Source organism: Budorcas taxicolor, chromosome 5 (genome assembly GCF_023091745.1).
Source record: "Budorcas taxicolor isolate Tak-1 chromosome 5, Takin1.1, whole genome shotgun sequence".
Taxonomy (NCBI): Eukaryota; Metazoa; Chordata; class Mammalia; order Artiodactyla; family Bovidae; genus Budorcas; species Budorcas taxicolor.
In genome coordinates this window covers 114291748-114822075 of record NC_068914.1, presented here as the reverse complement: position 1 = coordinate 114822075, position 530328 = coordinate 114291748, and the positions used below count along the sequence as shown (strand labels likewise).

Below are 530328 nucleotides of genomic sequence, written 5' to 3'. Positions count from 1 at the left end.
ACTCATAATAGTTTGCATTTCATAGCATTGTTTGATGTTAATTCATGCAAAGGGCTGGCACAGTGTTTACCATAAAACACTGGCTGGTATCCCTTAGTTTTAGATTTACCAGCATAGATCTCTGTCCTTAAAATATGGCTGTTTATAACCCAAGAAGTGCTGGATTTTAGTAAGACAAGTAAAACTGGCATGAATTGAGTTTTCAAGACCAAAGTCTAGAAATTACTGACCTATATACACACTTCCCAGGAAGCACCCTTTTAACTGTGCCTTGAGGAACATAAATGTCGCTAGAGCTATCATCCTCTTATCAAGTATGTAAATGTATATTACCTGATCACCAAGCTGCGTCGTAAGTCCAACACTCGGAAACATATCTTCAGGAACATAAATGATTTCTGTTGTGGGCAGAATTGTGTTCCTTCAAAGTTTGTGTTTGTTCTAACCCCAGGACCTCAGAATGTGAGTATATTTGGAGATGAGGTCTTCAAAAGAGTGATTAAATTAAAATGAGGTCCTCAGGGCACACCTTTATCCAGTGTGACTTGGTCTCCTTATAGAAGAGGAAATTTACACAGACAGGCGTGGAGGGAAGACTCAGGGAGAAGATCTGTGTCTGCAAGCCGAGGAGAAATGTCTCGGAAGAAATAGCTCTGCTGGCATCTGGACCTCCGACTTCTGGCCTCCACAACTGTGAGAAGAATTTCGCTCGTTTGGGCCCCCCAGTCTTAGTACTTTGTTGTGGCAGCCCTGGCAAAGGAAATACTGTCCAACTGAACACGTCATCGTTAGGAAGATTGCTTATGGAGGAGCAGCTGCCTGGGGAGTAATTGCAGTTTCACCACAGTTTGACAAGTCATGAGCTACATCGTGGCAGTGGCAGTCTGCAATGGTGTGTTCCTGAAGCGATAGAATTGTTCCTTTGTTATTCCTTGTTTCTCTTGCATATACACACTTGACAGTCTTGCAGCCCCCAGGCCTATGTAGTCCTCTAACAAGGACAACTTTCTTTTCAAAACCATCTATTGGCAAACAAAACCAAAATATTAAGTTCTGGCCCAGATTAAAGACATTGGAGAACAGGAAAATGACCAGAACTTAGGCCTTTGTCCGGAAACTCAAAAGATTTGCAGAGATGTGGATGCTTCACTAGATCACCTGAGGAAATGAGAACAGTCAGGCGTCAGGGTAGCCCCAGGCTACTAATGAGCCTCTTGGGCTCGGCAGGTGATCCTGAAGCTGTCCAAGGGAGTCCTGTTGGAGACCATGCAAGAGACTGGTGCAGACACCTGCACCTAAGGTGAGCCAGGGGTGGCAAATGTTCCAGGTACGAGAGGTCATAAGATCTAGGGGCAGGAGTGAACAGTGTCATACTAAGAAAAGAACAGTAAGGAAAAGTGGGTGACAGCCTGGATCTGTGGTGTAGTAAAAATAAGACTGAAGCAATACGTTTGAGATAACAAGGCTAAACGTTTTAGAATGAGTAGTTTACCAGATCAGTAGCTGGTGTGTGTGTGGTTTTTTCCCCACTGTTTTTAATTACAATGATAGTGTTCACTTGTGGCAGTTCACATTATCCTAAATGTGTTCTTAAATAACACCTTTAATCGGCACAGTAGGCTTGTGAGGATCCCTAGTATAAAGGAGGCATAGATGGGGAATTCCCAGGTGATCCGGAGGTCAGCTAGCACTTGTGGCTTCCACTGCTGTTCAGTCCCCGGTGAAGGAACTGAGATCCCACAAGCCAAAGAGCAGCCAAAGTTACATGGCTGGTGAGTGGGGTCTGTGCCTAGCCCACCAACCTTTATTGATTCTTTGGTAGTGGCCTGCCTAAAATTGGGATCTCACCATGGCCTGCATGCAGGCTACACATCTTTAAAGGCAGTCACACGAACATCTGCGTTATTCCATTTAGACAGAGCATATTTATATACCAGAATTAGGGAGCTTGTGGAAAGCATGCTTTGGTCTTTGCATTCTCCTCTGCTGTAGAACCCCCCTCTTCCTGCCCCCCTCTCTGTGTTGTCCTGAGCCATAGACTGGAGTTGGGCTTAGGGTGGGACAAACGTCCATATCTGTTGATGGCCAGAATGAGGAGAGAAGATCGCTATGGGATAAAGTACTAACTTTGGGAAAGTCTGCTTCTTGACTGAGCTATCACTGGTCAGTAGACAGCTTCCAGCCCTTCTTGGCTAACATGTTACAGGACATTTGTGACGCATTTATTTGTGGATATCCTCTGTAACAGCAGGAGTATATTTTAGTTTTGCATTTGTTTAGTCCTCATCAGTTCAGTTGCTCGGTCGTGTTTGACTCTTTGCAACCCTGTATTATACAAGTAGATTTACCCTCATTTTATGGTTATTGAAAATGAAATTCAGAGAAAATTAAGATTTTCCACATTTCATATTCATTGCTTTGCTGCCTGGGAGCACTTTTAAAAAGCACATTTTAAAATGTATGTATTTCTCCTGCAGGGATCTCTTCCATGGGAATCCACATGTTGCCATTCTGACAGCTCATTTCAGGGTGCACCACACTGCTACCTGTGCTAGTTGTGTATTTGTGCTGGGGTTGTGAAATGCACTTTTATAAGCAGAGGATGCCATTATGGACCATTGCATTTAATTGGTTAGAGACATTAGGCACTCAGCTATGAAAAGTGAATTAGTCTAGAGCATGCGTGATAACATAATATTCTGTCAGGGACTTTTTCAAGATGCCTGACCCAGACAGGCTGTAGCAAAAAAAGCGAGTAAGGCTATTTTGCATCTGAAATTCACAAATGCAAATAATACTTTGAGGCAAAAGAATAACAGGATGATCCATTCATTCAGTATATATTTGTTTTCTTTGGGAAAGGAACATTTTAGACTTTAAGGGGGTAGGGGAGGGAGATAAAAACAATGGCTTGTGACCAGGAAATCCAGGCTCCAGTATTTTGTACACATGTGAAAAAATATATTCAGGATCCTAGTCCTTTCTTAGGTGTGTGGTTAGGATGAAGGGATGCATCAGTGTTTTTAACAGCAAAGACAAGAAACCTAAGTGTCCTCCAGAAAGAAAATGTTTAAATGATGGTGCATTCATATTGAGCAATACAGTGCTGCTGTGAAAAACAATGACTGCTTCCCAGACTCGTTTAGAGCTAAGATTCCAAACAAAACCTAAGTTCCTCTGATCAGATGCCCTTGTATGAGACTTCTGTTTCAGAACTGAGTTACGGGGGAGCAGAAGCAGGGAGGGCCTGAGGCATCTATTTATTATGTAGGCTTGGATCTTAACAAGAGTGACCTGGTTTTGGCGCTGGTGGCTCTGTGGATGGAGGCTTTCTGGTGTGACAGGTAGCTTCTTGATTGTAGAAGCAGCTCCATACCTTGCAAACTCACTTCTATGGTAAGGGATTATGAGTCAGATTTCAGCTTATACTCCATTTCAGACCTTTGCAGTGATTCTAAGAGCTATCTGTACTGCTTCCCTGGTGGCTCAGATGGTGAAGAATCCACCTGCAATGCGGGAGACCTGGGTTCAATTCCTGGGCTGGGAAGATCCCCTGGAGGAGGGCATGGCAACCCACTCTGGTACTCTTGCCTGGAGAATCCCCACCGACAGAGGAGCCTGGCGGGCTGCAGTCCATAGGGTCGCAAAGAGTTGGACACGACTGAGCGACTAAGCACAGCACATACTGCTTAGTGAATTCCTTTTGCTTAGCTCGAGAGGATTCTATTTTCTGAAAATAAGAAAGCTGATCACATAATTGGTATTCAGAAATAGTACAGAAAGTAGATCCTCAAGGAAATAACGTCTTGCATTAGTTGTCTGACCTGGCTGGGTTTCAAGGCATTGAGGATCCAGCTACTGTTAGACTATGGGGTACAAAACTGTACCTCGTACCCTGGCTGAAACATGAGTTAGATCATCACCAGTGACCACTTACATTGAAATGTGCCCCAAAAAACATATTCAGCTTCATCAAAACTGTTTCTTCCCAGTTTAGCGTCCTTTGGACACATTCCTCAATCATTAGGAAAACCTTGTAATTCTGTTACTACGTAATCTTTCTTTTCCAAATTTTGAAATTATAGAGAATTTGAGGGTTTGGTTTAGTCATAGGTTAGAGGCAGTAGGAGGCCCTAGGAGTGGTAAAGGAAAGGAATTGGAATTTTATTTTGGTGTGGTCACTAAGGATATTCAAGAGAGTCAAAACCATTCTCATTAGGGGAGAAGCTGCTTCTGTTGACAAGGGGAAATCTTTGGGCATTAGGAGTGACTGGAGTTACTACAATTCTCTTAAATCTCACTGTTCCATTTTTCAGGGTTTACTCCATCCCCACCAGTATTATGGTTTTCACTCAAGAAATCTGCTGAAGCTCTGAATTCAACCTGTGTTGTAGACAGTAATCTACAGGATCAAACTCTGCTTCTGGTTTATCATGTGTCAGCCTTATAGCTACAAGAAGGAAGAAATTCTTTCAGGGCAGTCAGGGACAACTCCGTGGTTCCCTCACTTAGCTTATGTGTCAGTCAGTTAGATACGAATGTTAAGTGCTTCAGTATTCTGATTTTTTATTTTTATCACTTCTCATTAGTTATGTATTTCTAGGAACTTTTACATCTTATTATACATGTTTAAATGTCATCATATAAAGTTCCCATCTTATTAATGTCTCTAGGATCTGTAACAATTTCCCCTTTTTTGTTCCTGGTGTTGATAACTTGTGTGTGTGTATTTTATGATCAGTATTACTCGTGGCTTTATCAACTTCCAGCCTTTTATGTTATTGTCAGGCATTTTAATTTTACAGACATCTTAAGTCCTACATAAATTTTTTGTTGTTGTTTTATAAAGTAATACTTCCTGAAATTTACCTGTATTGATCATCATTCTTTCTTGCATTTCCATGTTCTGAGGTCATTTTTCACTCAAGTTTAATGTAGGTCTAAAGATAATGTATTTTCTCAGTTTCAAGATACTTTGTCTTAAAATGTCTTTATTTCATCTTTAAAAATGGCTTTAGGGATTCTCTGGTGGTTCAGTGGTTAGGATTTGGTGCTTTCACTGCTAAGACCTGACTTCAATTCCTGGTTGGAGAACTGAGATCTTGCAAGGTGCATGGTGCAGCAAAAAAAAAAAGAAAAAAAAAACTTTTGCTGAGGGTAATTTACTTACCATAAAATTCATTCATTTAAAATGGCTCAGTAGGCAAAGAATCCACCTGCAGTGCAGGAGATTGGGTTCGATCCCCTAGGTTGGGAAGATCCCCTGGAGGAGGAAATGGCAATCCACTCCAGTATTCTTGCCTGGAGAATACCTCAAGGACAGAAGAGCCTGGAAGATTATAGTCCAAAGAGTTGCAAAGAGTCAGACGTGACTTCACATACAGGCACAGCACAGTGTTCAGAGATGGGCAACCATTGTCACAATCTTATTTTAAAATGTGTTCATCACTCCAGAAAGCCATTGTGCCCATTGCAGTCACTCCCATTCTCACCCCTCATCCCAGGAAATCATTAATCTACTGTCTATACAGATTTCCTTTTTCTGATAAATAATATAAATGGAATCATACAGTCTGTGAGCTCTTGTGTCTGTCTTATTTCATTTAGTGTGTTTTAAAGGCTCATGTATGTTTCAGTATGTGTCAGGAGTTCATTCTTGCTTATCACAGAATAGAATTCCATTGTATGGATATAGCACATCTTGTCTATTCACCAGTTCATAGATATTTGGCTTATTTCCACTTTATGGCTATTATGCATAATGCTGCTGAACGTTTGTATACAAGTCTTTGTGTGGACATGTTTATGTTTCTCTTGTGTATATAGAGTGGATTTACATTTTTGCATGGTAGATGTATGTGTTACTGTTTTCTAAAGTGGCTGCCTTTTCATACTGTTTTCCTGTGGTCATGTATGGATGTGAGAGTTGGACTGTGAAGAAGGCTGAGCACCGAAGAATTGATGCTTTTGAACTGTGGTGTTGGAGAAGACTCTTGAGAGTCCCTTGGACTGCAAGGAGATCCAACCAGTCCATTCTAAAGGAGATCAGCCCTGGGATTTCCTTGGAAGGAATGATGCTAAAGCTGAAACTCCAGTACTTTGGCCACATCATGCGAAGAGTTGAGTCATTGGAAAAGACTCTGATGCTGGGAGGGATTGGGGGCAGGAGTAGAAGGGGACGCCAGAGGATGAGATGGCTGGATGGCATGACTGACTCGATGGAAGTGAGTCTGAGTGAAGTCCGGGGGTTGGTGATGGACAGGGAGGCCTGGCGTGCTGCAATTCATGGGGTCGCAAAGAGTCGGACACGACTGAGCTACTGAACTGAAAGTGGCTGCATCTCTTTACATTCCTGACTTGTATCTGAATCCCCATGTTCCACAATCCCTTGGGTTTGACCACCTCTGTTGCCTGTCTAATCTCTTGAATGTTACTTCTACTGTAAAATCATAAGGGATTTGATTTAGGTCATACCTGAATGGCCTAGGTAAAATGGCTTTCTTCAATTTAAGTCTGAATTTGGCAATAAGGAGTTCATGATCTGAGTTATAGTCAGCTCCTGGTCTTGTTTTTGCTGACTGTATAGAGCTTTTCCATCTTTGGCTGCAAAGAATATAATCAATCTGATTTAGGTATTGACCATCTGGTGATGTCCATGTGTAAAGTCTTCTCTTGTGTTGTTGGAAGAGAGGGTGTTTGCTATGACCAGTGCTTTCTCTTGGCAAAACTCTATTAGCCTTTCCCCTACTTCATTCTGTACTCCAAGACCAAATTTGCCTGTTACTGTAGGTATTTGTTGACTTCTATGTTTGCATTCCAGTCCCCTATAATGAAAAGGACATCTTGTTTGGGTGTTAGTTCTAGAAGATCTTGTAGGTCTTCATAGAACCATACAACTTCAGCTTCAGCATTACTGGTTGGGGCATGGACTTGAATTACTGTGATATTGAATGGTTTTCCTTAGAAACAAACAGATCTTTTCTGTCGTTTTTGAGATTGCATCCAAGTACTGCATTTTGGACTCGTGTTGACTGTGATGGCTACTCCATTTCTTCTAAGGGATTCTTGCCCACAGTAGTAGATATAATGGTCATCTGATTTAAATTCACCCATTCCAGTCCACTTTAGTTTGCTGATTCCTAAAATGTCAGTGTTCACTCTTGCCATCTGTTTGACCACTTCCAGTGTGCCTTGATTCAAGGACCTAACATTCCAGGTTCCTATGCAATATTGCTCTTTCTATCACCTGTCTCAAGAGTCTCTTGGACTGCAAGGAGATCCAACCAGTCCGTCCTAAAGGAAATCAGTCCTGAATATTCATTGGAAGGACTGATGCTGAAGCTGAAACTCCCAATACTTGGCCACCTGATGTGAAGAGCTGACTCATTTGAAAAGATGCTGGGAAAGATGGAAGGCGGGAGGAGAAGTGGACGATGGAGGATGAGATGGTTGGATGGCATCACTGACTCAATGGACATGAGTTTGAGTAAACTCCGGGAGTTGGTGACGGACAGGGAGGCCATGGTGTTGCAGTCCATGTTGTTGTGAAGAGTTGGACCTGACTGACCGACTGAACTGCTGCCTGTCTGCTCAGTCACCGTGGCCTGTGCTGGCTTTTGGCGGCAGCTGCAAGCCTAGACCTGTTCTTTTTTTGCCACTTTTATTTTTTTTAACTGAAGGATAATTGCTTTACAGAATTTTGTGGTTTTCTGTCATACATAAATAAGAATCAACCATAGGTACACCCATGTCCCCTAGACCCATTCTTTGATCCCTGGTATCCAGATCTACTCTAAGGAATAGCTTCAGATGCCCATTATATTGACTTTGAATGTACCTCCCTGCTTAGCATTCATCACACCTAGTACTTTCAAGCTGGAAATAGGAATGTCAGTCCTATTTTACCATTTAAAGTGTTTATTATATGTGTTAGGAATCCTTATGCATATTATTATACACGTGTTTAGGCAGAGCCATATGTCTATATAAAATAGTGAAATGTCTTTACTTTTTATACCCAACTTTTCCTGAGATATCCAGGAAAGATGCATTTTGGGGGTAGCTATTCTTTAGGAGAATAAAACATTTGAGAGAATTAACTATTGAGTTTAAATGCCAAGTCAGCCTCCAGCTGTCCCTAGTCTGGGGATGGTCATAAAGCCAAGTCAAAACTAAAATAGTTACTCCATCCTTCAGTCTGCAGTCCTTTCTAGAGAGATTTCGGTAAACTCAAATTGCTGTACCTTAACACCAGTATCTAATTTGGAATGACATTCTGCAGGTGTTGTTCAGTTGCTCAGTCGTGTCTGACTCTTTGTAACCCCATGGAGTGTGACACGTTTCGCTCCATTGTCCTTCACTATCTCCTGGAGTTTGCTCAAACTCATGTCCATTGAGTGGGTGATGCCATCCAACCATCTCATCCTCTGCTGCCCCTTCTCCTCCTGCCCTCAATCTTTCCCAGCATCAGGGTCTTTTCCGATCAGTCGGCTCTGTGTATCAGGTGGCCAAAGTGTTGAAGCTGCAGCATAAGTCCTTATGAAGACTGAGGGTTGATTTCCTTTGGGATTGACTGGTTTGATCTCTTTGTTGTCCAAGGGACTCTGAAGAGTCCAGCACTCAAAAGTATCAGTTCTTCAGTGCTCAACCTTCTTTATGATCCAACTCTCACATGACTAGTGGAAAGACCATAGCTTTGACTATACGGACCTTTGTCAACAAAGTGATGTCTCTGTTTTTTAATATGCTGTGTAGGTTTGTCATAGTTTTCCTTCCAAGGAGCAAGTGTCTTTTAGCAGGATTCACACTGAAGTGACCAGTCATGTTCATGAATTACACAAGAAATATTAATGGTTCATGAACTGATAGCTTTTATTTTATCAGGTTAAGTTTGGGTCTCATAAGCTAATTTTTACTGCTTGCTAAAATTCACTTTTAATAGGAGGACTTAATCAGTAATTATAATTATTCCATTAAGACAGTTTTCTTATTCACATTGAATTTCCACGTTTGTATGGTACTAGGTACAGAATAGGCATTCAGTATTTGAAAATGATTGAACAGTCTGCCTTTTCTCTACTTTTTAATGTCAATTTATGTGTTCTCTGTCGCTACTTTTGTGCGACAACTGTTAAGTGTTGTGGCAGATGCAACTAGCTAGAATGTTTACTATCTGGCTATTTTTTAAAACACTTGTCAACCCCCATTTTAGCTTTTAGTGATCAGAAAACTCCGTGGTTCCTGAAGGATATTTTTTTGCTTCAAGAAATAGAATACAATTCAAGCTTGGCTACTGACTTCTTTTCAGCATTTTCTAGTGTCTGTTTTTTTCAGTTTTCAGTTATGTTTTATTGTTTCTTTACTTGATTATTTTTATGCCTTGATTATTCCATATCAAAAATTTTAATAAAACTGCTGACCAGTACTTTCTTGGCACTTTGATTCTTTAGATTTCTCTTTGTCATAGAATTATCTTTTGTCTATTTTAATATTTGCCTCTTCCATTTATTCTAGTTTATTGTGATTCACACAGTCAAAGGCTTTGGCATAGTCAATAAAGCAGAAATAGATGTTTTTCTGGAAATCTCTTGCTTTTTCCATGATCCAGTGGATGTTGGCAATTTGATCTCTGGTTCCTCTGCCTTTTCTAAAAACAGCTTGAACATCTGGAAGTTCACAGTTCACGTATTGCTGAAGCTTGGCTTGGAGAATTTTAAACATTACTAGTGTGTGAGATGAGTGCGATTGTGCAGTAGTTTGAGCATTCTTTGGCATTGCCTTTCTTTGGGATTGGAATGAAAACTGTCCTTTTCCAGTCCTGTGGCCACTGCTGAGTTTTCCAAATTTGCTGGCATATTGAGTGCAACACTTTCACAGCATCATCTTTCAGGATTTGAAATAGCTCAACTGGAATGCCATCACCTCCACTAGCTTTGTTTGTAGTGTTGCTTCCTAAGGCCCACGTGACTTCACATTCCAGGATGTCTGGCTTTAGGTGAGTGATCACACCATCGTGATTATCTTAGTTGTGAAAGATCTTTTTTGTACAGTTCTTCTGTGTATTCCTGCCACCTCTTCTTAATATCTTCCTTTTCTGTTAGGTGCATACCATTTTTGTCCTTTATTGAGCCCATCTTTGCGTGAAATGTTTGCTGGTATCTCTAATTTTCTTGAAGAGATCTCTAGTCTTTCCCATTCTGTTGCTTTCCTCTATTTCTTTGCATTGATCACTGAGGAAGGCTTTCTTATCTCTGCTTGGTATTCTTTGGAACTCTGCATTCAGAAAATTCTGAAAGAGATGGGAATACCAGACCACCTGACCTGCCTCTTGAGAAATCTGTACGCAGGTCAAGAAGCAACAGTTAGAACTGGACGTGGAACAACAGACTGGTTCCAGATAGGAAAAGGAGTCTGTCAAGGCTGTATATTGTTACACTGCCTATTTAACTTATATGCAGGGTACATCATGAGAAACGCTGGGCTGGAAGAAGCACAAGCTGGAATCAAGATTGCTGGGAAAAATATCAGTAACCTCAGATATGCAGATGACCCCACCCTTATGAAGAGGAAGTAAAGAGCCTCTTGATGAAAGTGAAAGAGGAGAGTGGAAAAGTTGGCTTAAAGCTCAACATTCAGAAAATGAAGATCATGGCATCTGGTCCCATCACTTCATGGGAAATAGATGGAGAAACAGTGGAAACAGTGTCAGACTTTATTTTTTGGGGACTCCAAAATCACTGCAGATGGTGACTGCAGCCATGAAATTGAAAGACGATTACTCTTGGAAGGAAGGTTATGACCGACCTAGATAGCATATTCAAAAGCAGAGACATTACTTTGCCAACAAAAGTCCATCTAGTCAAGGCTATGATTTTTCCAGTAGTCATGTATGGATGTGAGAGTTGGACTGTGAAGAAAGCTGAGTGCCGAAGAATTGATGCTTTTGAACTGTGGTGGTGGTGAAGACTCTTGAGAGTCCCTTGGACTGCAAGGAGATCAGCCCTGGGATTTCTTTGGAAGGAGTGATGCTAAAGCTGAAACTCCAATACTTTGGCCACCTCATGCAAAGAGTTGACTCATTGGAAAAGAGTCTGATGCTGGGAGGGATTGTGGGCAGGAGGAGAAGGGGACACCAGAGGATGAGATGGCTGGATGGCATCACTGACTCGATGGACGTGAGTCTGAGTGAAGTTCGGGGGTTGGTGATGGACAGGGAGGCCTGGCGTGCTGCGATTCACGGGGTCGCAGAGTTGGACACAACTGAGCGACTGAAACTGAACTGATTTATTTTAGTATAGGTCTCCTGACAGGAAGTTCTGTTTTTCATCTGAATGTAACTTTCACTTTTGTTCTTGAAGAATAATTTTGCTAGATATAGAACTGAAATTTGGCTGTTGTTTTCTTTCAGTACCTTAAATATATACTTCTATGATCTTCCAGCTTCCGTTATTTTGTTAAGAATTCATTGTGTGTTGAATTGTTGCTCCTTTAAATTCTCCAAAAAAAAAAAAAGATAAATTCTCTCTGCCTCTCTGTGGTTGTGTCTTAGCCTTTGCTACAGTTTTCAGCAGTTTACCATCATGTACTTAAATAGGGTTTTCTTTGGTATATTCTGTAGTGGGGCTACTGGTGCCTTCAGATCTGCCATTTGTTTAGTCATTTGATGGCTAAGTAGTCATGGAAACTTACTAGCCAGTAATACTGCATGCATTGCTTCTGTCCTATTCACTCTTTCTCTTCCAGAGAAACTGTTTTGAGTTATATCTAATCTTGTTAAGGCCATTTATGGAGTTTGTCATGTCTATTATTAAGTCTTTCAGTTATAAACTTTACATCTTTAATAGAATTACTAGTTCTTGCCCCAAATTGTCCATTTTTACGTTTCTTTGACCATGTTAAAGATAGTTATTGCAAAATCTGCTTCCTTTTTTTTTTTTAATATGTGTCATTTTATTTATTTGTTTCTGGCAGTGCTGGGCTTTCCTCTGGTTGCAGAGAGCCTTGGGCTACTCTTCATTTCAGTGTGTGGGTGTCTCATTGTGATGGCCTTTCTTGTTGAGGACCAGGGGCTCTAGGGGACAGGGCTGCAGTCGTTGTGGCACGTGGGCTCAACAGTTGTGGCTCCTGGGTGCACAGGCCTAACTGCTCTCCGGCATGTGGGATCCTCCCAGACCAGGGATTGGACCTGTGTCTCCTGCATTGGCAGGCAGATTCTTCACCAGGGATGCCCCAAGATCTGTTTCTGATAATCCCTTTGTTTGGAACTCTTGTGTGTCTATTATCTTTCTTTTTGTTTTCTGTTTTCAATTATGTTTTGTTTCTTAATATACCTGGTTATTTTTATGCCCTGATTTCATGACATATCATATAATAATAAAAATGTATGGCCCAATATGATGCTATCGTCCCCCAGAGAGGACTTGTGGTTTTGGTAGGCAGGTAAGGGTATTAGCAATCCTGGATTACATTAACTCAGATGGTTCAAAACTTGCCTTCAGTCTGTCGGTGAGAGGTGCAGTTTCTGGCTAGTCATTACTGCTAGGCCAACCCAAAGCCTGGGAGGTTATTCAAGTAGGACCTACTTGACGCCTCTCAATACCGATTGTTTCCTACTAGCACTTCAGTGTAAAAAAAAAAAATGCTCAGCTTCTCAGGCCCTTTGCTACATTTCTATAATCCACATGTTCCTAAGGAGCAAAAAATAGTCCCCAAATTCTGGTACAATTTTCTCAGTTTGTTTTCTCCTGGCTGTTTGTGCTATAGTTCCTTGGGATGTTCCTTGGAATTTCCTATGATCTGTATTTCTTAGTCCAGCATTTGTGCAAATAGATGTTGGACTGTGTAGTGGATGTTGGGCTGGACCCCCTAGAATCCTTTTCATGAACCTCTTTCCAGAGGTGCTGGCCTGTGACTGCTCACAACTGAACCTTTCTCTGGAGATGGCTGTCAGCCTATGGCAGCTGCCTTGCTCAGGGAGACCGCTCATTCCTCTGGCCACCTAAACCAAATGACTGGCTGGTATACAGGTAAAGGCTCAGTGACAGTTTAGGACTTCCATGGAGGGTCATTTCAGCATTACAGAGATTTGGATGGGACATCTGTGGAAAGTTCCTATCAGGTTCACTTTACCACCACATAATTCTGTTCCCTGTTTATTACAGATTTTGCTTCAGAGAGTACTCCCAGTTAACCTGCCACAGAGTTCTAGGGCACTCTGAGTATTCACTTTTAATATAGTTGTATCATTGTTTTTTTGTTATATTTAACTCATACTGGAGGAGAGGAAATTCTTTTAGGAGAAATAGAAAGTTTGGGTGAAGTAATACACTTTGTCTACTTACTGACAGAGGCAGTTAAGATACATTTTGTCTTTTGCTTCAGTTCAGTCGCTCAGTTGTGTCTGACTCTTTGCGACCCCATGAATTGCAGCATGCCAGGCCTCCCTGTCCATCACCAACTCCCAGACTTCACTCAAACTCACTTCCATCGAGTCAGTGATGCCATCCAGCCATCTCATCCTCTGGCGTCCCCTTCTCCTCCTGCCCACAATCCCTCCCAGCATCAGAGTCTTTTCCAATGAGTCAACTCTTCGCATGATGTGGCCAAAGTACTGGAGTTTCAGCTTTAGCATCATTCCTTCCAAAGAAATCCCAGGGCTGATCTCCTTCAGAACGGACTGGTTGGATCTCCTTGCAGTCCAAGGGACTCTCAAGAGTCTTCTCCAACACCACAGTTCAAAAGCATCAATTCTTCGGCGCTCAGCCTTCTTCACAGTCCAACTCTCACATCCATACATGACCACTGGAAAAACCATAGCCTTAACTAGACGGACCTTTGTTGGCAAAGTAATGTCTCTGCTTTTGAATATGCTATCTAGGTTGGTCATAACTTTTCTTCCAAGGAGTAAGCGTCTTTCAATTTCATGGCTGCAGTCACCATCTGCAGTGATTTTGGAGCCCCCCAAAATAAAGTCTGACACTGTTTCCACTGTTTCCCCATCTATTTCCCATGAAGTGATAGGACCAGATGCCATGATCTTCATTTTCTGAATGTTGAGCTTTAAGCCAACTTTTTCACTCTCCTCTTTCACTTTCATCAAGAGGCTTTTTAGTTCCTCTTCACTTTCTGCCATAAGGGTGGTGTCATCTGCATATCTGAGGTTATTGGTATTTCTCCTGGCAATCTTGATTCCAGCTTGTGCTTCTTCCAGCCCAGCGTTTCTCATGATGTACTCTGCATAGAAGTTAAATAAGCAGGGTGACAATATACAGCCTTGACGTACTCCTTTTCCTATTTGGAACCAGTCTGTTGTTCCATGTCCAGTTCTAAGTGTTGCTTCTTGACCTGTATACAGATTTCTCAAGAGGCAGGTCAGGTGGTCTGGTATTCCCATATCTCTCAGAATTTTCCACAGTTTATTGTGATCCACACAGTCAAAGGCTTTGGCATAGTCAATAAAGCAGAAATACATGTTTTTCTGGAACTCTTGCTTTTTCCATGGTCCAGTGGATGTTGGCAATTTGATCTCTGGTTCCTCTGCCTTTTCTAAAACCAGCTTGAACATCTGGAAGTTCACGGTTCACGTATTGTTGAAACCTGGCTTGGAGAATTTCGAGCATTACTTTACTAGCGTGTGAGATGAGTGCAATTGTGCCGTAGTTTGAGCATTCTTTGGCATTGCCTTGAGGGTGCACATCCTTACTGGTTTACATTCTTTCCCTTTTTTTTATTGACATAACATTAGTTTCAGATGTACAACATGATTAATTTTGCATATATTGTGAAATTATCACCACAGTAAGTCCTAGTTAACATTATTCAATACAATTTTTATGATGAGAACTTTAAAAATTTACTCTTGCAACTGTCAAATATGTAACAGTGTTATTAACTTGTCACCAAGCTGTCTATTACATCCCCAGAACTTAATTTTATAACTGGAAATTTATACCTTTTGATCCACTTTACCCATTTCACCCACTCCCCCCATCTCTGGCAACAACCAGTTTCTAATCTGTAGCGATGAGCTTGAGTGGTAGTGTTTTGATTTTTTTTTAGATTCCACATAGAAGTGAAATCATACGGTTCAATATTTGTCTTTCTCTGACTTACTTCACTTAACATAATGCCCTCAAGGTACATTGATGTCACGAATGGCAGGATTTCCTTCTTTTTTTATGACTATTTTTGTGTGTGTGTGTTTGTGTTATACATTTTACTGATTCTTTCATCCATAACTTGTTTCTGTGTCTTGGCTATTGTAAGCATCACTGCAGTGAACATCAGTGTTACATGTATCTGTTCGAGTTAAGTGTTTTCATCTTCTTCAATTGAATACATAGATGTAGAATTCCTGGATCATACATTAGCGCCATTTTTAATTTTCTGAGTAGCTGCACCTCCATCCATTTTCTGTAGTAGTTGTGTCCATTTACACTCCTTTTCCCCCAGATTCTTTGCCAAAACTAATTATTTGTTTTGATTAATAGTCATTCCAACAGGTCTGAGGTGGTATACGATTGTAGCTTTGATTTGCACTTACTGGATGATTAGTAATGTTGAGTTTCTTTTCATGTACCTGTGGCTTCTGTATGTCTTTGGAAAACTATCTATTCAGATCCTCTGTCCATTTTTAAACTGGATTGTTTTTGCTCGAGTTGTATACAAGTTTTTGATATATTCTGGATCTTAACTCCTTATCAAATACATAATTGCAAATATTTTCTCCCATTCTGTAGAGTGCCTTTTCATTGTTTGGTTTCATTTGCTGCATAGGTGCTTTTTAGTTTGATGTAGTTCAACATATTTATTTTACTTTTGTTCCTCTTGCTTTTTTAACCAATGTCAAGCAAATTAGTGCATATGTTTCCAGTAGTCATGTATGGATATGAGAGTTGTATTATAAACACTTACTTCAGCGCCGAAGAATGGATGCTTTGAACTGTGGTGCTGGAGAAGACTCTTGAGAGTCCCTTAGACTGCAGGGAGATCCAACCAGTCCATCCTAAAGGAAATCAGTCCTGAATATTCATTGGAAGGACTGAAGCTGAAGCTCCAATTGGCCACCTGATGGGAAGAACTGAATCATTTGAAAAGACCCAGATGCTGGGAAAAGTTGAAGGTGGGAGGAGAAGGGGATAACAGAGGATGAGTTGGTTTGGTGGCATCACCAACTCGATGGACAGGAGTTTGAGCAAGCTCCAGTAGCTGGTGACGGACAGGGAAGCCTGGTGTGCTGCAGTCCATGGGGTCACAAAGAGTCGGACATGACTGAGTGACTGAACTGAGTTTTATGGTCTCAGGTCTGCTGGTCAGGTCTTTGAGTTAATTTTAATTTTTGTGTATAGTCCAGTAGTCCAGTAAGACAGTGGTCCAGTTTCCCAACAACTTTTATTGAAGAGATTGCCCTTTCCCACTGTATGTTCTTGCTTTTTGTAAATTAACCACATGTGGGTTTATTTCTGGGCTGTCTATTCTATTCCATTGGGCTATGTATATTTTTATGCCAGTATTTTGATTACTATAGCTTTGTAATATAGTTTGAAATCAAGAAGCATGTGCCTTTAGCTTTTTTCTTTCTCAAGATTTGACTGTTTAGGATCTTTTCTGGTTCCCCACAAATTTTAGGATTATTTATTCAATTTTCATGAAAAATGCCATTTGAATTTTAATAAGGGTTGCACTGAAGATGTGGACTGCTCTGGTTAGTTTATGCATTTCAGTAGTATTCATCTAACCCATGAGCACTGAATATCTTTCCACTTATTTGTGTCTTTGGTTTCTTTCCTCAGTGTCTTAGTTTTAAATGTATAGATTTTTTTACCTCCTTGGTTGAATTTATTCTTAGGTAGTTTATTTTTTTAATGCAATTGTGAATGGGATTGCCTTAATTTCTTTTTCTGATAGTTTGTTACTGGTGTATAGAACTGCAACAGACTTCTGTGTATTGATTTTGTATCCTGCAACTTTTCTGAATGTATTAGTTATAAGTTTTTTTTAGTGTCTTTAGGGTTTTCTATACATGTCATCTGTAAACAGTGATAATTTTACCACTTTCTGATTTGGATGCTTTTTATTTTTCCTGCTCTGGCTAAGGGTTCCCATACTGCAGTGAATAAAAGTGGTAAGTTGAGGGCATCCTTGTCTTCTTCCGGATCGTCAAGGAAAAGCTTTCAACTTTCCACCATTGAATGTTAGCTGTGGGCTTGTCACATATGGCCTTTATGTTGAGGTACATTCCCTTTGTACCCACTTTGTTTTTATCATAAATAGATGTTGAATTGTCAGGTATGTGTTTGTTTGTTTGTTTTTGTACATCTATTGCAATGATCCTATGACTTTGTTAATGTGGTCTCGTATTAATTGATGGGGTGTCATTGGTTGGTTTGCGGATGTTGAACCACTCCTGCATCCCTGAAATAAATCTTAACCACGGAGTATGATCCTTTTAATGTGTTGTTGGATTCAGTTTGCTAATACTTTGTAGATTTTTTGTGTCTGTATTCATAAGGGATATTAATATTAGCCTTAATTTTCTTGTGGCATCCTTACCTGGTTTTGGTATCAGGGTAATGCTGGCCTTCTAAAATGAGTTTGGAAGTATTCCTGTCTCTTGTATTTTATGGAAGTTTGAGGATTGGTTTAAAATTTAACTTGTTTAGTATACATAATTCACCAGTGAAGCCACTTGGTCCTGGACTTCGGTGGGAGGTTTTTGATTAGTGATTCAGCATTCTTCCTAGTAATTGGTATGTTCAGATTTTCTGTTTCTTCATGATTCAGTCTTGGTATTTGTTGGTATACAGTTGCTCACAAGAGTCTCTTATTATCCTGTGTATTTCTGGGGTATCAAGGTATGTAACATTTTCCCTTTCAGTTCTAAGTCCTTATCTCTTTTCTCCTTACTGATTCAAGCTAAGGGTTGGTCAGTTTTACCTTTCCAAGAAAACAGCTCTTGGTTTCATTCTTTTCTATTTTTCCTATTGTCTTTTTGGTCTCTATTCCGTTTCCCATGCTGACCTTTTCCCTTCCTTTTACTAAGTTTGGACTTTTTATTTCTAGTTCCTTGAGATGTAAAGTGAGGTTGTTTGAAATCTTTTTTCTTGATTGTAGCCACTTATTGCTAGGAACTTTCCTTAACTACTCTTGCTGTAGCCCATAAATTATGTTGTATTTTCATTTTCATTGCTCGATTTCTGACACATTGGTTGTTTAATCTCCACATTTGTAAAATTTTCCAATTTTTTTCTTGTAACTGATTTAAATGTTTTACAAGATTTTAAATTTATTGAAACTTGTTTGTGTGGTGTAACGTCGTATGATCTGTGTGCTCTGTTGCTTCTGGGTGGATTATTCTGGGTGGAATAATCCTATGTATTATCTGAGTCCATTTGGTCCAGTGAGTCTCTTACCACTTGCTTTATTCACAAATGTTATATCCACTTGTGGACTGAACCCTTTCTCTCTTTTGTTTGGTAACCCTGAATACCATGCTGTGGACAGAAAAGCCATGCCACTTATGGATGAGCAGCACTAAGACTTCTAAATCCTGAGCATTGACCGGAGAGCAGTTGGTCAGGAAAAGTGTAGTCCCCCATGGACCTCCCTCTGTTCATGGTCTAACTCTGGATTCTTGGCCTAATCACCACCTTCCCAAGGACAGGATTTTCTCCTTTTAAAATTCCATGAAGTACTACTTATTTTACAGCCTAGACTACCTGTGACAGATGGCACATTTAAGGAATGAATTTCTAAAAACCTTTTTATTATTCCTTTCAAGAATGCAAGTGGAGCCCTGTATACCACACACTTGAAAGCTAAGCACAAAGACCAGCCCTGTTTGTGCTGCCACCGTAGCTGCAAGGAGGAATGTCAGGCAGTTTTGGTTCAGTCATTTTGATGGCTGCAGCTACACAGGGAGTATCTTTAGGCCAGCTTTTGAAAACGGGGGCTAAATAAAACAGGAAACCGTACGATCTTCATTAAGACTCCATTGGTGTTTCTGAGCTTCTGTTCCCAAAGGGGCCACTAATAGACGAAGTTCTTGCATTGCCGAGAACAAGCCTCTCTCGTCTTCCAAATGCTTCATTTACTAAAACATAAAATAAATGGTTAAGCAACTACCAGATCAGAAAATTGAGAACCTAAAACATAAAAAAAAAGAGACTAAAATGCAGAAATGAACAATGAGGTTCTCTACCCTGTGGTGGGAGACTTCGTTTTGAAAAACATGTTTAGCACTTTATAAATTGGAAAGTAACCAACTCAAAGTCTAAAATAATGTTCTGAATGAGGTTAACTGTTTTATACTGGTCTACTTTTTTTTGTACTTTACTTTCTTTGCCTTGTCCCAGATTTACTGAATCCACCTTGATAACAAACGTCCAATCCCTCATGACAGTGACTCTGTCCTTGCCTTATTATACTTACTTCTGATGATTTCTTGCCTTCATCTTTCTCTGAATCATGGCCACAATAGAACTGTTTTGGATTTAGCACTTGTTTTCTTCAGGGAATTGAAGATTCAGGAATCAGAGTGGGGCTACAGCATTCCAAATTACATCAAAGTAATAGAAGGGAACCTGGCCCCTTCAGGAAAGCTGGATTTTGGGAATGTGGGAGGGGAGATCATGCTATATACCCTTCCAGCTTTCCCATAAAATCTTTCACTTTTAAAATTCAAATTTTGTCATAGATATTTTAAAATTAAAGTATGAAGACAAACTTATTGTGAATATGAACATTTCCAAATTACAATTTGATCTTGTCTGTTTCCTAAGCTAACTGTACTGGAGGATGAACACTGGATCTACCTTTGCTATCTTCCTTGATGTATTCAAGCCACACATTCTGTGTTAGCTCTTACAGAACTTATCCAGAAAAAGCAGGAAATTAAGATTCTTACCTGAAGAGACTGTGCTTATATCCCAGACCCGAAGCCCTTCCTTCTGACCTCCAAAAGCATAAATAAATGGCAAATCAGGGCAACAGGAAGAACAGAAGAGAACTCCCTGAGAAGAGAATACAAAGTCAGTGGTTTCAATCTTCCCAGAAAGCGCTAATCCCGATTCCCTACTCCTGTCCATTCCCTACTGCTGTCTACAAGACCCTACGATTGAATGTCACTGAAAACCAACCCACCAGAATCTCCTTCCGGGCTCCTGTAAGGTACTTCACAGTCAAGTTGGCGGGATTATCTCTGTGAGAATGGGTGCAGTTTTGACCACTCAGGCTCACATCGCTATTATCATCTAATAGGGATTTCCTAGTATATCTAATCTGCTTAATACTCCCAGAAACTAATTCTCCTTTTTAAGTTATAATGCTATAGTACAATCATTTAAAAGTTTATGTTTTTTAACTGTATTACTAGATAACACATGCATCATAGCCTTTCCCTTCTCCAGGGATCTTCCCAACTCAGGGATTGAACCCAGGTCTCCTGCCTTGCAGGCAGATTTTTTTACCAGCTGAGCCACAAGGGAAGCCCAAGAATACTGGAGTGGCTAGCCTATCTCTTCTCCAGGGGATCTTCCTGACCCAGGAATTGAACTGGGGTCTCCTGCATTGCAAGCAGATTCTTTCCCAACTGAGCTATGAGGGAAGCCTACATGCATCATAGAAAATATAAACAAGAAGTATAAAAATAACTCTGAAATAATCAGCTGTTCATGTTCTGGGATAGGGTCTTCTAGATTTACATATGTGCATTCAACACTTAAGTATTTATGCATCGGATAATACTATAAAAACTGCTCTGTAGGGTGGGGAGGGAAGTTCAGGATGGGGGGGCATGTATACCTATGGCCAATTCATATTGATATATGGCAAAAACCATCACGATATTGTAAAGTAATTATCCTCCAATTAAGATAAATACTTGGAAAAAATGCTCTACACAACTGCCTACCCACATTTTAAAGTACAAATATTCATGTATACAGTTTTAAACAGCTGTATAGTGTTCTATGTCTACAGTTGAATTTTTATAATGCCTGGTATACACTATATGCTCAATAAATATTCGATGAATTATTGAATTCTAATCATTTCTAAAACTTTTGCTACTATGTAGTAATTTCAGTATAGTAAGAACGACTAAATAGTTATACAAAGATGTAGGTGATAAACTGACCTCAACAGCTGTGGTACACAAAAGGTTCATGATTTTCAGAGATGGGCTTGATTTTAAGGTTAAAAAACTGGAGCATACAGTTACCAGCAGGGAATGGGGGTGGGGGTGGGAGTTAGGAAGTGACGAGCACACTGCTGCATTTAAAATGGATAACCAACAAGGACCTACTGTAATGCACAGGGAAGTCAGCTTAATATTATGTAACAATCTTAATGGGAAAATAACTTGAAAAAGAATCGATACATGTGTAAGTATAACTGAATCACTTTGCTGACACCTGAAACAATATTGTTCATCAACCATACTCCAATGTAAAATTGTAAAAAAAAAACTGTAGCCATTCCACTTCTGTCCTAGAAGACCACCTCCTCTTCTTGGTTTTCCACAAGCAATTGTTAATCATGAAAGTTGGAAAAGGAATCAGACAGTCATTGATGTCTCCCCAAACTGCCCTAAATTAGAAAACCCAGAATTTGACTAAGCCCCAAATTAACTTCCCAGCAAATCCGTATTCTTTTGTGCAGGGGTTCCTGGAGAAAAACAATAGATCAGAAACAGAAAGAACCAAGATGCCCACGAGTATTCTTACCATTTTCATATCCCGAGAGTGAACCAGACTTGGCCTGTCTCCTAAAATGTCCCAGATCTTCACGTACTTGTCTGCTGATGCAGTCACAAGACAGCCCTTGATTTGACTGCTTAGATCAAGACCTAAAGAAAGATAAGACTTGTTCAGGGACTTTCACTTTGAAATAAATTTACTTCATCATAGGTTAATAGAAATGAAAGAAACCATATTCTTGCTCACCAGAAATTTCATCATTGTGTGCGTTAAGTGTAAAAATTGGCTTATCTGAACGTGCATCCAAATTATATACAAAGCCGTCATCTGTACTGGCCTGGAAAGAGTAAGAGAGCACAGCAATGTTACGTGAAAATAAAATTTAGCAATGGGTAAATAGTATAAATCCTTGTGAAAATCATCTATGGATCTTACATACCTGAGACACTTATTAAAAATTAACATGGACATAAAGAATTCACTTGTGGTAAGCTGAGTTGGCTCTTACAAGGACTAGTTTAGCTGACATGTCTATTAGGCAGTTGGATATGAGTATGAAGCAATGGTAGCTGATACAGACTGGGGTCAGAAATATGGTGGCACAGAGGTAGAAGTTACATCCATGAGAAGAGAAGGGATTTGCTCTGTGAGTGCAGAATTTAGAGCACCGTGTAAGGACAGAGACCTGGAGAGCACATCACTTAAGGTAAAGGCTGAAGAGCTCACAGAAGCCAGAATCAAAGGGGGAGGAGAAAATAACAACCCCAGGAAGCAGGGCTTCTAAATAAAGTAACAACGCTGTCAGTATTTTGGCAAAGAGATTTAATCAGAAAAGGACTGAAAGGCAGATTACAGTTCCACTTTCAAGAAAGGAAGAGAGAACTTCGAAGGGATTAAGAGGCAGACCTGGTCACTGATGGGAGACAGAGACTTGAGCCTGTATACAGGCCAAGGGCAAGAGTCAGGAAAGAGTGGCAAAAAAAGAGACAGCTGATGCAGTTTTATAGGTGGGGCTATGATGGGCATGAAAAAGGAAAGGGAGGGGCATTTCATCTTTTGAGACTTGACGGAAGGAGGTACACCATTTTATCTTGATTACTTTCCATTTCCTTAAATATTTGTAATTTTAGGACTGATAACCATGTGGCAGCACATTGCCTAGGAAATGTGTGCGCTTGCCTGCTGAGAGCCAGCTTTCAGATATAACTGGGACTTCACTTGAGAGAAGTGCAAAGTGGAATCTGGCTTGAGGTGGCTCAGGCTGGGAACTGCATGCGCCTCTGCATAGGGTTGAGATGATATGCCCCCAGAATCACAACTGCAGGAACCTTGATGAAACTTCACATATTCAAACAAAGCTTTTTTTTTTTCAAAGAATTCTGTCCCTCATTTACAAAGCACTAGATATTTGCTTTAGGAAAATTAGGAAATACATGATACCTTCTCTTCTGGATAAAAGCTAGGATTTTCTTTTTCCATGAACTGAAATATCAGTGGTATCTTTGAATGCAACATGGAAAACTGTTCTCCTGCAAATATTATGGGTATTCATAAAATGATCATAAACTTTCTTCCCATCTGGGAAATAGTGGTACATTAGTAAGTAAGTGTTAAGTCACTCAGTCGTTTCTGACTCTTTGTGACCCTATGGACTACAGCCCACCAGGCTTCTCTGTCCATGGAATTCTCCAGGCAAGAATGCTGGAGTGGGTTGCCATTTCCTTCTCCATGGGATCTTCCCAACTCAGGGATCGAACCTGGGTTTCCTACACTGCAGGCAAATTCTTTACTGTCTGGACCACCAGAGAAGGTATATTAAGTGCTATATTAATTAAACATGCTAGCATTAGCATCACTGGAGCTCCATTTAAGTAGTAATATTTAAATAAAGGGAAATTTTCTTGAACTGATTTAATCATTGGAAACAAAATGAATTTCTGTGATTTTAGTACTGATAACCATGTTAGCAAATAACCTAGAAAATATGTGTGCCTGCTCAGTATTTGTCATGCTCAGTGTTACAAATAATTTTACAATGATCAACTAATTATTACAACTAAAAAATGTGGCATGCTTTGGAACAGTTGGAAAGTAGCAAAATTATTTACATGTTTACCATTTTTTTTGTGTGGTGAATTCACTGTTCTCTTGTTAAAGAGATCTTTTTTAAAAAAAAATAAACCCCAAATGCAAATACTTCACACTGTTGATATAGAAAAAGCTTTTCTACAATGGAAGTAGAGAAAATAAGTGATTAATAATCTATTAACAGTAATATGCATATTCTTACCAAAAAATGACAAGGTGAAAAGTGATTCCAAGTCACTCTCTCGATCTGCCCACTGAAACGCCACATTCGGTGGCTCTCCTCCGGACTCCGGCAGTCATACAGAGCCACGGACCTGGGCGTGTTCAGGCAAAGTTAGGAGTTCAGTAACCACCACCATGAAATCAAGATCCAGTTATTTACAGCCTATTTTAAGGTTCTAAAAGAACAGATGAATCAATTTTTACTAATTGGTGAACTCTGGTCCTTCACTTGAAGACACTGGTGGCTCCAGATGTCACAGTGGCCTTGATCTCCCCCAGATTGAATCCTCTACTTCCAAGATGAATCATCCCTATTTCCCAAAGAACAGGACAATTTCTAATTTGTCATTCTCCAATACTGCTCAGAGCCAGTCTTAGCCACATTTACTTTTTACAAGCAGGTTACTGTGTTGGGGGAACAGATGAATGAAGTGAAGTGAAAGTTCCTCAGTCGTGTCCAACTCTTCGCGACCCCATAGCCTATACTGTCCATGGAATTCTCTAGGCCAGAATACTGAACTAGGTAGCCTTTCCCTTCTCCATGGGATCTTCCCAACTCAGGGGTCGAACCCCAGGCTCTCGCATTGTAGGCAGATTCTTTACCAGCTGAGCCACAAAGGAAGCCCAAGAATACTGGAGTGGGTAGCTTATCCCTTTTCCAGTGGATCTTCCCGACCTAGGAATCAAACCGGGGTCTCCTGCATTGCGGGCGGATTCTTTACCAACTGAGCTATCAGGGAAGCCAGGTAACACGTCTCAGCCACATTTACTCTCTACAAGCAGGTTACTGTGTTGGGGGAACAGATGAATAGTATTGTGTAGTTTTGCATGAATCCCAACTACGAAAGGATACGGATATAAAATAAAAGACTGCAACTTAGTTTCTGGTTTTACTAGCTACCTCTCCCATCTCCAATCTCTAAAGAGCACACACATGATTTGGAAACCCCCTGTGATGGACTGCAGCGGTCCCAGTTCTTCATCTCTCCCCACATCCATGCCCTCTCTCAGTAATCTAGGAGTTCCTCCCCTAAAGGCAGAGTTCGTTTTCTACTCCATGTGATGTCTGTTTCGGCTTACAGGAAGCCAGATATGTAGTAGGTTGGAGCCCATGTCTAAGAGGCCTTGGCGTCCCTGCTTGTACTCCTGACCGTGCTGTGGCAACATCTGTGGACTAGCCTGCTAGTTTTAAAAGGCTGTAAAACAGGAGAGTCTCTGGCCTAAACAAGTCGAGATTAGTAGGGCTATCAGTTGAATCTACCCTCGATTAGCTCAACCTTGCAGAGGTCAAGAAGCAAATATTCATCGCTTAAGACACTGAATTTTGGGATGGCTTGCTTCAGAGCAATGTTCAACTCACACACCCTCTAAAAATTGAAGGAGTAGTTGGGAATTACAACAGAACCATATTCCCTTGCAGACTGAGAGGATCAAGCTGAAAGGACAAATGAGTACTACTTAAGATTTAAACACATAAAAGCCACAGTAATAAATTCTATCTGAACACTCAGTGATACTTCCTGAATTAGTTCAAGAGGGGGGGGAAAAAAAAAAAAAAGACAACAATTAATTCCTAAAATGCTTTCTTACTTATCATATGACCCAGAAATCAGAGTCTGTGCTTCAAATGGATGAAACTGGAGAGTCTGGACCTAAGAGGAAGAAACATAAATTAATAGATAAATGTTTGTTTGGTTTTGGTAAAACTGCCTAATACGTGATGGGAATCAACTTAGCAGTGTTCCTACAAATTCTTTCCTTTGAAATGTATTATATGAAGAAGCATAAATGTATTACATAATTAAAAGGACAAAACATACTTCTAAATAAAGGCTGATACTTAAAAGACCCAATGCAGCATTCCCCACATTGCGCTAGGCAGAATACATATGTCCCTCAGATGGTAAAGTATAGTCAGAAGAAATAGGGGAGTGGTCACACGTTCTGAAAGTTTCACAACATGCATTAGCACATTAGATTCCTGGGTTCTGCAGTATCATCTGTTACAATTCTTTAACCCCATTACATGACTGAAACCCTTCACCCTTTCTAGGAGCCTCTGTAAAAATGTTGCAAAGCACTAATGTTCCTAGTCACTTTACCTTTCTGCACCTATTTTTGCAAAGCTCAAGAGGATAATAGTTATAACTATTGCAAAAGGCTCTCTGAAGATCCAGTGGGCTAGCATGTCAAAGCACTTTGTAATTCACAAAAAGTCATATATAAATGTTTGGGATTATTTGTGGTACTTAATACATGTCCCAGCTTTTTTAGAATCGCCTTTATCCACAAAATCACCATACCTTGTCTGTGTGTACGGCAAGGCTAGCTGCTGGCTTCCCCAAGGACATATCCCACAGAATAACAGTGTTATCAGCTGATGCACTGGCCAGCACATTTCTGAGAAAGGGAGGAAACAAATCGGGTGATCTTTTAAATATCAAGACCATTACATGGAAGAATTCCGCTTATAACCCTACCAAAAAATAAAACACATAGGAGTAAATTTAACAAAAGAAACCAAGATTTTCAATATACTGACAGGTTACCCAGAGGTTCTGATTTGCAGCTAAGTTTGGGAAATACTAACCTAAACAACATTCTCAAGTCCATTTCCCCAAACAATTGTAACTCTGTAGAGGTCCGAATACAAATGAGAAGACAGGATATCCTTCAGTAAGCTAGCACTCTGGGATCTTCCTTAGAATGCTCAAATTATGAAGTGTCCAGTGTAACAGAAATGCTTTTAAAAAGCTGTCTTGGGTATTCAAGTTTGTTCTTCCCTCTAAGTAATTTGTATTTACCTTCCTTGCCTCAGTAGCCCCTCAAACCAACTGTACTATTAGGAAAATGGCCCTTTTGAGGTAATAAGTATAAAAAAATACATGGATGACATCCAAAAGAATTAAGTTGAACTCTTACAGAGTATACAAAAATTAACTCAAAATATGTCAAAGACTTAAACCTGAGAGCTGAAACTAAGACTTTAAGGGGAAAATCTTCGTGACAGTGGACTTGCCAACGGTTTCTTTGCAGTTACACTAATAGCACAGGCAGCAAAAGTGAGAATGAGCTGCACGGCGTCAAAATGGAACCTCTGCGCTTTGAAGGGCTCTTCAGCAGAGTTAAAGTCAATCCACTGAATGGGCGAAAATATTGGCGAGTCACAAATGTCATAAGAGATTAATTTTCAGAATATATAAAGAACTCCTACAACTTAACAGCAAAGGGGATCCTCCCAACTTAGTGTTCAAACCTGGGTCTCCTGCATTGCAGGCAGATTCCTTACTGTCTGAGCCACCAAGGAAACCATATTTCATTCATTTATAACAGCAAAACCAAACAACTAAAAAATGGACAGAAGGATTTGGACATTTCCCCAAAGAAGGTATACAAATGGCCAACAAGTACTTGAAAAGATGATTGACATCACTAGTCATTAGGGAAATGCAACTCAAAGCTACAATGAGATACCACTTCACACCAGTCAGGATGGCTACTACAAAGACAACAATAATGAAAACAGCAAGTATCAAGTGTTCAAAAGGATGTGGAGAAACTGGAACGCTCGTGTACTGCTGGTTGGAAGGTAAACGGTGCAACTGCTGTAGAAATCAGTATGGTGGCTTTTCAAGAAGTTAAACATAGACATACCATTAGCTCCAGCGATTTTAATTTTAGCTGTATATTCAAAAGAACTCAAAGGAGGGACTTCAACAGATATATGTAAACTTATGTTATTATATGCATGTGAATAACACCAGCATTATTCACAAGAGCCCAAGAAGTGGAAACAGCCCATAACAGATGGATAAACAAAATATGGCATATATGTACAATGGAGTACCGTTTGGTCTTAAAAAGGAAGGAGATCCTGCTATATGCTGCAACATGGATGACCCTTTTCTAAGTGAAATAAGCCAGTCACAAGAAGACAAATACTATATGATTTCACTTATAAGAGGTGCCCGGAGGAGTCGACTCAGAGAGATAGAAAGTAGAATGGTGGTTACTAAGGCATGGGTGGGCAGGAAATGCGGAGTTCCTGTTTATTGAGCATATAGTTTCAGTTTTGGAAGCAAAAAAACTTCTGGAGTTGAATAGTGGTAACGGTTGCACAACAATGTGTGAGATGTACAGAAAAACTGTACACTAAAGTGAAAAGTGAAAGTGAAGTCACTCAGTCGTGTCCGACTCCTAGTGACCTCATGGACTGCAGCCTACCAGGCTCCTCCATCCATGGGGTTCTCCAGGCAAGAGTACTGGAGCGGGGTGCCACTGCCTTCTCCAAAACATGGTTAAAATGATATTTTACAAAAAAATAACATGTGGACAAGATGTTGTCAAAACTAAATGAAGTGAGAAAAATGTCTTCCATGCAGTAACAATTCTACACCACTGGCACTGCAACCGCAGTACATGCTGTTTTTCCCAGCGGTGCTGGAAGAAGGGCACTTGGTCCCCAGCCATGTAATGAGCATCTGCTGAGTGAAGAGACAGCAGGTGAGGTGGGGGTTGCAAGGACACAGACAGCAGCATTCCTGCCTTCCAGCAATGTATACTGCAGGGAAAGAAAAGAAAACAAGGACACAGAGATGTGAAACCCAATGTAGAGAGACTAAATGAAGACGTGAGGCAAAACCACAGTGGTTACAGTCTTTAGCAAGCCTTCAAATAGTATTTCTTCTTACCTGACCAGCTTATTCCAAGAAAGGTCAAGGACAGCATCTGTATGCCCATCTGCTGAGGAATTCTGTAATAATTGTTTAATTACTTTTGGTATTAAAGCATACCCCCAATAAAATTGGTTTCTTAATTTGAAAGATTCTTTAAAACCTTAAGATTATTCTGATCTTAGGTAAACTTGCTCCAAAATCTAGGGAAAGAAACACCTTGTCTCCCTCTTACTTCAGAGATATGATAAATGTTCTTTACAGGGAAGAAACTATAGTAGTTCTTAATCTGTTATAATTCTATAAATCAACCCCCAACCCATCTCTCTCGCTCACCAAAATGTAACAATTTTAGAAGCTATGGGAATACAAAGATATTTAGAATTCAACATACTCAAGGATAAAGAGAAACATTTTAAAAGTTAAAAAATAGCATATTAGTGTGAATAGCTACTATACATAAAGAAGGATCAAAGGCTGCAATCCAAAAGTCTGCAAGCAATAAATGCTGGAGAGGGTGTGGAGAAAAGGGAACCCTCTTACACTGTTGGTGGGAATGCAAACTAGTACAGCCACTATGGAGAACAGTGTGGAGATTCCTTGAAAAATTGCAAATAGAACTGCCTTATGACCCAGCAATCCCACTGCTGGGCATACACACCGACGAAACCAGAATTGAGAGACACATGTACCCCAATGTTCATTGCAGCACTGTTTATAATAGCCAGGACATGGAAACAACCTAGATGTCCATCAGCAGATGAATGGATAAGAAAGCTGTGGTACATATACACAATGGAGTATTACTCAGCTATTAAAAAGAATTCATTTGAATCAGTTCTAATGAGATGGATGAAACTGGAGCCGATTATACAGAGTGAAGTAAGCCAGAAAGAAAAACACCAATACAGTATACTAACACATATATATGGAATTTAGAAGGATGACCCTGTATGCAAGACAGCAAAAGAGACACAGATGTGTAGAGCGGACTTTTGGACTCTGAGGGAGAGGGAGAGGGTGGGATGATTTGGGAGAATGGCATTGAAACATGTATACTATCATGTAAGAAACGAATCGCCAGTCTATGTTCTATGCAGGATGCTTGGGGTTGGTGCATGGGGATGATCTGGAGGGATGATGTGGGGTGGGAGGTGGGAGGGGGGTTCCTGTTTGGGAGCTCATGTACACCTGTGGCAGATTCATGCCAATGTATGCCAAAACCAATGCAGTATTGTAAAGTAAAATAAAGTTAAAAAAAAAAAAAAAAAGTAACGTCTTGTGTAAGGATGAATAATGTGCCAGTGTGCTGCTGCTGCTGCTAAGAAGCTTCGGTCGTGTCCAACTCTGTGCGACCCCATAGTCGGCAGCCTACCAGGCTCCCCCGTCCCTGGGATTCTCCAGGCAAGAACACTGGAGTGAGTTGCCATTTCCTTCTCTAATGCATGCCAGTGTAGGTTTTATATAATCAGAAATCAATTTTCCCTTGGATAGGCTTTTTGAAACTAGAAACTACAGTAGCTTTGTAACTACCTTATCTTATTCCACCAAAACCATCTAACTGAAACAGTGTTCGTTCTCAGCTCCAGTTCCCACCACCCCCAAAGCTATTGCTATTTATCATTAGAGTTTAAATATCTATTAGCTTGTTTACCTTCTTCCCTTTCTTTTTCTTCTTTTTTGACAGCTTACTTCCAAGTGTGAAGACTGGCTCTAGAGAGTCCACTATATCCAGGTCCCACACCTCAATAACAGGGGTCATGTTTCCCACAGCAATGTAATTTCCTACAGGAGGAAATGATACACTTGTGATTTAAAAAATAACTTATAATGGAATACATTACACTGCAGACTGACTGAGTCATGGCTTAGAGCAAGTTCTCTCAAACTCTCATGTGCCTGTACATCACCTGGATGTTGTTAAAATGCAGATTGTTTCAAGAAGTCCTGGGTGGGGCCTTAAAACTGCATTTGTAACCGGCTCCCAGGTGGCGGCAATGCTGTGCTGCTGGTCCTCAGATCACAGTGTGAGTAACAAGGGCTCCTCCTGGTCCCAGGGTCTTCACTGATATAATGACAGACCCTTCTTACCTTCATGGCTGTGGTGAGGATGAGGATTTGACTAGACCATAATGTGAACAAGCTTTGCAAACAAGACGTGAGGTGTATTAACAGTTTATACCGTAAGTGTGATGGGGCAATGAACAGTGTGCAGCTATGGCCAAAGCGACTAAGCTTAGAGCCCAATTCTCTCTTCATTCTGGTTCTACTTGATGTTTTCTGAACAGGGCCGTGCACTAAACTCTACCTGATGACACTGGACACAGCATGCCAATTTATACTGGGTTTTCAGGAGACCTCCTCACAGTTCTGAGCCCTCATCAGGCCCTGTCCTTCTGCCTAGTGAGCCCATTGAAAGTCCCCCAAACAATTAAATGGCTGTGGTCTGAAAACTAACTTCATAAAACATCAACCACAAAATAGATGACGTGTGTAGCTGGGAAAAACACAGGAGTAGAACCACTGAGCAATCTTTTAAGTTTTCTAATTACCAGTTGAGTCATCTGGGCTAGGATCAAAATTTAGCCATTCCACACTCAAAGGGTATGCAGACAACAGGATATCATGGTGGACATAAAAAGAATCTTCTTCTTGATTATAAACTGAAAAGATTGGGAAAAGAGATTTTATTATATCAAAATAAGAAATCATATCCCACTCAAAAGAAGAGAGACTCCCTTTTAAACCTATGGCAGTCACTTGCTTAAAGTCATAAATTTAAATACACTTAAAGTGATGACATTAAAGAAATTCCAAAGTATGTACTGCCAGGCAAAAGGTTTTCATGTCTAATATATTCCTAGTACCTGGGGAGCCCCAAAGGGGAACAGAAACACTGACAGAGAATTTTCATCAGGCTGAATGCTCCATCTGCATGTTCCCTGGCTAAAACGTCCGATCTTCTGGACCACCAACCACAGAAAAAGCTCACAAGGCCTCCATTAGAAGTGCTTCATCCTATTTTATCTTTTAAATCTCTAGTTGGTCATAAGTCAGAACAAATCAGTACTGGAGAGAAATAACTCTTAGTTTCAGAAATTTAAATGCTTATCAAAAATTGCTTCTTTAATATTTATTATTAAAATCATAATTTATTATTAAATTATTAATATTTATTATTAAAAGAAATCTTAAAATTATATAATGAAACACTGATAAACATAGAGCCTACATAACCAGAAATTCTCCCCTAATATGCTTTTTACTAGAAAGAAGCAATTTAAGATGAGCTAAGGATTAAAAAAAAAAAATTCTTCAGACCATGGTATTTGGGGTAGATCTTGGCACTAGCAGATTCCATGTAATGTTCTATCACATCACTTTATGATGAGAATGTGTGTTCAAAATTAACAGCTTGTGGTCCTGTAAGAATCTCAACCATGGTCAATGTACTCAGCTTACATTTTAAAGAAAGATGATGATGAAGCCTTAAAACAATCTTTTGACCATGTCTTTTTATTATCCAGATTTAGAGAGAAATTTTCAAATTATTCCTGACCAGAGAGACATCACATAACTTGGAGATTCACACCAAATCCAAATAAAACATATCATTAATGACTTAACTTAGAATGAAACAGGAATACAATTACTTTACTTCAACTTCTCAGCTCCTGTGTGATAACACACAAGATTAAAAGGAATGACTAGAGTAAACTTTCAAATGAGAATGTATAAAAATCAGTGATGACTAACTGTAATAGTTCTAATTTTTTGAAAATGGAATTGGTCTTTAAAAAATTCCACCAACGTGGTTTACGTTTAAAATATGTAAAAAGTTCAAAGATAATTAAAAGAATAACTTCACATTGAAATAATTGATATTTAAAGCCTTTTTGATTGTATAAATAGATCACAATGGGCCATGGGATAAAAATGGCCTAAATGATAGGCTTCCTACAGGGAAACTTAAAGGCTGTAAAGAAATCCAAGTTAATAAATAGAGTATGAGTAATCTAGAAGGTGCCAATAAACATTAAGCCCAAGGGATTTAATTTTCATACTATGTAACTGTGTTTCCTATAAAAAAAGGTATTAACCTAATAATCTCTTTAAGCTTCAAAATTTTAAGACAGATGAATAGAATCAACTAAAATGAGATACAACCGGACTTGGTGCCTAGAAATCCACAGTAATTACTACAATGTTTATTTTAATATCACTTAAATACAGAACCTTTTTAGTAAGAGATGTATTCCACTTACCATGCACCTCTAAATTGCATTGGTCCTGTTCAGCTCTACCACAAACTATGAGATTGTCACTGGGCTTAATCAAGAAATCTTCACGTTCATATTGCTCCTAAGTGGAGACAGAAAGTCATTGATTAGAATCAGCTATTTGGGAAGGTTTTTCAAACACTTAAGGAGGCTAATTAGAAAAACCACATAGGTATTTACCGTATCTTTCAGAGTGACGTAAGGATCTTGATCATTACTCCCATAGACTGTAAGACCCAAGAGAGATTCACCAAGAGTTTCAGCATCTATAAGAATTCATACAATGAAATGAATAAGCCAGTCCTTTCGACTAAAGCATTCTTCCTAAGACATGGGCTTCTCTGGTGGCTCAGACAGTAAAGAATCTGCCTGCAATGCAGGAGACCTGGGTTTGATCCCTGGGTCAGGAAGATCCCCTGGAGACAGAAATGGCTACCCACTCCAGTATTCTTCCCTGAAGAATTCCATGCACAGAGGAGTCAAGCAGGCTACAGTCCATGGGGTTGCAAAGAGCTGGACACAACTGAACGAGTAAAATACACACACATCCCATCTTTAAACTTAGATACTACTGTCTATTTCATAACTAACTCTGAATCATTTATAATTGGGAAAGGAAATAGTAAATAATAATAAATAGGACTTTAAAAGCCATTTACTTTTGGCCCTGGAATGCACATCTAATAGTCTTGAAATATATACTCTTCCAATACAAGAATCAACTCAAACCAAGAAACTCCCTTTTAGAAAATATCAGAACTCAACTCAGATCCTCTAGCTTGCAGCTTGTAATCATTATTCAAAAGTGCTACAGAGAAGTGGCCTCATAGACCTAGAAATAAACAGGTCCCTAAAACACTGGTATCAACACATTAAGTGTTGCCTGGTCAAAGAAAATTGTAAACTGATGAGCCTCATAAAGTTAAGTGGGTTTCTTTATTGCAAGATATCTCGTAATTGCTGACAGGCCAACTTGCCCAGTGAATCTGAAAGAGGAGATACTACCCTTTACACCAAATTTACCTCAAAGTGACATTCTTTCATGGCATGTCTACAAAGGTGACAGAGTAGTCCCCGAGTAACATAAAACTCAGGAGAAGGAAGATACGCTAATTTCCGGGAAAAGCTACTTTAAGGGGGCAGGGCTCTTAGGTCCTGAACATCTGACAGGTAACAGACGGGAATGTCTATGGGACAAAGGCCGACAGAGCCCATACTCGGCAGGGGATGGAGCATACTAGGAAGCAGTGTCTGCATGGCTTTTCTCTGGGCCGATTCGCTCTTCCTTCTCTGTACTTCAGTGGTGCTCTGTCCTATCAGGAGGGAAGCAACCCAGAGTCCAGTGGGAAAAAAGTATCCAGCTCCATTATTCACCAGCTGTGTGACACTGGTAGTTATTTCATCTCTGTAAGCCTGTATTTTTTCCTGTAAAATGGAGGTAATAATTTCTCTCTCATTATTGCAGATAAAGAAAAACGAATTACAGATTAACCACTACTTGCACTAAAATATACAATACTAATTTTTTTTGTTTTGTATTTTAGGTTTTAGATAAGCAGGTTGAACTGATTTTTTTAAACCAGTTTAGGAAACATGCTGTCTGCCTTGAGCCTTGACCCAGATTATCTGACTGATATAACGACAACGGGATTTCAGGGTAAAGCTTTGGAACCCTGTAACAAGTAACATGATCTAATGCACTGAGTTTGGACTAAAAACTAGTATAAGTGACTAAATTCTAACCTGGGTCGCCTTCCTCGTCATATTTATCTAAGTTGTACTCGGCCAGTTCATCATCATCCAGCGTCCTGTCATCTTCTGGGTCGCCATCCTCCAGGGGCTCCCGTGGTCGGGCCTGGGTACGGGCACTCTGCATGCCATCCTCTGAAGGATCGCCCGTTCCCTCTTCATCACTGCCACCTTCTTCTCTACGCCAGAGAAAAAAGAAAAAGATCAGCCAAAAGACACCGTTCAATAATAAGAACACCCTGTTATCATCATTTAGGATTTACAGCTCATCTAGACTTGACTACAGGAATCAACATCCCCATACTTACTGTAATTTTTCCTTTGCTTCAGCAATGAGACGTTTCACTTCTTCTTTACTAAGTTCTACCTATAAGAGAGCAAACATTTCATTATGATATATTTAAGGAAGCCATTTTAAAGTCTCTGAATTAAAAAGACTGCAAACTAATCTAAAACATGGTTTTAAGTTCGATGCAGGATACAGGATGCTTGGGGCTGATGCACTGGGATGACCCAGAGAGATGATATGGGGAGGGAGTTGGGAGGGGGGTACAGGATTGGGAACATGTGTACATCCGTGGTGGATTCATGTTAATGTATGGCAAAACCAATACAATATTTTCAAGTAAAAAAAAAAATAATAATAAAAGATATTAGGCAAGAGACATCCAAAGTCAAATATCAATCCAAAGTCTCTAAATTTAACGTAAATGGACTTCTGACATGTCCTTATAAATTAAGATCCCTTCTCACCCTGGTAAAAAACATCATGTTCTCTCCAGACTTTTTTTAAAAAAAGATGGACTTGTATAAACTGCCTTCTATGACAGCTCATCTCATTTTCTCCTGATTACCTCTGCTCGTTGGCCATTTCTCCCCAGTGCCCCATGGATATTCCTGAACAAACCACTCTTGCCTTCGTGCCCTGCTCTGTCCCCTGGTGTCACTGCCAAGTACTCACTCCCTGGGCTGTCACCACCTTGCAAAGCTCGTTCTCTCTGAATGGACTGCTCCAAACTCTTCCTTTCTCTGTCCCCGTACATTGCAGCTCCATTTTTCTCACTGTCTGTAAGACTCTCCACTTGGACATCCTGCTCAAAACTGGTCATCCTCTTTAGTGCCAAACTGTAAGCTCCTGATTACTGTGTGCCATCCATTCTTGATAGATGATGAACCAATCAATCACCCAGTCTGTACCAAAATGCCTTTAATAATATAGAAATTCTATTGGATAACTCCAGAAACTAAAGATTCTTAAAATTTTAATTAGGAGATACTTATTTTTCTAATTTCTCTTACTGGTTTGAATTTTTCTCTCTGGGACTTTGCAGAATAAATCCAATTTCTTCTTCCTACAAACTCTTAAGCAACAGTTCCCAAATCTGTCTCACATTAGAATCACCTGAAGGACTCTTAAATCTCAGACTATACGCCAAACTAAATAAATCACAATACTTGGAAGCTGGTAGTTTTTGAAGCTCCCCAGGTGGTTTCAATGTGTGGACATGTTTGGAAATCAGTGTCCTCAAGTATTTGCAAGTCTCTGGTGCCCTTTTAACAACTCTTGCTTTCTTCAATAATTTTTAATATATTATTTCCTGTCCCTATTCTATATGCATGTTCAGTCATGTCCAACTCTGCAATCGGATGGACTGTCCTCTGCCAGGCTCCTCTGTCCATGGGATTCTCTAGGCAAGAATACTGGAGTGGGTTGCCATGCCCTCCAGGGGGATCTTCCCCATCCAGGGATAGAACCCGCCTCTCTTATGTCTCCTGCAATGGCAGGTGGGTTTTTACCATTAGCGCCGCAATGAATGCCTACCATGTGCCAAATGCTGGCGAAACTGGAGAATTAAACAGTCTATGTCCTGGTGGAACTGGCTCAATAACCTGAAACAAACACTACCCCGCCCGTTTTTTTCATTAACATTTATCACTGACAAAGTATTATATATGCACATGTCAACTCCATAAAGGCAGGGATTTTCCTGTTTTGTTCATGCCTATCCCAGGACCCTGAACAATGCTGGGAACAGAGAAAGCACTTCGTTAAATATCTGTTGAATAACGTAGGTAATCTCGGCTACAGACTCAGTCTCTCCGGTAGGCTTTTCCCCTTCATAACCTGTCACCGTTTACCTCTACCCGCCGCCCCCCATGGCCTCATCAACATTTCATTTGCACTACTGCGAGAATTCCTAATTCAATTCTCGAGCTCACGAAACCGTAGTCTCCACACCAGTTTTTCTACACCACGGTTTTCATCCAGTTTATTCCTCTAAACGCCGAGCGGAGGAGGGGAAAGTGGAGTTTCACATACGTGCCCTCTTTTCCCGATTTGCCTGAAAACGCACTAGGGTGACGGCAAACTATGTGGCGTCGTCAAGAGGTCTCGCTGGACGTTGTCAGCAAGCACCATCCCGCCTCCTTCCAGCCCACGAGGTCCACATGCGTGCGAATCGCCGAGGGTGGGGTGGGTCGGGCTCGGGGGGAAGGGACGGCGAGGAGGCGCTTGGGCCAGGAGTCCCAGACCCTCGGAACCACGGCCCTACCACGACAAACAGGCCACAGCCGGCCCCACCCCCCGTCAGTCCCGCCAGCGGCGCCGGGGCCGCGCGTTCCCGGTCCAGGTTCCCAGGCGACGCTGACCCAGGATGCTGCAGAGAGGCCGCTCCCCCTATACCTAGGAGCGACCGGGCCTCACCTTGTCTGGCGTCTCTTTGGCCACGCCGCAGCGGACCCAGGCCACGCAGGTCACCTGGCGGCTGCGGTTCATGGTCTCAGCTCGAGGCCTCACGCTACAGACTTGGCCTCGGTGGGTCTGGAAACCCCCACCGCCCTTCGGCCAGCACGCTCGGTGAAGGGCTCCCAGCCGCAGCTTGGGGCAGAGCGCAGGCGCCGGCGGCCACCTGTTCCTTAGGGGTCGGCGCCCGCTTCTGACGTCATTCGAAAGCGGCGAACGGGAAAGGGGTGGGGAAAGATTTGCTATCCGAGGCAGCGGGGTTAGGAGGGTTAGGAGTCCACCAGGGCTAGACTGCTGTGTACGGTCGTGTGGATGGGTTTTACAAGACATCCGTGACGATGTCTGCGGGCTTCGTGGGAGTAATGAATAAATAAATGAAATTGGAACGGTAAAGGTCAGAGCCGAATTTACACCAACCTTTATTTTGCCTCCATATTCTTAGAGCTGACAATGGTAAGAGTTTTGGTAAAGCTTTCTCCAAAATGAACTTTTTTTTCCTTCTCTGGCTGGGCGGTAGGGCTTGTGGGATCTTGGTTCCCCAAGCTCGGCAGAGCAGTGAAAGCCCCAGCCTTACACTGGATGACCAGGGAATTCTCCTAAATGAATTATCATTTCAAGGAGATAGTTCAGCCATTACATTTCATTACATTCTTGCATGTTACTTATATACTAAGTACAAGGTAGTGGTTGTAGCAGCAGCAAACACAAAGTGCTTGATATATACAGGAGGCACCATTTTAAGTGCCTTATGTAAACTTGGTAACTTCTTAACACTTTGTGGGAGATCTTAGGGGGAATATTATCTTTCCCAAGGCCACACAGGTAGCAAGTAGCTAGGATACTGTCAACTACAAATTGGCACTTATCATGGGCACTTGCTTCCCTGGTGGCTCAGATAGTAAAGAATCTGCCTGCAAGGCGAGAGACCTGGGTCTGATCCCTGGGTTGGAAAGATCCCCTGGAGGAGGAAATGGCAATCCACTCCAGTATTCTTGCCTGGAGAATCCCATGGACAGAGGAGCCTGGTGGGCTACAGTCCATGCGGTTGCAGAGAGTCGGATATGACTGACCAACTAACACTTTCACACACTATGGACACTTGCCGTCTACCTCTACAAGAATTAAATCATGATGGGCTTCTGTAGCTGCTGACCTTCAATACACTGTGAAACTAGTTCAGGGTGGGGAGCAGAAACAAGGCTCTTTGTGCTGGGAAAAACTGGCAGGGCAGGTCACCAGGTAGTTAGATATTTTCAAGAGCTGAATTTCTTGGCTGTGTGACCCTGTCTTGTCACTTGCCGTCTCTGAGTTTTCATCTCTCTTCCTTACATCTGAGACTGGCAAGCAAAACAGGAGGGTGGTTGCTATGGAGAGAGTGGTGGCAAAGAAAACTGGCAGCATATGCTCTGCCCCAGTTTTATTGTCAAAATGGGCTGTCCACATATGGGGTCAATTTGTGGGCAGTTTGCAACACATTTTCCTCACATACAATAGTTTGGTTGGTTTTGCAACAATAATGATGAAATATGATGAAAAATTACCTCCATTTAATTTTTTCCAATATTTTGGCTGCACCATGTGCCTTGCAGCATCTCAGTTCCCTGACCAGGGATTGAACCCTGGCTGCAGGAGTGAAAGCCCAGAATCCTAACCCCTAGGCCAACAGGGAACTCCCCCTCTATTTTAAAGGTGAGGAAATTCAGCAATGAAAAGCCTTACTACCATGAGATCACACTCAGGGACTGGCAGAACTACAACTAGACACCAGCAACTCCGTACACTCAGCTGGACCCCCTTGGAACTCGCCCAGCCCGGGGAGGGACCCTCTCAGGTGTGAAATGAGAATCCCTAGGGTAGGCTGAGTATGTGTTCATCTCTTCCAGGACTGTTTCTCTAAACCGATTCCTCTGTAGCTTCTTTGCTTTTGGTCCATTTTATTAAAAAAAAACACCTGTTATTTATATTTATTTACTTATTTGGCTGTGCCTGCTCCTAGTTGTGACATGTGGGATCTTTAGTTGTATTCGAACACTTAGTTGCAGAATGTGGGATCAAGTTCCCTGACCAGGGATTGAACCCAGGCTTCCTGCATTGGGAGCACAGAGTCCTAGCTGCTGGATCACCCGGGAAGTGCCCTGCTTTTGGCCCATTTTTAAAGGTGGTATGACAGGCTGTATTTTTTCAGAAATGACTGCAACAATATCTTCCTTCAGATGTGTTTTTCCACTCTGTGTTCTTGATGCTCCCCCAACAAAACCTGGGCTCTAACTCTATCCACCCCACCCTTGAGTTTGGATAGGCTTATGACTGCTTGGACCAATATACAGCATGACGGAAGTTCCAAAGTTAGGTCATAAATAGGATGCAAGTTCTGCCTTTTCTCCCCCCATGAGACACTTACGTTTGGAGTTCTGAGCTGCCATATAAAAAGTCTGAGTACCCTGAGGCCACTATGTTGTGAGGAAGCCAAACCACACAGAGAGGCCACATGTGGGTGCCCCAGTAGACAGTCCTAGATTTTGAGTCAAGCCAGACATATAAATGAAAGAGCCTTCAGATGGTTCCAGCACACAGACACTAACCCCTCCTCTCAGCCTTTGAGTTTTTCCACCTGAGATCCAGACCCTGTGGCGTAGAGATGAGCCCTCCCCACTGTGCCTTGCCCCCAATTCTGACCCCTCTCTCCTGAATCTGTGAGCATAGTTAAATGGTTGTTTCAAACCCTTAAGTTTTTTTTAATCCTTCCATAATTCTTTATTGTGGTTAAATATACTATAAAATTTATCATTTTAACCATTTTAAAGTGTACAGTTCAGTGGCATTCAGTACCCAACCACTAAGCTTTGAGGTCATTTGAAAATAATTATGGGAACAGGCAAGAACCTGGGCTATATTTAGACCAGAGCACATGAGCTGATTTATTAGTAAAGACTGACTTATTAACATCTGGCTGGGCTTAGGTGTACACACCTGGTATGCAGGAGTGGGCTCGTATTTGAGTAGTTGCCTCTGGATTCATTCACTCTGGCGCTGCCCTATCATGAGACAGCTGCTGCTCCATGATGGTGCTGGTTCAGAGTGGGTATTTTATAAGTATTTGTTAAATGAGGAAATAAGAATAGAAGGTAGAGTATGGCTCTAGCTACCTTGGGTCTGCTGAACTTACACTCTTTTACTGGGTTTAGATCTGACATTCTGCCACTTCAACCCAAGCTGTGAATTCCCTTTAGGATTGAAAATCCAACTGCAGTTGGCATTATTAGTTCCTTATAACAAGAACTGAAAGAGATCATGCTTAAGTAGTTCTATTTCTAAGCTTGATTCTTGGGAACACTGATGAGCATATTTAACTCAGAAAAGCCTCTTTGCCAGAGGCCAGAAAAAAATGTACTTGGTAGCATGTTGGCTATTCTTAGAGCTAAAGGTCCCAGAAGATTGGACCCAAGCCCATGCAAGGCTGTCATTACACCTTTTAGCTCAGTGCTGGGTATAATCAGGCTCATAAACATGATTTCTGATTGGTCCCAAGCCAGAGAAGGAAGTGAAGTGCGTGGTACCCCCACATCCGTTACACTAGGCCCTATTTCTTGTCCCTGCTATAGCTAACCCGACAATATTAGTTAGCTGACAAGGAGTGGAAGGATAATAATAGCTACCAGTTACTAAGTGCTAGAGACTTCTACTGAAAACTTGATTTTGCCATGATGCAATCAATTTTATTTTTCCCAGAACTGAACTTTTCATTTTCATGAAAATAAGAACCATCAGGGCTTTGTTACTACAGTAGAGCCAGTCAATACCTAGCTTGGTGTCTGGCATAATAAATGCTGTTAATATTTGTTGAATCAGTGAATGATTTGCTGGCTTGCTCAGTTGCGTCAGTCATGTCCGACTCTTTGGACCCCGTGGACTAAAGCCTGCCAGGCTCCTCTGTCCATGGGGATTCTCCAGGCAAGAATACTGGAGTGGGTTGCCATTTCCTCCTTCAGGGGATCTTCCCAACCCAGGGGTTGAACCCGGGTATCCTGCACTGCAGGCAGATTCTTTACCATTGAGCCACCGGTGAAGTCCCAAGTGAATGATTATCAGAGTTCTAAAGTCCACAGACATCAGGCAACTTGCCTTGAGTTACATAGTTAGTAAACAGCAACATACCATCCTGACTTTTAGCACAGAATCCTTTCCTCTATGCCTCAAGTTTTCTGGTAGACTTTTTCATTCATTCATTCATCTGTCAGAACTCTTCCAGATGCAGGTGACAGATAACCAAACTCTAATTGACTTGGGCAAGAAATGGAATTAACATGCCCTGACGACTCAAAGAAGCAATGGCTTCAGACTCAAGCTGGATCCAGGGGCTTAACCCATGACCTCTCTCCTATTTTCTGTCTCTATTTTCCAATGCATTTAGCTAATTCCAGGCCTTCAGCAGTTTCCAGCTTGTACTACTTGCTGTCCTAACAGAAAAGCCCTTGCCTTTATAAACTCTGCTTCTCTGTCTCATTTGTCTCCTTGGTTCTGAAATGGTCACTTGCCTACTCCTAAACCAGTCACTGTAGTCAGGAGAAGGTGATGTTTTGTTTGGTTGGAGCTGAGTATGTGTCCAGCTCTGGAGCCAGGGAGGGAGTCAGCTCTTACATGGAGCATGTGGGTGAGAGTGGGGAAAAGGAGAGTTCTTTAGAAGAGAAACTGAGACACTGCTTCTAGCAGTGGGCTGGCAGGAAGAACTGATGCTCAGGACATTTATAAAATGTTTTCTCTGAGATTTCCATGGTGGTCCCGTGGCTAAGACTCTATTCTCCCAAAACAGGGGGCCCCATTTTGATCCCTGGTGAAGGAACTAGATCCCACAGGCTGTAACCAAGAGTCCACATGTTGCAACTAAAGATCCCACATGCTGCAACAAAGAATGAAGATCCCATGTGTGGCAACTAACACCTGATGCAGCTGGATAAATAAACAAATAGCTTAGAATTATTATTTTTTAAAACCCATTTTCTCTGACGTCTTTGTGCAGAGCTCTGTCTGAGAGACAGGGAGCTACAAAGATGAATATACCATAGTCCTCCCCCCAAGAGGAGCTGACACCTTAACGGAGGACCAGAGGTGCAAGGTCAAGGGGAAACTGAGAAGTGCCAGTGAATGTGGTTGTGGCGGCCTGATGCTGACTCACTCACCTGGTTCCCCGTCCAGATGCTGAGGGACAGCTGAGGTTTCTGACCACTTAGCCTGTACCAAAACTGCATTTTCCCAAACCCTCCGTTCTGGATGCCACCACCATCTTTACCTCTTAGGAAAGAAAACCCTTTCCCCAGGTCCAAGAAGGTCCTGGGTAAGACCTCACTGTCTTAAGTTGAAACTTCAATCCCATAAGCTTGCTAACTCCAGTTCTACCTTGGATTTCTGCTCAAATTTCTCTCCAGGTGACCAGCTGTGCGGTCCTGAGGTTCCAATCCCAGACGTGAGGCTGGAGCAGAGTGCACGGGAGGAGACAGGTGGAGAGGTGGGGGCAGCTAGATGGTGACCGTCTTGGCAGCTGGTGGTAAGGGAGGCTGGGGGCCGTCATGGGGCATGCGACAGACAAAGGGCACATGTAACTTAATGTTTTCATGTCATCTGGTCTCTGATGTGTAGAACGTGTGCTGGGGGCCAAGTGAATGTGGGGAAACCATCAGGAGGCTACCGTATGGCTAACCTAGGGGGAGCTGATGCCATTTGGATTAGAGCACGGCTGAGGAGGGATGGGCGAAGCAGGAAAAGCCACCATCTCCTGATGGGAGGGTCTGTGAAGAATTGGTGGCTGTGTTTAATTTACCACAGACGAGAAGACTGAGACTGATTTAAGATATGGGGTCAGGGCCTGAGTCTTCCAACTTCACTCTTACGTGGCTCCCTTCACACCCGCACAGCCCCTTCTGGAAGGGAAGGCAGGAACGTACGCCTTGGGAAGACGGAAGCGCCACCAAAACCTCAGGTGAAAGAATCAGTCACATCCCCCCCCTCCCATCTGAAGTCCCACCTGGTGGCATTACGAGAGGTTTCTGCGGAGACAGGACCCTATTTCCATTGTCACGGGAACAAGGATTGGGAAACGGATCCAGTTGCTCACAAGAAGCAGAGAGAGGGTGGGTGGGGCAGAGGTTTTGATCTTCCGCTTCAGGATGCCAACAGAGAAAGGACTCAACTCTAAAGGGTCCTGGAGACATTTAAAGGCAAGTTCTGGGCTCCTCTGGCCAGCCTCTGGCAAACATCAGTCATCACACACGTCAAGTTGAACGCCTGTGTTTGACTTGTTCACCAGAGGGTGACCCATCTTAGGACTCCCAGAGCTTGGAGGAGAAGACAAGTCCAGTGAAAATCTGAATAAGAAGTGGAAGCATGCCATCTCTGGAGCCCTCTTAAGGATGGAGTGAGTAGAACGATGTAGTTGTTGCCTGGTTACGAGACATTCAAACAGAGTTATCGGATTCTAATTACAGGGTTTGTCAGTGCAGTGTTCACTGCTGTATCACCCTCCCTAGCACAGAGTAGGTACTGAGTCAATATTTACTGAGTGAGTGAACGCGTGAGACTCCTCAATCACTTCTCTGGAGAGTTTGAGAGCCCCCTGAATGTGGAAGTGTAGCTCCACCTAGTGGCCACCCTAGGATCGTGCCTGGAGCTTGAGCATTCTTTGCCTGGACTTGTTCTTGAACTGAATCATCTCTAATTGCGATCTCTAATTTCCCACTGGAAAAGACCCTGATGCTGGGAAAGATTGAGGGCAAGAGGAGAAGGGGGTGATAGAGGGTGAGATGGTTAGATAACATCACTGACTCAATGGACATGAATTTGAGCAAACTCTGGGAGATAGTGATGGAGTTGGACACAACTTAGCAACTGAACAACAACTTCACCCAGTTTGGCATGAACCACCATGTATGACAGCCCAGACTTGCAGGTAAGCAGAGCCTTTCTGCAGCCCTGAAATGGGAATCTTCAGAACAACACTATTTGGGGATGGAGAAGACCGGCTATGTGAAATAACTGAGAATTGCTAATGTGTCAAGAATGCTGGACCAGGTGTCCAGAGGTCTGTCACTAGTCTGCTGTGTGACCTTGGGCAACCAACTTGCTGTCTCTGAGCTTCAGTTTTACCATCACACAGCTGTGTACCCTGTTATACCCCTGTGCTAATTCTCAGATCCCAACACAGGTTCGCTGGACACATGGGGACCACCTTGCCCATGTTCCAGCAGAGGAAACCAGCTTTAAATGAAGTACGAAGCCCATGGCCACATGGCTAACAAGGATCAGAATCAGGATTTGAATTCAGATCTGTCTGACTCCAGCACCTGTACTGCTAGCATCAATCACACTGATGCTTTCTAAAGCCATTCAATGGTTCTGCACGTCTTCTTGCGCCCGTGTCTTTCCTTTGGAGAGGCTGTGTATCACAAGACTTAAGGGTGTGGCCTCCAGAGTCCACCTCCCTCAGCCTGAATCCTGAGTTTAGTTACATACCTGATTCTACGAACATACCTAAAGTTCGTAAAGTATGTGACCTTTGGCAAATCACTTGATTTCACTCCATTTCAGTTTTCCCATCTGTAAAATGGAATTGAAAACAACATAGGATATTCATTTATTATTGACTTAACTCAGAATACTACCTAGGCCATCCAGTATTTATATGCATTGACCATAAATATATAGTTACACAGATACATACATACATAGGTAAGCTTCTATATGTTTTAACTATTATTTTCTGTCTTTGAACTTTTGCTGCTAATGACATAGCCTCAAAGAGCTGTACATTTAGATCTTTAATATTTTTCCAAGTCAAGTATATTTAGAGCTACAGACCGACAAGACTGAAGAAAAGACTTTCACTGTGCACCTATAAGGTTGTGTCCTATTACAGGACAATCTTGTTTGCAGGGCACTCTGAAATAACATATGAATTTTATAAATATTGTAGTTATATTGTGAAGAGCACAGTATATTACATTCTATTATTCAGGGGTAGAAATATTAATTCCTTATATGCAAGTATTTAAAATTAATTGGTATTTTTGTAATCTCATTTCTGCCTTTCTTTACTTTCATACTTGGAGCTTCCAAAATGGATATGACCTGGATTTCTCTTGACCTCCCAGAGGCCTCCATCTATGCCAAGATACCAGGATTGGAAAAAGCTAAACCTCAGAAATCCCCTTGGAGACTAACATGTAAATGAGGGGGCTCTGCCCTCCCACGAGGCCCTGTGGTGACATAGCTGAGGTGGCTGACCTGGTGGTAGAGTCTGGAGCTATCTTGGCTCAGCGCTAGAGTCTGTTCATGCAGACTTGCCTGTGACCCAGGAAACTATGGGAGGAAGTTCTGACCCAGATTCCTTCAACACTGCCGTGCTGAGCAGCGAATGGGAATGCAAACCCATCTTCCCAGAACAGAGCTTCTCAACCTCAACACTGATGACATTTAGGGTTAGATAATTCTGCCGTGGAGCCTGTCCTGTGCCTCGTAGGATGTTTAGCAGCATGCCAGCTCTGCCACTAGATGCCAGCTGCACCCCTTCCCTCGGCTGTGACACCAAAAATATCTCCAGACCTTGCCAAATCCCCGGGGGGAAGCTCACAGCCCCCTCCCCTTGCTGAGAACCGCCATCATAGAGTAAGTGGAGGGTGTCACAGGCAGGCGGTTTGCTAAACCAAGTCCCAGTCACATGCGTGGCTGGTGCCTGGGTCAGATAGTTTTGGAGAAGCCTGTGATGACGGTTTGTGTACAGAGGCAGTTGAGGTGGGAGGTTGGCCTTGGCTTATCTGGATCATTGACCAAAACTCCTTCTTCACGCTGCCGTTTAGGCAGGGCCTTGATCTCCTTTGGATGAAAAGACTTGCTTTTTGCAAAAAAGCAATTTTGCAAAAAGCAAAAAGATCATGTTTCATTAATAGGTATATAGAGACATAATCTAAAGGCTGAAATCCTAGGAGTTTGAGTCAGTCTGTAAACACCAGTTTCCTGCTCTAATTTTTATGCTCTCAAAGGACACTTTTAAGGAAGATGTTTCAGACAGTCAGCCCTACTCCCTCTGCCCATGTACCCTTGAAACATCCTCTTTCAAGCCATTCACACTTCTTTCCCTTAATCCCTTTCTCTGCTCCTGCCCATTGAGTGGCCTCTCTGTCCCACTTGGAAAACAAGCTGCTTTTGGCCAATCTGATGCATGCGTATGTGGTTTTAAGAAAAGCCCTTAGCTTTCTGTGTCATTTCTCCCCAGAATGGAGTGACTTATATCTAATGCTTGCTAAAGAAACTAATTCCTAAGTTGTCATCAGAAACAGGTGACTGGGAAGGGTGACTGCTTATATTTAAGAATATATGTGCTGTTTCAAAGCTTTCTTCACAGTGTCCCCTGGTGAGACACAGCAGGGAAAAAAAGCCATTTACCAGACATTCGCAGCGGGCTTGAAAAACATCTCACACCTCTGCTCAGGGTGAAGTGACTGGCAGCAAAGGATTCACAAATTACTCTGAGAAAATGTCTCTGAGAACACGGAGGTCTTAGAACGACTTATAACAGCTGAACAAAGAAAACATGAAAGGTCTTCTCCCACGTCCTGCCCTGGTCTGCCCCCCAAGTCTTGATATCTATAGATGGTCCTTTCAGGCATGTTTTGGGGTGTCTTTTGCGAGATGCCTGATGCGGTCACAACGGCTTGGGAGGACAGAGCAGCACCTCAGACCCCAGCATACTCAGCAGTCGCCTGGGCCTCCAGTTAAAATGCAGAGTCCCGGGCTGTAGGCCTGGGGTGGTGGTGAGATTCTGCATTTCCTGCAGACTCCCAGTGAGGCTGATGCTACTGTCTGAGAAGCCCACTCAGAGAAGCAAGGGAGTCAAGTCGAGCACGTCTTCTAGAGAAAGCTACCCACCCTTGCACAGACAGAGAAGCAGGGGTCAAGCAGAGAGCCCTCTGACTTGCCCACAGTTGCCAGAGTGAGTGGAGTGTGGGGCTGGGTGGAGAGAGTGGTGTCCACTTCTCTCCTGTGCTCTTTTCCTCATTCCAAGCAGAAGCAGCAGTCGAAGGAGAAGGAGCAAGACTGTACCTCCCTCACTGGACAATTAAAGGATTTTACCCAACCATGGGCTTCCCAGGTGGTGCTAATGGTAAAGAACTTGCTTGCCAATGCAGGAGACAGAAGGGATACAAGGTCAGTCCCTGGGTGGGGAAGATCCCCTGGAGGAGGGAATGGCTACCCAACTGTAGTATTCTTGCCTGGAGAATCCCATAGACAGAGGAGCCCCAAGGGCTGCAGTCCATGGGGTTACAAAGAGTCAGACAAGACTGAAGTGACTGAGTTCCCACCCAATGGTACACAACCTCAGCTCATGCCACATCCTGCCTGCATCCAGGACCCTCCATCAACACAATTGATCAAGTAGTGAAGTGACCCCCATACACTAAGTCACAAAGGCCAGTCTGTCTAACCCCAGGTTGCCACTGAGGACCCTTCCCTGCAGTTCAACCCTGAACCACTGATTTGATGGTTTCCAATATCCTGACTTTCTGCTGCCTGGACATCACAGTTATTTACTTATTTCCCTATTTCACTTAAAAAAAAGCACATGCTGGGCTTTCTCAGTCTGCTCCTGTTCCCCCAAACACAGATGTTTTGAAGATGAAGATACTGTGTGTACAGTAGGAAATGGGACAAACAGAATGATGTTTCAGTTCCAGCTGCTGCTGCTGCTGCTAAGTCGCTTCAGTCGTGTCCAACTCTGTGCGACCCCATAGATGGCAGCCCATCAGGCTCCTCTGTCCCTGGGATTCTCCAGGCAAGAACACTGGAGTGGGTTGCCATTTCCTTCTCCAATGCATGCATGCGTGCAAAGTCGCTTCAGTTGTGTCTGACTCTGTGTGACCCAATGGACAGCAGCCCACCAGGCTCCTCTGTCCACAGGACTCTCTAGGCAAGAATACTGGAGTGGGTCACCATTTCCTTCTCCTTGGTTCCAGCTGGCCTATTACAAAAACAAAACAAAGAACAGCCATGAAAAACCTCGGGTGCCTGTGGAAGTGTGAGGAGCTTCTGGTTGTTTATTCTTGAGGTGCTTCTGAAAGGTTGCAGCTAAAAGCAAAATTCATGGTCAAGGCGGTCTTAGCAATTGGAAGTAAACAAGTCTCTTGTCCTCCAGGTGGAAGTCAGATAAGGAGTCTGGTTGCTGTGCAGCACTGGGCCGTGGAGGGAATAAAGGAGGCCTTCAGCCTCAGGCTCTGTGAGCCTTTCCTTGTTTAGAAAGCTCTAGGGACTTCCCTGGTGGTCGAGTGGCTAAAACTCCAAGCTCCCAGTTCAGGAGGCCTGGGTTCAATCCCTGGTCTGGGAACTAGATCCATACACTACAATGAGGGTTGAAGATCTCAAGTGCTGCAACTAAGACCCACCCAGCACAGCTAAATAAATATTAAAAAAAAAAATCCGAAACAACCGAAAAACCATTAAGAAGCAGTTGAGTCTTTGAAGCCTTTCTCAGCTTTAACAAGAGACTCAAACCCCAAACTCCCAAATTTAGATTGTTCCCTGTGCAGGGAAAGAGGAATAAATCCAATTCTGTGTTAACACAACCACATTCTGCTCCCCACGTCCTGTGGTAACAGAGTCTTGGAAGCCAGGAGATGCTTCGTAGCTGTGTCCCAGGGAAGTGATGTCCATCACTGAGTAACTCTTTGGGGGTGAAGTCAGCCTTCAGGAAACTTTCCCTCTGATGCTTTTTCTATTTATCCACAAGGCTGGAGAGTTAGGTCATTGGGACCCAAGTCCTGTTTCTAAATTGGGAAAGGGGCGGGCTCAGAGGCATAAATGGGCCAATCACGTCTCCTGTTTGACCCACTGCCCAGCAAAGCATGATCACAGCTGGTGACCCATCTGCCAAAGAGGCATGGGGTTGATCCTGGGGTAGTGGGTCCCTGGAGGCTGTCTGCCCACCTCTCACCACCTCACTTTGCATGGAATCAGCCAGGCAGTAACCTGGTGCCCAGGCTGTACCTGTGTGTCAGGGAGCACCTTGAGGGACCCATCATACTCCTCTCCATCCCCAGTGAAATCAATACCCATGAAATATTGGCTGATCTGACCAAAACCCTGACAGCACTCAACACTCCTTTCTCCACCAAACAAAACTCACAACAAAACTACATCCCGAAGCAGCTGACCTTGGACTAATAGCTCATTATAGATATACATGATTAACCTCTGTCTTAGCCCATAAGGCCTTTGCTTCCTCTTCTGAATAGTTATCTAAATGGTCATTTTTAGAGCACTGGGGAGGAGAGAAGCATCATGTTTTCCCCACCTCTGTTTACAGGAGGCAATAAATGAAGAGGTGTGGGCTCACTTAGAAGTCAGATCAGCCCTGGTCCACAGCCCAGCTCTGCACTTACCTTTTATTTATGCATTTTTAGAATGTTTGTTTATTTATTTGGCTGCACTGGGTTTTAGCTGTGGCATATAGGATCTAGTTCCCTAATCAGGGATCAAACCTAAGCCCCTGCATTGGGAGTGCGACACCCCAGACACTGGACCACCAAGGAGTTCCCTGCACTTGCCTTTCAGCTTTGCTCTCTGCGCCTCAGTTTTCCCATGTGTAAGATGGAAACCCAGATCCTTATCAGGTAGGGTTCATGGTGAGGACTGATGCCGGGGGCCAGCGTGAGGAACTCCGCCCATGGCAAAGGTCATGAGGAAGGAGGCTTGGCATACACAAAGGTGTGATCAAGCCTCAGGAAAACCCCTGTTCCCGAACATCTACCCCCCAGACCAGAGTCTATCTACTTTACTGTTTCATGCTCTCGCCTACACCTCTGACTTTATGGGGGGCTGTCCCCACCGGTTCTCTCGGAGAAGGAGTAAACGTGCAGCTCCAAGTCAATAAAAATTCCTGGGCATGACAAGAGTGTTTCAACTTACTAACTCCTCTGAAGGTTATCTAGCCCCCCTGTACAGGTTCTTCCGGAAGTTAGAAATTATTAGTATAGTGGGTTGGTTAGGAATTATATTGGTGAATGGTTTTTCATTTGTTGTGCCAATAATTGCTGCTAATTCCCTGCCCTGGGTGTGACAAGGGTGTCTCAGGTCAAACCTCTCTGCTGGCAAACTAGCTTGTGTGACAGTATTATCCATACTCCTGCCACTAGGAACATGATTGTTTACTACCTCTCAACCATAAACAGCACAGAGTTTTGGAGTATTTTGAGAGTCTTAATTAGCATAGGGCTTTTCTCATTGTTGAGTCAATGATTGCTGCCAGGCCTCCATATCCTTAGGTACCTTAGGGAATATATTAATCAATGTATTTGGAATATAGAAAAGGAAATACAGTAGTTTTTGATGTTAGCAATACTAGACTTTTTGAGTTAATGAATTTTCTCTTTTATAATAGATCACTGTAATTTGTTATAAATCACTGTGTCTTTGCTATGTAAAAATGTAACTTTATCACTATCTTAAGACTAAATAGATCTTAAGGGGAACATTGGTGAAAGGATTTTCATTTGTTGGGCTGATGTTTGCTGCTAAATCTCCATATTCCCTGCCCTTATAATGAATATAACTAACATATAGGAGAAATAAGTATTAACCTTTAAGATTAATCATGTTAACCTTGGGTTAAATAAATTCCTTTCTTGATCGTAACTCACTACACCCTCACCCTATAGGAATGCAACTTTATTTGGAGGGTGGTGCCTGGTTTAAGAAAATACACCCTTGGAAAAAGTAAGTTTGTTGGTTATCAGAAAGAAAGGGTCATAAAATGTCAGCAGGCCTCATGGCCAGAAGATGATGTAAAACCCCTAAGATCTTTTTTTAAAGCACCTGATTTTGATAAAGGTCAGGACTGCTGACCCCTGCGTGACTCTGTATTCATCCCTATGTGTAACAAAAGGTATATAAGCAAACCCAAAAATAAAGAAATGGGATCAGTTTCCAGAAAGACTGATTCCCCCATGTCGTTCTTTCTTGCTCCCCGTTTTTCTGGCTGAATTCCCATCTGGAGCGTGGGTGCTCGCCATGTCTACTTACTTGTCCTGGCTTTCAAGCCCATGTGAGAAGGAGCCAAGGAGGGGCACCTTCTGATATTCAAGTGGCGCTGGTGGCCCAATGTAGATGGTGCAAATTCCTTGTCTTAGAATTTTATTGATATCCCATGTAAACCAAGTTACTCAGCCTCTTTTTCTCTGCTAATTTTCTAATCCCTCTCTATCTGTAATTAAATAAGTTATTTCCAAGGACACCGATTCCATCCCCACCTTCGAATCACCCTGGATCCACCAGGGCTGGACCCCGGCAGACTGAGATAGTGCGTATAAAGTGCTTGGTATAGTATCTGCCACATGATGAAAGCTGAATAAGGGTTTGATCTTACTATAATGTCCAAGTCAGAGCAATGCTGGATTTTACCTGTTTTCATGTTTATATACATGCAGAACGTCTTTCCATGGTAGGAATGTAAATGATTTGCTGTGGTGGTGGTTTACCTGTCAAGAAACTATTCTCTAAAACCAACACCATCCTGTCATGCCAATTTCAGCAAAGATATAAGAGAAGAACATGAAATATAAAGGAATGGGAAAAGGCCACTCTCCCATGCACTGAAAATGATATTTCGGTCACATAGAAGCGTCTCTGATGCAGTAAGCAGAGGTGCCAAACTTGGGTACCACTTCCACCTCCACTGGGATGAACTGTGACAGCGACTGACACTCACAGAGTAAGGTTCCTTACCTGAGAGCTCAGAGCAGGAGTCTCCGGGGGCTCCGGGGAGTGAGGCTGTCAAGAGGGTGTCCAACTGGAATCTGGTGGGTGACTCCTCAAACTCAACAGTGTAGTAAGGGGGGAGCTGTCAGGCTGCCCAGGGATGGATGACGGACAGAGCCACTGCTGGCCTGTGGGGACCCGAGCCTGCACGGGAGCTGGATTGAACTGATCAGAGGGTGATGAGACCGGAGGCAGCCAGCGCCAGGGTAGACAAACCCCAGTTTACCTCCTGTTCTCCCTGCTTGCCCAGCCCTTGGTGAACACTGCATTCTGCATTTTGACAGAAGCTTCTTCCCCACTCCCCACCCTGCTGCAAAAGTGCCTCTCCACCTCTGGCTTCATCAATGCAGTGACAGTCCCATTCTTCCTTTTCTTAATTTTAATTTTTTTTGGCCATGCCATGCAGCTTGCAGGATCTTAGCTCCCCAACCAGAGACTGAACCTAGGCGCACAGCAGTGAAAGCATTGAGTCCTAACCACCAGACTACCAGGGAATTCCCCTGATGTTCCCACTCTGTAGGTGAGAAGACTGAGGCTGGCAGGGGAACTCACTCACCAAGACTCATGGCCGAACTAATGCACCACTCATGGTTTTTCTCTGAGTCTGCCTTTAAAAATGCATAAGAGTTGTGGCGTTAACGCACATGATTTCACACACCTGGATATCTTTCTACTTTAAAAAATGGCCCTCCCTAACTTGATTGCTTTATTGAAATCTATTCTTTTCCCTTTATAAAAAGAAGTCCCATTTTTCAGCGACTGAACTGCTTCTAGCGCCTTTCTCTCTTTCCAGCGGGTGAGGTTTGGTAGAACATTTCTCTTCCTTCTGTGTTCGATAAGTAAGACTAATGAATAGATCTGCCAGTTCACCAACTGTATGAGGATAAATAAGGTGGCAGATTTTAATAAAACGAAGCCCTGGCAAAAAGCAAAGGCCGGGAGATCAAATTCTATGTAAGATCTATGAACATTGATTTCTTTTCTAAGGCCAAATTGATGATTATTATCAGAAGGAAAGAACTAATTAGGACAAAACCCCTGACTTGTAAGAAACCTTTAAATTCTACCCCACTCCTGTTTACTGCTTGAATCTCTAGCAAGTGGTGGACCAGGATTTTCTTGAATGCTTCTGGTGATGGGGAATTCACTGCCTCATGAGAGAAGTCATTTCTCTTGAGAAGGCTTTGTTCTGACTTTTAAAATTTCTTTTTTGTGCTTAGGTGAAATGCTTGAAGAGTCTGTCACTGGAACAACTCTAATCCCTGTGGCCGTACTGAATGGGGCTAATTCCTCTCATGTATGAAATCTCTCCCTCGGAAGATAACCATGATGGTCACCCAAGTCTTCTCGTCTGTGGAGAGAAGCAGCCCCATTTCTTTGGCTGCTCTGACGCTGTCTGATCATTTCCTTCTGATGAGGCTGCAGTTTCTCTGAGGCTTTCATTAAGTGCAGGGGACATGTGCCATTTCATGGCTGCCCAGCATCTCTCTCTATTTGTAGAGATGCACGGTGCAGGTCCTGTCTCCCTAAAGCAGCAGTAAGAACTGAGATTCCCAGCCCCCCCTGGACCGAGGACACAGTCCCATGTCTCAGGTTCCGGCAGTGGGCTTCACTGAGGCGAGACACTGTTCGTGCGGATGGAGGCAGAAGCACTGAGCATCCCAGGGAGGCTGAGTTCCTGGTGCAGGGATGGTACAGGTGCTTGTGGGTGTAAGAGTTACGGAAATCAAGGCCCTGGTGACCGCAGACCTGCCATTGGTAACTCCTGCCTTCGCAGCACCTGCTGGCAGCCCTGACAGCAGCGGCCGTCAGGACCTTCCTGTGTCACGGTTTGTGAGTTATTCCTAAAAGCCTCGTCTTTGACATGGTTTCTCTAACCCTCTCAACAATTGCATGAACCATCTATGGGAACATATTCACTACCATGTGTAAAGTAGATAACCAATGGGAATTTGCTGCATGACTCAAGGAACTCAAAGCTGGGCTCTGTAACAACCTAGAGGAGTGAGAGGGGGTGGAAGGCGGGAGGGAGGTTGAGGAGAGAGAGGTCACATGTGCACCTGTGGCTAATTCATGCCGAGGCCAATACAGTATTGTGAAGCAATTTTCCTTCAATTAAAAATAAATAAGTTTGGGAAAAAATAATATCTTTGAATAAATTCCTTTTTTGTCTTAAATTAGCTGGAGTCGCTTGCTGCTGGGAACCCTGATTCATCCATCCCTCACTGGAAGCACAGCTCCAGCGGGGATCCCTCCAGAGCACAGAGAACCATCACGGCCGCATCCCAGCCGTCCTGCTTCTACTGACGAAGCCTGGACCCAGATTAACTCTCCTAAATGACCATGCCACACACCTGGCTCACATTAAATTTAACGGTCAACTGAAACCCTCACACTTCTGGGGCAGGGACTCATTCCTTGATCCAGGGAATTTCTAGGAAAACAGACTTCATGCAGTTCCTTATTACTTGTTCAACGGAAAATGGTGTCTGAGCTTTCCCCCCACCCCCAGCCACGATATTTAATGTATGAGAGTGATGCCTTTGAAGTGCTGAAAAAGTGCAGTCATTCCCTTGACAAGGAAAGAGGAGGAATTATGGATGAAATCCTGCCCCCTCCCTCCCCTGCAGCACATGCTGTGGAGTCTCAAGGTCACCCGGCAGCCGTCTCTGCCAGATGCTTCCCTCTTCCCTCTTCACTATCAAAGTGTTTTCAAGTGAACCATAGAAGGGACAGCTGCCTTTGATTGTTCCCTTCTTGATCCTCCTGGGTCCCTAACCACTCCCAGGGGGTCTCCGTGAGTGCAGAAAGAGGCCTCATAAAACAACCTTAAAATAAACAAGAATTTTCTCCTTTTCTACTGCCTGCCCTGAAGGAAAAAGGGAAAAGAAAAGCAGGGGAGAGGGTGGGTGTTTGATGGCAGCGAGGAGAGTCCCTTATGCATCTTACAACATCAGTAAACACCTGTGAGACAAATACATTTGATTTGGACCCAACGCAGATCAGGAAAAAGAGAGGGTAGTATGGAGTTCTGTGCAAATAATTCCTTAGGGATAATTCTGAAACCACCTAGAAAAATAGAATTCGAAATGATTTCCCCAGATGTAGTAAATGTCTTCATGGTCTGGGTCAGAAAGACAGGCTCATAATAATCTGCAAGGTTGAAATTCCAGAAAGGCCAGGTGATAGAACAAACGCCCCAGGTTGGTCTGGCAGCAGGAAATGTTGGAGATGAATCTCCATACTCTACACCTTTGCTACTCAAAGTGTGGTCCCTGGGCCAGCAGCATCGGCATCACCTGGATGCTTGTTCAAGATGCTGAATCTCAAGCTCAACCTAGCCCCACTAAATCAGAACCTGCGTTTCAGCGAGATCCCTCGTGATGTATATACAAAGTGAATGTGAGAAACCTTTTCCAATACCGTCAGTGAGATGTTTGGGAAAAGTCAGTCAATCTTAGAAGGACCTTCCTGCAGAGCTGAAAGACCCAAGTGAGCCTAGGTGAGAGCAGTGGCTCTCAGTGATTCCACACTGAACTGTAGGACTAACACCATGGGACAGTCTCCCCTCAGTGCTGCGGGGTGGGGCAGTCGTGTCCAGCTCTCAGGAGACACCATTGTCTGGGAGCTCTGACCAGAGAGGCAGCTGCCAGAGCCAAGCTGTCTCCCTGCCGTACTTCCTGACATGCTTGTGCTTTTGGTAAAAAGGAGATGGGACACTGGGGAATCCTACTGAGTAACACAAAAGGAACAAACCCCTGACACACGCAAGATTCATTCTTGGATGGATCTCGAGGGCATTGTGCTGAGTGAAGAAAGCCACTTACTGTATGGTTCCACTTATATAACATTCTCAAGATGACAACACCACCGAGGAAAACAGATCAGTGGTTGCCAGGGGTCAGGGATGTTGTGTGTGGAGGAAGGGGGTAGGAGTGATAGTAAAGGGGCGGCACGAGGAGGAATCTCTGTGCGGATGGAGTAATGATTGTGGTGGTGGTTAAACACATGTGACCCATCATAACATGGCTTAGGGCCATCAACATTGTGCCCATGGCCGTTTCCAGGTCTGATACTATACTGGAGGTCCTGGAGATGTTCCCGTTGGGAGAAACTGGGCAAAGAGCCCACAGAACCTCTCTGGACTATCCTTGCAGCTTCCTGTGAATCTATATTGAAAAACAAAAAGGAAAGAAAGCAAAAGGAGATGGCAGTCATGAGACCATGGTCTGTGAGGCGCGTCCTTATAGTAACGTATGCTGGGGGCCTTGTTTGTGCTTGTGTTCAGTTGCTAAGTTGTGTCTGACTCTTTGAGACCTCGTGGACTGTAGTCCGCCAGGCTCCCTGTCCATGGGATTCTCCAGGCAACCATACTGGAGTGGGTTGCCATTTCCTTCTCCAGGGGGTCTTGCCAACCCACCGATCGAACTTGGGTCTCCTGCTTGGCAGGTGGATTCTTTACCACTGAGTCACCTGAGAATCCTGGGAGCCTTGTTGCAAGGCCCTTCTTTACTTTCCTGCCTGTTTTAATTGAAGACATCATCATCATACTCTGAGGTCCCTTTTCCTAAGTCCTCCTGCATGCAGTCCAGAATGTTCTATCACACTTAAACAGCATCACCACCATTCTCAGATATCTATCTATATAATATGTAAATGTAGTAAGAGGAGTGTGTGTAACATGTCCCAGCAGAACATCAGCTCAGAAAGACTCTCATTTTGAGTTGAGGAAACAGGTCCAGAATGGAGAAGAGGCCCTGCCAAGCTCACCCAAGCAGCTGACGGCAGCAATGGGCCCAGAGGTGAGATCTGGTGGCCAGCCTGGAGCCCCTGTGTCATACCACCTGCCTCCTGTCTTTGCAGCTGAGTACCAGAGATTTGCAATGGCATTAAAATTCAGAATTCATCCAAAGGTTAACTCCGAAAAGCAACATCCAAAGAACGTATCAGCGACATCAGGGCCTCTCTTTTAATTGCCTATTCACGCAGGCAGATAGTCTTTTCATATTCAGAGCTAAACTTAGAGACGTGTCCTTTTGCAGGGCTCTGTTATCTGACTGCCTCATCAGGAATGGGAACTAATGTGCAATGTGATTGCTGAGTTTGAGTTCTATTTTTTTTTTTTTTCCTATGAAGCAGGAAGTTTAAAATGTGCTGGGTTATTTTTAAAGAGGTTGAAAAAATAGGCATCCTACCAGCTTCTGTAACAGCCCTGTCGAAAGGCACGTGCTGCTTTATTCAAGGCACTGGCCAGCTGGGAGGAACAGGAGTGGCCTGAAGTCTCACTGGGGAGGTTTCCTGGTGGACGGATTGGGGATGAGTGTCCCTACACTCAAGTGGCAGCAAAGGACATGGGCTTAGTTGCTGACTTGATGTGGACAGAGATCTTGGGGGTTTTTTTGGGGTGGGGTGGGGCAGGCAGTGATATCTAGCAGTTTGTTTCCTTTAGGAATTTCATGCTCGTGATCAGTCATGTCAGATACTTTGGGACAGCATGGACTGTAGCCCGCCAGGCTCCTCTGTCCTTGGGATTTCCTAGGCAAGAATACTGGAGCGGGTTGCCATTTCCTGCTCCAGAGGATCTTCCCGACACAGGGACCGAACCCACGTGCCCTGTGACTCCTGCACTGTCAGGTGGACTCTTTACCACTGTGCTGCCTGGGAATGGCAACCCACTGCAGTATTCTTGCCTGGAGAATCTCATGGACAGAGGAGCTTGGTGGGCTACAGTCCACGGGGTCGCAACTGAGCACGAGCATGAAATTCCTAAAGGAAACAAACTGCTAGATATCACCACCAAAAAAAAGAAAAACAAAACCCAGGTCCATAGGGTCGCAAAGACTTGGACACGACCGAGGCAACCTAGTGTGCAGGCATGAAAGAAAATCTAGCTGAACCTGGTTTCATTAAGGTAAACATTTCTTGCTCCCCGACACTGCATAGCGTACTGTCCTAGGAACAAGACTTGCAACACGATTGTTTTGGTGCAGTTTCCTCACACCCCCTGGAAAAGCAGCAAAACCCTAGAGAATCATAAACCACCATGGGGGAACCCTGCAGCAGAAAGTTCCAGGAAATAAATGGCAAACAGGTCAATCTTCCTTGAGTGAGTTATCAGTTTCCTCTTCTCTCTGCTCAGTCTCAGAAGTTCAGAACACTTTTTCTCTGCTACCGCAAGTGGAGGCCCTGTCAAAACACCTTCTCTAATATCCTCCCAACAACCCTGTTAACTAGCTATTTTTTTTAAAGGCAGTTTAAAAAAGAGGAAAATGAGAACTGGTGCAGTAACTTGTCCACCAGTTCAAAGTGAATCAGGGGCTGAATCAGCTGAGACAGTGAAGGTTTCAGACCTGCATTGGAGCCTGGCGCTGTGGAGAAGATGGGAAATTCCTCCCTGACTTGAGCCCTGAGGCCAACAAGCCCAGGAAACGCTCCCCCTGTTGGGGAGGGTGTCCACCTGGGGCTGGTGGGAAAAGCAGTCAGGAGTGGGAGGATGTGAATACATCTCTGACCACTCAGCTCGGACTGAGGCTGGTGTATGTAAGGCGAGGGGCGGGGGGAGGTGAGTTGGGACCCCAGGATGATTGAAACAGATTTTTTTTTCTCAAAGACTTACCTAGGATCCTTACCCTATATCCATGCCCAGAGCACACAGCCTGAGGTTAGTAAGCGCTGTGTGTTAACAGCCTACATGAGACAACCCTGAGTGAAGCATCACCCAGCTGGAGTTAAATACTTTTTGCCTGAGGCTTCCCAGGAAATCTCAGGGGTGGAGAGGCTCACAGATCTCCTCCAATCCTTACCTGTGGCCTGACCACACTTTCTTCCAGCTTCTACCTTCTTGTGTTGGGAGCTCACACCTTCATCTTGGTGCGATTTGGGTGAAGAATCCTTCAGGGAGAATGGGTGGCACTCAAACCTGGTGTATATAAGAACCATTGCAAGCTGAGAGGGAGTGGTCAGCAGAAGCCAAGTAGAGCTGTTTGTATTGATACTCATGGCTGCAGGCACAGGAGTCATCTGATTTCTCACTGCAAACAGAAGGGGTGCACAGAGCTGTGTGGCCGGTGGGGAGGCTCCCCCGCCCCCCGACCCCCACCCCCAGATACTAAGGGGCCCCTGTACAGTGGCCAAGAACTGAGTGGCAAAGCCCCCTGTCGGACAAGTGGAAGGAAAATGCTGTGGACACTTTAGCTTCGAAAAGGAACACATTAAATGCCTTCTTCACGCTGATGCTACACAGAGGGTGATGCACAGTTAAAAATAAACTGACTTTCTGTTCTCCTGGCCTGACTCAGAGTTCTGGTCCCTGGCACTCAGTTACTTGGGTTGCTTCCTAAAGAAGAAATCGACTTTGAGTGCTAAGCAGGGGTGACCAGCCCTTGCCAGAGGGCTTGTGACGTCTGCTGTGTACTGGGTCTCAATGTCCCAGGGCTCCAGGGGACTGCCTGGGCCTCTCCCTGGCTCCCCAGAGGTCTCAGTGGGTACAGCAGGGGTCCTCATCTCCATCAGACCTGGGCTGGGTCAGGAGCCAGAAGGGATCAGCTGGAGACTTGGTTTGACCTCGCAAGGGTGAACTTTGACCCTCACCCCAATCCCAGAATGCTACCTCCATCCACAAACATCATTTCATGCTGGCCCTTGGGGGTGGGGCATGCCAAGATGAGATAACCTGTTTTTCTCCACTTCCCATTCCTCCCCTCCCAAATCTTCATCAAGGCACACAAGTGACACTCAGAACTCCACTCTCTGTGGACATGTTCACTGCAGGAGGCAAAAGTACTTCCAAGTGGCACCTATATTCCTCTGCCTAATGGGAAGGAAGGGTAGCACCCAGAGGTGTCTGCAGTCCCAGGGGACTAGAGCTTGGTTAGCTAAGTTCTAGTTGGCAGAGTGGAAGGTGTTCAGCGACACGAGCACCTATCTTGTATCTAGCATCTTCATTTCCCTTGATTTTTTTTCTACGGGGTCATCTTTTCCGATTTCTTAACTGAGTGGCTTTCTCAGGCTACAGCTGGGTACGAGTTCACAGGTACCATAAACACAATGCGTGGCTTGGGAAAATCATTTCTTTTAATGACAGAGAAAGCACACCAAACTATAACAGAAGCCCATCAGGAGTTGCCGCTATACATAATCAATGCCCAAAGGCCCTGAGCTAGCATCAGACATTCACAGGGAAGTCAGTCGCGGCTAAGGAAACATCCACGCAGCATCTCTGAGGACAGGAGGAGGTGAGAGACAGCGAAGACTCGGGACATGCTGTGTATCTGTAACTTGGATTCCTCTGTAGACAGTTTGTTTTTTCCCCCTTCCTCATTGGATGGTAGGACCTGGGGAGGTTTGCAAATGACCAAGTGGAAGAGAAGCCTTGTATCAGCATCAGAGAAGAGCCAACACTGTAGACGGACGTGGCCTGCATACGCCATGGGTGATACCCAAGAAACAGGACTTGACCTTGGTCCTCTGAACAACGGCTCAGGGGGCTAGTACAACATTTGAACAGCAGCTCCTTTAGACTCTGGGGTCTGTGCACAAGTTCCCAAAGGCATGCTAGGAAATATGTTTATCAACAAAACTTTGCCATCTCAAAGGGTAAGAGTCATTCTCCTAGTTTTTAACCGCATGTTATCTAGGTTTCAAATGAAAGGACAAGAAAGAAAAGGAAGCAACTCAGAGATTGTTTGCAATATTGTGGCACTTCACTAATCTCTTCTGCTTATAATATATGGCAGAGCAAACGGAACCCTGTTGATATAAACTTTCATTATAGATAACCCTATACTGTACACTCTCGGAATACAGAGAGAATCCATCCTATCATACATATTTCATCTTTAAAAATAATCTAACATAGTCATATTCTCTGGCTAGTAACAAACTATTAACATCTTCTGAGAATACAGAGAGAACTCTGGGATTAATAGTAAATTCTCCAACGTGCCCCGCCCCCCCATCCCATATGCAGCGTCATCTATGAACACATTTCTGCAACAGCATCTCAGGGACATTCATAACTATGGAAGGAAATGGATATGTTAGTTTCACCAAATGGATTTTTAGCAAGGAGTGATGGGACATTTTTACTTGGCAAAAATGAAGCACAAACATAACAGTTTACAGGTTCGGGCCATGCAAATGCATGTGTGATTTTTTTAATGTGGGGGGATTTTATTCTCACCCCGAAACCACAATCAGCATGCAGGATTTTTTTTTTCAACTATTGAGTTAGAGATAATTACTGGCAGTGCACCTCTTTTGTGTAACCATGATCACTAAGGCAAGGTTATTATTTCACCTTGTGTAGAATATCAGTAATACCTTGTCAGATGCGTGTTTATACAGTACAGACCTGCTATTTACTGTTTTTTTCCTTCAAAAAAAGAAAAGAAATCTCAAAACACAGATCCCTAAACACAATTCAGTTGAAAATGAACTGTTAAGCTTTTAGAAATATATTTTAAACTACAAGGCTGCCCTGTTTTGGGGTTTTTTTATATGAACATTTTAAAAAGTTCCCACCCCTAAAAATTTGTCTTCATTATTGGTACCAGTCTCACCAGTTTGCTATCATGTTGACTCTTATGGAACTGCAGCTACTAAGGTCCTTAATGTGTAATAAATATAATGCTATTCAGGGTCAGTACGGTGAAGTTCTCCAACTGTCAGCCTGGAACCTGAATGACCTTTAGTCCTCAGTCCACCCACTGGACAGAGGCCCTTGGCAAGGGATGTTCAACTGCCGCAGGGGGCTTTCAGATGAGGCCAGCGTGGCTGCCCCCTGGCCTTCTACCATTGGATGCAGGTGCACTCTCATCTGTAGACCAGTGACATGTCCTTTGTTTCTCAACAGGAGCTCGTGGGAGCTGCATTTGCTTTGTCAAGAGCAGCTGAGGCAGTAGAGGCAGCTCCTTGGCTCAGCCGAAAACAGACGCCAGGTGAGATCTGTGGGTTCGTGGGAAGCCAACGCAGCAGCAGAACTGGCTAGTCCCCGGGGAACGCTCCCTGGACCGGACGTCTCATACAACAGAGCCTTTGGAAGACGACAAGTGGATTGACTGAATCCTGATGGCCAACGTCCTCTGTAAGTCCTGCAGCACATCCTGGCCCGTGCCCTCGCCGTTTTTGTCATACAGGAGCTGCTTGAAGGCTTCATTTTCGATAAGGACCATCATGTTTTTGAGAAAGTAGCCTTCGCAATATGCTGAGAGCTCTGTGACTCCAAGAAACTGTGCAGAGTGGAGAGGAAGCACGAGATGGTTATGTTTCTGAAAGCACCTGTTTTCATCTATATTCTGGTGAATGCCTATTAAGGTAGCTTGACTGCGACAGTGGTCCTGATTCTGCGTCCTTTGCTGTATTCACCCCCAGCAGACGTGACCTTGTAACTCCCTCCCATCGGAGGGCTGAGTTCATTTCTCCACGCCTTGGCCTTATGCCTTGCTCTGGCTAAGAGGATGTAGCTGTGTGAGAGGTGCCAGTTTGGAGCTGGCTTGAAGTGGCTGTGTGTGCTTCTGCAAGCCCTCTTCCTGCCTGCAGACACAGTTCTAATCTCTTTACCTGATGCATGCATGCTAAGTTGCTTCAGTTGTGTCTGATTCTTTGTGACCCTATGGGCCGTAGCCCTCCAGGCTCCCTGTCCATGGGATTCTCCAGGCAAGAATACTGGAGTGGGTTGCCATGCCCTCCTCCAGGGGATCTTTCTGACCCAGGGATCGAACTCGCATCTCCTATATCTCCTGTATTGGCAGGCAGGTTCTTTACCACTAGCGCCACCTGGGAAGCCCCCATAGAAGCTGCTAAATATCTCACCATGCAGAGGACAGACCCCTCGGCAGACAATTATGTAGCTCACGTTATCAACAGTGCTAATGCTGAGAAACTGATGGAGAGACATAGTTCCTGACCGACTAAACCAATACAGCAGGGCTGATATCAACCTGCCTCACGTTACAGCCCCAAGCAGAAGACGTAGCAGACAGTAGACACTGAATGGATTTGCTGAACGTGTGAATGAGCAGTTCACTCTCAGAGTTACAATCCCAGCAGCAAACATGTATTGACAGCATCATGCTAGACACTTTATGTGCATCATCTCATTTAATCCTCAAATTTCCTCGAGGCAGGTCCTATTACCACCTCTGATTTATAGGTGAGGAAACTGAGACAAGAGAGTAGCTGACAAAAATTCACACAACATGTCAAAGGCAGAACCAGGAGGTGAACCCTGTAACTCAAATCCTGAAGGCTGTGTGTTTAACCATTAGGATGCACTGCCTCTAGCCTGATACAATTACATCTCGGAAACATGCTTGCTGGAGGAATTCATGTTTGAGATGAAGAAACAAATGTGGGTATGAGGGCTGGCTGTCTGTCTTCAGGCCTTTTCTTTGGTTTTCAAAGCTTGCAAGTCTCTCTCTTGCAATGCGCTGCATGCTCAGAAGTTAGTTAAGTGCTCCCTGAGATGACACCCTGGTGCTTTATTTAGATGCGGAATTATCTAAATTATCTGAATGTGGAATTCATTGTTCTGAACTCCCTAACATTCTGTCCATTAAGCCACAGATGCATTTCCAGCTGCTCGCTGTGGATGGTGGAATGATAATGAGGCAGTGCCCACAGGGCAATGGAGGAAAGAGTGGGAGACTTGGATTCAAATCAGGGCTCCCCCATTCTTCTGAATTTGTGACCAAGGCTGCTTTATTTGGCCTTTGGCTTTAGGTTCCTCGTTTTCAAACTGGAAATTATGTCCTCGCATCATGGACCTGTTGGGGGTACTGAGTGGAACATAACTGATGGTGGGACTCTCTCATTTGTGGCACTTAGGGAAGGCAGGATAGGAAGGGAGCTGAGGGAGGGGGCTCTGGAATTTATTCCAGACTGTGCCATTCCAGCCATCTGCTGCTGGGCGAGTTATTGAACCTCTGTGTCTCAGTATTCCTATCTCTAAAATGGGGGCAAATAATAATACCCACCTAATAAGCTGTTGCTGGCCTTAGGTGAGGTAATACATGGCACATTCGGAACAGTGGCTGTTTGGAGTCAGCATCAGCACTTGCTCAATATTAGCTGTCATGCTAAATGTACACTATTTGTAATTATTACTCTCATCTCACTCATTTATATCCAGGGACCCACATGGACAAAGTAGGTGGCTAGGTTAGGATAAGGGGAATTGGCTGTATCTATGGAACCTAGTTCAGCTAACTGGCCCATAGTAGGACCAAGCCTGTAACCTTGAACTCACTGACCCCATGCGATAATTCAGTGAGCCAATGACCTGTCTTCATAAAAATCATATGCAAATTTGGGCAGGTCAAATAACTACTCTGGGCCTCAGCTTCCCAAGCCACAAAATGAGGGGGCTTGGACTAGTGAGTACCATGCTCTGAGTATTTAGGACGTGGACATACCAGCTTATTCTAAAAGGCTTAGGGAACTTATTGAGGTTTATCAAGTGAGTAGGTTTGTTATTACCCAAATGTTACACAGATGCATAGTATCCTGGAGCTGGAAGAGTCCTTAGGAATGTTTTAATTCTTTCAAGATGAATCCAGTTTTTTGAATTACAGAGAAAAGGCCTTATTGTACATGTGGGGAAACTGAGGCTCAGAGTTGCCTATCTCTGATTCTGGGGACACAGAGAACCCCCTTCTCTTACTACTCCTAGCCACTTGCTTTGTATAGGAGCATTTCTTATTGTAAGCTAATGTAATTAGAGAATGATAAGTACTTAAATTTATACATGGTGATATTTACTGAATGATGACTATACATCATATGCTTGCCTACTTTTACATATCTAATTACAGACAGAACTGGGACTGGAACGCTCACCATCTAGACCAACAGTTGACAAACTACAGGCCTGGGTGTCAAATGTGGCCCACTACCTGGTTTTATAAATAAAGTTTTATTAGGACACAGCCACACACATTCATTTGTATATTGTCTCTGGCTGCCTTTGCACCTTAAATGCAGAGCTGAGGAGGATCAAAGTGACCACATGGCCTCTGTGAATATATTTACCTGGATTGTCACAGAAGAATTTTGCTGACTCCTGTCCTAGACAAAAATTTTTTCAAGTGCAGAGACCATGTCTTACCAGATATGTATTACCCATCTGAATACACACATTCAAATATGTATACAATTTCTGGTAAATAGCGGGCACACAATAAATACTAGGGAACGAATCCCATGTTCTTCTCATCACAGTGCCCCATTGAGTTTACTGCCTTAGCTTAGATTCAATTGGATGAACAGGATTGTTCTTTTTCTCAAGCTGAAAGACACGCTGAAAGAGCCATCAGAGGCTCCAGAGCCTCTTCTTCATGACTGAACAGTTTGGGACAGCTTTGCTAGGAAAACAAAGATGATGGAGCCATGCATTTATGGGCTGGACTTCTCTTCTGGATAAAACTCCACAGATGTTGCCAATGGTTACGTGCAGAATAGAAGTAATGCTGCCAAGAACTTGCTGATATTTGAAACATGATTGTTAGTACCTAAATGCCTGCATTTCTGAGGGTCCCAAACCACATGTTCGTTTCTTTCTTTTCTGGCTCTTTTACTAAACCAGCCTCAGTCTGCAGCACAACCTGCCAGTAACAGAATCCACATAGCAGGTGATTGTTAATGCTGCAGGGTCCACAGCACAGGGGAAGCAGCACATAGAAGGGACAGAGGGTGGGGGCTGGCACTGCCCTGGCCTCCATGAAAGTATCATGAAGGGCAGGTGTTGACCTTGGAAATGTCCCAGGATGAGGCTGAGAGGGCCAAGCTCTGGCTGCAGAGGTACGTACACGAAAGAGGCAGTTCTTTGCCACAGGTGCTGTAAGCCTGTAGCACAAACACATTCCCAGTCCAGGCTCACATTGTGTTTGCTGCGTTATTAAATAGCAAGGGAGCTATAGAAGCTGCCTGCCAAGGAGGCTGAAGTGATTAAAATGGGGCTGTGGCGTGCAAGCCTTGCTGCATTCCCAAGGAGACAGGCCACGGCAAAGCCACTGTGGATGAGGGGTTCACAGGACAATTTGGGCGTCCATGGCCAGGGGACGGGGCAGAGGAAGGTGAAACTAATCAGGCCCTCTTCCTGGGTAGAGAGTTTTCTCTGGACGCTTTTTCTGCAAAGTAACCAGTTTAAGATAAAAAATAAATTTTGTTGTGTCCCAAGAAACCAGGTTTTGTTAAAAGCCTCATTTAACCAAAACACCCACTGTGAGTGGGGAGCAAGTAGCCTCCCTGTATCTTTTGATTTACTAATGACCAATCAGAAAATCTTCTGAGTATCAAGAATTATCACAAATATTTCAAACATGTATTAGGCCAGATTGTAAACACAAGGAAGAACCCGTGCTCTGAAGTGAGGTTTACCCTTCTAGGCATATACACCCAAAGAACTGAAAGCAGAGACTGTAATGGATATTTGCACACCCCTGTTCACAGCAGCATAATTCACAGTAGCCAAGAGGTGGAAGCAACCCAAGTGTACACGGATGAATGGAGGATATATGGTACATACATACAAAGGAATATATTCAGCCTGAACCTTAAAGACATTGTGCTAAATGAAAGAAGCCAGCCACAAAAATAAGCCAAACAAATACTGTATGATTCCACTTATATGAGGTACCTAGAGCAGTAGAATTCATAGAGACAGAGGGTGGGATGATGGTTGCCAGGGGCCATGGAGGAGCGGGGAATGGGGAGCTTGCATTTAATGGGTATAGAGTTTCAGTTTAGGGAGATGAAAAGTCCTGGAGATGGATAGTGATGATGGTTGTACAACAATGTGAATGTACTTAAGGCCACTGAGGTAGACACTTAGAAATGGTAAGTTTCATGGTAAACGGTAACTTTCACATTGTATATATTTTACCACAGTGGAAAAAAAATCTCAGGCCCAGTCGTGTGACCTTAAGCAAGTTACTTCACCTCTCTGAGCCTCTGCTTCCTTATTATAACATGGACTAATGAAAGGATAGTGGTGAGGATTAAAAACAGTAATGCAACAAGGCTTTAAGCACAGGGGCCTGCACATGAAAAGGGCTTAGAGAATGCTGTCTTAAGACAGAAAATAATATCTCAGCCACGACTTCTTTTTTTTTTTAAACAAGCAGAATAATTGTTATTCACATCAGTGGTTCCTCTACAGACTGTGGATGTGGGAGGCATATGTGCTGAGCTCCAGTTCTATCAAAGAGGAATGCTTTGTTTTAAATGAACTCCTAATCTTAATTCATCTCACTGTTTCTTTCTAGAAGATGCTAATCCCCCTGTCCTGAGCACATGAACCAAAATGAAGTGGTACCTGGCCACATGGTTTTAACCTCCACTTGTGAAATGAATTGGATGAAACTGATGGTTCACTGATTTTACTCCAAAAACTGGCATGAGGACTGGTCTTAGGGCTGAAATCTCAACTGTTGCCTTAGGAGCCTGTTAAAAATATAGATTCCTGGACTCCCCAGCAGAGATCTGGGGTGAAAGTCCAAACAGAGATTCTAAATGTCTCCCTAGGTGTTGGGTCCACCTGACTAGGAGGACTCTTTGGACTTCTTTAGCACTCACAACCTGTTCTCAACCTTGGCACATCTGAGAGTCACCCAGGAAGTTATGAAAAAAGTGTCTTTTCCCCAGGTTCCACCCCCAGAGACTGATGAATTGGTCAGTGAGAGGTCCCAGGCATGGGGATTTTAAGTGAGTGCCCAGGTGATTCTTCCATGCAGCCAGTGTTGGGAACCTCAGTTCCAGAATAATGCTTCTCCTCCATGAACAACCCCAGAATCACCTGGAGGGCTTGCGAAGCTGCACACGACCAGGCCTCACCCCCCTGGTCTGACTCAGTGGGTCTGAGTGGGGCCTCTAATGTGCATTTCTGACAAGCTCCCGGACAACGCTGGTGCTGCCGGATTGGAGACCACTTGGAGAAGCACTGTTCCAGAATCTTGCTGCTTAAGTGTGTGGCCTGTGGCCTAGACCAGGTGCAGAGGCTTCACCTGAGAGCTTGTTAGAAATGCAAAACCAGGGCCCAGCCTGGGCCTGCTGAAGCAGAGCCTGCAATGTGATTCATGTACGTGTTGGAGTTTGAGGATGACTATGCTTTTAAAACTTCTGGCTTTCTGCTTCCATTGTATTCTGGAGGGTCAGAAGAAGGGAAAGACATCTCTCCTAGAGCAGAAAGAAGACCTGAGGAAGAACAAGCTCAGCTCGGCCTGAATGCACAGACCCAGCATCCACCCTCTGCCCAGACTCAGAGCATCTGCAGAGAAAGCCTCTCCCACAAAAGTTCATGGGGCATGCTTGGACAGCGAGAATGGGATTGATTACCTTGGCATGGTTGTAAATATCCACACAGTTGTCGGTATTGATGCTTTTTGCACAGATAATCTCACAGTGTCGCTGCAAAGCCTCCAGCTGGAAAAATTTTGCAGCAGACAGGAGCTAAAAAGCATAAAAAGAGCCTGTTAGAGGTTAGGAGATGGAAGGAAAGCAAAGACCGTGGTGAGAAAACCCTTCATCTCCTACAGTGGAACCCAAGGTGCAGGCACTGAGAATAAAGCGTCGCTGCGTCCCTTTAAGGCACAAAGGTTACACAGCTGGCCTAGGACCCGGCGACAGAACTCTACCGTGGGGGCAGATGGCAGAGGGGAGGCGTGGGGTCGAAGTGAATCAGATTTGCATCGACTGCAGCAGGAAGTCAATCAAAGATGCTTAAAATTGTTACGTCCAGAAATAAGGGTCAATGTTTTTATTTGTGTGTTTTGTGACCCCATGGACTGTAGCCCACCAGGCTCCTCTGTCCATGAAATTTTCTAGGCAAGAATCCTGGAGCCAGTTCCCATTTCCTCTTCTAGAGGATCCTCCTGACCCAGGGATTCAATCTGTGTTTCTTGTACCTCCTGCATCGGCAGGCAGATTCTGCACCCCTGAGCCACCTGGGAAGCCTGAATGCTCTTAGTTAGCAGGATGGATATCGAGGTGACTCACTTCCTCCGTTCATTCAGGTCTCAACACAGATATCACCTCAGGTCTCCTCGCTCCATCACTGTCTGTCTCCCTTAACCTGTCTTAGTCTTCTTCACAGCCCTTCTCAGACCAGACATGATGTCATGCCCATCACCTTCCCCACAGACCTGGAGGGCAGGGATCTCTGCCCCTCTGCATCACAGTTGTATCCCAGCCCTGAGCATGGTGCCTGGCCTTGGAAGATGCTAAACAGAAGAAGGGGAAGAAAAGGACTGAAGCAAGAGTTCAAAGGGATGGCCTTTGGGGAAAAGGCTGAGGGATGGAAGGTAGATGGCTGGATGACGGGCTTTTTAAGTATTATAAAGCTCGTATTATTTACACGAGTGAAATGTATGTTCATTATTTTAACTTGAAAATAGCTTTTTAAAAGGTTTATAAAAGAGTCTGAGTCCTCAGAGTGCAGTCTAAGTTCTGAGGCTGTGATTTGTCAGAGTGGTCCAGAGAGACAGAGAGGAACTTCAGGGGGCGGGGGAGTGACCACGGAAGGCTTCTCAGAATAAGGACAAAGGGATAAAGGGCTCCACAGTGAACACACAGCCCCTGTGACACGCGCCAGGCACTGCGGTAAGCATCTTACAAACAGAAACTCTTAAGATCTTCAAAACCCAGTGGGGTAGATATTGTCATCCCCGTTCTGTAAGTATGAAAGCTGAGGATGACAGAGCTTAAATTACTCATCCAAGATCACAGAAGGGGCAGAGCCTGGATTTGAAGCCAGTCTGGCCCAGAGTCCATGTGTGAACCACCATGAGGGGTCACTTCTTGAACTACTCCTCATGTTTTAACATCTCTCATCAGGCCCCCCAGACTTCCGGTACCTGAATGGGGTTCCGGATCTTTCTCTCAGGGCTAGCAGAGTGATTTTTGCTTCCAGTTTAAAGCTACCCTGGTGGCTCAGCTGGTAAAGAATCCGCCTGCAATGCAGGAGACCTGGGTTCAATCCCTGGGTTGGGAAGATCCCTTGGAGAAAGGAATGGCTACCCACTCCAGTATTCTGGCCTGGACAATTCCATGGACTGTATAGTTCATGGGGTCGCAAAGAGTTGGACATGACTGAGCGACTTTCACTCACTTAAAGCTACCACCTTTGACACAAGAGTCCCACTCCTAGGAAGGAGCAGGGGAAATCTTGGCTTTGGACAGATGGGAGCAGAAACAGGGCCCGATGGGCAAGGAGGAGGAGAACACAGAGTTATGAGAGGTGGACAGGAGATGGGGAGAGCCAGGGAGCTGCTGGGTGAAGCTGGGAGAGCTTGTAATTGCCTCTTAGCTTCTGCCTCAATGGACACGCTGAGATTTGAGGAAAGCTTTCAGATGAAATGCTTTTCCTACAAATGACAAGGGAGAAATCGTCAAGGATAGTTTCTGATGATGCTATTTGAGCCCCAGCTGTGCCTGGAACTAGAGGTAGCCTCAGACTCTTCGGTAAATTTCCTGTCCTCCACCCCCAGGGCCAGATAAAATTAGGCTTCACTCAGCTGCTATTGAAAGAGATCGGACTAGCGCACCCAGCACCCCAGCCTTCAGGGAGGGGCTCTAGGGAGAAGTCCTTGAGAGATCTAAGGGAGGCAGGCAGGACCTCCAAGCCTGCATGCAAGTGAAAACCAGACACAGGCTGCCCCTAGACACCACCCATGTAAGCCACCCACTCAGGACCATGGCAGGCTCCTCACCTCCATTATCTCGTTGTTTTTAATGAGAAGTGACTCTGGGCCACCGTAGTAGAGATACTGCATAACCAGCTGGAAGACAGAACACAGTGAGCAAAGAGCCCCTGGCACACAGACACGGTCATCTTACAGCCACCCAGTCGAAGCCTCAGAGTGGCTCGGAGTCCCTGCGTGACATCCCTTCACAGGGGTGGCCATTCCCCCTGGATTGCTGCCTTTCAGGAAGAAGTTCCATTCACAGGTTTTATAGGCTGGATATGTTTTTACACCATGCTGTAATCTGTTGCCCTGTGGTTCACCCCCAGGGCCAAATTAAACAATTCTAAGCTCTGCTCCCCAGGAGGGTTTTCCCCCACCTATGGGTGACAATCATGGGTTGTCTTTTCACCTCCAGCCCCATTGAGCTGCCCAGAACTGCAGCACACGTGGCATGACTTAAAGACCCTGAATCAGCCGCAGTTCTCCTGGGAACATGACCCAGTTTGACCGGAAACCTCTGGTTTCAGCTTCAGAGGGTGACTCTGGGCTACCACAAGACCACCTTCTCTTTATTATAGCTTGACAAGAGCCAAGATGAAGTCATTAAGGGTCCAGGGTCTCAGTGTTTTATTGATGGTGCGAACTGTCCAAGCCAGGCTTCATACACATGACTGGATGGTGTGTAAAGTCCCAGAGCTTTGGAAGATGGTGTCTCTTAGGTAGAACGAAGCCCAAGGCTGGGATGGTATTGGCTGTCACCACCTCCCGTGAAGCTGAGTGTTAAAGCTTTAGGTGGGATGTATCCTCCCCAGTTGGCCATAGTCTCTACCATTCTCTAATGTTTTCTGCCTGCCTAGGTGACACATTGACTTTAGCTGCCTGACCCTAAGCAGCTGTGTTGGGAAACCCTGTAGACTGTTTACATCCCTCCTCTGGACGTCTGTACAGTGAGGTGACTGGACTGGGTTGCCCTCTGTGGTCCCTTCCGGCTCTGACGGTCAGTGACCAATTCAGGACAGTGGTTAAGAGCAAGGTCCTGGAGTTGAACTGCTTCAGTTTCTGACTTGGCTCTGCCACTTAAAAGCTATGAGACTGGAATTAAGTTAGGCTCTCTATGCCTCAGTTTCATCATCTGTAAAGTGGGGATAATGTTACCCACCTCATGGGGTTGTGATGAAAATTAAATGAGTTAATACATGTAACAGGCCCAACAGGGACCTGGCAGATGCGTGGCAAGAACTCAGTAAGTGCTGGCTTTCTAATTTTCTCTGAGGGTGAAAAATCTTTTTCTAGTATGAATGACCTTCCATTTTCTTTCTCAGGTCATTCAACATCATTTGTGACTGATCTCAATCTACTTTTTGCAAGTGGGTTTAAAGTAATCACTTTTAATGTAACTCAACGACAAGAAACAAACAACCCAACCAAAAACCGGGCAGACGACCTAAATAAACAATTCTTCAAAGAAAACATACACGTGGTCAATAGGCATATGAAAAGATGCTCAGCATGGCCAATTATTAGATAAATGCAAATCAAAGCTTTAACAAAGTTGTACCTCACACAGGCCACAATGGCCATTATTAAAAAATCTACAAATAATAAATGCTGGAAAGGGTGTGGAGAAAAGGGAATGCTACCACTGTGATGGTAGAAATGTAAATGGGTGCAGTCGCTGAGGAAAAGAGTATGGAGGCTCCTTAAAAAAAATCTAAAAATAGTCTTGTTATGTGATCCAGCAATGCCAAATCCTGGGCATGTATCCAGACGAAACTATAATTTGAAATGATACACGTACCCCAGTGCTCACAGCAGCAATATTTACAATGGCTAAGACATGAAAACAACCTAAATGTCCACTGACAGATGAATGGATAAAGAAGATGTGTGTGTATCTATATCTATCTATGAATACATATATATATATATACACACACAATGGAATATTAGTCATAAAAAAAGACCGAAATGAAGCCATTTCAGCAACAGGGATGGACCTAGAGATCATCATTCTAAGTGAAGTAAATCAGAAAGAAAAAGACTATATCATACCCCCGATATGTGGAATCTAAAAATGCTTTGATTTGAAGTACAGAGTTCGGACTTTTCTGGTGGTACAGTGGTTAAAAACCCGCCTGCCAATGCAGGGGACATGGGTTTGATCCCTGGTCCAGGAAGATTCCACATGTCCTGGAGCAACTGAGCCTGTGAGCCACAACTGTGAGCCCACGGGATGCAACTCCTGAAGTCCATATGCCTGGAGCCTGCGCCCTGCAGCGAGAGGAGCCAGCATGACGAGGAGCCGGCGGACCGCAACTGGACAGCAGCCCCTGCTCGCCTAACCAGGCAGAGCCTGTGCACACCAGTGAAGACCCAGTACAACAAAAACCAAAGCTCCCAGGTCAGTGGCTTTTAGTGTGTTCATAATGTACCGCCATCACCACAATCTAATTTTATTTTGCTTTATTTTGGCCGCATCACTTGGCATGCAGAATCTTAGTTCCCATACCAGGGATCCAATCTGTGCCCCCTGCAGTGGTGGTGTGGTCTTAACCACTGGACTGCCAGGGAAGTGCCACCACAATCTAATTTTAGAACATTTTCACCCCCTCCCCCAGAGAAACCTCGCGCCTGTTAGCAGTCTCTCCCATTTCCTCCTTGGGTCAGTCATGACATCTACTATGATTTGCCTGTTCTGGACATTTCATATACATGAAATTGTACAACATGTGCTCTTTTGCATCTGGTTTTGTTCACTTGGTGTGGTATTTTCAAGGTCCCACGTATCACACTCCTTCACTTCTTTTTTACTGCTCAACAACATCCCTTTGTATGGATGCACTACAGTTTGTGTATCCATCCATCAGTTGATGGACATGTGGGTTGTTTCCATTTTTCACTGTTGCTGAAATGAATGCTGTTGCTTTGGATCGATTCACTTTTTCAGATCTCACCTGCCACTCCCCCCTCCTCTTCTTCTAATCTCAACTGTTGTTGTTCAGTCACTGATTTGTGTCCGACTCTTTGCAAGCCCATGGACTGAAGCACACCAGCCTTCCCTGACCTTCACTATCTTCTGCAGTTTGCTCAAACTCATGTCCACTGATGCCATCCTACCGTCTCACCCTCTGTTGTCTGCTTCTCCTCCTGCTCTCTATCTTTCCTAGCATCAGGGTCTTTTCCAATGAGTCGGCTCTTTGCATCAGGTGGCCAAAGTATTGGAGCTCCAGCTTGAGTAGCAGTCCTTCCAGTGAGTATTCAGGGTTGATTTCCTTTAGGATTGACTGGTTTGGTCTCCTGCTCCCAACCACTTGCCTTTATCAGAACCTACTACCGTCTCTTTCACTCTGCTTTTGCCCACGCTGTTCCCTCTGCTTGGATGCCCTTCCCTTTTCTCCACCTGTTGATCTCTGGCCCCTCTTTCAGGATCCAGCTCAGTAGTCACCTCTGCAAAGCTTCCACAGATCTGCTCAGATCTCTTAGTTGCCTCCCACCCTGTGCTGGGCGGCACACCGCCCGTGACTGCAGTGTTATTTCCTGCTGGGGTCTGAGGGCACAGAGTGGGTCTCACCCACCTCTGCATCCCCAGTGCCTGCCAGCGGCAAGGACACTTTAACCAGAAACACAGTTCCTCCCCTTCCTCTTTTGTGTCTGAGTCTCTCACTGGCCAACTGCCTGTGGCAGAGTGGGGCTTTAGTGCTGATGATTGAGGCTTTGTGAAATGATAACGTAACACTGTTTACTCTTCCCCGGGACCCAGACAGGTCATAAGCATCTAATCTTTGGCAAATGTTGAGACACTGGCTTTATTAAAATCCATTTATTCCCCAAGGACCTCTCTTTTATAAAGGCCAAATCAATAATAGTGATGGTAAAAGCCATAATAATAACTGTCCTGAAAACAGGGTCTCTCCAGTTACAAAGCACTTCTCCAGCATGCTATCTCATTTCCTCAAGGTTGTGTTGTTGACTGGAAATATTGCTTTCAGGAGCAGGCATGGAGCCCCATTAACCACGGGGCTAATGGAATTAAATTGGGCTGTGCTGAGCCACCTTCAGACTCAGCCAGCACGAGCCTTTTCTGCAAGGGAGTGAAACGGACCTTGATTAGGCCAAAGGGTCTGTTTATGGGGTTGTTTTTCTTGGCAGCTGTCAACCTGCATGAAGCAGGATGTAAATGGCGTCCACAGCCTGGTGGAGGCCCTGCTCCCAGGTGCAGCCTCAGTTGCAAGGGGCTCTTGCCCGCATGTGATATTAAACAGTCTTGCAGGGAGGAAACTCAAAGCCATCTCATTTACTAAAATTCTTCTGTTCAGCATGGAAGGGAAGTGAGCTGGCCCCTGGGAGTCTCCTTCTGGGTCAGATTCAGCCTGACTTGGCCTATTTTGAGCCACAAATGAGGCTTTTCTTCTTTTATGGGGAAGGGGCAGGAACGTGGAGAATTCCCCAGGGTCTGCTCAATCTTCTCTGCCCATTACAGTAACTCAAGGCTAACGTGGTTGGGAAGCTTTCCCTAGCCAAAAGTAAATACAGGCGTTTGATTCCTCTGGGGCCATGCCTTCCTGTGTAGGTCTCTCATTCAACTAACCCCCACAGCAAACATTTATTGAGTGCCTACCACAAGTCAGGTTCTGATGACAAGAACCCCTCCAATTAGCCCTAGGCTTGATGGCATAAGTGCCCCTCCACGAGCGCTTGGAGAGCTGGGGAGGGGGGGTGCACGGTTTCCAGCACTGGGCTCAAGCTCCAAACACTAATGGGCCTTTCCTTGGGGCTGGGTGATTTTTAGGGAGGACCCAAGGCCCCATAGCAGGGAGACAGTTAAGAGATCAGGTCTGGAAGTCAGCCAGGTCTGAAGCTCAGCTTGGCCACTTCCTCTACCTGTCTGTCCATGGGGAGAAGAGCCACCTGGAAAGGGAGCTGGGAGGCCTGAACTGAATTAGATTACATGGGTCATGGTTCTCAGAGTGGGTCCCTGGACCAGCAGCATCAGCATCACCTATGTTCTCATAAGAAACATGAATTCTTGGGCCCCATCCCAGGCCTATAGAATCAGGAACTCTGGTGGTGGGGCTCAGGAATATGCATTTTAGCAAGTTTTGTGGCTTAACAGCAACTCTCTCCACCCCCACTGCTTCCCCTGGAGATTCTGATGCTTCCTAAAATTTGAGAAACACTGTAACTTAGAGCACTGGTTCTCCACCTTGGCTACACATGACTCTGGATGATGGCAGAAGGTGGAGACTTAAAAATGCTGATGCCGGAGCTGCAGCCAGATCCTAAATGACAGCCTGGACCTTGGGAATCGTCAAAGCTCCTCAAATGATTCCACTGCACAGCTGAGCCTGAGCACTGCTGGTTTTGAGCCCTGCACATAGCTGCTGCACAAGAAACAGCTTCTATTATTATTGTTTCTCTTTGCTTTCAAACTGTGGTACTGGAGAAGGAGAGTCCCTTGGACTGCAAGGAAATCAAACCAGTCAATCCTAAAGGAAATCAATCCTTAATCTTTATCAGAAGGATTGATTCTGAAGCTGAAGCTCCAATACTTTGGCCACTTGATGCAAAGAGCCAAATCATTGGAAAAGACCCTGATGCTGGGAAAGATTGAGGGCAGGAGGCAAAGGAGGCAATAGAGAATGAGATGGTTGGATGGCATCACCGACTCAACGGACATGAGCTTGAGCAAACTCCGGGAGATAGCGAAGGACAGGGAAGCCTGGTGTGCTGCCGTCCATGGGGGCACAGAGTGGGACACGACTTAGTGACTGAACAACAACAACAAAGACCAGACTGGGTTCAAATAATGGCTCTGTCATTGACTAGCACCAAGTTCTCTGGACCTCAGTTTCCCTACCTCTAAAAGTGGCGAGATTTATCCAGATAACTACATGCAAGCAAAGGCCAGTGCCTCATTCATAGTTGGAGTTCAAAATGGGGAAAATGAGGTTCAGAGAAGAGAATGTCTTAACCCATGCTTATTCTATAAGGATTCTTTATTTTGAAGTTTCAACATAACCAAAGGAATGCATCTCTAATGGTGGAAATATAGGCACCTGAACGGGCTTTAGGGCTTACTGTGAGGGCATGGTGGCTTCCTGGTAGCACTCTGAATCACACAATCTGGGGGGCCAAGGTTAGTAAATGGAGGGAAGAACCATCATCTGGCCACTGGCACTTGGCTTCTACTACGTGGTTCCAATGTATCTTTTCAGTGTCCAGTCTACCTTAAGACACAGCCGAAGGGACTATAATCACCTTCCCTCTAACACACACCAGGACTTCCCACTTTTGTGCCTTTGTGCTCTTTCTCCCTCTGGGATACCCTTTCCCTCCTATTCACTAGATAAGGAAACTGAGGCTCAGAAAGGCTGGATAGTTTTTTCAAGGTCACATGAAGGATAATGATTTTAAACAGGGGGATGCTGCTGTTTAAACCTTGTGGTGTAGCATTTAGATCCTGAAATGCAGCTCTGTCCTTCACAGACCAGACCAGGACCTCTGCCCCGAGACCCTGGCCTGCCCTGACACCTGCTTATCTCTGCGTGGTCTCCTCAGCCCTCCTGGAATGTGAGTCTCCTGAGGGTCAGGCTGTGTCTTCCCCACTTCTTCCCAGGGCTTTCCTTCCGGAACTGAACTGGAGGAATCAGGTCCTGTTCAGAATTCTATAAACTCCATCCCCAGGTCACCCACATTGGCCGACTAGCCCTGGCCATAGGAGGACAACAGGGAAGGGCCACAGTCTCCCCTGCAGATTCCTCGATGATGTAAGCAGCCACCAGCATTCACACCCCTGATGAGATGCAGAACCCCAGAAATAGGGCTGTGAGGCTAGCGAGGGGTGTGAATTTCTATTAGCTGTGAGATGTCACTGAGGGGCTGGATTTATGAATCAGGCACGAAATCCAGGAGCATATGGCTTCACAGGTGTATTCTACAGAACACACAGAGAAGAATGTACACTGGTCCTTCTCAAACTCTTCCAAAAGACTGAGGAGGAAGGACCACTCCAAAAGATCTTCTATGAAGCCAGCATCACCCTGATACCAAAACCAGACAAAGACTCCACCATACACACAAAACAACCCCCAGTGAATCAGGCATGAAGGATGGGGGAAAAGGAAGAATGTTGCTGTGCTCCCCTCAAAGGTGCCTGATAAACCAAACAGTATCGCCATCAATCGAACAGAGATATGGCCCTGTCATCTGGCCTTGACAAGCCTTCCTTCCTATTTACATTAGGTTCAGGCCTATTAACCTGAACCCATTAATATTAACCATTAACCTATTAATATTAACTATTAATTAGCCTATTAATATTAACATGACACTGGATTCCCTAAAGTCCACTGGTTCCTGATCACACTGGGCTCAATCATCTTTGGGGACTTCATACCTCCTGTTCCCTGCTTGCAGTGTTCCAACTGGCCCTATCCCCCTTTTAAATTTATGTATTTGGCTGTGCTGGGTCTTAGCTGCAGCATGTGGGATCTTCAATCTTCATTTCAGCACATGGGATCTTTAGTTGTGGCATGTGAGATTTTTTTAGTCATGGCATGTAAACCCTTAGTTGCATTATGTGGGATCTAGTTCCCTAACCAGGGACTGAACCCAGGCCCTCTGCATTGGAAACTCAGAGTCTTAGCCACTAGACCACCAATGAAGTCCCTCTAACTCCCTTTCTTAAGCCCCAAGCCTCCCCACAGTTCACCAGGTTCTCTTCAGCCTGCAGTATTCCAGCTGGCACCCCATCAAGGGGCCTTCCCCAGTCTCCCTGGTCTGAGTTGTCACAGCACATTGGTTCTCTCACGCTCACTCCAACTTTATATTGTAATTGACTAATTACTCAGAGTTATCCATTCTGGATTGTGAGGCCCCAGAGGAGAGTGTCCTCTATCCTTGTGTCTCCAGCACAGTGCTGGGCACAAAGCATGTGCTCAGTTAACGCTGTGGGCTTGCATGGATGGTAAGGGGGAGGGGCAGTGTGAAGACAAGGGCCAGAAGTGCAGGAGCTGATGACAGGGCAGCGGCTGATCCACAGGCGGAGGCTCGGAGGGACCCACTGGTGCCCCGCCCCCACAGGCAGACTTGCAGGTCACAGCAGGGGCTCACCTGGAAGATGGGGTACTTCACGTATCCGATCTCTATGCAGGTGCTGTCGTTGGTTGGTTTGCTGGAGAGGAGAGCTTTGAACCTGAGCAAGAACATAAAAAGGGAGATAAGAAGACTCACAAAGACATCCACAGCTTGCAAGGCTCAGCTCTCTGATGATAGAAACATGTAATATATCCCCACAACTCGGAAATATGATGACATATCTATAGATTGTCTAATAAAATGTCCCCTGATACGATACCATGATCCAATTTGAAGTTAAAATGCTAAAGTTAAAAACAGTGTCTAGACTGTTAAATTACTTCTCAAGCAGGTGATTTAAAAAGAACAAAAGCCTTTTAAAATGCTGTCCAGGGAATTCCAGCTGGTGGTCCAGTGCTTAGGACTCAGAGCTTCCACTGCAGGGCCCTAGGTTTGATCCCCAGTTGGGTAACCAGGATCCCTTAAGCTGCGCCATGAGGCCAGAAGAATAAATAAAGTAAGAAACAAAAAACTCTTCCACCTTGCAGGCCCATCACAAAGGCTGCCTCCTTCCTGGAGTCCTTCCTGACTCAAATTTCAAGCTCCTCAGGTGCCCAACTCACTCCTTCCTCCTCCCACACAACCTTTGTTCTAAGAGGGGAAGGACTGCTGCCGACTCTCGCCTCGGCTGCATCCTCAGAGCCTGAGCCAGGCTGGCCCTGATGCATGGTAGGTATTTAATGTCATAGGCATCAACACCTGTTGATTACCTATCTCCCTAAATGAATTACCTTCTGTTGAGAGTTTTAGATGCATTTTCCTGCCACTGGCTAAACTAGGTTCCTCGTGGGTAGAGACCCAGTCAGTGGAACACAGTGATACTCTATTTACTTATTTGGCTGCATCGGGTCTTAGTTGCAGCATGTGGGATTTTCACTGCATCATGCGGGATCTTTCAATATGGCACATAAACTCTCTCGTAGTGGCGCTCACGCTCAGTGGTTGCAGTGTGGGCTCGTTGCCCCATAGCATGTGGGATCTTAGTGCCCCAACTAGGGACTGAACCCTCGTCCCCTGCAGCGCAGGGGATTCTAGCAACTGAACCACCAGGCAAGTCTCCCATACTCAATACATTTAGAAATAAGCTAAGACATGTCTATTTTTATAAATTAAACTTTAAATCTGAAATAATTTCAGATTTATAGAAGAGTTGCAAACATAGTACAGAAAGTTCCAGTATGCCCTTCACCCAGTTTGCCCCGATGTTATCATCCAACATAGTCATGGTACCTTGTGAAAACTAAGAAGTTATCATTGGTACAAGCCATAGTTCATGGGGTCGCAAAGAGTCGGACACAACTGAGGGACTGAACATACACACACACACACACACACACACACACACACACACACACACAGAGTATTGATACAGCTCTTCCATGATGTCACAACAGAACCATGCAAAGGATAGTGTATTTTTCTTCCCTGTCCTTCACTATCTTCTGGAGTTTGCAGGGATGATGTTTCACTGTTGTCAACTCCAGGGTTCAGGAAAAGTAAGATTCAGGACCTGTGTACTTTGAGCGCCTTATGCCAAAGTTCCCTGATATTTGGAGAGCAGGCATTGCAAGGCTGCAGTGTGAGTTTTCAGGTTGCGTGAGGACACCTGGCTGAGGAAGTTACAATCCAATCCATTCTCCACTCATGAAGCTCTGTGCTCAATATGTGCTCCATCTGCCCAGAGGAACAGTATCTTGTCTAAGCCACACAAAGACTGCTGATTATGATAGAGACTGCCCTGTATTCTTCTTCCAAATTGTGGTTAAAAAACATGTAACATAAAATTTAGTGTCTTAACCAGTTTTGAGTGTTTACTAATATTACATGGAGTATATTCACATCATTGTGCAATCAATCTCCAAGACTTACCCTGTCCTCAAAAAACAACTCCTACTCCCCCTCCCCTAGCCCCAGTTCCCAGCCTACTATTTACTGTCTCTATGAACTTGACCTTCCCTGGTAGCTCAGCTGGTAAAGAATCCGCCTGCAATGCGGAAGACCTATGTTCAATCCCTGGATTGGGAAGATTCCTTGGAGAAGGGAATGGCTACCCACTCCAGTATTCTGGCTTGGAGAAAAGAGTCGGACATAACTAAGCTGCTTTCACTTTCATGAACTTGATTATGGATGGTTCCTATAAAAGGAATCGTATGGTATAATATTTGTCTTTTTATGACAGGCATATTTCACTTCATATAATGTCCCCATTCATACTGTAGCATGTGTCAGAACTGGCTTCCTTTTTAAGGCAGAATAATGTCTGTATACGTGTGTGCATGTGTGTGCTGTTGCTTCAGTTGTGTCTGACTCTTTGTGACCCCATGGACTGTAGCCTGCCAGGCTCCTCTGCCCATGGGATTCTCCAGGCAAGGATACTGGAGTTGGTTGCTATGCCCTCCTCCAGGGGATCTTCCCGACCCAGGGACTGAACCTGCATCTCTTATGTCTCCTGCATTGGCAGGCACTTTCTTTACCACTAGCACTACCTGGGAAGCCCTAGGTATGTATACACTACATTTTAAAATCCAGTCCTCCACAGATGGACTCCTGGGTGGCTTCTTCCTTTTGTCGTTGTGGATCATGCTGCCTGAACAAGCTATACAAATGCCTTATGGTCTTGGAACCTTGATTTTGAGAAGAAAATCTGCCCGTTCAGTGATGATAACCACCCAAACTGAATTTTAGAGAATAGTAATAGCCACCCTTATAATTCAGTGCTTTCAAAACTGATGATACATACCTTGGAGACGCTGTAAATAACAGCACTTTGTGAGCATAAAATGGTCTTCCTTCTACCAGAAAGGTGACATCTGACATTTCTTTATTGTTAAGGAAATGAGGATCTGGAACAGGAAAGGGAGAGAGGGTAGCTTTAGAGGAGAGAAGGACGAGGTTTGGATTCCTCTTTTGGAAAAGCGCCCATAAGAGCTGACAGGGAGGCCCCGGTGATAAAATACTTGCTGGAGAGACCGTGACCGAACAGGAAACAGGATCAGTTACAGGAACGTGCAATTAACTGGAATGCAGTATTTCACAGGGAATCTTCATAGCTTATTTGTGATTAAAAGTAGCACTTCCCCTTAGAAGATTCACCCCCGGCCACAGTTCACATGACTGTCAGGTGTGGAGGGCGACCATCTACCCACTCGGCCTCTAAGGAGGTCACCCGCCCCACCTCACTCCTCCTCCTCCAGCTCAGCACCCTCCTTTCCTGATGGAAGTGATTCTTGCCTGCTTGCTGCTGTGTTTCAGGTGAGGATCAGAGGCAAATGAGCCAGGCTCCTGCCCTCATCTCCATGAAAAAAGAAGCTGTGTAACTAGTACAGAGAGTACTCTAGTACTTACTGAGCATTCACGATGTGCCAGGCACCATGCAAGCTGGCACCCGCAGGTGTAACTCACTCAGCCCTGGGAGAGAGGGACCACTGTCAGGCGTATGACAGGGACATGACGCCAGGAGTCACAGTGACCTAGTCAAGCGAGTGGCTGGTGGAGAAGCCAGGATGTGAACGTGGACATTCGGACTCCAGGGCCTGCATTGCTAAGCACCGGAATCCTCCGATTTGCCTGGCATCTTAGCCATTTCTCCTGGGGCTACAAAGGTGCCAGTCCATCCTTAGCGCAGCACTTTGGTCTCTCTGGGAAAACCCACCAACTGGCCCATGCACCTGTACCCCTACCCGACTCCACCATGCTCAGTTTCTAAGTCAGACCCCTGGCCTGGCCCCTTTCACAGACCCTGCTGTAACTTAGAACCAGAATTTGCCTTTTTGGCCGATTCTCCTCCTGGTTGATTCACCCTAGGTGGTGGCCCTGGGTATCCTCCACTTATATTTCTCTGTCAGTACCTATAGTCTCTTGACCTCTTCCCAATAAAAAAGCTTTAATCTAAAACATATAAAAAAGGCATAAAAATGTCAAATCATCTGTAATTATACTCTTAATTTTTTTTTATTAAAAAATGCAACAAAAACCAAAGAGACTGGAGGAGGAAATGGCAACCCACTCCAGGATACTTGCCCAGGAAACCCCATGAACAGAGGAGCCTGACGGAGGGTCCATGGGGTCAGAAAAGAGTTGGACACGACTTAGCGACTAAACAACAACAACAAAGAGAAGAAAGGCCACAGAGGAAGGCCAGAGAGTTGGCTAACACTCGCTTCTCCACTTGCTTTAAAGACTGTCAACAGGTTGGAGCGACATTCTCCCTCTTCTCAACAACCCATCTCCCTCTGCTCAGACTCTCACTCCCACTATCCACCTTCAACTAGCTCCCACTTCCGCTTCCCAAATTGCTAACATCTCCCACCTTTAGCTCTTTTTACCATTCTCCCCCAGAACGCACTGGGAGGGCAGAGGACAAGGTACTATAAAACAATCAGGCACGTGCGCTCCAGTTTGCCCCAGTCCCCACCATTCCCTATTGTATTACACCACACCCATTTCCCTCATTTACGTGGCCTTCCTGGCCTTATGGAGATGCCACTTTGGGGCTTTTGTCACTACTCACCCTTCTCTTTCCTTATAAACAGATCCCCAAGGAACAACTATTTGACCACCTTTAGTTATCTGAGCTTGGAATGTTGTACTGAAGATGCAAAACACTATATGCTTTATATTCCACTTATTAATCATTATATTATGTCCTTTTTCTTTCATCTGTGAGCTTTGAACTCCTCAGGCCTGCCTTCTTTCTCTTGGTGCTAATAACCTTTGAATTCCAATGCTTGGCCTGAAAACCAGGCCCTTTTAATTGCTGGTGAAAAAAAATCTCAGCAAATTCAGGAGGAAAAAAAATTTTCTCTCCTCTCCTATAGCTACAGGAGAGCAGATTTTATGCTGTGTCACTGAAACAGCCCTTGCAAATGTTTGCTCTAACAGGGGTGTCTTGTAAAGCACCAGATGTCAGAAATTATTGCTATGCCCTAGCAGTGTAACCTTCACTCTCTAAAGTCTGTAAATTTGATGGATCTTTATGATTTGTTGCCCTGGTAATATTTTAATTAACACCTGCTTTCTACAAGGTAGAACTACTTGCAGTTTGAGTACATTTTGGATTGCCTACATGCTTAAAACATTCAGAAAATTATGATCATGGCATCCGGTCCCATCACTTCACGGCAAATAGATGGGGAAACAATGGAAACAGTGCCAGATTTTATTTTTTTGGGCTCCAAAATCATTGCAGATGGTGACTGACTGCAGCCATGAAATTAAAAGATGCTTGCTCCTTGGAAGAAAAGCTATGACCAACCTAGACAGCTTATTAAAAAGCAGAGACAATACCTTGCTGACAAAGGTCCATCTAGTCAAAGCTATGGTTTTTCCAGTAGTCATGTATGGATGTGAGAGTTGGACTACAAAGAAAGCTGAGCACCGAAAAATAGATGCTTTTGAACTGTGGTGTTGGAGAAGACTCTTGAGAGTCCCTTGGACTGCAAGGAGATCAAATCAGTCAATCCTAAAGGAAATCAGTCCTGAATATTCATTAGAAGGACTAATGAAGCTGAAGCTCCAATACTTTGGCCACCTGATGCAAAGAATTGACTCATTTGAAAAGACCCTGATGCTTGCAAAGATTGAAGGCAGGAGAAGGGGATGACAGAGGATGAGATGGTTGGATGGCATCACCGACTTGATGGACATGAGTCTGAGTAGGCTCTGGGAATTGGTGATGGACAGGGAAGCCTGGCATGCTGCAGTCCATGGGGTCGCAAAGAGTTGGACACAACTGAGCTACTGAACTGGCTGACATGAGTGGGCATAAAGAAAACCAGGCAACCTTTGACTTAGCTGCTAAGTTTTCTACTTTAGCAAAAATTTGTGCCATTTAAATTAATAGGTTATTTGTGACAGGAACAAAAATACTTTAAAGCATTTCCATGAATTCAGCCTTTTCACTAATTTAAACTAGCTCACCTATTTCAAAAGTAGGGGCTTTGCTAAAGGATAGCATTCTTCAGCTGCTTCCATTTCTGCAAACTTTCCTGGTCTATATAGGAAAAGGAAACAGGAAGTAGGAAGGTCCCCAACCTTAATAGGAAGGGGTGTCCTTTATCTGTAATATTTTATCAGTCCCCAGGCAGTGAGAGACAAGCCTTTGCAAAAGAAGACTCATGCCTCAGGCTTCAAGGCAGTCAGGTATTTGCCTTTTTTCCTGGTTGATTCACCAGGTTACCAGCAGCCCCAGGATCTTCTGAATGAAATCGGTGCCTGATGGAAAGGTTTCTTCTGGAAAATCCCAGAGGCCAACTGGAGAAAGATGGGATTGTGGCTTTGGTGGGGGACCTGGGTTCATGCTCCAGCTCCACCTGAACTGATGCTGACGCCTCTGCAGAGCCTCCCTGTCTTCAGCTGTGACCCAGATAATACTGCCTGTCTCCCGGGTAGCCCAGGGATTGTTTGAGAGAGAGTAGGGAGGAGCTTGGCTAGGGCTAGCTCAAAGCAAGTGTCCAAGAAGGGTGGAGAGTGATTACTGCTAACCCGATGGGAGTTCAGGGCATCCCATCTCCTCAGGTCAGCGCCATTCCCCTCGTGTGTGTGCGTGTGTGTGTGTGTGTGTGTGGTGTGTTTGTCTAGAGGGTGACTCTTGCTCATCTCTCCTTCCAGTTCCTTGCAGGATTTCCATTAGGGGCATACTACTGGCCTGTCACTGTACCCTGCTCATTCCATCTCAAGGAAGAGGAACTTCTTAGAGGAGAGGATGGGGGAGAGTGGCTATGCAGATCTCAGCCTTCTCTGGACTCTACCTGGCTATTCGAAGGGCATGGGCAGCCATCACTGTCAGTGATGTGCAGAAGAAAGGTGTTCAGCGGAGGGATAAGATACTGATGAGTCCCCTTGTCCTTATCCCCAATGTATTTTCTCCAAACAGGTTAATCATGTAACAAAGGTGATACCCCGATCTCCACCTGCCTCACTCCTGTATCCACCCTGTTTGCCCTCCAACATGCCCAGTCTCTTCTTTGGCTGCGTTTGCTTCCTTCCTGTCCTCAAATCACAAAGCAACAGTTCAGGGCTGGACCCAGGAAGCCCCCACTCACCCAGGCGTGAGGTCTGCTTCCGTTTGATCTCTGTGAGCTTGGGGATGGGGTAGGGCCCGTAGCAGTGAGTGAAGATGACACACAGCTGCTGGCTGATCACTTCATTCTGTGGAAAGGAAAGAAGAGCTCACATTGATGGGGGCTGTGTGAGACCTCACCCAAGCCCCTGTGTAAGAATGGGCCCTCTGCCCCCGCCATGGGCCAGAGAAGCCCACAGACTGACTGCGGGTTCCGAGAGAAATTCACTGGACATCACACCTTTGCTTTGCCCAACAGGCCCTGGGTTTGCTTGTTCAGTTTGTCCACCATTTCTAGCAGGTTTATGGTGGAAATTTAATTTGTAATTAAATCTTTTCTTGCTCCAAACATTTTTTATTGGAATATAATTGCTTTACAATGTTATGTTGGTTTCTGATGTACAACAAAGTGAACCAGCTATATGTATACAAATATTCCCTCCCTCTTGGGTCTCCATCCCACCCCCTCCCAATCCCAACCCTCTAGGTCATCACAGACCACTGAGCTGAGCTTCCTGTGCTTTATAGCTCTCTATTTTACACATGGAGGTGTATACATGTCAGCCTCAATCTCCCGATCCATCCCACCCTCCTCATCTACCCACTGGGGCCACATGTCCATTCTCCATGTCTGCATCTCTATTCTGCCTTGGAAACAGGTTCATCTGGACCATTTTTCTAGATTCTACCTATATCCGTTAATATACGATATTTGCTTTTCTCTCACTTACTTTACTCTGTATGACAGATTCTGGATCCACCCACATCTCTAAAAATGACCTTATTTCATTCCTTTCAGTGGCTGGGTAATATTCCATTGCGTATATATACCACAACTTCTTTAACCATTCATCTGTCGTTGGACCGCAATCCCACTACTGGGTATTAGTTCAGTTCAGTCCAGTCACTCAGTTGTGTCCGACTCTTTGCGACCCCATGAACCACAGCATGCCAGGCCTCCCTGTCCATCACCAACTCTCGGAGTTCACCCAAACCCATGTCCATCGAGTTGGTGACAGCATCCAACCATCTCATCCTCTGTCGTCCCCTTCTCCTCCTGCCCCCAATCCCTCTCAGCATCAGAGTCTTTTCCAATGAGTCAACTCTTTGCATGAGGCGGCCAAAGTATTGTAGTTTCAACTTTAGCATCAGTCCTTCCAATGACTGATCTCATCTCCTTTAGGAGGACTGGTTGGATCTCCTTTAGAATGGATTGATTTGATCTCCTTGCAGTCCAAGGGACTCTCAAGAGTCTTCTCCAACACCACAGTTCAAAAGCATCAATTCTTTGGCACTCAGCTTTCTTCACAGTCCAACTCTCACATCCATACATGACCACTGGAAAAACCATAGCCTTGACTAGACGGGCCATTGTTGGCAAAGTAATGTCTCTGCTTTTGAATATGCTATCTAGGTTGGTTGAATATGCTATCTAACTTTCCTTCCAAGGAGTAAGCATCTTTTAATTTCATGGCTGAGATTACCATCTGCAGTGATTTTGAAGCCCCCCAAAATGAAGTCTGACAGACACTGTTTCCATTGTTTCCCCATCTATTTCCCATGAAGTGATGGAACCAGAGGCCATGATCTTAGGGTATATACCCAGTGAAAAACCATAATGCAGAAGGACACCTTTGCCCCAGTGTTTACTGAAGCACTATTTACAATATCCAGGACATGAAATCAACTTAAATATCTAATAATTTCTTTACTATTCATTGGAAAGCAAGTTTTGCAACTCACAGGATGGAAAATAAGTTTTTACCATAAGCACACCTTTATCAATGCTGAAAAATTCCTGTAGCCGTTGCAGCTGCTGCTGCAAAGTTGCTTCAGTCATGTCTAACTCTTCGCGACCCCATGGACTGCAGCCCACCAGGCTCCTCTGTCCGTGGGATTTTCCAGGCAGGAGTACTGGAGTGGGGTGCCATTGCCCTCTCCGGTAGCAGCTAATTAGCCTAAAAATGGCAGCAGGAAGCCCTTCATGTCCTGTGCCCGCACTCTCCACCACCAAGACACAAATGCTCCTGATTTAGCTTTCCTGTGCACTTGATTCTGGTGCTGAGGCATTTCTGGATCCAGAAGTGCTCAGCTGAATCACTTTCTCCTAAAAAAGTACGTGTGCGTTTTGGAGGAATAGTTCTGCGATGCAAAACTATGGCTGTTCCAGTACTCTGGGAGCCTGTTTCTGATCAACCTCCATCCTTCATGTCCTTCCCTCCTGTCCCACTGGGGCCCATGCTGGTCCATTAATCTCCCTCCAACTGCAGGTGTGCAGGAGGGAAGCCAGGAATCATAGCATTTTTTGGATGCTTTTTATTGGGTGAACGGGGTTGAAACCAGGGGCTAAAAACAGTGAGTAGATAGCTTGATATTTACAATATATTAAGAAAAGTAGGTTACAACACAGTTTGTACCATGTAGTTTTGGAAATAAAAGCCTACATATATATTTGGATTGACAGGTATAGAAAAAGGTCTGGAAAATAGAGTAGCTACCTTTGGGTGGGATGATGATGTTTTCCTCTTTTTTATATATATATACATATATGTAAATATATATATATCTTTTTACAATAAACAAGGGTTGCTTTGTACATAAATGCAATAAATACTATTTTTGATTTTTAAAAGATAGGTTTGGGACTACTAATGATGTTATCAGTTCAAGCTATGCTTGAATCTGCTTCACTGTGTTCCTGAAAGAGAGGGATTGCAGCTCAACAAATGAAAAGAAATCCAACCCTTTGATCCTACAAGACACCATGTTACCTCAGATGGGGTGCACAGAAGTGCCCAAGAGGAGGCAATCATGTTGGATAGAAAAAGGGATTCTGCTTTCAAAGATGAAGGCCTTCTGACAGAAGGTGTTACCTGCTCCTCTCACTTAACCCTCACAAAGCAACTGGCTCATGGTTCCAGCGGTGGTTCTCAAAGTGTGGTCTGCAGACCGCCTGAGCTTGTTAGAAATGCATGCCCTCAGATCCCATCTCATACCTCTGACTCAGAAACACTGGGGTGGGGCCCAGCAATCAGTATTTTAGCAAGTTTTCTGCTGATTCTAATGCCCCTTATGTTTGAGAACCACAAGTTTAATGTCCTGATATTCTGTCTTAGGTTTGACCTCAGCTGGTAACTGTAAATTTCCTCTGGTTTAAAGCCTGGCCATGGGCTTCCCTGGTGGCTCAGTGGTAAAGAATCTGCCTGCCAATACAGGGGACACAGGAGACTTGGATGTAACCCTTGGGTTGGGAAGATCCCCTGGAGAAGGAAATGGCAACCCACTCCAGTGTTCTTGTCTGGACAATCCCTTGGACAGAGAAGCCTGGAAGTTTATAGTCCATGGGGTTGCAAAGAGTTGGACACAACTTAGTGACTAAACAGCAGCAAAGCCTGATCACAGAAATATGCTTCACTGACCAGCATGCAGCAACAGTGCTGCCTGCGAGCTCTCGAGGAACGCAGACTCTCACCCTAGCCCCACTGCATCAGATCCTCATTAACGTGCTCTGCAGGTGACGCCCACGCACACTGATGTTGGAGGAGCATCACGTGGTAGGCAAAATTGTGGTCCCTAATCGCCCACCTCTGGGGTCTAATGACTGATGATCTGAGGTGGAGCTAATGTAATAGAAATGAAGTGCACAATAAATGTAATGTGCTCGAATCATCCTGAAACATTCCCTCCCACTCCCCAGTCCATGGAAAAATTGTCTCCCACAAAACCGGTTCCTGGTGCCAAAAATGGCTGGGAACCACTGCCCTAGAAGATTGTATGCCCTAGCCCCTGGGACTAGGAACATCAAGAGATACCATGTCCGTCAATCTGTTCTCTTTCCGGGCAAAAGGGACTTGGCAGGAGTAATTAAGGTCACTAAGTAGTTGCCCTTAAAAGAGGGAGATTACTTTGTATTATCTGTGTGGGCCCAGTGTAATCACGTAAGCATTTAAAATGTATGAAAAATTCAGAAGGGATGGAGGAGAAGAGGAAGTCAGAGGGACTGGAAGCCTGAGAAGGACTTGATGAACTGTTGCTTGAAGACAGCAGGGGCCACATGGTAAGCTTGAGCGGGAATGCAGGCCCTGACACTGGGAAAAAATATGACCCCCTAGCTGACCCTCAACAAAGAAATGCAACCAAGAGGAACTGAATTCCACCAAAACCTGAATGAGGTTGCACGTGGATTCTTCCTGAGTGTCTAGGAAGGAACCCAGCTGCTGACACCTTGATATTGGTCTTGTGAGACCCTAAACAGAGAGCCCAGCTGAGACCCTGTGCCTGGACTTCTGACCAGTGGAAACCACAAGATGGTAAACGGGTGTTGTCTTCAGCCTCTAAATCATAGTCACTGTTATTGTGGCAGTGGAAACTAATATAGTTTGACCAGCGTTTGCCCCAGGTGGACTCTATTTTGTCATCCCTATGGCCCCAGGGGGTCCAACACATTAGGGATGCCCAGTGAGTACTTGCATGTCATGTGAAAGATGAGACGGTGACCTGCAAAATGCTCTGTGCAAACTGTGTTGACGAATGATGCTGGACTCACTACTTGTGCCCAGGGTTGTCTCAGGAGCCTTGCTGGTGAGTCAGCCCCTGTTTCATCAACTCTGGGAAGGAGTGAAGATGCCCTTCTTGGACTTGATGACCATTAGGAGAAGCCTGGGGGCTTCCCTGGTGCCCCAGAGGTTAAGAATCCACCTGCCAATGCAGGGGACACAGGTTCAATCTCTGGTCTGGGAACTATGATCCCACATGCTACAGGGTGACTAAGTCTGTGTCCCACAACTACTGGACCCATAAGCCTAGAGCCTGTGCTCCACAACAAAGAAGTCACTGCAATGAGAAGCCCAGGCACTGCAACTAGAGAATAGCGCCCTCCCCCCCCATCCACAACTAGAGAAAGCTTGTGAGCCACAGTGAAGACCCAGCACAGCCAAAAATAAATAAATGAATAAATAAGGAAAAATATTTTAAAAAAGAGAGAAGCCCGAGCAACCAGGCCCTTCATAGGGACTTTTTTTTTTTGGTAGTGCTGGTGGTTGTTTAATTCAATTCAATAGGTACTTATTTAGCATCTTAAGAGGTGACCTGCACTGTGAAAGGAGCCGTATTAGGGACAACAAAGCAAGATCCCATCTCTCCAGGACCTCACAGCTTGCCCTTGCTTCTTCACTTCAATATGTGTTGTATCACCCGAGAAAGTAAAGACAAGGGCTGCTTGTTCTGAAGGGACAATCCTCAAACACTTAGAAATTATCTAGGAGGCACATAGCTCCCCACTCCGATGTCAGGGCTGCACATAGTGATTTAATCCCAAACAGCACAGTCTGGAAGGTGAGAGGAAGGGGAGAGTAAGTTTGCAGTGGAGAAATTTGGCAAACACAGCGTCAGCCAGGTGATCAAGGTCATCGTCTCCAGTGATGCGTCATACTGATAACATGTACGCTTGATGTGAGAAGAAAGGCACTTTACCTCTGAGGTCATCCTCCCCAAACCCATGACCTCAGTCGAAATCATGAGACAATCAATGCCTATTCCACTAGAGGGGCAGCCTATAAAATAGTGACCAACGCTTCCCCAGAACAGGTCATCGAAAACAAGGAAAGTCTGGAACTTCCCTGGAGGCCCAGTGGTGAAGATTTCACCTTCCCGTGCAGGAGATGCAGGTTCGATCCCTGGTCAGGGAGCTGAGATTCCCACATGCCTTAGGGCCAAAAAACCAAAATATAAAACAGAAGCAATGTTGTAACAAATCCAATAGAGACTTCAATTAGCCACATTAAAAAATCTTGAAAAACCAACACACACAAGAAAAAAAAACAAGGAGAGGCTGGGATACTGTCTCAGCCAAGAGTAGCCTAAAGAGGTATGACAACTAAATGCAACACGGTGTCCTGGATGGGATCCCAGAGCAGAAAAAGACACTGGATACAGAGAAAAATAGCAATAAAGTATGGGATTTAGCTAACAATTGGAGAAGGGAATGGCAACCCACTCCAGTATTCTTGCCTGGAAAACTCCATGGACAGAGGAGCCTGGAGGTCTATAGTCCATGGGAAAGAATCAGACACTACTGAGAGACTAACACTCAGCTAACAATAACAAATCCATGTTGGTTCACTGTTACAATGAATATACCACACTAACACTGGATGTTAATAATAGGAAGCAGGTGAGGACTTCTATGGGACTCTCTGTGCTATCTTCTCTATTTCCCTGTAAATCTAAAGTTATTCCAAAAATGAAGCATACTATTAAAAAAATCTGCTCCAGTGAGGAAATAGGGAAATGATGAAAGCACTATACGTTCAGGAAAGAAAGGGAAAGAAGACAGTTCATCAACAGTTCCGTAGGCTTGGCTTATTCATCCCCCAAAGGTTTCACAGATGTACCCCTTCCCCCATGCACTAAGCCATGCATTCACCCATTCATAAATTCTTTCTTCAAATATTCACTGAGCATCTGCTGAGTGCCAGGTACTGGCTAGGTCCTGAGGGATGGGCACTGTGTGAGGGACGATGGTGATGCCAGCACCAAAGACGCTGCTGTTTCCAAGACTTTCTGGCTGTTTCTCTCTCAGAGACAAGAGCCTTCAGAGAAGACTCATCACTATGTCTTTGAACTCATCTGTTTGTCAAGGCGTCTGCTATGCATGCTTCTCTGTGCCTCCTCCAAGCAGTGAGGTTGTTGGGATTATTCCCTTTGCTTCCCTGGCATGCTGTCATTAGTTTCAGTTAATAGCTCTGGTGGGGTGAGATGGTCAGTTTCAGGCAGTGAACTGGGTTAATCTATGGATTTGGTTAACTCTGGACCCAAACCTGAAGACAGCAGATGGAATTAACCAAGCTTGAGGCTCACTCTTTTCTGGAGCAGGAGAGGGTGGGGTGGCTGTGCTGGGACAGATGGGGACACTCTCCTCTGAGTGACACATTTAAACTTGGAGCCTTTAGCTCAAAGGGCCACAAGGCTCAAGCCTCCAGGGCAGCAGGGAATTTTAAAATGTTCAGGTAGTCCACAGGAACGCAGAACAAGGAAAGACAGAGAGACCAAACAGAAAACAAAAAGTAAGATGGAAGACATAAGCCCTAAAGTAGTGATAATTGAATATAAAAGGTCTCAATATACCAATTAAAAGAGATTGGCAGAGTAGATGAAAACCCCAACTATATGCTTGTTATAAGAAAGTCACTTCAAATCTAATAAAACAGGGAAGTTGAGAGTAGAGGATGAAAAAAATATATATCACATGAACATTAATCAAAGGAAAGCAGGAGAGGCTATATTAATATTACAGAATGTATATTTCAGAGCAAAAAAACTAGCAGAAGAGAGAAGGGCATTATAAAATGATAAACGGGTTAATTTACCGAGACGATGTTGCAGTCCTAACTGTGTATGCACTGAACAATAGATCTGCAAAATATGTGAATCAAAAATTGATAGAACCAAAAGAAGAAACAGACAAATCCACAATCACGGTTGGAGATTTTATTATTCCTCTCTCAACTGATAGAATAAATAATGAGACAGGAAATCTGTAGGATATGGAAGAACTTACCATCATCATCAACCAACAGGGTCTTATCAACAGTTACAGAACACTCCACTCAACAAGGGCAGAAAACAGTCCTTTTTCCTTTGGCCACGCTGCACAGCTTTTGGGATTTAAGTTCCTTGACCAGGGATCTGACGCCCACAACAGTGAAAGCACCAAATCCTAACCACTGGACCACCAGGGAATTCCCAAACCCAGTCTTTTTAAGTGCCATGAAACATATACCTAGATAGACTATATCCTGGTCCATAAAACCAGCCTCAAAATTTTCAAAGGATTGAAATAATGCAGAATGTTCTCTGACCACAATGGAATCAACCTAGGAATCAATAAAAGAAAGATAAGAGAAAAATCTCCAAACAATTGAAAACTAAATAACACATTTCTAAATAATTCATAAGTCAAAAAGGAAGTTCCAAGGGAAATAAAAAACACGCTGAACTGAATGAAAATGAGAATAAAACATATCAAATTCCATGGTACACAGAGCAGTGCTGAGAAAGATACGTATAATATCAAATGTACATTAAAGAAAAAAAGGAATAGTCTCAAGCTTCTATCTAAAAGATCTGGGAAAAAAATAAAATAAAATAAAGAAAAACCCAAAGAAGCAAATAATAAAGATAATTTAAGACAGAGGAGTAGCAGAGAGAGAAGACACAAACTAACAAATTTGTTCTAAAATTTATATAGAAGGCAAAGAATATGAATTCATTTGGTAAAAGAATAACATGGGAGGAAACAATTTACCCAATTTCAAGATTTATTTTTTAGCTACAGTAATCAAGATCATGTGTGGGGATTTCCCCGACAGCCCAGTGGTAAAGACTCTGAGCTTCTACTGCAGGGGGCACGGGTTTGATCCCTGGTCTGGGAACTAAGCTACAGCATGCCACATGCATGCCACATGGCACGGATCAAAAAAAAAAAAAAAAAAAAGCTGTGGTAATGGTGGACAGACACACAGATCAATGGAACAGAACAGAAATCCCAGGAACAGACCCACACAAATATTCCCAACTGACTTGACAAAGGTGTAAAAGTAATTTGATGAAAGAGTCTTTTCAACAAAGATGCTGGAGCAAGTGAACATCCACTGGCAAAGCAAAAATGAAACAGCAACGTTGATCAAAGTCCCACACCTCATACAAAAATTAACTCAAGATGAAATGAATCACAGACTTAAATGTAAAACATGAAACTATAAAGCTTTAGAAAAAAAATGAGGAGGAGACCTTCAAGATTTGGGCTAGGCAAAGCAGCTGGATGAATCACAAGTTGGAATCTAGATTGCTGGGAGAAATATCAACAACCTTGTAGCTGCAGATGATACCACCCTTATGGCAGAAAATGAAGAGGAACTAAAGAGCCTCTTGATGAGGGTGAAAGAGGAGAGTGAAGAAGCTGGCTTAAAACTCAACATTCAAAAAACGAAGATCATGGCATCCCGTCCCATCACTTCATGGCAAACAGATGAAGAAACAATGGAAACAGTGAGATATTTTATTTTCTTGGGCTCCAAAATCACTGCAGATGGTGACTACAGCCACAAAATTAAAAAGATGCTTGCTCCTTGGAAGAAAAGCTATGACGAATCTAGACAGTATATTAAAAAGCAGAGACATCACTTTGCTTACAAAAGTACATATAGTTAAAGCTATGGTTTTTCCAGTAGTCATGTATGGATGTGAGAGTTGGACCATAAAGAAGGCTGAGAGCCAAAGAATTGATGTTTTTGAATTGTGGTGCCGGAGAAGACTCTTGAGAGTCCCTTGGACAGCAAGGAGATCAAATCAGTCAATCCTAAAGGAAATCAACCCTGAAAATTCATTGGAAGGACTGATGCTGAAGCTCCAATACTTTGGTACCTGATGAGAAGAGCTGACTCATTGGAAAAGATCCTGATGCTGGGAAAGATTGAGGGTAGGAGAAGGGGGCGACAGAGGATGAGATGGTCGGATGGACTCACTGACTCCAATGGACATGAGTATGAGCAAGCTCTGGGAGTTAGTGAAGGACAGAGAAGCCTGGCACATTGCAGTCCATGGGGTCGCAAAGAGTCAGACACAACTTAGCAACTGAACAACAACAAAGCATTCTGATACTTGATACCAAAAGCAGAATCTCCACAAAAGGGAAAACTAAAATTGGACTTCCTTAAAATTAAAAGCTCTATGAAAGACCTTGTTAAGAGGATAAAAAGATAAGCTACTGAGTGGGAGAAAGAAAGTATTTGCAAGCCATATATCTGACAAGAGACTATTTTCTAGAATTTACAAAGAACTCTCAACATTCAACAGTGAAAAACCAGTTTAATTAGAACACAGGCAAAGGACACAGACATTTCACTGAAGAGCATATACAGATGGCAAAAAAACACATGAAAATATGTTCAACATCATTAGCCATTTAGGGAAATGCAAATTAAAACCACAATGAGATACCACTTACACATCGATCAGAATGGCTAAAATAAAAAGATAGCAATAGCACCAAACAGTGAGAATGTGGAGAAATTTCATTACTCATATTTTGCTGGTGGGAATGTAAAATGGTGCAGCCTGTCTCAAAAACAGTTTAGCAGCATCTTTAGAAACTGAATATGCAGCTACCATACAACCCAGCAATTGCACTCCTGAGCATTTATCCCAGAGAAATGAAGACATATTCACATCAAACACCTGTGCTGGAATGTTATAGTAGCTTTATTTGTAATAGCTCAAAACTGGAAACAACCCAGATGTCCTTCAATGAGTGAGTGGTTACTAAACTGCAATTGGTCCATACCATAGAGTACTATGCAGCAACAGGGAGAAACAAACTGTCAACACATGCAATGACCTGGAGGAACCTTCAGAGAATTATACCGAGTGAGAAAAATCCAATCCTAAAGTTTCCTACTGTATGATTCCATTTAAATCACATTCTTGAAATGACAAGATTAGAGAAATGGAGACCAGATTAGTGGTTACCAGAACGTAAAGAGGGAGTCGGGGCAGAAGGATATGAGGGTAGCTTTAAAAGAGTAACATGAAAAAAAAGAAAGAAAAAAGAAGGACTTCCTTGGCAGTCCAGTGGTTAAGACTCTGTGCTTCCACTGCAAGGGGCCTGGGCTTGATTCCTGGTCAGGGAACTAAGATCCCCAAGCCAGGAAAAAAAAAAAAGACAGAAAAAAAAAAAAAAAAGAGCAATGCGAGGGAGCCTTAGGGCAATGGAAAATTTCTGCATGATGACAGTACCATGTCAGTATCTTGGCTGTGACATTTAACTGTCATTTTGCAAGATACTGTCAGTGGGGGAAGCAAAGTAATCTCTCTGTATGTTTTCTTACAACTGCAGGAGAATCTGCAACTGTCTCAAAATAAAAAGTTTAATTTAAAAAGGTAAATTTTTAAAAAGTAGGGAAATAAAACTTAAAAAGTGTACAAGTCACAAGGAGAAAAATAAAGCTGCATAGCCCACATCTCGCCCTTGGCTAAAGTCCCCAGTGGTGTTCTGTTCAGTGCACGTGGAGGAAAACCCCAAATGTGCACCCTGGAGAAAGGCCCTGTGCAGTCTGACTTCACCTCTCATACTTCTTCCTGTGTCCCTCCACTTGCAGGTTCTCTAGCACATCAAGCACATTCCCACCAGAAACTTCGCTCCTTCAGGTTCCCGATCCCCGAGTGGAATGCTTTTGCTCCAGGCCTGTGTGTGGCTGGCAGCTCTTCCTCACTTAGGTGGTTGTTCATACACTACCTACTCTGGGAGACTTTTCTTATCATCCTGTCTAGAGTAGACCTTGCCTGCCCCACCCCCCAGAGACTACATCGTTGTCCAAGATCATTTTTTTTTTTCATAGCGTTTATCTTGCTCTCACCCTCTTTTGCTGATTTATGTCCTGGCTTACTGTGGGTCTGCCCCTTCCCTGGACACAGTAAGCTCCAGGAGGGTAAAGAACATCCCACCACTTCTGTAGACTAGTGGGCACTCACGACTGTGGAATGGATAAATGTCCAGAAGAATTATGTATGTATAAATTTATGTATGTATGTATAAATGGCCAGAAGCTCTCTTTAAACAGACCTATTTTTAAACAATGACTGCATTGTTCTACTCCTAGGGAAATCTAGAGAAACTGAATTCTTTAGATATTTAAAGATAAAATTTAGAAGTGGGGATGGCACTTCCCTGGTGGTCCAGTGGCTAAGACTCCAAGCTCCCAGTGCAGGGGTCCCCTGGTTGATCCCTGGTCAGGGAAGTAGTTCCCATATGCCACAACGAAGATCGAAGATCCTGTGTGCAGCCACTAAGACCTGGTGCAGCCAAATAAATAAATGAATAGAAGTGGGAGCAAAAAAGCACATCTGCAACCAGATGTCAAGTAATATCTGACCAAGCACGCATCAAAGATGGGGAGAAAGCATTCGCTTCACTTGACAGGATGGCTATGATTCTCTGAGTTGACTGCAAAGTGGATTTATTAATATTTACAGGAATTCTACATTCTTGTTCACTACTCTGATAGAACCAGATGTTTGTTCACACAGAGCAGCAGACATGATCTGAACAGGAATTTGTTAGTGGAGAGAGCAGGAACAATGCATTGCTACTCATGCCTTCCAAGAGGATACTTTCTGAGGGCAGAGCTTTGCAGCACTTTCTCTACTGTCTGCCATCATCTCTCTCCAGACTTCTGACCACAGGAATATCACTGTGCTTGGAGAATGCTTGACTTCACCCTGTAGCCCCCAGAAACTGATCACCTCTTTTTTGCCCTCTGTAGAACTGTGGTGTTGGAGAAGACTCTTGAGAGTCCCTTGGACTGCAAGGAGATCAAACCAGTCAATTGTAAAGGAAATCAGTCCTAAATATTCATTGGAAGGACTGATGCTGAAGCTCCAATACTTTGACCACTTGATGCAAAGAACTGAATCATTGGAAAAGACCCTGATGCTGGGAAAGACTGAAGGCAGGAGGAGAAGGAGATGATGGAGGATGAGATGGTTGGATGGCATCACTGACTCGATGGACATGAGTCTGAGTAGGCTCCAGGAGTTGGTGATGGACAGGGAAGCCTGGCGTGCTGCAGTCCATGGGGTCGCAAAGTGCTAGACATGACTGATCGACTGAACTGAACTGAGTCAGTATTAATACCACATCTCCCAAAGTCCCTAACTAAGTCTGTGAGTCTCCTTCTGTTTTGTCAGTTGTAATTTCTTCTTAGAGTCCACATGCAAGGGATGTAATATGGTATTTCTCCTTCTCTGAGTTACTTCACTCACTATGGCACTCTCTAGGTCCATCCATGTTGCCACAAATGGCATTATTTCACTCTTTTTAATGGCTGAATAATATTCCATTGTATATATGTACCACGTCTTTATTCATTTGTCTGTCAATGGACATTTAGGTTGCTTCTGTTTTGGGAAGGTCATGTACACACCGCTAGATTTAAAATGGATAACCAACAAAGACCTATTGTATAGCATATGGAATTCTGCTCAATGTAATGTGGCAGCCTGGATGGGAGGGAGGTTTGGGGGATAATGGATACATGTACACGTATGGCTGAGTCTCTTCGCTATTCACCTGAAACTATCACATTGTTAATTGGTTATACCTCAGTGTGAAATGTTTTTGGTGTTAAAAAAAAATACCACAATTCACCAGTAGGGGTTGCCATTGACCACCCCCATTCCCACCTCTCCCCCGTTAGGGAAAACCTGACTTAAAAAAACACCCATTTTTGTTTATTATTTCATGCAGTGAATATACTGGAGGAGGGCATGGCAACCCACTCCAGCATCCTTGCCTGCAGAATCCCATGAACAGAGAAGCCTGGCGGACTACAGTCCATAGGCGTGTAAAGAGTCAGACACGGCTGAAACGACTTAGCACACATGCACGCTGTGAACATACAATGTATTTGCCCATTCTACATTAATGGGTATTGGAGGTGTTCCCATTTTTTTCCTATCACAGGAAACACTGCTATGGACACCCTTGTCGTGCATATGTACTCAGTCATGTCTGACTCTGTGATCTCATGGACTGTAGTTTGCCAGGCTCTTCTGTCTGTGGGATTATCCCAGGAAGCATGCTGGAGTGGGTTACCATTTCCTTCTCTAGGGGATCTTTGCAACCCAAGGATCGAACCTGCATCTCCTGCACTGACCGGTGGACTCTTTACAACTGAGCCACCTATTTAATATGGACACTCACATATATATGTTACAGACATAGATGGGCTTTCCTGTTGGTCATACAGGGCAGACCTGACTCTTGAATGTGCCTTTTCCCAGACTGCTGTCTCCTGACCGTGAGTGCTCCTGCCCCATCCCTGCCTCCCCCTCCCCTCCAAGATCAGGACAGCTGGACGGAGCAGGCTCTAGTACACGTGCATGGGTGCGGGTTAGGTCACTTCAGCCATGTCCAGCTCCGTGTGACCCCGCGGACTGTAGCCTGCTGGGCTCTTTCGTCCGTGGGAATCTCCAGGCAAGAATACTGGAGTGGGTTGTCATGCCCTCCTCCAGGGAATCTTCCCAACCCAGGAACTGAACCCGGGTCTCTTAAGTCTCTTGCACTGGCAGCCAGGTTCTTTACCACCAGGGCCACCGGGGAAGCCTGCTCTGGTCCACATCTCCTGCCAAAGACCCCTCCCCCCTTGCTTTTAGGCCTCTAGCTACTGCTATCAGCTGCTGTTGGGGGCTCTTTAGGGGGGTGATTAGTGGTTCAGTGGGACCCAAGGCACCTGCAGGAATGCTAGCAAGGTTCTGTTTCTTGGTCTGGATGCTGATCACATGAGTAAGTTTGCCCTGTGAAAATTCATTAGACTCCACAGCTATGACTTGGGCACTTTTCTGATGTATGCCATACTTCAAAATAAATTTACTTAAAAAATCCATAGATTAGGTTTCCTTAATACACAGCATGTCTTAGTAATTTCTGGAATTCCCATTACAGCCCATAGAAGGAAAAAAATAACAAACAAACCAAAAACCAATTACAACACCAGACTCTGGGAACAGACCCAGCAACGTTTTTCACTAAGGTGGTCTCTTAGGTAATTTCAGGGCTTATCTATTTATTTCTTTTCAAGCTGGGGGGATGGGTGAGGGCTGAGGGAGAGTTTGGTTTTGAAATGCTTCCAGTGGGTTCTGCTCTTTGTGGAATCGCTGAGGCTCATTACCTGAGGCCTGGCACACCTGCTCCCATTCTGGGTCTAAGTGGGGCTTGACATTAGGCATATATCCAGCCCACAGACGCCCCGAAGTCTCTGGTGCTAATGAGAATAACTGATGGGACCCACACTGGACTCTGGGCCAGGTGCTCCGAGGCTCAGAAATCAGCCGGATGTGTTGCCAGGGCTTTGCTGTGGGGCTGTCCCCCCACCCTATAGAGCAGGCTGCTTCATACTCCCCTCCCCGCTCTGGCAGGGAAATCCATGCAGCCCTTTTGGTTCAGAGGCCTAATTCCCTGACACCTCACAGCCTCCACTGTCTTAGAAGGACCTGTTGTGCAGGGGTTGCAGCGTTTTCCCGATGCTGGGAACGAAGTGTCAACAGGAACGCAGGGGCCCTTGAAGAATGGGGAGTGGGCCTGAAGGGCTAGGCACGTGCTGTCCTCAGACCTGAAAAGCCTTCTCGGGGCCTGGCTTTCCAGGGACCCCTGTGGGGTCTGCATCCAAGGCAGCTACACTCATTTCCCTCTTCCCCTTGGATTCCCAATGTCCTATGTCCTACTGTCTGTCCAGGCCCGCCCTGGTCTCAGCATCTCAGTGACACCTTCCCCCAACCTTCCCACAGTCCTCAGAGCCTTTGCCACACAATTTAACACTGTTTCACAAGCCACCTCAGATACGCTTGGGCTGTAGCACCCCTACTTTTGTGCAAGTTCCCTGGCCGGAAGGTATCCTTTACTTTGTCCCGTGTGCCCAAGTGCCTGGGACGGAACAGGTGCTCAGCAGAGCAGTTGCCTTGTGAGTGGCCGCACAAGCAGCTGTAAGCAGCCAGGGTACCAGACCAGTGCACCAGACCAGTGACTGCAAGGTTCCCACCCAAGGGGCAGGAGCGCTGAGATCAGAACCCCCCAGCTGTGCTCCCTGCCCGCAGGAGGCCCTCGTACCTTGCTGGCTTTCAAGATCTCAAACATCAGGGGCAGGCCCTGAGTGACCAGCTCCTCCGTGTACTCTTCCTCCTGAATGGTCTTGAACTCCTTCAACAGGCACTGAATGAGAGGCCTGCGGTGCTGCTGGAAGGCGATCCGCAAAGACTCCAGCCACGTGTGCAGGGTCCACGGGACACCTGGAAGGGGGAGGGCGGGGTGAGGGAGGGGAGGGCAGACAACAACCAGAGGAGAAGGCATGTTTCTATGTGGAAGCTGGCCTTTCCTGAGGACATTACCAGATCATGAGACCAAGAGACCGCCTTTCATTGCATAGAGTCAGAGCTGTTTTGCTTCTTCTTTCCCAAAGACTTGCAGAAGTTAAAATTAAAGGTCATAATTCGAGTCCGTTAACTATGGGTATCAATTTCTGCACGCTCCTTGTATTATTAGGGGCTGCTGCCGCTGCTAAGTTGCTTCAGTCGTGTCCGACTCTGTGTGACCCCATAGACGGCAGCCCACCAGGCTCCCCCGTCCCTGGGATTCTCCAGGCAAGAACACTGGAGTGGGTTGCCATTTCCTTCTCCAATGCATGAAAGTGAAAAGTGAAAGTGAAGTTGCTCAGTCGTGTCTGATTCTTCGCAACCCCATGGACTGCAGCCCACCAGGCTCCTCCGCCCATGGGATTCTCCAGGCAAGAGTACTGGAGTGGGGTGCCATCGCCTTCTCCATATTGGGGACTACAGTTTACAAAGTGTAATCACCGTGTAGAGTATTGAAACTGTAATGCAGACTGCAGCCTTCTGAGTTCTGACCTCTTCCTTCCCCATCCCCTCTGCTTCCATGGCCAGAGCTTTGAGCTGGTGAAATCCACAGTGGACCTCACTGTCAGCTGCTCTGGCCAGGGTGGGCATTTCCATCTGATTATGAAGACACAGGAGGATACTGCTGCCGTGTGCAAAACAACATTTCCATCTTCAGGCACTTCATCAGGTCTTCCTCCCTTAATAGAAACCTCTCCAGCAGCTGATGGCTGTGACTCGCTTCTGCCCCCGACCGTGAGGCTGGGGCACTTGCTACTGCTTATAAATGCACCATTCAGTCTTGAGCTTCAGAATCCAGCTACACAGGCTGCCAGGGAAATGGCATAATATCCCCCATACTCAACAGCCACTCTCTGAGAGAGACAAGCTTCCAGAATAGCACTGGAGGCCTCAGCCTATCCTGACCTGCCACACCCTGTGTTTACAGCCCTTGCTCCGCCCTGCTGTTTCTGGGCCGGAGCTGGTGCCATTAGCTGGGTGAGGGCTGGGCTAGCCCATTCCCCAGATGCATGGAAGAGATGGCCCCGGCTAGCCTGCTCAAGGGAGAGACACCCAAGTTTTCCTTGGGCATGGCTTTGCTCCTATAGTAGGGGGAACCCCCCTAGGGACGGGATGCCCTCATCCTAGCTGACGCCAGCAGCTGCTTCATGGATCTGAGTGCTCTCAGGCAGCGATTCTCCAACCGCTGGGAACCACCTGGGATGATTGTTAAATATAAAGATTTCCAGCCTTTATCCATCCAGACCCTCGACAGCAGAGCCTCTGGGTGTAGGGCCTGGCAATCTGTATTCAGACAAGCTCCCCAGGTGATTCGGATTCCTAACTCAGGGTCCAGGGCTTGGGAATCATGGAAGGGTGGCCTGAGGGTGGGTGTCTGGGGCCGGCAGAATGCTGCTGTCTATGGGGACCATGTGAGGCCTTCGCCCAGAAGTGCTCCAACCAGCAAATGAGAAGTTCCCTGAGCTGCAAGGGGTGTGTGCACAGGGGTGTGTGCACGTGCATGTGTGCATGTGTGTGTGTGCACGCACATGTGGGTATGTGACCTGGAGCTGGGTGGAGGCACCGTGCCCAGCCATGGAAGGCCCCCAGACTGACCTATGCTCCTGATATCAATTGTGACATCCACGTAGCCATGCTCAGCGCTGTGATACATGGCCTCCCTCAGGGCTCTGAGTTTGGCCTTGCTGTTGCGGCTGGCACACAGGGGAGGCGGGGCTGTCTCCGCCAGGTCAGTCCCCTCAGCCAGAATCTCCTCCAGGGACAGGATATCACTCTTCTCCTTCTCTGGCTGAGCGAGCAGTTTGCGGAACACATTCCTGTCAATCATAAACCCAGAGAGGAAGACACTCAGAGATGCAAGGGCTGTGCCAGGGTGGGGGTGGGGATGTGGGGAACCCTCTCAACTTGGGACAAAAGGGTGGGACAACTCTGGAGTGGTGGTTTCAGAGGTGTGACCAGGGCACTACATGTTGAGGCTGGAGGAGATGGTGGGGTGGGACTGGCTGCGTTTCCTTGAGGATGACTTGGGCTAAGTGCTTTCCCCAAGTATCTAGAAGGTTCTAGAACTCTGCCCTTTTAAGTCTGCCTGCACTCCCCCCATGGTGAATTTGCTTCGCTTGGGGTTATGCGTAGTAAAATCTGATGGGGTAAATCCTGAAGGAAATGTAGATGGGAAGTAACCAAACATGAGAGGTTTCATTATTCTTTAAATGGATTCTTCTTATGTCATGACAGGTGATGTGATGAACTCTGACCAACACTGGCAAAGAGTGACGTCTGTGAGATGAAAGCCGGTTGGGGAAGGACCCGTGGACGTGCAATATGTGAAGTTGGCCAGGCCTGGACTGCCTCTGGGCCCCACATCCAGAGATGCAGTGAGTCTGGGGTAGGCCTGGGAATCTGCATTTTTAACAAGCACCACTTGGGACCTCATGGCCCATCCTAGCCTACCTGTGTCCATGGGCTGCGGCCTGGCTGAAAGAGTTCATATCACCCTGGGGGGTGGTAGAAATTCCATTCCTGTACATGGTTCCTATCAGGGGGTCCGCGCCTCGCTCCAACAGCAAACTAACCAGTTCAAAATTTCCTGCAAGCCCAGAGAAGGGGGTTTGATAAGAGAATCAAGCAAACACACAGTCACAGACACATCAAGGGACGGGGTGCTGGAGCCCCTTGGCTGGGACGAGCATCAGAGACTCTTACCTACGGCGGCTGCGAGCTGGAGGGGTGTTTCTGAGTAGTTCTCCTCGCCGTGCTCCACAGAGCCCTCCACCTTGGCCCCAGCGTCCAGGAGGAGCTGTGGAGGAAGAGTGGCTATTGAGATGTTTAAAGGACACGCCAGGAAAAGCTGGTGGAAATCAGTGTGGTGCCAATGTTCCTGCTCTCCTCTGGGTCCACGACCACGTGCACAGGGGGAGGGCAACTGCACCTCAGAGGGTGAAGTGAGAGCCCCTCACATCTGCTAGGGCCTCAGACCACTCAAATCGCTCAAACTGTGGCCCAAGGACAGTAGCATCAGCATCCCCGGGGAGTTTGTTTGAAATGCTGGTTCTCAGGCTCCACCCCAGAACAAATGATTAGAATCTGCATTTCAACAAGCTCTCCAGGTGATTTCTATGTACATTAATGTTTCTAGAAGCACTGAGCTAGAATTTCGTGGCACCACACTGCTAGAGAACTTCCTCTGGGGATCAGTGACAAAAAGCCTCAGAGTATTAGAGAGGTCTCTTAGAACCATAGAATCTTAAGAGTTCTGAAGGACTTTGGGGATCACTGGGCCAACCAGAACAAGAATCCCTTCTGGAACATCCTAGAAACTCAGCTCAGCAAATGCTGAGCCTCCTGGCCAGCAAGATCAGTGAATAAAGTGGCAGAATGAGCTTCCAGGAGTGCTGCTGCGTATGACTCCATTCTGCGCATTCTTTAAGATACCTGGCTTCCTAAAAATGGAGATTCTGTCCATGCCGGATCTCACAGTGAATGAGCTGTCAGCACTGCTGATGTAAATGAGGGGGAAATGCCTGTTTTACCTGCACAGGACTACCTGAGGGCATAGTCAGGAGGGGCTGCCTACTTGGCATTCCGTCATGTGTGCACCTGCAGCAGAGAGGTGACCTGACTTCCCTTTGGCTTTGCGTGGCTGCCCGCTGCTCTTATTCCTGATTTCAAGGCTGGGGATGCCACTGCACATTAAGGGACGTTATTTGTATCCACTAGGCCACCCTCCAACCCCTTCTTTCTTAGATTCCTCTACCAGGACCGGGCTGGTCATGCTGTTCTACAGGCAGAAGTCAGCTCTTGGTGTGACATGTCACACGCTCAACCTTCTGAAACATGCCTTTGATGTGTGTTGAGGATTCCCATGACCTAGGAAACAATAAAGGATTCCTATGAAACTCCAAGATTGCCGAGGGGTCCCTGACATCCTATTTTCTGCTCTGTGTAATTCTAAGAGGCTTGGAGCACATAAAAGGAGAGGAGTTCCTGATGTACCTGAAACTCAGCATTCACTATGGGGCCAGATGTGGTCAGGGAACTGGTCGGGGCGGGGGGCGGGGGGTGCCGATCTCTTTTTTTCCAATGAAGTAAAGTTTTAAGATCTAGAATGAACCGAGTTTAAGATCTAGAATATACTGGACGGCTGTCCATTGAACACCAACTCTACAACAACCAGAAATGGTGAGGGCAAAACAACTTATGTGCCCAAAGGATCTTGGATGAGGACATCTCTCCATATTTGGGGACCTGTTTCAGAAGACACACATGAAGACCCTACCCTAGACCTCTTATGTGGGATTCTCCATAAGTGGGATCCAAGCAGGTGTCATTTGGAATCACTCCCTTGGTGGCTCGGCTGCTTCTTTCCACTGGTTGGAAACCTCTAGACTCTATGCAAACACTGGGGTCACACCTAAGGGAAGTTTCTAAGGTCTCACACCAGCCATGTCTTAGGTTCACATTATGACAAGTAAAAACAAACAAATCCACAAAATCATAGCTCAGGCCCCACCCTTGAGCCACTGGGAACAACTTGGTAGGTTTGCCACTCTGTGTGTAAGGCTGCATGTAGGTATGTGATAAGTTCATATTGGTTAAAGCCAGGCCATATAGATCATTCCACATAGTATTTTCATTCATATAATATGAATGTGCTGTATTTCATTGCAATTAACCAATATGAATCTCTGGGGGAATAGGCATGCCGGGAGAGGTACAGATTTGCGTAATGAAAGAGGTACAGTTAAAGGTCAGATGTGGATAGGGAAATACGTTAATACCTGAACTACAGGAATATGTCCATGCAACACAGCAAAGGTCAGAGCCGTCCAATGGCGGGTCTCGGGGTGGACGGATGGATATTTATGAGGAGTACTGACAACCTATAAACAAATTGAAATCATTTTCAAAATGTGACCTTCAAAATACTTAGACCAGCAAATCTGACCTATCTGTGGCTGGGCACGCAGGCTAGAGATGCACAGAGGATGTCCTGGAAAGCACCTTGGGCAACGCTGGAGACATACAGGGTAGTGACTTTATATCCTCTGTACACAACAAAAACTCCTTTGCTGCTCATTAGAAGAGAGTTAAATGGGTGACTGCTGACTGCCTCTAAGGAGTCTTGAAGAAATTGTAATGGTGGCTATAATGAACCAGCTCCCCTGCCTGTCTGCTCTTCCTGCTTAAGGGAGGGCGGGCTTCTGAGAGCTACAGGATGTCAGGTGAGGCCGCCACCATCACATCCACATCTTTAGGGGAAATTCTCGGCAGTGGCAAACCCCACACAAGGGGAGGTCTGCTTTGAGCTTCCAAGTCAAGCAAGACCACCTCCCATCTGATGGAGGAAGATCACTGCCTGGTCACAGCTCCTCCCACACTGTCCTCATTTCATGCTTCTGCTGGCTTCCTGGTTGACAAGGATGCTCATGCTACTGGAAACCTAGGCACAAACCTTTCTTGGGCATGAATGAGAAATCTGATATTGGTCTTCCCACATGCGGACCTCAAAACACCGCAGACCAAGAGACAGGCTGCAGGACAGTGGACAGGACAGGCTAGGGTCCTGCAGGATGGTCTGTCACCCGCCCACGGCTTTTCTTCTAAACATTCCCGGGGCCATACAACTGTGATGTCTGCTGCTTTCAGAAGAGTTGAGTTCTCTAACCACTGGCTAGGCGAGGACCTTGAGCTGGGAGCTATGGGATGGGCTAGAGGACCAGAGACCCAAAACTGAGGAGCTCTTGCAGGGATGTGCATGGTGTTTGGGGATTCATATCAGGGAACAAAAACCCCCAATACTTGAAAACCTATAAGATCCCAGATGGTCTCGGATCCCAAACCATGCCTACTTCCTGTTTTCCTCATATGAATATAAAGCAATTTTTTTTTTTAAGCACAGTACTAAGACTACAAGAGCATCTAATTTTGAACTAAAAAAAAATGTTTTCTGGAGTGGCTGAGTTAGGACTTCAGCAAGTCCATCAATCTTCCCAACCTCGGAACTGCTAGAAGAAAGTCGGTTGCCTTATGTTTCTTTTTTGTGAGAGTGGGTCTTAAGACAGCATAGAATATGATCAAGAAGTACAATTTCACCTATCATAAGCCCTGAGGGGGGCACCAGTATTAACTGAATTCCAAACATGCTCCTCTATATTTATTTCTGATGGCGTGATTACTCTCCTGTTTCACAAAGGGGAACACTGTGGCTCAGGAAGGTGAAACCACTCACCCAAGCAGAAAAGCAAGTTGCTAAGATGCAGCGGTTTCAGAATCTGAACCCACGTATCAAATTCTAAAGCCTGTGGGGGCATGCTTTCCACTATGTCACATGGCCTTGAGGAAGCTCAGCAATAGGCTTTGAGACCCGTGGCTTCAGCAGGCCAACCAAGTGGGCCAATCAGGATTCGCTGAGGGAGGGTGGAAGATCTGGGGGTCACAGGGGATGTGGACCAGCTTTGTATTTGGCAGTGGGAAGGGCTGGTGGTTCAGGAGAGCTTTCTCTGTCGGATCCCAGGAGGAATGGAGCAGTGGGAAGGATCAGAGACTCGGTATTGCTGAGCCAAGGGAAAAGTTAGAGCTCTGTGCAGCCGCACGGGTTGTTTTAAAATGAAAAATGCTTGCAGGCAGCTTCTTGGAGTCTGGTTGGGCTGGGGCCTCAGGATGGAGGAAATCCAAAAGCTGGTCTGACCTATTTGCTGGACTGAGAACCCTCAGTGGTGGCTCTTGAGAGAGAAAGCCCCCCTCTCTTTGCTTGCCTTCCCCAGGGACTGCCAGGCCCAGGGGCCCTGCAGCCCTCTGCACCCTCACCTCCACATTCAGGTCAGCTCCGGCATCCAGCAGCATCTGAACCATTGCCTCGTCCCCACGGACACAGGCGTACATCAGGGGGGTCATGCCCTGCGGTGAGTTAAAAACCAGAGAACGGAGAAGGTTTACAAGGTGGTTGTGTCACTTGACAATAACAAACGGAAAATCTTACTCATGTGAAAGAGACTATGCTTGTTCTCCGAATCTAGCATTCTAAAGTAAATGTACAGCTCTACAATCCTCCATATTTTGAAAACCAACATGGAAGCAAGAAGAGAAACATAAATTGTCTTTTTTTTTTTTTCATTTATCTGGGCTTAAGTTGGAGGATTTTGTTTGTGTGTCTTAGGGTGCAACAGATCTAAGAGTGTTTGCTAAAACAAGTGGCTGGTTTAACTGAAACCTCTTAGGAACTTTCTGGATTCTGTAATATCAGCCCTAAGCTATCTGATTGGTAAATACTGTTTCCACGGCATTTTCTCTCTCAGGATTTAACAAGTGTCGTCTTTGCTCTATACAGCCTGCTGGTCAGTGTCAAATGAAATTGGTGCCTCCGAATATGACCCCAGCACTCTATCTGTAAATGACGTTATCATTTACAAGTAAAAGGCAAGCGAATGAGGAATGGTTTTCAGGAATTCCATATCTGCCCATGATTCCTGCTTATTACAAAGTACCATAACCAACAGGAAGTAAGGGGTGGATTTTTCAATAAACAGTGCTGTGAAGAAAGCTATGTGGGAAAATGTTCAAGGTAGAGCCTTATCTCATACCAAATCATTTACAGTTTGATTAGACATGTAGAGACAAAAATTAAAACCAGAAAAGACATCTAACTGAGTCTGTTTCTGAAAGGTATGAAAGTAATGGAAGAAACCACAAAAGAAAGTCTTGACAGCATTGAGGATGTAAGATTGAAAACATAAACAAAATTAAGAGGTAAACAATAAACTGAGACATTTGTGTCACATTATCACGAAGGGTTCTATGCCTAATATGTAAAGAGGGCTTTGAAATAAAGAAGAAAATCAATTAAGCTCTAATGAAAAACAAGCAAAAGAAAGTAAAAGATTAACAGGGTACACATAAATAGTTGGAGAGTGTGTACAAGGAAACAGCCTCTGAGGAAGTAATTTGAGATTGAAGACCTTAAGATAAATTGATGCATTTGAGCAACTATTTCCACTTCGAAACATTTCTCTAATGAAATAATTAGATTTGAGCAAAGACTTGAGTAGTGAGTGTGTCTCTCTCAGTACTGTTGATTTCTAAGTCATTACAAACAATCCAACAACTGAACCATGTTTAACTGAACAAATAATATGACCACTTTGTTAGCTGCTCATTCACGTCTGACTCTTTGCGACCCCACGGACTGTAGCCCCCCAGGCTTCTCTGTCCATGGAGTTCTCCGGGCAAGAATACTGGAGGGCATTGGCGTTTTCTTCTCCAGAGGAGCTTCCTGACCCAGGGATCGAACCCAGTTGGCCCACACTGCAGGCAGATTCTTTACCATCTGAGCCAATGTATCCATTTGAAGTGATTTTAAAGAGAACATGTAACGATATTACAAAGTATCTTTAATATAAAATACTGAAAAAAGAAAAAATATAATAAATCCCTGTTTTTTTTTTTTTTTTTAATAATGTGTGTGTGTATTAGGGCTCCTCTGGTGCTGCTCAGGAAAACTGCTAGCTCACATCGCTTCTCTGGAGCCTGCTGCATGAGCCGCTCACGTGAGAGACAGCTCCATCTGTCTTGTGATTTCCCATCTGGGGCAAACATTGAAAGCTGCTGTTTGTTTCCTCCACACATGACATCTTCACCCACATGGGGACATCTCCCCAATAGACATACAAGGTCTCTGGACCTCACTTTTAGGGGTTTGGGAGATGGCTGACTAATTCTGAGGCGTCTCCTAGGGTCCTTCAGAATGACTTCTGTGTATCTTAAACATATCCTGAAAGTTTGGTGAAAATCTGCTTGGATTAGTTCCATGATGCACTAAGAGGCCGGCAGAGAACTAATTTTAACCATGCCGGAAAAAGGACTTGAAGGACACATGCTAAATATAAATGATAGTTATTTGGATGATGGCATTATTTCCTCTCTGGAATAAGTCTATTTTTCTCTATTTTCCATTTCAGCTGCAATGATCACGTGAAACTTCTATAAAGATGAACAAGGATACTTTTATAAGATATTTTAAAAACTTAAAAAATAAGAACTAAGGGAAAAAACCCAATAACAACAACAACAAAAATCACCCTTCATCACCAGTAGAGGGAGCCTCTATTCAGTGCCTGCTGTTTCCCTCTTGCCCTAGGGCGGGGCATATGGCGGAGGTGGGGTGGCTATTCAGACATTGGGAGGGCCCATACCTGTTCGCTCATGGTGTTGATCCCATCGGGCCCCAGGAGAGACACTGCCTGCTTCACCAGGTCCGTCCGCCCACAGTTCAGCATCCGGAAACCCAGGTCCTGCTTAAACTTGGCTTCGATGGCCACTGCATCCAGCTTCCGAGAAGCGCAAAAGCAGTCGTCGGCCCTAAGGAAGGAAGAGACGGTCAGGTGGGTGCAGTGGCTTCACCGGGGGCTGGTCCTTGGAGAGCACAGACTTAGGAAGCACCAAGGAGACTTTCCATCTGCTGTTCGTGTCACTTGCTCGTTTCTAGGCTCCAGTTCCTGGATAAGGGCATGGCAACTCACTCCTGTATTCTTGCTTGGAGAAACCCATGGACAGAAGAGCCTGGTGGGCTACAGTGCACGGGTCGCAAAGAGTCAGACACAACTGAAGTGACTTAGCACACACACACAGGCTCCAGTTAGAATACGGATATCTCTTGATCCTTCCTCCTTTGTAACTGATGCTTAGCCTTGTCTCTCCTCCGTTCCCACAGCATACTGAGCTACAAATAATCATGGCTAATATTTACTGATTGTATACTCTGGGCTAGGCTCTCTGGTATAGTCTTTACAGGAGTTAATTCGTTTACTCCTGCACTCAGCCTTAGGTAAGCACTATCATCACCCGCGCCTTTAACCATGGGAAACAGACACAGATACGGGACTCATCCAAGGCTACACAGCCAACAAGCAGCGGAACTGGGATGCGAGCCCAGGGCAGTCTGTGGAGAGCTGGCCTGGGCACCTACTGTGTCACCCTGTCCCCTCACCACAGCTCATACTATTTGCCTCTTTCCTTGTCTAAATTCTCCTCCAGGCTGGGGACTTTTGAGGGCAGAGACCCTGTCTAACAAGTCTCTGCATCCAGTCCAGACAGCACGCAGTATGTGGAGGTGTTAAAGATGTTAGCTGAATGGACACAGAAGGCCTGGAGTCTCTACTTCCAAAGTGGAAGCATGGCAGAGATATGGCCGGATGAAATAAGAGTCCTAGTGGCAATATGCACCAGCAAGTTATCGAGCCAGTGAGGCACAGGGAGCCAGCTTAGGGAAGTGTCGGGAGGAGAATCAGGGATTGAAGAAAGGGGTACAAATTCTACTTGTAAAGGATGTCACCTTTTTCTCATGGTGAATTTTCAAATCAAATGACCAAGCATTTACTGAGTGCCTGTTTGCAAGAGGTGCACAAGGTCCAGAAGGACAGAGGGCACAGGCCCTGGTCACGGGGGTGCCTCGTGGCAACTGCAGTGACAGGTGATCAGAAATGTGCACCAAACAGAACCGAGGGGATCCAGCAAGGCTTCCTGGGGGGGGGGCACCCTGAGATGTGTCTTAAATAAGGAGAGAGAAGGACAGAGTGTAGGAGAACCTGGTGCAGGGCTTGTCTGAGTAAAGGTGTGGACATGAGATGTGGTGGGCTACAGGAGCTAACTGGAGGTTTTAGTGTTTTTGAGGCATAAACTTTCAGACAGAGGGCCAGAAGTTGAGGGAGGGGCACTTTACTTAATCCTAAGACTATCCTTAAGAGCCACTGAAGGTTTCTAAGCAGGCACGAGAGTGATGTGGTTGGAAGGCCAACTCTGGGAGATAGTTGAGGATGAATTTGAGGGGAGCTGGCCCTGGAGGTGGAGAGATGTGTTAGAGCTAAAAGAACCAGCTGGATGGAAAGAAGTCACTGCTCAAGCAGGAAGTGACAGAGGCTGAGTGCAGGCTGGGAGGAGCAGAGGACGAGGATTTTGTCTTCTGTATGAGCAGGCACCCATTTCTCAGATGATGGCCCTTGTCCCGAGGCTGGTGAATTCTATGCCCTGCATCAGCGGGAGTCAGCACTGGCACGGACCCCTTCATATTCTGGGGGCAGATACTCAGGAAAGGAGCCAGGGGTTCAGAATTCCTGGTTCTAGTCCTGCCTCTAACTAACCCACTTTGTCGCAAGAGGAATGGTTAAGTTTGCCAGGGAACTTTCGTTTTTATTCTTGGGGGAAATGAGAGGAAGTATTGTTCTGAGAGTTTGTGGCACTAAGGCTCCTCTCAGTAGGGCTAGGACCTGGGGGAAAGAACCTGGGGCATGAAGAGGACTCCAGAGGGAGTCCTAGGAATCGAGCGAGATGGGTGTGCCCTTGGCCATTCACCGGGTTCCTGATCTATCCCTCATTTCAGCTGGCAAAGGAACCTTGGAGGAAGGCTCTCCTGAAATAGGAACCCAGTATAGGTGATGGTAGGGCTCTTAGAGGACACTAGGAGTTTGCTTCTGGCCACCAGAGGGAGCTGATGAAGTGAAGATGGAGTCCAGAGAAAGGAAGCTAGGTATTGACCTGGGGTCTAGTCTGCACACAGGCCTCAGGGACTGGGCGTCACCCCAGGCCTCCAAGGGCCTATTTGTACGAGAGCCCTGGGAAGAACTAAGAAAGGTATTGGACTTGGACCCAGACTCTGGACTCCAAGATTAAGACTTTTTCACGGCAGGTGGGGGAGCCAAGACCACCCAGGTTAGAAGACCTTCCAGGGAAGCCTGAGAGCTCCCCAGGTGTGGGTGGGGGAGGGCTGAAGATGCCAAGTCTGGCTTTAGGCGATGGCATCAGCACCCATGATGAGAAATTCTAGGGCACAGAATGGGGCTGTGTGCTAGGGTGTCTTAGTCCAGTTCATGGGAATTTGGACCTGGGATTCTTACAGCTAACGTGGCCAGATTCAGCAAATAAAAATACTCTTGCAAATACTGAGCAAATTGAACTTTGAAATGAAATGTGGGCAAGGGTAGAGCCACGTGCCGTGACTTGAAAAGAATAGGAAGTGAGATCATGGACCCCACCAAAGTGTAGACAGAGGGAGGGGTGATGCTTGGTGTGGCAGTGGGCTTTATCTAAGGGGCACATGTTCCCCACACATTGGTTAAGGCAGACACTTTGGGCAAAATGAACAGGACAGAGAGAAGAGGGTTAGATCCTGGGGCACACATCACAGAAGCTTCTAGAAAGGGAGAGGTGGGGCCTGCAGGTGCTATACTGAGGTGTCTGGAGCCCCGAGGGGGATGTGTGCGCATATCTCAGGGAGAGGGTACCTGATCTGACTAACGGTAAGGAAAACCTTTCTTGTAACAGACCACTGTATAACTCTGGAAGAGGTTGCTTTTTGAAATCTTGGAGAGCAAAGATGCTGTGAATTGTCACCATCACTGAATTTGCAATTTTCTCTCCTGTCTGTATCTGAGGCCCTTCTGCTCTCCTCAGTGCCTGATTGCCTCTCTTAAATAAGCATCTTTTTTTTTTTTGGAATCAAGCTAAATTCCACATGACTGGATGAAGGTTACTGAGGTGCGTCCTGTGAGTGGGCACCAGGAGGGGAGCTTATGGAAAGACACAGACACCACCCCATGTTCATGGAGCTCCCAGACTGGTAAAGTAATCATTCCAGGAACATTAGAAGTGTTTACCAGCTACAGAGGTCCTTGATTTTAATTAGAAAGAGAGAAATGGCAAGAAAATTACTGTCGCTAAGATGATGATGAGAATTGTTATTACAAGGAGCCAACATTTACCGAATACTTACTATTGAAATCTGAGCTCTTTCCACGTATTAACTCACAGAACCAGCACGACAATGTAGGTGCTTTTGGGGGCCCTGTTCCAGAGATGGGGAAATCGCCCAAGTCATAGAGTTGGTAAGTGACAAGTCGGGAGTTGACCAGGCTGATCTGAGCCCTCAGCCCGTTGCTGGCACTTCTCTGTCATGCTGGCACGCTCACACATACAACTGCCTACTGGACCAAATAGCTTCAATGGCTCTCAGACCCTCAAACTGAGCATGTCCCAAATGGAACTCTGTATGAACATCTGTCCACACCCACTCTCCATCCTCGTCCTCCTGTCATCCCACATCCATAAAAGGCACCATTGCCTACCCCGGCGCTCTGGCTAGAACCTCCTCTCATTCCCATATCCATTCCATCAGCTGTTAATGCTGCCACTCAAATCTCAGACCCCAAATCCGCTCATTTCCCTCCACCTCCACCTCTCATACCCGGGTTCTAAACACCAGCATCTCTTGCTTAGAGGTCGTAACTTCAGTTCTATGAAAGTGCTTGTAAGACAGAGTCTTTTCAGGTCTGGGCATATTTTTAAACCTCAGGTCTGTGATATTCTAGACAGTTGCTGACAAACAAGGACTGTTGAGCACAAGCATAGACATAAGAATTTATCTTTCAGGCTCAGAATATGACAGAGTTTTGGCTTGGGTCATTAGCATGGCAGGACAGGAAAGGGACAGTTATTTAGGTTTTTATGTATTGGAAAGTTGTCTTTTGAAATATCTCAGTAAAAGTTGTCCATGTGATTTAATTTGTCACACACACACAAAAGCACTTTCATTCTTCTCTTTATCTGAACCAGTCTCTCACACAAGTTGAGAGTGAGCTTAAAACATCTATGGGGCAATTCCTTGGAGGGCCAGTGGTTAGGATTCTGGCACTTTCATTGCCAAGGGCACGGGTTCAATCCCTGGTTAGGGAACTAAGATCCCACAAGCTGCAGGGTGAGGCCAAAAAATTAATTTAAAAATGTTGAAAGGACCATGTTCTGCCTCCGCTTAACATCTTTCAGTGCCTTCTCATGTACTGAGAATAGACTCCAGCTCCCCATGCACAGCCTGCCAGGCTGTGGGGTACTGGACCTGACCTGCTCTCCAACACTCCCTTTCTGCCTTCACTCTCACTAGCAACTCGTCTCTCTCTTCTGTCCCTTCAACTGGCCAAGGTCCTTCCCAGCTCGAGGACATTACTTGCGTAGTTCCCTCTTGCTAGAATGCCCTTCCTCTGGCTCTTTGCAGGCCTGGATCCTTCTTGCTCCTCAAGTGTGAGCTTGGATGTCCTGTCCAAAGGACATCTTCACTGACCATCTAAAGGAAGGTAAATTTCTCTCCTATAGTTACACACCTCAGCTCCAGGCCAGTTTCATCTGTCTCCTTGTTAGCACCTTTCAAAGCCTCTGACTATTTTATTGATTCATTTTTTCACTTTTTAATAAGCTTTTTTTTGGGGGGGGCACACTTTTTAAATTAATTTTTTTTGGCCACCCCGTGCGGCATGTGGGATCTTCTGACCAGAGATCAAACCCATGCCCCCTGCATTAGAAGGTGGAGTCTTAACCACTGGACCACCAGAAGAGTCCCTGGCACACTTAAAAAAAAAACTTTTTATTTTATAATGAAGAATAGATGCTATGGACTTTCCTGGTGGCTTAGGGCTAAGAAAACCCACCTGCCAGTGCAGGAGACACAGGTTCCATCCTTGGCTCAGGAAGACGCCCTGGAGAAGGAAATGGCAACCCACTCCACTATTCTTGCTGGGAAATTCCATGGACAAAGGAGCCTGGTGGGTGACAGTCCATGGGGTTGCAAAAGAGTTGAACATGATTCAGTGACTAAACAACAGCAACAGTAGCTGATTAATAAAGTTGTGATAGTTTCAGGTGGACAGCAGAGGGACCCAGTCATACATATACACATATCGGTTCTTTCCCAACGGCTTCCCTGGTGCTTCAGTTGGTAAAGGATCCTCCTGCAATGCAGGAGACTCAGGCTGGGGAAGATCCCCTGAAGAAGGAAATGGCAGCCCACTCCAGTATTCTTGCCTGGAAAATCTCATGGACAGAGGAGCCTGGTGAGCTACAGTCCATGGGGTCTCAGAGTTGGACACAACTTAGAGACTAAATCGCCACCACTACCACCATTCTCCCTCAAATTCCCCTCTCATCTGGGCTGCCACATAACATTGAGCAGAGTTTCCTGTACTATACAGTAGGTCCTTGTTGGTTATCCATTTTAAATACAGCAGTGTGTACCTGTCCATCACAAACTCCCTAACTATCTACCCCCCCGCCCCCATGAGCAGGTCAGCTTCCTGAGGGCAGGACCACGTCTATCCTGTTATCTGTTGTATCCCCAACAGTGCCTGAAGCCTCATGGCACTAACTGATGGGTGATCCACACATGAACCACAGTTTGTTCTTGAGAACAGACCCCAGGAACCACCTGTTCATCAAGAATCCCTTGGTCATGCAAAATAAGTAATTGTTTTGGTTACTGAATTCTGCTAGCCCATGCAGGAAGGCAAACTGAAGCAGGCAAGAAACAATTGCCATAAAGGTCTATGAAAACATGACTCTGTTCAACTGGGTTTGTTAGAAAATTTAACTCTGCAAAATCTTAATTCCTGCAGCATTCCTGTACACACAACTCAGAGCTCCATTTACTCTTTCTGTAAAGTCTCTGAGGGATTGGAAGGACCAGCAGGTCCCCCTGTGACCTGGGTAAATGTGCATGCCTGCCCACGCGCAGGATTTATTTATGTAGAAGTCTACTAAGCCAATCGCCTGGGGCTTTACCAGAAGGTAATCAACCCTGTGGTTTTCCCTTTGAGTGACTTTCAGTGATGCCATACAAATCTGATCAGTTTAAGTAAGAGGTCAGCTACCAAGGTGGTCAATTTCTCTGATTTCTCAAGGGCCCTGGCCCCAAGAGACTGGGTCAGTATTTCCCACCACTTCAGGAACATGACTTCAGAAAGATGTTTTCCAGGAGGCTTGTAGGCCTAAGGACTGCAGTTAATTGCACTGCCTTTTTTCCTCTGGGAAGGAGGCGTTATTGAGGCGAGAGCTGATACATTCTGCTGATATCTTTTTTTTTTTTTTCCCCTTGATGCACTCTAATTAACAGATTCAAGCTGGTGAAGCCTCAGACACATTTTATTCATTTACTAGTTTTAACACTAGCATAGAGGTTCCGAGCATGACCTCTGGTTTTTCCCAGGTCTACTATTTAGCAGCTACTTGATCATGGGGCAAGTTATTTAACCTCTGTGTTGTTCAGTTTTCTCATCTGTAAAATGAGCTTTTAGTAATAATACATTCCATGTAGGACTTGGGGTGGGGATTAAATGAGATAATCCATGTACAGTGTGTGGAAGAGAACAGAGCTTAGCACACAGCACTCATTAAATGTGAGAGATCTCATAATCATTATTACAAATCACAAAGCGAGGTGCAGACTATAGAAAACACACTATATTTCAAAGAAGCAGATTCACAGACATGGAGACTAAAGAACATTTTAGGAATGGCACTTCTTAAGGCCTCACATTAGACACTGTATCTAACAAACTCTACCAGAATAAAGGCAGCCCTTTTCCTAGTGGGGAAACCTGCCCCAAGAAGGGCTGCCATTCCTGTCCTGTGTGCTTCTGCAAGCAAACTGGAAGTGATGACAGCGGCTGGGGAGGGAGGAGGGATGGGAGTCACATTTGATAAAAGCAGAATTTCTGGAACAGTTCAATAGCAAGAAAAGGCAGAGCCTCTCAGGATGCGGTGGGCCCACCCAGCCAAGCTCCCAGACCCCTTCACCTCCTCCATCCCTAGGACCAATCCGGACCCCGCAGGTGCTAGAAGGTAACCGGCAGCTTCCAGGTTCCCTGAGCTCCAGTGGAACGCTGCTAAATTCCCTAGGCTGTGGGCTCAGAAGACAGACTGCCTGGGTTTACCACTTGGCTCTGCCCTCACTCACTGGTAATGCTGCACAAGTGACTTAATCTCCTTTGTGTTTCTTCTGAGTAAAATAGGGACACTAACATTACACGCTTTACTCATCTAACAAAGACTTAGAAAGCAACGACCATGGGCCAGGCATATCATAAATTTTTTTTTAACAAATATTCACTTGTTTAACTCTCATGATAACCCTATGATTGAAGTTGCTTAGTCATGTCCGACTCTTTGTGACCCCATGGACTGCCAGGTTCTTCCGTCTATGGGATTTTCCAGGCAAGAATACTGGAGTGGCTTGCAATTTCCTTCTCCAGGGGATCTTCCCAACCCAGGGATCGAACCCGGGTCTTCTGCATTGCAGGCAGACTCTTGACCGTCTGAGCCACCTGGGAAGCCTCGATAAACCCTATGAGAAAGGCATTATTGTTATCATGAACCTGTCTTACAGATGAGGAAAATGAGGCACAGAGTGGTTAGTTAACTTGTTCACTGTCACACAGCTAACAAGGAGGAGTCAGGGTTTGAACTCAAGCAGTCTGGATCCAGAGTTGGTCCTTACACTGCCCAGTTCTTAGTGATGAGCTGGCAACCACTGGGTTTCCAAAGGGACTCCCCATAACCCTGGGACCTGTACCCCCAAAGGCCTACACAGTTCTCACAACCATGACCTCCTCATCAGTGATAATTAAAAAGAAGCTACCCTTCCTGCATGCTCATTATCTACCAGGTGCTGCGAGAAGTACAGCACCCACCACTTCAAAGGATTCTCTCCTTGAAGGAACTGTGGCTATTATTATTCCCGTAATACGGGCAAAGAAACTGAGGCCCAAGTCTGAGCGTCTGACACCAAACCTCTGCAACAACGCAGGAGGCGGAGCCCAGGACCCAGCACCAGACTCCACATCCCTGTCTGGCTTCTTCCTTGCTACCGGGGGTGGAGAGCTTAACCTCCCTCAGCCTCTGTTACATTGTCTGCAAAGCAGGCGTGACAGCAACAGTACTCACTGTCTCTATCTTCCAGGAGGATTAAAGGAGATGATACTTTTGAACCGCTCAGCACAGTGTGCAACCGTAATTGCCCAATACATGGGATGCATACTTAATACGACACTATTATGTTATAATTGCAGGTCCTCTTTCTAGGGATTTAATCAGGCCATCTGGAATCCCAGTTCCCCTTCCCCATCCTCCAACTGAACAATCCTCCAGTCCCAAAGCAGGTCTTTCCTTGCCCCGACTGATAGCTTCAGTTTCCTTGTGTATAAAATGGGGGTGTTGAGTTTGTCAAGCTTTTGCGTGCCTCCAAACATGGACATTCTTTGAGTTTTTGACGTGTTTTCTGGTGCTCATATACCACTACTTACTGGGCAACAGCTTTTCTCCCTGACTCCATCCTGACAGTTTAATTCTCAGCTTTTGCTTTTATTTCATGCAAATACTTATTACTGCAGCCAAGAGGGTCTCCTGGGAGAGAAATGCTTCTAGTTTCCCAGCTTACTGGGCGCTGGATGAGGCCAACCTGGGAGGAAACAAGTCCAAGAATTTGCCAGTTTACACTTTTATTCAAAAACAGCCCAGTGGTTCTCAAAGAGCCACAAGGAAAGTCACCCTCCGTCTCTGCCTGGAAGGGAATTTTAGGAAGGAGGGAGAGATGCCAGGCCTAGGAGCAGAGGGGCAAACTATAGGTCAGTGTATTCTTAACGCCCATGTTGCTGACCAGCACAAGGTTTGAAAACAGCTGGAAAACTTTGATGTGGGGCATATACATGCCTTGTTCTTGTCTCACTTCCTGTCGGGTCCACTTATTGGTGTTCCTTGCCTGGTTCTGGGATGTCTGAGTTTGGACTATGGACTAGGGAAGGTTGGTATGGACTAAATTCTAGTATCATAGATGGGTATGAAGAAGCCAATATTTTACAAAATCTTGGTTAATTCATTCTGATCACCTATTATATTTCAAGCAGTATGCCAGGCATACTAAAAATATTTTATTGGTTTTCAAATAATAATAGTGATATAATAATAATAACAAACTCATATAGTACTTATTGTGTACAAGGAATTATTCTAATTTTAATATATGTATTTTATTATATATATATATGCTTTCAATAAACATATTTTGTTACATGCATATGTGTGTATGTGCTCAGTCATGTCTGACTCTTTGTGATCCCATGGATGGCATCCCACCGGGATCCATGGGATTTTTCAGGCAAGAATACTGGAGCAGGTTGCCCTTTCCTCTTCCAGGGGATCTTCCTGACCCAGGGATCAAACCCAAGTCTTCTGCATTGCAGGCAGATTCTTTACCATTTAGCCACCAGGGAAACCCCGTTATATACATATACACACATATATATGTGCACGCACACATCCACAAATATACTCATTCACACATATGAACTTATCTAATCCTTACTTTAACCCTAGAAAATTTATCTTTGTTGCTCAGAAGAAGAAACTGCAGCACAGAGAGGCTAAGAAAATTGCCCCAGGTCATAGAGCCTGAAAGTAGTAAGCAGAACTAAGATATGAACCAGGCAGGCTGTTGCTGGAGCCCTGCTCTTACCACCATACTCCCCTGTCTGTGCTACCAAAGGCCTTCCATGTTCTTTTGATTCTATTCAAATGCTGCCTGGGCACCTACTAGATGCCAAGTCCTGGGTTGGGTACCAAAGAAATCTAAATTCCTAATCACAGGCTTCAAATTCAAGGTTGTCTTGCGGCTGCCCCTCTGGAAAGTTCCCCACCTCCCAATCATTTCTTCCTTCTCACTGTTCCAGCCACAAGGCCTGGTTCCCACTCCATACACACATTTCCCTCCTCTTTCTTGCCTGCATGCATGCTGTGTCCCTCAGTGAAAATTCTCCCCCCCCCCCCCCAAATTGTTCTTTCCTTCAAGTCAAATTCTAGAGCCAAGGTTACAGCTTTTGACTTGCAGAATCCCAGGAGGTCAGTGCTAAAGGACAGCACTCAGCTCAATACCTTATCTTCCTAAGGAAACTGGAAGCCTGAGGAGATTTCACTAATTTCTAGGGGCCATAGGGAGATTGCTTGCAGAAGGGAATGGCAACCCACTCCAGTATTCTTGCCTGGGAAATGCCATGGACAGAGGAGCTTGGCGGGGTCCACGGGGTTGCAGAGTCAGACACGACTACATGACTAATGCTTTCACTTTCACACTAGATGTATTTAGGAGCAGAATTCATGTCTTCTAAGGTCATTTAGCAAGTCTTCCTATGGATACCTTTAGGTATTGCAGGTATCGCAAACAAAGAGTGATTTTGTCTCCCAGGGGACACCTGGCAATGTCTGGAGACATTTTTGACTGTCACTAGGAAAGCGCTACTGGCATCTAGCAAGTAGAAGCGAAAGATGCCACTGAACATCCTACAATACACAGGATGACACCGCAACAGTGATTCAGCCCAAGATGTTAACAGTGCTGAGGTGGAGAAACCCTGGTGGAGGGAAATACAATTTTTTTTTGCATCATCTCATGTATCAGGCAGTTCTCATTACAGGATTCTTTAAGCGTGACAACAAAATGGTGCCTTCAGAAATGAATCGTGAAATGGCAAATCAGAGAACTGTAGGCCTCACTTGGATAGAGGCCCCCAGGCCCCCTCCTCAACACATTTTTCCAAGAAAGCCAAATTCTTTTTCAGAGCCTTCAAGTCCCCTCAATGAGAAGTTTTCCCTTTTCTTTTGGGTAGCAAAAAGATGAACAAATTGAGACTGTTTTGTGCTGAAGTAAGTCACACTGAGATCTCTGTGCACCTTTCTGAGAAAAAAATTATATGATTGCAGCAAATGGAACATATAATGCTTGCAAAGTTCAGAGAAATCTTTTCTAAAAGTTGTGCCCACTTGCTGCTTAATACTGCTACTGAAGTACTCTGTACTTTAAAGAGCCAGCTCATTAAACCTGTCGTGGATAATGTAACAAAAGTGTGATTCCATGTCCTTCTCCCAGCCAATCTTTTCTGCCTTGTGAGATATAGCAAGGGGCCTGAAAACTTTCTCCTCCTTAGAAGTAAATGCTCAGTTAGTGGCAAAACCCACTTTGCCAAAATAGAAATTCTAGGTTTGTTCAAATATGTGAAAAAAGACATCTCAAACACCAGGTGTAGGTAAACCAAACTGGTGTGTTCATATCTGAACATGTTGTCATGTTACTTGGAGTAGAAAATAATGAACCGTAGTTACATGTCTCTTGCTCCGGCATCATGGCTTACTTTATTCTATTATTTGGAGGGTAATTGCTTTACAATACTGTGTTGGCTTCTGCTGTACAATTGTGAATCAGCCATGAAAAAAAAAAGTGAACGTGTCAGCCGCTCAGTCATATCCTGACTCTTTGCCACCCTATGGACTGTAGTCCGCCAGGCTCCTCTGTCCATGGAATTCTCCAGGTAAGAATACTGGAGCAGGTTGCCATTCCCTTCTCCAGGGGATCTTCTCAACCCAGGGATCAGACCCAGGTTTCCTGCATTGCAAGCAGATTCTTTATATACCCACTCCCTCTTGAGCCTTCCTCCCACTCATAGCTTAAGAGTTGAAAATAAGGCCTTTCCTTACAGAAAGGAGTCACTCTTGATTTTGGCAAGCCTTTAATGTATCTTTTTTGGGGGGGCAGAGATTCATTGCTGTCCTCCAGAATCGTTTACCTTGTTTATGAATTGTAGAACCTGAATTTTTAGCTGGGTACATGGCTGCCCAGATAAAGACTACATTTCCCAGATTCCCTTGCAGCTAAGTGCTGACCAATAGGGAGTGAGAGGAAGTGATGTATGCACTCCCTGGAGCAGGCCCTATCCTACATTCCCTCTTCCCACCCGACAGCCATAGCCCTGGTGGGTGTGGTCAGCCATGTTGGGCTATGTGGAGAAAGGTATCACCTAAGGGATCACAGAGCAACAAGAGGGAGGGTGCCTGGGTCCCTGACCTGGAGCTGCCATAACATCCCAGACTGCCCAAGCCTTGATTGTTAGATGAGGAAAATGTTAGGCTCCTATCTTATCCAAGCCACAAGCATTTCCTATGTATGTTACAGCTAATGAATCTATATCCTAATTAATCCATTCCACAAATGGACCTTTAATTTAAGTCAATTCAATGAAGCACTAATATATAGTGGCTGGGTGCTGGCAGCACTGGGTGCCGCTAATATATAGTGGCTGGCAGCACTCGGTGCTGAAGATCAAAGATGGAACACCACCTTCTAAGGAATTCTGGAAAGAATGGATAGTCTTTATAAAAAATTTCACAAATAAATGAACCAATTTCTGAGATGTAAAGGGCAAAGTTATATTGTTACAATCCCCAAATTAATTCCTAGTAACACCAATCCCATAAACAGATCACACACTGAAAACATTTTTTTTTCTCTATTTTTTGGCCACTCCATGTGGCATACAGGATCTTAGTTCCCTGACCAGGGATCAAAATTGCGCCCTCTGCAGTGGAAGCATGGAGTCTTAAAGCACTAGACTGCCAGGGAAGTAAGTCTCCAGATCTGCACATTTTTTTCTGTAAAGGGACAAAGGGTAAATATTTTAGGCTTCATGGGCCATTTGGTCTCTGCCACAAATACTCAGCTCTGCCTTGGTAGTGAGAGCAGTCATAAACAATGCTAAACAAATGGGCATGCCTATTTCCCAATACAACTTCTTATACAAAAATAGGTGGCAGGCAGCTCTAGCTTGCTGAGTCCTGATCTATGGTAAAATAATTTAATAGGATGACCTTCTTTTGGGGATTGACAAGAAACATGGGATGTTAAAGACAGAATTTTAAAAAAAATGTTAAATTTTATTTAATCCAGTGTCTTCCAAATTTATTGAACCACTTCAAATTTTAAAATAATACTTATTAGTATCCCAGGACCAGCCTTCGAGGGTGCTGTTGCAAACACTGGCTAAGTAATTTTTACTGTTAGTGGGTTATTTTAGGCAAACATAAAATATATAGTAGTACATCGACCTCGACATGTCCACCACCCGACCCAAATGAAAAAATAGAGCATTGTAAATACCAAGACCTCTGTACACCTATCTTGATTCCATCATCTCTTCTACCCTCCTGAGATTACCACCTCCCCTGAATTTGACATTTATCATAGCTATCTTGCTTTATATATATACGCTTTTACTATTTTATGAATTCCTACTAATATGTAGACTATTTTGCATGTTGGCAGGCTTTATGTAAATGTTAGCATTAAACCCAAATCCTGCCTCAACTTGCTTTTTTTGCCCAATATTGTCTCTGAGATTTCCATAATAACATGTAGCTCTAGTTTATTTATTTTCTTTGCTAGTTGGCATTCCTGTGAATGAACATAGCAGCATTTATTCATCTGTTCTCCAGCAGAAAGCTTGTTCCTTTCTCTTTTCTGTATTTTGTTATTACAAACACTGCATCTATGAGCATCTTTGTACATAGGGGAGAGTTTCTCCAGGGTAGAGACCCAGGAGTAGCATTACGTGTTTTCAAGTTTACTTGAAAGTGGATTCAGAGTCCCCTCTGGTGCTGTTTAAGAGTCCATGTTCTGCTATAGCTTTTCTCAAGTCTGCCAGTCTAAAGGGAATGAAATACATAGTAGGGTGTGGTTTCAGATTGCATTTCCAGGGTTACTAGTCAGGTTGAGCCTCTTTTCATACATTTCTTGGGCTATTTTTATGCTAATTCTTCACAGGGATCTTTGGCCTTGGATGATGTGACAGTGTAGATTGACACAAGAGACTGACAGGCATAAACATTTCTAAAGAGAACTAAGGCTGGAGGCTGACCCTTCCAAGATGAACCAGTGTGCCTCGTTCAAAAGTTTGTTTCCCATTTCCCAATGCTGATTCTTTGACTGAAGTTACCTTACAGATTAATTTTTATGGGAATATAGTTGCCTTACAATGTTGTATTAGTTTCTGTTGTATAGCAAAGTGAATCAGCTAAATGTATACATATATCTCCCCTTTTTCGGATTTCCTTCCCATTTAGGTCACCACAGAGCACTGAATAGAGTTCCCTGAGCTCTACAGTGGGTTCTTATTTGTTATCTATTTTATAACTAATATCAATAGTGTATATATGTCAACCTCAGTCTCCCAGTTCATCCCACCCTCCCTTCCTCTCTTGGTGTCCATACATTTGTTCTCTATGTCTGTGTCTCTATTTCTGTTTTGCAAAGAAGATCATCTGTACCATTTTTTTAGATTCCACATACATGCATTAATATATGATATTTGTTTTTGAAATTGCTATTTTAGTGGAGAGAACTTGGGCTTTAGAGTCAGACAGGCCTGGTTCTAATCCAAGATGAGGCTCTTTTTACATGTGACGGTAGCCAGAGTTCCCAGCCTCCTGGAGCCCCAGTTTCCTCAGGTGTGAAGAGGAAAATAAAGTCTTGCATGCAGACAGGGGAGACTGACCAATGTGAGAAGCACCCAGGACAGTGTCTGGCCTATAACTCACGATCGTTCCTTCTGTTATCCTGTGCAATACAGGAGATGTGAGCTGAAGCTCCGCTCATTCTTTTACCCTCTGCACACCTCAGTTTCCCGCACAGGGAAAAGTGTCACACCATTTACACACGCAACATCAGACCACAAAACTGAATAACCCACAGAGCTAGAAAAGGCTGTGGAGATCACCCAGGCTTGTGGTTCTTCATCTGTCATAGGGTGATTTCATGAGCTTGTAAAAGACAAGTTCACTTTGGAAAAAACGGCACATATGCTCTAATCACTGGGTTGACTACAAACTTTCTGAAGGATGGGACCTGCTCCTTCATCGTTACCCAGAGCACCATTGTCATGACCTCATATGAAGGACTTTGTATAAGGATATGGCTGTATGGTAAGTACTGGTTAGCTGGCTCATTGCTAAGGGGAGCTAACACTTCTGTGTAACTAACATTTTCACCTAGAGTTTGGGAGGTTTGCTTGCAGATGAGAAAATAAATATCTTGGACAGAAATTTAACAGACTCAAGAGGGGACCCCCTCCCCCCCAAAAACCCCCCTGTTCCCAGGAAGTCAAATCCCATGTGGCAAACTACATACTCTCAAACTTCCGGACTGAATTTGAAGCCCCAGTTGGAAGTGAGCCCCACATACCATTTAAGATTTAGTTTTCTGCCTTCTTGTAAGCACCAAATGTGTTTGTTTTACTTTCAACACTTTGGAAGCTCAGAACAAATTCCAAGTGTTGGCAAACTGTCTGCTGGTGCAATCTGGTTTCTGCCCACGCTGGGCTGTTGAGACTGCTGCTACGGGCACTGGCGTCTCCCGCACTGCCAAGCCAAGGCGCCTCCTTTCGCCCTGCATCTTCTCTGCCTGTGGATAGCCTCGGATGCTGGCAACCCCTCCCCATCTCAGTTTCCTACATCTGCTACCTCACTTTCTTCAGGCTTTTCTCAGACCTGGGAGCCCTCGCCTTCTGTCTCGTGATGACGCCTCCTCATTGGTCCTTTTCCTGGGCTTCAGGCCCACCCAGGACTTCAGTGGCCACCAGCCTGCCAGTGTGCCTCCCAAAAGCATCTCGGTTCAGACCTTTCTTCTGAGTTCCCTGCCTGAACCTCACCTGCCTACCACTGTCTCCATGGTGAAGCCATTTTGCGTCTGAATTAGATAGGAAAAGTCTTGTCTGTCACACCTAGTATCAGCAACACACTTGGTAACAGCCTTTTGTATCATTCATTCATTCAACAAGTATTTACTGGGCTCCAATGGCATGCTGCAACTCATGGGGTCGCAAAAAGTCGGACACGACTGAGCGACTGAACTGAACTGAATTATGTGCCATGTTCTGTGGCAGGCCCCTCAATCAAGGAAACAGATTTCTGGCCCAGCCCTAAAGAGAGAAAGAAGCTACTCTTTGAGATAAATGCTGAGCTATGACTCTTTCTTCTGGAGTATTCTATTCCCCCCTTCCCTAACCTCTGCCCACTTGGGACAAGACCCCATCAATGAAGGGCCATGTCTGTTGTCTATACGTCTTCCTTTCTGTTGTCGTTTCCTGCTAGTGATTTCATCTAAGGTTGCAAATACAGCTGGTAATGGGCAATCAACCACTTTGGTCAAAGTTCCAGGATACCATCCAATGATGGTCTTCAAAAATCCCACACTTCAGAGAAACTATAAAACCTGAGTATCCCGAGGAACTCGGAAATCACTGAGGTGGGAACAGTGGCCCCCAGGTGAGTCAGCTCCAATCAATTTTCTTCCTGCACCTGGTGGGGGGGGGTACTGAGCCACCAGAGAAGAAGGGTCAAGACACACCTGCCTTCAGCCTGGGCTACACACCACATCCCTTGTTGGCACACTAGCACATCGCTTCAAGATATTTATTCCTCGTCTCTCTTAGAGGAAGTTGAGGCTATTGCTTTCGATAATCGGGAGGAGCTGACCTCCTTGGTCCCCAGTGGGGGAGCAAGGATGTTCACTAATCTTTAATGTGCATCTTCTGTAACACGAGTGTGCCACATGATTTACCTGCTGTGTGTGTGTTCAGTCGCTCAGCCATGTCTGACTGGTTGTGACTCTATGGACTGTAACCCACCGGGCTCCTCTGTCCATGGGATTTTCCCAGCAAGAATACTGGAGTGGGTTGCCATTTCCTTCTCCAAGGACTCTTCCAGATCCAGGAATTGAACCATGTCTCTCAAGTCTCCTGCATTGCAGGCAGATTCTTTACTGCTGAGCCACCAGGGAAGCCCAATTTACTTCCTAGATGGTGTTAAATGGTTTGATTATATCATTTTACTTAATTCTTCTGATAAAGAGTGGGAATATTATGGTTCCTAACTTATAGATACAGAAATTGAAGCCCAGAGAAGTGCATAACTTGCCTAAGGTCACACAGAGAGTAAGTAGTCAAGTCAGGATTTGAACCCAGGCAGTCCGGCTACAGGCCTGCACTCCTAGCCACTCTGCTTGGCTCCTTCTCTAATTAGATGACAACATGAGCACTTAATTCTCTGGCAAGCTTCCTCTGATGGAGGAGCCTGACACAGACTCTCTCATTTCCATGGACAGCCAAGTGGGCAGCATCTGGCACTCAACATTTTTGAAATTGAACCCACTGTTACTTCTCTGACATTGTCTGTGTCCTGTATTTTTTAATAGCATCCTTTGCTACACAATCCCCAGAAACCTGAGTCAAACTCTAATGTAAAAGTTTTTGGAGGGGAAAGAGTTATCATATGCACATGCTACCACATACAACAGTGGAGTAAATTTCCCTCCCATTGCTGGCTCGCCCATATAATGGGCTGAATTAGGTCTCCCCCCACCCCCAAGAGATATGCTGAAGTCCTAAGCACTCTAACCCACAACTATGAAGTGAAGGTAACTTTATTTAGAAACAGAGTCTTTGCAGATACAGTCAAGTTAGATGAGGTCATTGTTGTTGTTTAGTCAGTAAGTCATGTCCTTGTGACCCCATGGACTATAGCCCACCAGGCTTCTCTGTCCATGGGATTCTCCAGGCAAGCACACTGGAGTGGGTTGCTGTTTCCTTCTCCAGTGCATGAAAGTGAAAAGTGAAAGTGAAGTCGCTCAGTCGTGTCCGACTCTGCGACTTCAGGGACTGCAGCCTACCAGGCTCCTCTGTCCATGGGATTTTCCAGGCAAGAGTACTGGAGTGGGGTGCCATTGCCTTCTCCGAGAAAATGAATATACCCAGTTTTCTAATTCCCCTCCTTGGCTGATTACCGGTTTCATGCATACTCTTCCAGAGACAATCTAAACATGGATATATAAAATGCTCAGTTATGTATTTCACACAAGGGCGACACCTCATACACTATTCTCTATGGTCTTTTTCACTTGATAACCCATCAGGACTAACTTAAAAAATTGTAATAAGTATATGTAACAGGAAAACTGACAATTCTAATATTAAACAAAAAGTTTTTTTCATGCCACACAGTATGTGGGATCTTAGTTCCCCAACCAGTGATCGAACCTGTACCCCTTGCACCAGAAATGCAGAGTCTTAACCACTGGACCGTCACGGAAGTCCCTGTTTTTAACCTTTTAAGTGTACAGTTCTGTGGCATTAAGTAATTCACATCGTCATGCAACCACCACTACCAACCACCTTCAGAACTCTTTCATCTTCCAAACTGGAACTTGGTACCCACACTAACCCCAGGCCCCTCTCTCCACAGCACACCAGGGCCATTTCTAACAGTGCTCAGTCCCTCACCCCCTACATGTGTCCCCAGGTTTCATCTTCTCTAGCATCTTTCCCCATCTCTCCACACTGGCTGCTTCTGCATCAGCCCAGCTGTCAGCACCTCTGGCCTGGATCCCTGTAAGAGTGTCTTCACTCCAGGCCCTTGCTGCCTCAGCCCCTCTCTCCTGCCACCAGCCCCTCTCTCTAAAACACAACTCTGCTGTCACTCCTGTCCCTAACCATCTGGGATGGCTCCTGCCTCCCATAAAATAGTGTCAAAATTCTTTGGTGTGGCATAAAAGACCCTCCCTGGGCTGAGTTTAGCCAAGATTTCTCTGTGGTATCCAACATCTGGTCCAGGGTCTGACCTACAGGAGGTGCTCAGAGCACTGCTGGTTGAACCTGTGTTCTTAGTTTCAATTCCTTATGTTTCCTCCAACACTCATTCCCGCCTTGGCCTTTGTATATGTGGTTCCCTCTGTGTGGACTTATTTTTTCTACTGCCCTCTCCCTTCCTCTCGTAGCTTCACCTTCTCTACCTAGCAAATCTGTTTATTCTCAGGATTCACATCAAATGGTACCTCTTGCGTTTCAAGCTCTCAGACCTAGATCTTTACTATCTTATAGTAGAGCATTGGCCAGATTTTTCCATAACTCCTTGACCTCGTTGCCCACCCACTTCCAGTCTAACTCACAGTAAGCCAGGCACACAGTGGGGGCTGGTTTGGGCCTGCCGAGTGCAGGGCGCCTCACCAACTCTGCTCCCGGACCTGCTCTGTGGCTCCTCCCTGACACCGAAAGGGGAGGACAGTCGAGCCCCAAAGCGCCCCTCCCGGGAGCAGGCAGAGGGCGGCTTCCCATCTTGCAGGAGGCACTGATGCACTGACGTCAGGTGGGAGTGGCAGCAGCTCCCACAGGGTCTTCTCTGGGCCCAGGGGGCAGTTTCACATCCGCTGGAGGTGAAGGAGCTGGCATCCCGTGCCTGCACTCAGCCCAGCTGAAGAGGCCGAGGAGTGGCAAGGACAAGGGCACTCAAGGGGATAAGGGAGGAGAGAGCAGTTCCCACTCTGAGAGGCTGGGGAGCCTTCCAGGGCCCCACAGAGGCACGTGCAGGGCCCAAGTGCTCGGCCTCTGCAGGTGACCTGATGGAGAGAACAGGGAGACCCAGGTCTGAATTCAGGGGCCCACGCGGACTTGACCGAGGGAAATGGCTGGCACAGATGCGGCTCTAGGTGTCCCACCCCCAAAGTTTTCTCCAGAAGTCCCTGGCCAGGATACCAAGTATTCCTGGACAGCAGGAGCCTGAGGCTGTCCCCCCCTCTCAGGTCCTGAGGTGCTCCATCCCTCTCTCCTCAGTGCCTCTCTCCCCCACCCTCTACTTCACTTTCTTCGTATTGAGACTCTGTGAGATTATCTTGCTGATCTGTTTGCCATTGCTCATTGTAGGCATCTCCCCAGCAGCACTGAAGTCTCCTCTGAGCCCAGAAAAGACGTGGCTCCATAGACTGGGGAAGGAGTGGGTGGAGAGCATCTTTCCTTCTGACACTAAGGGCCAGAATTCCCCTCAACCGGGTGATCCTTTTCTTAAAGGGCCACAGAAGCTGTGGGAACAAGGACCAGCAGCTCCAGAAGCACCAGGCCTGCTTCCTGTGTGATGGGCAGCAGCTGGGTTTTCCCTGACTTGATGTCCCTGGATCCCACCCAGGTTCTGGTGGGCCATCAGCACCCCATATGTGTCTGGTAAACGAAACCGAACTTCCGGCTGTGTAAGAGGCAATAGAATTTCAGTTCGTGTGCCTCAGGGCACAGTCTTTGTCTTAGAACCTAGTTTGACCTAAACTAGACAAATAACAAAACCTATTAACCTTGGGCAAACTTCAAGAGATGGTGAGGAACAGGGAGGCCTGGTGTGCTGCAGTTCATGGGGTAGCAGGGAGTCAGCCATGGCTTGGTGACTGAACAATGAACAACAAATTAACCTCAAAGTGTGCCCAAGAGACCTAGGAAGTGCTAGGAGGGGCGGACCAAGCAGTGGCAAAATTTGTTAAATTCATATGTGACCTCTTAGTGAAGTTCCCCATCCCACGAAGCAGTCGTCACCCTCATCTTTATAGTGGATGAACCTGGTCCTGTGAGATGGGCAGAGTGACCTGCCCAAGGTGACCTGTTAGAAAGCAGCAGATCCAGACGAGAGCATCTAGCGTGGGGATTGGCCTTAGGAGCTTGAAAAATGTAACAGAAGAGCAAAGGGAAGAACACAATGTGTGACCTTAGACAAGCTCTGTAACCACAACTAGCCTCACCGTCCCTATTTTGTAATGTCCTAGTCTGGTACTCTTAGCATCTTACCATCCCCAAACTCACCCCTTCTGGACAGCTCAAAGTCTGGTTTGGATTTAAGAAACACTTGCAAAAAATATGAGCCATTTCCTGGAGGGAGCTCATGGTTCCCACAACCTCCAACTGCTGTTGGTCAGTGTCATTTATCAGCTAAGAAAGGATTTGAGAACACCCTTTCCTACCATTATTTTAACACAGCCTCACTCTAGAGCAGAACTGCCTCTTACAAATGCGGGGAAAACAGCAGCATTTACTGTTCGTGTTTCTGAAATGTTTCAAGACCAATTATTAATAGGAAAATGTACAAAGCCTAATAAAATGCTGCCGGGAGGTATTATTTATTTGTTCTTTCCTTTATTCTTACTTCCCTCCCATTTCCCAAAGGACAGGAAAAAGGAAAGAAAGATGATCTGATAGTTTAATTAAGGAAGAATAAATGGGTCACCCTTGTCCGTTTACAACCTGCAGCCGCATTAAATGGTGTTCCTCTGGTATAAACTCGATTGCCATGGTGAGGCTTTACTGTAGCAGAATAAAGACAAAAGGAGACCTCCCATAGGACTGACCAAGGTCACTGTGAAAATCAATGCAGCACTAGCGTCAGACCTGGGAATCCTTGACTCCGCTTGCTCTGTCCCGGCTGATGTCCAGGCTGCCTCCCACCAGGAAACGTTGGTCGGCTAGTAGGTAATTATATGTTCTAATAGTCACTGACACTCCAGCTGCCAACACCACGTCCTAAGTTCCCGCGTGGGTTAGAATACCAAACTACCCACACTGTTTCTAAGACTGATTACTTATAGCAGTATGTTAAGCTCCAAATGATTCAGAACTAGGAGCCTGCCTAGCAGCTTCGAAGATGGACGTCTGGGACAGCAGAGAGACAAATCAACTTGCAAAGTCCTTCATCTTACATCTCATCTGCCTTACAGTAGCTGTGTGATTTAGGACAAGTCCCATGACTGCAACTAGCCTCAGTGTTCCTATCTGTAAAATGGGACAATAAAGTCTGCCTTGTGGAATTTGTTTGGGATGGCACACTGTGAAGACAGTGCAAGGCAGGTGTCCAGTACCTATCGTTGGCTCTCTAAATGAACAAAACTTCTTTGACCCAATCTCTTGAAAACTGGAGACAATAATTCCTACTTCACATCACACTAAATGTGACTGGAAAATATATGTATAGATGTATCTATATATTGCCCAGACTGAAAAATAGATACTCAAAAAACAAAAACAAAAACAACTGGCTGATCATATCATTTAGCCTACATTTATTATCTCTACTTATCTTACATTTATTATTTAGGAAAAATCTAAACTAAGTACTATATTTTAGTTTTCTTTTTGAAAATGATTTCCAAATGTGAGGAAAATTTAGCTGGAACAACCAATTAGCATATTTCCTAGACAGAAATCATCATCCTGTGTACAAATGAGTCAAGAACTGAGAGGTAAATGCCTAAAAATAGCTTAGAGATGCAGGTGAACTGGCTTCCTTTGTTTCCCTGCTCACTGTGTGCATCGTGGCCTGGCAGGTGATCACACTCACGTCCTGAATGGCAGGGCTGATGCGTCAGACTGAACAAACCCTGAAATTGAAATCCTTGGTGCAACTGTCAGAACAGCACACACCTGGTCACTAGACTGTGCAGTGAAAGCTCTGTGCTGGGGGAGGGGCCTACAGATGACAGTGGTCCTCTGAGTTCATGTTCAGTCTATGGATTTAGGAAAGGAAAAGAAGCATCTGGAAGGTGATCAGCATCCTCCAAGCAGGCTGACTCCAGATCCAGGGCAGGGGCCAGAAAAGTTGGTTATATCTCTGGGCGTCTGGGTTTGATGTTCGACTTCTAACTCCGTCACTTAACATCTGTGTGTTGTTAGAAGAGTTACCTAATCTTTTTGGGCCTTGATATCTTTCTCTGTAAAACAGGGAAGCACTATTTTCCCAGTTAACAAGAGTGTTTGTTTTGAGGTTCACATGAGAAAGTCTTAAGATAAAGCAATACTTAGATATGAACCTCCATTATTACTACAGCAATAGTAGAGACTTTTGCTCCTGCTGCTGCTCCGACTCTGTGCAACCCCATAGATGGCAGCCCACCAGGCTCCCCCGTCCCTGGGATTCTCCAGGCAAGAACACTGGAGTGGGTTGCCATTTCCTTCTCCAATGCATTAAAGTGAAAAGTGAAAGTGAAAGGGAAGTTGCTCAGTCATGTCCGACTCTTCTCGACCCCATGGACTGCAGCACACCAGGCTCCTCTGTCCATGGGATTTTCCAGGCAAGAGTACTACAGTGGGGTGCCATCGCCTTCTCCAAGAGACTTATAATGCTCACTAAAAACGACCGTGTCATGAGTACTTACTTCCTTTTAGGCACTGTCAGTGTGGTCCTTTATGTTTGTGATCCTGCTTTGTGCTTGCACCAATATCTGAAGGGGCTGCTATTATTATGTCCATGTTACAGGTGGGGAAATGAAGGTCCAGAGAGGTTAACAAGCTTGCCCAAGGTTGCACAGCTAATTAGTCACGTTGGTGGAATGTGGACTCAGGCAACCAGACTCAGGAGCCCAGGTGTCTACCCTTTAGGGTGTGAGGTTTCCTGAGAGCATGACAAACAAGAAGTACTTTATCAGCAAAGTTAAGGAAGTATCCTACTTTCCCTGCCAACCAGCGGCCTCAGGTTTGCTTCAAGGAGGAGAGCTGGAATCTCAAGGTCATCCCTGCCCAGAGCTGGGGACTGTGCGCAGCGGCAGCAGGAGTGAGCCTGCAGGTAGGGGGGTGCCACACCCACGAACAGAAGGCAGGAGAGTCTTGTGGGCACAGGATGGACTTCGGAGCAAGAGTCACGAGGATCGCCTCCTTGACATCTACACTATAAGCTGTCCCAACAACAACTCCCCAGTCTGTAAAATGGGAAGTTTACACTACCCTCAGGAGGCTGCTTCAGGGATCAGAGTAATGAATGCAAATCTCCTGTTGCAATTAATATCCACCACACAGCGGATGCTCAGTAAATGGCTGCTCCTGTGTCTCTCTCCCTGAGACCTGTGGTTATCCCAGGTGACAAAATGTAAGGGATGGTGGCACCGATAGATTCTCTCTAGACAGAAACCTCCTGAGGAGAGTACAAATCAGGGGTTAGAACTATGGGGTCTGGGGGTATGGGCTGCCTGAATTCACATTCTGGCTCCACCACTTACAAATCTTGTAACCTTAGGCATGTTACTTAATCTATCTGTGCCTCAGTCTCCTTGTCTGTAAAGTGGGCACAATAATAATACCCACTTCATTCATTATTAATTAGTCTGTGGAAAGAAGTTATGACGGTGCTCATTTTGTGGCAAGCTTTCAGTAAATGCTTGCTGACTTCCATCAGGGCCCTGCATGTCCCTGGGTGGTGGGGCATTTATGAGCCTTCAGTGGGCTATGCTGTTTTCTGCAAACCCTCCCCTTCTTTGCAGACTTCCAATCAGACCTTGGAAGGGTGGAAATCTCTGAAGCCTGGACACATGACAGGCTACACTCACCTGGTGGGCAATGGGGATTTGAAAATGGTGTCCATGACACCTAGACAACAGGCCTGGGAGTTGGGAAAGCACACACACTCGTGCACACACACCTATGTCTGAGTTTCTGTATTGTCTGCATTTACAGCCAGGTTTTAACTCAACTGAGTGGTTTCAATTTTTTCACTTTGGATAAAAGTGAGTCTCTCCCCACCCCTGCATGGGGTCCCTGAGTGGTCCATGAATAATTCCCGCCTTGATGCAGTAGAGACCTGGATGCAGGGGTGAGAAATGGAGGGAGAGCCAGTTCATTCCACGCAAGTGAAAAAGCACAGGCGCTCTCAGACCCAACCAGAAATTCTACTCTGCAGGGTTTAGTTGGAAAACTATAGGGAGACAATAATTTACTTCTAGTAGAGAGAGGGAGAGAGGGAAGACGAGGGAGGGAGGGGGAGAGGGAAGGAGAGGAGAGGGAAGGAAGAGAGGGAGAGAGAACGGAATAGAAAGAATATGCCTAGAATCAAGATCAAGGCACACGGATATCTTGTATTCGAAGAATCAGGAGCATTCCCACATAGCCTTGCTCCCAGTCCTCCTGCGTCCCTGCAACTCGAGGGACCTGCTTATTGTCAAGCCTGCGTCTCCTCCTAAACCAGAGGAGCCTCGATCTTCGTGACAGCGAGGCTGCCCGCGCACACCGCCCAGGGCGCAAACCAGCCCGAAGCCCCGGCGCTGTGCGGCCGCGCTCCCTGCACCGGGGACGGGGGCTGGGTGTGAGAGGAAGGGCGCCCTCCCAGAGTCCCGCCGCCCCGGGATCTCCCGCCTGCCGCCCTACCTGAGCTGGCGCGGCTCGCAGTCCACGCCGGGCAGCAGCAGCCGGGCGGCCTGGCGGACGTCGTCGCTGTCCATGGAGAAGCTGCGGCGGTGGCCGGCGTGCGCCACGGCCACCCGGATCCACTCCATCAGCGGCGGCAGCACGAGGAAGGGCCTGCGGCGGGGGAGGGACCGAGACGCGTGAGGGCGGCAGTAGCAGGGGCTCCCCGCTCAGCCCCACCCCCTGCTCATCGCCGACTTCCCCACCACCCGCCTCCCCCTTTTCCCTGGAGACACTGTTTCTCAATTCAAAGTGAGAGAACCTTTGGAGACATCCGGACCGCACTGGTGACCTCGGGGCAGGCTCTCTGGAGTCTTTGGGCCTCAGTTTCCTCATCTGCCAATGGGGGACAATGTGACTGAAAGGATACGACGTGACTCTTCTGTGAGTGTAATCTCCCTCGGCGATCAAGTGAACATTAAGGAGATGACTCACTTAAAGCACCAAGCACAGGGTCAGGTGCTTAGTAGAGAATCCAATCCACTCCTGGGGTTATTAGGACTTGGAGCTCCCCACGGTGAGCCCAGTCTTAAAGTGCCCCCCAACACTCCCTTCCCACCGCTAGCTGCTTCCTGTCATCCTTCCGAAGTTCTCCCAGGCCTCAGCTCTGCTCAAGCACCAGCCTGCTGGCAGACTTCAGCATCTGGGAAGAAGCAGTCTTCTGGGAGAACCTGGAGGGGCAGCCCAGAGCTGCCAGCGACGTGCGGGGGAGGAGGGGGCGGTGCTCTGGGGCCTTAGCCACACCCCCGAGCTGTGGGAAGTCTCGGCTCCCCACTAGCGAAAGGGGTCACAGCAGGGGTCCAACTCGCTGCAAGAATTAACCAAGATCTTGCTTCTAGCTGAACTTTCTAGGTGTAATACATTTGTGCTATCTTCCTGTTCCTGAACGTGATTATTATAAATTCCATCTTCGCATTAGGACTGAGGACAGGGAGCTTTTGCAAAATCCTGATACCCGAGTCCTATCCCAGGGACTCTAATTTAATTTATCTAGGATGAGGCTGGATATTGAGAGCTTTTAAAACCTCCCCCAGGTGAACACACCACGCCTCAGAATTCTCTGGAGAGTTTCTTAAAATGCAAATTGCTGGGCTCCACCCCCAGAGTGTCCGATTCAGGACATCAGGGGAGGTGGCCAAGAGTTTGCATTTCTAATAAGTCCTGGGTCTATGCTGAGGCTGATGCTTCTGGTTAGAGGTGCGTGCGTGTTCAGTCTTGTCCGACTCTTTGAGACCCTAGGGGCTGTAGCTCGCCAGGGTCCTCTGTCCATGGAATTTCTCAGGCAAGAATACTGGAGTGGGTTGCCATTGCCTACTTCAGGGGATCTTCCTCAGCCAGGGACAGAACTCCCATTTCCTGTGTCTCCTGCATTGGTAGGCCGATTCTTTACCACTTTGCCATCCGGGGAGCCCTACAGGGGCACACTCAAAGAGCTTCGGCTCTCAAGTATGGTATAGGGCCTGGGGATCACCTGGTTTTTTGTGTGTATGTGTCAATACAGATTTCCTGGTCTTATCTCCAGTAATGCTGATTGCACAGGGCTCATGAATATAATTTTAATAAGCAGCCCCTATGATATTGATTTAGGTAGACCAGGGGCCACACTTTGAGAAATGCATAGTGCAGGTAAAAAAGGTTTCCTATTCATGCGTTATGGCTACAACTGGGTTGAGGCATGTGGGGCATGTGGGTGTAAAATTTAGGAAGGCCAGATCATGTCAACATGTTCCAGCAGCTTTCTTGGCTCACCCTAGCCCTGGAGCTGCTGTTCAATCCAGCATGGCTGCCATGGGTGGGAGAAGAAAGTGGTAAGTAAAGGGTTTATTTACCCAAGGCAGCAGCCCCCTCACTGTATGCAGGTGTCTCCCCATTTTGGTGGCAGGTTCCAGTTTTTCTAGAATGCTTTCTGGTTATCCAATGTTAAGACTTAACAGCTGTTACATTCATCTCAGTTAATCCCATTCATGATCTCAGCTAACTGCTTAGGATAACCTACAAGCTAGTTATGATTATGCCTATTTTCTAAATCAGGAGAATAAAGTGTACTGAGGTTAAATAACATGCCCTGGCTCACAAGGTTGGCAAATATGAGAGCTGGGAATCAGACCCAAGACATTTGACTTCACAGCCCATGTGCAGTAACCCCATGTGGTACTTGTCCAACTTCCCAGCATGCACCTGTTACCCCAAGGGGGCCCATCTGGTCATGGACCTTTGATGGCAGGTCATTTTCATTCCTGCTCACTCAGCTCCATTCTCTCTCTATAATATAAGGTTTCCAATCCTTTGAAAATCCACACCCTTCCTAACCTTCCAACCACAATTCAAATCTCACCTCTCCCTAAACATTTCTCCTGGGGACTCCTCCCAACACGGACCCTTCCCACGGTGGCCCCCACCCCAGTGGCCTGACCTACCAGCCTTGCAGATGCCACACAAGAATGTGAACTCCATGAGACAGGGACCTGGGACTGCTGGATTCACCGACCCAGCTCCATCCCAGTCCTGGGACAGTGCCTGGCAGGCTGTGAGGACTTAATAAATAACGTGTTCATGAAACGGACTAAGGTTCATCAATTCCCCACTGGGTGAAACAGATAAAATCGAGTTTCTGAACCTGTGGACCTGTGGGGCAGGTTCCCAGGGAGTTTCTGCCTGGATCAGCCTGCTGCTTAGGCTGTCGTCCTCATTCTCTCATTCTCTCCATCACCTAAACCAAATCAGGCACTCAATAAACACACACTGACTTGAAATGGAATTGGATTCTACAGTCTCAGGTGAGCAGAACTTATTTTTGTCACCATGACTCCACCGCTGCTGGATCCAAACCGGGATGCCCCTCTGAGCTGTTTTCGCAGAGGCAGCACCCCCAGCCCCTGGCCTGCCTTTCCTTTGTGTGGTCCCAGCCCCTCAAGCACAGCCCACAGCTCCCAACCCCTCAGGGTCCTCTGGAACACTGCCCTTCAGCAGATGTCTTTCATGTTAGATGCAGAGGCCTGGGGCACACAGTCAACTCCTGATGAATACAGAAGAGGAGAAAAAGAGGCTCTACTGCACCTTCAAAATAACACTTTTTCCAAGACAGGCGGTGAGCATTCGAATGAGAAACCTTGAACCCCAGATTCCACCGCCTCTGGAATTTTCTATGGACTTGTTCTCCCCTTTCAACATTGCCTTCTGTTCGTCACTCTGACCTCAATAGTTTATAAGCTCATGAATTCTTTGCCAGCAACTCATTTAAAAATCTTCTTATCTTGTCTACTCAGAGGGAAAGAAAAATAGTATTATTTGTGAAGTTTCTTTTGGAGGGGGTTGGAGATGGGAAAGAATGCCAGGGTCTTGAGTTAAGGAGAGGGTGGAGAATGCTAACAGGGAAAAAGACTCCATTCTCCTGATAGGTTTTTTAAGAGAACACTTTGTTGGTGAAGTTGTCCGTAGTGACTAAAACCTAGAGGAGGCCCAAGGAACTCATGGTTTAGTGAAGCAGATTCAACCTAAGAATCAAAGCCCAGTGTGGGAGGTGGGTAGGGAGGGGTGTGGTAGATGGATGGGTAGGGTGTGGGGGGTGGGAGGGTAGCAAGGAGTGTGTAAAAATTGCCAAGGCTCTGATTTCACCCCCAGAGTTTTGGCTCAATAGGTCTTGGGTGGGGCCTGGGCATCTGCATTTTAAATAAAATCCCCTGGGAATTCAGGAGCAACCCAGATCTAATAACCTCTGACTAGGTGGCCTGAGGTGAATAGAGGGGTGGGGGAACACAATCAATTCAAACAGGGCAGTGCCATTAAAATTGTCATTATGGCCTTAAAATACTGAAAACAAAGTTACCTACCATATGATCCAGTGAGCCCACTCCTGGGCATAAATAATGACAAAATGCCAATTCAAAAAATACATACATCCCAATGTTCACAGCAGCCCTACTTGCAACAGTTAAGAAACGAAAGCGACCTAAATGTCTGTTGACAGATACATAGATAAAGAAGATGGTGATGGAATATTACTAAGCCATGAAAAAGAGTGAAATATTGTCATTTGCCGCAATATAGATAGACCTAGAGATTATCATACTAAGTGAAGCAAGTCAGATAGAGGAAGACAAATATTAATATGCTATTCTTTATATGTGGAGCCTAAACAATTATACGAATGAACTTGTTTACAAAACGGAAACAGATTCACAGTTGTAGAAAGCAAACTTATGGTTACCAAAGGGGAAAGGCAGGGAGGGATAAATTGGGGGTTTAGGGTTAAAATGGTCTTTCCAGGTGAAGCTAGTGGTAACGAACCTGCCTGCCAATGCAGGAGGCATAAGAGATGGGAGTTTGATCCCTGGGTCATGAAGCTTGCCTGGAAGAGGGCATGGCACCCACTCCAGTATTCTTGCCTGGAGAATCCTGTGAACAGAGGGGCCTGGCAGGCTACAATTACACCCTACTATATACAAAACAGATAGCCAACAAGGTCCTACTGTATGGCAGAGGGAACTATACTCAATATGTTGTTGTAGACTATAGTGTGCCTAGAACTGGCACAACACTGTAAATCAACTATATTTCAATAAAACTAAAAAAGTAAACCCTAAAAATCCTTTAGGTTGCACTCATATTGCAAGTATGCCTCCGGGGCTGGAGACAGAGTGGAGAGCAAGACACATCTATGTTCCCATAGAGCTAATGGTCTAACAGGAAGACAGACATATAAGAAACCTGTAAACCAACCAAGTAATAAAGCAATTGCAAACTGTGATTGGTTCCAGGTTGCTGGGATAGAGAATAAATAGGCTGAGGTGGGGTGGTGGGAAGGCCTCTCTGAAGAGGAGACAAAACCTCAAATATGTGAAGGAACTAACCCTATGTGAATGCGTAGAGAGATGGGTATTTCAGAGAGCAGTAACAGACTGCACAAAGGCCCTGAGGCAGAAAAGACTGTTAGAGCTCAACCAAGGGACCTTCACGTGAATCATGCCCTATTTGGCCCTCCAGGACAGATGCAGTGGCCAGGACACATGTGAGGAAGAATCACTGTGGTTGGCTGGATAGTGGCCCTCAAAGATATCAGGTCATATTCCTACAACCTACGAATACTGATAGCACAAGTAAGTCTGAAGATATGGTCCAGTTAGGGAATTTGAGAAGATTAGCCTGGATATCTGGGTAGGTCCTAAATACAATCGCACGGGTCCTTAGAAGAGGGAAATAGGGAGATTCAGTACAGGTGATACTGAAGCAAGAGGCTCTGCTTGGGTTGAGATGAAAGGAACCACAAGCCAAGGAATACAAGGAGTGAAGCTTTAGAAGCAGGAAAAGGTGAGGAAATGGTCTTCTCTCAGAGACTCCAGAAGATAGCAGACCTGCTGACAATTTGGTTTTGGCCAGTGAAATTGATTTTGGACTACTGACCTCTAGAACTGTACGAGAATGCGTATGTGTTGTTTTAACCCACCAGGTTTGTGGTAATTTGTCCCAGCAGCCCCAGGAGACTAAACCAGGGTATTGACAGGGTAACTGCAGGTGAGTTTGGAGAACAGAGGGTGGAGAATGTGAACCAAATATTAAAGCTGGGAGTGAGGGCATCCAGAGGGCTCTGGAATCATCTCAGAGGTCTGAGCTGCCTTGTTCCTGAGGTCAGAGCAGTTCTTGTTGATATGGGCTGAATTATATCAACCCCAAATTCATGCATCAAAGCCCTATGTGCCAGAACCTCAAAACGTAACAGTATTAGAATCAGGCCATTGGAGTGGGCCCTAATTCAGCGTGACTTATAAGTGTCCTTATAAAGATGAGGAGACTGGGACATGTGGAGAGACACAAAGGGGCAATTATGTGAAAGAAGCAGTGAGAGGGCAGCTGCCTATAAGCCAAGGAGAGAGGTCTTGGAAAAAACCACACCTGCTGACAAGCCTTTAGCACTGTAAAAAGATAAATTTCTTCTGTTCAAGCCGCCCAGTTTGGGTTAATTTGTTACAGAAGCCCCAGCAGATGAATATGCCTGTGGTTTGACTTAAATTTTGCTCAGCCCTCAATATTTCATTCTGTGGTAGAGGAACTTCCATTGGAAGCTGATTCTTTAGAGAGCTGCTGGTTTTCGTTCATTTCCTAGTGACAACGGAAGATGAGTTCAAAGCCATTTGAAGGCTGTACCGTGCAGAGGTCAGAAGTTTGGGCTTTGGAGACAGGCTGAGTGAGAGCTGGATTCCAGCTCCACCTTCAAACTGTGTGACCTTGAACAAAGTATAGCTGTCCCTTGGTATCCACGGGGAATTGGTTTCAGGAACCTCATCGGTACCAAAGTTCTCAAGTCCTTTATATAGAACGGGGTAGAACAGTGGGTACTCTGTACCACAGACTCTGCGTCTGCAGATTCAACCAACTGTGGATGTGCCCCCTACAGATGGAGGACTCACTGTATTCCAAAGGTCACGCCTTGGTCCTCTCACTGGGAGAGTGGGGATAATAACAATACCTACTTCAAGGGGTGTGGTTGGCCTAATAATGTCGCCCCACCGAATGTCCACATCCTAATCCCCAGAACCTGCCAAGGCTATTTGATAAAACAGAGTCTGCACATGAGATTAAGTTAAGGATTTTGAGCGGGGAAGACTAGCCTCAACTACCCAGGTGGGCCCGAAATGAAATCACAAGGGAACTTAGAAGAGGGAGGTGAGACAGTCAAAGGTGAGACTTCCCTGGTGGTTCAGTGGCTAAGACTCTGCACTCCCAATGCAGGGTCTTGGGACTGATCCCTGGTCAGAGAACCAGATCTCACACGTCACAGCTAAGAGTTTGAATGCTGAAGCTAAAAGATCCCATGTGCTGCAACTAATACCCGGAACAGTCCGGGAAAAAAAAAAAAAAAAAGGTCAAAGGAGGGAGTAGATGTGACTGACGACAGAAGCAAAAAGCTGGACTAATACAGGAAAGGGACCAGCAGTTAAGGAACACAGGTGGCCTCTAGATGCTGGAAAAAGCAAGGAAACGGATTTTCCCCTGGAGACTCCAGGAGGAGACAGCGTCGCCGACACTTTAAATTTAGTGAAACAGATTTTGTATTTGTGACCCCTAGACTGTAAGATAATCAATCTGTGTTGTTTTGAACCTCCACGTTTATACCAGTTTTGTTATTGTTGTTGTTGTTGTTGTTGTTTTTACAGCAGCCACGGGAAACTAGCACAGAGGGTTATTGTAAGAACTGCATGGGATGATGTGCATTTAACCCGGTGCCTGGTACCAAGAAAGTGCTCATAAGCAGTAGCTGTCATAATCGTCATCATCAGCAGCATTGTTTTTAGCGTCACTCAGCCTTCTCCCTGCTGGATGGATGAAAAGGCCTTGCTACACAGAGCAATGCTCCTGTATTTTTTCAAATTGAAGCAAATCTCTGCAGTTTCTGTGCCTTTCTTTATAAATCATGTGGCCCTGACTTTTCCTGTTTGGTATTTGTTGAGTCTTTCTTAGGCTGGAGAAGAATTTAGATGTTTGACTGTGGTTTGGGAGGCTCATAACTTCAGGGACACAGGGAGTGAAGGACAAGCAGCACAACTGATACTAGACAATATCCAGGGCTGGTTTCTATAGTAATATTCACTGTGATCTCACCGTAGTGGTGAGACCAAAGATACGAAGATGATGGCAGAGGTCAGAGGTGGCCACCGCTGGTTGCTCTAGTGACAGCCCTACTATGCAAAGTGTGGTGGGTTTGCCCAAGGGGGTGGTTCCTGCAGACAGCCTAGAGAGGGAGGAGCCAAGGGTGTGGGCTACAGCAGAGCTTCTTGAATATTAATGTGCATATGAATATCTAGGATCTTTTGTAAATGAAGATTCTGATTCAGTAGGTCTGGGGTAGGGTCCAAGAGTCTGCATATCTACCAAACTCTGGCAGTGATTCAGCCACCAATCCATGGACCACACTTATATAACCAGGCCCTAGTGAGTATTATCGGAGAAGGCAATGGCACTCGACTCCAGTACTCTCGCCTGGAGAATCCCATGGATGGAGGAGCCTGGTAGGCTACAGTCCATGGGGTCGCTAAGAGTCGGACATGACTGAGTGACTTCCCTTTCACTTTTCACTTTCATGCATTGGAGAAGGAAATGGCAACTCACTCCAGTGTTCTTGCCTGGAGAATCCCAGGGACGGGGGAGCCTGGTGGGCTGCTGTCTATGGGGTTGCACAGAGTCGGACACGACTGACGCGACTTAGCAGCAACAGCAGCAGTGAGTATTATGACTCAAGCCAGAAATCAGAAATGGTGAATTGTGTTATCATGCTTAAGGGGGAGAAGGTGAGGCCAGGAGGGTGAGTGCTGTAAAAGCGGTGAGAGGCCCAGGAGACAACACAACAGAAGGAGCTTGTTTGTACCTGGATCTCCTGATTAAAGCTGGGGTGGTGGTGGTATGCTATACTGGATTGGCTAAGCCTGGGTCACAAGCCTGCACCGAGCTATAGGGGAGGTTGGGAGAGCAAGTTTCAGCTTTTATCAGGGACATGGGTTCTACCTCCCACCAGGATTCTCCTTCAGTTTCCCAACAATCTTATAAAATATAATCTTTCAGTCTTGGGGAGTTTACTCTGAACCAAGCACCCATCTTATTGTCTGATAGGTATTTTATATTTATGACTGTGTTTAGCATCATCTTGAGAAAGTAAATGCTCAAAAAGTACACTTGGCAATGGTTATATCTAAATAGACATTACTCCAAAGATACCTAAATAGACATTTCTCCAAAGAAGACACACAGATGGCCAAAAAAGCACATGAAAATATGCTCAGCATCATTGATTATCAGAGAAATGCAAATCAAAACTACAGTGAAGAATCAACTCAGTGGTCAGAATGGCCATCATCAAAAAAATCTACCAACAGTAAATGCTACAGAGTGTATGGAGAAAAGGGGACCTTCCTACACTGTTCGTGAGAATGTTAAACTGGTACAGCCACTATGGAGAATAGTACGGAGGTTCCTAAAAATCTAAAAATGGAACCACTATATGATCCAGAAATCCCACTCCTGGGCATATATTCAGAGAAACCATAAATCAAAAAGATACCCCAGTGTTCATACACACACACACACACACACACTCACACACACATATATAATGGAATATTACTCAGCCATAAAAAAATGACATAATGCCTTTTGCAGCAATATGGATAGACCTAGAGATTATCATACTGGTCAGATAGAGAAAGACAAATATCATATGATACTGTTGACCTGTGAAATCTAAAAAAATGAAACAAATGCACTTATTCACAAAACAGGAATAGACTCACAGACATAGAAAACAACCTTATGTTTACCAAAGGAGAAATGTGGGGCGTAGGAATAAATCAGGAGCACGGGATTAACATATGCAGTACTATATATAGGATAGGTAACTAACAAGGACCTATTGTACAGCACAGGGCACTCTACTCAATATCCTGATAACCTATATGAGAAAAGAATCTGAAAAAGAATGAATACATATGTATAATTGAGTATCATCACTGAAATTAACACAACATTGTAAATCAACTGTACTCCAATAAAACTTAAAAATATATACATACTTTGTGGTGGTTACTTTCATGTGTCAACTTGGCTGGGTCACAGCTACCCAGACGTATGGTCAAACACATATTACCAGATATGTAGTCTGGATGTTGCTGGATATTGAAAGTATTTTTTAGATGAGATTAACAATTAAATCAGGGGACTTTGAGTAAAGCAATTTATCTTCCACAGGGTAAAAGACATTTGTTCTTAAGACAGCATATTAAAAAACAGAGACACCACTTTAACCTCAAAGGTCCTTATTGTCAAAGCTATGGTTTTTTTAGTGGTCCTGTACAGATGTGAGAGTTGGACCATACAGAAGGCTGAGCACTAAAGAATTGATGCTTTCAAACTGTTGTGCTATAGAAGACTCTTAAGAGTCCCTTGGACTGCAAGGAGATCAAACCAGTCAATCCTAAAGGAAATCAACTCTCGAATCTTCATTGGAAGTATTGATGTTCGAGCTGAAGCTCCAATCCTTTGGCCACTTCATGTGAAGAGCCAACTCATTTGAAAAGACCCTGATGCTGGGAAAGACTGAGGGCAAGAGAAGAAGGGGTCCACAGAAGATGAGATGCTTGGATGGCATCATCAACTCAATGAACATGAGTTTGAGCAAACTCTGGGGGATAGTGAAGGACAGGGAAGTCTGGTGTGCTGCAGTCCATGGGGTCGCAAAAAGTCGGACATAGCTTACCGACTAAACAATAACAACAAGATGGGTAGGCCTCATCAATCAGTTAGAGGCCTGAAGAGAAAGAAAGACCGATCTCTTCCGAAGAACAGGGACTCTGCCAGCTCACTGCCTTCAGATCCGAGCTGTAGCACTGACTCTTCCCTGATGGATCATACACACAGCCTACTGGTTCTGTTTCTCTGGAGAACTCTGCCTAACATACGCCTGCAATGGGTGCCAGGGACTTAATTGTCTGCAGAGAGGCAGCCTCCTCTTTCTACATGGATCCCGCCCCCTTCAGCCTCATGCACAACTGGCAGGGGCAGGGAGGAGGCTGAGGGCTGGCTCACAGAGGATCACTTCCTAGCATCCCAAGTGTGCCCACAGCTCTTGGGAAATGAGACAAAGGAATCATGGGTAGGGTAAGGCCAATGCTTTCAGGGAAGAGCAAGCCGTTCGGTACCAAAGCACAAGTCCTTTGCTCTGTGAAAGTCCATATAATTATATAAATGCCCTGAAATGGGGCAAGTGCCAAGGGGCACTGGTGAGGAGGTGATTTCTGCTAATAATGCCAGCAGGTACATGTGAGTGTTCACCCGATCTTCTTTGTCTTTGCCGTCACTCATTCTGAAGAAGGTGATTTAGAGGGCTGGGGGGTCATGAATGCAGTACTGAGGTTCAAGAGGGTTCAGGCAGAGCAAAAATGGTACACAAATTATAATAATCTCCTTATCTCCTGGCTGCCAAAAACAGCTGCACCTCCTCTAGTCTTCATCTTCCCTCCCACCCTGGAGAGGAGGGACTCCTCCAGTCCTACCCACCCCCCACTTCCCTGGGCACGTGACTCCATCACTTCTCTCCCCACAGTCCCACAGCTCAACCTCCACCTCCTCTCTGGACTTTCTCATCAGCATTTAAGCGCTCAACACGTCTCTAACAATTTGAACCGGAGAGCAGAAATGCTGGCGAGTGCAAAATTCACAGTTCCCCTGAATTTCAATCTATGTCCTCGGTCTAGTTTTCCGTCTATGGCAGAGGGAGCTCAAAATCATCTGGGAACTGAATGAAATGCATATTCCTGTGTTTCCTGTGGCTGCTGTAACAAACCACCACAAACTTGGTGGCTTGAAACAACATAAATTAAGGGCCCATTTTCTGCTAAGCATGGTTCTGAGCATGAAAGGAAGCAGAGAGGTTATATAAGTTGCCTAAGGGCACACAGTTATAAGCAGCAGTACAGGCAGACAGACCTGGAGTTGAGGCCAGTAACTATGCATTCTATCGTTTGCAGGCAGCGGCTACAGTATACACAGGCTGGAGCTGACAAGGAGGGGAGAGAGAGGTGGAGTGAGGTGGACGGGTAGGAGGCAACCCTGGAGAGAGACAAGGGAAGAACCACCCAGGGCCTTGTAACTTCTGGACTAAAACTGTAAACTTCTAATACTTGAATTGCAGTTGAAAAACACAAAATCAGAGAAACATTTGAAAAGAAATATAAAAAATGCGTTGACAAAAATATTCACTCTGAGAATGCAAAACAATGGGTTCACCATAACTGTTTGTTTAGAAAGAGAGCAGGGAGTTTTTTATATTCTGGCTGAGATTGCTGGCTCTCATTTTATATGAGTCTTCTTTTTGCTTTGTAATAAGACCCCCCAATCTTCACATGGGCTCATGACCACCAAGCTTACATTTTTTTAGCCTCCCTTTCAGCTAGGAGACTGGTTCTTACAAAGATATAAGCAGAAGTTTCTTGTGATACTTTTAGGAAAGTTCCTAAATAGAAGAAGCCCAACTGTCTCCGGTCTTTTCCCATTCTGCTGGCAAGAATGTAGACAGAATGGCTGGTGCTTAAGCAGCCAAACTGAACTATGTGGTAGAAGCCACGTGGCACAGCACAAGGACAGAAGAAGGATGATTGGTTAAGTGGCCATACCTGCCCTGGATTCTTAATTCCAGACTTGGTTTATATGAGAAATAAATGTCTATCTTGTTTAAACACCCGCTATTTGAATTTTCTGTCACTGACAGCCAAATCTAATTCTAAGTGACACTTCTATCAATTCCCATAACATGTGCATTAAATCTCTATTTTTTCCTTAATTTTTGTCACCATGGATTTGAGTTTCTTTCTGTTTAGCAAAAAAAGATAAACATTTTTTCATAGTTATCTTCTAGAGACTATGAATTTTAACCTTGAGATTGTATTAACATTTGTTCCTAGAAACTACATTTACTAAAGTATTTGTTACAGTGAATTGTTTATTCATTTAAAAGTGTAAACTATGTCATAGGAAGTTGATTTTGTTCATTAGCCTCAGGAAATTTTACTGACAGTGGCTTTGAGCTCGTCACAATTAACCCACGAAAATCACAATACATATACTCTTGGAGACAGAAACGTATCTCAAAGACTTCATCCTTGCAAAAGTTCTCTTATAAGGAATTTTAGCTATTTTCCCTCAACGTTATTGAGTTACAGTTGACACACACCAGAGTGTAAGTGCGGAGTGTGCAGGATGACACTTTGATGCACATATATTGTGATCACCGTGGTAGGGTTAGTTAACACCTCCCTCACCTCACATAATTACCATTCTGTCTTTGTGGTGAGAACTTTTAAAATCTACTCACTTAGCAACTTTCAAGTGCATAATAAAATTTTATTAACTACAGTCACCATGCAATATATTATTAGATCCTCAGAATGTATTCCTCTTGTGACTGGAGGTTTGGATCCTTTGGCCAACACCTCCTCAATTCCCCTACCTCTTGCCACTGGCAGCCACCCCTCTACTCTCTCTTTCTCTGAGTTCAGGTTTTTCAGATTCCACCTATAAGTGACATCATACAGTATTTGTCTTTGTCTGACTTATTTCACTTAGCATAATGTCCTCAAGGTCCATCCACGCTGTCACTTATGTCAGGATTTTCTTTTTATTTTCTCTTAGCTGAATAATATCCCATTAACAGATCACTTTTTAAAACACCACATATAATTTTTTTTTTAAATACAACATAAGAGGAGCTAAAGGTGAGGCTGGGCATCGTCTGGAGGTTCCCCTATGTGTCCTTGGTGTCCTTGCCACTGGGCTGCAGCTTTGAGAAAATGATATTCCAGCTCTCTTGTGATAAACCGCTTGAACTCACATTACCCTGCACTTGGCAGTCTGACAGGATGGATTAAATTCATACTCCAGCCCTGATCAATCAAAACCCTACTCATCAAATCACAGACTGAAGACAGCTGATTCCCCAGGCCTCCATGGAATGACTCATGCCTTGAGTTAGGAACATGTTTTAAAGCAGGCTCTGTCACTAACTGACCACATGACTTGTGTGTCCTTGGGGCTTTGTGGGCCTCGAGTGTACTCACAGTAGAGTTAAGGGACCAGAGAACTAGCGTAACAGTATAATATTTTGAAATAAATAAATCAATAACATACTGCCACAAGGAAGTTGGGGGGACAAAAGCCACGAAGGCAGCTTCCAACAGAACTTTTTGCTATGATGGAAGTGCTCTGAATCTGTGCTGTCCAACACAATGGCCGCAAGCTGCTGTGGCTACTGAACACTTGAAATGTGGCTAGTGCAACTGAGTAGCTAAACTCTAATTTTATTCAATTTTAATTGATTTAACTTTGGGTGGTTTAGTCAGTAAGTCGAGTTCAACTCTTGCAACCCTATGGACTTTCAGCCTGCCAGGCTTATCTGTTCATGGAATTTTCCAGGCAAGAATACTGGAGTGGGTTGCCATTTCCTTCTCCAGGGGATCTTCCTGACCCAGGGATTAAACTCAGGTCTCCTGCATTGCAGGTGGATTCTTTACCAACTGAACCACCACCCACTAGTCACAAGTGGTTAGCACCCACCTTACTGGATGGTGCAGTTCTAAGGAATATTCTTCAGTTCAGTATAATTCCAGACAGGAATCCTGGTGAATGGGGAGGTGGAAAAAGGGCTACAGCAGATATTAAGCAACCTAATTTTGGACTCAGTTTTTCTTCCCGTTATCATGGTCTACGACATCAGCATCATTATTAGGATTGTATAGCATCTACTGGAGTGTTTACAATGGGCCAGACTCTGTGCAAAAAGCTTAAATGTATATTATTTCATTGACTTACAGTAACAACCTTGGAAGGTAATTATGATTATCATCCCTATTTACAGATGAGCAAACTGAGGCTTTGCTTCGCAAGACTCAGTAACCTATAGGATACCACACGTATTGGCACAGAGCTGGGATTTGCTCCCACGTCTGCCAGAGTCCAAAGTCCTCCTATTTGGCCATTCTTATATGGCTCCTCCAAAGGCCAGTGTGGCAATGACTGAGTCACTGAACACTGGGGCATCTCGGCTCATCATCTGTGGAGGAAGAGACTGGGCTACATGCAGTCTATGATTCACTCACATAAGAAAGGGTCGTGATTCCTATACTCTACCCCCTACCCAGGGGGCCACTTTTATAGAAATGCTATTGTTTACAGATGGACCGTGTGCCTCCAAAAGTACCTGACTGCTCTGAGCACAGATCAATAATTTCCCTCAGTGGAACCCTGGACTTGGTTACAGATTGTTTTTAAGAGCTTCTCCGTATTGTTGGGCTTCCCCTGTGGCTCAGCTGGTAAAGAATCCATTTATAAAGTAGGAGACCTGGGTTCAATCCCTGGGTTGGGAAGATCCCCTGAAGAAGGGAAAGGCTACCCACTCCAGTATTCTGGCCTGGAGAATTCCATGGACTGTATAGTCCATGGGGTCACAAAGCGTTAGACATGACTGAGCAACTTTCACTAAACACTTCTGGTGATTCAGATCACCAGAAAGACCTGAGTATCAGCCTGGACTGAACTTGCTAAAGTCAGAAAAGATTCTTTTTAAATTAAATGATGAGACCTTTATAATGCATGTTTCTCTTTTTGCCTTGGAGACCAGGAAACTCAAAGCTAAATTTTGTTCTCAATTTTAATAATAAACCTTGGGGGAGATTTTTCTGGTACAGTGGTCTTCCTTAGTGTTAATAACATGAGGTTTTGGGGTTTTTTTTGGTATTGTATCCTTGTTTTGTGGTTCTGATAGGGACAAAGTAAAAGGACAAAGTAGCTGATTAATAGTTAACCCCAGTAAGGGATTAATTTAGCGAGTAAGTAAAGGAAAATATATGGGAGACCTCTGCAAGTTAATGATCACTCAAGAAAGCAGGTTTGCTTACCTGCAAAACCAAGCAGGCTTGCTTAGCAACAAAACCCATGTAGCAGAAGCATGAAACACAGCCCCAAACAATGAAACAATGGTGGAATGAGACCCACATCTTGACCAGTGATGTCAGTAATTTAATGGTTCCTAGGACATACTCCTTTGCATACACTAAAAAAAAAGTAAGGACATTATACTGAAACCGAGATGATTTACCATATTTTAGCGTATGTTGCCATCTTTTTGCTCGTTTCCATTGTACCATGACAGTCCCAGTTTGACCATATAGGAACAAGAAAACTGTCCCGCTCTACATGGAGGAGGAGCTGATGCTGGAAGTTTGACAGCTACTAAAAATGAGGAAGAAGGTGGTCTTCTGCCCCTCCCCACTCTCCCTTTGCTTATAAAACTGTAGTCCATGAGTTCTCACTGTGGCACTCCCAGGTCTGCCCGCTTCTCTCTCTCAGAAGCATCCTATACTAATAAACTCTTTCCTTACCTGTACGCTGTCTCTCGCTGAATTCTTTCTGAGCCAAGATAGAAGAATCCACGTTTTATCAAGGCCAGAGACATGTCCTGCGATTTCAGTTCTATCTAACTCATATTGTGAGTCTAGCTCAAGTCTTTTTCAGAGTTAGATTAGTTATAAATGATGAGTGGATAACATCATCTGTCTCAGACTGTGCCAAAGCCCCAAGATTAACTGGGATAATAAAATGAAAAAGAGAATGTCACTATATAGCATGTGGGCTAGGAGTCCTTTGGAAACATAGAGGATGGAAATGGGACAGAATTTCCCTGTAAAAAGGAAAATAAAGAAAGAATATGGAGAAAGGAAGGAAAGAAAAGAAAACTCCTAAGAGACTTAATAATCAAGGAAGGGACCAGAGCAGGAGGAGAGGCAATTCTGGTGCCTACACAGAGCAACCATTTGGCCATGGAGCAGATTTATGGACTCTCCACATGCATGAGAAGAAAACATATGCACAATTAACTTCTCTGACTCAATGTTACCAATTCTACATTTTGTTGAATCTGGAAGTGAGAGATGACAGAAACCAGGAAGGATTTAATTAAAGGAAAACCAAAAGGGCTATTTGTTAAGCTAGACTTCGGTGCTATCTAGGAAAGGATTCCTTGTCTAGGTCAGCACTCCAGGGTGACCCTCTCCAACCACATAAGTGAAATAATCAGGGCTGATTAGCTGATGAGATGGAAAGGTCTGGGTGTGTCCCTTGCCCACCTGCCACGACCTGTCCAATCCTCTCAGGAGCCTTCCTGCTGCCTCTCCTAAAGGGGTCAAGCTTTGGGGCCAGTCTCAGGGGAGGGAATGTAAAGAGATCCCGTCCAGGGACGAGCCTAGGTCAGGGAGGGGGACTGGGCCAGATCAGGAGCAGTACTTCTCTGCTCTGGAGGAATGGACTGGCAAGCAGGGTGGGGGTCGGGTGTGTGTGTGGTCAGATGGGGTGCGGGCATTGATTCTGAATGGAAGCTGAGTGTGTGGTGAGCAGATAAAGCAAAGGTGTCTTGAAACCCTTAGATTCCTCTCTCACCTAAAGACGAGGATAATGTTCACTGGTCCTTCTTCACAAGGCCACTGAGAAGATGAGGTAACAGGTATGGAAGTACAATTAAAGATTTACATATAGGCATCTTCATGTACACCAGGCACCTAACACACTTGGTCTAAGTTGCTATCAACTTAAACATCAGATTAAGATAAACACTTTTTTCCAGTAGTCATGTAAGGATCTGAGAGTTGGACCATAAAGAAGGCAGAGTGCCAAAGAACTGATACTTTTGAACTGTGGCTCTTGAGAGTCCCTTGGACTGCAAGATCAAAACAACCAATCCTAAAGGAAATCAACCCTGAATATTCATTGGAAGGACTAATGCTGAAGCTGAAGCTCTCATACTTTGGCCACCTGATGCAAAGAGGCAACTCATTGGAAAAGACCCTAATGTTGGGAAAGATTGAGGGCAGGAGGAGAAGGGGGTGACAGAGGATAAAATGGTTGGATGACATCATTGACTTGAAGGACACGAACTTGAGCAAACTCCAGGAGACACTGAAGGACAGGGAAGCCTGGCGTGCTGCAGTCCATGGGGTGGCAAAGAGGTGGACATGACCGAGTGGCTGAACAACAACAACAACAAGGAAGGTAGCTCTGATAACCAAAACCTCATCTTGTCAGCCGGAGAAGGCAATGGCACCCCACTACAGTACTCTTGCCTGGAAAATCCCATGGACGGAGGAGCCTGGTGGGCTGCAGTCCATGGGGTCACGAAGAGTCAGACACGACTGAGCGACTTCACTTTCCCTTTTCACTTTCATGAATTGGAGAAGGAAATGGCAACCCACTCCAGTGTTCTTGCCTGGGGAATCCCAGGGACGGGGGAGCCTGGTGGGCTGCCGTCTAGGGGTCGCACAGAGTCAGACACAACTGAAGCGACTTAGCAGCAGCAGCAGCAGCATCTTGTCAGCATCTTTCAGCCACCACTGTAGCAATACAACACACTGCCGAAAGAGGGAGCTCCTGCACACTTGCTCAGCACATAGGGTGGGTTCTCGTGGATTTTCCTATCAGTTCCTCACTCCTGTTCTCCTTCCGCTTCCAGCTTTCCAGCCTCTCAGTCTTGCTGTATTCCTCTTTCCTTATTACTGGAGCAGTCCACCTTTCTAGGTACATCTATCTCTCTGCTGCATCCTCCTAGAGATCTTCTTTTCCAGACATGACTCCTGCACTGGGCTGGCCTCAGCGCTACCCGCAGGAAGCAGGCCCATGACATGGGCCAAATGTGAATCACTTTTCTTCTGAAAAAGTCAGACAGCAGGCCAAAGTCAAGTACACATCATCACAATGCTAGGGTATTGACTCCACCGTTCAAATCACTAGAGCGTGGAGCACTGGCTTTCATTATCCATGCTTATTTATCTTCAGTTTTCCCCTTCTGTGATACCCAAGGCAGGGGGTTCAAAGGAGTAAGTGCTAAAAAGTGTTTGTCAAGTTAAACTGATAACTGTTTCTATGAGTTCAGGGTCTGGTGTCAGACTGTCCGTGAGTTTTGGTCCTGGTGCTGCCAGTTAACTGAGTCAGTGACCAAATCTCAGCAAGTCACATGGCCAAGAGCCTCAGGATCTAATTGGGAAATGAGGAAGTAGGGAAATACATGCCCTCCAAGCTTGCCCGGCACACAGAAAATAAATTTCAGTAAATGACAGTTGTTTTGAACAGTAAAATGGTGTGTCTGAATTAGAAATTGGACTGGCGTGTTCTGGAAATCCCAGGGAGCAAATGAAGAAGTAGTGGTGGAAGCTTCAGGGAGCAGATCTTGTTTCCACTTAAGTAAGACCTCAGAGGAGTCTTGGCTGTCTGGAGCTAGGATGGAAAGGAAGCCTCGAGGGCTGCTGCCTTGGCAGGGCAGTCCCTTGGGTAGGACCTTAGGAAGGAAGTTGAAACACTGAATAGGCAGTTGGTCTAGATGGCTATTTGGAATCCCTCTTCATCCTAAGGGTCCAACACTCCACATTCAACTGGTTGCCCACTGATGTAAGACTCTTTCTAGGACTGGGCCATTGCATTATTTTCTAGTTTTTCTCTTCTATCTTTTCACATTGCTGTCACGATGAAGGTGCTAAGACATAAATGTGGTCATCTGATAAATGTATAAATTCCTCAGCCTGCCCATTTGTTAACTGGCTTCAACCCATGTCTTCACTCTCTATTCCCTTCATGCTGGTCCAGCACCACTGTGCTCCAGCCACACGAAACAACCAGCTATTTCTGGAAAACATATGTGTGCTCACACCCCCCTGCCTCGCTCTTGCTGTTGTTCCCTCTCTCTATCCTCTCCATCCAGTTAAGTTCTATGCATCCTTTGAGACATCGATCAAATCACTTCCTCTGGGAAGTATTCCCCAAGAGTCCCCCACCCCACCCCATACTCATAATATAGTTAGTCCTTTGTTTCCCTCTGCCTCGATAAGCATTGTGTATGTAATTCCATAATACCACATATATCATATTATTATTACAATTCATGTCTTTACTACCACCCCAGCTAACTGTAGGGGCATGAACTATTCAGCTTTGTATCCCCCAAACTCGCACATCATAGCGTTGCCACTCAGGATGATATTTGATATTAGTGTCCTGGTTTATTCTGTGTCTTCCACTAGACTGTCAGCTTCATGAGAGCGGGGATTTATCCTGTGCTCTGCTTTATCCCCAGCACTTCTGTGGTGCCTGGAACTTCATAGGTCCTCAACCAACATTCTTCGAGTGAATGAAAGAATGACGGTTGAATGAATCAGTAAATGTTTGTTAAATGAATCACTGAATGTATGATTAAATCCTGTGAATTTGCTTAGCCTAATTCTGGTGGCTTTCTCACTTTACTATGGGTGATGGGTCACTGGAATGGTTTTTATAAGGACTAAATAAAATGATAAAAATAGTCACAGGTTGTTTATTTTCAGTTGTGTTAAGAGTAGGAATGTACATAATTAAAATTCAATGAGAACCAGGCTTGGGTAAAAACTCTGTAAAAAGTTAGGTTCAGGAACTTGGCCAAGTGTCCCAAATAAATCCCAGTGACCCTCAAAGACTTTAGACTCTGGGAAACTCAGACATGAAACATAAATGATGGGGAGGCATTGGGACCACATTTCTCTTGTGGTGAGATATTCCCTGTACCTGATTGACCACCACAATAAAACTAGGGAATGTAGGGAAGGCTGGCAAATTGTCACCAGCAACAGGTCCTCTGGAATAATCTACAAGGCTGTGCCAGTTCCAGAACAGGTTTTAAAATTGCTAACTGGGACTATTTCTGGTGCTTTTCCATTTGTAGATAATAGGGCCAGCTTGTTAGGGATTTTGCATGTTTCAAACATTGTATCCCAAGAAAAGACACAGTTCTGTTCAGTTCGGTGAATCAATTCAGTTCAGTTCAATTCAACTCAAATAATTCAGATTAACAAATATTTACTGAGTTTCTCATTGTACATGGACTAGAAATCAAACTCCTCTATATACTCAGAAACTTCTGCAAGATCTAACACTGTCCACCTGGGACTTCCTTTCCTACCATGCTCACTCATTCTGTTCCAGCCTTGCTGAACTCCTTGCTGTCCCTTGCATGTTCCAGGAATGTTCCTGTTCCAGGGCCTTGGCACTCGCTGTTCTCTTTGCCTGGCAAGATCTTTGCTCAGATAGCCACCTAGTTTCCTGTCTTGATTCCTTTATTTCTCTGCTCAGATTCTACTTCCTTGGAGGAAACTTCCCTGACCATCCTGGATAAAATCGTACCTCTCATCACTGTACTTGGTTCAGGTGCCAGTTTTATTTCTCCTTATGTCACTCATCTTCCTGATACTTTACTATTTATGCATTTGTTCTTCCTCTGCACCCCCTAATAGATGTAAGCGCCATGAAGACAGATATTCTGCCTGGCATAGAATAGACATGCTATAAATATATGTCAAATAGATGAATGAATAAAATGAGCCGCTATTATGCATCAGCTTCTATACTTGGTGATATTGAAAAGACCTTAGTCTTCAACCAACTCATGATCTAATGTGAAAAACAGAAGAAAAGAGGCTTATCTGAAAAGCCTTTTGATAAAGGAAGGTACAAAGTCTTATGGCAGAATGAATCAGAATCAGCTGGAGCTGAAGACGGTAGGAGTATGTTGCAAAATGCCATCCTGAGCCTGCAAGTGGGAGAGAGCAGGACTCAGAAGAGGAATCCAGGCAGAGGAAGTCAGATGAGGAACTGCAGAGCCAGCTTGGGGGGACTCTGTGTGGACCGGAGTAGCTGAAGGGATAAGTGGATGGGAGGTACTGGGGTGGATGAACCTGAGAGATGATAAAGGCGTGAACAGGGAGGACTATTCATGCAGCAGGCCAATCACTTAAAACTTGTTCCTTATTTACTGACTCTCTCCTTAGAGTGAGGGACCATGCTGAGTTTTGTGGAAGACACAAGGATTTAAAACCTGAATCCTGGTGTTCAATTTAGCAAGGGAGGTTAGTGTGGCCACATAACCCCAGTTTCCCAGGGCATCCCTAATGGTGATGTCTGTTTGCCCTTAATTATCCTTGTAAACTTGTTAGAGCATGACTTTCAACTGGGGGACTGGAGCAGAAAGTGACCATCAAAGAAGGAAGGGCAGATAACCATGATGCAAGGCTGACAATGAGAAGTGCCTTGCGGATGTTCCTGTAAAGTGCTCTGGGCTCTGGAAGGGGCAGTGCCTCCAGGGATGGACTTTTGGAGGCGGTAGAATCTGCAGTCAGTGTTAGTGTTTTCAATAGGTTGGCCCTTGATTTTGACTATTTACTGGTTCCCTTTTTCCTTCATAACAATATTCTTTCCACACCATGCTGCCATAAGGGGCTGGAGAATGGCCATATGAGGGGTGGAGTTCTATGTAACGAATTCATAGAGAGCAGCGTGACAAAGGACTGCCAAAGGACCAGCTTCAGCCTTGGAATTTGAACTCTTCAGTGAGAACAAAGCCTGGGAAAATAGGAACCTTCTTTTGCCAGCATGTCCTGCCCAAATTCCTGGGCAGGCCTGAACCTGACCTGCTGAATCTTGACAGAATTTCTCACCCCAATTTGCAAGAACTGAGGAAGTCTTCCCTGGGAATGTTTCTTATCTACAGGGTGAAAACAGAGCGAAGACTTTAAATCCAGGGTTATAAACAAACACAGCCAACAGACAATTCCTGGAATAGTGGAAACTCCATTCTCTACAGACACGGCCAAGTACATGTGCAGTGAACTCTGTACACAGTACAAGTTCAAAACTTGCTTGATGATGATGCTGGAATTCTCTTCTCTGTTCTAGAAACTACATGGGAAGGAGGGTGGGGAATTCCAGGGATCCCTACAGCAGCCCCCTGGTTTCTTTTTATTTCTTTTTTAAAAAAGTTTAATTAATTAATTTAGCTGCACTGGGTCTTAGTTGGGCTTCCCTGGTGGCTCAGACGGTAAAAGAAATCCCCTGCAATGTGGGAGACCTGGGTTCGATCCCTGGGTTGGGAAGATCCCCTGGAGGAGGGCATGGCAACCCACTCCAGTATTTTTGTCTGGAAAATCCCCATGGACAGAGGAACATGGTGCACTACAGTCCATGGGATCTCAAAGAGTCGGATCGACGAGGCATGTGGGATACTTCTTTTTGTGGTTTGGCAGCCTGTGGCATCTAGTTCCCTGACCAGAGAGCAAACCCAGGCCCCCTGCACTGGAGTGCAGAGTCATAGCCCCTGGACCACCAGGGAATTCCCCGCACTCTGGTTTTATGTGACCACTCACTGTATGGCTTTGGGCAAATCTCATGCTTTTCCTGGACTTTTCTTCCAGTCTCATAAGTTGTGAAGAGCAACTCTGGCTGGTCTTTCCACTTTTGGAATCCAGGGAGGTTGCAAGTGTGGACGATCCCCGGAAACCAAGAAGCACTCGCTCCAGGAGATTTTGATAATGACTGTGTATAGACAGGGTGGTGCCCCTCCTGATATTTCCCACATGGCATTTCTTCCCGGAGAAAGCAGCGGGAGACAGGGCTGGGGAAGCCCGCCTCTCAGGGCTCTCCTCCTGCAATTTCTCCCTCACATGGGCCATCAGGGGCACGTGAATTAACCCCTCAGTTGCTCCAGACAGACTACTCTTCTTATATCCATTCCCTCTACATTGGTGTTTTAATCACACCACTGTGGGCAGTTTTAAAAGAACAGCAATTCACAGATTGGAAACAAGTCAAACACCCAGCAACCTGGGAACCGTTAGGCAAATTATGGTGCCTTCACAAGACGGAATATTTTGTAGTCATTAAAAATGATGTTTATGAATGCTCTGCAGTAGTGCTAGGCTAATGCTTATGGCATACCAGTAAGTGAAATAAAAAAGATATAAAATTATATATACACAGTATAGTTATTTTAATTTGTATTAAAAAAAGGAAAAGATACGTGAAACAATCATTTTGGTTACCTCTGGGTAGTAGAATTGTGGATAACTTTAATTTTCTTTCTTATATTTTTATGTATTTTCCAAAGTTAAAAAAAAATGAGCATATACAACTTTTCAGTAAAAAGACAGATCTGTATAAAAATCTGTGTTTATAGCACCTGTATTGCAATTGTAAACAAATGCAGTCCATGAGGACAGCAGAATGGTTGGAGGGGAGAATGTGATTAAATCAATAAACCTAGCAAAACTGTAGACTGGGGTACATGGAGACATGTATAGGCTTTGTTTGGGAAGGCAGACTTCGAGGAATGAAAAGGCAACCCAGATGCTCTGTTGCTCAGGGCGAATGACCAGATTTACTGCCTGGACTCTTTCCTGTTTAACACGTGAAACCCAGCTCTGTGCTGGCAGCTGTCAATATCACTATTTCTGAAAGGATAAAGAAGGAGTGAAAACTTGGCACAGGAGCAGATGGATTGAAAGCAGGCTGAGCTCAGAGAATGCCCTCCCCCTTTCTTCTCTCTTTCCAGGCCTTTCTGGTACCAGGCACTCTGGCTCCCAATGCCTTTGCCACCATGGGGCAGCCCACAGTTTACACCAGGCAGTTTCAAAGGCTCATTTGTGCTGCTGTTCTTTAAAAAAAAAAGTTTTCCTGCTTGTTCAGAACATTCATGTATGGTTCCTGAGGCCCTGGAAACAGGGCAGGCAAAGGACTGAGGGTTCTGGGCAAATGAGAAAGAACCAAAAATCCAAGGAAGCTAATATAGCTTCCCTCTGGACCATTCAGCAGAGGGAGGAGGCCACTGGTGACCCCTCTCACTGGGGAACTCTGCCTCTCCGCCAAGCCATCTTTGGGGACTTTTGCAGGAACATTCTAGCTGGTCCTTCCATCATCCCCTGCTCCATCCTCCCGCTGCCATGCACTCAGATCATCTTCATATCCCCCTCTACTCTGTGCCAGGCTTGGCTGGCTGCCAGAGAGAGCAAGAGATGATCAAAGCCCAGTCCCTGCTGGCGAGGAGCTCAAAGTCTGGCAGCGAAGACAGACATTTGGAAGCAAATGAGGCCAGAGCGGTGACTGGGGCCACACGGGAGCAGGTCAAGAGGACACAGCCTTTGGAATCACAGTGCAAGGCTCAGCCTCCAGCCAGGCACTTACTAGCTTAGCTGTGTGACCTTGGGCCAGTCCTTAGATTTCTCCACGCCTTCCCATCTGTATGTAGGCAGAGTTACAGTATCTCAGAGGCTTCTCTGGTGGCTCAGCGGTAAAGAAGCTGCCTGCAATGCAGGAGCCGCAGGAGACGTCGGTCCGATCATTGGGTCGTGAAGATCCCCCAGAGGAGGGCATGGCAACCGAATTCAGTTTTCTTGCCTGGAGAATCCCAAGGACAGAGGAGCCTGGCAGGCTACAGTCCATGGGGTAGCAAAGAGTCGGACATGACTGAAGCAATTTAGCATGCACACACAGTATCTCAGAGGGAGACTGGAACATTCAAGAGGGATAACCTGGAAAAGCTCATCACAGGGCTTGGCTCACACTGGCACTCAAGAGTTGTTATCATTCACAGAGGCCTTCATGGGCACAAAGGTTTCACAGCAGAGGTGAGGATGCAGTTGAGTCTTGAAAGATGAGCAGGCACTTGTACCTTGCTCAGGCGCTTCCCTTGTCCAAACCTTCACCCTAAGTCCACCACTGAAGGAACAGAGGCCCATCAACACCTGCAGAATGTATTTTTCTTCCATAGACTTTCAACTCAGTGTGGATTTTCTAAATCCTTGACTATGGGGGAGGCTCAGGCACCACCTAACTCCTATGGTCTTGAGGCAGACAGGGCCTTCTATGGGCCAGACACCCTGCTGCAGCAGCTTGATGGCAGGACACAGGCAGGGTGGGAAGAGGACAGGTGGGGCAGCAGCTTTTTATCAACCCCTACAGAAACATTTCAGCATTTTCACAACTGGCTGAACATCTGCCCTTCTGCCAACCAGCTGAAGGTCAGCCTGGCCTCTGGTCTATGGCATGTGCTTCCCCGCCCCCACCACCCATGTATCTTGTGATTTCCTTTCTTGGAGCCTTTCCCAGCAGCTCCTCCCACCTAGAATGCCTGATCTCATCTGTCTTTCAAAGTCTGACTCAAAACCACCTTCCCTGAGCCCCCCAGCAGTTTATCTGCATCTCCCTTCTCACCCTTGGCACTTTCTATCTTTGATGATAAATGAGCTGCTCAGGGTAGAGCCTAGAGGTCTCTAGGCTCCTCGCCTCCCCCCTTCCCCCCAGCACGGGGCCACTTCTGAGCCCTGTGAACTTGGACAAGTTGCTGATCCTCTCTGTCTCACTTTCCACATCTATAAACAGGGGATGACAATAACAATACCTCCCTCCTGGGGTTCTCATGAGGGATAAGTGAGTTAATTCACTTAGAACTGGACATGGAACAACAGACTGGTTCCAAATAGGAAAAGGAGTATGTCAAGGCTGTATATTGTTACCCTGCCTATGTAACTTATATGCAGAGGACATCATGAGAAACGCTGGGTTGGAAGAAGCACAAGCTAGAATCAAGATTGCCGGGAGAAATATCAATAACCTCAGATATGCAGATGACACCACCCTTATGGAAGAAAGCGAAGAGGAGCTAAAAAGCCTCTTGATAAAAGTGAAAGAGGAGAGTGAAAAAGTTGGCTTAAAGCTCAATGTTCAGAAAACGAACATCATGGCATCTGGTCCCATCACTTCATGGGAAATACATGGGGAAACAGGGGACACAGTGGCTGACTTTATTTTTTTGGGCTCCAAAATCACTGCAGATGGTGACTGCAGCCATGAAATTGAAAGACGCTTACTCCTTGGAAGGAAAGTTATGACCAATCTAGATAGCATATTCAAAAGAAGAGACATTACTTTGCCAACAAAGGTCCATCTAGTCAAGGCTATGGTTTTTCCAGTGGTCATGTATGGATGTGAGAGTTGGACTGTGAAGAAAGCTGAGTGCCGAAGAATTGATGCTTTTGAACTGTGGTGTTGGAGAAGACTCTAAAGAGTCCCTTGGACTGCAAGATCCAACCAGTCCATCCTAAAGGAGATCAGTCCTGGGTGTTCATTGGAAGGACTGATGCTAAAGCTGAAACTCCAATACTTAGGCCACTTCATGCCAAGAGTTGAGTCATTGGAAAAGACTCATGCTGGGAGGGATTGGGGGCAGGAGGAGAAGGGGACGACAGAGGATGAGATGGCTGGATGGCATCATGGACTCGATGGACATGAGTCTGAGTGAACTCCAGGAGTTGGTGATGGACAGGGAGGCCTGGCGTGCTGCGATTCATGGGGTCACAAAGAGTTGGACACGACTGAGTGACTGAACTGAACTGAAGTGGTCCTAAGGAACCAAAGCTGTAATTTTAGTCAAATGAAGTTCACTTAAACAGTTTCACATGCTACTGGTCACCATCCTGGACCCAGCAATGCCAGTTCCTTTATCTTTGTCATGAAGGTAAGGTTTTCCTTCCTTGTCCCATAAAATAAGAAGCTGGTGTCAGACCAGACCAGATGGCTAACTGAGATTCAGAAAAGACTTGGATACTGAAATGAACAAGTGACATGCACGTGTTTGATCAGACTACCTCCCCAGGTTGGGAGAGGGGACTGTGTTTAAACTTGAACCACCCAGCTTGTTACCTGTGGTCAGGAGCAATCACTCCCCCATAGGCTGGGAAGAAACTCCAGGGTAACAGTATAAGCTGTTGGACTAGCCCTGAGGGCTGGAGGCATTTAACAGCCCTGAAGCTGATGTGGTTTAGGATCTGCCCTGCTGCCTCTCCCTGGGGAGGACACCTGTCAGATCCTGCCTCACCCTTCTCCTGCACGCTTGTGGCTAATTTGCTATTTCTGAGCCTCTGCTGGCCACCTTGTTAATTGGACGATGATCATTATATTTGGTGGAGAAGGAAATGGCAACCCACTCCAGTGTTCTTGCCTGGAGAATCCCAGGGATGGGGGAGCCTGGTGAGCTGCCGTCTATGGGGTCGCACAGAGTCGGACACGACTGAAGCGACTTAGCAGCAGCAGCAGCAGCAGCATTATATTTGGATGCTCAGCGCTTTCCCTTGGTCACTGCTCCAAAGCCCGAGAGTTCTGTAGGCTGGTCACATCTGACCTCTGGAATCCATTCATTTTGGCAAATTGCAGAAGGATCCAGCATGAATTAAGGGGAATGAATTAAGGGGAATTTGTCATTGTTGTTTAGTTGCTAAGTTGTGTCTGACTCTTTTGTAACCTCATGGACCATAGCCTGTGAGGTCCCTCTGTCCATGGGATTCTCCAGTCAAGAATGCTGGAGTAGGTTGTCATTTCCCTCTTCAGGGGTTCTTCCTGACCCAGGGATCGAAGTTGCATCTCCTACATTGGCACACGGATTCTTTACCACTGAGCCACCAAGGTAAGCCTGTGAAGGGGAATGGAGGCCTTGCAAAGCTCAATCTGGTCCCCCAAACCGGGGAAATATTTCTTGGACACCTATTATGTGTTGAACTCTGCCAGAGAGATGAAAATCACCAAAAAAGGTTCATATCTTGCCTTCACTGTTGTTCAGTTGCAAGGTGGTGTCTAACTCTTTGTGACCCCATGGACTGCAGCACATCAGGCTTCCCTGTCTTTCACTACTTCCCAGAGTTTGCCCAAACTCGGGTTCATTGAGTCAGTGAGGCTATCTAACCACCTCATCCTCTCTTGCCCTCTTCTCCTCTTGCCCTCAATCTTTCCCAGCATCAGGGTCTTTTCCAATGAGTCAGCTCTTCGCATCAAGTGGCCAAAGTACTGGAGTTTATGAAACTTGAAATGGGGGTAGGAGGAGGTTGGGGGAATGAATGACAAACACACAAATCTACAATATTGTTATTCACATGAAGCTCTGTGGAGCATTGGCACTCCCTGGCAGCTTGCTAGAAATGAAGCACTTCAGGAACTTCCCTGGTGGTCCAGTGCTTAAGAATCTGCCTTCCAATGCAGGGGACATAGGTTCGACCCCTGATGGAACAACTAAGATAACACGGGCCACAGGGCAACTAAGCCCCCGCCGAGACTAGAGAAAGCCTGAGCTCCACAACGAACAGCCCAGTGCGGCAGTGAGGACCCAGAGGAGCCAACATTTTTCTAAAAAGAAGCACTTCAGGCCCTACCCCAGCCATAATGAATAGAATCTGCACTTTAATGAGATCCCAGGGGATTCAAATGCACTCTAAAATTTGAGGAGCCCTCCTACAGTACACCTGTAGGTTAGAAGCACTGTGACAGTGAGACTAATAATGGCCGTTGTCTATAGAGCCTAATGCATGCTGGATTTTAAGTGCTTTCTGTGTATTAGCACATAGTAGCTTCATACCAGATTCTATGACAGCTCCCGCTGTACAGATAAGAAAACTGAGGCTCAGAGTGGTTAAGTGGTTAAGTTAAAGGTCACAGAGATAGGAAGTGTTAGAACTTAGATATAAACTCAGGCATTATGGCTCCAGAATAAAAAATGCCCAGAGGTATAATTAATGTGCTATGAAGGTCCTTAGCATTACCTAAAGAGCTTCCAAATGGCATTTTCCTACTAGCAGTGACTAGACTTAATTGTTTCACCCATAGATGAAGGCATTTTTACCTCACAAGGTGGAGTGTAGGGATTCAGTTACACTCTGTAAGTAAAATAGCTCACGTAATACACGGCACAATAATAGTGCTTATCAGATGTTCATCACCTTTCTTTAGGCACCGTTATGCCTCCATCCAGGGAGGGCTTACGAAGTATCAGATGGAGTTCTGGTCTCTCACCTTCCTTCTCAGAGTTCCTTCTATCTCCTAATTTCCTAGAGGAGAAAGTACTGATAGCCTGGTGGTTCTCTCAACCTTCTTTACTGTCTAATTTGTTGTTCCACCCAATAACTCTTCAGAACAAGGTCTTGTTTTCTGTTCTTTCGCCTTCCTTTCCCCCACCCCATGGTATGCATTCCATTCCCTTAACAGAGAGAGAGAGAGAGAGAGAGAGAGAGAGAGAGAGAGAGAGAGAGAGAGAGAGAGAGAGAGGGTTTCCTTCCCTTTAGCCACACAGCATTCATTTGATGTTTCTGATGCTCTCAGACCTGCCCAGGGCTTCCCAGGTGGCACTGGTGGTACGCTGGTGGTAAAGAACCCGCCTGCCAATGCAGGAAACATGAGATGTGGGTTCAATCCTTGGGTCGGCAAGATCCTCTGGAGAAGGGCATGGCAACTCACTTCAGTATTCTTGCCTAGAGAATCCCATGAACAGAGGAGCCTGGAGGGCTACAGTCCATAGGGTTGTAAAGAGTCAGACATGACTGAGGTGGCTTAGCATGCACGCATATAGACTTGCCCAAGTGTATCTAATTTAACCTCACTGCACCTCAGTTTCCTCATCTGTGAGATGGGGAGAGGTGAGGCTAGCTCCTGCCTCAAGGGGTATTCCAAGGACTGAATTAGTTAATAACATGAAGTATGTAGAGCAGGATCTGCCACATACTAAGTGCTGGTCAAAATCTCTTATAATATCTAAGAAGACAGCACTCTGGATTAAGGAAGTAAATGCTCACCCCTGGTCATTTGTGGATCACCTGTTACGTGTCAGTGATTACTTTTTGGGATAGCTAGGGAAATAAGCCTGGAGCACGTGAGCAGTAGAGCCCGTGCCAATCCGAGGGCGGCCAGCTGGCAATGGCCACACGGCTCTCTGGGCCTTGAGCCAGAACATGTAGATTTCAGACCCAGCTTTACTCAGTTCTGCAAACACTTATTGAGCACTTACTAAACGCTATCCACTGAGCTATGCCCTGGACATTCAGTGCATCCTCAGACAATAGGGAAGGGTTTTTGGAGGAAGTGATGCTTAAAATGAATCTTGAAGGATGAAGTGAGATGATGGAGCAGAGGGGACAGTGGTCCAAGAAGAGGGCAAAGCATGTGCAAAGGCACTGAGGCACTGCCTTTGCAAATCCACTGAAAATATGCTTATGGCTCCAGACAAGCACCCTCATCCCTCTGGGCCTCAGGTTATCATCTTCAACATGAAGCGTGTTCAGCATGCCTGTGCTCAGCTCTCTCGACTAAATTCCATATCCAGTGATAAATCATGCTTTTGAAGTCTATTCAATGACATGGATCAACAAAACTGCATTTACCATTGGGTCCTTATTTTGTGAAACAACCAAAAAACTTTTGCATATACACAGAAAACTAAGATTGGAAGGAAATTCCCTATAAGGTCTTAGTGCTTATTCCTGGATGCAGAGACTATGGGTGACTCAAAGTTTCTCCTTCAAACTTTTTGTATATTTATATCTTATTTAATAAGTATATTCATTTTATATCCTGTAAACATTTATAAAGATTATAAAAAGATTCTAGAGATTAGGGATGAGGCTTTCAAATATTTCTTTCAAACCATAATCCATGGACAGCAAAACAGACTAGCAAAGACAAACACAGAGTGGGGCCTGGTGCCAAGAGTTCAAAGACTAGTTCTGCAGTGTTAGCTGCACGACTTTGGCAAGATTATCAACTCCAGTTAAGTTAATGTAACAAAAAAAAAAAAAAAAAGGGTTTCAAGACATATAGTTTCCTTCCTCCAGGCAAGCAACTCTATTTTTTAAATAAATTTTACTTAATTAAAAAAAAAACCCAAGTTACAACCACAGCATCAGAAACTAGCAACTTTTTCAAGAAAGGGCTAAATAGTATTTTCAGCCTGGTAGGTCATTTGGTCTCTGTCACAACTAACCACAAGTGCCAAAGAAGCTATAGATAATATGTAAACAAGTAAATTTGGCTGTGTTTCAATAAAACTTTATAAAAACAGGCAGTGGGCCAAGCTTGGCCTGCGGGGTATCGTTTGCCAGTCTCTGCAGTGCATTGATTTAACGGCCCATTAATGGGCTGTAACCTGCAGTTTGAAAAATATTGGGATTAGAGTTGCTTTTACCCTGGTCAGATGAAGTCAATTGCAGCGACACACATGTCACACATGGATCATGTTTTAAAACTTTGTTTCTTAAGGTAATTATTTAGAATTCAACATGCATTTTTCTCATTAGAACCATTTATCCAATGGTTAGAATTGCAGGCAAGCCCACAAATAGCCCTGCAGATAACAGGTCTAAATACATGGTTCTCCCACTCTGGGTTGTCCCTATTCATCCATTGGCTCTGAATTTCCCCAGGACCCACTAGCACTGGAGGACATTTTAGAGGACCTTTGTGCCAGATGTGATCACGGCCCTTAGGAAGATGAGAAAGTAGTATTCTTCTTCTGGGAAAAGGCATCCTGCCTTGCTGTTTAGAATGCCAGGAAAAAAGTAGTCCTCCTGTCTCTTCCTTCTTGCTGTCGAGGTTCCTAGGGCGTCAACTTGAGGAGTCCATATGTTGGGGCATATTCCCTGTGGTGTATAAGCCAATCAGTTGTGAGCTGGGTGGCTAATCATGATCAAAAGTACTGAACTGTGCAAATGATCCACTTATGTGTTATTTATTTTTTAAAAAGTAAAGTAGAAGAGTGTAGTGACCCTCTGTCAAGCTTTTGGGTGCCTGGAACCACTGATGACCTTACTGTTTGGAGAATTTCCCATATCATAAGTTCACGGTTCAGTAAGGTTCAGTTGCCCCTCCTGCTTTGTGCAGGGATGTGGCCCAGGCTCCACTGATTTAGAAGCAAGTGGTGTGGCATAAATGGAACATAACAAAGGAGGTAGCAGAGACATTTAGCTTTCAAGGGTAATGGTGACAGAGGCCCTGCTGGGAGTGACCACTGTCCAGCATCAGTGATGGAAGGTCCCGTGCCTATGGCTGTGAGCAGTCCTGGGGTGCAACGTGGGCACTGTTCCATGTTGTGTGGCCTCAAAGCCTGCTTCTCCAGCTTCAATGCCCACCAGAAGTCGTCTTCTTTTTTAAAAAAAATTTATTAATTTGGCTGTACCAGGTCTTAGTTGCAGCATGTGAACTCTTAGTTGCAACATATGGGATCTAGTTCCCTGACCAGGGATCGAACCTGGGTCTCCTGCATTGGGAATGCAGACTCTTAGCCACTGGACCATAAGGGAAGTCCCACACCAGAAGTCTTCTTAAGCTCCACTAAACAGTTAGACTCATGGGACCATCATAGCCACTCTTGTCCTGTGTGACAACATCAAACGTTCCCTTTACTGGGAGGCCTTATGACAATTCACCCAGCCATCTCAGAGCTATCTTCTACCCAGGTGATGCTCAGATGCAGGAAGATAAGATCCACTTGGGTGGTGGTGAGAATTGCCCTGATTTATGAATCCAAGCATCTCCTGTAACAACTCCACAGAAATAGCTTCCAAGGTTCCTGAAAGGGACATCACTATTATAGGGATCAGCGAATTCAAGGAAGCCCAAATCTCTGGATACTTACCAAGTATTTATAGTACTATATGGAGAAGGAAATAGCAACCCACTCCAGTATTCTTGCCTGGAGAATCCCATGGGTGGAGGAGCTTTAGTGGGCTACCGTCCATGGGTCACAAAGAGTTGGACACGACTGAGCGACTTCATTTTCACTCTAGTACTATAAGGCCAGATCTAATGTACCAATTTAGGGTCATTTTGACCATAAGCAATGTTGCTTAGTAACACAATTGATATTGCAAATTTTATCATGTTTCCAGGGCAACAGAGCTAGAGAATTAACCCAAGGTCAAATTCTTATGCAGGAAGGGGAAGGATTTGTTAACCCTCTGCTTACACTGGGCCTCCCAGAGGCTTTCTTTCTGCTAAGCAGGTTCAGCTTTTGCAACTAAATATTCCTATTAGTAGCGTTGCTTGTATCAAGGATACTCTCCTCACTTGTGTTCTGATATACATTCCTCGATGGGAAAGAATGGGGAAGAGTTACAATCAGAAGGCCAGAAATTTTGCATAACCTTGGGTATTTCCATTGTAATATGTTAACATTTGGATATTACTTGTCATGTACTGATGTGTTGTGGTGATTTTCTGGTAAGGTTTCTGGGAAGATGTATTTGAATATCGTTAGCTTCCAATGTCTGTTGCTTGGTTAACTCTATTTCCTCAAGTGTAAATTTTCCATTTGTTAAGAATGTTCTGTTTCTCCCATTCATTTTCCTCAAATAGTTGGTGATTGGAGGCTCATGTCTGTGGCTGAGATTCCCCTGGTAGACAGTCTGCCACATCTGTTTGCACAGCTTTGCTTACAAGAGAGGTGAGAACTGCCACTGCCTAGGCGTAAATTTTGGTTGGTTTCCTCAAGAGACTGGGGCAGAATAAAGGTACCTAACACCTAGTCTTCTATGTGAAGCTGATCACTGGTCCTCTCAGGCATTACCAGCTAACCTAGGCAACAAAACACCCCTATTTATCCTCCTCTTTTTAATTTTATGGTGACAAATGACTGAAATCATTCATGTCCAAACACATCTAGGAATCACTAGTATTACCAGTAATGATGTTGTTGTTCAGTCGCTAAGTTGTGTCCAAATCACTGTGACTCCACGGACTGCAGCACACTTGGCATCTCTGTGTTTCACTATTTCCCGGAGTTTTGCTCAAATTCATGTCCATGGAGTCAGTGATGCCATCCAACCATCTCATCCTCTGTTGTCCCCTTCTCCTCCTGCCCTCAATCTTTCCCAGCATCAGGGTCTTTTCCACTGAGTCAGCTTTTTGCTACAGGTAGCCAAAACACTGGACCTTCAACTTTAGCATAAGTCCTTCCAATGAACATTCAGGGTTGATTTCCTTAAGGATTGACTACTTTGATCTCTTTGCAGTTCAAGGGACTCTCTAGAGTTTTCTCCAGCATAACACTTTGAAAGCATCAATTCTTTATTGAAAGCATCAATTCTTCGGCGCTCAGCCTTCTTTATAGTTCAGTTTTCGCATCTGTACATGACTACCGGAAAAACCATAGGTTTGACTGTACGGACTTTTGTCGGCAAAGTGAAGTCTCTGCTGTCTAAGTTTGTCATAGCTTTCCTTCTGAGGAGCAAATGTCTCTTCCCGACGCAGGGATTGAACCCAGGTCTTCTGCATTGCAGGCAGATTCTTTACCATCTGAGCCTCTAGGGAAGCCCCAGTAATGATGTAGGGCAGGAAAATCTTGTCATAGATTTAAGATGATTCTATTAAAAAAACAGTAGTAGCCACATGTTGACGCCTACCCTCAGAACTGAGGTGTTTACATTTATCATTACTGTTTGGGAAATACATATAGCTTAATCATAATCTTACAACATTTATCTGAGTTTTTTTTAAAACATAAAGTGAGAGATTCCAGAAGGTCAAAAAATAGTAGCCAAAGTTCTGGAACAACTTAAACTACAGAAATTTTATGCTGGCACTGAGCTTCTTCAAAACCCCACAATGAAAAATGAAACTATTCAAAACAAATGTAGCAACTCGAAAGCTATGCCCACATGAAAGAGGAAAATGGTATATGGCGACCTAGTTCCAGATACTCCAGCCAAGAAAGGCTCTTCTGACAAGCAGAGATGGTTTGAGGCACAAAACAATCTTTATTTCAGTCAACAAATATGTCTCAGGCTTTCTGTTGGGCATGGATGAAAAGCACACAATATTCAGCTCCTGTTCTTGAAGAGTCTATGATAAACACATAAGCACCGTAACCTTACTTGACTTTGCCAGCATAGATAATGAAAGCAATGTTGTTTGATTCTGGGGAAAAGGAGACAGAAAGAAAGAGAAAAAACAACTGCAAATTAGGATGCTACCTCCCACTTTAAATGTCTTGTTAGTAAGTTTTGGTATGAAGCGGCTGTAAACGTTTTACTGAAAACAGAGCCCTCTCTCCTCTGAAGCCCTTCCCTGTGTGTTTTCAGATGCTAGTAAATACCAAGCTCTAGTCTAGCTCAGAATGGGAAGAAACAGCTTTTTGTCTAGAAGGAATCATACACAGGCTTCTTTAGGGACAACGACAATAGCATTTTAGAGCCAAAAAATAAAAGGATGTATATCAGCTACTCTCGCCGGATAAGGGGAGCTCTCCTTCTACTAAGCATGGCACTGGATGTCTTAGCTACAATATCTAATTTATGGCTTACACCAGTCCCAAGAGGCTGGTCTTATTCTCATTTTACAGTGGAAGAGAAGAGTTTCAATAGGGGTGAGATGACTTGTTCAAGGTCCCAGAACTGGAAGAAGCAGAGCCGGGATCTGATTCCAAAAGTTGATCTGACTCCCAAATCCATACACTTTCCCGAAGACCAAAGTGAACAGAACTCAAAAAATGGTAAGTTCTTTCTGTTTTGTGTCATCCCCTGAAAGTTCAACCAAGCAGGAATGGAAATATTAACATAAATGACTCTGACAAACTATAGAACATGTTCTCTTTACTGGGCTCTCCCTCACAGCTCATTTCTCTTTAAAACTTGTTCCAGAAAGTTTGCAACCCTTAGATGGTCTCCCTAGACTAATAGTCACTTCAACCACACTCTGAATTCTGAAAATAGATTCCAGAAGGAAAGATGGCAACTACATAACAGAAAATACAACGGGAGCCAGGCAACAGTTGGGGAGTTGGGGACAGGGAGTAGGTCACACGATGAGATTTGTATTTTAGAGTTTCAGTTTGGTGGCCATGAGGATGGAGCTGGTCAGAGAATATTAAGCTTCACACCCAGGGAGACCATTTAGAAATGAAATGCAGTGTCAGCTGTGACTTAGCGACTGAAAACAACGGCCGCAGTAAAGGGAACGAGGGGCTGGGCCGTGCAGTGTGGCAGCAATCTGGGGAGGAAGGGTTAGAATAGCAGTCCCCAGCCTTTTTGGAACCAGGGACTGGTTTCATGGAAGACGATATTTCCACAGACCAAGGGTGGGGGATGGTTTCAGGATGATTCTTGTAAGGAGCATGCACCCTAGGTCCCTCGCATGCACAGTTCACAGTAGGGCTTGTGCTCCTGTGAGAATCTACTGTGCTGCTCACCTGACAAGAGGTGGCGCTCAGGCAGTAATGTGAGCACTGAGGATATCCATCTGCGTAAATACAGAGGAAGCTTCGTTCGCTTATCCACCGCTCACCTCTTGCTGTACAACCCAGTTCCTAAAAGGCCATGAATGTGGAAGGGGGCAGGGTTGGGGACCCCTGGATTAAGGGAATGGGAGATGGCACAGATATTGCCTCAGTAAGATCTACTGACTAGCTGGCTATAGGAAGGAGTGTGGGGGTGGGCCCCAGTTTTCTGACTGGTTTGACCAGGTTGATGGTGATTCCAGTCTTGGAGAACGGGGAGAAAGGAGGAACAGTCGGTTTGAGGGGCAAGATGTTGGCCTTAGTTTTGAGGTGGCTGTGAACACTCCTGATGGAAATGTTCCACAGGCAGCTGGATCAATGGATTTGTCCACTCTTTCATCCTACAAATAATTATCAACTTTGTGATATATACCAGGTGTTGAGTTTGGCATTATGTACGGTGCGACAACCAAAACAGATGTGTTCTGTGTCCTCACAAAGCTCACAGGCAATACACACACACACACACACACACACACACACACGCACACACACACTTGCTGTGTTGGGCAGAAAAGAATAAGGTATTCTGAGAAGATCCAGCCTGAGAGTGTGAGACTTGGCAGTGAAACTGGAAGGCTGAGTTGCATAAGGTTCTGGTGCTCAGCGGTGGTGAGGTCTAACTGGAGATACGAGGGGGTCAACTAAAAAGAGGCAGGAATTGAAGAGTGTGGGGAGGAGATGAATCAGAGGAACTACCCCATTCTATAGACTTTTGGGTGGGGCTGAAGAACTAGATACCCCAAAGCTGAGACCAGTGGCTTCCATCCTCCCAGCCATCATGATTCATACTCAGAACACAAAGTCTTGATGTGTCTGACTGAGGTTGTTTCCTGCCTGGGGACCATGTGCACGTTGCCACCTCTCCACTTTGGGTATGTTTGGCACATGAAAATATACACAGGGCACCACTGATTTGGCCTGGATAGTGGCAGACATGACTAATCCCCTGATTAAGTTAATTCCAGACTGGCTTGAAATATTGATGCTAACTTGGGATACTTTAAAAAAAAAAAAAGAGGCAATTTCTGTCTCACCCATGCTCCATCCTCTTCTTTAACTGAAAGCCAAGAGAATGGTTTAGGAGCCCAATTAAATCCAATCTATTCTGGCAGAATCAGAGCATCCAATGAACATTTCAAAACTACTTGGAATCACTTAATAGAGAAAAAGTGCATTGAGCCCAAACTGGGAGCTATTCAGCTATGTGTGGTAAGATCTCCAACAACATTTATAAAAGGGAATGTTTATGAAGCATTTACTACATGCTGGGCACTGTTCAATGCATTCAGTCTTCAAAAAGCCCTATGAAGGATTTATTCTTATTTTATAGATTTTATAGATGAAGAAACTGAGGCATAGGGAGGTTAAAGGCACTTTTCCAAGATACCCTGGCTTTTAATTGGAAGAGCCTGGATTCGAACCTACAAGTCTGGATCACAGAGCCAGCTCTTTTAACGACTCAATAAACGGTCACTACTGTACAAGCCTGTGTACATTGGAGGATGGGCCCGATTTGTGAGATGCTGGGGGAGATAACGGGTTCCTGGGTGGCTCAGTGGGTAAAGAATCCACCTTCAATGTGGGAGACACAGGCAGACGTAAGTTTGATCCCCTGGTTGGGAAGATCCCTTGGAGGAGGGCATGGCAGTTCTCTTTAGTATTCTTGCCTGAAGAATCCCATGGACAGAAGAGCCTGGTGGGCCACAGTCCATGGCATCACAAAGAGTTGGACATGAATGAAGCAACTGTGCACCCACGCATATGGGAGATGAGCTTTGTGGATCTGTCTGCATGGAAAGAGGGGATGCCTCCAGGCAGCCTTCTGGACTGACGGCAGTTTGGATGTCTTGCCTCTGACAGGGTGAAACCAGCCTCAGAAAATCCTGGGATTTTCCAGGCAGAAGGGAACCTGGAAACCACTTAGTGTTGCTGCTGGTTTATGGATGGGGAGGTTGAGGCACAGGGGAGCAGATGGACAGTGCTGAGGAGCAGCAGAAGCTGGGTCAGAGGGAGCTTCCTCTTCCAGGAAGCCCTCCTTCCTTCTCTGCCATGAGGATTCTGCCTCATGGGACCTGCTATGCTGTCCCCTGTGTGCCCAAGAAGCCCATTTCTGGCTGTGCAGGTGTTACAGTTTCCCTCTCAAGTCCCCAGGACAGCCAGGGTGAAATGAAGACAGACATCTCCCACCCATAGGGCTGGCGTCCCCCAAAGCTGCCTTCACAGTGAAGCCCCCTGGCACTGCTGAAACCCTCATCTCTCCAGAATTTGAAGACCCTCTCTTCTGACCCTGGCCACTTTTATTGCAGATTGGACCAGCCCTATGCAAACCCATTTCAAAGATCTCACTCAGGTCTCAGGGCTTCCCAGGTGGCGCTAGTGGCAAAGAACCCGCCTACCATTGCAGGAGACATAAGAGATGTTGGTTCAATCCCTGGGTTGGGAAGATCCCCTAGAGGAGGACATGGCCATCCACTCCAGTATTTTTGCCTGGAGAATCCCCACGGACAGAGGAGCCTGGTGGGCTACAGTCCATAGGGTCTCAAAGAGTTAGACACGACTGAAGAGACAGCACTCCCCGAGGTCTCAGATACTCTTCAGGGTACAAGATTCAGCCTCCAGTTTCTGGAAACTGGGCAGCTCTGGCCCCTCCCCTGCCCCACCCTTGCACCACCTCAGAGGCAAAACCCACCCACCACAAAGTGGTGTCGGCTCGATGGGAGCCTCTCTCTCTGGCCATCCAAAGCCAACACATGTCTTACCTTTCCACCTGGAGGTTGACTTTGGAGGGTTCCACGTTGGGATTTTCCCATTCCATCTGTGGGCAGTGCATGAAATAGCAAAGGGTATACAGGGCCTCGGGCTCCCAGTAGAGCGCCCCCTGCTTGTGGTGCAGGGGGGTGCCGTTGCCATGGTGCTTGGCATTGAGGGGCTGCAGGTGATGCATTGCTCGGGACACCAGGTCACCTGTGGACAGAAGTAAGATTTCAGATCCTTCAAGTAGCCAAGACTCACAGAGAAGAGGTGCAGAGATTCTCATCTCGAGATTCCCTCGTTCAGTGGAAATGGTCTCATCAGGCAGAGAGGGAAGCGTTTGTTCATTCACCACACGCCTGTCAATGACTTATCAGGTTTGGGGTGCTGCTTCAAGCACAGCGGGCTGCTACGATAACTCCAGTCCTGCTCTTTGGAACCCACAATTTCTAACAAGGCACAGAAAGCCCTTTGTACGTGTCTACTTTCAGCCTTCTTCATCTGGGACACACCCCTCTGTCACAGCCTCTGCTGTGACCAGTACTGCCTCCCTTGCAATCACAAGAATGGACTATACTGTGTCTTTCCTCTGAGCCTGGGCATAAACTGTTATCCCCTCTATCTAGAACATTCTCTTTCTCCTCTTTTCCAGGCTAACTCCTGCTGATCATCCAGGTGTCGGCTTACATATTATATTCCAGGACACCATTCTGGAATTTCCCCCACTCCCCTGTGTCAGATGCCACACTGCACTTTCTTTGTTACAGCACTTAGTACACTGTGACACAGTATTCTTTTTGTCCATCATTCCCAATGATAGCAACTCAGTCCAAAATGACACCTATTTGTGACAGCACAGTTAGAGCGCTTTAACATTGAGTTCTCATAACACCTTATAAAGTAGGCACCTTTATAAACCTATTTTACAGACGAGGACACAGAGGCCCAAAGAGGTGAAATAACTTCTCAGCAGGGCAGAGCCACGAACAGCAGAAGGCGGATTTGAACCCCAGCACTCTGGCTCCAGAATCTATGCACTTAACCACGCTCCTTGAGGGGCATGTTTTATTATTCTCAGCACTGGCAAACTCTGAGAACACTCCGGCCTTTCTCATGCTTTCTTAGAAGAAAACTAGCTTTCTCCTTCATCAGACCAAACTTGCACAGTCCCAGGTTGGCCCTGGAGAGAATATCTTCTTATGGGAGACTGGTTGGGCCTGAAGCTCTGACTTTCCTTGACTAAGATTGTGTTTCTCAAATGTGGTTTGCTTGTAAGCAACCTTCAGGAATGTAGTTGTATCCAAGCACCACCTGTATTGTTATTTACTTAATCTTCGATGGACTCATTTTATTTTTTGAATATATATATCTAAAAAAGAAACATTATGTCACTGACATAAATGGGAAATTAGTATCCCTTGCTGTAAACAGAAGGTCATTGTGAAAGTTAATTCAATAAAAAGAGTGTAATTAATTTATACCTGAATTCTGGTCCTGTTTTCCTTTGTTAAAAAGAGCAAGTGAGAGTTGTTAGGGGCTCATATCAAGTGGAGCCTTTCCTCTGAAAGCAATTAGAATGAAAATAGAATTGAAAAGCGTCACTCCCATGACCAGTGTTATCTAAGGCACTGCCCCTGTCCCTCTGGAAATCATCTCTTGCACAGTGGGAGGTGTTGCACACTTGGGGAGATGTTCCTTGAAGTTATTTTTGATGGTGAATTTGTGTGTCAACTGGGCTAGGCTATGGTGCCTGGTTGTCTGGTCAAACACTAATCTAAATGTTGCTGCGATGCTATTTTTTTTTTTTTTTTTTTAGTTTTTTAAACTTATTTAAATATATATTTTAAAGTTTTTAGATGTGTTTTGTGTGTTGGTTTCTGCCATACATACATCTACTCTGTGCCAGGCACTGTGAAAAAGCGCCTCACATGCATTGTCTCTATGATGCTTCCTCAGGCCCACTTGACTTCACATTTCAAGATGTCTGGCTCTAGGTGAGTGATGACACCATCGTGGTTATTTGGGTTGTGAAGATATTTTTTGTATAGTTCTTCTGTGTATTCTTGCCACCTCTTCTTAATATCTTCTGCTTCTGTTAGGTCCATACCATTTCTGTCCTTTACTGAGCCCATCTTTGCATGAAAAGTTACCTTGGTATCTCTAATTTTCTTGAAGAGATCTCTAGTCTTTCCCATTCTATTGTTTTCCTCTATTTCTTTGCACTGATCCCTGAGGAAAGCTTTCTTATCTCTCCTTGCTATTCTTTGGAACTCTGCATTCAAATGGGTATATCTTTCCTTTTCTCCTTTGCCTTTTGTGTCTCTTCTTTTCATAGCTATTTGTAAGGCCTCCTCAGACAACCATTTTGCCTTTTTGCATTTCTTTTTCTCGGGGATGGTCTTGATCACTGCCTTTTGTACAATGTCACAAACCTCCGTCCATAGTTCTTTAGGCTCTCTGTCTATCAGACCTGTCCCCTTAAATCTACTTGTCACTTTCACTGTATAATCATAAGGGATTTGATTTAGCTCATACCTGAATGGTCTAGTACCCTATAGAGCCTTGTGAGTCCCTAAGAACAAAACTAGTGGAGGTGATGGAATTCCAGTTGAGCTCTTTCAAATCCTGAAAGATGATGCTGTGAAAGTGCTGCACTCACGATGCCAGCAAATTTGGAAAACTCAGCGTGTCCACAGGAATGGAAAAGGTCAGTTTTCATTCCAATCCCAAAGAAAGGCAATGCCAAAGAATGCTCAAACTACTGCACAATTGCACTCATCTCACATGCTAGCAAAGTAATGCTTAAAATTCTCCAAGCCAGGCTTCAACAGTATGTGAACCATGAACTTCCAGATGTTCAAGCTGGTTTTAGAAAAGGCAGAGGAACCAGAGATCAAATTGCCAACATCCGTTGAATCATCCCAAAAGCAAGAGAGTCAATAAAAACATCTACTTCTGCTTTATTGACTACGCCAAACCCTTTGACTGTGTGGATCACAATAAACTGTGGAAAATTCTTCAAGAAATGGGATTATCAGACCACCTGATCTGCCTCCTGAGAAATCTATATGCAAGTCAAGAAGCAACAGTTAGAACTGGACATGGAACAACAGACTGGTTCCAAATAGGAAAAGGAGTAAGTCAAGGCTGAATATTATCACCCTGCTTATTTAACTTATATGCAGAGTACATCATGAGAAATGCTGGGCTGGAAGAAGCACAAGCTGGAATCAAGATTGCTGGGAGAAATATCAATAACCTCAGATATGCAGATGACACCACCCTTATGGCAAAAAGCAAAGAAGAACTAAAGAGCTTCTTGATGAAAGTGAAAGAGGAGAGTGAAAAAGTTGGCTTAAAACTCAACGTTCAGAAAACTAAGATCATGGCATCTGGTCCCATCACTTAGTGGCAAATAGATTGGGAAACAGCGGAAACAGTGAGAGACTTTATTTTTGGGGGCTCCAAAATCACTGCAGATGGTGACTGCAGGCATGAAATTAAAAGAAGCCTGTTCCCTGGGAGAAAAGCTATGACCAACCTAGACAGCATATTAAAAAGCAGATGCATTACTTTGCCAACAAAGTTCCATCTAATGAAAGCTATGGTTTTTCCAGTAGTCATGTATGGATGTGAGAGTTGGACTATAAAGAAAGCTGAGCACCGAAGAATTGATGTTTTTGAACTGTGGTGTTGGAGAAGACTGCTGAGAGCCCCTTGGACTGCAAGGAGATCCAACCAGTCCATCCTAAAGGAAATCAGTGAATATTCACTGGAAGGACTGATGCTGAAGCTGAAACTCCAATACTTTGGCCACCTGATGCAAAGAATGGACTCATTTGAAAAGACCCTGATGCTGGGAAAGATTAAAGGCAGGAGGAGAAGGGGACGACAGAAGATGAGATGGTTGGATGGCATCACCGATTCAATGGACATGAGTTTGAATAAACTTTGAGAATTGGTGATGGACAGGGAGACCTGACATGCTGCAGTCCATGGGGTCTCAAAGAGTCAGACACAACTGAGAGACATCATTTTAGCTTTACAGCAGTGATCTGCAAGCGGGGTGATTTTGCCTCCCACGGGACATTTGGTAACATCTGGAGACATTTCTTGTGTCACATTCTGGGGACTGTTACTGTACCTAGTGGGCAGAGGCTAGAGATGTTGCTAAACATCCTACAATGAACAAATCAGTCCCTATAAGGAAGAGTTTTGCCAGGAGTCAATAATGCCCAGGTTAAGAAATTCTGTTTTACAGATAAGAAACCAAGGTTCAAGGTCACAAAGCAGAGATAAGATTGTAAACCTGGGTCTGCCTGACTCTAATGTCTGTGCTCGTCACCCTACACTGACCTAAGTTTTTTTTACAGAGACGGCTCACTGCAGCCGTGGCCAGCTCCAAGTCCATGATGGGGCAAGTTGGCATTGTGTAGCCAAGGTGTTAACAAATGCTCCTTTCCTTTGATTCAGTAATTCCATTTCTGGGACTCTGTCCCAAGGTTGGAATCCAAAATGCAGCAAAATCTTCATGCACAAGGATTTTTATCCAAAACCTTATTTATAGAATCCAAAATTTGACAAAGAAACAAATGTTTGAAAATCAGAGCATGGTTAAATAAACTCTGGTATGTGATAAAACTTATGCAGTTACTAAAAATGTTTACAGAGAGCTGCAATAAATGAAAAAACTATCTTTGTGTTAGAATGGTAAGTGGCAAAAAAGTGAAATTCAAAATTGCATACAGAGTGATCAGGATTATGTTATTAAAAATATGCACTGAGTAAATAACAGGGGGAAAAAAGCAAAATGTTGACCAAGGATTTCTCTGCCTAGAGGGATTGTGGGCAACATTCCCTTCCAACTTTTCTGTTAGTTCTGAATTTTGAATTATGGCATGTGCTTCTTGGAGTTATCAGAGTAATAAGCTTAGCGAGGTGGGGTTTACTTTCTAGTACCTCCTATCTAGGGCCAGGTTGGGGTACATTCATCTTTCCCTCTGTCTTTCTTGAAAGCGCTCATAAAATAGCTCAAAATAAGAAAAATCAAAATCGGGTGGAGAAGAGAAGAGGATCCATGTTTTGGGGCCACACGTCACCCCTCCAGGTCCCCAAGACCCTGGGAAGGCTTTGGTTTTGGTTGGACTAACTGTGTCCTCAGAGCATCATTCATTTTGCCCTGCACTTCTAGGCTCCCCACTTTTTCTCTTGTTTTCTCACCTTATATGACCCTCCCCTTCATCTTCTCAATTACTGAAGACTTTCAAGGCTGTGATCAAATGCCAGTTTTTCCAGGGAGCCCTCCAGGATGCCCCCATTCAGAATCAATTGCCCTTTACTCTGTGTACCTACAACACCTGATGATAAAGTCCAACATGTTATGTGTTTAATTCAGACATGCTTTAGATGCCCATACATCTGCTTCCCCTATTGAGTTTAATGGATAGAGACATGACTCATTCATTGCCCTGTTCCTGGAGGAGCAGTGTGTTTGGTGATTAGGGACAAGCTTTCTGGAGTCAGACTCTCTGAGTCTGAGTTTCCAACCTGCCACTGACCAGCTGCATGATCTTGGGTGAGTTAACGTCTCTGTATTTGGGGATAATTATGTCCTTTGTGAACCTGTTGTGTGGATTAAACTGATAACATGTAGAAAGTACCTCACATTGGTTTCTTCATTTGGAAAATGGAGATAATATTAGTTCCTAATGAAGCAATCATATAAATCACTTAAAGCACTTGAAATAGGGTTGGGCACATTCTGAATGCATAGTAAGTATTCAGCACATATCTTTTGCTTTGTATTGCCACTACCATCACCATCCTCATCACTAGCACCATTTCTTTCCACCATCTTGACCACCATTACCATCTCCATCATCATACTATATGCTTCACCATCAGCATCATCTTTGTCATCAGCCCAGTCTCTGGAGCACAGGCCTAAAGGATGTCTCTGATGAGGGTTGGTCACGGGAGATGAAATTGGCATGGGGATTCTACAATCACTAGCTCCACTTCAAATCCCACTCTATGTATGTGCTATCTGCTGCTTCCCGGTCAGCTTCATTCATGAACCCAAAGCAACAAACCCACTGTCACTAGCTACACTGAGTTTGGGTGGCTAGAGTTTGGTTCTAGGAACCTACTTGAGAATCTGCTTATAATCAGGTTTCCCAAATGTCAGTCATTTGAAAATCAGCATCATGAATTCTCACATATCTGTGTGCCGCAGGTCCAATTTATTTACTTAACATTTTTCTTTAAATTAGCTTCCTCTTTCACACAATACATTCATTGAAAAATGAAACTTTATATCAGCGCCATAAAAGGAAAACCAATATTTTTCTAGTACCCATAAAAAATTCATGGCAATTAAAAATAGAAAGTGTTTTGTCTATTACCTGCAATCTCCCTTGCTACCCTTTGGGAAATGGAGCTCTGCCTTCCAGACTCAGGTTATCAGTGCAATCTTCTCTAAGCTGTCTTCCTGAATGCCACTGTGATCACCCTGAGACAAAGGACTGCATATTTCAACATGGGTTCCTTTCCCCAAAACCTGTACTATGACAGCACCTTCAATTCATTCCCTGCTGTTCATCCACAGTCAGCTACCACTTTCTATGGTACATTTTCAAAACCTCCCACAACCCTGGGGTAGGAGGTATCATCACTCTTTTTTCAGAGATGGTAAAACTGGGGATCAGAGTGATCAAGTTACTTGACCTAGGTCACACAGCACAGATGAGGAAATCAAGGCACTCTTCAGCATCATAAACCGTGGTTTAACTTGCCTCCAAAATTTTCTTGGGCTCCAAAATCACTGCAAATGGTGACTGCAGTCATGAAATTAAAAGATGCTTGCTCCTTGCTTCGGAAGAATTGATGCTTTTGAACTGTGGTGTTGGAGAAGATTCTTGAGAGTCCCTTGGACTGCAAGGAGATCCAACTAGTCAATCCTAAAGGAAATCAGTCCTGAATATTCACTGGAAGGACTGATGGTGAAGCTGAAACTCCAATACTTTGGCCACCTGATGTGAAGAACTGACTCATTGGAAAAGACCCTGATGCTGGAAGGATTGAAGGCAGGAAGAGCAAGGGACAACAGAGGGTGAGATGATTGAATGGGCACCACCAACTCTATGGACATGAGTTTGAGCAGGCTCTGGGAGATAGTGATGGACAGGGAAGCCTGGCCTGCCACAGTGGGTGGCAAAGAGTCAGACATGACTGAGCGACTGAACAAAGACAACTCATTCCCTATTTTACAGATGAGGAAATTCAGGCACAGAAGGGTTAAGGCCAGTGACACTTTACCATTGAAAAGGGTCACAGGTACATTCTAGTGGCCAGAGACAGCAGGACCTTATGAAAAGACCCCGTTTCCCCATTTACATATGAGAGCACCCTTGTCCAAGCAATGAGGGCTTTTTTTTTCTTTTCTGGTGACACTGAGGAGAGACAACCCAGAAACGCTTTTTACGCACAGCTGTAAATTAATGGTCCTGTTTCGAGGAACACATTGAGTGGGAACAGCAAGTTCACAGTTTAGTGTAAAAAGAAAACAGAAAGAGGCATTTTTCAATGAAGCCCTCATTTTTTCCCCCTTTAAATAACAGAAAGCAATTACTCTACTTAATGGCTGTCCAATGCAGGTTAATTGGGAGCTTGGGGGCAAGGCAAGGAACATTGGGCAGAAGAGCTGCAACAAGGTCTCAGAGGACACAAATATGGGATGGATGGGACCAAATGTAGAGCCGAGTTGATTCAAAAATAAGCACAGCCAGGGCCTCTGCTTTCCCTGGAGGTGGGGTGGACTGGCTTCCTGCAGACCTACTCCTGACCAGTTCAGGTAAGGAGGCCTGGTCTGCTCACTGAACTCTAAGTACTGTCTTGCTAATTTCCTTGGGCTCACGGTTAAGAATCACCAACCAGCCTGTGTCAGTTTGGGGACCTTTGTGATCTCCTGATTTAGTTTCTCACTCAAATAATGTGAGTGGCTCAGTTCAGCTGGTAAAGAATCTGCCTGCAATGTGGGAGACCTGGGTTCGATTCCTGGGTTGGGAAGATCCTCTGGAGAAGGGAAAGGCTACCCACTCTAGTATTCTGGCCTGGAGAATTCCAAGGACTACAGTCCATGGGGTCGCGAAGACTGAGCGGCTTTCATTTTCACTTTCAAATAATTTGACATACAGAGATTCCAGTTCTAGCTCTCTGAGTTCAAAATTCAGTTCAATAGAACACAAAATATTTGACAAGAATTTCATTGAGTTCCCCTCCCCTGTAGCATTTTCTTCAGCTTTTGTTTCACGGACTAGTTCACTGCGGGTTATTCGTATATTCATTGGACTTTCAACAGATATTTCCCAAGCTAAGGGCCATGTGTTAGGTGCTTAGAGTGCAGAACTCAGCTGGACACAGCACAGTTAAGCAGAAAAAGAAAAGATGATTTGAAATGGGGCTCTGCCACTTAGGAGTTGTGTGGCTTTCGGCAAAACATTTATCCTTCTAAGTCTTAGTTTTCTTATCTATAAAATGAGAATAATAATTCCTTTCATGTGCTTAAAGCACCTGGCACACAGTAGGTGGTCTGGAAATAGTGGATGTATTTTTGCCCCAAGCCATAACATCATCGCTATACATCACCACTGACGAAGGCAGTTTGATGCCCTGAGGATAGAAGCAGGGCATATACAGGAAGAAGTCTCAGCGGGCAAGGGCAGGGTGAGCGGAGTGGGGGAGTGGGGGGTGAAATACTCGGTAACCTTTGTGAATTCTCACATCTCCAATGTAGCTTTGAGGGCAGCATTCACAACACCTGGTACAGAGCAAACTGTAGATCCTCAGACCTGGAAGGAACAAAGGTCTGACTAACGGTCCGATATTATACAGGCAGATACAGTCCACCCATATCATCTAGAAATGCCCAGGCTTCCCCCAGAGACAGGGAGTCATGTGTAGTGATGACAGCTCTGGTTGGAGAACTGGATTCAATTTCAAGTCATCAGTTCACAGGTGTGGTTGATCTTAGACAGGTTATTTATCCCTTCTTACCTTCATTCCCACATCTCTGTGGATAACAATGGTTACACTGGAAGTAGCTCGTGTAGATTTTTCATAGTTCCCTAGATCAACATCTATTATTGCTGGCTCTTAAGAAGGCTATAGTCAGGGGCTCTGCCCTCAACCCCGAACAGCCTGATTCAAGAAGAGCAGGGACAGCTGGGAACAGACTCCACCCCGCCATTGCTGGAACAACAGTGGTTTCTGGAATCCGCACGGGCAGAGTAACCTTTGAATATGAAGAACAGCTCTCTATGTACACAGACAGGGCAAGGCTGTATTGATTCAGACCACAGAGCAAGTCAGTCTAAATTACAGTCAGATCAGAAAAGAAGGCAATTTTATTACTTTCTGTCGCCGACGTGGCTTATCAACATGCTTCTGCATACACGTTCTACGGGGCTGACTTAATGAACGGAGGGAACCTATTCATAATTAGCAGCACCTATTTGTGTGCCAACAATTCATATGCAAAAGTCAATATTCAACGGCAACGACAGCATTTAATTTACAGAACAAATTGTCCTTAAAAACAATTTACGTGACAAGCTGCTCCTGTGGACTGCCTGCTTAGGTGAAGTGCAGATTTATTTAGCAAATCCTTTCCTTCAAGAGAAGCACTGGAATTGAGCAGAGCTCCAGCCCAGGTGCTAGGAGGGGCCCTTAAAATACTTCAGGACAAACCTTTGAGACTCCAGAGGAGAACGTGTGGGGGCCTCTTCCACGGTGGCACCCATGTAGACATGGTCCAACCCTGTAGCCAGAATCGGCCTTTCCAAGGTCATGGGCATGTTTTGGAAATTGGTGGAGTCCCAAACAACAAGGCATTTCTTCTTTGAGATGTTTCCCCAAGGGATCTGCTTGGACCAGCTACATCTGAATCTCTGGGGTGGGGGGCTGTTAAAATGTAGACCTTTCCTTCCCCCACTTCCAACTGTTGCAGATATCTCAAAATATCATTCACACACATCACCACCTCAAAATAATAGGTCACCAGAGTTGCTGCTAGATCTTGTTTTATAATGTTCTAATAAAACATATGACTATATCACATATAATGTGATATAAACTATATCACAGTTCAGCTGAAATATATTGATAACTGTCTTTTAATATAATTAGCTTCCTTAATAAACTGATACACTTTATTTCATGCATTTAAAAGTACTGTTCTAAGGCAGGGTCCACAGGCTTCATCAGGCTGCCAAACGGATCCACAGAATCCTTAAGTTTAAGAACAATCATACAACTGACCAGTGGCTGGAAGACCCGGTAATCAGAGGCATCTCATGACTTTGGGAGTTTGATGGGAATGGAAGCACAGTTTCCAAATTCAGGTGCCAAAAAAGCTCTAGTGAACATAAGGGGCCCCTTTAGCTCGAATCAGCGACTGCTTCCCTTTGCAGAGGTGCAAGCCATGTGCTCAAAGTAGGATGACTGTCCTGGGTATACAGGGAATTCTTGGGAAGAGGTACAAGTTGCTTTATGAGTCCTTAAGTCTCTTATAGTTCAGAATTTTTTAGAATTTCACACTATCTCACACTTCAACATACTCTAGCATTTCTGTGATCATTACTCTAGTTCCATCTGGAGCTAACACAGGGCTGTGTCACTGGACAATCAATTGGATCATAAGTAAATACAGTTTTATATTCCTCTGGTTGGCCAGATTCAGCCCAGACCTGAATTAGGAGGTGTAGAAGCACAGCAATCATTACTCAAACTTGGGACACCCCAGCCTTCTTCTCTCCACCTTTCTGCCCCTTCTCTCCCTCTCTTCCCATCTCTCTCTTTGTCTCTGTCTCTCCCTTTTTTTCACATTTCCCAAGGACTGACTATGTGCCAAGCAGTATTCGTGGTGCTGAGGTTACAACAGTGAACAAAACAAATATCTCTTCTCTCTGTGAGAATATATTCTAATAGCAGGAAACAGATAATTAAAAAAATTAATGAGTCAACTATTGAGGGTGTCTGGGGGAAGGAGGGAGGGGAATGATTGCTAATGGTTATCAGGTTTCTTGTTGGGGTGATGAAAATGTCCTAAAATTGATTGTGGTTATGGTTGTATAACTTGGAAATATACTAAAAGCCATTGAATGATGATACACTTTAAGTAGGTGAACAGGATATGAATTATATCTCAGTGGACTTGTTACTGAAAAACAAAAAGAAATTGAGCATGTCATAGGGTAATAGCTGGGAAGAAAGGTAAAGCAGTGAAGAGGGATCAGGGTTCTTAGGGTGTTATAATTTTAAATAGGGTGCTCAGGGAAAACTTCATTAAGGGGTAACATTTGGGTGAGACTTGAAGGTAATGAGGAAATAAGCTATGTGGATATCTGGAGGATGAGAGTGGTTTATACAGAGGGAACAGCATGTGCAAAGGCCCTGAGGTATGTCTGCTGTGTTCAAGGAACAAGAGGTACCAGTGTGACTGAGTTCAGCAGGTCTGGGGAGGAAGTGGAGGAAGATGTCTGAGGGATACAGGTAGGGAGCCTGGATGAAATTTTGAGGATTTTGGCTTTTCCTGTGGATCAGATGGGGAGCCAGTGGAGGATTTTGAACAGACATGGTCCTGTTGTGGAAATCAACAGTCTTTACAGCACTTACTGTGTGCTAGGGACTACAGAGACCTCCTTGGTGGGTGTCAGCTTGCTGAGTCACCACAACTATATTCTAAGTGAAGTATTACCATATTCTCTGTTTTATAAAAAAGGAAATGGAGGCTTAGAAAAGGGTAGGAGGCTGACCTCCATCAGAGGCAGTCTTTACCAGTCTACCTGACTCCAGAGCCCTTGCCTTCACCATGGCCATCAACACTGATCTGTGTACATAGTGGGTGCTTAATAAAAGGAGCCACCGGATTGGTTACAGAACACTGCCCTGAGCACAGTCAGCCCCTTGGGCACAGAGTAGGCAGAGAACCAGCATCCACTTACTCAGTTCTGCGATGCTGCCGACGCGGGTTGCCAGCAAGGATTGCTCGATGGTCCTCAGCTCAGACTGGCTAAACATGGGCAGCTCTCCCGGCTTGCTGGTCCGCTGTGGGTCCCGGTGAAGGTTCAGGCTGTCTGGCAGGCAGAGCACTCCTGCAGGTGGTGGGAACAGAGGGTGAAAGGAAAACAGATTGTTATTTTTCTGCTGCCCAAAGGAGGGGTGCAAAACCCCTCAAACCCCACGCACAGCCTCAAACCACACCAGAGTTGGTACCGCAAAGGAAATACGGGAACCAAGGCTCTGCATCCTTTTGGAAATGATGTCTAGGTCTTTCCAAATGTCTCTTGCTGATTAACAAACATTCGTCTGTATGTGCACATGCCCAAAGGACAAAGAAGAAAATCATTTCCTCAGAACTGGCAGGGACCTCACTTGCGCAGAGACACCTCTTGAGAACTCAGTGGTCATGGTCCTACCAGCCTTCCCGAGGCAGCTGCCACCCCAAGCACCCTGGAGGACATCTCTCCTGGCAGTCCTCTGAGGGCTCGCTTTACTTCCCCAGCAAATTCCACTCTGGGTGGTTGGGCTGTTATCTGTCAGACAAAGCTCTGGCTTTCTCCGTAGAGCTGTATTTCAGGAGCTAAAAAGTCCCCACGGGCTTTTGTAACTTGTATGGTGAATACCCATGGGAGATCCCTAGAATCCAATTATTTTCATCCCATCCTTTCCGTTCCATGAACACTTAGTGAGAAACTGAGAACTTACTCGACTGACTACTCAGAAATATTCACTGTTCCTGTCATCACCACGCCCTCCACAGGCAGAGTGTGCTTTCTTGCTCCTTGACTTTTGGTTTCACGAACTTTGGCCAAGGTATGTTAAGAGATATGAAGGAACCAAACGTCTCAAAAGCACCTGTGCAGTTGAACTTGCTCTTTTGTGTTTTTGCATTGTCATGAGAAAAACACACCCTGCTTAGCCTGCTCGTGTAAGGAAGGTGAGAGACCCACAGAGCTGATCCAGTACAATCTGTAGCTTGGAGCTGCCCCACAAAGGCAAGTGTTAATTTAATATGCCATTGAGATACTCAGGGTTGTTCATTACTCAGTATTATTATGGTGATGACTAACAGATACACCTACTGGATGTCAATCACGGAGGAGACAACGAATGAGGCAGGCATGTGTTGTGCTGCATTAGGAACTGAGGATATGGTGATGGACAGGATACACCTACTCCCGTTCCCAATGGGCTCACAGTCTAAGTGGAGGAGGTGGACTATTACACACATAACCACAAAGCCATACCATACATGCTCTGTGGTAGGAGAAGATGAGAAGATTAGCAGGGACCTGAACAAAAGTAGTTGTCAATAAACTGGAAGCATTTATTGAGTGCCTACAGTAGTCCCAATTCTGCTAGGCATTTTGGAGATGCAAAAGAAGCAGAAGATGTATTCAAGAATAAACTCACTGGAGAAACAAGACTGCCAATGACAAAACTGGAGTGCAATGAAGGAGTATCAACACACAGGTGCTGAATTATTTAAGCCAGCTGTCAGGGCGAGGGGACCGACAGAAGGCAAAGGTCAAAATTCAAGCCCACTCCTCGCCCTGTGAACCACAAAAGCCCAGCAAACAAAGGCTCCTCCTTTGAACACGAGCAGGGAGAGAACATACCTCTTCTGCCCCCTGCTGCATAATTAGTGGCTCCAGCCACACTGACCTAGTCGCTCGTCTTGAATATCTTACTTTCATACCTAACAAGCTGACACAGCGGAGAAGGCAACCATAACAGATTTTTTTGAGTAATAAACAAATGGATAAATAGTACAAATGACCATTAATGTTTAATGTTCTTATAATCAGGAAACTGGTCAAATGAATTTCTGAGATTGTTTTCTAACTATTGTTTTTCAAAAATCTTAGACTCAATAAGAATGTATTTTATATCACAACCTAGTACACAGCCTTCCCAGGTGGTTCCGTGGTAAAGAATCTGCCTGCTAAGCAGGAGACGTGGGTTCAATCCCTGGGTCAGGAAGATCCCCTGGAGAAGGAAACGGCAACCCATTCCAGTATTCTTGCTGGAGAATCCCATGAACAGAGGAGCTTAGTGGGCTACAGTCCATGGAGTCGTAAAAGGGTCAGATACGACTCAGCGTCTACACCACCACCATCACCAGTACACACAAACACACACACACCATCACCACCACCAATACTACACACAGTTTTCATGTTTTCCATGAAAAAAATCTTGGAAAATAATATTAATCCTTACTATGTATGTGGCATGCTCCATTTTTTCCTTTTCGCTTCGTTTCTACCTTACCAATAAAAATGCTGAGTGTAGCACCAAAAGTGATCTCATGGCCCACTAGTGGGTCATGACTGGCAGTTTGAAAAACTCTGTGAGCCAGGCTGGTTCACACCTTGGCATTAACTGGACAATACAGATCCATGATTTACTGGATACTACTTAGCACTGGGCTGGGTTCCACATCAGCTGTAGAGAAGGTTGAGAGGTGATCCCCACACTTTAGGGACCCTCAGTTTTTCAGGAAAGGCAAAATCTTCACAGAAATGCCCATCATGTAAGGCTGGCCTCCTGCCTGTCCTTTTCCCTTAACACCTGAGTCATCCCCCAATCACCGCAGGCAGGGACGCCCTGAGTCATCCTTGCTTCCTCCGGTTTGCTCACCTGCCCAGACATTTGGTCAGAGGTCAAGTCAAGTAGCTGTTGCCTTGGCAACGAATGCTGGGCCAACCCTTCATCTGATGCCTCTGAAGTTCCTGACTCTAATTCAGAGATTTACCACTCTTAAATGTGCACATGGCAAATGAGAGCAGGTGACCCAAGGTTCAGGGGATGAGGCCCTCTGCTGGGGGAGAGGGTAGTAGTCAGGGGGCTTCACGGTAAAGGAGACCTGGGAGTGAGCCCTGACTGTCAGGGAGGATGACATTCTCTAATGAACAATACAAAAGGCCCTGACATGTCCTCACAGGTTTTCGTTCTCGGTAATTGCATTATGCACAGCAAGTTCTTATCCCAGGCTGGCATCTGAAACATTGCTTCACACATGGGTTGAGGTATAAGCAAATGTGCCTCAAATGTGACTCCAGACTTGGAATCTGGAACCCAGCGCTTCAGTCTTGGCTCTACCACTTCCTACCCATGTTTAACTTTGGGCAGGTCAGAGAACTTCTCTGGACCTCAGTTTTCTCTTCTGTGAAATGGGAGTGATAAGACTAGCCTTACCTCCCTCATGGCACTGCTGAGGGTGGGAGATGAAATGAGACCATGTGTACTAAAGTACTTTGCACGTGCTGAGCAATAGTACATGCTTGACATATGTTAACTGAGATGAAAATTGGTCAGTGTGTATAAACGTAGCTTTGAACTGCTTTATGCTTCATCATGAGAATAAATAATTTCCCTCAGAATTATTCATCCTCCTTTTAGAGGGTTATGAAATTTAAATGTGAAAACATAATTATTCAAAGAGGCTTTGAAAGCTAGAGTACTAGGATTTGAGAAATCTATAATTGATCTATTATGCAAAGATTATATACCAGGGTTTTCCTTTTTCTCTTTTTTTTTGACGACTCTATATGGGGTATACACATAAACTGGAGTTATTTTTTTGTGTATAAAAATCAACTATGTCAATAAGAAGGTCCCAGCCACATATTTTAGTGTCAGATACAGGCTTGAGTGTTTTGGAGTACTCATCAATTTCTGTTATTCGAGTCAAGGACAGTCACAGCCTGGTGACTGACCCAAGTTTCAAAACAGGGGAGACCTAAGGTTCAAATATGACTTTGGACCTAAAGGAATACGGTCACCTTGGAGAGCAGGTGACCACTGGGGAGTGGCTACTCTGTTGAAGGGGTCACCATCTTACTGAAATCTATCACTGTGGAGTGGGTTACGCATTTGTCTAAGGGGAAATCCATTCACATTTTCAAAGGGGTTTGCAAGTGCTAAAAGATGATTAACCAGTGTCTTTGAATGTCCACATTTCCAGCCATAACCAACCTGGGACTGACTAACCATGGGGAGGCCAGAGGCCAGAAACAGGATTCAGTCCTGCCCCAGTCCCCTGGGCAACCTGGACAAAGCACTTCCCAGGCCTTCAGTCAGTTTCTGTGTCTGCAAAAAGGGGTTAAAGTATCCACATCACCAGTTTGTTGTGTTGATTCAAGAAAAGAAATATTTAAGGCCTCCAGCCTATAGCAAGTGCCTGACTGAATGGCCTCTTCCCACAATGTGCAGCTTTGTTTATCTAATGTCTGGATTCGAACAGTCTTGCTGATCATCCTTCCACAATCCGGTGTGACTGGAGACAGACAACTTTTTGGTTAGGTCATTTAGGATAGAAAATATGAGAGCCTCTCTTCTGGGTGGGCCCCTGGACCAACCACTGATCTGGCATTTGTCTCTGCTGGTGGCGATCTGGGCAGTTCTGCCTCCCTGAATGCCTACCTCTAAAGGATGGTTCCTTGGCAAATACAACACCCTGCCATTCTTTCCCTCCACTCAGCTCTTCTGTGTCTCCATTCTATCATTGGATCAGGACACTGTTTACCCACCAAGAGAAAACCAAATAAGACAACCATCAGCACTCATCCAGTCTCCCCTTGATGTGATGGTGGTGATGGGAGACAAGGGGGCTACGTAAGGTCTTGGCATCCTGGACCCAGGCTTGGGTTCTGCCTTGTCTGTCTCTGGCTGTGAGAAGGAGACAGACTGTCCTGTGTCCTGCCTGCCAAGCTAAGCCTTGTTTTCTGCTAGGTTGTCCCCCGAATTTAAAGTGCAGGGTCCTGGCACCAGTCCCAGCTTTAAGAAATGGGAAGGAAGCAGCTGGGGTGCAGCACACCAGCCCTCAAACTGGCACTGGACAGACCTGGCTGAGTTCAGATTCCTGCCTCACCGTCTCCCAGCTGTGAGGCCTGGGGCTTGTGACTCGGCTCCTCTGAGCCTCTGTTTCTCCCTCTGAAACTTGTTTGATGCTATCTACCTCCTAGTGTGCTTGGGAGGCCATAATGGGATAATCTACATGGATAACCTGTCACAGAAAAGGGGTCGATAAATGTTTGTTAATAATCCAAGTGAAGTTCTTTGAAGGGAAAGATTTAGGAATTCAATAACACGCTGCTAGAGGGCTTTCTTCTACTGTTTAATTTATTAAGAAATAAGGTAGGAAGTTATCAGATTTTTTTTAATGTTTGCACAATCGGCCTGGAAACTCCTTTTTATTTTAAGAAATTTGGCAGCGGGAAACAAATTCATGGCTGGCTTGGTGAGCACACATCTGTGAGAGGCATGCCATATTCCAATTAGGATGCACCCAGACCACAGTTTATTTTTCCCCCATCATGAATTACATTCAATGGGAAAAGCTCTTAGGAAGTCTGAAGCTAAACCATCAAAAGAAATAAGAAGAAGTAGAAAACACAAAGATGGAGAATTTTCAGAAATGAGTTCAATAACATGCTGGTCCTTGGCAGCTGAAGTGCCCAGGGTGAATAAGCATGCCAGCTTAAAAGAACATGAAGATATCTATAGAACTACCATATGATCCAGCAATCCCACTACTGGACATACACCCTGGAAATGAAGGTGTTAGTCGCTCAGTCATGTCCCACTCTTTGCAACCTCATGGACTGCAGCCCACAAGGTTCCTCTGTCCATGGGATTTTCCAGGCATGAATACTGGAGTGGGGTGCCATTTCCTTCTCCAGGGGATCTTCCCGACCCAGGGATCGAACTCGCATCTCCCGTGTCTCCTGTGTTGCAGGCAGATTCTTTACCCACTAAGCCACTGAAAACCATAATTCAAAAGGACACACGTACCTCAGTGTTCATTGTAGCACTATTTACAATAGTCAGGCATAGAAACAACCTAAATAACCAAGGACAGATGAATGGATAAAAAAGATGTGGTCCGTGTATACATTGCAATATAACTCAGCCATTGAAAGGAATGAAATTGAGTCACCTGCAGAAATGTGGATGGACCTAGGGTTTGTCATACAAAGCGAAATAAGTCAGAAAGAGAAAAACAAATATCGTATATTAAAGCATATATGTGGACTCTAGAAACATGGTACAGATGAACCTATTTGCAGGGAAGGAATAGAGACAGAGACGTAGAGACGGACACGTGGACACTGTGGGGAAGGGGAGGCAGGGATAAACTGAGAGGTCAGAACTTATATATATGTAGTGATTCCCTACACACACGACTGAAGTGACTTAGCAGCAGCAGCAGCAATTCCCTGGTGGCTCAAACGGTAAAGCATCTGCCCGCAATGCAGGAGACCCAGGTTCAATCCCTGGGTTGGGAAGATCCCCTGGAGAAGGAAGTGGCAACCCACTCCAGTACTCTTGCCTAGAAAATTCCATGGATGGAGGAGACTGGTGGGCTACAGTCCATGGGGTCACAAAAAGTCGGACATGACTGAGTGACTTCACGAGATACACACACACACACATACACACACACACATATATACACTACTGTGCATAAAATATGTAACTAGTGGGAATCTGCTGTATAACACGGAGCTCAGCTCAATGCTCTGTGAAGACCTAGATGGGTGTGATGGGGGTGGGTAGGAGGCAAGTACAAGAGAGAGGGGATATATGCACACATATAACTGATTCACTTCATTGTACAGCAGAAACTAACACAACATTGTAAAGCAATTATATTCCAATAAGAAACAAAATAAAAATAAATAAAATAAAACAAACAAACGAAAAGACTATGAAGGTATCTATGGATCATTCATTCATTCACCAACACTAAGCACCGCAAAGATAGCAGGACACGTTTCTATTCTCAAAGGCTCCTGGTCGTCAAGGGAGACAGACCACTCCACCAACTGAATCACTATGGGGGAAACAACAGAGCAGAAGCGTGCATGAGGTCCAGCGTGCATGGATCACACTGGGTGAGCCAAGTTGGCCTGGAACTGTCAGGGCATCTTCCCAGGGGAGCTTAGGAGACCTGGGGAAGCAGACATCTTATGGCAAAGTTGAAACAGTGTGGATTCTGGAGCCTGAATGAATGCTCAGGTTGAATTGCACCAGTGCTACTTCACAGCAACGTCACCTAGGGATGCTATTTAGTTCTCTGAAAAGCATCTGTCTTTTTTGTTCTCCTACACAGCGGTGACACGTGTGGGCACAGTGTCATGTGGAGGTAATAACCCAGCAAGGTAATAACCCAACTGGGTAATAACCTAGTCCTGGGTGCAACAGACAGAGAACTTGTGTGTTAGAGTGTTTTGAGTTAAAAACTAGTCTTTGACACTTCAGTTAACACATGGCAACAGGCCAGAGTAAAATAATGAGGAGGCAGCTTTGTGGACAAGGGAGGCTTTCCTGCTCTACATCAAGGTGGCCATTCTGCTTCCTCTTGAATACTTATAATTCAAATGCATTCATCATCATTCATTTATCCATCCATCCATCCATCCAAACCTCCACTTTTATTATGGATCATCCTTTAACTAATTAAGAGGTAATTAATTAATTATTTTTTGAGCATCTACTATCCAATACATTGTGTACTGGGCATATCCAATACAATGGGGGTACAGAAGTAAACAACACAGAGCAGTTGCTCTCTTGGAGCTTAACTTCCATTGATCTAGTTACTTATCCACCCACCTAACCTCCCTCTCTCCCACCCATCTATCCATTTCTCCACCCCTCCATTCCTCCATTCATCCATCCCACATAATGTGCCAGACTGAGGCTATAATGCAAAGACACAGATACTCTCCTTAAGAAATTCATAATCTAGTGGGATAAGTACACATGCTTATGAGTGTACTTATGTACAGGAGCTGTAAGAGAAGCTCGTACATGCTACACTAATGGCACACGTAGAAATTGGATAGTCTACCTGAGTGACGTTGACAGGAAAGGATTCACAGATGAACTGTCCTAGGATCAGTACCAAAAGATGAGGTGAGGTTTCCTAGGTGAATGGGCTGGGCTGTGGGGAAGAGAAAGGTGTAAAGGGCAAAACAGAGGGAGCGGCAAAAGCCAAAGCACAGAGGCAAGAAAACTGATGTGCTGAAGGGACTGTAATATGCTCTTTTTATACATTATTGCATCTGATTGCAAATATCTTGTTCAAGGTGGTTGCATCTACATTCACAAGAGATATGCATCTGTAGTTTTCTTGTAGTATTGTCGTCTGGTTTTGGTATTGAGAGTAATGCTAGGCTCATCAGATGCACCGAATGAGTTAGGAAGGGTTCCTTTTGCTTTCGTTTTCTGAAAGTCGTTGTTTTGCTGTGGTCAGTCGCTCAGTCGTATCTGACTCTTTGCCACCACCAGGCCCCCTGCCCATGGAACTTTCCAGGCAAGAGCACTAGAGTGGGTTGCCATTTCCTCCTCCAGGGGATCTTCCTGACCCAGGGATCGAACCCAAGTCTTCCACACTGCAGGTGGACGGGGGCTCTTTGCCACTGAGCTGCCAGGGAAGCCCAAAAGTGGTTGTAGAGAACTGGTGAGATCTCTTCCTTAAATGCTTGGTAGAATTCATTACCTAGGCCTGATGGTTCCTGGTTTTAAAGCTTATCAGGTGTTGGTTCAATTTCTTTAATAGATATATTCAGATAGTCTATTGCTTTTTTTTGGCTGTGCTGCAAGGCTTGTGGGATCTTAGTTCCCTGACCAGAGATTGAACCTAAGCCCTTGGCAATGAGGAAACGTTAACTACTGGACCACCAGGGAATTCCCCAGACTGTTGATTTCTTCTTGTTGTGAGTCTTGGGAGATTAAGACTCTCAAGGGATTGGTACATTTCACCTAAGTTACCAAATTCGTGAGCACCAAGTTTTTTTTTTATATAAATTCATTTATTTTAATTGGAGGTTAATTACTTTACAATATTGTATTGGTTTTGCCATACATCAACATGAATCTGCCACAGGTATACACGTGTTCCCCATCCTGAATCCCCCACCTCCTCCCTCTGCACCAAGTTTTTCACAGTATTTCTTTATTATTTTTTAATGTCGATGGGATTTATAGTGATGTTTCCTTCTTCATTTCAGTCATTTCTCTTTTTGTTCTTAGTTAGCGTGGCTAGCAGCTCATCAATTTTATCAATCTTTTCAAAGAACCAGCTTTGGTTTCATTGATTTTCTCTGTTGATTTCCTGTTTTTAATTGATTTCTGCTCTAATTCTTACTATTTCTTTTTGTTTGCTTTTGATTTAATTTGTTCTTCTCTTTTTAGTTTTCTAATGCAAAAGCTTAGATTCTTAATTTTACATCTTTCTTTTTCATAATTTTTTTTAAATTGGAGGATAATTGCTTTATAATATCGGGCTGTTTTCTGCCATATATCTTCTTTTTTTAAGACATGAATTTACTGCTATAAATGTCCCTGTAAGCACTGCTTTTTCTGCATCCCATAAATTTTTATGTTGTGTTTTCACTTATTATTAGTTTAAAATATCTTTAAAACTTCTCTTGAGATTTTTCCTTTGGCCCAAGTGATATTCAGAAATGTGTTGCTTAACCTCCAAGTGTTTGGAATTTTCCAGCTATCTTTCTTTTACTGATGTCTAGTTTAATCCTGTTGAGGTCTGAGAACAGACATTGTATAATTTCTATTCTTTTGAAGTTGTTCAGGTGTGTTTCATGCCTCAGAATGTGGTCTATCTTGGTGAATGTTCCATGTGAGCTTGAGAAGGATTCTGCTGATGTTGAATGAAGTAGTCTATAGATGTCCATTATGTCCAGTTTATTGAAGGTGCTGAGTTCAACTCTGTCCTTACTGATTTTCTACCTGTTGGATCTGTCACTTCTGATAGAAGAATGTTAGTCTCCAACAATCAAAGTGGATTTATCTATTTCTCCTTTCAGTCCTATCAGTTTTTGCCTTTTCTTATTACAAGGTATGTTGAAGTTATTTCAAGCTGCTTCTTTCCCAGATTAATTTAAATTTTGAATCATTAAGTATCTGAATATGGTTTAGTTTGTGCAGGTGATGACATTAGAAAAAGAAGGAAGGAACTGATAGGCAGCAGGAGTGGTAGGCAGTATATATCCACTTAAGAGACCTCCTAGATTTATTTGAATCTATAGCATGTGCCCTGAAACAAATTTGGCTGTGCCTTTCTCTGTTGCCAACTCTTCTGTTCTACTCTTTTTCACTGAGATTTCCTTAGAAAACACAAGTTGAATTAATGAATGAGGCCTGGGTAGAGTTCTTGATGGAAAAGAAAGATTAGTATGTTTTAAAGAAAGGTGTTAATGATACATTAGCACCCCACTGAGAATTTCTCCCTATTAGAGAAAGAACAGGGGCTGGAAAACGGATTTCACAGCAGCTGTCAGAACATTTTTATGCCAAGGACAAATATTCACAGGTTTGTCTTCCCCAGGATGTCTAGGAACCATTTCCAGGTAATTGCGAGGGTACCTTCTACAGTAGAAGTCTGTGCATTTGGCAGAATTCCAACTGGAAATCTTTTTCCAATGGAACTTCTGCAGAGTAAGAGCATGAAGATCATTTATATTCATAACAAAGGCCTTCAAGGCCTGTGAGATCCTGAATCACCCAAGAAAGATTAAATCATGTTCAACCGAGCTTTAGTGTTAAGTATATTTAATTGTATTCTAACTCTTCAAAGACTGATTATCTTTAATTAAATAGCCTGGTGACTACAGACTTATCACTTATTTGATATGATATAGTAAGGAACTATTCACTAGGATATTTAATAAGTTGAAATACCCTATGGCTGACCACACAGAATGACAAGAGGGGTGTGTGTGTGTGTGTGTATGTGTGTGTGTGTGTGTGTGTGTGTGTCTACAGGCATGGAAGAGATTAGGCCAACATTTTGAGAGCTGGCTAAATGGTGCTGTTAACACAGTGTAGATGTTAATGGTACATAAAAGCATAAATCAGCCATTTGCAGCCACACATGTGTACGGTGATATAAATAACTAATAGGGCTTTCACAATCCATTGAAAATACAAAGATTACTAAATTGGCTTTTAAAAACATTAGAATCCCATTAGGCCAGAAACTCAGCAGCTGATTACAGAGGAAAATCAACCTCAAGAGGACTCTAAATTCTCATTTGTTGCTGCTGTTAAAAGGTACTGCACTTTCAACAAGGCCATGGGCCCCTGGGGAAGAAAGCTCACAGTCCTTGCTGGCGAAAAAGGGCCCTATCTAGCTACGCATCTGGTTAAGGATGCTTCTGGGCAGACTCTTCCTCCTAGCACCTGTTCTGGGAGTTCCATCAAGAAATATTAATATAAGCACAAATAATTTTAACTTTGATAAAGCCCAATTTATTGGTTTGTTATTCTAAAGGTTGTGCTTTTGTGTTTACAATTACTCCTTACTCAAGCCAAGGTCTTTTAGACATTCTCCTTTTTTTTTTTCCTCCCTATGTTTTAGTGTTTTGTCTTTTATCTTTCTTTTCAATCTACAATTCATTTTAAGCTACCTTTTGTTTGTGGTGTGAGTTTATTTTCCTTGTGGATGTTCATATGTCCCAGAATTTTTTGTTAAAATAAGTATCCTCTCCCTACTTGACTATTTTGCCACCTTTGTTAAAAATCAGAAGACCATAAATATCAGGATTTATTTCTGAAAAAAAAGAAATATTAATATATAATGTAGCCCAGATATAAGTCAATGTTTCTCAACTTTAAAAAAAACTTATGGCTCCCTCCCTATAAGAAGACTTTTTGGACATTTTCTTCCCTCCCCACCCCCACCTCTACTATATTCACCACGTCTTTTAGAACTGTCTACTCAGTTGGTGATTTTAAATGTTTTGTACTGCCTGCTGCTGCTGCTGCTGCTAAGCTGCTTCAGTCGTGTCCGATTCTGTGCGACCCCATAGACGGCAGCCCACCAGGCTCCCCCATCCCTGGGATTCTCCAGGCAAGAACACTGGAGTGGGTTGCCACTTCCTTCTCCAATGCATGAAAGTGAAAAGTGAAAGTGAAGTCGCTCAGTCGTGTCCAACTCTTCGCAACCCCATGGACTGCAGCCTACCAGGCTCCTGCGCCCATGGGATTTTCCAGGCAAGAGTACTGGAGTGGGGTGCCATCGCCTTCTCCGTTTGTACTGCCTAGAGCAGTCTTGAGCCCATGGCGACCCTTCTCCACTCCAACAACCTTCAGAGGCTCTCATTGCCTAGAGGCTAAGGTGGGAACTTCTTCGCTTTTGCGATCTTTACCTAACCTATCTGTCCAATCGAATTTCATACCACTCCCCAAGTGACAGAGGGACTCACTCTCCTTGGTATGATGCTGCCCCCCCCCCCGCCCCGCCCCCCCATGCCTCTGCTTCCACAGCTCCTCCCATCCAGAACGCCCCTCGCTCGGCTTTCACAGGCAGCGAGGCCCCCTTCCTTCAAGGCACAAGGTAAATACCACTTCCTTCAGCAGCCGCCCCAGATCTCCTCGAGGGGCTGGGGCCCCTCCTCTTTCCGCAGGAGGGTGACGTATGGAACTTCCACATCCTTTCAGAGCTGTGGCAAGAGACTCATGATGCTGATGAGAAACAATAGTTCAGATTTTATATGGCACTTGCTATGAGCCAGCCACTATTTTAAGTGCTTTGTGTGTATTAACTATTGTAATCCTTACAGCAGTTCTCCACAGTTGGTGTTATTATTGTTGTTATAGTTTACAGGTGACAAAACTGAGCTGTGCGCGCACACACACACACACACACACTCTCTCCCTCTGTGTGTGTATATATACATGCATATGTATATATACACATACATGTACATACACACAGTCAGTTGTCCATCCTTCCATTTATTGTGTGCGTGCATGTGTGTGTGTGTAATTGAGTGCCTTCTCGTACAAGGATATGTGTCACAGAGAAAAATGACACAGATGCTCAGGAGGAGTTCTCTTGACAGATGTGAATATCCATTTTGAAAACTTGTGTTTTGTTTTATTACTTAGAACCATGAGTCATGAAACCATTTTAAAGTGTTGAAGCCTTTGACACCACTAAATCCAGTGCCCCCAGTCAGCACACATGTTTTCTGAGTGCCTACCATGTGCCAGGCCCTGGGCATGAGATGGTGAAGCCATAGTTGCTCATTAGGAGAGTTTACTGCTCAACTCTTTATTTTAGAGATGATAAAACAAAGGTTTAACCAGAGAGGTTAAGTAAGTCTCCTGAGGTCACACTAAATTGGATTAATCCAATTTCTGAATCATGAAAAACCACTTCCAGTTTCAGAAATAAATTATCAATTAAAAAATTTTAAATTGCAGTATAGCTGATTTACAATGTTGTGTTAATTTCAGGTATAGAGCAAAGTGATACAATTATGTACACACACACACATATATTCTTTCTCAGATTCTTTTCTATTATAGATTATTATAAGATATTGAATATAGTTCCCTGTTTCTCTGAGTTATACAATAGTCCCTTGCTATTTACCTGTTTTATATATAGTAGTATATATCTGTTAATCCTAAACTTCCAATTTATCCCTTCCCCTGTTCCTCTTTGGTAATAATAAATTTGCTTCTATGTCTGTAAATCTATTTCTTATTTCATAAGTAAGTTCATTTGTATTTTTTTTTAGATTCCATATATAACTGATATCATATGATAGCTGTCTTTCCCTGTCTGATTTACTTCATTTAGCATAGTAATTTTCATGTCCACCCATATTGCTGCAAATGGCATTATTTCATCCTTTTTTTTTATGACTGAGTAATAGTCTAGATGAATTACCAATTTTGAAAGAATCGTCATATAATCCTATATCTGTAATACCATGTGGTAGGCCACATCATGGTCCCCAAAGATGTGCACGTTCTAATCCCTTGAACCTGTGAATAAGTTACCTGGCAAGGGTGGAAGGAATTAAGGTGGCAGAAAGAATTAAGGTTGCTAATCAAGTGATTTTAAGATTAGGAGGCAGTCTCGGATTATCTGGGTGAGCCCACTGTGATCACAAGGGTCCTTCAAATAGGGAAGAGAGACGCAGAAGAGCCCATGTCAGAGCGATTCCGTGGGAGAAAGACTGGACTGGCTGTAGATGGAAAGCGATCATGAGCTGAGGAGTGTGGGCAGCCGTAGAAGCTGGAAAAGGCAAGGAAAGGGGTTTCCCCCTAGAGCCTCCAGAAGGGAACATAGTGCTGCTGACATCTTAGTTCTGGCTCAAAGAAATTCATTTTGAACTCTAACCTCCAAAACTGTAAGTGAATACATTTATGTTATCTCAGGCCATCCAGTTTGTAGTAATTTGTTACAGCAGACATAGGAGACCTGTGCTTCCTATCAGGAGACAGCCTTACAAAAGTCCTCAGGGTGCTGGGGACCTGGTGGAGCCATTCTGAAATGAACATCACCTGTCTTTCTAGAAGTCCAGACATCTAATTTCACTTTAAAACTCAGTGCTATCTATTCTCAGTCTGGACACTTTCTCAGCCTTTGCCTTTTTCTCCTCTGGGTAAATTCCAGTGGTTAATGCAGAAACAGAGATACCAAAGAATGCCATTTTTCGTAACTTTCTTCCTCAGCTCTTCAAGACACTTCTCTCTCTACTTTTAGATCATTGTCTCTGACATTTTATTTTCAGAAATGCTCTTGGTATTTATTCCTTGGAGCCCACTGAAGAAGTGACCTTGAGGGCTGGTGTTTCCTGCCCCATGCCCCCACCTTCCTTTCATTTTTTCAGTTTTTGTTTGGAGACTGTCTTCTGTGTTGGGGATGTGCTTATGATTCAAGGTCCTCCTAATGCAGAGGAAAGGGAAAGGGGCTCACAGAGTGGGGCCAGGCTCTGTGTTCTGATGTGAGAAGGAGGAATCACTTCTGCCCACTGGAGTCAGAGAGGTGATGTGGGACTGAGCCACTTCCAGGAGAAGGAGGGATGCATCCACCACCTCGAGGAAGGGAGATGGGCGGCAAATGGCTCCTCTGGGGACTCAGAATAAGAGCGTCAGTTTTCCTGACACTGGAAAGCTGTCCCTTTCTGGGAATGTGAGTGATTGTGGGAAATGCCTCACCATCCAGTTTTCAATAAAATATTCGCTGAAAATCTACTTAGTGCCAGGTTTTGTGCAGGGGGTCTAGATGAGGAAGATGATGATGATGGTGATGACAGTGATGCTGCTGCTGATGCTAACACCCACTATGTACCAGGCACTGTTCTAAGTACTTCTCAAATGTACTCACGTTTTATATCTTCAGGTGGCGCATATGAAATATTTGCTGAATTAATGAATAGAGAATGATTTGGTCCCTACCTCCCTGAGCTCACAGCCAGGGGTAGGGAGTGGCAGAACAGAATGGAGGGCAGATGGGTGAGGGGAAATAGAAACAATAATTACGATAGGAAAAGAGCTGTGGTCATGCACATGGCCCCAGAGTCAGACAGCCTGTGTTTAGGTTCAGCTCCGTTCCCTACTAACTCGCTAGCCGAATGGATGAATCTGTCTGTGCCTCAGTTTCCTCATTTGTGAAGGGGCAGTGGTCAGAAGAGCATTTACCCCATGGGTTGTTTTGCATGCACCCATACCTGCACAGTACCTGGCACACAGCACGGTAACTGTGTTTCTTGTTATTACAAGATGCTCAGCAGTGTTCCTCTAAGCCACTCGAAGGCAGGTTTGGTTGCTTCAGGTTCCTAATTTGGCTTCTCTCCTAGACTAGTTCTCAGCATCTAATTGGGAGTCTTTGCTGCCTCCATTCTCGCTGCCATTCTGGCCAATAAAATCCCCATACCTGATCTCCTAGTTTGCATCTTTATCTCTATTTCTCTCCAGCCGAGGAAGACTTCAAGGAACAGATGACATCTGAGCTGAGTCTTGAGGAAGGTGTAATTTTAAAAAGAGAGGAAGTTAATTAAAGAAAAAAGAAGAAGAAGAAGAAGGAGCTGATCCAGCTAGAGGGGGAAAGCAGGGGAGAGAGGGGACTCCTGGGGAAAGGTGGGGCAGCAGGCAGAGCCGAGGGATAAGGAGGTGGCAAGAGGCAGAACTACAGGAAGAAAACCCTTGACCAGCAAATTCACATTTTACAGGTTCAGTGGGAGCCACGAAAATTTCCAAAGCATTATAAACCCGTAATTGTTATGGAGGACGGTGTTTACGCTGGGGGTGGCATTATGACCAGCTCAAATGGCAGCTGTAGTCGTGATAATGGTGTTAATAGGCACAGCAGCGATCATCGTAGCGGGAGCAACAGCAGCATCACTGTGAGCACTCAGAGCACCATCACCATCATCCTTCTTACAGTTCCGTTTTTTCTGGCTGAGCTGGGTATTCGTTGCTGCTCTGGACTCTTCTTTAGTCGCAGTGAGTGGGGGCTACTGTCTAGTTGCAGTGTGTGGGCTTCCGTTGCGGAGGCTTCTTTTGTTGTGGAGCACGGGCTCTAGTCTGTGCAGGCTTCCACCGCTGTGGCTCATGGGCTCTAGAGCGCAGACTCAGTCGCTGTGGCGCGGGCTTAGTCGGTCTGAGGCATGTGGGATCTTTCTGGACCAGGGATCGAACACGTGTCTCCTGCATTATCAGGTGGATTCCTCACCACTGAGCCCCCAGGGAAGCCACTTATAGTTACTTGTATTTAGTACTTACTGTGTGCCATTCCAAATACTTCTGAGTCTTATCATACTTAATCCTCACAGTAACGATATGCGGCAGCAAACATTATCATCCCCATTTACAGATGACAAACCAGAGGCAGGATAGAGTTATCTGACCTGGGCAAAGCTGCAATTGGAACCCAGAGACCCAGGACCTGGATGCTTGTTAAAGACTGCATAAGGAGCTGCCCTGACTGGCTGATCCCATGGGAAATGGACATTGGAACTGATACCTTAAGGGGCACCAGTATCTTTGGCAGTTCCAGCTGAGGACAGGAAGGCCCTCCCTAAAGTTCAGGGGGCATTCAGGGAGGGGAGCCCCTTAGAGGTGATTGTGGAGTGCTGGCTGAGCCTTGGAGGTGGTAATTGAGGGGGGTAGCCAGTCCCAAACTCTGATGTCCCTCTGGCCCCAGTCAGAGATGGCATCCTGGGTGGCTGTGCCCTGTTCTAGCCATACACAGGCCAGGGCCTAGGATTAGCACACAGGGGCAGCCAGGAGCCCCCTCTGCAGGCCCCCATCCCCCAGGGGTGCCTTGCCTGGCCATCTCCCCCAGGGTATGGGGGTTGGGCTGTGACCCTGAGCCCCTCTGCCACCTGCCTCAGGTCTGGTCTCCCTGCAGGGCACATGGACAGAGGACCATTCGCACCACAGAGTGGCTGAGCCCATGCAAGTGGGCCTGGCTCCGCCCCACCCTACGCCCAGGTTGGATGCCCGTCAAGTGGTCCAGCAGGAGGGGGACCCCAAGTGCAGTTTGGCTCTGCTGCCTGCAAAACATGTCACACCCCCTTCTACGCCCCCTTCCTAGTCACCAAGGAGAGGGGGTGGGGTCCCATGGACGGCTGAAGGTGCAGGCGGCCTCACTCACAAACGCCCCTGGAAGGGGACCCTCAGGCAGCTGGGGGTCCCGGCTGCCCCCCTGCCTTCCCCTGGGTCCTGAGAAGTGACTGTCAGCCTGCACCCTATCTCTGCATCTCTCTGACTCTGTTAGTGACAACTCCCCTGTGGTCCCCATGGTCTCCTGCCAGGAGATGAAGCTTGAAAGGCCTATTTTGCAGGCTCCAGGGGGACTGTGATGCCATCTTTTTGTGCCTTGATTAGGAATGACCCTGGGGGCCTTCTGAGGGAGAGGCTGAGCTCTCCTAACTGCAGGATACAGGAAAGGAGGGCCACTGCAGAGGGGGCCTCTGCAGGGAAGGGAGGCGCTGCCTGGGGATGGCTGCTCCAGCCTGAGGGAGGTGGCAGGGGGATGAGGGAGGTGGCAGGGGGATGAGGGAGGTGGCAGGGGGATGAGGGAGGCCTATGGGGAATAACTTGTTCTGGAGCAGCAGAGAGAGGCCCAGGCTTTGAAGGCTTCCAGGAGAAGAGCATTGAAGAGTGCAAAAGGCAGATATGCCTAGAATACCTCGATGACCTCTAGGGTCCTGACTCTGGTGAAGCCGAGTCTCATAGCTGGGGCCACTTGGCTCCCAGACCATACCTGGCCTCGGCCAGGGAAGCCCCTGGCCTTCAAACAGCTGGCTGAGGGCTCTGTCAGCTTTTTTGTCAGCTCCTCACCCCTGACTGTCCCAGACTCCTCACCAGTGACTCGGTTCCACACCCTCTAGGCTTGTCCTGACTTTTCTTTCCCAGCCTGCTTATTGTGGGAGGGTGGAGGTCTTGGTGGGACTCATTTTGTGGGCCAGGAATCCCACGCTGCCGAGTGACCCCCTGGGATCTCTCAGTGCTCCTCAGATCTCCTTTGCTTCCAACCAAGACCCAGGATTCAACGTTCAAGTGTGTCTACAACAGTCTGTGTGCTTGGAGCTAAACAGAGCTAGGCTCATGCCTGTCCTCTTTCTTACTTGCTCTGTGGCTTTGGACAAGTGACTTGACCCCTCTGATCCTCTGTTCCTATGTTTGTAAAGTGTGGAGAATAATACCTCCCTTTGCAGGCTTGTTGTGAGGTTTAAGAAGGTAACTCACAGTTCTGGTTGCTAGGGCTGTCATAACAAAATACCACAAACTCAGTGGCTTGAACAAAGACGTTCATTATGTCCCAGTTCTAGAGGTTGCACATCTGAGAACAAAGTGTCGGGAGGACTAGTCTCTTCTAAGGGTTGTGACAGAGAATCTGTTCCATGCCTCTCCCCTACATCCTGGGGCTTCACTGGCATTCCTCGGCATGAAGATGCATCGCCTTCATCTGGGCTTTCATCTTCACGTGCTGTTCTCTCTCTGTGCATCTGTGTCTGTGTCTACATTTCCCTTTTTAAATAAGGCCATCAGTCATATTGGATTAAGGGTCTATCCTGCTCCAGCATGACCTCATCTTTACCCACATCTGCAATGAACTTATTTCCAGAAAAAGTCACCTGCTCAAGTGCTGGAGGGGTGAGACTTTTGGGAGGACACAATTCAAACCATAACACAAAGGGGAAGCCACCAAGCACAGGATGGATTCTCAAAAAAAAAAAAAAAAAAAAAAAAAGAGCCAGGCCCTTTGGCTTCCCCATGAAAGAGGAGCTGGCTTCAGAGGCTGAGAGAAGGTTCTAGCACTCTGAGGGTGCTTTGCTGATGGAGGCAGGCTCTGCTTGCTGCTGCCGGCAAGTGCCATCAGAGGGCCACCTTCATGCTCCAGCCAGACTTTCCCATCGGGGTGTCCTGCCCCAGAGAGGACCTCCCTGCCCCACACCCAGGGCGTCTTCTGCATGGTGGCTCCTGCCGCCTGTGATGGGGGAGGGAGGGATCAACTCACTCTCCATCTTTCCTGCCCACCCCTCCCTGCAGGGACCCTGAGTTGGGAGGCCCCACGAAGCCCCTCAGTCCCCAGGTGACTCCTCTGGGCTGGACTTGGTTCCCCTTATATTTTCTATTATGGAAGAAAATTCTTTTCTCTGTGGCTTGGCCCTGGGGAAGCTTAGCTCACCTCTCCAGCCCCGGGCGCTACTGTGCCTCCTGTTTGTCTAACGTCATTCTGATCCTCACAGCAGCCCTGGGAAAACAATGCCTTCTAAACACTGAGGCTGGGTGGCACTCATTAGCACAAGCTCCTTCCCTGCCCTCTGTTCCTACACAGCAGCTGCCCATCGGGTTACCTCTGGGAAGGCGAGTGGCTGCCCAAGGGCAGAAAGCTAATAAGTAAGCAGAGAAGTCAGCACAGGTTCTTCCTGTGGCGATCCCTGCGTGTGCTGGCTTGAACAGCGACACTGCTTTCTTTGGTTGTGTTGAGTGTGGTTGGTTGGCCTCTTCTAGGGGGTCTGGAGAGTCCCAGGGGAGGCGGGAGGAGTGCCTGCAAAGGAGGGAGGATGAAGCGAGGAGAGGGGAGGCAGGGGCAGTCCGAGGGCCTGGGGCACAGGACACCAAAGTGCCGCTGGTGTTACGAGCATGCTGGGGTGAGGACGGGAAACCGTCCAGCTTTGGAGCTGGGAAAAGCCAAGGGCACACCCTTTCTCTGCCTTTCTCAGGGGCACCCTGGACAGGGCACTCCAGGGACTCTGGTCCTCTGCATCCCTGGGAGCCTGGCTTTAATCGCTCTCCTCCAGAAGTATTTCTGCCCTGATCCAGCCAACCCAAGGGCAGGCTCCCCTTCCCTGGATGCCCACCACCTTGTTATCTGTGTCACTCTTTGCTCATTGCTCAAATAAATACTTAGCTGATGGTAATCAAATACTGTTTGTTTGTTTTTTAAACCTGTCCTTTCCCTCTAATAAACCAAGGGATCCCTGAGGGTCTTTCTAGCAATGACTGTGGTTTGTAACTAAAAATGTAGCTTGGGTCTTCGTCAATCAACAGGTTTCCTCAAAGATCAACTTCACTGGAATGAAAAGGGGTAATTTTTTAAAAAATTTTTGCTGAAATATTTGCTGGTGCTGGCAGAATTTATGTTGACTTACTCCTTAAGTAAGCTCTAATACTTTGGCTACCTGAGTATTGGAAAAGACCTTGTTGCTGGGAAAGATTGAAGGCAAAAGGACAAGAATCTGGCAGAGGATGAGATGTTAGATAGCATCAGTGATCCAACAGACATGAATTTGAGCAAACTCCGGGAGATAATGAAGGACAGGGAAGCCTGGAGTGCTGCAGTCTGTGGGGTCACAAAGAGTTGGACAGGACTTAGCAAATGAACAACTCCTTAAGTGTAATCATTGAAAAGGTGGCCAAGTGGTCAGGTCACATTAAACACCAGTAAACATGGCAGGTAACATCCTTTCCTTTTCCAAAGATGCTCCTGGCCAAGTTAAACAGACACTTTTCCTAATTGCCATCAGTTCAGAAAGTAGAGGCCTCAGGTCTCAGATGCCAACACCTGTGTACAATATAAATGAAGAGCTCAAAGGAACAAAGAAATGGAAAAGCACAGGCAGTCAAACAAGAGAGCTTCCTATTCCCAGAAAAATTCCTTCTTTCTTGTCCATTTGCTGAGCACACTTCTCTGAGGCAGGCGCAGCACTGGACACTGGGGATCTGGTGATAAATGACACAGCCTCTCTGGCTCTGAGGGGCTCACAGTCCAGAAAGTGACCCCACTTAAGCCTTTGGCCACTGAGCATATGCTGTGTGCCAGGCATCAGGGTTTGGAGAGAGGACGAGTGTTTCTGCCCTCGATGAAATCCTGGGAAGATGCAGACACAGATGTACCTTATTATAACACGATGGAACATGCACTGTGTAACAGCTGTTTCCATCTGTAAAATGGGGACAGTACTGGTATCTATGACCACGTGGTGAACAAACTGGCCTCTACAGAAACTTCCTGGGTTTCCTGCTCATCTTTTTTACCAGCTGAGTGAATGTGCAAAAGTTAGTTAACGTCTCTGGGCTTTCGTCCCCTCATTTGTAAAACCGTGATAACAGAGGCACCTACTAGTCTTCCTAAAGGAAATCAGTCCTGAATACTCATTGGAAGGACTGATGCTGAAGCTGAAACTCCAATACTTTGGCCACCTGATGCGAAGAACTGACTCATTTGAAAAGACCCTGATGCTGGGAAAGATTGAAGGCGGGAGGACAAGGGGACAACAGAGGATGAGATGGTTGGATGGCATCACCGATTCAATGGACATGAGTTTGAGTAAACTCCAGGAGTTGGTGATGGACAGGGAGGTCTGGTGTGCTGCAGTCCATGGGGTTGCAAAGGGTCAGACACGACTGAGCGGCTGAACTGAGCTGAACTGGTCTTCCCTGGTGGTCCAGTGGTTAAGAATCCACCTGCCAATGCAGGGGACACAGGTTCAGTCCCTGGTCTGGGAAGACTCCACACGCCACAGAGCAACCAAGCCTGTGGACCACAGCTACTGAGCCTGTGCTCGCAATAAGAGGTCACCACAGTGAGAAGCCTGTACGCTGCAGTAGCCCCTGCTCGCAGCAACTAGAGAAAACCTGTGCACGGCAATGAAGACCAGAGCAGCCAGAAATAAATAAACACATTTTTTTAAAAAGTGCCTACTACTTAGAGTTGCGGTGAAAGTTAAGATAGTCTGCGTGACATGCTCAGAACAGTGGCTGGCATGTGATGTTCTACGAACATCAGTGATTATTTGCTTATTCAAAGTCCTTTGGGAGCCTGAGTAGGATGTGGTTAACTTTGTTTTGGGCTAGGCTGGCTATAGAAGTTTCTCAGTAGAGGATATACCTAAGTTGGACCTTGCAGGATACATAGGAGTTTGCTAGATAAAATTTGTGTGTGTGTGGGTGTGTGTTTGTGTTGGAGCACAGGTTATCCAATTTTTTCCTATAAAAGGCCAGACAGTAAATATTTTCAGTTTTATGGGTCATATAATCTCTGTGGTAACTACTCATTTCTGCTGTTGAATAAGAGTGGCTGTGCTCCAATAAAATTTGATTTACAAAAATAGGCCCTTAGGCATAGTTTGCCAATCCCTGAATTAGAGGACTAAGGGGATACAAACCCAGATTTATGGCAAAGCTAGGCCTGGCCAGGCCCACTGAGATTAATGGTGTTTTTTGCAGAATTGATCCTCAGGCATGGCTCTTTCCCACAGCTGAGTTGTAAACATTTGTTTTAAAATTCTTAAAACCAACTAGAGGGGAAATTAATGCTCAGATAAACATCCTTGTGCTGTGTGTGTATATTTGAGAGAGAGAGGGCTGCATCCTGGGCCATGCCAGGGAATACATCCCAATGTCTTTCCTCCCTGACATCATTCCTGTCAACCAAGGAGTTTCAAAATGGTAGCTTTGGATGGCATGACAGCCACTTCTTCCAGAAGTCCTCAATACACGACCCCTTGAGGAGGGGTGCTTCATGGAAAGGGTGGGCTTGGGGGTTAATGTACATGTCTGCCCATGTCAGGGGCACTCACTGAGACCCCTGACCCACATTGGGTAGAATTTCCAAATGACATCCAGAGAGCCCGGATGGGACTTACAAATGTGTTGTACCATAGAAAAATCAAAGGCTTTGGCATCAGATTCAAATTCTAGCCCTGCCGTGTACTAGGTCAGTAACCTAGGGCTCCCATATAAACCTCGGTTTCTTACCTGTAAAATGAGTTGTTACGAGAATTTAATGAGGTAATGGACACCAAGTAACAATGTCAAACACATTACTGAAAATCCAAGAACCTCAGTTATTTTTATGCTCTAGGTATACACCTTCCAACCAGTTATTTTCATGCCCCAGCCTTGGGTATCTTTCCTGCACTGCTCAAGTATTCTGTTATTAGGAACCTGGAATCAGAAAAACCCCTGCCACCTCAGCAAGCTTCAGAGAAACATTTAACAGAATAAAATAGATTCATAAAGTCATTTCTTCAGATTAACCATAGAGACAATATATTTTCTTTCATGTTCCAGCCTTGGAAACATTGCTTTCCAGAGGAAGTTATGTTGTATGTCAAGAGAGTATTAAAAAAAAGGAAGAAGGAGAAGAAAACAATGATCTCATTTCTTGCCCAACAGGTGTAATCCCTCTTGAGCTGGTAGACTAGCTGATTTATTTGCAAGGTTGGGTTATTCATTTCCCAAGTTCAAGCATTCTGCTATTTTCACTGTTCCAACCTCTAGTGTACAAAAACAGGTACAGAAACGCAGACAGACAAACTCAGAGCCCCCAGAAGAGCTTCCTTGTCAAGAAGCAAGTGGCAGGGAGCCAGAAGAAAGAGGTATTAACGGAAGAGCATTCGCGTGAACCAAATATCTCATTACTCTCATCTCGGGAATGGTATCTGTGCCCTTATTCCCCACAATCCAGGCAGCCCTGGACACGGCAGGAGCAAGGGAAGGCTGCAGTCTTGAGGTGCAGCTGGAGTTTCTGTTCTCAGCCCGAGATGATGACAGCATTCACTGGTTATACTTTTCCCCACTGGTTATATTTTTAAAGATTTTTTTTTTTTAATGTGGACCATTTTTAAAAGGTCTTTATTGAATTTGTTACAATATTGCTTCTGTTTTATGTTTTGTTTTTTTGGCTTCAGGGCATGCGGTAACTTAGCTCCCCAACCAGGGATTGAACCCATGCCCCCTGATTGGAAGGTGAAGTCTTAACCACTGGACTCCAGGCAGGTCTTTTCCCATCAATTTTAAAATATCTTGGAAACCAGTAAGGCAGAGAGGAAAGAGGAAATGGATTTGAAATCAGAGGAGTCTGACCTACAACCTCTGATTAGTTAGTTGCCCCTATGATCCTCAGTTTATTCATCTCCAAAATGGGTATAATCTGATCTACCAGTCCATGACTCTTATCCACATTAAAAGAATGAACATGTATGAAGGTCTTTTTGTAAACACCAGAGCATGCCTCCAGCAGCCTTCTCCATCTTAGCGGATGCCTACTGGACATCTTTCCACGATGTCAAAGGGCATATCACACATAATACATACCACACTGACCATTGATCAATGCCCATCCCCCAGCCTGCTCCTCAGCATCTTCCCCATCTCAGGAAACAACCACTCCATCCTTTAATGCTCAGGACAAAAGCCTGGGAGTCAGCCTTGACTCCTTCATTCTCTTACATGCCACGTTGAGTCCCTTAGCAAATCCTGTGACCTCCTTCAGAGTAAGCTCAGAATCCAACTGCTTCTTCTCAATATCCCTACTGCCACCCCCAGTCCCGCCATCTCGTCTCTGAGGGGTTATTGCTTGACATCAGGAGTGGTCTCCCTGTCTCGAAACAGCAGCCAGAGTGGTTTGGACAGAAAAAGTCAGACCAGATCCCTTCTCCACTCAAAATCCTTCAATGGCTGCCATCTCCCTGGGGAAAGGCTGAATTCTTACAATCCCTTTGGGAATGGGGTCCATTCACCTCTGGGGCTCAGCTGCCACCTCCCTGACCCGCCCTCGCCCTGTGACGTGGACTCATCACTTCCTGGAGCCTCTCCCCAGACATCCCAGGGCTCTTTCCCTCCCCGCCATCAGATGTGTGTGCAAATGTCACCTTCTCAGAGGCTCTGGAACTCCCGTCTAAAGTCACAGCTTCTATCTTCCATCCTCAGCCCACTCTATTTTTCTCCACTGAGCCTTTCCAATCTGACGTACTATCTACCTGACAACTTATATGTTCACGGGCAGCTCTGCAACGGCATGGAGGGCTATCTTGTGTTTCCATCACCATCCCCAGATCCTAAAATAATGTCTGGAACAGAGTGAAGACTCAGTGGACACCCATGGAAGGACTTAAAGTTGTTTATTTAAGAGGCAGAGGCACCCTTGATATGCCTGGTTTGTACTGGATTATAAGCAAACAACCTGGACCGTCTCACCAATGCCAACTCCTCTATATCAGGAAAGAGCTTCAGGCAGGCATTTCGGAATCAGAACAACCAAGTCCATCCTGCTTCTAGCTGATGCCGGTCAGGTAGCTGCCAGACGCTGCTGGGGAAGGGGAGGAGGCTGCAGGACAGAGGCTGGGAGCCTGGCACCTGGCAGGGTGCCCGGGAATGGGCGGGGAGTGCCTGTAATGCCAGAGGGTCTGACCACCCACAGGTCCCGGGAAGAGCAGGGAAACCACAGGTGGGAGCCATCCTCTCTGACATGCCTGACACATGAAAGGGGATTAAAGTCAGCATCAAAGTGAGCTCTGGAGGGGCCAGGAAGAGGAGGACATCTCCTACAACAGACCCTCGGCCTGGAGGGGAAGATAAGGGAGCAGACAGTAGGCATGCAAGTCCTAGTTACTGGAAGGAAGGCGGTCAATGACTGTGAAGTCAGTTCCTAAGTGGCGGACCCAGGCCCCTCTTGTCCTCTTTCTTCCTGAGTCATTGCCTCATCAGTCATCGGCCCCTGTCCCCTTAGCACAAGTCCGAGCCTTGAAGAGAGCAGGGTCCAATCTCAGACTCCACTAGGCTGAGCTCTCAGCCCTGGCCCACCTTCTCCCCCATCCCCTCCACCTCCATTCCCTGGGGCCAAGCCTCAGCACCATGAGTGAGACCTTGGGAGGCAACCGCTCTGCCTGCCTTAGGAGGCTATGGCAGAGAGGAAAGATGCTGATAACAGGACAACTGGGCTGAGTGTCTGCTTGACCACTTACTAGCTGGGTTTGATGACCATGTGTCATTTGGTTCATGAGTGTCCATTCTCCTTGCTTTGGTAGCAGCACCCCCAAACTTCCTCTGGAGTACTCCTCGACCCCACCTCCAGCCCCTGAGCAGGCACTGTGGCTCCTCCTATCTGCTCTGACTGGTCATTCAGAACACCCTTCCCCTCCAGCTACAAGACCTGGATCAGGGGTGGACATATCCCCTAATTCAGAGCCAAAAGGTGCATGCAGGGGCCGTTGAGAGAGGGGCCCTTTACTTACTCCTCACTGGGGGCTGTGAACAGATAGCCTGGAAACCCAGCAACTCTCTTACCTCACAGGAGAACAAGACTCAGAATGGCAAGGAGAGAGCAGAGCTGAGGACTGAAGAAGTGATCAGAGGCGGGACCCAGTGGCATGGTCAGGCCTCCCGCGTCCAGCTGTGGCTGAAGCTGGAACCCTGGATGTTTAGGTTACTGGATGAAGACACTTGAACTAATCCAATCTGAGCAGGCTTCCTCTTGACAAAGGAGTCTGTGTGGCTGCATAGTCACAGGCACTGTGGCTCCTCCTGTCTGCTCTGACTGGTCATTCAGAACACCCTTCCCCTCCAGCTACAAGACCTGGATCAGGGGTGGACGTATCCCCTAATTCAGAGCCAAAAGGTGCATGCAGGGGCCGTTGAGAGAGGGGCTAGGGCAAGTCAGCTCACTTCCTAGGGATCCAGCTCCTTCCTCTTTGGGTATTGGGTAGGCGGGGTTGCGGGGGAACAAGTCCTAAATTACCAATAACAAGGGGGAGGTGCATCCTAGTGTCCAGAGGGAACCAGGCCAGGTGGACACTCGTCAGGGCCTCCTGAGTCAGGTCTAGGTCCTACACAGTCCCCTTTTTAAGGAGGGTTAATGGATACCACAAAGCCGTCTAAGTACCTGCATCTGATATAAGTCTGTCACTCCATAGGAGGTCAGTTAGTCCTCAGCCTCTCCTGGAAGCTTACAGTGAAAGGCACAAACCCAGTGGTCCTGCTGAGCCTCTATGCATACTTATAAGGCAAGACTTCTTTTTTTTCTCTAATGTAGGGTTTCTCATCCTCAGCACTACTGACACAGGTTGGGAAATTCTTTGCTGTGGGGGCTGCTCTGTGCATTTTTAGGATGATCAGCATCATCTCAGGTCTCTAACAGTGACACACTGATAGCACAATCTCCCTTACCTGTGACAGCCTGATGTGTCTTCAGATGTTACCTTGGAAAGCAAAATCACCCCGTAGAGAATCACTGCTGTAGGGAATGTCGACAGGCCAGAGGACAACTCTTGGTTCCTAGGCCTGGAGTGCTCATTTCACCTCTAACTGTCCTTCTTCCACCAAAAGCTCTCTGCCTATCTACTTATCTATCACCTCTTTTCCATTTATCCTTGCTTTTAGACTCCAGGAATTGTTCCTATGGAATCCTGGGCTTCACCTTCAAGTGTGACCCCTGATGAATCTCAGCGGTTCATCACTGTTTTTGTGGCTGTGAATTCCCCTAAGAAGCTGATGCAGGGGACCATCTCCTGAGTTAAGTGACAACTGTGTGCACATTCCTAGGAAAGACACACATACACACAATCATCCTTCCTACAGGGTCAGGTAGTCTTCAGGCCCCTTATTCCAAGAGCCATGCTGGGTGGCATCACCGACTTGATGGACATGAGTCTGAGCAAGCTCCAGGAATTGGTGATGGACAGGGAAGCCTGGCGTACTGCAGTCCATGGGGTCACAAAGAGTCAGACATGACTGAGTGACTGAACTGAACTGACCTTTTAAAACCTTCTAACAGGTTCAGACATGACTTAGCCTAAGGAGCAATAAACCTAGGATTTACAGTCAGAAGACCTGACTGGAGTTTGGGCTCTGACCTCAGTTCTAGAAAATTGGGAATGCATCTTTGCTTTCAAGTTGCAAGGAAATAACTGACATCATCATGTCCGGTAATCTCCCAGTGTCCATTCTCCCCACCTTTCATTCCACCTGACATTCCTCTGCCAGGTTAATCTTCCTGGAGCACAGCTGTGGGGATGTCCCCTTCTGCTCAAAAGTGCTTCATGGCTCCCTACTTCCTAGAGGCTAACATCCAATCTTGTCATCCAATGCCCTCCACAATCAGGTCCGTGTTCGCTTTCTACCCGCCTAAACTCCAGTTAGAGCTAGCTATTTCTGTTTCAACATTTTTTGGGGTTTTACCTTTTATCTTTGCTCATGATGCTTCCTCACCTGGTGTTTTCTCTGTCTATCCTTTTTAAGGCCACCTCCTCTGTAGATGGCTTATTCCTACCCCCAAGTTCCTATAGCACTTGGCATCACTCGTTTTGCCTGTCTACCACACCAGTTCTTCTTACCTAAGGACTTCCCTTTGTGTAGTAGTGGAGAACATAGCATCTGGGGTTGACTCTCGTGGATTAAGTCCTGGATACTACTTGCTTCCTCAACCAGCCTTCTTTTACTCAGCCAAAAAATGGAGCTAATAACAGTGACTACTTCAGAGAATTATTGGGTGCATTAAACTCTGTCAGGCACAGAGCCAAAGTACAGGATCTCAGATGGGATATATATGTCAAGTAAGTATATACAAAATGCTTATATCACAGTTCCTGGCACAGAGAAAGCACTCATAAATTTCAGTACGATCAGAGCCATCATTATCATGCCCTGGGGAGAGATTAGGAAAAAAGACTGTTCTATAGGACAAAAGTGATAACTACCAATTAAAGGACAGGACCAAGTTTTAATTCCTCAGTGGCCCCAGAGAAGGAGGAAATTGGAAATAATAACACCTACTTTGTGCTGAATATGGGTCAGGCATTGTCAGCCCTATAAGGTGTAGACCGCAAGCTCTGTTTAAGAGATGTGAACATTGTAACACAGAGAGGGCAAATAACTCGCTTGGGAGTCAAATCCAGGTCACATGACTGTCCTAGCAGAGTACATCCTAACAGGGTGCATTTGTGATGTCTCTTGGGACAGAGAACTTGGGAAGTTCTTGTAGATCTGGAGCAGATGGTGGCAAAGGCCACCCAGGAATCTGAAAGGTGCCTTTATGCAGGGCTAGCTGCTGTTTAGTCTGAGCTCTGTGCATAACCACTTGTGACTAGCTACCACTTTGCAGGGCTGGAAAACATCTGAGGCCCAGATGTGTCCATCATTCCCTGAGCTGAGTAAATGTGTGCACAACTTTCAAAACCTGCTGCTTCTCAAAGCATTTTAAATACTTAGTAGGAAGGAGGGAGAAGGCGGGTGGGGAGTAGAGTTAGAAAGAACATTCTGGGGAGACTCTCAAACAAATCCCATTTCTCTTATTAGTTTCAAAATTCTGAAGGACCAGGCAGTTCAAAGGTTGTTCCTGGCTCAGTGTGTCTGAGAGCAAACCTAGAAGCTGGCTGAGCTCAAGGCTATTCTGAGGAGTCGGAGGCTGAGATGGTGGGAATCCAAGCAGTTAAGACAGGAAACCTAGAAGCTGGCTGAGCTCAAGGCTGTTCTGAGGGGTCAGAGGCTGAGATGGTAGGAATCCAAGCAGTTAAGACAGGAAACCTAGAAGCTGGCTGAGCTCAAGGCTGTTCTGAAGGGTCAGAGGCTGAGATGGTGGGAATCTAGGCAGTTAAAACAGGAAACCTAGAAGCTGGCTGAGCTCAAGGCTGTTCTGAGGGGTCAGAGGCTGAGATGGTGGGAATCTAGGCAGTTAAGATAGGAAACTACTCCTGGATTCTAGATAATGATGCAACTAGGGTCCTTTCATTAAGAGGTGAGATAAGAGGGGATTTGGGGCATTCAGAGGGCCACGTTATGATTCAGATGCCCAACTCTGCTGCTCCTGCTAAATGACTCGGGCTGGTTTAGCACAAGAATCCTTGCTGAAACTATTGGTGTTTGAAAGTGAAAGTCACTCAGTCATGTCCGACTCTTTGCAACTCAGGTCAGAGTACTGGAGCGGGTAGTCTTTCCCTTCTCCAGGGGATCTTCAACCCAGGAATCAAACTAGGATCTCCTGCACTGCAGATTGATTGTTTACCAGCTGAGTCACAAGGGCTGCCCAAGAATACTGGAGTGGGTAGCCTATCCCTTCTCCAGCAGATCTTTCCGACCCAGGAATCGAACTGGGGTCTCCTGCATTGCAGGCAGATTCTTTACCAACTGAGCTATGAGTTTAGGTATATGTTATAAGATGATGCTGTGAAAGTGCTGCACTCAATATGCCAGCAAATGTGGAAAACTCAGCAGTGGCCACAGGACTGGAAAAGGTCAGTTTTCATTCCAATCCCAAAGAATGGCAATGCCAAATAATGCTCAAACTACCGCACAATTGCACTCATCTCACATGCTAGTAAAGTAATGCTCAAAATTCTCCAAGCCAGCCTTCAGCAATACGTGAACCGTGAACTTCCTGATGTTCAAGCTGGTTTTAGAAAAGGCAGAGGAACCAGAGATCAAATTGCCAACATCCGCTGGATCATCCAAAAAGCAAGAGAGTTCCAGAAAAAAACATCTATTTCTGCTTTATTGACTATGCCAAAGCCTTTGACTGTGTGGATCACAATCAACTGTGGAAAATTCTGAAAGAGATGGGAATATCAGACCACCTGAGCTGCCTCTTGAGAAACCTATATACAGGTCAGGAAACAACAGTTAGAACTGGACATGGAACAACAGACTGGTTCCAAATAGGAAAAGGAGTACGTCAAGGCTGTATATTGTCACCATGCTTCTTTAACTTCTATGCAGAGTACATCATGAGAAACGCTGGGCTGGAAGAAGCACAAGCTGGAATCAAGATTGCCGAGAGAAATATCAATAACCTCAGATATGCAGATGACATCACCCTTATGGCAGAAAGTGAAGAGGAACTCAAAAGCCTCTTGCTGAAAGTGAGAGAGGAGAGTGAAAAAGTTGGCTTGAAGCTCAACATTCAGAAAACGAAGATCATGGCATCTGGTCCCATCACTTCATGGCAAATAGATGGGGAAACAATGGAAACAGTGTCAGACTTAATTTTGGGGGGCTCCAAAATCAGTGCAGATGGTGACTGCAGCCATGAAATTAAAAGACGCTTACTCCTTGGAAGGAAAGCTATGACCAACCTAGATAGCATATTCAAAAGCAGAGACATTACTTTGCCAACAAAGGTCCGTCTAGTCAAGGCTATAGTTTTTCCAGTGGTCATGTATGGATGTGAGAGTTGGACTGTGAAGAAAGCTGAGCACCGAAGAATTGATGTTTTTGAACTGTGGTGATGGTGAAGACTCTTGAGAGTCCCTTGGACTGCAAGGAGATCCAACCAGGCCATCCTAAAGGAGATCAGTCCTGAATGTTCATTGGAAGGACTGATGGTGAAGCTGAAATTTCAATACTTTGGCCACCTCATGCAAAGAGTTGACTCATTGGAAAAGACCCTGATGCTGGGAGGGGCTGGGGGCAGGAGGAGAAGGGGACGACAGACGATGAGATGGCTGAATGGCATCACTGACTCGATGGACATGAGTTTGGGTAAACTCCAGGAGTTGGTGATAGACAGGGAGGCCTGGCAGGCTGCGATTCATGGGGTCGCAAAGACTTGGACACAATTGAGCGACAGAACTGAACTGATACGTTTTTTAAAGAAGACATGGAGATCCAACCAGTCCCTCCTAAAGGAGATCAGTCCTGAGTGTTCATTGGAAGGACTGATGTTGAAGCTGAAACTTCAATACTTTGGCCACCTCATGTGAAGAACTGAGTCATTGGAAAAGACCCTGATGCTGGGAAAGATTGAAGGGGGAGGAGAAGGGGACCCCAGAGGATGAGATGGTTGAATGGCATCACTGGCTCAACGGACATGAGTTTGGGTAAACTCCTGGAGTTGGTGATGGACAGGGAGGCCTGGCATGCTGCAGTCCATGGTGTTGCAAAGAGTCGGACATGACTGAGTGACTGAATTGAACTGAACTGATCTTATTTGAATTTCAATAGTTGTGACTTCTGTATGGAGAGGAGTTTAAAAGGGATGTAAGGCTAGGAGCCCATCCTTTTGTGTGTGTGTGTCTTCACCCTTGTTTTCCTTTTATCTCTGTCATTAAGTTCACATTTACTTTATCTTGCCATATATTATATAACCATGAAAGCAAATTTTAGCTCTTAGCTCTTTTTGGGACATGATGGTGGATGAAGTGGAATGGAATAAAATAGAATAAAGTAGAAAAAAAATAATAGTTTTGGGTTTGAAATTTTGAAAAATTACAGGCTTACCTTAACCCTAACCTCTAGAATTCACACTAAAATGCAGAGCATATTCTAGTATCTTCTTTCCAAAGGCCTGTCTGTACTGATAGGTATATATTCCCATCTCAACTGATGCACTTGGCAGGAGCAAGTTTTAGTGTCAGTGTGTCTGCTAACCCATATGACTTTCCCAGCCCAATTAAATAAAAGGCTTTCATCACCATTTTCCCACTAACAAGCATTAAGAGGGAGTTGGCCTTCTGGTCCTTTGTTTTTCAGTGATGTCTGTTGACCTCCCCGTTGAACTCTGCATCATGGACACGTGACAGAGACAAGAGCAGAAGAGAGGCCACAGGCCCCTTGACTGTACTTCAGGGGTAGAGATACAAGCAGCTTTTTGCAATCTTTCAAGGCCTGAGCACCAGTGCCTGGCTTTTTTTTTTTTTAAGCACAAAGGCCCAGACACAGTTTTATTTAAATGCTCCTGCATTACCAGCACTGAGCACCATCCGTTCTGTGGACACTGCTGTTCTGGATTTCTTCCAAAAGCTGGATCTCCAACTGGAAAATAAAGTAGCTTTTTAAAAACATATATTTATTTATTTGGCTGGGCTGGGTCTTAGTTGCAGCATGTGGGATCTAGTTCCCTGACGAAGGATAAGGGCATGCTGACTTGGGAGCACAGAGTCTTAGCCACTGGACCTCCAGGGAAGTCCCCCAAATTGCTTTTCTCCAGTCAATGCAACAAATATTTCTTGAGCACCTACTATGTAAACATCTTATTATATACAAGCATACAGACATGAAACGAACAAGGAGTACAGATGTGTGTATGTGCATGCACAAATAAGTGAGTTAGCAAGTAGATCAAGCATGCATACCTCATCCCTATGCATTCTCTTGCCTTCAAGCAACTCACAAACCAGCTGGGGTTAGGGGGACAGACACCTGCCTACAATCCTGGCTCTCTATATTTCACTGATTTCTACGGAGACTCTAGAAGGTAGCTTAAGCCTCATCTCCTCCAGGAAGCCTGTTCTGATACCTCTACCGTGCCTCCCCCACCCAAGGCAGGTCAGGTGTCTCTTGGATCTGGTGACAGTACTGGGATTATGGGGTACACCTGACATGCAACTTGTGCCTAATTAACATCTGAAGAATGAGGGAGTGAATGAGTGAGTGAATGAATAAATGCTGCTGTTTCCATAGCAACACAGAACCAGAACTATTCTTTCTGAGCAGTTACTGTGCATGGTGGGAAATTCTTTTCAGCTCTTATCTTATTTAATTTTTATCCACAAGTGCCTTACAAGCTGGGAACTATTACTATCTCCATTTAGTGAAGTGAAAGTTGCTTAGTCATGTCCCACTCTTTGCGACCCCATGGACTATACAGTCCATGCAATTCTCCATGCCAGAATACTGGCCTTTCCCTTCTCCAGAAGATCTTCAAAACCCAGGGATTGAACCTAGGTCTCCCACATTGCAGGCGGATTCTTTACCAGCTTGAGCCACAAGGGAAGCCCAGGAAGCCCAGGTGCAGATGGCAAAACTGAGACCCTAGGAGACTCTTTGACATGTCCAGGTTTCACCTCCAAGAAAAGCAGGAACTGGGACTGAATCCAGGGCCCCCGACACCCAGAGGTTAAAATGAGGGATTCAATGATTAGATGATTTCCAAGATTCTCACCTTTGGCTCTTGCCAGAGCTTTAGGTTCCATGATTCTTCAGGAAACTGAAATCTCAGCTCACAATTTAGAAGGAGGATGTGGGGATGATGGATACCAAGCTGGGTAGCTCCCTGCTTCCACTTGACATCTCACTGTGTCCCAGAATTCTCACCAGGGATGGGCAGGCAGTGGGCCCAGCAGACTGAGTCAGTTCTGAACACCTTCCGTTGGGCCTGGCCAGCCAGCTCCCTCTGCCCTACCTCTACCTGGCCTGGGCCCCTCCTTTGCTAATCTCTCTCTCTAGCCTACTGGAGGAAGTGGTGGTTTGACACTGCAAAATAGGCAAATCAGGCCTGCAGCTGCAGGGGGAATGCTTTCATCTTGCCCTGTGCTATAGAAATGCCAGCTATCACTCTAATACTGAGTCACCTAGAAATGATGTCTCAGATGGCAACATGAGACTGGGGCTGTACGACGTTCTCTGGCCAGGCCAGGCGGTCCTATCCTGAGGCGTTTGACAGCCTGGAGCTGGGGTGGCATGCGCTGCTGCCAACATTCACCTGCAGTGGCTGGAGTGCCCAGAAAGGCCGGACAGCCAACTGGCACGCAGGAGAGAACGTGGGCTTCGGTGTCAGGAGCCTCAGGTGCAAGACCTGTGTTTATTGCTGACCTCTTTGTACCTCTGCTTCCTTGTTTTTAACAACGGAGAGAACAATTATACAGCCTGGAGAGGTTTGCTGTGAAGAGGAAATGCAATAATCCACGTTAAAGTCTTTACACCACAGGGTCTGGCATGGAGACACTGTAGGATTCACCTTAGTTCCCTTGCTCCTGAGGGGCTGCCACGCAGGAAGAGTCCAGGTCAGAACTGCGCCCTACTAGGATCCCACCAGGAGCTGTGTGGAGAAGGACTAGAAGGGACGAGACTGAACGCAGGGCTACCAGGCGGGAGGCTGGTGAGACAGGAAGTCACCCTTGGGTTCTGTCTTCTCCTGGCTGCTCTGAGTACCTAACTGGTTATATAAACCATGCTCAGCAGCTATATCTATTGGAAATCACGACAACTTGCTGATCTAGGACTTACTTCTCTACAGATGATGAAACTGAGGCTGAAGAAGATCAAGATCAAGTCAGACGTCCATTCAGAACCCCACCATATTTGGAGAATTACTGCTCATCTTGCACCCAGGAAGATACTGCCCTTTAAAAGGTACCAGAGAGAGGTCAACATGAAGGGGTGTTGTTACTTAAAAGTGCAGCCACTACACAAAACAGTACTAGGTTTCTCAAAAGACTAAAAATAGAACTAGCATAGGAGCTAGAAATTCCACCCCTGAGTATTCATCCAAAAAACCCCCAAAAACACGAATTTGAAAACATACCTGCATCCCACTCTTCATAGTAGGGTTGTTTACAATTGTCAAGATATGGAAGGAACCTAAGTGTCCATCAACAAATGAAAAGATAAAGACAATGTGGAATACTATTCAGTCATAAAAAGAATGAACTTTTGCTGTTTGCAACAAGATGGATGGACTTGTTTTACTTTATGCTCAGCGAAATGTCATATAGAGAAGGACAAATACCATTTGACATCACTTATATGTAGAATCTAAAAAATACAACAAACCAGTGAATATAACAAAAAAGAAACAGACTCATAGATATAGAGAACAAACTAGTGCTTACTAGTGGGGAGTAGGAAGGGGGAGGGGCAAGATAGGAGTACTACTATGTACAAAATAAATAAGCTGCAAAGATATATTGCACAGCACAGGAACTATAGCCAATATTTTATAACTGTAAATGGAATATAACCTTTAAATTTGTGACTCACTGTGTTGTACACCTGAAACATATAATATTGTACCTCAACTATACATCAATAAAAAATTGTGGTATAACAGACTATGAGATACTACTCAACAATAAAATAAAAATAAACTTTTGTTACAAGTGTAGGGGAGAAAAGCAGCCTCAAGAAGCTAATCTGGGGTGGACTTACACTGCAAAGTTGAGGTAAAGCTACAGTCAGATAGGGTGCATGGTAAAAAGTTATCCTGAGAGCGAAGAGTAAACTTGGAGTGGGGAGCTGAGCAAGTCAGGAAGAGAGCTGAGGCTGTAAATGGTGAGTCAGGAAAGCTGAGTCCCTTTGCGATGGGGCCCAGTGTGGGCCAAAGAGACTGATCCCTTAAAACAGTAGCTTTCAGATCTATTATTGGAATCACTATTGGGACTTGTACAAAAATATTGCACCTCTGGCCCCAGCCTGGGAGAATATGATTCAGTGGAGTTGGTGGACCAGATGTCTGTTTTAACCTTAATTTTGGGGAGGGGGGACAGACCTCTGCTGCCCTGGGAGACTGGGAACCATGCACTGAGTGAAAGGTTGGTAAAATGGTGGTAAAAAGTAGAGGTTCATTGTATTAGTCTCTAATTCATTATATGTTTGGCCATCTCCTCCTTACCTGTCCCTCCAGGGACAAGGGCATCCTAAACTTTAATCTTTCTGAATTTCTCTCGAATGCCCCACCTGTGTTGTGTGACTGACCACTACCCTTCTCAGCCTCACTGGTCCAGCTACAGGTCTGAGGTTCCAGCCTGTTTGCCCCAGGGTTGAGCCCATTCAGAAAACAGGCTCTGATGCCTTTGCTCAACCATCCCTGTTTCCCATGGCTTTTAATCATTTGTAAAGTGTCTGCTGTTTGGAGCAGTGCTCCCTTAAATGTGTCGATATCTCATTATAAATCTTTTATGCTGCTCCATTCCAGGGGTTTGACTCAAGGTCACATCCTCATTAGAGAAGGTAACTTTCAGCTGTGGTAGATGGATGGCTGGGAGCCTGCACAGGGTTTAGCTTAGAATCTGTGTCCAATAAATGTAGGCTGAAGGGCTCCTTTCGAGCCCTATGCCGGAGGTCAAGTACAGAGGAATCAGCCATCCCACTCCCAGAAATAGACCCAGCAGGACACAGGCAAACCGCCTCCAGAAGCACATTTTAGAATGTTCACAGAAGCGCTGTCCATGGGAGCCCCAATCTGAAACCACCTTATGTCCACAACAGTAGAATGGATAAATCAGAGTGTGGTTTCTTCATCCCATGCAATCAAATACAGCTACACCTAACAACATGGGTGAATCAAATGAACATAAGATTGAACAAAAGAAGCTAGACACAAAAGAGTACATACTGTGTGATTCCATTTATGGGATGTTCACAGAGCGGTGAGACTAATCTATGCTGTAGGAGTTAGCACACAGGTCTGCTCAGGTGGAGAAAATTCACTGAGCTATACACTTTTGATGTGTGCATTTTCTGAATGTCTATTATACTTCAAGTGAAAAAAAATCTCACCCCGGAGATATTCATGAATGAAAAAAAAGGTACAAAGGGTCCAAAAAGTTCCATGTGACATTTCTCTGTCCCTCTTTGGTTACTGGTTTGCTGGGGCCTTACCTTGATCCCTGGGCCTCCCATTTCCTGAGTGTCATCCTTCATCTATAGAACAGAGGCACTGGGATGGGAGACCTCTGTGGTCTGGAGGGGACTGACTCTGCTGATGGTGCTGCTGCTTCTGCTGCTAAGTCGCTTCAGTCGTGCTAAGAGAGGTCAAAAGGCCAAGGTCACACCACAGAGACATCCGACTTCCTCTAACACTCCCAGAGACCATCTCTGAAGTCTGCTAATCCTTAAGGGATTCTTGATGCTCGATTTTGTCATTATGTCTTATCCCACCAGCCTATGAGTTCCTCCAAAGTTCATTCATCTTTGCACCATAAGGGCCCAGTATTCTAAGCACAGGATCAGATATACTTGTGTTGAACTGCTGATGTTCCCACTAGGTGCAGTAGTGGTAACAGTAACAGCCCATGTGCATACAATCCTTACTGTGCTTGTGCCAGGCACTGTGCTAAGCCCTTTCCAGGTAGGTTTTATCTACCAGCCCATTTTACACTCATAAACTGAAAAACAGAAGGGCTGACTATACTGCCTCAGGTCACACAGCTAGGAAATGGCAGGGTGGGGTTTCAAACTGAAGGAGTCTGGTTCCAGAGTCTGTGTGTTTTACAATCTCCCTAAAGCTGGCTGGCCATTGATTTACTTCTATCCTGTGTGCTCCACCCATGCTTTTCCTTCCACCTTGAATAGGCTTCCATCATTGCCCCTTTTGGCCTTTATCCTTCTAGACTGAAGAGGCCTTTAAGGTTCACCTGTCCATATCCACAGTTTACCTGTCCATAGCCACTCAGAGCCTTTCATCATTGTAACTGCCTTGATGTGTCCCTGAAATAACAGAGATGGATGGAGAGGCTGGCTGTGTTCTGGGCTTCGTCACATGAGATATATTCAGAGGCCCCTTGGTGTTTTCTCTTTGGTGCCAATATCCCTCCTCGTGCACACATGCTCAGTTGTATCTGACTCTTGTGTGACCCCAAGGACTGTAGCCCGCCAGGCTCTTCTATCCATGGGACTGTCTAGGCAAGAACACTGGAGTGGGTTGTCATGCCCTCCTCCAGCGGATCTTCCAGACCTAGGGATCGAACCTGCAGCTTAGTCTCCTGCACTGGCAGGCAGGTTCTTCACCACTAGTGCCACCTGGTAATGGCCAGCTATTCTGTCTTTAGGTTCAAGAGATGTATTTCTTTAACATTTATTTATTTACTCAGCTGCACTGGTTCTTAGTTGCTGCATGTGAGATCTTTAGTAGCGGCATTCGGACTCTTAGCAGTGGCATGCGGGATCTAGTTCCCTGACCAGTGATCAAACCCAGGTCCCCTGCACTGGGAGCAGGACCACTAGGGAAGTCCTGGCTCAAGAGATATTGAGGAGCCTTGGGGTCCAGTTGCCCCCTGAGTCTCAGTTCCTGCCTCTGAAAAGTGGGGAGATTATGTCTGCTATGTCTTTTGCAGGGGGACAGGGTGATTATCAGGTCCAAGAGGAAAAGTCCAGGAACTCAATGGCTGGGGTCAATGTTGCAGTTGGACAGAAAGCTCTAAGGCAAGGGAACCAACTCTTGACAACTCAAGGGACTAGGAGGAATTAGTGCCACTGTGTCACTGAACCTCACGTCTTTGAGAGAGAGGCGTTCTTGGGTCCATTTCCGAGATGAAGATACTGAGGCACAGAGAACTCACCCACTGTGGTGTCAGGATGGATGAGCCCAGGGGGCCCCAGTGGTCTGTCTTATAGCTGACCTGCTGGACTGAAGAAGAAGGAGCTGTTGCTCCTTTCCAGGGTCTCCAGGGCCATCTGCCATGCATCCTATTTGTAAAAGCGACACCACACACTGGGGACAAAACTCACACCAACTCAAAGTATTGCTGCTCTAAGGATTAAATAAGATGAACCAGCTCAAGGGCTTGGTATAGAACTCAGCACACAGAAAGGGCTCAATATCTCCCAGGCACTTGGGAAAATAAAAACACAACTACTTCCTCTCTTCTTTTTTTTTTTCTTCTCCCTTTAAATTGCACTGGGAGCCTCTATTTCTGTTACCAACCCTAAGATTCCAGGTAAATGAAGAACAGATTCTGGAAGTCGATTAAGTTCACTCAGAGAATCCCTATAGATCTCCAAATCTTGTGATCCGTCTTATCCCTAGTACTTCTTAATTGTATATTACGATGGTTACTGAACTTCTCTCTGTGCTTTAGTTTCCTCATCTATAAAGTGGGGTAATAATATCTTCCACAGAGTTCTCGTGAGAATACAGAGTGGGTAAATAAGTATGTAGGTAAGTAAACAAATAAATAAATGCTTAGATTAACACTTGATTGAAAGTACCAGATAATAGTTTGCCGATATAATTTATGCTGAAAACACTTACAGAGAACGGCTGTGTACTTATAGCCCCTCCATCCACACATCAAGCCATTCAATGACTTATTTATTAAATGCCTCCTTGACGGCTGGCACATTTGGTACTTCACATCTGTTCTCTCTGACAGCAACAAATCCCAACAACTGTTCTAAGGTGCTGGAGATCCGAATGGGAATAAGATGCCCACATGCCAGCCTCTCACCCCTGTCACTCCCAGTTTAGACCAAGATCTCATTTCACCCAGGTGGCCAGTGAGGCATCAGGCTAGCCACAGCTTTCCAGATGGCTTGGTGCTTCCTCCCCCGAGTCTCCATTCTGGGTGGGTTTCCTTCTCTCTGGCCACCATCCCAAGTAGCACTAGCAGCCCCTCCCAGCTGGGGCCCAGCCAGTCAGAGCCAGGCACTGGGAGAGGTGCCACAAGACCAGGGTTGGTTAATCTTGCCGTTAATTAGCAGAAACGCTAAGTGATGAGGAGGCCCAGGGGTGACCCCACAGATGGCTGCCCGCTCAGCTTTGAGCGATAAATTGGAAGCATCCAGGTCTGCAAAGGTCCGTGTCCACACTGGTTACTGTGACTGGGCTTCTCACACCTGCTGTTCAGAGGGTGAGGGTGGGGGATGGTGGGGCCGTCCTCGGGGCCAAGGCCCTGAAGGTGACACAGAACAACAACACTCAGATCACACAGTGACTGCGAGGGTTAGATGTTATATATCATAATTTCAAGACTCCTTGAAAACTTTGATGCAATGTGTGCGTGCGTGCTAAGTCCCTTCATTTGTATCCGACTCTTTGAGATCCAATGTACTGTAGCCTGCCAGGCTCCTCTGTCCATGAGATTCTCCAGGCCAGAATACTGGAGTGGGTGGCCATGCCCTCCTCTAGGGGATCTTCTCCCAGAGATTGAACTTGCAGCTTCTGCACTGCAGGTGGATTCTTTACCACTGAACCACTGGGGAAGACCCATTTAACGCAATAGTTAATGCTAAAGGTCAGAGAGGACGGAGACAGGAAGAACACCCACCCCTCCTCCGACCCCCCATCCTGTTCTACCTTTTTTTCCACAGCACACATAGAGTTTATGGATTTACTTAGTTACTTATCGTCCTCCCACCAAAATGTAAGCCCCACAAAGCAGGGCCCTTTGTTCATCTCTCTACCCACCCAAAAGAATCCCTAGTACATAGTAGGTACTCAACAAATACTCATTGTATATTAGGAAACAACCAAGTCATTCCCTTCATCGGGTATGAAGCATCACTCAGCTCACAAACCACCCAGAGCAGCTCATCTTTATACATCATCCCTTCCCACCTGGCCCCATCCACAGTGTGTCTTTGAAGAGGCGTTGTTTATTTTTAAGGTCACCCTTCAAGGACCCCTGCCCATCTCTGCAGGCCCTCACAGTATGTTGCTTACATGAGCTTTGCTTGCCATCTGTAATTCCTATGGCCCTGGGTGGGGGCCTGCCAGAAGCCAGAGGCCCCTTAAACTTGACCCACTCACGAGGTCGCTGTCTGGCCAGCTTCCCTCTCTCTCAGTGAATCGGGTTGGGAGTGCCTTTCCCCTGCCAGGCCCACAGAAGTGAAAAATAAACAGCCCACGCTGGCTGGCTCCAGCTCCACCTTCACTGCAGCCAGGGAGGACTTGCTCTTCAGATTTTCCCCTTTTTTTGCTTGATTAATACAAAGTTAATTCCCCAATGCTCAGCCTTTCTGAGGGGCGCGGTTCTGTTTTTAATTCAGCTGACCTTAGCTCCTGTGGGAAGGGATCCTATGTAAAAATGCAGGGGCAGAGGAGAGATTTGGCATGTCCTGGTTGTAAAAAGCCTGGACAGGTTTTAGCAGAGCCCAAGAATCTCTCAAGTCAAGGCAAAGACAAGGGGGTTAAGGGTCTCTGCAGGCGCCTTCTTTGGATTTGGCAAGTGGTGAAGGTGGGCACTTTCAGACTGGTCGGGTGGATCCCATCTGGAGGGAAGGTTGGTGACCACACCTGGAGCTGCTGCAGCCAGCCATGCCTCTGCTGTTTGTACTGGTAGGCAACAGGCAGCAAGACAGCTCCAGAAATCATAAACCAAAGCAGGGAATGACCTTTGATGTAAAACAAAGTGTGTTCTCCTGGTCCTTTCTCCAAAGTCTCTGATAAAGAAAAGCAGGAGGAAAAAGAGTGTTGCTTCAAGAAACTGGTTTCTCTGGAGCCCTGAGTGGGTCAAAATATAGGTTGGGTCTTGATGTGTGTGTGTGGGGGTGTGTGTGCGTGTGTATATGCCTGTGTGCGTGTCCCTTGGGCTGGAGAATAACGTAGATTCCCAAGCAAGACTTGACTTAGCTGCTTCTAGAGTCAATAGATGGATTCAATTCAGTGAACAATTATCGAATGTCCCAGCTGACAAGAGAATGACAAGACAGCCTGGGGCTGCCAGGAGCTTGCAGGCTGTCTGCCACATGCCAGGCCAGGCCGAGCTTGCTGTGGCCACAGGATGCGCACTGGGAGCACTGGTCAGAGTGGGCATGCCTGCTGGTCTGTGAAGCAGCACCACACAAAAGGCCTGCTTTCATGTGGCCCCGGAGCAGCTCAGGCCAAACGTCTGTGCAGTTGGCTCTCTTCCCTACCGGGTTGCTCACTGCACCCCAACTCTGCAGACAGGGGATGTTACAGTTTGATAGTTCAGCCAACTAATGACACAGGGAGCTCCCGTCTATTGTCACCCATGTGCTGTCTGGCACTGTTCTCAGAGCTCCACTTGAATAAACTGATTTTTACCCCCCTTGGCAATCCCATGAGATAGACGCTATAGATGCACAACCCGTTTTCTACAGTCCTGGGGCCCAGATGTGTTTGAGAATTATGAATTTTTTTAATTTTAGAAAGATGATATTGCAGGTAGATTACTAACACTCAAAGGATCCATCACCTTAACGCTCCTGCAGACACTCCTAGGACTGTCCCCACTTGGAATGAGAAGACTGTAGACAGCCTCCCGCCCTCTGGGCCAGGTTCAGCTGCCAGATGAATTTGTGCCAAGTTCACGAAAAAAAAAAAAAATCCTCTGGTTTCCAGAGCTCTGGGGCTTTTGCAATTACAGATAATGGAGTATGAAGCCCTGTTTGCAGAGCAGGGTGAAACGTGAGGAGTGAAGCTGATGAGTGCAGAGGCAAGCTTCACACCCAGGAAAACCGACTCCAGAACCGGGCTCTCGGCCCTGCACACTGCACAGCCTCCCACACATATATGTGAGCACTGCAAAAGAGTCATCTTCATGGATGCAAAGGCCTGCAGGTCCTGTACCCATAATGCCTCCCCAGCCCAACAGCTCTTCATACACTTCCATTCCCACCTGAGGAGCACATCACACAGGATTCGGAACACACCAGTCTCTTTCACTCCTTTTGGCTTTCACAGATTCTTCCTACTGCCTTGAATGCCCCAAGCTTCTCTCACTGTTTCAATTCAGTTCAGTTCAGTCATTCAGTCTTGTCCGACTCTTCGAGACGCCATGAACTGCAGCATGCCAGGCTTCCCTGTCCATCACCAACTCCCAGAGCTTGCTCAAACTCATGTCCATCGAGTCGGTGATGCCATCCAGCCATCTCATCTTCTGTCATCCCCTTCTCCTCCCGCCTTCAATCTTTCCCAGCATCAAGGTCTTTTCCAAGGAGTCAGCTCTTCACATCAGGTGGCCAAAATTTTGGAGTTTCAACTTCAGCATCAGTCCTTTCAATGAATATTCAGGACTGATTTTCTTTAGGATGGACTGGTTGGATCTCCTTGCAGTCCAAGGGATTCTCAAGAGTCTTCTCCAACATCCCAGTTCAAAAGCATCAGTTCTTTGGTCCTCATCTTTCTTTATAGTCCAACTCTCACATCCATACATGACTACTGGAAAAAGCATAGCTATGACTAGACGGACCTTTGTTGGCAAAGTAATGTCTCTGTTTTTTAATATGCTGTGTAGGTTGGTCATAGCTCTCCTCCAAGGAGCAAGCGTCTTTTAATCTCATGGCTGCAGTTACCATCTGCAGTGATTTTGGAGCACCCCCAAATAAAGTCTCTCACTGTTTCCATTGTTTCCCCATCTATTTGCCATGAAATTATGGGATCAGGTGCCATGATCTTAGTTTTCTGAATGTTGAGTTTTAAGCCAGCTTTTTCATTCTTTTTTCACTTTCATCAAGAGTTCTCACTGTTTGGCCAACTCCTATTCATCCTTCAAAACCCACTCAAATGTCCCTTCCTCAGTGAGACATATGCAGATCCCACTTGGCCCAGAATGAACTGCTGTGTACTTCTTGGCCCTGCCCAGAGGCTTCATGATTCCCTGTTAACTCACCAGGAGCACTTTCTGCTGAGCATTAACCAGATCCCAGGGGACCCCATCTGCTCTTTGGAATCTGGATAAGCCAGAAACCAAGGCCCAATTCCACACCCCTCGGAAGTCAAAAGACACTTCCTCAAGTAGTCCAAAGATTCCTAGGGGTGGGTCTTATGTGTGGTCACTGTAGTCCCCAGCTGCTCTCCCACTGAGTTTCATTCACAGGATAACCAGACACTTCTGTGATGCCCACCTGAATCCACTCCACAAAGCTTGTGTGAGAAGTCTTTGCTGGACATTTGTGTTGGGGTGTAAGCATGTATGGATGTGAGAATTGGACTATAAAGAAAGCTGAGCACTGAAGAATTGATGCTTTTGAACTGTGGTATTGGAGAAGACTCTTGAGACTGCAAGGAGATCCAACCAGTCCATCCTAAAGAAAATCAGTCCTGAATATTCACTGGAAGGACTGATGCTGAAGTTGAAACTCCAATACTTTGGCCACCTGATGCAAAGAACTGACTCATTTGAAAAGACCCTGGTGCTGGGAAAGATTGAAGGCGGGAGGAGAAGGGGACGACAGAGGATAAGATGGTTGGATGGCATCACTAACTCAATGGACATGAATTTGAGCAAGCTCTGGGAGTTGGTGATGGCCAGGGAAGCCTGGTGTGCTACAGTCTATGGGGTCGCAAAAAGTCGGATGTGACTGAGCAACTGAACTGAACTGTTGGAGAAAAGGGGTCATTCACAACCCAACCGAATGTGGGGTCCTCTTCTTAAATGCCCCCAAATCCTCCTGGCCCTCCGCCCCATCCCCAGCTCCCCATGTCTCAAGCCTCCTCATCTCACTGGTCCTTGCCTTCCCCTCCCCTCCCCTCCTCCTTTACTCTGTTTTCTTCTTGCCTTTGTTGCATACTCTTAGGAGCAGGTCCAACTCCTGTTTCCTCCTTAGAGTGGAAACTGACCAGCTTTTTCTTTGCTGCTGCTGCTGCTGCTAAGTCGCTTCAGTTGTGTCTGACTTTGTGCGACCCCATAGACGGTAGCCCACCAGGCTCTCCCGTCCCTGGGATTCTCCAGGCAAGAACACTGGAGTGGGTAGGCCCTCCTAATTCCCTCCCACCCCATCCCCTGGGCCTCAAGCTCCAACTTCTATCACAAGCCTCTCATCAAGGCTCTTCCTCAAAGTAAGCAGCATCTGCCCAGAGGATGCTAAAGGCAGAAGCTAAAATTATGAATATGGTTCAGCTTATTACAGTTGTTTACTTGTCTATCTTCCCCACACTGATTTGCTTTGTTCAGCTCAGTGTCCTCCGTCTCTAGCAAATACTAGGGACATGTAATAGAGTTTCAATAAATGATTGTGAAATGAATGAATGAATGATGAACAGCCCTGAGAGGCAGGAGTGCAGAGAAGATTTGTTTCATACAAGAGCAAGAAAGACATAAACATCCCTCCTGAGTCCTCTCAGGGTGCACCAAGAGGGGCCACTACAGTGGCTGATGGCTTGATGGAGCAGGGTGGGGCTGGCCTGTGCACTGTAGGAAGTTTTAATAGCATCCTTGGCTTCTAGACACCAGAAGTATCTCCAATACCTGCCCCACAAGTTGTGTCGTTGAAAAATGTTTCCAGACGTTGTCAAACATCCCTTGAACAGGAAAAAAGGACTTGAGTTGAGAATCACTGCCCTAGACACGCTGTTTCTCAAATAAATAAGACTACCCAGACCCTGGATCTCAGCATCTGTGGTTCCCTCTACCTGGGGTTCTCCTCCCCAGATAACCAGGTCACCTTGTAATGATGAAATGAGCTCATGTGTGAAAAGTGCTTAGCAGGTGGCCAGGACATGGCCAGTCATTAGAGGTGATGATCACCATTATCATCATGACTGTGATCTTGAGCATCACTAACACCACAATTATCACCATCCCCATCACCCCAGTCACCATTGTCACCATCACTATTATCACCACCATCATTATCATGCCCGTCACCCACACCACCATCATCACTATCATCATCAACCTCATCACTATCATTGTCGCCATTCTCATCATTCGATCTTGCCATGAAGTTCCAGCAGAGTGTCAGGCCCTCAGAAGGGTCCACAAATCTACTGGGTGACTGACTTTCAAGTTCTACCCATTGATTCCCAGGAAAGCTTTGGCTTTTCCCCAAACATTTGCTTAGAGGATTTCTCAACTCTCAAGGAAAAAAAAAAAAACAAAAACAAAAAACTGTTCCAAACATAAGAGAGATCACAGGAGGGCTGAAAGATGCACTCAAGATATTATTATTCATTGAATATTAGACCAATATTAAAATCTCACCTCTTTTTAAAGGCAGCAATAAAAATAAGACATTTTTTAATAATAAATTTTCTGCAAATAAAAAGTCAGTGCAAAAAAGATCCCCAGGGCTGTTAAGCCCTGCTCTGTCCTCTGCTAAAGGGATTTCTAAACTGAGGCTGATTTCAGTCTCAGGAAATCCCCAGGAGCCCCAAAGAGAAACAATCAACCAGGACGGACTCAGAGCTTTTTCCCCACAGTCTTCTCTCAGGACACCCTCTTCTCTATCCCCACCAATGATGCAAAATCAATGGAACTCTCCAGAGAAACCTTGGCTCGGGTTGGCTCCCCTTATTTATTCATTAGCACATTTTAAGTCTAGCTGACTTTGGAATATCGCCAGGGGGAACACTTGATTATGCCTGGAGTGCCACACTTTAGGTTCCCGGCTCCAGGCCTGGTTTATTTTCTTTCTCTGGAAGCTTTGCTGTGAACCTCTGATGTTTGGGTTTCTTACTCTAGGCTAATCCATGCCCTTTTCCTCCCTCACTTCCCCACCCACAAAACGACCTTCTTTTTCTGTGCAGATCTGCCAGAGAAGGCCCAAGTAGGAAGTTGATTATTCAGAAGCCGTAGAATCAAGGATCTGAAAACCAAGGAGAGCTGGCCTATCTGTTTCCCAGGACTGTCCTCACAAATTGCCACCAACTGGGAGGCTTAAATAACAGAAATCTCTTTCCTCCTGGTCTGGAGGCCAGAAGTCTGAGATCAAGGTGTCAACAGGGTTGGCTCCTTTCTGAGACTGGGAAGGATAATCTGTCCAGGCCCCTCCCAGCTTCTGGGGGCTCCCGGCAGCCCTGGCACTCGTTCCTCTGCTGAGAACTGCATCCTTCCCATCTTTGCCTCTGCCTTCATGTGGCCTTCTCCCATCTGTGTCTGTCCTCTGTGTGCCTATTCTTCTTATCAGGACACCAGTCAGATCAGATTAGAAGCCCATCCTAGTCCAGTATGGCCTCATCTTAACTCATAACATCTGTAATGACCCTGTTTCCAAATAAGGTCACATTCTGAGGCTCCCTGGTGGCTCAGATGGTAAAGAATCTGCCTGCAAAGCAGGAAACTTGGGTATGATCCCTGGATCAGGAAGATCCCCTGGAGAAGATCCCCTGGATCCCTAGGATCCCCAGGGAATGGCAACCCACTCCAGTATTCTTGCCTGGAGAATTCCATGCACAGAGGAGCCTGGCAGGAGGTCCATGGGGTCAAAAAGTCAGACATGACTGAGCAACTAACACCTTCACTTTCTGAGGTTCCAGGTAGACATGAATTTTCAGGGATATTACTCAACCCAGGACAGGGGGCAAGAGTTTAAACAAATTGTTTAGTACCTTGCCCACACTAGGACCCTCTCTCTGAGTGCCTTGCATAGCCCTAAAGTAAGATGGCAAAGGAGATGCCAAGTGAGCAACAGAAGCAATGCTGTGGCCCTTCTGAGGGAGCCCATGGAGTTTTCAAACTATTTTCCCCCATCAGCATGCCGGTATAACCTCATAATGACCATGGAGGGACAGTGGCCTTCCTCACTGCTCAGTGAAGAAACAGCTCAGAGAAGTTAGGTCACTTGCCTGAGGTCAGAAAGTTGCGAGGTGAAGAGCTGAGCCTAGAACCCAGGCCTTCTCTCCCCAGTCCAAAGCTCTTTCTCTCTCCTCATTTTCTTGCCAAGGAAAGAACAGGGTTGGTGAGTTTGTACCAGAAAACAGTTGACTTGGAATCCTGTTGAGGGTCTGGGGAGAAACTGTCACTTTTCAGACACAGCAGCAGAGCTCTGGCAGGGTAGAGGGGGCCAGCTCATCTTCCATAAAAACTCAAGAGAAGCCAGATGTTGCTGGGTCCCCTTTCCCATCGATCCCTCAGATTGGCTCTCCTCGAATCCTGCTGCAGGTTCACTATGCTAATTCCATTTTATGCCCTTCCCCCAACAGTGCAGCTTCAATCTTGGAAGAGATGACAGTTAGGGGCTGCTGTGCGCCTGGAGGGTAGGAGCACTATGCTCACCCAGCCAGGTTGCAGGGGGTGCTCTGGTGGGTCAGGTTCATCCCTTCAACACCGCATCACACAGGCTGGACCACCAAGGGCCATGAATATCAGCCTGCAAGCCTGGGTTTCCCTCTGAAAAAAGAGCAGGCATTATCCTGTGGTTTAATGAATGCCTAATAACCTAGAGCATGATAACTGGCCTCTCTGCCCCGATCTGCCTCATGGCGGCTGCACCTGCTGTTCCCCCTGCCTGGAATATTCTTTCCCTAGACAGGTGTATGGGCACTTCTTCACCTGCTTCATGGCTCTGCTCAAAATCACCTCATCATGGGGGCCACCTCTGATCAGCCTTCTACAAATTGCACCCTAGCAGTCCCTAGCTCCCTTCTTGTATTTTTCTCTAACATCTTATGTATCTTAGTTTTAAGTTTTGTTTATAGTCTATCCCTCCAGATTGTCTGGCCCATTGGAGCAGGGATTTTTGTCCATTTTATTCACTGCTGAATCTCTAGTGTCTGTCATATTACCTGGCACTCAGTTAACATTTGTTAAATAAATCAATACATGGATGAAAACATTTACAACAGGATTCAGTGCAGCAATGCGAAGTTCTGGCTTCAGATTCTCTAGAACCAAATCTAACTCCTCACAGTCTGGATGGGAGCTTGGGCAAATCACTTACTGTCTCTGGGCCTCAGTTTCCCTATCTGTAAAAAGTGGGTAATAGCACTGTTATCACAGGGTTATGAGGAGAATCAATGAGATGAATCTGAAGTACCTGGCGCAGTGCTGCTCCCCACATACATACATCGGCTCTTTTTATTCCTACTGGATTTTTCCTATCATCTGGGGCAGAACACTGCAAAGTTCTGCAGGAGAGGATGAGAGAGCAGAAACTGACCGCACCTTCAGTGCACTTAGCACTTCAAGGCATCCACCAAGCTGCCAGCATCTATCCCAGGGCCTGGCACAGAGTGGGCATGAAGAAGGCGGCAGAGGAACAAAAAGAAGGGCCTCATCCCAGGGCTCCTGACACAGGACGGTTTCCTGTTATGTGGCCTCATCTATGCAAGCCAGCTGATAAGTTGGTGGTGAGAGGAGCTGGGGAGGGTGTGTCCAGATGGAGTGAGCTGTCAGCTCACCCTCACCCTAATGGGCCCTTCTAGCCACAAAAGTCCCTGAGATATCTGGGTTTAAGTCCTGGCCCTGCCCCCAACTGGCTGCATGTCTCTGGAACAAGTCCCTTGACCATGTGAGGAAGTAGGGCCCCCTTCAAGCTAGGACACTCTTGGGTCCTTGGTGGTCTCCATCAGCCTGACCATGCTGAGTTTCTACCTTTGGAGACTTTCAGGAGGAGGACCATCCCACCAGATTCTGCCCTGTCTCATTAAACAAGTATCGGTGAGGTTGCTGATCTGGGCTGAGTCCTACTGCCAGCTGCCCAAAGGGTGTGGACCTTGGTCTCAGCACGAACTGGGCTTCAGAGCAGGCTCTGCTCCTGTTTGCTCAATGACCTGACAAAAGTCAGTTAATTTCTCTGATCCCATTCTCTTTACCTGTCAAATCACAATAAAAATCCCTTTATCCCACAGGGAATTGTGACAGTGAAATAAAAGAGCCTGCATGAAATAGTGCCTGGCACACAGCAGGGACCAGCACCTATTACTTCCCTTCTCCTCCAGCCTGGGAGGAGCAGACAGCCTCAGTCTCAGTGAGGAGGTAGAAGAAAATGAAGACAGCAGCAGAGAAAGATTATCAAGTTCTTACACCCAACCTTTGCAAAGTTAAATATATCACCCCTTTCAATCTTTACAGCACTTTTAGTCACATTTTACAGAGGAAAAAGCTGAAGCTTGGCAAGGTCAAGCAAGCTGCCCAAGGTCACATAGCCACTAATGGACATAGCAGGAACCTGACATCATTGCTTTCTGTTGCCAAAGCCTTCACTGTAACTGTCACGTTCTGACTGCCTCTGGGGGTGAACACTTGAGCCACTGGTTCTCTCGGTCCACTCAGCCAAGCAGGAGGTACAGAAGGAGGGACAGGGTGTGGGGCGTGGCATGCAACAGGCATCTGAGGCCATGCTTCCAGGGTTTCAGGTGACACTGCTGCTTTTCATCAAGCTGAAGAGGGCCATGTTACCGCCATCTGCCCAAAAGGACTCTGGTTATGGGTTGGGAGCTGGGACGGCTCTGTGGTCGCAGAATTCTTTCTGCTCTAACAAGATTGAACGCTGGGAATCTGTACCTGGAGACCCCATCCATTAGTTGATTAAAAGCCATAGATCAGCCTGCCTGGGACCTGCCAGTGCCATTAAGAATAAGAAGTGTCAGGAAATCTTTCGGCATAACCAATGTCTTTGAAATTGCCATGGTGACAGTTAATAAAACTTCGGAGTCTATCTTTGGGCAAGCCGGCTCTGCTGCCAGGCAGTAAAATTTGGGACAGCTTTTGAAGCAGTTTGTGTTTAGATGAGCTGTGAGCGCCATATCTCAAAGTCCCACACCCTCAGATTAAAAGGCACCATAGCCATCAACAACCATCTTGTCAAACAGCTATTCCAGGCTAACAGAAGGGGTTGTGAACAATATTAAGGTCTTCCCAGGATTATGGAGAGAGAGAGGCGACAAGACTACCCTTCTGGCCACTTACATGGTCTCTGCAGCCAAATGACTGTCCATGTTCAAATCCAGGTTCTATCGCCTCCTGGCTGTGTGATACTGGGCCACTTACACAACCTCTATGTTTCTGTTCTTCATCTCTAAAGGGGATAAAACTTAGTCACTACTTCAGGGTGTTGTCAGGATCAGATGTGTTAATATGGATGTCTTAATCCATTTGGGGTGCTAAGATAGAATACCATAGACTAGGCGGCACATAAACGGAAAATTAAATCTCACAGTTCTGGAGGCTGTTAGCTTGAGGTACCGGCAGCGTCAGTGTCTGGTAGGGACTGGTCTCCTGCTTCATAAATGGCCATCTTTCTGCCATAACCTCACATGGCAGAAGGTGCAGGGGAGCTTTCTTGGGTCTCTTTAGAAAACTGAAAGTTTTACTCATTTCTGACTCTTTGCAACCCTGTGGACTGCAGCCCGCCAGGCTCCTCGGTCCATGGACTTCTCCAGGCAAGAATACTGGAGTGGGTAGCCATTCCCTTCTCCAGGAGGTCTTCCCAACCCAGGGTTTGAACCTAGGTGTCCTGCATTGCAGGTAGATTCATTACCATCTGAACCACCAGGGAAGCCTTTTATAAGAGCACTAATCCCATTCAAAAGGGCTCCATCCCCATGATCTAAGCACCTCCCAAAGGCCCCACCCCCAAACACCATCATCACATTGTGAGTTTGGGCTTTACCATGTAAATTTTACAGGGGACACAAACATTCACCTATAGCAATGGAAAAGGCTTCGAATGGTCCCCATAAGGATGTGCATATCCGTTTACTTAATAAATATTTATTGTGCATTGTATCTCTAATTTTTCCCATTTCTGATCCATGCTCTCTGGGAGTACCCTTCCCTACTGATTTTGAGCTGGACCTTGTGATGTCATCATAGAATACAGTAGATGTGACAGTGCCCCAATTCTGAGCCTAGATCTAAAGAAATCGTGTTCAATCCCATTCCCTCTCCTGGAGCCCCAGTGTAGCCATGTGAATGAACCTAGGATAGCCTGCTGCAGGAGAAGTGCCTGTGAGGAGAGCCCAGATGGGGCTCTGGGCCATCAGATGTACCATCTGAGGCCATCCTAGACCTGCCTGCAGCCAGCCAACTCCCAAACTTGTGAGAGGGCCCAGCCCAGAAAGCAGAGCTGATGCAGCAAATGACAACTGACTCTGAGGATGCATGAGACCAGAAGAACTGTCCTGCTCTCTCTCCAGACTTGAGAGCAATAAGAGATGCTTACTGTTTAAGTCATTTAGAGTATAGGGGTGATTTGTTATGCAGCAGAATCTAACTGGTACAGTATGGAGTACAGGGAACTCTTAAAGTGCTGCTCTCAATATGCCAGCAAATTTGGAAAACTCAGCAATGGCCACAGGACTGGAAGAGGAAACAGTGGTGAATGAGATGTTGCTCACACCTTCAGTGGTTTGCTGTCTAGTTGGGGAAACAGCACCAAATAAAAAGAATCCCATCACAACTGGCTCTTAAAGAATCCCTCTCAAGAAGGAGAAGGGTCATTCCAGGCAGGAAGACCAGCATGAAAGAAGGCATGGAGGCATAAAAGCATATCTCTCCCACCTAAGGCCATCCTCCAATCAGCAGGGAATCTGAGCATCCCATCCCTCAACAGTGAAGGAATAGGGAGGAAAAACAAATACCAAGTAACCTTCTCTGAGTCAACATGAGAGCTCAGGACTTTAGATGGAATCAAGGAATCATCTCAACAACTTAGGTGGTAAGATTTTTCAGAAATTAGGAGACTTGCCTAAAATCACAGCGTTAAGAGGTGGCATGGATCATCTCCCACCAATGTGGAATCGTGCCTCAGCTTTGGAAACAGAGAGACAGGGGTTTAGATTTTCCAGTTTTTTTTTTTTTTGTCCCTTACTAGGTGCATGACCTGCAGGTAAGGTGACACATATCAAGCCATTTGTTATGATTATTTATAATAGCAACTAGCAGCCATTTGTTATTTGTTACTACTATTCATATTACTATTGATAATTTGTTATTACTATTTATAACAACAAATAATTATAATTCAAAGCAACCTGACTGAACAGATACAAATATTACAGGAAAAAGAGAGAGTAAAGGAAAGGAGTGAAAATATTTCCCCTCCCCACCGAGCACGGGGGCTCTGGGGTCTTCATGCCTTTGGGGCCTGAAGTTCAGAGAGCAGGAGCCAACTGCCACACCAGCCACACCCTCACGAGGCTCTGCCTTCTCATCTCCAACGCGGCTATTGCCGGCTGCACCAGGGCTGCCCCACAAGCCAGGAGGACACATCTTCAAGGAGACACGCACGTCTGAACTGCTCCCCAGGATTTGCAGGCTGCACACAGTCTGTCCCCACTGGACTCCTTGAACATCTGGGCTCCTTCTGCTGCCTCTAGGAAAGTTCTGCATCAGGCTTTATCTCAAAATCCCTGGATGAACCCATGTTTGTGCTCAAGAATTTGGCTGGCTACTTAGGAGTAAGGTCAGCTCTGTGGGCGTGTGACCTGTGTGTTTGCACAGCACCTTGGGCTTGGTTTAATGCTATCCTATCACTAGATTAAATTTCTTAATTTTGGACAAGGGGCCTACATTCTCAGGTGGCAGTAGGCCCTGGGAGCCTTATAGCCTGCCTGCGTTGGGCCTATTCAAGTGTGGCCTCTTTGGGTATCCCCAGGCAGATCTACAGCTGCAAGGACCAAACTGTAGTCCCACTAGTTAGGTAGATTTGAGTATGTATTCACTCAACAAGCTTTTAGGAGCACTGGACATAGGGCTAAGAGCTGGACTTCTCAGGTGGAACTAGTGGTAAAGAATCTACCTGCCAGTGCAGGAGATGCAAGAGATATGGGTTCAATCCCTGGGTTGGGAAGATACCTTGGAGGAGAAAATGGCAACCCATTCCAGTATCCTTGCCTGGGAAATCCCATAGACAGAGGGACCTGGAGGGCTACGGTCCATGGGTCACACAGAGTGGACACGACTGAGTGACTGAGCACACACATTGTATCCTGGACAACAGGGCTAAGAGCTGGGGTATGTACAGTGAATAACACATAGGAGTTTGTGTTACAAGAACTTGGCACACTCCAGGTGCACACTTAATTTCCCTCAAACCTGTTCCCTTCTTGCCCTGAACCTCGCCCACTCAGTAAGTGGTTCCACCATGGTCCCAGTCCCTCCAATTAGAAACTGGAGTGTCACATGGATTCCACCCTCTCCTACTGTGTTCAGAACAGTTGCAAAGTCCTATCTGTTTTACCCTGCAAATTTAGCTCCCATCTCCATTTCTCTTTATTTCTAATGGTACCCCTCCTCCAGGCCACATCCTCTTGTCTGGGGGTTCCCACTTCTATTCTTGGCCCAACCCATTCATTCTCTCTTCAGTTCAGGTCAGTTCAGTTGCTCAGTCATGTCCGACTCTTTGAGACCCCATGGACTGCAGCATGCCAGGCTTCCCTGTCCATCACCAACTCCTGGAGCATACTCAAACTCATGTCCATTGAGTTGGTGATGCCATCCAACCATCTCATCCTCTGTTGTCCCCTTCGCTTCCGTCAATCTTTCCCAGCATCAGGGTCTTTTCTAAGGAGTCAGTTCTTCATATCAGGTGGCCAGAGTACTGGAGTTTCAGCCTCAGCCTCAGTCCTTCCAAAGAATATTCAGGACTGATTTCCTTTAGGATGGACTGGTTGGATCTCCTTGTTGTCCAAGGGACTCTCAAGAGTCTTCTCCAACACCACAGTTCAAAAGCATCAATACTTCAGCGTTCAGCTTTCTTTATAGTCCAACTCTCACATCCATACATGATTACTGGAAAAACCATAGCTTTGACTAGACGGACCTTTGTTGGCAAAGTAATGTCTCCACTTTTTAATATGCTGTCTAGGTTGGTCATAAATTTTCTTCCAAGGAGCAAGTGTCTTTTAATTCTCTTTCAGCAGGAATTAAAATATAACTAAGATATTGCTCCCTTGTTTAAAGCCCTCTAATCACTTACTCCTGCTCCCAGCAGAAAATCTCAGCTCATAACCTTACCTTCAAGCCCCAGGATCTGGTTTTCCAACTGCTCTTGCTCACAGCTATCCAGACAACCTGTTCTTTCAGTTCTCTGAATACACCAAACTCATTCCCATCTATGGGTCTTTGTACATGTTGTTCCTTAGACCCAGATCACATTCCCCTTGCTGCTCCATATGAGGTAATACTTTCTGAACAGAAATGTAACAGCCTTTCGTGACCACCATATATAAACGTGTTTCAGCCCAGCCCCAGTGTCCCATATCACATCTTATCTTTTTAAATCCATCACTCATTGCAATTGGTGATTACTTGATTGATGCATCTTTCTAAATTTTTAAGAATCTCCCTCCCATGGTCTACCCCTGGAGACTGTAGGCTCTATGAGGGCAGAGACCTTTTGATCTGTCTGTGTCATTCTCAACCTTGGTAGCAAATACGGTGCCTGGCACATAGTTTGTGCTCACTACTTACTTGTTTGTTTCCCTGGTGGCTCAGAGGGTAAAATGTCTGCCTGTAGTTCAGGAGACCGGGGTTCAATCCCTGGGTCGGGAAGATCCCCTGGAGAAGGAAATGGCAACCCACTCCAGTATTCTTGCCTGGAGAATCCCATGGACAGAGGAACCTGGTGGGCTACACCCCATGGGGTCGCAAAAAGTCGGACATGACTGAGCGACTTTACTTTCACTTTCACTTGTTTGCTAAATGAATGAATGAATAGGTGGAAAAGCAGAAAGGCAGGAAGAAGCACATGTGTCCGACTGTTTGGAGGCAGCCCTGGGTGGGTAGAGGGAAAGCAGTAAGGGAGGGGGCTGGGGAAGCAGGGAGGAGGCTGGGGAAGCAGGCAGGAGTCCAATCCCAAGACTTGTCAGCCATGATAAAGGGCCCAGACTCTGAGAGCAGTGGGAAACCTACAGAGAATTTAAAGCAAGACATATTCTGTGTTTAACAGTGTGTTGTGGCGGGTGTGTGGAGGATGAATTAGAAGGGGCATGTGAAGACAGTTATTTATAAGCTCCAGGGAGCACATGTATCCATTTCATACAACCCTTAAGAATGTTCAGGACCACAGAAGGTGGCAAGAGGGTGGCGGGTGTCACAGACAACCCTGCCTTCAACATGTTCTAAACAAGTTCACCTTCAGAGTCTCAGTACTCAGCTGAAAAAGAAATGAGGTTTCCACCTTGCACACTGCAAGGAAGAGAGCAAAAAGAGCTATCAGAGCAGACCAATCTCATCTCAAGTTATGTTGTGAGCAAGAGGAAGAAAACCCATCCTCTATGGTGCCATATTTTTCTCTCTTTAATGTCACTCCTTTCAAACCTATCAAAGCCAAATGTGCTGTTGCATAACATCTCAGGAGCTCCTATATGGGGTTCATCTGCTCTGAAAAAGGGCACCATTTCCAATGTTAAGTTCCTTGACCTAAGACGCTGTAAAAAAAAATTCAAGATTTAAAAAAATACTCCATTAAAAAAAAATTTAAAACCAATACAGTATTGTAAAGCAAAATAAAGTAAAAATAAAAATTAAAAAACAACAACAACATTTCTTAATCCAGACTGGTAATTAGATTTTTCTTCCACTCTATTATGGGAAGAGAAGAAAATGGAAAGAAAGAAAGAGGGAGGGAAGGAGGGAAGGCAAGGCAGGGAGAGAGAGAGAGAATCAGTAAGCATAGTATAGACCAGAGACAAGTGAGCCAGCCCCAAGAAATCACTCAAATCATTTCCTCCCTGTCCCCATGGACTGTTCGGGACTAAGAGTTCTAGCAACCACACATTAATCATTTGTACAGTGAAGATCTAGTATTAAGGGAAGAAGAGCACTGACATTTAGTGAGCACTTACTGCACACCAGGCTCTGTGCTAAATTCATCAATTCAGTGAACCCTCACACCTTTCCCTTAGAAATGAAGAGGTCTTAATACCCTTATCTTCAGATGCAAAAATCTCGAGAGGCCTAAGAAATGAGGTGATGTGGCTTAGGTATGCAGACTGCACAGGACTGTGGGTGTTATCATGCCCCATGGTCAACACAGGGCACTGCGTGGAGGAATCCCAAAGGAGTGGCTCCTTCCTCCAGAAGCTTGGCACCTTGTGGGCTGGGAAGAAAATGAAATGGCGGTGAAATAAGGAGGGGGAAAGTTCCCTGCAGCCTTACATGTCTATGTTTTGGGACGTCCATTTATGTTAGTGGTCTCACATGCCCTCTGGAGATAAAATGCTGACGTAGGCAGTTTAGATTTAAGAGTTCTGCTTCATCAAGCAACCTAAACGTCCATTAACAGAGAAATGAATGTGATATATATAAATGATGGAACATTACTCAGCCATTAAAAAGAATGAAATAATGCCATTTGCAGAACTTGAATGAACCTAGAGATTGTCATACTGAGTGAAGTAAGTTGGACAGAAAAGGACAAATATCACATATGGAATCTAAAAAGAAATGATACAAATGAACTTATAAAACAGAAATAGCCTTAGAGAACAAACTTATGGTTGCCAGGGGAAAGGATAGGGGGAAGGGACAGTCAGGGAGCTTGGGGTGGACACGTATACACTGCTATATTTAAAATGAATAACCAACAAGGACCTACTATACAGCACAGGGAACTCTGCTCAATATTATGTGGCAGCCTGGATGGGAGGGGAGTTTGGATACATGGCTTCCCTGGTAGCGCAGATGGTAAAGCGTCTGCCTGCAATGCAGGAGACCCGGGTTTGTTCACTGGGTGGGGAAGATCCTCTGGAGAAGGAGATGGCAACCCACTCCAGTACTCGTGCCTGGAAAATTCCATGGACGGAGGAGCCTGGTAGGCTACAGTACACGGGGTCACAAGGAGTCGGACACAACTGAGCGACTTCACTTCCTTTCTTTTCATATGTTTGGATGAGTCCTTTCCCTGCTCACCTGAAACTATCACAACGTTGTTAATTGGGTATAGTGTAAGTCGCTCATCAGTGTTTCTGACTCTCTGCAACCCCATGGTCTGTAGCCCGCAAGGTTCCTCTGTCCATGGGATTCTCCAGGCAAGAACACTGGAGTGGGTAGCCATTCTCTTCTCCAGGGGATCTTCCTGACCCAGGTATTGAACTCGGGTCTCCTGCATCACAGGCAGATGCTTTACTGTCTGAGCCACCAGGGAAGATTTAGTCATCGATACCCTTACCCCAGCACAAAATAAAAAGCATACGAAAAAGGGTCTGCCTCATCGGAGTGATGCAGCCTGTCTGTGCTCTGGAAACAGACCCATCACAGGATGCAGAGAAATCCCACTGCAGAGGTTCTCCCTATGGTGCTGTCGGGGCCTCCTGGACCCAGACACTGGGTGCCAAAGTGCTGGAGTCTAGACTGCCCCCACCTACAATTTTACAAGCAGGAGACCTAAGGGCCCAGACACATGACTGCATCATCTGAGGTCACACAACTGGCAGGTGGCAACACAAGGTTGGCCCAGAGTCACCTGGCCAAAGCCTCCCTCTTTGTGCCTCTTACTTCTCAGTACTGGGCTTCCCCATGCTTCTCCAGACACTGCTTGAGTTCATTCATCTGTTATTCAAGAATCCCACTGAACTACTACCCTGTGAGATCCTAAGGCCCCACAGCAAGCAAACTGTAGGCTCTGCCCCAGCCCTAGTGCTCCTCTCAGAGGCAGCTGATGGAGTATGCTAAGAAGGCCTTGCTTTGGGCTGTTTGGAGTTTCACTTTAAGTTTAAATTATTTTGCTCCAGTCTCTTCTAATTTCTTTGGAAACTCCCTTTCTGGGAGCCTTTTTACAGAAATAGGAGTGGGTGTTGGAGTGCAGATTCTGAATGGCGTCCCCTTGGGGCAAAGCATGAAAAGTGAAAGTGAAATTCCCTCAGTCATGTCTGACTCTTTGCCACCCCATGGACTATGCAGTCTATGGAATTCTCCAGGCCAGAATACTGGAGCGGGTAGACTGTCCCTTCTCCAGGGGATCTTCCCAACCCAGGGATCGAACCCAGGCCAAAGACAAGGGCCCCACAGAACCACCAGACTCAGGTAAATCCATTGCATAGCTGCTGCTCATGAAGTTCCTACCTGTAATTTACACACTTTCATTCATTTATTTCTCACAGAAGCCCCTCAAGTCAGTAAACAATCCCCACTTTTGCAGATGAATAAACCAAAACTGAGAGGATCAGTATATGGTGCAAGTCACGCTTATCTTGAGAGATGGGACCTGGTTTGGGAGATGGATTTCTAACTCAGATCAGTCTGATTCCATTTCCATCTGGGCCTTATTCTTCCAGTCTCTAAAATGGGAATTATAGAACCTGCTTTCACAGGGTTGCTCTGAAGTGCGCTGGAGATAGTTGTGGAGAAGCACTTAGCCCATGCTCGGCACATCAATTCCTTGGTATATATTTGGGAGAAGGGGACAAAACCCTGAACCTGTGCTGAGCACGGGGCCCCTGGGACCTGCTCTGGCCAAGAACACTGGGCCTACCTGGTCGTGGGTCAGAGGTTGAGACTCAAGTTCTCTCTGGGCTTGAATAAGCAAGTTCAAAATTGTGCTTTTAGTTTGCAGGAGGCCTTAACGAAGAGGCTGTGCCTGGTGCCCCTGATCCCCTCCCCCACTCTCTCAGCAGAATAGACCTAACACAGGCTCCATAGACAAAACCATTACATGGTCGACCTGTGAGTTCTGTCAGGAGCCTCTCTCCCTAGTAATCATGGAAGTTAACACAGTGCAGGAAGTGCTGCAGCTATTTGAATTTCAAATATGGCCAAGCTGTTGGAAGCACTCCCGTGTGCAGGAGAGAGTATATTTCACTGTCTTGCTACACTGACCACCCCTCTCCAGCCACCAAATTGGGGTGGAGGTGTGGGGGACCTGGATTCTCAGGTAACCACCAACATGAAGAAGCAGGCAGGGTGCAGAGAGAGGGAGAAAAAGTCAACCTTAAGGGCCTCCACCTCCTCTTCTTAGCCAGGGCACAGATGCCTGGGACCATACATTCTGTTCCCCCATAATGTTCTGGAACAGTCTGCTCTGGAAAACAGTGTCTTCTGGCTAACTGAGAGGGGCTATGGGATCCTAAGAGGATGACCACCTTCCAAGCTAGAATCTGCTTCCCAACTCAACACTTAAAAAATTATAAAGCTCTTTATTTGGAAGGCACTTTCCAAGCATGATGTCATCAAATCTTCTCAACAGCCCCATGGAGTAGACTTTATTATCCATACTTTCCAGATGAGGAAATTGAGACTCTGAGACGATGCCCAGGTCTGCATCGTCTGCCAGCAAGACGGCTGAGATCTGCATACATCTTCAGAATTTGGATCCAGCCTCTTCCTATGATCCCATGTCTACTGGACACTCCATGTGGCAGAGGCAGTTCTTTTCTCTGGGGTTAGGAACTTTGCTGGCACTGGTGGTCACTCTGGGGACAGACACAGAGGCAGCAGGAGCCCGAACCATAGCTCTGCTGACCTGAGAAGGGACCCAGGAGCTGCTCTGCCCTTTTTGTGGTCACCTGGGGTTCACCTCCCCACCCAGATGGTGGGGGACAGAGGAGGAAGTGACCCTGGATTCTGGGGTGTCTCATTTACAGTGTCCATGCTCTAGCACACTGTGGACTTATAGTCTCTATAATTTATAAAACCGACCACAGGGGTACCCGTTGCCCCTCCCAGTCAGCATGGTGTTAGGCCTCTCCCAGTCTCTAAACCACTCCTCCCTGCACAAGCCAGCACAAACAAACACATCGTTTAAGTAAAGACGGTGTGCTCATCACACAATATGGCAGCTTCAGAACACATCTCCTGGCCTATCATTCTACTCAGACTAACCCCTAGCCCCTCCTGTGTCAGAACCCAGAACCAAAAACCACTTCTTACCTAGCAGAAGGGCCCAAAAGGCTCTAATTTTTCTTCCTGTGCATTCACATAGCACACGGCACTATGCTTACTATGTTTTTGTTTAAGCAGTTTCTCCTGCCTGAAATGCTCTTCCATCTGTGGTAGGCAGAATTATCACCCCCGAAGATGGGGCCAGAGCCCTTGAATGTGTCCCCCATGTGGCAAAAGGGACTTTGCAGATGTGATTACAAGAAGGACCTTGAGAAGGGGAGATTATCCTGGATTCTCTGGGTGGGTCCAATGTGACTACAGGTTCCTTATAAGAGGGAGGCAGGAGGGTCAGAGACAGAAAAGGAGATGGAATGACAGAAGCAGAAGCCAGAGAGAGAGATTTGAAAATGCTATGCGATCGGTCTTAAAGATGGAGGAAGAGGCCATAAGCCAAGGAACGCAGGTGGTTTCTACAAACTGGAAAAGGAAGTACATTCTCCCTAAGGCATCTAGAGGTCACAGGGCTCTACTGATACCTTGAATTTTGAACTTCTGACGTCCAGAACTGTAAAATAATACATTTATGTTATTTAAAAATCACTAAATTTGTGACCATTCTCTATGAGTCTCAGAGTTGGCTTCCCAGGAACCTAATCTCCTGTAAGGTCTTTGCTCAAATGACACCTTTCAAGAACTTTTTTGGATTGCCCTAGTAAAATGTCTACTTGCTCTGCCCCAGAAACTCTCTGCTTCCCCACTTCTTGCTTTTTCTACATAGAACTCATCACCATCCAACAGAGTCTGCAATATATTCGCTTAGTTTTTTAAAAATGCACTTAGATATATTCTTTCTCCTTGACTAGAATATAAGCTCCAAGAGGGCAGGGACTTATGTTCATGGTTGCATTCTTTTCTAGGTGCTCAGGCTACAGCAATGACCAAAACATAGTGGAGTGGAATAAACAATTGTGGAATGAATGAATGAATGAATGAGTGCTCGTCCTCCTGGTCACACGCTTCCTGAGTTGACTCTTCTAGTATGTGACTTCCCTGATGGGCAGTGTGGGGCATCCTGATACCTCGACCCTGCCTGCTGCTTGGTCCTCCCAAGTGTCTCCTCTGCTTTTGAGAAATCTAAGAAGACAAGCCATACCATTTCATTTTCTCCAACTCCTCCTGACCAAATGCACCCCCATCCTTGCAGGTTTTTAATAACAATGTGGCCACCCTGGGGATTATGTACACCAAGTCAAGGAGAGAAGATCCAAGATGGTGAGCAGGCCCAGTGACTCCACCCCTCCTCCACGCTCTTTACCTAAGAGTCCTCCTGGGCCCCCAGGAAGCATGGTTCTCTCCCAGGGTTTACATGCTTTAAGCGTTTCATGAGTCCCTTATCACCTATCCAGGAACCATGACTGGCTGGGAGGAAAAGAAAGGAAGGAAACAAGTGGGACCTATTTATCTGCTACTCCATTTCCTAAAATTTTGGAGCCTTGAGAAGAAAAGCTAGCAGATGTTAGGATATTTGGCCAAATAAATAATATCAGATAAGCCATCAAAATCAATCCTTCACCATTCGTATGACACAATTCAACAGCAACGACAACAAAAATGTTTGGCTTCCAATGGGCAAAAAAGGAAATGAAATCTACAGTCTTCTCTACTTTTCAAACACAATTAGGTTACAGTCCACAGAGGAGGAAAGTGACTAGAGTTAACACTCTATTAAATTCCAATACGACCTGAATTATTCTCAAAATTTGTCTTACTTGGGGGAAAAAATGATCCAAAATGAAAACATTCACTCATTCATTCATTCAGTCATCTATCTGTTGAGATAATGCTTACTGAACACCAGCTCTGTACCCCACACTGGATCTTGGTAATGCAAAAGTAGGAAGATCCCTGGCCATCCGCAAGAGCAAGAAACAAACAAACAAAAAAAGCCTGTACAAAGAACACTAAAAAGATGATTCTAGGGCCCCCATTCGAGGCCTACTGAAGCAAACTTCCGGCATGAAATCGAAATTCTCCATTTTAAGTAAACACTACAGATGATTCTTAAGCACTTAAGAATCTTAACAGTTTGAGAACCACTGACCCACCATGGTTGAGGCTGGCTTTGTCTCTTCCTCCAGCATCCAGCTAAGGGTGCAAGCAGCAGGCAGGCCAGCTCCAGACTGAGTTCTATCTTCTGCACTGCCTAGCTATGGATTTGGGCAAGTGAGTGAGGTGATCAGTTGTGTCCAACTCTTTGTGACCCCATGGACTATACAATCCATGGAATTCTCCAGGCCAGAATACTGGAGTGGGTAGCCTTTCTGTTCTCCAGGGGATCTTCCCAACCCAGGGATCAAACCCAGGTCTCCCACATTGCAGGCAGATTCTTTACCAGCTGAGCCACCAGGCAAGCCCAAGAATACTGGAGTGGGTAGCCTATCCCTTCTCTAGTGGATCTTCCCAACCCAGGAATTGGACTGGGGTCTAGAAGGCAATGGCACCTTACTCCAGTACTCTTGCCTGCAAAAAATCCCACGGATGGAGGAGCCTGGTAGGCTGCAGTTCATGGGGTAGCTAAGAGTTGGACATGACTGAGTGACTTCACTTTCACTTTTCATGCATTGGAGAAGGAAATAGCAACCCATTCCAGTGTTCTTGCCTGGAGAATCCCAGGGACGGGGGAGCCTGGTGGGCTGCCATCTATGGGATCTCACAGAGTTGAACACGACTGAAGTGACTGAGCAGCTACTGCATTGTAGGTGGATTCTGCCACTTTCAATTTGGAGCCTTATTTTCCTCATTCACAATATAGGAGAAATAGTAAAAACTTGCTAAGGTCATGGTGGGGCTTCCTGGGTTGCTCAGGTGGTAAACAATCCACCTGCAATGCAGGAGACCCTGTCAATTCCTGGGTCAGGAAGCTCCCCTGGAAAAGGGACAGGCTACCCACTGCATTCAAGATGGCAGAGTAGAAGGACATGCACTCATCATCTTCTGCAAGAACTCCAAAATTACAACTTGCTGCTGAACAACCATTGATAGGAGAATGTTAGATCCCACCAAAAAAAGATACCCCATGTCTGAGGGCAAAGGAGAAGCCCCAGCAAGATGGTAGGAGGGGTGGAAACACATTTAGAATCAAACCCCATACCAACCAGAGATGCTCAGAAGGCTCAAACAAACCTTGCATGCACCGGGACCCAGAGACCCCACAGAGACTGAGCCAGAACTGTGTTTGAGTGTCTCCTGTGGGGGTACAGGTCAGCAGTGGCCTGCTGCAGGGGCAGGGGCTCTGGTTGCAGCAGACCTGGGTATGGCATACGTCCTCTTGGAGGAGGTTGCTATTAACCCCACCATAGAGCCTCCAGAACTTACACAGGACTGGGAAAACAGACTCTTGAAGGGCACAAACAAAACCTTGTGTGCACCAGGACCCAGGAAAAAGGAGCAGTGACCCCACAAGAGACTGACCCAGACTTGTTTGTGAGTGTCCTCTGGCAGAGGTGTGGGTCAGTGGTGGTCTGCTGCAGGGCTGGGGGCACTGAGTATAGCAGTGCGTGCATGGGACCTTTTGAAGGAGGTCGCCATTATCTCCATTACCTCCACCATAGTTTGGCCTCAGGTCAAATAACAGGGAGGGAACACAGCCCCACCCATCAACAGAAAATTGGATTAAAGATTTACTGAGCATGGCTCAGCCCATCAGAACAAGACCCAGTTTCCCCCTCAGTCAGTCTCTCCCATCAGGAAGCTTCCATAAGCTTCTTGTTCTTATCCATCAGAGGGTAGGCAAACTGAAAACCACAATCACAGAAAACTAACCAAACAGATCACATGAGCCACAGCCTTGTCTAACTCAATGAAACTATGAGCCATGCTGTTTAGGGCCACCCAAGATGGACGGGTCATGGTGGAGAGTTCTGACAAAATGTGGTCCACTGGAGAAGGGAATGGCAAGCCACTTCAGTATTCTTGCCTTAAGAACCCCATGAACAGTATGAAAAGGCAAAATGATAGGATATCAAAGGAGGAACTTCCCAGGTCAGTAGGTGCCCAATATGCTACTGGAGATCAGTGGAGAAATAACTCCAGAAAGAATGAAGAGATGGAGCCAAAGCAAAAACAACCCCCGGTTGTGGATGTGACTGGTGCTGGAAGTAAAGTCAGATGCTATAAAGAGCAATATTGCATAGGAACCTGGAATGTTAGGTCCATGAATCAAGGCAAATTGGAAGTGGTGAAACAGGAGATGGCAAGCGTGAACATTGACATTTTAGGAATCAGTGAACTAAAATGGACTGGAATGGATGAATTTAACTCAAATGATCACTATATCTACTACTCTGGGCAAGAATCTCTTACAAGAAATGGAGTAGCCATCATAGTCAACAAAAGAGTCCGAAATGCAGTACTTGGATGCAATCTTAAAAATGACAGAAATGACTTCTGTTCGTTTCCAAGGCAAACCATTCAATATCACAGTAATCCAAGTCTATGCCCTGACCAGTAATGCTGGAGAAGCTGAAGTTGAATGTTTCTATGAAAACCTACAAGACTTTCTAGAACTAACACCCAAAAAAGATGTCCTTTTCATTATAGCGGACTGGAATGCAAAAGTAGGAAGTCAAGAGATACCTGGAGTAACAGGCAAATCTGGCCTTGGAGTACAAAATGAAGCAGGTCAAAGGCTAACAGAATTTCGCCAAGAGAACACACTGGTGGTAGCAAACAGCCTCTTCCAACAACACAAGATTAGTCTCTAGACATGGACATCACCAGATGGTCAACACCGAAATCAGATTGATTATATTCTTTGCAGCCAAAGATGGAGAAGCTCTATACAGTCAGCAAAAATGAGACCGAGAGCTGACTGTGGCTAAGATCATGAACTCCTTATTGCCAAATTCAGACTTAAATTGAAGAAAGTAGGGGAAACCACTAAACCATTCAGGTATGACCTAAATAAAATCCTTTACGATTATACAGTGGAAGTGACATTGACTCAAGGGTTTAGATCTGATAGAGTGCCTAAAGAACTATGGATGGAGGTTCGTTATGTTGTACAGGAGGCAGTGATCAAGACCATCCCCAAGAAAAAGAAATGCAAAAAGGCAAAATGGTTGTCTGAGGATGCCTTACAAATAACTGAGAAAAGAAGAGAAGCTGAAGACAAAGGAGAAAAGGAAAGATATACCCATTTGAATGCAGAGTTCAAAGAGAGATAAGAAAGGCTTCCTCAGTGATCAATGCAAAGAAATAGAGGAAAACTACAGAATGGGAGAGACTAGAGATCTCTTCAAGAAAATTAGAGATACCAAGGGAATATTTCATGTAAAGATGGGCACAATAAAGGACAGAAATGGTATGGACCTAACAGAAGCAGAAGATATTAAGAAGAGGTGGCAACAATACACAGAAGAACTATACAAAAAAGATCTTCATGACCCAAATAACCATGATGGTGTGATCACTCACCTAGAGCCAAACATCCTGGAATGCAAAGTCAAGTGGGCCTTAGGAAGTACCACTATGAACAAAGCAAGTGGAGGTGAGGCATTCCAGTTGAGCTATTTGAAATCCTAAAAGATGATGCTGTGAAAGTGCTGCAATTCAATATGCCAGCAAATTTGGAAAACTCAGCAGCGGCTACAGGACTAGAAAAGGTCAGTTTTCATTCCAATCCCAAAGAAAGGCAATGCCAAAGAATGCTCAAACTACTGCACAATTGCACTCATCTCACATGCTAGCAAAGTAATGCTCAACATTCTCCAAGCCAGGCTTCAACAGTATGTGAACCATGAACTTCCAGATGTTCAAGCTGGATTTAGAAAAAGCGGAGGAACCAGAGATTAAATTGCCAACATCCGTTGGATCATCCCAAAAGCAAGAGAGTCAATAAAAACATCTAGTTCTGCTTTATTGACTATGCCAAAGCCTTTGACTGTGTGGATCACAACAAACTGGAAAATTCTTCAAGAGATGGGAATACCAGACCACCTGACCCACCTCCTGCTGTGTGCAGGTCAAAAAACAACAGTTAGAACTGGACATGGAACAACAGACTGGTTCCAAATAGGAAAAGGAGTACGTCAAGGCTGTATATCGTCACCCTGCTCATTTAACTTATATGCAGAGTACATCATGAGAAATGCCGGGCTGGATGAAGCATAAGCTGGAATCAAGATTGCCAGTAGAAATATCAATAACCTCAGATATGCAGATGACACCAACCTTATGGCAGAAGGCAAAGAAGAACTAAAGAGCTTCTTGATGAAAGTGAAACAGGAGAGTGAAAAAGTTGGCTTAAAACTCAACATTCAGAAAACTAAGATCAGGGCATCTGGTCTCCACTTCATGGCAAATAGACGGGGAAACAATGGAAACAGTGAGAGACTTTATTTTTGGGGGCTCCAAAATCACTGCAGATGGTGACTGCAGCCATGAAATTAAAAGACGCCTGCTCCTTGGAAGAAAAGCTATGACCAACCTAGACAGCAGATTAAAAAGCAGAGACATTACTTTGCCAACAAAGGTCCGTCTAGTGAAAGCTATGGTTTTTCCAGTAGTCATGTACAGATGAGAGAGTTGGACCATAAAGAAAGCTGAGTGCCAAAGAACTGATGCTTTTGAACTGTGATGTTGGAGAAGTCTCTTGCGAGTCCCTTGGACAACAAAGAGATCCAACCAGTCCATCCTAAAGGAAATCAGTCCTGAATATTCATTGGAAGGACTAATGCTGAAGCTGAAACTTCAATACTCTGGCCAACTTATTCGAGGAACTGACTCATCGGAAAAGACACTGATGCTGGGAAAGATTGAAGACAGGAGGAGAAGGGGATGACAGAGGATGAGATGGTTGGATGGCATCACCTACTCAATGGACATGAGTTTGTGTAAGCTCCGGGAGTTGGTGATGGACAGGGAAGCCTCATGTGCTGCAGTCCATGGGGTCGCAGAGTCACACATGACTGAGCGACTGAACTGACCCACTTCAGTATTCTTGGGCTTCCCTGGTGACTCAGACTGTAAAGAATCTGCTTGCAATGTGGGAGACCTGGGTTCGATTCCTGGGTTGGGAAGATCCCCTGGAGGAGGGCATAGCAACCTAGTCCAGTATTCTTGCCTAGAGAATCCCCATGGCCAGAAGAGCCTGGAGGGCTATAGTCCATGGGGTCACGAAGAGTCGGACACGACTGAGTGACTCAGCACACACACACAAGGTCATGGTGAGAGTTTAAGGGCTACGGTCATCATGCCCTTGGCCCAGGCTCCACATGGTACAAGCATTCATGTGCAGCTGTTATCTTCCTGTCTTCCCGTCTGGTGGGCCTCACCCTCTCCACTCATTCCCACTGTCTTTCTCCTGCACCTTCCTTTTTGTGTCTTCCTTCTTCTATTTAAGAGACTCATTCTCTGACCTGTAAGTTCTTGGCATGGTGTTAGGTCACTGAAGAGTTCAAAAGTGATCATCATAGACAGGGCTCCAGTCCGGGTGGAACATACATTCTCACAGGGAAGAGTTTATAACAACATGTGAGTAAACCAGATAATCAAGGCTGGGCTGACTTCTACGAATGAAATAAAGGTGGCACAGAGGCAGAGCATGAGGGAGGGACCCTGAGGAGGATGCAGGGTGAAAGAATACCTCTCTGAAGAAGCAACAGCCAAACGGAGGCTGGAAGGATCAAAAGCGCTTGAAGATGAGAACAGTCCAGGCAGAGGGCACAGCTGATGAATGCTCCGAAAAGTGGGCATGAACTTAGGGTGTTCAGGGAGCTGGAAGGGGTCAGTGTGGCCAGATGAAGAAGGCAAAGGTGTAAACCTGGGGACGGGAAGCTGAGATCAGATGTAGAATCTTATTAGCTGCACGATGGTGGAATATTTAGCAACAGCCATAGCATCAGAAGGGATGCTGACCACACTGCTGAAGCTCGGCCGGAGGCCCCAAAGGTGCCAGGTGTTAACCTTTCACTGATGGATTATGTGAAGCTGTGGGAGGAGGAAGGGGTCCCTAGGCAATAAGCCAGACAAGACTTCTAATAGCCCGTATCAACCATCGGACACCAGATGAATATCAGGCCATCAAGTAAGTCACATGAAGGCATTTACATTTTATTTCAGGCACAACAGGAAGTGACCGACAGGCAGAGCAATGGGAATAATGCCAGTAGGATGATGTTTTTAAAAGCCCACCCTGGTTGCTGTGTGTGCAAGAAAGGCAGGCGCCAGAGTGGGAGGGGAGGCAGGGAGAAGGCTTCTGTGCTGGTCCAGGGGAAATAGTGGGCCAGGGAGGGGTCAGTGGAGGAGGACAGGCGGGCCACTGGGTAGTCTCAGACCTGCCTGTGTGGCACCCAAGCTGCACTGGAGCCCTACAGATGGGCTCCCAGGCATCCATAATGGCTCACCAGAGGAGGGGTGGCCTGGGCATCCCAGCCAGCAAGCAAGCAGACAGATGGGTAGAGGTGCGATTTCCGACCTGCAGATGTCTCCCCAGGAGTAAGAGGCCTAGGGTGAGAAGTGAGAGGCTAATTGATCTGAACGCCTCTTGCCTCATTCGAACATTTTTTGAGCCAAAGTTCAGACCTGGCTCTTGTCAGAACGAGAGAGTCAACCTTATTATTAAGCCAGACATGTCTGGCTAAGGTTAAATCCTGGAAGAAGAAAAAACACAGACATTTGAAGAGCTGTTATCTGCAAATTACAGCACCATTAAAGACTTGCAATTATTAGCACTTCACGTGTGGGTGACAGTCTTTATGTTCAAGCCACAAACAAGCTGTTTGTTCTTCAAGGGACAAATATTAGCTACACTTCCACAGCTGTTAACAACCAAAAGAATAAAATAAAGTGAAGGATGCTTTGTGTTTGCAAAACACATTCCCATTTGCTAATTGCCTAATATTGGCATAAGCAAGGGTGCATTCTTCAGCTAAACAGATATTAAAGAAGACTTTTTTGAAAGGTGGAGCCATGGCTTGTCATTCAAAGTTATTTTTCCTGGAGCAACTGCTTTCTGAGAGGCTAGCAGCTGTGGCCTTCTGAGGATGGAATTTATTTTTCCATCGAGATAATCACTACAAAGTATCTGATGCTAATGTGTCATTTTGTCCCATCTTTGGTGAGAACTTGGGGTTACTGAATGGAATGTCTCTAAGAACTCACTGAATGAGTGGGGCAGTCACAGCAGTTTACTGGTTAAAAAAGAGAGACCTAGAGGGAGAAGTTCTCAGAGGGCTGATGCCTTTTATCTGCTAGAAGATGTTTTTCCAGAAAGCACAGATATTTGCATTTCCTGAGGACAAAGCATTGAGCATGTAAAGAATATTCTAACATCTCTCAAAGCTGCAGCACTCAAGTTTTCAACAGAGCAGAGAAGCTGGAAAAGGGCAGGCTTCATCTGAGAATTCATTCACTCACACAGCTCCATTGGAGTTTAATACCACACCCCCACCTAAAGGAATCCATCACAAGGTTCCCCAGAGTTGATATAACACAATTTTAAAAAGGCAATCTTGTTTCTGTGGCCTCAAAAAACAAGACTCGATGACTCCCCATCCTCAGGAGAATGGCCTGCAGACAGTCCCATCTATGCTTGCCAATGCATGAAAAGGGGGTGCTATGCGAGCCCCCCAGCTCAATCTCCTTTCATGTTTCTGAAAAATAACATCACACAGAGGGTTTGCAGAAACTGTAACCCAGAGCAGAATCAAGGATACAAGAGCGACCCAGTGCCTTGGGCCTGGCTGTACCACCTTAGAGCTGAGCCTGGCCCAGCTTGGAGTCTCTGTGTCACCCCTGAATGGCCTCCCCATTAGAGAATATCCTCAGACGAGACTCCCTAGGGCCAGAAGAAACAGGAAAAATGCAAACTGGTCCCTGTGGTTCTGACTAAAACACCTCCAATCAAGGTCAAGGCCGTTTGGAGGTAGCACTCGGACTACAGTAAGAAAAGGCAAACAAACCCCCATACTCACTATAACAGGTTTAACAGTCCCCCACCCTCCAAACATACATCCACATCCTAATTTCCAGAACCTGTGAATGTGACCTTTTGGGGAAAAGGTTCTTTGCAGATGTAATTAAGGATCTTGAGATGAGGAATCTTCTTGGATTATCCAGGCAGGCCCTAAATCCAATGACAAGCACCCTGATAAGAGAAAAGCAGAGGGAGGCTGAAGACAGACAAAGGCGGGGCGGGGGGTGGGGGGGAAGTAATGTGACCAGGGAGGCAGAAATCGGAGCCATGCAGCCATAAGAGAAAGAATGCCAACGCCACCAGAAGCAGGAAGAGGCAAAGAACTGAGGGTTCCCCCCTGGAGCCCCAGATGAGTGCTGCCTGGCTGACACCTCGATTTTAAACTTCTGGCCTCCAGAAATGGGAAAGAACATACTTCTACTGTTTTAAGACAACCAGGTTGGGGTAAGGTGTTACAGCAGCTACTGGAAACTAATACAATCAGATGATGTGACCCAAAGGAGCTTGTGTGTGTATGTGTGTGTGTTCAGTCACTCAGTTGTGTCTATCTCTTGCAAACCCATGGACTGTAGCCGGCCAGGCTGCTCTGTTCATGGGATTTCCCAGGCAAGAATACTGGAGTGGGTAGCCAGTCCTTTCTCCAGGGGATCTTCCCGGCCCAGGGATAGAACCTGTGTTTCTTGTGTCTCCTGGTATGGCAGGTGGGTTCTTTACTGTCTGAGCCACCAGGGAAGCCCACCCAAAGGAGCTTAGCATCACTTAAAGCCCAAGTTTTTCCAAGAAGGACCTGTGGACCTCTAGGAGCTCACAAGGGCTTTCTACCCATGAAGTCATATACAAATTCTATATAAGTAAACAGTCACACAAAAAGCGGGAAACTGTCCACAGATTGTCAAATGGGACCAGGACCCAGAAAGTACCAAACAACACAGATCTCCCTGCAGGCCCAGAGCTGTGCAGGGTCACAGAGCTCATCATATATTCCCTCACGTGTTCTAGAAATTATCCTGCAGAGACTTATAAGCACTCAGTGTGCCAGGTGCACAGCTGTGCACTCAACAGGCAGGGCAGGGAGACTTCCTACTGCACGCTGGGAGAACACAGACACAGAGAGAGCTCAACATCTAGATTTTCTGCCCGAATTCCTTTAGGCCTGGACTGCTCACTGCATCCGGAAGAGTGTGGCAGGCAGGATGAGCCTCCCAGGTGCTCTGAGTCAGTCGTAGACTTGACTGTGTTGCTATGCAAAAGCCTTCACCCCCTCCCAAGGCTCCTGAAACTCCACTATGGCCACCACACTTGAGACTGCCTGCCTCACCCAGAAGTGGCCCCCTGATCCTTGTTTAGATCATGTGACCCAATTTATGGGGTAGAAAACACAGTCCCAGAGCTAACTGTGGGCCACACTCAGATCCCCAAGCCCAGTTCATCCATCCCTCCTCAGTACTCCCATCAGTCTTTGATTAAGCCTCTTTTGTGTCTGTCCCATATTTCCTAAAGGGAAGGTGGTGACTCATGGATAAGCTGCTTGAGGGAGGGGATGGGTGTCAGCTCTGAATTCTCCCAGCACCATATATGGCACCTGAGAGCATTCAGTAAATGTCTTCTGAATGAAGAGATGAGCCAGTGAACTGCTCCTGTTGCCGTTCCTTCCACCTTGGCTTAGGAAGAACCATCAACTCTCCATGTGGGCAGAGGTAGGGACACGGGACACGGGTGCACAGTAGGTTGGTTGCATTTTTGAGGAGGATGCTCTGCAAGTGCAGAAAGAGTTAAACATAGATTGTACTTGCACTGTCCAGTGTGGCACCCACTAGCTACATGGGCTAGTTCGAGTTAAATGAATTTAAATTTTAAAAAGTTAAAAATTCAATTTCTCAGTCACACTAGCCACACTGTAAGTACTTAATAGCCACGTATGGCAAAAGGCAGTTGCATTGGCAGCGCAATTATAGAACATTTCCGTCCGTGCAGAAAGCTCTGCAACAGGGCTATGCCCTCCAGGCCCCACAATTCCACTTCAGGAATTACATCCTGGGGAAACATTAAAGGAAGAGCAAAGTATCCTGTACAGAGGGCACCACCTAAAACAAAGGGAAACTGGAAACATCCCAAATGCTTCCTCGTAGGACATTGGGGAAGCAAACTGTATTATCATGAAGGAAACAATAATGACCCCCATATTTGTACTTGTTCACTTAATCAGCAAACATCTGTTGAGGACCTACTGTGCACCAGACCCTATGTCAGGCAGGAGATGGATGCCAAAGTCCTTGCAGTCTTTATTCCAGCCAAAGCAGAAGAGCCAGATGACAAACAAGTCAATGAATGAACTAAGAAGATTCTTTAAAAATGTATTAAGTACATCAGAGACATAAAAAGCATAAAGCCACGGAGAGTGACGGGGACTGAGAGAAAGGTGCTATTGACAAATAGTTCTCATATGTATTACTTCCCTCCCCTACGAAGATGCAGTGGCGTCTCCCAGAGAATGTAGGTTATAGTCAGGGCCTGGGAATGTGTGCCCACAATGTCATGTGTAAGCACAGGAGGGATGGCCAGTGTGCAGGGACTAAACTCCCAGAGAAACATGTGTGTCTGAAGCAACAACATGTGAAGAGAATTCAGAGGCACTTATGTTTAATTAATATTCAGCAAGCATGGTTCTGGGCTTCCCAGGTGGCTCAGTGGTAAAGAATCTGCCTGCCATGCAGGACACGCAAGTTTGATCCCTGGGTCGGGAAGTTCCCCTGGAGAAGAAATGGCAACCCACTCCAGCATTCTTGCAAAAGGGTCAGATGTGACTTGGTGACTAAACAACAAAGCATGGTTTGGGTCTGTGTTTCTGTAATGCTGTTGAAGTTCACAGTGTCAAAGAAGAAACTTCAGCCAAGTATAGAGAGCTCCAAAATTAGGAGCATGCCAGTATGTCCACGGGGCACATGGTGGTCATGTAGGGGTAGTGCTGGTCACATTCCAGAGCCCAACTGCCACCTCCTAGGCTGCCCGTCCTGAGCACAATGAATTCTTTTCTCCTCCATGTTCCCATCAGCCTTTCTTTCCTAACACTCATTCGGTTCTTGGACATTGAATTAGAGTTAGCATCTGTCTCCTGGGTCCGCCTTAATTATTTGGATACAGCAACTGAGCCTGACAGAAGCTGGTGTATAAATACCCCAGCAGTCTTTCCCCACAGCAAGGAGAATTCTGAGATATATGTTCTATATATGTTCTGGCCAACTGACAGTCTCCCTGGTGGGAATAAGCCCCAGGCATCCACCATGGCAGCTGGCTCGCTAACACACCCTTTGGTGGTGGTCTTCCCATCCTTGAGTCAGTCTCCACTCTTCTACTTTAACCTCTCATATAATTTTCTAGCACTCAAATCCTCGCTTAGGATCTGCTTCTGGAGGAAACTCAACCTAAGACAAGGTTAGGTTAGAAACCTATCATATATAAGGCTGCTATGAGCACTCAGAGGAGAGAACAGCCATTACACAGCCAGAAGACACACAGTAGGCACTCGAGTAGATCAGACCTCCCTTCCATGGAGGCGGCTCCCCCGACTCCAGTTCTATCTCCTCCCTACATCATCTTGTCCATCGAGCCCCGAAAAGCCTTCCTGGGCAGCCTCTGACATGCTCCACTATTTCCCCAGCAGCTGATGGGTAATTACAGACTCTAATTATAACTCATCTTCATCATTTGGATAAATTCATTAGAGCCACCTCTGACAAACCTCCATTGCTCATCTTGTCTTGAATGTGTTAACCATGCTCCACTGTGAAAAAGAGGCACGCAAAGAGGTGTGATTGTTAATGAGTGGGCTGTGAACAGGAAGCTTTTCACAACATAGTCTCATTAAGGAAGATCACCTGGTGCATGGGTGACAAACTGAAGGGTGTGTCAGAACCTCTCAAGGCAAGCTTATTACAAATGCGTAATCCTGGGTCCCTCTGTAGAGACTCTGATACAGAGCGTTGAATCTGCATTTTAGCAACTTTCCCAAGGTATTCTGAAGCAGGAGGAGCCCTCCGCCCCTTCCAGGACACACTTGGAGAAACGTGCTCCTTTTGTTCTTTCTGGGCACTAGTGTTAACTGGCCCAGTGACTGGATCAGAGTAAACTCTGATCCATCCACTCATCCCTCATCCATCCAGCATCTCTCACAGGATGCCTCCCATCTCAGCCACGAAGCTCTGTGCTGGGACTACCGTAATATTTGCCAGCTGAGAACAGGGTCCATATCTGCTGCTTTCAACACATAGGGAACCAGTATTAAACACACTCAGTGAAGACTCAAGGACTGCTGGGACCTTCTCAGGGTAAAGAAAGGCGTTTGGGAGCCTGCCTCCCTGAGGACTCAGTAGTTTTATGTGTCTCCAAGAGGCCACCTGATGTGAAGAGTCAACTCATTGGAAAAGACCCTGATGCTGGGAAAGATTGAGGGCAAGAGAAGGGGGCAACAGAGTGTGAGATGATTGGATGGCATCACCAAAGGCATCAGTGGACATGAGTTTCAGCAAATTCTGGGGGATGGTGAAGGACAGGGAAGACTGGCATGCTGCAGCCCACACAACTGAGTGACTGAACACAACAATGAGGTTAAAATGTATCAGAGGGTCTTCTACACAGAATCAGCTCATAACCCACTTTCTTCACACCCTTTACCATTCTCTTACAAACAAAAGTGGCTCTTCCTTCTCTCTCAACACCCATCAGCTCCCTCCAGCCTCAGAATGACTTTGTCTTCTAGGGCTTTCCATCCTCAGGACCACCTCTGGCTACATAAGGGAGGAAGAATTGAGCTGGAGGGAGGCGATCCCACTTGGATGTATCTGGACACAGGGACCTGACTTAACTACTTGGTGCTCAGAAGAAGGTCATCATTTACAGTTCTCTGTGTTGACTTTTTTTAAAAGTACCTACTATGTGCCACAACTCTCGGGGTGCAGAGGTGACTAAGCCAGGCCTGCTTAAGGGATGGAAGGAACGTTTATGCAATCCTTTGTGCACTGGCACCCAGTAGTCAGCCAGGAACAGGAGCAGAAATCGAATCAAATGAGTCATTTTTTTTCCTGCACAGAAGCACAGCACCCGCGTTCCGCCTATTCCTGGGGTCTGCCAGGCTTTGCCTGTCACTCATCTAGGTCAAGTAGACCCTGATTCATTTACTGGAAGGAGCACAAGCACTCATATGTTCACATGCTTCTGGTGTTTATGAGTGGACAGACAGGAAGCTTTTTCATTTTGTTATAAAGTTAATTGAACATCATCTTAAAAACCCTATGCAGTGGTATGTTCTAAAGATCGTAATAATATGTCTTGACCCAGTAATAACATGTAGTTTAATGTTAGGGAGATAATGTGGCTCAATCACACCAACTGATTCAAAGAGACACACAATTGATTTTCTGTGATGATGAAAGTGTTAACTGCTCAGTCATGTCCGACTCTGGAATTCTCCAGGCAAGAATACTGGAGTGGACAGCCATTCTCTTCTCCAGCGGATCTTCCTGACCCAGGCATTGAACCCAGGTCTCCTGCATTGCAGGTAGATTCTTTACTCTGAGCCACCAATAAAAGATATTTCACTATCTGCTTTAAGATTTGACAAACTAAGAGCACAGGAAATTCTTTTACTGTTATGGGAAATGGCTGTAATAATATCATACCTCACAATAAAACACTAGAGATTCCCACTAAATTCAGAAACAAGAGTAAGTGGCATTTCAGTGCAGCTTTCTATTTTACAAATTGCAGCCTACTGGCTACAGTTGAGGAAAGGATGGGCAGAAGGACAGAGGGAAGAAAGACAAACATTAGAAAGCAGGGCGCAAGTCATGACTACATGCAAGTGTGGTGACTGATGATCCAGAAAGTCAAAAGTGTGGGGAAGCGGGTACTCAAGCACCGATTAGGAGAGTATAAATTTGTAAAATGTTCAAGTATAATATTCAACCAATAATCAAAAGCAGAAGTCTTTTTTATACCTTTTAAAGTAGACATTTTTCTTCAGGAAAAAAATCTGAGATGCATGGGTAAATTTATGTTCAAAGATGTTCAACATTTATACTATTTATAAAAGCACAAAAGTAGGAGCAACCCAAATGTCCAACAAAAACGGACTGGATAAATAAATTATGGTTTCCCCAGGAGATAAATGGAATATAAAACAGTACTTTATATTTTAGGAGAGCAATACTTATTGCAATAAAGAGGTCATGCTACATCACTAAATGAAAAAGGCATAATATAAACAGTATACTTTGGATAATCTGATTCTGTAAATTACAGCTATACATAGAAAACAGATTAGAAAGACTCCCAGGCAAATGTGAAAACTGATTATCTTGGTTTTGTTTACCCTTTCTTTGTGTTAGTAACTAATTAGAAAACAAAACGTGCTATTTAAGAAATAAGTACTGTCTGCCATGCTCTATTTCAGAAGGTCACACACACAATGGGAACCCAAAGACATGGCAACCCATACCCATGGTCAGTGACAAGCCAACAGCCTTTTCTGCAATATGGCTGACTCAGACCCCATATATCTGTGAAGAAAAAACAGATATACACAATCATAAAACAGACTGTCTTGTGTGCTGAGCCCTGAAGAAAACCTAGCCGAACGACCAAATCTCTCATAAACTGCCACTCACCAAGTGGAAGCTCATGGAGTTCTAAGAAATCAGCAGTTCCCACTGAGCTGACCTTGCAATTTGAACCTGGCAGGTGAGGACAAATGCCAGAACTTCCTAGAGCCCAGCCTGCAGGGCTGGGAACTGTGTGGCCCAGGTGAGAGGATGAGACAGCTGTGATTCACTGCACACTTCACTTCCCAGGCTCCTAGCAAGGAGCGCAGACCAGACAAGAGAATGAAAACTTTTAAGCGGCTGAGTGGGCTAAGAAGTGTGGTTGACTTGTTGTCCAGGCAGACGGCAGTAGAGGGTCTTATCTCACACACAGAGGAAGAAAGAGACCCAGAGACCTCCTGAGCTGGGCACCCAAATCTGAAAGGAGGGGAGGATAGTGTAGGCCTTAGGAGAGATTCAGTCAAGAGTCAGCTGGTCCCATCCCCTTGGACAGACACCACCCAGGCTCGGTAAAGCTGACTCAACTCAGACGCAGAGTAGAGACAGAAGGAGTGGACACCTGCCTGCTGAAGCTAAAAGAAGACCAGCACTTTCTGTGCTTTAAACCAGAAGAACAATCCCATAACCCCTTCCCCCTGGCAACAAGTCCTCCTTGAAGGATGGTTTCCTCCTCACCACACCCCCTTTCTCTGGACCTCCCTGCTCTGGATGCTGAGACTGGAGGTTAGGTGAAGCAACATGCCAGCTACGTGACTTTGAACAAGTCTAATCACCTTTCTCAGCCTCCATTTTCTCATCTATAAAAGAGGACTACTGATAAGGACCATATAGCGCAAGGAACTCTGCTCGATACTCTGTAACGACCTATATGGGAAAAGAATGTACAAAAGAGTGGACATATGTATAACCGATTCACTTGACTATACAGAAGAAAATGAACTACACTCCAATCAAAATTTAAAGAAGAAGAAAAGAGGACTGACAACAGCGTCCACCTTGCAGGGCTGCTGTGAGGATCAAGTGACATGATTGCTGGTGGCTTACCACAGTACTTGGCACCGAATGTTAGGTTTTATTATTTTAACCCAATGCTGCCTCCTCACAGTATGGTATTTTCATCTGGAGCTCCCCCCACAGCAGACCCTGAGACAAGGCTTTGTTTGATTTGGGAGGTGATTCTGGGAGGTAAACGGGGGTGATTCTAGGAGTGGGAAGGAAAACCCAAGGTTGCTTTCATGAGAGGGTTACACTATAGGGAACTGGGGCTCAGCCTTGCTGAGGACTCTGAGATGCTGTGAATGCCACCAGGATTGTCCCACCAAGGGGGGTGAGGACGCTGCAGGGGGTGTCCACTAATTCCCACCCTTCACTGATGAAGGGCCACTCCTAGGCATTAACCTCCCATATTTCCTGCTGGGTTGAACACACCCCAGAGGCCAGAGGATACACAGGGCAGACACGCAGTATTCGAGATGGGGCTGAGGACACAGGTAGGGCATTGACAGCACCTGTTACGGTGGGGAAGTGTGTTGGCCAACACGGTCCCTCAATGTCAATTATGCTGAAATCTGCAAGTCATTTTGGGGCTTAGCCAGTTATAATGGTCTTCCTTACTCCATTTATATATTTGGTTCATTTCTTCTAGCCTTCATCCACCCATTCACAAAGCACCTAATGAGTACCTACTGACTGCTGTGCCAGACACAACACGAGAGTTAGAGGAAGGAGGTAGGTTTTGAAAGGCAGAGAAGAGTGGGAAAGTCATTTCACATAGAGGCACCAGCCCAGCAAAGACTGAGAGGAGAAGCCTCCATGGTACAGAGGAGGGAGCAAGTGGTTTAGTCTGGCTGGACCTGGGACATATAAAAAAATGAGGTGGTGACAAGGAGAGCAGGGGGCTTAAGGCTGTTCTGGAGGATTCTGACTCTTGTGAGAAGAAGCTAATGGGCTGGGGACACACCAGGCACACAGTGAACACTCCATCCATCCAGCTGTCAGAATTAGCCTTTGATCTGTAAGCAACAGAGAACCACCACAGATTTCTAAGAGAAAGGTGGGTATTTTAGGAAGATGGCTGTGGTGGGCTGAATCATTGTTCACCTTCCATCCCCTGCCTCAAAGGACACCCACATCTTAGTCTTTGGAACCTGTCAGTATGTTACCTCATGGGCTTCCCTGGTGTCTCAGATGGTAAAGAATCTGCCTGCAATGCAGGAGACCTGGGTTCAGTCCCTGGATTGGGAAGAGACCCTGGAGAAGGGAATGGCTATCCACTCCAGTATTCTTGCCTGGAAAATCCTGTGGACAGAGGAGCCAGGCTACAATCCATGGGGTTGCAAAGAGTAGGACACTACTGAGCAACTAACACTTTACATGGTAAAAGGGACTTCACACAATCATAAAATAGACCGTCTTGTGTGCTGAGCCCTGAAGAAAACCTAGCCGAATGACCAAAGGAATAGTAATGGTAAGTGAAGTCGCTCAGTCGTGTCCGACTCTTTGCGACCCCGTGGACTGTAGCCCACCAGGCTCCTCCGTCCATGGGATTCTCCAGGCAAGAGTACTGGAGTGGGTTGCCATTTCCTTCTCCAGGGGATCTTCCCGACCCAGGGATCGAACCCAGGTCTCCCGCATTGCGGGCAGACGCTTTAACCTCTGAGCCACCAGGGAAGCCCAGTAATAGTAAAGTAATAGTAAATCTAATAGACAGATATGATTAAATTCAGAATCTGGAAATGGGGAAGATTGTCCTGGGTTTTCTAGGTGGACCGAATATAATCACAAGGGTTCTTATAAGAGGGATATAGGAGGGTCAGAGGTCAGAGACGCCAAGTGATGATGGAAGCAGAGGATGGAGTGATGTAGCTGCAAGCCAAGGAATGTCACCAGCCTCTAGAAACTGGAAGAGGCAAAGGACAATGCCCCCTGAAGAATCTCGAGGAGGAACCAGTACTGCTGACACCTTGACTTTGGGCCCATAGGCCTGTTTTGGACTGCTGATCTCATTACTGTAAGAGAATACATCTGTGCTGCTTTAAGTCACAAAGTCGGGCTTCTCTGGTGGTCCAGTGATTAAGAATCCGCCTGCTGATGCAGGGGACACAGGTTCGATCTCTGTTCTGGAAGATTCCACATGCGGCAGGGCAACTAAGCTTGTGCGCCACAACAAGAGAACTACTGCAATGAGAAGCCTGCACAACTGGAGATGAGCCCCCACTCACTGCAACTAGAGAAAGTCCACCGGTAGCAACAAAGACCCAGTACAGCCAAATTAATTAATTAATTAGTTTTTTAAAAGCCATAAAGTTTGTGGTAATTTGTTACAACAGCAACAAAAAACTGATACAAAGGCTCTGGGGGGAGTGGGGGAAATAGATGAAATTGAGAAGAGAGAGAGAGAGAGTAAGGGGGCCACAGCCAGGGCTCAGAAGATGGCGACCTAAGAAGATGGTAAAACCACAGCAGACACAGGGAGAGTGGTGACTGGAAGGAAATAAGGACAGGATCCCCAGGGCTTGGCAGACGTGGGAGAGTCGGGGGATGGGGGAGGCAAAGTCAGGCCCAGGTGTTTGGTTTGGGTGAATGAGCAGAAACTGGTGAAGCGGATAAGAGAAGGCTGAGGTCTGCCAGGGGGAGACACTCGAGTTCCAGCCCTCTAGTTCCCTTGGGTCAAGGCAGTGCTGACCCTCCCTCTCCACAGAGGCTGCCTCTCTTTGCCCTGACCCTCAGCAAGGTCACCGCATGCCAGGGAGCTAATCCAGAAAAGCAACCTCGTCAAGTTACGCAAGATACCCTAGTGGGAGACTGCGGGAGGGCCTCTGGATGGTTCCTGGGTGACCAGGGAAGGAGACAGGGAGGATCCGGGTTGGGAGAGCAGGAAGAGAGGCCAGCAGCACTCCTGGGTCCAAGCTCTGGAGCTGACCCTGCACAGCAGGCCAGCAGCCCACGCCAGGCCTCTAGCTGGAATCAGTCCACACATGGATTTGCAGACTGGGTCCCATCAGGGGTGGGGAGGGCGGCCCGGAGGGATGTGCACTGAGTCACAGCAGGCTCACAGCCACCGCTGCAGGCGCGGAGTCTCCCCTCCCATTTGCCTGTCCCCATCCATCTACCTTCAGCCTGTCCAGACACAATGGGGCCAGCGGGCCACTACTTGGCCCTAGTTCTGTCCTAATCAGTTTAAAGTGATCCAGAAAGAGGGAGGGAGCTCTGCTGTGAAGTGCTGATGGCACAAAATTGGAGAGAATAGTAAATAAAAAGGAAACACCCAGGAGAGGAGGCAAAACAGAGATGCCAGCAAATATGCAACTAGGCCAGAGCTCCGTGAATCCCCCTCCAGAGGATGGGTCGGAGGGGGCTGGGCAGACAGTGTGGGAGATGCAAATGCCTTCTCCATACAGGAGATCCTCAGAAGGCTGTATTCTGGACATTTCTTAAGGCTGTGATGGACGGTCCGACCCAAGAGGGCCAAGGGGGCCTCCTCTCTCCAGAACAGGAAGACTCGAAAGGTGACAACCTTCTTGGAAGACAAAATGGGTGGGGAGGTCAACATGGGAGCGTCACCTGGGATCTGGCCCTGTGCTGGAGCAGAGGATGCAGACCGGATGGAGCTGGACAGATGCCCTCAAGATGCTCACAGGGCGCTGGGGGCACAAACATGGACATCAATGAGTGCAGTGAAGTCCTGGGGGGAGGCGGTCTGATAAAAATCTAATAGACAGCATATGGTGGACAGAGGAGCCAGCCTGGAAAGAGGGGTCTATTCCACCTGGGTGATTCAGGGAGCTTTTATAGAAGATTCTTTTTGTTTAATTGAGATGAAATGCACACACAAAATGAACCATTTTAAAATGAATGATTCAATGGAATTTAGTAACATTCATAATATTGCACAACCACAACCTTTATGAGGCTCTCAAACATCTCCATCACCCCCGAAGGAAACCCTATACCCATTAAGGAGATCCCATTCCCCTTATCCCCATCCCCAGCCTGGCAGCCGCCCATCTGCTTTCTGTCTCTATGGATTTTTTTTTTAAATAACCTTTTCTGGTTTATGTAAATGGAATTAAACAATTGGTGACCTTTTGTGTCTGGCTTTTTCCACCGCAGCATAATGTTTTCAAGGTTTATCCATGTTGTAAAATATATCAATACTTTACTCCTTTTCATGGCTGAACAATAGAGGAGGTGATTCTGATTCTTGAGCTGATCTTGAAGGATGAGTAGCTGTGAGCACGTCAGGAAGACCAAGGGGGAGCAGCATTCATGGTGGGGGAGGGGATATCTACAAAATCACAGAGGCATGAAACAACATTTTAGAAGGTATGTAGGGCCTAGCAGGCTAAGCGGCTTTCGGCTGGGGCGATGGGGGCCTTGGAAGGCAACCAGGCTGTGACATGACCAGGCTTGCATTTTAGGAAAGAAGTCTCGGCTGCCGCATGGACCACGGAGGCGGATAGACCAGTTGGGTGGCTCCCGGGAGGTGATGGGGCCAGGGCTAAAGCAGGAGCTGTGGGGGCACAAAGGAGGGGCCAGTCGCAGGTGTGTTAAACCTAGCAGACTTGGCCCACGCACCTTGGATGGGATGCAGGAATCTCAGATGAGTTCTAGGAGGAGACATCCTGAGGTTGTAAATGAGAGGAGCTGAGGCAGTCTGCTGTGAGCGAGTTGGGTTTCAGGGTTCTGTGGGTCATCCAGGTGGACCCTTCTAGCAGCAATTGGTGGCACTTAGGTCTGAGTCAGGAGAGGAGGAAGGCTGAAGAGAAAGGTTCATGAATCTCTTACTCTGTCGATTCCTTATTGAAGTCTGCATTTCAGAATGGACATGATTCCCATTCTATAGATAGGAAAAAGGAGACTCAGAGAGATTAAGCCACATAGCCAAAGCCACAGAGCTAATAAGTGGGGGTTGGCTTCTGTTTTTTTTTTTAACATAGCAGAGGTGGGGTGTGAACTGCTATTTGGCTGATCACAAAACCGCTGAGAATCCCATGGACAGAAGAGCCTGGTGGGCTACAGTCCATGTGGTCACAGAGTTGGACACAACTGGGTGAAAAATGCTTTCACTTTTATATTCTTTTCAAAACCTCTGAACTTTCCATTAAGCCTAGCTACCTTTTAATCCTTTTCCTATGGCCCCTGCTCCTTTCCCCAAGCTGTAAATCCACTCAGCACATCCATTCACATCCATGGGAGATGGAATATAGGCCTGACCATACCACAGAGCAGCAATTCTGCCGTCTTGATACTACTTGATGTTCATCAAGTGCAGTGGGTAGGAACTGGAAAAGGGAAAGACAAGGAGAAAGACAATGCTTTTCCAGCAAACACTTAAAATTCCCAAGGATGTACTGGAGATACTGCTGAATCTGAATTAGACCCCAGGGTCGTGAAGACAAAGCAGTTTCAGATAAGGTAACCAGGGAGACGCCCCCAGGCTGAGAGGCAGAGCCGTTGTGTTTTTTTTATACCATTTAAGTGCCCACTCTGGCCTCTCAAAGTAATGGCATTAGCTGATTCCCTCCCCCTGTCACATGGCTCAGCTTATGATGCCATGGTGGGGAGGAAGATGCAAGCTAACAACTTCATGGGCAAATCTGGGGCCTTGGGGAGCTTCTTAACTGACACGAATAAAGCAGCCCTAGAGGCAAGCAAAACCGAGGCAAAAACAAAACTGTCCAAAGAAGACAACTCAGGGATGTGATCAGGTATCATTCAAAGCAAGAAAGGTAATGGAGGAACCATAATTGTAATGAAGCAAGAACAGCATCTTCTTGGAGTATTTCTTTAAATGAGCCCAGCTTGTATTCTCAAGGCTAAACAGCCCAGGATACCTAGGGCCAGGCTTGGAACTGTATCTGGTTGTCACTGAACTTGCATTTGAATAATTCAAAGTCACTCAGCCATCTTTTTTTCTTTTTTTTTCTTTTAAAAAAAAAGAAAGAAACCAAAAACCTGATGTCCAGGAGTCATTAGGCATCACAGGCTACAAAATCCGGACCTCTGTGCCACAGTCCCCACCACTGTCTGAGTCAGTTCCTCTCCTGCCCCCGCACCCACCACATCCCACCTCATTGTTGTTATGATTCTCCACTCTGCCTACACAATACAGGGCTCTATCCCTTCTGAATGCATGAAATACTGGGCTTCTTTCTGCTCTCACTGGGCTCATCAGGTGGCTAGAGAACATGTGACTGTCAGCTTTTCAGGCTCAAGCTCCTTTTCTTGGCATGGAGCTAACCTGCTCTGCAGCTGGATCATGTATGGGGAAGCTCTTTGAAAAGTGGTATCCAGCATATTGTAGTTCTCATTGCTACAATTACTTTTTCATGTCTCTAGGAAAGCATATTGTGTGACACAAGAAAAACGAGAGGGCAGAATTCTCATTTATTAAAAAAAATTCTTATTATGCCTGGGTAGTGTAAATCAGTTATTTTTGCCTACATGGCATCCATTTTTCCTTCTTCTATTGATGCACGATTATTTTCTGGGGGGAAGGGGAAGTAGTCTTTCTGCCACCACCCCTGATTCTAGGTTGAGAACATGACACCAATCGATATATTTCATTTCCTTGGACAGAGTGATGCACAGATGACTTATGGTGAGTGAACTGTCAATTTTATTGAAACCAATAAGCCCTGCTTACTCTTACTCCCTTGCCTTACTTTATTCGGTAGCACTTTCTACTACCCAGTGTCATGCTTTTCCATTCGTATACTGCTTGTCTTCTCCATTGGAATGGAGCTACCATTTCGGCAGGGACTTGGTCTGTCCTATGTACCGCTGTAGCCTGGGGCCCAGAACAATGCCTGGCACATTGCAAGCACTCAATAAATCTTTGTCAGGAGCCTGAGTAAGTGCTAAACGTGTGCTGAATAACCTTGGGCGATTAACAGCCTCTCTGGTCCATCAATTTTCTGTATGTGAAGGAAGAGATCAGATGAAATCTACGGTTTTCAAACTACAGTTCACTTTTAGACTGAGGAGGGGGGGCACTCTCGGGCCGCTTCCTGCTTCGATGGAGCAGCTCAATTTTTATTTTTACATATATTGTTCCACGGAAGAAATGAAAGTGTACCGCTGTTACGAGGGGGCTGAGATGGTCTTTCAGATGACTTCAGAGCTAGGCCTGCAAGCCCACGGTTCCCATTTCTCTAAGTCATTTCAGCACTTTTTACATTTTCTCTGAGCAGTAGAGCTCTGCAGGCTTTTTCTCTTTGCCTTAAATTCTGAGAAAGTTTAAGCAGATTCTCTTTCTCTTTATTAAAGAAGCACAGAGGGGTTACTGGCCTCAGGTGCCGATATATTATCTGGTGGGTACTTGCCAACCAACCCCCTCTGCCATGCAAGGTCCCAGTAGAGGAGTCCTCATGCTTCAGGTGTTTAAGGGAAATCCTTTCCCTCACTTAGGGACAAATCTTTCCTTTTTCTTTTATGGCATGCAATTTAGAGAAATTGGCAAATTTCTCTAAAACTACAGAGATATTAGGTTTAAACAGGAAAGGAAAATCGATCTGTGGATGAAGCTAATTAAAAAGCCTCTCAGTAGGACTGTGCTTCTTGCCTATTCTTGCACCTTCTCTCGGAGGCAACATTCTCCTCCATAGACTCAGCACATTAAGAGATGCACATGAAAAAAAAAATCTCAGAGCGAACTGCAGGCAATAACCCTTCAGTGGCCTTCTCCCAGGAAAGGGGCTCTGAGACCTCACTCCTCTTTTATAATAGCTTAAACGTTGGCAGAGAAGACAAGCACAATTGGGAACCAAGGTTTATGTAATTTGAACAGTATTGATTCAGGCAGCTCTCTTGGAGAATACCTACATTTGAGGGCAGGAAGAGAAAGGAGGAGATAGAAAAGAAGAGGATGCCAGGGAATGACCTCTATTTACTTCCTGTTAATCCCCAGGCAATTCTTTTCATCTCCGAGGATGAAGAAGCTTCTGAAGGAGAGAGGAGAGGGATTTGCCTGAGTCCCACAGCAGAGACAGGGATGGGGCTGTGATTCTGAGGACAAAGATCAGGGTTCTCTCTCCATGACCCTGCACTGGCCCCCACCCCACCCCACCCTAGGGAAACGTAGGAACAGGTCAGGGACATCAACAATGTGGAAGGCTTAGGGGTGGTGTGGTCAACTATCAAGTGTGATAGAAAGATCAAGAAGGACATTACTGAAAATCCAAAACTGGATTTGCTGGAAAACAGCAAACTGGGGTACCAGAGAGAGCAGTGAAGTCATGGGGATCCTGATCTTGGATTTCATCTCCGTGTGGGGAAAATGGTTCAGGGCCATCAGTCCTGACACAAATCTGGCCTCAACATCCCCTGCTGAAAACCCTTCACTGGTACCCTACAGCCAACCCCCTGACTTAGCTGACAAGAGCTTCTGTGACTCCCCCACCTCACCTCCCTCTTCCCTCCTCAAGCACTGCACGCTATTAATACCACTCAGCTGGACTCGCTTAGCTCCCAACGATGCATCTTGTCTTTGCTCATACTGTTGCTTCTGCCCCAAGACAATGGTCTGAGGGTTCTGCCTTCAATAAGCTCACATTCTGCCAAGGGAGCAAGACCATATACAAAGAACCATAATAGAAGGCAAGCATGTCCTCTAACAGAATGATACTCAAATGCCATGGACTGCAAAACAGATGAAGAGTAATTCTGTCGAGGAAACAGGAGACGGTATAGTCAGGAGGGAGCATCAGAAATGCCCCTGAAGGGCTATTTCAACAGACAGAATAGGTGCGTGCGGTAGTACAGTAATGCCCCCCAAAGGATGCCCATGCCCTAAGTCCTGACACTTGGGACTGTGTTCCCTTACAGGGCAAAAGGGACTTTGCAGATGTGATTAAATTAAGGATCTTGAGGTATGGAGATCATCCTCTGAGCAAATTCAATGCAATCCATAAGAGGAAGGCAGAAGAGTCAGAGTCAGAGAAAGAGACACGATGATAGAAGCAGAGGTTACAGAGATGTCACGTGAGAAAGACCAGTCCTTGCGGCTTTGAAGATGGAGGAAGGGACCATCAGCCAAGGTGTGCAGGAGCCTCATAAACCTGGAAAAGGCAAACGACAGAGTGTCCCCAAGAGTCTCCAAAAGGAGCACAGCCTAGATGGTGCCTTTACGTTAGCCCAGTAAGACCCACCTGGGATGTCTGAGCCCCAGAACTGTAAGATAATACATACAGTGTGTTATTTTAAGCCTCTGAGTTCATGGTGATATGTAACAGAAGCAAAAGGAAACTAGTGCAGTAGGGAAGGGCATTTCCAGGCAGAGGAACAGCATATACAGAGGCACAGAGAGCTAAAAGGCACAGTTGGGTTTGGAAAACCAAGGGGGGGGGGGGGTCTTCCCTGGTGGTCCAGTGGGTAACAACCCACCTTCCAATGCAGGGGACACGGGTGTGATCCCTGGTGGGGAATTAAGATCCCACATGCCCCAGGCTGAGACTATGAGCCACAGCTAGAGAGAAGTCTGTGTGCCACAACAAAACATCTTGCATGCCACAGCGAAGATCCTGTATGCCACAACTGAGACCCAGTGCAGCCATAAATAAATAGATAGATATTTAAGAAAAGAAAAGCAAGAGGGGTCTTGGCCTTAGAGATTGGCTGGAGGTGACACTGAAAAGTATTTGAAGCTGGGGATTCCGGACCTTTGATGCCATGTCTGCAACTTGGGAAAATCTCTGTGGGCACTAGGGAATGCCAGGAGATGTTTAAGCCTGATAAGGTAGAGAAGTGAGCTGATCAGGTCAGTACTTGAGAAAGATAACTCTAATAGCAGTAGTGAGAATGGTGTGAAGGAAAAAAAATGAGGAGAAAGGAGGTAAAGCACAAGGAACCCCAAGATCCATAACTTGGGGCTCATGGCCCATAACAAGGAGAAATCTTCCTGACAAGCTCTGGAGGCCAACTTGCAGCCCTGTGGTGTGTCCCCACTCCAGTCCCCATCCTCCCAGTCATGAATGGGGGGGCAGAGAGGTTTTATCTGAAGGGCCAGCTCCAGGACCGCCTGGAGGGTTGTGTTCACATTCAGCCTCTGTGGGAGGAAGTTCTGTGATGGATTCCTCACAACTGCTCTGGGCCTGCTAGCGGGGGAGGGTGCATGGGTGGAGCTGCCCTGGGGGCGACCGCAGAAGGAGTGTGGGAGTTCCCTTAGCGAGTGGTAGCAGGTGTTGGGAGTGGAGATGGTGAGGGGGTGTTGAGACAGGGGGGTGATGGGAGGGCACTGAGACAGAAGGCAGAGAGAGGAAAAGGTAAGGGGGAGGCATTTGGAGGGTGCCACTCTAGCTCGGGTTGGGAAGTGCCTCCTCCTCAGGGTCCTATTACACATTCAATAAAGTCCATAGAAAGTCGAGTGAGGGGAGTGCTTGTGGGAGAGGAAGAGGGGTGAGTTCTGCGTTCCGATACCAAGGGAGGTACTTGCAAATAAGGAAGCCAGTGTGGACGATTGAAAAAAAAAATCATCGGGAAGGCAATGGACTCTCACAGGGGCTAGGACTGTGGCCAGGGAGCCCTGAGTGACATCTGCTGACACGAATTGGGACTCTGAAAAGCTTTTAAAGCAGCTTTATGTTTTTGTTTTGAAAAGCAGGAGAACTACCTGCTCTAAATCAGCCCCACTGAGCTCTAGCTGAGTATCTGGGCTTTAGAAGTTCAGAATCTTGCCCAATGTCATACAAGGAAATTGCCAAGCAGAGATGAACACTTCTGCCAGCTCTCCATCAGGCTAACTCTCCTTCTTCTCTGTCCAGTTTCTAGGAGATAACATGCCCCTCCTGTTCTTGGAGTGTTCCCAGCCCTGTCATCGTGCCATACCCACCATGTGGTGGATGAGAGATGTCCTTATCAATGCCAAACACAGAAAAGTCCCTGGGGGACAGGGTGAGTGGGAGGGGTGGGGGGACAGGTTGCAGGACTGGAACAATTTCTAAAAGTCAGGCGCTGGTTTTCTCTGTCCTGCCAATCCTCTGGAAGGTATCCTAGGGTAAGTTGAGGACTTTTCTTGAACTGCCCCTTACAGGTGGGTCGTTCTGCACACATATAGGAAAACTGGGTTTTGCAAAATTCTTGGGCACTCACATAGCTAGGAATGCACATAGAAATTATACACAGGTTTTCCAGGTTGTATCAGAAAGGGTATCAGAGACACCGTGTGAGCACAGCACACAACGGACATTCCATAAGTAAGAGCAATTGCTACCAATGGAGTATGAGCCATGAATGGGCACTGAAAAAGCTTTCCATATCTTATCACTACTAGGTATATAGCAAGGGCACCTCCGTTTCACAGCTATAGTTATTGAGGCTCAGGAAGGTCAAATAACCTAAGGCTGTACATGGAGTGAATGGTGGGACCTATGAATGTGACCTTTTTTAGGAAAAAGAGTCACTGCAGAGGTAATGAAGTTAAGGATCTTGAGATGAGATCTTGGACTTCCTGCATGCGTGCTAAATTGCTTCAGTCATGCCTGACTCTTTGTGACCCTATGGACCATAGCCCCCCAGGCTCCTCTGTCCATGAGATTCTCCAGGCAAGAATACTGGAGTGGGTTGCCATGCCCTCCTCCAGGGGATCTTTCTGACCCAAGGACTGGACTTGGGTCTCTTATGTCTTCGGCACTGGCAGGCAGGTTCTTTACCACCAGTGCCACTTGGGAAGCCCCTAGACTTTCCGGGAGGTGCAAAATGCAATGACAAGTGTCCTTTTAAGAGACAGAAGATAAGAAGAGGAAGAGATTGCAGAGATGTGGCTACAAGCCAGAAACACTTGGAGCTGCCTGAAGCTGGAGGAGGCAAGGAAGGATTCTCCCCCAGAGCCTTCAAGGGGAGTTCAGCGCTGCAAAGACACCTTAATCTTGGATGTCTAGACTCCAGAACTGGGAGAATATATCTCTATTGTTTTAAGACACCAAGATTGTGGTAATAGGTCACAGCAGCCCTAGGATACTCATGCAGATCACAAAATTAGTGGGTGGAAGAGATGGGCCTGTTCAACCTCAATTACTGTGCTCTTTACTGTGAATAAATGCCATGCTTGAATGAACGAAGGAAGGAAGAAGGGAAACTCATTACAGCAGAAGACCAATATTATTTCCATGACAGGATGGAGAGGAGGGAGACTCAGGCCAAAAAAAAAAAAAATTCAATTGCATCATTTCTTTGCTTTCAGGTGTCACATTTTAAACTCTTAACGCTGCCTGTTCATTTATCATTAGGAAAGAAGAGAATAGCAGGCTTTTCATGAAGACACCATGGAGTGAAACAAGATGAACACTGGCCTGGGCCAGGCAATAAACTGCTTTTCAGCTCAAATGGGACCAGGTCACCCCTGGAAGGAGAGAAAGAGGCCATGCAGAGAAGTGACAGGTTTCCCATCACAAAGAATCATTCATTCTTCCAAAGGTTAAGGGATTCAGGAGCGCATCCTTTTCTTCACTTTTTCTTCACTTCTCCTTTTTCAGGCCTAAGGGATGGATGGGGAGGCTCTGGGTTACAGAAAGGGACAGTCAACTGGATTTCCAGAAGCTGGTACATGTTCTCAAGCTGCAGGTGTTCAAGAAAAGGAAGGAATGACGTCTTGAGGGCTCAGATCTTGGTATCATGGTTCCAAACTGCACAAGAGGGACTTCCCTGAAAGTCCAATGGTTAAGAATCCATACCTCCATTGCAGGGTGCCCGGACTTGATCCCTGGTCGGGGAATTAAAATTCCATATGCCGTGTGGCCAAAACAAAACCACAAAACTGCACAAGAAACAGAAGGGAAGATGGAGGGATTTTCTTCTCACTGCATCAAACACATGGACCCCAGCGCCCCTCCTCGCATTCTGGGCTTCACAGGACACACAGGCCAGACATTTCTTCAAGCTGCATTTACCTACTGTTTCTGACCACAGTCTTTTCTGATTTACAGCTAGGCCTGCCTGAATTCTTTCAGACTCTGGAATTTTTTCCAAACTCCCATTACTGGCTGGCTGTGAAACAGAGCGTAACATGCCAATCATTCTTTTTTTTCTTCTGTCTCTCTCACATTCCGCAGTCATCTGACATCATAACAGATTTCAGACTCACACTGTCAGAATCTGGGCTCAGGTACTTCTCAGCCAGCCTCTGAAGGACAAGAGACCACTTGGCGGGACGCAAAGAACCTTGGACTTGAGGTCACACAGGCTTGAGTTCAAACCCTAATTCCACCACTTACTGATGGCAGAGCCTAGACCAGTGTTCCAACCTCTGAGTCTCAGTTCTGTGTTCACTCAGCAGTTACTGAGCTCTCACCCAGTGGCCAGCTCCTCTCTGCTGAGGAGGCAGGTCAGAAACAAACATAAGAAAACTACCGGATGGTTATAAGTGCTACTCAGAATTAAAATGGGCAGGGGCAGGGAGAGTGACTGGATTGCAGCTTTAGATGGCTATGAAGGGCCTCTAGGAGGGGGTGGCACTGGAAATAAGATCCAAGGGACAAGAAGCAGCAAGTTGCACAAAAAGAAAGGAAGGAGGAATTCCAAGAAAGGGAAATAGCCAGTGCAGAGGCCTGAAGGCTGTGTCACGCTTGGAAATTCAGATAGAATCTGTGCGCTTGGGGTACAGTGGGCAAGAGTAAAAGGGTTAAAGCTGATGCTGAAAAAAGGAAGGGACCAGATCACATGGGGGCTTCAAACTGGGGTACACTCTCTGATAACCAAGGTGCAGGAAAAAATGAGAACATCTAACTACATTGATTTGTGAGTCTAAAGTTCTAAGAGGGAAATTAAACTCAATGAGTTTCAGTATCTATCAGCAGCACATGTATTTAATTTCTAAAGAATAGGCTATAATGAAGGTGTATGCTCAAATTTTTTGGGTGGGCATATGTAAAAACAGTTTGGACATCACTTACTGGAGGGCTCTGTAAAAGAGAGTGGGATGGTGAGCCTTCCAAGAGTTTTAAAGGAGAATGAGAACAGTTGGTGGATATTTTAAAAGCATCACTCCTCATAGAATGGAGCAAATTTCCTGGTCCATATGACCAACCCAGTGTGTTTGGGGCCCCCAGGTAATACTAGACTTATTGCTTACAGAAAAGCTGTCTGGATAGCCTAACAGGTATTGAACTATTACCAATTACCAAATTATGCCCGTTACACAAAAACAGTCTAACAAAAAACATTCACACTCATTTGAGCTTAAAAATTCCATTGACCTCTAAAGTTTCACGTGACCTACCATCACCTTCTTTTACCAACACAAATTCTCTGCATACCGAAAATAGTCCTTCTTTTCCCAGTCATGCCTTTTTTTCTCTATTATGTTCCTGATCACCAGATCAGAAAATCATCTGTTTATTTTTCTTTTTGGAGATCCACAATGCACATTGGGTATTAAAGGCCCTGGGAAGTTCTGCCGTTAAAAAACCTCCACTTAACTTTGTCTAGCCTAGTGGCTAGGGAACCTTATAAAATCTTCATGCCTGAGTCCTGCCTTTAAAGAGGGACTCAAGGGTTCAGCTTGAACAGAAGCAGACGTCAGAGGTTTTCCGGGTGGTTCCAATGTGCAGCCACAGTTGGGAATAACTCTTCTAACTCAACCATTTCCAGACTTAACTTGCTTGGAAGTGTGTGTGTGTTTGTTTGTTTTATATATACCTATTCATCTCCCCATGGAACTGAGCTGGTGTTCTATGGAACACATTTCAGGAAAAGCTGGACTAAGGCAGCAGTTTCCAAGTTTGGCTGCATGTTAGAATCACCAAGGTGATTTCCCTGGTGGTGCAGTGGTTAAGAATCCACCTTCCAATGCAGGAGACCCAGGTTCAAGCCCTGGTCAGGGAACTAAGATCTTGCATGCCACAGGGCAACTAAGCTCATGCACCACAACGAGCGAGAAGCCTGTGTGCCACAACGAAGAACCTGCGCACCCCAATGGAGACATAGTGCAGCCAAAAATAAGTTTACGGTCCCCTACCGTGAGTCTAATGATCTCATGACTTTGAAGGCCATCCATCTAGGTAATTCAGGCACCAGAGGGGAGGGTGGAAGATGGAGGCCACCCAAGTGAAAGTGAAGTCCCTTAATTCAGAGCTTCTCCAAAATGGGGGCTTCTGACCTTCCTTCCACCTCGACTCCATGCTGCTGCCCCCAGCAAGAGCACCCTAACTGAGTGGGGGACTGGGCTGCAAGTTTGACCATACAGTCAGGGTAGGGTCTTCATTATCTATGTATCACCTTAGAGTCCTTCATCAACTGGGGCCCCGGTTTTTTCATCTGCAAAATAACAAAAGGATCTCTGAGGCCCTGTGCAGATCTCCTACATTCCTGAGTCCCTCTGTTAATGCATTTTCATGAAGGCATGACTCTTCGGAAGATGCCAAGCACAGGTGGCTCCCCTTTACTGTCTCTTACAACCTTGAAGGAGTGATGTATCCTGCTTGGATGAATAATATCCAACAGGAAGTGTGTGGGCTCAGGCATGTGAACCAGGTTCCGACCATGAGCTGTGTGTAATCACGGGTTACTTGGAGCAGGTGACTTGAACTTGCCAAACCTCAGCTTCTGCATCTACAAAATGGGGACAAGTGTATTGTGCACACCACACGGGCTGTTGCCAGAAAATAAGAAGGGGTGATATACACAGTGTTATCAGCAGGGAGCCTGGCAAACCTTAAGAGCTTAATAAATGTCTGCTGGTGATGATGGCAATGAAGTAGAGGAATAGAGGGTTGCCTCTAAACACAGTTGACAGCTGTCATAAGGCCCACAATTTCCAAACAAGACTGAAGCTGCTGTCTCTCCCAGTGAGTCAGGGTTTGCCGGGGCTCTGGCATCCTTGACTCAGGAACAAATGCTCCCAGCACCAAGCGAGTCACTGCTCTGTGGCTCCCAGGGCTTCAGGCCACACTAGGGCTCTCATTCTCAGCTGCCAGAATCACCAGGTGAACAGGGCTGGATGGAGCTCAGCTCATAAACTACGTCATCCACTCGTCAGTACAGTTAAAATGCACCCCACTGGGCACCACTGGTCATTCCTGCAGGGCCAAGGGCCTAGGTGAAGGGAAGCCATGGGCATAAATCTGTCAGCATCCTGGAGCTGAAAGACCATGGTATCAGAGGTGGTGGCCCAGCAGCTGACAATCTGCCTGTGGATGGGAAAACTGAGGACCAGAGGGGTAACAAGACTCACCAAGACATCAGAGCTTGCCTTCTGGAAGCTCTGAGGGAAAGTGAAAGAAGGGGATGATAATGTGCATTGAGTGCCTACCGAGTGAATATTCCACAGTCACTCAGGCAATATTTAAGAACAGCCAGGCACTTACTTCCCAGGGCTTCCCATGTGGTGGTAGTGGTAAAGAACCTGCCTGCCAATGCAGGAGACATAAGGTACATGAGTTCAATTCCTGGGTCAGGAAGATCCCCTTGAGAAGGGCATGGCAACCCACTCCAGTATTCTTGCGTGGAGAATCCCATGGGCATAAAAACCTGGCGGGCTACAGTCCATGGGGTCACAAAGAGCTGGATACGACTGAAGTGACTTAGCACAGCATGGGCAAGTACTAGGGCTACAAGAGAGTCAGACATGACTTAGCAACTAAATAACAATAAGGCATGTAGTAGGTGCCTTACATATATGGCATTCGATGCAATTAATCTACCCACTAGGAAGGTATTGATGTCTACACAGAGGGAAAAACTAATACTAAGGCAGAGAAAGAACTGGAGTGACTGGTTTCAATGCCAACCCTGCCACTTAGAAGCTGTGAGACCTTGGGGAAGTTATTTAACCTTCCATTGGCCTCATCTGCAAAATGGAAATTAGATTAAATCTAAAATAAAATATAATACAATGAGTAGAACACTTACAGCAATGTCTGACACTAAGTGCTCAGTAAGTGTAAGCTATTTCCAAGTCCCCTAAATCCAGCCCAGCATCTCCATCCATCTTTCTAGAGGTGCTCTCTTCACTAACAGAGTTCCCCAACTCCACTGCATGTTTAAACCATTTCCTGACAATCTTGAAATGAGCAAATTAGAAATGTCAACATGTGCCTCCAATGAGCTAGATAAGGGTGGGACAGCAGACCACAGGACTCTGGGTTTTTAATAAAAGAAAAATAACCAACAATATCAATTTTTCAAAAGCACCTGCTGTACAATTTCCAAATTACCACTCTTTGCATTTCTTCCCTTTGTGCACATTGCAGTTAAATTACCTTTCTCAGAAAATCTCGGCCACACAGAGCATGCCTGTCTTCTCACAAAGCTGCATACATTTTTAGCATCCGCTTGGGGTTTTATTGTGGAGAGTACAATACACAGCAAGAGACAGTTTATCATATTTGGTCGGCTGGCCCCTCATTTTTCTAGCTGATGGTTTTATTTACTTCTTGATAAAGGCAGGTTTGATGGAGGCAGGGGTCAGGAGAGAGGCATTCCAGGGCTTTGCAGTCCAACCTTCTGCACCCTCCTCCACCTCTGGCACAACATTCCTGGGAAGAAAAATCCCAGGCTACAATGCCAGGCAATCTGGGTATAAGATGGGAGCAACCTTCTGCAGCAATGATCCAGTGAGTGTTTCAGGGCTAGTGTCCCCATGTAGAATTGAAAATATAAAGGACGCCTCACATCACTGACTCTCACTGGCAGTTCTTACACTAGTCCTCTCCTGTGGGTTCTTGGGAGGCACAGCAGGGCCTATTAATGTCCTGAGATCCTTCATTCCTGCTGCTGCTCAGACCCACTGCTTGCCATATGACTGCAGTTCCTTCCACTAAAGGATGGGAATCTATTTCTCCAGGCAAGAATACTGGAGTGAGTTGCCATGCCCTTCTCCAGGGATCTTCCTGACCACGGATGGAACCCACATCTCTTGGTCTCCTGCATTGGCAAGTGGGTTCTTTACCAGTGCCACCTGGGAAGCCTATATATATATATATATATATATATATATATATATATATATATATATATATATATATCATATCCTTGCCATGTGACTGCAGTTCCTTCCACCAAAGGATGGGAATCTATTTCTCTAACTCTTGACATTGGGTTTGACCATGTGATTGCTTTTACCTACAGAATGAGGTGGGAGGGACAGTATTGCCCCAGCCAGAGCCTTCAGAGACCTTGCATGTTTGCCCTCTGGCATCATCTCTGCATCGCAGTGAAAAGCATATGTATTCCATGGGTAGCTCCTATTCTCTGAGACCAGCCCCAAGATAGACTGACCACACGTGGAGCAGACCTGAGTCTGCTCTCACTGAGCAAACTTCAGTGAGAACACATGTCCGGCTAGATCTGTGCCTCAGAGCACAGCGACCCAGTCTAACCTAGAATATTTCAGCTGCCTTATCTCACCCACAGACATGGAAGCATTTCTAAATAGTTGTTATAAGCCACCCAGTTTCAGAGTGATTGGTTATGCAGTGATAATGAATCAATACAGGAGAGGAGGAGGAGCTACCACTCTGTGCTAAGCCAAGTGTTTGATGTACACGGTCACACCTAAGCCCTCCACGGTGATCAGGGAGCTATTTTACACCCATTTTACAGATGAAATTGAGGTTTAAAGAGTAACTTGCCCAAGGTCGTACGGGGCAAGAGATGTTCTAAATGTTTTATGTGTATTAACTCCTTGAATCCTCCAGACAGTCCTAGAATGTGAGCATTGTTATTTTAAAGACTGGAAACAGGAATGAAAAGGTCAGGTGACTTGCCCATGGTCAAGCAGCCAGGGAGGGGCAGAACTAGGACTCAAAGCCCAGGCCCATCCGACTCCAGAGCCCATGCTCAGGGGGAATAAGGGAGTGAGGGACTAGTCTGCAGGAGGGTGGCTCAGAATTCCCAGAGGAATACAGTAGGGCCTTCTACTGATGGAGCAGTGACTCTCAACCGGAAATGGGGATGGTAGAAATCAGAAAGTCACTTACAGTTTCCCAAAAGCAATACTTGGAGATTTCTGCTTATATTTTACTCGCTTACTTGCTGGGGTCTGATATCCCCCATGAGATTGGCAGCTCCATAAGGACAGGCGTTTCTGCCTGTATTGGTCACAAACACATCTCCAGTACCTGGAACAGGATCTGCCACACCCCACTAAGGCCTGCGACGCCTGCTCACTAAGCAGCACTGAACAACTGAGTGCTTGGTTAATAGGGACCGTGGCTGCATGAGACCACCTGGGCATGATTTAAGTCTGGGCTTAAGGGCCATTAGACTCTGAGACCTGGGATGGTGGGACTACCTCTTCAAGTGGTAAAAACCAGGGCGTCTCTAAGGAGCAGCCTGAGAGTAGCTCGCTCCAATGGTGTAGTGCTGTTGGTGCCAGGCATTATTCTACCTGTACAGGTACCCTGTGTGTATGAGCTCTTAATCCTCACAACAATTCCTGGGACAGGTACTGTCACAACCACACCGCTAGCCCATTTTACAGGTGAGGAGACTGATACCCAGAAAGGCAAAGTAACTTGTCTTCCAACTAAGTGGCAAAACCAGAATTAGAACCCAGGAGCATGTATGACTCCACTCCACTTCACCACTACCCTGTGCTGCCCCTCAAACAAACCAGAGTAGGGAAAGAAGAGCGTCTCCCAGGTCATCTGGACCATGCCTTCATTCACCACTGGAGAAGCTGAGGACTAAGAGTGGGAGCCTCCTGCCCAAGTCAGGGCACTGTCAGAAGCAGGGCAGGGACTGGCACCAGGTCTCTAACGGCCCAGCTCAACCCCCTCTCATGGACCTGTGGACAATGGGCCCTGGAAGGGCAGTGAAACAGAGAAGCCAGCTCCACCAACTCCAGGCAGGGAGAACTTCCTTGGCCAGCGTCCATGCCAGGCCTGTGTCTATTGACAGCACAGCCCCCCAGGGACTGGCCTCCCCTCCCAGCATGAGCTGGCGGGTCGGACAACCGCTGTGGCTCCAGCCCAGACTCGTGGATCTCCGCATCTGCTGTTTTGCCTGGCAGGACAACCCTGGGCACCCATCCCAGCACTGACCACTCTCCTGTCCCCACTGCTCAGAAGGTGGTTGCCTTCAAGAAAGGATGAGGCGGGATTTTCCTGACAGACCACTGGTTAAGATGTCACCTTCCGGTGTAGAGGGTGTAGGTTCAATCTCTGGTTGGGGAGCTAAGACCCACATGCCTTGGGATCAAAAAAACCAAAACATAAAATCTAAAGCAATACTGTAACAAATTCAATAAAGACTTTTAGAAAAATGGCCCACATCCAAGCACAAATCTTTTAAAAAAAAGAAAAAGAAAAGATGAGGCTAAACAAAGAAGATGTGCAGATTGAAAAAAATACAATAAAAATAATGACCATCTCAGCCATTTAATGATGACTTACTATTTGATCCTGACAATGATCTGATAGTTTGCTTGCATCATTACTTCCATTTAATAGCTGTAGAAACTGAAGTAAAGAGCCAGGTCACCCTGCTTCAGTAAGAATCAGCACTTAGAGCGGGCTGGGTACTGTGCCAAATGGTCTGCAGGTATAAATCATGACAACACTACAGACAGGTCCTGCTATCATTCCCACTGTACAGAGAAGGAACCTGAGACTCAGAGATTAAATACCTTGCCCAAGGCAGCAGAGAGTGAGCAGACGACCCAGGGAGCCTGGTTCCTAACCATCAGGCTATATAACCTTTTTTTCATGGATGCAGCAAAAGTCACAGCTTAGTGTTCAAACAACTGGAACTTGGGAAACACTGTCCTGGTTCACTGTGGCCGTTCAGGTGACTCCACTTCCTTGTGGTCACCCTAAGATCTGTTCCACTCATTGCTGGCCTCCTGGGGGATGCCCCACCCCTATCCCAGTGTAGCCCCTCTGAACAGGACAGCCCAGCAGACAGGTCCAGTCTCCCTTGGGGCTTGCTGGTGGGGAGTTCAGAGCTGCTTCTCTGAATCTTAGGTAGTCAAATTCCTTTGTATCTAGTTGGGAGGTTTTAAAATATTTGCTTATTAGTTTATTTATAACTACTGGCAACCATTAATCAAAGTCTCCCTCAAAAATCTGATAAAACAAATAGCAAGCCCACTGCTCTGGTGTCAGCAGCCTCTGAGTTCCCATAGAATCCTTGAAGGTTGGGGAACCCACTTTGAAAACCATTGCTCCAGGCCAACCCCTCACTTTACAGATGAGAAAACTAAGGCTCAGAGAGGAGAAGTGATTAGCCCAAGGTCACACAGCAAATTAGTAACCAAACTAGGACCAGACCCAGGCAACTTCTAGTCAGCTAGGCCAAGAGCAGGATGGCAAAGCACTGGGCATGGCCAGGGTGGGTGGGGGACTGGAGGGGGTAATAGCTAAGGGGCTGGGGTCGGGCACCTCACAGCCTGGGTTGGGATCACAGCACCATTGCTTCTGCTGCCTTAGAGGATCTGTTCCCAGGGGCTCATTTTTCTTAGTTGTAAAATAAAATGAATGTAAACATCACATGGGGCTGTTTGTAGGAAATAAATGAGATGGTGTCATTCCTAAGACGTGTTACACAGTGGGTGTCCAACCAACGTCAGCCGTTATGATGGCTTCTGAGCTGCAGCCTGAGCCCTCTCTAGAGCCCGTGTGCATTCATTTAAAGCTTTAGGGCCTGTCTGGCTCTGGTTCTGGCTCTCTCTCACACACACACACCTGTGGGCCTGTCTACCCACCCGCTGGGGAACAGATCTCCTTCCCTTTACAACCCTGAATGGATCCTTTGGAAGTGGTGATCCTAAGCTTTTCCTGGGCCAAGAAGCTTAGCATCAGGCCTAGAAGACTCACAGGGATTCTAGAAAGGGCCTGCTGTCCTCCCTCCACCAGTGGAAGACTGGGCCTCAATGTGTCTGTGTCTTCACATAGGCCTCTGACATCCCTGATGTAGGCAGCTGTCTGTTTTTCAAGACCCCACCTTGCCCTCCTCTGGATTCTGATGGCCCTTACTGCACTACGCTACCAACCCTCAGCCTCTGGCCTCCAGTATCCCTTCCTTTAAACAGAAGAGAAAAGGGAGCCCCTTTCAGATGCTCAGTTAATGAAACCACTTGCCAAGACAGAGAATAACCACCATCAGTGCTGCACATGCAGCAGAAGTCTCTGCAGCCCGTGTTGGTCTTCAGAAGGTTAAGCCATATAAACTTGTCATCATGGTGTCTGCTCCACATGGTGGGTGCCTTCCCTCCCCAGAGCGCCTGATGGCAGAGCTGTGTATCTTCATTGCTTCCTGGGTCACAGCTGGCACTCCTGGCTGGGACAGACACTTGGTTTCTTCCACCCTATGTCAATTATTAGGAAGCTGGCAGAAAGCAGCCTTGCAGAGGCATCTGCAGCCTGAATGTTGGGCTTCAGGTGGCCCAAGCCTGAGAGGCCCAGGATGCTGGCTGGGGTGGCCCAGGACAAACAGGGGGAAAGCATCCCATTTGAGATTGCCTGGGGAAGACTGGAAAGGCATGACTTGTCTGGAAAGAGGAGAGGGGAATCTTTCATTAGGTGGATTCACTCACTTCACAGAGGCAGCCATGGCCAGGCAATGGCATGGACATAGCTTCAAAGTCACAGAAGTGTGGGTTTGAATCCTACCCATGACACATCCCTAAGCATGGCACTCAGCCTCTCTGAGATTCTCACTGAGCTTTGTGAAGATGAAAGGAGCTGATGGCTGGTCACTAGCACCCAGAACAGAACCTGGCACTTGGGAGGCCATCTCAATCAAAGCTTCCTTCTTCTCACCAATCTCTGCAACCCAGAACAGAACCTGGCACTTGGGAGGCCATCTCAATCAAAGCTTCCTTCTTCTTACCAATCCCTGCAACAATTCCTTTCAAATTTTTGTCCTGAACATGTAGAGATGTTGGGGCGGTATGACAAAGAGAAAAAGGCACATAGAAATTTGCATGTAAATATTCATAGTGGTGTTATTCACATTGCCAAAAAGTGGAAACAACCCAAATGTCCATCAAATAAGGAAAGAATAACCAAAATGTAGCCTATCTATCCAAAGGGATATTGTCTGACCATAAAAAGGAATGAAGTTCTCATACATGCTGCAATCTCATGCATACATGGATTAACTTTGAACAGTGCCAAGGGATAAAAGTCAAACACAAGAGGCAACATACTGTGTGAGTCCACTCATATGAAAAGTCGCGTAAAGGGAAATCCATAGAGACAGAAGTAGATTAGCAGTTGCCAGAGGCTGGAGGGTGGGGGGAGGTGAAGATGGACTGCTAATGAGCATGGGATTTCTTCCTGAGGTTATGAACTGGTCTAGAATGAGACAGTGAGTGCTGCTCAACTTTGTGAGTCTATAAAAACAACTTAATTTTACACTTAAAAAATTAAAAAGAAATTCAAGAAGAGAAATGAGATGAGGTCAAATAAATGACCTTATATTTTGGACTTCCCTTGTGGCTCAGCTGGTAAAGAATCTGCCTGCAATGCAGGAGATGCGGGTTCAATCCCTGAGTTAGGAAGATCCCCTGGAGAAGGAAAAAGTTCCCCTCTCCAGTATTCTGGCCTAGAGAATTCCAATGGCGTTGCAAAGTGCAAAGAGTTGGACATGACTGAGCAAGGAGAGTGAAAAAAAATTGGCTTAAAACTCAACATTCAAAAAACTAAGATCTTGGCATCTGGTCCCATCACTTCATGACAAACAGATGGGGAAACAATGGAAACTGAGATACTTAATTTTGGAGGACTCCAAAATCACTGCAGATGGTGACCGCAGCCATGAAACAAAAAGATGCTTGCTCCTTGGAAGAAAAGCTATGACCAACCTAGACAGCATGTTAAAAAGCAGAGACGTTACTTTGCTGACAAAGGTCCATCTAGTCAAAGCTATGCTTTTTCCAGTAGTCATGTATGGATGTGAGAGTTGGACTACGAAGAAAGCTGAGCTTTCTTGTTTATATTTTAATACAAATAGGAAAAGATACATGGTTGTGAGCGTGAGCTGTGCCTGCATGCTCAGTCACTTCAGTTGTGTCCAATTTTTTGCAACCCTGTGGACTATAGTCCACCTGGCTCCTCTGTCCATGGGAGTCTCCAGGCAAAAATACTGGAGTGAGTTGTCATGACCTTCTCCAGTAGGTTGCCATTAGGGGGATATTAATCTATTCATTCAACAAAAACTGCAGACCGTTTATTAAAGATCTACTACATGTCAAGCCCTGGATAAAGCACTGCGGGGGCACTAAGATGTATGGCCAGATCAACTGGTCATCTCCTCAACCAGCTCAAAGCCTAGTGGGGGAGACACCTCACACAGGGTCAGAGCTGTGATGTCAGTGCTGTCAGAGACACGCAAGCTGTGTGATAAGAAAGATTAGATGAAGGGAGAAGAGATCAGGGAAGCCTTCACAGAAGATGCTGCACCCTAGCTAAACCTTGACAGCAGAATTTGGACACAGTAAGAATGAGGGATGGCATTCTACGTAAGACAGATCACAAGGTAGCAGGCGCCGAGGTAGGAAAGTGTGGGGAAATTCATTTGTGCTGGAAGTGGGTAGAAAAAGGGGTGATGGTAAGTGAAGTTGTGCAGATTATCAAAACAACAGCAGGGACTTCCCTGATGGTCCAGTGGCTAAGACTCTGTGCTCTGGAGCCCAGGTTCAATCCCTGGTCAGAGAACTGGCTTTCACATGCTGCAGCTAAAAATCTTGCATGCTGCAAATGAAGACTGAAGATCCCAAGTGCTGTAACTAAGGCCTGGCACAGTCAAAATATATATGCATATATATAATATATTAAGATATAATGCATATATTTAAAAAAACAGTAAACAGGAGCAGCCAACATTCATGGGGCATTTAGTGTGGGCCAGGATTGTCCCAATCACTGTACATGGATTAGCTCATGCAATCCTCACATCAACCTTTGGAGAAAGGCAGTGCTCTCATCCTCTTTTCATACTGTTCATGGGGTTCTCCTTGGAAGAAAAGCTATGACAAACCTAGACAGTATATTAAAAAGCAGAGATATCATTTTGCCTACAAAGGTCTGTACAGTTAAAGCTATGGTTTTTCCAGTAGTCATGTATGGATGAGAGAGTTGGACCATAAAGAAAGCTGAGGGCCAAAGGATCGATGCTTTTGAACTGTGGAGTTGGAAAAGGCTCTTGAGAGTCCCTTGCACTGGAAGGAGATCAAACACGTCAATTCTGAAGAAAATCAATCCTGAACATTCATCGGAAGAACTGATGCTGAAGCTGAGGCTCCAATATTTTGGCCACCTAATGCAAAGAGCTGACTCGTTGGAAAAGATCCTAATGCTGGGAAAGATTGAAGGCAGGAGAAGAAGGGGATGACAGAGGATGAGATGGTTGGATGGCATCACTGACTCAATGGACATGAGTTTGAGCAAGCTCCAGGAGATGGTGAAGGACAGGAAAGCCTGGCATGCTACAGTCCATGGGATCACAAAGAGTCAGACACAACTGAGTGGCTGAGCAATAAAAACTCATTCCCATTTTATAGATGAGAAAACTGAGGAACAGAAGGGTTAAAGAACTTTTTCTAGGTCACCCAAGTGGAAGCAGAGCACCAACTGTCCAACCTAGAGTTGATGGGATTGTATACATTTTCCTGAGCCCTGCCATGAGTAAACAGCTGAAAGCAGAATTCCAGGGCTGTCATTTTGGTTGTGCATTTTGCACACTGCACAATGCTAGAGGGTGCCATTCATAAAAAAAACAAAAACAAAAACAAAAAAACGACAGTGGTTAAGATACCCTCTGTGGTTGAGCAGTCAGTGCACAGCCTCGCCAGTTCTATGTCATGGCCCAGCCAGTGGTGCCTCCTAAGGCTGCCAAATTGAACCAGCACTTTGTCTATATCACTCTCAGTTTCTGCTCACCAAAGCAGTGTTGCAGCAAAATATCAGGACTGTGGGCTTGTACCAACATGAATTTGTATCCTGGATCTGCCACATTATACTGACAAAAGACCTGGGGGAGGCCCTGAACCTCACCAGACCTTACTACCCTCAACTACAAAATGGACAACAATAATAGTGCTTTCCCTATGGGTGATTATGAAGTTTACAAGAGCAAAGACACTTAAACAGTGCCTCAAACACAGCCTGCATTTGGGGCATAGCAGCTACTGTGATGAAAAATGCTTGGAGTAGGGAGAAGGAGCTCCAATTGAAGCCGCCCCAGCCAGGGAAGAGGCTGTGCCATTCATCAGGGCCAGCCATGGCAGTGAAAAAGCACCTGCCTCCAAAGAGCATCACAGTACCATTAATCAGTGCTCCCCAAGCTGGGAGGAAAACTAGGCATGCATTATTCCTAGAAGTCAGAGGATGTCTCAGGAGAGCCAAATCCAGCAAGTAGTTCACAAAATACTCCATCTTTTGGGGTGCTACATGAGATGCTGGAGTTTCCAAAGGCAATCTTGAGCAGATCTGTCTCCATGACACATTTTAAAGAGACAGGAGGCAGTGAGGGCTCAAGAGAGGAAATGGAGAGATGACACAGCCACCACTCTGCCTATCTTGAGTAGAGATCATGTCTTCATGGAGTCAATTTCCCAAATTGCAGTTTCACTGGCCCCTCTTGCTCTGCTCAAGAGAGCATAGATTTTGCTGTGGAAACAAGTTCTTTCCAACAGATGGGACATGGATCATTAGAATAAAATCTGGTTGCCAATGACTTTGATTTCTCCATAAATCCCAAAGACTTCCAAGCATTTTAGTAGGTCTCTCTATCTGTGCACTTCTGATTTGGGGAGGAGGCCGGGAAAGGAGGTCCTCTCACTGGGATCCTCAGAGTTCCAAGTGAAAAAATTGGCAGCCTTTGGACAGGTGTGTTCCTGGAACTGCCTCAGACTTTTTGGAATCTGTGATCACAAAGGACTCCCTGACCACCCAGTCCAGCCTGTGGCCTCAGAGAGCTGTATGCTTTTTTTAAACAAAAATGTTGCTGTATGAAGGGGGATTCAATCAAGAATAAAGAGAATAACATTTGCTAAGTGTCTACATTTTGCAGACAGGATCTCTCTTTACTTTCCCTACAATCCTAGGAGGTGTTATTAAGTATTCGTAGACCCACCTGAGAGATGAGAAAAATCAGCATTCATTGGAGATGTAAAGGCACAGCCTGGGCAGATAGAGCTGGCAGGGAGCTGGGTCCCCCCATCCCCCAGGCTTTCTTGTGGATTCTGGAGATTGAGGGAGGCCAGTTAAGCACCTGCTTCATTTCTGGCCTGTGTCACGTAAGACATGCATATTTAGGCTGTGCAAGTGTAGATCTGTCACTAATGGTCTATGGGTGATTTGCAAATCTCTTTGTCTTCATGAGGCCTCACTGTGCTCATCTGTCAAACTGGGGACCCATCTCACAAGCAGTCAGGAGGATTCACTTACATATGTGATCTACAGACCACGTCTAGGGCATCACAGGTGCCATGTTAAAGGGCATCCACACAAACAGACAGATGCATGACTTGGACCCAAGGCCTGCAGGAGCCCTCCGGGCAACACACAGCAAAGGGGGGAGAAGAAGGAGCTAGGATTGTGCCTGAGGCCTGCTGTGGCTGGGGACCACCCCTCTCCAACCCTCAACAGCACAGTTTGGGAAGCAGACAAACCCAGGAACTACAGTTACTATCCTGGACTATCCTCGCCACATGGATTTCCAGTCTTCTAGGCCAGACACAGAGACACAAACCCAGGAAGAAGAGGAATTTAGGAGTTAGCAGAAGTTCAAGGATGTCATTAGGTAAAAATTTTATTTTCAAGATCTAGTGTTGGGTAAAACTGGAGAAGGCAATGGTACCCCACTCCAATACTCTTGCCTGGAAAATCCCATGGACGGAGGAGCCTGGTAGGCTGCAGTCCATGAGGTTGCAAACAGTCGGACACAACTGAGTGACTTCACTTTCACTTTCATGCACTGGAGAAGGAAATGGCAACCCACTCCAGTGTTCTTGCCTGGAGAATCCCAGGGACGGGGGAGCCTAGTGGGTTGCTGTCTATGGGGTCGCACAGAGTCAGACACGACTGAAGTGACTTAGCAACAGCAGTTTTGGGTAAAGCAGGGTTGGGAGCTGCTAGAAACAAGACAGGAGGACCCAACTAGGGATCAATCCCTACACAATTGTTACCTATTGTGTAAAAAGCAGAGATCAAGGCTAAAAGTACTATGCACTTAAAAAAAAGAGAGAGAGGTTGCTTTTCTACTTTATCATTTTTCCTTGTTTTCTATGCTATTCCTTTATATATAAAGCAGTGAGTCTCAGAATTAAGGATTTCATAGATCTAGAATTTCTCTCTGAGTGGACAAACTTTGTGTCCTATCAAAATAACAGAGGCAACCGTTAATTATTACCACCGTCCTTTTGGATTTCTTAAAGGATATTTTGACATCAGCTCAAGACCAAGCATCAGCCTTTGAACTGTACATACTTTGAAGTTTTTTGGGGAAAACCTGCTACTCTGCCCTTCTTTCTGTGTCATTCTGACACAGACGGTGGAGACTGTCCCCTACTCAAGGATAGGGGACCGGAGTACAGAATAATGATCGGCTGTTCCTGGTATTCAATCTCCCCCATCCCGCCACTTGGGAATGCTGGTGACTGGAGAGGTGTCTATTTCCTATAATTACTGAGTGTTAATATAATCACCGAAGCAGAGAGCCAGCTGGAAAGGATGGAGTCTGACATCCCGCAAAGACAGACAGCTAAATAAGTCATACGGCTTGCAGACAGCCTGGCTGCTGGCTTATGTAATCACCTCCCCTTGGCTCCCTTTCCGTTGGTCCATTTCTCCATTTGGCCTTTTTGTGCTTTTGCTTTCTGAGGCTGAGCCTCTACAATAGGCAGGGAAAATACTGGACATGAAAGAGAACCCATTTGGGAACATGGTACAGACAGCCACCTCATTTGTCTCCAGGCTCAGAACCAAACCCCAGGTTTCCATGGGAGCCAGGATGCAGCCACAAGAAGAGTGCTGGAGCTGCGTGGCCCTGCATGTGAATGCGGGTGGTTGGCGGCCTGGCACAGGCAGGCAGGAGGCAGGGCATGGGCCTTCCCGGATGGCTGGTGGCTCCTTGACAAATGGGGCCTTTTGAAAGAGGACTGCTGAGGGAGTCAGGAAGTAATCAATTCTCTGCCAATCCATTTCCCTCTGGGAGCTGAATCTACATGTGAGAACCAGTGAAAGGAGATTCGCTTGGGTATATCCCAGCAGTAAACTGGGTAAAGACCACTATGTTCGGTAGCACTGATGCAGGGGTGTGAGTCCTCTTTGGGCTCCTATGTCTCTAAATAATAGGAGTAACAATTGTAGTGTCTGTCACTTAACCAAGTACCAGACTTCATGCTTTGAATGCTTCATCTCCCTGAATTCTCACATGCTCTGGGCAGTAGATCCTATTATCATTCCTTTTTCACAGAAGAGGAAACTCTGGTTCAGGAAGGCTCAGTTCAGGGTCTTCCCTGGTGGTCCAGTGGCTAAGAATCCATGCTTCCAGTGCAGGGGGCCTGGGTTCGATCCCTGGTCAGGGGATTATATCTTGCGTGTTGCAACTAAGACTCAGTATAACCAAATAAAATAATTAATAGATAAATACTTTTAAAAGAGAGAGAGAGGCTCAGTTCAGGGGAATATCCATATGCATGGAAACTGACACAAACTTCACAGTGCCAGCAAGGCAAACAAATAAGGACAGAAGGAAATAAGTCTGCACTTCTGAAACCAGGCTGCATACAAGCATTACCTGGAGTACTTGTTAAAAACACAGATTCCTGGGCCCTGACCCAGATCTTCCCAATCAGATATCCCAGCAGAGAGGCCTGGCAACCTGTCTGGTGAAGGAACGCCTCAGGCGATCTTATCATGGAGCACACTGCAATGTTTATTACATATATAATATCAAATTAATCAGAGAATGCATTTAGAACAGTGCTGGGCATGTAGCATGAACACTATGGTATGATTTTAGCATCATTCTGGGGCCAGGTGATTCCACCCAGTCATCCAGTTGATGAGCTCATGCCCCATGTTTCTCGGCAAGGTGAGGGTCTTGAGTCTCCTGCTTCCTCCAGGGCACCCAGCCTCCTGAATGGGCTCCCTTCTTGGCCCTGAGTGTCAGCCCAGGGTTCAAAAACAGAGGTAAAGCCAGGTTCTAACAGTAGAGGGAACAGGTTTGGGAATGGAGAGCTTCCCCTTGCTGGGGAAGCTTCATGGGGTCTTGTTTCCACACTCTTCCTTTCTTCATGGTCTTAACCATCATGCTGCTATGTTACATAAATATTGTCAAAAGGAGTCACTCTTAGAGAAGATGCTTGGTGGGCCCCTTTGCATTCCTCCTCTCCAGCCAACTGTACTTCTGTTTAAAGATAACTGGCTTTCAAACACATCCCCTAAACTCACTGGCCACCTACTTCAGCTGGGGCTCCACCAAAGAAGTGGTAATCTGCTCCAATGGTAGAGGAAAAACTAGCTGTGGTAGACCTGTTTTGGGAATGGATGTCTATAGGTTACACTTTATAGACAATGAAAGGGACTTTTTCCAGCATAGACACTCACTTAATGCACTGATGTGAGACTTAGTGCCTTGCTCCCACCCCATGCAAGATGGGACTTCACTGTAGCTTGTTTAGGATAACACAGAACTCAACCCTGGTCTGCTCTCCAGAGTCCAGACACAATGTTTTACTGATGGTACTGATTCTTAGAAGGTACCGAGAAGCCAGAATGCACCCCGTGAATTGTACAGAGCTTCCTGGAATGCCCTGCAAAGTAAATCCTGTGCTTTGTGAGTTAGACCCTCTGTGTAAAATTTAAACAATCACCTTCCCCCACAACTCCAAGTTTCCTTCGGCCCCATTGTAGCAGTGTCCTAAGTCGCATACACGGGGCTATAAAGTGAGATTGAGCTGCATGGGAACTATGTGCTGATGTAGCACTCTGGATGCAAGAACCAGAAGTGGGAAATGAAGAGGCATTTCTGAATGCCCTGGGGCCCAGGCCAACGCTGCAGCAGGGACGCGGCACATGAAATGCAGTCTCCAATCGGCCAAGGCAGCCAGAATGCTTGCTTCTCAACTGATGGGCTCCACTCCTGGAAACAGATGGGAGAACCCATCCTGGGAATTTACCTCCGGCCTCCTTTCTCAGTTGGAAGATCCTCACTTGTCCTGCCAATGAGCTCACAGACTTTAAATTTTTTTTCTGGGAGCCAACTTGTGCAGTCATTCATTGATGGTATCTAATCTCCGTGGGGCCCATGGCCATGGTTAAATTGCACTGAAAAATGACTCTATAGCGGTGAGGACAGGCGTGCATAAACACCGGGCTTCTGCAAACAAACTTGGGCCTCGCCTGCACATGGCCACCCAGGGTGGCGTGGTATCTGACGCGGCTCAATGTGTCAGGCTTTCTTCGCCCAGCTGGTGCCCACCCCAGCCCCATCCCAGTGCTAGGATGGACAATTTTACATGAGATGGCTAGGCTGTGCAATGAAAAGGTCCATTACTCTTACAAAACCTAAGAAAGTAAAAGAATAGAGCAAAGGAACGAAGGGCCTGCCAGTTTCCCTTCGGTATGTTCTCATAGCATCCTGAGCTTTACTCTGATGGCATTTGCCACAATTATGATTAAGTAATACTTTACATCTAGGCAGAGGGGACAAAACAGTGAGCCTAGAAAAAGACGACATAAACATATTAATTCAGCATAGAACAGTGGTGGTGCAGACTAGTGTTGGGACAAATGGCTTTCCTTAGAAGGAGAAAATTAAATTAGATCCCCACCTCACACTACATACAAATGTAAGTTCCCAATGGATTAACCACCCATACATGAAACTAAAACAACAAACGTCAAAATTGTGAGAAGGAAACTTGGGAGAGTAACTTCACAATCTTAATCAAGACAAGAAAGCTGTAATCCTAAAAGATTGATCAATCTGATCATAACAAACTAAAATCTTCTGCACGAGAAAAAGCCTAATGAATAAGGCTCAATGATAAGCAACACATTGGGAAAAGGCATTTGCAATATATAGAACAGATAAAGAATCAATCCCCAAGATGAATCAAGAGCTCCCACAGAAAAAAAGTGGGTAAAGAAAATGAACAGGTATTTCATTGAATGGGCTTCCCTGGTGGCTCAGTTGGTAATGAAACCGCCTGCAAGGCAGGAGACCCAGGTTCGACTCCTGAGTCAGGAAGATCCCGTGGAAGAGGAAATGGCAACCCACTGCAGTATTCTTACCTGGAGCATCCCATGGACAGGGGAGCCTGGAGGACTATACTCCATGGGGTCGCAAAGAGTCGGACATGACTGAGCAACTAACATTTTCACTTTTTATTCTACTGAATACCTGAAAGTTCAGAAAGCTTAGCATCATGTCCAACTCGCTAGTGATCAGAAATACACAGATGAAGACAAGGAGGAGATGCCATTCCACATCCAATCAGATTGGCACAAATTAAAAAGTCTAGTAATACCAAGCACTGGTGAGAACGTGGAGAAACAAGAACTCTCATACGCTGCTACGGTAAGTCAGTACAAACACTGTGGAAAGCAAGTTGGCACTAGCCAGCCAAGCTGCAAAGGCGCACACACTATGATTCAGCAATTCTACCTCTAGGAATAGCTCCCATGGGAGCCGGAAGAGAGGCACACCAGCCTGAGGACAGCAGCCCTGGGAGAGAGCAAAGGTGGGAAACTGACAGAAAAGCATGCAGCAATCGAATGAATGAGCAAACTCAAGGTCTGAACATGAATGTATCTAAAGAACAACACTGGGTGAAAACACCAAATTGCAGAATATCACCCACAGTTGACGTTATGTTTGTAATGTAACACAAAAAAGACCATCCATGATTTATGAACAGATTGAGAGACAGCAAAATATGAAGACAGATTGGAAGACTTGCCCCAAACTCAAGATCATAGTTGTCTCTAGGGAAGGGGGAAAGACTGGGGATGTGGCTAACATGAGGGATTTCAACACTTACTAAAACATGTTCCCCCTTTTATTTGAGAAAATCATGCTAATATGAGAAATTATTAACTATTGTTAATTCTACTGGGTAGTTTTTATACACTCTACATTTTTAATTATTGAAAAGAACATGAATCTCAAAGTAAGTAAAATTAAAATTCATCAAGTGAAAAAAATTATCCATGTCACTATTTATTTCAGGTCCACCTCCCTAGAGGGCAGAGCTTTGGACCTGGTGTTTTGCTATAAATGCAGAGCTCAGCAGAGTGCTGGCCACAGTCTGGGGTGCTGGCTGAATGGACCTTTTAAATACATCACTTCATTTAGTCCTCACAACAGTCTTAGAAGTACACCCATTGTAGAGACGAGAAAGCTGCAGTTTGGGAAGATACAATAATTTGCCCAAGCTCACAAGGCTATTGGGTTTTGAACTTGGCTCTAACTCCACGTGAGTGGGCAAAGTTCAAGGCATCCATGTTACAGGAGAAGCAGTGGCCGGGGAGAAGGTATGGCAGAGCACACAAGCTGCAGGCCTTGTTCTAAATTCTTCATATGCAACAACTTATTAAAACAAAACAACTGCCCTATGGGGAAAGTATTATAAACATGCAAAGGACAATGAGGAGAAGAAGAGGGAGGCTGAGTTGGGTTGTAAAGGGTCTGAAATGCAAAGGCCAGGCATGCTTGGCCCAGGACCTCCCAGGTTTAGGCAGGAGGAGATTCTGCTGCAGCCACCTGTGCATATTCATGCCTCCCTGTCCACTGCAGGACAGCACCTGGGTCCTGGCCCCCGGCACTCCTCCCAGTGCAGCCTCCTGGTGCACAACACACTGTGCCCTGAGCGTCTCTGGTCACTGTCCATCCGCCTCACACGTGATTTCCATGCTGCCTTCTGTGAACGACTTATGCTTTCCGTGCCTTAGCTCCCTTCTGGGAAAAAAACACGGGAACTGAAAGGACAATGGGTACAAGAGGGAACACATCTGGGAACGGACAGGCCTGGAGTGAGGGGAGTGACCAGGGCAGGTCCTGCTGTGGGTGGGTGGCTCTCCCGCAGCACCTGGGAGTCTGGCCGATTTGGGAGGCCATGAACATACACAGAAGATCCTCTGATGGGTGATTGGCAGCACCTGCCTGAGTGGGGGTTGTGCCTGCAACTGGGGAAATGCTTGAACATTTGGACTTGGACAGTTGGCACAGACAGTTGGTGGTTAACAGCACACAGTGTAGGTGTTGAATAAACATGCTTAATGAAACTAGTTTGGAGCCACTGGCTAGGGTTACAAACAGCACAGGTGAATGCCCAGCGGGGTGTGTGGGGGGGAGGGGTGGGTGTTAAGGCCACAGGCAAATACCCTAGACCAGTTGGTGATGGACGGGGAAATCTGGTGTGCTGCAGTCCATGGGGTCACAAAGAATCGGACATGAACTGAGCGACTGCACTGAACTGAGTGGCTCAGATGGTAAAGAATCTACCTGAAACGCAAGAGACCTGGGTTGGGAAGATCCCCTGGAGAAGAAAACGGCAACCCACTCCAGTATTCTTGCCTGGAGAATCCCACAGACAGAGGAGTCTGACAGGCTACAGTCCACAGGGTCACACAGAGTCAGACACAACTGAAGCGACTTAGCATGCACACATATGGACAGCATTAGCAGGTGACTTAAGGCCACACCAGAAGACTCAGGATATGAAACAGGTAAACCAGTGGGGCAGGGACTAAAGCTCAATGCAGATGCAGGTGGGTGTTTGGAATTCATTCAATGGATGAGGACAACAGGAGCACTTCCAGATGCCACCTGCTGATGGGGGCGGGCTGCAAAGGCAAGGACCTGGGACAGAGCCTGGGCTGGAGCACGTGTGCAGAGCTCAGAGCTGCACAGACAGGCTGGAGGAGAGTAAAACATAAGGATAAGACAAGAGCCTGGTAAAAGTCCCCAGCCCTTTGTATAGAAAAGCCTCCAAGGCTGACTGCAGGGCATACTGACTCTGCTGGGGGCCTTCATGCTACCGCAAGGGAAGCCCCAGCATGCCTCTATTTTAAGGAATAATCATGTTCTTGATGGTCATTATGATGGAGAAGATGACAACAGCCACCACCTACTGAGAGTGTGCTGTGCTGGGCATTGTTCTAAATGCTTTTTGTGCATTAACTTACTTCAACAGCACAACAAACCCACGAGGAAAGTATCATCTTGCAGAGGAAGAGACGGAGATACAGAGAGGGTTAAGTTAGACTGCTAGTAACAGAGCTGGGATTTATTAACAGCTGGGATCCCATCACTTGGCTCAAAAGCCCATTTCCCAAAAGTTGGGCTGTAAAAACCAGCTAGCATTTGAACGGCACCTAAGTGCTAACAAAAGCACATGTGTATTCATGTCCTCATTTGAGCCTCAAGTGGTTTTAATGCCATGAGGCTGTACCCACCATGAGCTGGCTGGATAGGGTCAGGATGGATAGAAATTCTGGTCAAGGAAGAACCAAGTTAACAGGAGGCACATTTCCCTCAGGAAGTGTCTTTATAACTCTTAGTTTGACTCTGGAACTCTATCACCTCTTACTCTGTGACTCGGGTAAGTGGATTACCCCTGTCTAAACTCTATCTTTCTGCTCTGAAAAAAATGAGCCACTGTGGGCTCTGTCCAACAACTGTTGGAAGAATTATGTAAGATGATATATACAAATTGCCTGGAGAAATCCTAGTTTGGGGGGGGTTATTTGTGGGGCTTCAAGAAGCAACAGTGTGGAAGTTCCTTGCAGAAGGGAGTGATGAAGCAATGGTTATAAACCCTGCTTTGAAGTCAGGTGGTCCTGGGTGGGAGCTGAACCTTGTTAGCTGTGCAACCTGAGGAAGTGAATTCACCCTCTCTTTGCCTTGGTTTTATCATTTATTCCTTTGCATTTACTGAGTACTTACTATGACCCAGACACATGACAGATGTGATTCTGTAAAGTGAGGTGGAGTGTGGAAATGATTGAATGACATAGGGACTTCCCTGGTGGCCCACTGGTAAGACTCCATGCTCCCAATGCAGCGGGCCTGGGTTCCATCCCTGATCAGGGAACTAGATCCCCCATGCTGCGAATGCCTACCCAAACTAAAGATCCCCAGTGCCACAATGAAGACCTGGCACAGCCAAAAATAAATAAATAAAAATAAGTATTTAAAAAAATGAAATGGAGGCATCACACCATGCCTGGCCACAGTCGACATCACTGGGGAAGCAACGGTAAATGCTGGAGTCTGAGGTCTGAGTTATCGCTTGGAACTCTGTCTCCCGCCCCTATTGCAACGTAGCATGAAAGCTGAGGGCAGGCTCTGGATGCCTCAGGATTCCCACCTTCCTGGCCCACCTGAGCCCCAGTGCGCCTCTGCCTGAGACGTGAAATGAGGCTCAGAGATCTCCTTCCCTGCCCTGCTCACCCTTCCTACTAGAAAGCGCACTCTTCCTGCGACCTCATTAGAAAACCATAGAAAATTTATTTTTAAGACAGGGAGCGATGACTGCGTTTTGCAGAGCAGGAACTCCCATGGTTCCCCAATCGCCCCCAGAGCCCCTCAAGGAAGCATTTTCTGAGTCACCTACATGTCAATCACCGCTTCCCCAATGGCTGCAGAGACCCCCACAGAGGCCAGAGATGGGCACATCTAGCACCCACTGGCACCAAGTGGGTGCTTCAAGGTACTGTTGAACAAAAGAATGGATGGACTCAAAAACAAGGCACCTACCCTGTCGTCTTTCTTTACAGCACCTGGAACACTGGATACTGAATCACCATTACATCTGGTGATTCGTTTAACAGCTGTGTCCCCACTGAATGACAGTGCAAGTGTTAGTAGCTTAGTCATGTCCAACTCTTTGTGACCCCTGGATTGTAGTCCACCAGGCTCTTCTGTCCATGGGATTCGCCAGGCAAGAATACTGGAGTGGACAGCCATTCCCTTCTCCAGGGGATCTTCCCAACTCAGGAACCGAACCTGGGTCTCCCACATTGCAGGCAGATTCTTTACTGTCTGAGCCACAAGGGAAGCTTCCCACTAAATAGCCCCTTGCAAGTTGGCAGGGATCTTGCTTGTATTGTCACCACAGAGTCCTCTGCACCCAGTCAGGCACCTGATACACAGTACTCACGTACACTCACAGACTTAGGGACAGAGACTGCCTGATATCAAGAGGGGTGGGAGAGCCCTGTCTGCGGGAGCAATTTTGCAAGGATGTGAGGTTTAATGTGGGTTTGGAATGTAGCTGCCTGTCCTATTCACGCCATACACACACATGCACACACGTGCACATATGCATGCACACACACACAAACACACTTTCCATTTCCTTCTACTTCTCCCTTCCCTGGGAGGTCCAGGCCGCTGTGACACACCAAGGATATCACTGTGACATGACACAATTAGAAAGCTGTGTGTGGCAGCTGCAGTCAAAGGGTGGAGCAGGGCAAGGCTGAGCAAGCCTATCTGCCAGGACCCCAGGAACTCCTCCCCTTGCCTGGTCTGCAACAAAGGCCAAGGAATGATGCGTCAGTATTGTCAGCTCACTGGGCACAGACTGACAAAGGACAGACTTGGACAAGTGTTCTTTGAGGCTCTAGAAGAATTATCCGAAACTGAGACGCTTCTTCCAGGTTGATGTTACAATCCTGTTGATAATAACACATTTCCCTTTTGCTTAGTGTTTTTCCCTGACAAAGTCATCACTTACATAATCTCATCAGAATAGGTGCTCAGCAACAGACATTTATTGGGCATCTACCACCTACTGTATGCTAAGCTTTCTGCTATATGCTGAAGGTATAGCCATGGATAAGACAGCAAGGTGGCTGCCTTCACTGGGATCAATAAAGATGTCACTGGCCCAACAATCCTACAAACAAATGCCAGCTGACAACACTGACTGAGGGAAGGAAGGCAGCTCTATGCAGGCCCATGAGAGGGATAATGGGGAGCTGACCTGGTTAGGCAGGTGTGATGATTGACTGAGACCTGAAGGGGGGAATGGGCTTCATTAGATAAAAGGGAAAGAGATAAGGAAGAGCATTCTAGCAGAGGGAAGAGCCCGTGCAAAGGTCCTGAGGCAGAAGAGAATAACCTTGAGAGGCTGGCAAGGCTCTATTCACCTTATCCCCATTTCACAGATGAGGGATTAAAACCCAAAGAACCACACAGCAGAATCAGGATCAGAACTCAGACTTCTGACTCAAAACCTGGTTTTGTGAAACTCCATGGATCTTCAAAGGCCCCAGATTGCCTTTTCTGGGGCCTTCCATGGTCCTGGCTCCGGCTGGGCTGGGTATGCTGGTGGGGATAGCAGGAAGGTGGGAGCAGGACTGTTCTCACAAGGCATTTCTGTTCCACATCAGCCAGAAGCAGGAAATGGGAAAGAACGTCCATTCTCACAAGACTGCCCAACTTGTGTCTGGGCTTGGAGAAGGGGTGGGGGGAGTAGGGAGGGTGTGTGCAGCCCCACAAACTGTCATCATGGCAGAGCCGCTCTGATCCCCACTTCCGGGGTACACAGGCAAGGATCGAGGTGGGAGGCTTTCCAAGGAACATCTCAGCCCTGCCAGACAGAGGACAGCTGAGTCAGCAGGCATCACACTCTCCCCCAGAGCAGTTTCATAGAACCCCACCCTAGCTGGCAGGAAGGAAATACAGGCTTCCCATCCTTGACAATGACAGTTAAGCCAACCTGGCATTCAGTTACATTCAAATGACTAATATTTGTCATGTACGGGAAGACTGCAGTAGACAGAAGGGAATGCAAAGATGTGCAAGCCACAAACTTGTCTGTGTCACCAAGAGGCCCTCCAGTCACTATCCCAACATCTTGCTTTATTTTCATCACAGCATTATCCCATGTGTTCACTTGTCTGTTGACTGTTTTCCCAGGAGAAGGTGAATGACATGAAGACAGCCCATCTTGCCTGCCTTCTCACCACTGTATCCTAGAACCTGGCACTGACTTGAAAGAGCCATGGGATGGGCGAACAATAGAAAGGAAGGAAGAGAAAGGGAGGGAGGGAGGGAGGAAGGGAGAGAGAGAAAAAGGAAGAAAGAAGAAAAAAGGAAAGGAAAGAAAAGGATGTAGAGAGAGAGGAAGAAAGGAAGAAAGAAAGAAGGAAAGCAAAGTAAGAAAGAAAGGAAGGAGGAAGAGAGAGGGAGGGAGAGAGAAGGGAAGGAAGGACGGACGGAAGGAAAGAAGGTTGCTTTCAAGGAAGGAAGACAACTCATGTGGAGTTTGTCCATTTGCCAGAAATTGGGTTGGAAACTTTATAGTTTATCCCACTAACTCTCATCACCCCCCGAAAGGCTGGGCTTGTTCCCACTGCTCAGGGAGTGAGCAGCCTACATTCAGTCCAGGTAGAAGCACTGAGCCCAGCCCGAGGATGCTGATGGGGAGCAGCGCAGGTGAGAAGGGATGTGACCCAGGAGAACCAGCATGGCGCGGTGATGCAACACAGGGCTGAGAAAGACACAAAGTCCAAGCTGCTCTCTTGGTTTCTGGTTATGACCCCTGATTCCAGAGTGACTCCACAGTGACTCCAGAGCGAATAACAGATACAAAATTGGTCAGAGTCAGTAAGGCCTCATGTAGCACATGGAGTCTGCAGGGCTTCCTCCCAACACACCCTTTTCAAGTTCAAGGCACTCTGCCCTCGTCTGCTGAAATTCTTTCTAGGAACTGCTGAGCATAAAGAAGGACCTCGCCCAAGGTCATGTTGCATCTTAGGACAGCTGTGTCTAATGATGGACACAAGTGGAGGTACAATGGCTTGGCACCCTTCCCCAAACTGGAGGCAGCTCTGAAGGGACATTCCAGCTTCAGAGCTCCCCGGGGCACTAGCAGAGACCTCGGCTGCAGTTCAACCTCCCCATCTGTCCATTTCTGCTCCCCTGTGTTGATCACAGGAGCACTCACCACCCATCCTCCTGTGGGTGAATCTGAATCTCCTCCAGGAAAACCAACCTAAGACACCTCCCAAGATGCACTCTGGAAACCAAGGAAACCCAACCAAGACCTCAATTCAGGGTCAGTGCCACTGACTCCCGGTCAGTGAGACTTGGGGGCTTTTTGTTTCTGGATAGAATTGTTCCCATGCTAGCTAAGGACGTAATTGCCTCTAAACTCAGACTGCCTGAGTTTGAAATCAGCTTCACATTTTCTGGCTACATGAGCCTAAGCAAGTCTTTTCTGTTTTCTCATTTATAAAACAGAATTATCTGTCATAAGACAATGAAGATCATACAAATCAACACATAGGAAATCTTCAGAATAGTGCCCATCATTCTGCAAGTGCCCCAGACACAATAGCTCTTAGTTATGGCCAATTTTGGAGAAGGAAATGGCAACCCACTCCAGTGTTCTTGCCTGAGAAATCCCACGGACAGAGGAGCCCGGTGTGTCCATGGGGTCACAAAGAGTCGGACCAAACAGGGCCTGAACAGCAGCAGCATGGGTGATTTGATTATTCAAAGTGTATGCTTGTCTCCTCTCTCCTGGAAGGACTGCAGGTGTGTAGGTCAGCAGCCCAGTGAGACCAGCACAGCCAGGTCTGTGTTTAGCTTGATACTAAGCACAAGGCCGATGGTAAATGGATGCATGCCTGCCTGGATGCTGGATGCTGGGAGTGATGCCTGGATGCTAGTGAGGCTGGCAAGGGTGTTCTTTTGCTGTTCCTCCTTACCAGCCTTCCAGAAGCTTTCAGAATGAAAGACCCCGAGCAGATGGAAGATACTGTTATTATCTGAACTGTATGAAATTTGCTTATCACTAATTCAGATCAACTAGGGACATGCCGTTTCCATAAATCAACCAAACCACACAATCGGCCTGCCTGCAAAGCATAAAGATGGCAATAATAATCCTGTGTATTTATGCAGTGTCTTTGTTTTGGAAAGCTCCAAACAGTCGACAATCATTATCTCATTAATTCTACAGCCATCTCTGAAAGGTAGGCAGAGAACAGGCACTTCTCTCCTTGAACAGGCAGGAAAATAATGCTAATAGTAATAGTAAATACTTAGCAGCTGCTTATTCTGGGCTGGGCCCTATTTCAAGTTCTTTATGAATTTTAACTCACTTATAACTCTGTGAGGTGGTTACTATTGTCCTCATTTTACAGAGCCAACTAGGATCCAGAGAGGTTAAGGAATTTGCCAAGGTCACCCAGTCAGCAGGAATGAAAGCAGTGTTCCACCCTAGGCGGTCTGACCCGGGGGGCCTACTCACTTACTTCCTGCAGCCAGTGGCCTCCAAAACCCAGGAGGCAACATGGCACCAGGGATAAATGCAAGTCAGAGCTGTGGACAGAAGACACCCCAGAGATGGTGACGGTCTCAGGCCAGCTACACATGCAGGGGAGGGGAAGACCTACAGACCCGGCTTCAGAAATAGATCTGAGCCTCAAATGTGGCATTTACTTGCTGGCCAAACTTGTCCCCAAACCAAGAGCCACTAAGTAAGCTATTGCTATCATTGGGACCTTTGCCTGAATGAGCATCAGCGCACGACAGGTGGGGAAGGGGGACGACACACTGGCACTGGTAGTCACCCGAGTGAGGGGCAAAATGTCATCAGAAGAGGGACACACTCTACTTACTGCTCTGCGGTGACCTGAACGAGAAGGAAGTCCAAGAGGGAGGGCATATAGGTTTACGTGGGCTTGGCAGGTGGTGCTCGTGGTAAAGAACCTGCCTGCCAATGCAGGAGATAGGACACATGGGCTCAATCCCTGGGTGGGGAAGATTCCCTGGAGGAGGACATGGCAACCCACTCCAGTATCCTTGCCTGGAGAATCCCCTGGACAGAGGAGCCTGGTGGGCTACAGTCCATGGGATGGCAAAGAGTCAGACACAACTGAAGCGACTTAACATGCACATACAATGTGTTTATGTGGGCTGATTCATCTTGCTGTACAGTAGAAACTACTACAACAGTGTAAAGCAACAATCAGTTCAGTTGCTCAGTCGTGTCCAAGTAATTGTGACCCCGTGGACGGCAACAGCACAGGCTTCCCTGTCCATCACCAAGTCCTGGAGCTTGCTTAAACTCATGTCCATCCAGTCGGTGATGCCATCCAACCATCTCATCCTCTGTCTCCAATAAAAATTAATTTTTAAAAAAAGGACACAGATGAACACATCTTTTTCTCTCACTTTTGCTTCTCACTCTGCGATGAGTTCAGGCACCGGCCGCAGGATCTTTTGTTGTTATTGTTGGTTAGTCGCTCAGTTGTGTCTGACTCTTTTGCAACCCCATGGACTATAGCCCACCAGGCTCCTCTGTCCATGTGACTTCCCAGGCAAGAATACCGGAGTGGGTTGCTATTTCCTTCTCCAGGAGATCTTTCTGCTCCAGGGATTGAATCTGCATCTCCTGCATTGGCAGGCAGATTCTTTACCACCGAGCCACCTGAGAGGAGCTAAATTTCATCACCTCCTAAGCCCTCCAGTGTCTTTCCACCAGAACGCTTTACCTTTGCAGACCAGGTCCTCGCCTCCTCCTCCCCCACTTTATCCCAGACATTCTGATTCTCCTGGGCCCTCACACACACTGCAGATAAGTCACCTCCTCAGGGAGGCCCTTCCTGGACACCCAACCCAAGGGAGCCCTGGGCACCTCTGTATATCCCTGCTCTAATTGTTCCCTTAGTCTTATCACTGACTGATTTGTTCTTGTTAATTTATTTATTCATGTATTATTTTTCTCCCCTAATTAGAATGCAAACTCTATGCCAGGATGGTTTGGTCACAATGTAACCCCAGCCTGGAGAACAGTAGGCTTTGCAGTTAATATTTGTTAAATGAATTATAAAAAGTAAGACTTGCAGAGCAGTTTTCCATGCCAGGAATGAGTTCTGTGATTAACATGAATTAGCTCATTTAATCCTCACATCACCCTGATGCAGCTGTCCCTAATTATCATCCCCATTTTACAGATGAGCGAACAGAGGCAGAAGGGGTTAACTATCTTGCCTAAATGACAGCCAGGATGAGAATCCAGGCAGTCTGGCTGCCCAGTCTTAGCTCCACACCACACGGAGGTCCAGTAGCTTTGGTTTGCCCTCAGGCTATAGCCTCAACTCCCTGACACAATGAGATCAGATCTTATCTCCTTTCCAGCCTCATTCTGGCCATTCCCTGATGCACACACTAAGTTCCAGTCCCGCGGAAACTTCTGGAAGACCCTGCCCTTTGTTGTCTCCACCATTTACCTTTGCTGTTTTCTACCAGATACTTATCTTTCTTGACCTACTCCTTTCTTACCCTGAAGGTTCCAGTCCAGAGTTTCAGCTCAGCAAGCTTCCCTGAAGGCTTGGGTCAGGTGCCCCCTCAGCGTCCTCCTAGGACCCTGTACTTCCTCAAACCCTGTGTGTAGTCCACCCTGGTGCACACGTGTGTTCACCCATCTGCAGTGGCTCCCCTCTCGTTCATTTGTCTTAGCAGATATTTACTGCATGCCCAGCCTTGCAGGTGCTAGGGAGACAGCCCTGCGCAAACCACAGTCTCCAACCATGCAGACCTAACATCCTAGTGAAGGGGATACACAAGAAAGAAACAAAAATATAAAGTCAAGGAAAATGATGCAGGCAAAGGCAGAGGAGAGGGAAAGAGAGTAACAGGGTAGGGTTGTATTAGAGGGCTCAGGGATGGCTGTGCATTCACTAAACCAATGGTCTCCAAATTGTTTTGATCATATACCCTATAATTCTTGAGGGTACCTCCCCAGTATATGAACATATATTTAATTACAGGCTCCCCTAATCACTGCTGTACTACTCTATCACAGTTCATTATAAAATAGACATAAAATATAGAAATACCTTAAAGGTGAGTAAAAAAATGACTTAGGAAGAGACATTCTGGAACGTTTCTCTTGCCTCTTGGTGCAGCATCCTGCATGTTTGTGCATGTACCCTGACTCAAAGACCCCCGTGCCAGAACGGCAGCTCGGCTTAGTGTTAAAAAGGAAAAACACAAACTCCTGATCCTGGCAAATTACATGCAGCAGACACCCCAAAATAATCTGTCAGGTGACTCAGGGAATGGGGTTCATTAGACACCGGCTAAGTCAGCCTCAGACAGTCACGTCCGAATTCTTGGACTCAGTTTCTCCGTCTATAAACACAGGGTGTGGTCTCAATCCCCAAGGGCCTTGGTGAGTCTACACGGGCCCAGAGACCCAGGCTCGGGTTCCCTCAGCCTGAACCAACAACTGTTCCCCAACCTAGAAGGAAGCCCACTTGGTCCTGCAGCAACACACAGCAAGCTCTGGTGTGGGCAGGGCTTTCATTTGCTGGCCTTTTATTGATTTTTACTGGTTCACACAGAAAGGAAAAAAATGCAAACAAAGAAACAAAGGCACTCCATCTCTAACCCCAGCAAATTATGCAGAGATTCAAGAGAGTAATGAAAACCATAAAGCATCTGCTGAAATAAGAGCTCCCAATCTTCTATAATCTTTGGTGATAAAACGGAACACAGCAGGCCAGTGACACCCATTCATAAATCCTGGGTCCATTTACTGGGGCTCAGAACACATTTGCCAGTGCTGAGAACCCATTCTGTTGTTCTGCACACCTGCTGGGGTTAAAGGCAAGTCCTTTAAATGTCACGGGTGGTTCTCAGCATTGTCAAAGCCAGGGATGCCAGGGGCCTGAGACTTCTGTTGCTGCAGAGAATGTAGACGGTAGAGATTCGCTGGCTCTCCAGACGGTGGCCAGACAGCCCTGTGAGGGGTTAGGGTAGATGTGAGTGAAGTCCATCGTTAGGTTCAGGAATCTGGGGCTCCGAGAAATCAACTTGTCCCAGAGTTACACAGAGAGAAGTAGAGGCAAGATTCAAGGCAAAACTCAAGGCCAAGGCTACCCAACAGCCTGACCCAAGAATACTCATTCTTCTGGAAGTTTCTGTAAGCTCAAGCCTGAGTCAGTCTTTGTTATCTGTTTTCCACTCCCTAGCACAAGGCTTTGCGGGTAGGAGTAGGTGACTAACATGGAGGAAGGGATGGAGGGAGAGGAGAGAGGGGGATTCAGTTTATGGCTTGTCTGCTGATACTGAGAACAGTGCTAAAAACAACCATTCATAGAGCCTTAGCTCACATCAGCTGCGGCAACCAGTGCTTTAAGTACAATGTCTCAGCTACTCTTTCCAATAACCTCTGGGGAGGTCACTGTTGCAATCCCCATTGTTTAGAAGGGGAAGGGGAAACAGAGGCACAGAGAAGTTCAGTAACTTGCCCAAGGTCACTTAGCAAGCAGGTGGTCAACCCGGAACATCAGTTCTGACAGGTCCAATGCTTGACCACCTGCCTGTCACTGGGAGCAGAAACTGAGTTATTGTTTCAGGCACCTCTGCTAGTCTGCACTGTAAGAGTGGGAGCAGCTCTCATATCAAGAGGAGGCAGCATCCAGTGACTCCTGTGATACAGCTTCCTGGGGAACCCTGATGTCAGTCCACAGGGCGGGATGTGCAGCCAAAGCCCTGCCAGGGAACATTTGCACAAGTGACAGAAGATCCACTCTCATTCCCCAAAGCAAAAGGTGTCAGCACAGTTGTAGATCTGGACATGAAGAGTCAGGACACAGATGAGAAACGAAAAACAGAGAAAATGGGCTGGTGTGGAGTGGAACCAGGAGGTTCAAGGGATGAAGAAGCACCAAGAGAATGGGCTGCACTGACTGGACTGCACTTACTTACTCTGAGACCCTGGACCTCCTAGAGCTTCGGGCTCTCCTTTATTAATATAAAAAGGGGATAATAATGGGACCTACCTTATAGAATTCTTATAAGGATTAAATAGTGTATGTAAATTGCTTTAAGCACAGTGGATGGCATATGGGAAGTGCTCAACAAGAAACAGTGGTGGTGGAAATGGTCCAGTCATATAACTGATGTGAAACAGAAGGGGAGGAAAAAGCTTGGGCAGGTAAGATGTAAGGAGGGAGCAATCATATCACCCCCAAGCTTTAAGTGACATGAGGTTAAGAGACTGTATCTGAATACAGCCAAGACAAAGACCATCATCAAGGGACATGCCCAAGGCTGAGTCACAGCATTTTCTGGGCAGGGACTGTGGCTGAATCATCTGATATTTCTAGCCCTGACATCGGCTTTGCAGAGTGTGCACTCCACTGAGGTTTGAGAAATATCCAAGTGGCGGGTCTCCCAAAGATAATGATGAGATTATGTTTCCCACTTTCCTTGGCTTGATCTCCCATTACTTCCCTCACTGCTGATTCATTGATCTTCCTTCACTTTTTGAGCATCTGTTGTATGTCATAGTCCTGCTGGAAACTAGAAGAGTATTAAAAGGAGTCTGGGACAGGGCTGTAATTGAAGCAACCAGATGTAAGCTCTAACAACCAGAAGGTGAATTATATATTACACCTGGCCACATCCCACTGCCCACCCCAAACCAGGTCTTTCCCTTTCCTGTTTGGGCTGTGTGTGAAATTTTAAAAGAACAATCTCATTTCTGCCTCTCTTATTTCCAGTTCTCAACAGGCATTTCCTAAGAAGATCACAGCATGGGCTCACAGCAGCTCAGCAAAAAGTTGTTCATCTCATCAGTGGGCCATCAAAACTCAGAACCACAAGGAGAAACCATGCTGAGCCTCACACTCAACTGTCCCCTCCTGCTGGTCATCACTACCAATGAATAGTCCCAAGCCTTCATGCAGCACAAGCTGGCCCTCCAAGACCCAAGACACCTCTCCAAGGGGATGTAGAGGGGATCCATGCAGCAAGGTGGGTTCCCAGAGAAGCTGAAGAGCAGGTGGAGGTTTACCTATAGGACATATACACAGAGACAAAGGGGTGCTCCAGGGCTTGGCCCCCGTGTGAGGGAAGGTGAGAAGCAAGACTGGGCAGAAGGAGAAGATGGGCTGTAAGTCAGTCTCAGCGGAGGCCTCAGCCCAGCCCACTAGGTGCTGAGAAGCTGGGGTGACCTTCAGAGCTGTCCTGAACTTCTGAGTGGGGGCCCAGCTTTTATACCCCCAATCTAAAACAAAATAGAAGCAGGCTCACAGTCACTGAGAGAGGGCTGTCTACAGAGGGATATGACTTTAGCCCAGATACACTTTTTTTTTCAGTTGAATGAAAGATTCTTTAAATTCTTTAGTGCTTTACAATTTTCAAAAGTTTCACACACATGATTTCATATATTCCCATAATAACCCTTTTTCTTCCCACCCCTGAATTCCCCTCCCCACTTCCCTCTCTCCACTAGTAACCACTAGCTTGTTCTCTATACCTGTGAGTCTGCTTTTTAAAAATTTTATTCACTAGTTTGCTGTATTTTTTAATTCTACATATAAGTGATAGCATACAGGCCTGGACGCTCTTTGAACAGAGGCAATTTCCAAAGAGAGCTGCAAGCCCAGGGCTGTACCAGCAATGCTTCCAACAGTGAGGAGGGGCCTTCAGTCCTGAAAGGGTACTCAGTGGCACACCTCTGTGTCAGGGTGCTCTGGTGACAGCCACTGACTTTTTTTCCCATTGAAAAGCAGAAGAACAGGGAAGTGATTGAGATGTTGGATTCTGGAGTCAGACAGGCCTGGGCTCCAATGAAGGACCCGTCCCTTCTACCTCTAAGCCCTTCACCTGTAAATTGGAGCCACTAACAGTATCTCCACATTCAGCTACTGTAGGGCTGGATAAGACAACACACACGCCTTGACACAGTAATCATTCCATATAAGGCAGTTCTGGTCGTTATCACAAACCCACAATAGAGGCATACACTGCTTACTCCTGGCCATAGCAATCATATTTTCTCATTCTTAGCCTCACAGAGTCTGCAGCACACATGTAAATCCATCAGAAATGTATTCAGGGCCTACAAATATATATAGGGAATAATCCCAGGTCCCAGAAGGACTGTGGCGATCCATGGCGAAAGCCTGGCCCTCGAGGATTTGAGTGGACCAAGAGAACCAATGTCTTCTTGACTCTAAGAAGAAACATACAGGCCCAGCAAGAGGACAGAGAGGGCTGGCAGGGGCTGGGATGGCGGAGAAAGGGGAGGGTTGTTTGGACAGAATGAATGCCCAAGGAATCATCTCTGGAAGCAATAAGCAAACTCCAGATGGAAGTGAGGAAGGAGCACTGGGTGCCTGGGGGATACCATCCTGGTGGTTGGGAGCTGCCTGTCATATTCAGAGAATGACAAAAAGGGGCCTGAGATTAGAAAGCCATGTACAAGCAGAAAGGCCCTGGGGCTGAAGAGGCAGCCAGGTTGGACCATACAGAGCCTTAGGTCAGGTGAAAACTCTGGATTCTCCTCCAAGGGTGATGGGAAGGAAGGCCTTGGCAAGTTTTTGAGCAGGTGAGGAACACTGCTGGAGTTCGTGAGATTCTAACACACAAGAGGAGACGTCCAACACACAAGAGGAGACATCCATAAACAAAAATTGCCCAGCGCGGTCTATGTCAGTGGAGGAAGAAGGGAGAGGATCCGAGATCCCAGAGTGGTAAGAAGTCTCCTGAGAGTATCTGGCCCAGCTCCTTGCCCTCTGGAAACTAAGGATGAACATCGCCACATTGTGGATGAGGGATCTGAGCCCAGAGACGTCAGGAGACCTGCTCAGGGTCCCGCAGTCACCCGCGGTCCGTGAGAGACGGAACAGGGACCAGGATGCTCTGTTTTCTCTGGAAGTGCTCCACCAGCCCATGCTGGGGAGCGAACAGGCTTTGGTTTCTGCTGCTGCTGTTCTGTTCTAAGGCAATCCCTGGCACTAATGTGGGTTGTAAAAAGAAACACTTCAGAGAGGTTCCTCAGTTGCAGTAGCTGAGGTGCCAGTTCAATGGTTTCTCTACATCCTCTGACCAGACTCTCTCTGTTCCAAACACTGGAGGAGGCCAGAAAGACTTAACCTATCCCTGGAGCCACCTACTTCCTCCATCCTTGAGTCCAGCCCAGGACCCAAGAGAGAAAACAGCCCAGCTCTCAGATAAGCATGAACTCCAGAGAGTCTCCAGTGTGTGAATCAGATCATTCATCACAGAGGGACTCTGCATGGTGCCTGCAGAAAAAGTATGAGAAGATTCAGGACCACAAGCCAAGAAGCCTCTAGCTTGAGCCCATCTTCCTCTGCCAGGGCCCAGAAAGCAAACACGCTTCTGAGGATCACTTTCTGTACATTAAGCATCACTTGCAAGCAGGGCAGCCAAGAATCCCCATCCTGGCATCATAGGAAGAGCTACAATGTCCAGGACCAGGAATACAGCCCGTTTAGATACAGCCAGGAGGAAGGAGGGCATGAGGAAAGTCCCCCCAGCCCCACCTGCCTCTCTCCACCTGGCCCACCAACACGCAAAGATTTGAAAGCCCAATCTTGGTCTCAGTGTGAGGAGGGTCTCAGCCTCGGAGGATAAGAAGTGGGGAGAGGACGTGAGTGAGGTCTCGGAATCTACCCCCCACTGTAGGGTAGGGCAGAAATCACTCATAGCTCCAGGAGGGGCCTGACAGGTGCAAGCAGCAGGGGGAGGAAATGTAGGTTAGGCATGTAGGGCAGTTCTGAAGCTGGGGCTTGTCTGTCGGGAAGTTAGGCAGGGGCCATCAGAGACAGGAAGTAGAACAGGCAAAGGACCAAGCAGACCTCAAAGCCTTCCATTTGGAAAAGGAGCAGAGGGAGGAGAAGAAAGAATTGCTCTGCTGAAGCAGAGGGAGGGGTGTTAGGGAGGCCGGCTGAGCAGAGGCAGAGCGGCCAGCAGGCCCTCCCCCGCCCACTCCCACGGACACCTGGGCCGGGTGGTACAGGAGCCGAACATCCACCTTCCTACCGTGGAGACACGTGGAGACCCGAGGCTGGGCCGCTGCCCAGGACACTCACTAATAATTCCACTAAAAGTCCTCTCTGCCAGAACAAATGTCTCCCTCCTGCACATCCTGAGCTCCCCTCATGAACTCCGCTCCAGCATTTATCCTGTCTGACATTTATTTGCTGGGTTGTGTGCTCAATTCTTCCACAAATATTTACTGAGCATGAATAAGGCACTGGGCTGGGGGGCTGTGAAGGATACTGAGTTACAAGATCATCCTTCTCTCAAGGACAGACAGCCCAGGCACCTGGAATCCAAGTTCAGCTCCATCACTTCCTAGCAGTGTGACCTTGGGCAAATTCCTCCAGCTGTCTAAATTTCAGTTCTTTTTCTGCATAGAAAAACAGATGGGGATATGGAGTGTTATGGGGATAGGGAGAACAGAGATGGGGCTATGGAGTGACAAAGCCTGAAAGGGCAAAAAAGGGGTCAGATCAAGGCCTCTGCATAACATCATAATTGCCATTTATCAATCTCCCACTAGTAAGTGTCCAGAACTGCTTCCCATGCTTTATGGATATCATCCCTAAATCTTACCATCACCCTACAAAGTGGGAATTGCTCTATCTGTACACAGATGCAATGGTAAACGGGAGTGACCTTGCACAGGGCCTGGCATATGGTAGGAGTGGGAATAAATGTTGAGTTAATTCATTCTCTGGACACATAATTGTGTCTGAGTGCATGTGTGCTAAGTTGCTTCAGTCATGTCCAGCTCTGTGCGACCTATGGACTATAGCCCTCTAGGCTTCTATGTCTATGGGATTCTCTAGGCAAGAAGACTGGAGTGAGTTACCATTTCCTTCTCCAGGGGATCTTCCCAAACCAGGGATCCAACCTGGGTCTCTTATGTCTCCTGCATTGGCAGGCAGGTGCTTTACTACAAGTGCCCCCCTGGGAAGCCCACAGTTGTGTCTGCTGCTGCTGCTGCTGCTGCTAAGTCGCTTCAGTCGTGTCTGACTCTGTGTGACCCCATAGACGGCAGCCCACCAGGCTCCCCCATCCCTGAGATTCTCCAGGCAAGAACACTGGACTGGGTTGCCATTTCCTTCTCCAATGCATGAAAGTAAAAAGTGAAAGTGGAGTTGCTCAGTCATGTCCAACTCTTAGCAACCCCATGGACTGCAGCCTACCAGGCTCCTCTGTCCATGGGATTTTCCAGGCAAGAGCACTGGAGTGGGGTGCCATTGCCTTTTCCAACAGTTGTGTCTACTAAGCACTAAATGTTTCTAGGCCACTGTTTCTCAACCAGAGGTGATTTTGCCTCTCCCCTGGGGAATAATCAGCAACACCTGGAGACATTCTTAATTGTCACAACTTGGAAATGGGCAGTGATGCCAGCATCTAGTGGGCAGAGGCCAGGGATGCTGCTTGAAGTCTCACAAAGCACAGGGCAGTGCCCCACCAAGGGGGATTATCTTGTCCAAACTGTCGACAGTGCTGAGGCTGAGACAGTGCTGCTCTAGTGCACCAAACAGACCAGCGTTCCTGGAGCGTACATCCAAAAGCATGGACAGAAAATGGACAAATAACAAGCTAACATGGAGGGGTCTGCTGAGGAGAAAAATACAGTAGAACAAGAAGGAAGAGTGATCGAGTCAGAAGGGGACAGAAGAGGACACTGAGCAGAGGCCAGAAGGAAGTTAGGGGTGAACTGGTAGCTGCTGGGTGTGATGGACCAAAGCCCCGGGGCAGGGCACACAAGCATCCTCAGGTGAAGGAGGGCCGTGCAGTTGGACTGCAGAGAGTCGGGAGCCTGTGGTGGAGATTGGGTCAGAAAGTGACTGGCACAGTTTAGTTAGTTGTGGACATCTTCTGGCCCCCAGGGGCGGTGCACTCGTTGAGGACACAGGTCATGCCTTTGTACATAACCTCTCAGTGCCACACACTTGATGGAACCAAGCTGATAAAGATGCCAAGCTGACTTATATTTTGGCTCAGGGCAGGCAGTTTCCTGTATTATGAAATTTGCATAAGACACATTGTCCCTACTTTGTTCTGGTTTGGGGCAGGAAATGGGTTTAAATGTGCTTTCATCTTTCATTTTTAAATTGTTAGTTGGCTTTCGATCATTTCAGGAGAGAGAGTATAATAAGTATCATTGAGGAGGGAATCACAAGTCCTAGAGCTGGTTGTGAATAGAATGTCTACACTGGCCTCTTAGTCCAAATGAGAAGAGGTATCCATTCATGGATCCAACACATAGTTACTGGAGATAACCATGGGGCAAAAATGAATCAAGCACAGATTCTTCTCTCCAGCAGCTTACACAGGGGAGGGGTAGAAAAGTTAAAATGTATACATAATTAATAATATTAGGTACAAAGTGGTGCCTAGAATGATGTTAAGAAGAATTCTGATACCCCATGTGAACTCTGAGAAAAAACGCTATGATCAGTTATCTGGGTCTGCCACCAACAGGGAAGACAGGTGGCTGACATTCCTAGTATTTTTGCTTAAGTGGAGACCAAATAAGTGGACATGTAGCTTTAAGAGTGAATTATGTCCTTCCTTTTTAATGATTAACACAGAAATATAATTAATATGCAACACTATTGAAGCGGAAATGGAGGAGCAGCAAGAAACTCAGTTTCATAACATCCAGTGTACGTTTATTGACCTCTTCAACTCTAGGACTATTTAAGAAATAAGAGAAAGAGTAAGGAGTTCTCTGCTTTTAAATGGCTAATTACAAGCAAGACTCAGCCAAAGTTTACCATTTAAAAGCAGGGCACAAGGGACTTTTGTGGCAGTCCAGTGGTTAAGATTTGTGCTTCTACTGCAAGGGGTGCAGGTTTGAGCCCTGGTTGGAGACCTAAGTCCCTTGGACTGCAAGGAGATCCAACCAGTCCATCCTAAAGGAAATAAGTCCTAAATATTCATTGGAAGGACTGATGTTGAAGCTGAAGCTCCAATACTTTGGCCACCTGATGCGAAGAGCTGACTCATCTGAAAAGACCCTGATGCTGGGTAAGACTGAGGGCGGGAGAAGGGGACGACAGAGGATAAGATGGTCAGATGGCATCACTGACTCAATGGACATGAGTTTGAGTAAACTCCGGGAGTTGGTAATGGACAGGGAGGCCTGGCATGCTGTGGTCCATGGGGTCAAAGAGTCGGACACGATTGGGCAATTGAACTGAACTGAACTGGGAACCTAAGATCCCTCATGCTGCGTGGTGCAGCCAAAAAACAAAAAAATCTATACTTTAATTAAAAAAATTTTTTAAACTGATTAAAATCAGGAGGTGAGCTCTGGACTGCAGGCCCCTCCCCACTCCACCTCCACCAGCAGGTAGATTTGAGGAGTCTGGCAGGAAAGCAGTGCAATCTCTTCTGAGAACTGGATTTGCCAGTCAAATCCTTCTCTGCCAGGCCCTGGGCGGACAGGACAAGACATCCTGTGACTGCCTGGACTTTTGCAAGCTTGTGCAGTGACAGTTTGAGGGCCAGCTTCCCAAGTCACCTTTCTTTGGGATTCTACCCACTGCTGTTTTGTTCAAGCTGTTGAAGAACTCTGTCTGCCTGGCGGAAGCAGCCTATAGATGGGACTTAGTTTAGCTCTGACATAACAAAGCTCCAGAATGATCTTCCCACTTGCTAGTCAACCTGGGATTGAGGTAAAGGCAGTGCACAGGTTTCAGGATCCAGAGAGAGATGGAATTGCTTCATCAATATCACAAAGTGAAGGCATGTCAGGGGAGAGTGTTTTGGCTCTGCTGTGCCAGCAGTACTTCAAGACACAAACAATGGGAAGGGAGGGGGTAGGAGGGAGGTAAGGGGAATCCCTCAGAGATGCACCCTTCACCCTCAGAGGGTTGCTGTGTTGGGAGGAGGTGGTCAACCTTGCTGGCCAGTGTGTCCTCTCACTTAGAGGGACAGCCCTCCAAGGCTCAGGAAAGAAGGAGACAGAACAGAGCTGCAACCAAGAGATCAAAAGCTTAAGTCACAAAAGTGTTTGTTTGTTTGTTTAAGTCCTTTTTTGAAAGGCAACCTAAAAAAGTGCCTTCATATAGCCAGCTTTATGCCACCTTTAAATTAAACTGTTTTCAGAGGCAGAGGCTGAACAGCCCAGAGCCCACTTGTGAAGCCTTCAAACCTGCAGCCCAAAGACCTTGCTTTATTTTGTCTATTTTAATTTTCATTTCTGGAGAAAGGGCTGAAAGGGGAAGGGGAGCCAAGCAGAAATACTACATGTTCCAGAAGCCCACGTGCAGAAATAGGCAGGCAAGATGAGCATTCAGATGGCTCCTTCAGCATCCCCAGCTAAGCATCTGCCACGTGCCAGGCCCTTGTCTCAGAGCCTCGAGGGGGTGGACAGAGCAGGTGCTCCATGGGGACCCTGGTGGTGATCACAAATGTGCTGGTGAGCAGGCCAGTGGAAGCTTCATGAGTCCACATGGGACACCACGGGAACACCAGAAATAATTGAGTGGAAGCTGTGGAAGAGGTGGGACAAGAGACAATGACATTTAGGGGGCTGGGGTAACATGTTCCCTCACTTAAATCCACACTTTGATGAGGCCTGGGGAAATAGCTCAGAGCACCCTTAAAGGCATTGTATGAGATGAATGGATAAAGAATATGTGGTAAATATATGCAATAGAATACTACTCAGCCACAAAAAAGAATGAAATAAGGCTATTTGCAGCAACATGGATCGACCTAGAGATTACCATACTAAATGAAGTCAATCAAAGACAAATCTTGTATGAGATCACTTATATGTGGAATCTTTAAAAAATGATATAGATGAACTTATTTATAAACAGAAATAAGCTTACAGACATAGAAAACAAACTTAAGGTTACCAAAGGTGATGAGAGGCAGATTGGGATTTATAGACACACACTACTATATATAAAATAAACAATAAGAATCTACTGTATAGCATAAGGACCTATATTCAATATCTTATGCTGCTGCTGCTGCTAAGTCACTTCAGTCATGTCTGACTCTGTGTGACCCCATAGACAGCAGCCCACCAGGCTCCCCCATCCCTGGGATTCTCCAGGCAAGAACATTGGAGTGGGTTGCCATTTCATTCTCCAATGCATGAAAGTGAAAAGTGAAAGTGAAGTCCCTCAGTTGTGTCCAACTCTTAGCGACCCCATGGACTAGAATAACCTATAATAGAAAAGAATCTGAAAAAGAATATATATATATATGTATACATGCATACATACATATCCAACTGAATCACTTTGCTGTACACTTGGAACTAACACAACATTGTAAATCACTTACACTTCAATTTTTAAAAAAATATTTCAAAGTCATTGTCTGCTGCTGATCATCTGAGGGGAAAAAACATTCACTGAGGATTATGCATTTCCATATATTGTAGTATTTAACTCTTACAACAATCCTAGGCGGTTCATATTATCATCTGTTTTACAGATGAAGAAACAGAGGCTCAGAGGGGTTGAGGAAGTTGCTCAAGTTCATGTGACTGGGAAGTGGTGGAGCCAGGACTGAGCACAGGTTCTTCTGACCTCAAGAACAACATTTCATTATGCCTCACCACTTCCCAGCATTACAGGAAACTGTCAAGGCTCACTTGCTCAGAACGCAACATACCAATTGTGCAAAACAAAAACCTTGTTCTGCTTGTTTTCAAATGGTAAGGTTCAGAGAACTCAGAAGAGAAAAAAAAGCTCAGAAACAAACCTATGCATACAAGAATCTGATTTATGATAAAGGTTGCCTCTTATGTCAGTGGAGAAAGGACTGACTCTTTAATAATGCTGAGAAAACTGGCTCACTAAATGAATTTGGATCCCTCTCATACTTCACATATATAAAGGTAGATTCCAAATAAATTAAAAAACATAAATCTGGAAAAAGAAATCTATAAGCTAGCAGAATAAAGTGGGAGAGATTATCTTCATGAACTCAGGGTATGAAAGAACCTCTTAAATAAGTTACCCAAAGCACAATCCATTAAAAAAAGTACTCGATTAAATAAAAATAAAAGGCTTCCATTCAACAAAAGGCACTATGGACAAAGTTAACAGAGAAGTGGCATAGTGGAAAAAGATACAGATTATGCAATTTCTAAGCACAATGAAGGATTAATATTTAGCCCACCCTAGGAACACCAATAAATCAATAAGAAATAACAGAAACAATGGTCTGTAAATATGAATTGGCAGTTCAAAAAAGTGGAAACTAGAATGTTAGCATGCTCAACAGATATATAGAAAATTCCCAAAGTCATTGTTAATGAAAGAAATGAAGAAATTCCTCATTATACCCAATAAATTATCAAAATTTGAATGCTTAATATTGACCGTTGGAGAGGATATGGGTAAGTGAGAACCCACACACTTATGTCAGTGGAGAAAGGACTGACTCTTTAATAATGCTGAGAAAACTGGCTCACTAAATGAATTGGGAGTCTAGATTGGTGTAGCCATTCTAGAGACTCATCTGGTAGTGACTATTGAAAGAAACCTAGTGCCTGTAAACCTTATGACCCAACAAACACATGCTTGGGTACAGAGCTCAGAGAGACACCTGCACAGGTCTATAAGGGGATAAGCAAAGGATATTTGTGACTGTACTGCTCATGGTGATGGGGAATTGGAAGCAACTAGTTGCCTATGGCTAAAGAAAGGATAAATGCAAAAATGGTGGGCACCTACTATGTGGTAGTTTTAGGACATTTCACAATCATTTCTAGCTTTCCTCCTAAAATTCATGGAAGGATTACATTTTCTATCCCTTACGAAACTGGGAATAGCTAAGTGACTTGTTTTGGCCACCTGGGGATCAGTATGCACTCTGCCTCCTTTTGGGCCTTTACAAGAGCCTTTATAAGCCAGTGTGTGATTTGCCACTTTCTCCTCTCCCTGCCATGGTGAATGGTGGAGGCTCCATCAGACTATGACCTGAGTGAGAAGTGAAGCAAAGTTTCCACTGACCTGATGGACCTGTAGTACAGCCAAGCAGTAAACCTTTATCATTTCAAGTCATCAAAAATCTGGTGTTGTTACTGTACCAATCAAGCTTACCTTGATTGATACAACTATGCAGATGTTAGAAGCAATAAGCTAGATGTACAGCCAAGCACATGGATAGACTTTAAAACCACAGTGAGAACAAGAGGGAAAATGGCAAGAACAGAGGAAGCTTGTCGGCACAGTATCTTTCCTATAAATCATTAATACACACACACACTCAAAGCAACGCTATTTTTTACAAACATATGCCTGCTCCAGGGAATGTAATAGACACCTTACATGGGTACTGACAGGGGAGTGGAGATCACAGATGATGAGAAAAAAATTAAGAAGACGAGAGAAAACCTGGCGTTGCTCATGACGAAACTTCCATAAACTTAGGAGTATGAATTACTCAGCTCTTCTTATATCTGAGATCCAAAAAGAAAAGGCAAGGGAAAGAGGTTGAAATAACGTTCCCTAGTTGATTTCAGAATGCATTTTATGCCAATCAGGCTTTACACCAACCAGACTTGTAAGCACAGAGTTTCCCCACCGGGTTTTAACTGGCCCAGACGGACATTCACTTCGCAACCTTCATGGTCACCGCACTTCCTTAGTACAAAGATGACAGCCACAGCAGCTACTGCCCATACTGCACTTCACTGTGACCTAAGAAGAGGTGCCCCCATGAGGGAACAGAGCAGCAAACAAGCTGACTGGAGAGGCAAGACCCGAACAGCACCAACCGATGGCACTGATGGGCTGCATCCCTCCATGTGGGGGTGATCGCAGCTCCTGAGAGAATCTCAGGTGAGAACAAGTGGCCAGCCAGTGGGTGAGCCAGCAAGGCATGCTCAGGCCTGCACCTGCAGGAGATGATGCAAGGCTTGTAGCCTGAATCTGCTGTGTCTCAGGAGGACGTGGGGTTCAGGAGTAGGCTGGCCTGGAAACCCACTACATAGACACATTAGAGCAACGACTATGCAACAAACACAGCTCAGCCCAAACAGTTCATCAGAGAAGGTCCCTGCTGTTGTTCCTTTCCTTGGGGTTCCATAGAGGGGTTGGACCTGGAGTCAGGCAGACCTGAGTCTGAATTCAGGGGGTGCCCCAAGGAGAAACTGTGAGTCTCTACCAGACTGTTGGCTCTCTAGGAGCAGGGGTCAGGGATTAAAAGACACTTGTTCCTTGGAAGAAAAGCTATGCCAAACCTAGGCAGCATATTAAAAAGCAGAGACATCACTTTTGCAAAGACCTGTATAGTCAAAGCTATGATTTTTCCAGTAGTCATGTATGGATGTGAGAGTTGGACCATTAAGAAGGCTGAGTGCTGAAGAATCAATGCTTTCAAATTGTGGTGCTGGACAAGTCTCTTGAGAGTTCCTTGGACTGCAAGGAGATTAAGCCAGTCAATCCTAAAGGATCAACCTTGAATATTGAACCCTGAATAATCAACCCTGAATATTCGTTGGAAGGAGTGATGCTGAAGCTGAAGCTCCAATACTTTGACCACCTGATGCAAAGAGTGGACTCATTGGAAAAAACCCTGATCTGGGAAAGACTGAGGGCAGGAGGAGATGCGGGTGACAGAGCATGAGATGGTTGGATGGCATCACCGACTCAATGGACACGAGTTTGAGCAAACTCTGGCAGATGGTGAAGGACAGGGAAGTCTGGCATGCTGCAGTTCATGGAGGTGCAAAGAGTTGGACACGACTTAGCAACTGAACAACAACAAGTCCCCAGCACCTCCTTAAATGTTTATTGAATGAATAAAATAATGAATGAGTGACTTAATTTACTGATTAACAAATTAATTTTTCTTCCAATGATCTTTGTTTTACACATCTTCCCCCCAGGCATCTAGGGCATTAAGGTATTTATCTCCATGCTGAGCACTGTTCAGGCACACAGCAGAAGCTTATAAATATTTGCTGAATTGAACTGAACTGTTTATATGCTTCTTATTTTTCTTTTAGAAACCACTAACTTAAATTTACTCATTTTATTTGAGGCACCCCACTTCCAACTCCTAGAATGTAAATAATAGTAATTCCTCTCAACTGTCAAACATATGATACGAGGTTCTTTTGTATTCACTGTCAAGATTAACCCTTATATCAATACTCTTTTATTATGCTTTTTATATAGATAAGTAGGATAAAGCTCAAAGAGGATAAGCAATCAACCCACAGTTTTCTGGAATGCAAGCTAATCATTGTGGAAGGAACAATAGAACTAGAAAAATCACTATTTTGCAATCTTTAGTAAGTGACTCAGGTGAGGATCATCAACGGAGGCTACGACTTCTGAGAGGAAGACTGTTGGAGAATAGGATATTCATGTGCTGTCAAAATATCACTCACTTAATCTGTGAGTTAAAAAGGAAATCTGTGTCTTTACAATGGCGAGCTCTTGCTGTCACTTCCTTTAACCAAGAAATCAAACTTTGTGTCTCCAGCTGTGGGGTAGCCTGATGTTACGTGCTCCAAAAGGGAGAATGCTATAACAAATACAAAATCATACCTGTGGGCATTCCTGCCAAATGTGTTTCATTTGACCATAACTGGGAGGAAACCATCAGACAAATCCAGAATTGATTCTGGGACATCTGCAAGACACATGGCCTGTTTTTCTTCAAAAACATTATCATGAAAGCACAAAAAGGCAGGGGAGCTGTTCTAGATTTAAAAGGAACTAAAGAGATTTAGCAATCAGAGGTAATGCATTGGTTGCTGGTCTGTTAAAAGCTATCAAAGTCACTCTTGGTTCATTTCAGGAAAATTAAATAAGAATCGACTAGCAGGTGATATTACTGAATTAAGATTAATATTCTGAGTTGTGATAATATTACTGTATTAATGTTACAGCTCTTGATTGCAATAATGGTCTTATAATTATGTAGGAGAATGTCCATGTCATTAGGAAAGGCAGCTGAAGCATTTGGGGTAAAGATGAGGGATGAAGTGTCATGATACCTGAAATTTACTTTTAAATGGTTTGGCAAGAGAGAAATGTGTGTGTGTGTATGTGTAAAGAGAGAGAAAGGGAGAGGGAGCATACAAATGTGACAAAATGCTAACAGTTGGTGAAACAAGGTAAAGATAAAGGGTACAGAGGCATTCATCATACCAGTTCTTCAGGTTTCCCACAGGTTTGAACAATCTTAATTAGAAAAAAGTAGTGGCTCCTGGAGCTGGGAGGGACTCTCCTGGACCGTCTCTGGCCACCCCAGGTCCTTGGGCTTCAAACTTTGTGTCTCCAGCTGTGGGACACCCTGATGTTATGTGCTCCAAAAGGGAGAATGCTATAACAAATACAAAATCATACCTGTGGGCATTCCTGCCAAATGTGTTTCATTTTACTATAACTGGGAGGAAACTATCAGATAAATCCAGAATGTGGGGACATCTGCAAGACACGTGGCCTGTTTTGCCACGTGTCTTGGCAAAGGCATGTGGCAAAGGAATATATGACCAATAAAATTATAGTATCTTTAAAGTGTGCAATGTGGGGAGGAACAAGATGGCAGAGGAGTAGGTGGACGTGGGATACATCTCTACATTAGATGAGATGGATCTCATTGATATCTTCAGGACATTCCATCCAAATGCAGAAGAATATACCTTCTTCTTAAGTGCACATGGAACATTCTCCAGGATAGACCAAATCTTGGGTCACAAATCAAACCTCAGTAAACTAAAAAAAATTGAAATTGTATCAAGCATCTTCTCTGACACAACTATGAGACTAGATATCAATTACAAGAAAAAGAAACATAAACACATGGAAATTAAACAACATGTTTCTAAATAACCAAAAGGTTATTGAGAAATCGAAAGGGAAATCAAAAGATTTCTAGAAACAAATGACAGTGAAAACAGAACAACTCAAAACCTATGGGCTGCAGCAAATGCAGTTCTAAGAGAGAAGTTCATAGCAATACAATCCTACCTCAAGAAACAAGAAAAACATTGACTAGACAGCCCAACTTTACACCTAAAACAACCGGAAAGAAAAAGAACAAAAAGCTCCCAAAATTAGTAGAAGGAAAGAAATCATAAAGATCTGGGCAATAATAAATGAAAAAGAGATGAAAGAAACGATAGTAAAGCTTAATAAAACTAAAAGCTGGTTCTTTGAGAAGATAAACAAAATTGACAAACTTTAGCCAGACTCACCAAGAAAAAAGAGAGAAGAATCAAATCAACAAAATTAGAAATGAAAAAAGGAGAGGTTACAACAGACAAGGCAGAAATGCAAAGGATTATAAGAGACTATTATGAACAACTATTGGCAATAAAATGGATAACCTGGAAGAAATTGACAGATTCTTCAGTTCAGTTCGGTCGCTCAGTCGTGTCTGACTCTTTGCGACCCCATGAATCGCAGCACGCCAGGCCTCCCTGTCCATCACCAACTCCCGGAGTTCACTCAGACTCACGTCCATAGAGTCAGTGATGCCATCCAGCCATCTCATCCTCTGTCATCTCCTTCTCCTCCTGCCCCTAACCCCTCCCAGCATCAGATTCTTAGAAAATTTCAATCTTCCAAGACTGAACCAGGAAGAAATAGAAATTATGAACAACCCAAATACAAGTACTGACATTGAAGCTGTGATCAAACATCTCGCAAAAAACAAAAGTCCAGGACCAAATGGCTTGACAGGAGAATTCTATCAAATATTTAGAGAAGAACTAATGCCTATCCTTCTGAAACTCTTTCAAAAAATTGCAGAGAAAGGAACACTTCCAAACTCACACTACGAGGCCACCTTCACCCTGATATCAAAACCAGAAAAAGACAACACAAAAAAAGAAAACTACAGGCCAATGTCACTGGTGAACCTAGATGCAAAAATCTTCAACAAAATTTTAGCAAACAGAATTCAACAACACATCAAAAAGCTCATACACCATGATCAAGTTGGGTTTATTCCAGGAATGCAAGGATTCTTCAATATATGCAAATAAATCAATGTGATACATCATATTAACAAACTGAAAGATAAAAACAATATGATAATAGATACAGAAAAAGCCTTTGACAAAATTCAGTACCCATTTATGATTGAAACTCTTCAAAAAGTGGGCATAGAAGGAACCTACCTCAACATAGTAAAGGCCATATAAGATAAGCCTACAGCAAACATTGTTCTCAGTGGTGAGAAACGGAAAGCATTTCCCCTAAGATCAGGAACAACACAAGGGTGTCCACTTTCACCACTGTTATTCTACATAGTTCTGGAAGTCCTAGCCACAGCAATCAGAGAAGAAAAAGAAATAAAAGGAATCCAGATTGGAACAGAAGAAGTAAAGCTCTCACTGTTTGCAGATGACATGATACTGTACATAGGAAACCCTAAAGATAGGATCAGAAAATTAGTAGAGCTAATCAGTGAATTTAGCAAAGCTGCAGGATATAAAATCAATACACAGAAATCACTTGTATTTCTATATACTAACAATGAAAAATCTGAAAGAGAAATTAAGAAATCAATCCCATTCACCACTGCAACAAAAAAAATTAAATATCTAGGAATAAACTTACCTAAGAAGATGAAAGAACTGTACACAGAAAATTATAAGATGCTAATGAAAGAAATCAAAGAAGACATAAACAGATGGAGAGATATTCCATGTTCCTGGGTAGGAAGAATCAATATTGTGAAAATGACTATACTACCAGATGCAATCTACAGATTCAATGCAATCCCTATCAAATTAGCAAGGGCATTTTTCACAGAACTAGAAGAAAAAAATTCACAATTCATACGGAAACACAAAAGACCCTGAATAGCCAAAGCAGTCTTGAGAAAAAAGAATGGAGCTGGAGGAATCAACCCTTCTGGCTTCAGATTATACTACAAAGCTACAGTCATCATGACAGTATGGTACTGAAACAAAAACATAAATATAGACCAATGGAACAAGATAGAAAGCCCAGAAATAAACCCATGCATCTATGGGTACCTTATTTTTGACAAAGGAGGCAACAATATACAATGGGGCAAAGACAGCCTCTTCAATAAATAGTGCTGGGAAAACTGGACAGCTACATGTAAAAGAATGAAATTAGAACACTTCCTAACACCATACACAAAGATAAACTCAAAATGGATTAAAGACCTAAATGTAAGACCAGAAAATATATAACTCTTAGAGGAAAACATAGGCAGAACACTTGATGACATAAATCAAAGCAAGATCCTCTGTGACCCACCTCCTATAGAAATGGAAATAAAAACAAAAGTAAACAAGTGGGACCTGATTAAACTTAAAAGCTTTACAACAAAGGAAACTATAAGCAAGGTGAAAAGACAGCCCTCAGAATGGGAGGAAATAATAGCAAATGAAACAACTGACAAAGTATTAATTTCCAAAATATACAAGCAGCTCATACAACTCAATACCAGGAAAACAAACAACCCAGTCAAAAAGTGGGAAAAAGACCTAAACAGACATTTCTCCAAAGAAGACATACAGATGGTTAACAAATACATGAAAAGATGCCCAACATCACTCATTAGAGAAATGCAAATCAAAACTACAGTAAGCTATCACCTCACATCAGTCAGAATGGCCATCATCAAAGAGTCTACAAACAACAAATGCTGGAGAGGGTGTGGAGAAAAGGGAACACTCAGGCACTGTTGGTGGGAATTGATACAGCCACTATGGAAGATGGTATGGAGATTCCTTAAAAAACTAGGAATAAAACCACCATATGACACAGCAATCCCACCCCTAGGCATATACCCTGAGGAAACCAGGGTTGAAAAAGACACATGTATCCCATTGTTCATTGCATCACTATCTACAATGGCTAGAACATGGAAGCAACCTAGATGCTCATCAACAGATGAATGTATAAAGAAGTTGTGGTACATATACACATGGAATATTCAGTTCAGTTCAGTTCATTTCAGTTGCTCAGTTGTGTCCAACTCTTTGCGACCCCATGAATTGTAGCACACCAGGCCTCCCTGTCCATCACCAACTCCCGGAGTTCACTCAGACTTACGTCCATCGAGTCAGTGATGCCATCCAGCCATCTCATCCTCTGTCGTCCCCTTCTCCTCCTGCCCCCAATCCCTCCCAGCATCAGAGTTTTTTCCAATGAGTCAACTCTTCACATGAGGTGGCCATAGTACTGGAGTTTCAGCTTCAGCATCATTCCCTCCAAAGAAATCCCAGGGCTGATCTCCTTTAGAATGGACTGGTTGGATATCCTTGCAGTCCAAGGGACTCTCAAGAGTCTTCTCCAACACCACAGTTCAAAAGCATCAATTCTTCAGCGCTCAGCTTTCTTCACAGTCTAACTCTCACTAAGCCATAAAAAGGAATGGACGTCCCTCATAGCTCAGTTGGTAAAGAATCTGCCTACAATGCGGGAGACCTGGGTTCAGTCCCTGGGTTGGGAAGATCCCCTGGAGAAGGGAAAGGCTACCCACTCCAGTGTTCTGGCCTGGAGAATTCCATGGGGTCACAAAGAGTCAGACACGACTGAGCGACTTTCACTTCACTTCATGAAAAGGAACACATTTGAGTCAATTCTCATGAGGTGGATGAACCTAGAACCTATTATAAAGAGTGAAGTGAGTCAGAAAGAGAAAGATAAATACTGTATTCTAATGCACATATACATAATCTAGACAAATGGTTCTGAAGAGTTTATTTACAGTGCAGCAATGGAGAAACAGACATGAAGAATAGACTTATGCAGGGGGAGAGGGGAGGAGAGGGTGAGATGTATGGAAAGAGTAACATGGAAACTTACACTACCATATGTAAAATAGATAGCCAATGGGAATTTGCTGTATGACTCAGGAAACTCAAATAGGGGCTCTATATCAACCTAGAGGGGTGGGATGGGGAGGGAGATGGGAGGGAGGTTTGAAAGGGAGGGGATATATGTATACCTATGGCTGATTCATGTTGAGGTTTAACAGAAAACAACAAAATTCTGTAAAGCAATTATCCCTCAATAAAAAAATAAATAAATAAAAAAGTTGTGAGAAAAACATAGATGTTCTGATTTTAAGGCCAAGGATAACCCAGGATGCTGACACATCACCCCTAGACGTGGCCCCTGATATACAAGGAATGTCCCTCCTTTCTGTCTTTGGGACTATCATTGAATCCCTTAATAGGCAGAAAGAATAATCAGTCATTCAGATATAGGGGTTACATTCCTTCTTACTCGCTAAAAGGATCTTTTCTGTTGATAAGGTACAAATATATAGTCAATATGGATAAGATGAAGTCTATTTTCCACCCCATTTTCATTTTAATAGTAAAACATATTTACTAAATATCTCTATTAAAGATTGAAGAAAAGGCCATACTTCACTGAATAAGCTGCATTTTCACTAATTTGGTCGCTAGTTAGAGGTTTAAGAGAGATGGCAGCTGTCAGGCATAAGTGCTGCTCTCTTCTCTGCCCTCTCCCCAGCAGGCATGACTAATCAATCACTGAACCTTTTCCATAGCCTCAAATGGTACCCTGCAGAATTTCCTGGTGGTAAGGTTTATCATCTTTACTTTCTTAAAAAAAAAAAAAAAAAAAAAAAGACATGTGATGAGAAGGAAAATACCCACTCTTCTCCGCCCAGGAGACTCAATATATTCAAAGAGCTTATGTAACATGTTTTCCCTGGAAAAGAGGTGTTTTCAAGGTCTCTGATTTCCTCCTGCAATTATTCATTCAATAATCGTCTGTTAATTGCCTACTGTGTGCTAGGGTCTGGGGTGCCAAGATGAATGAGATCTAATTCCCCTTTGGAAGGCTCACTGATGGATACTGATCATGTGTTCAAGTAGGACACACAGCAAGGAAAGGGAAGAAAGGGTTTCAGAGAAGAAGCAGCACATTCTCAGAAGCCTTCCAGAAGACCAAGTGTGGAAAGATGCTGGTGGCTTCAATCTCATCAGGAATGTGTGAAGTGTCCTCCTGATGCCTTACTCTCACTCTGGCTTCATTAGCTCCAATGGGTACCCACAGGCACCTGAGCCAACTATTGGTCAATCTTAGTGTGAGGTCAATCTTCCAGAGTATAAGCTAGATTTAGAAAAGGCAGAGGAACCAGAGGTCCAATTGCCAACATCAGCTGGATCACAGGGAAAGCAAGAGAATTCCAGAAAAACATCTACTTCTGCTTCATTGACTTCCCTGGTGGCTCAGACGGTAAAGCGTCTGCCTACAATGCAGGAGACCCAGGTTCAATCCCTGGGTCGGGAAGATCTCCTGGGGAAGGAAATGGCAACCCACTCCAGTATTCTTGCCTGGAAAATCCCATGGATGGAGGATACTGGTAGGCTATAGTCCATGGGGTCGCAAAGAGTTGGACATGACTGAGCGACTTCACTTCTTCACTTCAAAGCCTTTGACTGTGTGGGTCACAACAAACTGTGGAAAACTGTTAAAGAGACAGGAATACCAGACCACCTTACCTGACTCCTGAGAAACCTGTATGCAGGTCAAGAAGCAACAGTTAGAATAGGACATGGAACAATGAACTGGTTCAAAATTGGGAATGGTGTACCCCAAGGCTCCCTTCTTATTGTCACCCTGCTTATTTAACTTATATGCAAAATACATCATGCAAAATGCCAGGTGGGATGAAGCACAAGCTGGAATCAGGATTGCCAGGAGAAATATCAATAACCTCAGACCTGCAGATGACACCACCTTTATGGCAGAAAGCAAAGAGGAACTTAACAGCCTTTTGATGAAGGTGAAAGAGGAGAGTGAAAAATCTGGCTTAAAACAACATTCAAAAAAAAAAAAAAAAAAAGATCATGGCATTTGGTCCCATCACTTTATGATAAATAGATGGGGAAACAATGGAAATCATGACAGACTTTACTTTCTTGGGCTCCAAAATCACTGTGAATGGTGACTGCAGCCATGAAATTAGAGGATGCTTGCTCCTTGGAAGAAAAGGTATAACAAACTTAGATAGCATATTAAAAAACAGACATGTTACTTTCCCTGACAAAGGCCCATATCGTCAAAGCTATGGTCTTTCCAGTAGTTATGTATGGATGTGAGAGTTGGACCATAAGAAGTCTGAGTGCCAAACAACTGATGCCTTTGAACTGTGGTGTTGGAGAAGAACTCTTGAGAGTCTCTTGGACTGAAACGAGATCAAACCAGTCAATCCTAAACAAAATCAACCCTGAGTATTCATTGGAAGAACTGATGCTGAAGCTGAAGCTCCAATACTTTGGCCACCTGATGCAAAGATCTGACTCACTGGAAAAGACCCTGACACTGGGAAAAATTGAAGGCAGGAGGAGAAGGGGATGACAGAGGATGAGATGGTTGGATGGCATCATCGACTCTTGAGCAAGCTCTGGGAGTTGGTGATGGACAGGGAAGCCTGGCATGCAGCAGTCCATAGGGTCACAAAGAGTCAGAAATGGCCGATTGACTGAACAACAACAAGTGTGAAGTGGTTGCTTCAGAGGCTGTTCAGTATTCCTTCAGAGGCTGTCTAATTCCATGAATGCTCCCCATTTGTGAGTGAAGTCTAACCTTTTACGTTGTGGTGGGTCAGTTCACTGCAGCAGGTGGAACAGGCAGTTGTCTGTTGAGATGTATGCAGTGCCAAGCTGGACCCACTCAAGGTCGTGAATCATCTCTCTTCCCAATGTCCGTAATTCCATCCCATCCTGGGAAGAGCACCATAGTAAGAGAACATGGTGGGGTGGGGGAGGGTGATGGAAACCAACATTTACTGAGCAGCTGCTATGCACCCACATTGGTAAATGTTTATATCAGCTCATTTATCTGGCAACAACCTTGGGAGGCAGGGAAGAGTTGAAGATGTCCCAAACGGCTACCCTACAGCCAGATCAGGGTCACAGTCTGACATAATTATGAAGCAGGTGGAGAAAAAAGGGAAAAACTGTTTTTGGTGTTTACTCTGTGTATTAAGTATCTATGCATGTGACCTACAAAGCCCTAGATTCCACATATATGAGTTAATATATGGTATTTTTTTTCTTTTTGACTTATTTCACTCTATATGACAGATTCTAGGTCCATCCACACCTCTTTGTGGAATCTAGAAAAAATGGTACAGATGAACCTATTTTCAGGGCAGAAATAGAGATGCAGGTATGCAGAATAGATGTGTGGACACGGGGTGGGGTGGGGAGGAGAGGTGGGGAGGAACTGGACATTGGGACTGACATATACACACTACCATGTGTAAAATAGCTAGCTAGTGAGAACCTGCTATAAAGCACAGCGAGCTCAGCTCAGTGCTCTGTGAGGACATAGAGAGGTGGGATACAGGGTGTGAGAGCATAGGGTACAAGAGGTAGGGGGTGAAGGAAGGCTCAGGAGGGAGGGGATACATGTCTACATACAGCCGATTCACTTCATTGTACAGTGGAGACTAACACAACATTGTAAAGTAATTATACTCCAGTCAAATAAAAAGATAAAAAGCTCTAAAATGTTAGTATATTACTCCCACTTTGCAGATGAGCAAGCTGAGGGTTCCGAAAATTGTTCACCTGTGTCCCGTGTCATCTCCGTAAGTTTCATTGCTGTAAACATCTTTGCTGCCAACAATTTTGGCCACCATTTTCACTGCATAACTAATTGGCTGTAAGGCCATTTTGCCATAAAAGATAAAATAATGAAAAATAAAAGAGGGGTATTAAAGATGATCCCATGATAACTGTGAAGTCACTGAGTCTGGGAAAGGTTAAATCACCTCATCAAGATCACATTCAGTAGGTGTTAGTTCTGAGATTCAAACGCAAGTCCACCTGACTCGAAGCCCATGTTCTCAAACACAACTGATGCTACCTTTCAAATACGTGCTACCTACTGAGTGACAGGCCACTAAAGCAACCATTGTGACAGTGGCTATGCTCACCACCTCCCGGGGCATCTATTTGGGCGTCTTTGAGTATGTGGAAGTTATTCTTTAGACCAAATCTAAAAAGAAAGTAAAAGTAGCCTCGATAAAAATTAAAATTGTATTTTGGCATGCTGCGGATCATGGGGTGGCAAGAGTGGGATGCGACTGAGCAACTGAACGGAACTGGACTGAACTGAGCCATCAGCAATGAGAGCCTACTCCTACTTCACGCTTATTTTTAACAAGCACTATGCACACGGTGGTGGACGTACCGCTCGCTCACCCGTGTCCCCGGTTTCCCTCTGCTTCTGGTCTTTTCTGCCACCTTGAATTTATGCATCCCTATGCAATTTGCTTTCCCCAATGAAACACAAGCAGAAGTGATTTGTGTCATTGCCTGTTGAAGCCTTTGGGAGCCAGTATGTAACTCCCCAGCATATCTTCTCTGCTGCAGCAAGCATGGAAGCATGTTGATATGAAGGGGCTGTAAAACTGAAGCAGCCTGGAATATGTTGAGCCAGCACATGGTGGGCAACTGCACTGGGAATCATGCAGATCTTTGGAGGGCTTTGCATGAGTGAGAAATAAACCTTGGTTGCATCAAATTTCTGCGATTTGGGATTTAATGGCAACCCATTCCAGTTTTCTTGCCTGGAGAATTCCGTGGATTGAGGAGCCTGGTGGGCTCCAGGCCACGGGGTCGCAAAGAGTCGGACACGACTGAGCGACTTCACTTCACTTCACTGCAGTGTAACGTAGCCCATCTTGACTATCTTGAATCCTTGTAACAATTATGTTGGGGATGCTGCTGTTAAGCCCATTTTATAGACAAGAAACTAAAGCACAGAGAAGTTAGGCAACTTGCCAGATTACGCAACTAGTAAAAGATAGCACAACTGTGAACCTTGGGAATGGAAACTCCAGAATCTATGTTTTTAATCAGTACCTTTCATTTCCTCACTAATGTTTTTACCAGTCAGATACTAATGCATAAATATCAAGGTCTATAAGTTTCTTGGTAAATCTTAGCCAATGTTTAAAGAATAAAAGAATTATAAGAACATATAATTAAAGGAACACCAAAATTGCTTGCTTTAAAAAAGAAGGGGAAAAAAAAGTCTAGCTTCTGCTTGTAAAGCAATTAAAACTGAAAATGGGTTACAACAGAGGTGACTGTTCTTTGGGAAATTGCCTGAAATAGCAGAAAACCTCTTAAAGAAAAGCTCAGTTTCTCTTTCTTTACCTGCTTCCTTAGAGTTTACCCTAAAGGGCAAGAGACACAATTAAAAGTATAATTAGTGTTCTCACCCCATCCTCCCAATTACATGTTTCCTTTCTAATTGAAACAAAATATTTAACAGATTCATTATTTTCTCCCTAAATCCAAGATAATTCTTAATGAATGGCTGAGATACTTAAGATGAAATGGAATCATCAGAAACCTCACGCTGTGAACTTGAGGGTGTCTGAGTCCTCTGTGAAGTAAGGACACTTGTCAAGGTCCTCTCTATCCTATGCGGTCTGGCACAATCGCTGCTCGTCGTAATTCAGGACACTTGGTCAAGTGGTTCTCTCAAAAGCAATTAATGAATTTCATGGGAACAGGGCTGGTCAGAAGGTCTGCCAGTGAGGGGCATGCCATCTCAACCTGGGGACACTCACAAGCTGGCAGGTATGGCTTTTAGCTGACTCTTCCTCTAAGTTTAGGGGTTGTTAGCTTTTCAAAAGTCAGATGATGCTGACGGTGGGAAGCAGATTCCTAACAGTCTCTGGAGTCAGGCTGCCTGGGTTTGAATCCCAGTTCTTCTGCATACCAGCTAGGAGGTTGGGGACGTACTACTTAATTCTCTAAGCCTGTTTCCTCATTTGCAAGACAGACAGGGACAGAATGTCTATTTCATTGTGCAAAGGATCAAAGAAGTTGCATGCACAAAGCCCAGCACAGTACTCAATACAAATTAGCTATCATTTTCATAATTATCACTAGAGAAAGCTTATTGCCCTCCCTTGCTGTTTACCTGCCTTGTGGAGAGACATGCATTTGTATAATACTCTAGGCTTTTCTTCACACACTGACTTACTCTTCTCTGGGGAGGTGGAATGACTCATCTGGTTAGTGAATCGGGGAGGAGGAGCTGCGCAGGCACAGCCCAGCCCCTTTTCCCACCTTCTCCCTGGAAGCCAGCTGCCTACAGGAAGGGAGCGGTCCTCTGAACTGCTCTGCCATAGTTTCTCAGGGTGAGGTCTCCAATTTTCCATACAGTCCAGGAGTAGATGCCTACCCCTGATTAGTGGCAGGGTCCAGTATTAAGAAGCCAATTGTAGATGCATATCTAAGCCATGTGCTCCTAACTAGTCTTTATTAGCAATAAAAGCAGTATTTTCATCTCCATCTTCCTATCTCCTATGTCTATCTCGGCTATATCAGAACTGGTGTAGAGAAAGAGGTGCTGTTTACTGGATTACCTCCAACCTCAATGATGGTCACTGCAATATTTCTGGTGGGCATTCAAGGCCTTTTATGAGTTGGCTGGTTCCTACATGTAGGAATTTAAATTCCTACATTTAGGAATTTAACCTTAGGATATAATCAATCACATGTGACATTACAGGGCAATTCACAACAGAGCTGATTATAAAAGCGAAAAACGGGAAACAACCTAAATGTCCAATATTAGGGAACTCACTGTAAGATAGCACGTCATACAGCCGTTTAAAGCAATGCTGCCAAGAATGTGTAACAACATGTAAAGATGTTCATAATCTAAGTGAACAGAGCCAAATACAGAACAATATCTACAAGATGATTCTATCTTGTAAGGAAAACATGAAATGAGGAAAAACATTTGGATAAGATATACAAGCTGTTAACACTATCTCTAGAGGGTGAAATGGAGGGTCATCTAAATTTTTTTTTATTGCTTATGGAGATGTTCCATTTTTCCCAGTGTACATGAATTTCCTAAAAAATAAGAAAAGAAGGTATTGAATATTTTTCATTTTTCAAAAGCCAAGTGTGCTGTGGCTGCTGGAGAGAACTCCTGCAGAGCATTCAATCTGTACTTCTCAGCCTCAGATGGTCCTGCCCCCCAACCTTTGGAAACAGAGCCACGAGGTAAATGGGACTGTGTTCAGACCCTTCAGTGTCTTCCCTGACTTATCAGTTGAGGTCTGGTTGCTCTGATTCTCTTCTGATAAAAGTCAGGGCAGGGTTCTGTAGGAGCCCTGTGGAACAGTCAGTACTGGCCAGGGAGGGCAGATGGTGACCCAAGCAAGGGGTTTAGAAAAGTCTGGAAACAGTTATCAGGAAATAGGCACCTGGGACTTTGCACTGCCAAAGGTTTAAGCCCCAGCCACTTAGCACAGCACTCAGAGCCTTTGAATCAGGTCCTCATGCTTAGCCCGCTGGCTCAGATCCAGACACAGAAGGGCTCCTCTGTCCATGGGATCCTCCAGGCAAGAATACTGGAGTGGGTTGCCATTTCCTTCTCCAGGGGATCTTCCTGACCCAGGGATCAAACCCGGGTCTCCTGCATTGCAGGCAGACGCTTTACCCTCTGAGCCACCAGGGAAGCCTTTCAGAAAGCTCCCACCACTCCTCAAATGGTCCAGACCCTGGTCCCTCAGAGCACCTGATGGGATGTTTCTTCTCCTCATTATCCTCCACTTTTTTCTGATCCTGCAGCACCTGCATCCCCCACACCTACTACACCACTAATGCCTCCTACACCTACACACACGGCTGACATCTCCTACATCCATCCAGCAGCAATGTTGTCTGGGTGCCACCAAGCCTGCAGTCTTTGTGCTCAGAGCCTACAAGAACAATGAACAGAGAAGGTGCCTTCAAGTCCCACAGGAGCCTCATGTGTATCCAATTAGCAGCTCTTTCCCCGCTCTAAGCCCCAGTCTTTTCTGATCAATTTGGGGACAAGACTGATGTCCTCAAGGTCTCTCCACACTGAGCGTCAATGATCCCAGCCCTGAGACACTGGCCCACTCATCCCTGCCTCCTACCTTCTGTCCCTCAAAGCCACTTAACATCAGTTTGAGCATGGACACAGCATCTAACTTTTTAATTAGTCTGAATGTCAATGTCCAGACACTAAGATGATGGCACTTCTTGGGGTGAGGATGTCAGGTCAATGGTGATCACCCCTCTGTTTTATATCACACACTGGAGGAAGTAGCAGGCCCTGCAGAAATGGTCAGGAGTGGCCTAGGTGTTTGCTGTCAGTGGCTCTCACATTTCAGTGGCATCAGAATCCCTCTGGGGGGTTTGTTTAAACAAATATTGTGGACCCTACTCCAAGAGTTTCCAATTCAGTGGATCTGGGGTGGTTCAGAGACTTCAAGAATCATCATTTTGGATCCCAACCCAGAGACTGAACCTGGGTCTCCTGCATTGCAGGCAGATTCTTTACTATCTGAGCCATCAGGGAAGCCCACTTATTTTGGACAGAATTCTTTCGAGGTCTGGCCCTCATCCCTCATTACCTGCCTGAAGTCATCTTCTACACTTTCCCCTTGTTTGACCCACTCCAGCCAGCTCCCTCACTCTTCTTCAAACATTTTGGGCACATGCCTACCTCTGGGCCTTGGCATGTGTCCCGCTGCCTAGAAGGCCCTTCCTCAGTTATCTAACTGTAGGGTTTCCCAGGTGGCGAGGGTGGCAAAGAACCCACTTGCCAAGGCAGGAGATGTAGGAGATACACGTTCGATCCTTGGGAAGATCCCCTGGAGAAGGGCATGGCAACCCACTCCAGTATTCTTGCCTGGAGAATCCCATGGAGGAGTCTGGTGGGCTACAGTCCACGGCATTGCAAAGAATTGGACACAACTGAAGTGACGGCTTGCACACACACAGGTATCTGTAGAGCTCATGCCCTCACCTCTTTGAAGGTCTATACTAAAATGTCACTGTCTCACTGATGCTTTCCCCTGCCCCCTATCTAAAACCACTATCTCCCATCCCCATTCCCTACTTTTTCTCTGTAGCACTTATCCCCACATAATATACTATATATATTTATATTTAATATCATTAATTTCATTTATTTTTGGTTTAAATATTTCATTTTTTAAATTAAAATGTTTTCCATTGATTTTTTAAATTTCTGTCTTCCCCACCAGATTGTGGGCTCCATGAAGACAATGGGGTTTGTCTGTTCTGTTTACTGCTAAATCCCAGAATATGCTGGTATATTGTAGATTATCTAGTATTTGTGGAAGGAAAAGAGAGAAAGGCAAAGGGAGTGAAGGAAGGGAAGGAGAGAAGGGAGAGAAGGAAGGAGAGGGAAAGGATGCAAAGAAGGAAGAAAGGAATTTCACAGATAAGTAATATTCTTGTAATAGTTTCAGATCAACAACAGGGGTGCCAACTTTATTTTGCAGAGTAAGTGCTTTAAAAGCCCAGAAACATCAATTACCATCTCCTATCCCTTCAGGGCCCCACGGGGTGGACCAGAGGCCACTGAACACATGGTAACCTAAGTGAAAGGTGCTCCAGGAGTTGGACAATACACAGCACATGTCGTACCCTGCAGCACTCTAAGCATCAATGTCTCATGAAATAAACAACATTTTAGCACCAGTGCCTTTCAAGTAACAGAGAAAGGGCTGTGAATTTCACTTCAAATACCAGCACAGAATGCCTAGGGCACTGAAGGATGCTGAAGGAGGCCATCTCCAGGGCCCCTACCGTGGGGCAGGTGATGAGAATGGGAGCACACATGAGCCATACACTTGCCACCCGTGTCCAAGACGCCCCATAAATGTCAGCTAAATTCATAAATGGCATATGCCTGTCCAATGTGCTCATAATATTCTGGTTGTCTAAGGGTACAGGTATGGTGACATTCCAAGACCCTGTCCTACACACATGCAACTTCCCAAGCTGTAATTCAACAAGATTCCTCAGGGTCCACTGAGCTTCTTGAGGGCAGGAAGCTTTGTTTTCTCAAGGCTGAGTTCAGCCTCCCCTCTGTCCCCATACAGTTATACACTATGTGTTCAGTCATGTCTGACTCTTTGTGACCCCAGGGACTGCAGTCCACCAGGCTCCTCTGTCCATGGGATTTCCCAGGCAAGAATACTGGAGTGTATTGCCATTTCCTTCTCCAAGGGATCTTCCTGACCCAGGGATCAAACCCACATCTCTTATGTCCCCTACATTGCAGACGGGTTCTTAACCACTAGCACCACTTGGGAAGCCTCCCATATAGTTGGGCTACAATAAGTAATTGTTGAGCTGAATTTTTTCCTTTTAAACTCAGAAATCAAGTTCTGGCTTCAATGTCTATGCCTAAATGGTCTGATTCTAAAGTAGAAGAGAATTCAGGCGCCCTTAGCCCGGTGTTTGGCACACAGTAGGTCCTCAATAAATGTTGGCTGTTAAGTTCACTGACAGATCTTTGGACTCATCCAGCTACTAACTAGGACTGTGGTCTCGACAGCTCCCAGGCTTGTTACTGCTGCATTTTCCGCTAGAGGAGATGGTGCAGAATCTGCCTGGTATGCTGTTGGACCATTTGAAGAGGCTTGAGAAGAAATGAAAGTGGCCACTGGGTCATACAGTGGGAACTCTTTTGGCAAGAGAAACCACCAGAGATGGGCTGACCCTTCCACATCCAGGAATCAAAGAGGCTGGATGAACTAGAGAAAGATGACAATGTCTACAGTCCCACAAACCAAAAGCTTGAGAGGGCTAGAAGGACTTCACAGGGAGAAAGTGAGCCTCCCAACATCTCCATGGTGACCACAGCCATCAAACCCTCTAAGCACTCTTGTCCCCCTGGTGCTAAGGCCCCAGTGGCCAGAGGTTTCCTTCTAGTCTTCTCATTAAGGAAGGGGAAACACCAGTCACTCTTCCCCTTTCTCACTCCATTCATTCTGTCATTTATCCATTAATCACACAGCAAGTGCTTATAATGGGTCCATTATGGTTCTGGATGCTGAAGATGCTGAGATGAATAAACCACAGGCACAGCCTACCTGTCACTCCCCATCAAGGGGGAAAGATAGACCTGCAGGCAAATCACTGCACATCATGAGTTTCCTTCCCCAAAGTGTGCTCCACATACTGAGCTGGTTTAAGTGACATGTAGATGAATATTTTTGAGTTATGTGTTTATTTTCATATATAGTCAAAAGTTACAACTAGCACATCAAATACTCTGTGTCATGTGAACTTGCGCTCTGGACTTGTTTTTGATGAATAAAAACTGTTCTTGTGAAGTTGATGATAGTAAAAAAAAGTTAAACAACTAAAGTTCAGGTGGCAGAAGGGCTTACGAAGGTGGTGTGCAGATGATTGAGGTCCAAGACCCACTGGAAGTGAATGAAAGTGCAGATGGCAGGTTCAAATCCCAAGCCTGCTGCAAATCCCAAGCCGGGTAACTGAATGAGTTATTTACCCTCCTGGGATCTTGATTTCTTCCTGCATAAAGTAATTATGTCTACCTCGTGGATTCTGCTATACATAATAAACATGGTAGGTACAAATTCATTATTAGTTTATTATTATTACATCCTATTCTCCATGCACACATAATAGAGAGTTGGAAAACTGCTACACTTGGGGTAGGGTGGAGAGGGGTAGGGAGGTGGCAAATGCTCAAAGTTGCCAGCCAGCCATGAAAGTAGATAAGGGAAGGAGAAATGGCTTTGTTTATGAGCCCAAGACAGCATCTTAAGAAGCACAGTCATTACTTTACCAACAAAGGTCTGTCTAGTCAAAGCTATGGTTGTTCCAGTAGTCATGTATGGATGTGAGAGTTGGACTATAAAGAAAGCTGAGTGCTGAAGAATTGATGCTTTTGAACTGTGGTGTTGGAGAAGACTCTTGAGAGTCCCTTGGACTGCAAGGAGATCCAACCAGTCCTTCCTAAAGATAGTCAGTCCTGAATATTCATTGGAAGGACTGATGCTGAAGCTATAACTCAAATACTTTGGTGCAAAGAACCAACTCATTGGAAAAGACCCTGATGCTGGGAAAGATTGAAGGCAGGAGGAGAAGGGGACAACAGAAGATGAGATGGTTGGATGTCATCACTAACCTGATAGACATGAGTTTGAGTAAGCTCTGGGAGTTAGTGATGGACAGGGAAGCCTGGCATGCTGCAGTCCATGCGGTAGCAAAGAGTTAGACATGACTGAGCGACTGAACTGAACTGAACTGAATGAATCCAAGGAGCAGATTCTGGGACTCCCTGATGAGAAGGGAGATAGCCGGGCAGCGGAGGTGCTGGCTCCCCGTCAGCAGATGCCCCGTGGTCCAGGCCCCATCTGTCTCACTGGGCTTCAGCCCTCTCACCACGGATGGTATGTCAGAGCCACAATACAGAAATCCTAATCCCGGGTGGGTTCCTAGGCACTGCAGCTCACAGGACCCAGCTCTATAGCTCAGAGGAACCTAAAAGAGGAACACGCTGGGTGTCCTGCAACACTGGCAGCCCAGGGAGGCTCAGAAAAGGCCAAAACTATAAAAAGTCCTGACAAGGGATAAGGCTTAGTATTTGATTCCCTGGGCAAAGTGTCCACTTTACTGTGCAGACAAGCACGGGCACCTAGGGTACATCCATCCAAGGGAGGGAATGCAACTCAGCCATGAAATGGAGCGCAGCCACACGGGTGGATCTCCAGTGCCTTATGCTGGAGGGAAGAAGAGAGTCAGAGGCTACATCACACATGATGGCTACAGCTATCACCTTCCGGGAAAGGCAGAGTGAGGGGGCCAGAGAATGAATCAGTGGTTGCCAGGAATGAAGGGTACGTATAGGAGACTCTACACTGAGACACCGCTTCATACCCACTGGGATGGCTGGAATCAAAAATACAGATAATCATAAGTATTGGCAAGGATGTGGAGAGACTGGGGCTCTCATACACTGCTTGTGAGATAGCAAAATGGTGCAACTACTATGGGAAACAGCCTGGCAGCTCCTCTAAAACATTACACGTACTTACCCTATGACCCAGCAATTCCATGGGAAAACATATACCACATAAAAACCTGTCCACCAATGTTCACAGCAGCATTATTTATGATAGCCAAAAAGCAGAAACAACCCAAATGTCCACCAACTGAAACATGGATAAACAAAATGCAATATATATAAAATGGAGTATCATTCAGCAATAAAAAAGGAATGGAATACTGCCACATGCTACAACATGGATGAACCTTGAAAATATTCTGCTCAGTGAAGGAAGCCAGTCATGAAAGACCAGATAGTGTATAATTCCATTTACATGAAGTATCCAGAATAGGCAAATCCATAGAAAGTAGATTAGTGTTTTTCAGGGGCTGGGGCGGGGGAAGAAGGGATAGTTGACAGGAATGAACTGTGACCCCTATAGGGTTCAGAGTTTCTTTTTGGGGTGATGAAAATTTCCTAAATTGTGGTGATGGTTGTACAACTCTGTGAAGGTACTAAAAGCTATGGGCCTGTACACTTTAAATAGGTGAATTGTACAGTGTGAATTACATCTCAAGAAAACTTTTGCAAAAACTAAGAGATAATAAATTATCACAAAGAAAAAAAGAGTATGGGGAGGGTTTGCTACAGAGAAATAAGACCAGGGAATTTGGGGGTAGGTAGTAGAAAGTGAAAGTGAAGTCGCTCAGTCGTGTCCGACTCGTAGCAACCCCATGGACTGCAGCCTACCAGGCTCCTCTGTTCATGGGATTTTCCAGGCAAGAGTACTGAAGTGGGTTGCCATTTCCTTCTCCAGGGGATCTTCCTGACCCAGGGATCGAACCTGGGTCTCCCGCATTGTAGACAGACGCTTTTCCGTCTGAGCCACCAGGGAAGGAAGGCACTGGCCCTTAAAGCTCCTTGATTATTTTAGAACGAGACAAAGTAGCCCTGCACTGAGGCCCATGGCCTGGGAGGTGGAGGGGCTCCCCTTAGCTGGCACCCTTGTTTGTGGTGCTGGTTACAGCTCAAAACTGGTTCTGTCAAAACTCAGAACTGTACACCAAAGATTCAAAAAACAAGATGCCTGCCCTAATAATATTAAAAATGGTTTAAATTATTAAAAATTTTAATCTAGTAGACACTCTGCTAAATACTTTATATGCCTTGAACTATTTAATCCTTAAACCACTCAGGTATTACTATACCCATGTTATAGATGGGCAAACTGAGGCTCTGAGAGGCTATGTGATGGGCCTAGGGTCACAACTAGAAAGTGTTTTTGAAAGCCAGATTTTGATCTCAGTTCTGACTCCAGATCCCATGCCAATACCCACAGTGGTCTGCCTCCCTCCACTCTGATAATCTGGAACATTCCTTGAGCACTTCTCAGAAGTCTTTGATGGGGGACTGTCCATTCATGACTGCTCCACTGGTGAGTTCCTTGAGGGCCAAGGTGGTGCCTCTGGATCCCCCACTGTGCTCAGCACAGAGCCAGGCACTTAGCAGGCAGTCTACAAATGTTTGGCTATGATCAGGGGGCAAAGAAAAAGAGGCAGGGAGAATGCCATCGGGAAATGTAGAAGAGCCGCCTACAATGAACTCCATGCCTGGGTCTCTTGGCTCTCGGCCTTGAGTCTGTCCATTAGACCACACAGTCACCATCTGATGGGCCTCCTACAGTGGGATCAAATATTTGAGCCTGAGCTGGAAAGCAGGGCACCACACTGAACTCTGGCTCTCTCAGGAGCCTGGGGGCAAAACACTAATCCCATAGGCTGTGTTCCTCCATGATTTAGTATTTCTGTCCCGGAAAGAAAGTCTTCAGCTGATTAAGTCATAGGAAGCAATGAGAACCAGGTGGTTTGTACAGGCCATGACTTCTGAAACTCATATCTGTTCACCGGTCTCCATTCAAACTGCCTCCCCAGGCTGCCACTCTCTCTTTCATGCCGACCCCTCCCCACCCTGTTCTTCACTTTCCTGCTGATCCTTCATCCAGCAAATCCTACAACCAGAGAAAAGGCTCAAAAACACAAATCTGATCACATCATTCTCCTGATATTGAGGAAGGCACTGGCCCTTAAAGCTCCTTGATTATTTTAGAACGAGACAAAGTAGCCCTGCACTGAGGCCCATGGCCTGGGAGGTGGAGGGGCTCCCCTTAGCTGGCACTCTTGTGCAGGACGCAACCTGGGAAATCACCCAGGGCAGCTCTGACCTTCAGTGTCTGCCTGTTGCTCTGAGAACAAACACCAAACTCCTCCGAGGAGGCCCTGAGGTCCTGTGCAGTGTGTTGTTGCTGTCTGACTCTTTTGTGACTCTGTGGACAGTAACCCACCAGGTTCCTCTGCCCAGGCAAGAATACTGGAGTGGGTTGCCATTTCTTTCTGCAGGGGATCTTCTTAATCCAGGGGTCGAACCCACGTCTCGTGCATTGGCAGGCGGATTGTTGACTACTGAGTTAACATTGTGGCCTCTATTTCTCCAAGTTCTTCCTGCTCCGGCCTGTTCCCTCCCCACTGCATGCCATCCTCCATCCAGACAGTCAGCATAGTTCTCAATGCCCCAAGAATTCTGCATGTGCCCCCTCTTTAGAACAAACTGTTCCCTCCAAGCCCGGCCAACTCCTGCACAACCCTCAGCCGTTACCTTAGATGTCCCTCCCTTCACCAGAGCCTAGACAGGTGACCCCAGGCTACCTGGCACCTCCCTCCTCCAGCTCTTTTCACCCTGTGCCATGATCATCTGTTTACTCTGCTGTCTCTTCCCAGAACCTTCCCTCTGCAAGGGCAGGAACCAGCTGCTTATTCATCAATTCGCCATTGTATCTGGGGCACGTACTTGGCACAAGGGAGATATTTATTGAAAAAATGAATTAATCAGCTAATGACGAGGTAAGTGAATGAAACAAAATGGCTCGTCATTGGTAGGACACACAGGGTTTTGGATCAGGAGAAGATCCCTACTAACTCAGTCTGACCCGTCACTTTATGGAGAAGGAAGCTGGCGCCTCAGGAAGGCCCCACAACTTCCTCAGGTCACGCATGTGTGGTCCATTGGAAGAGGGTATTAGAAGCCAGGCCAATCCTCCACCCCCAATAGCAGATGGAGAGAGCAGAAGTGCCTAAACACGTGGGACACTCCTATAGAGAAAATCTGATAGCAAAACCCAGTAGAACACAATGGTTAAGCACAAGGGCATAATTAGAGAGCCCAGGGCTACTTACTAGCTGTGTTTCCTTGGGCAACTAATTCGGACAGTGAGTCTCCAATCTGTAGAATGGAATTCAGGCACCTACTGCATGAGGTATGGGTGGGATCAATGAAATGTTGTATGACAAGCACTGAGCACACTGCTGGGCACTTACTAGTCAATTAAAATTACCTATGAATCCTGTAATTGAATAATGCTTTTTATAACCCCATGATACACACTGGTCTCCACCCCAGCCCTGTTTTGCCAATCAATCCCATGAACACAAATCCTATCTATGACTCCCTCCCAAGCTTCAGTGGGCTTGCCAGGTGGTGCTAGTAGTGAAAAGCCCGCCTGCCAATGCAGAAGACTCAAGAGACCCAGGTTAGATTCCTGGGTCAGGAAGATCCCCTGGAGTAGGAAATGGCACCCTGCTCAAGTATTCTTGCTTGGAAAATTCCATGGACAGAGGAGCCTGGAAGCCTACAGTCCATGAGGCCACAAAGAGTCGGACACGAATGAGTACACACACATCCTTCACCACAGTGCAGTGGAAAGCAAACCTCAAAGGGGATTGGGTTTCTAGAATTGGCTGCAAGCAGCTAATGGGACTCCAAGATAGCATTGAGACTCTCAGGGTTTTCCAAAAAACCCGTCAATCTAACATCCCCTACCACATCTGGGAAAGAAGAGGGAGCCTTCAGTAATGCTGATCAGACCATGCTTCATACCAGGCCACATATCTCCTAGAGAAGACAAGAATGTGTCTGGCAGATGCCACCTTCTACAAAATATTGCCAGACTCTCCTCCAAGTATTTTGACGCTTGCAGCTTCACCCAAAGAGAGGCTTTGGATAGACTGCAGTTTGGAGCTGAAGACTCCCATTGTGTGTCTCTTATTGCATCCCTGGTGGTACATGGCAAATTTACCTCTAGATCTCCAGGGAAGCAGAATAATGAATTATTAGCATTTTATCCGAGAGATGCACATACCATAAAGTCAGGGAACAATTTTTTCCCCTGAATTAACTTCATTTTATTCTTAAATAGCCTATAGAAAAAATAAGTATAAGTAATGGATTGTCTGTTTCCTGATCAACAGAGATCACCCTTTGCTTTGAGAGGGAAGAAAACAGAGGTCACCTTCCTGATTGCTCAATAGAAAAGCAAACTTCAACTGTCTGTTTTACTTAATGTGTTTGTACTCTGATCTCATGGCATCAATCCCACAGTACTGGGGATGCTCAACAAGCAAGAGGGAGCCTGGATTTCTTAAGAGCCCGAAGGGTGATGTCTGTTTCCACAGCACTCTATCCCTCTGACCTGACTTACATCACCCAGAGAATGGCAATTACATTCTTCATGCCTGTCTGACCACTATCACATGCTCCTCAAAGTCAGGCATTTTTTTCCCCTCATCTTTATTCCCAGATAGCATAGCTCATTAAAATACTGGATGCACAGTTAAAACTAAATGTCAGATAAGCATGCAATATTCGGGACATAACTTAATACTAAAAAGAAATACCTCTTCTTTATCTGACATTCAAATTTCATTGGCATCCTGTCCTTTCTATTTGCCAAATCTGGCAATTTAATCTCCAGAGTTTCATCTCATCTAATCCTCACAACTCTGAAAAATAGGTATTATACCCATTTTATAGTTAAAGAAACAATGGCTTAGAGAGGCTGAGATTACATGGCTCATAGGTGGGAGAGCTGAATTTGAACCTCTACCTTTCCATCTATGTGCTCAGTACATGTTTGGGGAATGAATGAATGAATGAATGAAAAAATGAATGAATGAATGCACACCTGCAGAAGATGAGTAGCCAGGGAACCTGTTATGCGCCTACCTCTGAATCATCATTGCCTCTCTGGAATCCCAGCCACATTTCCTCATTAGTGAGATTGCTCACTGAGAGGATACTGCCCCACTTTCCTCCTCTTGGGAAAGGGCCAACTTCCTGAGAACAACACCGATGCGGTGGGTGATGAGGCCAGGTTTTCCCTAAGTGAAAACAAATCTCCTGGTGCCAGAACAGGGGTGGGGGGAGGGGGCAGGGATGGGGAAAGGGGGATGTCTGGACAGAACAGGCTGCTCACCACCCTGGGCAGCCATTGCCCTGGAAGCTGACCATCCTCCACCTGCAGCTGCCCTCCTCAGGCTCAGATCCAGCATCCTGGATGGGGTGTTGCCCTGGCTCTAGCCTGTGACCTCAGAATGCCACTGGTCACACAGGCCCTGCTGTTCTCTCTGCGTAGAATTCTCCGCCCAAGATCACCCCCACGTCTGCTTAAGTGTCACCTTCCAAGAGAGGCTTTCCAGCTGCTCTGTCTCAAACAGGTAAGGTCTCCATCTTACCGCTCAGCACTACCCGAAATCATATCACATATTAAGGGGTCCATTTGCTGACTGTTGGTCTCCAGCATAAAATACAAGCTCCAAAAACAGCCTCTTGTTCACTACCTTCGTTTTTCTCACCACCATTCTAGAATAGTACATAGAACACTGTTTGACATACATTAGACACTCAGGACATGTTTGCTAAGTGAAAGACTGAACAGTCTCGGTTTAAAAAAATATATACATATTACATACATGTATACACATACACACATATGGATATGTATATATGTATACATATATTTATATACACATATGTAAATATACGGAGAAGGCAATGGCACCCCATTTCAGTACTCTTGCCTGGAAAGTCCCATGGACGAAGGAGCCTGGTGGGCTGCTGTCTATGGGGTCGCACAGAGTTGGACATGACTGAAGTGACTTAGCAGCAGCATGTAAATATACACACATATTTATATATAGCCATATCTACACACACACACATGCACACAAAACATTAAATTAAATACAAGTAATGAAGTGTTGGGGGAGTTTCCAGGTAGACTCTTCATGAGGACCCCACCACCACACCTTCACACAGGCTATTCCCTCTCCCTGAAATGCACAATCCAAGTCATCTTTCAAAACCTGATTCACTTGCCTCTTTCTCCTGGAAGACTTCACAGACCCACTCCCTACCCCCAGCCCATTAAAGACCCTGCTACTCTATCTCTGAGCTCCTCTTTCAACTTGCTGGTGCTCCTTGTAGTGGTTATTAACCTACATTATAGTCCACTAAATGGCACATCTAGTTGTCCTTTGTGGCAGACCGTACTTGGCCAAAGATGGCTGGGACAATTTCTCCCATCGCACATGTTCTTCTGCAGTGTGACCTTGCCAATAACTCCCCCATCAAAAGGTGGAATTCTTCCTACTCCTTTGAAAGTGAGTCCTGCTTTGCACTTTGAGACTGCTTTAGCCAATGGCAAAGTGTTGCTGTGTCACTTTTGGGCAGAGCCATGAATTGATCTGGAAGCTTTCACTTTCCTCCTCTTGGAAGTCAAGCATCATAGAAAAAGGGCAATGACCCTAAGACCTCCAAGTCATGTGGAGGGGCTCTGGAAGATGGGATGCTATGAAAAGAGAGATGGGTAAGCAGAGGCACCAAATATGGGACTAAGGAAACCAACTTGGGCATGGGTCCTCCAACCCCACCCACCCCAGAGATGTGCAACAGAGATGAACTGCCCAGCTGAGCCCTTACCAGCTCCCTGACACACAAAGTTGAGAGCAAAATAAAATAAGTGCTTAAAGTCATAAATTTTGCAGTGGTTTATTATGCTGCAACAGTTAACTGAAACATGCTTGAAGGTAGAAATTCTATCATATGTAACATTACATCTCCTAGCTGAGAATAGTGTGAGGCTTATAGTCAACTCAATAAAATTTGCCTAAATTGAGCTGGCTCAGACTGAATTAAATTTTCCCCAGGTTAGGAGGACTACTTCAATAAATAAAGGCAAACTGTCCTCAATGATCAGCTGAAGCTACGACCTGGTCCATGCAAAAAATGAATGGGCAGAATTTACATGGAGATTTACAGGATATTATTTGCTGCTCTAAACAAAGGACCTTTATAGGGATGAAATAAAACCATGATTACCCCTAGTAAGTTTTAGGAATATTGCTGGTTATGACAGTTACTATAAAAACATCGCATAAAAATACACTATTTCTATGTCTGGTGCTAGGAAACCCTGACAAATGTCTTCATTCTCTGCAGAACCAGAATGGAGACGTGGTGCTATGGGTGCTAAGTCGCTTTAGTAATGTCCGATTCTTTGTGGCTCCATGGACTGTAGCCTGCCAGTCTCCTCTGTCTATGGGGATTCTCCAGGCAAGAATACTGGAGTGAGTTGCCACGCCCCCCTCCAGGGGATCTTCCCAACCCAGCGACAGAACCCACATCTCCTGCAGCTCCTGCACTGCAGGTGGATTCTGCTGAGCCGCCAGAGAAGCCCATGCGGTGTTATGGCCTTGGCTATTTACTCCTGAGAGTCCCTTGGACTGCAAGGAGATCCAACCAGTCCATTCTGAAGGAGATCAGCCCTGGGATTTCATTGGAAGGAATGATGCTGAAGCTGAAACTCCAGTACTTTGGCCACCTCATGCGAAGAGTTGACTCACTGGAAAAGACTCTGATGCTGGGAGGGATTGGGGGCAGGAGGAGAAGGGAATGACAGAGGATGAGATGGCTGGATGGCATCACTGACTCGATGGACGTGAGTCTGAGTGAACTTCGGGAGTTGGTGATGGACAGGGAGGCCTGGTGTGCTGTGATTCATGGGGTCGCAAAGAGTCGGACACGACTGAGCGACTGAACTGAACTGACTGATTTACTCCTGGACATTCAGAGACAGAGTCTAGCAAGCCAGGGTCTCTGCCTCCAGGAAAATTGCATTTTCTTTTTGTCAGTTAAAATTTAGGGCTTCCTGTCACGGGAGTCTCCCGGAGCTGGGAGGTCTGGCTCTAGGATGCCTTCATTGTGAGAGAGTCATTTCCTAGGCAGGTTGATAAGAAGTCTAGGGGTCTCCAAGGAGAGAGGGGTCTGGAATTCTCAAGGAGGAAGAAAGGACAAACTTTTCTTTTTCTTCCTCTACCTTCCTTAGGATTATATAACAATAATGTATCCTGCCTGAGGACAGTCTCTGGATTAAACCTTCTGGCTAATCCTGTTATCTTAAAATGTAAATTATGGGAGTAGGTCTGGTGAGGTCTTTGGACTTCCCTGGTGGCTCAGATGGTAACGCCTCTGTCTCCAATGTGGGAGACCCGGGTTCAAGCCCTGGGTTGGGAAGATCCCCTGGAGAAGGAACTGGCAATCCACTCCAGTACTATTGCCTAGAAAATCCCATGGACAGAGGAGCCTGGCAGGCTGCAGTCTATGGGGTTACAAAGAGTCGGACACGACTGAGTGACTTCACTTCACTGGTGAGGTCTTTACAACCTCCAGACATTCTTTTGATTCATTGGAGAGTATATAACTCCACTGCTAACACTAGAAGGGGGTACTCTTTCTGCCCCCTTCTGAAGCCTGTGTCAGAAGCTTTCTCTATCTCCTTTATACTTTAATAAAACTTTATTACACAAAAGCTCTGAGCTATCAAGCCTTGTCTCTGGCCCCATATTGAATTCTTCTCCTTCAGAGGCCAAGAATCCCAGCATCTTTCCATGGTTCAGCAACAACCTTTCAATTGGACCATCACAAAGGCCCTGCTCTGGACCAGGATGCCTCTCAAGTCCTCTCATTGCTGCTCCACCCATATCCAGACCATCTGAGCCACCAGAGAAGCCCCCAGACCTTCCAACTTCCCCTAAATCATAAACTTAGCACCAAAAGGGAACTCAGGGCCACCTATGCCAGGGCCTGGCCAAAAACCTGCTCAGGAGCCCTAGTCTTTTTCAGCCAGACCCTTCTGTGTGCAAAGTTTTGGAGGGAACAGGAACAAACTCCATCTCAGCAGCCCTGGATATGAGTCCTGATTCTGCTACTTAGAAACAATGGGACCTGAGACAAGTCACATGCCCTCACTGGGTCCACAGAGGCCAAGAACAGCTTGTACCTCGGGGCGGGGGGGGGGGGGGGGGGGTTACTGTGAAGACTGAGTGAGATAATGCCTTATGAAACTCTTAGAGAGTAGTAAATATTCAATGAAAGACATAGATCAGCAGTGGGGGACCATCTCCCCACTTACAGGTAGCCTCTCTAGCTCACCCTTCATTTTCTTCTCCCCACTGTTCCATATTAGTTCCGTCTGTGCTTTGTCCCATCCCTTCAAGACCCACCCCCAACATCTGCCCAAAGTCGATTCAAATCTGAGGAAAGAACATACCTTTGCCCTTTTGCTTCCATCTTCAAGCCTGATTGGTCTAACATAGAACCTCCTTTATCCCCCCACCCCTACCTCCCAACCTCCCTTTCTGTGCTCTAATCCCCACATCTCTTATGCTTGCCTAGGTGTCCTGTCTGTCTCCTTTGCTTGGCTGTGAGTTTTCAGAGTCAGGAAATGAATGTTTCATCTTCACATCCCAGAGCCTAGCCCAGGGTCTGGCTTGAACAGGGGCTCAGTAGATTTTGGGGGGGGTGGGTAGGTGGGGAATGTATTATCAAACAATTGAATGAATGAGTGAGTGAAGGAACATGCTGGTGAGAACAGAGCACAGGATACCCTGAAAGATCAATTTTCTTGCTAAAGGCTCAGGGGCTCCACAAAGCTTCCTCTCTTTGCCATTCTGGACCCCAATTCCATCTTCTGGAATTCCTGGATGTTGGAACTGTTTGGTCTCCAGGTCTCTTGGGCCACTCTACTTTTAGAGGAAATTTCGTTCCAGCATGGGTAACTTCTGTACCACACTGACTGGGTTGAGTCAGTGTGGTACAACACTGGTCAGAACCAGTGAGCACCAGATGTTTGTGGGGATGCCTGGGAAGGGGATGGTCATTCTCTCCTCCTGATATACAATGAGGAAGTCCAGTCTAGGGTAGTGACAGCCATCTGGCTAGCACATGAGAAGATGAACTGAAGATAAAGTTACACAGGGAGGAAGGTGCAGTGGAAAGGTACCAAGGGCAGATGAGGCACAAGGACGTGACAGAGTGATCCAGCAGCCCTGTCCCTGGACCTCTCATTTTCAGTTCAGTTCAGTCGCTCAGTCGTGGCCGACTCCTTGCGACCCCATGAATCACAGCACGCCAGGCTTTCCTGTCCATCACCATCTCCCGGAGTTCACTCAGACTCACGTCCATCGAGTCAGTGATGCCATCCAGCCATCTCATCCTCTGTTGTCCCCTTCTCCTCCTGCCCCCAATCCCTCCCAGCATCAGAGTCTTTTCCAATGAGTCAACTCTTCTCATGAGGTGGCCAAAGTACTGGAGTTTCAGCTTCAGCATCATTCCTTCCAAAGAACACCCAGGGCTGATCTCCTTCAGAATGGACTGGTTGGATCTCCTTGCAGTCCAAGGGACTCTCAAGAGTCTTCTCCAACACCACAGTTCAAAAGCATCAATTCTTCGGCACTCAGCCTTCTTCACAGTCCAACTCTCACATCCATACATGACCACAGGAAAAACCATAGCCTTGACTAGATGGACCTTAGTCGGCAAAGTAATGTCTCTGCTTTTGAATATGCTATCTAGGTTGGTCATCACTTTTCTTCCAAGGAGTAAGCATCATTTACATGAACAATATCTCCTTCTTACGAATGTTTGGGTTGGATGTTTCATCACATGCATTGGAAAGAATCCAAAGACAAGGGCACGACCAAATCTCCCTCCAATTTTCTTTTCTGGACAAAGACAGTAAGGAGGCTGGCTGTGGTGTGGGTTCCTGGGACATTCTGATGAGGATGAGGTTCAGTGACCCTGGCTAGTGTGGCAGATGGGATGGCAGGAGCAACAGCACCACCACAATGGTCCCTCCAGCTGAGAGTCACTCTGGACAGCCAGAGGGACAGGGGAAACTGACTCCACATCATCCCTCTTCTTCTCCTCTGCAGTCAGCCTGCTCAGATGGAAACTTCAACATTCATGCTCCTCCAGCCCCCCAAAGAAAAACAAAGACTATGAGTCTGGTATCCATACAGAAAGAAAGATGCTAGTCCCTACCCAACTGACAGTTCAGGATTTCAGACACAAGATCCTGAAGGGACCTCACCTGTGAGCGAGAAGTGACAGAATTTTAGAATAGCAAGGGCTCCTGGAAGGCTCCTCAGGGACCATGTCACCTACCAGTTTTCAAACTGGATTCTGTACAGCAGTAGGGACCACTGTACATAAAGGGGATATGGATGGGACCAAAATGATTCTGCTTTTTCATGGCTCACATATTGAGGTTCCCAGAAAGGTTGTATTCCAGATCAAAGGGTCCCTACCACGTCTGAGACCACTGACAATCCAACACACTCCCTCATCTGCTGAAGCCCACCAAAGTCCACACTCGCTTTTTGGTAACCTTCATCTATTTTATAATGGCTCAGTTAACGTTTATATTTCCTGGATGGCCTCATAAGACTAGGGCGACACTGTTCCCATTCACTGCAGGATCCCCAGATGCTGGTACAAAACCCGCCACAAGGCAGGTGCTCCATCAGCATCTACTGAATAGAGCTACGACTGAAAGAGGATGGAGGTGGTTTCCAGTTGGTTACTCAAGCCTGGCCACACCCAGTTATTGCAGGCCACCGAGCTTGGGCCTGCGGTGACCGGGCATCGTTGGCTCCTCCGCTCAGAGCTCCCAACTACCTGTGGCAGGGCGTGGAGTCTGTGCCCCAGCTTTTCCCATGCCGCTCTCTCCGGCCTGCACCCTGTGTTTGAGTAATGGTTCAAACTCATCAAGGGCACCCACTGCATCACAGCCGTCCTTGTCTCTCCAGCACCCAGCCTGGCCAAGAACAGGCACTCAGCACTGCCCTTCCGCTTCTCTTCACCAAATTCCCGATCTTTTAAAAACATGTGGCAAGTCTTTTAAAACACAGTTGGGAACGCACAGATGGTAAGTGACTGTGCTAGAAAAATTCTCCAGCCTGGGAATTCTCTGATGAATCTCCCAGGAGTGATTTTTTTTTTTCCTGCTTGGTTCTCATTTCTTTTCTTCTCTCTAAAATGAAAAGGTTGGCCTCAATCAACCCCCGAGGATGGCATCAATGCTCCATGTAGTTGTAGGAAAGGGACTGCTGACGTGTATAAACAAGGAATCACATCACAGGTACCAACTGTGGTTTCATTCCGCATCTCTGCGCCCAAATGCCTGTAGAACCAGATTTCCTGTCCAGATCTGCAGACATCACACAGCTCTATCCAGAGCGAGTTGGAGATGCAGGAGAGGGCTCACTGTTGATTCTGCATGAGATTCCAGTGATTTCAACAACTATAAAAAGTGTGTGTGTGTGAGTATGTGTGAAATGACTCAGTTGAGTAGTGAAACTCTCAGAATGACCTTTCTGAGGCCAGTCTCAACCCAGTTTCTTCATGCCATCACACAGGCCTTTTTTCCACAAGGCAACTCAGTTCTAGGACTCCTCAAAAATATCTGAAGCCTTATAAGTTAAAATTATCGGCTATAAAACATGAAAAGAAAACTGCAAAACCATAATTAATAACTATGTAATTAATCCATACTGTGAAGTCAACATCATGAACTGTTGGCTTCAATTTTCATAAGAGTTTCATTACAGTTGAGGGTAGGGATAGGGAGGCCGCTTAGATTTTTCTCCTTTTGTAAGAATTCCTGAGGACACATGATAACAATAGAGAAATTAAGCCCACCATAAAACAGGTGAGATACACACACAGCAAAATAATTCCCAAAGCAAAACCAATACAATTTTTTTCCAGCCATAACACAAATTTAATGGAGTATGTTTGGGTATGACATGGGATGGTCCCTCCATAGATAGGGTGGCTAGCTATACAATTTTGGAAGATGTTAAAACTACAACGAAGATCATGGCATCTGGTCCCATCACTTCATGGGAAATAGATGGGGAAACAGTGGAAACAGTGTCAGACTTTATTTTGGGGGGCTCCAAAATCACTACAGATGGTGACTGCAGCCATGAAATTAAAAGACGCTTACTCTTTGGAAGAAAAGTTATGACCAACCTAGATAGCATATTCAAAAGCAGAGACATTACTTTGCCGACTAAGGTCCATCTAGTCAAGGCTATGGTTTTTCCTGTGGTCATGTATGGATGTGAGAGTTGGACTGTGAAGAAGGCTGAGTGCCGAAGAATTGATGCTTTTGAACTGTGGTGTTGGAGAAGACTCTTAAGAGTCCCTTGGACTGCAAGGAGATCCAACCAGTCCATTCTGAAGGAGATCAGCCCTGGGATTTCTTTGGAAGGAATGATGCTGAAGCTGAAACTCCAGTACTTTGGCCACCTCATGAGAAGAGTTGACTCATTGGAAAAGACTGATGCTGGGAGGGATTGGGGGCAGGAGGAGAAGGGGACGACAGAGGATGAGATGGCTGGGTGGCATCACGGACTCGATGGACGTGAGTCTGAGTGAACTCCGGGAGATGGTGATGGACAGGGAGGCCTGGCGTGCTGCGATTCACGGGGTCTCAAAGAGTTGGACACGACTGAGCGACTGAACTGAACTGAACTGAACTGATGTAGGTACTTGTGCATGCACATACACATGTGTACGTGTACATGCGTGCACGCACACACACAGAGTGGCTGCCTGTTTCCCTGGTCTCTGTTGCAGTAACAACTATTGATGCTTTCCCTTGCTTCATCCAAATGCAAACAAACTGAAACTTTCCTTGATATATGATACACAATCAATAAACTCCTACTACTCTTTTTATAGAAAACTCATTTTACTCTAAGGCAAACATGATGAGTGATTAAGATTCATAACAAAGACACTGTGAATGGAATATATAAAGATTTCTGGCTGAGATAGTCCTTGCAATGGAAAGCTTTTGGCAAACCGAAGACCTGGCTGGGCTCATGTCTCCCACTGGTCATGCCCATTTTTCCAGGTACCCACTGCAATACTGGGCAGCCCTTTTGGTGTGGTGACAGAATGGATTTTACAGCTAAGCTGAGGCACTCTGGGCTTGTGAGCTTCTATGCTTGTGTTTTCCTTCAGAAAGAGTGAGCTGAAGCTGAGCTTGAGCTTCCTCTAGAAGACCCACTATGGGGGAGGCTCAAGTAGCCCATGATGGAAGCTTCTTCCTCTGGGGCCAGTGGGAAGCTGGCGAAGGGCTGCCTGCAGAGCCCACAGAAGCTCTGAGGCACCTCCTCCCACGGTCCTTCTCTTCTTTCTGAGTGGATGATCCATGGACTTCCTGACCTTCAAGTAGCAGCATCTGAAGTACAAATCAAAATGGTCTGGGGGGTCCCTCCTACAGCTGTAAATGGAAAGGTGGGGACCAGGGTTGGACTCAAGGTTCCACTGAGTTGTGAGAGGATGCAGTGGGGGGACAAAAAAATTCCATACATCCAAAGGTTGGGGGATCCAAAGACTGGGGTAACCTCTACATCCAGATGAGTCCTCAGATGGGGCCCCTGTATACTCTTCACGCACTCCTGTGGGATAGTCAATCCAAGTCCTCCAAATATTTGAGCACCAAGAATGCTCATGGAGTGGTACAGGGAAGCACAGAAGCAGGTCTGCACTAGGAGTCAGACGCTCAGTGCTGCCACTTGGTGACCTTGGACAAGATCCTTCACTTCTCCCATCCTCAGCTGCCCCATATACAACAGTAAGGTATGAACACCTACCCACCTTACTACACAGGGCTGTCACGAATATTAACAAAAATAGTTGATGGGGCTTTGCAAACTGTGCAAGCCTAAAGAACTGGGATACTAAAAAGGCACTGGAGGATTCAAAAGTGCAGCCAGTGCAGCCTGAGAAAAAGGAAAACATGGCTTCCAGTTGCCCCATGGGACCCTCCTCAGTCCCACTCAGGCGAGTTTGTTCCCTTGGGAAAGGGGAAGAAGAGGCAGGCCTCAGCCACTCAACAGGAACATTAGGTGAAATCTGCTCAGAGGAAGTATCTGAATTGATAGGTGTCACGCTGTGCTTTCTAATCACAAAACCGGACCAGACATTGGCAGTGGTGTGTGCTTTTCCTCTTACAGCAGAGCCTGACACCTAGTAGATACTGAATTATTGCCCAAAAGAAAGACTAAAGGGAAAAAGGAGAGAGATCCCCCTACCAAAAAAAAAAGAAGAAAAAAACAACCCACATAAAACAAGTCATAAGGGAGAGCATTAGACAAAGGTTGCAACATCTTTACAACGCCACACTGCCCATCTGATTAAATTAATTGATTGTTCACCTAACGGCTGATTCCCCCACATCCCCTACCCTCAGAATTAACCAGACACAGTCTAGACACTGGCTTGGTGTCATCAGAATATTTAAGGAATTTTCAGTGGGTCACATGGCAGCCAACTCGGTTAAGGGGCAACCTGTGGATAATGCACCACATGGGAATCCCACCTGCTGCACCCACCCAGCGTGGCCTGGAGTGAGTCCGTGAACTTTTCTGAGTCGGTGTCCCTGGATTTGCAGTGGAACTAACAACACTGACCTCATCAGTGGGGCTGGAGGGATTAATGAGAGAATACCAGGAAATTGCTCGGCATAGATCCTGGCACCTGAACACCTCCATAAAGGGGACCCAGGGGTTAGTCACAACCAAGGAAAGAAAACAAAGCCAAGTTTCTTATTTTTTCCGGGCCAGCATAGCATCATGGAGAGACACCAATCTGGGGGTTCAGGGAGCTGAGGCAACCCCCTGCCACCACATGAAGTCAGGACTTTCTACCTCTAAAGCTCGGGACCCTTGCACACCTACTAAGCTTGCTCATCTGCCGGCGGCTCTGTGGCTCCACACACATCTATTCACCCCCCTGGTTCTCAGGTATCTGGTTTGCAAAACCTGCCTGGTCCCCAGACTGACCTGCCCCAGGAGAGCTTGGGCAGGCTCCTTCCAGCTCAAAGATCCAAGAGTCTCTGCAGACATGGCTTTCAACTCTGAATTAGAGCAAGGTGCCATCTCACAGGAAGATATTGGGTATAAAGGAATAATGAACAATTATTCCCTTTCCATTCTTCAAAGAGAAGCAAGCTTTGAAAAGGAGAGATTCTCTGAGCAGAGAATTCAGAAACAGAGGAGGATGCCCGGCCAGTTAGCCAATGATTAGCACCAGGCTCCTGGCTTGCCTGTTAATGCAGTTCCATGGATCTGTGGTTCATTTTACAGACCACAAATATTGATTAGGTGCCCACTATGTGTTGGGTGATGGTGGTGAACGATCACACAAATGCACTTGCTTGCATGGAGCTTACATTCTATGACCTCCTTCATCCATTGAACAAATATACTTAAGAGCCTACAATGTGCCAGGTGCAGTACCAGAGACACAAAGATGAAGAAGATAGAGTCTGATCTATAAAGATTAATAGGTGAGGAAATTATTCCGTATAACCTGGGACTTTCCTGGTGGTCCAGTGGCTAAGACTCTGTACTCCCAATGTAAAGGGCCTGATTCCATCCCTGGTCAGGGAACTAAATCCCACATGCAGCAACTAAGACCTGCTGCAGCCAGACAAATATATATATATATATATATATATATATATATATATTTTAAAAGCCTGATGAGTGCTATAATAATAGAGGTTTCAGATGACTACAGAATGATAATACCAACAATAACAGCTGACATGCATCGAGCACCCACTATCCCAAACTAAGTGCATATAAATGTCATGTCATTTCATTTTATCCCTAAAATACTCCTATGAGGTGGGCACTCTTATGGGGGAAAAAACTGAGTGAGAAGACCTTGCTCAGTTGGCACAGCCAGGAGAGGATGGCACTGGGATGGACCTAGACTTCTGGTCTCCGTGGTTACATGACATGACATACCATGTTGCATGCATGCTCAGCCACTCAGTTGTGTATGACTCTTTGTGACCCCATGGACTGTAACTCACCAGGCTCCTCTGTCCTTGAGATTTTCCAGGCAAGAATACTGGAGTGGGTTTCCATTTCCTACTCCAGGGGATCTTCCTGACCCCAGGTATCGAAACCACTTCTCTGGCGTCTCCTGCATTGGCAGGCAGATTGTTTGCCACTGAACCACTCGGGAAGCCCATACCATGTTGACTGCCCTCCATAGAATCAACTAGATTGGATTTTTGGTGAGTAAATAACTTAACAACCCCTAAGTCACAATATCCCAAAGTCACTGTCTTCTACATTGGGATTTAGGAATTCAGGACTGATTCTTTCTGTTTATGTAAAATTGATTTAGCCACAAAACTCCTTAGGGGGGGATAATGCATATTTCTTTAATACAGAGGCAAGCCAGTTTGAACCTCAGACCTTTGAAGACCACGGGTGAATGCGCCGACTTCCACAAATGAAAGCAAGCACTTTGGCATGGAATGCTGGCAAGTGTCTGGCTGGACAGGATTATTTTAGGTTCAGAGGTAGCTTTGTTAGCAGAGTTCTACCTCTGCTCCCTTGTATCAGAAATGCCACCTGGGAGGTGAGGATGAGGCAGTGGAGGAGGACAAAAAAAGAGCCTTGCATCAGGCAGTGAGCAGAATTGCAAAAGAGGAGGCTATAGAAAGAAAAGTCATGTCTAACACTGAAGTATCTGGCTATTGGACCCTGCATTCTACCAGCTCTGCGTCTTTCCAGTATTTGTTCCCCTTTTCTCTTTCCCGATTCTCTTGGGTCCTGGAGCTCCGCAGGGTTCCAAGCGCAGCACTTGACTTTCTCCCCGCTCCCCACTCCACCTGGCTCAGCGCTTCTCTGAGCCTCAGCAGGACACACTCTCCTGACTTGTCTCCACGCCCAAAGTCAAAACACATTGTGTGATCCCTGCTCTCTGGGTAGCTTGAGCCTCCTGGGATGTCAAAGCAGGAGGGATTTGCTAATCCTTCAGGCCAGTGCTTTTCAAACTTGCTCTAGCAACAGACTCCCTTTTTCAAATGCATTTTATGCAAAAGTCCAATATAAAAACAGATGAATGCGTAGCAATTCTGAGGAAGTGTAGGGGTAGGGGATGGGAAGCCTCCCCATGTGACCCCTACAGGGTCTATAAGGCCCTGTATAGGACTCTAAGACTAAAAAAAAAGGTCAAGATTCATAAGAACCTAGACTAAAGTCACTGATTTGGCCTAATTCCCTCAGGTTGGATCCCTGGGTGAGGAAGACCCTCTGGAGTAAGAAATGGCAACCTGCTCCAGTAGTTTTGTCTGGAAAATTCCATGGACAGAGGAGCCTGGTGTGCTACAGTCTGCTGCTGCTACTGCTAAGTCATTTCAGTCATGTCCAACTCTGTGTGACCCCATAGACGGCAGCCCACCAGGCTCCCATGACCCTGGGATTTTCCAGGCAAGAACACTGGAGTGGGTTGCCATTTCCTTCTCCAATGCATGAAAGTGAAAAGTGAAAGTGAAGTCGCTCAGTCATGTCTGACTCTTAGCGACCCCATGGACTGCAGCCCACCAGGCTCCTCCGTCCATGGGATTTTCCAGGCAAGAGTGTTACAATCTAGGGGATCACAAAGAGTTGGACACGACTGAGCATGCACACACACACAGGCACACACAACCTCTGTTTATAGATGACATACTGAGGCCATTTTGCCTTCATCCTCTTGAGAAAACATCCCAAACATCCTTCTGGTTCACTATGGTTAGTGTGGTTTCCATTAAGCACATTGATGCTGCTTGTTCACTGGGCCGAGAAACAGTGCCCAGGGGTACCAGGGAGAAACACCCCCACAGCCCAGGATACAATGGTGGGAACCACCTCTCATGACACAGCTGATCACTTTCTCCTCCTAGATATTTTCTTCTGTTGACTTTCAGCATATTTCTAGCTCTCCTTCTTAGTGGCTGCTTCTCCATCTCCTTTGCTGGTCTTTCCTCTTCTGCTCAGACCAAGGAAAGGCTCAGTCCTTGGTGCTCTGGTCTCTTCTACATTCTCTCCTTAGGTGACCTGGTCCTGTCCCATGGCTTTAAAAACTACTCACATCCTCCCAACTCCCAAGTTTGTATCTCCAAACCTTCCTCTCTCCTGAACACTAGCCATGACTGTCCAACTAACACCTGACATCTCCAACTGGATGTCTGAAAGGCATCTCAAACTTAGCAGAGCCCCATCTGGATTCCTGATCTTTCCACTGTCTCAAACCTGCTCTTTCCAAATCTTCCCCTCCCAGTAATATGGCAACTCCATCCTTCCCGTTATTCAGACGAAACCCTGGAGGCACCCTTCCCCCACCCCCCCACCCCCCCCCCCCCAGTTTATCCACCCCACCTACACATCCTTTGTTTTCTGTGGCTGTTTATGTTTGTAGGTAGTTCATTTGTACTGTTTTTCAGATTTCACATATAAGTGATGTCATATACTTGTCTTTCTCTATTTGACTTGCTTCACTTAGTATGATAGTCTCTAGGCCCATCCATGTTGCTGAAAATGACATTATTTCATTCTTTTGAATCAGCAACATCCCACTGCATGTGTACACCACATCTTTATCCATTCATCTGTTGATGGAGACTTAGGATGCTTCCATGTCTTGGCTACTATAAATACTGCCATCTGAACATTGGGGTGCATGTATCTTTTTGAATTCACGTTTTCATCTCTTCTGAATATATACCCAGGGGTGGGATTGCTGGATCATACAGTAACTGTTTCTAAAGGAACTTCCACACTGTTTTCCACAGTGGCTGCACCAATTTACATTCCCACCAACAGTGTAGGAAGCTTCTCCTTTCTCCACCCCCGCCCTGGCGGCACCCTTGTTGTTCTTCCGTTCTCCCACACCCTGTACCCAGTGCGGCCATGACATCTTGCTGACTCCTCCTTTCCATTATGGCCCAAATCCAAGCACCTCCACTGCCGCCACCCTGGCCCAGGCCCCCATCATCTCCCGCCTGCGTTACTGTAAGAGCCTCTACACACGAGTCTCCCGGCCTTGCCTCGCGCTCCTCTAGCATCCATTCTCAACCAACAGCCAACATGTTTCTTTTTAAATCTTCAGTCAGATCTTCAAATCCTGACTCAGCATCCTACAGTGAACTTTCCAGTTCACCAAAAACTTTCCAGTTCACTAAAAACAAAAGCCAAAATCTATGGTAGCCCACAAGGGCCTACTTAGCCTGGCTCCTCAGGACTCTCTGCTTCTCTGTCTTATCCCTGGCTCACTCACTTCTCTCCACTACAACGGCTTCTTTGTTCTTCCTGCCTCAGGGCCTTTGCACTGGCTGTTCCCTCTGCCTGGAACACTCTCCTCACCTCCTTCACCTTTCTCTGCACCAGCATCACATGGTCAGTGAGACAACCCTGACCACACTATTTATAATTATGACTCACCATCCCCAGCCCTCCAGATCCCCTTGCTCTAATTTATTTTTTCCATGCTGCTGCTGCTGCTGCTGCTAAGTCACTTCAGGCATGTCCAACTCTGTGTGACCCCATAGACAACCGCCCACCAGGCTCCCCTGTCCCTGGGATTCTCCAGGCAAGAACACTGGAGTGGGCAGATATCAATTTCTAACATGTTTATGTTCAGTTCAGTTCAGTTCAGTTCAGTCACTCAGTCGTGTCCAACTCTTTGCGACCCTGTGAATCGCAGCACACCAGGCCTCCCTGTCCATCACCAACTCCTGGAGTTCAATCAGACTCACGTCCATCAAGTCAGTGATGCCATCCAGCCATCTCATCCTCTGTCGTCCCTTTCTCCTCCTGCCCCCAATCCCTCCCAGCATCAATCTTTTCCAATGAGTCAACTCTTCGCATGAGGTGGCCAAAGTACTGGAGTTTCAGCTTCAGCATCATTCCCTCCAAAGAAATCCCAGGGCTGATCTCCTTCAGAATGGACTGGTTGGATCTCCTTGCAGTCCTAGAAGTATGTTTATTGTTTAGGGTCTTATGTTTACTATGTTTATTGTTTAGGGTCTCCTTCCACTAGAATGCAAGTTCTATGAAGGCAAGAATTTTTGTCTGTTTGAACACTGATGTATGTTATGTGCCCAGAACCATGCCTCCTCCATAATAGGCTCTCAATAAACATTTATTAAATGAATGAAAAACAAATGATTACTTTGCAGCTTATAGATCACTTTCACATCTGACGATTCCTTTGAGCCTCAAAAACTCTGCTGGGTTGTTTTTCAGATAAGAAAACAAGTTCAGAGAGGTTAAATAACTTGCCTGAGGTCACACAGCTTGTTTCACAGTGAACCTCATACTCTCTTCTGTCCTTAAACCCTCAGATGCCTCTGATTTAAGCACACTGGCAACAGTCCCTCCAAGGCCCAGGCCCCACCCAGCTCTCTCCTGTCTCCCCAGACTCATACCCCGCCATGCTAGGGACCACGTTTACAGGTTTAGGGATTATTTTTCCCCCAGAGGAGCATTTTGTACACTTTCCCTCAAATGAACTCATATCTGATTTCTAGGGACCATCTGACATAGACATCAGCTTCCAAGGCCAGCTTCTAACCCCAAGACCCTCCTCCCAAATACAAGAGGGACACTGATACACTTGCCACTCCCAACTTTCTGTGACACATGTATCATCATACCTGGACATTCTGTAAGGGATGAGAGAGGAGGTGCAGACAGCAAGCAGGGGAGAGAAAAACTCAAACCAAGAAGAGGCCCTCCTAGTCCTTTCTTAACAACCAGGGGCTGAAATGCAAGGTCACTAAGTACCACTTAAAAACCGCTTCTACTCTCCTGCTGAGAAATTTCTTTTCGGCCTGAGCCACAGGAACAGCTACAGCAGCTCGTTTATTTCGGCCTCATCCATCACACTCTGAATTGTATATCTGTTCATGATGACTTCTTTTTTTTTTGCACAGACTACTGGGAAGCTCGAGGCAGCAAACCGTGGTTCTCAGGTCTCTGGATTCTAGTACTTACATGAGTGGCCCCCTGGTTCCCTGGTTCTCCTACTCACACATGGTAAACTGTAGCATTTCTTGGCTTCCATAACCAGTGTAAGCCAAATCCTATAACAAATCTCCTCATATATGTGTGTGTGCGTGTGTGTGTGTGTGTGTGTGTGTGTGTGTGTGTGTATGCTCAGTCGTCTCCAACTCTGTGTGACTCCATGGACTGTAGCCCTCCAGGCTCCCTTGTCCATGTAATTTTCCAGTCAAGGATATTGGAGTGGGTTGCAATTTCCTACTCCAGGGGATCTTCCCTACCCAGGGATCATACCCTCACCTTACGTCTCCCGCATTAGCAGGTGGATTCTTTACCACTGCACCACCTGGGAAACCCATACGTATGTATATACTCTTCTGGTTCTGTTTCTCTGAACAGCTCTAATACTGGGGTAAACAATCAATGTTAACTTTTACCATTAGTTAGCCCCATGGACGGAGGAGCCTGGTGGGCTGCAGTCCACGGGGTTGCTAAGAGTCGGGCACGACTGAGCGACTCCCCTTTCACTTTTCACTTTCATGCATTGGAGAAGGAAATGGCAACCCACTCGAGTATTCTTGCCTGGAGAATCCCAGGGACAGAGGAGCCTAGTGGGCTGCTGTCTATGGGGTCGCACAGAGTCGGACATGACTGAAGCGACTTAGCAGCAGCAGCAGCAGCAGTGCTAGTAATGGTTTTCCAAAGTGTTGCCTCTTTTGACACTTGCAACCTTCTATGAATACCAGAACCTGGTAGCATCAAGATTTCCTTTTCTTACACAAGGAAACTGAGGCTGAGAGGGGTCACAGACTGTCAAAGGTCACACAGCATGGGCACACCCTACAAGGCCTGAACCGAGGTCTTCCCACTCACTGGAAGGCTCATCACCCCTCCTTCACCCCACTCTCCCCTGCCCATGCTCCCAGCAGCCCCCAGCTGTTCCACATGATACAGCCATCAGAGGCCATGAGATCACCAGCTTGCTCGTGGTCTGTTCCCTAGTCCACAGTCCATGCTGGGAGGAAGACAAACTCGGGGCAGCAACCAAATCAGCAACAGGAGTGGAAGCAGGTGGGGAGGGTGTGGAGGAAGTCAGGACACAAAGAGAGGTGGGGGGTGCTCACACTGGCCCCTGGAACTGAGCCTTTGCTCCCTCGCCTGCACCAACCTGCCCCAGTGATCTGAATATGAAGCAGTGACAGGCTCATCAACTGGCCCCCAGAATGGCAGCTGCAGGATGGAGAGACCAGGGTGGCAGGGGTTGGTGAGAAGGCTCCGAAAGACAGAGGAACCAGATACAGAATTCAGAGATGCCAACATGTGGAGGGGATGCCTGACTCTTCACCCCCACCCTCCCTGATGGCAAACTCCAGCACCGGAAGAGAATTTCACATCTTAACCCCAACTCCACACCAGGCTCCAAATGTCTGGTGGCCCTGTGTGGGCCACAACCACTCCTGGAAGCATGAGGGAGGGGCAGCTGCATTCATCTCACATCTGAGGAGGAGGCTTTGTCCCTGGGTCACGTGAACCTCTCTGAAGTATTCCATTGGCCAAAAAGTTTGTTTGGGTTTTTACTAAGCTGAGATGGCAAAACCCAAACAAACTTTTTGGCCAATCCAATAGTTCCTGCCATGGGTGCAGTTTTACTTCTGGGTGATTTTTTCTGAATAAACTAAACTTGCCTCAGGCCTTCAAGCTGCACGAAGGCAGGAACCATGTGAAGTTTTGCTCACAAGCATGAACCCAGACCCTGATCCTCAAAGTCAGCCAAGAAAAGGCTGAAGGGCCTGAGGGAGGAAGCCGAGGGAGGGGAAAACCATGTATTCATGTATGCTCCCCAGTATTTGACATTTTAGAGATATTCAGAGAGAGAGGAGGTGATCTGTGCGTGCGTGCTTCTGACATGCATCCTGACCCCCTGGCTGGCACTGTGAGCTGGATTAGGAAGAAACAGTGATATACACTACCCCAAACCCCCACTGAACCCAAGCAACCTTAGCCTCCTTCAGGTTCCGCTTACCCTGTAGAGCTGCGTCTCTGATTTGCTCGCAGATGTTCATGCACTGGGGAACCACTTGCTTGATCTTGCCTTCTGCACACCTGAACTGCACAGTCATTGCTTCCCTTGGCCCAGCCACAAGCTAACCAAGACCTCTGCAAGGTTCTAGACTAGCACTCCTTCTGCTGTGAGATGCACGTAGAATAAAACCCACAATGTTACATCCAGGCTGTAAATTAACCTCCAAAACTGCTGTCTGTTGACAAGGCAGCCTCTCAGCCCACTCTGCCTCCCAGCGGTGATCTGGTTTGGAGGAGACAATGCATCACAGTGGAGGAGAGATGAGCTAAGAATCCAGAAAGCTGGGTTACCGGTCCAGCTCTGCCACAGAACCTTGTGACCATGGGGAAGGCAGCATCAGCATCTCACTCTGGGCCTCAGTATTCCCACCTGTAAAATGTGAGAGGTGAACCAGAAGCTCCCTTGGCATGAAGCATGGCATGGGTAGGAGGCAGGTGCAATGTGAAGTCCCTCAGGCTCAAGTTCAAATCCCTGCTCTGCCATTTCTTGTCTTAGCAACTCTGAGAAAGTTACTGAGTGCTTGGTAGCCTCAGATTCTTACTGTGTAAGATGCAGGTGATAACAACCTCACTGGCATTACTATATTTACCCTTCCCTTCCTGTCTGCTCTCCAAACTGCTTTTTAAAGCACATATCTGATCACAGGTGTCTCCCTCCTTGAAAAGTGGAAGTGCTAGCCACTCAGTCGTGTCTGAATCTTTGTGACCCTATGGACTGTAGCCTGCCAGGCTCCTCTGTCCATGGAGTTTTCCAGGCAATAATACTGGAGTGGATAGCCATTCCCATCTCCGGGGGATCTTCCTGACCCAGGGATTGAACCCAGATCTCCTGCATTGCAGGCAGATTCTTTACAGTCTGAGCCACCTGGAAAACCCTCTCTACCTCCTTAAAAGCTTCTAAAGGCTCTCCAGTGTCCCTGGAAACAGACAGACTCCTTACTCTGGAAGATGCTTACTTCAGCCTCTAACCAGCCCCCTCACTTGCTTCTCCCATTCCAGTCACACTGGCTGCTCTCCTCTCGCCATACTCCCTTCCGCCACAGGCCCTTTGCACACTCTGTCTGCATACATGGAATACTCTGCTACCTTTTCAACCAAATGTGCCATGCTTCAACCTCACTCAGGCCTCACTTCCTCACTCCTGACTACATCTAGAGCTTCAGTAACGACTCTTGCAGTCCCCTGCATCTCTCCTTTGTACCCACTGTCACAGTTGTAAATTTACATCTGAATGATTGCTTGGGGGCTTCACTGGTGGCTCAGCTGTTAAAGAACCCACATGCCAATGCAGGAAACACAGGAGACACAGGTTCAATCTCTGGTTGGGAAGATCCCCTGGAGAAGGAAATGGCAATCCACTCCAGTATTCTTCCCTGGAAAATTTCATGGATAAAGGTGCCTAGCAGGCTACAGTCCATGCGGTCACAAAGAGTCAGACAAGACTGAGCTCACACTAGAGGAAGGAAAAGGATTGTTTGATGACAACTAAGTTCTGTAGTCTCCATGAGGCCAGAGACCATGTTGCTTAACATCTAACACAGTGCCTGTAGAAAAAAATTTTAGTGAACATAATAAAATCCAACAATGCTGACATCTATTAAGCAATTTCTATATACCAGCCACCCCCTAAAAGCCCTAAGAATTAGATTTTATTGTTTTTCTCATTTAACAAAAGGGAAGACTGAGTTGCAGAAGCGTTAGGTAACTTGCCCAATATCACACAGCTAGCCAGGTGTCAAATCATACAAGTCTGCTTACTGGAAAATTATTTAAAACCTTTCACTCAACAGAAGAAGCAGGGTACAGGGAACAGATCTTCAAGCAAGGAGGCTGGCACTTCTTAAGCCCTTCATCATCATCATCATAATTGCTAACATTGTGTGCTCAATATTATTCTGAGGATTTTACATAAATTAATTCATCCTCCCAATGACCCTACAGGGGGAGTACTACCATTATCCTCATTTAACAGATGAGGAAACTGATGCTTAGAAAGATTACTTGGCTTGCCCACAGTTACCTGGCTTACAGGTAGTAGAGTGTGTGTGTGTGTGTGTGTGTGTGTGTGTGTTAGTTGCTCAGTCGTGTCCGACTCTTTGCAACCGCATGTACTATAGCCCACTAAGCTTCTCTGTCCATGGAATTCTCTATGTAAGAATACTGGAGTGAGTAGCCATTCCCTTCTCCCGGGATCTTCTCGGCCCTGGGACTAAACCTGGGTCTCCTGCATTGCAGGCAGAAGTAGAGAGTGGGTCCACCTAATTTCAGAGGATCCCAGAAACAATCCTTTTCTAGGAAAACCCAGCCTGTGATTCTCAGGGAGGACAGATTTCCCGCCAAGTTTCAGGTTTCTGCCCTCAGTTCTAATAAGCAGACTGAAGCTCCTTCTAGCACTGAGCCTACCCAGCTAAACAGGGTATGGACAGGGCTGTCCCCTGGAGGCCACAAAGCCACCCGCTACTCCAGGGCCTCAGCTGAGGAGGCTGCATAGCATCGTCATGAACAGTGACTCACAGGGCAGCCATGGAAAAGGAAGACAGTGGGGGCTAAAAAAAGACCTGTGACCACATATTACAGAGAGGATGATCATCAACCATGACCGCCAGGGCAAGCCCCGCCTCCTCTCCACACACACCCCTCCAGCTGCACCGGGATCCTCTCAGAGGCTCCTTTGAACCGGACTTCACCACTGGGCCTCAGCTGTTCAGAGAACAGGCTCTGAAGCCCAAATTCTAACTCTACCCCTCAGTAGCAATGGCATCTCGGACCAGTCGTTGAACCCATCCAAGCCTCAGTTTCCTCCCCAGTAAAATGGGGATAAGAAACACCCACTTCACAAGAACAGTGTGGAGATGAAATGAGTTAATGTGCGTGAAAGGCCTTGCACAAGTACTCAGCTCAGCAACAGTTAGTTCCCCCCATGGATGAAAGGAAGCGGGTGGCAGAGCAGACAGGCCCATAGTCCAATTTTCCTGGAGCACACACTCTTTGGGGTTCATATATTACCTGTGCCTGAGAGCTTCACATCAATTCACTGTTCATCCACACAGCATCTCACTTCCAGAACATGATGCCAGTAACAAGAATAATCGATAAAGAGTAACAGTTGTTAAATATGTACCAAGTATGAGACACTGGGGAAAACACTTCGCACTCATCACATTATTTTAATATTACTTTGATCATCATAAACATTTCATAAGGCAGTCCAGAGCCATACTGCCCACATTCACATCTGACACAAATGCTTACTAGTTGTGTCAGCTTAGGTAAATTCTTTAAATTTCCTGTTCCTCAATTTCCTAATCTGTAAAACGGGGATAATAATAATAGCGCATATTTCATAAAGTTGTGGCTAGTATTAAAACAGTTAATACATAATGGCAGAGATGTTTAGTGCCTACCCAAAATTAATGCCCCTTTAACAGTGTAGAGTTGTGGCTAGGAGTGGCTGCCCTGATGGAAACCATAATTTCCAGTCCCTGATATCTAGTTGAGGCCATGTGACTAAACTCTGGTGTTTGGAATGTGGAAGGAATTAATATACTCACATCTAAGACTATCCTATAAAAACCTCCCCATCATCCTCACTGTTGCCCCAATCACAGAAGTTCCTGAGAGTCGCATATTCTAGATGGCAGACCCTCTATCAGATTCCATGAAACAGAGCATCTCCTTCCACTAGCTTCAACTGAACTCAACATGAATGAGAAAACAAGTTTGATTGTGTTCAGTTGCTGAAATGTTAGAATTTATCTGATGCAACAGCTTGCATTACCCTAACTAATAAAGAAACTGAAATTGACACTGGCAGTAGGGTACTTATGTACATGGCATTGGCTTAGAAGTCAGATGGTGGGTTAAGGTGTTCAAGGCTGGAAAACTGGAGCCTCATGTTTTGCAGCAGTGAAATGTTTAGTTAAACTGTTGCTATGATAATTTAGAAGGCAGAACTTATGCCTACTGAGCCTGTAAGCTCTAGGGAAATAAGATTGAAAAATAATGGTAAGAGAGTTTGCTGCTTGTTCTGGGCTAAGTTTCGCAAGATATTAGGGGAAGAGAGGATCGCAGGCATGAACTAGTCAGTTTGCACGTAAAATTGGGAAGGAGTAGTGGAGACATGCAGAAAACAGCTATTCCTAGATACTGAACAATAAGAACAAAGATTGAGCAGACGTCTAAGTGAAGCATCAGTTAGAACTGTACATGGAACAACAGACTGGTCCCAAATCGGGAAAGGAGTATGTCAAGGTTGTATATTGTCACCCTGCTTATTTAACTTATATGCAGAGTACATCATGAGAAACGCCGGGCTGGATGAAGCACAAGCTGGACTCAAGATTGCCGGGAGAAATATCAATAATCTCAGATATGCAGATGACACCACCCTTATGGCAGAAAGTGAAGAAGAACTGAAGAGCCTCTTGATGAGAGTGAAAGAAGGGAGTGAAAAAGTTGGCTTAAAGCTCAACATTCAGAAAACTAAGATGATGGCATCCAGACCCATCATTTCATGGCAAATAGATGGAGCAACTGTGGAAACAGTGGCAGACTTTATTTTGGGGGGCTCCAAAATCACTGCAGATGGTGACTATAGCCATGATATTAAAACATGCTTGCTCCTTGGAAGAAAAGTTATGATCAACCTAGACAGCATATTAAAAAGCAGAGACATTACCTTGCCAACAAAGGTCCATCTAGTCAAAGCTATGGTTTTTCCAGTAGTCATGTATGGATGTGAGAGTTGGACTATAAAGAAAGCTGAGTGCTGAAGAATTGATGCTTTTGAACTGTGGTGTTGGAGAAGACGCTTGAGAGTCTCTTGGACTGTAAGGAGATCCAACCAGTCCATCGTAAAGGAAATCAGTCCTGAATATTCATTGGAAGGACTGATGCTGAAGCTGAAACTCCAATACTTTGGCTACCTGATGTGAAGAACAGACTTATTTGAAAATACCCTGATTCTGGGAAAGGTTGAAGGCGGGAAAAGAAGGGGACGACAGAGGATAAGATGGTTGGATGGCATCACCAACTCAATGGACGTGAGTTTGAGTAAACTCTGGTAGTTGGTGATGGACTGGGAGGCCTGCCATGGTGCAGCCCATGGGGTCACAAAAAGTCTGACATGACTGAGCGACTGAACTGAACCGAACCTAGTGAAATAAATGTCAGATAGAGTGTATAAGTTTCCCACCTAAGCCTGATGGCCTCATTAAGTTGAGGGAGAAATAGAGGTTTGAGGTGAAGGAAGAAATAATCCAATCTGGAGAATTAGGTCTAGGAAATAACTGGCTGCTGGTAAGCTAGATGTCATAGATGAAAATCCTACTGTGCTGTTGAGGGAATTGCATTGGCAAAATCTATGAGCCTGGATTTTAAAAATCTTTTACTATTAAAGCATTAAAACAATCCTTGTGTTATGCAAAGTTGCTTCAGTCATGTCTGACTCTTTGCAATCCCATGGACTCTATATAGCCCACCAGGCCCTTCTGTCCATGGGATTCTCTAGGCAAGAACACTGGAGCAAGATCCAGGGGATCTTCCCCACCCAGGGATCAAATTTGCAACCCTTATTCTCCTGCAATGAGAGATGGGTTCTTTACCACTAATGCCACCTGGGAAGCCCAAAACAATCCTTGGGCCCCTTAAAGTTCAAGGCAAAAACTAGATTACTAGATTTAGAGCCTCAAAGAGGTCATATTCCCTAAGACCCACTTCAAGGGTGGCCAAGAAGCATCAGGAACGATATTCCTCCTACAGGGCAGAGCCACAAGTGTGAAGAACAATGAACTGGGAAATTGCTCTCAGAGAGCAGAAGCGGGGCTTAAGCAAGGAAACTTCACCCATGGTCTGCTTGGCAGATTTCATAACTACTAGGGGCCAGTGACTTCTGTATATCTCCCACTGCTGCCTTTTCCTAATGGGTTATTGACTGATATGGCATACAGGCACAGAGGGGAAGATAATGGGTTTCTTTTGGATCCTGGGTCCCTGAACCATGAGAAGCCACATTCATCTCCATGGATAGGACAGGAATTCACCCAAAGATCCAGAACATCAAGTTGAAAGTGGTGACTGGATAGAACATGAGGATCCTCCCTTAGAGAAAGGGAACCATGTTTTGTGTCTGAAAAGAAGGAAACACAGATATCTGGTGGCCAGAGGGCCAGTGACATACCTGGCCAGTGATATACAAACATGATGATGAAGGCTCCTTTCAGGCTTAGCCCATAACACCATTCTTAAGATGCCCCACACTCTCCTTCCTCTACCTACGGGCTGGATAAATGTCCAAGGAAAGCCCTAAAGGCCACAGGTTGAAGGCAAAGAAACCACTCTCTCCATCAATCTTGGTATTCAAATGACACTCCAGTTCACTCCCACCACACTCCTCTCCCAATCAGTCTTTAGTGAGTAAGAAATGACTAGTCAGCCATTAAAAAGAATACATTTGAGTCAGTTCTAATGAGGTGATGAAACTGGAGCCTATTATACAGAGTGAAGTAAGTCAGAAAGAAAAACACCGATACAGTATACTAACACATATATATGGAATTTAGAAAGATGGTAATGATAACGCTGTATGCGAGACAGCAAAAGAGACACAGATGTATAGAACAGTCTTTTGGACTCTGTGGGAGAAGGCAAGAGTGGGATGATCTGAGAGAATAGCATTGAAACATGTATATTATCATATGTGAAACAGATCACCAGTCCAGGTTCGATGCATGAGATGGTGCTCAGGGCTGGTGTACTGGGATGACCCAGAGGGATGGGATGGGGAGGGAGGTGGGAGGGAGGTTCAGGATGCGGAACACATGTAAACCCATGGCTGATTCATGTCAATGTATGGCAAAAACCACTACAATATTGTAAAGTAATTGGCCTTCAATTAAAATAAATAAATTTTTTAAAGAAAGAAAGAAATGACCTTCTATTGTGTTAAGCTCCTACGATTTGGAGGTTGTCTTTTATAACAGCTAATGTAACTATAACAATTATAATATATAGCACTCTTCGAACAGTGCTTGGCATATAATAAGCACTGCACAAGTGTAGCTGTTACTATTGCAAAACCCATTTTACAAATAGGGAAACATTGGTATGTCTGACTCCCAAGTCAATTACTATTTTATATTTACTTCTCAGTAAATGAGAGATCCATTTTACAGGTAAGTTTGGTGTCTGGCTCAAGGTCACAAATAACAACAGATCCAGAATTAGAGGCCTTTCTTAACCATTCAAAGGCCATTAGCCACTCCACCCCCTAACCCAGATCTCCAGGTTGGTCCTCTATTGTTCTATTTTGTTGTTATTTTTATGGTGCGTTTCTGGAAACACCCTACTTACAAATACTCCAGCACTGAACTGGTAAATCTGAATAGAAAACCAAGCAACCCTCCACTGACCCAAATTTCAAGTTTTAATTTACATTGAGTTAGTTAATTAAAAACGTGCTCTGTGAGCATAGACACTGACACGGCTGGCTGCTGAAATGGCTTTTGCAGTTCTTCGCAAAAAGCTGGGTTTCTTATGGTTTCATCCAGCACAGCAACCCTGTGCTATGGAGTAACTCAACCAGCTCGGGGGATCTGAGGGAAGATGGGTGGGAGGGGTGGATCTGGGGGATGATGGGTGGGCCAGGAAAACAGCTGAGTAGGCATTTGATCTATGGAGCCACAGAAAAGCAAAAGACCTGCACACAAACTTAGCCACCAGACCAGGGCTGGTGAGGCAGGGCTCATGTCAATTAATGTTTGTAGAGTGATTGGGGGTCCCAGAAGTGAACGAGACTATCCAAAATCCCCTGATTATTATTATCACCAGTCTGAACAATCTGTTTTTTAAGGAAGCCACTATTATCGAGTGCCTACTATGTAGCAGTTGCTTTCACACATCTGATCTAATTATTTTAATCTTTTAATGTGGTAGGTTTGGGTTTTCTTCCTTTTTTATGTCTTTTTCGGTTTTGCAATCCTCACTCTGCAGATGAGAAAAATAAATTCAGCAAAATTAAGTCACTTGCTAAAGAGTGGCAGAGCTGAAATCTGAGGCTAGATCTTTCTAAGTGTAAAGCCCTTCTCCCTTTCCTCACACCACACTGCCTCTTGCAATCTTCTCTTCAAATTCTTTCTGCATTTAAAACAAAATTCCATCCAAGGATGCCTATGGCTCTTTTTATGTCTTCTTTTTTACTGAAGTGTAATTTGCAATACAGTGAAACACACATATCTTAAGTTTACAATGCAATGCATTCTGACAAAGGCACATACTTCTGAACCCACAACCCTATCAACAGAAGCACATTTCTATCACCCAGAAAGCTCCCTGGTGCCCCTTCACTAATGATGCTTTTTTTTTTTTTAAGAAATACAGTCAATAAAATGAGCTACCTTCCTTTGATCAAGCAATCTATTTGTGACCTTTGCAATGAGGCTATGTGCATGATGTTAATCTCTGAGGTGGGCACACTGACTTATTTGATGCTTTGAATATCAGTAAGGAAGATTCAGTTAAAATTCTGCACCCTGTTGGTTCCATCCACATTGAACACATGGATAAGACAGAGATAACAGATACCATTATGCCTGAATTATATGACTACCATCACCATTTTGGCCCCTAAAATATGTCATGCACCACACTGTAATATTCATACAAATAATTTCATTTAATCCTCATAATTATTACCTCTACTTTACAGCTGAGGAAACTGGGCTCAGAGTGATTAGGTATGATACATAAGAACGCACAGCTAGAAAAATGTAAGCCTTGAAATTCAAATCCACGATACCTGATTTCACAGGCTTTTACGAGTGAACTCCGGGCATTGGTGATGGACAGGGAGGCCTGGCGAGCTGCGATTCATGGGGTCGCAAAGAGTCGGACACGACTGAGCGACTGAACTGAACTGAACTGAACTGATGGGTAAATTTTATATCTCAAAGATGTAATGGGCTAGTTATAATCATTCAACAAATAGTACCCAGGATTTACTGAGTGTTAGGTGCTGTGCTGAGTGATATGGAGAAAGATACAAAGATGACAAAGATACAGTCTCAACTGTTAGTGCCACAGTGCGATGGGGAGTCACTTAGAGCAAAGTCAGGGTCAAGATTCTCACAGGATGGGGAAAGGGCTGTGGAAGGCCTAGGTTTGGGGAAGAAAAAAGGGTTGCATCAAGGAAGGCCTCACAAAGATTCCAGGAAGACAGTTTTTGAACCAAGTCTTCAGGGATGAGTGGGAACTGGCCAGCTCCGATGGGGTTTAAGGTAAATGACTGCACAGAAAATGGTGTGGTGAAGCACTTCTGTCTGTCCTTTATTGAGCTTTAGCAAAATCAATCAAGCCAAATTTTAAACCCCCTACTGAAATGCAACCCTCACTAAGTTGTCTTATCTGTTTCCCCAGATACTCTAAACAGCAGAGAGTCAATGAAAAAAAAAACAAACAAACCAGCTTTGAAGAGTAAAACAGTCACCACAGAGTTCACACCCTAAGCTTACGCTCTTGAGAGCCAGCAAGCCCTCACTGAGAGCTAATTATCTTTTATTTTCTGAGTCAAGTCCCATGTGATCCATTTCCTGATTCTTCAGGTCATAGGTGCAAAAAATTAGAAAGGGGACAGGTACAGAGATGGCAGTAAGAAGGGGCAACCAAGGTAGAAAGGCTTGAAAAGACGATTCAAGGAATTCCGAATTCCACAGCTAGTTTCTGGATATCACTGTACAATATTATACAATAGCTTGCTCAACTCAACAGGCATCTAAGAAGCTGTGTACTAGGAGCTTAAATCCAGTTCTGCCCTGTACAGTTTGATAGGAACAAAAGGTGTATAAATTAAGATAGAAAGATTGTCAGGCTAAGAAGGGCCTCAGTCCAACTGCGTAATTAAGGGCAGCAAGGATGGACTGAAGGCAGGGAACTCATCTGTCACTAAAGCGCAAGACATTTATGTTTCCTGTGCCTCAATTTCCTCCTCTGTATAATGGGGATAATAGCAGTACCTTTCTAAACGAATGCTGAGGGTTAAATGGGTCAATATACAGAGTGGTATTGAATGCACATTAGCTGTTATTAGCTTGTACTGCTACTTGCTCAGCACCTAGATTTAATAACTGCTCAATAAATATTGATGAACAAATGAATTCAGGAATGAATAAGTGATGCTACTGAGTTAAAGGGGGAGAAAGATTATGTACGGCATGGGCTCCTTAATAAGACTTGCAGATCAGAAAAAATGTCATGCAAAATAGTTGAAGAAACAGATTTGATGTTTAATGTATGTTTCAGGTACCTAAAAAATTAATTGCTCATTTCTTACTGCTTCCTTCCATTTTTAACAAGCCCAAGGAAAAGAGGTGAAGCGATCACAATGAAATCACAGTGTATCTCATATTATAAGATGGTGAAGGGGCCCTGAGATCTATGAGTTAAGCTCTGTGGTGTGGAAATGCTGCAATGGCAGCAAACCTCAACCACCACACACTCACCCTGCCCCGAACCAGCTCTGTGGTCTCCTCCTTCCTCAAATTATACTTACTCCAAAAAGGATAAACACAAACACTGTCTTTAAAAGATACTAAAGATCATAAAAGTAAAACCAACTTGAAAAAATATAGAGGCTGCTAACACAAACAGACAGAGCTACAAGAGGACTTGGGAGTGTATTACAGATGGAGGCCTTCATTATATAGAAGGGGAGACTGAGGCCCAGAGAAGCAAAGTGAGTTATGACCCACAGTCACAGCTTCAAGAGAATGGCCAACTCAGAGGCAAGCAGGGTACCCAGATTCCCAAGTGAAGTGAAAGTGCAGATGGCTCAGTTCTGTCCCACTCTTTGTGATCCTTGGACTGTAGTCCACTGAAGCCCGGCAGGCTCCTCTGTCCATGGAATGCTCCAGGCAAGAATATTGGCATGGGTAGCCAGCCATTCCCTTCTCCAGGGGATCTTCCCTACCCAGGGATCCAACCCGGGTCTCCTGCGCTGCAGGCAGATTCTTTACGTCTGAACCACCAGGGAAGCCAAACTGAAGTCAAAGGGGAATGCTTTTCTTCCCAAAGGAAACAGGAGCGGGAGGAGATTCCAGTCGGAACAGCAGGTAAGGGTTGGGGGGCAGGGAGGTAAGAACGGGGGCGGTGGGCTCAAGCAGGCAGGAAGAAAATTAAGTCTCTCTGTACTTTTTGTGGGGGGCAGGGTTTCAAACAGAAATTATCCAGTCCAAAGCTCCTGGGTTTTACAGGTGAATCCTTATTCTCCTCCAGAAGAAACGCACACAAAGACCAATGCCTTCTCCCAGGTGTTTCCCTCTCATCAGGATTTCACAGGTATGGGTGGACCTGCATGGGAAGACTTACAGGTACCCTCCCTTTAGAGGTTTCGCTCTCCGACAGGCAGCAGAGGGGGGAGGGCTTTGGCGAAGATGCGGGAGGAGTCTTGATGAGCATCGGGGAGTTGCCAACCTGGCCCCACCACTCACGAGCGCGCGCGGGCACACACACGCGGGCGCGCGCACACACACTCACTTTTTGCTTCTTCCTTCCCCTCCCCCAACGATGACCAAAGCCAGGTGAGGGGACTGACAACTGGAGATTCTGTTTCCAAAGGGCTTCTGCTGGAGCTGCTTGCTTCTGGGCACACCCACAGAAACACGCGCGAACGCGCGCACACAGACTCTCACAAATACGCACACACTCCCATGCACACACTTGGCACCCCCAGAGGCCGGGCCGCGCCCGCTGCATCTCTGCTTAGGCCGGGGGAAAAGGACAGGCAGCAACATGAATGAAATCTGCCCAGAAAGACTGCATTTCAGCACCAACCACGCAGCCTCCAGCCAAACCGCCGAATATGTAACAAAGTTTTATTTCGCTTTTGGAGTCTCCAGTTACACTTCTACCATTTCCTGTGGAAAATTGAAGCTTTGAAGTGTCTAGCTCCGGCTTTCGCAGACAGGCAGGACCGCCAGCTCGAGCTCTCGAAAACAAACGCCCCGGCCCCATCCCCTCCGCCACCAGAACTGCAGGTTCAAACCCACCCAGCTCCGGCCTTCAAAATAGGGGGTGCGGAAAGGAATGACAGAACCTGCTGGAAACCACCTCTTAAACTGGCAGTCTCCCCGGAACTCCGCCCTACTCCCATCCTGACGGGATCCCTTAAGCCAAGTGGTGACAGCCGCAGCTCCCAGACAGCCAACGGCGGCAAGAGCTGGGAGGTCTCCATCAGGGGGGTTGTCCATTGCGCAGCGCCCACCAGCTGTGAGCTCTGGCCTCAAAAACTGCCCCAGAAAAATTGCCCGTTCCACCCTCTCACCACGTACACCTTTCCCCAACTATTTCTAGGCCGAGTGAGCTCTCAGTCTGCCTTTACAGCCACGGGGCCTCTCCACCAGCTCACCGACGGCGTCTCGAGGGCGCCGGGAAGCAAGCGGAATCGGGCTGCGGAGGGAGGAAAGCGTCTCCTCCCGAGTTCCAGGGAGCCAAACTCCTTCGCCCGCGTATTTGTCATCTTTAAGGTCAAAAACAGAAAACAAAAACCCCACAGGGCTCTGGCGGAAATATATACTAGCCGCAAATGATCGCCCCCCAGAGTGGCGCTGTATTCTTCCTACAGCCTGCAGGGGGCAGCCGCCGCTCCACCCGGAATCGCGGGCGGAACCGCAAGCTCTCTAGCTTGGGACCGTACCAGCCGCGTAAAGTACGCGCCGCGCATCCCCAAAGCAGGAGGCACTAGGTGGGGTTTCTGGCTGTCTTCAGATCGGCGGTTCCCTCAGAGGTTTAAGATAGCAGCGGGCGGCCGGAAGGACGCGGGAGGGGACCGAAGGGCCAACTTACGAGGAGAATTGGCCGCGTTGGATGGGAGGGGGCGGCACCCGCGCGGCCACTTACCACTGGCGTTCTTCCCGCAGATGAGGTGCTGGTAGGGCTGCAGCAGCCCCCAGATCTCGGAGTCGTTGTTGACTGTGTACTCCAGCGTCTCCACGGTGAACTTGGGCGCCTCGTGGAGCGCGTGGTGGTGGTGGTGGTGGTGGTTGGCGGCGGCTGCCGGTGGGGCTGCGGCGGCGGCAGCAGCAGCGACGGTCGGCGGGGCGCAACAGCTGCTGCCCCCGCTGGCGCTGCTGGCTGCGCTGCAGGCGCCGCCGCTCGCCGCTCCCCCTCCGGGGACCTCCCGCTCCTTATCCCCCGCGGGGGCTGCTCCGGGGCCCGAGCCTTGGCCTGGGCCGGAGCTGGAGCCCGGGCCTGGGCCGCTGCAGCTCCTGGGCAGCCCGGAGGCCACGACCCGCGCGTAGATGTCCCGGAATAGGCTCTCCATGCAGGCCGTCAGGTAGATGGCTGCGTGCTCGTGGATGCGCAGCGCCACGCGGCTGTCCACCATCCAGCGGTACACGCGGCCCACAGAGAAGGTGAGGCCGCAGCGCGCCGATTTGCCGCGGCCCAGGCGGTCGCCACCGGCACTGCTCATGTTGTAGAGGGACAGCGCGGCCAGCGCGGCCGCCGTGCAGTGCGCCGCCAGGCCCCAGGACAGCACGATCTCCATGGCGCTCTGGATCTCATACTTGGTGCACTTAGCGAAGCGCAGGCTCAGGCGCTGTGCCTCCTTGGCGATGCGTACCAGCGCCCGGCTCACCAGCGTCGACAGCTTGGCCAATGCGTCTTTAGGCAGGCCACCGGGGGCCACCGGGCCTGCCCGGGGATCCCGTGAGCGCAGGAGCAACGCCTCCAGCTCCTGGAGGGTCCAGGGGACCTCGTCGAGGTCCGGCAGCAGCCGCGAGCAGTGCTGGCCGGCACAGTCCAGCCCCTCGGAGTCTTCCACCAGGGCAGTGTTGACAGTGTCAAAGCTGTTGTGCCGGCTGTGCATGGAGTCAGTTAGAGGCGGCCAGCAGCTCCCGCCATACGGGGACGCCGGGTGCGAGTCGGAACAGCACAGGGACAAGTTGGAGGAGCGCACTGAGTCCGCCGCGCCACCATAACCCGAGTCCAGTGTTAGATCCTCCAGCGTCCGCACCACCGGCTTCTTACCTCTCCTGGCCATCGCTGCGCCACTTCATGCCGCCGGGGAGCCGAGGGGAAGGAGCAGCGAGGAGCAGCGGGCGCCGGGGCGCGGGAAGAGCCGAGTCAGCGCCGCCTCGGCTCACTTTTCCACCAGCCGCTGCTACCAAGTGTGACTACTTTCGGATGCCTCCCCGAGCCGTCGCCGCTAGAATCCACAGGGCACACCAGGGAGTCATCTTCCAGAGCCCAGGCCGGATCTGGGGCGCGCTAAGGAGCGAGCCAGGCCGGGGGAGAAGCTCACGCCGGACTCGCCCCTTTCTTCCAAAATAAAAAGTGTCTGATCCACTCCCTACTGGGCCGGGCTGGGCGCAGAAGCCGCTGGACGCCGGCCTCGGTGTTCGTAGGACGGAAATTTACTCAGATGCCGCCGCGGCAGCAGCTCCGCCGGCAGCTGGCTCTTGGCTCTCGGCTCCCCGGTTCCCGGTTCCCGGGCCGGGGTTCACTCCGTGTTCACCCGCCCGGCACTGAAGAGCAGCAGCGACCGCGGCGGCTGCAAACCCTGCCGAACCCCGCAAGCCCTGGGCAGCCAGCGGGGCGGGGGTATGTAAAGCAGGGCCGGCGGAGAGCCAATGGGATTGGAGGATGCTAATTAGCTTTAAATAAATATATATATTTTTTCCTCAGCTCCACGCAGCCCCGCCCCTCAAACACGCCCCCGACCTGGGACCGAGGCTGCAGGAAGTGGTGAGCTGGGGCCTGAGAACTAGAGGTGGGTGTGTGTTGGGGGCAGTGGGAGCTTAGAATCGCGGATGATTATTAGAAAAGCAGGATGATTATCCCTGCTGTCCCTGCCCTTCAGGCTTCGGCTTTGATACCAGACCTGGAGAAGGATAGGTTGGGTAGGTTGGACAGGTGACCCACCCACCCACCGAGTTGTGCTCCCCCCAGCGGTTCACAATGTGTCTGCTTGGGGTCGCTTTCTGCCCTAGCGTTTCAGATTTCACTTTCCTTTTTCTTTCTCTAGTACACAAAGTATGTTTTTTCTTCCTCTCCTGACTCCCCCCACCTTCGGGTCCCCAAAACTATTAATGCTGCCCTCTTTCAGACCCAGTTTGCCAGAGTGGAGATAAGAAACCAGACAAGCAGAGGGATAAGGAACGGACAGGGCTGGAAGGCTGTCTCTGGACACTAGCCGACAGCCACCAGGGCTCGTGAACTACATTCCTTTAGTAGCCAGGAGGACCCTGAGTCGATCCTTCAAGTGCCTGGGGGTGGACTAGAGGGAGGGCTTGCTGTGGTTTACTCGCTAAGCCCTGTCGGACTCTTTGCGACCCCATGACTGTAGCCCGCCAGGCTCCTCTGTTCACCGAATTTTCCAGGCAAGAATACTGGACTGGCTTGCCATTCCCTTCTCCAGAGGATCTTCCTAACCCAAGGACAGAACCTACATCTCCTGCTTGGCAGGCAAATTCTTTACCACTGAGCCACCTGTGAAGTCTCACTTTGACATTCTGGTGGGTATAGTTCCAGACAGCTCAAGAGTTTTTCTTTGTTGACTAAAGAATGATCTATATGCATGTCTTAATTGCATTTATGTCCAATAGCATTGTCCTGTTAATTGTCCCCATCCACCAGGGCAGAAACCAAATCTTATTCACCTGGGGATCACCAGTCCCACTGTCTCTGCCAGGGGGTAGGGGACTCTCCTGCTCTGGCTTCCTCTGAGTTTCTAGCTTAAAAATGCCCTTCTAGGGAAGGTAGCCCAGATCCTTCATGTTACAAAACAAAATTCAACTAAGTAAATTTTAAAGCTCTTATTGGCTTTATTCAACCGTTTGCAAATCTGGCAGTTTCGCATGTAGCAGATGGAAAGGAGCTTGGAGGAGCTATACAAAATGAAAGACTTACATAGACAGAATGGAGAGGGAAGGAGGAAGTTACACCAGGCGAAAGAGATGGTTGGTTATTGCTAGATTGCTTTCCTCTCGGGGATGGCAGGGGGTCTAGAAGGTAGATTACCTAACTATTGCTGCTCAAGTGATTCCTGATTGACTAGTTTAAGATTCCATTTCTGGAAGAGCCAGGTGGAGCTTAGCATGTGCTAAGTCGCTTCAATTGTGTCTGACTCTTGGCCACCCTATGGACGGTAGCCCACCAGGCCCTCTGTCCATGGGATACTCTAGGCAAGAATACTGGAGTGGGTTGCTGTGCCCTCCTCCAGGGGACCTTCCCAACCCAGGCATTGAACCTGTGTCTCTTATGTCTACATGCATTGGAAGGTGGGTTTTTTTTTGTTGTTGTTGTTGTTTGTTTTTACCACTAGTGCCATCTGGGATTCCATTTGGGGCCTGGTGTCTTTTTAACACTCAGTACTGTCTTGGGTGTTTCAACACCTCTGCCACTTCTGAGGCTGTTGATTTCTGGGCCCTTGTAACACTAGGTTGCCGCAGTCTGGTTACTGGTTAGATTCCACACTGAACTACAGATTCCGCATGCACAGGCTTGACACAGAGGAGGCAATCAGTAAATATTGTTGTACACTGGTGAAGAAAGGATATGCTTTTGAACTGCTGGTTCAATTATGGATTTTCCCAGATAACCCAGTTGATTGTCTGATGTCTCTCATCTCTGTCAGCCCAAATCCACCATTACTCATCCCTTCACCCTAATAAATGACACTTTACCCTAATACCTTGTAGCCACCATCCTAATGTCTATGCCCATCACCTCTTTCTGTTGACTATTACAATATTCTACCAACTGGTCTCCTTCTCTCCTGCCTCTTCTTCACCAAACCATCAAGTCCAAGAATCCTCCAAAATCCCAGTTCTCATCTTATCATTCCTGTCTTGTAGTAAATTCAAAGGCTCTCATTTGCCTTGCAGATAAAGTTTTTATTGGTTAGCTGGCCTTCAGGGATCTCATTCTGTTCCCAGGCTATTTCCATAATATTCCAAACCTTTTAAAAGAGATTGTGATAGTAACTTAATGTGTCAGCTTGAGTGAGCCACAGGTGCCCAGATTAAACATTGTTCTGGGTATTTCTTTGAGAATGTTTCCAGGTGGGATTAGCATTTGAACTGATGGACTCAGTAAACTGCTCTCCCCACTGGAGTGGTTGTTGTTCAGTCACTCAGTCGTGTCCATCTCTTTGCAATCCCATGGACTGCAGCACACTAGACTTCCCTGCCCTTCAACCATTGTGGCTGAACATCATCCAGTCTGCAAAGGGACTGAGTAAAACAAAAGGTAGAGAAAGGAAGAATTCATTACTCCCCAACCTCCACCTCACTGAGCTGGGACATCTCATCTCCTTCAGCTCTTAGGCTGGGATCTACATCACCTGCTCCCCTGGTTCTCAGGTCTTTGGACTTGGACTGAATTATACCAGCAGCTTTCTTGGGCCTCCAAGCTTGCAAACGTTAAACCATGAGACTTCTCATTCTGCACAATTACATGAACCAATTCCTCATAATAAAACTTTCTCTATATGTATTTTTTCACATACCATTGACTACAAGGATACACAGTCTTCAATTATCTGAAAATTGCTTTGTCTTCTAGGCTCTCTGTCATCACCCTAGCCTTCTGAAAACGTATTCAGTCACATAGACACATGATGCACTCACACACCCACACAGATATCTGCACACACATGAACATACAGACACAAAGACACACATACACATACACACACACCTTTATTCTAACCATACTGAAATCACTTGCTGATTTTCCAAGTTAACATGTTGTCCCTTGCATCTGATACGTCTTTGCAGAGGTTCTTTCCTTTGCTCACTCTGCTCAAGGACACTTGTCTTCCTCTTGTGCATCTGGCAAGCCTCATCCTCTAAAATTCAGCTCCAAGAGTACCACCGCAGCAAAGTTTTTCCTGATGCTGCCTCCTGTCTACCCAGCCCTGACTTAGGAAGATGCCTCCATCACTGTTGTTTAGGATTGATTCTCAGAGCCCTTTCTCTTCTCCTCTGCATGTTTCCCTGGTGATCTCATCATCTGTATGCCTTTAGTTTCCACCTATGTGCAGATACTGCTTGGAGAAGGCAATGGCACCCCACTCCAGTACTCTTGCCTGGGAAATCCCATGGACAGAGGAGCCTGGAACGCTGCAGTCCATGGGGTCGCTGAGGGTCGGACACGACTGAGTGACTTCACTTTCACTTTTCACTTTCCTGCATTGGAGAAGGAAATGGCAACCCACTCCAGTGTTCTTGCCTGCAGAACCCCAGGGACAGGGGAGCCTGGTGGGCTGCCGTCTCTGGGGTCGCACAGAGTCGGACACAACTGAAGCGACTTAGCAGCAGCAGCAACAGCAGATACTGCTTGAGTGATGACTACTCAGAATGTAGGCAGCCAGAACCCAAGAAGAGCTCATGCACAGGGAAGAAAAGAGATAGAAACAATAGGCTTCACATTTATTTTATTTTTTCCTATGGCACCAGGTCAACTTGGGTTCCTTTAATGCCTGTGCCAATTTTCCAATCAGGTACCCTGAATCCACTCATCAATTTATTTTATTCTGTCTTGCCTTGCCTGTGGAATGCACAAAGAATCACACCCATCTTTTGGGGCTACTGGGGCTTAAATGAGATTTCTCCATACATAGGATTTAGCACAGTGTTCCACACGTGATAATTACCCTGTGTACAATGTTATTATCTTCTTCATTTCCCTACTTTTCTGCAATAAACACGTTACTTATAGAGTAAAACAAATGACAAATGTTACATATAAAATCCAAATGATGCCTCAAGGCTGGGCTGAAATGTCACCTTGTCTAGGAGGCTTAGCCATGTCTTAGTGAGCCTACTGCTGCCCGTTACACTGTAGATACGCATATGCCTCCTCTCACCTTCCAGAAGACACTCCTTGAAAGCTGGGATCTTGCCCCCAACATGGTTCAGTACTAATGAGCATGTCCCTTGTTATTATGGATAAACCAAAGCATACGTCTATTTAGTTTACTGGAATAGATCATTAATGATAATGTTAAGTACTGAGGGCACACCACCCCAAGCACTGAGAAAAATAAACATAGCAACCAAATATTCAGTATTAGTCCCATACTATCAGAAAATTCAGCATCTGCAAAAAAAATGTCTAAAGAAAGTTCAAATCTTCCCAAATTCCATCTCACAGAAATCAACACTAATGACTTGTGTTTCCTTCATATCTTGCTATTTTTTCCTCATCTTTTGCTTTTAACAGATATATTTTGACAGAGTTGGAATTGTTCTGTAAGTAATTTTGCATTTAGATTTTTCCTTAAGAAATTTCCACCAGCTTGATATTATAATCATTTCCCCATGCTAGTAAATATTCATCCAAAAGATTCTTTTTTGTGTGACTACAAAATATTCCAACCAATGTTTATACCTTAACTGGTGGGTTGATTCCCCCATTTGGTTTTCTGTTTTCTAACTGGGATAACTAATGCAGGGATGGACCTCTTTGCACATAAATAACTCTTCATCAAAGCTAGAAGTGTTATTGATATCTATGTTATCCTTGGAGAAATGCAGATCAACAATAAACATACATTAAAGATTTTTTAGGGACTTCCCTGGTGGTCCAGTGGCTAAGATTCCATGCTCCCAATATAGGGGGTGCATGTTGATTCCCTGGTTCAAGGAACTAGATTCCTCACACCACTCTTAAGGATTGACATGCTGCAGCTAAAAAAGATCCCACATGCTGCAACTAAGACCCTCCCAGCACAGCCAATAAATAAACATCTTTAAAAAAACACAGAAATTAAATTACTGGGGTTATTTTGCCTATCAGTCTAGCAAAGATTTATAAAGTCAGTCGTGATGAATGGGTGTCATGATGGGACCTAAACTGGGGCAATATTTTGGGAGGACAGTTTGTCGATATGTATCAAAAGCCACTGTGTACTCCCTGTGGTTTCTCAGAAATCGTATCTTCTGATATTATCTAAGGTGATTCTTGTGAGTTTTTCAAAAATATACACGATGTTCTTTGTAATGCTGTTTTAACAGAGGACTTTGGGAAACAACCTAAATGTCTTTCAATAGGGCCTGATGAAATAATTATATTAATTCAGATAAAGAAATATTTAGAGGTCTCAAAGAATAATGATGATCTTTATTTCCATAGTATATTGGGGAGTGAAGAAATTTTTGAAACTAGGTTTTAGAATTGCATATTTAATATGATCCCATTTATATAAAATCTTTTATATAGAGCTAAATATGTATATAAATATGTAAACTTGCCTGAAAGGATGGAAATAATAGCTATAACTAGTTTATTGAATTTCTGAAGATTTTTTTAAAGGAGTTTTATTGATTCTAGTTCCATTCCTGGTGTTTCCTTCTTCTTTTGTTTTGTGATTTTTTAAAAAGTTTCTGTTTTTACTTCTGAAGTTTTTACAATAAACAGGTATCATTTTACCAAAGCCAGAAAGCTATTTTCCAAAGAAAATTAAATAATTTTCTGCCCATTATTCTGAAGCCTACCTGTCAATCAAAGTATTAATATAATCTTTCATTCTTCAGCATTCTGGAAACCAAGCAGCAAGCATAGCAACCAACCCAACAACCATAATGTGAACCAGCCTCGTTCAGCTGGGGTCGCACGTGTTGAGAGCTTTATCACATGCTTTCTATGCATCTCCTGGGTAGGAACAAACAAGGCCACTTGGTTTGGAAGCCTGGCTTCATTGCTTTCTACCCATGTAATCTTGAACAAGTTCCTTAGCCTCTCTGTGCCTCACCAGGTCTCTGTTCTTCGTCTTTAATTGGGGATTATAACAATACCTCAATAGGTTGACTGTGAGGACTAAATGAGGTCATTAGAACACTGTCTGGCCTGCACTGTAATGGGTCAGGCACAGTGCTTGTCATTGGGGGCAATAGGGACTCAGCTTTCCTTCTGGGTACTGTCCTTGTTGAGCTTCTAGTTGAAACAGAGACACTAATAAGAGCTGCAAGTGCAGTGAGTTTCCAGATAGGGGAAGTTCAAGAATTACACACATGAATTAACAGATTGTGTATGTTTCACTGCACTATTTCTGAGCGAGCCCCGGGCAAACATCAGCTATTTCCTGGGTACATAGTCAATGTGTATAAAGCTCAGCAATGATCCCTTTGCTGTGTGTGTCTTTGTGAGTGGAAGACTCTATCAATAGGTAGAAGGCTATTGATGCTGCTGTTGCTGCTGCTAAGTTGCTTCAGTTGTGTCTGACTCTGTGTGACCCCAGAGATGGCGGCCCACCAGGCTCCCCCATCCCTGGGATTCTCCATGTTGATGAGTCCACTCCAATTTCAATCTGCTCCACATCAGTGTGAAGTGAAAGTCACTCAGTTGTGTCTGACTCTTTGTGACCGCATGGACTAAGTCCATAGAATTCTCCAGGCCAGAATACTGGAGTGGGTAGCCTTTCCCTTCTCCAGAGGATCTTCTCAACCCAGGGATCAAACCCAGGTCTCCCACATTGCAGGTGGATTCCTTGCAGCTGAGCCACAAGGGAAGCTCTACATCAGAAAGGGACATATATGCCTACTTCTTCTGAATTTTCTCCTGAAAGAAAAAATCACAGTCAACATAATGGCTTGCTCATTTGTCGAGTGGGAATAGGTCACACAATACAAGGAACTTTAAAGAAGTGACTTTTCAGCAAGAGCTGTAGATGCACCTGTTAATATGCGGCAGCTCTGAGAGCAGATCCCAGTGCAATCATGGCCCTATCAGCAGTGATTCTTCATGTCTTAGGGTCATGCAGCCTTTGACAAATGGGTAGAGCTGCATGCATGTGGATACACATTATATATATTCAATTGATATACTATATCTGGGGATCACTGATCTCAAGATTCCACCTGTAGTTGTCAGAATTGTACATTAATATGATAATCATTACAAACCCTAACACTTTCTGAGAATGTACTTTGTGCCAGACAACTGTTTTAAGCATTTTACATGTACCTACCCCATCAGCATCCCCACTTTATTGATGAGAAAACTGAGGTGCAAAGAAGCTGAGCAATTTACCCAAAGTTGAAGGGCTGTAAAATGTGGATACAGAATTTTAACCCAGACATTACAACTCCAAAGTCCACTTTCTGAATCAGTACCACAGGACTGTGTGTGCCAGGGGAGAACTGAGGAAGGGGACCCTAACCCAAGGTGGGTGGCCAGAGATGGCTTTCTGGAAAAGACTTGGATGGTCAGACTTCAAGGATGAGTAGGAACTTAGGAAGTAGGGAAAATATCCCCTCAAAGCAGAAACAGCACATACAAGGGTAAGGGGTCAAAGCAGAACTGAGTTGTTTGGAGGAACTGGCAGAAGGTCATCGCTGCCTAGCTGAGAAGTAGAGGAAAGAATTTGTAAGATGAGGTGCAAGACGGAGGCACCCACCAGTATAAAGGCCCAGAGGGCATTTTGAGGAGTTTGGACTTAATTCTGAAATAGTTTAAGACCATGGTTGGCCAATATGCCTTGCCTCCCTGAAATAAAAATATTAGTAGATCTATAAGATTAACTATGAAAAGGAAAGAAGAGCCACAATCATTCAGAAACAACTTGCCCTATCCTCATCAGAGACCAGAGATTTTATAAAGAGCTGTAAATGGCATTCCCAAGCCAAAGGTCTTCCCTTTTCCCAGCCCCATAAACCTCTCTCTGTTCTTCCTTAGGAGTCAGGTGACATTGTTGGGTGAGCGGGGTAAAGTTTGCGTATTAGAGTTAGTCTGTCCTGTGAACAAAGCCCAGTTGCAGCCCTATCTGTGATTGTTCTTGACTTCCAGCTGCAAAACTGGGAAATAATGCTTATGTCAAATTTTCAGGTATGTAATGTGCTTGGCTTATCTAGTTTAGAGCAACTGGTCACTCATCACTGAGAAGAGGAAAAGAAAATACACAAACAATCCTGTATCAGTCAGGGTATGCTAGGTAATGCTTCAATAACAATTACCAAATTTCAACAGCCTAAAGCAGCAAAGCTTTCTTTCTTGCTTAGGTCCAATGTGCAGCACGGGTTGATAGGTTAACTACACTACTTATAGTGTTCACTTAGGGGCCCAGGCTCTGGGAAGCACCATCACTGCACATGCTTTCAAAATTTATGAGGCAGGAAAAGGATTGAGAACATAAGAACAACACTCTGACTTTTAAAGTTTTCACCTGGAAGTTACACACTCATACTTCACTGGCTAATGCCATCCATACAACTGTATCTAACTTAAAAGAACTTCAAAGCATAATCTCACATGAACTCAGAAAGGGAACTGGAATATTTGTGAACAATCATAATGGCTACCATGAATGTAGCTTCTGCTTCTCTAGGAGTGTTATTCCATAGGAGGACAGTTTATTTAACTGATACATTCTGGAGGAGCTGTTCTCTCCAAGTTCATTATTTGCAAGCAGTCTGTTCAGTTAGCTAGTCAAGGCTATGGTTTTTCCAATGGTCATGTATGGATGTGAGTTGGACTGTGAAGAAGGCTGAGCGCCGAAGAATTGATGCTTTTGAACTGTGGTGTTGGAGAAGACTCCTGAGAGTCCCTTGGACTGCAAGGAGATCCAACCAGTCCATTCTGAAAGAGATCAGCCCTGGGATTTCTTTGGAAAGAATGATGCTAAAGCTGAAACTCCAGTACTTTGGCCACCTCACGCGAAGAGTTGATGCATTGGAAAAGACTCTGATGCTAGGAGGGATTGGGGGCAGGAGGAGAAAGGGACGACAGAGGATGAGATGGCTGGATGGCATCACTGACTCAATGGATGTGAGTCTGAGTGAACTCCGGGAGATGGTGATGGACAGGGAGGTCTGGCGTGCTGCGATTCATGGGGTTGCAAAGAGTCAGACACGCCTGAGCGACTGAACTGAACTGAACTGAACTGGTCAGTTAAAATCTGAGGATGTTGGTGACAAGCCATGGGAGAGCAGTAAGAGAACAGAAAACAGTTGCTCGAGTTTCTGGACCCTCTGATGTGAGGGTTAAATGAGATGACAGATGAAAACTTCTCCAGAACACTTTCTACCACCCAACCCCCTGGACTCTCAAGGCTTAGCCAAAACTTCCTTGGGGAAGACTTAAGGGACCACCAGTACCCCTAGGCTAGGTCAAGGTCCCCCATTATCAGCTCTTATACAACATATACATCTCTGTCAGAGCGTGTACCCTAATTTTAATTTGCTTAATGTCTTTCATCCCAGCTAGACAATATGATCCAAGAGTGTGTGGACCTATTTGTCTTGCTGACTCTGTAAACCATATCACCTAGCGCATAGTGTACCCAAGAAATGCTTGTTGGATTGGTTGGATAGGTGTCTTAGCACAGAATCTGCCCCTCAAATGATACTACCATTGTTATTTTCTACCTGTAAGTCTCCATCTCCTCACCAGATTATCTGATAGAATATCACTAGGCAGTGACTCTGAAAAAAATGAAGTGAAAAAGCCCTTCTCCTCAGTGGCTTGTTGGTGCATTAATTGTTGTTCAGTTCTTTTAAGTCTTGTCCAACTCTCTGCAACCCCATGGACTACAGCACACCAGGCTCCCCTGTCCTTCACCATCTCCTGGAGTTTGCTCAAACTCATGACCATTGAGTTGGTGATGCTATCCAGCCATCTCACCTTCTATCACCCCATTCTCTTCCTGCCCTCAATCTTTCACAGCATCAGGGTCTTTTCCAGCATCATTAAAGTCTTCTTCTAAAATGTAAACTCCCCAAGGAAAGGATCACTGCAATATCCCCAGCACTTGCTAGGCACTCAGTACAATGCTTGTTGATTGAATGAACGAATGGGCGGAAAGTATATTATAATTCAAGCTAAGCATGTGGAAGAAGGAATTAAAAATCATTCCCCTTTCTTCTGTGTCTTCTCTTTTCAGATCCCACATCAGTGAGCCAATGAGGATTACTAGCGGGATCCAAGGCCCGGAATCAATCAAGTATTTCTTGAGTAATTCTATCTTCCTCCTTGTGGAATCCTAAAAATGGACAGATACAGTGCCTGTCCATTAGGAAATTCTGCTCTAAGTGGGGAGTCTAGCCAGGAAACAAAAATACTGTAGGGGTTTCAATCCAAAGGAATCTAATGCACGTTCCAGAGGGAATGGGAGAGCTAAGGCACTGAATGGGACAGAAAGGAGACAAGAGAGGAAGTAGCAGCAGCAAGAAGCCTGTGCAATGTCCAGGATGGAGGGACAGAGGAAAGATGATGATGTCAGAGCCCTGAAGCCAAGCCATGTGACAAGATCTAGAGCCAGAGCGGAGGCCGAGCAGGAGAGGTAGCTCCATGTGGGGAGGGGCAGCCCAGCAGGATCTGGGCTCATGAATGAGACACAGCTGCTGCCAGGAACGCCACCTGTAGCAGGCAGAGAGGGGCAGAAAAACCCTGGACTCGCCCCTCCTCCTGCCTCCATCTTCTGCCAGTGCCTCCCATTGGCCAAACCCATCAAGAAGCTGGAAGGTAAGGGAATTTGGGAAAGGTAGTTCTCGTGATACAAAATAGATGGGTATAAGCACAAACAAGCCAAGGACCAGCTCAGGAAGATACGGTGATATTTCAAGCTGTGTATTTACTATGGCATGTCCCTAAGTAATACTGCAGACTTTCAGAGGAGGAAGCTTTGATTCTGTCCCTTCTTCCTTCCCACTATTCTTACTCTGGTAAAATTATTCATCACCTCCTGTTGAAACTGTTCCCAAAAGTCCCTCACTTGGTCTGCCCTGTGACAGTCTCATTTTCTCATGCAGAAAACTCTGTTGCCTGGGTCATTTTTCAGAAGCAGCTCCCATCAGCATCAGAAAGGAGTGCTGTTCTCTGTCCAGTCATATTAGCTGCCATCTTCCTTGATTACCTCCCCCCTCGTTCCCAGAAAACGAGTTATGGTTTCTTTTCTTTTTTTTTTAAGAGACACAGATGTATAGAACAGTCTTTTGGACTCTGTGGGAGAGGGAGAGGGAGAGGGTGGGATGATTTGGGAGTTACAGTTTCTTAAATACACTGTCTTTACTCACGCTCTTCCCTCTGTAGTGACTGCGCCAACAGCCCCTACTGTACTCCTATGGATCCTTCAAAGCCTTCTCAAATGGCACCACCTTAGTAAGAACATTCTTCCTATCTTCCTGCCCTATAAAACAAGCCTCTTTCTTTGCTTTTGCTTCTTTAAAGCATTGCCTATGTAACTCCATTACAGCCCTTATCAATAATTATTAGCTAATCTTAACATCACTGTCAGCAGCTCTAGCAGCCTCTTGTTCTTTTCTCTCTGCAACAGTAGTTGAGAGTGTAGATTTGAGTGAAAGAAGCTAGACAAAGACATATACTGCAGGGTATGTGGAATCTAAAAAATACTCTAGTGAATAAAACAAAAAAGAAGTAGACGCACAGATACAGAGAACAAACTAGCGATTACCAGTGGGCAGAGGGAACCGGGGAGGGCCAAAATAGGGGTAGGGAAAATAAAAGGGTTATTATGGGGTTATATGAAATCATGTGGATGGATCTTTTGAAAATGGTCAAGAATCTTTCATTCAGTAAAAAAGAAGTGTGGACTTGCGGTCATAAAGACCCATGTTTGAGTATAAGTGACCGGCTTTTAGTAAGTTTTTCGTGTGTGTGTGTGTGTGTGTATGTGCGCGCGCACGTGTGCGTGCTCAGTGGCTTCAGTCGTGTCTGACTCTTTGTGACCCTGTGGACTATATAGCCTGCCAGGCTCCTCTGTCCATGGCATTCTATAGGCAAGGATATTGGAGTGGGTAGCCACTCCTCCAGGGGATCTTCCTGACTCAGGGGTGGAACCCGAGTCTCCTGCTTTGCAGGAAGATTCTTTACCCATTAAGCCACATTGGAAGCCCCTTTTCATCTCTGAATTTCTATTTTTATAATGTAAGCAAAATCATAATGCCTCAGAATTTCATAGCATTTTTAGCAACATGAGGCAATGCACACTTAACACGGCCTGACATGTGAGGAGGCTCCAGTCAGTCAGTTCAGTTCAGTTCAGTCGTGTCCGACTCTTTGTGACCCCATGAGCCTCAGCTCGCCAGGCCTCCCTGTCCATCACCAACTCCCAGAGTTTACCCAAACTCATAAATACCAACTAACCCTAATCTTTTGACAAAAAAAATTGAGATCATATTGTATATACTGATTTGTAAACTACTTTTTTCCTTAAAATATATCATTTTCCTGTCCTTATATATTTTCTTACATTTTTCCAGCTTTTCATTTTGAAAAATTTCATACAGACAGAAAGGTTAATAGATTAAAAACAACCACTCTATCTACCCTTCACCCAGATTCACCATTGCCTTCTCTCTCTGTGAGATATTTACAAATATATATGATCTGTGTGTGTGTGTGTGTGTGTGTGTGTGTGTGTGTGTGTGTGTGTGTGGTGGTATGTTCTTTTTTCGGGAACCATTTGAAAGTAAGCTGTAAACATCAGTTCACTTTGGCATGTATTCTACATTTTCCCACAAAGCACTGTGGGAACTTTATCACACTCAAGAAATAGCACCGACACAATAACATTATCTAAGTCATGTTTCAATTGTTCCCAAATGCCCTTTTAGTGGTTCTTTATGTCATTTGATGACTACATAGAATTCTACTAAATGGATGTCCAATAATGTGTTCAATGAACGTATTGTTGGATGTTTAGGTTCTTTTCAGTATTGCACAATTATACAGAGCTCTGAAAAAAGTCTTTACAGTTGTTTTATTTATAGATTTGACTTATTTCCTTGGGGAAAATTCCTACCATGGACTTTGGCCCAAGGCAATGTAGCATTCTAATTCCTTAATGCATGACGCTAAATTGCCCTCTAAGAAGATTGTGCCAAATTTATACCCCCTAGCAGTGTACAAGAGTGCCTGTCTCCAGTCCTTTGATACCACTGGCTATTATCATTTTTATATTTATCAATTTTATAAGAGAAGTAATAGCAACTAGCCTTTATGTACCACTCTTGATGTGCCAGGCACTATTCCAACTGGATGATATGAACTTGCCTCCCACTTAAGTGAAGTGAAGTCGCTCAGTCGTGCCCGACTCTTTGCGACTCCATGGATAGTAGCCTGCACCAAACTCCTCCGTCCATGGGATTTTCAAGGCAAGAGTACTGGAGTGGGTTGCCACTTTCTTCTCCAGGGAATCTTCCTAACCCAGGGATCGAACCCAGGTCTCTCACATTGTAGACAGGCGCTTTACTGTCTGAGCCACCAAGCCTCCCACTTATAATAACCCTATTACCTTCATTTTATAGATGAGAAAAATGAGGCAGCAACCCAGCCAGCCTGAATCCAGAGACTGTGCCGTTATTGACTTTATGCTACTACCTTTCAATATAGAGCCTAACATTTACTTAATCACCCTAAAAGTTGATTTTCTTCACTTATTTTTCTTTTATACTTTTGCTCACAAGAATTCCCTGTTTATGTCATTTCCTTTTTTTGGAGGGGGGAATGGGGCATCCTAAGATGTTTGTCTTTTTCCTAATGACTTTTAGAAACTACTTATAGAGTAAAAATACTAAATCTTTCTCTGTCATATACACTGCAGATAATTTTCCATGGCTTGCTCTTTTGCCCCTTTGTAGTTATTTATTTATTAGTTTAACATAAGGTTTTAATTTTCTCATAGTTAAGACTGTCAGCTCTTTTAATATTGGTAACTCTGCCATCCTCTCAAGAGGATAAGTATTATCCTATCTTATACCTTCACATTTCAATTTCATATCTTCAATCCATCCCATTTCTCCATGTCTTCACCAACACCGGCACCACCTTATTTAAAAACCATACCCCAAATGCCTACCATGGATAGAAATGGGACAGGTTTGCTGAGAGGTTGGTCCCTGGACATCTACTTCATTAAATCTGGAAATGTCTCATGCGATCCCAAGGAGCAATGCACCAAAGACAAAATGGGATTGCCATTTCAATGTTTCATAAATGAGGTACCTTCCTCCCCCCACCACTGCCCGGTCTGTGTTTCACCTAAAATATGAAACACTTGACACGTTAGGCAATTAAGACAAAAGTCCTGCTTCCACAGGCTTTTCTGAGGCAGGCTATTGTGTGCAGAGCGGTGGCAGTCGAGAGGAAACCATGCCAAGAATTCATTTCAATTTGAAAGACCTTTCCAGGGCTTTATTTGTTCCAAGAGTTCTTTAAACATTTTAAATACAGTCCGATGAAGTGTTTCAGGCACTGTTTCAATACCGATTATGTCTCCTCTCCTCTTGAGGACAATGCTTTGCTTCAATACGCATTACGGTTTCAGCAAAGCTTTGATTTTAACGTTAGCCAATCCCATTCTTTCTCGCCTTTGCTCTTTGTCCAAATATTGTGGCTGAAACCATTACTCACAAAATGAAACAATTAGTAAATTTCCAAATACACTTCAGGAGAAATACAGCAGCCCCATTGCCCGAGTAACAATTTGGTGCTTGCAGTGCCTTACAACACAGTGGATAATCAGTCAGTGTTTGCTAAGTAAATTAGTGAAAGTGCACATGGGGTCCAGGAAAAGAATAGCTATTAAGTCTATAATGAACAAAGGGTGGCATACTCTGAAAATTTTGCAGGGGAGCTAAAGCCTTTAAAATTGCAACTTTAATTCATTTACTCATTTAGCTACTAAGAAAATTTTCCAATGTGTGTTCCATAAAGCATTAGCTCTATGAAATGCAGAGCAAAAAAAAAAAGGAGTTTAAAAGTTAGAGACCCATACTCTACCTCTTAGAGATTGGTGTTGCACATTTGCATATTAAAGGCTCTATCTATTCCCTCAGCATAGAAACACATCTAAATTAATTTAAACTCCATAAGGGCAGAAGTCAGGTCTGTTGTGCCCATTTATGTGTCCCAAGAGTGTCACATACTGCTGTTAAGATATTTATTGAACTCTTGGTCTCCTGCTGATAAAGAATTACCCCCCAAACTTAGTGGTTTAAAACAAGAGTTATCATCTCACAGTTGTGGGTTAGGAACCCAGGCACAGTTGAAATGGGTCCTCAGCTCAGGGTCTTCCAGGCTGCAATCAAGGCGTTGAGTGGGCTGCAGTCACCTCAAGTCTCATTTGCTGCTGCTGCTGCTGCTAAGTTGCTTCAGTTGTGTCCGACTCTATGCAACCCCATAGACGGCAGCCCACCAGGCTCCCCCGTCCCTGGGATTCTCTAGGCAAGAACACTGGAGTGGGTTGCCATTTCCTTCTCCAATGCATGAAAGTGAAAAGTGAAAGTGAAGTCGCTCAGTCATGCCCGACTCTTAGCGAGAGGCTTAGTCTCAGGCTTCTCCATCCATGGGATTTTCCAGGCATGAGTACTAGAGTGGGGTGCTATTGCCTTCTCTGAGTCTCATTTGGGGAGGACCCAATTTCAAGATTAGTTATAGCTGTTGGAAGCCTGCAGGTCCTCACTGGCTATTGGCTGGAGGCTTCAGTTCTTTGCTCACAACATGACAGCTGGCTTCTCTCTGAGCAAAAGATCAAGGGAAGATACCAGGATAGAAGCCACAGTCTTTTTATAACCTAACATCAGAATTAACATCCATCACTTCATCCATCACTTCCGTTTGTTAGGTGTGAGTACATAAATCCTACCTACACTCAAGGGGAAAGGCTTACACAAGGGTGTGACTGTTGGGAGATGTGGTTATCGACCAGCTTAGAGGCTGCCTACCGCAAAGAATGACTGAAAGAAGCCAGCGTGTTCCATACTTACTCGACCTCCTAACCTTTTTCAAGTAATAGTTTTTAACTTAGGAGAACATGTCAGGAAACATGCAAAACTAACTGAGTGGTCCTAAGGCATAAGATTATTCTTTAAAAATACATGTGTGTGTGTGTTGACTGCCAATATTACCTCCTTGAAGAACTCAGAATTTAGCTAAATCTGAAGTGTCCTTTGAGAATGCATCATCCTAGAAGCAGACTTTGTTGATCAGCAATACAGATTCCAACTGACAAAGATGGGTTAGGATTCTGTCGTGTTGTAACTTTCTGATTGACTATCCTGTGTCCTCCCTCATGCACCTCCTTAGTGGAGCACTACACATGAACTTACCCTTGGCCAGTGGGATGTTACCCTCAGGATTTTGAATTTTAAATGAGTCACATCAAATGCTAGTGGGCAAGCATTCGTGGAAAAACTTATATTGGAACTGGCAGAGTCATCAAAGCTGATCACAAATATAAAAATTCTCATTCTGGGTGCTTAGTAGAATTGCACTTTCCTATCCTGTAAAAGATTAGGCTTTGGTCAGTTAGATGTGAGAGAAAGTAGTCTATATTACATTTTAAAAAGAAGCTGTAAGACCTATTAGATTGGCTAGCCTTTCCCCTTTCCAGATTCTGGGATCATGGAAGCATGAGGCTTGGGCCTCTACTGACTTGGGCCCACCACTGTAGACATATAATGGGAGTGAAAAATGAACCACTGTCACCTAAGCCACTGAGAAGTTGGGACTATTTACTACCGTAGCATAATCTCCCTGATATAGTAGTCCTGGCAGCAAATGTCAGCATTCAGTGTCCAGCAGTGGAAGATTGAATGTCCAGCAGTGGCGCTGCCAGTGGTGATAGCACCGGGATTTTGGTTGTATCTTTTCGACCTAACCTCACTTCCTTCCTGTCTTTATTATGAAGCTGGTTCTATAAGTTATATCCTTCTAATAAATTCTTTTACTGCATGAATCACTCAGGGCAGTTTTTCATTGCTTGCAGCCCCAAACCATGCCTAGTAAATTCTGTTTTATCCAATAGGAATCTATTAAACCCAGAGTGTCCATCACTGTCCTAACTTTAGACAAGCTTAAGACTGGAACTCAACAATGAATAAGACACACCTCATCTCAAGTAAGGCTTCCCTGGTGGCTCAGATGGTAAAGCGTCTACGTGCAATTTGGGAGACCTGGGTTCAATTCCTGAGTCGGGAAGATCCCCTGGAGAAGGACATGGCAACCCCACAATATTCTTACCTGGAAAATTCCATGGAAGGAGGAGGCTGGTGGGCTTATAGTCCATGGGGTCACAAAGAGTTGGACACGACTGAGCAATTTCACTTTCTTTATCTCAAGTAATCTACAATCTCATTAAATAATATGCAACAAGTTGAGAACTAAAGGAAACTAGTTAAGAAATCTGAAATAAGCCATGTGACCCTGAAGTTAAATGGGTGGGAACCTAACCTAGAAATGTTCAGAAGAAACATACAGATGAAAAGAGGACGTGTGTATTTTAATCTTTTTGCTTTACTTGGCAAAATTCTACTATGCTTTACTTGGCAAAATTCATCTTTCAATTCGAGTAATATTTTCTTGATGCAGGAAATATTATTGCAACCATACATGGTGCACAGGAAGCAGTGAGTATTTATCTGTTGAATGATTCACTGAATGAATGTGATCACAGGAACCTAAGCTTTAGAACCAGTGACTAGGGTTTGAGTCTTGCCTCTACCACTTACTAGCTGTGTGCTGCACTGCAGGTACCTTTTGGCTTGTTGTTGTTGTTGTTTAGTTGCTAAGTTGTGTCTGACTCTTTGCTGCAACAGGCCAGGCTTTTCTGTCCTTCACTATCTCCCCAAGTTTGCTCACATTCATATCCAATGATTCAATGATACATCTAACTATCTCATCCTCTTCTGCCCTCTTCTCCTTTTGATTTTAATCTTTCTCAGTATCAGGGTAGTTTGAAATGAGTCAGTTCTTCACATCAGGTGCCAAAGTACTGGAGTTTCAGCATCAGTCCTTCCAATGCATATTCAGAACAGATTTCCTTTAGGATTGACTGATTTGATCCCCTTGCTGTCCAAGGAACTCTCAAGAGTTTTCTCCAGCACCACAATTCAAAAGCACCAATTCTTCGGCTCCTGAGTCTGAAACAGAGACTTCTACAGCCTTCATCACAAAATGGAGATGCCACTCTTGGTTTCCCAGAATTGCTGGCAGAATTGAATATATATGACAGCATATAGGAAGCATGCAATAAATAGAATATAGGCATTTAGACACCCATGTATGTGTACCTATATGTGTATACACTCCTCAGAATTTATTTCAGTTCATTTGTTAATGCAGGTAGAAGTAGTTCCTGAGCACCTACCATGTGCAACACATACTGCTGAGGACGAGCAATATAGTGAGCATCACACAAACTTTACATGAAGTGAGATGACAAGGGACGTTCAGCAAGCTAGGAGACTTCAGTACAGGGAACGTTTGGGCTGAACACTTACAAATATCAGCAATTTTGCCCTTTGTACTTTCCAAAGTTCTGGAAGTCCTCTCAAGTCCCACCCTCTAATACTTCTACCAGCTTAAAAAAAAAAAAGTGAAAGGCAGATGAGGCAGATGCTGTAAGTTACTTCTCCAAAACCTATTTCTCCGTTCACGTACTCTTAAAACTTCCATGTGGTCTTCAGGATATTCACATGTCCTGCTGTAAGATACATTTCCTAACTTCTCCCACAACCTAGTGTGGCCATGAAGCTCTGGCCTAAGAGACGTCAGCAGAAGTATACTAGGCATTTCTGGGAAAGCTTTCTTCCCTGGCATAGGTGTCACCTCCTCCTCCCAGTCATCTCCTACTTTAACCAGCTTGGAAACATGAAGGGGAGGCCAGAGTGGAGTGAACAACCTGTGTTTAAGAGGACACCATGGGGAAAAGAAAGTCACCCACCAAAGATGGTGGGGAGGGGAGCCAGAGGAGCCAAATACCCTGATGGCATTGCGAGACGACCCTATGACCTGAATAAGCCACTGTTGTTTGGGTCTTCTGTGAGGCAGCAGAGTGATGAGTCTTTGATGGTACATTTATCTGCTTGACAAATATTTAATAAGCACCTACTATGTGCCAGGCACTATTCTAAGCCCTGGGGGTAGGGCAGAGCAAAAAAGACAAAAATACTTATCTTCAAGGAGCTTACTTTTAGGGTCAAGGGTATAAACAAGACAAGCAGTGAACTATGTTTTCTGTTAGTGCACAGTTCTGAGGAGAAAAGTAAACCATGGAAGGATAGAGGCTTCAAGGGAGGGAAGATTATAATTTAAATGAGGTGACCAGCAAAGTCTCTGGTGAGAAGACATATCAAATCAAGACCTGTGGGCAGTTAGGGAGCAAGTCATGAGGATACTGAAAGGAAGACTATCCCCACAGAAGGACCAGACTTTCACAGCTGAGGTGGAAGGGTGTGTCCTGAGTTACGGGAATAAACAGAGCCAAGTGCATGGATGAAGAAAGTGATCAAGAAGGAGGGTGGGAGGTCATGGGTCTTCGAGTTGACTGGAGAGTACAGATAAGATAGGCATATAGGGCAGGGGTTGCCAAGCCTTTCCAGTAAAGGGTCCTTGATTTTATTTTATTTTATTTTTTGGTAATAATTTTTTTTCCTTTATTTTAATTTGCAATACTGTATTGGTTTTGCCATACATTGACATGAATCAACCACGGGTGTACATGCGTTCCCAAACATGAACCGCCCACCCACCTCCCTCCCCATAACATCTCTCTGGGTCATCACCGTGCACCAGCCCCAAGCATGCTGTATCCTGCGTCGGACATAGACTGGCGATTCGATTCTTACATGATAGTATACATGTTACAATGCCATTCTCCCAAATCAACCCACCCTCTCCCTCTCCCTCTGAGTCCAAAAGTCCGTTATACACATCTGTGTCTTTTTTGCTGTCTTGCATACAGGGTCGTCATTGCCATCTTTCTAAATTCCATATATATGTGTTAGTATACTGTATTGGTGTTTTTCTTTCTGGCTTACTTCACTCTGTATAATCGGCTCCAGTTTCATCCATCTCATCAGAACTGATTCAAATGTATTCTTTTTAACAGCTGAGTAATACTCCATTGTGTATATGTACCACAGCTTTCTTATCCATTCATCTGCTGATGGACATCTAGGTTGTTTCCATGTCCTGGCTATTATAAACAGTGCTGCGATGAACATTGGGGTACATGTGTCTCTTTCAATTCTGGTTTCCTCGGTGTGTATGCCCAGCAGTGGGATTGCTGGGTCATAAGGTAGTTCTATTTGCAATTTTTTAAGGAATCTCCACACTGTTCTCCAAAGTGGCTGTACTAGTTTGCATTCCCACCAACAGTGTAGGAGGGTTCCCTTTTCTCCACACCCTCTCCAGCATTTATTGCTTGCAGATTTTTGGATCGCAGCCATTCTGACTGGTGTGAAGTGGTACCTCATTGTGGTTTTGATTTGCATTTCTCTAATAACGAGTGATGTTGAGCATCTTTTCATGTGTTTGTTAGCCATCCGTATGTCTTCTTTGGAGAAATGTCTATTTAGTTCTTTGGCCCATTTTTTGATTGGGTCGTTTATTTTTCTGGAATTGAGCTGCATGAGTTGCTTGTATATTTTTGAGATTAGTTGTTTGTCAGTTGCTTCATTTGCTATTATTTTCTCCCATTCAGAAGGCTGTCTTTTCACTTTGCTTATATTTTCCTTTGTTGTGCAGAAGCTTTTAATTTTAATTAGATCCCATTTGTTTATTTTTGCTTTTATTTCCAGTATTCTGGGAGGTGGATCATAGAGGATCCTGCTGTGATTTATGTCGGGGAGTGTTTTGCCTATGTTCTCTTCTAGGAGTTTTATAGTTTGTGGTCTTACATTTAGATCTTTAATCCATTTTGAGTTTATTTTTGTGTATGGTGTTAGAGAGTGTTCTAGTTTCATTCTTTTACAAGTGGTTGACCAGTTTTCCCAGCACCACTTGTTAAAGAGATTGTCTTTACTCCATTGTATATTCTTGCCTCCTTTGTCAAAGATAAGGTGTCCATATGTGTGTGGATTTATCTCTGGGCTTTCTATTTTGTTCCATTGATCTATATTTCTGTCTTTGTGCCAGTACCATACTCTCTTGATGACTGTGGCTTTGTAGTAGAGCCTGAAGTCAGGCAAGTTGATTCCTCCAGTTCCATTCTTCTTTCTCAAGATTGTTTTGGCTATTCGAGGTTTTTTGTATTTCCATACAAATCTTGAAATTATTTGTTCTAGTTCGGTGAAAAATATGGCTGGTAGCTTAATAGGGATTGCGTTGAATTTGTAAATTGCTTTGGGTAGTATACTCATTTTCACTATATTGATTCTTCCAATCCATGAACATGGTATATTTCTCCATCTATTAGTGTCCTCTTTGATTTCTTTCACCAGTGTTTTATAGTTTTCTATGTATAGGTCTTTAGTTTCTTTAGGTAGATATATTCCTAAGTATTTTATTCTTTTCGTTGCAATGGTGAATGGAATTGTTTCCTTAATTTCGTTTTCTACTTTCTCATTATTAGTGTATAGGAATGCAAGGGATTTCTGTGTGTTGATTTTATATCCTGCAACTTTGCTATATTCATTGATTAGCTCTAGTAATTTTCTTGTGGAGTCTTTAGGGTTTTCTATGTAGAGGATCATGTCATCTGCAAACAGTGAAAGTTTTACTTCTTCTTTTCCAATTTGGATTCCTTTTATTTCTTTTTCTGCTCTGATTGCTGTCGCCAAAACTTCCAAAACTATGTTGAATAGTAGCGGTGAAAGTGGGCACCCTTGTCTTGTTCCTGACTTTAGGGGAAATGCTTTCAATTTTTCACCATTGAGGATAATGTTTGCTGTGGGTTTGTCATATATAGCTTTTATTATGTTGAGGTATGTTCCTTCTATTCCTGCTTTCTGGAGAGTTTTTATCATAAATGGATGTTGAATTTTGTCAAAGGCCTTCTCTGCATCTATGGAGATAATCATATGGTTTTTATTTTTCAATTTGTTAATGTGGTGAATTACATTGATTGATTTGCGGATATTGAAGAATCCTTGCATCCCTGGGATAAAGCCCACTTGGTCATGGTGTATGATCTTTTTAATGTGTTGTTGGATTCTGATTGCTAGAATTTTGTTGAGGATTTTTGCATCTATGTTCGTCAGTGATATTGGCCTGTAGTTTTCTTTTTTTGTAGTATCTTTGTCAGGTTTTGGTATTAGGGTGATGGTGGCCTCATAGAATGAGTTTGGAAGTTTACCTTCCTCTGCAATTTTCTGGAAGAGTTTGAGTAGGATAGGTGTTAGCTCTTCTCGAAATTTTTGGTAGAATTCAGCTGTGAAGCCGTCTGGACCTGGGCTTTTGTTTGCTGGAAGATTTCTGATTACAGTTTCAATTTCCATGCTTGTGATGGGTCTGTTAAGATTTTCTATTTCTCCCTGGTTCAGTTTTGGAAAATTGTACTTTTCTAAGAATCTGTCCATTTCTTCCACGTTGTCCATTTTATTGGCATATAACTGCTGATAGTAGTCTCTTATGATCCTTTGTATTTCTGTGTTGTCTGTTGTGATCTCTCCATTTTCATTTCTAATTTTATTGATTTGATTTTTCTCTCTTTGCTTCTTGATGAGTCTGGCTAATGGTTTGTCAATTTTATTTATCCTTTCAAAGAACCAGCTTTTGGCTTTGTTGATTTTTGCTATGGTCTCTTTTGTTTCTTTTGCATTTATTTCTGCCCTAATTTTTAAGATTTCTTTCCTTCTACTAACTCTGGGGTTCTCCACTTCTTCCTTTTCTAGTTGCTTTAGGTGTAGAGTCAGGTTATTTATTTGACTTTTTTCTTGTTTCTTGAGCTATGCCTGTATTGCTATGAACTTTCCTCTTAGCACTGCTTTTATAGTGTCCCACAGGTTTTGGGTTGTTGTGTTTTCATTTTCATTAGTTTCTATGCATATTTTGATTTCTTTTTTGATTTCTTCTGTGATTTGTTGGTTATTCAGAAGTGTGTTGTTCAACCTCCATATGTTGGAATTTTTAATAGTTTTTCTCCTGTAATTGAGATCTAATCTTAATGCATTATGGTCAGAAAAGATGCTTGGAATGATTTCGATTTTTTTGAATTTATTAAGTTTAGATTTATGGCCCAGGATGTGATCTATCCTGGAGAATGTTCCATGAGCACTTGAGAGAAAGGTGAAATTCATTGTTTTGGGGTGAAATGTCCTATAGATATCAATTAGGTCTAACTGGTCTAATGTATCATTTAAAGTTTGCATTTCTTTGTTGATTTTCTGTTTAATTGATCTGTCCATAGGTGTGAGTGGGGTATTAAAGTCTCCCACTATTATTGTGTTATTGTTGATTTCCCCTTTCATACTTGTTAGCATTTGTCTTACATATTGCGGTGCTCCTATATTGGGTACATATATATTTATAATTGTTATATCTTCTTCTTGGATTGATCCTTTGATCATTATGTAGTGGCCTTCTTTGTCTCTTTTCACAGCCTTTGTTTTAAAGTCTATTTTATCGGAAATGAGTATTGCCACTCCTGCTTTCTTTTGGTCTCTATTTGCATGGTATATCTTTTTCCAGCCCTTCACTTTCAGTCTGTATGTGTCCCTTGTTTTGAGGTGGGTCTCTTGTAAGCAGCATATAGAGGGGTCTTGTTTTTGTATCCATTCAGCCAGTCTTTGTCTTTTGGTTGGGGCATTCAACCCATTTACGTTTAAGGTAATTATTGATAAGTATGATCCTGTTACCATTTACTTTATTGTTTTGGGCTCGGGTTTATACACCCTTTTTGTGTTTCCTGTCTAGAGAATATCCTTTAGAATTCGTTGGAGAGCTGGTTTGGTGGTGCTGAATTCTCTCAGCTTTTGCTTGTCTGTAAAGCTTTTGATTTCTCCTTCGTATTTGAATGAGATCCTTGCTGGGTACAGTAATCTGGGCTGTAGGTTATTTTCTTTCATCACTTTAAGTATGTCTTGCCATTCCCTCCTGGCCTGAAGAGTTTCTATTGACAGATCAGCTGTTATCCTTATGGGAATCCCCTTGTGTGTTATTTATTGTTTTTCCCTTGCTGCTTTTAATATTTGTTCTTTGTGTTTGATCTTTGTTAATTTGATTAATATGTGTCTTGGGGTGTTTCGCCTTGGGTTTATCCTATTTGGAACTCTCCGTGTTTCTTGGACTTGGGTGATTATTTCCTTCCCCATTTTAGGGAAGTTTTCAACTATTATCTCCTCAAGGATTTTCTCATGGTCTTTCTTTTTGTCTTCTTCTTCTGGGACTCCTATAATTCGAATGTTGGAGCGTTTCATATCGTCCTGGAGGTTTCTGAGATTGTCCTCATTTCTTTTAATTCTTCATTTTTCCCTTCCTGTTATGTTGCCCTCTGTGTTTCCAAGGCTCACCACAGACTCGGCAGGGAGAGTGTTTCCTGGTGTTTGGAAACCTCTCTTCTTAAAATTCCCTTCCCGGGATGGGCTTCCCTTCCCAGGACGGAGCTCCGTCCCCACCTCCTTTGTCTCCTTTTTCATCTTTTATATTTTTTCCTACCTGTTTTTGAAGACAATGGTCTGCTTTTCTGGTTGCCTGATGTCCTCTGCCAGCCTACAGAAGTTGTTTTGTGGAGTTTGCTCAGTGTTGAAATGTTCTTTTGAGGAATTTGTGAGGGAGAAAGTGGTCTTCACGTCCTATTCCTCCGCCATCTTAGGACCGCCCCCCCCAGGGTCCTTGATTTTAGCCTTGCGTGTTCTTGGCTGTGACAGCTCAACTCTACAAGAAGCCTCTGAGACACTATGTAAACAAATAGGTGTGGCTGTGATTCCAAACTTAATTTCTAAAAGCAGGCAGCTGGATCTGGCTGGAGGGCCAGAGTTTGCAGATCTAAGGCAGGACCATGTAGATCAGTATAAGGACTTTGGCTTTTACTAGAAGTAATTTGTTAGTGATTGGAAAGATTTGAGCACAGGAGTGACATGATCTGAATTGCATCTTACCAGGATGGCTTTCTGGATATTGAGTAGAGAATAGAAATTAGAGAGTAGGGGTAAGAGTGAAAGCCAGGAGGCCAGTTAGGCGACAACTGCAATAACCACATAAAATATTTCCTTGGTTTCCAAATCATCATCAAGAGTATGACAACGTTACTCAAATGATTTATGCAACCCACCCTACCTCATGCTTAATTAATGATACCCACCTCCCCCACAAAGGGGAGAAATCGAAGTGCTTTGAGCCCTGACTTGCCAAGCAGAACAGGAAGTCTTTATCTAATTGAAACAGTGGGGGAGCTTTTAAATAGGCAATACACAGGAGCCAAATTAGAATAGACACAGGCCATCAAGGCTCACAACCCCTACAAAAATAAAAAACAAAAGCAGCACAGTCCAGCTGCAAACTCAGGCGATTTGCAGAAGACCCAGAACCAAGGCTTTTTGTTGACTTCACAATCGAAGGAGTTCATCACAGATATTGAGATTTGGATAGCTAACATGGAAAGCTATTTCCCTCCCTTCTATTGCACATGATAAGCTGGCCCTGGGCTCAGGAAAGTCCCCTGATAAAGGGCAGTCATTTCTGATTGGGTCTGGCTGAGAGGAACATGCTCAATGACCGTCTAAGGGCACCGGAGGTTTGTTGAGGGGTGGAGATTGGCAAACATTCTTTTTTTTTTTTTTAATTGAAGTATATTTGATTTACATATTTGTGTTAATTTCATATATATATATACACACATATACATACACACACACACACATTCTTTTTTAAACATTCTTTTCCATTATGGTTTACCCCAGGAGACTGGATATAGTTCCCTGTGCTGTACAGTAGGACCTTGTTGTTTATCTATTCTGAATGTAATAGTTTGGATCTACCAACCCCAAATTCCTAGTCCATCCCTCTCCCATCCCTTCTCCCCCTTGTCAACAAGTCTGGTCTCTATGGGTGAACACTCTTGTGGCCTCACCACCACTCCTCCCTTTCTTCCACTAAGAGGAACCCTCACCTTTGCTCTCCCTGCTTTGAATGGCCAGGTCCCTATGCAGACCAGGCCCTCCCCTGCCCCAGGGATGGCTCTTTATTGGTCTATGCCAGCTGTGGGTTCTTGTCCTTGGTAACTGTGGTGGCCATGAGAATGTACCTCTTAGATCCTCTAATGCAGGAAGTATAACTGGACATCAGCCCATCTGCTGTGCTCACATAGCCGTCACTGGTTTAGTCACTTGTGATTCCCATGGGCTGCTCCCAGCTGATGATAGTATGTGGCAGGGATTCTAAGACAGGCTTGTTTCTGGGAGACACAGGATTCCTCAACAGGTCACTCCACCTGTGTGCTCCCCAAAGGCTTTGCTGAAATTTCCTGAGGCTGCACTGTGGGGTAAAGTGCTTCTCTCTGCTCTTTTCTCTGGGCCAAACCTTCATCACTATCTGAAGTTTCTCTTAGTCTTATCGGCTCCCTTCCCATTTTCTCTCACAGACATTTCTCCTAAAAATTTCTAGCACGTTTAATCCTATCTCAGCATCTGCTTCTCAGAGAACCTGGACCAACACAATTAAAGAGTGGGCTTATGATACAATTTTGGTCAATGTAATACAAAGGAAAGTTGGTGGGAGAGCTTCCAGGAAGCTTGTCTTTGTTCTTAGAAAAGAAACCCAGGAAGGATGATTTTGTATTTCTGCCTTAGGACAAGGGATGAGTCTAGATTTTATAGGGCATAAAGCTTACCTAATTTGAAGCAGCTTCTCTTTGTAAAAGAACACATATTCTTATTTCTGAAAATTGCACAAAAGTATATGGCCATTTGAGTACATTTCTAAGCCTTGAAGGGGTCTTTGAAAGTGAGGGACCCCGAAGCTTAAGTTTCATTAGCTTCATGGAAATCTGCCTCTGCTCTTGATGTTGCCATCAACATGTGATGACTGGAGCTGGGGCAGCCATTCTGGGGCCACGGAGGGGGCCAACTCAAGAGAATGAACATAAAGGAAGGAACACACCACTGCTGTTGTTTCTAAGCTGCTTGAGTTCCCAACTCCGAAACTACCTCTCTCTGGATTTAGGGTTTTGAGAGCTAACAAACTAATAAATGTCCTTATTCCTTAAGCCACATTTAGTTGAGCTTTCTTTACTTTGGAGCCCAAAGTGTTTTAAATGATACAGACATATTTCTGAAAAGGTTTCATCTGTCAACCCCATTCTCTGTTATGCATTAGATAAAGATCTATCTGGGATAAGAAGATTAAGGAGAGGCAAGGTGGCAACTGCAGGGCAGAGCAATTGAGTCTTTACAGTTGATGTTTCCTTGGACAGCCAGACATTCTTCTAAGACGAGGTGAATGGATGATTGAGTTGGAGAATTTACTCGCCTCTGGGAAAATGATCTAGACTTTGGTTGTGACACAGAGTAGTGAGTTGGTGGAGAGACAACAGGATGGTACTTAAATCACAAAATTGCTTCAGGCTGTCCCTCCTGTATCACCATAGAAGCAGCAATGAGAACCTCGTCAGGGAAAAAGCACTGGCATTGAACCGCAGGCCTTAATGGCACCCATAAAATCCTCTACCTGGGCTGACAATAAATACAGGTATCTTGGTGACTGTCAGCTAATAATATGCTGAACTTCAGCTTTACGTCAGGCACTATGCCAGCACTTTATACACAAGGTTTCACCTATTCCTCATAGAAAATTTGTGACAGAAGAATTATTATCCTTTTTTACAGATTAGGAAATTGAGGTTCATAAAAGTTGAATAACTTGCCCAAAGTCACACAGTTATGAAATGATGGAGCCAGAATCAAATATCAACAGTTTGAATCTAGCACTAGCTTTTTCTTGCCTCATCTTCTTCTTCTTCAAGACCTTCCCAATTTTTCCTAAACTGTTTATATCAAAGGCCAGGTGGTAAATATTTTCAGTTTGGTGGACAAGTATCTGTTGTAACAACTCCACTCTACCACTGCAGCACAAAGCCCTCCACAACAATTAATGTGGCTGTATTCCAATAAAACTTTATTTGCAAAAACAGGAAGTAGGTCTGACCTGGTTTGTGGGCCATCTAGTCTACTGACCTCTGTACTACATAATCTTTCACTTGTTTCTCCTATTAGCTCTCCTGTGGCTTCCACCACCCGCTACAACCATGCCCATTTCTGGTGACACACAGAGTTCAGTTGTGACAGTGTAGGAGGATTACTGTGAAGTTATTGAAACTTCAGCAACACTGGAGCACTTATGCAGGCTTCTTCTAAGGCCCTGGGTGGGTCCCTAGCAGTCTGATTGCATACTAAGCATATACAGATATAAATATAGATATATTTGATTTTCATAAGAAAGATATTTTAACAATACTTCCTCTTCCTCCTCCTGGAGGAGGAAATAGCAACCTGCTCCAGTGTTCCTGCCTGGAGAATCCCCTGGTGGGCTACAGTCCATGGGGTCACCAAAAGTTAGACACGTCTGAGCAATTGAGCACAAGCACTCTCCCTCTTACTTTCTCCTCATACAGGAGGCCTTGAAATGGTCATGGGCATTTTGGGGTTCTGGCCTAGGAGGAACCCTTTAGTTTGGTTCTAGGGGGATGTTTTTGCAGTTCACAGTCATATATGTGTATGGTTAGGCTATTGCCTGCTGCCTAGTGTGGGAACAGCTTCCAGAGCACTCCTATGACCCACTGTAACCTGAAGGTGTAGGGCTAAAGATGATACAGTGCCAAGAAAGTGCCCTATAGCACCTGGCACTGGAAGCAAGTGGGTGGTGGGGAGAAACCAGGCTTGAAATGTAGGAAGGCATTACCTTATCAGCGGAAAATTCCTTTAGGCATCAGACATGTCAGTTTCTAAGTGGAGGGCTGGGTTCTCAGCCATGCCTAATCAAAGCAGAATTTCTCTCTTTTCAGGAAAACACTTGATCATGCGGCATTCATGACTGTGAATGCACTACACCATTTTTATGGGTAGTACACAAAATAGTAAGGCGCTGAATGAATGTTAGCTGTTTTATTTCATTTTGCCTTCTTTGTTCTACAAAAATGACTGGAAAATAGAAAATGGATAATGTTGATATTAGTACTAAGAAATGTAGCTCTCAGGAATGTAACACAATATTAAGAACCAAGAGGAAGAACACAGAGCAGCTAAATCAGTGGATTCTCAGCCACCTCTTTATATTAATATAAGCTGGCCAATCACATCGAGTGGTGAAGGAAAAGAATAAGATGAAAGAACATGTACAAACTATGGGAGCCATATCATCAAAGATGATGTGTGACTAGAAATTCCACTGTTTTTGCAACTAGAAAGAAGCCCTTCCTTCATCTCTTATGACACTTAATGCATTTTCAGCTGGTCATTTTTATAAAAGTTGGGCAGTGACTAAAGATACCTAATGTCCCTGAGCCTCAGTTTCTTGATCTGTAAAATGGGGATGATACTAATATGATTATTCTGAGACTTGTACTAGGAAGTATGTGTGAACATGTGTAACAGAGGGTTGCATCCCTGGTAGGGACTCAATACATTTAATTATCTTCCTCAAACTTGGTTGTCGAACACGGAAGGACCAGCCAGGCAACTTTGAAGGCCTGTTTGCCAGTATCTGCCAAGGTTCACACCATTGCCTTAGTCTGTCCATGGGCTTAGGGACGATGCTGAGTAACATCCTACACTTGCTCAGAAATGATTTCACCTGTCTGCAGCAGGTACAGCTCCCTGATCTAACGTTAAAATGTTTGTCCCTGTGTCTCTAGGAATAGGTCCAGAGTGAAGAGTACCCCCAGAGAAGGTGTAAGAAGGGAGGGAAACACTTGAAACCTTTCTGGGAAAAAAAGATAGTGGAGACCTGATCCTTCCTGAACTGGCCCTGAACTTGATCCTTGGAGGGATGTGCCTATGCCACATGCATTTCACCCTCAAGTCTATCCTGCACGCTGGAGATTCTTATTCCCTTTCACAGATGGGGAAACTGAAGCACATGCATTTCTAAGGAGTTGGCCAAGGATACACGGCAGGACAATGGCAGAGCAGGGCTAGAGTCCCTGTCCTCTAAATCCATCTCTAGTGCTCGGTGGCACTGACCCCTCCTCCATCACAGACTCTGTGGCTCTCCCTCCTACTCATGGCTCCCCTGGTCCTGCTCAGTCCCTGCCACCTACCCCTTACCACACAAGAGGAAGGACATTCTGCAAAGTTGCTGTCTATCATAAGCCAAGCATCTAGAAATTCTAAGGTCATGGGGGTGTCTCTGAGGATGCAAGACCTTGAATTCCAAGTCCAGAGAGCTTGGTCTCTATATTCAGGAGTTTATCAGCAAGAAAATATTCTTTTCAAGATCTTCACCCACTCATTCATTCATTCCAATGTGTAATGGGTGTCTGCTACATGTCAAGAGCTGTGCTGGGCACGAGAATACAATGGTTGTCGTGATAGATCTGGTTCCTGTTCTCCTAGACCTTGCACTCCAGTGGAGAAGACAGACAAAAAGATGGGCATACATAACAAAAGATTGCTGCAAAGGGTGATGAGGGTTAAGTTGGAGTTCAAATAAGAAGCTGAGATAGGGACTAAAACTTTGAATCAGGGGGTGCAGGGCGGCCCCTCTGAGGAGGTGATATTTATGCCTAGTCCTAAAGAATGATGAGGAAGCAGCCAAACAAGGAATGAGGAATGGGGGTAGGGAAGGTTAAGGGAACAGTATGGCTGAGCCCTGAGACAGGGAAGTTGGGCCTTTTGGAAGAACTAAGTGTGGTTGGAGCATAGGGAGAGATGGAGACAGTGGTCAGAGGTGAGTTTGGAGAAGTTGTCAGTCAGCTAATTGAAGGCCTTGTAGTCACTGGAAGGAGCTGGTTTATCTGAGTGCCATGAGAAGCCACCAAACCTGAAATGCATTGCTTTCTAGCTGTATGTTGAGGGCACAGTAAATCTAGACAAATGTAAAAGTCTGAGTTTGAACATTCATCTCATGGTAGGCTGATTGCATTAATATCCCTAATTCCTCACCCCTCTCTATATCCGTATGCTTTACCATGTGACCTTCACTTCCTTTCGGTAAAGGTTCACCTAGAATCTGGACTGGACACATGACTTATTTTGAAAGGACTGTTATCAAATGTGACACAAGCAGAGACTTGAAGAAGCTCTTGCATGTTTCTCCTTCCTCGGCTATCACCATAAAACATATCCGGTCTAGCTGGAAGGAGAAAGACACAGACCAGACTTGGAATCCAGGCATCTCATTCAAGGCCATCCTAGTCGAGCTAAACAGCCAGCCAATTCTCATACCAGAAAGACAGATGACCAGGCAAAACACAACTGACCATAGGCACGTGAGTGAGCCCAGCCAAGGTAAGCCCAGCCCAGACCAGTTTGACTGTGCAGACTTTGAGCTAATAAATGTTTACTGTCACGTGTCATTGAGGTTTCATGGTTGTATGTTACATAGCATTACAGTGGCAATAGATAACTGATATATACCTCAAATTGCTTAAATCTCAACTTCTGAAACCTCAAAGTCAATAGTTCAGATGGAGTGTCTGGATGGTTTACTCTTTACAACATGAACTGGGGAGTCTTTGCATCCTGGATTCATATTCCAGCTCTATGATTTATTACCTGTCAATGATTGAACTGATTTGATTCTAAAGGTGAATTCGGTTTGATTCTAAACACAAACTTGCCCCTCCTACCATCTTATTGGGGCTTCTCCTATGCCCTTGGATGTGGGGTATCTCCTCACAGCCACTCCAGCGCCTACCATCTTACCAGGGTTTCTCTGACCTTGGACGTGGGGTATCTCCACACAGTTGGCCCAGTGAAGCATAGCAAAGCCTTCTTCAGTGATCAGTGCAAAGAAATAGAGGAAAACAATAGAACAGGAAAGACTAGAGATCTCTTCAAGAAAACTAGAGATACCAAGGGAACATTTCATGCAAAGATGGGCTCAATAAAGGACAGAAATGGTATGGACCTAACGGAAGCAGAAGATATTAAATAGAGGTGGCAAGAATACACAGAACTATATAAAAAAGATCTTCATGACCGAGATAATCACCATGGTGTTATCACTCACCTGGAGCCAGACATCCTGGAATGTGAAGTCAAGTGGGCCTTAGGAAGCATCACTATGAACAAAGCTAGTGGAGGGGATGGAATTCCAATTGAGCCATTTCTAATCCCAAAAGATGATGCTGTGAAAGTGCTGCACTCAATATGCCAGCAAATTTGGAAAACTCAGCAGTGGCCACAGGACTGGAAAAGGTCAGTTTTCATTCCAATCCCAAAGAAAAGCAATGTCAAAGTAATGCTCAAAGTTCTCCAAACAAGGCTTCAACAATACGTGAACCATGAACTTCCAGATGTTCAAGCTGGTTTTAGAAAAGGCAGAGGAACCAGAGATCAAATTGCCAACATCCGCTGGACCATCAAAAAAGCAAGAGAGTTCCAGAAAAAAATCTATTTCTGCTTTATTGACTATGCCAAAGCCTTTGACTGTGTGGATCACAATCAACTGTGGAAAATTCTGAAAGAGATGAGAATACCAAACCACCTGACCTGCCTCCTGAGAAATCTGTATGCAGGTCAGGAAGCAACAGTTAGAACTGGACATGGAACAACAGACTGGTTCCAAATCAGGAAAGGAATATGTCAAGGCTGTATATTGTCACCCTGCTTATTTAACTTCTATGCAGAGTACATCATGAGAAACGCTGGGCTGGATGAAGTACAAGCTGGAATCAAGATTGCTGGGAGAAATATCAATAACCTCAGATATACAGATGTCACCAACCTTATGGCAGAAAGTGAAGAACTAAAGAGTCTCTTGATGAAAGTAAAAGAGGAGAGTGAAAAAGTTGGCTTAAAGCTCAACATTCAGAAAACTAAGATCATGGCACCCAGTCCCATCACTTCATGGCAAATAGATGGAGAAACAGTGGAAACAGTTTCAGACTTCATTTTTTGGGGGGCTCCAAAGTCACTGCAGATGGTGATTGCAGCCATGAAATTAAAAGACGCTTGCTCCTTGGAAGAAAAGTTATGACCAACCTAGATAGCATATTAAAAAGCAGAGACACTACTTTTCCAACAAAGGTCCATCTAGTCAAGGCTATGGTTTTTCCAGTAATCATGTATGGATGTGAGAGTTGGACTATAAAGAAAGCTGAGCACCAAATAATTGATGCTTTCTAACTGTGGTGTTGGGGAAGACTCTTGAGAATCCTTTGGACTGCAAGAAGATCCAACCAGTCCATTCTACCAGAAATCAGTCCTGAATATTCATTGGAAAGACTGATGCTGAAGCTGAAACTCCAATACTTTGGCCACCTGATGTGAAGAATGGACTCATTTGAAAAGACCCTGATGCTGGGAGGGATTGGGGGCAGGAGGAGAAGGGGACAACAGAGGATAAGATGGTTGGATGGCATTGCTGACTCAATGGGCATGAGTTTGAGTAAACTCCAGGAGTTGGTGATGGACAGGGAGGCCTGGCGTGCTGCATTCCATGGGGTTGCAAAGAGTCAGACACAACTGAGTGACAGAACTGAACTGAACTGAATGAATGCACAAGATACTTCACTTCTCTGAGGCTCGGTTTCCTTATCTGTAGGATGGGTTTAATGATTATACCCACCCCATAGGCTGTTACAAGTATCAAATGAGAAAAACACTTTGTAGATGTTAAATACTCTGTCTCCAACTTTTAGTTGTAATCACCAATGTATTCATGAAAGTGAAAAAGGAAGAAGCTGCTTGGAAAGCATGGCCTGGAGAAGAGATACAAGAATTTTAATGGAGCCTTGTGTTGATGGTCTGCTCTGGTTAGTCAGCTGCATCTGTTTTAGGGAAGAACAGAAGAATATAACATATTCCATGGGGCATAACATGCTTTCGTTGGAAACCACATTTCAGGTGATGGATTGAAATGGAGAGCCAGAAGCCAAGAAACCATCAGGATAGTGTTGTCAGAGCCCCGGGTGTGGCCTCCCAGGCTGGCATCATCCACACAGCACAAGGAGGTGCTCCACACAGTAGATGTAAATGATCAAAGCGTCCTGACTGTTAGACATGGTCCTGAGGCCAACAGTGGTTGATTTGGGTGAGGGTCACTGTCACCAGTCAGGCAGCTGTTGAGGGTAGTTCCTCCTCCTCTCTGATCCCACTCCTGCTTCTTCAAAGGCCCTGCCTCATTGATTCCTCCCTCTTGTGTCTTGAAGCCCTGCCTCTCCCTGCATCCAAATGTGCTCAAGCCCCTTGTTCAAAACCATGTCTTCACCGGGCCATGCTCACCCGCCTTCCTTTCCTGTCATACTCCTTCAGAGAGCTGCCCACATTTCCCACTTCTTCCTAACTCCACATTTGCCTCCACCTCTCAGAAGTATTTGATGCTAGTCATTTCTTAGACCCCAACAACCAACTGTTTATAAAAGCCCAGCGACTACATCTTTATTAACTCTCTCTTCCATTGTCTTGTTGTTTTGATGTCTATGACCTTGATTTTGATACTTTTTTAAAAAGAAAGTTGCAGTAATCTCTTGGTCTCTCTGCTGCTACTGCTGCTAAGTTGCTTCAGTCGTGTCCGACTCTGTGCGACCCCATAGACGGCAGCCCACCAGGCTCCCCCATCCCTGGGATTCTCCAGGCAAGAACACTGGAGTGGGTTGCTATTTCCTTCTCCAATGCATGAAAGTGGAAAGTGAAAATGAAAGTGAAGTCGCTCAGTCGTGTCTGACTAGTAGCGACCCCATGGACTGCAGCCCACCAGGCTCCTCTGTCCATGGGATTTTCCAGGCAAGAGTACTGGACTGGGGTGCCATTGCCTTCTCCGCTTGGTCTCTCTACTAATCTACATTTCATAATCTACATTTCATATCATTTCCAGACTCCTCTCTGAATCACAGTTCTGAGCCTGGCTTTCTCCTGCAGAAAATATCTCAGTGGCTCCCCAATGTCCACAGAAATAGTTTTAAACTCTCTAGATTATCTCAAAGACCTTCATGCTTTGGTCTCCTCCAGCTTTCCAGTTTATTTCCCACCATGTTCATTCATGAGTCCTCTGCTCCTATCAGACTGAATCATTCTTCATTCCTTGTGCAGACTGAGTACTTGAACACTTCTGTGCCTTTGTTTGTGCAGTTCCCCCTTCCTAGCAGCCCGTCCCTGCAATTTCTACACACTGAAATCATATCAGATCTTCAAAGCCCAACATACTTCCTTCTCCATGAAGCCTAATTTTATCTTCTCAGGAGAAAGCAATCTTTTCCTTCCCCTTCCCTAGAACTGGATACTTTTGTAGCTTTTAGTATAGTTTTTGTTCATATTATATCTCCCATATTGGACTAGGACTTCTTGAGAACACAATGCATCTTTGTATCACCATAGTACTCAGCACAGTGCATTGCACATAACAACTGTCTGATTAGTATTTCTTGAACAAATAAAACACTATTAAATATTAAAAACACTATTGGCACAAAGATGATAGCCATAAGTCATAATTGCCAACAATTATACCATATGCTAAAGTCATGTTTATCATAAGAATTAACCTAGGGGTTGCAAACTCAGGAGACTATCAAGGCCAGGCAAATAGTACAAATGGTAAAATAAGGTTGGGTAAGTACACTTCCCTATTGAGAAACCTATATGCAGGACAGGAAGCAACAGTTAGAATTGGACATGGAACAACAGAGGTTCCAAATAGGAAAAGGAGTACATCAAGGCTGTATATTGTCACCCTGCTTATTTAACTTCTATGCAGAGTACATCATGAAAAATGCTGGGCTGGAAGAAGCACAAGCTGGAATCAAGATTGCTGGAAGAAATATCAATAACCTCAGATATGCAGATGATACCACCCTTATGGCAGAAAGTGAAGAACTAAAGAGTCTCTTGATGAAAGTGAAAGAGGAGAGTGAAAAAGTTGGCTTAAAGCTCAATATTCGGAAAACTAAGATCATGGCATCCAGTCCCATCACTTCCTGGCAAATAGATAGGGAAGCAGTGGCTGACTTTATTTTTCTGGCCTCCAAAATCACTGCAGATGGTGATTGCAGCCATGAAAGCAAAAGACACTTACTCCTTGGAAGGAAAGTTATAACCAACCTAGACAGCATATTAAAAAGCAGAGACATTACTTTGTCAATAAAGGTCTGTCTAGTCAAGGCTATGGTTTTTCCAGTAGTCATGTATGGATGTGAGAGCTGGACTTTAAAGAAAGCTGAGCACCGAAAAATTGATGCTTTTGAACTTTGGTGTTGGAGAAGACTCTTGAGAGTCCCTTGGACTGCAAGGAGATCTAACCAGTCCATCCTAGAGGAGATCAGTCCTGGGTGTTCATTGGAAGGACTGATGCTGAGGCTGAAACTCCAATACTTTGGCCACCTGATGCGAAGAGCTGACTCATTTGAAAAGACCCTGATGCTGGGAAAGATTCAGGGCAGGAGGAGAAGGGAACAACAGAGGATAAGATGGTTGGATGGCATCACTGACTCAATGGACATGGGTTTGGGTGGACTCCAGGAGTTGGTGATGGACAAGGAGGCCTAGTGTGCTGCGGTTCACAGGGTCACAAATAGTCGGACACGACCAAGTGACTGAACTGAAGTACACTGGCTATGTTTTGTGGGCTTCCCTTGTAGCTCAGCTGGTAAAAAATCCCCCTGCAATGCAAGAGACTCTGGTTCATTTCCTGGGTCTGGAAGATCCCCTGGAGATGGGATAAGCTACTCACTCCAGTATTCTTGGGCTCAGACAGTAAAGAATCCCCCTGCAATGCAGGAGACCTGGGATCCATCCCTGGGGTGGGAAGATCTCCTGGAGGAGGGCATGGCAACCCACTCCAGTATTCTTGCCTGGAGAATTCCATGGACAGAGGAGCCTGGTGGGCTACAGTCCATGGAGTCACAAAGAGTCAGACATGACTGAGAGACTAAGCACAGCACAGCAAGTACACTGGCCAGTGCTGTGGTGTCTGCCCCATTGAACGGGAGTAGCTTCTATTCAGTAGCAGCCAATTGTTGCCAGCTTGAAATTTGGGCCCAGCATTACCAGCTCATTTGATTACTAGAGAGACACTAGAAACATAAATATTTATGTGAAATCAGCCAGTTTTTAAGAGTTGGCAACTAGTCAATTTTTAAAAGTTGGGCTGCCAACTTTCTAAGCGTGGGGATGGAGAACACTATATTCTGTTTAAGTGAAAAATGCTAGTTAATGAACTTACAAATACCAGACTTATAGTCAAAGATGGCAGGCTCTCTGAGAATTAGAGCATCCTACAACACATTTAAGGCTGGCTCCAGGGTTGATTCAGAAGGCACTTTGTGGCTTGGGCATGTCTAGGCTCCCCATTTTTGACATCAATCATCATTAGGGAAAACCAAGAAGAACTTTCTGGGAATGGGAACCCTCTGCTTGTTGTATTCTGGAAACAATGGCAGTACTTTTTTTCTGACTACATCCATTTCTGAGGTTGTTCTCATTTCCTCTGTCTCCTGTACTGAGCAACCACTCTGCTGGCTTCTGGGCAGGAGCAGCAAAGTCCAAGGCCAGGTCTCCTAGCTTCTAAAATTTTATAATCTCAGTAGCTTGGCAGAGCTCACACTCAAGGAACTGAGGGCCAGACAGGAAACCACCATGCTTTCCCAAAGCCCCACATCTTGGCCCCATTCTTACAGGACTTAATTATGTATTGAATACCTAAGCTAGGCATTTCACAAGCTTTCTCACAGCAATCCTGTAAAGTAGATGATTGGATTAACCAGGAGAAGTTAATGGCCATAACAAGGCAACCCCTAAAATTCCAGTGGTTGAACATGATGAAAGTTTATGTCTTGCTCACCTGAAAAGGGTTATGTGATTCAGGTTAAGAGTGGGAGCTCTGCTCTGTGCAGTCATCTGCGGACCCAAGATCCTTCCACCTTGTGGCTGGACCCTCCTTTGAGTATCAGGAGTCTCTCTATTCAGCTGGAAGATGGGGAAGGAGAACAGGGATTGCACATGGAACAGTTTTATCAACCAGTCCTGGAAGGGCTCACATCATCTCCACTTATATTCTAAGGACTAGAACTCAATCATGTGGCCAGACCTGACTTCAAGTACAGCCAGGTTGTATGCTCAGGAAGGAGCAGAAGCAGATATTGGTAAATTCTAGCAGCCTCTGCCATAGGAGTCATTCCTATTTCCAGAGGGAGGAAAAATGAGGCTCGTCACTTTTCTAAGATCACTAAGTGATCTTCATGGACCTCCAACTTAGGCTGATCTGGCACTGACATCTGCTTTTCTTCACTGCCCTAGTTGACTTTTTGGCATCTACTATTTCTTCTTGTATTGTAGGCATTAATGAATTTGATATACCAACTCGCATAAGACCACCTGCATCTAGTGAATATTTTATTGGCATATCCCCATGGAATTTTGCCTAAAGAGGCTCTCAACTCTTAAACCTTTGGACACACATACTGCTTTCTCCTAGGTTAGAAAGAGGAAAGAAAAGATGCAGGACAGAAGTGAGGTGCAGCTCACCCATCCACTGAGGTTTATCTGGGACATTCTAAGACTGATGGTGTGCCACTGCATATGGTTGGTGAACTTGCATATTGCTTCTCCTACCTCCCGTAGCTAGAGAGCACATCAAATACCATGCCACCTGAAAGCTCCAGAGCTCTGCCATAGATGTGTGCATCAGCAGTATCTATTTGTGTATTTTGGTTGTTCCATTTCTTAGGGTTAAGGTAGCTTACAAAGTGAAAGTGAAAGTCACTCAGCCGTGTCCAACTCTTTGCAACCCCATGGACTGTAGTCCATGGAACTCTACAGGCCAGAATACTGGAGTGGGTAGCCTTTCCATTCTCCAGGGGATCTTCCTGACCCAGGGATTGAAGCAAGGTCTCCTGAATTGCAGGTGGATTCTTTACCAACTGAGCTATCAGGGTTCATACAAATGCAACAGTGTTAACTATCTGAAGGAATTTGAGACTAGGATTAGTTAGCTACAGATAGGAAACCTCAGTGTTACTCTTTCTAGAACTATCTTCACCCCTAGGGGGAAAAAATACTTGGCTAAATGTTCCTGTCACACACTCTTCCAGCACTATGTATTCTAGCATACTTCCTTCATGACTTTCATCACATTTATAATTTTTAAAATTGCCATTGTAATAATTGGTTTAATGTCTGCCTCTCCCTCTAGACTGTACACCCCACGAAGGCAGAGATCATGTCTTTTTCATTCCCCGTTTGTTTTTTTGTTCAGTTGCTATGTCATGTCCCCGCTTGTATCAGTCAGCTAATGCTGCATAACAAACAATGCCCTAGCTCAATAACTTACAGCAATTATTTATTCTCACATATATATCCACAGGTTGACTGGGGTTTGATACATCCAGGCTGGCCTCTACTGAGCTTAATTCCAAGCTAACAGTACTTCTTATTCTTTAGAACCACTGGCATGTCTTTCTCATGGCAACAATAGAAGCACAAGAGGTAGTGAATGCAAACAAAGTGTCTTAATGCCTAGTCTTGGGACTGACGCACACAGTCACTTCTCTCCATGCTCCATGGGCTAAAGTGAGCCATATGGCCAAGCGTGAGCTCAAAACATGAGAAAATCCACTCTGCCTCATGTAGTGGCAATTGCAAAGTTGCACAGCACAGGGCACAGGTACAGGGGAAGGTAAAGAATTGGAGCAATAATGCAGTACATCACAAGGCTGTGCCTGCAGTAGACAGCTCACTGCACTGCACATGGGATGCTAAATAAATATTGCCTGAATAAATGTATAGGGTATTCTTTGTAAATTAATCTCTCTAGGTTGAAAAAAAACCCACTGGTTGTTAAGGATTACCTAACATGGAAGGCTAATATATTAAGAGATTAATTTGTGTTTGTTCTTCCTAAATCTTTCCCTCCCTGCAGTTACAGCAGGGAGCCGGGTGAACTTGTATGCCTGCTTACAGGGTAGAAGAGCTGAAGCATTCTGGAGCTGAGAGCTCCTCCGATCTTTTGTTGAAGCCTCAGCCATTTGAAGAGAAAATGCCAGTCTCCCCTAAAGAGAAGGGAAGGCAGAAAGACTCTGGAGAGAGAATGACCTGCCCAGCCAGGGAGGGGAGCACTGATGTGAATTCTTCATGCACAGAGTCCCACACTTGGCTCTGTGGCCTAGTTTAGAAGATGGAAGAGCTTCAGGGAGGCTGGTTGCTTGGTGTGCCTGAGGTAGGGAGACCATGGGCCCCTCAGTAAAGAACCCCAAACTCTATGACTGACCCAGAAGCAAGGACTTCTGGACATCAAGTGTTCCCCCTGAGCTTGGACAGTAAGGACGCATGACCACTTCTGCCTCCCAGGTTCTATTAACTCCTTGAAACATGAAGGCATTCCTGTAAGGTCTGAAATTAAAATTTCCACATCCAGGGGAATAAGGGTGTAGTGTTATAATTAAGGTGATTTAAAGGAGATAAAGAAAATGCTATTTTCTGTATACCCGAGTTAGAGAACATTTATTCATACCTATTAAAGTATGAAAAGTGTAGCTGAGAATTGGCAACTTAAGGCTCTTTGAAAGATTAATGTAATAATAGTATTTAAATATTTTGATTGTAAGTATTTTCACATGAAATCTTATAAATCCATACAAAGGCCTGCACAGAGCACTAAGAGAAAGATGCCAATAAAAAAATAAAGCCCTTTCCTCCCCACCTTCCAGGGCTGGAGATATCTTTTGTAAAGCCCACACAATGCTAGATTGTGAAGTTAAATGAGCAATCATGGCTAAATTATGCAGGCTCCCAGCTGTGCTGTGATGTTTGCACACTTTCTAGGAAGTGACTAATTATAATTAGTGCTTAAATACAAAAGACATACCATCATTACAAGAAAAGGAGAAAAATAAATCTTATATGTGTAGACCTTGGTCTCCCAGCACTGGCTGCTTGCATTCACTTGTGCTGGGCTGCTAGGTGAGTGACAGGAGGGAAATGAATGTTGGTTTTCGTGCTTCATGTGAGAAGATGGGTCTAGATGTTCATAGGTCAAATGAGGACACCAGACACAGAACAATACCCGAGACTAAGAATCTGATGTCAGCTGGTCACCTCACTGGGAAGGCAGGGAGGAGGAACAGAAACAAGGAGCAAGCCATCAGCAGAGCCAGGACCTCCTCCTGGTCTGTCCACTGTTATTTGTGGAAGGTCATTTACTGTCTCTGAGTCTCAGTTTCCTGGTCTGCAAAATGGATCAACAATGCCTGCCCTAAATGTTTGATAAGTTTGTGTGTGTGTGTGTGTGTGTGTGTGTGTTTTCTCCCCTGCAACAATCAAATAACCACTATTATTTGAGTGTTTATGAGGTACCAGGCCCTGGGCTGGGTCCTGTGGATTGGCGGGCAAAGAAGAAACACAGGACTTCTCCTCTGGTGCTCCTCAAGCCATCCTATTTGTTTTTATCATGGTGGCTTCCACACTCATCTCCCTCACTAACCCTTTACCATCACCAGGGTTCAGGTCTTGCTTGCATCTGCAGCACTTGTCATTGTGTCTGCGTGTAGTAGACACCTGATAAATATTATTTGGAAGAAGGGAGGGGGACAACTTGACTCAAGTAGCTAGAAAAGAATTTAAATGTTAATCTTGCCTCATCCACACCATAAAGTCTTTAAAAACAAGGAATGTGTCTGACATTTCTCTTGGTATTCACTACAGTGCCCAGCAATTCTGAGCATGTAATTATTCACATGTTCCCATGAATATTTATTGAGCCCCAACTTTGAGGAATGTTCTCCAGCAGGTTCTGAGGGCACAGCACTAACAACACAGCCGCCCATCCTGCCTCCTGGGACTTAAGCTAGAAAGAATAGTCATGTTGATGTATGGCAAAACCAATACAATATTGTAAAGTAATTAGCCTCCAATTAAAATAAATAAATTTATATTAAAAAAGAATAGTCAGGTCATTAATGGATCACCATACCAATAAATACTCAGCCACAAATTGTGAACAGTAATGCAGCAAACACTAGTGCCTATTGAGCGGTTCCTTCTGTCTTTTGCTAACAGAAGCCCACTTTGTTTGGGAGGCTATATGCCCAGTTCTGAGTGACTCAACGTAACTTAGTTGAATTGGACTAAACTGTCATGATGCTTCCATTTCTCTCTGCCAGTCACTGGTCTGGAATGGACATGTGACCCAGTTCTGGTGAATAGGCTGTAAGGGAGAGTCACCTGGGGGCGTCTAGGAAATATTCTCAAGGGAAAAGCCCTTTTGCCCCTTTCCCCATCCTTCCTGCTTGGGATGCATTCATGTGATGTGATATTTGCAGCTGTGGCAGCTGTGTTGTGACACTAAGGGGACACACTGTTGATAGACGGATGATAGCAGAGTAGGCAGATTTCACACACCTGGGCTCTTGATGGCATCTGCTGGAGTCTAAAGCAGCCTAATGGAGAACTCCCTTTTTCTCATTCTGAGCTATGAACCAACTGAGAAATTGGATAATGGAGGCAGAAATGAAGGAGAACAATATTACCTTGGTTGCTGATAAATGCTAAATATGTGGATGTGACTTCATGGAAGAACCATTGGGCCTGACTCCCCAAGTTAAACAGACTTAGCACTAGTTAGAGATCATACTCAGAGCAGCAGAAACCAAGGGGAGCTTGATTTTAGCCACTCCTCCCACTAAGGACAGAGAAGGTAAAAGGGGAGAAAGAGAACAGGACTTACAGTGACTGTCGTTCACGTGGAAGGAAACTTCAGGAAGGGGCACAAGGCACCCCTCCCTCATTTGACCACATAGTTGAGCCACTGCGCCAGTACTGCTTGGAAACCTCTTATTTCCTAAGACTCATAACTGCTATTATTTAAGTCACTCTTAGTCAGGTGTTCTGTTCATTGCAACCTAACTGTTCTAAGAATATCCTGACGAAGCATCCTAACTGGTCTGAGCACTCTGAAGGAAAAGCAAAGGATAGAGAAAGGAATTGTACCTTCACCACAAAAGGGAATTGAAAGGGGACTTTCATTTTTCTTTGGACAGAGGTGAAGGCAGTCAAAGAAAACAACGGCACACCTTGAAAATCTGCACAGGTGCAAATCCAGAGGCCACCTTTACCACCCTTTTGATCTGCTCACAAGTTGATTATTTACTGGAACTTGATAAGTTCTGTGAATAAAACCAAAATCATATCTGCCAGGTCTTCCCATCTTTTTACTAAACAGGTTCATTGTCTCCCTTTCTGGCATTTCCCTTGTGTTTTTTCATCAAGGCTGAGTCAGCTATTGCCTTCCTTCAGAATTCTCCACCCAGCTTTAGATCCTTGAGTCAGGCCCCAACACATATTCTCAGAGCCCCTATTAGTATGCATTATGTCAACTTCTCCTCTTACAAAGAACTAGCCTCCCAATGGCTTTTTCTTTTCGGAACCATTACCTCTGTGACAGGAAGGAGCTCTCCGAATTGGAAGGGATACCTGAGAGGAGAAACACTCAGACACTGGAGACTGGATTCTGTAGTTGGCCTCTAACGAGTGTTTGGAGGTCTCCACAGCTTCCCTCTTTCAACTGATAACTGGTCCTCCCATCTTTTAAGGGACCACCTCTTGATGGAGGATACTAGTCATGTTCCATACTCTGGCCTCTGGGGTTACTATGGTCACACAAGATGGACCAATAACAAGGTCCGTTTCTTTTGGTCACAGTGATTGGTTCAGTTATGAGCATGTGACCTCAGCTGAACAAATCCCCATTCAGCTTCATTTGCACAGGTACAAATCCAGAGGCCACCTGGATTCTGGTGGCCTCTGATTCTGGTCATAGAACCTGGACATGCTGGTGACCTGCTGCCCTACCAGGGGAGAACAGAGCCAACACAAGGAGAGAAAGCAGAACAAGAAACAAAGAGACATAGCATTTGAGACCCTTGGGGGCAAATAACATGGACACCAGTCCATCCATCTCCTTAACTATTCAAGGCCGAAAAAAAAAAAAAATTTACATATCCCTCCTTTACCCCATGTTTTTAAAATTTTCTCTGAAACGCATTTAAATTGAGTTTCTGTTACTTGCAGGGAAATATTCTTGACCAACACAGATTTATTAAGCTTTGACCCCCATATCTACAGCAATATCAGATATTAGAGAAGAAAGGGATAGCTGTATTCATTTTTTTTCATATGATCATTAAGTGAATATCTATCAAGTGCCTACTAGTCCAAGCAAGTATAATAATGATTAAGGGATTAGTTTAGGAGTCAAAACTGTGGGTTCAAATCCAGACTTCACCTCTCTGTGGCATTGGATAAGTAAACTTGCTGAGCCCTAATTTCCTCACGTCTTCAAACAGAAGTTTAAAATATCTCTACATTATCAGGTTGTACAACTTAACCTATTGTAACATGTTTACCATTTAGCCTACTACAGTCTAGGTGCTTACAAAATGACAGTTCTAAATGTTTATATTGTACAGCACAGGAACATAAGATTTTTCAGGTTACCTAGTTATCTAAGGACTCAGTTTATCCTTACTTAGATTTATCAGATTCCCTTAGAGAATCAAAGAGTTTAGATCTAATTCACAATCCATTATTTTGAAGGGTTGTCATTGATGTAAATTTGGCCAAGTAGAGGGTAGGGTTACCATGCTTCAAAACTCTCCTTTTAATATCAATTTGTTTACATCAGCTTAAGCAACAGAAACTCCAAGTTGTGGTAACTTAAGCACATGAGGTTTATTTTTCTCACACAATTGAATGTTGGAAGAAGCTGATCCTGGCTGTGTGGGGACCCTACAGTGCCATCAGTGATCCTGAATCTTCCTGTCTGCTCTGCTATCCATGGACAGCTTTTATTCTCAGGGACACAAGATGGCTGCTTTATCTCTAGGGATCACTTCTACATTCCATCCAGGGAGAAGCAGAGGGAAGCAGAAAGAGGTGGTTATCTGTATCAGAAATATAAAAACTTTTCCAATAGAAGTTTACACATTTTATGTCCAAATACAGCTGTAGGAATTCTGTTTATCTGGGTGTGTTGCTACCCCAAAGAAAATCAGGATTCTTTAGAAAGGAAGACAGAGAATGAATATTAGACAGGAAACTCACAGGGTTTACTATACTCTAACTTCCATTAGGTAGCTAGGTTTACCTGAACCCCAAAGAACCTCACTGATATTTCCTATCAAGCTCTTAATTATAGACAAATATTAATTAATTAGTTAATAAATTAGCTAATTTATTAAGTTGTTTATTCATTCATTTACCCAGTCAACAAGTTGCCAGATATTTTGCTAAGCAATGTGAGATTACAGAAATACTAAGAGATGATTTCTGCATGGAAGGAGCTCTCAGGTTAAGGAAGAAGATCGACAAAAACGAATTGTTACAATATAAATCTGGTGAATGGGGTATTAGCTGTAGGTCCATAGAACAATAGGAGCATGGTCCAGGGAGTGGTCACTAACCCTATCTGCACAGGTGAGTCAGGGGGAAGCTTCAGAGGGGAAGTGACATTTGGCCTGGGCCTCAGAAAGGAAGTAAGTCAGGATAGGTTGTGCTGTGCTGTGGTAACAAGTAAATCCCCAAATCTGAGGGGATTAGCACAATAAAAATTTCTTCCACACTTAAAGTGGATGCAGACATAACTAGTCAGGAGGCTCTCCCGGGTACTTCTCCATCACCTGGTGACGCAAAGGATTTATGCTGTTCCATCTGGTGACCCCACTGTCCCCTGAGGCCTCAGAGTCCTTTCCAAATACCAGTGAAGAGAAAGTGTGCGAAGGATTGTGAACCCAAACAGACCACATCAGCCTGAAGTGCCACATATTTCTGTTCACATACCACTGGTGCTATTTGCGTGGTCCCACCTCCATGAAAAACAACTCTCCAGTATGGAAGGATGGTGTCATTTCTGTTAACCAGTTAATCATCTCTGCTACTGTAGGACTTTTGCTAGGCAGAGAAGGGAGATAAAGAGCATGCAAAGAAGAGGCAGGGACTTATGCAGACTCTGGAAGTGTGGTGTATTAGAGGTGCAGAGAGTAAGTTGCTGTGGTTGAGTTTTAGGTTACAAGGGTGATGTGAGCAGTGTCTAAGGAGGAATCTGAAATAGTAAATATGACCAGCTAGGGAAGATCCTCAAGGGAGCTTGAATTTCATGCCAGGAATTTGACCTTGTTTTGTAGGGAGTGATGAGACATTAGGGGTTTTATATGTAGCTGAGCCAATGATGGATTAGAAGATTCAGAGACAGGAAGCAAGGATCACATTTAAGATGAAAGCCAAAGACCAAGTGAAAAATTATAAAAGCCTGATCTGTGTCAGTGGCTGGAGACCAAAGAGGAATAGGCCCTGGGGAACAATGCAGAGGTGAAGTTGACTAGACATGTCCAACAAGAGAGATGGTGGCTCCAGCAAAAAATTGTCTGCACCACTCAGAATTCTCTTCTGTACCCCCATCTCTTCTCCTTTGCCAACCTGCATTGAGTCTACAGGAAAACTGAGTCTATAGGAAAATTGAGTCTACAGGAAAAGTTACAGGAAAATCAAAGAACTCCTTTTCTTCATTTGTCAATTTGGAAAGGACCCATGCAATCTGGCATCACCCTGTCCCCCAGCCTCAGAATCAGCTACCCATCCCAGTACTCTTCTTACTCAGTAATCCAATAACAATACAAAAATGACTGGGGCAGAATAGTATAGTAAGAGTATGGCTCTATATGGGGCTGTCTAGGCTTGTTTCCCAGCTTTTCTAGTTACTGGCTATATGACTCTGAGCAAATTAAAGCCTTTCTTTTTAACTTCTAATGAAATTAGGCAATTAATATTCTCTATCTTATAAGGCTGTTACTGGAGAAGGCAATGGCACCCCACTCCAGTACCCTTGCCTGGAAAATCCCATGGGCAGAGGAGCCTGGTAGGCTGCAGTCCATGGGGTCGCCAAGAGTCGGACACTACTGAGCGACTTCACTTTCACTTTTCAGTTTCATGCATTGCAGAAGGAAATGGCAACCCACTCCAGTGTTCTCGCCTGGAGAATCCCAGGGATGGGGGAGCCTGGTAGGCTGCAGTCTATGGGGTCACACAGAGTCGGACACGACTGAAGTGACTTAGCAGTAGCAGCAGCAGCATAAGACTGTTACAAGGGTTAAATGATATAATCTTATATGAAGAATTTAGAACAATGTCAGGCTCTTGGTAGGCACTCAAGAAACATTGGCTATTATCATTTCTGTTATCATTATTATTGAGCACCTACCATCAGGCAAACACTGTACTAGACATCATCACACCAGAGCTGTCTCACCAAGATAAAACAAAAGAAAATATTTTTATACCCCTTTGTACATCACCCTTCACTCCCGATTCCAGTGCTTCCAATAGACCTAGACTGGTGGGACCTCTGCCCTGGGCCCTGCTCCTTGGAAGATTTTGCTTAATACTAACATAAAAAAATACATTTGTTAAAGAGTGCACCATCACTTCCATTCCTCAGAATTAAGTCGACAGCAAACTGGATTGTGAGCCCAGGCAGTATGAGTCTGAAGCCAACATTAAGTGTAACCATTCTGCTCTGCTAACCCCATGAGCTAGGTACACTACTCCATTTAATGCTCATGATAATCCTCGGAAGTGGGAAATATTCAGTCTACAGACAAGGCATCTGAGACTGAAAGACATTAAGTCATTTGCATGAAACACAACAGAAAGTAAGTATTGGTATTCAAATCCTAACCTGGATTATTTGGTTCCGAGTCTCCTGCAGTTGTGGTTGAGCAGTTAAGCCAGGCTTGTCAGCGTCTCTTTGTCCTGCAGTATTAATGTCAGATAGAGATACATCGGGTGGATGGTAGTTAGACTGGCTGGAGGCATAACTGGCTAAATGACTGTGCCCAGAGCATACAGATTAATGGGCTGCAGTCCCTCCTTTGAGGAAGGTCTCTAATGCCGGGTCATGGAACTCTGGCTGCAGCACTGTCCAAGCACAGAGGCCTGTGCCATCCATACCTAGTCCAGTTTCCATGTGAATCCCTGTGGAGTTATATGTGAACAGCCAGGGCTAGACTCAGAAGATGGACTCCCTGTTGTATTCCTCAGCATCTGATCAATGTTGAAGACTAGTTTGTTCTGCTGGAGGAGAGGATGTCAGAACCAGCTCACAATGCTTCAGGCTCTGTGACTAAGACCAAAGTGAGAGCTAGTTTGTTGTTGTTGATGGAATGGACTGCTGTGGATCCACATAAACCCAGCGTTGGGAGGATTGCAAGGGTGTTGCCTTTTCCCCCAACATCCCAAATTGATGTCTGAATGTCCTAGAAGGGAAAAAAATGGTAAGAACTAGATATTCATTCAGTTCAGTTCAGTCGCTCAGTCGTGTCCGACTCTGCGACCCCATGACTGCAGCACACCAGGCTTCCCTGTCCATCACCAGCTCCTGGAGTTTATACAAACTCATGTCCATTGAGTCAGTGATGCCATCCAACCATCTCATCCTCTGTTGTCCCATTCTCCTCCTGCCCCCAATCCCTCCCAGCATCAGGGTCTTTTCCAATGAGTCAACTCTTGGCATAAGGTGGCCAAAGTATTGGAGTTTCAGCTTCAGCATCAGTCCCTCCAATGAACACCCAGGACTGATCTCCTCTAGGATGGACTGGTTAGATCTCCTTGCAGTCCAAGGGACTCTCAAGAGTCTTCTCCAACACCACAGTTCAAAAGCATCAATTCTTCGGTGCTCAGCTTTCTTCACAGTCCAACTGTCCCATCCATACATGACCACTGGAAAAACCATAGCCTTGACCAGATGGACCTTTGTTAGCAAAGTTATGTCTCTGCTTTTGAATATGCTGTCTAGGTTGGTCATAGCTTTTCTTCCAAGGAGCAAGCATCTTTTAATTTCATGGCTGCAGTCACCATTTGCACTGATTTTGGAGCTCCCCAAAAGAAAATCTCTCACTGTTTTCATTGTTTCCCCATCTATTTGCCCATGAAGTGATGGGACTGAATGCCATGATCTTAGTTTTCTGAATGTTGAGTTTTAAGCCAACTTTTTCACTCTCCTCTTTCACTTTCATCAAGAGGCTCTTTAGTTCTTCTTCACTTTCTGCCATAACAGTGGTGTCTTCTGCATATCTGAGGTTATTGATATTTTTTCCAGCAATCTTTATTCCAGCTTTTGCTTCATCCAGCCCAGCATTTCACATGATGTACTCAGCATATAAGGTAAATAAACAGGGTGACAATATACAGCCTTGACATACGCCTTTCCCAATTTGGAACCAGTCTGTTGTTCCATGTACAGTTGTAACCTGTCCAAAGTACACAAAAGCAAAAGTGGAAAATATAAAGCAGTATTCTCTTTTCCCCACAGTAACATAAAACTGAGAAAATTTCAGCCAAATGGAAATTAAAAACAAAGATTCTAGGCATCATCTTCTAGGGAGCCCTCCCCTATCTAAGCTAACACCAGCCATTTTCTCTGCTGTGTCTGTGCAGTGGGAGATAGGGAGTTTCCTGTCAATGATATATTCAAGAGGTTGAACAGCCATTTTGCATGGATAAGATGCTATAGATATTTTTAAACATTGATGGAGAACCAGAAATTCAATGAATTTTCAAGTTTCTTTCAATCCTGACATCCTAGGGTGGAGGTTTCCATGTCCTTTTGCCCATTCTGTTAGAGAATCTTCCCAACCTAATTCTGATTCTATCCAGTTCCAGTTTGTGGAACCAGGGCATTCTGCATGGCAGCACATAGTAGGTGCTCAGTAAATGGTAGATACATGTTAAATGGGAACCTCCTTTCCCCTTACTTCATGTTTCCAAATGGAGGGACCACCATTAGAGTAACACATCTTCCCTCTTTCCCCAGAGGAGGAGTGCCTTACTGGATTGCTGAATTTAAGACAAGGAGGTAAGCATGCTCAGTTTCATCTCTCTTTTTCTCTAGGGACCAGATGCTCATCAGCTCTAAGCAGATCTGTCCCTGCAAGAGAGGTCTGTGTTTGGGGAATTAAACTCAGTACTGGAAAGTGGTAGCAAGCAATGTGGCCAGATCTAAGCCATGCTTATTGTTTTATCAGCAATAAAACTGACATTTTAAGCTCCATCTGGGTGACTCCTTAGGGTTTTTCTCAATTAATTAGGAACCTGGGCAGGGAACAGAGGTGTCATTTATTAGTGCCCTAAATCCCAACAGTAGAATTATCTTTACTTGCAGACAGGCCCTCCAATTTGGTTACCCCCCTCATCAGCTTCATCTTATACTACCCATTGGTTGTGGTTTATTGCTCTTGGTTTATCCTTCAAAGATATCAGGGTGCTTATAATTTCTTTCACGGTTCTTGCTATTTCATACTTTTATGTCTTTGCTTATATTATTTCTTCTGCCTGCATATCCACTCTCCTCCATCCTACTGCCTCATCTCCTAACACTTATCCAATTATCTCTCCTTAATACCTCATTTCAGGGACACCTCATCCAGGAAGTCTTCCCCGACTGTCACCTCTCCACCACTCCAGGCTCCGTTTTGGGCTCCTGTATGAATAAGTCTTTGAAAGGAAGATGCATGCCACATTGTTTAAAAATATCTACCTCTCATCACCAGATTGAGAGCTTACTGAGGTGGGGACCAAGAGTTCTTCATCTCTGAATCCCTCAGAATTCAGAACCTTTCACAGAGGACAAACAGAACATTTGTATTAAATCAATGCAAAATTAACCAGTAGTGGGCAACACCCATTCCTGAGGCCAAGCTGAGCTGGGAAGGGTATTTATACCAGCCAGAGGTTAGGAGCAGAAGCAAAGTTATAGCCAAGGAGACAGGACAAAGCATTTAGTCCCATTTAGTCCACAGGGCAAAGCAAGGCAAAAAAATGACAAAGAGAGCAGAGGGAAAGCAAACAGGAGGAAGAGGAGGCCAAAAGGAATATAGTATAAGGAACAGATCATGGCAGGTAATACAATAAATACTGTAAAGAGCAAATGAGCCTGATGCTCACCTCTTTTCATGGTGCCGGGTGCATGGTTTGGTGGGGAGGATGAGAATACTTATGGCCATAGGCAATGATTTGGTGACAGTGGAGGGCAAGGGAAAATTGTAAGAGTGAGTAAAAAGATACGGGAAGTCTGGCCCCAGTTCTGCCACTGAATACATACATGAGCTTGGACAAATCACTTCCTTTTCCTGAAAGTAACTGAGACATAAATCCAAGCCATTGTACAATTTTTTAAGAGATCATGTACATTTCAGATCATCAGCAGTAATGTAGCAGATAGGTGAATTTCTGTTTTAGAGAGGATTGCCAGGTATTATACTCTCACAGGTTCTTAGGAAATTTTGTGGAATGTTTAAGAGTTACTGAAATTCATTTATGGAATATTTTCATGGAGAAGGAAATGGCAACCCACTCCAGTGTTCTTGCCTGGAGAATCCCAGGGACGGGGGAGCCTGGTGGGCTGCCGTCTATGGGGTCGCACAGAGTCGGACATGACTGAAGTGACTTAGCTTACTTAGCTTAGTACAATTTTGTGCTAAATTGTATGCTCTAAACTATAAGGAACTGTCAGAAATAAGGAAGAACAGAGGGGTGGAAGATATCAGAGAAGATTTCATGCAGGACATACAAGGTAAAATGAAGATAGAGATGGATGGAGGGAGGGATGGATGAATGGGGGAGGGATGGATGAATGGGGGGAGGGATGGGTGAATGGGGGAAGGGATGGATGGATGGAGTAGGATATCCTTAGTAAGAGGTATAGTCCAAGAAAAAGTGAAAACTTAAAGTGAATCATGAATTTGTATGGGGCTCATTATGGGAACCTGCTGTGCTAGAGTAAGGAGAGGGGAAAGAGATGCAGGCTAATATGTGTTGTGTGAGATGCTTGCAGTTGAAATGTTTTAGTGTCTGCACTCCTAGAGCTGAAGGAGTGGGCTAGCGAGGGCCATGTTTGTATTTGAGTGACAATCTCATGTCCTGGTTACAGATCACTGGACCAGGGTTGGACATTGGACCTAAACTCCATCAATCTAGTTCTGCTCCCAGAAATACAGCACTGGGGACCAGAAAACTGAACAGGACCTTCTCTAGAAAGCCTAGGGTGTAGACAGATCTAGGGAAGGAGGAAGTAGTAAGAAGTGAAATGAAACTGAGGAAAGCTGAGGACACCAGTGTGCGGAGAGCAAAGGGGAGAAGGTGTGACGAACATATGGAGACCTCATAAGACAAAGTCTGTGATTCCTGGGAGATGGAGCATGTACCTGGATTCCAGTAATCCAGTTCTTGGTTCCTCCCTGAGAAATACTTTATTTCCTGTTCCTTGATTTCAGTTGAACTATTAATAGTTTAAGTGGTTTCCTGTTCCTTGCAGTAAAAAGAGCCTTGGTCAGGACGGTCTGCTCACAAACATTTTTCTAGGTTAATCCTTACAACAATTCAATGAGACAGGTATTCTTTCTCAGTATTAATGTGGATACCAAGGCTTAGAGGGGCAACATAACCTGCTGAAGCTCTTAGCTAGTAAGTGGTAGACTCAGATTCAAACCCAGGCTTGTCCAGCTCCAGACTTTAGCACAACCCCCGCCCCCCCACCACCACAGGAGACCTGGTCAGTGTTGGAATCAACAGCTGACTGCAAGAACATTTTCTCTCTAACCTGCACAAGACATCTCCACTCTGAGGGTTATGCTTTATTTATACATGGGCCAATTCAATAGCTTTCAGTAATTCTGAGGTTCTCCTGTGAAGTCTGGTCCTAGAAAGTGTATTTAAACTCCACTAATTCAGAACTGATGAAAAGTCAGGCATTGTTATTTGTATCTCTGATTGAACCAAATTCAAAGCAGTCTTGTCCTTGGAGAATTATCCAGTCTAATGAAAAAAAAATGAAGCTGGTCAAAATAGGTGGAAATTTTCCAAACCAAGATTATAAGAATTTCTTTAATTTGGGAGTCAGCTAAGTAATTCATTCATCCTAAGCAATATTTGTTGAGTGGTGCCATCCCTAATTTTTCTATTTTAATAAACCATTACAAATATACCTTCTTCATGCAATTTACATTCTTACAGTCCTCTCAAATACCATATTATTCACCCTCTATGCCATAATATCTGTGAAAATTCATTTCCCTCTGCCTGTCCATCTGGAAAACTTGCATTCTTCCTTCAGTTCAGTTCATTTCAGTTCAGTTGCTCAGTTGTGTCCGACTCTTTGCGACCCCATGAATCACAGCACGCCAGGCCTCCCTGTCCATCACCAATTCCCGGAGTTCACTCACACTCACGTCCATCGAGTCAGTGATGCCATCCAGCCATCTCATCTTCTGTCGTCCCCTTCTCCTCCTGCCCCTAATCCCTCCCAGCATCAGAGTCTTTTCCAATGAGTCAGCTCTTTGCATGAGGTGGCCAAAGTACTGGAGTTTCAGCTTTAGCATCATTCTTTCCAAAGAAATCCCAGGTTTGATCTCCTTCAGAATGGACTGGTTGGATCTCCTTGCAGTCCAAGGGACTCTCAAGAGTCTTCTCCAACACCACAGTTCAAAACTATCAATTCTTCGGTGCTCAGCCTTCTTCACAGTCCAACTCTCACATCCATACATGACCACAGGAAAAACCATAGCCTTGACTAGACGGACCTTAGTCCACAAAGTAGATTTCAGCTAAAGAGGCACCTCCTCCATAAAGCTGCCCTTGGCCTTTCACTTTCCATCTGCAGAGGTCAACAGCACTTTCTTCCACAGCCCAGTAAACCCTGACATTAACTCTCATCACTCTTTGCTGTTGAAGTGAAATGTTCTTCTCCTTCCTCTGTGAAGTCACTCTCTTATCCAATTCCCATCTTTCCCCATCCCCCATCTAATGACCTAAGATATTGACTCAGCCCCATTTTATTAGTGAGTGAGGTTGCCATGGTTAAGACCACTTTGTCCTTCCTGGAGAGGGTCAAGACTTTTCTGGACTTTCCCTAACACCAACAGAGGGTCTGGGAGGTAACTTGGTCAACTCTATTTTTATTTCATTTCTTCCCTTTGTGCAGTTGGTAAAGTAAGAGAATATGCAGCCTTGTGTATGATGAAGATGTACGATGAAGCCCTGCAAGGATCCCCTCTCTTCTCTGTGCCCGCCTCTTCACCTGCACCCACATAGGTCATCTGGGTGGGGTGTGCTTTGTAGGCTATACAGTCTTTTTCAGGGCAAAGAAATTGGAAGTCCTACTTGAGTTTGCCCTGAAGTCCAGCTGTTGGGCTCTGTTTACCAGAGAAGCACTAAGTTGCATGAGTGATGGTGGAGTAATGGGATACCTCCTCATCCATTAATAGAATGGAACATTAGTTCTCATTTAGGTCTTTTTTCCTTGTTATCTGAACTCTAGGTTCTCACAGTCAAAATTCTGGGAGTGGGGCATTCATAGAGCAGGGTTTGGCACTAAAATCCCACCACACCATCCCCACAACACGCTTTTTAATTAAATATTTTAACCCGGTGATTGTAAACCCTGGCTGCAGGTTGGAATCAGCTTCCACACCTGGAATCACTATGATTCTAATGTGTGGCTAAACTGGAAAACCTTTGCAAAGCAGGGCTTAATAATTCCTCCTACCCTTTTCCACATGAGGACATGAGTTCTGCTGTGAGGCAATAAAAAGTAACTTCAGGAGTCAGTAAATTTAAGCAGAGCTCTGAGTGATCTTGAGTTTCTTCACCTCCCTGTGCTACACACCTACAATCTGCAAAACAAGAGTTTTCACTGACAGTTCTGATTTTGACATTTTGGGAGTCATGGACACTTTAGAAATGATCATGAAAGCTCTTGATATTTCCCCAGGAAAACAAACATTCCAACACACTCACATATTTGCTTCTGGGGTACTTGGACTCCCTGAGATGCTGATCTAACAGACCAATAAGGCCCTTTCCAGCTTTCTGGTCCATAATCCCGAGCTCTTCAATACTTTACCCCTTTTTCACCGTTGTTCAAAATACCTGTGATACATCTTTAAACACTGCCATCAGCAAGATGCTCACACCAGAATAGGCATGCAGCATGTGATAACAACTGAGGGAAATGCAGATCCATTTTTTGGTCAAATATTTACTGAGTCTTCCTAGGCACAGGCTCTGGGTGCATATAGTCGTAAGCAAAACAAGTCCTCACATTCATGGTATTTATATTCTGAAGGGACATTTGTATCAGGACATACGCTCATTGAGTGGAATGCCCCATTCTACTTAAAAATCTTTTTCTGCCTCTCTCCTTTTCTCTCCCTCTATGCGTGTGTGTATGTGTGTGTGTGTGTGTCTGTCTGTCTGTCTCTCTCTCTTTTTTAATGGGAGTATGATTGCTTTGCAATGTTGTGTTAGTTTCTGCTGTACAATAAAGTGAATCAGCTATACATATACATATATCCCCTCTCTCCTGGACCTCCGGGGGGTGGTGAGAGGAAGGTTTATCTCTTTTCTTCTTCTTTTTTAAAAAAATGTTTATTTATTTATTTAACCTTTTGGCTCTGGTGGATCTTTAGTGCTTGCACATGGGCTTTTTCTGGTTGCAGAGAGCAGGGCTATTCTTCGTTGGGATGTGGGGGCTTCCCATTTCCATGGCTCCTCTTGTTGCAGAGCACAGGCTCTAGGTGCGCAGGCTTCAGTAGTTACACTCCTGGGCTCTTGGCTCATGGGCAGTATTGTGGAACGTGGGCTTAGTTGTTCTGCAGCATGTGGGATCTTCCCGGACTAAGAATCAAACTGGTGTTCCTTGCATTGCAAGGTGGATTCTTAACCACCGGACCACCAGGGAAACCTCTGTTTCTTTAATGGTTGAAAATGCATAGTTGGTTTTTATAAGAAAGTGCACATTTCCTTTACAGCTGGGCAAGAGACTCTACCCTTGGCCCACATGTTGGAGGGTCCTGCTCTGATCTTTCTCTGCCCACGTGCCTGCATACAGAGAGCCCATGAGGCTAAGAACATACATCCACTCCAAAGCTGCATGGCACCCTCCTACACCATGCCCTTTGTACCTATGATTCTGTATCCACTGCCACAATGTTCTGGACCCCAGGACCTTACAGACTTCTCCAGACCTGTCTTCCTAAAGCTGGACCACACTGCTGGCTTATGTGTCCCTGAACCTGAGGGGTAGCCATGGGGCAGATAGTTTGCTGGGAGTGTGGAAGGAGCATGCCTGGGCAGGCTGGCACGTCCACAGGAATGTACAAGCCCCTTTGCAGAGAGTCAGAGATGGGAAGTGAGGCAGGGCAGGTTAGGAGGTGGGGACTAGGGGCTGTTTCTTCCTGCACTGTTACTGAGAGCTCTGAACTTGGAGGGAATTGAGAATTCGATTGCCTCAAAGAAGGCAAAGTGCATTTCCCCAATTTGAATTTGACATCCATTACATGAGATGCCTTGACAAATGGGATATAGTACTCTTGTACTCTTTCACCACCACAAGAACACACGCTGGGGAGCCTGAGCCATAGAATAAGATGAGAGGAGCAGAGACACCTCAGCCAATCCACGGACCCATAAGTTGAATTATAGCTGCCGCAGTCAACCCTTAGATAAATGTGCAAGAAATAAGTGCTTGTTGTTTCATATCATTATTTTATGGTTGTTCATTAGCTAGTGAGAGTTGGCTGATACATCTTCTATCCCTGGTTTGCTGTGGGTTTTTAACATGAATAGGCGACAGAGGGAGATTTATGGGAACTAATGAGGCTTCAGCTTCAAGATGCCTTACTTCCAAGGACCTTCTTCAGGGCTCTGAGAAAGGCTCTAGCAAAGTGTTTACATGAACATGTATTGTGTTAAATGTGAAAAAGATATACACACTATGATTAGTTTGGATACTGTGTTTTTCCACTCCAGCTTGATCTCATTATACTTTGCTTTATGTCAGGTAGTACTGAAGTGGCTGTGATCATTTGTGGGGAATGTAGGAAAGGTAGACATTCAGTCTGGAATATACTTAATTTGTGGGATATATTTATGTGGTTTTCGGTCATATCTGTGAATAGTTGAGTCATTGCTGCTGTCCTAATGTAGAAATGACTCCTGAGAATATGCCTATTGATTTATAAATGTTATCAGTTCAAAAAGTTCTTAAGAAAAGCCACTACAGAAGAAAAATTCATATTCCCTGAAATGTTAAAAATTTTATATGAAAAAATTTGGATGGATTTTCCCCAAATTGACAACAATCCTTAATATTTATATTTCTTTACCAAGAATAAGTTTTTTTTTTCCTGTAACATTTTTAAAATTTATTGATTTTTTAATTGAAGGATAACTGCTTTACAGAATTTTGTTGTTTCCTGTCACACCTCAACATGAATCAGCCATAGGGATACATATATCCCCTCCCTCCTGAATCCTGCTCCCATCTCCCTCCCCATCACATCCCCTAGGTTGACACAGAGCCCCTGTTTAAGTTTCCTGAGCCAAACAGCAAATTCCCGTCGGCCATCTCTTTTACACAAGGTAATGTAAGTTTCCATGTTACTCTTTCCATCCATCTCACCCTCTCCTTCCCTCTCCCTGTGTCCATAAGTTTATTCTCTATGTCGGTTTCTCTATTGCTGCCCTGTACATAAATTGAGTACCATTTTTTTAGATTCCGTGTATATGCATTAGAATACGATATTTATCTTTCTCTTTCTGACTTACTTCACTCTGTATAATAGGTTCTAGGTTCATCCACCTCGGAACTGACTCAAAGGTGTTCCTTTTTATGGCTGAGTAATATTCCACTGTGTATATGTACTACAACTTCTTTATCCATTCATTTGCCAGTGGACATCTAGGTTGCTTCCATGTTCTGGCTACTGTAGATAGTGCTGCAGTGAACAACGGGATACGTGTGTCTTTTTCAATTTTGGTTTCCTCAGGGTATATGCCTAGGAGTGGGATTGCTGGGTCATATGGTGGTTTTATTCCTAGTTTTCTAAGGAATCTCCATACCGTCTTCCATAGTGGCTATATCAATTTACATTCCCACCAACAGTGCAAGAGCATTCCCTTTTTTCCACACCCTCTCCAGCATTTTGTAGACTTTTTGATGATGGTCATTCTGACTGGTGTGAGGTGATATCTCATTGGAGTTTTGATGTGCATTTCTCTAATAAAAAGCAATGTTGAGCTTCTTTTCGTGTGTTTGTTAGCCATTTGTATGTCTTCTTTGGAGAAATATCTGTTTAGGTCTTTTTCCCACTTTTTGATGAGTCGTTTGTTTTTCTGGTATTGAGTTGTATGAGCAGCTTGTATATTTTGGAGATTAATCCTTTGTCAGTTGTTTCATTTCCTATTGTTTTCTCCCATACTGAGGGTTGTCTTTTCACATTACTTATAGTTTCCTAAGCTTTTAATCAGGTCCCACTTGTTTACTTTGGTTTTTATTTCCATTATTCTAGGATGTGGATCGTAGAGAATCTTGCTTTATGTCATTGAGTGTACCAAGAACAAGTTTTTAAGATAAAATATACATTTCCAAATAAGTAATAAAAATTAAAAAAAAAAAACCATAATGCTAGAAAAAAATACCCAATTATCTTTTTATTTTCTCTGTAGAAAGTATTGAAAAAATAATCATCATAAAAAGGAGTGACCAAAGGTTTATTCAGCCAAAAAGTGTAAGGGAAAATATTACAGAGTTATGTCAGACAATTAAAATAATTTTTAAATTTTTCTAGGCTCTGTAATGCTTATGATATTTGTCAGCTTTTTACTATTTGTAACTTATTGGGATTTCTTTCACTAAATAAAACTTCACTTCCATATATTTCATATTTTGCTGATAATTTTGTAGCACATTTATTAATATTAGAAATTGTATCAGTTTCAAGCCTTGCAAAACCTTGATGTGCTCCTGGATGTTTTAGCAAATTTCCTCTGTAACTATTTCATGCTCATGATTTTTCTCCTTTATTCTGTGAGTATAATGATCACTTCTACTGTTAAATCTACCATGCATTCCTGAAGTAAATCTAACTTAGTTGTAATGCATTAAATATTATCCTTTTAATATATTGCTGAAATTGATTTGGCAATATTTAGCTTAGGAGTATTTAGATCTACAATTATGAGATAAATTCATTGGCGAGTTTTCTTTCTTTGTAACAAAGAAGCTGAGAGATGTTCTTGCTTTGTCTATTCTCCTGTTGATGTAAATAGTCAACAAACAATCTATAATAAAAACAAGAAGAGAGTTTTATTCAAGTCAAACTGAGGACTAGTGTCGTGGAGATTGAAGAAGCACTTGAATTGTGCTCTGCCAGACTACAAAATGAGGGAGGCTTATACAGGAAAAAACCTCAAAATTACCTAACTTGTTTGTCAGAAATTAGGATTGGAACTGGCAAGAAGTAAGGGTGGTTGTTAAGCTAGGATTGATTGGAGTCCTAAACAGTTGCCTGATTACAAGGGGAGACACCTTAAGACCATAAAGGTGCAGTTGCCAGCTGCTAGTAGATATTGTTTAGAAAACAGCTGGTGGTGTCCTTGAGTTTGATACAATTCAGCAAATTCAAGTTCTCAGAGATTCAGGAATGTGTCTGAAACCACATCTGCAATGGCCACCTGGCTCCATTTTGAATGCCTGAACCATAGTCACTCCATTTTGATTTTTAAATGCATTCTTTTCTTTAACAGTTAAAGCAGATATATACATGCACTATACCTGTACATTGCATGTTTGACAGGCCATAAGACTGCATAAAGTTCAAGCCAAGTCAGGTATAAGCCAGAATGACTTCTCTATACCTCAATATGTGAAATTTCTTCCACCACTCTCAACATTGAACTGTCTGGGCCTGAAGGCTAAAGTGTGGGAAAATTAGAAATTATTCATTATATTTCTTTTATAGATTTGATACTATTCATATCTTTCATTTCCTCACATGCCAATTTTAAGTTTTGTTTTCCTATGGATTTATTCATTTCCTTTAGAACTCCAAGTTTTCAAATAGTCTTGAGTTGTTTAGAATGTTTTTAATACCATAGAATCTGTAGTAACATCTCCTTTTTTATTCCTGAAATCTCTACCTTCTTTCTTCTTTTTCTTTTTTCTTCTTTCTCCAATGATTTATTGACTTCATGAGTCTTCTCAAGGAACTTTTGGTTTTCTTGACTTCCTTTTTTTATTTTTTGTTTTATTAATTGTTGCTCTTATATTTATTACTTCTTTCCTTCTACTTTCTAGGGGTTTATCACTGAATATTTATAAACTTCTCAAAATGGATACTTATATAATTAAATTTCAGCCTTTCTTCTTTTCCATTATATGCATTTAATACTATGTATTTCCTTTTAAGCAATTCTTTATCTGTAGCTCACAAGTTTTGATGTGCCATATTTTCATAGCCATCCAGTTCTAAATATTTTCTGGTTTTCAGTCTGATTTTTACCTTTGATCTATGGACAGTTTAGAAGCATCTTGCATAATTTCCAAATAATTAGAGATATTCTGGTTGCCCATTGTTATTTATTTTGAGCTTAATTCTGTTATGGCTAGAGAGTTGTTTGTTGTTTTTTTTTTTTCCCAATCCTTTAACACTTGTTGAGATTTGCTTTAAGGCTTAGCATATGGCCAATTTCGGTAAATGTCCACGTGAACTTGGAGAGAAACTATTCTACAGTTTTTGGATGTAGAGTTCTAGGTGTTTCAACTAAACCAAGTTTTATAATCATGCCAAACTTTGGTCTGTTTGTTCTGTCAGTTACTGAGAAATGAATGCTAAAATCTCCCAGTATGCTTATAGATATCTATTTCTCTCTCTTTTTTAAAGATTTTTTAAAATGTAGACCATTTTAAATGGCTTTATTGAATTTGTTAGAATATTGTTTCTATTTATGTTTTGGGGTCTTTTTAGCTTCAGTGTATGTGGGATCCTAGTTCTCTGACCATGGATTGAACCTGTACTACCTACATTGGAAGGCAAAGTCTTAACCACTGGACTTCCAGGGAAGTCCCTGCCTATTTCTCTTTTTAGTTATGTCATTACTGCTTCCAAATTTTTGAGGTATTGTTAATAGGTTCATACAAACAGAATATTTATTTTTCTGTGGATGGTCTCTTTCACCATCTTGAACTATTTCTCTTATCACTAGTAATTCTTCTTGCCTTAAAGTCTTCTTGTCTGCTCTTAGTATAACTATGTCAGATCTCTTTTGGTGGGCATTACTTGCTATACCTTTTCCCCACCTTTCTACTGCCCACCTTTCCCCTCTGCATATTAGTATTTAAAGTATATGTTGTAAGTGGAATATGGTTTTATTTTTCCATTTTAGTTTTTCAACATTTGACTTTTAATCAAAATACTACGTCTTTTTGTATTTCATGGAATTAGCCACATACTTCAGTGAATTTTTAAATTTGACTATTAGATTGTTTTCACTGTCTCACCTGTTTAATGTTCGTTTTTCAATTTTTTTTTTTTTCTGTAAAGTGTGGAGTCCTAACTACTAGGGAATTCTCCATCATCTAATTTCTTGCATGTATTAATGACAGCTATTTTAGTACCTGTACTAACGCCGACGTTTGTATTTCCTGCTAGTTTCTTTATGTTGCCTGAGTTTCTTTTCTAATGGTTTTTGGATATTTTTTCTTGCTTCCAGGTGAGTCTAGTAATTTTGCATTGGATATAAGACATGATATACAAGGTTCTGGATGGTGTTATCTTCCTCCAGAGAGGATTATTTTTGCTTCTGGTGAGATTGGCCCACCTTAATTAAATCAGTGAGTGAACAGATTCAGAACCAGGCTTCAGTCTTTATGAAGGTTGATGCATATATAGTTCATCCATATTTCTGGGTTATAACCCTTGGGAGTTCTAACTGAAAGAATAGGGTAAACATCATGTTGCCTTTCCTTTGGTTGGCCCTAAACTCCATTTTTTTCTCTTCTACCCGCTAAAACTGCCAGAAGTGACACTCAGCTTTTCCCTTGTCAGTCTTTTCGGTGCAGCTTCTCAGTATCCTAGGTAATGCTTGTCAACTAGCAAATGCCCTGGAGGAAAAGCAGCACAGAATGTCAGGCTCATTGTTCTTTGTTTCCCTTTTTTCTGAGATCTTACGCTCTTAAAGGACTCACTTTAGTAGTTTTCCAATATCTTTGGAATGATTTTTGAAATTTTCATCCAGCTTTTCTCATTGTCTTTGGTGGGAGAGTTGGTCTGAAACAAGATAGCTACTATGGAAATTCTCCGTATCTAACACTTATTAAGAGCTTAGTATGTGCCTGGCACTGCTCCATGTACTTCATGGGTATCTGCTCATTTTAACCTCATCCAATTCTAAAATATAATTCTTATTTATTAAATTCTTATTTTCCCTCACTTTACAGAGAAAAGAACTGATGCATAGAGAGATAAATAGTTTGTCCAAAACCATGCAAGGTAAGTAGTAGATCTAGAATTTGAAGTCAGGTAACTTGACTTAGAAACTTACACTTAAGCCATAGGACTATAAAATTCTTAATTCTCAGTTCTTTCTGGAATTGGAATCCATGAGGTGTACCTAATGCCTTATATTAAAACCATGTTTTACTTGAGTTAATCTGAGTGGGTTTCTGTCACTTGCAAACAGATAATCACGACCAAGCTCTTTGGACAAGCCACTTCTCCCTCAAAAATGCTTCATAAGAATGAAACATACTAAGATCCTTCCCCCAAATAGATATAATTTTCCTTCCTAGAGTGTCTCATTTATTAACATCCTCCTTGTTTTTTTGGACTTCCCTGGTGGCTCAGATGGTAAAGCGTCTATCTACAATGTGAGAGACCCGGGTTCGAGCCCTGGGTCGGGAAGATCCCCTGGAGAAGGAAATAGCAATCCACTCCAGTACTATTGCCTGGAAAATCCCATGGACAGAGGAGCCTGGTAGGCTACAGTCTATGGGGCCGCAAAGAGTCGGACACGGCTGAGCGACTTCACTTTCCCTTTCACTTTTCCTTGTTTTTTACAATGAAACTCCCTGGATAATTCCCTCACACCCATGTTTCCAGAAAAAGAAGTATGAGAAGTATGCCTATGAGAAGTAAAGGACATGTTCAAGCTACAAGTAGGCAGCCTCAGTGAGGGAACAAGTCCTCCAGCAAGGTCAGAATTCCATCAGGCTTGTGTTCCAAGGCTCAGAGCACAGCTTGAGCAGGAGAGGTAATTGAGCCAGCTGCTGGGAGGCAGCAGTCACATCCCCAACCCATTAATCTGCCTCCCTCGGATCTGAAAGGGACCCAGGGCTTCCATTATACCAGCATGAGGAAGCATACCATTTTCACACATCATTCCATAAAAATCCCCACCTGGAGCCCTTATCTAAGAAAACAAAGAAGTACTCAAGGGAAGACTCTCTGCAGCATCATATAACTCATTATATAGCTAATCTTACCCCGTAAAAATTCACCCAGCTGTTTATTTTTTCCACCATCAGCCAAAAGTGATATTCATTGGTTGTTTTTTGGTTCATTATAGCCTGCACCGAGGGGCTTCCCTGGTGGCTCAGATGGTAAAGAATCCGCTCACACTGTGGGAGACCTGGGTTTGATCCTTGGGTTGGGAAGATTCCCTGGAGGAGGGCATGGCAACCCACTCCAGTATTCTTGCCTGGAGAATCCCCACAGACAATAGAAGAGCCTAGAGGGCTACAGTCCATGGAGGTTGCCAAGAGTTGGACACTACTGAATGACTAAGCACAGCCTGCACTGAAGCCTAGAATTTGGGAGAAGCCCAGAGAACGGTGTTTGCTTTCAGGGACATTGGAGGTAAGAAGCCTCCTGGGGAGAACAATCCTTCAGTTAAGGTGAAACAATCCCTCTTTGCCAAGACAGACTGTGAAAGAATGTGGCATATATTCATCTTATCCAATCAATCTGCTGTTCCCCAGTATTCAGAGAGAAACTCTGAGTTTCTGATCAGAAAGTAACTCAGAGGCCACTAAGAACTTAGCAAGGGCATCAGAAAGGATTTATGGCACTTGTCTCAGAGAATTCCAACAGAAACTCTTTCCCAACTCATGTACCAGGATAATGATGATGATAGTTCATTTGATTGGCTATTATGTGTCAGACGATCTTATATGGTGGTGGTGGTGGTGGTTTAGTCACTAAGTCATGTCCAACTTTTGTGACTCCACGGACTGTAGCCTGCCAGGCTCCTCTGTCCATGGGATTTCCCAGGGAAGAATACTTGAGTGGGTTGCCATTTCCTTCTCCAGATGATCTGTATGCATTATCTCTAAGCAACCTGAAAGTTAGGTTTTTATACTAGTTTACAGATAAGAAGATAAAGTTAGAAAGGTTGAGTACTTTGAGACAGTTTCTCTGTAAATGGCAAAGCTAGGATGCTAAATTAAAGGCAATGTTCTTTTCAAAACACTACCCTATCTTCTGATTTCTCTTCATTGTCATACCAAATGGTAATGGATTCAATGAGAGTGAATCTATTCTATAGCAGAAAAACTGTTATCCCTTAGAGAAATAAAAATAAATACTGTCCACTTATTTAAGATTATTTTGGGATTAACATATAGACACTACTATTTTTTTAAATAGGTAACCAACAAAGACGTACTGTATAGCACAAGGAACTATACTCAAGTAATAACCTATAAGAGAAAAGAATCTGAAAAAAACATATATGTGTGTATAACTCCATCACTTTGCTGTATACCTGAAATCAAAAAGTTGATTTACCACAAGAAGGACTGATGTTGAAGCTGAATCTCCAATACTTTGGCCACCTGATGCAAAGAGCTGACTCATTGGAAAAGACCCTGATGCTGGGAAAGATTGAGGGCAGGAGGAGAAGGGGACGACAGAGAAGGAGACAGTTGGATGGCATCACCGACTCAATGGACTTGGGTTTGGGTGGATTCCGGGAATTGGTGATGGACAGGGAGGCCTGGCGTGCTGTGGTTCATGGGGTTGCAAAGAGTCGGACATAATTGAGCAACTGAACTGAACTGAAATCAACTATACTTCACTTTTAAAAATAAAATAAATAGACCAGTTAAACCTAATTGATATCTATAGGACATTTTACCCCAAAACAATGAATTTCACCTTTTTCTCAAGTGCACATGGAACCTTCTCCAGGATAGATCACATCCTGGGCCATGAATCTAGCCTTGGTAAATTCAAAAAAATTGAAATCATTCCAGGCATCTTTTCTGACCACAGTGCATAAGATTAGATGTCAATAGCATATTCAAAAGCAGAGATATTACTTTGCCAACTAAGGTCCATCTAGTCAAGGCTATGGTTTTTCCAGTAGTCATGTATGGATGTGAGAGTTGGACTGTGAAGAAGGCTGAGTGCCAAAGAATTGATGCTTTTGAACTGTGGTGTTGGAGAAGACTCTTGAGAGTCCCTTGGACTGCAAGGAGATTCAACCAATCCATTCTGAAGGAGATCAGCCCTGGGATTTCTTTGGAAGGAATGATGCTAAAGCTGAAACTCTAGTACTTTGGGCACCTCATGAGAAGAGTTGACTCATTGGAAAAGACTCTGATGCTGGGAGGGATTGGGGGCAGGAGGAGAAGGGGACGACAGAGAATGAGATGGCTGGATGGCATCACTGACTCGATGGATGTGAGTCTGAGTGAACTCCAGGAGTTGGTGATGGACAGGGAGGACTGGCGTGCTGTGATTCATGGGGTCACAAAGAGTCAGACACGACTGAGCGACTGAACTGAACTGACTGACTGACAGGAGAAAAACTATTAAAATTTCCAACATATGGAGGCTGAACAACATGCTGCTGAATAACCAACAAATCACAGAAGAAATCAAAATATGCATAGAAATGAATGAAAATGAAAACACAACAAGCCAAAACCTATAGGACACTGTAAAAGCAGTGCTAAGGGGAAGGTTCATAGCAATACAGGCTTACCTCAAGAAACAAGAAAAAAGTCAAATAAATAACCTAACTCTACACCTAAAGCAACTAGAAAAGGAAGAAATGAAGAACCCCAGGGTTAGTAGAAGGAAAGAAATCTTAAAAATTAGGGCAGAAATAAATGCAAAAAAAAAAAAGGAATAGAGACTATAGCAAAATTCAACGAAGCCAAAAGGTGGTTCTTTGAAAGGATAAATAAAATTGACAAACCATTAGCCAGACTCATCAAGAAACAAAGGGAGAAAAATCAAATCAACAAAATTAGAAATGAAAATGGAGAGATCACAACAGACAACACAGAAATACAAAGGATCATAAGAGACTACTATTAGCAACTATATGCCAATAAAATGGACAACGTGGAAGAAATGGACAAATTCTTAGAAAAGTACAACTTTCCAAAACTGAACCAGGAAGAAATGGAAAATCTTAACAGACCCATCACAAGCACGGAAATTGAAACTGTAATCAGAAATCTTGCAGCAAACAAAAGCCCAGGACCAGATGGCTTCACAGCTGAATTCTACCAAAAATTTAGAGAAGAGCTAACAACTATCCTACTCAAACTCTTCCAGAAAATTGCAGAGGAAGGTAAACTTCCAAACCCTTTCTATGAGGCCACCATCACCCTAATACCAAACCCAGACAAAGATGCCACAAAAAAAGAAAACTACAGGCCAATATCACTGATGAACATAGATTGGAAAAATCCTTAACAAAATTCTAGCAAACAGAATCCAACAGCATATTAAAAAGATCATACATCATGACCAAGTGGGCCTTATCCCAGGGATGCAAGGATTCTTCAATATCCACAAATCAATCAATGTAATATACCACATTAACAAATTGAAAGCTAAAAACCATATGATTATCTCAATAGATGCAGAGAAAGCCTTTGACAAAATTCAACATCCATGTATGATAAAAACCCTCCAGAAAGCAGGAATAGAAGGAACATACCTCAACATGATAAAAGCTATATATGACAAACCCACAGCAAACATTATCCTCAATGGTGAAAAATTGAAAGCATTTCCCCTAAAGTCAGGAACAAGACAAGGGTGCCCACTTTCACCGCTACTATTCAACATAGTTCTGGAAGTTTTGGCGACAGCAATCAGAGCAGAAAAAGAAATAAAAGGAATCCAAATTGGAAAAGAAGAAGTAAAACTCTCACTGTTTGCAGATGACATGATCCTCTACATTGGAGAGGGCAATGGCACCCCCACTCCAGTACTCTTGCCTGGAAAATCCCATGGACGGAGGAGCCTGGTGGGCTGCAGTCCATGGGGTCGCTAAGAGTCGGACATGACTGAGCGACTTCACTTTCACTTTTCACCTTCATGCATAGAAAACCCTAAAGACTCTACCAGAAAATTACTAGAGCTGGTCAATGAATATAGTAAAGTTGCAGGATATAAAATCAACACACAGAAATCCCTTGCATTCCTATACACTAGCAATGAGAAAACAGAAAGAGAAATTAAGGAAACAATTCCATTCACCATTGCAATGAAAAGAATAAAATACTTACGAATATATCTACCTAAAGAAACAAAAGACCCATATATAAAAAATCTATAAAACACTGGTGAAAGAAATCAAAGAGGACACATAGATGGAGAAATATATGTTCATGGATCGGAAGAAGCAATATAGTGAAAATGAGTATACTACCCAAAGCAATCTATAGTTTCAATGCAATACCTATCAAGCTACCAATGGTATTTTTCACAGAACTAGATCAAATAATTTCACAATTTGTATGGAAATACAAAAAACCTTGAATAGCCAAAGCATCTTGAGAAAGAAGAATGGAACTAGAGGAATCAACCTGCCTGACTTTGGCTCTACTACAAAGCCACAGTCATCAAGACAGTATGGTACTGGCACAAAGACAGAAATATAGATCAATGGAACAAAATAGAAAGCCCAGAGATAAATCCAGGCACCTATGGTCACCTTATCTTCAACAAAGGAGGCAAGAATATAGAGTGGAGAAAAGACAATCTTTAACAAGTGGTGCTGGGAAAACTGGTCAATGACTTGTAAAAAAAATGAAACTAGAACACTTTCTAACAGCATACACAAAAATAAACTCAAAATGGATTAAAGATCTAAACGTAAGGCCAGAAACTATAAAACCCTTAGAGAAAGACATGGGCAAAACACTCTCTGACATAAATCACAGGATCCTCTATGACCCACCTCTCAGAATATTGGAAATAAAAGCAAAAATAAACAAATGGGACCTAATTAAAATTAAAAGTGTTTGCACAACAAAGGAAACTATAAGCAAGGTGAAAAGACAGCCTTCAGAATGGGAGAAAATAATAGCAAATGAAGCAAACTGACAAAGAATTAATCTCAAAAATATACAAGCAACTCCTGCAGCTCAAGTCCAGAAAAATAAATGACCCAATCAAAAAATGGGCCAAAGAACTGAACAGACAAGAAGACATACAGATGGCTAACAAACACATGAAAAGATGCTCAACATCACTCATTATCAGAGAAATGCAAATCAAAACCACAATGAGGTACCATTTCATGCCAGTCAGAATGGCTGCTATCCAAAAGTCTACAAGTAATAAATGCTGGAGAGGGTGTGGAGAAAAGGGAACCCTCTTACACTGTTGGTGGGAATGCAAACTAGTACAGCCACTATGGAGAACAGTGTGGAGATTCCTTAAAAAACTGTCAATAGAACTGCCATATGACCCAGCAATCCCACTGCTGGGCATACACACCAAGGAAACCAGAATCAAAAGAGACACGTGTACCCCAATGTTCATTGAAGCACTGTTTATAATAGCCAGGACATGGAAGCAACCTAGATGTCCATCAGCAGATGAATGGATAAGAAAGCTGTGGGACATATACACAATGGAGTATTACTCAGCCATTAAAAAGAACACATTTGAATCAGTTCTAATGAGGTGGATGAAACTGGAGCCTATTATACAGAGTGAAGTAAGCCAGAAAGAAAAACACCAATACAGTATACTAATGCATATATATGGAATTTAGAAAGATGGTAACGATAACCCTGTATGCGAGACAGCAAAAGAGACACAGATGTATAGAACAGTCTTTTGGACTCTGTGGGAGAGGGTGAGGGTGGAATGGTTTGGGAGAATGGCATTGAAACATGTATATTATCATATGTGAAACGGATCACCAGTCCAGGTTCGAGGCATAATACAGGGTGCTCAGGACTGGTGCACTGGGATGACCCAGAGGGATGGGATGGGGAGGGATGGGGAGGAGGTTCATGATGGGGAACACATGTAAACATGTGGTGGATTCATGTCAATGTATGGCAAAACCAATACAATATTGTAAAGTAATTAGCCTCCAATAAATAAATAAATAAATAAAATTTTAAAATAATAAAATAAAATACAAAGTAAAAATAAATAAAATGGAAATTTTGTACTCATGATATCTTTTAAAAAACTTATTTAATAAGATATTAAGGGGAAAGTATCTTAGTTCCTGGAATTGATAACTAAGACTGAATGAAGATTCCATGCAACTAGATTTCTAATAGAGCCATAAATAACTGTGCCAGTTATCCACCCAGGACTTCAGAAGAGCAGCAGAAGGACATGTTCTATATCAAGATGAGAGGAGTTGTGGAGGTCTGGGTAGTTAGTCACAGGCCTCGTGGGTCCTACTGCATTTGGGGTCAGAGAATTTTTCTTCTATAGTGGGTAGGAGGGATGCTTCCTCATTTCTTAACATTAGCACTTATCAAATTTTTTAGATTCAAGACTCCTTTACACTCTTAAAAATTATTGATGACCCTAAGGAGCTTTTATTTCTGTGAATTCTATCTATAAATATTCAGAGAATTAGAAGTTAAAACTAGAAAAATTTAAATTGTATACTTCATTAAAAAAAATAATACACCTAATACCTGGACTGTGGATCTCCTTGCAGTCCAAGGGACTCTCAAGAGTCTTCTCCACCACCACAGTTCAAAAGCATCAATTCTTCGGCACTCAGATTACTTCACAGTCCAACTCTCACATCCATACATGACTAGTGGAAAAATCATAGCCTTGACTAGACGGATCTTTGTTGGCAAAGTAATGTCTCTGCTTTGGAATATGCTGTCTATGTTGGTCATAACTTTCCTTCCAAGGAGTAAGCATCTTTTAATTTCATGGCTGCAATCACCATCTGCAGTGATTTTGGAGCCCAAAAAAATAAAATCTGACACTGTTTCCACTGTTTTCCCATCCATGTAGATCTCTCAAATAAGAACATGACATTTACTAGTCAGAAATCACATTAATTTTCATTACCCATAGTGACATCAGAAAAATCTAAGTCCAGGAAGCTATCAAGTTCATGGTTTCAGACACAAGTTTTGGAAAATTCCAATTACTGCTTGGAAACTCAACTTTTATCATTGGTGACAAATACTGTCATCTATTTTTTTTCTGGAACTGACAGGGTCAGTTTCCTTTTCAGGAAAATAGCTTCCACAGTCCGTTCTGAAGGAGATTAGCCCTGGGATTTCTTTGGAAGGAATGATTCTAAAGCTGAAACTCCAGTACTTTGTCCACCTCATGCGAAGAGTTGATTCATTGGAAAAGATTCTGATGCAGGGAGGGTTTGGGGGCGCGAGGAGAAGGGGACGACAGAGGATGAGGTGGCTGGATGGCATCACTGACTCGATGGACGTGAGTCTGAGTGAACTCCGGGAGTTGGTGATGGACAGTGAGGCTTGGCGTGCTGCGATTCATGGGGTAACAAAGAGTCGGTCATGACTGAGTGACTGAACTGAACTGAACCAAAGTCAGGATAGCAATAGTTTATACGTCAGTCTTTCTTCCAAGTAAAAAATGGTGTTCCATGAATGAAGAGACTAGTTCTGTCCACAACTCAGTTGCAAGTGTTTATTTCTTAAGACAACCATCATATTTCAGCATGTAGCTAGATGCTTTTCATGTATTTCTCATTCTCCCACACAGAATATTATTATAAAGACATATACTCAAGGGCTGAGGTTAAATGTAATCATTTTTACTGCTTCATCAAGACATTCTTAAGTGACACTGGAATTTTTCCTACTTCTGAGTGTGTGGTAGTGAATCCAGCACCAACTAAAACATTCAGGTGCCACTGCCTTACTTTAAGCTAAAGGACCAGCAGTTTTACATACCAATTATTTTTGTACCAACAAATGCAAATATCAACAGAGTGAAAAGGCAATAATATTTTATTGTTAAAATAATTTTGACCTTGTGGATGCCTTGAAAATTTCTTGAAGACCCCCAGGGGTCCACAGACCACACTATAAGAACCACTGTCCTAGCAAATTGAGGGAAAGTGAAGTGCCAAGAAAATCACTGAGCAGGAGGTGCATGTGAGAAGTGGAGACTGGCTCCCTCTCTGGATGCTTGAGGAACTGCAGTTAGCAGGTAACCCCTGGGCTGCCATCAAGGTGAGGGGATTCTTGGGAGAACCTAGTGTGTGTCCCCTAGAATTTGGGAGGGACACGTATAGGATTGTGCATATTTGCCCTGCATTGGGTCACCTAGCTGAAGGAGTGAATAAGGGCTGAGGAGCAATGGAAAAGGGAAACTTTTAGTAACCTTCTCCACTCAGATGGGGTGCCCTTTTACAATCTGCATTAGGTAGAGTGTGTATTTAGTGGCAGCTCTGTATGGGGGGCTGGTGTGTACCCAAGGGCTTCTTGACTGGACATTTGTGAAGGCATGAGGCTTTCTGGAGTTGCCTGTGATTGCTCAGAGAGGGGGCCATGGATAGTGACACCTGATAAAAATGGGGCATCCTCCACTCCAGCCCAGTTTCCTGCAGCCATCTGAGGGTCAAAGAGGAAATCAGAGATGCCCAGGGCTCCCTGTCAGACAGTAGGGGTTAGAGGAAGGAAGAGGAGATGTGGGCTGTCCAACAGTGCCAAGAGAAAGGATATCCCACAAGGTGAGGGGCCACTGGCAGGGGATGAGATGGTCATGGACAGCAGGGATCAGGATGAGGCTCAGTACTGCCCCTAGGTAACCACCCATACCATCTACACAGAGCACCCCATCAGACAGAGGCCCCATGGGAGGACTTGTGATTCAGGCTTGTCCAATCATGACACCCCATCTCCTCCTGACAATGATTCGTGTCATGGGGTGGGGGTAGGAGGGGACACAAGACCCCAGTAGAGCCCCTCCAATTACAGACAATTCCCAACTTATGGTGATTAGACTTTTAATTTTTCAATGTTATGATGGTGCTAAAGTGATACACACTCAGTAGAAACCATCCTTCACATTTTGGATTTGATCTTTTCCTAGGCTAGTGATACATAATCCAATACTCTCTGGTGATGCTGGGCATTGGCATCGAGCTGCAGCTCCCAGCCAGCAAGTGACCCTGAGGGTAAACAACTAGATACACTTATAACCATCCTGTACGCAGACTACCATTCTGGTTTTCACTTTCAGTACAGTATTCAATAAATTACATAAGATATTCAACACTTGATTATAAAATAGGCTTTGTGTTAGATGATTATGCCCAACTGTAAGCCAGTATAAGTGTTTTGAGCATGTGTAAGATGGTCTAGGCTGAGTGATGATTCAGTAGGTGAGGTGTATTAAGTATATTTTCAACTTATGATGTTTTCAACATACAGTATTTATGATGGGTTAATCAGGATGTAACCTAACCGTAAACTGAGGAAAATCTGAAATTCAATCTGTGATGGTAAGGAGGGGGATTTGCTTTATTTTTTCTAGAATCATGGTGCTGTAAGGATGAACTAATCCTGCTCCTGAAAGAGGCCATCTGTAATGAACAGAGCCCAGGGAAGATTGAAGAGCTGAAAAGAAAACAGAGCTGAGGGGTGGACAGATATGCTGTGTTTGGACCCCTGGAGCCCAGCTATACCTGGACTGAAACCCACCCCTTGGACTTCAAGTGTAGGGCCTGTTGTTCTTTGAAATTGAGCTATGCTGACTTGAGGTTTTGTTGTCCCTTATTATCAAAAAGAGTCTGAATTTACTGAATTCTAGATGCAACCATTCCACTTACTAACATATGAACCTGGGCAAGTTATTAAATTTATTCATTCTTTCATTTATTTACTCATTCTCTTATTTAAAAGATCTTTATTGAGGATATACTAAGTTCTATAGACTGAGCTTGGCACTGAGGATGAAAGATGCAACTATTCCTGTCTTTAAGGAGCTCATAGTATTATTGAAAAACCAAAAAAGAAAAAAAAGAAAGAAACCCCAAACAATAGAAAAATTGTTCTAAAATTCAACAGGAGAATAGAGAAAGCATAAAAGTCTGACTGGCAGATGATATAAGTAATGCTTTGATCTTGAGCCCTGCTGCTAGAGAGACAAGGGCATTCTAGAAGAGAAGAGTATCTGCAAAGGCATGAAGGTTGGAGAGGAGTCGGGGTAGGACAGCTCTGGCATAGCGCAGGAAGCCGGGAGGGGCCCCCATCAGCCAGGAAAGGTGGGTGGGGCCGGGTCACGACTATGTCACGCAAAGGAGTTGGGCCTTTATTCTAAACGTCATCCTGAGTCACTGAAGAATTTTCAGTAGGGGAGAGATTGGCTAGAACGTGAAAGATTTAAAAAACCCAACCAATACACAAGTTAACAATTCTAGATGACTGAAAAGGGGAGCAATGGGAGACAAAGGGATGTAGAGATGGTAGGAGTGAGGGACTGGGGGAGGTGGCTGTTGAAACTGACCAAAGTGAGATGGTGAGTGACTTGGATAAGATAGTAGGCGTAGTAGGGGGCTTCCCTGGTGGCTCAATGCTAAAGAATCTGCTGCTAGCGCAGGAGAAGCAGGAGATGCGGTTTGATCCCTGGGTCGGGGAGATCCCCTGGAGAAGGAAGTGGCAACACACTCCAGTATTCTTGCCTGGAGAATCCCATAGATAGAGGAGCCTTGAGGGCTACTGTCCTTGGGGTCACACAGAGTCAGGCACAACTTAGCGACTAAACAAAACAACAACAACAACAAGGTAGCTATAGTAATTGAACAGACAGCATATAGACAAGTTCTTTTAATGTGGAGAAGCAGGGTGAGGACTGTACATTACCTCATGGGTTTTTTGATGAGAATAGTTCTTGCATTTCCAAGATTCTTAGCTTTTTGGAAGTCATGGATCCCTCCAGAATTTCTGAAATCTGTATATTCTCTTCCCAGAAATATTAGCATGTGTGGAAATAATAGTTGCTGCTGCTGCTGCTGCTGTTAAGTCACTTCAGTCGTGTCCGACTCTGTGCGACCCCATAGACAGCACCCCAGCAGTCTCCCCGGTCCCTGGGATTCTCCAGGCAAGAACACTGGAGTGGGTTGCCATTTCCTTCTCCAATGCATGAAAGTGAAAAGTGAAAGTGAAGTCGCTCAGTCATGTCCGACTCTTAGCGACCCCATGAACTGCAGCCCACCAGGCTCCTCCGTCCATGGGATTTTCCAGGCAAGAGTACTGGAGTGGGGTGCCATTGCCTTCTCCCGTTAACATTTGTTAAACACTTACTACGTTCTAGCCATGTTATAGAAGTTTCATTTAATCATCTTGGCAAACTGTGATTTGATACTAACTCAGAGAGGTTAAGTAACTTGTTCAAGTCACACAGTAAGCAGCAAGACCAGAATTTGAACCCAGGTCATCTGACTCAAACTCAGATGATGCTTCATTGCTCCTCATACCAGGGTACCTACATTGTGCATACAATTCAGGAAAGTCACAGATTTATCCACCCAAAGCCCATCCACTGTCACTTAAAAGCCCATAGATTAGAACTAAGAACATTCGCCATACTGGAGAACCCTTGATAAATTCTATGGAGTAAGAGAAATATAAGTGATCCTCATCATTGATTTTGGGTTCCCACAACCCCACCTCACAAAACTGTGGCCAGAAGAGGCCAGTTTTATGCCTTATCCCAGTGTTATGGCCCTACCTAAAGGAGCACCTTTTTCCTAATAGATTTCCCATGAAATGTGAATAATACAGATATACCGTCCACCTGCTTCTGTCTTCTGGTGTTCATGACCTCATGTTCACACGTTCATTTCCTCTCTCAAGTGTGGGCAGGTGGGCTTTTTTTGCCTACCAGTTTAAAAAATGTAGTAAAATACACTTTTAAAATTCCCCATTTTAACCATTTTTAAGTGTATTGTTGAGTGGTCTTATGTATATTTACATTGCCATGCAACTATCAGCACTATCCATCTCCAGAACTTTCTCATCATCCCAAACTGAAACTGCACTCATTAAACACCAACTCCCCATTCCCCACCTCTGCTCCAGTCCCTGGTAATCACTGTTCTGTTTTCTTTCTGTCCCTGTGAATTTGACCATTCCTGATACCTTATGTAAACAGATTCATACAGTATTGGTTCTCTGTGACTGGCTTATTTTACTTGGCATAATATCTTGAAGGTTTATCCATGTTCTTACATACATCAGAATTTCATCCCTTTTTAAAGCTGAATAATATTCTGTTGTATGTGTATACCACATTTTGTTTATCCATGTACTTGTTAATGGATATTTGGGTTGTTTCCCCTTTTGGCTATTGTGAATAATGCTGTTTGAACATGAGTGTATAAATATGTGTTTGAGTCCTTACTTTCAATTCTTTTGTGTATACACCCAGAAATGAAATTACTGGATCATATGGTAATTCTATTTTTCATTTTTTAAGGAACTACCACTCTGTTTTCCAAAATGACTGCATCATTTTACATTCCCAGTGCACTATTTTTCCCAGGCTTATTTATTGACTCCTTCTAACAAATAGAATGAGGCGGAAGTAATAGGAAGTCACCTCCAATGTTAGGTTATAAAAGGCTTGTTTCTGGGTCTGCTGATTCTGAGGGAAGCAAACTGCAATGCTGTGAGGTGCCCATATGGAGAGGTCCACATGGCAAAGAACTAATGTATCCAGCCAAGAGTCAGGAAGTACCTGAGGCCTGCCAATAGCCAAGTGTGTGAGCTTGGAAGGGGGTCATTCCCCCATTGAGCCTTGAAATGACTATAACCCCCAAGGACATCTTGCTTTCAGCCTTGAAGGAGACATTGAGCCAGAGACATGCAACTAAGCCACGCTTGGATTCCAAGCCCAAAAGAACTTTGAGATAATAAGTGTTTGTTGTCTTAAGCTGCTAAGTTTGGGGTGTCATTTGTTAAGTAGCAACAGAGATCTAATGGAGTGGAGCTAGATAAAGGTTTCTTAAGACGAAAGAAAGAAAATAGATTTGTGTCCTGTTGTAAATGATCTATAGAGGGAAAAATCCAGGAGAGAGAGGAGAAAACTGCTCAAGTGATGCCCTTTGGTAGGGCATGAGATCTACTACCTGCTGTACAGGAGGAGGGACTGACTTCAAATCGAAGCCAAAATTCATCTACATGGTGAGAGAGTGAATTCACTAGAGAAATATCATGTGAAACTTGTGGTCATGAATTTCCTGTGAAACCAGGAAAAAGTCTGTATATTCTTCTCCAACCATGTTTATAGCTGCATGGGTTTAGACACAGAGTCAGTGGTTCTGGATTTAACCAGGGTTTCCTTCTGCCAAGAAGGATGACTAAGCTAAAGGGGGCAAGGGATATATATATATACATACTACATTGTATATATTATAGTACACATAGAATAGTTGTAGTACATATAATAGCATACATATGTGTATATACTATATGTAAGGTATATATAAAATATGTGGTATCTGGAGATTCCCCAGTGGCTCAGCAGTGAAGAATCCACCTGCAATGCAGGAGACTTTCAGGAGATGTGGTTCTATCCCTGGGTCGGGGAGATCCCCTGGAGGAGGAAATGGCAACCCACTCCAATATTCCTGCCACAGACAGAGGAGCCTGGTGGTTTACAGTCCATAGGGTCACAAAGAGTGGAACACGAGTGAGCATGCAGCACACACGCATGCACACATGCACGCACACACACACGACATACTATAATACTACAGTGGTTGGCCATGGATAGTGACATGGTAGAATCAATCAAGTGGAGGTCCCAGTGGGGACAAGGGATTGTTGGTATTGGGGAACTTTAGAGAAAGACCATAGAGGTTAGGGAAGAGACACAGAAATCAGGATTAAAGGTGGAGTGGAGTTATAGGATGTGGCTACAAGAGAGAGTGAATGAGAGGGTGGAAGAGAAGATCACTGGAGGAAAGAAGTTCAAGTGACTGAAACACCAAGGTGTCAGGTGGTGGGGAGGGGGAGCTAGACCATCTATATTGAAATTGCTGAACTAGGAGGTAGTAGAAATAAATTAATAAATTATAAATTAAAGAGGTTACTAATGAAAATGTATGTTTTATTGAAGTCAACAAAAATTAAAAATCTAGACCCAAATAGCAAAATTTAAAAAAAAAACTTAATCATGACAAACACTCTGCTTAACAATATTTTAAGTACTTTATAGAGATTAATTTATTTAATACTCACAATAATTCTATGAGATAGATATTGTCATTATCCCCAATCTACAGAGGAGGAAACTAGCAGAGAGGTAAGTTGACAGGGGGAGCAGGTGAGATTTGAGCCCTGGGCATCAAGTCTGGAGTTTGTTCTTTTTATCACTAAACTGTACTGCTTCCCTCGGCTCCCTTTATCCATTCCCTCTTCCCTAGAGAGTTCCTAAGGTGCTTGGGGCAATTTGTCACTTAAGAGGACTTTGTCTTAAAGAAATCACTCTTGCTTGTGTGTTATTTTTGCCTCCACAACTCAAGAGCTCAGACATATCTATAATTCACACTGTCCTTCTCTGATCTCACACATAGGCATGCACACAGTCATATGCACACACACACTTGCACACCCATCTGGCACACATAGAGCTGGGTACACAGTTGAGGCCTTCTCCATGGAGGTGGAATTGGGCAGTGAATAGAGTCTGTAGTCATCTGTTGGGCTCAAATCCCAACAGATGGGACTACAAATCCTCTGTAGTCCTATGAGGGTTGTGTGATCTTGGGCAAGTTTCTTTGCTTTGTTGAGCCTTAATTTCCCAGTTTAAAAATGGGAGCTCTAATAGCCCCTTCTTCACAGAGCAGTTGTGAAAATGAGTGTGAAGCATCTAACCCTAACCAAATACTTCATAGAAATTATTATTGTTGTTATTATTACTATTACCCCTTCATTTTCTATGACTCTTCCCTCTTCCAGGCCATTGACTTTCTTATAATTCCTTGACTATGTAGAGTTCTTTCCTGCCACTGGGCCTTTATATTTGCTGTGTTCTCCACCGAAATCATTTTTGGTCTACATTTTCATGAGAAAAGCTCCTCTGATTCAGGACTTTGCTCAAATGTCACCTCCTCAAGGAAACCATAGCCAATTATCTTATCTAAAGCTCACATGTACATACACACACACATACACACACACTTCACACTTTACCCTTTTACTATCTGTGTAGCACCCATCAGTATCTGAAATTATTACATGTATTAATTGCTTATTGTCTGTCTCCCTTCCTAGAACATAAGCTCCAGGAAGACAAGGACTTTCTCAAGGCCTGAGAAAACATTCAATAAATCTCTGCTGAGTGAATGTTGAATGAGTAACCATGACTGCTTATAAAAAGACCACCATAAACTGAGTGTTTACTTTGTGCAAGGCATCATGCAAATTACTTGATACAAATTGCTTCATTTAATCTTCACAAATAGTCTAAGAAATCAGTGTGATGATGCCCACAGGAAGGGCAGAGCTGCTAAGTGACCTGCTCAGGGTTACTGAGTAGGTAAGTGGAGGAGCTGGGCTTCAGGTCTTACCATTCTGTAGGCAAAGCCTGCAGTCAGGTGAAAGACTTGTCCCGTCTCTCCTTGCCAGAACTCTGCCTCTCACATTCCAGCACCACTACTGTAGCTGGCATGCAGGCAGGCTGCCTTCAGGTCCACCAGGGAACATCTTGGAAAGCACCCAACTTAGCTCCTTGGGAAGGAGCTCCAGCTGGGCTTGGAGTCCCAGGCTCTTCGAGGCCACCTGCTGGCTCACACCCTGCTTGCTGGCAGCACCACATGTTGGTAAAGATTCCACAGAAAAGCCACCAGGTACAGGGAGTCGCTGAGCCAAGAGTCTCAGCAGGCTCCTCATCATTCACAGCCTACCTTCACTGGCCACCTACCTTCCAGTTGTACCAGAATATTTGGCATTGCCAAGTTACTTCTCTACCCCTTGCCTCAATAGTCTGCACCACCTCCCGCCCCGGCCCGCCCCGCACCCCAGCACCCCCCCACCCCCAGCTTGGCATGCCCTTCTTTCCTTCTTGTCCTCAAACAAACTCCTGCTCCTCTTTTAAGACCCAACTCAAGAGTCACCCCTTCCGTGAAGCTTTCTCTGAGCCTCCCCATGCTAATTAGACTGTTCTTCCTCTGTCTTTTCTCTCTGTGCTGTAGAGCAGAGGGATTAAACAAGTGGGCTTGGAGCTAGGCAAATTAGATTCAGAGATTTGCTCCTCTGCTAGAAACCTGTGTGACCTCAACCAGTTACTTAAATGTCCTAAGCTGTGGTTTTCCCGTTTGTTAAATGGGGTTGATGATAACACCTACTTCGTATATTGATGTGAAGCTTAAATGAGATAACCCATGTAAAATGTCCAGCACATAGCTTGTGTATACTGAGGCTTCAATAAATATTAGCAATTATCCTTATTATAATTATTGTGTTTTTGTTTTACTCTTTGGAGCTGTGCTGAGTCTTGGTTGCTGCCCTGGGGCTTTCTCTAGTAGCAGGCAGGAGCTCCTGTTCCTTACGGTGCATGGACTTTCTCATCGCAGTGTCTTCTCTTGTTGCGGAGCACCAGCTCTAGGGTGCATGGGCTTCAGCAGTTGTGGCTCACAGGCTCTAAGTGCAGGCTCAGTAGTTGTGGTGCATGAACATGGTTGCCCTGCAGCATGTGGAATCTTCCAGGACCAAGGATCAAACCTGTGTCCTCTGCATTGGGAGGTAGATTCTTAACCACAGGACCGCCAGGGAAGTCCCAGCAATTATTATTATTAACTGTCTTTCTTGGTGAACCCACCAGTCAGTATTGAAAGCTGCATGTCTATTTATCTCCCTCACCAGACTGTCATCTTGGCACATGCCTTGCACCCCTAGCCTTGCCCTGTGCCTGGAACATTTGTGAATGAATCTGGCCACTTTTCAGGAAGAATGCATTGAGGGAAGGGAGGAGAGTACTGTCTTTAGGCTTTAGAAGCAATGCGATCATAACTGATTTTCCTCTCTCATTGTTTTGGTACCTTCCCTGGTAGCTCAGACAGCAAAGCGTCTGCCTACAATGCGGGAGACCCAGGTTCGATCCCTGAGTTGGGGAGATCCCCTGGAGAAGGAAATGGCAACCCACTCCAGTACTCTTGCCTGGAAAATCCCATGGACTGAGGAGCCTGGTAGGCTACAGTCCATGGGGTCACAAAGAGTCGGACACGACTGAGTGACTTCACTTCACTTCCTTGTTTTGGTAGGGCCAAAGTTGTGAAAAGAAAGTTAGGATATGGTGGCAGCTGAACTCTGCAGCCTCTGCCTACTCTCAACCTGTAGCTTCTGTTCCTCTCCTTGCCATTACATTTACAACAGGAAACCTTTTTGGAGATGGTTGCTTCAGGCATCTCAAAAAACCCAGGACCCAGAGAAAGTTTTTGGCCCCTCTTCACCAGGGTCATGTGCCCAGAGTATTTCCTGAGGATTTCCTGAGGATGTGTGTAACCAGATCCTTTATCACCCTGTGCTCAGGGACAGGAATAACAGTCACCTATAGCTTAATGCTTGGCGGTCAGGTTTCTACTCGACTTCCTGTGCATTTGATGGTCATGGTTTAACTGATGATGGTCATGGCTTTGTTGATGAATGATTCCATGACTCAAAGTGCCATATTATGGGCGGGGGGTGGGGAGTGGTCCCTGGGTTTACAAGGGGGATTCTTATTCCCTCTCCTCATCTCCCTTCCTGCAAAGGGGCCTGTCTGCAACGGGGGCCCCTCCCTGCTACCATTCCTTGTTCTCTCTTTCCATTTCCCCTGCCTTTCTTTGTGTTTACTTTTACTTGAACAAAGGTTCTGCTCTGAGTCAAAGTGCTTTCAAGAGCAATTATAATAAATGCCCTATGTTAATATAGTATATTAGTGCCATCCTTTTTTTCAAAATTAATTTTTATTGGAGTATAGTTGCTTTACAAAGTTGTGTTAGTTTCTACTGCACAAAAAAATGAATCAGCCATACAGAAATAGAGGCACAGATGCAGAGAACAATATGGTTACCAAGGGGGAAAGGAGGGGAGGTGGGGGGAATTAGGAGATCGGGAGTGCCTTCCTTTCCTTCTAAAAAACAATCTCAAAAAAAACCAAAAAAACAATCTCCTCATTACAAAAGTAATAAATGCTCATTATAGAAAATGTGGAAAATTCAGAAGCATTTAAAATAGAATATTTAAATCACCCATAATCTCAGCATCCTGAGGAAACCACAACTAGTATACTTGCATGTTTCCTTCCAGACTGTTATTTAAGTATGCTTATATATACATTTGTACATAATTAGTGCCAGACTACATATTAAACAGAAGTGCCTGTCATACACTTTATATATATTTAGATCCTGTGAGTTTCCATGACACATTCCCATCATTTCTTTATTCCCAGGCCACCATCATAAAAAGGAAAGCAGATGTTAACTGTCCTGGGATTCTGCATCCAGGAAAACTAAGACCCAAAAAAGTAAAGCCACTTTCTCAAGGTCACACAGATTGCTGGCACAGCTGAGACCGGAGCCTTGGTCTCTTGGGTCATGGCCAAGTCTTCTTTCCACTGGACTGAAAAAGAAATCTGCCCCAAGGGCAACAACAAGAAGAGCCTTAAGTACTGGTGCCAAGTCTGCAAAATCAGGAGTTCTTAGGTTGTTGACATTTTTACCCAAAATCCAAAGATAGAAAATGCTGAAACCCTTTCATGAAACAAATTTGAAAATGTACTGTGGTCACTGAGGGAGGTGAGAGACCTCCATCAATGGCCTTGACTTTGGCACTCTCGTCTCTTTTAGTCAAGGTTTTAAGTTGCAAATCAATGCATACTTACTCCTTTCATTATATGGAGAAATTAATTTATTCAAGGACATTAGCTACATCATAGAATCTCCAGAAAGTCTAAAGAACCAAGCTTAGCAGCCACATAGCTGGGACAACCAAACCTAGGGATGACTGTCAAATATATGAGAACTGTTAGACATAGATTCCAGCTAATCAGATTAGCAGAGCATGGTAAATAACCTCTACAGCTGTTCTGGAACATAGTTGCTGAATACCAGCCCTGTTCAAACTTTGGAAGCACGCCAGTAAGAGCTTTGTATTTGTCAGGTTTCTTCTATGATAATGCCACATAGCAAATTATTCTCCAATCGCAACAACATGCGTTTTATTTTATCTTCCTGGGTCAGTTGTGGTTTGGCTCATCTTGGCTGGGTTCAGCTGAGCTGAGTTGGGGTTTGGGCCCAGATTTGGGGTTAAGATCAGGTCTATTTTAAGTATCTTCATTCTAGGATCCAGGCTGAAGGGACAGTGCCTATATGAAGCATGATTTTCTCACAATGAGGGTGAAAACTCCAGTGGGCTAATGAAAACTCACTACGCTTCTAAAACTCTCAGCCTAAGAATTAAGACATTGTCCCTTCCATCCACTTTCCATGGTTCAAAATAGTCATATAGGCAAGCTCAAGATGAATGGGTCTGGAATGTAGACTTTGTCTACACTCATGAGAGGCACTGCAAGTCACATGTCCAAAGGCATGGATTCTATTATAGAGAGGGAGTGAAGAGTAGAGACAATCTTCTTATCTACCATATTCCCACTGTGCCACCCTTAGGCACAGCCCCTTCAGTTTATACCACCAGCAGTGGGTACTAGATGCTACTCCTAGAACCTCCGTCCCTACAGCCTCTTGTAAATGGAGGCATTTACATCCTCACCAGAATGGATTCTACCAGAAACTGCTTTTCTGCTTAACTAGTTTCTGATTTACTATTTACAGCAGGCATATCCCATGGACTGTATCTTGGCTATCAAGGAGGCTGCAAAAACAAGTTCCTGGCTTCTACTGAAGATGGAGGTGGGGCAGTTGATTCATTTAAATAGAGGATTTCTCAAGCACTGGAAGGCTGTTCAAGGTATTGGTGGCCAAATATCCACTACACTCACCTTCACAACAGAGCCCAGGGAGCTCAGGAAGATGTGAAAATCCAGCTCAGCCTTTGATCTAGCCATTCACCTGTGATTTACCTTACTTTCTCTATGTTCTCACCCCTCTGACTCTCCAGTTCTCTGCATTCATATTCTTATACATAAGATGTGGCTCTGTGCCTAAATTCTGGCCAAAACATGGGAGCAACCAAAATGTCCTTCAGTAGGTGAACAGATAAATAAACTGTGGTACATCCAGACAGCGGAGTATTTTTCAGTACTAAAAACAAATGAGCTATCCAGCCACAAAAAGATTTGGAGGATATTTAAATGCATATTAACAACTAAGTAAAAGCCAATTGGAGAAGGCTATATATGGTGTGATTCCAACTATATGCCATTCCAGAAAAGGCAAAATGTGGAAATGATAAAAAGATGAGTGCTTCTGGGAGGATGGTGATAGGTAGGGAGAGAACAGAGGACTTTTAGGGCAAGTAAAAAATACTCTGTAGGATATTATGATGATGGATATTTATCATACATTTGTCCAAAGTCATAGAGTATACAACATCACTAGTAAACTCAAAGGTAAGCTGTAGACTTTGGGTGTTATGATGTGTCAATGTAGGTTCATCTTTTGTTTTAAAAAAAATATATATATATATATATATACACATATACATACCAATCTGATGAGTGACGTTGACATTGGGGAAGCTATGCATAGGGTTGGGGAGGGGGTCATATGGGAAATCTCTCTACCTTCCACTTGATTTTACTGTAAACCTAAAACTTCTGTTTTAAAAAAGTCTTTAGAAACAAGTGAGAATATTGCCTTCAAGTATCTTATAATTTAGTGAGAAAGAAAGAAAACAGGAACAACCAACTAAACCACAACAGAATAAAGAAAGATGAAAAATGAATGTAAGCTCAAGGCTGGGAGTGAGAAGAGATTGTACCTAAATCCAACTGAAGCAGAGTTACCAGATAAAAATAAAAGATACCCAGTTCAATTTTATTTTCAGATAAATAGCAAATAAAATTTTAGTGCATGTATGTTCTATGAAATATTTGAGAAATACTTTAAACAAATTTAACTGGTATCCTATATTTTTATTTGCTAAATCTGGCAAGTTTAAACTTGGGAGGATGAAGGGAGACTTCAGAGAGAAACTGGCATTTGAATTGTGCTTTAAGGGATAATGAATCGGATTTCAATAGCTGGATTATTTAGGACTATTCCAGGCTGAGAAGACAGCAATAACAAAGGATGAGAGATTGAAAATGTCCAGTACATGTTGGCACCTAAGCACGATACTTGATGATTCATCTAAGGTGGCTATCATGTGGGTGGACCTAGCTAAGACTGAACTTAGAGGAATGTGCAAACATGTTGCAAAATTCAAAAACTGGGACCTGGAGTTCTTAGCACTGTGTCCATTTAACAGTATATGCTCTGAATTCTGAAAGTACAATTAAATCAGAAAGTGCAGAATTTATTTAATAAAGAAGGAGGGTAGTGTTAGAGCAGTGGCATTCTATTCACAGAAGAACAAAAATTCTGACTCATCCTTTCTTTGCAAGACATTGTGCATACAATTTGCACATTCTGCTAAGCTCACAAGGATCCTATTTTGCCCCTCACCTACAGGGGTGGGCCCAGGTAGCCATGTGTGTTCTATGAGGCCCTCTGCTACCCTACCCAAAGCTGATTGGACAAACTATGAATATGTGACTCATGTTGAGCCAATCAGAACCCATATCCTGAGTGTTTGGGTCTAGGACTAGAAGATTCTAGTTCATTCTGAATCAGCCTTTTGAAAGGAGGAGACTTACAGTTATTAGCAATCACTGACTATTACAGCAAAGTCCTGTTCCCACAATGGCCTCAAGAACTCTGTTTGCTGAGTGTGATGGGACTGGAAGAAGTAGTGCCTGGAGACTCTACTCTTCTGAGTTGGATGGTTATAAGCTGGGAAAGCTCTCTGCCTCGTGCTAAAAACTGATATGGTGACATGTGCAAATAGGCTGATAGCTTCTTTCTGTTCCTCACTAATTAGCTATTGTCAGGGTCAGCCCAGGCCCTTAGCCAAGGTGCTGGCTGCAGCCCGCTCTCTGGATACATGCTGGCCACCCTCTTCTCCATATTTATTCTCTGGAACAGCAGTAGGGATGTACCTGCTCCTTAGGAGTGATCTGTTCTGGCCTGCTCTAAGCTATGAGGGCTGCTCTTTGCATTATTGATAAGACGGCAGAGACTCTGAAAGGTCATCAGCACCATGAGCCAGCCTCAAATGCCTCCTTCAAGCAAAGGCTTGTACACTACGCCTGGCCTCATGATTCTCGTTTAGTGAGTTTGGAATTTAATGAGACTCATCTTGTGATTGAGCTGACTTTGGACCTTTGAAATTGCCACAGAAAAGCCTGCAACAGACTTATCAGGTGAGCTCTTCTGGATAAAGTAAAAATTAATTGGCTACAGTGTCTTGCAATCATGAATAACTGTCAGGAAAAAAAAATGCTCAGGAATTAAAGCTGCAGAATGGTTTCTCTAAACTCACGACTTAGGTGTGGCCTTGAGCTTTGGTGTCATTGGTAACAGAGGATGCTTTGTAAAACAGGAAAAGACCATAAAGAAAGGACTCACTAGTTTCCTGGGGCAGGGAGCAGGGGTGTATGATGAAGGGGATGGAGTGTCTTTCTTCTGACCCTCTCTAGCATCCTGCTGAAACTGGAACCTATTTCAAAAGTCCTCATTAAAGACTCTCATTCCAGTATTGTTTACAGTAAAAACATCAGACTGGGGAGGATGTAACCAATCTTCAAATCAGTGAAGATAAATGATTTTCATGGCTTGAGCCTAGGAAGGTGGAATTCACAAATACAGCAACCCTGTTACACAACCAGCTCAACCAGACTCACCAAGGTGACATAGACTCTCGTGTGAAGCCCCAAGTGATCAGCTCTCTCCAAATTTAGTCCCCACCTAACTGGCAAAATCTGAGAGTCCATTCATGATTAAAGTGGTAAAATACCTTCTCAGTAATAACAATGATATCAGTTGTAGGGAAAAGCCCCAGTTCTCTGAAACAAAGTAATCTTTCATCAGTGTCCATGTTTAATGCCTTTCTGGGACAATAGGGATTTTTAATACTTTTTATTTCATCTATGAGATTAATCTGATGTTCCATTTCTCATACTGGGCTCCAGGGAACAGTAGTAATTTTCCACTTTGTAAAGCTTTCTCTCACTTTTCATTCCACTCAAAGACAGCTGTTCTAAATTTTGGGTGTCTTTTGTGTAACAGGGGCATTCCTGGGACTATTATGGATGGCTTTTTAGAAAAAGATATTGTCGTTTGATTCTAGGTGACATGGGGGAGACAATTACCAAGTGGAGTTACAGTCTTTCTGAGGGCTGATACTCCGTTTTACAGACATGACCACAAACCCTGCGCTTAATCAACCGCCCATTACATGCCTTACATTAGACAACAAAGTCTAAATTATCAATAAATCACTAAAACAGAACAATGCAGGAAAGAACCACAACATTTTATTCATTCATGAGTTCTCAGGAAGAAGGGCTCCATGAGAAAATGGCCTAGAAAAACTCCCTGAAGAGAAATAGCCCCATGATATCAAGAGGCACCCCTCCTCAGCTTAGGAACAGGCTAGAAAGTTTAAGAAGGGGTTTCTTAAAGCACAGTGAGTGAGGAGGTGGCTGTCTTACCTAATCATGCGTATCAAGAATGAGACTGAAGACAGACACTTCTGGGTTCATATACTGGCTCCACCACTTACTAAGTACGTAACTGGGGACAAGTGACTTAACCTCCCTCTGCCTCAGTTTCCTCACCTGTACAATGAGCATAATATAGTATTTACCTGATAGAGTGATTATACAGCTAAGTGAGATACTAATATTAACATTAGCAGTTAACTCTTTCAGGAAACATGAATCACTCTAGGTCTTTCAATCAGCAGGAATTTAATACAGGAAATTAAATGATTCAGGAGACAACAGAGCTCAGACACGAAATAGATGCCCATAAAGCAACTCAGAGGTTAGAAATAGTGGGGCTCAGTTAGGGCCAAAGGGACAGTAGGAGGCTGTCCTGCAGGGACTGAAACCATAGCAGGACCTGAGCTGGAACCATGGGGGAGATACCACCAGAGGCAAAGAGGAGGAGGAGAAATACTCTGGCCTCTCCTCAAATCCTATCTTCCTGTTTTCTACTAAGGCCTTTCACGACTGAATCCCCCTAGGAGATTATATAGGGTCAAAGAGCTGAGAAAATGTCATTCCCTGAAATACAGAACAGAGCAAAAAAAGGGCAGGGAGGAATCTGAGTGCAAACAGGCAATTAACTGGCAATGGCTGACATTATTGAGCTCTTACCATAAGCCAAGCACTGGACTGAGTGCTTTTTATGGATTAATTCATTTAAACCTGTTAGCAACTCAGAACCAGCGTTTGAAGTGCCCGATCAATGTTAGGCCTATTATTAAAGTAATTGAATATTACTGAAGCAACCCAAAGAGAATAATGGCATGTGGGCGCATCTATTAGATTAACAATAAATTGCAAGGAGGAACCATGCCTTACTCATCTTTGTGTCCCCAACACATTGCAGGTGCCCTGCCTTAGGGATCACTCATTGTTAAGCTAAAGGACATAGGCAGCAATGAAAGTGTGAATCAGTGAAGCAGATCTACTGTGAGTAAAGGAGTGTATCCCACCTCTCTAGCAGTTTGAGTTTTGTGGTTGCTGTGTAATCTCATCAATTTCCATCAATATTTTGGTATTTTAGTTTTACAAATATAAACATTTCATAACCAATCCAGTAGTACTGAGCATCCCTCATACCCACAGTGTGGGCCCTGATCCATGAAAAAAGGAACATAGCTGCTTGTAGAAAAGACTGATTCTCTGAGGCAAGAAATATATGGATGAGCCTGGAATATTTTGTTGTGTCAGAAAACAAGAAATCTATCAAAGACAACTGTGCTATGTCTAAAGGACTCAGGAGTCAACTTTAAGAGTCTCCCATTCCGAAGGGAGAGGGTGGGATGATTTGGGAGAATGGCATTGAAACATGTATAATATCATATAAGAAACGAATTGCCAGTCTAGGTTCAATGCAGGATACAGGATGCTTGGGGCTGGTGCACTGGGACGACCCAGAGGGATGGTATGAGGAGGGAGGTGGGAGGGGGTTCAGGATGGGGAACACATGTACGCCCGTAGCAGATTCATGTTGATGTATGGCAAAACCAGTACAATATTGTAAAGTAAAATAAATTAAATTTAAAAAAGAAAAAAAAAGAGTCTCCTACCAGTCAAGGAGGGATAATTTCAGCAGCAATTAGAATAACTACAATCAATTAAAATATATCAAATATGCTTACATCCATGAGTTCATAATGATACTAGGTGGGGTGGGGGTGACTCTCACTGGTCACCTTTACAGAATGGCAGGGAATCAACTGTTTTGGGCTGAATTGTGTCCCATAGGTTGAAATCTATGGGATCTCAGATTATGACTGTATTTGGAGACAGGGCATTTAAGGAGGTGACTAAGGTAAAATAAGGTCTTTGGGGTGGATCCTAATCCAATATGACTGTGTCCTTATAAGAAGAGGCGATTGGGACATAGACATACACAGAAGGACAACCATGTGAAGAAGCAGCAAGAAGACAGCCACCTACAACCAAGGAGAGAGGCTCAGAAGAAACCAACCCTGATAACACCTTGATCTCAGACTTCCAGCCTCCAGAACTGTGAGAAAATTAACTTCTGTTTTTTGTCACCCAGTTTGTGGCAATTGTTGTGGTGGCCCTAGTAAATTAATACATCAACTTATCACTTTGAAATTTGCTAAGGGAAAGAATCAAGCATTTATCCTGCCTTTCCTACATACCTTGGGATAATCAAACAGTTGAGGAAAAGTTTCTCCTTATGGATATATTCCATCTAATGAATCAAAGTGTGTTAGTCACCCAGTCATGTCTGACTCTTTGTGATCCTATGGACTGTAGCCTGCCAGGCTTCTCTCTCCATGGAATTCTCCAGATAAGAATACTGGAGTGGGTAGCCATTCCCTTCTCCAGGGGATCTTCCCAATCCAGGGATTGAACCCATGTCTTCTTACATTGCAGGGCGATTCTTTACCATCTGAGCTACCAAGAAAGCCCTAAAAAATCAAGAAGGGGTGAAAAAAATTAAATAACTATTTTACAAAGCCCTTTAGGAAGCAGTGGTTCAGGCAATGGTCATCAACAGTAGCTGCCATTACAAGAAGACAGAGCTAGACATCATGGCTCCTAATAAAAGTGTACAATGTCATCTGTAAGTTACTGTTTGCCAAAATTCAAACCTGAACCAGACAAACTCCCTCCATCTAACTACTAATTCACAGAAAATACATGGGACAGAGGAACATGTTGGACAGTAGAGGGATGCAATTAGTAAAATTCAGGATATGGGAAGTTCCATAGGACAAGTGACCTGTTTTCTTTTTTAAAAAATGCAAAAGCTAAAAAAAGGGGGGAGAAATCCATAAATTTAAAAGAGGTTTAAGATACACATCAAGGAAATTCTGCTTTAAAAAAACATTATGAGATAAGTAGGGAAGCTTGAACATTGACTGGGTAATTTAAGAAATACTTTGATACTTAACATTAATAAGATTTTAGGTGTCATTGTGGTTTTATGCTGACATTTTGTAAAAATGTTTATCTTTTAGAGATACATTCTGAAATATTTACAAGGAAAATGATATGCTGTCTGGGATTTCCTTAAAAATAATTTAATGTGGGAGGCAGAGGAAGCAGGTAATAGATGACATTCATCCATCCGTGGGTTGTATGTCTTAAAGTTGGATGATGGGTACGTTGAGGTTCACTACAATATTCTCTCTACTTTTCTGAATGCTTTATGTTTGCAGTTATAAAATGTTTTTTTAAAGTGTTTGAATGTTGTAGGCTGTCAGAGCAAATATGCTCACTCTTACAACTAATTCAACAAATGTAAAGAAAGATACTTTTTGGCCTATTGAATTAGCAACAATCTTATTTTAGTAGTAATTTCTAAGGTTGGGTGAAACATTTGCCTGTATTGTAGCAGGAATATAAACTGGTAGGTATTGGGTTGGTGGCTCTAGTGGTAAAGAATCCACCTGTCAATTCAGGAGACATAAGAGCTGCTGCTGCTGCTGCTAAGTAGCTTCAGTCGTGTCCAACTCTGTGTGATCCCAGAGACGGCAGCCCACCAGGCTCCACCATCCCTGGGATTCTCCAGGCAAGAACACTGGAGTTGGTTGCCATTTCCTTCTCCAATGCATGAAAGTGAAAAGTAAAAGTGAAGTCGCTCAGTCATGTCCGACTCGTCGCGACCCCAATGGACTGCAGCCTACCAGGCTCCTCGTTCATGGGATTTCCCAGGCAAGAGTAATGGAGTGGGTTGCCATTGCCTTCTCTGAGACGTAAAAGACTCAGCTTCAATTCCTAGGTCAGGAAGATTCCCTGGAGGAGAGCCAGGCAACCCACTCCATTATTCTTGCCTGAAGAATCCCATGGACAGAGGATCCTGGCAGTCTACAGCCCATAGGGTCTCAAAGAGTCAGACATAACTGAAATGACTTAGCATGCACCCATACACCAGCTGGCCAAAAAGTTCATTTGGAAAACCTGAACGGATGTTTTAGCCAACCCAATAAAACACTTTTGGAAAGCAATTTGGTAGCATGTGGTTAGAATATTAAAAGAAACATTTCTATCCTTTCTATCCTACTTAGAAAAAGGAAATGTATCCTTATATTCATATTCTTTAAATCAGTGATTTTATAGAATAGTTCCATATCCCCAATTGTTGAAATAAAGGAGGAAAAACTTCATAATTAACAAATAAGTTCATTACATGATTATTTATGTGCTTAGTTGCTCAGTCATGTCTGACTCTTTGTGACCCCATGGACTGTAGCCTGCCAGGCTCCTCTGTCCATGGGAATTTTCCAGGCAAGAATACTGGAGTGGATTGCCATGCCTTCCTCCAGGGGATCTTCCCAACCCAGGGATCGAACCCCAGTCTCCATCACTGCCAGTGGATTCTTTACCATCTGAACCACCAAGGAAGCCCCATGATTATTTATAGTAATGAAACCAAATATAGGTCCAAAACCAGGTAAAATTAATTATAGCAAATATTATTGGCAATTAAAATGTTTGAAAAGGTCTATAGTTTGAGGGAGAGCTTATGTTATAAATTTGTTAAATATAGGAAATATTTTATAATTATAACTTATAGTCATTGTATTTTCCAAAGCTGGGGAAGGAAAGGGGGAAAGAGAGAGAATGGATGGATAGACAGATAGATGATGGATGGATTGTTATTTTTGTCACAATTTGACATTAACCCTCCTCCCTTGGTGGAGTTATGTAACTACCTCTACCAGTAAAAGTGACAGAAATGCTGCTATTGCCTTCCAAAGATAACCCATTAAGGAATCTTGTCTGGTTCTCTCTCTTGAGACAAATAGCTCTGGGAATCTGAGCTGCCATCGAGATGTCCACCTTGTCCCTGAAGCCCATGTTGAAAAGACTGTGTGGCCAGACCACAAACAGAGATAAAAAATGCCTGAGGAATTCCAGGTACTTGAGTCTTCAAGTCCAGGCACCAGACTCAAGAATATAGAAGCCACCAAGAGGAGTCTTACCCTAGCCCCAGCTCAAATGCAACCACATGCACGGCCCCAGCCAGAGGTCCCAGCTGAGGTGCTCCTGAATTCCTGACCTACAGACAATACATGGTTATTGCCATTTTAGGTCACTGAGTTTTGGTGTGATTTCTTATGCAGCAATAGATTACTATGTAAATATACAAAATGTGTAACTATGTAAAAGTAATAGCAAAAAATATATTTAAATAAACAAGATACCCCAAAGTATTAACAATGATCATCTCCAGTGGAATTATGTCTATGTTTTCTTCCTTCCCCTTCCTTCTGAATTTATCAAATGATCATATATTTCCTTGAAAAACTGAAAAACTAGATCGTATGTCGAAAAGCATTTAACTGTGACTTTTTTTGGCATCCAAGCTCCTTTAGTCACATTCAAGGGTGCCCCTTAGGCTTTTCTGAGGATCATTTGCTGTTGCATGAAGCCTTGGGGGGTACTAGAGACATTCTCATCCCGTCCAGCCTCCCAACTGCTCTAAATCTCCTGTTTGCATGCCCATGAGACTGCTGCTGCCCAGCTTTTCTGTGAACGAAAGGTCTCCATGACAGGGAACTTCACCCATCCGGAGCCAGTGCTTCCCATCTTCAATCTCAGATGACACAGAATCTTCCCTTCTAATGAACTGAAGAGTTCTCCACGGAGCTTCCACTCACTGATACTGTTCATGAAACCAGTATTCATGAAGTCTTTGTTGAAGGCCTACCATGTGCCATGCATTGTTCTAAGTCCTGGGATACAACAGAGAGCAAGAGAGATAAAGTCTTATTTCCAAGGAGCTTAGATTCTAGTGGGAGAGAAACACAGTTTATATATATATATACATTAAAAAAAAAAAAAAAAAGATAGTACTAAGAACTCTGAAGAAAGTAAGGCAAGGCAAGGGGATTAAAAGCGAAGAGTACAATTTTTAAGAAGGTGGTCAGGGCAGGCCACCCTGGGGAGGTGACCCTGGAGGCCTGACAGAAGTGAGAAAGGGAGCTTATGAATATCTGAGGGAAGAACATTCCTGATGGAGCAGCATCAAGGGCAAGTTCTGAAGCAGAAGCCCGCTCAGCTTATCTGAGTGACAGCTGGAAGGCCAGGATGACTGGACAATGGTGAATTCTGGAGAGAAAGGCAGGAGAAAGAGGGCAGGGGAGATTGTGGGGGCAGAGCAAGAGGACCTTGAGGGCTGTGCTGAGGACTTTAGATTTCAGCTAAGAGTCATGGGAAACTGCCAGAGATTTTTGAGCAGAGGACTGACAGGTGCTGATTGATATTTTCAAAGCATCACCCCAGCTGCTGTGTGAGAACAGAAAGGTGAAGAAGAGGGAGGAGGGGAGACCAGTGAGGAGGTTGCTCTAATTGTCCAGGTAGCAAATGGGTTATAAGTGGTTGGACTCCAGATGTATTTTATTTATTCATTTTTTTAAATTTTATTCATTCATTTCTTTAACTGCATTGGGTCTTAGTTATGGCACGTGGGATCTTTGTTGCCGCATGCAAGTTTTTTAGTTGAGGCCTGTGGGATCTGGGAACGCCCTGGTGGCTCAGCAGTAAAGAATCCACCTGCAGTGCAGGAGATGTGAGTTCAATTGCTGGTTCGGATGATCCCCTGGAGGAGGAAATGGCAAACCCTCCAGTACTCTTGCCTGATGAATCCCTTGGGTGGAGGAGCCTGGGGGGCTGTAGTCCATAGTGTTCAAAGAGTTGGACACGACTGAAGCGACCGAGTGCACGTGCAAACAGGAGAGTAAGAGGAGTGTCTGAGATAATTCCAAGTTCCCTTCACACAGGCAACTTTACATCAACAAATATTCATGTAGCATGGTGGGGATGCCCTATAAATAAAAACATGACTGCTTATATACTCCCTAGAAAGAGAGAGACACACTCCCAGGTCATTTTAATATATTATTGCCTAATATATTAAAGATCCGATTAAAAAAAGTTTAGGATTTTTCTTTTGAAAATTAAAAACCAATAATAATAAAGAATAAATTTTATGCTAAATATTAAACTGAATATACTCGGGATCCCAGAAAACAAGCAGGAAGGACTTTCTAAGGGAGAAATAGCTATAGGAGAGTTGGATTTGTCAGCTTGACGAATGAAGATCTTTCCCAGGGGTGGGACTAGCCTGGCTGAGGCCTGAGGACAACACCAAGCACTGGATATTACCTGAAGTGAGTGTGAAAGGTAGGGCATTGGAGGAAATAAGGGTGGAAGCACACACAGAGCCTAAGCTGAGAAGAGTCTTGCCATCCTAAGGAGCTGAGGTTTTATCCTGAGGACAATGAGGGGCTGTGGGTGAGTATTAAACCAAGAAGATCTGTAGAGAGGTGTGGACCTCAGAAAGATCATCCTGGCAAACAAAGTGTGAAGAAAGGAGCTGCAATCACATTGGAGGTCAGTGTGGAAGTTGTAATAGTAGTTCAGGTAAAAAATGCTTAGAGACTCAAGTAACACAGTAGATAGAAGCAAAGAAACTGAGTGTGTGTGTGTGTGTTAGTCACTCAGTCGTGAAAGGAGCTGCAATCACATTGGAGGTCAGCGTGGAAGTTGTAATAGTAGTTCAGGTAAAAAATGCTTAGAGACTCAAGTAACACAGTAGATAGAAGCAAAGAAACTGAGTGTGTGTGTGTGTGTGTGTGTGTGTGTTAGTCACTCAGTCGTGTACTACTCTTTGCAACCCCATGGACTGTATTCCACCAGGATTCTCATCCATGGAATTCTCCAGGCAAAAATACTGAACTGGGTTGCCATTTCCATCTCCAGGATATCTTCCTGACCCAGAAATTGAACCTGGGTCTCCTGCATTGCAGGCAAGGGAGGATGTGTTTTAAAGAAAAAGAAGGTAGGATGGACCTTGAGGGCACTGCACTAAGTCAGACAAAAGACAAACATGGTAGGATATCACATACATAATCAATTTTTAAATCCTAATTTATAGATACAGAGAACAGATTGGCTGTTGCCAGAAGCAGGAATGCGGGTGAGCAAAAATGGGTAAAGGGGGTCAAAAGATACAAACTTCCAATTTTAAGGCAAGTAAGTCCTAGGGATATGATATCATGTATAGCATGGTAACGGTAGTTAACGATACTTGACATTTAAATGTTGCTAAGAGAGTAAATCTGGAAAGTTCTCATCATGAAAAAAAAATTGTAACTATATGTAGTGATGTTAACTAAACTTTAGGTAATCATTTTGCAATATCTACATATATCAACTCATTATGATATACACCTAAAACTAATAAATGTTGGATGTCAATTATATCTCAATTTTAAAGATTAAAAAAGAAGAAACAAAAGGTAAAATGGGCAGGTCTTGAGGGCTGATGGAATGTTGGGGTGATTCAGTGTGGTCCAGGATGGTTCAAGTTCCTGATGCGAGTGACTGAGGTGGAAAATCAGGGGAAAGTCTGTGATCGTAAATGGACATATTGAGTATGAGTTGCCTGAGGGATACTTAGGGGGGTGGTCCTGCAACGCAGTTAGATATGGAAGTCTGAAGCTCAGGGCAAGGTCGAGGATCTGTCCTTGACATTCTCAATCAGTTCAGTTCAGCCACTAAGTCGTGTCCAACTCTTTGCGACCCCATGGACTGCAGCACGCCAGGCTTCTCTGTCCATGACCAACTCCTGGAGCCTACTCAAACTCATGTCCATCGAGTCAGTGATGCCAGCTAACCATCTCATCCTCTGTCATCCCCTTCTCCTCCCACCTTCAATCTTTCCCAGCATCAGGGTCTTTTCAAATGAGTCCATTCTTCAAATCAGGTAGCCAAAGTATTGGAGTTTCAGCTTCAGCATCACTCCTTCCAATGAATATTCAGGACTGATTTCCATTAGGATGGACTGGTTGGATCTCCCCACAGTCCAAGGGACTCTTAAGAGTCTTCTTCACCACCAGAGTTCAAAACCATCAATTCTTTGGTCCTCAACTTTCTTTATAGTCCAACTCTCACATCTATACATGACTACTGGAAAAACCATACTTTTGACTAGACAGACCATTGTTGGCAAAGTAATGTCTCTGCTTTTGAATATGCTGTCTAAGTCGATCATAGCTTTTCTTCCAAGGAGCAAGCATCTTTTAATTTCATGGCTGCAGTCACCATCTGCAGTGATTTTGGAGCTCCCCAAAATGAAGTGTTTGTTTCCACTGTTTCCCCATCTATTGCCATGAAGTGGAGACCAGATGCCATGATCTTTGTTTTCTGAATGTTGGGTTTTAAGCCAGCTTTTTACTCTCCTCTTTCACTTTCAAACAGAAGGCTCTTTAGGTCTTCTTCACTTTCTGCCATAAGGGTGGTGTCAACTGCATATTTGAGGGTGTTGATATTTCTCCTGGCAATCTTGATTCCAGCTTGTGCTTCATCCAGCCCACCATTTCTCATGACGTACTCTGCATACAAGTTAAATAAGCAGGGTGACAATATACAGCCTTGATATACTCCTTTCCCAATTTGGAACCAGTTTGTTGTTCCGTGTCCAGTTCTAACTGTTGCTTCTTGATCGCATACAGATTTCTCCGGAGGCAGGTCAGGTGGTCTGGTATTCCCATCTCTCTAAGAATTTTCCACAGTTTGTTGTGATCCACACAGTCAAAGGCTTTGGCATAGTCAATAAAGCAGAACTAGATGTTTGTCTGGAACTCTCTTCCTTTTTCAGTGATCCAACAGATGTTGGCAATTTGATCTCTGGTTCCTCTGCCTTTTCTAAATCCAGATTGAACATGGAAGTTCATGATTCACATACTGCTGAAGCCTGCCTTGGAGAATTGTGAGCATTACTTTGCTAGTGTGTGAGATGAGTACAATTGTGTGGTAGTTTGAGCATTCTTTGGCATTGCCTTTCTTTGGGATTGGAATGAAAACTGCACTTTTCCAGTCCTGTGACCACTGCTGAGTTTTCCAAATTTGCTAGCATATTGAGTGGAGCACTTTCATAGCATCATCTTTTAGGATTTGAAATAGCTCAACTGGAACTCCATCCTCTCCACTAGCTTTGTTTGTGGTGATGCTTCCTAAGGCTCACTTGACTTCACATTCCAGGATGTCTGGCTCTAGGTGAGTGATCACACCATCATGATTATATGGGTCATGAAGGTCTTTTTTTGTATAGTTCTGTGTATTCTTGCCACCTCATCTTAATATCTTCTGCTTCTGTTAGGTCCATACCATTTCTGTTCTTTATTTTACCCATTTTTGTATGAAAAGTTCCCTTGGTATTTCTAATTTTCTTGAAGAGATCTTTAGTCTTTCTGATTCTATTGTTTTCCTATATTTCTTTGCATTGATCACTGAGGAAGGCTTTCTTATCTCTCCTTGCTATTCTTTTAAACTCTGCATTCAAATGGGTATATCTTTCCTTTTTTCCTTTGCCTTTCACTTCTCTTCTTTTCACAGCTATATGTAAGGCCTCCTCAGACAATCATTTTGCCTTTTTGCTTTCTTTTTCTTGGAGATGGTCTTGATACCTACCTCCTGTACAATATCACGACCCTCCATCCATAGTTCTTCAGGCACTCTGTCTATCAGATCTAATCCCTTGAATCTACTTCTCACTTCCACTATACAATCATAAGGGATTTGATTTAGGTCACACCTGAATGGTCTAGTGGTTTTCCCTACTTTCTTCAAGTTAAGTCTGAATTTGGCAATAAGGAGTTCATGATCTGAGCCAGTCCTCTCCTGGTCTTGTTTCTGCAGACTGTATAGAGCCTTTCCATTTTTGGCTGCAAAGAATATAATCAATCTGATTTCAGTATTGACCATCTGGTGATGTCCATGTATAGAGTCTTCTCTTGTGTTGTTGGAAGAGGGTGTTTGCTATGATCAGTATGTTCTCTTGGGAAAACTCTATTAGCCTTTGCCTTACTTCATTCTGTACTCCAAGGCCAAATTTGCCTGTTACTCCAGGTGTTTCTTGACTTCCTACTTTTGCATTCCAGTCCCCTTTAATAAAAAGGACATCTTTTTTGGGTGTTAGTTCTAGAAGGTCTTTTAGGTCTTCATAGAACTGTTCAGCTTCTTCAGCATTACTGCTCAGGGCATAGACTTGGATTACTGTGATATTGAATGGTTTGCGTTGGAAATGAACAGGGATCATTCTGTCATTTTTGAGATTGCATCCAAGTACTGCATTTCAGACTCTTTTGTTGACTATGATGGCTACTCCATTTCTTCTAAGGGATTCCTGCCCACAGTAGTAGATATCATGGTCGTCTGAGTTAAATTCACCCATTTCAGTCCATTTTAGTTCGCTGATTCCTAAAATGTCGATGTTCACTCTTGCCATCTCTTGTTTGACCACTTCCAATTTGCCTTGATTCATGGACCTAACTTTCCAGGTTCCTATGCAATATTGCTCTTTACAGCATTGGACTTTACTTCCATCACCAGTCACATCCACAACTGGGTCTTGTTGTTGCTTTGGCTCCATCTCTTCATTCTTTCTGGAGTTATTTCTCCACTGATCTCCAGTAGCATAGTTGACACCTACTGACCTGGGGAGTTCATCTTTCAGTGTCCTATCTTTTTGCCTTTTTATACTGTTCATGTTCAAAATTTCAGACTCACCCCAGGTCTACTGAATCAAAGTCTGCATTTTAACAGGATCTGCCCCCTCCCATGCCATGATTTGTAGACGTGTGTGTGCTAAGTTGCTTCAGTCATGTCCAACCCTTAGCAACCCTACGGACTGTAGCCTGCCAGGATCTTTTGTCCATGGGATGCTTCAGATAAGAATACTGGAGTGTGTTGCCATGCTCTTCTCCAAGGGATCTTCTCAATCCAGGACTGAACCTGCATCTCTTATATCTCCTGCATTGGCAAGCAGGTTCTTTACCACTAGCACCATCTCCCACAGGGCTGATTTAAATTTCAGGTTGGCAACAAGGAGCTAGTGTCTAGCACAAGGAATCTGCTCAATGTTACGTGGCAGTCTGGATGGGAGGGGAGTTTGGGGGAGATTGGATAGATGTATGTGTATGGCTGAAATTCTTTGCTGTCCACCTGAAACTATCACAACACTGTTAATTAGCTATACTCCAATACAACGTAAAAAGTAAAAAAAAAAAAAAAAAAAAAAAGTCCTAGGGAAAAAAAATCTGAATTGAATTGGGAAGATGGAGTACCAAATAAAGAATGACTCAAAGGACAAAAATAAAATAAATAATAAGTTACAGGTTGCTTCATTCCATGCCTATTTTAAAGTAAATTATCTAGAGCTGAGCCTACCACTGATTACAGTCTGGCCAGCCCAAGTCAATTGGATCTGTTCATTCTAGATGCCAAGTTTTACACTTGCTACCTTTGGGTACCATAGAATTGAAAGCATATAACGGCTGTCTAGAATTGAGCTAGGGAGTCAACCACCTGTATTTGATTCCTCTTTCTACAATGTAGCAGTTAGATGGCTTTGTACAAATCATTTAATCTCTCTGTGCCTGTTTCCTCATCTTTGAAAAGGAGATGGTACCTAATTCATAGAGTTATTTCAAAATTTATTGATACATGCCTTAAAGTACTGGAATAGGACTTGGGACTATAAAGTATTCAATAACTGTGATAATCAGTAAAATCTTCATTTAATGCACCTCACAAAATCATGACATTTTGGAGGTTCAGAAAAGTTAAGTCTGCCCAAGTCACACTAGCTAGAGAGGTGTAAACCTGTGACTGGCTCACAAGTCAGGTCTGGCCACATCTGTGACTCTCACAGCAGATGTTAATACATCACAGGCTATGTGAATAGCATCCTCATCGTGCACCGCTCAGCCTGCACAGCTGTGTACAATGGACTTGCCCTTTCTGTGTTCACAGCATCAGAATTCAGCTGCCTTAGTGTAGGGTATGGAGAGAGAGAAAGGGACCCACTGTCTACACTCACAGAATCTTAATTAGCCTTTTGATTTTGCTTTAGGTCAGTAATGAGTTCTGTAATTATGACCTGCGGAGTTAATTTCAGTCAGCCAGTTCAGTCGCTCAGTCATGTCCTACTCTTTTCAACCTAAGCTTTGGTTTTCCTTGGCATCAACTAATAACTGAATCTATTTCACAAAGTAGTGAAGTCTGAGTGGTGAAGTGGTAAAGTCTGATAAAATGAGATAAAGCATAGAAAACACTTAGACCTTGTGCCTTGATAATCTCTGAGTTCAATGAAAGTTAACTCACTATTCTTTAAGAAGCAGAATAGTCTCTGGTTATAAGCACAAATATTGGAATCTAATGGATCTAATCTTGAATCTTGTTCCATCATTTACAAGCCATGAGGACTTGGTTCCTCATCCTATGAAAATGGGGGGCTAATACAGGTCCTTCATTGTGGAGTTGCAAAGATGGAAACATGAGTCAAGAACTTAACATAATACCTGGTACAATCTTCAGTGCAAGTGAAAAGTGAAGTGAAAGTGTTAGTCGCGTGGTTGTGTCTGATTGTCTGTGACCTCACGGACTATAGCCTGCCAGGTTCCTCTGTCCATGAAATTCTCCAGGCAAGAATACTGGAGTATTCCCTTCTCCAGGGGATCTTCCTGACCCAGGGACTGAACCTAGGTCTCCCACATTGCAGTCATATTCTTTACCCTCTGAGTCATCAGGGAAGACCAATAATCCTTAGTGATAAGATGGCTGCATGGCATCACTGACTCAATGGACATGAGTTCGAGTAAGCTCTGGGATTTGGTGATGGACAGGGAAGCCTGGTATACTGCAGTCCATGGGGTCGCAAAGAGTTGGACACGACTGCGTGACTGAACTGAACTGAACTCTCCAAATATTTTTCTCTCTCTACCTTCCAGGCACACAATAAATTTGTACCTTCCCAATATAAAGTTCTGTGTGACGGTATGACTACTTTGGCCAATGAAATTGAGCAGAACTGATACGTCACTTCTGGGCAGAAGTTTTAAGAGTTGTTGTACAATCCTCCACATCCCCTTTGCTCTCCTGGGGAGACTGTGGGAACACAGGTCCCTTTGTCAGCCTGGATCCAGAGAGTCTACAGAGAGCAGAGGCTGCCTGATGACCCCAATGGACATGTACAGTGAGCAAGAAGAAAACCTTAGTTGTGTTAAGCCACAGAGAATGTGAGGTCATTTGTTATTACGGAATAACCTAGTCCACCTGCCTAACAAATGTGATACACAGTACCATCTCAAGTGACTATCAGTTATTATTAAAATCATTGTCCTTGAGTGGCTTACAACTTATGTAGAACAGAAGCAAGACTTAAGAAAATGAAATATTAAGTAATAAGTCTTCACTGCTTATTAGAAGTGCTAAATAAATGAAAAAATTTTAAATTTTAATATAGTATATATTCTAGAAGGCAGTGAAGAGAAAGAGAGGGCTGTCCTACAATGATTAGAAAAGGTCTGGTTTTATATTAAACCCAAATTTACCAGGGCTTTAATTTTTGTTCTATCTGAAGTAAAAAGGAAATTTAATTTCTGATGTGTCTTGTCATATAACCTAGACCCTGAGTTCTTGGGAACACTCTTGAATTGAATATTTGAGCAATTTTAGCAACCAAGGCCTCCCTGAGTGTAGCCTGCTTTTATTAAATCTCAATTTTCAAGACAGATGTCTTCCTTTTTGGCTTTTCATTAAAGAAAAGAATTTGCTTTATATATATATATACACACACATATATATATACAAATATACATATATATATTTATAAAGCTGAATCACTTTGCTATAGACCTAAAAGTAACACAACATTGTAAATCAAATATACTTCAATGAAAATATATTTATACATATTTTTTTTTAAAGAAACAGGAGAGGAGGGAGGGAGGGCAAATAGTTATGGAATACGTTGATGTTTTGTCCTTTCTTACTAACAGCATTTTTTCCCTTGCGTCCTCCCTGGTTTGAGGCACTCTGGGCTCTTGTCTGCCATCCAGGTTGCTAGGATCGAAGGAGATCTAACTGGTAGGGTTAGGATGAGAAGGCTGCAAGGGAGGAAGCTGTGACAAAGATCACAGCTTCCAGCAGCAGGTGCCATCCTGAAGTACCAAAAGACCAGGTGGGAACAGCCAGAGCCCAGAGCCTCGGAGCAGAGTCACATCTGTGAACCCAGAGGGATGAGCAAGGCCCGCGGTGGGAAGGCACCCAGGCTGTGCAAAGACTTCTGTAAGACTTGCTGCTGTAAGACTGCCTCAGCTCCCTCCTGCACCCAGATGCCTTCTGAGAAAGGGGATGAGGGGTGGAGGAAACACAACCCAAAGAAGAGTTTAAACTTTGAACTGATGATGCAAATCAGGGATCTAAACTGAAAAACACTTTGCCTGGAATAATGGGAACCCTAGAGCAAGATGAGATCAGTTTTAGAAAACTGAAGTACTGGTTTTCACACCTGGATAAATTTGACTCCACCATATACTTATTTATAATCACGTTCAGTGAAATTATGATTGTAAAGTAGTCATGTTTGAACAAGGGTGAAAATAATTAACCCACCAGCAATGTGGCTCCTATCTTGCAAGTCACTGAGGCAGTGTTCACGATGTTAGTAGTTCTCAATGTTAAAGTGTGCATCAGAATCATCTGGAAGTCTTGTTAGAATGCTGATTGCAGGACCCTTACCCAGAGTTTCTATTTCAGTAGATCTGGGGAGGGCCTAGAACCAGCATTTCTAACAAGTTCCCAGGGGATGCTGATCTGCTGGTCCAGGGACCACACTGTAAGAACCACTGCACTAATTCATCTAAAGTCCAGTGTTCAGCTAGGTCTTCTATGATTTCTCTAGTTGATATTTAATACTGGCAGATGAAAGACTGTCTAATGCAGCTGCGGCTACCCATGTTATCACTGTCTTCTCCATCATCATCATCATAACCACCGCCACTATTGCTGACACAGGGTGTTTACTATGAGCAAGCGCTGTGCTAAGTGCTTATAAAGCTGATCTCATTTAATCCCCACAAATACCATTACTTTCAGTTTCCAGGTGAAAGAACCAAGGCTTTGAGAAGTCACTGAACTTACTCAAAGTTACAGAGCCCCCACGTGGCATGGCTCGATCTCAAACTGGGCAGCCTGCCCCAGAGCCCAATCTCTAAACCGCTGGTGCTTCACTCCATCACTTGAACAGTGTTCTTTAAAATGGGGTGACTGAGGGGCCTCCAGGGTCTCAGAACTAATTTTAAAAAAAAACACTGAATGTGAAAAACACTTTGTGTTAGTTGTCTAAGCCACCTTAGACACTGGGGCCTTTCTAGGCATGTTTTTCTATAGCTGCTGCCTGCCACCATTTCATACTTTTAAATATTTATTTTGGGCTGTGCCTGGTCTTCATTGCTGTGCTCAGGCTTTCCCTAGTTGCACCGAGTGGGGGCCACTCTTCGTTGCGGCACATGGGCTTCTCTCTGTGGTGGCGTCTCTTGTTGCAGAGCACAGGTTCTAGGGTGCACAGGCTGCAGTAGTTGCTGCACATGGGCCCAGTAGTTGTGGCCCATGGGCTTAGCTGCTCCAAGGCATGTGGAATCTTCCCAGGCCAGGGATTAAATCTGTGTCTCTTGCATTGGCAGGTGGATTCTCATCCACTATACCACCAGGGAAGTCCCACCATTTCACTTTTAAGCTCTCCTGTCTCCATGCCCCAAAGTTTCTATTCATTTCCTAATAGAGTTTAGCTCTCTCTGCTTTCTTGTCACTTTCTCAACCATCCCTGCTGGGGACAGGGGAGGGCACAGGAAGAGGTGCTTGCTTGAGCTCCTAATTAAATTGAATTTTGCTAACCAAAAAGCCACCCCGCCTAGAGGGAAATTATATCATTGTTTGTGAGCAGAAGCAGCTGTTAGCAAATGTGTTTTTAAGTAGGGACCATTTTTATTTGATATGCATAGTTAAAAATAAAAAACTCACTTGTATGGAGAAGCAAGTCCAGTGATAGGCTTGAACAAGACAAACTTGAATAGGAACAACCCAAATTAAGCCCACCTTCTGAGATCAGCTAGTCCCAAAGGGTATTTATCATCATCTCCCATTACGCCAGCCCCTCAGTGTGCTATTTTTTGAACTACCCCTTGCCCCACTGGTAGAGGCCTCCACAGTGTGAGCCAACCTCAGACCCAAACTTTAAAAGAATTAATTAGTCAGCTGCCAAGAATGCGCTTCTGCATTTTCCTCCACAGGAACTTCCAATCTAGGTGTCACATGGGACAGGACAAAGTCATCTTCTGAGTCCATCTGAGGAGGAGAATGTATGTTCTTGTTTCCCAGGTCTGACTCAGCTTTGCTTCCTGCGAAAGGGAAAGGGAAAACCTAAAGGGAAGCCCACTGCTCCCTCCTTGTCCTCCTCCTCCCTGGGTCACATGCATGTTCCAGCTGGATCCAACTCAGTGCAGGGTTGGGAGACACCTTCCCAGGGATCAGCTACACAGAGCTAGTCATGGTCTGGTAGTCAGTGTCAGGCAGCTGACGTGGAAGGGGGGGAACAGGAGACCAGGGAGGGTAGGAGTAAAGGAGTGGGGTGGGAGATGGGAGGCACATGGTGTCAGCACTGGCTGGTCACTGATCAGCCATGGGTGGTAATTGATTGGTTGGTTCTGGGCTTCCAAGCAGAGCCTTTTGCTCCCTCCAAAACAGAACTGATAAATGTCCACTTGCTCTTGTCCTATCCTCAGCCTCTCATTTTCTGTGTACATTCTCTCTTTCCTATTTTCCTGGTTGTAAAAGAAATACATGTTTCCTGAAAGAAAATAAATAAGGAAATCAAGACCCTCTCCATCCAAAAATCACCACTGTTAACAGTTCTATGTATATTCTTCCAGATTTTTTCCATATATCTAAATGTATAATTTTTTGAAATAACATTGCATCATGCCATATGTACTGTTTCACAACCTGCTGGCTTTTTTTCTACTTCATAATAAATTGTAGACCTCTCACTATGGCAGTTAATACACAGCTACATCATTATTCCTGGTGGTACATTACATGGCACACAGTCATAATTTATTTAACAATTCCCTCTTGCTGAACTCAGTGCTGGACTAGAATCTTTGTCTCTTCCCAATCCCCACACCCAGCAACAAACTAACATAACAATTTTTGCCCCACAGCTCTAACTGGTTCTCACCCTTTGTGTTGGGGCTCCTAGGGCTTTCTCCTGATGTTCCCCATCTCCTTGTAAGTTCCTTGTGGGTGGAACCATGATCTCCAAACATCTGAAACTCCTACAGCCTGTGCAAAACTGCCAGTGACTGACTGATACACAGCCAGCCAGCCAGCCAATCTCTGAAAGCAGTATTTGCTCCTAAATTGGGCCTCTTCCTATCAAGAGTTCCCCCACCTGTGCTTTACTCCCCTCCCCGCTCACATATGTTCTAACCTGCCCTCTGTCTCTGTCTCACTTTCACTCTCCCTTCTTGTGTTCACCCTAAGCTTACTGTGCTGACACAAACTTTAAATTCCCCCTCTTTCTTTTCCTCTTCTCTTTTTCATCTGCACACAATATACACACCCATGTCACACCCTCACACCCACAGCCTCACACACATACACACACACCCCACATGCTCTAACACACACGCCTCTAGACGGAGTGTCCATCACACTCTGCATCCCTCCCTCTGTCCTTTGTCTCTCCTCCTCAGTGAAGGAAAGCCAGCCTTTAAAACACTGGACTAGGAATTCCTTGGCAGGCCAGTGGTTAAGACTTAGCACTCTCACTGCTAAGGACCTGGATTCAATCCCTGGTTGGAGAACTAAAATACTACAAGCCACAGGGCCAAAAAAAAGACAAACACACAGGCTGAGCAGCCCTGCTGATGACTGCCCATCTAGTTGCAATACTGTTGAGGGGCTAATTCATTGAAACCCTAGAGCCCACGGAATTCCTCCAGCCCTTCAAGCTGCATTGAATTTGAACTGAGAAAAGTAGAAATAAAAGGAGAAAGTAATGTTATCTTGGATCCTCGTGGTGCTAACAGGATCAGAAATTGCTGACTCTTTGAGAAAGCATTTACAGGTCAATGAATGGAGACATAACTATGAGCTGGTTCAGAAGGAAATCTTCAGGTGTGTCAGGAGGATTTGGAAGAAACCTGGAAATGACTAGGAGTTAGTTTGGAGTGCTTCTACCAGCTTTCAAATGAGCATGACTGTACTTTATCTAGGTCGAAGGATTTGTCTGTGTTCTGATTAGCCTCACCTTCAGAAAAACACCTATTTCTGCTTTATTGACTATGCCAAAGCCTTTGACTGTGTGGATCACAATCAACTGTGGAAAATTCTGAAAGAGATGGGAATGCCAGACCACTTAACCTGCCTCTTGAGAAACCTATATGCAGGTCAGGAAGCAACAGTTAGAACTGGACATGGAACAACACACTGGTTCCAAATAGGAAAAGGAGTACGTCAAGGCTGTATATTGTCACCTGTTTGTTTAACTTATACGCAGAGTACATCATGAGAAACACTGGGCTGGAAGAAACACAAGCTGGAATCAAGATTGCCAGGAGAAATATCAAAAACCTCAGATATGCAGACGACACCACCCTTATGGCAGAAAGTGAAGAGGAACTAAAAAGCCTCTTGATGAAAGTGAAAGAGGAGAGTGAAAAAGTTGGCTTAAAGCTTAACATTCAGAAAATGAAGATCATGGCATCCGGTCCCATCACTTCATGGCAGATAGATGGGGAAACAGTGGGAACAGTGTCAGACTTTATTTTTGGGGGTCCCAAAATCACTGCAGATGGTGACTGCAGCCATGAAATTAAAAGATGCTTACTCCTTGGAAGGAAAGTTATGACCAACCTAGATAGCATATTCAAAAGCAGAGATATTACTTTGCCGACTAAGGTCCGTCTAGTCAAGACTGTGGTTTTTCCAGTGGTCATGTATGGATGTGAGAGTTGGACTGTGAAGAAAGCTGAGCACTGAAGAATTGATGCTTTTGAACTGTGGTGTTGGAGAAGACTCTTGAGAGTCCCTTGGACTGCAAGGAGATCCAATCAGTCCATCCTAAAAGAGATCAGTCCTGGGTGTTCATTGGAAGGAATGATGCTAAAGCTGAAGCTCCAATACTTGGGCCACCTCATGCGAAGAGTTGACTCATTGGAAAAGACCCTGATGCTGGGAGGGATTGGGGGCAGGAGGAGAAGAGGACAACAGAGGATGAGATGGCTGGATGGCATCACTGACTTGATGGACATGAGTTTGAGTGAACTCCAGGAGTTAGTGATGGATAGGGAGGCCTGGCATGCTGTGATTCATGGGGTCGCAAAGAGTTGGACACTACTGAGCAACTGAACTGACTGGCTGTAAGGATTTTCTAAAGAAAACTTCAGAGAGGTCCATATGTGTTGTTAACTTTCTTGCCATTGTCCTCCACCAAAGCAAACAAACAAAAATGGCAAAGGAAGGGGCTTAGGTGGAGAAGGACTTATATCTACCTTATGGGCGGCAGGAACCAAAATACCCAGGTTTAAGTCCCCTCTACTACTGTTTGTTCAACCCCAGACAAGTCAGTCATTTTGAATCCCAATTTCTCCATCTGTGAAATCAGAAAGTCCTTCTGTCTCAAAATTCCTATGTAAACAATGGCTTTGCTTTAGGTGCAGAGAGAAGAAATAAAAAGGAAGAAAACTTGCGAAAACAAGGGACAACATCTATTTCTCAGCCAGATACAAAGCAAATAGCAAAAAGGTTGTCTGATTACTGGTGCATGGAAGCTGATTGATAGGAGAACTCAGAATCAGAAAGATGAAAACTGTGCCTAGGGGGACTATGATGGAGCCTGTAGCCATCCCCCAGAACCTGTTTCCCCTCCCCCTTTTTTAGGTTAGAGAAACTTACTCTGACACAAACAGACACATCAAATTTTATCTGAGCATTTGACCATCCAGCTAGAACCCAAATTTCCCAGCCTTGTAGACCTTGAAGGTCGGGCTACAATGGTCCATTCAGCATAGTGGTATACGAGCAGTAGTGTTGTGTGCAGTTTCTACAACCTTTCCTTAAATTTGCATGTTCTTGATTGACTTTTTCTCCCATTTCCCACCAGTTAATCAATGGTGGTGAGTGGAGCCCCCCAGGAAGCCACGTGATGAGTGCCAGAGCCTTTGTGCTAGCCTGGACCACTCAAGGCTACACTTTTACATAAGAGACAAAAAGAATGCTCCTACTCTGTTTAAGAACCTGCACTTCTGCTCCCTCTTTTACAGCAGATTAACTTTAGCCTAACCAACACGAAGGTCTTTAGGTAAAGAAGTTTTGAAGTAACTATCATCAGGGGATGATAGCTTTCCAGTAGTCATTTATAGACGTGAGATTTGGCCCATAAAGAAACCTGAGTGCTGAAGAACTGGTGCTTTTGAACTGTGGTGTTGGAGAAGACTCTTGAGAGACCCTTGGACTGTAAGAAGATCCAACCAATCAATCCTAAAGGAAATCCATCCTGAATATTCATTGGAAGGACTGATGCTGAAGCTCCAATACTTTGGCCACCTGATGCAAAGAACTGACTCATTGGAAAAGACCCTGATGCTGAGAAAGATTGAAGGCAGGAAGAGAAGGGGACAACAGAGGATGAGATGGTTGGATGGCATCACTGACTCGATGGACATGAGTTTGAGCAAGCTCCGGAATTGGTAATGGACAGAAGCCTGGCATACTGCAGTCCATGGGGTTGCAAGGAGTTGGACATGACTGAGTGACTGAACTGACTGATCATCAGGCGAAAAGAAACAACAGTGGGATTGTATTGAAAGAAGACAGTCTGTGGAGCCTGATAGTCCTGGATTTGAACCCTGATTGTTGCTTGCTAGCTATGTGACCTTGAACAGATAATTTTCCCTGAGTCTCTTTCCCCATCTATAAAATAGGGAGATGGTATCTTGTTTGGGATTATTGTAAAGATTAGAGGTCAAGACAATGAAGTGCCTAGTGCTTAATAAATGGTAGTTGTGATTATCACCCAAAAGGCATCACTAGAAGAGCCAGTTCAAGAGGACTGGAGTGTTGGGGTTCTTAGGAGGAAAGACATTTTTATTATTTTCATTTGTGGGGCAATAGCTCTCAGTTTCAGAGCTGTCAGCATTCCCTAATGCTGCCCAATGTGAGAGAGAAGGCAGTTAGTAAAGTGATTAAAAGCCCAAAGGGGAACTAGAAAAGGAAATACCGTCATATAAAGGAGTGACTTTTGTGGGGCTGGGATCAGGAGACATTTCTTTCTGGTCCTAGAATCAAAAAGAATTATACCTAATGGGCTGTAAATTGTGTAGCTGATCAAGTCTCCGTCTTGGCCTTGCCTGTTGGAAAACTGGAAGCCAGATGTGTAGGTTTACATCTAAAAACATAAAGGCTGGTAAGACAGGCCCCTTTCGATTTGCCTAATTCCTGATTTCATTTAATATCTCTAATGTGGCTTATTTTGTTTCTATTTTCACTTCTTCTAATTTGTGTTCTCTAATGGTATTTTGTGAATTTCTGCAAGATTCTTAACATTTTTTTTGAAACATAGACAGGATGGATGGAAGATAAATGAGCGAAGAGAATCTTAGAAGACAATCTTGGAAACCCTAGATTATAATTCAGTGCATATCTTTTCTTTTCAACATCTCAACAACTGGTCAGTTCAACTGCCTGAATTTGATTTTGCAGTAATTAAAACTTCAGCACTTTCCATTCCATCTTTACTATTAAAATATAGTGACTTTTAAAGAGTTGCTATCTGCTTCCTTTGAGGAAGTAATACTAATATTCATAGTGTCTATGTGTGCTCAGCTACTCAGTTATGTCTTTGTAACCCCATGGACTGCAGCCTACCAGGCTCCTGTGTCCATGGGATTTTCCAGTCAAGAATACTGAAGTATGTTGCTATTTCCTCCTCCAGGGGATCTTCCTGACCCAGGGATCGAACCCAAGTCTCTTGCATCTCCTTCACTGGCAGGCTAATTCTTTACCACTGAGCCACCTGGAAAGCCCAATATTCATAGTAAGAGAAGGTAATATTTTTAATAAGAGAAAAGGCAACAGAAGCAAGGTATGGGTATAAGAGCAAAATGTAATTATTCTCAGCAAACCCATGTTGGTTCCAAGGGATCTCGTTAGTATTTTCTAAATACTCACAAACCATCTATATTTGTGATTCTTTCAACACTCAAGACTTAACTAGTTCTGTTTTGTCAATAAAAAATGAGTTGTTCATCAAGAAAAGTGAGAAGACAGCCCACAGAATGGGAGAAAACACCTGCAAATAATGTATCTGATAAGGGGTTTACATCTAGAATATATAAAGAACTTTACAATTTAATAATAAAATATTAATAACTCATTTGAAAATAAACAAAAGATCTGAACAGATATTTCTCCAAAGATACACAAATGGCCAGTAAGCACATGACAAGATACTCAACAGCATTAACCATCAAACAAATGAAAATTAAAACTACAATGATTTCACATCCACTAGAAAGGCAACGGCACTCCACTCCAGTACTCTTGCCTGGAAAATCCCATGGACGGAGGAGCCTGGTAGGCTGCAGTCCATGGGGTCGCTAAGAGTCAGACATGACTGAGCGACTTCACTTTTCACTTTTCACTTTCATACATTGGAGAAGGAAATGGCAACCCACTCCAGTGTTCTTGCCTGGAGAATCCCAGGGACGGGGGAGACTGGTGGGCTGCACAGAGTCGGACACAACTGAGGCGACTTAGCAGCAGCAGCAGAAGAAGAAAGGATAAGGGCTCCCCTGTAAAGAATCCACCTGCAATGCAGGAAACTTGGGTTTGATACCTGGTTGGGAAAATCCCCTGGAGGAGGGCATGGCAACCCACTCCAGTATTCCGCCTGGAGAATCCCCATGGGCAGAGGAGCCTGGCTAGCTACAGTCCATGGGGTCACAAGAGTCAGAAGCGACTTAATGGCTAAACCACCACCACCATCATATAACCCAGCAGTTCCACTCCTAAATGTATCCCAAGAGAAACAAAAACATGTGTCCACAAACAACAACAAACTTGTACACAAACGTTCACAGAAGCATTACTCACAATAGTGGAAAGAACCCAGATAAATTAAATTCATACAATGGAATATTCTACAATAAAAGGGGATGAAGTACTGAAACATACCACAACATCAATGAATCTTAAAATATTGAAACTAAGTGACAAAAGTCAATCACAAAAGACAGCATAGTGCATGATTCCATTTCTATGAAATGGCCAGAATAGGCAAATACATAGAGACAGAGAGTGGATATTGGTTGCCTAGGGTTTGAGGGGTAAACGCAGGGGTCCAGGGTGTTGGGGGAAATCAGGAGTGACTGCTAAATGGCTGCAGAGCTTCTCTTGGAGGTGATGAAAATATAAAATTGTGGATGGTTGTACAACTTTGTGAATATACTAAAAACCATTTTATAAACTATGACCAACCTAGACAGCATATTAAAAAGCAGAGACGTTACTTTGCCAACAAAGGTCTGTCTAGTCAAACCTATGGTTTTTCCAGTAGTCACGTATGGATGTGACAGTTGGACTATAAAGAAAGCTGAGTGCCAAAAATTGATACTTTTGAACTGAACAGACTCATTTGAAAAGACTCTGATAATGGGAAAGATTGAAGGCAGGAGGAGAATGGGACAACAGAGGATGAGATGGTTGGATGGCATCACCGACTTGATGGACATGACTTTGAGTAGGCTCCAGGAGTTGGTGATGGACAGGGAAGCCTGGCGTGCTGCAGTCCATGGGGTTGCAAAGAGTCGGACACAGCTGAGTGACTGAACTGACTGATACTAAAAACCACTGAATTAGTCACTTTAAATATGTGATAATACAATATGCAGATTTTCTAAATATTATTACACTCAGAGAACACATAATAAAAACATACTTTGAATTTTGAAAACACAAATAATCTTTTTTAAAAATTTAATGGAAAGTTATAATTATTAAAGATGTAAATTTTCTTTCACTATATACTGCCTGCTATTAGACTGATTTTAAATTGAGGTGCTCTAAATGCTTTCATAATTATATACTACAGTTAATGATCTGTTTATATAAAAAGTTTAAGACATTATTTTTACATGCTTTTATCAGAATTTTTGTATAAAACTCTGACCTTGAAATCAGTGGAAATGTATACTGACTTTTGTCTACCTGAAAAAAAGATGAGTTGCATGCTGTATGGATTATAACTTGTACTCATCTCTCTCTACTCTGCATTCATCAATTTCATCTTAGTAACTTGAAATATGTCATGGTCAGAGTATGTACACCATGGATATTTTCAAACGCTAAAATCAGGGTTTTTTTCCCAGTCCCAGAGAACCAGTTAAACATTTACTAGCACACTGTCTTTACCCGTGTTGATATCTAAGTTGTCAGTGTAAAAAGACAAGTACTTTCAATAGTCCTACCCAAAGTGGGATCCACAGACCTGTGCTCGCCTTCCAACTGTTTATTATCATTATGCAATAACTTCAGAAATTTAGAGTAATTTATAGCAATTTATGACATCTCAAAAAGCATATTTTTTTTTAAACTTCATGAAAGCGTTAGTCTAGGATGGATTGGAAATGTAAAACTGATCCATCATCACAGGTGTTTTGAGAAGTACTATTCACTCTCATAGTTCTTTGTTGCACACTTCTCACCTGATACAATAGGTATTGACATTGTCTTTCCGGGTATGGAATGTCTCATTATCTAAGTGTACATAGATTCTTCATCAGCTTCTTACCACATAACCTTTAAAAATCGATTCTGTGTCTTTGCTTAGGTTCCACTATTGTGACTTCTCCTTAGCAGCCTCCTCTCCCAGCTGAAGAGCTAAAAAGAAGTGCAGAGTTTTTAAAAATTCACATGGGTTATGAAATATCTCTTTATCCCTTCCCTTTTCCATATACAAAACTGAGAAGGATATATACAAACTTGTAACAACGGTTATTGTTAGGTGATGAGACTGTGAGTAGATGTGTTTTTTTGTGTATCTGAATTTTCTATGTTTTCCATAATGAATATATGTTGTGTTAGCTGTGCTTGTGCTCAGTCATGTCCGACTCTGTGACTCCACAGATTGTGGCCCGCCAGGCTCCTCTGCCCATGGCATTTCCCAGGCAAGAATACTGGAGTAGGTTGCCATTTCCTCCTCCAGGGGATCTTCTCTGATCCAGAGATCAAAGCCGCATCTCTTGCATCTCCTGCACTGGCAGGTGAATTCTTTACCACTAGCACCATCTGGGAAGCCCCAGTGAATATATTCACTGGACCAAAATACTGGAGTGGGTAGCCGTTCTCTTCTCCAGGAGATCTTCCCAACTCAGGGATCAAACCCAGGTCTCCTGCATTGCCGGTGGATTCTTCACCAACTGAGCTACCAGGGAAGCCCTGTTGAATATATATTATATTATAAAAAGAAAAAGAAGCCCATGCCCTCATCTCCTGCATTTTATGAACATTCCAAAGATTTTCCTTCTTATTCTTTCTTCCCTTTAGAGGAAATGGTGAATGAACTTCAGTATTTCATACATCATTCCTGGAAAGTCATAAGACACTGTCATAGAACTGTTGTCTTGACACTGTTAGATGTTAAATCCATATCAGAGCTGGTCTCCAAGCACCGAGGTGTCAGGTGGAATTGTGGTTTGTACTCCCTCCCCCAATTTCCTGCCAAATCATGCAGTTCCTGCATTTACTATGAAATTATTTTTAGCCTTGGTTTTCTGGAACATCATCACTAATGTTCCCCAAGGACAAGTATGATTCATGCATTAAGACCTGAGTTCTCCATATATATAGCAGGGATCTTTCTGGGTTTATCCTAAGCATCTTGGATTTGTGAGAACAGTTTGGTTTGTGGTCAAACTTTAAGTATTGCAAGATGATAATATGTGGTTTACATTTCTATAGAAAATTTTTGCATCTGAAGGATTTTAGCACATAAAATATTATCTTATTTTTGAGTAAGATCCTTGAAGTAATAGAAATTAGAGAAATTTAAATTAAACTTAGAGTATGGTAAGATTTCACCTATAAATTATGATAGAATTATTTAAAGCTATTATCCAATCCTGGAAAATTATGGGGAAGTTGACACTATCATACTACTGACAGAAACACAAATTTGTATAATTTTTTCTGGAGAGCAATTTATAGCTTTGTGTCAAAAGTATTAAAAAATGCTTGTGTAGGCAGAACTTCTGGCTAGGATAGAAAAGAGATAGGTAAAATCTTACTCTCCGCCCCCCACCCTCCAAAATGAAACAATAAACTGGGACAAAATTTTTCAAAAATGATCATCTCAGAGCTCTGGAAATTGACTAAAGGCAAGTAGAAAATAGAAGAACTGGTGAACTTCATGAAAAATTGGTTAACTTTGAGTAAGACAGAAGAGTCTATGGCATTCTCGCCTGAAACTGCTTCTCTCCTCTCACCTAGCTACGTAGTGCTATAGGGCAGGGTAGTCTGTAAATATCAGTAACTGTGGCTGGAGAAGGCTTGATGTGGAGTGGAGGAAGAGAAACTTGTGCCCAGCACATTGTCAGTAAGAGCAATAAACTTGGTAGGAAACAAACAGGGAAAGCCCACAGTTATGATAGCTTGAAGGTGCACTGCTGGAGTGGCAGAATGGGGGACTACCCAGATGTTTAAAAGGGAAGTGCTAGATAAGTTCTCCACACATCTTTGGCTAATTCAGAGTCTGTGTACATTAATCTGTAGATCCAAGAATCTGTAAAACCCCTGAGTAAAACTACTGAATGCCGAAAACAAAGATAAACTCTTAAAATCAGCAAGAGGAAAAAGATATTACCTACAGGAAAACAGCCCCACGATTAATGGCTGACTTCCTGTCAGAAGCAGCAGAGGGCAATCGGCAGTGGAAGAGCACATCCCAAGCACTGAAGACATGAACTGTCAACAGAGGATGCCGCATCCCAAAGCCCATCCTTCAACAATGAAGACAAAGTAATGGCATTAGCAGATAAACAACCTGAAGGAGTATGTTGCTAGGAGACTTGCCTTTAAATACTGAAGGAAGTCCATCAGACTGACAGAAACTGACACCAGATGATAATCTGAATGGACAGAAAGAGACAAATGGTAATTATGAAAAACTGTATAAATATATTTTGTCTCTTCTCTTCTCTTAGTGTCTTTACAAGATACAAACTGGGTAAAGCAGTAATTATAACACTGTATTACCTGGTTTTTAATATATATAGGTGTAATGTATATGAGAATAATGGCACGAGAGGGGGGAATATATTGAAGCAAATTTGCTATATTTTAGTAAAATTAAGTCAGGAATAACCTCAAGTAAAATATAAATTTAAGATACATAATTCCTAAAGAAAACAACTAAATATATAGAGTTACAAAATATGATCTCATGCTAAGTTGCTTCAGTCGTATTTGACTCTGTGCGACCCCATAGACGGCAGCCCACCAGGCTCCCCCGTCCCTGGGATTCTCCAGGCAAGAACACTGGAGTGGGTTGCCATTTCTTTCTCCAATGCATGAAAGGGAAAAGTGAAAGTGAAGTCGCTCAGTCGTGTCCGACTCCTAGCGACCCCATGGACTGCAGCCCACCAGGCTCCTCCATCCATGGGATTTTCCAGGCAAGAGTACTGGAGTGGGGTGCCATTGCCTTCTCCAGTATATAGCATAAGTATATACTAATTACTAATATATATAACATACAGTATACTTATTTATATTTATATTTTTGTGTATATGCTTCCCTGGTGGTTCAGATGGTAAAGAACCCACCTGCAATGCAGGAAACCTGGGTTTGATCCCTAGGTCATGACGATCCCTTGACAAAGGGAATGACTATCCACTCCAGTATTCTTGCCTGGAGAATTCCATTGACTGAGGAGCCTGATGGGCTGAGGGCTACATGGGGTCGCAAAGAGTTGGACATAACTGAGCAATTAATCCTTTCACACATTTGCTTGTATATACATTTTCTTTGGGGCTTTCCTGGTGGCTCAGTGGTAAAGAATTTGTCTGCCAATGCAGGAGATGTGGGTTCAATGCCTGGGTCAGAAGATCTAGAGAAGGAAATGGCAACTCACTCCAGTATTCTTGAATGGGAAATCCCATGGACAGAGGAGCCTGGTGGGCTACCGTGCATGGAGTCATGAAGAGTCAGACACAACTTAGTGACTAAAACCACAATCATCACGTTTTCAGTCTTCTGAAGGGTTGAGGTATGGCAAAGGTCACACAGCCAGAAATATGTAGAACCAGAACTTAGACTTCCCATGAGAAGAGACAGTATGAGGTCATATCCAGAATTTTCTGTGTTATTTGAATGTTGACCTTTTTCGAAAGTGGGGAAATAATAGGTGTTGGCACAAATGGATTTATTTTAGTGCCAGTAACAAGTAACAAAAGTTAAAAGAGATAATGGATCCTTCTAACAGTTTGTCCAGTAGGTGTTTGGCCTACTTTCTCTCCTCATGGAGTTTGATTCTTTAAAAAGGTTACTTTCTTTCTTCAGATTTAGATCTTAATTTGGATTTGAGTTAAGCCCAAGCCACAGTGCTCTGCTCATTTAAAGGGCTTAATACAAATGGGTCAAGTCGATTTGTTGCTGAATTTTAGGCAAAAACTATAACACTAAAATATGCAAATAGAAAAGCATGTTCCTTTTGGAATATAAATGCCACAACCATTGAAATATATATTTGAATATTAGATATATTATAGTGATAGGACGGTGGTGTTTCATTTTTTACTTCTAATATCATGTGGGCACTGATCAACCAAGTAGACCCTAGCTATAAATTACTGGTTTGACTGTGAATTCCTATCAGCAACCGTCAGCTTTGAAAAGCCTTTCCTAATACCTAGGAAAGAGGGAAAGCCTTAAAGCAAGGTAGTATTTGATGATTCAAATTGAAAAATGCATTGCATTTCACCAACTTCACATGGCTAGCACTTAGCAGAGCAAGAAAAGCCAAAAAGGCATTCTAGAAAAGAACAGGATAAGAAAGAAAAAACAAGGAGGTAAGAAGGTTATCTGAGAAATGGACCAATGAGACTGGGCAGTGGGTGCCTAATGGGGACAGCAGAAGATAAACTGGAAAAGGTGAACGGAGCAACAGTCTGACGGGCCTTGAACACCACAGGGAGTAATTTGACCTTTCTAGACATTGTTGTAGAGCCTTTATACAGTATTTTTGAGCAGGAAAATGGTATAAGCATAAAGTGACAGGATTCATTAGATGTTTTCTAGTCCATCCTTCTTAAAAATGCAGGTGTCCATCTCTTGGTTGAATTGATCAACCGTTTCTTGAATACATTTCTGAAAAGGCAGCTCATTCTTCTTAAAGTAGTCCAATTCTTTGCTATGGACATACGTTCTCAAAAGCTTTTCTAAGGAAGATACACATTTTATGGATGAAAGAGCAAATGAATTTCTGTGTACTAGCCCTTCAGAATGAGATAGACAAGAAGTCTCTGTTTTACATATTGTGCTGTGTGCTTAGTCACTCAGTCGTGTCCTGCTCTTTGCAACCCCATGGACTGTATAGCCCACCAGGCTCACCTGTCTGTGGCGATTTTCCAGGCAAGAACACTAGAGTGGGTTGCCATGCTCTCCTCCATGCTGAGTTTTCAAAACTTTGAAGTTAGCTAGATTTGCTCAACAATTTTCTCTGTGATCTTATTCACAGCCCTCACCACCACTGTGATCTCACTCCTCCTGAATATAATACTTAAACTTATTGATGTCCCTCAATGTCCAAGGCTCTACAGTGTACATTCCATACAGTCTATTTAGCATTTTCCTGTCCATCTGGACACTCTCCTTCAGCTTCAAGTTTTGTTAATCACCATCATTTTAAGTTTCTAAGATTTGTTTACTGCAAAATCAAGAAAATGTTTATCATAAAATCTGTCAAGTAATACAATATGTCTAAAGTAAAACGTACAACCCTTTCTCCTAGTTGTTGTTGTTGTTGTTCAGTCCCTAGGTCATGTTCGACTCTTTGAGACCCCATGGACTGTAGCACGCCAGGCTCCTCTGTCCTCTTCTATCCATTTTAGTGGGCTCAAGTTCACATCCACTAAGCCAGTGATACTATCTAGCCATCTCATCCTCTGCCATCCTCTTCTCCTTTTGTCTTCAATCTTTCCCAGTATCAGGGCCTTTTCCAGTGAGTTGACTCTCTGCATCAGGTGGCCAAAACATTGGAGCTTCAGCTTCAGCATCAGTCTTTCCAATGAATATTCAAGGTTGATTTCCTTTAGGATTGACTACTTTTGATCTCCTTGCAGTCCAAGGGACTCTCAAGAGTCTTCTTCAGCACCACAATTCAAAAGCATCAATTCTTTGGCGCTCAGCCTTCTTTATGGTCCAACTCTCATAACCGTACATGACTACTGGAAAAGCCATAGTTTTGACTATACAGAGCTTTGTCAGCAAAGTGATGTCTCCACTTTTTAATATGTTGTCTAGGTTTGTCATAGCTAGTCCTCCTAGTTCTACTGTCAAAGATAACTACCATGAACAATTTTATGTGTCCTTATAGAATATATCTACACACTAACACAACATGATTTGTACTGTTATTAGAATTTAATTAGGTTTTTAAACATCTGGCTGACCACTGTCTCTGCAGACTCATACAGAGATTGCAGTCCACCAAACCCTGTCTGACCCATATCCTCAAGTTATTAGACAGCCTTGCTGGTTCTGCATCTGGAAGCAGTGCTTTATTATTACTGCTTATTGAGTTTTATCATGCTGGTCTGTTCCAGCCTATAGTGGTATCCCGAGCTCTTTGCTTTGTCTCACCCATAGATTTAATAAGTGAATTCAATATAAGAGCCCTATTGTCCCATCCTGTTTAAAATACTTCAATGTGTTCCTCCAGCCCTGCTGAGCTTCCATCTCCTCATCTGTGAAGTTAAGGAGTATGATTTGGTGGTCTTGGAGATCCTCCCTGATTTAAAATTCTTGATATCATTCGAGGTGTGACACGCCCTGCTATGCCTCTTTCTAGCAGTAGCTAAAGCTTTGCAACCTTGGAGAGTCCACATTCCCAAGATACACTGCAGGAAACAGTTATCCTGAGAAGCCCATCAAGGTCAAAGCAAACAGCTCTGATGAAATTATTCAGGCTTTGGTTTTAAAAGATGGGACACAGTAAGGCCAACTGAATGTGAAAATGTTTGCAGCCATTCTAAAGGGAGGGATCTGGCTTAGTACTCTTTCCAAGTTTCAAGCACTGGATACATTTTTTCCTAGAGGGGTAGTTTGATCTTTAAAAAAAAAAAAACCCTATGAGTTATAACTGCAGCTCCAGCTTCCACAAAGGTCAGCTGGAAGTTGGTAACTTCTGAAAGTGACTTAATTGCTTGGCTGGGCAATTCTTTTGGATGGAAATCTTCGCCTAACCAGACTTGTGAGGATTTTCTTGAAATGGAATTCAGTGCTACCTCAAAAAGCTTATCCTCATTTAACCCCAGAAAAAGGACAGCCCCACAAAGCAAGGCAAGGATAGTATTGAAGTATAATTAATACATGAGTACACGTTAATTATTTGGCTCAAATACACTACGGGAATAATTTTCATTTTTAAATACTTTAACTTTTCTGCTTCCAGAGTAAAGGAATTAGCAGTTTCTAATTTTTTTCCCCAAGGGCATATTTTCAGGGTTTTGTTGGGGCCAGAAACCACTGTTCTTCCCCTTGACACCACATGCCACAACAGGGAATATGGATCAGTCTTGACTGATTTGTGGGAACTGAAGTAGAGAAGGACTTTGGGGAAGAAGAGAGGTCATGTAAAGGGAAATCCAGGGCATAAGAAATCACCAAGATGATTAGAATTAAGTGCAGCTACTAGTACAGAAGGTGCCTGAGCATCATTTGGCAAAAGCAAGAATTCTGGAACCAGACTGCTGATTTCAAATCACCACATAACAGCTGCATGACCTTAGCCTGTGTTATTCAATCTTTAATGTCCTCTAATCTGTAGATGAGAAGTCATACTGATGATTGCATCAGAGGCATTGTGTACATCACATGAATTAAGATATGTGAAGTGCTTAGGGCTGTACCTGGCTCATGATAAGTCTCAATAAAGGTTTTCTATACAGTGTGTATATACCATGTATTTATAACACATATTTGAATTCTAATGAGACTTTCATGCCCATTAGGAGGGCTATTATATAAGTCAGGGTTCTCCAAAGAAATAGAAGCAATACAATTTTTATAATATAGAACCAATACAATATTTTATACATATATATACACATATGTATACACATATATATATACATACACATGCACATATATATATACATATATATGTGATTATAAAGGATGACAAGTCCAAAATCTTTAGGGTGGGCCAAACGGGCTGGAACACCAGGAAAGCTGATGCTACCCTTCCAGTTCAAAGCCTGTCAGGCTGGAGGACCAGGAAGAGCCAGTATTCTAGTTCTAATCCGAAAAACCAACTGCTGGAGAATTCCCACTTGTAGGTCTTTCTGTTCTAATCTAGCCTTCAACTGGCTGGATGAGGCCCAGTCCCATTATGAAGAAAAATTTGCTTTATTCAAAGTCCACCAACTTAAATGTTAGCCCCATCCAAAAACATCCCCACAGAAACACCCAGAATAATATTTGAACAAACATGTGGACAGGGACTCCCCAGGTGGCCCTAGTGGTAAGAACCTGCTTGTCAATGCAGGAGACCTAAGAGATGCAAGTTTGATCCCTGGGTCAGGAAGATCCCCTGAAGGAGGAAATGGCAACCCACTCCAGTATTCTTGCCTAAAGAATCCCTTCGTGCAGTAAGTTCACACATAAAATTAACTATCACAGCTATTTACAAACACAGACACACAAACACACAAACAACCACACCACACATGTAAAACAAAACAGAAAATGAGTTTTGGCAAGGATGTGAAGATATCAGAACACTTGTGCATTGCTGGTAGGAATATACAATGGTGTACATAGAATTATCATTGAGTTAGCAATTCCACTCTGGGTATAAAAACAAAATAATTGAAAACAGGGACAGAAACAGATATTTGTACATTTAAATTCATAGCAGCGTTATTCACAATAGCCAAAAGACGAGACTCCTCCAAAGTAATCTGTACCCCTTGTACCTACTCCAGTCAGGAGCAGGGCAGTTAACAGAATTGGACCCTCACTCGAGCTTGCAAACCTTGATAATAATAATAATAGCTGTGCATGCATGCTCAGTCATTGTGGTTGTGTCTGACTCTTTACAATGCTATGGAATGTAGCCTGCCAGGCTCCTCTGTCCACAGGATTCTCCAGGCAAGAGTAACGGAGTGGGTTGCCATGCCTTCCTCTGGGGATTTTCCCAACCCAGGGACTGAACCCGTGACTCCTGCATCACCTCCATTGCAGGCAGTTTCTTTACCCACTTAGCTACCTGGGAAGCCCCAACAATAATAATAATAGCTAATGCTTATATATAATCTGGCCCAATTACTGTGTATTAAAATGTATAAACTCTTCTTAATACAAGAATCCTATGAGTTAGATCCTATTATTATCACTCCATTTTACAGGTGGGAAAAATGAAACACACAAAAATTGCATATACCAAAACAATGACAATCTGGGATTCTAACCAAGACAGTTCGACTCCTAATTCCGTGCTCTTCACCACTGTACATTTTCCCCTGAGGGGCTGCAGACAGGTGACCCACAGCTTGTGACTATTGAGTGACCACAGAACTAGTACTAAATGCCTGTGAAGCCATATGGTAGGCAAGCATAATCTGTAAACAGATATATAATACCTGAGACATTTATGTACAAATATTTTTCAAGTATATATAGATGCTACTGTGAAGATAAAAACATCAGTTTAAAAATATCGAATACATTGTGGCTTTTACTCATTATAGAGTTTCTTGATCACAGATACAGAGGAGAAATCAAAGCCCACGGTGATATATCCAACTAGAGTCTTCTTTTGCTTTATTTGAAGACACTGATAGATTTGCTTTTCTCTGATATTTTAGAGAAACATAAATCAAAAGAAGAAACAACTGCAAATTCTAAACAAAAGTGACTTTAAAAAATCATTTTATTGATGCATAACATCCATAGAGAAACACTCACATATTATAAGGGAATAGCTGGATGAATTTTCATAAACCGAAACTACAGTATAATCAGCCCCTGGATCAAGAATATCAACCACATTCCAGAAGATTCTTCATACTTCTTGCAATTACTCTTCAACTCCCTTCAAGCTTAGATATTTGCAGAGGGTAGAATTGCATCTCTCCCCTTCCCAGAAAAGTATATTTGAATCTTCACCCCCAGTACCTGTGAGAAGGGCCTTATTTGCACATAGGGTCTTTGTAGCTGTCATCAAGATGAGATCATTCTGGATTAAGATGGGCCCTCATCCTTGGTTTTTTTTTAAGGTTTTTTTTTTTTCTGTGCTTGTCTGATAAACTAGCTATGGAGTTAAATGTTCTGTGCTTTTCCTTTGCTGGTTCAGTGAAGTATATTTATTTAATAAGCAAATAATAAAATAAAAAGTCCTTATTCTTAAAAGGATGAGGAGCCATTAGAGAAAGTGATTGTATTAGCTTACTAGGGCTGCCATGACAAAACATCACAGAACTGGTTGGCTTAAAGGACAGAATTGTATTTTCTCAGAGTTCTGGAGACTGGAGGTCCAAGGTCAAGGTGCTGACAGGTTTGGTGTCTTCTGAGGTCCTTCTCCTTGGCTTGCAATGACCACTTTCTCCCTGTGACCACAAATGGTCATCCCTTATATCTCCATGTGTCTAAACTCCTCTTCTTATAAGGACACTAGCCGGATGGGATTAAGACTCATCCTAATGATTTTACTTTAACTTAATCACTGTCTTTAAGGGTTCTATTTTCAAAGACAGTCACATTCTGAGGTACTGAGGGTTAGGGCTTCAACATATGAATTGGGGGAACACAATTCAGCTCATAGCAGTGATTTAATACTGTTTTCATTTTTTAATGCCTATGATCACTCTGGAGCTTCCCTGGTGGCTCAGACTATAAAGAATCTGCCTGAAATGTGGGAGACCTGGGTTTGATCCCTGGGTTGGGAAGATTCCCTGGAAGAGGGCATGGCAACCCACTCTAGTATTCTTGCCTGGAGAATCCCCTTGGACAGAGGAGCCGGATGGGCTATAGTCCTTGTGGATGCAAAGGGTGGGACACGACTGAGCAACTAAGCACAGCACAGTACATGATCACTCTGACCGCATCATAGGGGACTTTTGCATAAGCAGGTTTTAGATAGTGAAGCCTAAGCTGAGAGGATTGTTGGTGGATGGCCCTAACACAGAGGCTGTCTCTGGAAATGCAGTATCTGTGATCTTTTTTTTTTTTATTATGTAAAGAAATTCTGGTTTTAGAATATGGAAGGAAATGCCAAGTAAAGTTTTAAATCATCTTCCATAAGGAGGTTTGACAATAGTATTTTCACATGTAATAGTTGCCCTGTCCATGACTAACAGTGATTGCCTTGGAAGGAAAATTTTCCCACTCTCAGTAACTTCTAGGCAAGTACTTTTCAGGTTTGTTTTTCTCTCATTTCAAAGGCTATGCCTCAAGACCTTCACTGTTGTCATTGCTTTTTACTTACTGGTTCTGTTTGGCAGTGTTTTGAGAGGTTTGTAAACACAGGGCTTCCATGATCATTTAAGTATGGAAGCAAATGAGTAAATGCTCCTTCACTCAAGGAGTCTTTGCTGGGAGCCCACAATGTGCCAGGTGGTATGCTTGGCACTGGAGTTATAGGGATGTGCCCTCGGGGGCTTATGGCCTAATAGAAGAGCCAAAAGAGTATGGCAAAAGATTTCCAGAGAGTGTGATGGGTGTTATGCTATGTTAGCCACAGTACACTCAACCCAGGCTCTCACGCCTCTGAGACTTGCCCCTAATGATCCCCAGGAAGAGGACCTGGTGGTGATGTGAGACAGCAATCTTGCCATCCAGTCGGAACAGATAGAAGAGGTGGACAACTGGCCTAAGCTGAGTGACTTTGGTTCTCTCCCCTTTCGAACTGGGGTCCAGGGATGCTCATTAGCCTTCACTGTTCACTTGAACTGGAGTGGGTTGCCACCCTTCTCCAGGGAACCTTCCCGACCCAGGGATTGAACCTGGGTCTCCTGCATTGCAGGCAGAGTCAGGCAGAATGCAGGGAAGCCCTTGTTTGAACTAAGAACTTATAAATTTAAGACCTTTATAGTCTATCTTCCCCCCATCTGTTCCATCTTCCTGTGGGAAACTCCCCTCAGGACTTGCGGGAGCCATGTGTCTACCTCTCTGAGGGAGGTTCTCCTCAGAGATAACTCTTCTTTAGATAGGGTTTACTCTTCATCACATCTTATGTTCAGTTCAGTTTAGTTGCTCAGTCGTGTCCGACTCTGTGACCCCATGGACTGCAGCACGCCAGGCTTTCCTGTCCATCACTAACTCCCGGAGCTTACTCAAACGCATGTCCATAGAGTCAGTGATGCCATCCAACCATCTCATCCTCTCTCATCCCCTTCTCCTCCTGCCTTCAACTTTCCCAGCATCAGGGTCTTTTCCAATGAGTCCATTCTTCCCATCAGGTGGCCACAGTATTGGAGTTTCAGCTTCAGCATCAGTCCTTCCAATGAATATTCAGGACATCCTATGTTAGGTGCTTGCAATGCATCATCTCATTTAGTCTTCACAACAGTCTTTTGAGGTAGGTAGTATCCATATCCTCACTTTCCAGAGGAGGAAGCAAGAGACAGCAAACCATTTACCAAAATGACCCACTCCTGTAAAGAACGTCACAAGGGATTCCATCTTTCTGTGTTTCCTAGGTGACCCCCTGGATAGTTCTTGCTAAGCATCTCATATCACTTATAAACATGTAAATTATGGCTATATGAGGGAAGTGCATTAAATGCCAAAGAAAGACATAAACAAAGAAGGGACAAAAGAAGAGTGAGACACAGCACAGTAAGGAGAGCAGGACCCACTGCTTGGAGGAGGTGGCATATGCCTCAGTGAGTGGGTAGGAGTTGAACAAGCAGAAATAAGGGAAGGGACCCCTCTACAGGGTAGTTGGAAGTGCTGGGCATGATTAGAAAGCAGTTGGGAGTCTTGTTCAACTGGGGTGTAAAGTGTATAGAAGAGTGACTGAGAGATGGGGCTGAAAAAGAGGCAGGGGTACCCCAACAGCAGTGTTACAGCTAACTTTATACGTCAACCTGACCAGGCTGCAGGGTTTCCAGATATTTGGTCAAACATTTCTCTGGATATTTCTGTGAGGGTATTGTAGGGTGAGTTTAAAATTTTAATGGGTAGACTGATTAAAGCAGATTATCCTCCCTAATGTGGATGGGTCTCATTCAATCAGTTGTTCTTAAGTAGAACAAAAAAAACTCATGCGATTATGATGGCTGACAAGTCCCAAGATCTACAGGATGGGTCAGCAAGCTGGAAACCCAGGAAATGGCACTATTGTAGTCCAAAGGCCAGCACGCTTGAACCCCAGAAAGAGCCAATATTTCAGTTCAAGTCTTAAGTCAGGAAAAGCTGATGTCTCAGATCTAAGGCGGTTAGGTGAGAGGCATTGCCTCTTACTTCAGGGAGAGTTAGCTTCGTTTTGCTTTCTACCCTTGCCGGCCCCCGCACACCATCTATTCCCCCACACCATAGCCAGAATGACTCAAAATAAATAATCAAGTAGGACTGGAGCAGGATGAATTAGGAGACTGGGACTGAAACATGCATACTTCTATGTACAAAATAGATAACTAATGAGAACACAGGAAATTCTACTCAGTGCTCTGTGGTGACCTAAATGGGAAGGAAATCTTAAAGAGGAGATATACATATATATATATATGACAGTGTACTTTGCTATAGAGCAAGAAACTAATACAACATTGTAAAGTAACTGTACTCCAATAAAAATTTATTTAAGATCATTCCCCTTCTCAAGATTCTCTGTTGGCTTCCCATCACCCTCAGAACAACATCTAAAGTCCTTACCAAGGCCTCACACAATCTGATCTCAGCTTCCCTGCCAGCTTCCCTCTCCATGACTTTATCTCCTCCAGCCACACTGGCCTCTTTGCTCTTCCACAAACACACCAAGCTCCTTGTCACCTCAGCATCTTTACATATGGGATTCCCTGTACCTAAGAGATCTCCATGGGCTCCTCTCTTCCACCATGTCCCTGCTCAAAGGTCTTCCCAGAAAGGACTTCCCCAACTACCCTATCTAATGTAGTACCTTCTGTCATTTTTAATCCACTGACCCCTTTCTATATTCTTTTTAAAAAATGTTTATTTATTTTGCTGCACTGGGTCTTAGTTGCAGCATGTGATCTGTTCCCCAGCCAGGGATCAAATCCAGGCCCCCTGCGTTGGAAGCATGGAATTTTAGCCACTAGACCACCAGGGAGGTTCCCCCTGTCTATATTCTTCATAGTACTTACTTCTGTCTGAAACTGTACATGTGTTTGTTTTTCCACCTCCACAATAGAACATAATCTCTGAGAACAGAGAGGTTTTTTAGCTTGTGGCTATATCAACAGCTCCAAAAAGGGCAGCTGACATATAGTTCATACTCATAAATAGTTGTTGAAGGAAGGACAGAATTTTGACACTTACGTTTTCCCTTCAGGGAGGTAGGTTACCAGTATTCTTTGGCTCACCACTATCTCAATCATTGTAGCAAAGTGCCTGACCCATCAGAGGAGCTCAGGGAATATACACTACACGGGTAATTATCTGTATTCTGATTATTCTTATACTTAGTTTTCTCTTCTATTCTAATCTATATAGGGACCAACAATTTATACCTTATATCACCTATCATAGAGTTTTGTATTTCGTAGGTCACAACCATGCTGAATTGTGTCTCTAAAGTGGATAGGAACTGCTTTGAATCTACAAGGCACTCTATCAATCTTTTTATTAAATTACTACTGAACATTTCCTTAAACCTTCCATTACTGGTTTCATTATGAAGAAGGAGCACACACATTAAACAAAAGAATGACTACTTGGGGAAGATTTCACCCTCATTTCGATTCCTTGTGTGATTTTATGTCTATGGCATTAGCAACCTACTATTTGACTGTGCCACAATTATTTTTTTGCATACAGGACCAGATCCACTTATGTGACTGGGTTCTTTTTAAAGTGCCACTTTTGCCATTTTTTAAAGGAAGGCATCTTTGAACAATCATTTTAGGACATCTTGTTTTCAGAAAGTTGCATCTTCAGTGAAATACAATAGCTTTGAGGAAAAGCACTTTTTGGAATAAGCAAGTGAAGAAGAGACTGTTCTTTTTGATCAGAGTGTCAGAAGGGATTGAAATTGTCAAACACTTCACCTCTGCGAGAGAGTTCAAGTGCTGAGCTTAAGCTGTTTCATTAAAGAGGGAAGAGAAGAGGGAAAAGGAGAGAAAGGAAAGAATGTGAGTGTTATTTAGTTAATTTCCTATGGAAAACTCCACTCGTGCTATATCAGCAAGCCCGAGCTGCAGTTCCACCTGGAGCTTGACTCCTTTCAACAGGATCAGGGGACCAAGTCCAGCAGCACCAAGGTGAGGCAGGTTCTTGTTTCACCCACACGTTCATTTGTCATACACAAAGCTCAGAATAACTTGTTTTCTCTCTGATTCTCAAGAAATCAAATTTTGGGATGGGACAAACAGGGAATTTTCTAGAATCTAATGACACCCATTATAAGCCAAAGGCAAAAATGTTAGTTCAGGGCGGTGTGATAATGAAGCTGGTCATTAGCAGTTAGGAAATACCACTCCAGTAGCTCTTGCTCCGGTGAACCACGTGAAACTGGTTGTAAGATTATAGATTGCCACTTTATCCTGCTCTCGCCGATCTGTCGCATGACGCTTGAGGTTTGTCACCAGTTGCCTGTCTGTGCAAAAACAAAAGAAACTAAATAAAGCTGAAAAGAGTCTGTAAAAATAAAAAAATCTGGAAACAATATGGAAGGATAATTTTTAAAAAAATGATTATCAGAGTCTAAAGGTGTACACACCTATTTGTAAGGGGAAAAAGTCACTCCCCTCCCCCATCAAAGAATTTATCCCCATAAAAAACTAAAGTGTTTTTGCTAAATGTCAGTGAATCATACACAAAGAGAATGTTTACCTTTATCTATGTAACTGAAAAAGTTTTTTTAAGAAAATATGTACTATATTTTTAAAATTCTAGTAGAACATGCAGATCCAAGTTTGAGAAGTACCGTGTGAAGAAGGTCTGGCTTCCCTCAATTTTAGTTTCTATCATATGGTCACTGGTTTATAACTCACATTTCTGGAATAAGCCTAAAAGTATGTTAACTATTACTTAGAGGTAAAAGAGGAAAATGCATACAAATTTAGGGCATTTCTTTAATATGAATGTGTTTCTATTTCCGTGAGTCATGAAACACCAGGTTTTACAGGCATGTCTTGCCCTCAAAATGGTTTCTGAGTTAGTATTACAGGTTAAATCCTTCAGTTAACCAGAAAACTCAGGGATGCATGTCATCTGGGAACTTTGGTTCCCAGTTGAGAACTTTGGTTCTCTTAGTCTTCAAAAGACTAAGAACAAAGGTCCATACAACTCGAAGGCATAGAAGCAGGGATGTGCCCTAAGTTGCTCATACTGGTTCATGAAAGCTACTTGTTAAATATTCAGGAATTTTGTGAGCTAGTTTGTAAAGTGATGATAGCCTGACACCTGCTGTGGTGAGAATACTTACACTATGGAAGTTGGCACATACTGTATATTTTACCCCTGCCCCCTTTTTGAGGGCCATTTTTACCAATGCACCTCACAACATAGAAGGATTTTTGGAAGCACACAGGACTAGTCATTCAGGAGCTGGCAGGGTAAGCCCAGATGTCCAGGATGAGAGGCATGTAGTGGTTAAGAACATTGGCCTAAGGGGCAGGCAGACAGGTTTCTGATCTCAGATTGCTACTTATAGGGATTCCCCTAGTGGTCCAGTGGCTAAAACTCCATGCTCCCAGTGCAGAAGGCCCAGTTTGATCCCTGGTCAAGAAACTAGATTCCACAACCAAAACTAAGAGTTCATATGCTGCAGTAAAGATCCTACATGCTGCAACTAAGACCCAGGGCAGCCAAATAAATAAATAAGAATAAATATTAGATTGTGACTTACAGTTGTATGATTCTGACCAATTTATTTACCTGAGCCTGAGTTTTCTCATTTGTAAAATGGAATAATGTTATCCACCACACATGTTTGTGATGATTAGGTAGAACAATATGACTGTGGGAGATAGTGAAGGACTGGGGAGGCTGCTGCAGTCCATGGGATCACAAGAAGTCAGACATGACTGAACAACTGAACAACAAACGTTTGTGATGATTAGGTAAAACAATATGCGCATAATCATAGCTTCACCTGAAGCTAGTACCTGGCACAGTGGAATTGTAGTAGAAGGCACAGAGGCATTAAACATTAGGTTAAATTTCAAATACACACAGCCAGCTAATTGCTTCACAGACATCTAGATCCAAACCACTTCTTTTCCAGGTCTGATCACTCCTAAGGTCTCATCTGGTGCCTCTATGCCTTGTCTTTAACTTCCTGTTTGCCTGTTCCCCCCCTCTCTCTCTGTATATGTCTCTATTTCTCCCTTTTCCTCTGTCTCTCACTTACTGATCTTGTTCTGACCACAGAGGGTAACTGAGGTGTGGTAGGGGATGAATTCATCAGTAGTCAGTATGTTGAACAAGTACAACTTGTGACATAATCAAAACACGATTTTATATTTATCTCCTGTCTGGTAATTCCTCAAAAGGTTAAAACATAGAGTTATTATATGACACAACAATTTCATGCCTAAGTATGTATACCCAAGAGAAATGAAAACATATGTCCAAACACAAACTTGTACACCAATGTTCACAGCAGTCATAGTCATAATAGCCAAAAGTTGGAAGCTATTCAAATGTCCATCAACTGATAAATGGATAAAGAAAATGTGGCACATACATATACTGGAATTACTGGGCAATAAAAAGGAATGAAGTATTGATTTGATACAGCATGGATGAACCTTGAAACTATTATGCTATGTGAAAGAAGTCAGTCACAAAATACCATGTAACATGATTCCATTTACATGAAAGGCCCAGAATAAGCAAGTCTGTGGAAACAGAAAGATAATTAGTAGTTACCTTCAATCCTAGTTGCCTAGGGTTCAGGTGCTTGGAGGGAAATGGGGAATGACTGCCAATGAGTGCGGGGTTTCTACTGGGGTGATGAAAGGGCTGTAAAATTGATTTTGGCCATGACTGCACTAGATTTGGGGTGAAGGTTGAACTCTCTTCTCCTCCTGGGAAGATAGAGAAGACTTGCACACTTCTTCCCCAAAGAACCTTCTCAACAAATCTCTCCCACACTCTGACTCTTTTTTATATCCTTGATCTGGCTGAAGGATTCAGGGATCACAGTTCAGAATTGTCCTTGGAAATTGTCCCTCCCTCTGTCTCTGTTTCTCTCTGTAGATGTCTCTGTATAGGTATATATCTTTGCATAAGTCCTTTGTTTCATAAATTCTTCACCTGTAACATGACCCTTTCAGTTGTAACATGACCTGAGACACTGAAGCCTCCAGGCCTGGTATGCACAAACACCATGCTTACCTGTCACCTGGCCAGGTTCCTGGACAGTCCCTGCTCTCAGGGGATGGGCCTGCTCAACAACTGACCTTTAGACCATGGGGAGAGATCCTGAGGAGTGGGCAAAGACTAAGTTAGTCGAGTGTGTGTGTGTGTGTGTGTGTGTGTTTAGTAATTTAAACTATCCAGAATTTCATCCAACTATGAGGCTCAACACACAAACTCATGGCCTCTTCAACAGAATGATTCTGGATGTGTTGCCTCATGGGTGGCTGCTACAGGGGATCCAAACCACTGATAACAGTGTAAGCCTATAAAAGTGACACAGAAAGAAGGGCTCACCTTCCAGTACTCCTCAGCCAAATTCTCTGTGTACCTAGAGGCACTGGCCAGCTCACTCTTGTGAGCACATTCACTGTCCCCTGCTTACAGCCAGTCCAGGCCATGTCCACAAGTTACACACATGGCCCGGGAGGAGGGTCCAGGCCACACTGATGGAACCCCAAACGCAAAGCCAGCCTTTCACTGAAGTAAATTTCAGATTTAAAATTTTGACTATTGATTGGTATTCCCTGGGAAAGAAACCAGAGAGGCCTTTGACCTACTTATATTTTATTAAAAAGCCTCTGGTCTGGCAAAGCATTTGTGTCCTGACCTCAGACAGCCCATTACATCCTCTCCTGGAAATCTCACCATCTTCCTTCCTGGCACCCAGATACTGATTTTATCAGCTCCTCTCCTGCCACCTCCTTTATACTAGTCCATAGCGGCTATGGACTGAGTCAGTCTGAGGGGCTCTCACCACATCTAAATTCTGATATCACCTTTCTCTACTCCGTCCTGGAGCTCAATTCACATTGGCTTCTATTGTCTTCACATTTCTATATCTTATCTCTTCAAGGTCAGGGACTATGTCTTCTGCTTTGTACCTCCCATCTATTTTCTACCACATGGTTTTGATAATTATTGCTCTTTTGGTAATCGTTGTTATTTTGATAATTTTTGATAGTTTGTTCTTTTACTAATTCATGTCATTGCTACTATTCTTATACTTAATGCTTGTCAAGGACACACATCATGTGTCAAACACTGAACCAAGTGTTTTCATGCATCCCTTAGTAATGCATCACAGCATCATTAGAAAGTGGGCACAATTATTACTGGGTTCACAGAGGAGCACACAAGGACTCTCAGAGGCTGAATCTCCAGCATGTAGCGGCCAAGCTGTCTCAGCTCCATCTGGTTCCCAAGAGTTACCATAGGTCAGGTTATAGAGTAGAGGTTGGGAGATAGGGGTTGCTTCTCTAACATTTCCTTTATAGATGAGCAATAATCCCAGGTCAGACTCTGAAACCTGGAAAGGGGATTTGCCCCGACACAATAATTTGTCCAGGGCAAAGAAGAGTGTACACGTAGGATACCTGACCCCCAGGCCAGCACTCTTGCTTCCATACCCTGGTGCTCTGCTCAATGACAAAAATACTCCTATTGGTAACTTAGTCTTTTCCTACTTCTCTACTGTAGAACAAACCATCCTTTAGCAAAAACCAAAATAGTAATTTTCTGCCGAGCAGATAATCACTCACTCCAGCAAACTAGAACAACATTCTGTGGTTAAAACAGGAGAAGAGTGAAAAATCTTTCACTTTGTTTCTCTCTTGTATATAAAAAGGATACATGTGTGTCTGTGTGTCTACCCTGCATGTACCTAGTTTCCAGTTCACTTAACTTATAAATCTGTGCTGCTCCAGGTCTGGCCACCCACCCACTGCTATTTTGAACGTCTTTCATAGACTAGAGCAGAGCCAAAGAGAATCTGCTTCTGCGACTATTATTTATAATCTTCAGTTTTAAAAATCCACATCCTGGAAAACTTTTGAACAGTGTGGCATTGACGAGGCATGGGGGAGGCTAACTGAGAGAAAAGGGAGGGAGAGGAAGAGCTGAGGCTGCACTGCGCCTAGCAAGCCCCTCCCAGTTTTGTTCACATTTTAAGAGGTCAGTTCAGTGGACATTTACTGAATGCTTGTTACCTGCCTGGTTCTGCCAGATGAAGATGCAAAACTGAATGAGACTCCATCCCCAGCTTTAAAGGCTCATAGCAATGGGATAAACAGACATATCAGAACAAATACTCTTACATAGATAGGGAAGATTAAAAGGAAACTTTAAAAAGCTTTCCAGTGCCAAAGGAATCATAATAAGGAGGAACTTTCTAGAGGCAATATAGTAATATGCAACAGTCAGACTGACAGAAAGCTTGGGTTCACTACCCAACTCCATTTCTGAGTTCCTGTAATTCAATTGCAAATGAGATAATGTCCATATTTATACCCGGGAGTTGTTGTCAGGGTTAGAGACGATAACGCATATCCAACATGTTGCAGTATTTGGCATGTCATAAGTACTCAGTAAATTGTATAACAGTAAAAAGACAATATTGGTTAAAAAACAAAAATTAGTGAGTTCCTGGCAACTGGAAGCATAAAAGCAGACAGCCACTTGGTGGAGATGAAGAGGGATTCACAAATCAGATTAGGGCTTCAGAACTTGACAGGCTGTAAGATGCTACATTTTTAGGCATATTTCTTAAGAAGAGGTGCCATGTGTGTGAACCCAGGGATGAGGACAGGGGCAGGAGTGGGAGAGTAAGGGGAGAGGCCAGAAGGAGAGTGAAAGTTTAAAAGCGTAATAATAAAGTCCCTGTCCTCTAGCAGTTGACAATCCAGCTAGAGAAATAAGACATATCCCTGGGGGAAGCTTAGTCATTAAAAGGCAGGATATACTAAGCATTTATTAAGCAGTAAAACAAACTAATTCATCAATAATGGTAGCATTCAAGATACTGAGGCTGGCTATGTAAGATGTTTTTGTACAGCTAGGCCTCCTGACATTCATCTCACAGATTTTTTTTAAATTTAGCAAATATTGGCATAGACCCATTATGCACTAAGCACTGTTCAAAGCACTTTACAAATGTTAACCAATTCAGTCCTCAAAATAACAACTTTATATCTACATGCCTATTACTATCCCCACTATACAGATGAGAAGGTAAGAGACTTAGGCCTAAGATTTCACAGCTGAGAGGAACTGAGCTTCAAACCCGTCGGCAATCCAGCTTCAGAACCTGTGCTCTTCACCATATGTGTGGCTCACAGAATCAGGCACAGTGCTGGAGGCTGGAGGCTCAATGGTGAGTAAAAGCCCCGACATTCTTGAGGCTTATATTCCACTGCAGGGAGATAGCAATCAACAAGCAAATGAATAAGTATAGAATGCCATGGGATTATAAGCGCTATGAAGAGAAATAAAGCAGGATAAGGTGCTAAAGAGAGATGGACTGGTGAGCTATTTTCAAAAGACTGGTTGGAAAACCTCTCTGAAGAGCTGAGACCTAAATGAGGTCAAGAAGAAAGATACAAAAAGTGAAGCCCAGCAAAGCGGGTAGGAAGTAGAAAGGCTCTGAGTTCAGCAGCATGCTTGGCAGGTTCAGAGAAGAGCAGTGTGTTTAGAGTAGACATAAGCGGATGCATGGTCAGAAGACACTGAAGAATTGCCAATGGTTATCACATGTAGAAAGAGTTGGGCTTTTAAGTGTGATAGGAAGCCATTTGCAGATTTTTAGGAAGGAAGTGATATGACGTGATATCCAGACATATTGTTGAGTGGAGAATACACATTGGGGAACCAGGAATGGATACAGGGCAGCCAGTTAGGGCGCTGGTTCAGTAACCAAGGCCAGAAATGATGGTGGTTTGTACAGTGGTACCAGCAAAGGCAGTAAGCACGGTCAGATTTGAGATATATCTTGAAGATACAGTCTGCAGGAGTTGATGCCATGTTATTCATTTATTTGTTCATTTATTATCCATCGCTGGTGGTAGGAAATGACCTCCAAACAGGCAAGAATTTTGAGGTTTTGTTTTGTCTGACTTTTCATCACTTTATCCCCAGTTCCTAAAATAGTGCCTGCCATACAATTGGCACTCAATATATATTTGTTATGTATTTGTTTAATGAATAATGCATTGAATATGAGGAGTAAGAAAAACAGAGATGTCAAAATGACTCCATCACGGGGCTGGTTTTGTGTATTTCCTGATTCATTATGAAATCAGCCTTAATCCTACACTATTTTCAAGACAAGTAGATGAATATATATCCATCTAAGAATCACAGGACATGACCTTGGGAGGTCATCTAATGCATCCTGGTACTCTCAGATGAGAGTAAATAGTCATATTTCTTTTAATATATGAGGCAAACTGAACCCTAGAGAGCCAAAGTAAGTTAAAACTTAAACATAATGATGACAATAGACACAGTTATTTTGCAGTTACTACTTTACAGATCCATTGCAAGGTGCTTTATAATTCTCATACTTCTCATGTTATCCCTATGTTACAGATGAGGAAAATATGACACTATGAAGATGAAGCAGAGAGCCTAAAGCCAGACAATCAGGAAAGAATGGAGCCAGTACTCAAATCCGGATCTAGTTTTCTGTTAAAGCCACAACCCTATACAATTTTCCAGGGTCACATAAATCATTGTGTCGTAACAACCAGTACTGGTCTCCCGTCCTCTTGAGTCAGGTAGATAAGAGCAGCCTGAATAGTTGGCTTCTGTGGGTTCCTGCACTGATTTTATTGTTCTTATGTTCTGTGAACTTGGCTCCTATTAAACTGAGGAAGTAGACTGAGAGTCAATCTATTGCACTTCTCTGTCCCTGGTTTTAATCTCCACAAATAGATTACCTTTAATGAAACATACAAGCAGGCTAGCTTGAACATGTGATACTGTGTATATTATTAGAACAAATTACAGAGATTTTGGAATGGATTCTGTTGTCTATTCAAAAGATTAAAAAGCTACTTTATCTTTTTATGTTCAAATCAACTATAAATGGCTTAGAAGTTGGATAACCTTTTCCTATACTACATAGGTCACTGGTTATCATTGGTTACCTTTTCAAGGTTCCCATGCATTTTAGTGACATCTTGATTAAGACTGTTATTCAATCTCCAGTGCTTACTTATGAGAGTTTTACATGTAGCCAATAGCTAACACTGAATCACTGATTCAGATGTTAAAGCTTCAGTTGAAGAGAAGTAAAAATGCAAAGCATTTCATGGTACACTAAGTTTTCAAAGGATAACAATTTCTATTTTCCTCAACTTTTATGAGAATGTCATTTTTATTCACACAAGTATTAGATGGATTTTAGAAATGATTTAACACTTTTTGATACTAGAACATGTGAAATAGTCACAAAACCAAATGTTTCATATGAAAAAAAAATGTGTATATATAATACAGAAGGGTAAGCAAATAATTATAACATAGAATTAATTATGAACCTATTGTTAATACCAAGCACTGAACAGAGAGTTATAAGACAGAGCAAGAATAAGCTGCAGGTATAAAACCAAAACAAAGATTTTCTCATTTCCTAATATGGAGAACTTGAAAGGGCCAATATCACATGATTTATATCAACTCATGATGGCTATTTGGTGGCATGCTGTTTCATTTGAGAAAGCAGGAGAATTAGGCCAACAGAACTTAAAACTCCTACACTAATAGCTAATATTTGGGGTGCTTAACTCAATCCTCACAACAACTCGGTGAAACAGATAATATCCTAAGTATCATTTTGTAGATAGGGACAACATGCAATGTGAGATTGGACCAATATGCAATACACAGTGACACGAAAAGTAGCTGACCAGAGATTGGAATACAGGCACTCCAGACTTTTAACCTCTGTGCTCTGGTATCTCTCAACAACATAATAATTTAAGTAATATCATTTTTAAGCTCTTAATATATGCTAGGCCCTACTTTGAGACTATCTTATCTTTTATTTCATTAATCTTTCTGACATCCCAATGAACTTGGGTTTTCTGTTGCCATTGTAAAGACTTTTTAAAGGCTTAGGTTTACCTTGTTGCTTATCATTGCTTTTTTTCCTTTCCCCATTGGGTTGTTGGTGACAGGAGAAACAGAATGGATGCTTGAAAATATGGAATCTCAAAACCAAAGAAGTTTGAGCAATAACTAAAGCCTAAGCCCTAAAATGAGCCTCAAACCCATACCTCCGACTGGCTTGAACCTCCACAAACAAGATCATTACTTCTAGACCTTCCTCTCTGAACTCTCTGAATGGAAGTTTAGTTCTGTTTCAGATTTTAAAAAGGAAAACCTTTCCTCATCTTAAAGAAGCTGAAGTAAAACAAGATGAAGCTATTAGTTGAAAGGAATTCATGAGAAAAATTAAAAAGCTATGAGAGTTCAAGACTGCTCCCAAAGCTATCAGTTTTCTAAATCATATAAAGCTAAAGAGGGGGAAAGGTGGAGGTATTGATTTATTGACAATCCAAACAACTGGCAAAATGACTAGCAGAGATGGCCTTGTTTTAGCCTTGAGACCTCCATCAAGAGCACAATGGATTTTACAGCCAGATCTGGAAAAGGTGTATATATATATACATACATACATACATATATATATATATATATATATATATATATATATATATATATATACCTTCTTCTCACATCCCATTGGCCACATGCCAGTCATATGGTTGAATGTAATTGCAAAGGGGGCTGGGAAATGTAGTCTTCCTATGTGACTAGGAAGGGAAATACAGATTTGAGAAATGTATAGATCATCTTTGTACCCAAATATAATGATTTGTACAATTTTACCCCTAGATTTTCACTTAATATTTGAGGAGGTAATTAGGAAAAGAAATGAAATGAACTGTATCCCCAGCACTTAACACTCTTCCTAACACACTGTAGGAGGGCAATAAATATTTGTTGAGTGAATGAATGAAATAACTTCACACATTTGGATGACAAACTCATCAACCTTGTATTCCATCACACTTGGAATACAAACAGAAATTCACCTTGACCTGGCTCCTCCCTGACTTTCATTTCTTCTCCAGAACTTTTATGGTTAAGAGGTTACTTTTAAGAGCATAGGATGGAGAAATTCATTCTAGAACATAAAACCAAGGATTTGGTCTTGGCTTTGACATTTTCTAGGTATGTGGTTGTTAACAAAGCCCTTCAACTCAATAAACCTCAGATTCTTCATCTATAAATGGTACTAGGAGAAATATATGCCTATTTCCAACAGTCCTTTCACCTCTTTCTTGGATAGCAGAACACGAATTGTTTTTTGGTGACAGTGTGCCCATCCTCAGGGGATAATGATTGATTTAAGCCAGTGATGGCCACTAATTGATCTAAAGGTAAGGCTGTGATCAGGTTATGGCCAATGGAATGAAGGGGAAAACTTCTGGAGGCTTTCAGGAGAAATCGTCCCAGATAAAAGAGAAAGCTGCCTGAGAAGGACTTTTTGGCCCTATCCATTTATTTCTTCCTGAAATGCTGAGATGTGAGATTGTGCAACTTGGAGCTGCTGAAGTTTTCCGGGTTCTCTGAAAGGAGACATTGCATGCACACCAAAGATCCAGCACAGAAGTACTGAAGGAACAGGGTCCTCAATGACATTTTTGAGCTTTTGAAACACTTTGGGACAATCTATTTCCAGTCTTGGAAGTGCCTTTCAAGTGTTACTTGGAAAATGTGCACCCTTATGGTTTGAACCAGTTTATTTGCATATCCTGTTACTTGCAGCCAAGAGCATTCCTAAATAACAAAGTAGATAACTTTCATAGGTCTTTGCAGGTCCAAAATTGTTAGAGTATTAAACAACATTCCAAAATGGAGGGGGGGAGAGAAAGCAACTGTCCTGGAATATACAAAAGGATAGGAAAAGTTTAAAAAAATGAAGAAACAATTGTAGGTGGTTAAACATAGATATATCAACCAGGTGACAAGGATAGCATAAAGCACTGAAATGCAAATTGGAATGCCCACAGAAACAGAAAATTGGGCCAGGTCCCTATGGAGGAGAGAAAAGAGCTGGCACAAGTTTGCAGGAATGGCATTAGAGGGTAAATGGAATCTGAACAAGTGCACAGCTTGATCAAGAAACAAATGACCATAAAAAAGCCTTTTGAAATTATACTCATTCAAAGTAATTTCTGTCCTTTGATAAGTAAAAGAGTTCTAAAAACAAGTAACTTCAAAATGATCCCTTCCCATCTAAATTTTATGTGTCTGTAGCTGATTTTTTTAAACTGCCATCTTACTAGAAAAGATCATCTGTGGGTCGGAAGATTAGAATATTTGGAGTGTCAGACTAGAATAAAAAATAAAAGAGCTGATGATTATCTACAGTGCTTCACAAAACAAAGCTACTCACTGCTTGTGTCTGACTCTGCAGTGGCATTAACCTTTTTGATAGAAAATCTATGAGCAAAATATCTGATATTTGTAAAGTACTCCATGAATATTGCTTAGATCTGACTCTGTAGAAGATATTTTAAGTAACTGTTCTCTATTCAGAACAATAACCAGAAGTAACTGAAAGGCATCAGTGGGCAATGAATGAACATGAACACTTCTGGGGTCTTCTGGAAAGCATATAAAGACTTCAGGTCCTACTCTGAACAACAGATCAAATATACAGTCCTTCTCTGAGTGACATGCAGAGGGTTATAATAATAATAATAATAATAAAAAGGACCAGGGTTTGTTGAGTGATCACCAAGTGCCACACACTGTATATTCATTTCTTCATTCAATCCTCATAACAGTTCTCTAAACTAGGAGTCTTAATTGTCTGTTTTATAAATGAGGAAAATGAGAATTGTGTTGAATAACCTCCCCAAGGTCACTTGGAAAGCAACAGAACCAGGACTCAGGGTTAGATCTATCTGACTGAAAAATCCTTTTGTTTACCATTATTCTACACTGGCACTCAGGAAAATAAAAAGAAGAGGAAAATTAAAAGGAAGAGTGGGTTCAGTACAGTCAAGGCTAGAAGATGCTTCTCATCTAGGCAGGATCAAAGAAGTATAGGCTAGGAGCAGGAACTGGAAATCGAACAAAATCTTCCTTGGAGATTTGAGAGTTGGGGGAGGGAGATGACTCAGCTTGGAACTGGGATAGAAACAGGTAAAACTGAAAAATCAAATCAAATGCAGACTTCTAAAATAATCAGGAAGAAAAAGAATTGAACAAAAAACAGCTGAATTCTGGTATCCAGTGTATCTGGATTTCTCTGGTAACAGTACATTTCAAAACAAGTTTTTACCTCCTGTACTGTGTTTGTCCTAATTCAGCTTTTTTGATATCTGATGGAACTTTCTTTCTGCAAAAAGGAAAATACTTGATGAATGTTCCACTTGCCTTGTTAGCAATTTCTTCTTTTAGAAGATTCAGGGAGCAATGATGAGGGACATGTGACCGGGTGGAGAGTGTGCTGATGAGCTCAGATTTTCAAAGGGCATGTGCAAGAAGAGAGATGAGGGACACAGAATCAAACTGAATGTACAAAGACTTAGGAAAGCCCAGTAAGAGCTATATCTGGGAAGCTAAAGCCTTGAATCTCTAAGGCTTATTTAAAAATGCTAAGAACAATGAAAAAGGATTCTTGTAGTTTATACAGAGAATAGGCCTTCTGCTCAGGGCTGGAACCACAATGTTAACAGATAGGAAAAAAGAAATAACAAATGGTAAAATAAAATTAGAATAATATGTTTACAAAGGAACTAGGAATGAAAACGTGATTAGGATGTAGGCGGACCACAAAGACAATGCAGAAATCCTAGGCCAGCAACAAAGGGGTTGTTACTACCCCTAGGATCGAAGGGACATGAGGAGAGATTGCCAGAATCTGGAAGAAAAGAGAATCGTATAGACCAAGAAGCCTTGAGAGAGAGCAGTAACCTCCAAGAGAGGGACTTTGCAGGAATGGGGTAGGGGTGGGGTTGCCTAAGTCCCTGCCCTTCCCTCCAGTCTCTTGTGTGGAGTCCCCTTGGCCAAATCCATCTAGAATCCAGAGGTCAATGGAACCTTTTAATGTAGAACATACAGGGAAGTTCCTAGGGTAGAGGGCAGAGGGCAAAGCCGAAAAAGGTGAGCATGAAACTAGGGGATGCACTGTTCCCCAGAAGATGGCTGGCACGCTGCCTCAACGACACTGTGCTTCTAACACAACTGTATGAAGTGAATACCAGATATTAACCACCACCGCATCTTTAAAGCACAGCCTCTTCACAGCATCTCTCTGGCTCTAGCTACTTTTGCTTCGCTTAGCCATTTTCTAGATTGCAGCAGTGCAACAATGTTCCTAGGCCTCTCTAGGTTTTAGCAGGCTGAGAGGAACCACATGCCTGATTACTATGCAGCCTACAGCTGAGACAGCTGACACTGAAGATCATGTTTCCCTTCCATTATGTAGCCTCGGTACTGGGAAGCAGCCACCCAGCCAGGAACTACATCACCCAGACTCACATTCTAGTTCTGGCCAATGAAATGAGAGGTGATGTGTGTCTGCAGAGCCAAGACTGTTAGTATGCAGTGTGACCTCATGCTCACAGTGACAATGGAGATCAGATGCAAAAACTGAGGTGTCACATAGGATAGACCCAAATACCTAAGTCACTACTTACCTGAAAAACATTCTGCCATGTGACCAGGAATAGCCACCACTTGAAAGTGACAAGTAAACTTTTATTTTGGTAAGAGTGATTGATTCTTTATTATAGCAGTTGGCCTGTCCTGCCTAAAGTAAGGCCTTTCACTCTGTACTGACCTGCTGTAATCCCACTGTCAAATTCCCCAAGCTTGGGTTCAAATTATAATAGCTAGAAAAAAAGACTGGAGTAGAAAATTGGCTACTTGCTGTCTCACCAAGATTTTCCTGTTTGACCATCTTTATAGGAAATATTTGATTAGATTTTTTTTTCTGTTGGAAAACATCCAAATTATTTCTTTTTTCTGGAGTTCTGGAATCATATAAAAGGTATAGTAGTTGGAATATAAGTTCTACCACTTACTTCTGCTGCCTGACCTTGGGCAGATCCCATCAGCTTTCCTCCCTGTCAAACAAGGATATTAATAATGCCTCTGTCAGGTTGCTATGAGGATCAAATAAGATAAGGGATGTGGAAACATTTTGTTCACAACAACACTTTAGACAAAATTAGTTCTCATCTCCAGTAACAGAGAGTCAAGTTGCATTTGCCTTTTAAGTTTCTTCTCTCTGGTCATGGTGCTATGAAGTTAATTGCCCCCTCCCTTTCTCCCAGGTGGTCAGGTTCACTTCCTTCCACTCTCTCTCACCTCTATTAACAGGAAAATAGTTCTTTTCACTGGAATTTTTGCAATTTGAGTTTGGCCCAAGGAAGAATGATTTTAAAAAATGAATCCAAAACAAATTAATAGAAATAATTTCTGTACATCTTGGGGCCATGGTTTACAATAAAGCTCATTCTTTGCCCTGGGCTGTAGTTTCACACTGAAGTTGTTGAATTTCTTAGGTGCAACACCCTCCGAAAGAAAAACATATCTATATATAATCTCCAAAGCCCTGTCCATTGTTCCCAATAGAATATGGTTTTTTTTTGTTGTTGTTTTCAATTTCCTCTGTGTTTATAAGTAGGATTTTTTTAAGTCACGGTGTTCTTTTTCAACTCAAGACATAAATAGTGGATCCGGTTCATTTCTCTTGTTTATAAATGAGGAAAGAGAAGCCCAGAGATATTCCAGGACCCAGTTTAAGTATCACCTCCTCCAGTAAGTTTTCTCAGTGTTCTCTTCTCCCTCACAAGCTGAGCGGGGTACCCTTCCTCTGCCACAGAACTTAGTAATAGACGGAACAAGATTCTGAACTCCTTGGAGAAAGGAACCAATTCTTCTCTGCATCTCAGGAATCTTGGACCTCCATGGAAATCTCCAGCCACCAAGTGCTTCTATTTCACTGTCCCACACTGTGTCACATGATCACTCTTAGCTTGCCAAGGAGGTTAAGAATGAGATTTCTTTTTAACAGGGCACATTACCTCCCCTCAAAAACTCAGGGATCTGTGAGAAAGTAAGAAGGGGAGATGAATATTAAGTTGGCCACCCACAGTGTCTGCTGCTGTCTGTGACATAGTAGAAGCTTGATAACTATTTGGAGGCTGAATGACAGCACTGGACATTCAAGGTTGAATGAGTAAACCAGTTCATCCTGGAGGCAGAACAGAGATTGGGTCTTAGGTATTCTGTTTCCACCCAAAGCTCTTTCTACCCCTAGTACTACCTCAATATTATAAATCCAGTAATATGAGTATTTGGTTCTGCATTCTTTTCAAGAATCATCCTTCTATCTCTCTCAGTATCTGAATTCCTCTAAAAGATATGTAACCAATCCTATTATTGGGGGTTTTCTTTCCAATTCCTCTGTAGTATTCACCCAAAAACCTTAGTAACAGGAATGTGACATTGATGGAAATCTAATAAATTGAAGATCTTTGTGGGGTTTGTGGGGTTTTCCCAGTTTTTGACTTGACTTACTTCCAGACTCAAATTTATTATGATAGGTAACTCTCTCTCACCCAGCACTACAGAGTTATTAATAACTTGCACTGCTGAATAAATCAGAGACCCTGAAAAACGTGGAGTAAGCATTTGTTATGCACATTTGGGATTTACCAAATTTCTACATTTGAAGGTCTAATATTAGGATTCATATGTTGTGCAAGGTTTTGCAAAGGAAAAGACATTTCACATCTTTCCGACTTTGAAAATAGGGTATACTTTGCATGCAAACAAGTCTATGTGAGTATGGTGATTTTAAATAAATCACCAAGAGACAAGCTTTGAGTAAACTATAAGAAACATTGTTTCAAGATTATTTTAAAAGCAGAAAATAAAATTAGGTGCAAGAATTTACATGCACTAGTGAGTGAGGAATTGGAGAAGGAAATGGCAATCCACTCCAGTGTTCTTGCCTGGAGAATCCCAGGGACGGGGGAGCCTCGTGGGCTTCCATCTATGGGGTCACACAGAGTCGGACACAACTGAAGCGACTTAGCAGTGAGTGAGGAACAGCTTTAGACCGGGTTCTACTCATAATTAGCAGTGTGACCTTATGGAACTCTAACATTCAGGGGCTTTAGTTCTGTAAGAGAAGAGGGTTGTACTAGGTGATCTTCAAAGTCCTGTCCAGTCTAAGTTCTATGATTCTATTTCTTATGCAATAAGATCAAAAGAGCTAATTTGTGAAGCTACATGATGGCCAAATCCTGAAAAGGCCATGCTAACCTTTTGCCAGTATTATCCTTGGATTTAAGGATGATAAATTTTTACAACATATTTATCATATAATTGTTATTTTGGCATATTATCATTTGTTGGCAATGTACAAACTTGAAATCATCAAAAAACATACTGTTTTGAATTCTACTTTTTTCACTTAACATTTTATCATAATTACTTGTTCATTTTTCCAGTCTTCATAATTATGGTTGCATAATTATGCTGCATTATTCCATTTGGCTGAAAAGCCACAAATTTACAGTCATGCCTCCCTTCCTCTCCTATAACCCAGTTCCTCAACAAATTCTGTTAGCTCTACTTTCAGATTATGTCCAGAATCTGACTACATCTCACCACCTCCATTGCAACCCTCTTGTCCAAGTATCTGTTGCCCGGAATACTTACATGATCCTTCATCTGCAATCTTTGCTTCCATACTTGCCCACTACAGTGTGGATGCCACACACAGTATTGGAGAGATCATTTCAAAACATTGTCCTATCTTGTCCTTCTTTGTCTCAAGTATCCTCAATGACTTCCCATCTTACTGAGACCAATCCAAGTCCTTCCCATGGCTTCCTAAGACCCTATATGATCTGTTTCCCTTCTACTTCTCAGGCCTCATCTTCAGCAACTGTTTCCCTTGCTCGCTTTACTCCTGCCATACAGAGCTCCTCGATGCTCTTACCAAACACTGTCCCAAAGCCTTCCATTCAGGGCAACCTCCCTGACATCTGCCTTTCCCGACATATCCCCATCCCCCCTCTCATATATCAGGTCCCTGTTTGAAAGTCACCTCATTAAAGAGGTCTTCCATGACCACCTTATCTAAAGCAGCAACTCCCTCCAACACTCTGAGTCTCTTTATTTTTGTTTATGCCACTTATCACCACCTGACATATTATGTATGTTTACGGCCTTTTACCACCGTTATCACTCACCAGAAATAGAAGCATCATAAAGGCAAGGATTTTGTTCTGTTCACTGCTGTATCCCCCATGCCAAGAACAGTAAGTGGTCAATAAACATTTGCTCAATGAATGAATTAATTAAACCATTTGATAAATCTAGGACTTCAGGTAAAGTCTTGGTGGTACAAAACTCAGAAGAAAATGTTAGGAGATGAGGCAAGACAAACAGATCATATCACGAAGATTCCTGTGTGCCGTGTTTCAGTTTTAAATTTCATATTTGCCTAATCAGAAGCCAAAGAACATCTTTAATCAAGGAAACAACAAAATCATATTTGCATTTTAAAAGCAAACTCAGTAGTGGGGAGAAGGCATTTGAGATGAAGGAGAGAAGGCAATAAGGGAGCTACTACAAAAGGCATTAAGAAAGAGAATTCCCTAGTAGTCCAGTGGCTTGGACTCCATGCTTACACTGCTGGAAGCCAGGTTCCAATTCCTTGCTGGGGAACAGAGATCATGAAAGCTGGGAACACAAAGCACTGCGTACTCCCACCCCAAAAAACGCATTGAGAAAGACCATGCAAACCAGAGCAGAAGGAATGATATGGAAGACAGGAGGGGACAGATTCCAGAGATATAAAGGAAATGAGTAGTGGGATTTTAAGATTGCTAGTGGGGAGGGAGGACAAGGAAAGGAATGATATCCATGTTGCCAGTTGAGTACCTGGAGTGGGAAGGGTGCCCTCAACAGAAAAAGATGGAGGAATAGATTTAAGGAGGAGAAGATGATGGTGTCAGTCTTGAAATTAAGTTGGAGTGATCTCTGAGTCTTTCAGGTGGAGATGCCCAATTAGCTTTTGAATATGTAATTCTGGATCTCAAGAGAGAAGTTTGAGCTGGAAGTACAGATTTGGTAGCGTTAGCATATAGTCACTGGAATTACTGCACATTCCTTAGGAAGCTTGTTGGAGAAAGAAGACAAGAGAGGTTTGGGATAGGAACTGGGGGTTGGGGAGACAATGAAGAAAGTGTTGAAAGCTAGAAGCAGGAGGGAGTCAATGGTTTTAAGACCAAAGGGTGTTCACTGGTATCAAGATATAGGGATTCAAGAAATATATGTATTAAAGTGGATCCTTTAAATCTAGACATTGGGAAGATCAAAGATCTTAACAGGAGCAACTTCAGGTTTAAAAACCAAATTGCAATGAAACTACCAAGAAGGAAGTAGAAAAGGCATGGCTAAGAATAAGCCACTTATTTTTGGTAATGATCTCACTTTACCAAGTAAGTTTGCGTGCCTACCCACTCAGCCCTAAGAAAACAAAACAAAATAAAGAAGGTAGCTGGTTTTATCTGTGTTAGAGACAGCAGCTCTCTACCCATCATTCTTTATCATCTGCTTCATCAGTAACAGAACTGTAACTTTATTCAGAGCTCCAATATGTTCAGCCAAAAGTCTCCCTCTCCTAGCCTCCCTTTCAGCTAGGGATATATAAGTGTAAATCTTTGGGTGGAGCTTTCAAGAGAGCTACTTAAAGAAGACAACTTAGCAAGAAGAATGATCCAAAAAAGATCTACATGACCCAGATAACCACAATGGTGTGATCACTCACCTAGAGTAAGACATCCTGGAATGTGAAGTCAAGTGGGCCTTAGGAAGCATCACCACAAACAAACCTAGTAGAGGTGATGGAATTCCAGTTGAACTATTTCAAACCCTAAAAGATGATGCTGTCAAAGTGCTGTACTCAATAAGCCAACAAATCTGGAAAACACAGCAGTGGCCACAGGACTGGAAAAGGTCAGCTTTCATTCCAATCCCAAACAAAGACAATGTCAAAGAATGCTCAAACTATCACACAACTGCACTCATCTTACATGCTAGCAAAGTAATGTTCAAAATTCTCCAAGCCAGGCTTCAACAGTACATGAACTGTGAACTTCCAGATGTTCAAGCTGGATTTAGAAAAGGCAGAGGAAACAGAGATCAAATTGCCAACATCTGTTGGATCGTAGAATAAGCAAGAGAGTTCCAGAAAAACATCTACTTCTGTTTTATTGGCTATGTCAAAGCCTTTGACTGTGTGGATCACAACAAACTGTGGAAAATTCTTAGAGAGATGGGAATACCAGACCACCTGACCTGTCTCCTGAGAAATCTATATGCAGGTCAGGAAGCAACAGTTAGAGCTGGACATGGAACAACAGACTGGTTCCAAATCGGGAAAGGAGTATGTCAAGGCTGTATATTGTCACCCTGTTTATTTAAATTATATGCAGAGTACATCATGAGAAATGCTGGGCTGGATGAAGCACAAGCTGGAATCGACATCTCTGGGAGAAACATCAATAACCTCAGATATGCAGATGGCACCAACCTTATGGCAGAAAGCAAAGAAGAACCAAAGAGGCTCTTGTTGAATGTGAAACAGGAGAGTGAAAAAGTTTGCTTAAAACTCAACATTCAGAAAACTAAGATCATGGCATCTGGTCCCATCACCAATGGCAAATAGATGGGGAAACAGTGGAAACACTGAGAAACTTTATTTTGGGGGGCTCCAAAATCACTGCAGATGGTGATTGCAGCCATGAAATTAAAAGATGCTTGCTCCTTGGAAGAAAAGCTATGACCAACCTAGATAGCATATCAAAATGCAGAGACATTACTTTGCCAACAAAGGTCCATCTAGTCAAAGCTATGGTTTTTCCAGTAGTCATGTATGAATGTGAGAATTGGACTATAAAGAAAGCTGAGCGCCGAAGAATTGATGCTTTTGAACTGTGGTGTTGGAGAAGACTCTTGAGAGTCCCTTGGACAGCAAGGAGATCCAACCAGTCCATCCTAAAGGAAATAAGCCCTGAATATTCATTGGAAGGAGTGATGCTGAAGCTGAAACTCCAATACTTTGGCCACCTGATATGAAGAACTGACTCATTTTAAAAGACCCTGATGCTGGGAAAG

At 44.5% G+C, this 530328-nt stretch overlaps 2 protein-coding genes and 1 non-coding gene across 3 annotated transcripts; 1 reads left to right on the top strand and 2 right to left on the bottom strand.

Annotated features, from left to right (window-relative positions):
• Window positions 1-18742: 18742 nt before the first annotated feature.
• On the bottom strand, window positions 18743-37574 carry PWP1 (PWP1 homolog, endonuclein). The gene is made up of 15 exons (XM_052640213.1): window positions 37412-37574; window positions 35016-35074; window positions 34702-34886; window positions 33139-33224; window positions 32944-33040; window positions 31231-31341; window positions 30333-30463; window positions 28697-28758; window positions 26309-26405; window positions 25596-25657; window positions 23986-24097; window positions 21942-22032; window positions 21723-21844; window positions 19904-20009; window positions 18743-19090 (listed from the first exon to the last, which is right to left on the bottom strand). The coding sequence occupies exons 1-15, from the start codon at window positions 37481-37483 to the stop codon at window positions 18981-18983; spliced, it is 1503 nt and encodes a 500-aa protein (XP_052496173.1). The 5' UTR covers window positions 37484-37574; the 3' UTR covers window positions 18743-18980.
• Window positions 37575-62265: 24691 nt separating this feature from the next.
• Window positions 62266-382112, bottom strand: ABTB3 (ankyrin repeat and BTB domain containing 3). Its single transcript, XM_052640471.1, has 17 exons — window positions 380969-382112; window positions 187948-188097; window positions 175954-176158; window positions 136699-136851; window positions 111274-111439; window positions 108893-108982; window positions 106864-106965; window positions 104789-104882; window positions 104537-104672; window positions 103682-103902; window positions 101784-101962; window positions 86106-86211; window positions 81803-81905; window positions 79039-79120; window positions 70951-71019; window positions 68579-68692; window positions 62266-62475 (listed from the first exon to the last, which is right to left on the bottom strand). Exons 1-17 carry the CDS (start codon window positions 382110-382112, stop codon window positions 62266-62268), a joined length of 3324 nt encoding a protein of 1107 aa, XP_052496431.1.
• On the top strand, window positions 332334-332405 carry TRNAC-ACA (transfer RNA cysteine (anticodon ACA)). Its single transcript has one exon. It is a non-coding gene; the product is annotated as a tRNA-Cys (tRNA).
• Window positions 382113-530328: the final 148216 nt, after the last annotated feature.

Bases quoted from the DNA above. Each gene is read 5' to 3' on its own strand.
- PWP1 (XM_052640213.1), bottom strand. From the start codon at position 37,483: ATGAACCGCAGCCGCCAGGTGACCTGCGTGGCCTGGGTCCGCTGCGGC. The intron at 28,759-30,332 runs GTAAACAAGCTA...CAATTATTACAG, and splicing joins AGAAAAAGAAAGGGAAGAAG to AATTCCTCAGCAGATGGGCA. The intron at 20,010-21,722 runs GTAAGAATACTC...TTCTCTTCTCAG, and splicing joins ACTCTCGGGATATGAAAATG to GGAGTTCTCTTCTGTTCTTC.
- ABTB3 (XM_052640471.1), bottom strand. From the start codon at position 382,112: ATGGCCAGGAGAGGTAAGAAGCCGGTGGTGCGGACGCTGGAGGATCTA. The intron at 104,883-106,863 runs GTATTAACGTAT...CTTCCTCCACAG, and splicing joins GACATATTCCTGTAGTTCAG to CTCCTCCTGGACGCTGGGGC. The intron at 101,963-103,681 runs GTCAGTCTGGGG...TCCCCCTTCCAG, and splicing joins AATTGATATCAGGAGCATAG to GTGTCCCGTGGACCCTGCAC.